Below are 576716 nucleotides of genomic sequence, written 5' to 3'. Positions count from 1 at the left end.
AACAGTTCATGGTCAGGTTTTCTAATATTACAAAGCATTGAAGAGAGTCAGGTCATGTTAAAGGGATTATATGGGACATTTGCTTTATTTTCCAAATGGTGCAAAGCACTTATTGTTAACTATTTAAGTGCTTCCATGCAACGATCTCTGCCGTCTCAGAGTTAGTCACTAACCGTTCGTGCGGGCTATTCTCCTTCTTCCTGTGAAGTCACACAGCACTTCCTTCTCGTTCACTCTGCTCTTTTCCACAGAACAGCACTGACAACATCATGTTCCTTCTTACTGTAGCTGGTTCCCCACTGCATTAGACTAAACTGGATATCAATTAACAGGACATTGGCATTGGTGCTCCGTTGACAGAGGAGAGCGCAAGAGAAGGAACTGATCTGTTGACGTGATGTCACAGGAAGCAGGAGAATCACCAGTCTGAAGGTACCTTCACATTAAGCGACGCTGCAGCGATAGCGACAACTATGCCGATCGCTGCAGCGCCGCTGTTTGATCGCTGGAGAGCTGTCACACAGACCGCTCTCCAGCGACCAACGATGCCGAGGTCCCCGGGTAACCAGGGTAAACATTGGGTTACTAAGCGCAGGGCCGCGCTTAGTAACCCGATGTTTACCCTGGTTACCAGCGTAAAATGTAAAAAAAACAAACAGTACATACTTACATTCGCATCCCCCGCCATCCGCTTCCTGCACTGACTGAGCGCCGGCCCGAACAGCAGAGCGGTGACGTCACCGCTGTGCTGTACTTTCACTTTCACTTTACGGCGCTCAGTCAGTGTGGGAAGCGGACGCCGGGGGACGCGAAGTTGAGTATGTACTGTTTGTTTTTTTTACATTTTACACTGGTAACCAGGGTAAACATCGGGTTACTAAGCGCGGCCCTGCGCTTAGTAACCCGATGTTTACCCTGGTTACCAGTGTAAAACATCGCTGGTATCGTTGCTTTTGGTGTCAAACACGACGATACACGCCGGTCTGACGACCAAATAAAGTTCTGAACTTTGTTCAACGACCAGTGATATCACAGCAGGATCCTGATCGCTGCTGCGTGTCAAACTAAACGATATCGCTAGCCAGGACGCTGCAACGTCACGGATCGCTAGCGATATCGTTTAGTGTGAAGGTACCTTGAGACCACGCTGAGCCGGGAGAGACCGTCACAGGGCTGCACATGCGGGTAGTTTTGCAATTACCTGCTGATAAGTGCTTAGTCCAACAGGAAAGAAAAAAAAAGTTTGTGATAAAGACTTTCAAACAAAAGGTCCGCTCAGAGTTAATAGATCCTGAATATCACATGTCAATAGTTGGTTATAACAATATCCTAGCCAATTTCTAAAAAAAAAAACTCAACGTTCACTGCCAGAGAACAATACAAAGGCTAGAAATGGCACCCTTTAGAACGAATGTAAGAAAGGATTGCTGGAATTTACATTAAAAGCTGTAATTTTCTCCTTTTCTGGCTCCTTGTGTGTAGGAGGAGAATCTAAACGGAGTAATATTAGAAGTTTTAATTACATTTTAGAAGGAAGAATGTTCTACACATCTTGTCAGTGATTTAATATGTTAAACTTTGAAGACTTTTGCCTCACAGAACATTTCAAAAGTTTCTTTATTTCCTTTGACAGACTCGCTGGTGACTATAATTAAGAGCTGACATGTTCCTCAAGAATTGATGGAAACAGGAGGCGTATCTAGAACACGTACTGATTTATTGAATGCAAGCAATTCTTATTGCAAACACAAAACCCAATGGTTAGTTGCTCCTCATATGAAATCAAAGGGTTGGTCAAAAAAAAACAGCAGCACAGCTTACATATTTACTGGATAGCCTCCCGCTATAGGTAGTCTACCATCGAAATCTAATATCATACCGTAAATGCATTAAAATTCAAGTTGCAATAAAGTGTTAAAAGGCTTGTTCCATCTAGTCCACTGGATACTCCATAAATGTATGATAGATGCAGGTCCCGCTGCTGGGGTTAAATGAGTCTTACTCTTTTCTGCAAACAGATCTCTTGGCATCCCTTTCCTCAACTCAACCATTCGAGAAGTCTCGAAAGGACTAATGGGCCACACTGCGGACTCATTAGACGTTCTCCGCTACTAGCAAATCTGGCAAAGTATTACATAAGCTATTTCAATACTTCGATTTGGAAGGGAAGCAGTTCAGCAAATGTAAGCAACTTTGTCCCAGAACTTTTCCATCATTTTCCTACTAGGTAGAAGGAAGATAATACAGCTTTGGTGTCAGAACTATGATTAGAAGAAAATGTTTACTGTGATAATCCTCATGATAACAAACGTCCATATTTTTATGGAAATCACTTACAGAAAACCTGTGCAGTTACCGTGGCATTGTTACTAATCAGGACAGAAGGCTTTATGTGGCCACTGGGGATTTATACTGCTTTGACTTTCAAAAAGAAAAGCTTTACTTCAAAACCACGTGCATTGTTAACATTTGGTTGGTGAAGCCTGACTGAAGCAAATGTTACACTTCAACATTTCAGATCTACGTTTTGTCATTCATTGCTTCTATACAGTGACATTATATAGTCCAGCTTGAACAGTCAATATTTGGCAAGAACGTAATTTTCTTTTGCTACCACCAGAATATTGGCAAAATCTTTAGCATTTCTAAATAGGGACTCGGATCACACAGTGCTATGTACTTAGTGGTCAGTTTACCATGATCATCTTTATTGACTACCACTTGCCCGTACCCGTACTTTCCAATGTTCACTATTGTATTATATGGAAAAGGAGCTCTTTTCTTTGGACAATGTCATTTTGTTTACCAGGGTCCCTGATGTGCTGATCACAGGTTGACGCTTCTGGGAGCCCAGCAATCAGTTGTAATCTGGGGGAACCTGGAAGCAAGAAATGAAAAGAAGCACAAATGCAGAACTATTAAGTGCCAAAAAGTCTAAAGACTTTCTAGACACATTTCCTGGCTCAAAGATAATGATTGTGTACATGGAGGCCTCTCTAGCTCAGCATTCCCTAATAATGTATTTTAAAATAGCTTTTCTAAGCAAGATAACAATCTTAAGAAAGACCCCTGTGTTGCTCAATATGTGGTGTCTATGTACTGGTGCCTCCAAAGTGAAGCTGTATGGATGCTGACAATTCTCCTCATTTATGTGGATTTGGTAAGCAAGAAAGGGGATGTGTGGTTTTAATTTACAAGTCTGCAAGGTCTACAAGGTCTCGGAAAATGCGCCATTTTTTTTTTTACAAAGTTTGGATTTATTTTTCACCACTTAAATTAAAAATAATCTATACATGTTTTGTATCTACGAACTCGTAATGACCTGGAGAATCATAAAGGCTGGTCAGTTTTAGCATTTATGGAACATAGTGAAATAAAAAAAAAAAACCAATTGTGGAATTGCACTTTTTTTTTGCAATTTCACCGCACCAATGGTGTCATTCAAAAGTACAATTTGTCCTGCAAAAATACAAGCCCTCACCTGGCCATATTGACTGAAAAATTAAAAAGTTATGGCTCTGAGAAGAAGTGGAGCAAAAAAACAAAAGCTCAAAAAATGGAAAAACCCAAGGTGGTAAAAGGGTTAAATACAAAGATTTCTGCTCCTCAATGCAATGTTTCTTGTCTATGGCCAATGTATTAACCTCCATTCTCAGACCCATGATTCTACTGCGCTTTACTATCATAGGAATTATGTTCAGTTCCTGCAGTTTATATAAAGCTTCTCTCTCTAGAACCTGCTGGCAGTAATACCTCCATGGTAACCACTATAAAACAATGTCTTCCAGTTCATAATAAACACTTCCATAAATGCAAATTCCTATAGTACAAAAACATACAAACAGATGGGAATGACTGAGTGCTGCAACATTCAGCTAAAATATGAGCTTTGGATAAGAAATGCATTATAAATACAGATTCCATCCTCTGGACGTTATGTGGAGTTAAGTATTTATTTTACCTTTAAAAAATTAAATCAAAATGTGACTGTGGGAGTAAAGTCACAAATGAAATACGGTACATTTTGTTTTTCTGCAAAATCTAATATCCAAGCATGAAAGTGATAGCTGGGTGTTTTCTATTGACTCACTGACAGATAATTTTCGATTTTCTAGCCAGTTGTTAATAGAAGGTATAACCATGTGATATTTCAGGCAGGTTTTACTCCAGTTATGGCTCTTAAACGTATGAGTTTTTGGTACATGTGCTGTCTGTTGGCCATTTTTGCGGACCAATTGTCTCCTTCAAAAATGGAGACATGTCCTACTTTGATTCATATTGCTGATGGAGCGCCCTGTCAGGGCAAGGGGTTACTCGGTATCGGGTCTTGCGGTTCACAGGGGGATGTCACGGTGGCTGACCCGGTCCGTGGCCCTGGGACGTCCGTATAAAAGGGAAAGGTCTTTAAAGGGATAAGGTTAAGTTCGTGACGCCACCTGTGGTATTCGGTCAGGGTGACCGACGCTGCTTTAAGGGGTCCGCTGGGGTGATGTTATGGCAGCTAGATGGTATACCTTCCCACAGGTGAAGTGTATCCCCAGGGCTTCCTATTGTGTAGATGGTAGAATGGTGAGAGGTGCAGTGAAGAATGAGGACACAGGATTACAGTCTCTTTACCTTGTTTACTGTTGGTTTCAGCAGCCACAGTCAAGGGCATCAGATCACAGTGCAAGTAGAGTCCGGACGGTTTGGAGGCAAGTCCAGAGTCCCCTTGTCTAGGTAGAAATCAATAGCCTTCCCTTGCGCTGTAGTGGTGTAGTCCCTTACTGCATAAGCTTCAAATAAGGTCCTCACAGATGTGATGTTTCTCTCTGTCCCCCGTAGTCGGATAGGACAAAACCCATATGGCTGGAGGCTTGAGGCGGTTTAGGGACTCTAGCATGCCCCAGCCTCTGAGGTGTGCCACCGTGCCTACTGGGTGTGGGTGTGGTCAGGTAACATGCAGTTTGCTGTCCTGCTGGTCTCTGAAGTAAGGCGTAGAGGTCCTTACTACCTCGGTGTTCTGGCTACCGGCGTTATCTGCGACTCAGAAGGAGGCAGCCTGCTCGGGGCTGGTCCCCTTCTGGTATCCTCTCCTGTGCTTTGCTTTCCTGTATGCTCACTGCAATGTATTCTGCTTTCTGAAATGTCTCCTTCCAGGAGCTGTAGCACTTCAGGCTACATGGCTCCTCTGCTTCCTTTCCCTCTGTCTCTCTGACAGGAACTGAACGCTTTCCTTCCAGATCAGGATGTTCTTATAGGGGAGTTCACCTTAAACAGGCTTAAAGCTCCCCCTTCTGGTCTGGAGTGTGAACATGTTGCATGCATTGTGTTACCTGACAAAGAGTTCTCCTTCCTTGCCTCCAAACGTAACATCACTCTGCCCGTGAGGAAAGCAACATTACTGTGACGACCAGCACCCTGGGGCGCCACACTGATCTAACTCACCAATGCAGGTCAATGCTCTGCGAAGATCAAAAAACGGATAGGACATGGATGTCATCCCTCTGCTGTTCATATTTTGCAGCTTAATAGACAGGGGAAGTTAGGAATTATGAGAAAAATAAGAAAAAACAAAGAAAACAAGGATTGTAAAAATTGACACATGGATCCAGTTCACTGAAATTGTTTTTCATGCATGAGAAAAAAACTGATGTGTGCAACTGGCCTTAGCTGCAATGTTAAGAATGTGATACATTGAATGACGGTGGTTTACATAGCTCCTGATAACTTTCTTATTTTAATAAATACTTGTATTCCCGTATAACTGTTCTTGATGTTATCGAGCAAGTACAAAAAAACAATTTGAAAATGTGCAGTAGCAGCTATCGGTGTGTATAGAGATCCGACAGCTGCTACTGTACAGGCGCTGGCGGCACCATCTTGCTGGAAAAGAATAAAAAATGTCCTCCTCCAAGATGGTGCCTTTGCAGCAGTATCAGCTGTCGGAGACCTTACTTAGATGTACTTGCTCAAAAACAGTGATTACTAGGACACTAAATATGCGATTATGCTACAGAGCAGGTGCCACAGCTGATGCCTGCAGATGAGTTTTTTTTCCAGTATGTACAGTACAGACCAAAAGTTTGGACACACCTTCTAATTTAAAGATGTTTCTGTATTTTCAGGACTATGAAAATTGTACATTCACACTGAAGGCATCAAAACTATGAATTAACACGTGGAATTATATACTTAACAAAAAAGTGTGAAACAACTGAAATTATGTCTTATATTCTAGGTTCTTCAAAGTAGCCACCTCTTGCTTTGATGACTGCTTTACACACTCTTGGCATTCTCTTGATGAGCTTCAAGAGGTAGTCACCGGGAATGGTTTTCACTTCACAGGTGTGCCCTGTCAGGTTTAATAAGTGGGATTTCTTGCCTTATAAATGGGGTTGGGACCATCAGTTGTGTTGTGCAGAAGTCTGGTGGATACACAGCTGATAGTCCTACTGAGTAGACTGTTAAAATTTGTGTAATGGCAAGAAAAAAGCAGCTAAGTAAAGAAAAATGAGTGGCCATCATTGAGCAAACTTTGAAAGTGTCCCCAAGTGCAGTGGCAAAAACCATCAAGTCCTACAAAGAAACTGGCTCACATGAGGACCACCCCTGGAAAGGAAGACCAAGAGTCACCTCTGCTTCTGAGGATAAGTTTATCTGAGTCACCAGCCTCAGAAGTCGCAGGTTAACAGCAGCTCAGATGAGACCAGGTCAATGCCACACAGAGTTCTAGCAGCAGACACATCCCTACAACAATTGTTAAGAGGAGACTTTGTGCAGCAGGCCTTTATGGTAAAATAGCTGCTAGAAAACCACTCCTAAGGACAGGCAACATGCAGAAGAGACTTGTTTGGGCTAAAGAACACAAGGAATGGACATTAGACCAGTGGAAATCTGTGCTTTGGTCTGATGAGTCCAAATTTGAGATCTTTGGTTCCAACCACCATGTTTTTGTGAGACGCAGAAAAGGTGAACGGATGGACTTTATATGCCTGGTTCCCACCATGAAGCATGGAGGAGGAGGTGTGATGGTGTGGTGGTGTGGGGGTGCTTTGCTGGTGACACTGTTGGGGATTTATTCAAAATTGAAGGCATAGTGAGCCAGCATGTCTACCAAAGCATCTTGCAGCGGCATGATATTCCATCCGGTTTGCGTTTAGTTGGACCATCATTTATTTTTCAACAGGACAATAACCCCAAACACACCTCCAGGCTGTGTAAGGGCTATTTGAAGGAGAGTGATGAGGTGCTACGCCAGATGACCTGGCCTCCACAGTCACCAGACCTGAACCCAATCGAGATGGTTTGGGGTGAGCTAGACCGCAGAGTGAAGGCAAAAGGGCCAACAAGTGCTAAGCATCTCTGGGAACTCCTTCAAGATTGTTGGAAGACCATTTCCGGTGACTACCTCTTGAAGCTCATCAACAGAATGCCAAGAGTGTGCAAAGCATCAAAGCAAAACGTGGATACTTTGAAGAACCTAGAATATAAGACGTTTTCAGTTGTTTCACACTTTTTTGTTAAGTATATAATTCCACATGTGTTAATTCATAGTTTTGATGCCTTCAGTGTGAATGTACAATTTTCATAGTCATAAAAATACAGAAAAATCTTTAAATGAGAAGGTGTGTCCACACTTTTGGTCTGTACTGTACATATATTCATTGTGTAAACCAGCGGACAAATTAGTGAGGGATCAGTGACCTATCAGCAGTCTGCATTATGAATATCTAAGCAGAGCCCCACATGAAGACCCCCACAGGTCGCCCCAGGGCACGAGCATATCATTAACACAAAACTGAAAATAAAGATTAAACAACAACCACAAGACGGATTTCATCAACCACGGTATCATTTTAATCAGAATAACGGCGCCGACCTGACAGTATCTGTCGGTTAATGTGCACAATCCTGCTGATAGGTTCCGTTTAATTGTAAAGTGCTGCTTTATATTTTTATTATTTTCATTCTGTCCACAAACCTTTCCTCCCTATCATTCTCGCACTAGCCTACTCTCATGTCTACCTTCTTCTCCAAAATGAAGTGAAATCAGTCGCCAGGGTTTTGCCACCTAACATAAGAGAAGTATGATGCACGGATTGAGACACTGATTCCAGCAATGTGTCACTTGGCTGATTAGCTTTTATAACATCACTGTTTTACCAGTAGGAAATCATCAGTAAAGGACTACTTGATGTGCTGCCATGTAAACCAATCCCACCCCACACCACCATTGATTGGCAGTTTTCTGCCTATGCACAGCGTACACAGAAAGCTGCCAATCAGTGGTGTGGGCAGAGTTATGTGAAGCTCAGCAGTTAGAGAACTGGTATCTCTGCAGCAAAGAAAACCATTTTTAACCAAAACTGCTGCAGTTATGTAAGTGATACACTGCTGGAAGCAGGGTCTCCTCCTCTACATCACTGTTGCTCTCAGATTGAGTAGCAAAACCCTAGTGACATATTTCCTTTAAACTTCTACTATGCAAAGTACCATGAAATATGACAGCAATAAATAAGAAACAAAAGAAGTCACAGTTGCAATGCAAGTTTTAAAGTGCTATAGTTATTATGACTAGTAGTGATGAGCGAGTATACTCTCATTGCTCAGGTTTTCCAGAGCACACTCGGGTGATCTCCGAGTATTTGTTAGTGTTTGGAGATTTAGGGTTTGTGCACACGTTGCATCCTGGCGTGCGGATTTTTCCCACTGATTTTGATAAATCCGCAGGGCAAAAACACTGCGTTTTTCCTGCGGATTTACCGTGGTTTTTGTGCGGATTCTGCTGCGGTTTTACACCTGCGGCTTTTTAATATGGAGCAGGTGTCAAACCGCTGCGGATTCCGCACAAAGAATTGACGTGCTGCAGAAAAAAAAACGCAGCGTTTCTGCGCGTTTTTTTCCGCAACATGTGCACAGCGGTTTTTGTTTTCCATAGGTTAACATTGTACTGTACACCGCATGGAAAACTGCTGCGGATCCGCAGCGTCAAAAACCGCAACGTGTGCACATACCCTTAGTCTTCCTTGCCACAGCTGGATGATTTGCGACTACTAGACAGCTTGATTACATGTTATCTGGCAACCATGCAACCCCCACATGTACTCAGCCTGGCTAATAGCTGTAAATCAAGCAGCTGAATCAATAAAAACGAAATCTCCGAACACTAACAAATACTCGGAGATCACCCAAGCGTGCTCTGGAAAACCTGAGCAATGAGTATATTCGCTCATCACTAGTTATGACTAATAACCCCAAGAAAAACAGTAATTTACCTTAATGCATGTTCTACATTTCAGCAGAATCATTCAGCACTCAGACATAGTGGGAGAACGAACTGTTTTATTTTGGACATACAGCATCCATTACAACATGGAGGATTACAGGAAAGACATAACACAAAGACATCACACAGTAAACTCAAACAAATAATACAGTGTCAACTGCTCAACACAGTCCCACAGCATAAGCCTGCGGCTGTGGTATAGTCAAATATTGCAGGCTCTTTAAATTTGCACCACTTTTGAATATGTTTCCTTTATAACAGGTCTCTGTTCTGATCAAACAATTATATGATATGACATACTGGATCTGGGATTGATCCACATACATGTAGCCCCTCCTCTGATAACCTGTACTTATGGATGTGTGGGTGTCTTCTGGCCTCTTGCGGCCATTTTGCATCAGCAAAAAACAGCTCAGACATTTGTTTTCTAATAGTTTAGAGTGAGACAAGTTACAATATCCTCTTAGAGGGGAGGTCCCACAAACATACATGCCTCAACATTGAAATAGTGGAGTTCTGGAAATAACAGGATCGATAGCAATGTTAAGGATATGCAAATTAAAAAATGGAAACAAAAACAAAATTTGCAAAACATCTCAATTTATTCAGTATTGAGAATGAGTGCCATGAGTCGAAATGCACACACTTATATGAGTTGGCTGCTATCAGTGAGGTTATTAATGGTTGTCTGATGAATGTTCTGCCATGCTGAATGCACCTGGGCTCATAAATCAACAGGATCTACTGCTGGCAGCTCCCTTTGCAGTTGCCGGCCAATGACATCCCAGATGTGCTCAATGGAAAACAAGCCCAGAGATGCTGCAGGCCATGGTAGCATGTTTAGGCCATTCGGGCTGCTCACAGTAGCATGGACAACATGCTGCCTGATGTTGTCATGTGGAAAAACAGTTCTTGGAAAAATTTGGAGAAATGGCCTTAGTCTGGATCCATGAGTGATTTATTCCGTTCTGCAAGTGAAATTGGACATCATATAACAAGTGTAAGACATCAAATAATCTCTACACAAACCATCAGAAGGAGTTTGCACACAATGATAGCTGTTGAGAGGTCTAGAGACCACAAGGACAATGACATGAAGAGGCCATCACACCAGTCCTAATCCCTATTGTGGTGTGGAGTGACATAATGTATGGGTGTTGGATCCATTTAGACTTCTAAAGAGGGTCGGCACATGGTATTATAGGAGGTGCTTGTAAACCATATCATAAAAAGTATTCAAAAATACAGCACTCTCGTTTGATGCTTTAGTTGAATTCAAAGAAAATATCAAGCATGAAGATAAAGTATATGAAGTTCCAAAAAAATTGTATTTTTATATATCACCATGCAGATAGTGAGTTTACAGCTATATTCCACTATGAGTTTGCAATGATTCATGTATTGTCAACCATAGATGTTGTATGTTAATCTTTTTAGATCAACTGTGACCAGCACATATAACATTTTGGCTCTTCACGAGCCTTGTTCACACATAGTTACGGTGAACCATAGGAAGATGCAATACCAAGGAATTACACCAAGACTGCAAATGAACAGAATATCAGGAAAAACCTGTTGGAAAATATGTCTGCTCAGTTTGGTATTCTGTTCTTTTGCAGTCTTTGTGGTTTTCCAGCTTCCTATGAGTCACTGTGACTATGTGAACAATTGTCATATGTGATGGTCACATATAATATTTGCTTAATATTTTCTGGAAATCTTTTGAATTCAATTAACCCCTTTACTGCAAAGCCTGTTTTAACCTTCCTGACCAGGCCAGTTTTTTCAATTCTGACCACTGTCTCTTTATGAGGTTATAACTCTGGAACGCTTCAATGGATCCCGGTGATTCTGAGATTTTGTTTTGTGACATATTGTATGTCCTGATAGTGGTAAAATTTATTTGACATAACTTACATTTATTTGTGAAATTTGAATTTTTATGCCCTTAAATCACAGAGATATGTCACACAAAATAGTTTACTTTACATCACCACAGTTTTTGAAACATATTTATTTTCTGTTTGGAAGCTATAAGTTTTAAAAGTTGACCAGCAATTTCTCATTTTTACAACAAATTTACAAAACCATTTATTTTTATTTTTTAGGGACACATTTGAAGTGGCTTTGAGTTACCTATATGACAGAATATACCTAGAAAATGACACAGTTCTATAAACTGCACTACTCAAGGTGCTCAAAACCAAAACCACATTCAAAAAGTTTATTAAACCTTCAGGTGCTTCACAGGAAGTAATGGAATGTGGAAGGAGAAAATGAACATTTAACTTTTTTTTTCACAAAAAAATTCCTTTAGACCTAATGTATTTACTTTCACAAGAATAACAGGAGAAAATGGGCTATAACACTTGTAGTATACTGCCAAGTACATTAAGACCAGCTCATGCTTCTGTAGACACACATCCATAAGTTAGGTGGGCCCTCATCTCTACAGTAATGCCATATATATGGGTGCTAAATGTACTTTATTCACACTGAGGCTCAGAAGAGAGGCAGAATTTGGATTTTGGAGCGCAGAATTTGCTGAACTTCTTTTTTTTCAGGGGGAGGGGGGCGAGGGCCATTTTGCTTTTCCAGAGCCTTTGTACTACCAGTAACATGGAAGCCCCCTATATTTCCATTGACAGATAACGGACCTGAGTGGGGACATGCTTTTTTGTGGATTGAGTTGAAGCTTTTAATGGGAACATTTTATATAACATTTAGGATCGCATTTATCTGGCTCTCTACACTGATCACTTACTTTGGTTTCCATCTAAATCTCCGAGTGACGTAACACGTGATGTAACCGACAAGGCATCCATTCACTATAATGAGGCAGCAGAGTTACTCTGGACTTCATCTGGCCTCTTGTTCAGAATAGTCCTTCTTTTCAGAAGTGCAGAAAACTGTGGTCGACTGTGCATGTCAGGATTCAAACCCAGCAGCTCCTGTGCACCAGATGGCAGCTCTTCCCTCTGATCTATTCAGCTTACTGGACAGTTCTGTTCTAACCCAAATACTTGTACCTATGTTGGTTCTGATGTCATCACCCTGTGTTTCTGACTGGCTCCATCCTGATTGAACACCCTATTTAAACATGGCACTCCCTTCCTTACAAGATTATTCTGTTATGGACTGAGCTGGTTTCGAGCAGTGGTATTGCAGCCACTAGGGGCAGCAGCAGATAGCATAGTCAGAAGTTGGTACACAGGAACAGCAATGTAGCTTGAAGGATAAGTAGGAATCATAGTCAGGGATAGCCAGAAGTCGGTACACAGGAACAGCAATGTAGTTTGAAGGATAAGCAGGTATCATAGTTATGGATAGCCAGAAGTTGGTACACAGGAACAACAATGTAGTATCTTGAGGATAAGCAGCAGGTGAAAGGCAGCTTGACTCAATAGTCTCACAAGAAAGGGAGTACTATGTCAGTTTTAAATAGGGTGTTCGATCACGATGGAGCCAATCAGAAACACAGGGTGGTGACCAACAAGAACTCAGGGTGAAGACCATCAGAAACAACATATGTACAAGTATTTGGGTTAGCACAGAGCTGTCCATCAAGCTGAATAGCTCAGAGAGAAGAGCTGCTGTCTGCTGCACAGGAACTGCTGAGTTTGAATCCTGACCGTGCATTTATGTTCGCCTCATTATAGGGAATCTTCTGCATGGGATTTCATCTGAATCACATATTTCAGAGATTTACACAGAAACCTTGGTGTAAATGCACAGAGCACAGGATAAATAAGTGTCAAGCCTTAATGAGATCTTTGGGAGGCAGAATGAACAAATCAACAGCAGATGAGAAATTGGTTTCATTTATTTTTTATGCAATTCCTCTTGTGGTATAAGTGATTAGATGACTTTATTCTTCAGGTGGGTGCGATTACAGCGATACCAGATTTATGTTGAGTTTTTATGTTTGGCTGCTGTTACACACTTAAAGATGCATTTAATTGCAAAAATATATATTTAGACAGCTTTAATTTTTCCATATTTTGGCCCACAGTGTCATTTGACAGCTTTTTTTTTGCGGGATGAGTTGACGTTTTTATTGGTACCATTTTTGGGCACATGACTTTTTTTATTGTTTCTTTGTTTTCCGATTTTTGGGAGGTAGAATAAACAAAAAACAGCAATTGAGGAATTTTTTTTCTTTATACCGTTTCATGTGTGGTAAAATTCATAAGGCAGCTTTATTCTTTGGGTCAATACTATTACAGCAATACCCCATTTATATAGATTTTTTATGTTTTGGAGCTTTTACACAATAAAAACTATTTTATAGAAAAAACAATTATTTTTGCATTGCTTTATTCTGAGAGCTATAATTTTTTTTTTTTTTAATTGTTTTTATTAAATTTTATATTATAACCGGGAAGGGTTAAATGAGGAGGGGGAGGAGGGGAAAGGGCAGGATATGATAAAAGGAAAAGCCCCCATTGGAATAGGGGAGACAAGCAATCATACATTTCTGTAGATATATATTAATAGTTAACCGCTGCTTACTTACAACACCTGAAAATCAAGAGTATTAATCATACAAACAGTTTGAGTAATATGTGGAACAAATGGGAATAAGTCTGTAAAGTGACAAAATCAAGTGTTACTTAAAGAGTACATCACCCCAAAAAAATTTGCTTAAATCAGCATCTGAGAACAAAAGGTAGTAAGAATACACCTTAGCCTAAATAATGCAAAACATATAAACTGTATGGGACACTAAAATAAATGTTGCTTGAGAATAAAAAACACTTCACTTGAGAATAAGTCAGTGAGAATAAGCGTATGAAGTATATGATGGCCTGTCGTGTCCGGATCACCTCCAGATGACCCAAAGACTTTGTTAGGAGGAAAGTTCGGTACATTCACAGGCTATAATGTGGAATATATGTAAAACAGTTTTACTGAGCATTTAAATAATAGTTTTCATTTAGGACGAAGGTTTGATTTGAGCATGGAAGTGAGTCCGGGCGAGGCTTTGGGAGATGTTATACTAGCATGTTTCAGAAAGTCTGCTGCCGCTGCTGGAGAAGAAAAAATGATCCATTTCAATGCAAAGTTCACCTGTAGATTAGAGAACTGGCTCCAATTGTAGGGTATACCGGCCTGTTGAAGCCCGCAAGTAGTATACTGAAACAGTTTCCGCTTTTGCAAGGTATCTTTACACAGATCCTTAAAAAAGGTTAAGTGGCTGTATGGAGAAGAAAGGAACCTTGGCTCTCTTGATATACCAAGCAGTGAATTTCTTACCCAGTTGCGGTAAAATGAAACAATAACATCTGAAGCTACATCAGACGGAAGAAAAGATGGCCTGCGTATCCTGAAGGCCTTTTCAACCAGATTTTTCCCCTGAACTTTAGTAAATAGTTGAGAAATCATTGAGGAGACATAATCCCTTAATTGGAAGTTCTGGATGGACTCCAGGATCCCTCTATTCTTCTTTCTTTTGAAGTCCTCAAAATTGGCTAGGCTGTTTCTGAAGGAAGTGATATCCCTTTTGATGTTTTCCAATGAATCTGAAAATGTAGAAAGGTTCTGTACTTGTTTGGGAATTGAAGTCTCATGAGTCTTGTATGAGGCGATAACTTCCCCCGGGACATCGGATGATCTGTCAGAAGCCCCATTAAAATTTGAAAGTGTGGAATCAGCTATACGCGAGAAAGTATCTTTGAAAAGCTTCTTGATAAAAGTCTCAGATGCTTTAGCTATGTTCGAATGCATAGAATCAACCAAATCTGTTTCGATTTCCAAAAATATTTTTGAGTTGTCATCGCTAATAGGGTCTTTTTTTTAGAATATCCACCGATATTAAAAGGGCCTTGCATATGTTGATCATAAATCTTTCTGATGGGTAATCATCAGTGGCTCGTATATTATTAATCAATTAATTATTAGAAGTACATTGCCCTTGCATTTTTCTTTGATCTAATTTACCAGTGTCATCTTTTGTAAAGACTTTCCTGTAGTTTCAGAATTATTATAACTGGTTGCATTTTCTGAGGAAGAATATGAGTATGAATGTATGGATGAGACATCATCAGGATCTATGTCGTCAGAAGAACAACTACCCCTATAGCCAAAAGAATCCATCTCCTCAACAATCTTCTCAGAGTGAATACTTTCCAATTGCTCCAATGTCCGATTTATACTTGTCTATAGAGATGGTATTTGTTGTTCCTTTAGGATATTTAGGAGAGCAGGAATTTATATTATGAGGTATCCCTATAATTTCCTCTAATTTGTTGTCCATGATAGTATGCAGAAAGGAGTCAAAGTCAATATTTTTTATATCCTCTCTGATCTGGTTCATTAGCTCAGTAAGGGAACTTTCTCTAGGTGGATAATCCAGTAGTGCTTCTGGTTCATTCCCATTAGATAAACATTTTGTCCCATTCATCTGCGATTTTGTCAAGTACTTCCTTCCTTTAGTGTAAGAGGTGTGGTGGCACAATTCTTTACAGAAAGAGGAGACTTATGATTTTTAGATTTAAGTATCGGTAATTTGCTCACCGCAACATATGATCTCCTATTAGTGCCGTTCCTTTGATCTCTACTCTCCCCTGTTATGACTGAAGTATGTGGGAGGGTTTTCCCCTCTGTGTCCCAGTACTCTGAGTGATTTCCGGAGGGCTCTCCATCTGACCGTCCATGATGGTGAGCTCCTGACAGGCCCCGCAGCTGCACAGCACCCCTCTCCGATCCTCCACCATATCCATCGTGCTACCTCCTTCACGTCCGTCCTTCCCCGGCACGAACACCGGCATGTCATGTCTGAGTTTACCTCCTGGGTCTCGGAGCGTCTCAGAGATCCCTCCGCATCCGTGCAGCATCGAAGCCGGTGATTTGCCTTCTGTTCTCCTTAGCAGCGTCACAGCATCGGAATTCGTTCCTTCGGATCATTACCATCTGGCTCCGAAGCCGCGGTGAGAGCGGGAATCTTTTTTTCAGATGTTGCTGAAGCCGGTGACTCATCATCTGATCCTCCCTGCTGCGTCAGAGTGCCAGAGCACACCGTGGTTCCCTGGCACTTCGTCGGATCTCGTTAGCTGACACCGGAGCTGCAGTAAGGGTGGGAATCATTAGTGCAGGTGTCCGACCTGCTAGCCGTGTTCCTAGGGACCTCGACTCCATCAGGGCTTGGCATGGATCCAGATTTACAGACGCAGGCCTGGTCTTTTCCTCTCCAGGGGGAAGCAGGCCTCCATTAGGTCTCCACCCGGAACCCTTCTGTCCTGGTAAAAGAGATTTCTTCAAAGTATCTTTTTTTTTCTTATATCCCAGTCCAGGCATGTTCCCATAGATTTTAGGGCCAGATATTGGACATTTAAGTAAGCTTAAGTAGCCTAGAATATGGAATTCTCAGGAGCTCTGCAAAAGCACATCCACTCCTGTTCCCTGCAAACCATGCCCCCAGCTATACATTTTAAATTTTTCCCCTGTTGGAGCCTTGTGACAGCTTGTTTTTGCATGACAAGATGATGATTTCAGTGGTACTATTTTTATTTACATTCATTTTTTTGTTCGCGTTTTAGTCCACTTTTTGTTCGGCGGTATGATGATGAAGCATAGTGTTTTGCCTCATTTTTAAATTTTTATTTTATGGTGTTCACTGAAGGGTAGGTAGGGTAAATGTATTTATTGACATAATATTTGTTTTTTTATTTGTTCTTTATTTGATGATTTTGATTTTTAAAATATTTTTACACTTTGTAATAACTTTTTTTTAACTTTTTTATATTGTTCCAGGATGGTGCATCACCGTATAGTGACAGATCGCTGATCTGATACTCTGCAATGCTTCTGCACTGCAGGGCATCAGATCAGCGTCTGACAGGCAGGGAAGAGGTGCTTTTAGCAGACGCTCACAGGCCACCTTCCCTGCAGGACCATGAAGGACCCCACAGCCATCTTGCGGCTAGGGTGTCACCATGGAGACCATTAGCACAATGAGATCTCATTGCGTTGTGCTGATGGGAGCAGACAGGGAGTTCAATCCCTGTTCGATGCTCCTTGATGTGGCTGTCAGTATTGACAGCGGCATCAGAGGGGTTAAAGAGGGGTTATACCTCTGTGATCGGTGCTAGCACCAATCGTGGGCATTGCTGAAGGGAGTCAACTCTCACATAGAACTGACACCCACACCTGATCACAGTGGGGCTCAGCATGAGGCTGCACAATTGTGTGTTTGGTCAGTATTTTACATCAGTATTTGCAAGTCAAAATCAAGAGTGGAACAATCAGAGGAAAAGTATCATAGAAACACATCACCACTTCTGTATTTTTTACCCACTCCAGATTTTGGCAGGTGAATACTGATGTAAAATACTAACCAAATATGGAACGTGTGAACATGGTCTAAGATCATTTCATTCATGAAAGGGTGGGGTCTTACCACAGGAGTAAAATATTATGTGGTTAGATAATTACTTTATTGAAAAACCCTTTTAATTTGAAATGCGTGCCCCAATAACTTGCTGTGCTCAAAAACGTGCAATAATTATGTTATTAAATTACTGTATGTCCTAAAATTCTCTATTAACTGTAACAGAGAAAAATAGATATAAAATGTTGAAGCAATTCCAGGCATACATGTAAGACCAATTGAATGCTTAAGGCCCCGTCACACTTAGCGACGCTGCAGCGATACAGACAACGATGCCGATCGCTGCAGCGTCGCTGTTTGGTCGCTGGAGAGCTGTCACACAGACCGCTCTCCAGCGACCAACGATGCCGAGGTCCCCGGGTAACCAGGGTAAACATCGGGTTGCTAAGCGCAGGGCCGCGCTTAGTTACCCGATGTTTACCCTGGTTACCAGCGTAAAAGTTAAAAAAACAAACAGCACATACTCACCAGCGCGTCCCCCAGCCTCTGCTTCCTGACACTGACTGAGCTCCGGCCCTAACAGCACAGCGGTGACGTCACCGCTGTGCTTTCACTTTCAGTTTAGGGCCGGCGCTCAGTCAGTGTCAGGAAGCAGAAGCTGGGGGACGCGCTGGTGAGTATGTGCTGTTTGTTTTTTTAACTTTTACGCTGGTAACCAGGGTAAACATCGGGTTACTAAGCGCGGCCCTGCGCTTAGTAACCCGATGTTTACCCTGGTTACCAGTGTAAAATATCGCTGGTATCCTTGCTTTTGCTGTCAAACACGGCGATACACGGCGACCTAGCGACCAAATAAAGTGCAGACCTTCTAGCAGCGACCAGCGATATCACAGCGGGATCCAGATCGCTGCTGCGTGTCAAATACAGCGATATCGCTATCCAGGTCGCTGCAACGTCACGGATCGCTGGCGATATTGCCTAGTGTGACGGTACCTTTAGTGTGACGGGGGCTTTAGAGAAGATCTTCCTATAGTGATTAGAGATGAAGCCATGTTGAGACGTCCTTTGATCAGTTTATGACCGCACAGCCTGTATCAGCAAAGCTTTGGCTCAGATCTCTACAGGTCCATTAAAATAAGCCTGAGGGCATTGCCACTGGCTGTAAACATCAGCTTCTGCTTTTGCTTTGCCTAAAAAGGGCTGCTGTTGCTGATAATTATTTTTTTTAATAGGAACAACAATCTGTGTCACTTCTTCACTTTCACATTTTTACTGATTGGTACAACCTGCATACATATAAATAAATCTGTTCAGTGTGGATCGAAGAAACTTCAACAGCTGTTGCCAAGGAAGCGGCACTGGGTATAAATAGCTAGGAAGCATATTATTAAAAGAAATAAAAGTCTTTGGCATGGTAAGTTCTATAAAGCTGACTATTATTTATGTATATGGTGGAAAAAATGGTGGCACTCACCGGTCCTGTAAAATCCATTGTCTTTATTCAGAATAAGGTATTTAAAACTGGCTGCAGCGAGGGAAGGAGCAGAAGACCAGTAGAAGCGCAGGAGAGCGCAAAACGATCGTCATCCCCCTCTTGCGCTCCTTCCCTCTCTGCAGACAGTTTTAAACATTTTTTTGAATAAAGACATTGGCTGTTATAGGACCGGTGACGGTGAGTGCCACTATTTCCTCTACTCATATACATGTTGGCACCTTATTATGTGAGCACCCGTTACCTGCAGGCTTGATTGCTTTGTCCAAAGTTTGGTTTAAGGAAAAGTTAAAACACACATGTTGAATGGTGCTGGCTTTCCTTTTCCTTTGTCTCTGAATATTATTTATATCAGAAATATTTATAAACTTCTGCTCTCAAGATTCCATCAAAAGAATTTCGGTACCAAGATATATTTCTTTCCTGTATCAAAAGAACTATCATTTTGCTAGATAAAGTCATGACTGCTGCCTGGCAGCATTGCAACTAAGATATCGATGATGAGAACAAAGATCATTTTATTACATCAACAAAAGTATAGCTCAATGGAGGCAATAATTTGAGCTTGTCTATATCAGAAGGCAAACTGCAAGCTCTTGGACCTTAGATCCATAGCAAAAATTTCCCAAAATCCTCCAGCTAAATAAATGATCATTGTGTCCTTCTGTGAAATTCTAATTGTTATAATTGTCTCCATTTAATACAGTAGACAAATGTTGGGCAACGATGTAGACTGGTTTGTCTGACAGGCCAATGTATAAGGTAGCCGCAGACAATAGATCATGGGAGAGTTAAGGAACTTGCATGTCCGATTTAGGACTGCTGATCTTTTCTTCTTTCGGATATAAGCTACCTCTAGAGATGTCTAGTAATGGGTCTCTCATGGAAAGCACAGGAGCACTCAGCTGATCGAGTGCATCAGTTTATGGGAGGGCCAGCTGAGCTGGCTGCTGGTCAATTGATCGGCCAAACCATCTAGTGTGTATGGTGGGCTTAAAGAGGTTTCCCCTACTCGGACAACCAAAAGGGATCATCAATCATGACTAAGAGTGGGTTGACATTCAAAACACGTTGATGTCGCATTTCAACTAGCTGTACTGTTGATTTTGTCTTCTGCCAAGCACTGTATGTGAATAAAAAACTGTTCACGATTCGTTGAACTGAATTATCTTTATCCCTTTTGATTGCCTCACGACTTGACATAGCGTTTTCCGGACTCTGAACATTACCAAGATGTCGTTACACAATCCACGTTAGAGCCAGGGACAACAACGATGGAACGAGGTGAGCACAAGTGTTATTTTACAAGGGGGAAACAAGCTACTTTTAAGTCTCCAGAATGCACATTACACAATGGCTACCTGTCAGTGCTCAGCAGTACCTGCCAAAGAGTGCCAAAATCACATGTCAAAAAAGGAGTGCATACAGTAAACCAAAAGGTTACGCTTAAACATGGATACTTGCTGGCTGAAACATTGCCTTTTACTCACTTTATGTAAGTATAAAATAACTACTTTGATAATATCCTTGTAGAATCCATGCAACTTAGTTTTTGGAGTATACAAAATACAATAGCAACAGCCGACAGCACTTTACATATCAGAATGCATGTTCAGAATCCGTAGGACCCAATAGGAAAAATGTATACTAGAAAATCAAGAAGAACAGCATCCAATCCGAGTGAAAAAACAAAACTACCTCTGTATTTTGCCATAATGCGACGCTTCGACCAATTGTAGGTCTTTTTCAAGCAAAAACATCTACAATTGGTCGAAACATCACATTATGGCAAAATACAGAGGTATTTTTGAGTGAGTGGCACTGGGATTCCCTCGCTGTGCAGGATAGATCCTGGGCATTGCCTGGTACTGTGGTCCCCCATTTGGGTCCAGCCGCTCAGATTGGGGACAGCTATGATAATGTGTGTAAACTGTAAAGCGCTGCGGAATATGTTAGCGCTATATAAAAATAAAGATTATTATTATTAAATCTGGCGTGATAGTGGTTTCTCGTGCTTTTCCCTGCAACGTTTAACAGGGTATTGCACTTTATATTTTTTTGCTCAGTACCGCTCTGCGAAGTAACGGAGCTTGGTCCTCAGGTGTCTGTTCATGCTATGTGGCGTTAAGACAGTGTGTTCAAGCAATCGCTAGCTGTTTGTTTTCGCCGTTGTTCACACTAGTAGCAGTTATACATCTCTGCACGGTTTACCCCTGGTTGCGATTGCACTTTATTATTTATTTTTATTCAGTGCAATCCGCCAACCCTAATAATGAGTCTAAGGACCATGTGTCCGACACTGTACATCTATATGTTTCTGTGTCATTGCTTTTAGAAATCTTTTCAGTCTTTCCTCATTTAAACTCTATTGTCACCTGTTAGATCCAAAGAGGCCATTATGCTAAAAGAGACTGTAAATCTCTGCAACAGCAGAATTATATTCTCTAAAGACTCAGAAAAAAATAATTGGACTTATAGCATAGGTCATCATTATTGAGTCAGTCTGAATCCTATTAATATCTATTATCTCAATATGCATGCAAGACCAATGACATAATATCAATTTATGGCATATTATTAAGTATCAAAGTATATATTTGCGCTTTTCCTATGGAATGGGATATTTAGGGCATTACCTTAGTGCTTAACATGTAGTACAAATACAGACATTAACTAAAATCTTTCTAATGTATTTAGCTTGAAAGAGAAGTGGTCCTGACCTCCAGGCATCTGTGCGATGTTTCTCAGGACATGAGTAAAAATAAGTTTTCTTGATGCTATATGTCCCTTTTTCAATGAACAATTTTATACAATATAAAACTGTCGCATTGAGAATGTTCTTCGCTGTTTTATTAGCTGTAAGGAGCAACAATTAGCTGTACCCTGTCTAGCTTGCGGTGATTTTTCATTCAATTGTGTACTCCATGTACCATTAAAATTAATGTCACATAAGATTAATTGTGGTTACAAGGATTTTGAATGAAATTTAATGTGCCTCTAGGGAAAGTGAAGACATAACAGACAGCCCATAAAGCACATAACTGTAAAAGCAAAAAACATAGCTGACAGGTACATTTAATCTGATGGTCTTTCATTAACACATACAATTATTTGAAATTTTTAATCATTTTCTTGATTAAGAGACAATTGTAAGCAGGTTTTATTAATATTTAGTACTAGCTGAAGAGCCCAGCGTTGCCTGGGCATAGTAAATATCTGTGGTTAGTTATAGCACCTCACTTCTCTTATTTTCCCATCATCCCTCTCATTTTCCCCCTCACATCTTTCATTTTCCCCCTCACATCTCTCATTTTCTTCCTCACACCTCTCATTTCCCCCCTCACTCCTCTTATTTTCCCCCTCACTCCTCTCATTCCCCCCTCACTCATCTCATTCCCCCCTAACATTTGTCATTTCGACCTCACATCTGCCATTTTCCGATCACTCAACTATTTTCCCTCACTCCTCTCATTTTGCACTCACACCTTTTCATTTTCACCTCACACCTCTCATTTTCACCTCACACCTCTCATTTTCACCTCACACCTCTCATTTTCACCTCACACCTCTCATTTTCCCCTCAGTATATATATATGTTTGTCATCTCCCTTATATATAGTATAAACCTGTATGTCATCTCCTGTATATAGTATATACTTGTATGTCATCTCCCCTGTATATAGTATATACCTGTATGTCATCTCCCCTGTAAATAGTATATACCTGCTGTATGTCATCTCCTGTATATTGTATATTGTATATACCTATGTGTCATCTCCTCCTGTATATAGTATATACCTGTATGTCATCTCTTCTGTATATAGTATATAACTGTATGTCATCTCCTCCTATATATAGTATATACCTGTATGTCATCTCCTGTATATAGTAAATACCTGTATGTCATCTCCCCTGTATATAGTATATACGTGTGTCATCTCCCCTGTATATAGTATATACCTGTGTGTCATCTGCTCCTGTATATAGTATATACCTGTGTGTCATCTGCTCCTGTATATAGTATATACCTGTGTGTCATCTCCCCTTTATATAGTATATACCTGTATGTCATCTCCTCCTATATGTAGTATATACCTGTGTCATCTCCCCTGCATATAGTATGTACCTGTATGTCATCTGCTCCTGTATATAGTATATACCTGTGTGTCATCTGCTCCTATATATAGTACATACCTGTTTCATCTCCCCTGTATACTGTATATACCTGTATGTCATCTCCTATATGTAGTATATACCTGTGTCATCTCCCCTGCATATAGTATGTACCTGTATGTCATCTGCTCCTGTATATAGTATATACCTGTGTGTCATCTGCTCCTGTATATAGTATATACCTGTGTGTCATCTGCTCCTATATATAGTATATACCTGTGTGTCATCTGCTCCTGTATATAGTACATACCTGTGTCATCTCCCCTGTATACTGTATATACCTGTATGTCATCTCCTATATGTAGTATATACCTGTGTCATCTCCCCTGTATATAGTATGTACCTATATGTCATCTGCTCCTGTATATAGTATATACCTGTGTGTCATCTGCTCCTGTATATAGTATATACCTGTATGTCATCTCCTGTATATAGTACATATGTGTGTGTCATCTCCTCCTGCATTAGACCTCGTTCACACGTTATTTGGTCAGTATTTTTACCTCAGTATTTGTAAGCTAAATTGGCAGCCTGATAAATCCCCAGCCAAGAGGAAGCCCTCCCCGCTGGCAGTATATATTAGTTCACACATACACATAATAGACAGGTCATGTGACTGACAGCTGCCGTATTTCCTATATGGTACATTTGTTGCTCTTGTAGTTTGTCTGCTTATTAATCAGATTTTTATTTTTGAAGGATAATACCAGACTTGTGTGTGTTTTAGGGCAAGTTTCATGTGTTAAGTTGTGTGTGTTGAGTTGCGTGTGGTGACATGCATGTAGCGACTTTTGTCAGATGAGTTTTGTGTGGTGACATGTGTGTAGCAACTTTTTGTGTCGAGTTGTATGTGACAGGTTACTGTAGCAAGTTGTGTGCAGCAAGTTTTGAGCATGGTGAGTTTTGCGCGTGGCAAGTTTTATGTGTGGTGCGTCTTGAGTATGTGCAAGTTTTGCGTGTGGTGAGTTTTCCATGAGGTGAGTTTTGCACGTGTGGCTAGTTTTGCGTGAGCCTAGTTTTGCATGTGGCAAGTTTTGCATGTGGCGAATTTTGTGCATGTAGAGTTTTGAGCGGTGACTTTTGTGTTTCGACTTTTATGTGGGGAGGTTGGTGTATGTGTGATGAAATGTGTGCTGAGAGTGGTATATGTGTTCAAGCACGTGGTAGTGTGTGGCGCGTTTTGTGTGTGTGTTCGTCTCCCCGTGTGTGGTGAGTATCCCATGTCGGGGCCCCACCTTAGCAACTGTACTGTATATACTCTTTGGCGCCATCGCTCTCATTCTTTAAGTCCCCCTTGTTCACATCTGGCAGCTGTCAATTTGCCTCCAACACTTTTCCTTTCACTTTATCCCCATTATGTAGATAGGGGCAAAATTGTTTGGTGAATTGGAACGTGCGGGGTTAAAATTTCGCCTCACAACATAGCCTATGACGCTCTCGGGGTCCAGACATGTGACTGTGCAAAATTTTGTGGCTGTAGCTGCGAGAGTGCAGATGCCAATCCCAGACATACACACATACATACATACACACATTCAGCTTTATATATTAGATATAGCAATCTTCGATGGATGAAATTAATGTTTTATGCTTTGAGCTTTAACTGTATAGATTCTTGGTTGTAACATCTGCTTTTAAAAAGATTTCTCATATTTTACAAATTACATTTGTAAATAAAAACAAGTAAAATTCCATAAATGTCAGTCAATCAAGAAACAGCTGACCGCACCACCTAGACGCTGAACTCATGAACCCACAGGCTGTCAGCATGAGCCGGCCACTAGATCTCGGGTGCTGGACCAAGAAAACATCAAAATGCAGCTGCGAGTAAGGAATGTGATGGCAGCACTCACCGATCTTCAGTGCAGGTAAAACTTTATTGCAGCAAAATCTTCACGGCTCGGGGGAGCATATACAGCAGAGTGTACAGGTCAAACGACAGCCGTTTCGCGCTGCTCAAGCGCTTCAACAAGTTTTTTCAACCTCTTGAAGCACTTGAGCAGCGCGAAACGGATGTCGTTTGACCTGTACACTCTGCTGTATATGCACCCCCGAGCCGTGAAGATTTTACTGCAATAAAAAAAAAGTAAAAGTAAAAAGAAAACCCACTACATACTCACATTCCGATGTCTGTCACGTCCCCCGGCGTCCACAGGGTTACGCGCTGCTGCTCAGAGCTTCCTGCACTGAATGTGTCAGCGCCGGCAGTAAAGCAGAGCACAGCGAGGAAGCTCTCGGCAGCAGCGCGTAACCCTGTAGTAACCCGATGTTTACCCTGGTTACCCGGGTGCTGCAGGGGGACTTCGGCATCGTTGAAGACAGTTTCAACGATGCCGAAGTTGTTCCCCTGATCGTTGGTCGCTGGAGAGAGCTGTCTGTGTGACAGCTCCCCAGTGACCACACAACGACTTACCAACGATCACGGCCAGGTCGTATCGCTGGTCGTGATCGTTGGTAAGTTGTTTAGTGTAATGGTACCTTTAGTGTTACCTGTCATTGGAATTCTGCCTGTGATGATATTGAGACTGCTGAAAAATCTTCTGTGAAAATGGAAAGTATGTATCTATAATACCCCCAGTGCCCACTATGAAAATTTAAAGATTTCTATTTAAAAAAAAAAAACAGATTGGGAAAAGGAAGTAAAAAACTTTTTATTTAACACAAAAACCTGATTTAATCAATAGGTTATTTCATTCCCTTTAAATATAATGTCAGGGTAATCCCATCAGCCGACGCCTGCTGCCTCTAATAACAGAGACAGTAGGAGCGGATGATGGGAGTATTAATCAGCAGGCTCCTGCGCTATAAATAAATAAATAAATGAAAAACCTGGCGTGGATTTTCTATAATCAGCAGGCAAAACTGACAGCTATCAGTTTTAGCAAGGCTAGTTATCAAGAATAGAGTGGTTCCTACGCCATATTTTTTAATTATTTAAATAATAATTTTAAAAAAATGGTGTGGGGTCCCCCCCCATTTTTGACAACCAGCCTTGCTAAAGCAGACAGATGGGGGCTGGTATTCTGCGGCTGATAAGGGACCATGGATATTGACCCCACCAGCCTAAAAATAGGAGCCCACAGCTGCCCACAAAAGGCACATCTATTAGATGCGCCAATTCTGGTGCTTTCCCCAGCTCTTCCCACTTGACCTGTAGCGGTGGCAATTGGTGTGATAGTTGGGGGGGTTGATGTTACCTTTGTATTGTCAGGTGACATCAAGCCCAGAGGTTAGTAATGTATAGGCATCAATAAGATGCCCCCATTCCTAACCCCGTTGTCATATTGTATAAAAACACAGACATCCAGAAAAAAGTCTGAATGACACAGACTCCTTTAATAAATCTTATTTAAATCATACCTATGACATCACCTATTCCACTGACGCCATTGTCTTCTGCAAAACAGTTTAAAGAACAACAATATTCCTCACCTTTCCGCAGAGAAGATGATAATCCATTTGTCCCACGACGGGACTAGCTCTGCTACATCTAGATGACAGGCTGCATGATTGCATGATGGAACCATACAACCTGTCATTCAGCAGAGACACTGAGTAGCGTCTGCTATTGCTGCCCAGTGTCTCGCTGTGAACTCATAGGACCTGTCTCATGTCACCGCGAGAGTGAGAAAGTTCTCACGCTCCCGATGCCATCAGAAAGGTCCTGGGAGTTCACAGCCAATTAACTCACTTCACCTATCTGATGTTAGTGTGAGCGGTGTTAGAAATTTTTCCACGGTGCTCACGCTAACATCAAATTAGTACTGGAGATGTCAGTATCCATGTGTGCAATACATGTGGAACACGTGTGACAATCATGTGCCGCCCTTGTGCTGCATCAGTAACACACAGCAGGCACTAGAGAAACAGCGGTACAGTAAGTGCTGTTCCCCGGCGCCTGGTGCTGAAGACGACTCTCATTATTCTCCTATGCTCTGCCGGCAATCATCACGAGCAGGGGAGAATGATGAGAGTTGCATTCAAGTGAGAACAATGACAGTAGGCGGAGGCTGATGGGACTATTAATCCCATCAGCCGATGCCTGCTGCCACTAATAACAGAGACAGTAGGAGAGGATGATGGGAGTATTAATCAGCAGGCTCCTGCGCTATAAATAAATAAATGAAAAACCTTGAGTGGATTTTCTATAATCAGCAGGTAAAACTGACAGCTATCAGTATTAGCAAGGCTGATTATCAAGAATAGAGTGGTTCCTACGCCATATTTTTTAATTATTTAAATAATAATTTTTTAAAAATGGTGTGGGGTCCCCCCATTTTTGACAACCAGCCTTGCTAAAGCAGACAGATGGGGGCTGGTATTCTGAGGCTGATAACGGGCCATGGATATTGACCCCCCCAGCCTAAAAATAGCAGCCCGAAGCTGCCCACAAAAGGCACATTTATTAGATGCGCCAATTATGGGGCTTTCCCCTGCTCTTCCCACTTGGTTCATATTTGTGTGGTTGATGTCACCTTTGTATTTAAATAATGAAAAATACGGCGTTGGGAACCCTCTATTCTTGATAACCAGCCTTGCTGAAGCTTACAGCTGAGGGTTGCAGCTCCCAGCTGTGAGTTTTGCCTTGTTGGGTATCAAAATTACAGGGGAACCCACTTCGGGTTTTCTTTATTATTTATTTACAGCGCAAGAGCCGGCTGATGAGTACTCCCATCAGCCGCTCCTGCTCTCACTGTTACTAGAGGCAGCAGGTATCGGCTGAAGGGAGCTGTAGTCCCATCAGCTGACACAAGTGATCAGAGGTGAACATTATACCTCCGAACACAGCTGTGAGCTCACGCTGTCTTTTGACAGCATGGGAACCGCAGCTCTCTGACCGGCAGTCATGAAAAAGGTGTGTTTGCCGCTCTGTCATGCACAAGACAGCGCGACAAACACCCGGTGTTCGGGCAGCCACTCACAGTAATGCCACACCAAAGATGGTGTTAGCATTACTGTGATTGGCAAGCAAATAAACATGCTGAGTGGGTCACCCGAATATAACGAGGCGATTAGCAAATTACTCGCCGATTAACGAATAGCCTTAATACAGTACTATTTGTGCGAGTAAGAAATAGTGATGATTTGAATATATTCGTTCATCACTAGACGCTAGCATTAATAATGGTGAGATCATTATTTTGTGCATGTCCATAATCAATAAGTTTACATCATCTTCAACCCACAAATCTCATATTATATAAGCTACATCTGGTTAAATACATGACAAATATTTTATTAAAATATATGGACATAGGAATTAATATCTAACATTTGCACTTATCAATAATGTTTATGTACAAGCATTAAATTTACAAAGGCAACATATTCTAGTATTACGGTACATTTGAAACGTTTTTGGCCAATGTGTATTATGCTTTCAAAATACATAAATGATTCACCACAGCAATACTATGCTTCCTCTTTTCTCTATAAATTACATTAAAAAGCAATTTTCTGATTGGTTGTCATTAAGTTATTAGATTATATATTGCTTTTTGCTGTCTGTTGCTGGGATGGGTAGTACACACACGATATTTCCTTGTACAAATGCTGCCTGTGTTTACTTACCTGCTAACTATAGCACATGAAATCTTACAGTCGGGAAGACTTCCTTCTCAGTAATTATCTTTTCTATTGCTCTCAGTCCTGGATGTTTAAGGTCAAATGAAACTCATGCATCGTGCTGCACATAGAAAACACATCATACACATTGCCTCTTCAATCTTTCATTGGCATTCTCATCTAATATGTTCATTGTAGTGATCATTGTGGAACATTGTTTCAGTAGCATTGCAGGTTTCTACCTCTGCGGCATTATGTATGGAAGTTTAAAGAGGCTGTCCACTACTCGGACAACCATTTCTCAATCCCTGTGTTTCCCCCTTGTAAAATAACAACACTTATATTCACCTCCGGCACCATCACCGTTCTAGTGGTGTCATCCTGGCTTTCTCGGTGATCGTATAACTTTATGTCACATGGTCCCTTCGACCAGTTAGCACTGACTTAATTTTCCCTGCCTTTGCACATATTACAAACCTACGTATACATACACAATGTGTCAGCACAATGCAAATAATGAATACATGAGCTTCAATACTGCAGTAAACGTTAAAAACCATAAGGTACTTAGAGTTTTTTTGGACAAACAGTGAAAAAGCCATCCAACCACGTCAATGTGACCTTTTTCCTCTAGATGGTCTGTAACCACTAAATGTTCTACCTTTCCAAGGGCCAAACCAGCCTCATGTGAATGTGGACTGAAAAGGAAATCAGGCATAGCTCGCAATTAAAACCTTGTGAGGGAAAGATGGATTGATAACAGTGCACAGCCCTAGAGGGGGCAAAACCCCACTGATATATGCTGCAAAAAGAAAAAATAGGGCCCACACACCTTTAGTATGAAATTAATGTATCAGTGCTCAAATACTCTATGTGGCTAATATACAAACAGATACATACATGATGCATCACTGCACTGCGAATAACCACTTAACGACAGCCGATACATTTTTTAATGACGCTGAGGTTTAAGAGTATAACGCCCCAAAGTCGGAATTTCTCCGGGGTCTCGGCTACTGAGGGTAGCTGACATCCCAGAGAACATGACTCGGGTCATTTTTCACTGACCCTGGTGTTCCGATCGCTGTTAAACAATGGTATAACGTCGAGCGCAAAAAAAGAAAAGTCCAATTTTCCATTTAAGAGAGAAATAGGGTCTCCCGTTCCTACCCGATACCTCAGTTGTTCCTGGATCCTTCAGCATCCCCTCATGATGTCCCCCGGGCCCCCGGCATCTTCTCCCTGGAGTAAATGGTGGATACATGCACAGTGATTGATTGACCCGTAGAAGTGCTCACATAGCACGAAATGGCCGTCGTCTTCACCTGCTCACTTCAGCTCCATTATTCACTCTCCCGGCCATGGATTTTAAATGAAGATGCAATAAAGCAAGGAATTTTTTAACAGATCGGTGAGTGCCTTCTTTTTTCTATTCATTTCAAGTGGATTATCTTGCTATTGATATTTCGAAGAGCATCCGTGATCAAAAGCACAGAATGTAACCGTATGGATAAATTACACACCTGTGAATGTACAGCTTGGCAGCTTTGCAGTGTTAGCAGTGGCGTCTTTTGTTTTCTTTTTTACATGCACAGTGCACCCACCGAGATCTGACGGCTGGCACCCGGCAACAATAGGACATTTTTCCTATTGGTTCATTTTGATCACTGTGATAGACGCTATCACAGTGATCAAAATAAAAAAATAGTTAATAAAACCCCCTTTCATCAACCCCCCAGTTAGGGAAAAGTACTAAAATAAAAAAATATATTTATTTCCATTTTTCCATTAGGGTTAGAGTTGGGCTAACGTGAGTTGGGGTAAAGTTAGGGTTAGGGTTGGGCTAAAGTGAGTTAGGCTAAAGTTAGGGTTAGGGCAAGGGTTAGGGCTAGGGTTAGGGATAGGGTTAGGGCAAGAGCTAGGGTTAGGGCTAGGGTTAGGATTAGGGCTAGGGTTAGGGCTAGGGTTGGGATTATGGATAGGGTTGGGATTAGGGTTAAGGGTGTGCTGGGGTTAGGTTTGTGGATAGGATTATGGTTAGGGTTGGGATTAGGGTAGGGGTGTGTTGGGGTTAGGGTTGGAGTTAGACTTGGAGGGTTTCCACTGTTTAGGTACATCAGGGGGTCTCCAAACGTGACATGGTGCCACCATTGATTCCAGACAATTTTGCGTTCAAAAAGTCAAATGGTGCTCCCTCCCTTTTGAGCCCTGCCATGCTCCCAACCAGTGGCTTTCCCCACATATGGGGTATCAGCGTACTCAGGAGAAATTGCACAACAAATTTTGTGGTCCATTTTCTCCTGTTATTTGTGAAAATAAAAAAAATTGGTCTAAATTAATTTTTAGTGAAAAAGTCAACTATTCATTTTTTCCTTCCACATAGCTTTAGTTCTTGTGAAGCACTTGAAGGGTTAATAAACTTCTTGAACGTGGTTTTGCGCAACTTGAGGGGTGCAGTTTTTAGAATGGTGTCACTTTTGGGTATTTTCTGTTATATTGACCCCTAAAGTCACTTCAAATTTGAGGTGGTCCCTAAAAAAATATGGTTTTGTAAATTATGTTGGAATAATTAGAAATCACTGGCCATAAAAATTCAAAGTTTGAAAATAGCAAAATTTTCAAAATTTTTGCCATATTTCCATTTTTTCATAAATAAATGCAAGTCAAATCAAAGAAATTTAACCAATAACATGAAGTACAATATGTCTCTAAAAACCAGTCTCAGAACCAGCAGGATTGAAGCGTTCCAGAGTTATAAGCACATAAAATGACAGTGGTCAGAATTGTAAAAATTGTCTTGGTCATTAAGTACAAAAATGGCTCTGTCACAAAGGGGTTAATGATTATATGAACTCCAATATTGCTGGAAACTTTAAAAATGCAAAGTGCTTTTGACGTCACGGTGACCGCAACGCGACCAATCACAGGCCGCGACGTCATCTAAGGACTTTCAAGCGCTCATTCTTATGAACGGAGGCTGGCGGTTACATCGGTAAGGTACAGGCTGCGTCGGAGAGGTGAGTATATCAATATTTTTTATTTTTATTCTTTATTTTACACATTAATATCGATCCTGATACCGATTCCCGATATCACAAAAGTATCAGATCTCGGTATCGGAATTCCGATACAGCAAATATCGGCCGATACCCGATACTTGCGGTATCGGAATGCTCAACACTACTCATAATAAAAGGTTTATACAGAATTAGAACTCAGCCACATATAAGTCCAAAACTGGATAAAACAAAAACTCCCAAACAATATATATGAAAATCCGGAAAAAGGAGTCATAGAGTTGTCTTTAGAGGTACAAAATGACATGTTTATTTAACAACCATAAGTATAAGGAATGCTAATATTAAAGTATACATACAGAATCATACAGAGTAATACTGTGAATAATGGAAACAGGTAGACAAAATCCACAGGTCGTACCTACAGTGTACGCCTAGAGAGTCTGGGTAAACACAGTGAGTAAGTGGCCATACCAACTTACTGATCCCACCCACAATATGTGTAAAATAAAGGGCTATCAGTTAATAAGAGACCGGACCTCACCCATGTTGGACGTGGTATGAGCCCCTGGGGCTGGCGGTTCCACAGGTTCATACCATGTCCAACATGGGTGAGGTCCGGTCTCTTATTAACTGATAGCCCTTTATTTTACACATATTGTGGGTGGGATCAGTAAGTTGGTATGGCCACTTACTCACTGTGTTTACCCGGACTCTCTAGGCGTACACTGTAGGTACGACCTGTGGATTTTGTCTACCTGTTTCCATTATTCACAGTATTACTCTGTATGATTCTGTATGTATACTTTAATATTAGCATTCCTTATACTTATGGTTGTTAAATAAACATGTCATTTTGTACCTCTAAAGACAACTCTATGACTCCTTTTTCCGGATTTTCACATTCATAATAAAAGGTTACAGCTTCTGCCTCCTCAATTTGTAACTTTCCAATAAGGGATTCAGATCACAATGCTGTACACCACCAAAGCAAGACCAGAAAAAATAATAAATAGAAGGTGGACAGAGGAAAAGAAAATGTTACACTTACCCTAGTTTATTTCTTTATTTTATTTGCTTATATAGCGCCATTAATTCCACAGTGCTTTGCAGACATTATAATCGCTGTCCCCATTGGGACGCATAATCTACATTCCCTCTCCGTATGTCTTTGGAATATGGGAGAAAACCAGAGAAGGAGAACATACACACTCCCTGCATATGTTGTGGTGGGATTAGTACCCAGGACCCCAGCATTGTAAAGCAACAGTACTAACCACTGAGCAACTGTGCTTGATTGTTACTGCTAAAATAAAGAATATAATGAATCCTAGTAGGAACACAAAACTAATACCATAAAGAGGTTTTCCAGTATGTCAAGAAAAGTGCAAAAGGAATAATTCTTTATTGACAATAATTACCTACAGTTAAAAACATATACAACTGTGAGACGTGATTCAAAACTGATAGAAGGGGGAACTGGCCAGAACATAATAAATACATGTACATGGAATAAAAAAAACAACCGTAGTGAAATAATGACATACACATACATGAAAATATAATCCTTCGGAAATAATAAAGTATTACACTGTGTTCCAAATTATTATGCAAATTGGATTTAAGTGTCATAAAGATTTAATTGTTTTGTTTTTCAAATAAACCCGTGGATGCTATTGTGTCTCAGGGCTCACTGAAATCAATTGTAAACACATGTGATAATTAGTTTTCCAGGTGATAAAGAAAATCTACTTAAAAGTGATGTTCCACATTATTAAGCAGGCCACAGGTTTCAAGCAATATGGGAAATTATTATTATTATTATTTATATATATAGCACCATTAATTCCATGGTGCTGTACATGAGAAGGGGTTACATCAAAATACAAATATCACTTACAGTAAACAAAACTACCAATGACAGACTGGTACAGAGGGAAGAGGAAATAAAAAGGATCCCTCTGCTGCTGAAAAGCGTTAAATAGTGCAATGCCTTGGACAAGGTATAAAAACATTAGATATTTCATGAAAACTTAAGAGTGATCATCACACTGTGAATAGATTTGTGACTGAAACAGAGCACAGACAGAGTCTATGCAGATAAAGGTATAATGAGGAAGGTTTCTGCCAGACAAATTCATTGGACTAAGAGAACAGCTGCCAAAATACCATTACAAAGCAGCAAACAGTTATTTGAAGCTGCTGGTGCCTCTGGAGTCCCTCGAACTTCAAGATTTAGGATCCTTCAAAGGCTTGCTGTGGTGCATAAACCTACTATTTGGCCACCCTTAAACAGTGTTCACAAGCAGAAACGGTTGCAGTGGGCCCAGACATACATGAAGACTAATTTTCAAACAGTCTTGTTTACTGATGAGTGTCGAGCAACCCCGGATGGTCCAGATGGATGGAGTAGTGGATGGTTGGTAGATGGCCACCATGTCCCAACAAGGCTGCGACGTCAGCAAGGAGGTGGAGGAGTCATGTTTTGGTCCGAAATCATGGGGAAACAGCTGGTAGGGCCCTTTAAGGTTCCTGATGGTCTGAAAATGACCTCTGCAAGTATATAGAGTTTCTGACTGACAACTTTCTTCCACGGTATAAAAAGCAGAAATGTGCCTTCAGGAGCAAAATCATCTTCATGCATGACAATGCAGCACCTCATGCTGCAAAGAATACCTCTGAGTCATTGGCTGCTATGGGCATAAAAGGAGATAAACTCATGGTGTGGCCACCATCTTCCCCTGACCTCAACCCTATAGAGAACCTTTGGAGTATCATCAAGCAAAAAATCTATGAGGGTGGGAGGCAGTTCACATCCAAACAGCAGCTCTGGGAGGCTATTCTGACTTCATGCAAAGAAATACAAGCAGAAACTCTCCAAAAACTCACAAGTTCAATGGATGCAGGAATTGTGAAGGTGATATCAAAGAAGGGTTCCTATGGTAACATGTAACTTGGCCTGTTAGGATGTTTTGCAGTTAAATAGCTTTTTTGTTCAGTGAATGTGACCTCCTAATGCTGCAAATTCCACAAATGAGCATTTTCAGTTCTTTAAAACATATCAAATGTTTAGAAATTCTACTGTGCCTAATAATTTGGAACAGTGCATTTTGAGATTTTTTCATTTCGGAGACTATACTGTTATCATTGGGAGGTTTCTTCAATAAAATTCGATGCATACTCTAACGGGTGATGACTTTTATTAGACTGACTGTCATTTGCACCAACCATTTAGGAAAATCCAAGAAAAACGTAATTTGCCTAATAATTTGGAACATAGTGTAGTGAGATTTCAAAAACAACAAATCAGCAGAATGAATAGTGGCCTGGTTGCGTGATAGTAGAAGCCATTTCCCCCTAACCAGACTCCAACGTATGTTTGCTGCATCAATTCCTCAGGGAGTAAGTACGTAAGTGATGCAGTGAGGACAGACTGACTTACTCAACCAGGTCTGTATGCAACTGCAACAAATCATTAAGGGATCAGAGACAGCTCTGGGTCAGCTAGAATTTGAATATAGTTTTTTTCTTTGGTCCAGCAAGAGTTAATGTCAGTCTCTTGCTGGCAGCTTCTTTTAGGCTGGTCAGCATTATGTTGGATGGTAACCACTCCCACCTCTCTTTAAATAGTTACATGACCCATTGTTGGTTATAGAGTTACTTCTATGCTGACCAGCTAGGGGTGTGGAGCACCCCGTGAGTGTGGTATTGTCGCTGTCGGTGTCCTGTAGGTAGGTGCCACTTGCTCTGCTGCTGTGGAGCATAGCAGGAGATTTTAAGCTGAGCTGTATCATGTCTCTGGTTTGTCTCTTTCCCTGTGTTATGTTACCTGCAGTTGTGAGGCTCGAATTGCTAACAGGAGTGGTCTGTTGCTGCTCTGAGCTGGGTAAAACAGGTTCATAGCCCAATAGGAAAAACAAAATAAAATAGTCCCAGAGAACTCCTTCAACCCCTTCATAACATTTGATGTAGGTTTACGTCATGGTTCGGATGGGGTTCCAGGAAAATTATGTAAATTTATGGAGCTGTGCCCTTACGATAACCGCCAGGAGCTCGGTGTAAGCTATAGCCAAGCTCTGGTTGTCATGGTCAGGAACAGTAGCCACACTCAGGCCATATAACCCTCTAAATGATGTCATCAATAGCAATAGAAGCATTTAGAGGAAACATCAAACACAATTTTAAGAGTTAAAGATCAGACTCATATGACAACAGTCTGTTTCTTGCCGTACCGAAGAAAAACACATAAATTCAATAGTCAACATTTAGACAATAGCCCATGTCTCCTGGCCTAGTGAAAATAGCCATTTGGCTTAATTAAGATTAAATGATGTGTCGTCACAGCACCCCTAGATTAAATTATTGGGGGGTGGGTTAGTTTGTAAAATAGTGTCCTTTACGCTGGATTCTGCTGTTCTGCCACCTCAGGGGCTCTGCCAATGTGACATGGCATCCTCAAACCGTTCCAGCAAAATCTGAACCCTAATATGTTGCTTCTTCCCTTCTGAGCTTTGTACCGTGCCTCAAAGATGTTTGACCACATATGGGGTATTTCAATACTTGGGGTCAAAGCATCATTTTAGTGAAAAAAATGGTAATTTTCATAATTTTCAATTTTTCAGACTAATGCTATGCAATTCGCCTGAAGGTTAAAAATGCTCACTGCAGCTCTTGGTGAATTCATCAAGAGGTGTAATTTCCAAAATGGTGTCACTTGCACAGGTCTATGCTGATTTAGCATGTCAGGGCTCTTCAAATTCAATTAGCATTCTTTCCCTTCCAAGCCCTGCCTTGTGCCCAAACAGTAGTTTTCTACCACATATGGGATATTGGTGTACACAGGAGAAATTGCACAGCAAATTTTATGGTCTCATTGTTCCTTTGACCTTGTGAGACACCTCTCCATTACTAACAACTGAGCTTGATGCCAGCTAATATTACACAGCTGACATCAACTTCAGAAAATCTTACCCCGATTGCCACTGCAGCAGTGCAATCTGTAATAGCCGGGCAAATCAATAGAATTGGAGCATCTAATGTGATGTGCTAATTCTGGGGTGGCTGCGGGGGGATGGTATTATTAGGGTGAGAAGAGAAGACTTTCCCAACCTGATAATATAAGCCCCCAGGTGTCTGCTTTACCTTGGCTGGTTATCAAAAATCGGGGGACCCACAAGTAATTTTATTTTTTATTATTTATTTATTTAGCTCCCAGCAGTGACATGGTAGTCAGAGATGCATCCAGGCGTCTTCCCCATGCTGTTCCCATTACATTTGATCACTGTTTCCTTTAATTTCAACAAGTTTGCTCCCCCGCATCAAATACGGCAAAAATGCACTTATTTTACTCAGCGTTTTTTTCTTCCAAGAGACATGTTTTTGGTGCAGTAATTACTTCAGCAAATACTTTTTTATGTACACGTGCCCTTAAGTGTTGTTGGAACATATTCCAGTTACAACATGCTCTGCATGCCGTAACTGGAATACTTTCAAATTAATGTTATTTAGTAAAATCATCTGTCTGTGGCTGCCAAATATTTTCTGAAATAGAAACGACATCCCTAGACAGGTGATGGATACTCTGTAAATTCTTTCCTAGGTAGTTTTGGACACTTTTTACTACAAAACTGAACATCTCTCCATTGTCTGAACTGTTGACATACTTAACCTATTACTGAACTTAAATCCTTGCAGCGTCCTTGCCTTTCTCTTAGAATTAAATCCCACCTTCATCATTCAATAAGGTAATATTTACCTAACCTTTTTCTCTTATTGACACCGATGAAATATATATTCATTATCTACTCATTCCTTGTCTCAGCTACTCTAACGGATTAATAATAAACCATTATGTATCTGTCCATCCTGCCTGCATCGAGATTGATCTTTCTAATTTGTATACTGCTTTCTCTTAGCTTTTACACTGTGTCATAGAGAAAAAAGTCATCTATAAATCTGTTTCTTGCACCTTCTCCCATATAGTATAACCATGCTAATAATACTCCAATGTCCTACAGTCACCTACACTTCCCCATCCCTCTGTTTCCCTCTGTAAGATGTTTCATGTGCTACATCTACACTAGAATTATATAGCTTATGGAATAAGGGAACTTAATCGTAACTTACAAGTAAATCTTGTTCTGTGTGAAACTAAGAGAACTACCGTATATACTCGAGTATAAGCCGAGATTTTCAGCCCACTTTTTTGGGCTGAAATTGCCCCTCTCGGCTTATACTCGAGTCATACCTGGGGGTCGGCAGGGGAGGGGGAGCGGGGGCTGTCTAAAAATACTCACCTAGTCCAGGCGCGGTCCCTGTCTTCCCCGGCGCCGGCAGCAGCAGCTTCAGCTTCAGCGTCTTCCTGCACTGAGCGGTCACATGGTCCCGCTCATTACAGTAAATGAATATTCGGCTCCACCTCCCATAGGGGTAGAGCCACATAGTCATTACTGTAATCAGCGGTATCATGTGACCGCTGAGTACAGGATGAAGCGCTGTGGCGTCGGGGAAGGGGGATCTACACAGCGGCAGGACCAGGTGAGTATACGGGGAGGGGAGCGCTGCGCGATAGTCACCTGCTCCTCGTTCCGGGCGGCAATCTGTCTCCAGCACTGACGCTGAGGTCAGAGGGTGCGGTGACGTGGTCAGTGCGCGCCCTCTGCTGAACGTCAGTGCTGGAAACAGATCGGCGCCCGAAACGAGGAGCAGGTGACTATTGAAAGTGCAGGGGGCCTGAGCGACGGAGAGGTGAGTATGTGATTTTTTTTTTTATCGCAGCAAATGGGGCAAGTGTCTGTATGGAGCATCTATGGGGCCATAACGTTCCTGCAGCACTATATGGGGCCATAACATTCCTGGAGCACTATATGGGGCCATAACATTCCTACAGCACTATATGGGGCCATAACATTCCTGCAGCACTATATGGGGCCATAACATTCCTGCAGCACTATATGGGGCCATAACATTCCTGCAGCACTATATGGGGCCATAACATTCCTGCAGCACTATATGGGGCCATAACATTCCTGGAGCACTATATGGGGCCATAACATTCCTGCGGCACTATATGGGGCCATAACATTCCTGCGGCACTATATGGGGCCATAACATTCCTGCGGCACTATATGGGGCCATAACATTCCTGCAGCACTATATGGGGCCATAACATTCCTGCAGCACTATATGGGGCCATAACATTCCTGCAGCACTATATGGGGCCATAACATTCCTGCGGCACTATATGGGGCCATAACATTCCTGCAGCACTATATGGGGCCATAACATTCCTGCGGCACTATATGGGGCCATAACATTCCTGGAGCACTATATGGGGCCATAACATTCCTGGAGCACTATATGGGGCCATAACATTCCTGCAGCACTATATGGGGCCATAACATTCCTGCGGCACTATATGGGGCCATAACATTCCTGCGGCACTATATGGGGCCATAACATTCCTGGAGCACTATATGGGGCCATAACATTCCTGCGGCACTATATGGGGCCATAACATTCCTGGAGCACTATATGGGGGCCATAACATTCCTGCAGCACTATATGGGGTCATAACATTCCTGGAGCACTATATGGGGCCATAACATTCCTGCAGCACTATATGGGGTCATAACATTCCTGCAGCACTATATGGGGCCATAACATTCCTGCAGCACTATATGGGGCCATAATGTTTCTGCAGCACTATATGGGGCCATAACGTTTCTGCAGCACTATATGGGGCCATAACATTCCTGCAGCACTATATGGGGCCATAACGTTCCTGCAGCACTATATGGGGCCATAACATTCCTGCGGCACTATATGGGGCCATAACATTCCTGCAGCACTATATGGGGCCATAACATTCCTGGAGCACTATATGGGGCCATAACATTCCTGGAGCACTATATGGGGCCATAACATTCCTGCAGCACTATATGGGGCCATAACATTCCTGCGGCACTATATGGGGCCATAACATTCCTGCGGCACTATATGGGGCCATAACATTCCTGGAGCACTATATGGGGCCATAACATTCCTGCGGCACTATATGGGGCCATAACGTTTCTGCAGCACTATATAGGGGCATAATGTTTGTGCAGCACTATATGGGGCAAGTGTCTGTATGGGGCCATAAATAACGTTTGTAGGGCACTACGGCATATGGGGCAAGTGTCTGTATGGAGCATCTTATAGGGCCATAACGTTTGTGCAGCACTATAAGGGGCAAATATCTTTATAGAGCATCTTATGGGGCCATAATCAGCATTTGTGCAGCATTATATTGGGCAAATGTGTCTATGGAGCATCTTATGGGGCCTTTATTAACCTTTATGCAGAATTATATGGGGCATATTTTAATATGGAACATCTTATGGGGCCATAATGAACAGTATGGAGCATTATATGGGGCTCCTGATTCAATATGGATATTCAAAGACACTTAACCTACTGATGTCTCAATTAATTTTACTTTTATTGGTATCTATTATTACTTTTGACATTTACCGGTAGCTGCTGCATTTTCCCCCCTAGGCTTATACTCGAGTCAATAAGTTTTCCCAGTTTTTTGTGGCAAAATTAGGGGGGTCGGCTTATACTCGGGTCGGCTTATACTCGAGTATATACGGTATATAAAATCACTTTTCTTGGAGTCTTTGTGGGAACCTGCAGAATAAAACCTTTTTCCTGACCATTTTCCGAGATGCCGTCTTTTCTAGAACGAGTCATTGTTGCAGATGACTATTTATATCTTGAGAAGTTCATTGTGGAGTCCTAATTTCCTTTGTATTAGGTAAATTTGCTTGAAGATCAGATTGCACGTTTGATCTGCGATATTCTTGTTTTACAAAGATCTTCCATGCATCATAGCTAAACACCTCTAATTATCTTTCCTTCGTAACAGCTTGGGGGAAGCATCCCACGTTATAGATACCACGCTCCAGACAGATGATAAAATGCTATATAATTACGCTCAGTCGAAAGAAACTTCCTATTTTACAGATCTTTGCCTGAAAACAATGCGTTTGGTACTTGGACTTTCATGAAATAATTATTTGAGGTAGAAAGAAGAAAAGCTCCTGCCTTCTGTCCTCATGGAAACCGTTTCTAGGTAAACATAATGGGTTTTGTTTAGTAGCAATTTGTTGCTAACCAGCCTTAGACATGTTGTGAAAATGACTTTGTTTTTGCTATTTTTTCATGAGATGAAAAATTTATGTCTTTTTTGGAACATCTGAAATATTAAAGGGGGTTGTCCAGCCTTGATATGACCTATCCTGAGCATATGTCATAAATTAATTAATAACTATCCTGAGCATATGTCATAAATGGTGGTCTGAAACCTGGCACCCTCACCGATCAGCTGCTTTCAACTCCTGCTCAGCTACTATCTACTTCAATAGGTGTTCTCAGCAAGTTCACAACTGTCTGTATGGAGCTGAGCTTATCTGAGTTAATAACTGGTCGGTGAGGGTGCTACACAACCCTCAGTGATCTAATATTGATAACCTATCCCTGGCAAGGTAATCAAAATCATAAGCCAGGGCAACCAATTCAATTTCTGTTCTAATAGGTGTCATGACTCATGACGGGGTGGTTCTGGCTCCGTCCTGGTCAGGTCAGGGTTAACTCTGTCTGCCTCTCTTTGGTTCTGGGGCGGCTATTTAATGCTGGTAGTTCCTGGGTCCAGTGTCGGTGATACTTCCCTCTACTCGGTTAGAGGTCGCTGACCCAGGTTACTCATCTGTAATCGATGTTCCTCTGCGTGTGTGAGCTTTGCTGTGTATAACCCAGTTTGTCCCTTGACTATTGTCTCTGTCTTTCTGCTTGGTACTGATTTATCCCTCCTTATTTACTTACCCCTTGGCTTGCCTCTGGTTACTTGTCTGTCTTGCCCCTGGTTATCTCGTTCCCGTCTGGCTTCTGACCTTTGGCTTTGCTCTCTGACTACCTTATTGGTTTTGTTCTTTGTATTCTGTGCCCTCAGTCGGCTCCTCGTCCTTGCGCATGTAGCTCCACCCCCTGTGGTCTTCTGACCAGCTAGCCCTGCCCCCTGTGGTCACATGACTGGCTAAGCTCAGGTCCTGTGCGCACTGCACTCCTCAGTCTTCGCACACCCTGTGTATTGGCATGCATCCACTATTAGCGCCCCCAGGCTTAACCCCAGTTACACTGTCCCCATGTCACTACAATAGGCATTAACAAATAGAACAAAATATTTTTATTCATATCCATTGAAAAAGGTCCATACAAGAAACCATTTGATAAACAGATCTCTGATTAAAATAAATATAATATATGTCATACTTGCAAATGTTTCCCCAGAAGAAGCCAAATTGAAAAAAGCGTTGGGGTTTGCTGTACCTCATTTCTAGGTAACACATGATACACTTTCCATTTACATGGTGATGGATCTGTTTAGTTTTTACATTACATCTGGAGTCTGATGGGTTGGTCTTGTGACTGCTACAGTGCTTGTACTCTGCTTAGGATTTTCCCTTGTGATCTTGAGCATTCTATTTGTAGCCTTTTTGGAAGGCATTACTATTTGTCTCCTAAATGTCACACTATTCCATCCCTGTACCATGCCATCTTGGTAGGAAAGTATTGTTATCTTCCACCCTGATTTGTCAGTACTATCAGTTCTTCCCATTATTTTGGTATATTTGTTGAATATTTAACCATCTATATACTGTTTGGATATCCAATGTGTTCCTGGTCATGTGACACTCCATGACTCTTAAAGTAATCAAAACCTGGCACTCAACTTATGGTGAATTTATTTCGTATTTTAATGCAGCAAAAGACAAATATAAACGTTACGGCCCGTGTTGGCCTTCTTCAGTAGCGTGCTGCCCTATGGGACAAGAAAATATGCTGGTAAATGGGAGATAGGTATTTGTCATGCCTCTTGTGTCAGAGTATATTGAGGTAGGCTCTTAGGTTTCTGGCCGTAGTGCCCAGTGTCCTGTATTAGCCCTTAACTCAAGTGTTGTCGGCATGTCCACCAGCAACATGGTATCCACTGCTAGTCACTTGACAGGGGAGCCGATGGGCATCATTAATTATGCACTTCTGTCCGGTGCGTGTTAAAGGGAATCTGTCACCTAATTATGAAGCTATATACTGCGTCCACCGCCATTAGGGGCATATCTACAGCATTCTGTAGTGCTGTAGATAAGCCCTCGATGTAACCTGAAAGATAAGAAAAACAAGTTAGATTATACTCCCCCAGGGGCGGTCCGGTGCGGTTCGGTCGCAGGTCCGGGTCCAGCTCCTCCCATCTTCATACGATGATGTCCTCTTCCTTGCTTCTGTTGTGGCTCCTGCACAGGTGTACTTTATCTGCCCTGTTGAGGGCAACGTAAAGTACTGAAGCGCGCAGGCGCCGGGTAAGGTCACAGAGGCCCGGTGCCTGCGCACTGCAGTACTTTATGCTGCCCTCAACAGGGCAAATCAGTACGCCTGCACAGGAGCCGCGACAGAAGCAAGGAAGAGGATGTCATCGCATGAAGATGGGAGGTGCTGGATCAGGACCGCGACGCCCATCGGACCAGACCACAACGGACCACCTCTGGGTGAGTATAATCTAACTTGCTTTTCTTATCTTTCAGGTTACATCAGGGGCTTATCTACAGCATTACAGAATGCTGTAGATAAGCCCCTAATGGCGGTGGACACAGTTTATAGCTTCAAAATTAGGTGACAAATTCCCTTTAACACGCACCGGACAGAAGTGCATCATTAATGATGCCCATTGGTTCTCCTGTCAAGTGATCGCTGGGCGCCGATGGGTTGAATTGACAGCCAGGGGTCTCCTGATGACCCCTGTGCCTGTCATTATGATCCTCCAGTGAATGCCGGCCCTTTCATATGAGATTGTGATATCTGGTACACATAGCAGTGTTGATGCACTGAATTGTATAGCACAAGCAATCAAACGATCGCAACTTCAAGTCTTCTAAGAGGACTATTCATTACAGTAAAAAGAGAGACAAAAAAGTTTAAACAGTGCAGAAGAGAAAAAAATCGAAAATCCACAGGTAAGTTTTTTTGTCACCGCAACATTGTAATAAAATGCAATAAGAGGTGAAAAAAACATCTTATATACCCGAAAATGGTATCAGCAAAAATGTCAGCTCAGGGCATAAAAATTAAGCCATTACCCAGCCCCATGTTCCAAAAAATGAAAATGTTACGGGTCTTGGTAATTGGCGACATAAGCAGATTTTTTTTCTTACAAATTTCAAAAATTATTTTCATCACTTAAATAAAAAAAATTATACATGTTTGGTATCTGTGTACTCATACTGGACCTGGAGAATTATTTGGTATGGTCAGTTTTACCATTTAGTGAAAATGGTAAATAAAAAATTTAAAAAATTGTGGAATTTCACTTATTTTGCTATTTCAATGCACTTGGAATTTTGTTTCCTGCTTTCCGGTACATCACACGATAAAATCAATGGTGTCGATGAAAGCTACAACTCGTCCCACAAAAAAAAAGCCCTCATATGGCTATGGGGACGGAAAAGTAAAAATGATATTGCTATTGTATAAAGGGGAGGAAAAAACTAAGGCATAAAAACGGAAAATGTTAAAGTCATGAAAGGGTTAAAGGGCATTTACTTGAGTTCTTTAGACATTTTTATTTGTTTTCCCACTGTAATCACCTAATATATAATTAATATCTAGATAGCTGAAGATTTGTAGATAACTCAAATTATTTGATGACTCAAACCTTTATAGGATAATAAAAGCAGGATAATATTACAAAATAATCTAGATAAGCTAGCCACATGGGCAAGTACATTGCAGATCATTTTAATGTTGATGAATGTAGAGTAATTCACCTAAAATTAAGTAATTGTATTGCTGCACAAATATTCCATGGAAATATACTCGGAACTACAGAACAAAAGGACTTGGGTATTCTGGTTACAAGTAAGCTGAGCAGCAGTACTCAATGTCAAGCAGCATCAAAAGCAAACAAGATTTAGGGGGCTAAAAAAGGCAAAAGCCAGTTGTTAGGGCTGGCGGAACGCACCGAGTAAATATGGAGATAATATTGGTGGGTTCACAGCCCGGGGTCCACCGTGCAGGAGTAAAACCTGCTGCTAGTAAATGGCGGCACTATTTGGCGGTATTACTCCTGAACAGACACGGGTTCCGTCACCCGGTCTGTATAGGAGCGAACTCTGTTGCTTCACAGAGTCGCCAGGAAAAAAGATAACACTGTGTCCTGTTAACCTCACAGATGGTCACAGCTCTCTAACGGAGCAGGTAGCATATAGTGGTCACACAGTCAGCAACAGCACTCAAACAACTCCTCTCCGGAGGTGCCGGAATTCTAGTGGCTATACAGCTGACCCTGAGCACATGCTGACAGCGACCACAAAAGTAGCTAAGCTCATACACACATGAACTTAAGTTGATACTAGCGCTTGGCCGTGCGGCCATGTGAACCTTTTATAGAGAAAGCTCTCCAGGACCTTCCTAGTGGTCCAATAGGAACTGCTTCAGGACCTGAGCATGTAACACCCGACCTCCAATGAGAGGTTGTCCCTTGGGCATGCCCAGTAGAGGAAAAGCAGGACTTAGCACCCAGGAGCATCTGCTCGCCGCAGAACAGTGCTGGCTACAATGGCTGAGGCTGGAAGATCAGCAGTAACCAAGCGCACAATATCTGCCTGAGCCAGATGCTGGGACCGACCTTGAATATGGGATCCACTTTTGGGCTCCACATTCTAAAAAGCATATTGGAAAAGAAAGAGTTGCTTCAAAGATAATTAAATGGATGGAAGGTTTCTCTTATAATGAGAGGATAGAAAAGTTGGAGGTTGGTCAGCTTAGAGAGACGGCTCAGAGGTGATTTCATTTATACATTTACATTTGCAATCAATACAAAGAACTGGTACATGATTTATTCATTCCAAGGATCTTACAAAGGACCAATGGACATTTAGTGTGGGGAAAAAGATGATATCCACACAAGAAAGGGTTCTTTACTGTTGGAGTAGTCAGACTGTGGAATGGCATGCCACAAGAGGTAGTAATGGCAGACACCATTTCAGCATTTAAATAAAGGCTGGAAGTTTTTCACAGAACAAATGGCATCTAGTGATAGAGAATGTATAATTGTTAGAGGAAAGGTGAAACTTGATGGACTTATGTCTTCTTTCAACCTATGTAACTATCTTATTAATAACTAATTAAAGGCAATATATAAAGTGTGCAAAGTTGATCATGGATATGTCAGTACCAGGCTGCTGCCAGTTCAATTATGTTTATTAATTTCAGTCATCCAATATCACTCACCATTCTGTTGGTTTGTATTTCCAAGTAAATAACTACATAATATGCTGTCTACCATGAACTAAACGTTGCTTTGCTAGAAGCTTACATCAAGACTGATAGACCTTGACAACCGATGTAGATAGACCTTGACAGGTTTATTTTATTGTTTTCAGGAAGAAGCATTTTGAAACCGTCTTTATAGTAACGTGTTTATAGAAATGGCCGTAGGATAAGAATAGAGAAAAATGAGAAGCAAGTAGCAGGTGGTTAAGTTAGCTCTTTCCAGAAAGGGATGTAGAAAAGAAGGTGAAACTAAGGTCTGCTGATTTGTCCAAATGGTATTCTATTATTCACAATTAGATGACCTGCACTGTTTTAGACATTCATTGTTCCTTCCATTTCCTGTAAGAACTTTTTTGTGAACATTTGTGCAAAAGAAAGAAAAATGAGCAAGCAATAGGTAGAACTGTTTGCTCCAAGCAGCTAAGGCAATAAATGATATAAAAGATACTTGTAATTTGCTATCCAAATAGTAGGTTTGATAAAAACCAGAGTAGTCCCCCGAGCAACCTGAATTTTGTTACTCTGACTCTATAATTAAACTGTAAGTGTGGGACTCCTTAGTAAGTCTATTATGAATCAACTAGATGGTGGCCCGATTCTAACGCATCGGGTATTCTAGAATATGTATGCGTAGTGTATAGCACAGCCCACGCAGTACATTGCGCAGCCCACGCAGTACATTGCGCAGCCCATGCAGTACATTGCGCAGCCCACGCAGTACATTGCGCAGCCCACGCAGTACATTGCGCAGCCCACGCAGTACATTGCGCAGCCAACGCAGTACATTGCGCAGCCAACGCAGTACATTGCGCAGCCCCCGCTGTACATTGCGCAGCCCACGCAGTGTATTGCACAGCCCACGTAGTGTATTGCGCAGCCCACGTAGTGTATTGCGCAGCCCACATTGTATATTGCGCAGCCCACGTTGTATATTGCGCAGCCCACGTTGCATATTGCGCAGCCCACGTTGCATATTGCGCAGCCCACGTTGTATATTGCGCAGCCCATGTTGCATATTGCGCAGCCCACATTGTATATTGTGCAGCCCACGTAGTATGTTGCGCAGCCCACGTTGCATAGTCATGTAGTATATTGCCCAGCCACGTAGTATATAGCACAGCCCATGTAGTATATTGCCCAGCCCACGTAGTATATAGCACAGCCCATGTAGTATATTGCACAGCCCACGTATTATATTGCCCAGCCCACGTAGTATATAGCAATGTGGGCATCATATCCCTGTTAAAAAAAAAGAAATAAAATAAAAAATAGTTATATACTCACCTTCCGGAGCCCCCAGATCCAAGCGAAGCCTTTACCGATGCTCCTCGCGCTCCGGTCCCAAGAGTGCATTGCGGTCTCACGAGATTATGACGTAGCGGTCTCGTGAGACCGCTACGTCATCATCTCGCGAGATTGCAGCATGGACCGGTTACCGGAGTGTCGCGAGCGGGAAAGGCCTGTTGTCGATCCGGGCGCCGACGGACTGTGAGTATATAACGATTTTTTATTTTTGTTATTATTTTTAACATTAGATCGTTTTACTATTCATGCTGCATAGGCAGCATGAATAGTAAAAAGTAGGTCACACAGGGTTAATAGCAGCGGTAACGGAGTGCATTACACCGCGGCATAACGTGGTTCGTTACTGCTGCCATTAACCCTGTGTGAGGGCAAACTGGAGGGGAGTACTGAGCGGGCACTGACTGCAGGGAGGAAGGAGTGGCCAATGTTTTGCCACAACCAATCAGCGACTTGGATTCCATGACAGACAGAGGCCGCGACCAATGAATATCCGTGACAGACAGAAGGACAGACAGACAGACAGAAAGACGGAAGTGACCCTTAGACTTAGACTCTTGGTCTTCTCCTGGCTTTGCTCAGTGGATGATTTCACAAACTCCCCTCTCCCGCTCTCTGACCACAACCTTCTTTCATTCTCTATCAAGAACTGCCATCCCGCTCAGGTCACCCCCACTCTCCACACTTATAGAAACATACAGGCCATTAACACACAGAAACTTATGAAGAACTTGCAGTCCTCATTGGCCCGAATCTTCTCCATCTCATGTCCTGATTCTGCTCTGAAGCATTACAGTGAAACCCTGCAAAGTGCCCTGGATGAAGCTGCACCTCCTATACATAGAACAACTCAGCACAGATGGCGACAACCGTGGCACACGCTGCAAACACGTTTCCTGCAGCAGTGCTCCAGGTGCACCGAACGTCTGTGGAGAAAATCTAATCTACCCGAAGATTTCATCCATTATAAGTTCATGCTAAAAACATACAACTCAGCCCTTTACCTCTCCAAACAAAGCTATTTCAACACCCTCATCACCTCACTGTCAAATAACCCTAAACGTCTCTTTGACACTTTCCAGTCCCTACTCAACCCAAGAGAGCAGGCCCCAACCACGGATCTCCGTGCTGATGATCTGGCCAATTACTTCAAAGAAAAAATGGACCACATTCGACAGGAAATCATCTCCCAATCTCTTCATACCATGCACTGTCCTCCCTCCCCCACTGCATCTAGTTCACTCTCTGACTTTGAACCAGTTACAGAAGAAGAAGTAAGCAGGCTCCTTGCAGCTTCTCGCCCGACCACTTGCACCAGTGACCCCATTCTGTCACATCTCCAGTCCCTTTCCCCGGCTGTCACCTCTCACCTAACAAAAATATTCAACCTTTCCCTCACTTCCGGTATTTTTCCCTCCTCATTTAAGCATGCCATCATACATCCATTACTTAAAAAACCCTCCCTCGACCAAAATTGTGCCGCTAATTATAGACCTGTCTCTAATCTTCCCTTCATCTCTAAACTCCTCGAACGCCTGGTCCACTCCTGTCTTACCCGCTATCTCTCAGATAACTCTCTTCTCGACCCTCTTCAATCTGGCTTCCACTCTTTACACTCTACTGAAACTGCCCTCACTAAAGTCTCTAATGACCTACTAACAGCTAAATCTAATGGTCACTACTCCATGCTAATTCTCTTGGATCTCTCTGCAGCATTTGATACGGTGGATCATCAGCTCCTCCTCACTATGCTCCGCTCCATCGGCCTCAAGGACACCGTTCTCTCCTGGTTCTCCTCCTATCTCTCTGACCGATCCTTCACTGTATGTTTTGCTGGTTCCTCCTCCTCTCACCTTCCCCTTACTGTTGGGGTTCCTCAAGGATCAGTCCTAGGCCCCCTCCTCTTCTCTCTGTATACTGCCCCTATTGGACAAACAATCAGTAGATTTGGTTTCCAGTACCATCTCTATGCTGACGACACCCAATTATACACCTCTTCTCTTGTTATCACGCCGACCTTTTTAGAAAACACCAGTGATTGTCTTACCGCTGTCTCTAACATCATGTCCTCCCTCTATCTGAAACTGAACCTGTCAAAAACTGAACTCCTCGTGTTCTCTCCCTCTACTAACCTACCTTTGCCTGACATTGCCATCTCAGTGTGCGGTTCCACCATTACTCCAAAGCAACATGCCCGCTGCCTTGGGGTCATCCTTGATTCTGAGCTTTCATTCACCCCCCACATCCGATCACTGGCACGCTCTTCTTATCTGCATCTCAAAAACATTTCTAGAATTTGCCCTTTTCTTACTTTCGACTCTGCAAAAACTCTTACTGTCTCACTTATTCATTCTCGTCTGGACTATTGTAACTCTCTACTAATCGGCCTCCCTCTTACCAAACTCTCCCCGCTCCAATCTGTCCTGAATGCTGCTGCCAGGATCATATTCCTCACCAACCGTTACACCGATGCCTCTACCTTGTGCCAGTCATTACACTGGCTACCCATCCACTCCAGAATCCAGTACAAAACTACTACCCTCATCCACAAAGCACTCCATGGCTCAGCACCACCCTACATCTCCTCCCTGGTCTCAGTCTACCACCCTACCCGTGCCCTTCGCTTCGCTAATGACCTCAGGTTAGTATCCTCAATAATCAGAACCTCCCACTCCCGTCTCCAAGACTTTCCACGTGCTGCGCCGATTCTTTGGAATGCACTACCTAGGTTAATACGATTAATCCCCAATCCCCACAGTTTTAAGCGTGCCCTAAAAACTAATTTGTTCAGACTGGCCTACCGCCTCCATTCATTAACCTAACTATCCCTGTGTGGCCTATAAAAAAAAAACATAATCAGGTTCCTCGCATCATGTTCTCATACACTTTATGCAGTTAATAGCACTCTGTGTCTGTACTGCTACATACTTAGGCAGTTAACTGGTTCATGCAGCTTTACATGAACACCCGAGCCTTACACTATGGCTGGTCTGAATAACTAAAGCAATTGTTACTATCCACCTCTTGTGTCTCCCCTTTTCCTCATAGTTTGTAAGCTTGCGAGCAGGGCCCTCATTCCTACTGGTATCTGTTTTGAACTGTGATTTCTGTTATGCTGTAATGTCTATTGTCTGTACAAGTCCCCTCTATAAGATGTAAAGCGCTGCGGAATATGTTGGCGCTATATAAATAAAATTATTATTATTATTATTAGACAATTATATAGTAGATAGCAAGGAGAAAAACTGGTTTAATCTCTGTGCTGCCACAAATAACAATGGACATTCCAGAAAAAGATCCAGGATCCAGGTTTATTGTCTACGCGTTTCCAAGTATACCAAACGTCTTCTTCAGGACAAACCACAAGTCAACCAAGAACTTTGCCAGACAATGTGAATTCCATTTCAGAGGCATGTATGATGATTCCAGGAACGGTTTTTCTCCAGCTGAAAGTCTTGTGGATATGGACACCAGCAACAGGTGATAAAATGATGTATAGTCAGAGTTGAATAGAGGATAACTTAAGATAATGATGACTGACACTGTAATGGATTACACATGAAGAAGGGAGGTGAGACCTACATCACAGCTAGCCTACAAGGAGACAAATACAACCACTTTATCGAGCAAACTGGTTTCATAGGACCATAACAGCAATAATACACTCTTAGTGTTGCGCGATACCGTCCGATACTTGAAAGTATCGGTATCGGAAAGTATCGGCCGATACCGGCAAAGTATCAGATCTAATCCGATACCGATACCAATACAAGTCAATGGGACTCAAGTATCGGACGGTATCCCTGATGGTTCCCAGGGTCTGAAGGAGAGGAAACTCTCCTTCAGGCCCTGGGATCCATATTAATGTGTAAAATAAAGAATTAAAATAAAAAATATTGCTATACTCACCTCTCCGACGCAGCCTGGACCTCACCGAGGGAACCGGGAGCGTTCTTTGCTTAAAATGCGCGCTTTTACTTCCTTCCGTGACGTCACGGCTTGTGATTGTTCGCGTGCCGCCCATGTGGCCGCGACGTGACCAATCACAGCAAGCCGTGACGTAATTTCAGGTCCTGATGCCTATTTCTGCAGTGACGTAATTTTAAAAATGCGCGCGTCTCCTGCCTCCCATGTGGCCGCGACGCGACCAATCACAGCAAGCCGTGACGTAATTTTCAGGTCCTCAATGCCTAATTCTAGGCATTCAGGAATTTAAAATTACGTTCCGGCTTGTGATTGGTCGCGTCGCGGTCACATGGGCGACGCGACCAATCACAAGCCGTGACGTCACGGGAGGCAGGAGACGCGCGCATTTTTAAAATTACGTCACGGCCTGTGATTGGTTGCGTGCCGCCCATGTGACCGCGACGTGACCAATCACAGCAAGCCGTGACGTAATTTCAGGTCCTGATGCCTATTTCTGCAGTGACGTAATTTTAAAAATGCGCGCGTCTCCTGCCTCCCGTGACGTCACGGCTTGTGATTGGTCGCGTCGCCCATGTGACCGCGACGCGACCAATCACAAGCCGGAACGTAATTTTAAATTCCTGAATGCCTAGAATTAGGCATTGAGGACCTGAAAATTACGTCACGGCGTGCTGTGATTGGTCGCGTCGCGGCCACATGGGCGGCACGCGACCAATCACAAGCCGTGACGTCACGGAAGGAAGTAAAAGCGTGCATTTTAAGCAAAGAACGCTCCCGGTTCCCTCGGTGAGGTCCAGGCTGCGTCGGAGAGGTGAGTATAGCAATATTTTTTATTTTAATTCTTAATTTTACACATTAATGTTGTTTCGATACCGATACCCGATACCACAAAAGTATCGGATCTCGGTATCGGAATTCCGATACCCGCAAGTATCGGCCGATACCCGATACTTGCGGTATCGGAATGCTCAACACTACTCTTAGTACAATACTTTGTAATTTCCAAGTTGTAGGACATGACACTCCCAGTCTGAAACGTTTAAATTTAAATTTTGCCATGAGACCAACATTGGAGCAATGCATTTTACTGTTGTCCACCACTGTATTTTGGAACCTGAAATACAAAAGAGAAAGATGCAAACATGAAACATTATAACTGCAAACAACTGAATAGTCCAAATTCATGGTGATCTGTAGTCCACAACAATGAGAATCACAGTCCAAATTACAATTAGAAACCCATCTATGGATTAAGGAAGCCACAACTTGCACAATATTTCCACGAATCCATGGTAAACTAAATGGTGAACTTTCCAAAGTTGAAACACAGCTGATAGTTTATAGGTATGTTCCCCGCTATGAGCTGTGTCTGTTAGTGGTGTCCTTCTTTATTTAATGCCTTCCCTTGTACAGCAGTGAGCACTGTGAATTAGACAAGCAGTAGCTCATACAATAGCTGACCAGCTTGAGAAACGCTCAACGCGATGTGACTTCAGCTTCCATTTTGGCATCACAGAAGTGTAGAGTGTAGACGTGGTTGGTCTCATTTCCCTGTCAGAATCAGACTTCACCATCTTAGAGGTATTGTTGGTACCAATTCAGCAGGGATCCTTATAAAATACAAAATTTGAAGGCGATAGATGCTGCTGTGAGTATTGTTCCTCGATCAGTGGGTTTAGGTCAGTGGAGATGTGATACCACTGCTCAGAGTAGAAAATCTTTTGCTGCGCACTGGTGTGTTGCTGAAATAAGCATAGAATTGTTCCGCCGTGGGTATGGCATTCCTTCTCTAGAATCTCTGTCTCTTCCCTTCTGCGTGCTGCTTCAGCTGCAGTGTTTTACTTCTAAGTCTGCAATCACTTTCATCTCAATTATCTTTACTTTTTGGCATGGTGCCTCAGCTGCTGCGCTCAATTCCATCTTTGTCTTATTTTGTGCAAAGACAAATCGTATCTTAATAGCCTCTGCTTCTGCATATGCCTTATACAGTCATGGCCAAAAGTATTGACACCCCTGCAATTCTGTCAGATAATACTCAGTTTCTTCCTGAAAATGATTGCAAACACAATTTCTTTGGTATTATTATCTTCATTTAATTTGTCTTAAATGAAAAAACACAAAAGAGAATGAAGCAAAAAGCAAAACATTGATCATTCCACACAACTCCAAAAATGGGCCAGACAAAAGTATTGGCACCCTCAGCCTAATACTTGGTTGCACAACCTTTAGCCAAAATAACTGAGACCAACCGCTTCCGGTAACCATCAATGAGTTTCTTACAATGCTCTGCTACAATTTTAGACCATTCTTCTTTGGCAAACTGCTCCAGGTCCCTGATATTTGAAGGGTGCCTTCTCCAAACTGCCTTTTTTAGATCTCTCCACAGGTGTTCTATGGGATTCAGGCCTGGACTCATTGCTGGCCACCTTAGAAGTCTCCAGTGCTTTCTCTCATTTCATTTCTCACATTTTCTAGTGCTTTTTGAAGTTTGCTTTGGGTCATTGTCCTGCTGGAAGACCCATTACCTCTGAAGGAGACGCAGCTTTCTCACACTGGGCCCTACATTATGCTGAAAAATTTGTTGGTAGTCTTCAGACTTCATAATGCCATGCACACGGTCAAGCAGTCCAGTGCCAGAGGTAGCAAAGCAACCCCAAAACATCAGGGAACCTCCACCATGTTTGACTGTAGGGACCGTGTTCTTTTCTTTGAATGCCTCTTTTTTTCTCCTGTAAACTCTATGTTGATGCCTTTGCCCAAAAAGCTCTACTTTTGTCTCTTCTGACCAGAAAACATTCTTCCAAAACGTTTTAGGCTTTTTCTGTTAAGTTTTGGCAAACTCCAGCCTGGCTTTTTTATGTCTCGGGGTAAGAAGTGGGGTCTTCCTGGGTCTCCTACCAAACATTCCCTTTTCATTCAGACACCGACAGATAGTACGGGTTGACACTGTTGTACCCTCGGACTGCAGGGCAGCTTGAACTTGTTTGGATGTTAGTCGAGGTTCTTTATCCAACATCCGCACAATCTTGCATTGAAATCTCTAGTCAATTTTTCTTTTCCGTCCACATCTAGGGAGGTTAGCCACAGTGCCATGGGCTTTAAACTTCTTGATGACACTGCGCACGGTAGACACAGGAACATTCAGGTCTTTGGAGATGGACTTGTAGCCTTGAGATTGCTCATGCTTCCTCACAATTTGGTTTCTCAAGTCCTCAGACAGTTCTTTGTTCTTCTTTCTTTTCTCCATGCTCAATGTGGTACACATAAGGACACAGGACAGAGGTTGAGTAAACTTTAATCCATGTCAACTGGCTGCAAGTGTGATTTAGTTATTGCCAACACCTGTTAGGTGCCACAGGTAAGTTACAGGTGCTGTTAATTACACAAATTAGAGAAGCATCACCTGATTTTTCCAACAGTGCTAATACTTTTGTCCACCCCCTTTTTTATGTTTGGTGTGGAATTATATCCAATTTGGCTTTAGGACAATTCTTTTTATGTTTTTTCATTTAAGACAAATTAAATGAAGATAATAATAACAAAGAATTTGTGTTTGCAATCATTTTCAGGAAGAAACTGAGTATTATCTGACAGAATTGCAGGGGTGTCAATACTTTTGGCCATGACTGTAAGTGTTGAATACTTAAAATCACTGACTTAGGTCATAAAAAATATTTAGAATTGAGAGTCCCCAGTGGTTGATACCTTTTAATGGCTAACTGAAAAGATGGTAACAAATTGCAAGCTTTCGAGACTGACTACTCAGGTCGCTTCATCAGGCATAGACTTAAAGAAATTCTGAAAAATCACATATTTATACACAACACAGCACAGAGCTGTCATTATGGGAGAGTGATAAGTGATAAACAGTTGTGTCCATAAATATTGGAAAGTACCGTACCAAGATATATATCTTTCCTGACTTAGGTCATGTAATTCACAACTCCAGTCCTCACAGCTCCCTAACATGTCATGTTTTCTGGATTTTCCTTTTATATTGCACAGGTTATGGAATTATTAGTAAAGCATCAGAAATTACCATGGATTCTTTCTACAGGATATACTCAAATCATGAACGGTTGGGGGTGCTTTGAGGACTGAAGTTGAAAAGCAATGACCTAAAATTATTGTTTTATCCAATTGGTGGACTGGACCCAGAAATGTAAGATGACACTTCCAATATTTGTGCTTTTTTGCCTCTGTCTTAGAGTTAATCTCATATACAAAGCTGTCTCTCTCAAAATAAAGGTGTTGAAAACTTTGTAGTTCTTCTACAGAATCCTGTGCATTGAGTTTCTTCAGACTTCTGACATATTCTAAGTTTTCCTTGTATAGCATACATATGCTGCACACAGTTGTTCTAGAGTTCCCTCTAGTGGTGACTCATCAAATGCAAGTTGACATAACAGAACAATCTTTGTCATAAGTCTGACACAAGAAAGTTCATGTATCATTTTGTCTGGGCCTTGAGCATATTACTGCTGCAGTGTTTCGGCTGCCAGCCCTGTATTTCCATCCGCCGATCCTTTCATCTTTCTGTAGAGCTTGCACACGAAGAATTAACTACTGAACACCACCAAGTAGTCAAGTAGTCCTCTCCTGCTGAAAAAACACATATTAAAATTATAGCAAGCAGCCCAGTAAATGACAAATCACTGAAATCAGGGTTTCTGTCTCTAAATTATGCTGCTCTCAGATTAGGTAACAAAAACCCGGTGACAGAGTCCCTTTAAAGGGGACATGCATGCAGGACTTTCTCTTTTTAATCCAGAAATGTATCTGACTCTTTGTAAACATTTTTAACATGCCTTTGTTTTATAAACTCACATAAGCAAATTTCCATAAATTGCTTTTAGAAGGGTAGGGCACTTTAAGCAAAGCACCAACACTAATCACCATATCACTACCGTACTCCAGAACACAAAATCTGATGTAATCATGGCTAGAGGAGCACTGGAAGGAAGAGGTTGGGCAGTTGGTGACACATTTCTCTGGCCATTATTACAGCAGATTTGTGAATTTGTTTCAATATGATTGGCTTTTCCGGTGACTAGTGTAGATTATTTGCTTAAGGTATGAACTATTAAGAGATTTTTGCTAGCGTTGACCAAAAAGATTTGTAGGACCCTGGTCTAGCAGTCATGTCATTAGTCCGTGGTGTAAAACCAGAGCCCAATGAACCTCCTTCTTTCTCAGCATCCTGGATACCACTTCTGATTAGTAGACCTGACGCGAAGTTATTATTATTATTATTATTTATTTGTATAGCTCCATTAATTACATGGTGCTGTACATGAGAAGAGGGGTTACGTACAGGGTTATAGATAACGTTTACAGTAAACAAATTTACAATGACAGACTGGTGCAGAGGGGAGAGGACCCTGTCCTTGCGGACTTACATTCTACTGGATAATGGGGAGGAGACAGAAGGTCGGGGAGTGGCAGCTCTGGTGGTGGTGACACGGCAGCTGTGGAGGTGGTGACGCGGCAGCTCTGGTGGTTGGTGACGCAGCAACTCGGGTGGTAGTGACGCGGCAACTCGGGTGGTGGTGAGGAGGCAGAATAGTTATTGCAGGCTGTAGGCTTTCCTGAAGAGATGGGTTTTCAGGTTCCGTCTGAAGGATCCCAGGGTGGTGGATAATCCGACGTGTTGAGGCATGGAGTTCCAGAGAATGGGAGATATTCAGGAGAAATCTTGTAGGCGGTTGTGTGAGGAACGAACAAGTGTGGAGGAGAGTAGGAGGTCTTGGGAGGATCGAAGATTACGTGATGGAAGATATTGGGAGATTAGTTCAGAGATATAGGGAGGGGACAGGTTGTGGATGGCTTTGTAGATCAGTGTTAGTAGTTTGGACTGGATTTGTTGGGGAATTGGGAGCCAGTGGAGGGATTTGCAGATGGGAGAAGCAGGAGAGAGGTGGATTAGCCGGGCAGCAGAGTTGAGGACAGACTGGGCATGAAGAGCAGTGAATATTCATGTCTCTGTAGCAGGGTGCACAGAAGTTATCCGCATCACGTGGCTCTACCACTGCCACTCCCCCACCTCCCCATCCACAGACGAAGCAGGTACATCCAGACTATAAGACGCATCCCCTATTGTCCTCCAATTTTTTGGAGGAAAAAAGTTTGTCTTCTAGTCCAAAAAGTGCAATAAATGTTTCAGATCATCAAACAAATGTAAATATTAGACAAAGATAACACAAGTAAATACAAAATGCAGTTTTTAAATGAAGGTCTTTATTATTAAGAGAAAAAGAAATCCAAAGGTACAGGGTCCTGTGTGAAAAAGTTATTGCCCCCTAAACCTAATAACTTGTTGGGTCACCCATAGCAGCAACAGCTGCAATGAAGCGTTTGTGATAACTGGCAATGAGTCTTTTACAATGCTCTGGAGGAATTTTAGCCCACTCAGAATTGTTGTAATTCAGCCACATTGTAGGGTTTTCATGCATCAACTGCCTTTTCAAGGTAATGCCACAGCATCACAATCAGATTATGGTCAGGACTTTCACTAGGCCGCTCAAAAGTTTTAATTTTGTTTTACTTCATGCCATTCAGAGGTGGAGTTGCTGGTGTGTTTTGGATCATTGTCCTGCTGCATAATGCAAGTGTTGCTTCAGCTTGAGGTCATGAACAGATGTCTGGACATTCTCCTTCAGGATTCAGCAGAATTCGTGGTTTCATTTACCACAGCAAGTCTTCCAGGTCATGAAGCTGCAAAACATCCTCAGACCATCACACTACCACCACCATATTTTACTGTTGGTATGATGTACCTTTTCTGAAATACTGGATTATTTCTATGCCCGATGTAATAGGACATACACCTTCCAAAACTCAACTTTTATCTTGTCAGTCCACAGATTATTCTCTCAAAAGTCTTGGGGATCATCAAGGCTGTAGGGAAAACTTAGAGGAGCTGTCACGGGATTACTGCGACAGAGAGGAGCCAGAAAACCGCAGTGTCTGAGTTCTCCTACTCCTGCGCTGAATAGAAACACTTCATCTGCTTATTACACGGTGTAAATTTCTTTGGGCAGTGCAGTGGTTAATCTTCTCTGTTGAGAGCTCCTGGAGCTAAGGCTCTCAGCTGTGCACTGTTAGCCACTCCCATCCCCTATATAATCTGGGTCCTGACTAACACACATCATTGGATTTCTTTTTCCCTTAATAATAAATACCTTCATTTAAAAACTGCATTTTGTGTTTCCTTGTGTTATCTTTGTCTAATGTTTAAATTTGTTTGGTGATCTGAAACATTTAAGTGTGACAAACATGCAAAAGAATTGGAAATCAGGAAGAGGACAAAAACTTTTTCACACAACAGTATAACAGATCAATTAATTTACAGTCTCAAAAAGTGACTATGCAGTTACCGGACTTCCCTATATCACTTGAATCTTTGGATTACTATTCAACTACTGCTACCATTTTCAATTTGTTACAGCACTGCATTACTACACCACAATCATATTATTTCTGTATCTAAGTGTAATCTGCTGTGCGCTATGACCTCCTATCTCTAAATTGAAAAATCATGAAATGGCCTCTATTTCTAGTCCATGTGATGTGATAGCTGCAGAGACGAATTTGTGGCTAGCCCTGATATCATGAGCCCACTCTCTGGCTGGTGCTATCTTCAGCAGGCTGTAAAATGATGCCAGCCTTTTTTTGCAAACCTTGCAAATCAAATAACAAATTGCTCAAATTCACAGTGACCTGGCTATTTTAAGAAATTCCACTTAAAAGTCATTTTGTAGCAGATCAATCTCCAACGCATCTCTAAAGTAGATAGATAGATAGACAAGAAACACAGGAGGAAGTTGTCATGGGGATACTGTGACAGAGAGGGTCCAGAAGATCACAGCATCTGGTCATACAAAATCCTGCACTGATTAGAATGGCTTCTCCATCCTATTAAACATTGCACGTTTTTCCCTTAGTCTGTCATGGCAAGAGTTAATCAATTCATTTTATCTCCTGCAGCACTCAATCCTAAATTGCCTCAGCTGTTCTGTGTTGGCAACTCCCCTCTTGTATATAAGCTCACCACTGGCAGTTGGGAATTTCCAATGAAAATTCTACATCCAGGTTAGGTGTCGGAAAAGAAATTCAGTGTTTGGAGTAGGCGGTTGAGAGTTCTTCAGGAGATTTCTGCTTTGAGTTGATTTGCATGCTTGTCCTCATCCTCTAATATTTGGTTTCTCCTACCTATCCGTCCCCTGTATTCCACTCTGTTGTTTTGTGAGTATATTTGTACAATTGTAGTTTTCGCAGAATCATAGAATTATAGAATGTTAGAGTTGGAAGGGACCTCCTGGTTCATCTGGTCCAACCCCATGCTCAAAGAAGGATTCACTAAATAATCCCAGACAGGTGTCTATCCAGCCTCTATTTGAAGACTTCCATTGAAGGAGAACTCACCACCTCTCGTGGCAGCCTGCTCCACTCATTGATCACCCTAACTGTCAAAACATTTTTTCTAATGTATAATCTATGTCTCCTCCTATTCAGTTTCATCCCATTGCTTGCAGTGCTTCCTTGTGCAAATGAGAAAAAAGATGATCCTTCTACATCTATGTGACAGCCCTTGAGATATTTGTAAACAGCTATTAAGTCTCCTCTCAGTCTTCTTTTTTGCAAGCTAAACATTCCTAAATCCTGTAAATGTTCCTAATAGGACATGGTTTGCAGACCGGTCACCATTCTGATCGCTCTTCTCTGAACTTGCTCCAGTTTGTTGATGTCTTTTTTAAAATGTGGTGCACAAAACTGGACACAGTATTCCAGATGAGGTCTCACCAAAGAGGAGTAGAGGGCAATAATGACTTCACGTGATCTAGACTATATGCTTCTGTTAATACATCCCAGAATTGTATTTGCCATTTTTGCTGCTGCATCACACTGTTGACTCATGCTCAGTCTGTGATCTATTAGTATACCCAAGTCTTTTTTACATGTGCTGTTGCTTAGCCCTATTCCTCCCATTCTGTATATGCTTTTTTCATTTTTATTGCCCAGATGCAGCACATTGCATTTTTCCCTGTTAAAAATCATTCTGTTAGTTGCTGCCCACTGCTCCAGTTTATTTATATCTTTTTGAATCCTCTCTCTCTCATCTCTAGTATTAGCTATCCCTCCTAGCTTTGTGTCATCAGCAAATTTAATCAGTTTACCCTCAATTCCTTCATCTAAATCAGTGATAAAGATTTTGAACAATACAGGGCCCAGTACAGAGCCCTGTGGTACCCTACTTGAGACATTCTTCCAAATGGATGTGCAGCCATACATGACCACTCTTTGGGTTAGATCACTAAGTCAGTTATGAATCCACCTAACAGTTGCCTTGTCCATTCCATACTTAGTCATTTTTTCAACAAGGATGGTGTGAGATACTTTGTAAAATGCTTTGCTGAAGTCAAGATATACTATATCTACAGCATTTCCCTGACCCACCCATTCTGTGATTCTGTCATAGAAGGAAATTAAGTTAGTCTAACATGACTTATTAGTTACCAACCCATGCTGACTCTGGTTAATCACTTCATTCTTGTCCAGGTACTTACATACATGTTGTTTAATAATTTGTTCAAAGATCTTTCCTGGTATGGAAGTCAGACTCAAAAGCCTATAGTTCCCTGGGTCCACCTTCTTCCCCTTTTTGAAGATAGGTTTTCTTTTATCCCTGTCTGTCTACATTTGTCTCTCTGTTTAGTGTAATCCTATTCACTTCAGCCTCACACCTCCCTGGATAGGGGCGGGAACAGATAAGGTTTAAGATATGAGCATAGCAAGGTACCTGACCCCAGTGTCTCCACCTGCCGGGGTAAACCGGAGGACAGGGATAGACTAGGGCACCAAATAAACCACTTTGAAATTACATAGATATAGGTAAGGCAAAATGATGGGAGGTTACTATAGGGTGCAACATCCCATGATAACCGCATATAAAGAATGAAAATGCGGTTATCATGGGATGTTGCTCACTGTATTAACCTCCCACTCACAATTTTGACCAGATCATTTTGGAGGGTTTGGGTGAAATTATGTCCAATATGCTTTTTTTCTCTTTGTTTTGTGTTGGTCCAACATAAACTTAGGAAATAAATATGTGTATAACAAAACATGTGTAATTGCAATTATTATCTGGTAGAAATACTTCATTCACTGGAACAATTTCAAGGGTGCCAACACTTTCGACCAAGACTCTACATGCTGGGAGAGGAATATCAAAATGTGCATGCTATATGATCCATGTCATAATAGGCCTCATCATTTGAATAAGCAATGTGGAAGCCATTTCTATAACACTAGGTGCTAGATTTTACCCCTGTGCAATAAGTCAGCCCGGTTATGCGATCACTGAATGACTAGAAACTGTGTCATGGCTCTCTAAATACAATATCTGACCACTTTGATAATATGTCCAAATTAACATTTTATCTTTGTAATACCTCTCTTAGACGGTCTTGAAAAATGTATTTATCTTTATTAATTACATAATTGCATAAAAACTTAATTAAGGACATTTTTTTTTTTAAAACAGAGACGTCAGATAGAAACAGCGACCACAAAAAAAAAGTTGTTTTTTAAATATATATCTCCCTCGAGTTAGTCAACTGTCATCAAATTTCATTAAATTGGCAAAGTGCTCAATTCATATACCCCACAGTCCAGACAGCATTATGGGGGTGCAAACAGATAGTAAAAAAATATGATATTAATCTATTCATATCATAATAATGAATCAGACTTTATATGACAATGACACAGTCCTCCTGCAATGCTCAATGGATCACAGTTTAAAATTGTAATCATTCAAATCACAAGACAACATGTTCATTTTAAAGCAACCACCAGTAATACATTCAATATTTAATGATCATTTCCAACATATGAAACAAAATAAAGGAGTGTCAAAACCTATGTTATCACAGATCTGTTCTTATTGAAATGTGCCAATAATTTTTTGTGTTTATTCTAATTAGCTACAAAATTTCTCTACAAAATTCTATTATATGTAGATACATTCAAATTACAGACTAATAGCTGATGTGACCCCTGCAATTCAATTATATTTTTACTGAAACAGTCTCGTTATTCATCAATGCTTTTATCGTTCCACATATAGTTACAATGTATAACACATGACTATAAAAAAAAATCAGAGGTTGAGCAGATGTATCTGCTTCTGTGGAAATAATGAAAGTTGTCAGCTCAGCATACAGAAAAATGGTTATTTCCAGCCCAATCGCCATAATCACAAGTGGTATCTATTGTTTGTCTTGTCTCTTGAAGATGTTATTTTGTATTATTATTTCATAATACTAAAGCTACTCAGATCCTAGAAATCCATTAATCTGACACAATTATTTTGATCAGGAGCATGTCTGACACATACCATGTTAATTTTTTGGGTTTCCCTATTGACTTCAATGGGAAATACAAGGAAACAAACCATGTGTAGTAAATGAGACGGCAGTATTAAATAGAAGTAATTATTAATCCATGTCACCAATCATCAAACTGTGCATAAAGATATGAATTTTTGAGATGAAGTATTTAAGCAGCATTATATGGGAGCAGACATTAATAAGCTGGGAAGGGCCATGGATGTTGGCCCCTTGCCAACCTGATAAGACGTGCCAATTCTGACGCCTAGCCTAGACTCTTCCCAATTGCAATGGTATGGTGGCAATCAGTGTAATGATTTTGGGGTTGATGTCAGCTGTGTAATGTCCGCTGAAATCAAGCCCAAGGGTTAGTAATAGAGACGTGTCTGTCAGACGCCCCCATTAAGATCTCAATACAGGTGTTGATTGCGATTTAGATCTGGGTTCATTGCTGGCCTCTGCAAAACTCTCCAGTGCTTTGTTTCCATCCATTTCTGGGTGCTTCTTGAAGTATTTTTGGGGTCATTGTCCTGCTGGAAGACCAATAACCTAGGACGCAAACTCAGCTTTCTGACACGGGGCACAATATTGCAACTCAAAATCCTTTGGTTATCTTTAAATTTCATGATGCCTTGCAAACAATGACAAACAGTCAAGCTACCCAGGTCAAGAGGCAGCAAAACAACCCCAAAACATTTTTGCATATCCACCATATTTTTCTGTAGGTATTGTGTTATTTTCTTTGTAGGCTTCATTTCATTTTTGCAAAACAGTAGAATTATGTGGTTTACCAAAAAGCTCTACCTTGGTCTGATCTGTCCACAAGATGCTTTCCCAGAAGGATTTTGACTTACTCACTGGCAGCTGTGATGCCCAAAAACCATAAGGGAGCCTTTCAAAGAGACTTTAAGATCACTAGAGTTCAAAGCTGCTGGAACACGTGGAGGCTTTGAACTCTGGTAACCTCAGTTCACAGCCTCCAGGTGTTCCAACAGCTGGGAACTCCAAAGCCTGTTGCGGCTTCACCGAAGCTTGTGACTGATATGACATGCTCACAGATGAAAATTGAGAGATGGAGGCTGAGGAGGAGGATGGGGTTGAACTATTGTAGGAGGTGGAGGAAACCCTGATGTAACTAGGGCCCGCAATCCTCAGTGATGGCAGCACGTGCGCCATCCCAGGGTCCCACTTGGTCCTGTCCTCCACAAGGGTCACCCAGTGTGCCGTCAGGGTAATGTAGCATTTCTGACAGGCACTTGTCCACATGTCAGTCATTAAGTGGACCTTCCCAGTAACTGCGATATGATGTTATGTTATGGGACATGTGATGGGTAAGGGAGGGACAGCACACCAGGAAAGATGAGCAATACAGTAGGAACGCATTTGCGTTCCATGGTCACTCTGTGGGCAGGAAATTATGTTATACGACCTCAGGTCATGTGACCATATGATCCATGCGAGCGCAATATAGATGGAGCACATTTGTTCTCCATGGACACTCTCAAGGCGTGATACATCTGGAGCGTTCCAAGAGAAACCAGAAGTTGCATTATATCCCCACAGTCTATGTATCTGGATCACAAGAGGATCCCAGATATTGAGTACTTCTTGGGCTAGGTCAAGCTAGGTCTTATCTCTAATGACTTAAGGTACCTTCACACGAAACGACTTTGTAACGATATCGCTAGCGATCCGTTGGGGCGTCCTCGCTAGCGATATCGTTTCGTTTGACACGCAGCAGCGATCAGGATCCTGCTGTGATGTCGCTGGTCGCTGAATAAAGTCCAGAACTTTATTTGGTCGTCCGATCGCCGTGTATCGTTGTGTTTGAAAGCAAAAGCAACGATACCAGCGATATTTTACACTGGTAACCAGGGTAAACATCGGGTTACCAAGCGCAGGGCCGCGCTTAGTAACCCGATGTTTACCCTGGTTACCAGCGTAAAAGTTAAAAAAAAAAACAGTACATACTCACCTGCGCGTCCCCCAGCGTCTGCTTCCTGACACTTACTGAGCGCCGGCCCTAAAGTGAAAGTGAAAGCACAGCGGTGACGTCACCGCTCTGCTGTTAGGGCCGGAGCTCAGTCAGTGTCAGGAAGCAGACGCTGGGGGACGCGCAGGTGAGCATGTACTGTTTGTTTTTTTTACTTTTACGCTGGTAACCAGGGTAAACATCGGGTTACTAAGCGCGGCCCTGCGCTTAGCAACCCGATGTTTACCCTGGTTACCCGGGGACCTCGGCATCGTTGGTCGCTGGAGAGCGGTCTGTGTGACAGCTCCCCAGCGATCAAACAGCGACGCTGCAGCGATCGGCATCGTTGTCGCTATCGCTGCAGCGTCGCTTCGTGTGAAGGTACCTTTAGGGAAGCCCTGAGTTGGAGAGATCGGCATTCCCTAAGAGCTTCAAAACGGCGTTTCTGATTATTCAGGACTCAGCCCAGCAAGGACCTTCTACTTCAGTTTCATGATGTACCAGAACCATCTTACATCTAAATATATATGAATAAATTTATAGAGGTGCAGTTAGTTAGGAGAAAATGCCTCTTCTGAAATAGACATTTTGAAAACTGCTCTGAGTAGGTGATTAATAAAGTAGTGACACAATACTGTCATTTTATTTATTTCTGCATCGAAAGGGTTAATTGTGTTGTATTTTGCTTGCATATAACTGTTCATTCTGTTTAAGTGTACCTGCGCTTACCTTTAGTCAGTGTCATTGACGTTGACTGCTGTCATTGTATTTGTTACTTATACACTGTTTACCTTTCATCCTTTCATTTGTTTTATAAACTGGTTAGTAAATATTCATGTTATATTATCTAATATTTGTGTGTTTCTGCTGATTGTTGCTGTACTCCTCATTCTGTAGCTGCCCTCATCCACGTTTCATGAGTATACCATTAAGTCCCTACTTTGATTGCACAAATACAAATTTTTAAAGATTGAATAATTGTGAGCTGATATAAATTGCCAGAGAATACATTACAATGATACCGAACCTTTTAGAGACAGTTTGTCCAAATGGCAACCCAAAACCTACTTATTTATCACAAAGTGCCAACATCATAATTTAACCTGGGGCTCAAGCAGACACGCCATAAGACTTGCAAAATACACACACACACACACACACACAGTGCCCCTCTGCAAAATAAACACACTGCCCCTCTGAAAAAAACACACTGCTCCTCTGCAAAATATATACCCCTTTGCAAAATATATACACACCCACACTGCTCCTCTGAAAAAAACACACCCACTGCCCCTCTACAAAAAAGACATACACACTGCCCCTCTGCAAAAAATATGCACAAACAGTGCCTCTCTGCAAAACACAGACACACAGACACATACAAACACATCCCCTTTGCAAAAAAGATACACAGCCCCTCTGCAAAAAACACACACTGCCCCTCTGTAAAACACACACATATACACTGCCCTTGTGCAAACCACACATACTGTACACATTGTCCCTCTGCAAACCACACATACACACTGCCCCTCTGCAAACACACATATACGCACTGTCCATCTGCAAAACACAGGCACACTGCCCCTCTGAAAATACAATCACACACACTGCCCCTCTGCAAAATACACACACACTGCCCCTCTGTAATGCACAGAGACACAGTCCCTCTGATTAAATCAGCCCCCATCCCCACACACTGCCTAAATCAAAACTATGCCACCTTTCTCAATGTTACATTACCAGTACCCACCCACACTCTCTCTGCTCCTCTGCAGCCCCAACAGCAGTGTGATGAGGTCAGTAGCGTGATGACATCATCACACTGCTGAACATCGGACCCGGGGCTGACAGGCGCTCCTCTGCCCCAGTTCTGGCGCAGCACTGTTCAAATGTATTTGCGTATTTTAGATGCGAATACATTTGAACAATGGAAGGGAGTGGCATGCATGCTGTGGCAGGCGTGGCGTGTGTGCTCCCTCTGGCACACATGCCATACGTTTGCCACCACTGCTCTAGTATAACGGAGTCATGTAGTAGAAACTGTATTCATCTGGTTTTGAGGAAATACTCTATTGCCTTCAGGTCTACATTGTGAGGGATAATGCTGTATAACATCCAACACTTCTTGAGGCAAGGACTATATTATCATCAGTTTACCCTATATTATCATCAATTTACCCTATATTATCATCAGTTTACCCTATATTATCATCAATTTACCCTATATTATCATCAATTTACCCTATATTATCATCAGTTTACACCGTGTTAGACAATGCCAGAAAAATTACTACATTGTTTAAAAAGTTAGATGTGCTCTGATTAGTGTTGAGCATTCCGATACCGCAAGTATCGGAATTCCGATACCGAGATCCGATACTTTTGTGGTATCGGGTATCGGTATCGAAACAACATTAATGTAAAAATGTGTAAAAGAGAGAATTAAAATAAAAAATATTGCTATACTCACCTCTCCGACGCAGCCTGCACCTTACCGAGGGAAGCGGCAGCGTTCTTTGTTTAAAATTCGCGCTTTTCTTTCCTTTACGTGAAGTCCCGGCTTGTGATTGGTTGCGTCGCAGTCACATGGGCGACGCAACCAATCACAGCAAGCCGTGACGTAATTTCAGGTCCTTAAGGATTTTAAAATTACGTCCCGGCTTTGTGATTGGTTGCGTCGCAGTCACATGGGCGACGCAACCAATCACAAGCCGTGACGTCACGGGAGGCTGGACACGCGCGCATTTTAAAATGCGCACGTGTCCAGCCTCCCGTGACGTCCCGGCTTGTGATTGGTTGCGTGGCGGTCAACCAATCACAAGCCGGGAGGCTGGACAAGCACGCATTTTAAAATGCGCGCGTGTCCAGCCTCCCGGCTTGTGATTGGTTGACCGCCACGCAACCAATCACAAGCCGGGACGTCACGGGAGGCTGGACAAGCGCGCATTTTAAAATGCGCGCGTGTCCAGCCTCCCGGCTTGTGATTGGTTGACCGCCACGCAACCAATCACAAGCCGGGACGTCACGGGAGGCTGGACAAGCGCGCATTTTAAAATGCGCGCGTGTCCAGCCTCCCGGCTTGTGATTGGTTGACCGCCACGCAACCAATCACAAGCCGGGACGTCACGGGAGGCTGGACAAGCGCGCATTTTAAAATGCGCGCGTGTCCAGCCTCCCGTGACGTCACGGCTTGTGATTGGTTGCGTCGCCCATGTGACTGCGACGCAACCAATCACAAAGCCGGGACGTAATTTTAAAATCCTTAAGGGCCTGAAATTACGTCACGGCTTGCTGTGATTGGTTGCGTCGCCCATGTGACTGCGACGCAACCAATCACAAAGCCGGGACGTAATTTTAAAATCCTTAAGGACCTGAAATTACGTCACGGCTTGCTGTGATTGGTTGCGTCGCCCATGTGACTGCGACGCAACCAATCACAAAGCCGGGACTTCACGTAAGGAAAGAAAAGCGCGAATTTTAAGCAAACAACGCTGCCGGTTCCCTCGGAGAGGTGAGTATAGCAATATTTTTTATTTTAATTCTTTCTTTTACACATTAATATGGTTCCCAGGGCCTGAAGGAGAGTTTCATCTCCTTCAGACCCTGGGAACCATCAGGAATACCGTCCGATACTTGAGTCCCATTGACTTGTATTGGTATCGGGTATCGGTATCGGATTGGATCCGATACTTTGCCGGTATCGGCCGATACTTTCCGATACCGATACTTTCAAGTATCGGACGGTATCGCTCAACACTAGCTCTGATACATTTGTGAGTATTGCAATAATATGTATGCTATAATTGTAAAATAGTATAATTTATCACAACTTAAAGGGAATCTGTCAGTAGGATCACCCCTCCTAAGCCGTCAATATGGACATTTAGGTAATAGGAAGCAGAATAAAATGATAACTTGATATCTGCAATCAGACATCTTATTCCTGAGAAATCAATGTTTTAATTAATATGTAAATGAGCTGTTAAGATCTATGGGTTGGACACAGATGTCCCTGAGAATCTGCCGCCTGAGATTATTTTAAATTTAAAGGGGGTGTCACCAGTGTGAGACATGTAGGTAGGGTTGAGCGACTTTGACTTTTTTAGGGTCGAGTCATGTTTCGCGAAACCCGACTTTTTGAAAAGTCGAGTCGGGCGAAATCGGCCGATTACTGCGAAAAGTCGAGGATCGGCCGGAACACGAAACCCTATGCACGTCAATGGGGATATTTTTTTTCTCTCTCTCTCTCTCTCTCTCTCTCTCTCTCTCTCTCTCTCCCCTCCGTCCCAGCACAGAAAATCTCGTGTTACACATTGCAAATCCCTACTGCGCACAAGCGATAAAATGATGATAGCCGTGCACGCCCCTAACCCCTATGTCATCACTCTGCCCACACTCCTTCATTGGCTGAAAAAATGGCGCTAAACGCGTCATACGAAACGCGACTTTGGCGCCAAGATCGCGTACCGCATGGCCGACCCCACACAGGGATCGGGTCGGGTTTCATGAGACGCCAACTTTGCCAAAAGTCGGCGACTTATGAAAATGAACGATCCGTTTCGCTCAAGCCCACATGTAGGTCAGGAGAGCAGACTATACGTGACTCAGTGGTTAGCACTGCAGTCTTGCAGCGCTGGAGTCCTGGGTTCAAATCTCACCAAGGACAACATCTGCAAGGAGTCTGTATGTTCTCCCCGTGTTTGTGTGGGTTTCCTCCGGGCACTCCGGTTTCCTCCAGGCACTTCGGTTTCCTCCAACACTACAAAGACATGCAGATAGAGAATCTAGATTGTGAGCCCCATTGGTGACAGTGATGATAATGTGTACAAACTGTAAAGTGCTGTGTAATATGTTAGCGCTATATAAAAATAAAGATTATTATTATTTATTATTACTCATTACATGTCTCACATTGGTAATTCTCCCTTTTGATAAAATTAAGTCAAGGAGGCAAATTCTCAAGGAGATCTGTGTCCGACACAATGATTTTAACTGCTCATTTACTTATTGAGAAAAATGTAGATCTCTCAGGAACCATTCATACAGATATCAAGGTATCGCAGATATCAAGGTATCATTTTATTCAACTTTCTATGAATTGCATGCCAATATAGGCAACTTTTGAGGGTTGATCCTACTGACAGATTTCTATAATATAGAATGGATTTATGTCATTTTACATCAATTAAGGAATTTGCTTCTCAGACCTTGTGGGGGCATCACAAAACAGAACCAGACCCCAATCAGAGGACAATAAAACTTTCACACTCCTTATCTATGAACTGTTCCAATATTTATGGACACAACTGTTTGTCCCTCTCCCATAATGATAGTTCTGCTTCACATCACTTGTCTGCGGGTGTCTGTGTGGGTGTCTGTCTGCAGGTGTCTATGTATGTGTCTGTCTGCGGGTGTCTTTGTGTGTGTGTCTGTGTGTGTCTGTGTTTCTGTCTGTGTGTGTATCCAGGCGCCATTTGATGGGACTACTACTCCTATCCAGGTACGTGTTTTGTCACATATAACAGTGATAGCATGAGCCGATGATGGGAGCATAGTCTCATCATCCGGCACCTGTGCTCAATTGTAAAAAAAATCAAAACATTTACATATTCACATACAAAATACATACTCACCGAAGACCTAATCCCTGATACCTCCGTCTCCTGCAAGCAAGCAAAAATAATAAAACAACATATACTCCCTGTCCGCCATAGTCCATTTAATACCGAATGTCCCACATCGATCTCACCTGCCTGCCGGCGATACACTGACAGGAGAACATCGCTCCCGCACTGTATCACTGAGACGCAGTGGGAGTTCACCAGAGTTAATCAGCTGATCAGCTCCAGTGCTCTCACTTACAGCACCACTGCGTGGGAAAGTTCTCACGCAGTGGTGCCGTAAGTGAGAGCAACGGAGCTGATGAACTCCGGTGAACTCTCACGGCGACTCAGTGATACACTGAGGGAGCGATTACCTCCTGTCAGTGTATCGCCGGGTAGAGCGGTCACATCTCCCGACATGACTGTTCTACACTTGAGATCGCCATGGGACACTCGGTATTAAATGGACTACGTCGGACAGGATAGTATTATATGTTGATTTATTATTTTATTTTTGTTGCAGGAGACGAGGGCATCGGGGATTAGGCATTCAGTAAGTATGGTATATTTAGATTCATTAAAGGAGTCTGTGTGATTATTTCAAATGAAGGATTTTATTCTTGCTGTGTCTTTATTTACCAAGTAACTATAGGATTAGTAATAGATAGGTGTCTTATAAATGCCTCTCCATTACTAAGATGTGGGCTTGATGTCACCTGACAAGACAAAGGTGACATCAACCCCACAAATATGAACCCCACTTGCCACTGCTACAGGGCAAGCGGGAAGAGTGAGGCTAAGTACCAGAATTGTTGCATCTATAAGAGAGCTGATGTTTTAGCTTGGGGGGTGCCAATGTCCATGGCCCCTTCCCAGGCTATATCAGCAGGCAGCTGTCTGCCAAGCCTTTGCTGGTTCAATTTTATAAGGGACCCCATGTCAATTTTTTTTCTGGGGTTCCCCTATAAACTAGTCAGTAAAGGCTAAGCAAACACACCGAGCTGATATTAATAGCCTGGGAATCTTTGGATATTGGCTCCTTCCTAGAATATTAACATCTGCCCTCAGCTTTCAGCTTTCCCTCTGCTGGTTATTAAAATTATGTGGGAGCCCACACAACTTTTTTTTTGTTACAGCATATGTAGGTTAATTATATTAATGCTCCTACATAGGCTGGTGTGTGGTGTGTGTTTCTTTATTTAATATTAATAAGGGTATCTGGCTGAGGTTGAACAAGGAAATTACATCACAATTCTTTTTTTTTAATAATATATCTTTATTTTGCTCTATGGATTTACAAGAATGCATGAAAATCCGCATGAAAATCCGCATAAAAATGCATAAAATATGCATAAAAAACGCGCAGAATTTCCACTGCGATTTCTGCCAAGTGTGAGACAGTGACCCCTGTTACAGCTAGGGGGCGCTGTTTGTGCTCCCCAGGTTGTGCATGCAGGCGACTGAAGTCCATAGGTGTGCATGGGAGTCACGGAGTCCCGATCCGGGTTTTCCATGTGGCTGAAGGCCACAGGTTTGTGTGTGTTAAAAGCCTTGGAGTAAGAGGTATGGGTGTGTCAGGTGTCAGGTGTGTGAGATGTAAGTCAGAGTCAGTCTGCTGTGAGCTGGTGTGCAGAGCAGAGGCCTGCAGAGTGCTGGCTGAGTGCATGGAGGCACAGGCCTAATGAGCCCGCACCCAGGGCAAATAAATAGCCTGGCACCCGCAGCATACACAGCGATGCCTGTCGTCCATGGTACTGGTCTCGTATGTGGACAGTCCTGTTCCCGGTGGTGGATGTCCTGTGCCCGAAGGAGTCAGATGTGGACAGTCCTGTTCCTGGAGGTGGATGTCCTGTGCCTGAAATAGGACTAGCATATGTAATGATTGCAAACAGGTGGATATGGTGCCCGTCTGCTAACCGGAGGATATCCTGGACTGTGTATGGCTGTGTGATTAAAGACACCCACGGGAACTAGTCAGAGGGGGCTGGCATGTGTAGTGTCTGTAACATATGGAGACTGTAATATGGCATGCGGTCGCCCAGGGAAACTGGACAATGTAAGTCTGGCCTGTTTAGGGACTGTAAATCTAAAGCCATATGATATGTATTGCTATGAACTGGTGTGTATGAACACTAATATACACTGAAGTTAATATGCATTTGTGTGAATTGGACTTTAATTTTGTGACGAAACACATTAAAAAGACTTTTGTGTTGGAACTTTGTGGGTCACTGCCTCTTCACTATGTACGATGCTACTACAATCTTACACAAGAGATGTAGAAACCGCGCAGAAATTTCCCCAAACAAATCCGCAGCGTGCGCATATAGCCTTATCTTTCCTGTGTGAATCAAATTGTTTTATTTTTGCTTGCAATAGAACAATGGTACCTATCTTTAATTCATGCTCCAAAGTATTTCCATTATATACTTTTTAATCAGTTCAAAAATGTATATTCAAAAACTGATTGAATAAGAGTAATATAGATGTTTTACCTAGAACGCAAGCCTTTATTGGCAGTGAGAAAGGCTGATCTCTGAATTACTGCACTGTACCACAAGGAACGATGCCCTGCTACATCAACAGTAATTGTGCTCCTTCATATTTAATGAGTATCTTGACATCCCTTAAAGACAGCGTCATTATTACTTGTCATGCCAATAATTGTAGGCTAAATGTGAACATTTATTGAACTGAGTACTAACCACACTCAGGATTCCCTCTTTTCATGTCCTGACATATTGCATAAATTACTGGCTTGGAGATAAAGGCACTTTTCAATTAGAACAAATTGCTTTGACCTCTGCACACCTAGGAAAAAAAGCACTGAACATTTACTGTGTGCATTGGACAAATCTATAATTCCTCCTATTCTTTTTGAAATCCCTTCAAATTTTTGCAAAGATTGAATTTAAATGTTACGTGTCCCAACTGCTTAAATTAAAAGCATGTTTTCAAGGTTGATCCTTTCTTTGTTTCTTATCGGCTGTCTACATATTGGCTACATTTTCTGCAGCATTGTATAAAGAGAGTGCTTACATTGACCCCTATTAGTGATGAGCAAGTGTACTCGTTGCCCAGGTTTTCCCGAGCAAACGTAGGTGGTCTCCGAGTACTTGTTAGTGTTCGGAGATTTAGTTTTCATCGTGACAGCTGAATGATTTACAGCTATTAGCCTGCTTGATTACATGTGGGGATTCCCTAGCAACCAGGCAACCCCCCACATGTACTTATGCTGGTAACAGATGTAAATCATTCAGCTGCCGCGATGAAAACTAAATCTCCGAGCACTAACAAATACTCGGAGACCACCTGAGCGTGCTTGGGAAAACACGAGCAACGAGTACACTCACTCATCACTAATCCCTATCCCTGATGGAGCTCACAATATAATAACACAAAACAACAAAACATTTGAAGCCAAATTACATCATTTTGTTTTGCATGTGAGAGTATGGCCATGTTCACACTTTCAGTATTTGGTCAGTATTTTACATCAGTTTTTTGTAAGCCAAAATCAGAGGTGGAACAATAGGAGGAAAAGTATTATAGAAACACGTCTCCACTTCTGTATTTGTCACACACTCCTGGTTTTGGCTTACAAATACTGATGAGAAATACTGACCACATATTGAACGTGTGTACGTGGCCTAAAGCAGAGAATTATTACGTTTATAATTTTAACCCCTTAATCCCATATGACGTACTATACCGTCGAGGTGGGGTGGGCCTTAATTCCCGGTGACGGTATAGTACGTCATACGCGATCGGCCGCGCTCACGGGGGGAGCGCGGCCGATCGCGGCCGGGTGTCGGCTGCATATCGCAGCTGACATCCGGCACTATGTGCCAGGAGCGGTCACGGACCGCCCCCGGCACATTAACCCCCGGCACACCACGATCAAACATGATCGCGGTGTACCGGCGGTACAGGGAAGCATCGCGCAGGGAGGGGGCTCCCTGCGGGCTTCCCTGAGACGATCGGTACAAGGTGATGTACTCACCTCGTACCGAACGTCTTCTCCCTGCAGGCCCCGGATCCAAAATGGCCGAGGGGCTGTATCCGGGTCCTGCAGGGAGCACTTCCGGGTCGGAGCAGGCTGCAGATGAAAGCTGCAGCCTGCTCCGATGAAAGTATGATCGCAGATCTGATAGAGTGCTGTGCACACTATCAGATCTGCGATCTGTGATGTCCCCCCCTGGGACAAAGTAAAAAAGTAAAAAAAAAAATTTCCACATGTGTAAAAAAAAAAAAAATAATAATTCCTAAATAAATAATAATAAAAAAAAAAATATTATTCCCATAAATACATTTCTTTATCTAAAAAAAACAAACAAAAACAATAAAAGTACACATATTTAGTATCGCCGCGTCCGTAACGACCCAACCTATAAAACTGGCCCACTAGTTAACCCCTTCAGTAAACACCGTAAGAAAAAAAAAAAAAACGAGGCAAAAAACAACGCTTTATTACCATACCGCCGAACAAAAAGTGGAATAACACGCGATCAAAAAGACGGATATAAATAACCATGTTACCGCTGAAAACGTCATCTTGTCCCGCAAAAAACGAGCCGCCATACAGCATCATCAGCAAAAAAATAAAAAAGTTATAGTCCTCAGAATAAAGCGATGCCAAAATAATTATTTTTTCTATAAAATAGTTTTTATCGTATAAAAGCGTCAAAACATAAAAAAATGATATAAATGAGGTATCGCTGTAATCGTACTGACCCGACGAATAAAACTGCTTTATCAATTTTACCAAACGCGGAACGGTATAAACGCCTCTCCCAAAAGAAATTCATGAATAGCTGGTTTTTGGTTATTCTGCCTCACAAAAATCGGAATAAAAAGTGATAAAAAATGGTCACGTGTCCAAAAATGTTACCAATAAAAACGTCAACTCGTCCCGCAAAAAACAAGACCTCACATGACTCTGTGGACCAAAATGTGGAAAAATTATAGGTCTCAAAATGTGGAGACACAAAAACTTTTTTGCTATAAAAAGCGTCTTTTAGTCTGGTTTCACACTTGCGTTTTTATCTGCATGCGTTTTTTAAAAAAACCGCATGTGTGAAAAAATGCATGTAAACGCGGTAAAACGCATGCGTTTTTATAGAAAAACACAAGAAAACAAGAAAAAAACAAAAAACCCTAACCCTACCCCTAACCCTACCCCTAACCTGAAATACGTGGCACTGAAATACGTGGCACTTAAATATACGTTTATATACGTATATACGTATATAAGTGCCACGATATTTCAGTGGCCACGTATATAAGTGCCACGTATTTAAGTGCCACGTATTTAAGTGCCACGTATTTAAGTGCCACGTATTTAAGTGCCACGTATTTAAGTGCCACGTATTTACGTGCCACGTATTTACGTGCCACGTATTTTTCAGTGCCTGAAATATGTGGCACTGAAATACGAGGCACTGAAATATCGTGGCACTGAAATATCGTGGCACTGAAATATTTACGTGCCACGTATTTTTCAGTGCCTGAAATACGTGGCACTGAAATACGTGGCACTGAAATACGTGGCACTGAAATATACGTTTATATACGTATATACGTATATAAGTGCCACGATATTTCAGTGGCCACGTATATAAGTGCCACGTATTTAAGTGCCACGTATTTAAGTGCCACGTATTTAAGTGCCACGTATTTACGTGCCACGTATTTACGTGCCACGTATTTTTCAGTGCCTGAAATACGTGGCACTGAAATACGTGGCACTGAAATATCGTGGCACTGAAATATTTACGTGCCACGTATTTTTCAGTGCCTGAAATACGTGGCACTGAAATACGTGGCACTGAAATACGTGGCACTGAAATATTGTGGCACTGAAATATTGTGGCACTGAAATATCGTGGCACTGAAATACGTGGCACTTAAATACGTGGCACTTAAATACGTGGCACTTAAATACGTGGCACTTATATACGTGGCACTTATATACGTGGCACTTATATACGTGGCACTTATATACGTGGCACTTATATACGTGGCACTTATATACGTGGCACTTATGACTGTCAGAAAATGTTCAGTAAACGGTTAGGGGTAGGGTTTCAGGTAGAATTGGGGAGTTTCCACTGTTCAGGCACATCAGGGGCTCTCCAAACGCGACATGGTGTCCAATCTCAATTCCAGCCAATTCTGCGTTGAAAAAGTAAAACAGTGCTCCTTCCCTTCCGAGCTCTCCCGTGCGTCCAAAAAGGGGTTTACCCCAACATATGGGGTATCAGCGTACTAGGGACAAATTGAACAACAACTTCTGGGGTCCAAGTTCTCTTGTTATCCTTGGGAAAATAAAAATTTGGGGGGCTAAAAATCATTTTTGTGGGAAAAAAAATATGTTTTATTTTCACGGCTCTGCGTTGTAAACTGTAGTGAAACACTTGGGGGTTCAAAGTTCTCACAACACATCTAGATAAGTTCCTTGGGAGGTCTAGTTTCCAATATGGGGTCACTTGTGGGGGGTTTGTACTATTTGGGTACATCAGGGGCTCTGCAAATGCAACGTGACGCCTGCAGACCAATCCATTTAAGTCTGCATTCCAAATGGCGCTCCTTCCCTTCCGAGCTCTGTCATGCGCCCAAACAGTGGTTCCCCCCCACATAGGGGGTATCAGCGTACTCAGGACAAATTGGACAACAACTTTTAGGGTCCAATTTATCCTGATACCCTTGTGAAAATACAAAACTGGGGGCTAAAAAATCATTTTTGTGAAAAAGAAAAATAATTTTTATTTTCACGGCTCTGCGTTATAAACTGTAGTGAAACACTTGGGGGTTCAAAGTTCTCACAACACATCTAGATAAGTTCCTTGGGGGGTCTAGTTTCCAATATGGGGTCACTTGTGGGGGGTTTGTACTGTTTGGGTACATCAGGGGCTCTGCAAATGCAACGTGACGCCTGCAGACCAATCCATTTAAGTCTGAATTCCAAATGGCGCTCCTTCCCTTCCGAGCTCTGTCATGCGCCCAAACAGTGGTTCCCCCCCACATAGGGGGTATCAGCGAACTCAGGACAAATTGGACAACAACTTTTAGGGTCCAATTTATCCTGATACCCTTGTGAAAATACAAAACTGGGGGCTAAATTTCATTTTTGTGAAAAAAAAAAAAATTATTTTCACGGCTCTGCGTTATAAACTGTAGTGAAACACTTCGGGGTTCAAAGTTCTCACAACACATCTAGATAAGTTCCTTGGGGGGTCTAGTTTCCAATATGGGGTCACTTGTGGGGGGTTTGTACTGTTTGGGTACATCAGGGGCTCTGCAAATGCAACGTGACGCCTGCAGACCAATCCATTTAAGTCTGCATTCCAAATGGCGCTCCTTCCCTTCCGAGCTCTGTCATGCGCCCAAACAGTGGTCCCTCCCCACAAATGGGGTATCAGCGTACTCCAGACAAATTGGACAACAACTTTTGGGGTCCAATTTATCCTGATACCCTTGTGAAAATACAAAACTGGGGGCTAAAAAATCATTTTTGTGAAAAAAAAAATAATTTTTATTTTCACGGCTCTGCGTTATAAACTGTAGTGAAACACTTGGGGGTTCAAAGCTCTCAAAACACATCTAGATAAGTTCCTTAGGGGGTCTACTTTCCAAAATGGTGTCACTTGTTGGGGGGTTTAATGTTTAGGCACATCAGGGGCTCTCCAAACGCAACATGGCATCCCATCTTAATTCCAGTCAATTTTGCATTGAAAAGTAAAATAGCCCTTCTTCCCTTCTGAGCTCTGCTATGCGCCCAAACAATGGTTTACACCCACATATGGGGTATCGTCGTACTCAGGACAAATTGCACAACAACTTTTGTGGTCTAATTTCTTCTCTTACCCTTGGGGAAATAAAAAAATGGGGGTGAAAAGATCATTTTTGTGAAAAAATATGATTTTTTATTTTTACGGCTCTGCATTATAAACTTCTGTGAAGCACTTGTTGGGTCAAAGTGCTCAACACACATCTAGATAAGTTCCTTAGGGGGTCTACTTTCCAAAATGGTGTCACTTGTTAGGGGTTTCAATGTTTAGGCACATCAAGGGCTCTCTAAATGCAACATGGCGTCCCATCTCAATTCCAGTCAATTTTGCATTGAAAAGTCAAATGGCGCTCCTTCCCTTCCGAGCTCTGCCCTGCGCCCAAACAATGGTTTACACCCACATATGGGGTATCAGCGTACTCAGGACAAATTGCACAACAATTTTTGGGGTCCAATTTCTTCTCTCACCCTTGGGAAAATAAAAAATTGGGGGTGAAAAGATAATTTTTGTGAAAAAATATGATTTTTTATTTTTACGGCTCTGCATTATAAACTTCTGTAAAGCACTTGTTGGGTCAAAGTGCTCACCACACATCTAGATAAGTTCCTTAGGGGGTCTACTTTCCAAAATGGTGTCACTTGTTAGGGGTTTCAATGTTTAGGCACATCAAGGGCTCTCTAAATGCAACATGGCGTCCCATCTCAATTCCAGTCAATTTTGCATTGAAAAGTCAAATGGCGCTCCTTTGCTTCCAAGCTCTGCCATGCGCCCAAACTGTGGTTTACCCCCACATATGGGGTATCAGCGTACTCAGGACAAATTGTGCAACAACTTTTGGGGTCTATTTTCTCCTGTTACCCTTGGTAAAATAAAACAAATTGGAGCTGAAATAAATTTTGTGTGAAAAAAAGTTAAATGTTCATTTTTATTTAAACATTCCAAAAATTCCTGTGAAACACCTGAAGGGTTAATAAACTTCTTGAAAGTGGTTTTGAGTACCTTGAGGGGTGCAGTTTTTAGAATGGTGTCACACTTGGGTATTTTCTATCATATAGACCCGTCAAAATGACTTCAAATGAGATGTGGTCCCTAAAAAAAAATGGTGTTGTAAAAATGAGAAATTGCTGGTCAACTTTTAACCCTTATAACTCCGTCACAAAAAAAATGTTGGTTCCAAAATTGTGCTGATGTAAAGTAGACATGTGGGAAATGTTATTTATTAAGTATTTTGTGTGACATATGTCTGTGATTTAAGGGCATAAAAATTCAAAGTTGGAAAATTGCGAAATTTTCAAAATTTTCGCCAAATATTCGTTTTTTTCACAAATAAACGCAAGTTATATCGAAGAAATTTTACCACTAACATGAAGTACAATATGTCACGAGAAAACAATGTCAGAATCGCCAAGATCCGTTGAAGCGTTCCAGAGTTATAACCTCATAAAGGGACAGTGGTCAGAATTGTAAAAATTGGCCCGGTCATTAACGTGCAAACCACCCTCGGGGCTTAAGGGGTTAAAGCAGATGTTGCCCTGGTTGACATTAAATCCATGTTGCCAGGTCTAGGAAGCATCACAATTGTAATCCTTCTGTCTTCTTCTAATTTAGGTCTAAGTAGTTCAATATGTTGCTATGACAATTGCTATAACTCTGGAAAGTAACTGTGTCTCTTCATTGATTATCTGAGTTGGAGTAGTAAATGGATTCATTTCTTTCTCTATTTTTATCATGTAAGATTTCAGTCAATATGTAAAATCTTTAAATGGAACTGGTCACATTGTCCATACAGTCCGGACATGGACAGTATGGTATAGAAAAGAAGAACCTGAGCAGAATGATATACAAGTTTGTTGAAAATTATTTATTGTAATTTGCATTTTATTTATTGAAATCCCTGGTGATTTTATGAATGAGTCCAGGGGGTGGTTCTACTAGTGATTGACAGCTATTTCTGCATTTATAATCATGCAGGGACCGCCCACTGGAATCAAACGAATACAAACACCAGTCATTTCAAGGAATAAAATACGAGGTTTAGGCTACTTTTACATTTGCCGTGTTTTTTGTGGCCCATTATTGCTGGCCTTTTTTGCGGGCCGTATCGCTGCAAAAAGGCGGTCTGCTGAAACAAAGGACTGCAAAAAACTTGCGGATCCCTGATTTTCAGTTTTCCAATACTATAGAAGAAGTATTGGTAAAAAAACACGGCGTTCCGCAGAACCGGAAGTGACGGTGCACCGTAAAAACAACTTTCGTTGTTTTTGAAGACCCTACTGATTTTCAATGGGGGCCGTGTCTGTACGCTGTGGAAAAAGATGGAGCAAGCTCGATCTTTTTTCACAGCCGCAAATACGGCCCTCACGGCCATACGGCGTTACGTGGAATTATTGCTGGCCGATTTTGCGGCGCTATAGAAATCTATTGGGGCCGCAAAAACAGCCAGCAAAAACACGGTATGTGCAAAAGAAGCCTTACAGAAACTGTTCCAACAAAACATATATCAATCTGATCAGCTCCTCCTGCTCTATAGCATCCTGCTTGCACATCAGATGCCATTATCAACATCACAGGTTCCCTTTAATTGCAAAAGTAAAATATAAATAGTTATAATTTGAGAAACGGTGGATAGTAAATGCTCTTGTAGCACAACACTTTACTAAGTGAAGCTATATAGATGTCAATTCATAGAGGAACTACAATTATCTCTCTCTAGAGGTGAAGGAGCCATGAGCCAAGACAAGGAACATATGATTGGAGCTCTATAAAGGTCTCACAGCGTAGAGCAGTGGCTCTCAGGATATGCTGGAAGTTGTAGTTTTGATCTGGTCTGGGGTTTCATTGTGCATCGAACACTACCAGGCAGACAGCAACAACTGACGCTTTGGACCACCATTCTTAGGAAGCTTGTTCAATCACTGTGTTAGAATGACAAAGGTCAATTCAGGATCAAGGTTAAAAAGGAACCATCTCGTTGAAAACTTCATGAAGTAAAAAAGAAAAAATATACAGTAAAGCCATTTTCAAAAATACACAGTATATGTACAAAAAGTTAAACATTTCTACTAATTTAGTAATAAAAGCTCTGTCTTTTTAAGAAAGGAAGACTGGAGTTGGATATTTGACAGGTGACTTCCTGCTACTGAGCTTGGCGAAACAATTATAATGGGGGAAATTGAATGTGCAGCATGATGAACGGGACATCTGAGTTACTCATTTTTTTATTCTGGATATAGTTATATAAGCAGTAATGTATGATGGATTCCTGTGTATTATTGAGCAGTAGGAGGGAAGGAAATCCATAAGCAGCAGCAGAGATAAACCCTGTCTCAGCCTTCTCCTCAATATGAAGAGGCTGCTACTAGGTCTGTGTCTCTGTAGTGAGAGAGTTAGATTCATTCTTTACAGTGAGCGATGTCATTATTTAGAAAAAGGAAAACAGCAAAGATGCAGAACTAAAACTTATCCTTTACTTAATATTTTAAAATAGCACACATGAAACATACAGTGAGTGACGCACAAAACATATCTAAAAGCATATACTAAAACAAAAAAAGCCCATATTCACAGTACAAGGGGCTGATGTGTCAGTCTCTCAACACTTTCGGGTATGTAAATAACATGCAATTCATACCTGACTCTCAAAGCCAGCTGTACAATATGGTGAAGAAGTGACATAATAAAGAACAAGTCTCACCAGTTTCTTGGTTGGAGTCTTCCACTCTCTCTTTTTTTCTGCCCCCTTCAGGAAAAGAAAGTCCCGTTCTTTTGTCCCTAGTTACAGTCTGACCATTATACCCCAAGACTCCTGCCCTTACAAGGGCAGCCCACAGTTAACCCTTATCATGCTAGCCAACTTGCCCTGCGTGCCTCCCAAATCGTTTCCTTAAAGTCTGATTCATCAGGGGAATGGAACATGTATTTCTTGTCAGGAACAAGGAGCATCACATCCCTTTACCTAGGGGTATAGTAGCAATGGCTCCCACCTCAGTAGGTTATTCATTTAAATAGCATGCTTCATTTAGGGATTGTGGTATTTCAGCTCACTCAGCTGTGCACTGAGGTAGACACGGATACACTGTCTCTTTAAATAGTCTGTTGGTTTATTGTATATGTAGCATAAACCAACGTCAGTCAAAAATAAAAACAGCCCTTCAGACAAAACAAGAAAGCAAAACAAAATGGTAGCTTACTCTCTCTGCAGTTGTGGGGATCTGCCCCGCTCAGGGTTATGGAAACCTCCTGCTTCAGTTTAGCTCTAGGATCAACATTTTCCTGGAGTTCCTCTCTCCTCACATGCTGAATAATGACTGCCTCTGGAGGCCAGCTATTTAAGTCCCAGACCACCACCTGGTGTGGAGATAAGGTGGACAACCTCCCACCCACTCTATATATTTCACATATGTGGCATTTCAAATATTCCAATCTAATATTTTAGCCATTAGTTGTTACAGACCAATTATATACTATCACCGCTCTCAAAATTTTTAGAAGTATGTTCCTTTATTATGCCACTTCTTCCGCCATATATGACTGACTTTTTGAGTCAAATAAGAATTGCATGGCATTTACATACCCTAAAGTGTTGAGAGATTGACACAGCAGCCCCTTGTACTGTGTGACCATTGTCGACCATTCCTCCCGTACAGGGATATGGGCTCTTTTTGTTTTGGTATATGTTTAGTTTTTAGATATGTTTTGTGCGTCATTGTATGGTTCGTGTGTGAACTACACTATTTTAAATGATTAACTAAAGGTTAAGCTTTAGTTCCGCATCTTTGCTGCTTTCCTGTTAAATCGCAGAGTTGGTGTAGTAGTGACTGCAGAATAAAGATATATCCCTGCATAGCTTTGCTATATATACGATTCTTTAGAAGACTAACCCTATAGAAGCAGCTATTTGTAGTTTAACTCTTTACAAGCAGCTGTACCCTCATCTTTTAGATGGGCTGCATTATACACAAAGATATCTAATTTCATCGATGATAATGAACAGTATTCTGCAGGAAGAAAAGCTCAGGGAGGTGAGAATATTTTGACCTAATTGATATGTTTGTAATTTTGTTGCCTCTACACATTTCTTATTTGTTTTTGGCTATTTTATGAGAGAATAAATAGGTGAGTTGATTTTCCAGTTGAATTTTTCAGACCCACTGCAGGACAGCAGCCAGGTCTGGGCAGCGCTCTATTTGTTGTATTAATAATGTACACTGCTCAAAAAAATAAAGGGAACACTAAAATCCAACATCCTAGATATCACTGAATGAAATATTCCAGTTGTAAATCTTTATTCAATACATAGTGGAATGTGTTGAGAACAATAAAACCTAAAAATTATCAACGTAAATGACAATTAACCCCTTTACCCCCAAGGGTGGTTTGCATGTTAATGACCGGGCCAATTTTTACAATTCTGACCACTGTCCCTTTATGAGGTTATAACTCTGGAACGCTTCAACTGATCTTGGCCATTCTGACACTGTTTTCTTGTGACTTATTGTACTTCATGATAGTGGTAAAATTTCTTCGATATAACTTGCGTTTATTTGTGAAAAAAATGGAAATTTGGCGAAAATTTTGAAAATTTCGCAATTTTCCAACTTTGAATTTTTATGCCCTTAAATCACAGAGATATGTCACACAAAATACTTAATAGGTAACATTTCCCATATGTCTACTTTACATCAGCACAATTTAGGAACCAAAATTTTTTTGGTTAGGGAGTTATAAGGGTTAAAAGTTGACCAGCAATTTCTCATTTTTACAACACCATTTTTTTTTTGGGACCACATCTCATTTGAAGTCATTTTGAGGGGTCTATATGATAGAAAATACCCAAGTGTGACACCATTCTAAAAACTGCACCCCTCAAGGTTCTCAAAACCACATTCAAGAAATGTATTAACCCTTCAGGTGTTTCACAGGAATTTTTGGAATGTTTAAATAAAAATTAACATTTAATTTTTTTTTACACAAAATTTATTTCAGCTCCAATTTGTTTTATTTTACCAAGGGTAACAGGAGAAAATGGACCCCAAAAGTTGTTGCACAATTTGTGCTGAGTACGCTGATACCCCATATGTGGGGGTAAAGCACTGTTTGGGAGCACCGCAGAGCTTGGAAGGGAAGGAGCGCCATTTGACTTTTCAATGCAAAATTGACTGGAATTGAGATGGAACGCCATGTTGCGTTTGGAGAGCCACTGATGTGCCTAAACATTGAAACCCCCCACAAGTGACACCATTTTGGAAAGTAGACCCCCTAAGGAACTTATCTAGATATGTAGAGAGCACTTTGACCCACCAAGTGCTTCACAGAAGTTTATAATGCAGAGCTGTAAAAATAAAAAATCATATTTTTTCACAAAAATTATCTTTTCGCCCCCAATTTTTTATTTTCCCAAGGGTAAGAGAAGAAATTGGACCGCAAAAGTTGTTGTGCAATTTGTCCTGAGTACGCCAATACCCCATATGGTGGGGTAAACCACTGTTTGGGCGCACCGCAGAGCTTGGAAGGGAAGGAGCAACATTTGACTTTTCAATGCAAAATTGACTGGAATTGAGATGGAACGCCATGTTGCGTTTGGAGAGCCCCTGATGTGCCTAAACATTGAAACCCCCCACAAGTGACACCATTTTGGAAAGTAGACCCCCTAAGGAACTTATCTAGATGTGTAGTGAGCACTTTGACCCACCAAGTGCTTCACAAAAGTTTATAATGCGGCGCTGTAAAAATAAAAAATCATATTTTTTCACAAAAATTATCTTTTCGCCCCCAATTTTTTATTTTCCCAAGGGTAAGAGAAGAAATTGGACCCCAAAAGTTGTTGTGCAATTTGTCCTGAGTACGCCAATACCCTATATGTGGGGGTAAACGACTGTTTGGGCGCATGGCAGAGCTTGGAAGGGAAGGAGCACCATTTGACTTTTCAATGCAAAATTGACTGGAATTGAGATGGAACGCCATGTCGCGTTTGGAGAGCCCCTGATGTGCCTAAACATTAAACCCCCACAAGTGACACCATTTTGGAAAGTAGACCCCCTAAGGAACTTATCTAGATGTGTTTTGAGAGCTTTGATCCCCCAAGTGTTTCACTACAGTTTATATCGCAGAGCCGTGAAAATAAAAATTCTTTTTTTTTTCACAAAAATGTTTTTTTTAGTCCCCAGTTTTGTATTTTCACAAGGGTAACAGGATAAATTGGACCCCAAAAGTTGTTGTCCAATTTGTCCTGAGTACGCTGATACCCCATATGTGGGGGGAACCACTGTTTGGGTGCATGGCAGAGCTCGGGAGGGAAGGAGCGCCATTTGGAATGCAGACTTAGATGGATTGGTTTGCAGGCGTCATGTTGCATTTGCAGAGCCCCTGATGTACCCAAACAATAGAAACCCCCCACAAGTGACCCCATATTGGAAACTAGACCTCCCAAGAAACTTATCTAGATGTGCTATGAGAAATTTGAACCCCCAAGTGTTTCACTACAGTTTACAACGCTGAGCCGTGAAAATAAAAAATCTTTTTTTTCCCACAAAAATGATTTTTAGACCCCCAAATTTATATTTTCCTAACGGTAACAAGAGAACTTGGACCCCAAAAGTTGTCCAATTTGTCCCGAGTACGCTGATGCCCCATATGTTGGGGTAAACCTCTGTTTGGTTTCACGGGAAAGCTCGGAAGGGAAGGAGCACTGTTTTACTTTTTCAATGCAGAATTGGCTGGAAATGAGATCGGACGCCATGTCGCGTTTGGAGAGCCCCTGATGTGCCTAAACAGTGGAAACTCCCCAATTCTAACTGAAACCCTAATCCAAACACACCCCTAACCCTAATCCTAACGGTAACCCTAACCACACCCCTAACATTAATCCCAACCCTAATCCCAACCATAAATGTAATCCAAACCCTAACCCTAACTTTAGCCACAACCCTAACCCTAACTTTAGCCCCAACCCTAACTCTAACTTTAGCTCCAACCCTAGCCCCAACCCTAACCCTAAGCCTAGCCATAACCCTAGCCCTAACCCTAGCCCTAACCCTAGCCCTAACCCTAACCCTAACCCTAGCCCTAACCCTAGCCCTAACCCTAACCCTAGCCCTAACCCTAATGCGAAAATGGAAATAAATACATTTTTTAAATTTTATTATTTTTCCCTAACTAAGGGGGTGATGAAGGGGGGTTTGATTTACTTTTATAGCATTTTTTATAGCGGATTTTTATGATTGGCAGCCGTCACACACTAAAAGACGCTTTTTATTGCAAAAAAGTTTTTGCGTCTCCACATTTTGAGACCTATAATTTTTCCATATTGTGGTCCACAGAGTCATGTGAGGTCTTGTTTTTTGCAGGACGAGTTGACGTTTTTATTGGTAACATATTCGGACATGTGACAGTTTTTGATCGCTTTTTATTCCGATTTTTGTGAGGCAGAATGACAAAAAACAGCTATTCATGAATTTCTTTTGTGGGAGGCGTTTATACCGTTCCACGTTTGGTAAAATTGATAAAGCAGTTTTATTCTTCGGGTGAGTATGATTACAGCGATACCTCATTTATATCATTTTTTTATGCTTTGGTGCTTTTATACGATAAAAACTATTTTATAGAATAAATAATTATTTTGGCATCGCGTTATTCTGAGGACTATAACTTTTTTATTTTTTCTTTGACGCTGTATGGGGGGCTTGTTTTTTGCGGGACAAGATGACGTTTTCAGCGGTACCATGGTTATTTATATCCGTCTTTTTGATCGCGTGTTATTCCACTTTTTGTTCGGCGGTATGATAATAAAGCGTTGTTTTTTGTCTGTTTTTTTTTTTTTTCCTACGGTGTTCACTGAAGGGGTAAACTAGTGATATAGTTTTATAGGTGGGGTCGTTACGGATGCGGCGATACTAAATATGTGTACTTTTATTGTTTTTGTTTTTTTTATTTAGATAAAGAAATGTATTTATGGGAATAATATATATTTTTTTTCTTTATTTAGGAATTTTTTTAAATTTTTTTTTACACATATGGAAATTTTTTTTTAACTTTTTTACTTTGTCCCAGGGGGGGACATCACAGATCGCTGATCTGACAGTTTGCACAGCACTCTGTCAGATCACCGATCTGACTTACAGCACTGCAGGCTTACCAAGCGCCTGCTCTGAGCAGGCACTTGGTAAGCCACCTCCCTCCCTGCAGGACCCGGATGCCATGGCCATCTTGGATCCGGGCACCTGCAGCGAGGAGGAGGTAAGAGACCCTCGCACCAACACGATCACATCGCGTTGCTCCGGGGGTCTCAGGGAAGCACGCAGGGAGCCCCCTCCCTGCGCGATGCTTCCCTGTACCGCCGGCACACCGCGATCATGTTTGATCGCGGTGTGCCGGGGGTTAATGTGCTGGGGGCGGTCCATGACTGCTCCTGGCACATAGTGCCGGATGTCAGCTGCGATATTCAGCTGACACCGGGCCGCGATCGGCCACGCTCTCCCCGTGAGCGCCGCCGATCGCGCTGGACGTACTATCCTGTCGGTGGTCATACGGGCCCACCCCACCTCGACGGGATAGTACGTCCAATGTCAGAAAGGGGATAATATCAAACGGAGGTCTGGAGTTGGAATGGTGCTCAAAATCAAAGTGGAAAATGAAGATATAGGCTGATCCAGCTTCAGTGGAAATGCCTCAAGACAAGGAAATGATGCTGAGTAGTGTGTGTGGCCTCCACGTGCCTGTATGACCTCCCTACAATGCCTGGGAATGCAATGATGAGGCGGCGGATTGTCTCCTGAGGGATCTTCTCCCAGACTTGGACTAAAGCATTCGCCAACTCCTAAACAGTCTGTGGTGCAACGTGACGTTGGTGGATGGTGCGAGACATGATGTCCCAGATGTGTTCAATCGGATTCAGGTCTGGGGAAGGGGCGGGCCAGTCCATAGCTTCAATGCCTTAATCTTGCAGGAACTGCTGACACACTCCAGCCACATGAGGTCTGGCATTGCCCTGCATTAAGAGGAACCCAGGGCCAACCGCATCAGCATATAGTCTCACAAGGGGTCTGAGGATCTCATCTCGGTACCTAATGGCAGTCAGGCTACCTCTGGCGAGCACATGGAGAGCTGTGCAGCCCTCAAAAGAAATGCCACCCCACACCATTATTGACCCACTGCCAAACCAGTCATGCTGAAGGATGTTGCAGGCAGCAGATTGCTCTCCACGGCATCTCCAGACTCTGTCACATGTGCTCATTGTGAACCTGCTTTCATCTGTGAAGAGCACATAGCGCCAGTCCCGATTTTGCCAATCCTGGTGTTCTGTGGCAAATGCCAAGCGTCCTGCACGATGTTGGGCTGTGAGCACAAGGCCCATCTGTGGACGTCGGGCACTCAGACGATCCTCATGGAGTCCGTTTCTAACTATTTGTGCAGACACATGCAGATTTGTGGCCTGCTGGAGGTCATTTTGCAGGGCTCTTGCAGTGCTCCTCCTGTTTCTCCTTGCACAAAGGCGGAGGTAGCAGTCCTGCTGCTGGGTTGTTGCCCTCCTATGGCCCCCTCCATGTCTCCTGGTGTACTGGCCTGTCTCCTGGTAGCTCCTCCACACTACCCTGACACACACAGCAGACCTTCTTGCCACAGCTCGCATTGATGTGCCATCCTGGATGAGATGCACTACCTGAGCCACTTGTGTGGGTTGTAGAGTTCGTCTCATGCTACCACGAGTGTGAAAGCACAACCAACATTCAAAAGTGACCACAACATCAGCCAGAAAGCATTGGTACTGAGATGTGGTCTGTGGTCCCCACCTGCAGAACCACTCCTTTATTGAGTGTGTCTTGATAATTGCCAATAATTTCCATGTGTTCTCTATTCCATTTTCACAACAGCATGTGAAATTGATTGTCAAACAGTGTTGCTTCCTAAGTGGACAGTTTGATTTCACAGAAGTTTGATTTACTTGGAGTTACATTCTGTTGTTTAAGTGTTCCCTTTATTTTTTTGAGCAGTGTATAATGAGTCGCCCTACCAGGGCCTGGGGTACTCGGCACCGGGACCAGTTGCAATTAAGGGGGTGGTCACGGTGGCAGCGACTCGGTCCATGCCCTAGGCACTCAATTTAAGGGGAAAGGTCTTTAACAGGTATTTTGGAATAAAGTTTATTCGTGACGCCACCTGAGGTTCTCGGTCAGAGGGACCGACGCTGCTTAAAGGGGTCCTCTGGAGTGATGTTGTTGCAGCAAAATGGTGACGCTTCCCACAGGTGTATGGCCAGGATGGTGGGTTGCCGGTAAATAACAGAGGACACAGAGTTCCAGTCTTTACCTGGTTTACTGATAGTAGCAGGCCTCAGTCCAGGGTACCGGCAACAAGGGCAGAAGGAGTCCAGGCAGCCTGAAAACAAGTAGAAATCCCCTTGGCAGGTCAGGTTGGGAGCCTTCCGCTATGCACTGGTTTTCTGGTCCCTTGCTACCTGTGGCTTGCTGGCAAGGTATCCCTTTCTCTCTCCTGTCCTGGGACAGTACCTGCATGGTAGGCAACTTGAGCTGTTCTCTTGGGGTCTCTGACACGGTGACTCCAGGCTCTAACTGCTGCTGTATCTCAGGTATGGTATGGGCAATTAACCTATAGTCCTATGCCCTCCGGTTCTACTGTGGACCTTGTAGTTATCCACAACCTCGGGCTCCCAGTGCCCGGCTTCTACGCTCTGGCTCACAGAAGGCCCAGTCGCAGACTCCTTAAGCTCCTAATCACTCCTATGAGCTCCTTTCCTGTCTTTTGCCTCACACAGACTGTCTGACTCCACCTCCAGACCAGGATGGATATTAGGGAAGTTCCCCTCAAACAGGATTTTGAGCTCCTCCTTCTGGCCTGGAGTTAGAATGTGTTGTGTGTACAGCTTACCTGCCAAAGGGATCCCTCCTGTCTCCAGGCATGGCACTACCCTCCCCGAGAGGAAGGCAGCACCACTGTGGTACCCGAACTCCTGGGGTGCCACATATAACATCAGCAGCCCTCTCCTAGTTTGCATGTCCTAGAAAAGAAAAGAATTTTACCATATTATGAGCTCACTTTGCTAAAATGAACATAAAGCTTTCATTCCTGAACTTCTGAGGGAAATCATTTGATTTGCTAATGTTATGTATTTGAAAAAATTTCTTTATCTGCGTTCACTATTTTTGTTTTTCTCATAACTGATATGTCATCTTTAACCTGCCACTCAATTCATGCTGCCCAAACCACGGGAAGCATGAATCAGAGCTTGGCTGCACTGATGCAGCCAGGTAAGTCTTTTTTCTTGAAACCCTCTGGCATTTCAGAAAAAACAAAGTTTGAAGATCTGTCGTGGTTAGTGTTGAGCATTCCGATACTGCAAGTATCGGGTATCGGCCGATATTTGCTGTATCGGAATTCCGATACCGAGTTCCGATATTTTTGTAATATCGGAAATCGGAATCGGAAGTTCCCAGTGTATGGTTCCCAGGGTCTGGAGGAGAGGAGACTCTCCTTCAGGCCCTGGGATCCATATTCATGTAAAAAATAAAGAATAAAAATAAAAAATATGGATATACTCACCCGTCCTACGGACCCTGGACCTTAGCGGTGCAACCGGCAGCCTCCGTTCCTAAGAATGCAGTGAGTGTACAGGACCTGCGATGACGTCACGGTCTTGTGATTGGTCGCGTGACCGCTCATGTGACCGCTCACGTGACTGCGACGTCATCGAAGGTCCTTCACTCACTGCATTCTTAGGAACGGAGGCTGCCGGTTGCACCGCTAAGGTCCAGGGTCCGTCGGAGGGGTGAGTATATCCATATTTTTAATTTTTATTCTTTATTTTTTACATGAATATGGATCCCAGGGCCTGAAGGAGAGTTTCCTCTCCTTCAGACCCTGGGAACCATCCAGGATACCTTCCGATATTTGTGTCCCATTGACTTGTATCGGTATCGGCGATATCCGATATTTTTTGGATATCGGCCGATCCAATCCGATACCGATACTTTCAAATATCGGAAGGTATCGCTCAACACTAGTCATGGTCCTTAAGCAGAGACTATACTTCTCCCTGCTCCACTGCAGCTGATTGACAGATCTCTCTTATTATACAAACATGGGAGAGATCTATCAACGGCCTAATGCACTGGGGGCAACAATTAAAACGTCTATTCCTATGATCCCTGGCTAGATCTTTAACCCTCTAACAAACAGAGGTATTTCTGGGTTTGCATTTTCATGTTTTGCTCCCCTTCTTCCCAGAGCCATAACTTTTTTATTTTTTGGTCAAAACGGCCATATGAGGGCATGTTTTTTGTGGAATGAGTTGTATTTTTGAATGACATTATTGGTTTTAACATACCGTGTACTGGAAAATGGAAAACAAATTCAAAGTGCAGTGAAATTGCAAAAAAAATGCAATTCCACAGTTGCTTTTCGTTTTTCTTTTTTTACCATGTTCACTAAATGCTAAAACTGACCTGCCATTATGATTCTCCAGGTCATTATGAGTTCATAGACACCAAACATGTATAGGGTCTTTTTTATTTTAGTGGTAAAATTTTTTTCAAAAGTTAGTTAAAAAAAAAAAAAATTGCACCATTTTCTGATACCCGTAGCGTCTCCATTTGTCATGATCTTGGGTGTGGTGAGGGCTTATTTTTTGCATGTTGAGCTGATGTTTTTAATGATACAATTTTGGTGCAGATACGATCTTTTGATCGCCCTTTATTGCATTTTAATGTAATGTTGCGGAGACCAAAAAAAGGTAATTCTGACATTTTTACTTTTTTTTCTCGTTACGCCGTAATAGGGATCGGGTTAATTTTTTTTTATATTGATAAATCGGGCAATTCTGAATGTGGCAATACCAAATATGTGTATATATTTTTTTATTGTTTCATTTTGAATGGGGCGAAAGGGGGGTGATTTGAACTTTTATATATTTTTTTATTTTTTTAATATTTTTGAAAACTTATTTTTTACTTTTGGCATGCTTCAATAGTCTCCATGGGAGACCAGAAGCTACCATAACCCGATTGGCTCTGCTACATACAGGCGGTGATCAGATCACCTGTATGCAGCAGAATTGCTTAATTGCAATAAGCACCGACCACCGGGCGGCGCTCATAGCAATCTGGCAGTGACTACCATAGAGGCCTGCAGGAGACCTCAGGTTGTCATGCCAACCCATCGGTGACCCACGATCACATGACGGGGTCACTGATAGGCGGGATGTCCAGCGCGCCTGCCAGAAGAGTGAGTTAAATGCTGCTGTCAGAGATTGACAGCGGCATTTAACTAGTTAACAGCAGCCGGTGGATCATGATTCCACCCGCGGCTGTTAGAGGCACATGTCAGCTGTTCAAAACAGCTGACATGTGCCGGAAAAGATGTGGGCCCAGCGAGAGAGCCTACATCAAAGGCAGGGAGTCCGACATTGGCATACTATTACACCCGATGTCGAAAGGGCTTAAACTGTTTTCTCTGAAACACAGCAGTGTTTTAGAGAAAAACATAACTGACTGCAATCGTGGATTCAACCTCTGTGTCACGCGGTGATTTGCACAGTTTGTAAGCAACGTCCTACTCACTGCGTACACCACTTTACTCCTCCCTGTGTCAGACCATCTCACTGAGCTGCCTCATTCAACACTTCCAGCATTGTTATATCCTACTTTTCCAGAAGTGTCTCCACCCAGCCATTGAGAAGTGCAGCTAGACTCTGCAGCAATTTAAAACGACAGTGTTCTGCAGGATTTTGCTTCCCTGGACTATCTCTTTCCAGCAGTGGATATACTAGACATCTTCACCATCCACACCTTGCCAGAGCTTAGGTCCTAGCTGCTAGTCTAGGTGCATTATTGTTTTGACTCTTGTGTTACCAACCCTGCTTGTTTACTCATTTTGCCTGATCTTTCCGCTTCTGACTCCTGCATTGTATTTTGAACCTGTGCTGCCCACCTTGTCCTTGGACTGTCTGACCACATCTATGTCTTCACCCTTTGTGCCTCGTATTTGTGCCTTTGACCCACGGATCAGCTGCTAGCTGCTGCAGGTCCGGGGACTGCCCTGGAATAGGACCTGGTAACTATCCTAATGGTCCAAACCTATCCTCATGATCCAGTGAATACCAGGTAGTAACTTAGTTACACCACTCCAGGGTAAGCCCGGCCTGTGGCACAGTGGGTCCCCACCGACTATTGTCACACACTGATTGATGCTGCCCGTGATTTGAATGAATCAAGAGACAGGATCTGTTTAAGATTAATTGAGTGAATAATAAGCAAACATGGGTCAGGAGCAGTATTGGAAAGTCAAAACCAGGTGGGCAATGAAATATAAGAAAGGATTCTAGAAACACAAGGGTTAAAATTAGGGGGTCAAGTCACCAATATCATCTCCAGAATGCTTGGAACTTTTCACCTCTGACAAGCTTGAACCATTAACTAGACCATAACACTATTTCCTAGATGTCATTTATAACCTTTTACAAGAACCCAGTATCTTCCCTAATAGAGTTTAATTCTGTATTAGGGATAGTCAGCCATGAAAATCAGCTCTTTCAAAACACATTATATGTATTCAATCAGTCACAATGCCATTACATGCTGCAATGCATTAAATTGTTAGTAAAACAAAATTGAAAGGTCAGTTACATCTTTTCAAGCAATAATCAAAAAATCCTAATTATATATTACTACAAAAACTGCTACAAAGTAATTTTCCAATTTAATTAGCATATGGCCTTCTAGCTTAAAATGATCAAGGCTAAGACTTCTTAATGCCAACTGTTATCCTATTTCAGTACCTTGGAGAGCCAGTGCTCTATTTACTACAGATAAGCATTAGTGGATTAACATCTTCACTGTTAGAACAAGTGCAGTTTGGCTATGATCCTGTGTCCCCTATGGCATGTAAAGATTTAAGTAGAGATCTTCAAAGACCTTGGCACACCACCAGATTCCCTCTAAGCGTGTTCCATGTTAACAATTCCTTTCTCTCATCCATTGACTAAGTGATTTGCTGGCTGCTGTGTCTCTATACTTAAAGTTGCATTTGTACATAAAGAGCAGTTTTCATTTTGTTTCATAATTTAAGATGCGCTTAGATGCATTGTAAAAATGGAACGTAAAAGCTTTTCTGCCCATGTAATACACTGAGAAGTAGTCCCCTGGGACCTCAAACGTCAGCCTGATCATTTAGTGACACTCTATATACAGTAAGGAGATGAATGTTCCTCTTTTGTTTTGGCATTGAGTTTTATATATACTATATTTCTCTTACTGTAATTCAATTTATTTTTGGATTGGTCCCAGTTTTATGTGCAATTGCTAGTGATAAGTGAGCACTAAAATGCTCGGATGCTCGAGACTCGAACCGACCAATTCCTAATGAACTCTGGGAGGCATGTAAGACTGCATTCTTTGCTATTCCTGATGACTTAATTAATAAATTGTGTAAATCATTGTTGATCCGCATGGATGCAGTCCTTCAAGCTCATGGAAGTCACACAAAATATTAAATATGACTCTAATAGCACCACAACTTTATTCACCAATGTTATGCAACATATATTTGTATTTTAAGTTAATTATTTGTTTGAATATCACATTACTTTCTGTGGGCGACAAAACTTTTGTCTTGCCAAAATCTGACTATTCTGTGTCCATTAACTGATCAATATTTCTGAATTGCCAATTCATTTTCTTCACCTAAACCACATTTTGGAGGGTTTCAGCTTTCAAAATAATAATTTATACAACCAATGGATGAATTTAACATCAGGTTATAAGCTTTTATTTACATAACATGGATAAGCGACATAACTTCTGGCAGGGAGTGTAGTGCCTCGTTCAAATATTAAGAAAGTGTAATTGTGGTACTTCTACACTCGTAAGGACTCTATACACAGTGCAAAACCATAAAAATGTATAAGAAGGGTCATCCATAGACCCTTGAAGGCACCAACTGTAGTTCCTCATTTAAGTATTAAGAAAGTGTAGTTGTGGTTCTTCTACACTCATGAAGGCTCTGCACATAAGGCAAATCCAGAACAAAATTGTAAGGAGAGTCATCCATAGTCTCTTGAAGACAACAAGTGACGGGTCTCATTAAAATATTTTGAAAGTGTAGTTGATGCACTCCTACACTCAAAAGGCTTTGCACAAAGTGCAAAGCCAGGAAAAAAATACATTATAAGTAGGGTCATTCAGTCATCCATAGACCCTTGTAGGCAACAACTGTCGGGCCTCATTCAAATATTGAAGATTAAAAACACTATATGTGCTGCTGTCATCTGGTGATGTGGAAAAGTCAGGGCTAATCCAGGCTTTCATTTCATTTTTATCAGAGTGAACCTGTCAGCATTTTCTGTTGACAGCCGAAAGCGCCTGTCTGTTATGACCCCCAGTGGCACTAAAAACCTGCTCAGACAAAGCACTAGTGGCAGGATAGCACAACATCTACAAGTCATAGAGGGACAGCACATGCCAGATATCCAGCTTTGAGATGCAGTAGTTGAAGGTAGCAGAGGAATTAGGGAGTACGCTTGTTTGGTCGGCTAGATATTGGGTTGCAAATGACCATTTTTTTTGTCTCCGAACTCTCTTTAAAAAAGTCCCAGACTGGGGAACGACTAACTCTTTGATGGAGGAATTCATGAGTGTTGATACTTTGCTGAACAGTTTCCCGCCTTCTCCCTCTAGTCATCCCACTGCCTCTTCCTGTCTGTTTTGATGCTGCTGATCCCTCCCCCTCAGGACTGCTCACCTCGCAAGCATTAAACCAGAGCATCAGGCAATGCTCGGCGAGAGCCGAGCACATGCAAACACCCAGATGCTCAAGTTATATCCAAGTATCACCAAGCACATTCGCTTATCACTAGTAATTAAGTATAACAATAAATTACAAAATTTTAGCACATGCCACAATCACAAGGGAAAATCTTTACAAAAGTAAGAAAATTATAATTTTATTTAGATCAACTTTTGTTAATGACCAAATACTTATTTTCCACCATAATTTGAAAAATAAATCTTGTCAAATCAGACAAGGTGATTTTCTGTATTTGTTTTCTCATTTTGACTCTCATAGTTGCGGTCTACCTATGATGTCAATTACAGGCATTGGGAGAACTTGCACAATTGCTGGCTGACTAAATACTTTTTTTCCCCACTGTATGTTTACTGAGTACATCTGCTTAAAATCTTAACACTCATATGTCCCCATTTTCTTAAAATTTTAGTTTCTCTAAGCCATATCTTAGTCTGGTATTTGGTTACTGTGATTGTAGATCAAAAAGGGTCCCTATACCTGAATATCTGCCCAATACCCAGCCCCCTGCTATTTTGAAAGTAACATCTAGGATGTCATGAATGGTGCCCCCATTTATTACATTTTCTATACAGGTCTTTATGTTGTACATGTAAAGTGACCGTGGGCACTAGCCATAGCTGAGCTGCTGCTCCATAACGCCCTGGCACTTTACAGGAAAATTGTGTATTAGTCCCAATATACTATCATGTGTGGGATGGATCACACTCACTTGTAGGCCACAGGCCTCGATCTTCCAGAGCCTCCGCAAATAACTTAGAGGACACAAAGTTTGTTTCAACAAACAAAAGTTTACTGGACAGTTCAAGTTCATCAGATTGTGGCATGCGGTACTGGTCACACTTTTTCCTTGTTTCCTTAGTATAGCTGTCATGTCGAACGCTATTCACACTAGGGCGTCGGACAGACAGCGATAATTCCACATTTGTCCACTGTACGCTCAGTGGCGCCGGCTAGATCTTTATCCAGGCTGCTCAGGGTTAATCTAGCTGGTACTCGGGTTGGAGGCTGGGTCACGCCCACTGCCTTTAAATAGTATTGCTGGACTTTGGGCGTCGCCGATTATAGCTTGTGCTTTGTGCCTTGTAATTCCGGTCTGGAGTGGTGGTCTTGTAATATCGTATCTGGTGGTGTATTATCCTTTGTGATATTTCTCCTTCCTATATTTGTATTTGTTTTGCCCTGGGCACATTATTGTGTTTTCCTGTGTGTCTGCGGCGTGGTGCGTTTTTTAGTTTTCCCTGTCTGTGCTTTCTGTGGGGGTTGGTGTGAGGTCTATTCACTGGGTGGCGGGTGGTGGTTTCAGAATAGGGTTGAAACAGGAGTCAGGGCCAGGCCTGGTGGCCCAGACAAGCACACCATTAGTGTAAACTCTGGGAGAGGGACAGACAGGATTCTGCCTAGTCTGAGGGATATCGCAGGGGCCCGGGTAACCAGCCTTAGCTTACCTAGTCTCTCCGTAACAATAGCCTTCAGCATCACTATCCATTCCTCCTTGACTATCCCCACGTTTGCTCTCTTCCTCAGCCCCCAGTATTTCTCATCCAGTCGTGCAGTGCACCCTGGATCCTTTACCCTCCCGCTCGTCATAGTACCTATACTGAGGCCTGAGCTCTGGACATTGCAGGAATGTCAGCACGGGATTCTAGTAAGGCCTCTCATTGCCATAAACGATAGCTGTTTGCCCACTACAACTTGAACTTGGCTGCTGTACTTCTCTCTTTGATTAACTATCAGGAAGTGCCTGCTTTTACACCAGAACTTTACCCCTCCTATTGTGGGCTAGTTACAAACATTAACTATATCTTATCCTATACCTTCCGCTATCTACAGTTTCTATCCTATAACAGTATCTATTAAGCCTATTGTCCCTATCTTATGTCCTAGATTCTAATATATACAGTAGAGACCCAAAGTTTGGACACACCTTCTCATTTAAAGATTGTTCTGTATTTTCATGACTATGAAAATTGTAAATTCACACTGAAGGCATGAAGGAATTATATACTTAACAAAAAAAGTGTGAAACAACTGAAAATATGTCTTATATTCTAGGTTCTTCAAAGTAGCCACCTTTTGCTTTGATGCTGCTTTGAACACCCTTGGCATTCTCTTGATGAGCTTCAAGAGGTAGTTACCGAAAATGGTCTTCCAACAATCTTGAAGGAGTTCCCAGAGATGCTTAGCACTTGTTGGCCCTTTTGCCTTCATTCTACAGTCCAGCTCACCCCAAACCATCTCGATTGGGTTCAGGTCTGGTGACTGTGGAGGCCAGGTCATCTGGCGTAGCACCCCATCCCTCTCCTTCTTGGTCAAATAGCCCTTACACAGCCTGGAGGTGTGTTTGGGGTCATTTTCCTGTTGTAAAATAAATGATGGTCCAAATAAACGCAACCCGGATGGAATAGCATGCCGCTGCAAGATGCTGTGGTAGCCATGCTGGTTCAGTATGCCTTCAGTTTTGAATAAATCCCCAACAGTTTAACCAGCAAAGCACCCCCACACCATCACACCTCCTCCTACATGATTCACGGTGGGAACCAGGCATGTAGAGTCCATCCGTTCACCTTTTCTGCGTCGCACAAAGACACGGTGGTTGGAACCAAAGATCTCAAATTTGGACTCATCAGACCAAAGCACAGATTTCCACTGGTCTAATGTCCATTCCTTGTGTTCTTTAGCCCAAACAAGTCTCTTCTGCTTGTTTTCTGTCCTTAGCAGTGGTTTCCTAGCAGGTATTTTACCATGAAGGCCTGCTGCGCAAAGTCTCCTCTTAACAGTTGTAGAGATGTGTCTGTTGCTAGAACTCTGTGGGCATTGACCTGGTCTCTAACCTGAGCTGCTGTTAACCTGCGATTTCTGAGGCTGGTGACTTGGATAAACTTATCCTCAGAAGCAGAGGTGACTCTAGGTCTTCCTTTCCTGGGGCGGTCCTCATGTGAGCCAGTGGGGACACTTTCAAAGTTTTCCCAATTTTTCGGACTGACTGACCTTCATTTCTTAAAGTAATGATGGCCACTTCTTTACTTAGCTGCTTTTTTCTTGCCATATTACAAATTCTAACAGTCTATTCAGTAGGACTATCAGCTGTGTATCCACCAGACTTCTGCTCAACACAACTGATGGTCCCAACCCCATTTATAAGGCAAGAAATCCCACTTATTAAACTTGGCAGTGCACACCTGTGAAGTGAAAACCATTTCCGGTGACAATCTCTTGAAGCTCATCAAGAGAATGCCAAGAGTGTGCAAAGCAGTGGCTACTTTGAAGAACCTAGAATATAAGACATATTTTCAGTTGTTTCACACTTTTTTGTTAAGTATATAATTCTACATGTGTTAATTCATAGTTTTGGTGCCTTCAGTGTGAATTTACAATTTTCATAGTCATAAAAATACAGAAAAATCTTTAAATGAGAAGGTGTGTCCAAACTTTTGGTCTGTACTGTATCTCTACCCTATGTTGAACACTATTATATCAAAGTCTATTTACTATGTACACTAAAACAGCAGTACTTAGTTCACATTTCACATAAAACAATATGTATATAACACATGACATTATCTACATTACTCGATTGGTGACTTAAGGGTGTGAGGGATTGACTCACTCAGCTGCTTTCAGAAGTAGACACAGCAGAGCTCCTTAAGTAAGTCACCTGCTGGTTTATTATGGGACAGCATAAACCAAAGCAAAATAAACATGGCCTTTCTGGTATAACTGCAAAACAACAGATAAATAACAGCAAAGTCCTGATGTCCGAAGGGTTGGCCCGCTCAGACCACCATATGTCTTCAGCTCCTTCTGGAGCCACATCTGGAGACTCTCCTCTCCAAACACAACACAGAGGAAAAAAACAGTGGCTGCACATTTAACTCCCCAGCCAGGGGCGTAACTACCATGGTCGCAGCTGTCGCCGCTGCGACCGGGCCCAGCAGGTCAGGGGCCCGGCAGGTCCGAGGCACCTGACTCCTGCTGCCGCTTCCTCATTAAACTATATCGGCATCAATGACCTACATGCCTGTCATGATCTCTGCAGGCAGAGATCATAGCAAGCCTATAGAGGGACAAGCTCTCGGAAGATGGAACTATACTGACCATGAACTAAGCCTGCCGCGCAACTAGAAATAGCCAGGTAGCATTTCCTATTTATCGCTAGATGCCCAGCTCTGGCCTAAGACCTAAATAGCTAGCAGAGGGAAATATAAGACCTGGCTCACCTCTAGAGAAATATTCCAAAGAAGACAGTAGCCCCCCACATATAATGACGGTGAGTTCAGATGAAACAACAAACGCAGCAGGAAAATAGTCTTAGCAAATTTGAGGTCCGCTTACTAGATAGCAGAAGACAGATAGTATACTTTCATGGTCAGCAGAAAAACACTAACAAAACACCATCCAGAGATTACCTTAAACTCTGGCATTAACTCATAACGCCAGAGTAGCAATCCCTGATCAACGAGAGCTTTCCAGACACAGTAACAAAACTTCAGCTGTGAACTGGAACAAATAGGCAAAACAAAACATGGACAAAAGTCCAACTTATCTAGTAGTTGTCTAGAAGCAGGAACAAGCACTGAGAGGCATCAGATAACATTGTTGACCGGCAAGAAACCACCAGAGAAATGAGCTTAAATAGCGACACCCACTACTGATGGAACCAGGTGAAACAGGAAAGAGGATGACAAGTCCAATTCCACAAGCGGCCACCGGGGGAGCCCAGAATCCAAATTCACAACAGTACCCCCCCCTCAAGGAGGGGGCACCGAACCCTCACCAGATCCACCAGGGCGACCAGGATGAGCCCTATGGAAGGCACGAACAAGATCAGAAGCATGAACATCAGATGCATTGACCCAAGAATTATCCTCCTGGCCGTAACCCTTCCAGTTGACCAGATACTGGAGTTTCCGTCTGGAAACACGAGAGTCCAAAATCTTCTCCACAACGTACTCCAACTCACCCTCAACCAACACCGGAGCAGGAGGCTCAACTGAAGGTACAACAGGTACCTCATACCTGCGCAATAACGACCGATGAAAAACGTTATGAATGGAAAAGGACGCAGGGAGGTCCAAACGGAAAGAAACAGGATTAAGAATCTCCAATATTCTATAAGGGCCGATGAACCGAGGTTTAAACTTAGGAGAAGAGACCCTCATAGGGACAAAACGAGAAGACAACCACACCAAATCTCCAACACAAAGCCGAGAACCAACACGACGATGACGGTTGGCAAAACGCTGAGTCTTCTCCTGGGACAACTTCAAATTGTCCATAACCTGCCCCCAGATGTGATGCAATCTCTCCACCACCGCATCCACTCCAGGACAATCCGAGGATTCCACCTGACCGGAGGAAAATCGAGGGTGAAACCCCGAATTACAGAAAAACGGGGACACCAAGGTGGAAGAACTGGCCCGATTATTGAGGGCGAACTCTGCCAATGGCAAAAAAGCAACCCAATCATCCTGGTCAGCAGAGACAAAACACCTCAGATATGTCTCAAGGGTCTGATTAGTCCGCTCGGTCTGGCCATTAGTCTGAGGGTGAAAAGCAGATGAAAAAGACAAATCTATGCCCATCCTAGCACAGAATGCCCGCCAAAATCTAGACACAAATTGGGTACCTCTGTCAGAAACAATATTCTCAGGAATACCGTGCAATCGGACAACATTCTGAAAAAACAGAGGAACCAACTCAGAAGAAGAAGGCAACTTGGGCAGAGGAACCAAATGGACCATTTTAGAGAAACGGTCACAGACCACCCAGATGACAGACATCTTCTGGGAAACAGGCAGATCTGAAATAAAATCCATCGAGATGTGTGTCCAAGGCCTCTTAGGAATAGGCAAGGGCAACAGCAGTCCGCTAGCCCGAGAACTACAAGACTTGGCCCGAGCACAAACGTCACATGACTGCACAAAGACTCGCACATCTCGTGACAGGGAAGGCCACCAGAAGGATCTTGCCACCAAATCCCTGGTACCAAAAATTCCGGGATGACCTGCCAATGCAGAAGAATGTACCTCAGAGATGACTCTGCTGGTCCAATCATCCGGAACAAACAGTCTATCAGGCGGACAACGATCCGGTCTATCCGCCTGAAACTCTTGCAAGGACCGCCGCAGATCAGGAGAAACGGCCGACAAAATTACTCCCTCCCTAAGGATACCTGTGGGTTCAGAATTACCAGGAGAGTCCGGGTCAAAACTCCTAGAAAGGGCATCTGCCTTAACATTCTTAGAACCCGGTAGGTATGACACCACAAAATTAAAGCGAGAAAAAAATAAAGACCAGCGCGCCTGTCTAGGATTCAGGCGTCTGGCAGTCTCAAGATAAATCAAATTTTTGTGGTCAGTCAATACCACCACCTGATGCCTAGCCCCCTCGAGCCAATGGCGCCACTCCTCAAACGCCCACTTCATGGCCAAAAGCTCCCGATTCCCAACATCATAATTCCGCTCTGCGGGCGAAAATTTGCGAGAAAAGAAGGCACAAGGCCTAATGACGGAGCAGTCGGAACCTTTCTGCGACAACACTGCCCCAGCTCCGATCTCCGAAGCGTCAACCTCAACCTGAAAAGGCAGATTCACATCAGGCTGACGCAACACAGGGGCAGAGGCAAAACGGCGCTTAAGCTCCTGAAAGGCCTCTACAGCATGAGGGGACCAATTAGCAACATCAGCGCCTTGTCTGGTCAAATCAGTCAGTGGTTTAACGACATCCGAAAAACCAGCAATAAATCGGCGGTAAAAGTTGGCAAAGCCCAAAAATCTCTGAAGACCCTTAAGAGAGGAGGGCTGAGTCCAGTCACAAATAGCTTGCACCTTGACGGGATCCATCTCAATGGAAGAGGGAGAAAAAATATACCCCAAAAAGGAAATTTTCTGGACCCCAAAAACGCACTTAGACCCCTTCACACATAAAGAATTAGACCGCAGAACCTGAAAAACTCTCCTGACCTGCTGGACATGAGAGTCCCAGTCATCAGAAAAAATCAGAATATCATCCAGATATATTATCATAAATTTATCCAGAAAATCGCGGAAAATATCATGCATAAAAGACTGGAAAACTGAAGGGGCATTAGAAAGACCAAAAGGCATGACCAAATACTCAAAGTGGCCCTCGGGCGTATTAAATGCGGTCTTCCACTCATCCCCCTGCCTGATCCGCACCAAATTATACGCCCCACGAAGATCAATTTTAGAGAACCACTTAGCACCCTCTATACGAGCAAACAAATCAGTAAGCAATGGCAATGGGTATTGATACTTAACAGTGATCTTATTCAGAAGCCGATAATCAATACATGGTCTCAAAGAGCCGTCTTTTTTTGAGACAAAGAAAAACCCAGCTCCCAAGGGAGAAGAAGATGGACGAATATGTCCCTTTTCCAAAGACTCCTTTATATATTCCCGCATAGCAGCATGTTCCGGCACAGACAAATTAAACAAACGACCCTTTGGATATTTACAACCCGGTATCAAATCTATGGCACAATCGCACTCACGGTGCGGAGGTAACGACCCAAGCTTGGGTTCGTCAAAGACGTCTTGATAATCAGAGAGGAACTCAGGGACTTCAGAGGGAATGGACGACGAAATAGAAACCAAAGGTACGTCCCCATGAATACCCTTACATCCCCAGCTCAACACAGACATTGCTCTCCAGTCCAAGACTGGGTTGTGAGACTGCAACCATGGCAATCCCAGTACCAAATCGTCATGTAAATTATACAGCACCAGGAAACGAATAATCTCCTGGTGATCCGGATTGATACGCATGGTTACTTGTGTCCAGTATTGTGGTTTATTATTAGCCAATGGGGTGGAGTCAATCCCCTTCAGAGGAATAAGAGTCTCCAAAGGCTCTAAATCAAAACCACAACGATTGGCAAAGGACCAATCCATAAGACTCAGAGCGGCGCCAGAGTCAACATAGGCGTCCGTGGCAATGGATGACAAAGAGCAAATCAGGGTTACAGACAAAATAAACTTAGACTGAATGGTGCCAATGGAAACAGACTTATCAAGCTTCTTTGTACGCCTAGAGCATGCTGATATAACATGAGTAGAATCCCCACAATAGAAACACAATCCATTCTTCCGTCTAAAATTCTGTCGCTCGCTCCTGGACAGAATTCTATCACACTGCATACTTTCTGGCGTCTTTTCCATAGACACCGCCAGATGGTGCACCGGTTTGCGCTCCCGCAGACGCCTATCAATCTGAATAGCCATTGTCATGGACTCATTCAGACCTGCAGGCAAAGGAAACCCCACCATAACATCCTTAACGGCATCAGAGAGACCTTCTCTGAAAGTTGCCGCCAAGGCGCACTCATTCCACTGAGTAAGCACAGACCATTTACGGAATTTTTGGCAGAAAACTTCAGCTTCGTCTTGCCCCTGAGATAGTGCCATCAAAGTTTTTTCTGCCTGAAGTTCCAAATGAGGTTCCTCATAAAGCAAGCCCAAGGCCAGAAAAAACGCATCCACATCGCGTAACGCAGGATCCCCTGCTGGCAATGAGAAGGCCCAATCTTGAGGGTCACCCCTGAGCAAGGAAATCACAATCCTAACCTGCTGAGCAGGGTCTCCAGCTGAACGAGACTTCAGGGACAAATAAAGCTTACAATTATTTCGGAAATTCTGGAAGCTAGCTCTATTCCCTGTGAAGAACTCCGGCAAAGGAATTCTCGGTTCAGATACCGGAGCATGTACCACAAAATCTTGTAAATTTTGTACTTTCGTGATGAGATTATTCAAACCCGCAGTTACACTCTGGAGATCCATTATTGTCAGGTGCACACAGAGCATACAGAGATTAGGAGGAGAGAGAGAAAAAAGACTGCAGCAAGGCAGACTGGAGGAAAAAAAAAAAAAAAATTCCAGCAGACTTCTTATAACTCTCCTTTCTCAACCTGGGTCTTTAACACTTTATTGGCCGGTCAAACTGTCATGATCTCTGCAGGCAGAGATCATAGCAAGCCTATAGAGGGACAAGCTCTCGGAAGATGGAACTATACTGACCATGAACTAAGCCTGCCGCGCAACTAGAAATAGCCAGGTAGCATTTCCTATTTATCGCTAGATGCCCAGCTCTGGCCTAAGACCTAAATAGCTAGCAGAGGGAAATATAAGACCTGGCTCACCTCTAGAGAAATATTCCAAAGAAGACAGTAGCCCCCCACATATAATGACGGTGAGTTCAGATGAAACAACAAACGCAGCAGGAAAATAGTCTTAGCAAATTTGAGGTCCGCTTACTAGATAGCAGAAGACAGATAGTATACTTTCATGGTCAGCAGAAAAACACTAACAAAACACCATCCAGAGATTACCTTAAACTCTGGCATTAACTCATAACGCCAGAGTAGCAATCCCTGATCAACGAGAGCTTTCCAGACACAGTAACAAAACTTCAGCTGTGAACTGGAACAAATAGGCAAAACAAAACATGGACAAAAGTCCAACTTATCTAGTAGTTGTCTAGAAGCAGGAACAAGCACTGAGAGGCATCAGATAACATTGTTGACCGGCAAGAAACCACCAGAGAAATGAGCTTAAATAGCGACACCCACTACTGATGGAACCAGGTGAAACAGGAAAGAGGATGACAAGTCCAATTCCACAAGCGGCCACCGGGGGAGCCCAGAATCCAAATTCACAACACATGCCATATACAGGCTTAGGAGGAACCATCCTCCTGTCAGGGTCCTGTGACTGCTGTAAGGCACTGCTCCTGAAAGGGTTAACCTTCCTCCCTTACAATGTGGCCGCATTACAGGCGGCAGCAGTCCTATATGCTCTCCATGCACCCCATAGCCCTCACCGCCACCGTCACCGCTGCCCTCACTGGTCTAACCTCGCACAGAACGGAGCCTGTGCCTACAGGTTACCATAGTGACGAGCGCAGCGCCGACTGGTGACAGGCATGTCAGGGAGCACATGGCCGTAGGCGGCGGGGATGTGGTCACCTGCAGCTCACTGAACATGGAGGAAACCCGAGCAGAGGAGACCAGACAAGATGAGGCCGAGGATCAGGATGGAGAGAGGACGAGAAAGGAGGAGGCTGCGGGGAAGATGAAAGTCACAGGGAGGAGCCGGGGCCAGCACCTCTCAGACCTTCCATGCTGGAAATTCAGGTGTGTGTGCTCCTGGTGGCATCCTCTCCTCCCAGGTGGGATTCTGCCAGTGCAGCCTTGTCTGGTGCTGGTGTGCGGGGAAGTTATTTTCTGTGCATGATGCATAAGGGGACATGCAACTACCGTGTACACACCCTGTAACTACCCTATACATTGCCAATAAATACCCTATACCTACCCTTTACACAGGGGCGTAGCCACGTAACTACCACAGGCCTGGCAGGTCAGAGGCACCGGACTCCCCCCTCGCCGCCGCATCAATCTATACCGGTGTCATCGCCGGTACAGTTCAAAGCAATGATGGAGGAGAGAGCGTCAGCTGACGCTCCCTCTCCCATCATTGCCCTCTGCCTCTGACACTGCGGGTACACGATGATGTCACTTCAATGCGCATCATCCGCTGTGTGCCCAGGCAGTGCAGCGTCTGCACAGGTGATGGCGGCCTCCATAATGGCGGAGCCTGTGGGAGCTGCTGTGACCTGGAACAGGTGGCTCCAGAGCTGGCGGGGGCACGTGGATCGAGCTGCCCAGGAGGGGGATGCCGTAACAGCTCAGCCATGTGGAGGATCGAAATATGGAGGTGTACGGGACCGGTAGCAGTGAGGTGTGTCTGCTGCCCATGTGTCGCCGTCCGTGGCCCCCTGTGACACCAGCTCCATTTCCTCCCTGCTCTACCATGCCCCATGTCCTCATAGGTCCCCAGGTTCAGGTCATTGTGCTCCTCCGGGTCCCCGTACGTACCTTGTCCCTCCTCCCCTGGTCCCCAATGCTCCCCATTTCCCATGCCCTGAGTCCTCCTGCACCCCCCTTGCCCACATATGACCCGTCTGCCCTGCTCTCAAGTCTCCCCTGTCCCCGTTCTCCATCTACCCTGTCCTCGTAATCCCTGTGCCCCCTTCTTCCCTGCTCCCAAGTCTCCCCCCACCCCCCATTTTCCCCGTCCCCTTGCAGCCCCATCTCCCCATGCATCGATATCTACTCTGCCCTCGGAGTCTCCTTGTGTCCTCTTGTGCCTGTCTCCCTTGTCCACTTGAGCCTAGTGCCCTTCCTCCTAGTCCCCATGAGCCCCCTTGTGCCTGTTGCCCTTGTCCCCTTGTGCTTGTGTCCCTTGTCCCCGTGTGTCCCCTTGTGTCAGTCTCCCTTGCCCACTAGTCCCCTTGTGTCAGTCTCCCTGGCCCACTAGTCCCTGTGTGTCCCCTTGTGTCAGTTTCCCTTGTCCCCTTGTGTCAGTCTCCCTTGCCCACTAGTCCCCTTGTGCCCTTCTCCCCTGCCTCCTATCCCCTGTGTGTCCCCTTGTGCGTGTCTTCCTTGCTCCCTAGCCCCCCTGTGTCACTCTTATGCCTGTCTCCCCTAGCCCCCTTGTGTCCTTCTCCCGTCCCCTAGTCACCGTTTACCCATGTCTTTCTCACTGCCCCTGTATGGAGGGGCTGCATTATATTGTATGGCGGGGCTGCATTATACTTTTATGGAGTGGGTGCATTATACTATATGTGGGCTGCATTATACTGTATCGAGGACTATGGGGAATACATTATGCTATATGAAGGACTATGGGGTGCATTATACTATGGGAAGTGAATTGTACGACATGGATGACAGTGGCTGTGCATTATACTATATGGAGCACTATGAGGCGCGTATTATACTATATGGAGGACTGAGCAGTGTATTACACTATATGGAGGACTGAGCAGTGTATTATACTAGATGGAGCACTACGAGGAGTGTATTATGCTATATGGAGCACTATGAGGAGTGTATTTTAATATATGGAGGACTATGAGGAGTGTATTATACTATATGGAGGACTGAGGAGTGTATAATACTATATGGAGGACTATGGGGAGTGTATTATACTATATGAAGGACTATGGGGAGTGTATTATACTATATGGAGAACTATTGGCAGTGTATTATACTATATGGATGACTATGAATTGTTCAGTATTAGGGTTGAGCGAAACGGGTCGGCCATTTTCAGAAGTCGCCGACTTTTGGCAAAGTCGGGTTTCATGAAACCCGACCCGACCCCTGTGTGGGGTCGGCCATGAGGTCGGCAATCTTCTGAATCTGGTATCGGAATTCCGATACCGAGTTCCGATATGTTTGCGATATCGGGAATCGGTATCGGAATCCATATTTAAGTGTAAAATAAAGAATCAAAATAAAAAATATTGATATACTCACCCTCGGACGCGCCCTGGTACTAATCGGCAGGCTTCCTTCCTAAGAATGAGCGCCTGAATGACCTGCGGTGACGTCGCGGCTTGTGATTGGTCGCGAGCGGTCACATGGACAAGCCGCGACGTCATCTAAGGTCCTTCACGCGCTCATTCTTAGGAAGGAAGGCTGCCGGAAAGAAGCAGGGCGCGTCTGAGGGTGAGTATATACCTAATAGGAATATACTCACCCTCGGACGCGCCCTGCTTCTTTCCGGCAGCCTTCCTTCCTAAGAATGAGCGCGTGAAGGACCTTAGATGACGTCGCGGCTTGTCCATGTGACCGCTCGCGACCAATCACAAGCCGCGACGTCACCGCAGGTCATTCACGCGCTCATTCTTAGGAAGGAAGCCTGCCGATTAGTACCAGGGCGCGTCCGAGGGTGAGTATATCAATATTTTTTATTTTGATTCTTTATTTTACACATTAATATGGATCCCAGGGCCTGAAGGAGAGTTTCCTCTCCTTCAGACCCTGGGAACCATAGTATCCCATTGCACTGCATTGGGTTTCGTGTTTCGGCCGACCCCGACCCCGACTTTTTTATAGGATTGGCCGATTTCACTCGACCCGACTTTTGAGAAACCCGACCCGATCCTATAAAAATAAAAGTCGCTCAACCCTATTCAGTATATTATATAGAGGACTATCGGGGTGCATTATTTTATAAGGAGGACTATGGGGGTGCATTATACTTCTTATATGGATCCCCATGACTTCTATGTAAGCCCCTGATAAGTATAATGATTTATTTTCTTGTATACATTACATAACATTTGGCAGTACGGGGGACAAATATATACCAGGATGGGGCACTGGATAGTTACGCCGCTGAGGTCACACTATACAACTTTGCAATAAAGCTATAGTGTGCAAAATGAATAGGGAAAATGTGAATTTGGGTGGAAAATATTTTGGCATGGTGGGGGGGCCCCATTTGAAAGTTCGCATCGGGGACCATAACTTTGTAGTTACGCCACTGTCCCCAGCCAAACCCTTGAGGTGGAGATATGGTGAGTAGTTGTCCCCCAATCTCTCACCTACTCACCAGAAATCCAGTCCCTTATAATGGCTGATTAACCCCTTTAGCATGCTGGAGAGAAATGTATGGGTTTCAGATCACGGAAGGAAGCATTCTTTGTGACACATATCTCCCCTCATATACAGTGCCAGTGACCCTGTCACAAAGGGTAAAAAGCATGTCCACCACTCGTACATATACAATACATGTTCTGTAAAATATGGCTAATGGTTTTTCATGATCTGTGATTTGCAGTGATTTAATTAGATTTCTCCAATACAATGCTACCATATAAGTGAATTGTGCAGTAGTTTGTGATATTGGCCCAGGATTAATCCTTTTATTTAGGATCAATTCAATGAAACCTCTGTCGCTCATACTGTATATCCCTATAGAAACTTCATGTTGATGTCTATAAATAATATTTACAACAAACACATAATATTTCATTTACCAACAGCAGTATTGCCCTGTAGCTGGATGGTCTGGTGCCCCTCTTTAGAAGCTTATAGTTGTAGTTGAGCATGTGGGGGTGGTCTGCTGCAATGCTGCATGAATGATGCTGTTCCTATGGATAACATAAGCCATCTCTCCCTTCTGGTGCAGTGTGTGAGTTTTTAGAGACACTAAGTAATTAGCTTGCTGTATAAAGCATATACATCACTACAGTTCATCAAACATTGGCACAGAGAGGTACTGGGCTGGGATGTGTGATTTGCATTCTGCAGTGTCACAATAAACCTATTTAGGGATTTATGTAGGAAAGAGCTGACACAGGTCCTGCATCACGTGAGTGTGTGACACTGGGCAGATGAGCTCTGTTCCTTCTCACCCTGTCCTTGTGAATGCTGTATATGATGGAGGCAGAGATGTGCAGACACCAAGATCAACTCCAGAAGAGCTCTTCCTATCAGCATGCCCTAATTCAGGGAAGGCTGACATGTATAGCTTACAGGAAACTTTTGGATAACTACATTAGTGTATGTTTCTGTGGACTTGAAGCCTGATCATTAACAGTGCTCTGTTATTAGTAGTGCTGCAGTTGCTTGCAACCTCCACATTTCCCTTATGATGTGCTGCTAAGAAATCCAGCATGCTCTTCAGTTCTTAAAGAGCCATTCCCACCATCTGACTCTCACTACAGAAGCTGCATGCTGGATCACAGCAAAGCCTGGGCTAGCTTCACACTCAGCAGCACACGGAGGGATGGCTCCTGCCTGACACATCATCATGCTCCTCAACTAGATGGAGATCTCCTGTCCTCAGGGAGCTTGATGTGATTAATCCTCCTTCCAGGTTTGGGATATTGTCTGTTCATCATCTGCTGCTCTGCACAGAGAAGGAGACTTCACATAGTGAGATGCACCTGCAATGATTTGTTCCTAAGACTGTACCAGGACAGAAGTGTGGACTGTGAGTGATTATGAGGGCACATGACTCTTCTGATTGAATTCACTGGTCCTGAAGGATTTGATGGAATGAAATACCTAATAATCTCACTGCCTGGTGGTTCCCTGACTTCTCAGAAGCTTAGTGGTGGCATCCCAAGGACAAAGGACTCCCTCCCCTGAACTCCAATCTTGTCACTTGCACTCATTGATCTCTGCCAGTAGAGGAGCTCCATGAACCTCTGAAGACCACACTGCTTGATCGCTAAGAGTCCGGCAGAAGCCATGCAAGTCTCCATAGCCTGCACAGAGCACAACCTCAAGGGCCGGAATGGGGACGACAGGCACAGCAAGCAGAACTCCAGTGGCCCAAATGTGGTCAATGCAGCCAGGGCAAGGTTCCGGACAGTGGCCATCATCGCCAGGAGTCTGGGAACTTTCACTCCTCAGCACCACATCTCACTGAAGGAATCCACAGCAAAGCAAACTGGCATGAAATACAGGTACAACAGAATGCTGGTCAGGCCAGACAGATGGCTATAGTGATTAGATAGATATGGGGTTAATAACTAGATAGATAGAATGATTTATAGTAATTAGTTAGGTAGATAGTTGTGGGTTAGATAGATAGATAGATAGATAGATAGATAGATAGATAGACATAATGATTTATAGTGATTAGATAGATATGGGGTTAATAATTAGATAGATAGAATGATTTATAGTAATTAGTTAGGTAGATAGTTGTGGGATAGATAGATAGATAGATAGATAGATAGATAGATAGATAGATAGATATAGACATAAGGATTTATAGTGATTAGATAGATTTGGGGTTAATAATTAGATAGATAGAATGATTTATAGTAATTATGCAGATAGTTGTGGGGTTAATAGATAGATAGATAGATAGATAGATAGATAGATAGATAGATAGATAGATAGATAGATATTGTAAGTAAAATATTAAATTGACCATAGAAATAATAAAAAAGCATTAAATAGTTGGTAAAAAAAATTTCTAAAGTTTTACAGTGCAAATATGGGCAGTGTGTAGTTGTCACTGTCAGTATACATTTATTGTGATTTATTTCCATAAGTTTTTTTTTCACTCTTTTATGTAAAGTTGATATTGTTACATTTGATACAGTACTATGGTATGTGTTGCAGCTATGTATACACAGTGCACTACTCTCAGCCCCTGCCTTAGTGTTGATAATAAATGAAGTTTAATTTCTTCTTCAGCTATCAGTATTTCTTCTCCCAAGGCTGAGTAATGTCTATTCAGATAGTATTCTCTCAAAGTGGATGGTGTCCCTTCTGGGGCTGACAAGCCTCTTTCCTTATCTCAGCAGCGCACACGTTCTTGGGGTCTTTTTCAGGGGAGGACAGTTAATCTAGTGATGTTTTTGGAGTGCAGTAGAGAAGAGGATTATTTGGATGGGGTTGACACACCAGCTGCTTACTGATGTTGCCTTGGCCAAAATCAGACCCTCTGTCCCCAGTGCTTCCAGTGTACCTCTATAGAACAAGGTTTCTACCCTAAGCATCTATGACCTTTCTTCTGACTCCTATTTATAGAGAGAAGGCAATAATGACATTCTCCATGTGCAAGGAGCAGCTCTGTTTGAGGGTTGTTCTTAGCAACAGAATAACTACAATTTCTCCATAATCGTCTGACTGTCAATGGGAAAATGGGATATAATGATGAAAAGAAATGTGAGAAGTGAGTTTTATTGCAGCATGCTGATAGCGATGGGGTAACAAATCAGCATTATACGCCTGTTGTTACACGTGCCGTTCAGGGCCTCACTAGAACTTGCTGGGATGATGATTTAGGGAATGAAATGTTTGGGGTAATGTGGAGCTGATTTGCTGTGACTGTGATTGATAATAATTGAATGAAGCTAAAGGAAGCTCTGGTGTTAGTCATAAATCAGAGCTTAGAGTTAATGATTACTGGAAGGTGAATCCCATAAATAAGCCCTGTACTTTACACGGCTACTGTACTAGACAACGGCCATGATTTATCATACACAGCTCAGCGGAGCAGAAAGCCATGCTGCAATAATGGGGGTGATCTGAACTGGGGTGTATATAGAAAGTGAATATGCTGCACTGCATCGCATTACCACGCTCGCTCACTCGCCTCCTACACATAACGTTCCACGTAATTGGTTTAACTGTTCATATGTAACATGCGTTTTTACTTGGGTTTTGGTGTCATTTTGTAAAAACACTAACTCTAGGAGTAACAAAGCAGCAAATAACACCATGACGAGAGCAAACAACATAAAAAAAAAACACTGACCCCTTAAATGTCATAAACTGAAATTCTGTGTATGTAGTGGGTTAAATATGTCACTGATGACTGTAATGGAATCTGGGACCATAAAAACGCCAATCACCGTGTGTGAATTCAGCCTAAATAAAGAATTGAAAACATTGGCCATAGACATAATAAGAGTATTACATTAACAGGCCATAAACATAACCAGGTTTATCTGAAAAACTAGTAAATGAAGCATCCGGATTAACCGGTTGATGCCCCTTAAACTGAAAGATTAATTGCAATGATAAATGTATCCGTGCCAGATCCCGCGCTAATAACTCAGGACCAGTGTGGTCAATTTGACTCTTCATAAATGATCTTTCACTGCTGATTACAAAGTATATAAAACTACATGACTAGTACAGTTTCCGACTACTGTTTCAATGGATTTCAATTGATTGTATTCAACTGTTTTGGTAAAGTTTTATGTATCTAGCAAACGTTTATAATGGTGGCAGCCATGCTTCTCACTACATGTGTTGTCTGCTTGCTGGGTGTTGCTCTGTGGAGGAGACTGCAGTGTGATTGACAGCTCTGTAGAGCGCATGATGCTTTTAATATGCAGGTCGATAATAGATAATATCCAATAAAAGAGAAATCTAAATGAAATCACAATATTTGGTGTGACCATTGACTATAAAACAGTTTCAAAGCACCAATTCGTCTAGGTACTTCCAGGATTTCCAGTTTTTCTTACTAAAGATAGTTCTTAGTGACAGTCGCTGTATATGTAGGCTCGTTGTCCTATTGCTTAATAAACTTGGAGCTGATCAGACACCATCCTGATGATATTGGCTGTTGGATAAGCATCTGCCTGTATGGGCTCATACCCATATGCGAGAAAAAAAAGTTCCATAATCGAGGCCGAAAAAACGGATGAGTGCCATGCGAGTGTCATGCGATTTTCATACCTAGCATCCGATTTACAATCCAGTGCATTGCGATTGCTATCTAATTGCAGTGCGATGTTAACATGAGCTTTTACATACAGCCGTTCTCTATGTCATTTACACATCATTTTCAAAGGAAATATTCGTCTATATTAGATATAGATAGATAGATAGATAGATAGATAGATAGATAGATAGAGAAAAAGACGGCAATTCTTGTGCTTGTACATTAAAATCACACTGACAGGTTAGCATAGAATAGATATATACACATATGATACATATATACAACCCCTGGCAAAAATTATGAAATCACCGGCTTTAGAGGATGTTCATTCAGTTGTTTAATTTTGTAGTAAAAAAGCAGATCACAGACATGGCACAAAACTAAAGTCATTTTAAATGGCAACTTTCTGGCTTTAAGAAACACTAAAAGAAATCAAGAACAAAAAATGTGGTAGTCAGTAATGGTTACTTTTTTTAACCAAGCATAGGGAAAAAATTATGGAATCACTCAATTCTGTGGAAAAAATGATGGAATCACCCTGTAAATTTTCATACCCAAAAATAACACCTGCATCAAATTAGATCTGCTCGTTAGTTTGCATCTAAAGAGGAGTGATCACACCTTGGAGAGCTGTGGACTGACATGAATCATGGCTCCAACACGTGCCATGTCTGTGATCTGCTTTTTTTCTACAAAATTAACTGAATGAACATCCTCCAAGGCCGGTGATTCCATAATTTTTGCCAGGGGTTGTATATAGAGATGTCAGTGACACACATATATATATATATATATATATATATATATATATATATATATATATATATATATACTGGTCAAAAAAATAAAGGGAACACTGTAATCCCACATCCTAGCTATCACTGAATGAAATATTTCAGTTGCAAATCTTTATTCATTACATAGTGGAATGTGTTGAGAACAATAAAACATAAAAATGATCAGTGTAAATCAAAATTAATATCCCATGGATGTCTGGATTTGGAAGGATACTCAAAATCAAAGTGGAAAATCAAATTACAGGCTGGTCCAACTTCAGTGGAAATGCCTCAAGCCAAGGAAATTATGTTCTGTTGTGTATGTGTGGCCTCCGCGTGTGTGTATGACCTCCCTACAATGCCTGGGCATGTTCCTGATGAGGCGGCGGATGGTCTCCTGAGGGATCACCTTCCAGACCTGGACTAAAGCATCCGCCATCTCCTGGACAGTCTGTGGTGCAACATGACCTTGGATGGATGGTGCGAGACATGATGTCCCAGATGTGTTTAATCGGATTCAGGTCTGGGGAACGGGCGGGCCAGTCCATAGCTTCAATGCCTTCATCTTGAAGGAACTGCTGACACACTCCAGCCACATGAGGTCTGGCATTGTCCTGCATTAGGAAGAACAGGCTGTGCGGCCCTCCAAAGAAATGCCGTGCCACACCATTACTGACCCCCTGCCAAACCGGCCATGCTGAAGGATGTTGCAGGCAGCAGATCGGTCTCCACGGAGTCCCCAGACTCTGTCACATCTGTAACATGTGCTCAGTGTGAGCCTGCTTTCATCTGTGAAGAGCACAGGGCACCAGTGGCGAATTTGCCAATCTTGGTGTTCTGTGGCAAATGCCAAGCATTAATTCAAATTCATAGTTTTGATGCCTTCAGTTTGAATTTACAATTTTCATAGTCATGAAAATACAGACAAATCTTTAAATGAGAAGGTGTTTCAAAGCTTTTGGCCTGTACTGTGTGTGTATATATATATATATATATATATATATATATATATATATATATATATATATATATATATATATATATATATATATATATATATACACACACACACACTGCTCAAAAAAATAAAGGGAACACTTAAACAACAGAATATAACTCCAAGTAAATGAAATTTCTGTGAAATCAAACTGTCCACTTAGGAAGCAACACTGTTTGACAATCAATTTCACATGCTGTTGTGCAAATGGAATAGACAACAGATGGAAATTATTGGCAATTATCAAGATACACTCAATAAAGGAGTGGTTCTGCAGATGGGGACCACAGACCACATCTCAGTACCAATGCTTTCTGGCTGATGTTTTGGTCACTTTTGAATGTTGGTTGTGCTTTCACACTCGTGGTAGCATGAGATGGACTCTACAACCCACACAAGTGGCTCAGGTAGTGCAGCTGATCCATGATGGCACATCAATGCAAGCTGTGGCAAGAAGGTTTGCTGTGTCTGTCAGCATAGTGTCCAAAGGCTGGAGGCACTACCAGGAGAGAGGCTAGTACACCAGGAGACGTGGAGGGGGCCGTAGGAGGGCAACAACCCAGCAGGACTGCTACCTCCGCCTTTGTGCAAGGAGGAACAGGAGGAGCACTGCCAGAGCCCTGTAAAATGATCTCGGGCAGGCCACAAATGTGCATGTGTCTGCACAAACGGTTAGAAACCGGCTCCATGAGGATGGTCTGAGTGCTGACGTCCACAGATGGAGGTTGTGCTCACAGCTAAAAGAGAAGGTGTGTCCAAACTTTTGGTCTGTACTGTATATAATATATATATATATATATATATATATATATATATATATATATATATATATATATATACCGGTATATATATATTTATACTGCATAGAGAGATAGGTAGAAGAAATGCCAGTAATACATCTGTCGGTTTCTGTAAATTCACTGAAAAAGCTGACGGCATAGAAGAGATGGATTACATACAGTAAATACATATAGAATAGGTAGATATATAGATGTCAGTGACAAATACAATTAGTACAGTGTGTGTGCAAATTACTGGACATGTATTAAATTAATAAAAGATCATTTTGCGGAACAAAATGGTGTGGGCTCCTAGCCAATTTTCACAACCAGCAGAGGGAAAGCCAGCAACTGGAGGCAAAGGTTTATAGCCTGGGAAGGAGGTAGTACCCATGGAGCTTCCCAGGTTATTAATATCAGCTCACAACTACAGTATATACTTAGCCTTTACTGGCTATCAAAATGATGTGGGGTCTCCACATAATTAATAACCAGCAAAGGCTATGCAGACAGCTGCGGGCTGATATTAGTAGCCTAGGAAGGGGCCATGGATATTGCCCCCCCGGCTAAAAACATCAGCACTCAGCCGCCCCAGAAAAGGTACATCTCTAAGATGCGCCAATTCCGGCACTTAACCTCGCTCTTCCCACTTGCCCTGTTGATGTGGCAAGTGGAGTAATGGTTGTGGGTTTCATGTCACCTTTGTATTGTAAGGTGACATCAAGCCAATGGCTTAGTAATGTAGAGGTGTCAATAAGACACCTCTCCATTACTAATCCTATAGTTGTTACATACATTACTAATCCTATAGTTGTTACATATTAAATAAAGACACAGACGGAATAAAGTCAGTTTTTAACCAGGACGGTGCCAAGATGCGACCGCCCCTGGCTGAAAACTGCTGGTAAATGTGGAGATGCTGCAAGCGGAGCTTCAGTGACTAGCGGTGCCAATGCACTGGCATTTTCCCACGGTCCAGAGGTTACTGCAGTTCAGGCTGTGATGGAGCGCAGATTCAGTGATGGCACCACTAGTCACTGAAGCTGCCGCTCGTAGCCATGCTGAACTGGGATGACCTCTGGAGAGTGGGAAAATGCACTGGCACTGGCAAATTTATTTTGCTGTGGGACAAAGACCCAAATCATACAAACAATGTCATTAAGAACTATCTTCATTGAAGTGATGATATGGGCACCACTGAAAGCCCTGATCTCAACCTAATCAAGTCTGTGATTACATGAAGAGGTGGAAGGATTTGCGCAAATCTATCTTCACTAGTGCTGAGCGATACGGTCCGATACTTGAAAGTATCGGTATGGGATAGTATCGGCCGATACCCGAAAAGTATCGGATATCACCGATACCGATACCCGATACCAATACAAGTCAATGGGACACCAAGTATCGGAAGGTATCCTGTATGGTTCCCAGGGTCTGAAGGAGAGGAAACTCTCCTTCAGGCCCTGGGATCCATATTAATGTGTAAAATAAAGAATAAAAATAAAAAATATTGATATACTCACCTCTCCGACGCAGCCTGGACCTTACCGATGTAACCGGCAGCTTCCGTTCCTAAGAATGAGCGCTTGAAAGACCTTAGATGACGTCGCGGCCTGTGATTGGTCGCGTGAGCGGTCACATGACCGCCTCGCGACCAATCACAGGCCGCGACGTCATCTAAGGTCTTTCAAGCGCTCATTCTTAGGAACGGAAGCTGCCGGTTACATCGGTAAGGTCCAGGCTGCGTCGGAGAGGTGAGTATATCAATATTTTTTATTTTTATTCTTTATTTTACACATTAATATCGATCCCGATACCGATTCCCGATATCACAAAAATATCGGATCTCGGTATCGGAATTCCGATACAGCAAATATCGGCCGATACCCGATATTTGCGGTATCGGAATGCTCAACACTAATCTTCACTCAAAATCTGTGGTTATTTTTCCAAGATTTTTGGAACAAATTCCTTGTTGAGTTTCTTAAAAAATTGTGTAAAAGTTCATCTAGGAGAACTGCTTTTGTTTTCAGTGTAATAGTGTGACAGTTTTCTGTCTTAAATGTTCCCATTACCTGACATGTATTCTCTTCTGTACTGTGCATAGGAAATTACCTGTAGATTATTTTATTCGCCCACCCACTGGCTTCACTTATTGATTACCTGTATTTATACATTTATTGGGGAGGAGGGGATGGCGTTTCAGCCCTCTGCAAATCACTGATATTTTAAATGTAAGAAAATGTATTGTATCGTATGTTTCATCCTTCGGGAGGCTGCAGTATCTGGTAGTCAGGGTTGACAGGGTTAACTGTAAAGCCAGTCCGTAGTTGCGGAGGATTGGGGACCTGTGGTTTAGTTCCTGTTTTGTAGTCAGTAGTTAGTAAGCGAAAGACAAGAAAAGACACACTCAGAGAAGCAGCGAATCATCATTGAGTGTGTGTGAGAAGGAACTAGTGAAAAAGGAAGTTTCTGCAATAGAGCTTGCTAACCTACAGAGGAGGTTGATGGGAATGTCTTTAAGAGACTGGTGGGAACGTCCTTAGTGCTGGTCAGACCTGGAAGCTCCGGTCAATTAAACGGTATCAGCGAGATTGGGCACATATAGGAAGGAGACAGTGAGAGTAGCTCTCTTACGTCTATTCCCAGTACTTATAGTTGGAGTGTAGTAGTCACAGCGAAACACATTGACCCAAGTGGTGCTACATCTGTATGATGAAGATCCTCAGCTTAACCTGTAAATCTACAGTAACGTTCATCACAAGTACTGTGTCACCGTCAGTAACCACCGAGAATGTGCCTCTGTATTGTGCAGAAAAGAACAGCAAGTTTATTTGCTGCTATCCCTTGTGTTCCAAAGGACTTTGTTTTTAACAACTTTTCTCATTCCCTCAATGATCCTGAACATGTCTGCAACAATAATGTCATCACATTCAGCCAGGGACCCCATTTTCCTGTAGCGTCCTGGGGTGTGGGAGACGAGTAACTTGCCCATGGCTACCGCCCCGCGCCATGTTACATATTTACATACGTAAATACATAAGCAGGAACATTTCTACGCTGCAAACATCAAGTTCATTTACAATTGCAGAGGTTCTTGCACAATTTGAATTTGATAGGAACTACAGTACAGACCAAAAGTTTGGACACACCTTCTCATTTATAGATTTTTCTGTATTTTCATGACTATGTAAATTGTACATTCACACTGAAGGCATCAAAACTATGAATTAACACATGTGGAATTATATACTTAACAAAAAACTGTGAAACAACTGAAAACCATCATTGGACCATCATTTATTTTTCAACAGGACAGTGACCCCAAACACACCTCCAGGCTGTGTAAGGGCTATTTGACCAAGAAGGAGAGTGATGGGGTGCTATGCCAGATGACCTGGCCTCCACAGTCACCAGACCTGAACCCAATCAAGATGGTTTGGGGTGAGCTGGACCGCAGAGTGAATGCAAAAGGGCCAAGAGGTGCTAAGCATCTCTGGGAACTCCTTCAAGATTGTTGGAAGACCATTTCCGGTGACTACCTCTTGAAGCTCATCAAGAGAATGCCAAGAGTGTGCAAAGCAGTCATCAAAGCAAAAGGTGGCTACTTTGAAGAACCTAGAATATAAGACATATTTTCAGTTGTTTCACACTTTTTTGTTAAGTATATAATTCCTCATGAGTTTTGATGCCTTCAGTGTGAATTTACAATTTTCATAGTCATGAAAATACAGAAAAATCTTTAAATGAGAAGGTGTGTCCAAACTTTTGGTCTGTACTGTATGCCAATTTTAATACTATGACAACTTCGAAATATAGTTATTGTAAGCCCCAGTGGTAAAAGAAACATGCCAGGTAATAAGTGTATATTGATATTGAAGGCAAATAGTGAATGTTCTCTAAAGATGAATATTTACTTGAAATATTCAGAGTATGTGATCTCTCCATTAAGATTTATAGAATTATAATACTGTTTGTTTATCTTTGTCTCCTATTTACATCATGACCCTGCTGGTTGGTCATTGTGTCTCCGGTACCATTACAATATAGTTGGTCTTGTTACACTGCTGAATTATTCAAATGAAAAACAGTTTAACAAGTGCATTGATTCTGCCCTTAAAGTGCTGTGTCAGCTATTAGCAGATAGTATATAGGAATTACAGGTGCCTGCGATGCAGAACTGTAGATGAACTTAGTGCGTGACTAGGAAGAATGCTGTATTTTTTTTGCTATGCCTGTGTCGTCGTTGCAGACAGAATATTTGATGTCTTGAAAATTACTATGCACCTAAATAATAAGAACTTGGCACTCCAAATAGTAATGCTGAAAAGTTTTAATTGTAGTTATCCAAAATAATACATATATGACGTTTTGGTCTTGCATGGCAGACCTTGATCAGACATATGGAATGAATGTGAAAAGAAATCAAGCAAAGAATACACGCTGAGGGAGAAATGACAGCAGTGTGTATAGTGTGCCATGCAATCCCACACAGACCCACTGATGTGGGGTCATATGATAACCTCCAGGACTCCTTTTACGTCTTTTGTTTAAAGATACTGTCATGACAGGGTGGTTCTGGCTCCGTCCTGGTCAGGTCAGGGTTAAGATAGTTCGCCTCTCTTTGGTTCTGGGGCGGCTATTTAATGCTTGTAGTTCCTGGGTCCAGTGTCGGTGATACTTCCGTTTACTCGGCTAGGGATTGCTGACCCAGGTGACTCGTCTGAAATTGTTGTGTCTCTGTGTGTGTAAGCTTTTCTGTTTATGACCCTGTTCGTCCCCTGACTTCTGCTTCTGTGTTCTGCTCTGTACTGCCCTGTCCTTCCTGGTTCTCTGACCTTTTGGCTCATCTCGGTTCTCTCACTGTCTCATCCGTAGGTACCTCGCTCTCGTTTAGCTTTGACCCTTGGCTCTACATTTGAGTACATTTACATTTTGTTCCTCTCTCTCTCTCTCTGCTGCTTCCCCGTCCTCACGCGCTGTAGCTCCGCCTCCCCGCGATCACGTGACTGTTAATGTCAGGTCCTGTGCACACTGCGCTTTAGCTCTCACACTCCCTGCGCTCAGTTCCGGGCTCCCTGCAGGCACCCCCTAGGCTCCTCTGGTGACACACACACCATGTGTCATTACAGATACATTGGCTGTGTATTTGGGCCAATTGTCCTGCTGCAGAATACCTTTGGAGACAATCAGATTCCCCCCTGATAGTACTGCATGATAGCTAAGTATCTGCATGTATTTCTGTTCAAATAGGACCACATCCATCCTGACCAAATTTCCAACTCCATTTGCTGAAATGCAGCACCAAACTTGTAAATAACTTCCACGATGTACCAATTTTGCCTGCAGACATTTATTACCTTCAGCCCTTAGACAAACAAACCGCCTTCTGTTCTGTTTTTTTCAATTTTGACTCCTCAGTCCAGAGCACCTGGTGACATTTTTCTGCACCTCAGCTCTTGTGGTTTTGTGCAAAGTTGAGTTGATTGGCCTTGTTTCCATGTCAAAGGTGTGACCTTTTGGCTGCAATTTTTCTATGAAAACCACTTCTGGACAGACTTTTCCAAACAGAAGATAGATGTAGCCAGGTCCCTCTACCTGCTGTCAGTTTATCCATATATCAAACTATATAACTATGAAACTAAATAACTTTCTAACTATGTAAATGTATGGTTTCTGCCCACAATTCTTCTATAAAGACAACTTCTGGTGAGACTTTTACAGACCAAAGGTGGGTGTAGCTGGGTCCAACTGCTGACCATTTTCCAATTTAGAAGGGAAGCAAGTATGATGTGATGTCATCTGGCGCTCTACATTTCTTTAGCTGACCACTGCATGACATCTACCATCTTTATCGTTTCCCATTTCTTTGTACTTCTTCAAAAAAGCTGTAACATTTTAGAGAAAACTTTAAAAATAACAAATATTTCTGCACTTGAGAGTAATATATAGCTCGGTGTAATCAGGGAACCTGCCTCTAGTCTGTTGCCGGCTGTCTGTAGTTACAGCATGCTGACAGGTTCATGTTGCTGCTGTAGATGTGACTATCTCGATGACCATAAGCTGGAAAACAATGTAATCAATTAAAGGGGTTGTCTACTACTTGGACAACTCCTTCTCATTCCTCATGTTTGGCCCAATTAAAATAAAACCACCTATACTCGCTTCCGATGCCAATTCAGCGATGTCGGCACCAGCGTTTCACGTGAGGTTGGCATGTCACATGAGCTCTGCACCCATCAGTGGCAGCTTCACTATCCCTGCCTTTGGATAAATTGAATTTCAAGAAGAAGTCAGAGGGCAGCTGCAGCCCTTACTGCTTGTTGAGGTTCAATATGTCTGAAGGCAGGAACAGTGAAGCCGGCGTTGATTTGGTGCAGGACTCATGTGATGTAACAACCTCATTTTAGCCCTGGGAACGTGAGTGCTGACATGGCTGGAACAGAGCCTCCACCAGAGGTGAGTATAGGTGGTTTTATTTTAGCGGGGACAAACATGAGAAATGAGAAGGGGTTGTCCTAGTAGTGGACAACTGCTTTAAGGACCAAACCCTTTCTTACCACAGCTCAATAGCAGTGGCATGGTCTTCCTCTACAGTTACTATTACATTTACATTTCAATAAAACTGTTTAATTAAATATTTGCAGTGCCAATCTTTTGTTTAGCTACAAAATGTCAAAGGGAACATCTAGTATTTTTCACATCTTCACAACATCAATAACAACAATCCTCACATGGTATTCATTGGATAGAGCCACAATGACACATGTACGTGTGTAATGGTAAAGCTGCATTTGATATGATTTGCAATGAATACAAGCTTGCCGTGACTCATCTGTAGCCCTAAGGCTGGTCTCTGAAGAGGCTTTACGCGGGCTGTTTAGAGTGCATGTGCTGAACATCATATGACATGTAAGGTCTGCCATATTATGTAATCATCCGTGTCTTCATAGAGGAATCTATAAAGCAAGCTGACTCTAGAATTGTAGGTGCTTTACTGAAACTAATTAAAAATGAATGTGAAATAGGGATCCATGAATAAGTGCGTTCATTGAAAACATGCCCATCTGGTGTAAGGCTCATCTGAATTGTGATGCAATCCTTTCCCGTGTAAATACAGATGGCAAATCTTTTAGCTCGACTTGATTAGAAAAAAAATGTTTCATTGTTATGAAGCAGTACCATATATATAGATATATGTGTTTCTGGAAGTTCCATGGAAAAGTCTGCAGGCATTAGCACAGCCGTCCTGTTTGTTAAGCTTCAGTAGTCTATTCAGGATATTAGAGCAGATATCATATTTTGGGATTTCTCAAGCAGTTCTACATCACATTGGATCATCTAAAAATAGGGTGCCCAACCAACCGAGTGGCATTTCATAGCACATTGCATAACATTTCATATTAGGAACTCTAATCTTTTATTTATAGGTCCCCATTTTAATTTGTTATGGAAATATTGCCGAGAGAGATATCAGTCTGTTATTATATTACATTTTGCTTGTTTTTGAAACACCTAGAGAAAAGACCACAAGGTCTTCTATAAACAGGTTGAAACCTGCGTTCATAAATTGTAGAAATAACGACTTTGTAATATATTTTCATTACCTATTTTGCCTTCTTAGACTCCTGATTCCCTCCTAAGTGTATTTGAAGCTGTTATACCAAATCTAGTGTTAACAGGTGGATTCAGTCTGAAAACAGTCTCCTGTGTAGTCGGGATCCATAGAAGCCATCCTAAAGCTATCCTGGTGTTTGTAGGTGTTACATTGATGTGGACCATTTGATCATTTTTATATACAGCATCTGCATATTACCATTTTTGACGTGTACCATGCAAATATACAGAAGGGTCTATGCATTAATTAGAAGCAGATTGATGGTTGACCAACCGTCGATTGAATGATCGTCTGATGAAAGATTGTTATCCCAAAACAGCAAACACACATTTAATCCATATTGGGGGTTCAAACTGTAGACTGCCACCAAGCGAAGGAGGAAAGACCTTTCTAAATATTTTGGGAACTTTTTTTTTTCACATAAAGATCATTAATGGATTGACGACTAGTGAATAAAAATTATAAACATGGCTGACTTCTTTCCAGATAATTACTCTCTACCATCCTTCCCCATATGTAACACAGCAGGCATCTCAGTAGATAACAGCATGATTTTCGCAACATATTGCGAAGATCACAGGTTCAAGACCCTTAAGGGGACTAAAAAAATTAAAAATGTTTAAATTCTATTACCGCCATTTTTCTGTATTAGAAATGAAGAGCTAAAAAATAAAATTAAAAAATAAACATATTTGGCATCACCACATCCAAAAAGTCCATACTATCAACATTTAAAATTACTTAACCAATACGGTAGACATGATAAATAGAAACAAATCAAAATGTAATCCCTAAAAATATGGAACTGAAAGTGAACAAAATGTCATATTCCTTAAATTGGTATCAAGAAAACCATTAGCTCATCATGCTGAAAACAAGCCCTCATTCAGCTCAATCGATGGAAAAATAAAAACGATAGGGGTCCAGGAAAGTAGCGGAACCAAACAAAATTTTATTTTACAAACTAATTAATTTTTTAAAAACTTTTAAATAAAAAAAAAATATGCAAGTTTGGAATCGCCGTAATCATACTGACATGGAGAGTCAGGTCAGATTATACTTACTATACAAAAAGCAACGTAAAAACAAAACCCCAAAATAATTTTGTACTTTCATTTTTTTTACCGATTCATCTGTTTTTCCATCCTTCCGTCCATTGTATGGTAATGTGGATGCTGTCATTCAGAACTACAACTCGTCTTGCCCAAAAATATGCCCTTATACAGCTATGTCAATACGTGAAGGGAAGGTAAAAATGCATACTTAAAAAAAAACTGGCTTCAGAGGCAAGGGGTTAAAGTGTAAAATGTAGAAAGAGGGAAGGAGGATTTGGCCTAGTCTAGGTGAGGTTGCAGTTGACCACATGTGAACATTTTTTAACTTTAGAAGAATATTGTTTGACACAGAAGGGGAGATGTAGAGTGAGTTGCATGAAACAGTTTATTATTTGGCAGATTTATTGCAGAATTTGCGATGATACTCCATTGATCTGAATGGGGCTTGTAGAAATCCAAGTGCTTTTCACCAAAACTTCCCCAATTAGATGAACAGAATTGATTTTCAGTTGCATGACTTTTGGATATGGGATGGACCCCACTCCTTCTTAAAACCACCATAACTACTGTAAACCTAGGTACTAAAATAAATACATAAAACACATTATTTTGGTTGTCAAAATGGCCACAGCTTTTATTCAAATCACAGGATTAAATAATCACAGTAGGAGTCAGGTGGAGTGCTAGTACATTGGGATTCACAAGTACTGCGATATCCCCAGCTGTCTGACATACAGCACCAGGACAGACAGCCATAAAGGGGCGGCACGCACTGGCTTGCCATTCAAGCAGAGCCAGTAAACTTTCAGGGCACCAATGACCCTATTATCCTCACTCCTGTGCTTAACCACTGTGCCCGCCCCTGATTGATGTTACCATTACAACGTCCTTGAGGCTGGCCACCAAAGCCGAGCCTGCTCACCACCATGAGGTTTTACATCCTCTATTAGTTAAAATGAGTCCACCTTAACTTGTCTGCAATTTCCACCTGACTCCTAAACCGCAAAGCCGTGACGGGTTATAAATTCCAAGTCTCATTTGACACTTTTTTTTTTTAAATAATTAAATCATTTTTGTAAACTTAAAAACTAAAAGTCCCTGCAAAAGCATTAATGGGACTAAACTTGGCAAACCCCCGACTCACAAAGAGTCATCCTACAGCACTCAGGAGAGGAAAAACCCCCTGTGGAGGAAACCTCCAGGGAACCATGGCTGAAGGATTGCCCTTCCCTTGGGCTTAGAAGGTTACCGCAAATAATAACTCCTTATAGCCAATATACAATTGAACATGGTACAAGATATACAATGACAAATTCAAAAATACAATAAAACATTTAGCATTATACAAGCAATAATTAAAAAGTTTAAGGACAAAGATTATAAACAGGGCGGGAGGGCGGGTAATGTTTCCTCCTGTCCATCCTGTGAGAGAGAGAGGGAGAGCCAGAGTTGCCTCCCCTATATAAGCCCCACCCTCCTCACAGTAATACACCAGGCACAAACATCTAAACTTCCTCTTAAAGCAACAACACTCTTGTTTAAAATCTACACCGCAATACAAACAAAAGCTGCAGGAGTTCTCGGTCCACCCATCCCCAAGTCATGTCCACCTCCGTCTAGTCTCCGGTGGTTTCTGAAACGTTTTTACTGTCAAAACCAATGTTGTTTTTCGTGATAAAGCAGCCATCATACGCAGAAGGGAGGGAATGTTTGCAGCAGTAATGGTAGTACAGAAAGGAATTCTCATTTTGCTTTTGTTTTTCTTAAGAGCCATCTTTTAACAAGAAAAATAAAACAAGAATTATAAAAAGGCAGAAGTATAACGGCACTTGTATTAACACAGAAAAGCCAGCTGCGAGTAAAAACCTAAACCCCATAAGTATACAAACTTCCGATAGATAAAATCCTATATTTTACTCGTGCTATGGTATATGTGCAAATGGTCATGCAACTGTACAGTATTAGAGGAAGGTGAATTCATCAAAAATTAGTAGAATTAGTGTTATGCAAAAAGATGCAATCCAAATCCACAGAATAAGAGTTGGATTCGTTTTTTACCTGTGATGATATGAGGATGCCCGTGCAGAAGATCTCCTTGGTGTCTCAGTCACAGTTGATTCCAGATCAGAACTTTTGTTGTATATCAAGCAGATCCTACCATATATCATTGGTTGAGACACTGCTAATTAAAATAAGTTATTTAGCATTGTTAGCAAATAAAAATATGACAATATTATCTATGGCATTTAAACATATTTGCCAAACTTTTGGTGTTTGTGACCTATGTGAAGGAGTGGAGAGCTGTTCACAGTTTGACAGCCCTTCTGAAGAGCTTTGTATTGGTGTAATGCATTGACATATTTTATATGTTGTTTTAACTATTTGGTGGTCCTCACCATGAGGAACTTTACTTTCTTATTTGTTAGAGGAGGTGTAGAGACGTTACTGAAGGAGTAGGAAGAGTGAGATTAGTCCTGAAGAATTAAAGATAGCAAGTTCAAGACCAAAGTAATCTACGAGCAACTGTTTCTCATATGGCCGCAGTGCAGAGAGTGAAAGAATACTGAGCAGGTATCTGCCAATTGCCGTGCGTATGGGTGGGATGAATTATAGCTATGGTAGGAGAGGACCCAAGGCAGCTAAGAAGGAGTGGGCTACAGAGCACTGTGTTACCCGGTCCTGAAAGATTACAGTAATCCTATTCTGACCAGGAGGTGACATGAGGGCCTGCTGCAGTGGTGGATAAAGGAAAGTAAAAACCAGATTAGGGTAGCTTGGAAAATACTCCAATAGCCAGGTAATAATCCAATACCATCGTAATGTCGTATTTTATACTCATAAGGAAAGAGATTCTGTATAATACAGCAGAGATATTGAAAAGGTGTTATGCATGCTATCAATTGTTGCTGTTCGGTTTAAAGAATTCCAGTAAAAATGTTTATTTTTTTTACATCAGACTCTGGTCTTCCTGAGTTATTGCATATTGTCAAGATCCCCTTACCATCTACCCACTTGTGGCCTGAATCGAGCTAATCTGCTAACATCTGCAACACCTGTTCACACTCGGGCCTATTTCACTACTGCTAGAGGCCATAGCATTACACCCGGACTTGTTCGACCCTTATAGCCTATACGAAAACACAGGATTTACCACCCTCTCTGGGGTAGAAGGGCGCTAGCAACCTGAAGTTTCTTTTGTACACACATAGGCTCCAATGAAGTGTCTTTTGTGCACAGTGATTAAAGGGTTATTTTCAATATTAAAAATTATCACCTATCCATACTGTGGGTAATAACGTGTGGATCACTGGGGGTTTGACCTCTATCTTTCAAGAGAACGATGCACTTGAAGGCTTAAACGGAATCGGTCAGCAGGGTTTTGCTGTGAAACCTGAAGACAGCATGCTGTAGGGTTAAAACACAGATTTTACTGATGCCTCTCTTATCTTGCTCCAAGTTTGATAACTTGCAATGATTGTTATAGCGCCATAAGTTTATCATTGCTTGGACTAGAGCAGTGCTTGCCTGGTAGTCTGACACTCCCCCTCCTTTGATGAGTCCCTCACTGTCTATAGACGTGGTGTATGGAGAGCCTGGTGTGGGCGGGGGCAGCTTTCTCAGCTCTGCTGCATTTCTAAATCTAAAAAGTTGAAATGGATTATTTATTTTACAGGATTGAAATAGGAGCACGATACCTGGCTACCACCAACAGTCCTATAGGAAATGGATTGAGTGATAACACAAGTGGTGGATAAGTGAAAACTTTAAATGTTGGGGGAAAACCCTACAATATTACAGGGCCAAATTTTGCATCGTTTTTCAGACTTCTTGTCTATGCTCATATGTGCTCAACCTTGTCATTGGACGAATCTAAATCACCTTTCCTCACAGTTTCCATATTATAATATATCATGTTTCATTAGGGAGATGGGATATCTGTTACATAATGATATCATCACTCAACATTGGGAAGAACAAAAGGAATGTAGGTTGTCTATCGAAAATATTTGTCTTTATCATGGATAGATAAAATATATTGGTCATTGGTCATCATGTTTGAAAAAAACTTCTTTATTAATTCTGTGATCTTATATAATGTCTTACCAATGCATGCTATGCATTAAAGTGGTTGCCTCATGGCGACAGAGCCAGTATATATGACCTACTATAGCATATGAACGTCATAGGGCACTTATCAAATTTTCGTAAGACACCCCTGGAAAACCCAGAGTTTTCATACATTAAATATCAATTGAATAGCCAGCATGTTACAATGCAATGATATTTGTATAATAATGATACATTCAAGAAAACAATAAGGTGAATACCTCACCAGCAAAGCTAAAGGGGCACTGAGGGTGGTATTGGCTAAACTGGATAAGGAACTGCCCGTTCTACCTAATGTGTCTTACACCGGTAAATGTAATCCTTACTTTGATCCTTACTTCAAAAGTTTATTTTTGTCAGATGTGTAGAAAACTGATGTGAAATATGATAACGTTGTTATGTGTTGCTTGACTTTTTAATATCTCATCTTAGTAACAGCAGCTGAGCCAAAAGAAAAACATCCGATTTTTCATCAATCACTTTTACATTGTAAGACAGATAAAAAAAAAACATATATTGTTTCCATCCATCTTATTGATCTAAATATGAAAAATATGGTTGGAATGCAACATGTAACATCTTCTAATCTGTTACATATAATGTCAGTCATGACAATCAATGCAGTTGGTCTCAATTTCATCTAAATAAATATCATTCAATGTGGGTTCCAAACCACAGGCCACAGAAAAAGACCATTTTTTTAAGTACATCCTAAATTAGACTTTTATCGATGTGCACAGAGGTCCTATGAGTAATACCTGCCTATAAGTTCTGTATGAATCGACACACAAAAAAAATTTCAATTAAATATGCACACATGCAAAATAGTCTGGACATCCTAAATAGCACAAAAATAATTATTTTATTAATAAAAACAATTAACATGGCTAGATTACAAACATTGAAAAATGCAAAAACCACAGTCCTAAATTCTGCTTAAATTAGGAGCCCCAGATAAATGAGTCAAATACAATGCTGCATGTTGGCAAACAATGCATCTTCATAATATAGTGATAGAGATAAAGTATCAATAATACACATGAAAGAAAAATGCCTCTACACAAAATATACAATGCTGTATCAAAGAGAAATTGCTGCATATAGTTTACCTCTTCTGCACTACCAAGTGGAAATGACACAAGACCATGACAGTGATCCACCAAGACCGGTGTGAAAATCGCCTGCTGGAGTCAGGCGCTCGTGATTTGGGCAATTCCAGCCTGATTTATATATGATGGGGAAAAGCGAATATACAGACATACTACAACCTCCATGTTTAAAAACCTGCTAACAGGTTCTCCTTAATTAATCAGAAGCATCTGATAAATGATGTGCGTCTCCCGCTCTGAGAGTAAAGGTACCTTCACACTGAACAACTTTCCAACGAGAACGACAACGATCTGTGACGTTGCAGCGTCCTGGATAGCGATATCGTTGTGTTTGACATGCAGCAGCGATCTGGATCCCGCTGTGATATCGTTGGTCGGAGCTAGAAGGCCAGCACCTTATTTCGTCGTTAGGTCGGTGTGTATCGTCATGTTTGACAGCAAAAGCAACGATGCCAGCAATGTTTTACAATGGTAACCAGGGTAAATATCGGGTTACTAAGCGCAGGGCCGTGCTTAGTAACCCGATATTTACCCTGGTTACCATTGTAAAAGTAAAAAGAAAAACAGTACATACTCACCTTCTGATGTCTGTCACGTCCCCCGGCGTCCGCGCTGCTGCTCAGAGCTTCCTGCACTGAATGTGTCAGTGCCGGCCGTAAAGCAAAGCACAGCGGTGACGTGTAGTGAAGGAAGCTCTGAGCAGCAGCGCGGACGCCGGGGCACGTGACAGACATCAGAAGGTGAGTATGTACTGTTTTTTTTTTTATTTTTACATTGGTCACCAGGGTAAATATCGGGTTACTAAGTGCGGCCCTGTACTTAGTAACCCGATGTTTACCCTGGTTACCCGGGTGCTGCAGGGGGACTTCGGCATCGTTGAAGACAGTTTCAACGATGCCGAAGTCGTTCTCCTGATCGTTGGTCGCTGGAGAGAGCTGTCTGTGTGACAGCTCCCCAGCAACCTAAACAGCGACGCTGCAGTGATCGGCTCATTGTCCATATCGCTGCAGCGTTGCTGAGTGTGACGGTACCTTAAGATTTGGGGGATAAGGTCAAGAATTTGACGATTGGGGTTGCCATGCCCCTGTCCCACCCCAGCTCTGACATACTGAGCTTAAGAACGCTATAAGTCACACAATTTTTCACATTGCACCAAAATTTACTGACTTTTCAAAACGTATAAATTGGCATGGGGAGGTAAGCATCAATTTAAGAAAAATGAATACTTGTCTCCCTGAGCGGCACCACTCCTCCATACTTGGCATGATGTTTCACACCAGTCTGCTCTGGTCAACATCTGGCACGGGCATCACATGAGCGCTGCAGCTAAGCAGTGGCCGCTAATCATCATCAGCATTCACAGCAAAGTATGTGAGCAAAGTATGAGAGATAGTGATGAGCGAATATACTCGTTACTCGAGATTTCCCAAGCCCGCTCGGGTATCCTCCGAGTATTTTTTAGTGCTCGGAGATTTAGTTTTCATCACTGCAGCTGAATGATTTACATCTGTTAGCCAGCATAAGTACATGTGGGGGTTGCCTGGTTGCTAGGGAATCCCCACATGTAATCAAGCTGGCTAATAGCTGTAAATCATTCAGCTGCGGTGAGGAAAACTAAATCTCCGAGCACTAAAAAATACTCGGAGGTCACCCGAGCGTGCTTGGGAAATCTCGAGTAACGAGTATATTCGCTCATCACTAATGATAGAGCAACAGCGGTCAGGTAGGTGAGTATCAATTAATGTCATATTTTCACCTCCCTAGGCCATTAATAAGGGCTTTTCTAGTAGTGAACAACCCCTTTAAGATGCAGTTGCTCTTTTGATTGTCTGAGCCTTACACCCAGTTGTCTGTTGTAAGAATACAGAACACATGTATAAATCCATTTCAATGCTCAGTTATCCATATTTCTTTACAATCCCCATGGAAACTACTTCCTACTTGAATTGTATAATTGTAACATTGTTTACCACTGAAGTCTAAAAGCTGCAGACAAAATACTCTTATACTGGGATGTAATTGTGAGATTCCATAATGAGACCTTGATCAGGGCTCTTCATAAGATGTGTTCGGGAGATGACCCATGGATAGCCCACGCTGAGTTCTGCTAATTCATTCTCATAAGTTGAAATAACTTACTGATTTTCTTAGTGGGGAGTTGTCAGCATCACTGTGAGCAGAGGAGTTATTTATAATACTATTATCAAGGTTATCTCAGAGCATATCTACTGGGCCTACATGTATGGTGTGTCAACTTTATCATTCCAGACAGGTAGAAAGTCGTAGATTTCTTATGGATTTGAAAATCCTTAATCCTAATGTATAGAGGGGCTGTGGGGACAACATCTTGTGGTGCTGAGGCAGCAAACCTTGCTGGGGTCACTCTGGCGTCATACTCAAAGGGAGCCATGAAAGGGGTATCATAGCAAGGTGAAATCACAAAAGGGCTTCTCTGGGCAAATGACATTGATGATCTAATGACATTGATGATCTAACCCTCAGATAGGTGATTGATTAAGGATCATTGAGGGTCTGACATCCTGCACCTCTGCCAATCAGCTGTAATAGTCTCTGGCAGTGGCCGGTTGTAAACTTTTATGGAGCTACAATGTACAGCTCTCTCCAATTATAATTATCTCTCCAGTTAGCATTAGAGAGAGACCTGTCTCTCAAGGTGTGCAGGGAGGAGAGAAGCCCCTGGGGTCCAGAGTTTTGGACTAGTCATCTGAGCAGCATGGACTCCAGCAGGCTTTTAAATATATATTCTACCCTAAAATGCAGTGTTTCGGAGTAAAATATAGTTGGCTCAAATGACCACGTGTGACTCTATAGGGGCCTCCTCTAACAGATGAAGTCAAGCTAGAGAAGGCTCTGGCCTGTTGGGTTTCCCACAGCTGATTCTTTTGTTCTTGGAGATAAGCCGCTGCCAGACTCTGTCAAAGAAAATACAAGTATGCTCAGCTGAGCCAAGCATTCCTGTATATTCGAGAGTCGGTGGAGTTAGGGGTTGACAAACTAATAGTACAGTGGTATGTAAAAGTTTTGCCACTCCTGGTCAAAATTACTGTTACTGTGAACAGTTAAGCAAGTTGAAGATAAAATGATCTATAAAAGGGATCACTTCACGGGTAGAGGGAATAATTGATTCAGAGAAATTTCAACAAGTTTTTGATGCAAACATAACTCCATCTATAAAAAAGCTGAAGTTGAAAAGAGGATGGCTTCTGCAAATGGATAATGATCCTAAACACACATCAAAATCCACACTAGACTACCTCAAAAGGTCCAAGCTGAAGGTTTTACAATGGCCCTCACAGTCCCCTGATCTGAACATCATTGAAAATCTGTGACTAGACCTCAGAATAGCAGTAGTTGCAAGGAATGTCACAGAACTGGAAGGATTTTCTGAGGAAGAATGGATAAAAGTAATTCAAACAAAAATTGAAAGACTCTTGGCTGGCTACAAAAGCGTTTACAAGCTGTGATACTTTCAATATGGGGTGCTACTAGGTATTAACCGTGAAGGGTGTCCAAACTTTTGCATGCCACTGTAGTGCTGACGAGTATATAATGTGTAATGGGGCCTTAGGACTCTGCCAGGTTTCTCAGGTGAAGGCGTATCTCCCCAAGGACAATAGAATTGGACAGTTGAAATCCAGCTACCTGATCCTCATTTCCCTCATCAGTGGAGCGTTAGGAGGTCTCAATACACATGAAGTAGTTCTTACAATCCAGTGTCATGGTTACTAGTAATTTAATGTGTATGGCCAGCTATAGAACCAGTTAGAAATACTGATGGAACCAGGCAGACCTTTGGTACAATTAGCACACATATGGGTGCAGAGGCTACATGATAAATATAATAGGATTATTGGTACATTCTACATTTTGCCAATACAGTAAAGTGTTAATCACAGCCAGGAACGATAGCTGAGAAATGCCAAGTTCTGCTTATCAGTTAACTGCCTGTCATTTTTTTGGGGAGGTTGGCAGGCAGATTGTCAAATCTCAGATTAATATGGGATTCTTGCCAACATTAATTTTGACATCGCATTGTGTTCTTGTTTCCCCTGCTCCATGCTTTCCTACTCATTTTCTCCATAAATATATTTATATTGAATCACACAGCTGGTATTCTCCTGTACCACGAATGTCCCGTAAGAAGGTGATGTCATTTTTACAAAGCATTGGTTTTTTTTTAAACCTGTTGTAAAATACGGAATTGTACAGTTCTTCATTGTTTGTATACTCGCTTTTTATCATTGTAGAAAATACGTAAAAGCTGTCACTTACATGTGATATTATCCACTAACCCTGTGTTTACACTTGGCATGTGCTGTGCTAATATGCATCTTTGCTATAATGAGCCTGTTGCTCGTGGTTTTTATCTGTCACATATTATAAAAGGAGTGACAGCGCCACTGATTACCGCTCTGTGCCCCATAATCCATATTCACATTCACTCTTTCAAGTTGAGCGTTGGTTACAGTACAGCATTGCAGGGAAGAGTTGTAAGGTAATCTGCTCTCCATAGATATTACATAAAATATGCTTATTCCTGTCACCTAGAAACAAAAATTAATTGAAATCTGTTGGCACTGAATATAAACGTCAAAAGCAAATGACCATGGTAGTGTAAAGACTATTACTGCTTTATGCCATAGGGAAAACATCTGGTGCACGAGGAGTTTCCGTGCTGTTTCCAACAGGTAGACGGGGACTATCTGTCAGTGCCAGCGTTTCAGTGTCCAGCCTTTGTAGACAAGCATCAACGTTCTGGGCAAAGCTTCTTAAATTAATTTACATATGTAGGAAATTGATACTTTCCATTTTTTTGCATTACATAGTATGATGCAGAAAACGTTAATAATGGCATGCAATCTGGGCTGTCCACTTCTGGGAACATTTTAAAAAAAAAATTAAAGAGAACTTGCCATGCACACAAATGCTATTAACCTTCAGATATGGGGTTAATCTGCAGATTAATAGCGCTCTAAAACCGTTTGAATGCCGCACTGAGAGCCCAGCTACAGGGAAGAAATTAACTATGTTCCTCCCTGCAGCCTGCAGCTTCCAGTCATAGTAATGCGGCCAGCACGGCTTCAGTCACGGCACAGTACATAGTGAGTGGTGGCTGTAACCACACACTGGCACTGACTGACAGCCGGCTCAGCAGTAATCGCTGAGTTAATACAGCCTAGCGATCATGGCAGGAGCTTGTTCAGAGACGGATGTTACAAGAGGCTATACAAGGTAAACGATGCAAACGTTTTTGCTGAAAATCGATTACAAAAATGATTTTCAGACAAAAATACATTTATTTAAAAAATAAAAATAATGTTTGCATCGTGTTATGTAAGACAACCCCTAAGGCCGGTTTCACATTTGCGGTTGTGTCCGCATAGTTTCTGACGCATACATCCGCATGCGTCTTGATTTCCTATCTTTTACATTGTGGATGCAGGTTCATGCGTTTGCATGCGTTCACCTGCGCTTCCTTACGCATGCGTTTTGTCATGGGGCGCGGCTAACGCACCATGTTGGAATTTTTGAGGCGGCAAATTTCCATCAAATATGTGCAGGCATGTGCATGCAGATGAGTGCGTTAAAAAACGCATTGCTGTCTATGGGAACGTATGAGTACGCTTGTCTTTGCGTACGCATGCGTTCGATGCGCTTGCGTACTTCAAACTGCGCATGTCCAGGAACTGATTTAGACACGCCCATTGCCCTCATGGAGATATCAAACGCATGCGCATAAAAAGAGCAAATGCGTGTAAAAACGCATGCAAATGCTGCGTTTTTTCCCGTCATGCGTAAGCTGATGCAAATAAAAATGCTGCGTTATCATGCGTTTTTGCATGCGGTTGCGGACGATATGCTGCGGACTCAAACGCAAATGTGAACCTAGCCTAAGCTGTATGTAAGACATTAAAAATGGGCAGCAAACCGTAATCAGAAGAGCGATGTCTACTGGCAAGCCCCTTCGAGGGATTTTTTTTCACGACTGGCACATCAATCAATTTTCTATCACATTATCTATCAGATGTTATAAAATTGTCTGAAAGCGCAATGATCAATTAAAAGGCAAATGTAATATGAAGATAGCCGATCCTTTCCAGGAATAAAATTTGAAATTCTACCAGACAAAACTAAGATTTTTTTTTTAATGTATGTGTGTTTCTTATAGTCAGGAGATCTATTTTCCGTAGATATAAGCGCTTTTATCTTTTTATTAGGGATGAGCTCCTGTGTTTTTCAGCTTAGCCCTCATTATGTTGTTGAGCATTGGGGTCTAGTAAAACATCTGACTCCATCATGAATCTTAATTTTACACCACAAATGAATCCCTGGGGCTTCTTACTACCTGTGACTCACAGTGAAGAGCTAAAAACTGCAGCTATGATGCTTGCAGAAGTGAGCTCATTATCAGCCTTATCCGTTAAACTGTGCCATTAATGGCTCAGAGATTAACACTGCTCCGATGTGTAAGACAATCACATGCCGCATCATCACTGCTCCACTAGTCAAATATACACTAGAGAAGTTTGCCTGGTCCCGGTCCAATGTTATCTCACATGAGGCCCCATTAGTATCTATAGCGTATTTTTAGACTCGTCATGTTAGCGGTATTCTTAGAACATCAGGGGCTTCATGCTGGTTTTGCCAGTATTACGTTAGTAAGGTGGAACATTAGAGAATAGAAATGTATGTTTCCCATTCACACCTTGTATTGACAGCATTATTTGTAATTAGAGGTGGTCGGACACCTGGATGTTCGGGTCCGGCAGGTTCGGCCGAACAGTTACAAAGTGTTTCAGTTCAGGTACCAGAACAGTACGGCGTGGGACAGAACGACTGACAGGTGATGGATATTGTTGTTTTTTATTTTTGTTTTATTACAGGAGAACGAGGGTTTCGGTGGAATAGACGTTAGGTGAGTATAACTGGGTTTGTTATTTTTAAATAAAAAAGTTAAAGTGTGTTTTATTTTATTTCTAATAAAGGACTTTATTCTTGCTGTGTGTTTATTTACCATACAAATATAGGATTAGTAATGGATAGGTGTCTTATAGACGCCTGTCCATTACTAAGCCGTGTGCTTGATGTCACCTGACAATACATAGGTGACATCAACTCCACAAATATTAACCACACTTTCCACCGCTAGAGGGCAAGTGGGAAGAGCCGGGCACAGCGCCAGAATTGGTGCATCTAATAGATGCGCCTTTTCTGGGCTGCTATTTTTAGGCTGGGGGGGCTGTCTGCTTTAGCAAGGCTAGTTGTCAAAAAATGGGGGACCCCACCCAGTTTTTTTTTTTAATTATTTATTTAAAAAAGTAAAAAACAGCATGGGGACCCCTTTATTCTTGATAACCTTGCTGAAGCTGACAGCTGAGGGTTGCAGCCCCCAGCTGTGAGTTTTGCCTGGCTGGTTATCAAAAATACAGGGAAACCCACACCGTTTTTTTCTTTTTTATTATTTATTTTCAGTGCAGGAGTCGGCTTAAAAATAATCCCATCCGCAGCTCCTGCTCTTGCTGTTATTAGTGGCAGCAGATGTCAGATAATGGGAGCTGTAGTCCCATCAGCTGACACCAGTGACCGGAGGTAAACTTTATACCTCCGATCACAGCCGATTGCTAAAGCTGTCTTTAGACAGCATGGGAACCGTGGCTCTCAGACCGGGGTGGATGATTTCATGCACATGACAGCATGACAAACACCCGGTGTTTGGGCAGCCGAACCCAAGCAGTAACACGGACTTCCTGGTAAAGTCCGTGTTCGGTGTCTGTGCCTGAACAGTAGATGTTCGGTGTGGATGCTGAACGTTACTGATCGGGTTCGCCCATCTCTATTTATAATTCAGTTTTTTATGCCTTCTGGTAATCATGGAGCGAAGTGTGTGCCTGTCCTGCCTGTTTTATTTTATAGCATTTCTATTTCTTGAATGAGATTTTTCAGGAGTGATAATGTGATGATAACATGAACAAAGGCAGAACTAGGAGTTCTGCTGGTGCATATGCCCTGGGCACATGCACAGGAATGAATACAGGGAAAGGATAGAGAATGGAGTCTTCTCCGCAGAAGAATGAAAGCATATTATGGCTCTGATTTAGATATATTCTACTGTGACCTAGAATTGTCTTACATTTTTGATATATCTTTTCTTTTAAATTCCTCCTTTTTCCAGTTGTGATTCTTTCCTTTTATCAAATACTTATTTTTTAAATTCATTATTTTCGGCGGCATTTGCATCTTGTTGCTACGATCTGGTAATTTGAGGATTTACTGCACAGCATGCTCTTGGTGACCCTTCTTTTTTTCCCAATTGATTCTATAGACATGTTACAACTTCGTGTGCTATATTTACATGGTGTACAACAAATATGGTCATTTAAAAATGTTGATGACGAAGGCATCGGAATTCACTCTGAAATCTACATAAGGGCTCTTCACAAGTCAGTGTCTCCAGTATGTGTGGTGACAGTTTTCACACATAGTGGAGACACTTAAACAGGTAGACCCATTCAAGTGAATGAGTCTGTGCACATGTCAGTGTGTTTTCACGGACCGTGTGTCCATGTGACCGACACATAGACATGTCCGTTTTTTACCGTGAGCACGGGCCGCAAATCATTCTGCACGCTTGCACACGGATGACACACTGAGATGTCATCCGGGTGACATGTCCAAGCGCCTGAGAATCAGCGGTACAGTAAGCGCTGTTCCCCGGTGCCGGGTGCTGAAGACATCTCTCATCATTCTCCCCTGCTCTGCACTCAGCATGAGCAGGGGAGAATGATGAGAATTGTATTTAAATGAGAACACTGACAGCAGGAGCGGCTGATGGGAGTATTCATCAGCCGCCTCCTGTGCTGTAAATGAATAACTTAAAAAAAATCTGTTGTGGGTTCCCCTCTATTTTCTATAACTAGCCAGGCAAAACTCGCAGCTGGGGCTGCAACCCTCAGCTGTCAACTTCAGCAAGGCTAATTATCAAGAATAGAGGGTTCCGTTGCTGCTAGACTATGCATTGCAAGGCACTGGAGATCCCCCAACTGTCCCCTCAAGATCTGAATTAATTGCAAAAATTAATCTCCACTTTAGCTATGAATCAATCACTGCTGATTGTCTCTCAAAGAAAAATAAGGTTCTTACATGGTGGGACCCCTGGATCTCTTCGCCCTTTATCTCATCTCCGGACCACCCTTCACCTCCCGTTTCTTGTTAACTGTGATGTTAATTAAGAATGTATAAGTTCTTTAATATTTTTGTTTTAAATTCTTGTATGTATGATCTCTTGCTCGGCTGTGATCTCCATGTAGCGATCTCTATTCCCCCCCCTTACCGCCCTCCCCTTTACCCTATTTTTGTATTTTGTATTTTATCTTGTCATACAATAAAAATTTGAATGGTTAAAAAAAAAATAAAAAAAAAATAGAGGGTTCCCCATGCAGTTTTTTTTTAATTAGTCAAATAAATAATTTTATAAAATGGTGTGGGGTCCCCCCAATTTTTGACAACCAGCCTTGCTAAAGCTGACAGCTGGGGGCTGGTATTCTCAGGCTGGTAAGGGGCCATTGATATAGCCCCCCAGCCTAAAAATAGCAGCCCACAGCTACCCAGAATAGATGTGCCAATTCTCGTGCTTTGCCCAGCTCTTCCCATTTGCACTGTAGGGGTGGCAAGTGGGGTTCTTAATTGTGGAGTTAATGTCACCTTTGTATTGTTAGGTGACATCAAGTCCGCAGCTTTGTAATGGAGCAGTGTCCATAAGAAACCTATCCATTACTAATCCTATAGTTATATGGTAAATAAAGACACAGCCAGAGTAAAGTTCTTTATTAGAAATAAAACTAAACACACTTTTCAATTTTTATCTAAAAATAATAAGCACAGTTATACTCACCTAATGCCTAATTCCACCAAAGCCCTTGTCTCATGTAATAAACCAAAATTAAAAAAACAACAATATCTCTCACCTGTCCATCGTTCTGTCCCACGCAGTAATCCATGCCTGGGAGATAAACAGCTTTTAACTTGGAGGGTGCCAAGATGCGACCATCCAGGCTGAGAACCACTGATGAATGAGCTGCTGCGAGCACAGCATGATTGAACAGCGGTGATATCATTGAGGTTACCGCCAGTCAGTGGGGATGCATTAACAGCAGGGCTTAACTGTGGTGACCTCCGTACCATGGAAAAAGCCGATGAGGTCACCGCAGTTCAAGCTCAGTGTCTTCACAGCAGATCACCGTGAAAAATTCTCAATATAGGGAGTGGGAGAAATTTGTAAACACAATATGAGGAGGAAGGTATGAGATGGGTGCATGTATGGGGGGAAGTGTGTGGACATAGTATGGGGGGTGATGGGATTGGTACGGACACAGTATGAGGAGTCGGAGGGATGTGTGAGGAGGCAATATGGAAAGTGAGAGGGTAAATGTATGATGAGGGAGGCAGAAACGTGCAAGGAGACAATATGGGAGAAAAAGTGTGAGAGGGCACAGAATAGAGACTGAGTAGTGTTGGGGTGTAGCATGGGGCAACAGTGTAAGGGCATAGCTAGGAGGTGACAATATACCAAGGGTGTGTGTGACGAGGGGGCACAGTTTAGAGACTGGGCCCTATAGGGGGGACTCAGTTTGAGAGAACAGTGTGAAGAGGGGTCCCAGTATGGAAAGGAGGGAGCAGTGTGGCGAGCATGTACCGTAAGAGGGACAGTGTGGGGTCATATTTTGTGCATGGAATATAGTGAGGGTCAATTATTTATTCCAGAGCTCAGTGTAGGGCAGATTTTTTTTATTTAGGAGCATTATAATGACACTGTTATCTTTAAGAGTGTTGTGTGGGGATGTGCTGCACAAGACTGGAGAAGATGGAAGTCTGCAGAGACGGCTGTGGATGAGAAAACTCATGAAGAAGAAAAGAAAGAGAACGACTCCATAGACAATAAGGTACTTGGATGTAATTTTTTTTATACCTACTAATTCTCAAATTTTTATTTATGTTAGAAATATTATAGGGATTGTCCAAGTTTGTGATGAGTCTGCAGTCATTCTATGTGACTGCAGATTTGTGAATTCTCATAGTGCACACTGCACGCTGTCAGGATTCTCTGGTACTGGTGATTTCCATAGATATTGTCATGTACTGACTAGACACGCGTGGCCTCACTCAATAAAAATGAATTGAGCGAGGCTGGACACGTCTAGTCAGAATGGAGCCAGAAGTATCCAAATTACATTCTTGTGCAAGGGAGAATCTTAGAAGTGTGCAGTGCATGTACTTTGAAAATCCAAAAGTCTGCAGCCACCTATAGTGACTGCAGATTTTCATCTCAATCCTGGACACACCCTTTAAATATAAAATAAAGCCATGCAGCCAATCCTAACAGTATGTAATATCCTCACTGTCAGGATTTAGCTCTGCTTGCTGGTTGCAGCAGTGATCACATGGCCACTTCACTCATATGCGATTTTCATACTTACACTGTTACGTGACAATGAGCTTCTCTTCTGCTTCTCTCAGTTTTTTGCTTAACATTGAATTGGGGCGAGCAGCTCATCAGCACTGACTACAGAGGAGAATCTGCCAGCCCTGGATTATCAGCTGTATTTATGAGGCTTAAAGAGTTCGTTTGGTGGCCAGTGGTGACTACAAAGAAGAGAGTGAAGAGATCTTTCCCTACTGTCAGAATAATCTCCTGCCAGACGAGCAGCACTTGGTGAAAATGAGGAACTGGGGCTACGAGTGTGGAAAATGGAGTTTGGGGGGATTGAATGTTGCTATCAAATGTAAGAAGGCAGCAATCTAGCTGCCATTCGGAGATGAGGTTAAGAGAAGGGAAAATGCAAAAAAGGGGGATAATAGTGCTGCCAGTAGGAAATGGATGGGATGGGGACACAATGCTTCACCCAGTTGGAGGCATTTTGTACTGCACTGTAGTGTTTCCTTTCAGAAGATTTGTTATTTTGCACATCCAAAAAAGTAATTTTCCTAACAATTTCATTTAAAGACTAATGTTTAGTGTTGAGCATTCCGATACCGCAAGTATCGGGTATCGGCCGATACTTGCGGTATCGGAATTCCGATACCGAGTTCCGATACTTTTGTGATATCGGGAATCGGTATCGGAACCATATTCATGTGTAAAATAAAGAATTAAAATAAAAAATATGGATATACTCACCTCTCCGGCGGCCCCTGGATCTTACCGCTGTAACCGGCAGCCTCCGTTCCTAAGAATGAGCGCGTGAAGGGCCTTCGATTACGTCGCGGCTTCTGATTGGTCGCGTGAGCGCTCATGTGACCGCTCACGCGACCAATCACAAGCCGCGACGTCATCGCAGGTCCTTCACGCGCTCATTCTTAGGAACGGAGGCTCCCGGTTACGGCGGTAAGGTCCAGGGGCCGCCGGAGAGGTGAGTATATGGATATATATATATATATATGGATATACTCACCTCTCCGGCGGCCCCTGGACCTTACCGCCGTAACCGGGAACCTCCATTCCTAAGAATGAGCGCGTGAAGGACCTGCGATGACGTCGCGACTTGTGATTGGTCGCGTGAGCGGTCACATGAGCGCTCACGCGACCAATCAGAAGCCGCGACGTCATCGAAGGCCCTTCACGCGCTCATTCTTAGGAACGGAGGCTCCCGGTTACATCGGTAAAGTCCAGGGGCCGCCGGAGAGGTGAGTATATCCATATTTTTTATTTTAATTCTTTATTTTACACATGAATATGGATCCCAGGGCCTGAAGGAGAGTTTCCTCTCCTTCAGACCCTGGGAACCATTCCGATACTTTGCGTCCCATTGAAATGCATTGGTATCGGGTATCGGTATCGGCGAGATCCGATATTTTGCCGGTATCGGCCGATACTATCCGATACCGATACCAATGCATATCGGAAGGTATCGCTCAACACTACTAATGTTGCAAAAATTGGTACACCCCAATGAAAGTCTTAGGAGCAAAGCTAAACATTAGGCTACTAGAATTGAATAACTAGTAAGTCTAATTATCCATTAATTAGGTTTCCAGCAGACAGTAGACTATATAAGGGTGTTACTTGACAAAGAAAACCCCTTCCCATTACATGAAGTCAGCAGTGGCACCACATGGAAGAGAAATGTCACCACACCTTAGAAAGGAAATAATTTCTTTAGAGAAGAAATGTGAAGGATAGAAGATGATCAGGAAAGCTTCAAGTATCAGTAAGAATACTGTAGCGGAAGTGATAACTTTTTTTAAGAAATATGGAACAGTAACCATCACACCAAGATGTCCAGGATGACCTCTGAAGTTAAGGATTGTCTTCTGATTAGAAGGGATGAAAAAAATCGACCTCCAAGTTCACTGCTGTTAGCAAAAAAAGTAGAAAGCCAAACTAGGGTGTTTATTATGACACAATATGGCATTCACTGCAGAGGAATGGCATGTATGGGTGTTGTCAACAAAGGAAGCCTCTTCTAAAGCCCACGCACAAATGATCTAATCTACAGTGATTGTGTCATAGAGAAAGATGCCATTGATGGGTTTTGGAAATCTCTACATTATGCCTGCAGGCAGTAGATCAGGATCAGAGAGACAGAGATCTTCTACCACTTCCTGTAATCTCTTGCTGGGATCTGTGGCTACTAATGATGAGCGAATATAATCGGTACTCGAGATTTCCCGAGCATGCTCGGGTGTCCTCCGAGTATTGGTAAGTGCTCGGAGATTTAGTTTTCAGCGCTGCAGCTGAATGATTTACAGCTACTAGCCAGCATAAGTACATGTGGGGATTCCCTAGCAACCAGGCAACAAAGTGGCTACAGATTACACTTGAAAGCTGGCAGTGGACATCAAGTTACACAGAAGGGAGACAGTGCCTGCACTTTGTTGTGATTTTTCAGGCATGAGGAAACATAATTTTTTAGATAAAATCAGCATTATATAAACAGCTCAATAAGTAAATGCATAAAGAATTGAAATAAACAGCAATGGTAGATTATTGCAGATCATCAAATACTTTTCTCATATGTAAAGGTACAGATCTGGTTTCTGTGTTCACAGCTGCACTGCATTCTGGATAAAGAAAATCTCCTGTGGATTTTTTTAGGCTTACACTTCAGTCTTGTACAAAGACACAGTGCCTGCAAAATAGATGGAGCTTGTTGTTTAATTCCCTTGGCTCTGCACTAAACAGCAGGGAACTAATAGCAGGGCATGTGGTTCTGTGCCAGCTCTCCCACCAGCGCCCTATTGTGAATAGATATGACAAGGGAATTAGGAAATATACTGGTTTCATTTGTACGTTACAGCATCAAAGCTTTTTCCATTTTTTTTTCACTTTCTTGATCGCATCACAATCCTTTGAGAGTTTAAGAAGCAAATATTGATGGAATTTGCTGAACTTATAATAAATGCTTGAGAAAGGCATAGCACTCACTGATAGCAATCTGTGTGATTAACTTGTAGGTGCTGCGTGTGTTAACAGCATTGGGAGGATTTGAAGGGTCATTACCAGACATCAGCTGTTTGGGAAACTTGATTCCAGCTCACCCAGTTGCTCTCTGCTCATCCACCTGGGGCTCAGACACCGGCCTCGCTCTGGCCTCACATCAAGGAAAATAAAAAAATTGGAGTCTGGCTCAACAGGACTGGATTTTCCTTTTCTTTTTCAAAAGAAATTATAGAGCATACAAAAGAAAAATGTACATGGTCAACATGACCCAGTCATCGCGTTTCGACTGCACTAGGAAAATCCAGTCCTATTGAGCCGGACTTCCAATCAGCTGTTCGGGTGTGGAATGTATTGACGACAGGATTGTCTGGAATATTGCAATCATTGGCTCAGGAATTGTACGAACACCTAACCTGAAGCTGAACACAAAATTACAATGTTAAAGACGTAAAACCTTAAAATACTAAAAATAGAAGCTTTTTTTGCAAATGTCAAAGATGTCTTTTTTTTGTTCAGATGCAACATTCATGGAAACTCTGCATGATTGCGCAGTAGGACCATGGGTTTGACTCCACCCAAGCCAACGTTCACAAGGAGAGTTCATGTTCTCCTGATCTTTGTGTGGGTTTCCTTTAGATACTTTGGTTTCCTCCCACACATAAAGAACACACTTAGGCTAATTTGCTTTGAATAAAAATGGACTTTTGAATTAGAGTGTACAGTATTTGTATGTATGTTTAATATAGGGAAATATTATTGTATTAATATGGAATACATATTATAAGGAGTAAAGACAAAAAAATACCATGGTGACCATAAAGGGAGAGCATAAATTTGGTTCAACTCACCAACCGATGTCAAAATGTACAAAGCCATGGTGTTTCCTATCTTAATGATGTGATTGCATACTAGACGATGATTTCTATTTCTTCATATAAGGTTTTTTGCTAAAGAGACCTTTACAGGGAGATTGACAGGAAATGCTACATGTGTATAGGTAGAGACCTGTTGGTCATGGAGAAGGGGTGGGAAGAAGCCATCGGGAACCTGCCTTGGATGAATTATCTTAGACGCATGCTCCAAGCAGTTTTACAAAGTATCAAGTACAAGTTTTACGCACACATGAAATGGCTGTAGGTCTTCTTGAGATACTGCTCCTCTCATACACCTGCTATTTATCAAAAGTAACAGAATTCGAATGTGCACAAGGTCTATAGTGGGTGCCGTGGATTATAATGTTCTAAATGCTGGACTGTTTTTCAAAGTACAGTGGGAAAAATAAGTATTTGATACACTGCTGATTTTGCAATTTTGCCACCTACAAAGATTGGAGAGATCTGTAATTTTATTCATAGGATCACTTCAACTGTGAGAGACAGAATCTAAAAATAAAAAACAAAAAACATATTGTATGATTTTTACATAATTAATTTGCATGTTAATGCATGAAATAAGTATTTGATACAATAGAAAAACAGAACTTAATATTTGGTACAGAAACCTTTGTTTGCAATTAAAGAGGTCAGATGTTTCCTGTAATTCATGAACATGTTTGCACACATTGCAGCAGGGATTTTCACCCACTCCTCCATACAGATCTTATCCAGATCTTTCTTGTTTCTGGGCTGTCGCTAGGCAACATTGAGTTTCATCTCCCTCCAATGATTTTCTATTGGCTTCAGGTCTGGAGACTGGCTAGGCCACTCCAGGATCATGAAATGCTTCTTACGGAGCCACTCCCTAGTTGCTCTGGCTGTGTGTTTTGGGTTATTGTCATGCTGAAAGACCCAAACATGACACATATTCAATGCTTTTACTGAGGGAAGGAGGTTGTTGGCCAAAATCTTGCAATACATGACCCATCCATCCTCCCTTCAATACATTACAGCTGTCCTGTCGACTTTTCAGAAAAGCACCCCCAAAGTATGATGTTTCCCGCACCATTCTTCATGGTTGGAACAGTGTTCTTGGGTTTGTATACTCATCCTTCTTCTTTTTCCAAACACCGCTATTGCTTGCATTCTGCAAGGTAATTACGCTTGCAAAACGCTAGTGTTCAGCGGAAACTTTTCAGAATATTTTCCCAGGCTTCAGTTCATATGAGTTCATCCAGCAGAGGGCGCATCACCGCGACTCGAGGTAACTACAGTACATTCCCCTGCATTCCATTCATTCACCAAGTTTTACAGACAGGAGCAGAGCTGCATTAGCAGAGCGCCTGGGTGTAAAATGATTTTACCCCTTCAGATGGATTTACATCGTGGGACAAGACTGAACGACGGAAGGTATGGAATATTGTTGTTTGTTTTGTTTAACTTTATTTCAGGTGACAAGGGTCTTCAGGTGGATTAAAAGTATAATAAAATATTAAAACAACATGTGTCTTTATTTAATTAAAATACTTTTTAATAATGTGTGTGTGTTTAATCAACCATTTCGTACTATTGGATTAATAATGGATAGGTGTCATAATTGACGCCTCTCCATTATTAACCTGGCTTAATGTCACCTTACAATAGCAAGGTGACATTAACCCTTCATTACCCCATATCCCACCGCTACACGGGAGTGGGAAGAGAGAGGCTAAGTGCCAGAATAGGTGCATCTTACAGATGTGCCTTTTCTGGGGTGGCTGGGGGCAGATATTTTTAGCCAGGCGGGGGCCAATAACCATGGTCCCTCTCTAGGCTATTAATATCTGCCCTCAGTCACTGGCTTTCCCACTCTGGCAGAGAAAATTGCGCGGGAGCCCACACCATTTTTTTCCACGATTTAACCCTTTAATTTAATAGCTAGAGCCCCCAAATTTAACACCTAGACACTTCTTGCATTAGTAAAGAGGAATGTGTAATGAAGGGATATGAGATGGTTTACTGTATGTAAACCATGTCTCATATCATGTCGGGTTTGTGAAGGAGATAGGAAAAGCCGGCGATTGAATTACCGGCTTTTCTGCTATCTAGCGCTGAATTAAATATAAATACAGTATATATATATATATATATATATATACATATATATATGTCTCACTGATATATATATAGACTGTTTATATGTTTTAACGAATATTTGAGCCCATGGATCCATTGTATGTCGGTTTTGCAAGCCTGCGAGAAAATATCGCAGTACGGATGCCATACGGATTACATACGGAGGATGACATGTGCAAAATACGCTGCCACACCTTGCCTACGGATGACATACGGATCACTATTTTGGGAACATTTCTGCGTATTACGGCCATAAAAAATGGACCGTATATTCATACGCCTAGTGTGACCCCGGCCTTAGTGTTGAGCCTTTGACCAATACTCCATTTTAAGGGTTCATACTCACTTGCGTGAGACTGAGATGAGTCTTGCATGGCAATACCCGGCACTGCACCTGGCCCTCAGATCGGAGCGTGCGGCCGCGTAGGAATACATGCAGCCGCACGCTCATTCAAGTCTCGCGCAAGTGAGTATGAGCCCTTAGGATAAGTTCACACTGGGCTTTTTTTCAGCTTTTTATGCATTTTCTTAATGCAAATTTTCAGCTCTGTTTTACAGCACCAGCTATGTCTGAGATTTCAGAAATTTCATGCACACGCCTTGGTTTTTGTCATCAGTATTTTGTGCTTTGCATGTTTTTTTGCACAGAGCATGTTACTTCTTTCATTTTTTTTTTCAGCGTTTTTCACCCATTGAAATGAATGGGTGGTGAAAAAACGCTGAAAATCACCACAAAAATGAAGGTATCAGGTTTTGCTGCGTTTTTTGTGCCTAAACTTGATTCTGTAGAATAGAACTTTTTTTTTTGCACTAAACTTTATCAGCATGCATAAGAGACAAATCTAGCATGCCAAAAACACAGCAAAAAACACAAGAAAAAACAAGCAAAACCTCCTTTATTTCTGCAGCTTAATTCCTATCAAGACATAAAGTTTTGCTGCAGAATAAAATGCTGAAAAAACAACTAGTGTGACCTTACCCTTAGAGAGGTATTCTGAAAATATTCAAATGGCAGGCATTGGAAAAATGTACATGTACTCATTGGCCGTAGTCTCTGGAGCTCCAGCACTGACTGCTCGGTTGCTAGAGGGAGCAGTGATGTCCAGTTCTTCAGTCACCTATCTATTGATGCCTGTGACTGACTGCAGCAATCAGGGAGTGAACGTGGTGTCATTTGAGGTACATTAGATTACAGTAAAGTCTGTAAGTGTACCTCAATTATTGTTTTACAGCAATTCCAGCCGATTGAAAATACTTTTAAAAGTCAGAGGGCACGTTCAGTGCCGCCATCAGGGCATTACTGCCCTGACTGGCATATGGGGCCCGATGACCAGAGGGGGCTCACATCAGGCCCCGTCTCTTCTGAGATGCAGGTTCAATTAAACTATTGCCATACGGGCCCGCAAGGCAATAGTTAAAAGCTGCCAGCCAATCAGAGGCTGGCAGCTGACATCAGCGCGCAGAGTGCATCTGGAATGCGTTGAGGGAGCATCACCGCAGGAGCGCGGCCAGGTAAGAAGAAAGGGTTTTTTCTTTTTATTGAAAGCAGCACGGGGCGGTATGGGAGACACGGGGGCAGAATAGGAGACACGGGGAAGGATGGGAGACACAGGGGGAACAATGGAGACAGGAGGAAGAATGGAGATACAGGGGGTAGAATGGAGACACAGGGGGAAGAATGGAGATACAGGGGGAAAAATGGAGACACAGGGGAAAGAATGGAGACACGAGGAAGAATGGAGATACAGGGGGAAAAATGGAGACACAGGGGGAAGAATGGAGATACAGGGGGAAAAATGGAGACACAGGGGAAAGAATGGAGACACGAGGAAGAATGGAGATACAGGGGGAAGTATGGAGACACGGGGCAGAATGGAGATACAGGGGGAAGAATGGAGACACGGGGAAGAATGGAGACACCGGGAAGAATTGATACACAGGAAAGAAGGGAGACATGGGGAAGAATGGAGATACAGGGGGAAGGATGGAAACACGGGCAGGATGTGAGACACGGGACAGAATGGGAGACACAGGTGGCAGGATGGAAGACACGGAGGGTGGATGGAGAAACAAGAGGCAGGATAGGAGACAAAGGGGGCAGGATAAGAGACACGGAGCAGGATGGGAGACACGGGGCAGGATGGGAGACAAGGGGGCAGGACGGGAGATACGGGGGCAGGATGGCGACACGGGGCAGGATGGAGACAGATGGTGCAGTCAGGTAAGGAGAAAGTTTTTTTTATTTTTATTGAAAGTGTCAAGCCACAATATGTATAGATGGCAGGATGGAGATGCAGGGGGTAGGATGGAGACACAGGGGACAGGATGGAGACAGATGGGGCAGGATCATGGGGCAGGATGGAGACAGATGGGGCAGGATCATGGGGCAGGATGGAATCAAATGGGGCAGGATCATGGGGCAGGATGGAATCAAATGGGGCAGGATCATGGGGCAGTATGGAGACAGATTGGGCAGGATCATGGGGTAGGATTTAGACAGATGGGGCAGGATCATGAGGCAGGATGGAGACAGATGGGGCAGGATGGAGACATATGGGGAAGGATCATGGGGCAGGATGGAGACAGTTGGGCAGGATCATGGGGCAAGATTTAGACAGATGGGACAGGATCAAGGGGCAGGATGGAGACATGGTGCAGGATCATTGGGCAGGATGGAGACAAGGGGCAGGATGGAGAAACATGGTGCAGGATCATGGGCAGGATGGATGCAATGGAGATGGATGGGGCAGGATCATGGGACAGATGTAGCAGGAACATGGGACAGCTTGGGTAGGATCAGACATCACATGGGGGCAGAATGGATACTCATGAGGACAGGATGGGAGAACATATGGCTGGAGCCAGGAATGAGACACAAGGGGCCAGAATGGGGGATATTTTTACCATAAGGGCTAATTAAGGGATATTATTACTACAGTGATGTATGTATTTTATTTTTTGAGGATACTGTTTTAAATGTGGGAGGCGGTACTTTTACTGTGCAGAGCGACACTATGTTACCTTTTTTTCTTCATCTAGTGTAGTTTAGAAGTTGGGAAGAAATGAAGTAATGTGTTCTGCAAGCGGTGCTCTAGTCAACTGTGTTATTTTCTGCAGAGACAAGCCCTGACTGGAAGTGATGATGGTCTGTGCTGGATGTGCTGGATGTGCTGGATGAAGATGAAAAGCAAAGATGAATGACTTCACCTAGAAATTTCACTGGTGAGTCAGTGTGTTACCTGTACACTGACACTATACACTGTATACTTTATACAGCGATCCTGTGTACAATGTCACCAGTGATCACTGTATTACCTTTACACTATATACAGAGCACCTGTGTATAATCACTGTATTACATCTACACAGACACTGCATACTAAGTACAGAGCTCCTCTATAAATTATTATTATTTATATAGCACCATTAATTCCATGGTGCGGTACTTGAGAAAGGGGTTACGTGCAGAGTAATAGATATCATTTACAGTAAACAAATTTAGAATGACAGACTGGTACAGAGGGGAGAGGACCCTGTCCTTGCCGACTTACATTCTATTGGATAATAGGGAAGAGACGGAAGGTTGAGGGTGCGGCAGCTCTGGTGGTGGTGAGGCGGCAGCAGCTCTGGTTGTGGTGACGCGGCAACTCTGGTGGTGGTGAGGCAGCAGATCGGGTGGTGGTGAGGCGGCAGCTCTGGTGGTGGTGAGGTGGCAGCTCGGGTGTTGGTGAGGAGGCAGCTCGGGTGGTGGTGGTGATATAATGGCACTTATGGTGATATTAGTATTGTGTTTTTTTATTTATGATCAGTATTGCAGTATTCAGTCAATATGTAGTGGTAATATGTTGTCCGGCCATGGTGTGGCGGTATTTGTTCCTTGTATGTGGTATTATTGGTCACCATGTAATAATAATAATAATAATAATAATAATCTTTATTTATATAGCGCCAACATATTCCGCAGCGCTTTACAGTTTAACAGTTTCAAACACAACAGTCATAGGTAACAACGTTAACAATACAGTAATAAAGCAAAATAAGACAAAATAAGATGATCCTGCTTGTGAGAGCTTACAATCTACAATGAGGTGGGGGAGATACAAAGTACAGGGGTGTATTTACAATGATGTATTTACAATGATGGTCTAGCCATCTTCAGGGGGTGGGGGATGGATGGAAGTACTGAATGAGCTACACACACACACACACACACACATAAAATGACTTTGATTAGTTAATGTGGTAGGCAGCTCTGAATAAATGTGTTTTGAGCGAGCGCCTAAAACTATGCAAGTTGTGGATAGTCCTAATATCTTGCGGTAGAGCATTCCAGAGGATTGGCGCAGCATGGGAGAAGTCTTGGAGTCGGGAGTGGGAGGTACGGATTAGTGCAGAGGTTAGTCGAAAGTCGTTTGCAGAGCACAGTGGTCAGCTAGGCCGATAGACAGAAATGAGGGAGGAGATGTAAGGGGGTGCCGCACTGTGGAGAGCTTTGTGGGTGAGACCATGTAGTGGTATGTGATCTGGACATGGTGCGGTGGTATTTGTCCCTTGTATGTGATATTATTTGGTCACTCTGGTGGTAATATGTGGTCTGGACATGGTGTGGCGGTATTCGTTCCTTGTATTTGGTATTATAGGTCTCTATGTGGTGGTAATATGGCGTCTGGTCATGGTGTGGTGGTATTTGTCCCTTGTATATAATATTATTGATCGTTTTAAAAATTGAAAAATAAATAAAAATATGCCTAAATTGTATTGGATATTTTAACTTTTGATTAATTGGATAGAGGAGTAGAGTAGGGCCCAGCCAAAAGAGTCTACCTTGTTGTGGTGGCGGCTTAAAAAATCTTTTGGCCAAAACAAAAGCTGCTGGCTATATGTGTAATCAGGTGATGGGAATTGTTAATGTGTGATTGGTTAGAAGTGAAGTTTTTCCAAGAGAGAGCGGTGGGGCTGTGGACATTTTGAGGGGTGGAGGTGGGGCTGGGTTGGAGCTTGGGCGGAGTCTCAGGGGGCCCAAAAAATGTTGCCAGTATGGGGCCCCGAAATTCCTAGTGGCAGCCCTGAACACGTTAAAGGGGTAATACTAAGTTTAAACGTTGTCGCCTATCCATGAAATAGGGATTAACTTCCTAATCTCTATAGGTTTGACCACTGGGACCACCAGGAATAGAACTGCCTCTGCCTGGACCAGAGGTTGAATATTGGCAACTTCACTCCTGTTTATTCTGCATAGGAATATATATATATATATATATATATATATATATATATATATATATATATATATATATATATATACAGTGGTGTTCAAAAGTCCTGCATAGGTATAGGATAAATTGATTTTTCAAGTTTTAAACGTTTTCTGTCGAATATCTTCGATGCTAATATGACATATTATATATGGTTTTGTTCAGAATACAATTTTGCATTCTCTCCCTGTAATATTTTTAGCTTTTGAAGCAGTTTTGCCTGAAATTATTGCAACAATATGGGAATTGAAAGCACAGCTAAATATTGTACAGCTTCAGATCCAAAATTAGCCAATCACAGATGAGGTTCTTGTGACCAATCATAACCTGGATATGGCAGCCAATCACATTGCATTACATTGCATCACATCTGCTGCTTTGTTTGTTTTATCTGTTGGTCTATCTAGTGAATCATACTGTAGAGTTTTATGATGGGAGCCTTCAGATTTTTGTCAGCGGAGGATCGTGTGCGAGTTGTGGTGTTACATGAAGAGGGTTATACTGGTCCCCAGATCGCAAGGAAGGTCGGCTGCAATCAGAGTACAGTCATAAGAATTTTGCAGAAACATAAGCAGCTTGGAATTACCCAGGACAGGCCCAGATCTGGTCGGCCCAGAAAGGCAACTAAAAGGGAGGATAGAGTACTGATAAGAACATCCCTTGCCAATCGAAAGCTCACCTCTCCTCAGCTTCTGCGAGAATGGCAAGAAAAGTGCAATATTGAGGTAGCAACATCGACTGTGAGGAAGAGATGTTTGGAAACAGGATTGAGAGGGTGCAAGGCCCGAAAGAAGCCATTGATGACAGCCATACAAAGACAAAGGTGAAAACTGTGGGCATTGAAATATTTAAAATGGAGGAAGGAGGAGTGGGAAAAAGTGCTAATTAGTGATGAAAGCACTTTTTGCATTTTAGGAAATGATGGCAAGTCTTATGTGAGAAGGTTCCCACATGAAGAGTACAAGCCAGAGTGTTTGAGCTTCTCTGTGAAACATCCGATGAAAGTAATGGTCTGGGGTTGTATGGCAGCCAATGGTGTTGGAAGAACAAGGTGGCTACTATTGACTGGCCAGCTCAGTCCCCGGACCTCAATTCAATTGAAAATTTGTGGCCCAAGGTATCATTAGAGATATCTAGAAAACAGCCAAGGACCAAGAGTGAGTTGATTGAGGCTCTGATACAGGCCTGGAACCACATCATCACTCGTGAACATCTGCAGAAGCTTGTTCACTCAATGCCACAGAGATGCAAGCTGGTGCTCAAGAGCAAAGGCTGGCGAATAAAGTATTAGAAGCTAAAGATGCACTCAAAAGGCCCTTTTCAGGACTCTGAATTAAATAAAAAATAATAAATCTTAAAAAGTAAAATTTAAGTCTGTGTGAACTTGCATTGGAAGTTAATGAACTTAGAAACCTGTTCACCATTCTACACACTGTACTGGTGTAGGTATGGTTATGCTGTAAAAAAAATTATCAAAAATGCCCATACCATAACAATTTATACACTTGGGACATTCAAAAATGAGTATGGCATACAATGAGAGATTACAAAAACATATATGTTCCACCAGTTTCACTGTAGAGCTGCAGAAGTATGAAACATAAAGTTTTCTTCACGCCTATGCAGGACTTTTGAACACCATTGTATATATATTTGCAGCTTCACACAATCAGGGATATTAGTCCCACAGCCCTTCTTACAATGAGCTGTAGAATAAAAATATATTTAAAAGAGGTCAAATTATTTTAATACTGTAGTAAAGAAAGGCCGGATATCGTTTTTTTTACATGGATGGGCCAATGAGCTAATTGCATTATTTCTGCAGTCATATTCATGTTTTTGTAAGAGTATGGATTACAACCACATAAAATCTAATTCGTCTGTAATATATAGACAAATAAGTACTTCAACTTATTTCAACATTACAGCACGCCATATTGAGCTGGTAAGTATCCATTAAATGTGATTGAATGGTTTGATTTAACTAGGCAGTACTTAACATAAGTCTGCCACTGATTTTATATAAAACCAGGATGGAGATGCTGTATGTCATTTGTCCGAGTAACCATGTGCTATCTGTGGGAATAGACTTCTTTTGAACAATACCATAAATGTATATAGAAGCTTTCACTAAGTAGGTAACATTGATTTTAGATGGCCATTAAGTGCTAGTTTTAGTATTTATACATTGTGATATGATGTTATAATGGTATCAAAGACCTATGTTCTACTATAGCAAAAAACTCGGCAGTCAGACTTAACTTAATCAGATAGTGTTTTAATGGTGTCCACAGTAAGTAACAGAAGAAACATTTTGGTCCTATAGCCGGACCTTCATCAGTCACAATACTTGATCGTGAACGGAAGCTAGTGGACCCGAAAGATTGTGGGTTTTCATTTAGGTCATACTGTATATATAGGTGGACACAGCCAGTGTCTCAGGGGGATGGCCAAATCCAGCGATATTGCCTTCTGTGGAATGGAGCCTGCATGTCCTGGTCAGTGGAGGACGCGGTATCCACCGCAAGTCCGTGCGACAGCAACGTTAGTGGTCTTTACTGAACACCTACTTCTCCAGGAAGTCTGTGATGCTGTTCAGCTTCGGGACTATGACCATCGGGTGTGTACAACACTGTCATCTGCATGAGAACACGAGAATCAGCGGCGGCTCTGATCAGCAGTAAGTTTGTTACCACCGGTCAGAGCACTGCGGCTCCCACGCTGACCATAAAAGTTTACCTCCGGTCACAGGCATCGGCTGATTGGAGAGTACTACTTCCATCAGCTTACACCTTATGTCACTGATAAAAGCAAGAGCAGGCGCTGGCTGATCGGAGTATTCATCAGCCAACACCTGCTGTATAAATAAATAAAATGGTGTAGGGTCTCTTCTATTTTTGATAACCAGCATGACAAAACTGACAGCTGCGGGCTGCAACCCTCACTTGTCAGCTTTATAATGACTGGTTTTCAAGAATAGAGGGGCCCCAATGCTGTATTTTTAAATAATTTTAAAAATGGTGTTCTGTCACCCTATTTTTGACACCAGCCAAGCAAAAGCAGACAGCTGGGGGCTGGTATTCCCTGGCTAGTAAAAATAGCAGCTCACATCTACCCAGAAAAGGCTCATCTATTAGATGTGCAAATTTTTGCACTTTGCCCGGCAGTTGCCCTGTGGTGGTGGCAAAATTAATATTTGTGGGGTTGATGTCAGCTGTTTTATGTACGCTGACTTCAAGTCCACAAGTTACAAGGACAACTTTTCTACCTTCCGTTGGGTGATTGGGGACTTATACACTTTTATAGCTTGTGCAATGCATTTACAACATTGCTGAACTTATGATATATAATGTACATAGATCTAGTTGTATATTGTAGAAAAAATTTCCGTGTACAGTATACTTTAACTATATTATGTCAGATTGTCTCATAATTGAAAATACAAGAGAATTAACCAAAATTAGCATTTTATTTTAACTAGATAAAATTACTAATAATATTCAGATTCAATAAAAATGATCCTGTATCATGTACTGACCATCAGGTAATCTGTGCAGGTTCTAACAAGAGATTAATAGTCATCAATTTCATCGCAGATCTGCAGTTTATCACATGATAAATCCTAGGAGATCCTAGTTAATGATAAACTTACCTGGAGCAGCCAGTGCCAGGCAGTGGTTGCCAAGGCAAACAGGATCATGGGGTGCAGTAAAAGAGGTCTGGATACACATGATGAGAGCATTATACTGCCTCTGTACAAGTCCCTGGTTAGACTGCACATGGAGTACTGTGTACAGTTTTGAGCACCAGTGCTCAGGAAGGATATAATGGAACTAGAGTAAGTACAAAGGAGAACAACAAAATGAATAAAGGGGATGGGGAAACTATAATACCCAGAGAGATTAGCAAAATTAGGATTATTTAGTCTAGAAAAAAGACGACTGAGGGGCGATCTAATAACCATTTATTAGTATATAAGGGGATAATACAAATATCTCTCCGAGGATCTGTTTATACCAAGGACGGTGACGGTCACAAGGGGGCATTCTCTGCGTCTGGAGGAGAGAAGGTTTTTCCACCAACATACAAGAGGATTCTTTCCTGTTAGGGCAGTGAGAATCTGGAATTCCTTGCCTGAGGAGGTATTAAAGGCGAACTCGGTCGAGGGGTTCAAGAAAGGCCCGGATGTTTTCCTGGAGCGTAACAATATTGTATCTTACAGTCATTAGGTTCTTTAGAAGGACGTAGATCTGGGGATTTATTCTTACGGAATATAGGCTGAACTGGATGGATAAATGTCTTTTTTCGGCCTTGCTAACTAATGCAATTTATGAGCATAAATACAGCTGTAATCTCATATTAACATTGGATACTTTTCTAATGATTAATGCAGCTAGGCTCAGTTTAATTTTGGTTACCAGCTGGTGGGAGCTAATTTTCAGTGAGCCCCTATGATCTATGATGTTCACATTTTGCAAAATATATTGGAAATATTGCTCTGACACCATCATTTTCTAAAGGGCATTGAAAAAAAGAGAAAGTAATGTGATTGGATATTTTATTACTACAGTAGAACCTCATTAGAATCACAACTAAAAAATCGTGTGAAAAAAATCTTCTACATGGTGATCCTTCTAAATAAGGGGGCTAGTATACAAAGGAATAAAGAAAACGGTCAAATTTGTGAGTTTAATCACATTGCAATCACCAGTCACATTATTTACAACTATGATGACTCCCTTGAGAAAGCACATCCGCAAAACACGCGTCGGAGTGTCTGTGGTGTCGCAGACGGGCGGCTTACAGCATTATTGGTAAGCTCTACACTTTACCTTTCTCCATGTGGTTGGGTTAAAATGTTTTGTTTGCTTTTTACTTTATGAACTTGCTTATTACTTTTTGTATTCCCAGCCATATGGATTTATACCACTACCATTGCTACCTGCAACCTGACCCTACCACACTTCACCACCTATGTCGACTTGATTACTTCCTCTAGTTTTTGATCCTTCTTACATGTATCATGTCTACCTTTGATTCATGTATTTTTTTAATGTGCATTATTTTTTGAAGACAAATTGTATTTTATCCATATCTTTATTATTTTTTCTTAATTCAGATACTTTGTTATCCTCTTTTTGGTTGTGTTACTACTGTGATGAATGAATTGATGGCTGTATCTATTCATCAGAATCCGGGGCACATTATAGATGTTAGTATTCTAAACAATCCCGCTCAAATAAGTGTCCTGCCTGTACGGAATAATATTATGTCTGTGTAATCTAAGACAGGAGGAAGAGGCTTTTTATAACCAATCTTAACTCTGGCCATTAATGAACAACCTGAATATGCTGCATGTGGCCATTTCTGTAAGCAGCAGATAGATGCAAAATCCTACTACCTAAATATTTGTGTAAGGGACAAGTACTGATTTGCATGGACTGCAGGACATTTTTTTCTATTTTACCCCTTGAAATAGTGTCAACCTCAGACCTTTACAACAGAGACACCCACTATCTAAAGACTATTGTGATAGATAGATAGATAGATAGATAGATAGATAGATAGATAGATAGAAATGATAGATTAGATTGATAGATAGAAATGATAGATTTGATAGATAGATAGATAGATAGATAGATAGATAGATAGATAGATAGATAGATAGATATGGGCCAAATAAAGTCTGCTTCACTTTTTGGTAGTTATTGGAGTGCTGCTTCCTTTTTTATTTCTATATTTTTGGCAAATAACATATTATTTACTTGGGAGGCCTGTGCAGCCACTGACAAAATGGTATGTTTTTCTATAGCTAGATAGACACCAGTACTGCCTAAATGGACACAAAGCTCCCCCAAGGAAACTGGCAAAGTTTCCTATCAAAGATGTAAAAATCCCAAAAAGGAGGCAGCACATTCAAAATTGTGATAAAGTAAGGATCCTTTATTAACCAGCTACATTTCAGCTATCTCTATGAAGTCTTTCACAAGCAGTTGAGAAAAGCTCCATACAGAGATCTGAAACTTGGCTGGTGTTGGTTAATAAAGGATCCATACTTTTTCACTATTTGAATGTGTTGACTCAAGTGTTGCAGCTCAGTCTCAAGGTGCTGGCAATCATTATTATGCTTCGCTTATATAGCGCTATCATATTCCGCAGCGCTTTACAGACAGTATCATATCATCGCTGTCCACATTGGGGCTCACAATCTAAATTTACTATTAGTATGTCTTTGGAATGTGGGAGGAAACCCATGCAAACACGGGGAGAACATGCAAACTCCTTGCAGACGTTGTCCTTGGTGGGATTAGAACCCAGGACTCCAGCGCTCCAAGGCTGCAGCGCTAACCACTGAGCCACCCACTGCCCATTCTTACACCCTCGACCATCTTTATGTAGAGCAACAATTCTTTTTTTTTCAGAACCTCATTGAGTTCTTTGCCATGAGGTGCCTTGTTGAACTTCCAGTAACCAGTATGAGAGCGTGTGAGAGTGATGACACCAAATTTAACACACCTGCTCCTCATTCACACCTGATACCTTGTAACACTGAGTCACATGACACCAGTAAGGGAAAATGACTAATTGGGCACAATTTGGCCATTTTCACTTAGGGGTGTACCCACTTTTGTTGCCAGTGGTTTAGACATTAATAGCTATGTGTTGAGTTATTTAGAGGGCACCAAATTTACACAGTTATATAAGCTGTACACTGACATTGTATCAAAGTGTCAGATCTTCAGTGTTGTACCATGAAAAGATATAATAACTGAACATCCAAGGAACATGCCCCAGTAGCATCTACGCCGCTGACCAGTATTTTGATATAAATGTTAAATTTGGCTCTATGTACCAGTATCAGTAGATTGGAAACTTAGATATTTCCTATAATATTATATGGAAGAAGCTTTATTGGGCTGAGCTGTCATACCACATAACATTACACTTTCTGGACTGTCGGTTGAGTTATTTGGTTGTTTATTCACTGTATGAGTATCTTGCCAGTCAGTAACTAGGAATAATCATGTTCAATATTTTTGTAGACATTAATTTAGCAATTTAACTGTTAGGGCACTAACCTGTGTCTTTTATACGGTAATAGAAAATTGTTAATTAGCTCCCTGTGGTCTTCTCTCTGTTTTGTTCTTCATAAATAGGCTCTGGGGAGCTCCTCTCAACGCAAGTGTCACAACATTCAGAGAGCAGAACCAAGAACCTCTATTTCATCTCTACCATAGCAATTGTTTGTAAATGGATTTTTCAATTAATTTGGCCAGTCATGGAGAGCAATAGATAAAATAATTGTTTGATTTCTTCCATTGGGCTGATTTTATCACATTCACAGCATTTACTGTAATAAAACCAGCAAATCTCATCATAGCCATAACCTACATACTAAAGTAGTATTACCTTCAAGAATTATTTGTAACTAATGTGACAAATGAATACAAATCAACAAAGCTTTCCAGTAAGTTACCGCAGTTTCTACACTTCAATATTTTGGTCAGTAATTTGTTTCAGTGTGAAGGCCAAAGGTGAGGGTTCAGACGAGTATATACAAAAAAGTCTGATTTGTGTCCTGAAAAAAGTGCCGTTTTTACATCTGTATTGTATTCCATATCTTCGTTTTTCATAACCCTATCGCATCCATACAGCTGTATTTTACTTCTGAGTGTCATCCATATGTCTGTTTTGTGCATGCCTATAGCATACAGTTTTTATATGAACTGTAATTGTAATTGTGTTATAATTGTGAAAAACAGAAGACATACAGATGGTAACCTGTATATCATCCGTTTTTTATGCATCCATTTACTTATAATATCTGAGTCTGATCCAGAATACAGATCAAAAGAGCGAATGCTGTGTTTTTTTACGTGCAGGTCATTGGCCTGTGTTGAAACATTCATGTTAACTACCACATTGACTTGCATTGGTCCACCACACAAGCATTTATTAATTTCGTCTGAAAGAGCCTAAATCTTGGATTGGATCTAAATGCAGAATAAATTCAATTCTTTGTGGAATCAAGAAAACAGATGAAAGAGTGGCACTCTTGTATTACATAAAAAGTCTTCTATATTGAAAAAAGTTAAAACATGGATGCAGGGGAGCAGGTCATCAAAAGGACGATGGCCGTTTCGTGTCCAGCCGACACTTCAACAGGTCTTTCCAAAATTCTGCCATGTGAAGTTGGCCTGGGGTGAAATTATTTGGTCTGCCTGTGTGAATTGGAATTTAAATTGTTGCTAATAAGTAAAGGTTTACCTATTGGTGGTAGTATCGTGCTACTGGTTTTTCCATGTAAGTGGACCCATAGGCTTGATGCAAAGGCGTGCTGGAATCACACCCTCCTGATTCATTAAGATTCCCATGCCTCTAAGTGAATCAGGACTATCAAACAAGTGGTGTGCACCTCCTTGTGCACCTCGCCACAAACTACTCTAGTTGGAGGCTGGAGTAAGATTTGTGGCATATGGAATGTTGCTACTCATCATGACTTTAATAAGTGAGGGTTGCCACTGCCCCGCCCAGTGCTCATTCTACTTTGTCATGGCTGGGCGGAAGTGTCCTGAGAATATCAGAAGTTGCAAAATTTTAGCGCAGCCTCACATTTTGCCAAAATTTGGTGACTTATCTAAGTTTGTTGCACCAGAATTCTTTTCTGAATTGGCCCTGAGTGTTCAGCTTTTTACAGTGCTACTGTAAGAAAGTGGACCACAGAGAAGATGAGTATAGTTGATGCCTAGCTGAGTAACTGCAAGTGAACACAGCTATCTGCTGGTCAAAGGCGAACGTGAAAGTAAAGGAAGAATTACAGTAGTAGGAACTTAAAGGGCCACTGTCACCCCCTCCAGCCGTTATAAACTAAAAGAGCCACCTTGTGCAGCAGTAATGCTGCAGTCTAACAAGGTGGCTCTTTTAGTTTTTGATACAGTTAATCCCTCAATAAAGCGTTTTAAATTTTGCCACAAAAACCTGATAATGTACCTGGAGGCGGTCCGAAGCCTCCTCTATGAATCTCCCAACTGCCGTCACTCTTCTCTTCAGGGGCGATGGTCGCCGCCCCCTGAGCGCTGTTTCTTCTTAAATCTGGCGCCTGCGCTGTGCGTGCCTGCCTGGGGCAGGCGCAGTCTTCATTGTCAAGTCACAGCTCAGATGCAGGGTGCCGGACTGCGCCTGTGCGGGCAGTGCGGCCACCCTGTTGCTGAATCCCCGCCCCGCACTGTGCATAATGAATAACACAGTGTAGTTATTTGAGAAGGCATTTGGTGGATTTATCAGAGACTGTTGCAAGGTTTTGGGTGTGTGCTAATCCCCTTCTTCTCCTACTTTGGGTTTTCCCCACTCCCCGGTGTTTATCTGTGTTGTTTGTGTGAGTATGTATGATTCATATTTTCCTTTATCCCTGTTTGTATTACCTTGTTAGTCTGGTTGGTGTATTACAGTACACCAGTACTCACCTCTTCCCTGGGTGAGAGAAGGGTACAGACTGAGGGTGGAATCATGAGCTAAGGCAAGGTACGTGGCACCGGCATCTTCACTATCAGAAGTAATCCGAGGAACAGGACAAGCTAGGGCACCTCTAGCATTAGGGAGCCCTTGGTCCTGTGTTACTGGACAACAGAATCATGACAGTATTGTAATATATACTTCTCTGGTGTACTATTTACATTCTTATACTTGGGTATTTCCCCTTTGACCTTGACCTGTTATGGAAATTTGGTTTGGATAAATCTATCCCTGTGTGTGCTGTGGCCGTTCCTAATTAGACTGAGTATTTTGAGCGCCCAAGGAATGAGACTGCACACCATTGTGACAATAACATTCCACCAATACTGATGATTTATCATACATACATGGATTTATAATTGCATATAGAAAGGAGGTGGTTAGTTAATTACCATATTGTCTAGCTCCTCTGTTATTGGTTATGTTATTGGTTATCTAAATATATATGGAATATTGTGATTAATGCACATATGAATGCTGACTAAGCAACTAAAATGTAGCTTTCACATTTATCCTGCTATTCAGCAGGATTCTTAGACATTAGGTCAAGACATCTGGCCTTTGATCTTTTGTACTGCCGGTGAACTGACGCATGCCTAGCGCATATGCCCCACTCCATACAGACTTTTTGCAAATGGGCGGTCAGGAGATCTGTCCCTAACGTGGGTTCGTTGCAATCAGTCTCTTAGTCAACAGCATGTGTAGTGAGCGGTTGGTATTCTTTATCAGGTAGGTCATCTATTCAGTCAGGCAGGGCATCCACAACATCATTCTGGCCTGGGTGTCATCCTCTGGTAGGGGAGCTTTCTTGCAATGCGATGAGTGGATCCAAGTGGGTCTTCCCTCCAGGTTCACAGAGGTTGGTGTCATCAGCAGCACTTGGACAGGACCATCAAAACTGGGATCGAGTGGTGTTCTCCTTACAAACTTTTTTCACCAACACCCAGTCTCCTGGCTTCAAGGAGTGCGTACCAGACACTGAATCTGGATCTGGCATTGAAGAAAAAACTCGAGAATGGATGTTAGCAAGTTTCTTGGTGAGTTTAATTACATAAGCAGACAAAGTATCATATTGCATAGTCAGCTGCTGAGGGAAAGGATACCCCTAACCTGGGACTAGACCCAAACAAAATCTCATGTGGTGACAGCTTTTCTGGGCCCTGGGGAGGGTGCCTTACACTAAACAGTGTGATTGGGATTGTTTCATGCCATGGTTTGAGTGTCTCTTGGGCAACTTTCAACATCCTGTTCTTAAGTGTCCCATGCAGTCTTTCTACTTTCTCGCTACTCTGGGCATTGTAAGGAGTGTGTAGGCCTATACTTCATCTGATAAGCAGCACAGTGTCCCTGGAACGTTACTCGCTTCAGACACCACTGAACTTTGTTTTTTGAGACCTTGCAGTGCTGCTCCGCCAGGTAGAGTAGGAAAGACAAGAAATGGGCTTTACACGTGTCAAAGTCAACTGCCCAAAGGAGTAGATCGTCCACGTATTGTAGCAGGGTTACTTCTGCATGTTCTGTGACCCAGTTGGTGAGGACTGTGGACATTGCTTTGGTGAACTGTGAAGGGCTGTTCTGGGCCCGCTGTGGCATCACTGTCCATGTGTGCTGTGCCCTCTGGTGCGTTAAGGCAAACAGGAACTGGTCTTCCGGGTGAAGGAGAACACTGGAGAAAGCATTAGCCAGGTCGGTCACTGTGAACACTTTTGCTGTGGAAGGCACATTTGAGAGCAGAGAGTGCGGATTTGGCACAATTGGAGTTTCAAACACCGTGACGTCATTCACAGCTCTCAGGTCATGTACCATTCTGAACATGGCTGGCTCTCCTTTTACAGTATTTTTCTTGACAGGGAAAAGTGGTGTATTGCAAGGAGACATGCAGGGGATAATGACCCCTGTTTCCAGGAACACCTTCAATTGGTCTGAGACAGCTTCACTCTGGGCTATGGACAGGGGATACTGGGCCTTACAAGGATATGAAGTGCCTGGCTTGAGTGATACCCGCACTGGGGCATCTTAAGGTTTTCCCACATCCTGGAGTCCCTGAGACCATATACTTTCTGGTACTACATCCAGTACCTCCTTGGGTAGGCCTCCGTCGGTTGTTTGAGGTTCTTGTAGGGCTGCCAGCATGATTCTTCTTAGGTCAGGGATGAAAAAAGTGTCACAGTCCCATCTTCCTGGAACACTGTGGTCGCCTTCAGCTTCTGCAGTAGGTCCGCTCCCAGCAGGTTGAGTGGCAGGTCCCTGACACCAAAAACTGGGACAGGATAGAGTGTCCTGGCAGAGTGCACACGCTCAGAAACTTTGTAAGCTGAGAATGTCTGTCTTGTCCATCAATACCCATGCGAGACACAGAGGATTCTGATAGGCAGGTGGGATCGGGGAGTTCCACAGGTCTCATCACACTTCTGGCTGCAGCGGTGTGCAGAAGAAAAGATCTGACAACGCCATCCACTTTCAGGGCAATTTGAGGTATTGGTCCTGCAGATGGGGTTTTACATGTCAGAAGTGTAGTGTCTTGCGGACCTGGCTTGCCCCTGTCCTATGGATGGGGTGCTTCACTGCTTCATTGCTTTCTGTACTTCTTCCTCGACCTGTTTCTCTGGACCAACCCTTGTGTTGCATGGGTGCTCTGCACTTGTTTCGGAAATGGCCAAACTTGCCACAGTTGTAACACTTGACACTTCTTCTGTCTTTGTAGGGTGGTTGTGCTTCCAGGTCAGTGGTCACCATGAGAGGGGCTGTCTTCTGCACCCCTGGTTGGGACTCAATCCCTTTGGCTACTGTGGACAACGGCATGATGGGCACTGTAGCGGCAGCGGGGTCTGGCCTGCTGATTGAAGCTGTGGGTCCTGCGGGGCCTGGTGGTAAGATGGGGCCTGCAGGAGCGTCCGTGGCGAGGCCCGGGGGTGTCATGAGACCGGCGGCTGCATCCAACCCAAGGTCTTCGGGCATTACAGGGGCTGCGGCTGCATCTGCCACCACTTCTTCCCCCTGGTTTGACATAGCTTCTCCGCTTTGCTAACCTTATTGAGGTCGGTGTCTCCTCTCCGGAGTCTGCAGCGGTTCTTCCGGTGTGTCGCTCGGCACTTTGCAGCGACTTCACATCCGGCTCCCCTTCCGGCGTTCTCAGCAGTGCGGCACCCGTTTCCTTCTTCACACTCTTTGTGGCGCTATGATGGCGGCAGTTTTGGCGACAATCAGCAATAAACAGTCTCCTAGGCGCACATAACCCGTTTTGCTGGGTCAGTCCACTGCTATTGACCTGTTCTCAGGCCTAGCCACTATCAGTGGTTTCCTGATTGGCTGTCTCAGTCCATGCACAAAGACCTGTGCCGACATTTGCGTGTGTATCTGGTCATGAATGGTGAAGCCCAAGTCTTGGAATACTTGCATTACTCTGCCATGAAACTTCTTTACCGACTCTGTCTTGTCTTGGCTCATGTCATGTAAGCTGAGGACTTGTCCTGCCAATCTGCCTTTGGCCCACTCTCTGAGCTGTTCAATTAGCTGGCCCTGACTCCCAAGCATGTACATCTAATTCTGCTGGAAGTTTGAATTGTTCCTTCATGATTGGCCAGAGTGCATCACCTGCTTTTATTTCCATCTATGGCCCAGAGATCATTCCAGGTGGCTGCATATGTTCTCTGGTTCTGCTACATTCTTCGATAAAATGGCATGGGATGCATCCCTGGGTCTGGAAGATTGTCACCTGACTTGTGGTGAAGTGCACATAGTGTAATGGTGGTGCCTCTATCTGCCGCTGCATTCTTGGTGCCTGTGGGTTTCTTTCCTAGTACTGGGCAGCATGTATGATGTTCCCTCTTCATCTTCATCAGAGGAATACTTGTGATAGCGTGTGCTGGGGTCATACACTGGCTGATATTTGGACTTAGAAGTTGCCTTTTTGTGTGAGGATGTCTCCCCCCTTGCTGAAGCATAGGCTTATAGTTCTATGTTGGTGTGAATGTAGGCAGCTCTGACCGGTGCCGAAGTTGTACATTATCAGCAGATGGTGATGTCAGTCCTCCCCCCTCTGCACCCAGGGCTGAGCTGTCTGCTGCCTGATGTGTCTGGGGGTTGCCTACTGCATTGTGTGTAGGAGGATTTTCACCTTCTTCCCCCCCACCAATATCACAACTGGCAATGGCTGGACTGTGCCAAGGGACATAGAAGGGGTGCCTTGTGCTGTAAGCACCACATTGTTTGAATTGGGCATTGGCCCAGCCGGCAACAAAGAAGAAGAAGAGCGTGAAACAGGAGGATATATATATATATATATATATATATATATATATATATATATATATATATATATATATATATATATATATATATATATATATATATATATATTTCCATATCACAGACCCCTGTCCTGGATTATTCTATGGACTCCTATCAGGTTGGACTACCAGACTACATTTTGCCTGTGTTTTATGTCTGATGTAATGGACTCTTACCTTGTTATCCAGCATTATGGCCCCGATTCATCATTTTCTTTGCGCCTGGAGTAAAAATGGTTCTATTTCTTTTTTTTCTATTTTAATGTACACTTTATTGATTATTTAATTTGCACCTTTTTAATTCAATTTGTTTTTTTTTGTTCAACAACATTGGCCTGGTATTCTTTATCCAGATGTTTTATCTTCATTCATCATAATATTTTCCAAATGTTATCGTAGTGGAGTATATATGCAGTTTTAGGCCGGCGTCACACTAGCGAGTTTTACGGACGTATGAGAGGTGCAGAAAATACGGATTGCATACGGTACAATGATTCTCTATGGCCCAGCTCCTATCTGCCGTATTTTACTGATCTGTATTATACGGTGTTGTACGGCCGTAGAAAAGCGCAGCATGCTGCATTTGTCACCGTATTGCGCAAAAAAAAATCGCCAATGAAAGTCTATGGGGGCGAGAAAAATACGGATTACACACGGACCATGCGTGTGACTTGCGAGAAATACGCACCGATGTTTTCTAGAAAAGCCGGCAATTCAGTGAGGTGTACAGTAAAATCACACTGACAGAATAGAATAGAATAGGTAGAATAAATGTCTACACATAGAATAGGTGTATATATATATATATATATATATATATATATATATATATATATATATATATATATATATGTCAGTGAGACACATATATATATATTTATATTTCATACGGCGCTAGATATCATAAAAGCCGGTAATTCAATTGCCGGCTTTTGCTATCTTCCCAAACCCGACATGATATGAACGCCGGAAGGTATGGGATATTGTTGATTTTTTATTTTTCCTTTTTTACAGAACGAGGGTCTTCAGCTGGATTAAGAGAATAATAAAATATTACAACACCCTGTGTCTTTATTTCATTAAACTACTTTGTAATAATGTGTGTGTGTTTTATTAACCATTTCGTACTATTGGATTAATAATGGATAGGTGTCATAATTGACGCCTCTCCATTATTAATCTGGCTTAATGTCACCTTACAATAGCAAGGTGACATTAACCCTTCATTACCCCATATTCCACCGCTACACGGGAGTGGGAAGAGAGTGGCCAAGTGCCAGAATAGGCGCATCTTCCAGATGTGCCTTTTCTGGGGTAGCTGGGGGCAGATGTTTTTAGCCATGGGGAGCCAATAACCATGGACCCTCTCTAGGCTATTAATATCTGCCCTCAGTCACTGGCTTTACCACTCTGGCGGAGAAAATTGCGCGGGAGCCCACGACAATTTTTTCCGCGATTTAACCCTTTAATTTAATAGCTAGTGCACCCAAATTTTGCACATACACACTACTAACATTAGTAGTGTGGAATATGCAAAAAAAAGGGATATGAGATGGTTTACTGTATGTAAACCATGTCTCATATCATGTCGGGTTTGGGAAGGAGAAAGCAAAAGCCGGCAATTGAATTACCGGCTTTTATGCTATCTAGCTCTGAATTAAATATAAATACAGTATATATATACATATAGATATATATATATATATATATATATGTGTGTGTCTCAATGACGTATATATATATATATATATATATATATATATATATATATATATAGTGAAAAAAAAGGGGAACAGCACAGATATACTTATCTTTGGGTGCAAGGCCCCCAGATAACCAGTCCACCGATCATCCAAGTTCAAATATAATCAAAAAAAGAGGCAGCACTCCATGTTTCAAAGTGAAAAAATGTGCAGGATTTAATCACATCTTAAGGCGACGTTTCAGCTCGCAATGAGCTTTTCTCAAGCAGTGAATATGTCCATGTGCTGGCGAATACTAAGGAGAGGGTTTTAAAATTGGACAGAAGAGAATTGATTAAAAAGAATACAAATAATAGGAGGGTAAAAAATTTGGAACGGATACCAATGGTAACAACGTATGTAGAAGAGAGTAGGGAAATTGGTAATATCATAAAAAAGCACTGGGGGATGTTAACAAAATGCCTCCCAGGCATAAAAGAATTTAAAAGACCACCTCTATTCTCATATAGGAAAAATAAAAATATTAAAGATTACCTAGTTAAATCAGACATAGGATCGTTCAAAAGAGGTACCCAAATAACCCTGACAGGCAAAAACAGAGAGGGGTGTTTTCCATGTTTGGGATGTGTTAATTGTGTGCACATGATAAAAGGGTCCACATTCCAACATCCAGAAACAAAAAAAGTGTATCAGATCAAGCAATATCTAACGTGTAATGCAGACCATGTCATTTACTTACTAATGTGCCCTTGTAATCTATGGTACATAGGAGAGACTACATGTGAGTTTAAAGTCAGGATGAATCAACATAGGTACACAATTAGAAAGAAAAGAACAGACCTCCCGGTTCCCAAACATTTTACAGAGTATAACCATTCTGAGAGGGATCTTAAATTCAAAATAATAGATGCAGTACCTATCCAAAGGAGAGGTGGCGATAGGGAGCAAATTTTAAAGAAAAAAGAACTCATGTGGATTTATGAGTTAAATACCCTTAAATCTAAGGGGTTGAATGTGGATTTTAACATAAATGCCATTTATTCAAGATAAATATGTGTTCCTTATTGATCAGTTGATGTGGAGATTCTTTGGTATTATATTAGAGATATTTCCTGTTATGGAATATTTTTAATTAGTGTACATTTTGTTCTTGTTTCTTAGATGTACCAACCTTTGAAGACGTGTACCATGTGGAGCATATCGGTGTGGGGGATGGATAAAAAATTAAATTTAAAGAAATTTTCTTATCTTTAATAAAATAATATATAGTAGAAAGAAATTTATGAGTTTGTCATTTTTTAATTATTGGTAATATACCGCATGTGAACTGATAGCGGCAAGGCCAAGTAAGATATATCGTAATTATAATAAAATATAACCAGGACTAAGGTGTTACTACCTTATGTAGTGTTGCTGCGGTATATGGACCTGAAGAGGTTAATTGCCGTAGGCAAATTACCACATGACTCCCGGAGACAGCCTGAGTAAGGTGCCGTCCGGAGTGTCAGGGTGGGAAATTACACCTAGAGGAAGTCCATAAGGCGATGATTAGATTACATACGGAAAGATAAAGTGACTAATATGGCCATTAATAAAGTAATAAGGAAATAGCCACAACAAATATGGCGTTGTAGACATGACGCGCGCATGCGCTGTCGGTGAATGACACACAATGCAGCTGATTGGCCGGCTGGTTAGTTCACAGCGGTGACGCATTGGACATGCGCAGTAGGTTTGACTAGACGCCGAACAAACAGAATGGCTTCCCCCATGCCGAACATGCGTCCACAAGGGTAAGGTAAAAATGTTATACCCGTTAAGAACTGTACAGGTTCATGAAAAGAGAAAGTAATATGTTTTTAATATGTTTTTAATTAGCACAATAGTATAACACATGCACAATGGAACTTTAATTTGTAATGAAAAGCACCTTGTAGCAATTGAGGATTGTTAAGATATGTATAAAGATGGAGCACATGGACATATTCACTGCTTGAGAAAAGCTCATTGCGAGCTGAAACGTCGCCTTAAGGGCTGTCCCACACGTCCAGATAATTCCGGTACCGGAATAAATCGGTACCGGAGTTATCCGTGTCCGTGTGCCTGGGAACTCACGGAGGCCATAGGAGCGGCACACGTGTGCCGCCCGTATGGCGAGTGGTTACCACACGGAGCGTGTGGTACCCACTCTGCATCATGCTGAAGCCGCGATTCATATGTTCCCTGCAGCAGCGTCTGCTGCAGAGAAAATATGAATAATAGTGTTTAAAATAAAGATCTATGTGTCCGCCGCCCTCCCACCCCCTGTGCGCCCCCCCGCTGGTCAGAAAATACTTACCCGGGTCCCCCGTCGGCTGTCGCTCCTTCCTGGTCTGGCCGCGGCTTCTAGTGTATGCGGTCACGTGGGCCCGATCATTTACAGTCATGAATATGTGGCTCCACCTCCCATAGGGGCGGAGCCGACTATTCATGATTGTAAATGATCGGCCCCACGTGACCGCATACAGTAGAAGCCGCGGCCAGACCAGGAAGGAGCGACAGCCGACGGGGGACCCGGGTAAGGCTACTTTCACACTAGCGTTAACTGCAATACGTCGCAAATGCGTCGTTTTGCCGAAACTACGCATCCAGCAAAAGTTCTTGCTGGATACGTTTTTTCGTCATAGACTAACATTAGCGACGCATTTGCGACGCATTGCCAAATGGTGCGTCCGTTTTGCGACGCTTTGGCGTGTGGTAGCGGACCGTCGGGAGAAAAAAACGTTACATGTAACGTTTTTTGCTCCCAACGGTCCGCTTTTTCCGACCACGCATGCGCGGCCGGAACTCCGCCCCCACCTCCCCGCACTTCCCCGCACCTCACAATGGGGCAGCGGATGCGTGGGAAAAATGCATCCGCTGCCCCCGTTGTGCGGCGGAGACCACGCTAGCGTCGGGAACGTCGGCCCGACGCACAGCGACGGGTTGTTCCCGACGCTAGTGTGAAAGTAGCCTAAGTATTTTCTGACCAGCGGGGGGGCGCACAGGGGGTGGGAGGGCGGCGGACACATAGATCTTTATTTTAAACACTATTATTCATATTTTCTCTGCAGCAAACGCTGCTGCAGGGAACATATGAATCGCGGCTTCAGCACCATGTGGGGGGGACAGCGCTTACTGTAGCGCTGTCTCCTGCACGCACACGGACCCCAGACGGAGAATGTCCGTGTGAGGTCCGTGTTTTACACGGACCCATTGACTCTATTGGGTCCGTGTAATACTTGCGCTCCCACGAACACTGACATGTCTCCGTGTTTGGCACACGGAGACACGGTCCGCAAAAAATCAATGACATCTGAACAGATGCATTGATTTCTATGGGTCTACGTGTGTCAGTGTCTCCGGTACGTGAGGAAACTGTCACCTCACGTACCGGAGCCACTGACGTGTGAAACCGGCCTAAGATGTGATTAAATCCTGCACATTTTTTCACTTTGAAACATGGAGTGCTGCCTCTTTTTTTGATTATATATATATATATATATATATATATATATATATATATATATATATATATAAAGAAAAGGAACAGCACACTTTCTACTTATCTTCGGGTGCATGGCCCCCAGGATAATAGTCCATATATCCAAGTTAGTCAATATATAGAAAAAACGAGGCAGCACTCCATCTTTGCAGTGTTAGACGTGCAGGATTTTAATCAACCCACTGGTCTGGGCGACGTTTCGGCTCAAACTGAGCCTTTCTCAAGCAATGGGTGTTACAAAAAGGTGTCAATTTATAGTACTCCCAACAATAATTACAGCCAAAGACGAACTAGATACCCTCAAGCCAAAGGGTATGTGCACACGATGCAGATTTAGTGCAGAATTGGTGCAGAACTGCAGCAGATTTTTCTGCTGCAGAAACGCTGCAGAACTGCACTGTGATTTACAGTACAATGTAAATCAATGGGAAAAAAAAAAAGCTGTGCACATGGTGCAGAAAAATCTGCACAGAAACGCTGCAGATTTCAAAGAAGTGCACGTCGCTTCTTTTGTGCAGTTCTGCAGCGTTTCTGCTGCAGATTTTTCTGCACCATGTGCACAGCTTTTTTTTTTCCCATTGATTTACATTGTACTGCACAGAAACTGCACAGAAACTGCATAGAATCTGCGCAGAAACTGCATAGAATCTGCATAGAATCTGCGCAGAAACTGCATAGAATCTGCATAGAATCTGCACAGAAACTGCACAGAAACTGCATAGAATCTGCGCAGAAACTGCATAGAAACTGCATAAAAACTGCATAGAAACTGCACAGAAACTGCATCAAATCTGCACTACGTGTGCACATAGCCTAAAATCCATACAGTTATGTAATTAAAATTCATATGTTTGTGTAAAGTATATGTTTTCTTATCCTTAAAGTATTTTTGAGGGTACATGGTTTATTTGGAAATTCATTTCCTTGATTTTAATATTTTTTATTGCTCCCTATTTTTTTAGGTTCATTTATTTTATGTGGAGGAACATGGTCGCATGAGGAGTGGACGGGATGTTTTGATATGAAATTAATCAAGAAAATATTTCACATATTTGATAAATCTATATAAAAAAAATTTTCAAAAAATATTTTGATGTGGTGGATTGCTGACACAATTGATTTACTGACTTGAAATAAAAGGTTACTCCCATAAATTTTGTCGTATGATTATACTGGGGCTTGATATACATAAGTATTTAATGGCATTAGTAGAAAGGGTTGTACTACCTTGTAGTTGTCCAGTTTGTAAGGGTTGACTTGGAGGGGTTGACTGGGGCATCTGGACGCTATGTGGCGCCCGGAGGCAGCCTGGAAAAGGTGTCGTCCGGGTGGTCAGGGTAGGTTTTAAAAAACCCACATAAAGGTTATTAAAACGAAGATATCTTTAAAATATGCCCTAGTGTCCAATTAATATACAAGTTGCACGGAATATTGTGCAGGTGACCTAGTAGATTACGGATAGGATTGATCCGCATTAGTACCAGTTAGAAGTCCTAATATAGGAATAAATAGTGTGCCACAAATAAGATGGTGTCCTTGGAGGCTTATGCGTAAGAGTAGCACTTAGATACAGTGTTACTAGGCGCTCTAGCGCAAACGCATTATAATATTTATACCTCAATTTATCGGCAATCCTCTACATTCAGTATGCGCCTTGACATGCGCAGTAACTATACCTATGACGGGCTTAGACATGCACAGTAAGTATCAGCAGACGCTGAGCACGGTGAATGGCGTCCTACATGCGGCACATGAGCTCCTCATTGTCAAAGTATGTATAAATGAGATATTATGTTACATTAGTTGGATACACCTTAAGAAGTAAACCTAATATGGGGATGGTTTTAATGTAATATTATATACGAGCACAGAGCACTTTATATATATATATGCACTTTATATCATTGGTCCATGATTATGAATGGATTTGCACATGTACTTGGATCTGTACAATATATGAAGTATTCACTGTATGATATGTATATCCTCTTTGGCTGTAATTATTGTTGGGAGTACTATAAATTGACACCTTTTTGTAACACCCATTGCTTGAGAAAGGCTCAGTTTGAGCCGAAACGTCGCCCAGACCAGTGGGTTGATTAAAATTCTGCACGTCTAACACTGCAAAGATGGAGTGCTGCCTCGTTTATATATATATCTATACTAGCTGTACTACCCGGCTTCGCCCGGGTTAATGACTGCTGTTAGCAAAATAGAATGTGTTAACAAAAATTTATTCTGCACACAAAAACCACAAAACAAATAGATAGAAAAGTAATTATTAAAAGGCAAAAACTAAGCTAATAGAAGAATTTCACAACATATATTAGCTTTGTTATACTGAGAATGTCTTTGTTGCCTATATTAACCAATCAGAGCTCAGGTTAATTAACTGTAGCAAAATAGAAGCTGAGCTGTGATTGGTTGCTATTGGCAGCCTGATAAATCCCCAGCCAACAGGAAGCCCTCCCCCTGGCAGTATATATTAGCTCACACATACACATAATAGACAGGTCATGTGACTGACAGCTGCCGTATTTCCTATATGGTACATTTGTTGTTCTTGTAGTTTGTCTGCTTATTAATCAGATTTTTATTTTTGAAGGATAATACCAGACTTGTGTGTGTTTTAGGGCGAGTTTCATGTGTCAAGTTGTGTGTGTTGAGTTGCGTGTGGCGACATGCATGTAGCGACTTTTGTGAGATGAGTTTTGTGTGGCGACATGCGTGTAGCAACATTTTGTGTGTCGAGTTGCATGTGACAGGTTAGTGTAGCAAGTTGTGTGCAGCAAGATTTGTGCATGGCGAGTTTTGCGCGTGGCGAGTTTTATGTGTGGTGCGTTTTGAGTATGTGCAAGTTTTGTGTGAGGCAACTTTTGCATGTGGTGCAACTTTTGTACATGTGGCAATTTTTCTGTGTGTGCAAGTTTTGCATGAGGTGAGTTTTGCACGTGTGGCGAGTTTTGCGTGAGCCTAGTTTTGCATATGGCGAGTTTTGCATGTAGCGAGTTTTGCGCGTTGCGAGTTTTGAGTGGTGACTTTTGTGTTTCGACTTTTATGTGGCGAGGTTGGTGTGTGTGTGGTGAAATGTGTGCTGAGGGTCGTATATGTGTTCAAGCACGTGGTAGTGTGTGGCGCATTTTGTGTTTGTGTTCATATCCCTGTGTGTGGTGAGTATCCCATGTCGGGGCCCCACCTTAGCAACTGTACGGTATATACTCTTTGTCGCCATCGCTCTCATTCTTTAAGTCCTCATTGTTCACATCTGGCAGCTGTCAATTTTCCTCCAACACTTTTCCCTTCACTTTTTCCCCATTATGTAGATAGGGGCAAAATTGTTTGGTGAATTGGAACGCGCGGGGTTAAAATTTCACCTCACAACATAGCCTATGACGCTCTCGGGGTCCAGACGTGTGACTGTGCAAAATTTTGTGGCTGTAGCTGCGACGGTGCAGATGCCAATCCCGGACATACACACATACATACATACACACATTCAGCTTTATATATTAGATATACCTGTATGTAATCTCCTGTATATAGTATATACCTGTGTGTCATCTCACCTATATATAGTATATATCTGTGTGTCATCTCCTCCTGTATATAGTATATACCTGTATGTCATCTCCTCCTATACATAGCATATACCTGTATGTCATCTCCTCCTGTATATACTATATACCTGTAGGTAATCTGCTCCTGTATATAGTATATACCTGTGTGTCATCTCCTCCTGTATATAGTATATACCTGTGTGTCATCTCTCCTGTATGTAGTATGTACCTGTATGTCATCTCCTCCTCTATATAGTATATACGTGTGTCATCTCTCCTGTATATAGTATATATCTGTGTGTCATCTCCTCCTGTATATAGTATATACCTGTGTGTCATCTCCCCTGTAAATAGTATATACCTGTGTGTCATCTCCTCCTGTATATAGTATATAGCTGTATGTCATCTCCTCCTGTATTAGCCCTCGTTCACACGTTATTTGGTCAGTATTTTTACCTCAGTATTTGTAAGCTAAAATGGCAGCCTGATAAATCCCCAGCTAACAGTAAGCCCACCCCTGGCAGTATATATTAGCTCACACATACACATAATAGACTGGTCATGTGACTGACAGCTGCCGGATTCCTATATGGTACATTTGTTGCTCTTGTAGTTTGTCTGCTTATTAATCAGATTTTTATTTTTTAAGGATAATACCAGACTTGTGTGTGTTTTAGGGTGAGTTTCGTGTGTCAAGTTGTGTGTGTTGAGTTGCGTGTGGCGACATGCATGTAGGGACTTTTGTGAGATGAGTTTTGTGTGGCGACATGCGTATAGCAACTTTTTGTGTGTCGAGTTGCATGTGACAGGTTAGTGTAGCAAGTTGTGTGCAGCAAGTTTTGCGCATGGCGAGTTTTGCGCGTGGCGAGTTTTATGTGTGGTGCCTTTTGAGTATGTGCAAGTTTTGTGTGAGGCAACTTTTGCATGTGTTGCAACTTTTGTGCATGTGGCAATTTTTCTGCGTGTGGCAATTTTTCTGCGTGTGCAAGTTTTGCGTGTGGCGAGTTTTCCATGAGGTGAGTTTTGCACGTGTGGCGAGTTTTGCATGTGGAGAGTTTTGCGCGTGGCGAGTTTTGAGCGGCGACTTTTGTGTTTCTACTTTTATGTGGCGAGGTTGGTGTATGTGTGGTGAAATGTGCGCTGAGGGTGGTATATGTGTTCGAGCACGTGGTAGTGTGTGGCGCATTTTGTGTGTGTGTTCATATCCCCGTGGTGGTGTGGTGATTATCCCATGTTGGGGCCCCACCTTAGCAACTGTACAGTATATACTCTTTGGCACCATCGCTGTCATTCTTTAAGTCCCCCTTGTTCACATCTGGCAGCTGTTAATTTGCCTCCAACACTTTTCCTTTCATTTTTTCCCCATTATGTAGATAGGGGCAAAATTGTTTGGTGAATTGGAAAGCGCGGGGTTAAAATTTCACCTCACAAAATAGCTTTGACGCTCTCAGGGTCCAGACGTGTGACTGTGCAAAATTTTGTGCCTGTAGCTGCGAGCCTGCGACGCCTCCAACACTTTTCCTTTCACTTTTTCCCCATTATGTAGATAGGGGCAAAATTGTTTGGTGAATTGGAAAGCGCGGGGTTAAAATTTCACCTCACAACATAGCCTATGACGCTCTCGGGGTCCAGACGTGTGACTGTGCAAAATTTTGTGCCTGTAGCTGCGAGCCTGCGACGCCTCCAACACTTTTCCTTTCACTTTTTCCCCATTATGTAGATAGGGGCAAAATTGTTTGGTGAATTGGAAAGCGCGGGGTTAAAATTTCACCTCACAACATAGCCTATGACGCTCTCGTGGTCCAGACGTGTGACTGTGCAAAATTTTGTGGCTGTAGCTGCGACGGTTCAGATGCCAATCCCGGACATACATACATACATACATACATACACACACACATACACACATTCAGCGTTATATATTAGATTTATCAATTACTAGCTGTACTACCCGGCTTCGCCCGGGTTAATGACTGCTGTTAGCAAAATAGAATGTGTTAACAAAAATTTATTCTGCACACAAAAACCACAAAACAAATAGATAGAAATGTAATTATTAAAAGGCAAAAACTAAGCAAATAGAAGCATTTCACAACATATATTAGCTTTGTTATACTGAGAATGTCTTTGTTGCCTATATTAACCAATCAGAGCTCAGGTTAATTAACTGTAGCAAAATAGAAGCTGAGCTGTGATTGGTTGCTATTGGCAGCCTGATAAATCCCCAGCCAACAGGAAGCCCTCCCCCCTGGCAGTATATATTAGCTCACACATACACATAATAGACAGGTCATGTGACTGACAGCTGCCGTATTTCCTATATGGTACATTTGTTGCTCTTGTAGTTTGCTTATTAATCAGATTTTTATTTTTGAAGGACAATACCAGACTTGTGTGTGTTTTAGGGCGAGTTTTATGTGTCAAGTTGTGTGTGTTGAGTTGCGTGTGGCGACATGCATGTAGCGACTTTTGTGAGATGAGTTTTGTGTGGCGACATGCGTGTAGCAACATTTTGTGTGTTGAGTTGCATGTGACAGGTTAGTGTAGCAAGTTGTGTGCAGCAAGATTTGTGCATGGCGAGTTTTGCGCGTGGCGAGTTTTATGTGTGGTGCATTTTGAGTATGTGCAAGTTTTGTGTGAGGCAACTTTTGCATGTGGTGCAACTTTTGTACATGTGGCAATTTTTCTGTGTGTGCAAGTTTTGCATGAGGTGAGTTTTCCATGAGGTGAGTTTTGCACGTGTGGCGAGTTTTGCGTGAGCCTAGTTTTGCATATGGCGAGTTTTGCATGTAGCGAGTTTTGAGTGGTGACTTTTGTGTTTCGACTTTTATGTGGCGAGGTTGGTGTGTGTGTGTGGTGAAATGTGTGCTGAGGGTGGTATATGTGTTCAAGCACGTGGTAGTGTGTGGCGCATTTTGTGTTTGTGTTCATATCCCCGTGTGTGGTGAGTATCCCATGTCGGGGCCCCACCTTAGCAACTGTACGGTATATACTCTTTGTCGCCATCGCTCTCATTCTTTAAGTCCTCATTGTTCACATCTGGCAGCTGTCAATTTTCCTCCAACACTTTTCCCTTCACTTTTTCCCCATTATGTAGATAGGAGCAAAATTGTTTGGTGAATTGGAACGCGCGGGGTTAAAATTTCACCTCACAACATAGCCTATGACGCTCTCGGGGTCCAGACGTGTGACTGTGCAAAATTTTGTGGCTGTAGCTGCGACGGTACAGATGCCAATCCCGGACATACACACATACATACATACACACATTCAGCTTTATATATTAGATATACCTGTATGTAATCTCCTGTATATAGTATATACCTGTGTGTCATCTCACCTATATATAGTATATATCTGTGTGTCATCTCCTGTATATAGTATATACCTGTATGTCATCTCCTCCTATACATAGCATATACCTGTGTCATCTCCTCCTGTATATACTATATACCTGTAGGTAATCTGCTCCTGTATATAGTATATACCTGTGTGTCATCTCCTCCTGTATATAGTATATACCTGTATGTCATCTCCTCCTGTATGTAGTATGTACCTGTATGTCATCTCCTCCTCTATATAGTATATACCTGTGTGTCATCTCTCCTGTATATAGTATATATCTGTGTGTCATCTCCTCCTGTATATAGTATATACCTGTGTGTCATCTCCCCTGTAAATAGTATATACCTGTGTGTCATCTCCTGTATATAGTATATAGCTGTATGCCATCTCCTCCTGTATTAGCCCTCGTTCACACGTTATTTGGTCAGTATTTTTACCTCAGTATTTGTAAGCTAAAATGGCAGCCTGATAAATCCCCAGCCAACAGTAAGCCCACCCCCTGGCAGTATATATTAGCTCACACATACACATAATAGACTGGTCATGTGACTGACAGCTGCCGGATTCCTATATGGTACATTTGTTGCTCTTGTAGTTTGTCTGCTTATTAATCAGATTTTTATTTTTGAAGGATACCAGACTTGTGTGTGTTTTAGGGCGAGTTTCGTGTGTCAAGTTGTGTGTGTTGAGTTGCGTGTGGCGACATGCATGTAGGGACTTTTGTGAGATGAGTTTTGTGTGGCGACATGCGTGTAGCAACTTTTTGTGTGTCGAGTTGCATGTGACAGGTTAGTGTAGCAAGTTGTGTGCAGCAAGTTTTGCGCATGGCGAGTTTTGCGCGTGGCGAGTTTTATGTGTGGTGCCTTTTGAGTATGTGCAAGTTTTGTGTGAGGCAACTTTTGCATGTGTTGCAACTTTTGTGCATGTGGCAATTTTTCTGCGTGTGGCAATTTTTCTGCGTGTGCAAGTTTTGCGTGTGGCGAGTTTTGCACGTGTGGCGAGTTTTGCATGTGGAGAGTTTTGCGCGTGGCGAGTTTTGAGCGGCGACTTTTGTGTTTCTACTTTTATGTGGCGAGGTTGGTGTATGTGTGGTGAAATGTGCACTGAGGGTGGTATATGTGTTCGAGCACGTGGTAGTGTGTGGCGCATTTTGTGTGTGTGTTCATATCCCCGTGGTGGTGTGATTATCCCATGTTGGGGCCCCACCTTAGCAACTGTACAGTATATACTCTTTGGTGCCATCGCTGTCATTCTTTAAGTCCCCCTTGTTCACATCTGGCAGCTGTTAATTTGCCTCCAACACTTTTCCTTTCATTTTTTCCCCATTATGTAGATAGGGGCAAAATTGTTTGGTGACTTGGAAAGCGCGGGGTTAAAATTTCACCTCACAATATAGCTTTGACGCTCTCAGGGTCCAGACGTGTGACTGTGCAAAATTTTGTGCCTGTAGCTGCGACGCCTCCAACACTTTTCCTTTCACTTTTTCCCCATTATGTAGATAGGGGCAAAATTGTTTGGTGAATTGGAAAGCGCGGGGTTAAAATTTCACCTCACAACATAGCCTATGACGCTCTCGGGGTCCAGACGTGTGACTGTGCAAAATTTTGTGGCTGTAGCTGCTACGGTTCAGATGCCAATCCCGGACATACATACATACATACATACATACATACATACACACACACACACATTCAGCTTTATATATTAGACTAGCTGTACTACCCGGCTTCGCCCGGGTTAATGACTGCTGTTAGCAAAATAGAATGTGTTAACAAAAATTTATTCTGCACACAAAAACCACAAAACAAATAGATAGAAATGTAATTATTAAAAGGCAAAAACTAAGCAAATAGAAGCATTTCACAACATATATTAGCTTTGTTATACTGAGAATGTCTTTGTTGCCTATATTAACCAATCAGAGCTCAGGTTAATTAACTGTAGCAAAATAGAAGCTGAGCTGTGATTGGTTGCTATTGGCAGCCTGATAAATCCCCAGCCAACAGGAAGCCCTCCCCCCTGGCAGTATATATTAGCTCACACATACACATAATAGACAGGTCATGTGACTGACAGCTGCCGTATTTCCTATATGGTACATTTGTTGCTCTTGTAGTTTGCTTATTAATCAGATTTTTATTTTTGAAGGACAATACCAGACTTGTGTGTGTTTTAGGGCGAGTTTTATGTGTCAAGTTGTGTGTGTTGAGTTGCGTGTGGCGACATGCATGTAGCGACTTTTGTGAGATGAGTTTTGTGTGGCGACATGCGTGTAGCAACATTTTGTGTGTTGAGTTGCATGTGACAGGTTAGTGTAGCAAGTTGTGTGCAGCAAGATTTGTGCATGGCGAGTTTTGCGCGTGGCGAGTTTTATGTGTGGTGCATTTTGAGTATGTGCAAGTTTTGTGTGAGGCAACTTTTGCATGTGGTGCAACTTTTGTACATGTGGCAATTTTTCTGTGTGTGCAAGTTTTGCATGAGGTGAGTTTTCCATGAGGTGAGTTTTGCACGTGTGGCGAGTTTTGCGTGAGCCTAGTTTTGCATATGGCGAGTTTTGCATGTAGCGAGTTTTGAGTGGTGACTTTTGTGTTTCGACTTTTATGTGGCGAGGTTGGTGTGTGTGTGTGGTGAAATGTGTGCTGAGGGTGGTATATGTGTTCAAGCACGTGGTAGTGTGTGGCGCATTTTGTGTTTGTGTTCATATCCCCGTGTGTGGTGAGTATCCCATGTCGGGGCCCCACCTTAGCAACTGTACGGTATATACTCTTTGTCGCCATCGCTCTCATTCTTTAAGTCCTCATTGTTCACATCTGGCAGCTGTCAATTTTCCTCCAACACTTTTCCCTTCACTTTTTCCCCATTATGTAGATAGGAGCAAAATTGTTTGGTGAATTGGAACGCGCGGGGTTAAAATTTCACCTCACAACATAGCCTATGACGCTCTCGGGGTCCAGACGTGTGACTGTGCAAAATTTTGTGGCTGTAGCTGCGACGGTACAGATGCCAATCCCGGACATACACACATACATACATACACACATTCAGCTTTATATATTAGATATACCTGTATGTAATCTCCTGTATATAGTATATACCTGTGTGTCATCTCACCTATATATAGTATATATCTGTGTGTCATCTCCTGTATATAGTATATACCTGTATGTCATCTCCTCCTATACATAGCATATACCTGTGTCATCTCCTCCTGTATATACTATATACCTGTAGGTAATCTGCTCCTGTATATAGTATATACCTGTGTGTCATCTCCTCCTGTATATAGTATATACCTGTATGTCATCTCCTCCTGTATGTAGTATGTACCTGTATGTCATCTCCTCCTCTATATAGTATATACCTGTGTGTCATCTCTCCTGTATATAGTATATATCTGTGTGTCATCTCCTCCTGTATATAGTATATACCTGTGTGTCATCTCCCCTGTAAATAGTATATACCTGTGTGTCATCTCCTGTATATAGTATATAGCTGTATGCCATCTCCTCCTGTATTAGCCCTCGTTCACACGTTATTTGGTCAGTATTTTTACCTCAGTATTTGTAAGCTAAAATGGCAGCCTGATAAATCCCCAGCCAACAGTAAGCCCACCCCCTGGCAGTATATATTAGCTCACACATACACATAATAGACTGGTCATGTGACTGACAGCTGCCGGATTCCTATATGGTACATTTGTTGCTCTTGTAGTTTGTCTGCTTATTAATCAGATTTTTATTTTTGAAGGATACCAGACTTGTGTGTGTTTTAGGGCGAGTTTCGTGTGTCAAGTTGTGTGTGTTGAGTTGCGTGTGGCGACATGCATGTAGGGACTTTTGTGAGATGAGTTTTGTGTGGCGACATGCGTGTAGCAACTTTTTGTGTGTCGAGTTGCATGTGACAGGTTAGTGTAGCAAGTTGTGTGCAGCAAGTTTTGCGCATGGCGAGTTTTGCGCGTGGCGAGTTTTATGTGTGGTGCCTTTTGAGTATGTGCAAGTTTTGTGTGAGGCAACTTTTGCATGTGTTGCAACTTTTGTGCATGTGGCAATTTTTCTGCGTGTGGCAATTTTTCTGCGTGTGCAAGTTTTGCGTGTGGCGAGTTTTGCACGTGTGGCGAGTTTTGCATGTGGAGAGTTTTGCGCGTGGCGAGTTTTGAGCGGCGACTTTTGTGTTTCTACTTTTATGTGGCGAGGTTGGTGTATGTGTGGTGAAATGTGCACTGAGGGTGGTATATGTGTTCGAGCACGTGGTAGTGTGTGGCGCATTTTGTGTGTGTGTTCATATCCCCGTGGTGGTGTGATTATCCCATGTTGGGGCCCCACCTTAGCAACTGTACAGTATATACTCTTTGGTGCCATCGCTGTCATTCTTTAAGTCCCCCTTGTTCACATCTGGCAGCTGTTAATTTGCCTCCAACACTTTTCCTTTCATTTTTTCCCCATTATGTAGATAGGGGCAAAATTGTTTGGTGACTTGGAAAGCGCGGGGTTAAAATTTCACCTCACAATATAGCTTTGACGCTCTCAGGGTCCAGACGTGTGACTGTGCAAAATTTTGTGCCTGTAGCTGCGACGCCTCCAACACTTTTCCTTTCACTTTTTCCCCATTATGTAGATAGGGGCAAAATTGTTTGGTGAATTGGAAAGCGCGGGGTTAAAATTTCACCTCACAACATAGCCTATGACGCTCTCGGGGTCCAGACGTGTGACTGTGCAAAATTTTGTGGCTGTAGCTGCTACGGTTCAGATGCCAATCCCGGACATACATACATACATACATACATACACACACACACACATTCAGCTTTATATATTAGATATATATATATATATATATATATATATATATATATATATATATATATATATATATATAGATACTGTATATATGTTTTAACGAACATTTGAGCATATAAATCCATTAGATGTCGGTTTTGCAAGCCTGCGAAAAAATATCGCAGTACAGATGCCATACGGATTACATACGGAGGATGCCATGCGCAAAATAAGCTGACACACCCTGCCTACGGATGACATACGGATCACTATTTTAGGAACATTTCTGCGTATTACGGCCGTAAAAAACGGACCGTATTTTCATACGCTGAGTGTGACGCTGGCCTTAGACTAATGTGCAACAATTTTAAGGATCATACAGCTTTATGCTCCGCAAAATTCACCAGCCCGTGTGCAATGTCTTGATGTATAAGGAGCAAGAAATAGCAAGGAAAAAGGAAAAGTCAATTTAAAAAAATGCAAGTGATGAATAGGAGCACATGTTTTTAGATCATATTCTGTCAGTTTGGCCGGGATCACACTATTGTGTAACACGGCCAAGTACTATGCAATAAAACATTGCATAGCACTAGCACCAGTGTTATTTTATGAGGCAGCTCAAATCTGTGATTTTTTTCTCATGCCGATTCGTTCAGCATGCTGTGATTGGCAGCGAGACTCCGCTCGCACCCATACAAGTCTATGGGTGTATGTGATGCATTGGACTGCACTCAGATGGCATCCCAGCACAGTCCTATATACACCGACTCGGGCAATGGAGGAGATGGAAAAATTACTTTTTTCGTCTCCCCACCACTGGGCTGCGACTGCAGGAGCCGAGGGTCATTAGCATATCGCATCGCATACTATAAACTGGTGTGATTCCAGCCTTTTTGCCCTTCTGTTTCAGACCCCGGTATGTTTCATTTTATCTCAAACTACAGGCAGCATGAAAGCCTGACTGCACAATGTGAGCCACGTATGTTTTTCATTGGAACACTCCAGTATTTCAAAGAAAACATAGGTGGAAGAGCCGGTCAGAGGCTATAGGAATAGATGCGACTAGTCATGTGTCGGCCATGACCGGCTTCTCTCTGCACCGCTTGGCAAGTCTGTCTTATATGTAAGTACATAAGAAGAGAGCTATCAATCATCTGCAGCGGTGCAAGGAGAAACTGGTCGGGGCTAGCACAGGATTGTCACATCTATTCTTATAGTCCCAGTCTGGCTCTCCAAACAATGTTTTTTCCGAAATGCTGGAGCATTTCATAAAAAAGCAAATCTGGCTGCAATTCGCGTAGCCCGGCTCTGAACTGACTGATAGGTTCCCTTTAAATAGCAAACTAAAAATCTTTCTGCAACTCTGATATCCAGTCACTCCTGTTGAAGAGCATTGAGTATGAGATTGAATAATGCCGGAAAGTACTTGATATTTTTCATTGCCATTTTTTCTAAATTAGAAAAGCGGTGGAAAACTTTCATGAATTAGACCCACTTTATGTGTAGCTTTTAATTCCTTACTACTACTTTGCCGATTAAAATTGTTGTGTTTATAATCATCAACCAAAGCTAATTTACCTCCGAACACTGAGGCATAAAAGGCTTGAAATAATAGATCTATAAAAACAGCATGTGCATTTTAAAATTCATGTATTGGAGCAGAATATGGGCACATTGTATTGTGCCCAGTTGCAAACAGACTTCAACACAGCAGCTCTCTGCCGTGTCTTTGCCAGCTTTGGTTTCTATGTGAACTGCAGGGTCCCTTGGAACTGAGCACTGTATTATTCACTAAAAGCACAATTTAAGCTTCATAATATATGCTTCCGATGCCAGCATAAGTTGTCTGAAAGATCAGTTGTAAACCGAGGGAATATTTCTTATCAGGCCATTAGGAAGAATCATCATATTGTGCCCCTTATATTCACCTTAAAGGGAATCTGCACCCCCTGAACGATTTTGAGTTATTACTATGGGCATACAGGTAGGCCTCTTTCACACCTCAGTTTTTTTAGAATCAGTGACAATCCGTCAAAGTGTTGAAAAGACTGATCCTGTGCAGATTGTAAAAAACTGATACACTGGATCCGTTTTTTTGACGGATCCGTCGAAGCAGTTGCAGCCGGAATTTAAAGGAACAGAATTCTAGAGAGCGTGAGAGAGATTTTCACTGAATGAGTTAAATTAAATGAATAGAATTTCTTCGAGGCATGCTCGGTTTCAAAAAACGGAATCCGTTGCTGGATTCCGTTTTTTGACGGACAGCGACGGATCCAGCGCCTATAGGCTTCCATTATAGCCAACGACAGACGGCGCAGGATCCGTCGCTGTCCGCCTTTTTGACGTACACAAAAAACTTTACTATGTCCGTTGTCTCTGCCCGACGGACAAAGACTTTCTGACGGAAGGCCATCAAAACGGATCCGTTTGCTGGATTGTTTTTTTTCTAAAAAAGACGGATTGTGACTGATGGCAAAAAACTGATGTGTGAAAGACGCCTAATAGAATGGTTAAACCAGTTTTACCTCTATGCCTCATGCTCATATCTGCAGTGTAAATTTTGAGAAATGCAGTTATAATGTTTTAAGTTAATGATTTCTTCCAGGCTTCGGGGTGTGCGGTGCTTGGAAGAAATCCCTGCCTCCTCTCTTCATTATAATTGCACCCTCTCCCATGCATATTACACTGATGTGATATGCAGTTGTGGCGCTGTAATCCCACGCATGCGCCATCCACCCACGCGGTTACAGTATGTGAAACTTATCCGCCCTTCTATGGGTAGAGTCTTCATCGATCTACTGCACAGGAGCCAGCGAGTGCCTGCGACTTACCAACTCCTGCGCAGAAGATCAATGAAGACTCTGCCCATAGAAGGGTGCGGGTGGATAAGTTTCACATAACCGCACAAGTGGACAGCACATGCGTGGGATTAAAGCAATTGACTGCGCATATGTGGAGGAAAACCACTCTTTGGATGTACGGAAGAGCACAGAAGGGAAGGAGTGATGTTTTGGAATGCAGACTTTGATGGAATAGTCTGCGGGCAGCATGTCACGTTTGAAGAGCCCTTTCAGCTCCTGATGTACCTAAACAGTGGCAACCCACTTACTACTGACCCTATATTGGAATTGATCAAGTGTTTTCCTGGTATGTGAATTTTGTGGTGGCATGCATAAGTATGTAATGTTCGTCAGGTTGGCATATGTGAGTAGTGTAGAGTGCATCAGTTTGGAAGATGAGTTGTGTGGTTTACATCAAGAAGTCATATGTGACTACTCTCAAAGATATGCAGCGACACACTGACAGGAGGTAATTGCTCCCACAGTGTATCACTGAGCTGCGATGAGAGAGGTCACCAGAGTTCATCAGCTGATCAGCTGCAGTGATCTCCCTTATGGCACCACTGCTGTGTGAGAAAGTTCTCACGCAGTGGTGGTGCCATAAGTGAGAGCACGGGAGCTGATCAGCTTATGAACTCCGGTGACCTCTCTCATGGCAGCTCAGTGATACACTGCGGGAGCAATTCCTCCTGTCAGTGTATCTCCCTGCGGCCGGGTAGAGCAGTCGTGACTGTGCTACACGTGAGATCAGCGTGGGACATTCGGGATTATGTGAACTACGGCGGACAGGAGAGTATATGGTGGTTTATTATTTTTTATTTTTTTCTAGGAGATGAGGGCATCGAGGATTGGGCATTAAGGTGAGTATAATATGTTTTTTATTTTTATTTGAATATGTGTGTAATTATTTTACATGTTGTGGTTTTTTTTTAGTGTGATCATATGTGCCGGCTGACGAGATACTACGTCTCCGATTAGCGGCTCCTGCCATCACTGTTCTCAGTTACAGCAGACGTAGGCTGATGGGAGGAGTAGTCTCATCATCCCACACATGCTGACCTGCGCAATGACCGACAGCCTTACTGGCGGTAGCATTTACCACTGGTCACAGTCATGGCTGCAGGGGTCACGCTGACATCTGACAGCGTGACCCCGCAGCGCTCTGCTCAGCAGTCTTACCGGCGGTATCGTTATCGCCAATAAGAACCACAGCGCTGGTGTTTCCCAAGATGTCACACAGATGACAGCGTCGGAAACACCATAGGAAGCCGGTAAAAACACAAAGAAAAACTCAGCAAATCCCCAAACATTTTTATACCAGCATTTTTGCTGCAGATTTGACTGACTCAGCACAAATAATTGACATGCTGCAGAAAAAAATGCACTGCAAATACTCTACGGAAATTTACTGATCATGAGCACAACATGAGGATTGTCATTGAATTAGCTTGCTTAAGAATTCCATAGCATTTTTGGCCTGTTTCCGCGTGGAAAAAACTCAGTGAAAACACATCAAAAACGTTCCGTGTGTACATAGCCTAAATGTAATGTTTAGTGGCCAGATGGACGAGGATATATTTTCTTACTGTAATGTGTTTGGTTTACTGCATATAAAGATATTAAAATGGTAGCAGGTCATTTTGAAACTGATCCACTTCATCAGAGTAAGTCCTTTATGAGCCACCCAGCTATCTCACAAATTACACACGCGCTGGATTTCTGCTAATATTGTAATCATAGGGCATCCACCAAAGTGCTAGCTTAATATTTGATGTACACACATGTATACAGCTAGCGAATTCTTGCCTTCCCATCTCTGCAGTGGCCAGTGCATGGCATCCTTGGCAGTCCAGCTATCCAATGTGTGGGTGATCATATTAGCACTCTAAGGCTGCCATCACACTTGGTCAGTATTTTACATCAGTATTTGTAAGCCAAGACCAGAAGTGGGTGATAAATACAGAAGTGGTGCATATGTTTCTATTAGACTTTTCCTCTATTTGTTCCACTCCTGGTTTTGCCTTATAAATACTGATGTAAAATACTGACCAAATACTGCTAGTGTGACGGCAGCCTAATGTGTGCGAAAATATCACAGCCATCGCATGTACATGTAAACTGCAGGGTGGGCATTGAAGCTCCGCCAAAGATGAAATTGTCGCACTAAAGGGGAACATAAAAATAGGACAGATTGCTGCTAATCCACTATGTGACTGGTTTTATTGCATGCCAGATAAACAGGATTTCCAAATCTACTAATATGGACTGTTGGAATTATATTTAACAATTACTTAAAGGTGTCTTAACTATTACATAGATGTATCACCTATCCACTGGGAAATTAAGTAGCCAATGGGCATCCTAATGACCCCTATGTAAATGTAGTGGTGGTGTGTATAACAGCCAGGGGAACTGCGGCTGGTCTGTACATCGAGGACCGTACTCGGACTGAATGTCGGCTGTATGTAACTAGCTGTAATGTTTGGGTGGGTATATCGCTCTGTCTCCCAAAATTTGATAGTGCTTTTATTTGAGTTTTTCTTGGCCAAAAGACCTGCATCCAGATGTCACACATGCTCTAGATATGCATTTTTGTATTTATTTCCATAGTCTTCCTAATAAAAATTGTAAAATGTTTGACATTCATGGAATTTTACAAGCATTTAAACGTAATTTAAGAAAAATTCTAAAAGTGAGTTATCTACGGCCATTCAATAACTGAGAATACCCGATAGTCCTGCACCTATTAGGTCCCTTCATGTTTCAAGAGCAATGTTACTTTGCTTTATGTTGTGCAAGTATATGTGCACTCTAGATGTGAGATAGTGAAAAACACCTGTGGTCTTTATCCCCCCATGTATATCTGACGTTTTGGCTCTTCAAACTGTGAAACTGTCATATCTTAGCTTGAAAAGATCTCACAGTTTGATAAAGGTTCTATCTAACCAAAACGTCGCCACGCCACATGGGCTAATTAAAGTCCACTTTCTTTTGCATAATTTGGAATGCGGCCTACTTTTATTTTTGCTCTATATGCTGCAACTGTATACTGTAATTGTTTGGGAGGCCTCCACCCACCACCTTTTTGGCCTTGTGCTGTTCCATTTTCTTCTCGATAGATACATAGACAGCGAATATGGCAGCACCACAGACGTGAGATAGTGAAAAAAACTGTGTTCTTTATTCTCCCATGTATGTGTGAGTTTTGCACTCTTTAAACTGTGAGCCTTTTTCAAGCTAAGATATGATCTATATCAGTTTTGTATAGTGCTGCTTTCTTTTGAGAATAGATAGATAGATAGATAGATAGATAGATAGATCGATCCTTAACGCTGTATACTATAATGACAATATATAAAATGACAAAACTAATAATATTCACACTGGAACCATGAAAAAAACTAATATATATATATATATATTGCGTAAGTGGCCAAATACATCTTGCATTTTCTGAAATTTACCACTTGGAATATAGGATGGCTGATAGAAAGCTATTACTTGGCTTTTTTTAGGTGATTTTACTTGACCTATTTTTTTCTAAAGATTCCAAAATTAAATGCTGGCCTGTAAAAAAGTAAAAATTGGATTAAAAGAATTTACTTAGTTCCGCTTGCAATGAGCGTCTTCACTGAAGGACACCCCAAGGACTAGAGATATGTCAACATTTCCATGGCAGGAGGTAATAAATAATATCTAAAGAGCCTGTAATTAGCAACTATGACCCCCTGGCTCTAGCCCAGACAGAAATTAATGTTCTTTGGTCACATGAACACTGAGTCCCGTGATTGACCATAGCGGTCAGGTTACTGGAGCAGGATATTATCTGAGGTGCCCTCCGTAACGTCCCCTTCCAGACACCTGACTACTACAGCCAATCATAGGCCTCAGAGATCAGGTGACCGAAGAATCGGGTCACCTGATGACTTTCATCATGACTTTCTGTATCAGGGAGACCGCCAGATCCTAAATATGGAATATATATATATTTAAAAAAATTGCTTCTTTTCCACTAGTGGCCTTGTTGGAATAAAAAAACTGATAAATAAAAATACTGATCCAGTAAAGTGTAGATGAGGTGTCTGTCACAGTCTTCTTTATAGGACCCCTTGGAAAATATTTCTTATATTTAAATGTTATACTCTTGGGGACGTAGCAGTATTGGATCCAATTCTTGACCCATTTTCTGTCACGTATTATGATCACATTATAACAGAATTTGTAAGCACTGACTTGAGCAACTGTCCAAAAAAATCACCCCGGGTGGAAAACGTAGGACTTTCACAGGTTCACGATGCATCTGTCATTGCTTAGAAAAGTAGGACGTCTTTTATTTACTTCTTGACATCTGAAGAGGAAAGATTGATATTAATAATGCGGCCTCCGTTCTGGAAGTTTTACTCTAATAAGCCTTAAGCATTTTGATGTTCTTTAGTTCTTTCTCAGGAAATAATGCACTTAGCTAATTTATATGCAATGTAGGAATATTAGAACTTAGCAGATAAAAGAACGAGGCACAAGGTTGAGCACATTTATGATGATCATGGAACTGTTTGGGTTTTTCTCACATTGATATATTTTCTGCATTCTTTCTTTATTCCCAAAGTCACAATGTGGTGTTATAGCAGTGTTCCCCAACTCCGGTCCTCAAGAGCCACCAACAGGTCATGTTTTGAGGATATCTTTAGTATTGCACAGGTTATTGAATGCTTGCCTGTCCATGTGATGCAATTATCACCTGTGCAATACTAAGGAAATCCTGAAAACATGACCTGTTGGTGGCTCTTGAGGACTGGAGTTGGGAACACTGTGTCATAGTTATATACATATACATTTTTTTGTTTGTGCCAGTATAACCCATTTGTAAATCTGCCTTGTTTTGCACATATCATCCCCCCTTGGATTCCCCTCTTGATTCTGTATATGCTCTAGTTGTTATTGGAACATCATCTAGTAGTTCCAGTGCTTATGGTCGACCATGGACTGTGCAGTGCCTCTCAGCTGGCTTGCTGCCAGCATAGCTGTGCTGTGTCTAGCTCAGAGCATCTACTGTCAGGGATGATGTCATGGAGAGGAGATCCTTCATCACAAGCTCATACCCAGATACAGCAGTGTGCCTGGCTACCAGATGGTAACTAAGACGAGCAATGTACTGCAAGATAGGTCTGACAGGATTTACTGCAGATAGGCTGTATACAGGGGACTAAGAGGAGAGATATACTGCAGAAGGGAGCTGTGTATAGAGGGGCTGAGGATTTACTGCATATAGGCTGTATACAGAGGACTAAGAGGAGAGATATACTGCAGAAGGGAGCTGTGTATAGAGGGGCTGAGGATTTACTGCAGATAGGCTGTATACAGGGACTAAGAGGAGAGATATACTGCAGGAGGGGCTGTGTATAGAGGGGCTGACAGAAGTGAGGTTTTGTAGGATGGGGTTCTGTATATATGCATCAATAAAGCTGCATTTCTGGTATCTCATCACTGATCTGTGAGCAGAAGGCAGCAAATATACCTCTATACTGCCATTGTGGCAACATGCAGGACGGTTGAGCTCTGCTTGAACCAGCTAATGATGTAAAACTACACTGCAGCTATATATTGATATAGATGGAAGAAGACAATATTGGTCAAAGAGAAAGTGCACAGAAACATAATTCTACACTTAGATTGTCTTAATGATAAGTCAGTGAGATAGGGCTAGTCAGGAGCCCACATGAGGAGGAAGAGGCCTGCAGCACTGAAGAGAAGCAAATGCTGCTTGGAAAAGTAGTTTTAGCAGATACGAATAAGACCACTCATTCTGCTATATGAAGTTGGATGTATAGAGGGGCAGATAGAGATCTAAAAACACAAAGGTAAAGGAAAAAACTTTCTGTAGGGCTCTAAGAAGCAATCCCATCTCTATTTTTTAATTACAGTTAGGGTAAGTTCACACAGGGCGTTTTTGCTGCGTATTTTTGATGCATTTTTTATGCTAATTTTCAGCTGCTTTTTGCAGTGCCAGTAAAGCTTATGAGATTTCAGAAATCTCATGCACACACATTGGTTTTTTGTGTGATCAGTATTTTGTGCTTTGCTGCGTTTTTTGGACATAGAGCATGTCACTTCTTTCAGCGTTTTTGCTGCATTTTTTCACCCATTGACTTGAATGGGTGTTGAAAGGCAGCAAAAATGCAGCAAAAACGCAGGTATCATTATTTGCTGCGTTTCTGCTACTGAAAATCCAAGGACATTAGCATGGACAAAGAGAAAAAAAACGCACCAAAAACGCACCTAAACCTGCGTTTTTGACACAGCTTCTTTCCAGCGAAGAAGATCAGGTTTTGCTGCAGAAAAAAAAAGCAGCAAAAATGCCCTGTGTGAACTTACACTAAATGTGTGTGTGTATATATGCATGTAATGTGGTTTGAGTAAGATAATATAATCACCGATCACCGCTTTTTTGGAGATCTACAGACTAGATTGGGGAATATTTTGCAGCATTCCAGTCTGCTGGAAAAATCTCTAATGATGGCCGTACTTTACTTGGGAAAAACCTGGTGACATGTTGCCTTTAAAGATATGGCACCCCGTGTGATGCCATCTTCATCTATTCCCACATATGTAACATTGTTATCTGTTCTGGGGTTTTATTTGTTTTCTTTTGCCACATTACTTATGAGTATACCATTCTGCTCTATGTGCCCCTTTAAAAGGACCTGTCACCAGATCATACATGGCCACTTTGAGTTTTTACTTTATTCCTGCAGCTCCCCTGAGTACTTGAGTGTTCTGCTTTGTTGTTTTGTTTTTTTCTTAAATCCACTATACATATTAATTGATAACTATCATTGATGAATTATAAATGAATTATTGTTACATGTATAATGACACTTGAGGAGATTGATGTTATTGTACTGCATATGAGTCGCCGCAAGGCAGTGGGGTACTCGGTACCGGGTCCGGTCACAAGATGTCACGGTGGCTGCGACCCGGTCCATGGCCCTGGGCCTCAACGTTAAAGGAGAAAATGTTCAAAGTTTGTCGTGACGCCACCTGTGGAGTTCGGTCAGTAGTGGGACCGATGCTGCATTAAAGGGGTCCCCTGGGGGATGTTGTGGCAGCACAGATGTTACACTTCCCACAGGTGAAGCGGGGTCCCCAGGGGTCCTATGGTGTAGGGCGTGGATGGTATGTTCCGGTGAATAAATGGAGGAGACAAGCTGTATGTCTTTACCTGGTTTACTATGGGTGACAGGCCACAGTCCAGGGCATCGGAAACAGGTGAATTAGGAGTCCAGGCAGTCCAGAAACAAGTGGAATCCCCTTGGCAGGTCAGGTAGAAGCCTTCCACTCTGCGCTTGCTGTAACTGAGGTCCTTGCTGCCACTAAGTGTTCCCAGCAAAGTCCTAATTCGTTCCCATGTCCTGGGACAGGTACCTGTATGGTAGGCAGCTTGAGCCGTGCTTACTGGGGTCTTTTCATGGAGACTCCAGGCTCCAAGGTGCTGCTGTACCACAGGTGAATATGGGCAAAGTCCATGTAATCCTCTGCCCTCCGGTTCTGCTCTGTGTCTTATAGTTCCACAAAAGTCTCAGGCGATTCTGCACACTGACTCCCTGGAGGCCTACTCGTAGCCTCCCGGAGTCCTGTATCTCCACTGTGTTCCGTCCCTATCCCTCGCTCACAGACTCTCTGTACAGACTAACCTTACTCCTCCTCCAAACCAGGATCTTTATTCAGGGAAGCTGCCCTAAAACAGGGTTTTGAGCTCCCCCTTCTGGCATGGATTTGGAAGGTGTTGTGTGTGTGATAACCTGCCAAAGGGAATCTCACATGTCTCCAGGCATAGCACTAGCCTCCCCGAGAGGAAGGCAGCACTACTGTGGTACCCGAACTCCTGGGGTGCCATATATACACATGCACTTTGATTTCCTGATGTATATTGATTAATCAGGAGTGTAATTTATACACTGTACCTTGTTCGTACAGTATGAGGGTATGTCCTGACAGTCAGTAATCGGCAGTGCTTTGGACGCAGCACATGTCCACTGCGTCCAAAGCGCTGTCGGCTATTGAACGCAGGTGATTCCGCATGTGTTAATTTAACTTTACAGAATCACCACTTCCAGTACAATGTGCTAGTGATATTTATCCTGCGAAGACTCACGTATTTGCAGGCTAAATTGACATGCTGTGGTCTGGAAAGACGCGCCGCTTGTCAGTCTCTGTGGGTAAGCCACCCCAGTGTTGCAATCGCCGTCATTCATGGAATAACAGCGACTTAAAAAAAGTTTAAAAAATTTCAGATTTCCCATTTAATTTCTCTAGCACACAAAGGAGAGAGAAATGGGTTCCCCCAAGCCTCCCCAGTACCTCCATTGTCCATGGACTCTCTTGACTTCCTTCTGTCCTGGCCATGGGCGTCTTCTTCCAGGAAGTAATTGGTGGTAGCATGCACAGTGTGCTCGCCGAGATCTGCCAGCCAGCACCTGGCAACAATAGGACATTTTTCCTATTGGTTTATTTTGATAACTGTGATAGACCCTATCATATTGATCAAAATAGAAAAATAGTAAATCATATCCCCCTTTATCACCCCCTTAGTTAGGTAAAAATAATAAAATAAAGTATTAATTTCCATTTTTCCATTAGTGTTAGGCTAGGGCTAGGGTTAGGGTTGGGGCTAGAGCTAGGTTTAGGCTTGGGCTAGGGTTGGGGTTAGGTTTGTATTGTGGTTAGGGTTGTGGTTGGGGTTGTGTTTATGGTTAGAATTATGGTTAGGGTTGAGATTAGGGTTACGGGTGTGTTAGGGTTAGGGTTGTGGTTATGGTTAGGGCTGTGTTAAGGTTAGGGATGGGGTTATGGTTAGGGTTGGGATTAGGGTTAGGGGTGGGTTGGAGTTACAGTTGGAGTCAGAATTGGGGGTTTCCACTGTCTGGGTACATCAGGGGGTATCCAAATGCGACATGGCGCCCACCATTGTTTCCAGCCAATTTTGCGTTCAAAAAGTCAAGCAGTGCTCCCTCCCTTCTGAGCTCTGCCATGCGCCCAGTGGCTTTCCCTCAAATACGGGATATCAGTGTACTCAGGAGAAATTGCACAACAAATTGTGATTCATTTTGTCCTGATACTCTAGATAAACTTAAAAAAATGGTTCCAAAGTAAATTTTTGGTGAAAAAAGTAAAATGTTAATTTTTTCCTTCCACGTTGCTTTAGTTCTCGTGAAGCACCTGAAGGGTTAATAAACTTCTTGAATGTGATTTTGTGCACCTTGAAGGGTTCAGTTTTTAGAATGGTGTCATTTTGGGGTATTTTCTGTTATATTGACCACCCAAATTTTTTTTAAATGTGAGGTGGTCCCTAAAAAATGTTTTTGTAAATTTTGTTGGAAAAATGAGAAATCGCTGGTCAAATTTTAACTCTTATAACGTCCTAATGAAAAAAAATGGTTTCTAAAATTGTGCTGATATAAAGTTGACATGTGAGAAATGTTATTTATTAATTATTTTGTGTGACACCTCTCTGACTTAAGGGCACAAAAATTAAGTTTGAAAATTGCTAAATTTTCAAAATTTTTGCCAAATTTCCGGGGTTTTTTTTATAAATAAATGCAAGTTATATCAAAGAAATTTTACCACTAACATGAAGTACAATATGTCATGAAAAAACAGTCTCAGAATCAGTGGGCTACATTGAAGCGTTCCAGAGCTGTAACTTCATAAAATGACAGTGATCAGAATTGTAAAAATTGGCTTGGTCATTAAGTACCAAATTGGCTCTGTCACTAAGGGGTTAAATAGGACCTATCTGACAAAGTGAAGTAGACCATAAGGTCCCCAGAAGCTAGACATCATGCTGCCATCCAAAGAATTTCTGGAACAAAGGAGAAACAAAGTGATTGAGCTCTATCAGTGTGAAAAAGGTTAAGAAGCCATTTCTCAAGCTTTAGGACTCCAGCAATCCACAGTGAGAGTTATTATCCACAAATGGTGAAAACATGGAACAGTGGGGCCGGCTGACCAAAATTACCTCAAGAGCACAGCGACAACTCATCCAAGAGGTCACAAAAGACCCCACAACAACATCCAAAGAACTAAGGTCAGTGTTCATGACTCCCCCATAAGAAAGAGATTGGGCAAAAATGGCCTGCATGGCAGAGTTCCAAGACAAAAACCACTGCTTAGCAATAAGAACATAAAGGCTCATCTCAGTTTTGCCAGAAAACATCTTGATGATCTCCAAGACTTTTGGGAGAATACTCTGTTGACTGACGAGACAAAAGTTGAACTTAATGGAACAAGTATGTCCCATTATATCTGCTGTAGAAGTAACACAGCATTTCTGAAAAGGAACATCATACCAACAGGAAAATGTGGTGGTAATGTGATGGTCTGGGGCTGCTTTGCTGCTTCAGTACCTGGAAGACCTGCTGTGGTAACTGGAACTATGTATTCTGCTGTCTACCAAAAAATCCTGAAAGATAATGTCCGGCCATCAATGTGACCTCAGGCTGAAGTGCACTTGGGTTATGCAGCAGTGTAATGATCCAAAACACACCAGCAAGTGCACCTCTGATTGTCTTAAGAAAAACAAAATTAAGACTTTGGAGTGGCCTTTTAAAAGTCCTGACCTTAGTCAATTTGAGATGCTGTGGCTTGCCCTTACAAAGGCGGTTGATGCTCAGAAACCCTCCAATATGGCTCAATTACAACAATTCTGCAAGAATGAGTGGGACAAAATTCCTCCAGAGCGTTGTAAAAAACTCATTGTCAGTTATGGCAAATGCTTGATTGCAGTTGTTGCTGCAAAAGGGTGGCTCAACCAGTTATTAGGTTTCGTGGGCAATCACTTTTCTCAGAGGGCCCTGTAGGTTTGGATTTCTTTTTCCCTTAATAATAAAGACCTTCATGTAAAAACTGCATTTTGTGTTTACTTGTGTTCTCTTTATCTAATATTTGAATTTGTTTGGTGATCTGAAACATTTAAGTGTGACAAACAAGCAACAGAATAGGAAATCAGGAAAGGGGCAACTGTATGCTATATGTGAATATATATATATATATATATATATATATATATATATATATATATTATACTGTATACATACAGTGGGGAAAATAAGTCTTTGATGCACTGCCAATTTTACAAGTTTTCCCACCTACAAAGAATGGAGAGGTCTGTAATTATTATCATATGTACACTTCAATTGGGAGACAGAGTCTAAAAAACATCCATAAAATCACATTGTATGATTTTTACATGATTTATTTGCATTTTATTGTATGAAATAAGTATTTGATACAATAAAAAAACCAGAGCTTAAAATTTGGTACTGAAACCTTTGTAATTACAGAGGTCACATGTTTCTTTTAGCTATTGACCAAGTTTGCACACACTGTAGCAGGGATTTTGGCCCATTGGTACTTATAGATCTTCTCCAGATCTTTCAGGTTTTGGGGCTGTTGCTGGGTAACATTGAGTTTCAGCTCCCTCCAAAGATTTTCTATTGGGTTCAGGTCTAGAGACTGGCTAGGTCACTCCAGGACCCTGAAATGCTTCTTATAGAGTTACTGCTTAGTTGGACTGGCTGTTGTCATTTTTTTTGGATCATTGTCATGCTGAAAGACCCAGCTATGACCCATGCTCTTACTGAGGGAAGGAGGTTGTTGCCCAAAATCTTGCAAATCATGACCACATCCATCCTCCTTACGATACACTGCAGTCATCTTGTCCCCTTTGCAGAAAATCACCCCCAAAGTATGATGTTTCCCCACCATGATTTATGGTTGGGATGGTGTTCTTGGGATTGTACTCATCCTTCTTCCTCCAAACACGACAAGTGCAGTTGATACCAAAAAGTTCTATTTTAGTCTTTTCTGACCACATGACAATTTCCCATGCCTCCTCTGGATTATCCAGATGGTCATTGACGAACTTCAAATGGGCCTGGACATGTACTAGCATGAATAGATGGACCTTGCGTGCCCTGCAGGATTTTAATCCATGACGGCGTAGTGTGTTACTAGTGGTAATGTTTGAGATTGTGGTCCCAGTTCTCTTCAGATCATTGACCATGTCCTCCCATGTAGTACTGGGCTTTTTTATGACCTTTGTCAGAATTATCCTTACCTTACGAGGTGAGATCTTGCATGGAGCCCCAGACCGAGGAAGATTGAAAGTCATCTTGTGCTTCTTCTATTTTCGAATAATTGTGCCAATTACTTCTCACCAAGCTGCTTGCTGATTGTCCTGTAGCCAATCCCAGCCTTGTGCAGGTCTACAATTTTGACCCTGGTGTCCTTAGACAGCTCTACGGTCTTGTCTATGGTGGTGAGGTTGGAGTGCGATTGATTGAATGTGTGGACAGGTGTTTTTTATACAGGTAACAAGTTCAAACCGGTGCAATTAATACAGGTAATGAGTGCAGAGAAGGAGGACTTCTTACAGAAAAATTAACAGGTTTGTGAGAGCCAGAATTCTTGCTTGTTTGTAGGTGATCGGATACTTATTTTATGCAGTAAAATTCAATTTAATTATTTAAAAATCATACAATGTGATTTTCTGGATTTTTTTTAAGATTCTGTCTCTCACAGTTGAAGTGTACCTACGATAAAAAATACAGACCTCTCCATTGTTTATAAGTGGGAAACTTGCAAAATCGGCAATGTATCAAATACTTAATATATATATATATATATATATATATAGAGAGAGAGAGATATGGATTTTTTAATAGCTGAACTTCTTTAAACTGTGTTCTAATATTTTTAAGGTAATCCTCTTTATATTTTGTCATAAATGTGTCTTTTAAAACAAGCCATTTACCTAGTGGCAGTGAACTGAACTTGAAAACGGCAGATGAATTTGATGCTTTCAAACAACATGCTGAACATATGTTGCTACAAGTCGGTGACCGAAAAGTTGGAAGCTAGTCACCTTGCTTTGAGCATTGTCATTTTTAAACCTGCAGCGATAAACATGACTGTCTGGCGAGACCCTCAAGGTAGTGCTTGCTAATCTAAATGCTATGTGCTGCCGCAGACTGGGATGATGGAGACTGGAGTCCTTCCCAGGAGTTTGCCTCTGGAATATTTATATGTCATTGCCCTATAATATGTCTTCTTCTATTCCGTCAGATAGGACTTGGAATAGAAATTAATTTGAAAAGAAAAAGAATGGGATTTTTCTGTAGCTCCAAGCTACATAGATTTAATATCTGTTCTCCTCTATTACTTCATTATCTCATAGGAAATCCATCAGTCAGTACCCTTGGATCTCTGACTTATCTAATATAACCTCTCTGTCAAGACCAATTATTCTGTCCTATAAAATGTAACAATTTGCAGGTCCCAATAGGGCTTCTGTGCTCTCTAGTATCTCAGCATTCTTTTCCCAAGCACAAGTCATGCTGAAGTGATATGTAAATATATTTCTATTTTATTGGGAGTGGATTATTCAGTTTTCTCTTTTTCTGGAAGTACTCTAAAGAAAACATTTTCTACCTACTTGTATTATAATTTAGTGTGCAAAAAAATACTTGCAGTTGCTGCTAGCTGTCTTATAATTCTAATAATATATATTTGCAGGTAATTTTTTTAATTATTTCTCACTTGTTTTCTAAATGCAAAATTAAGCAACTTTTTAAAATGTTCTTCAGTAAATTATTATACCATTTGGATAATATGGAGTGTCTGCAAGTCCTTTATCTGAATTTTTGCAACAATTTTTCAAATCTGATGTTGAATAGGTGATAATTTACCTTTAGTGATGAGCGAATATACTCGTTACTCAAGATTTCTCGAGCACGCTCCGGTGTCCTCCGAGTATTTTTTAGTGCTTGGAGATTTAGTTTTTATTGCCGCAGCTGAATGATTTACATCGGTTAGCCAGCATAAGTACATGTGGGGATTCCTGTTATGACCTGGTGGTTACGGAGTGGTTCTGAGATGACCTGGTGGGTAAAACCAATCATGGACAAGCTCAGAGGAGGTGCCAGCTCTACAGACAGTAATCTGTTGTGAATTGACCTTTTGGCTCCCTCTTGTGGTCACTAGTGATATTACACTTTGATATTCCTTCCCTTGCTTGGTATCCACCTGGCCTCGTTAGTCCAGGGGTGTCGCTATTTGAACTTCCTGGATTTTCAGTCTGGTGCCTGGCATCGTTGTAATCAGATCCTTCTGTTTGCTCCTATCTGCTGGTCCTGGTTCTATGCAAAATTAAGCTAAGCCCTGCTTTCTTGTTTTTGGTTATTTTCTGTGCTCTTATTTTTGTCCAGCTTGTACTAAATGTGATTCCTGATATTGCTGGAAGCTCTAGGGTGCGGATGTTCTCCCCCCGTGCCGTTAGACGGTTCGGGGGTTCTTGAATATTCCGCGTGGAGTTTTTTGTGAGGGTTTTCGCTGACCATATAAGTCATCTTCCTATATTCTGCTATTAGTTAGCGGGCCTCTCTTTGCTAAAACCTAGTTCATTTCTTGCGTTTGTCTTTTCTTCTTACCTCACCGTTATTATTTGTTGGGGGCTTGTATCCAACTTTTTGGGGTATTTCCTCTGGAGGCAAGAAAGGTATTTCTTTTCCCTGCTAGGGGTAGTTAGTTCTCCGGCTGGCGCGAGACGTCTAGAATCAACGTAGGTACGTTCCCCGGCTGCTGTTATTTGAGTGCTAGGTTCAGGTATATGGTCAGCCCAGTTACCACTGCCCTAGCTGGGTTTTATGTTTGCAGACTTCGCTATTGTCTCTGAGACCCCCTGCCATTGGGGTCATAACAGTATGCCAGGCCATAAGTGAATATTTAATACATTGCAGAAGTGGGATTATAAGAAAGGAAATTCTGAGTTTTTTTTTTTTTCCTTTCTTTCCTCCCCTTTATCTCAGAGTGGCTGGAGCCTTGCTGCAGACATGAATGTCCAGACCTTGATTACTAGTGTGGATCAGCTTGCTGCTCGTGTGCAGAGTATTCAAGATTTTGTTACTAGCAGTCCAATGTCAGAACCTAAAATACCTATTCCGGAATTGTTCTCTGGAGACCGATTTAAATTTAGAAATTTCAGGAATAATTGTAAATTGTTTCTATCTCTGAGACCTCGTTCGTCTGGAGACTGTCATGTTCTCAATGGCAAGAGAACATAGCATCAGCATATATAGGAACTAGCTCTTGGAAGATGGGAACTGAGCTGACCATGAACTAAACCTAACGCACAACTAGCAGTGGCCGGGTAGCATGCCTACGTTGATTCTAGATGCCCAGCACCAGCCGGAGGACTAAATAATGCTAGCAGAGGAAAATATTAGTCCTAGCTCACCTCTAGAGAAATACCCCGAAAGGAGACAGAGGCCCCCCACATGTATTGGCGGTGAATTAAGATGAAATAACAAACGTAGTATGAAAATAGGTTTAGCAAATTTGAGGTCCACTTACTACATAGCAGAAGACAGAAAGGACACTTTCATGGTCAGCTGAAAACCCTATCAAAACACCATCCAGAAATTACTTTAAAACTCTGGCATTAACTCATAACACCAGAGTGGCAATTCCTGTTCACAAGAGCTTTCCAGACACAGTAACGAAACTACAGCTGTGAACTGGAACAAAAATGCAAAAACAAACATGGACAAGAGTCCAACTTATCTAGTAGTTGTCTAGGAGCAGGAACAAGCACAGAGAGGCTTCTGATAACATTGATGACCGGCAAGCAACTAACAGAGCAGCAAGGTTATATAGCGACTCCCACATCTTGATGGGAACAGGTGAACAGAGAAGATGAAGACACCAGTTCAATTCCACCAGTAGCCACCGGGGGAGCCCAGAATCCAAATTCACAACAGTACCCCCCCCTCAAGGAGGGGGCACCGAACCCTCACCAGAACCACCAGGGCGATCAGGATGGGCCCTATGAAAGGCACGAACCAAATCAGAGGCATGAACATCAGATGCATTCACCCAAGAATTATCCTCCTGGCCGTATCCCTTCCACTTGACCAGATACTGGAGTCTCCGTCTGGAAACACGAGAGTCTAAGATTTTCTCCACAACGTACTCCAACTCACCCTCAACCAACACCGGAGCAGGAGGCTCAACGGAAGGCACAACCGGTACCTCATACCTGCGCAATAATGACCGATGAAAAACGTTATGAATAGAAAAGGATGCAGGGAGGTCCAAACGGAAGGAAACAGGGTTAAGAATCTCCAATATCTTATACGGGCCGATGAACCGAGGCTTAAACTTAGGAGAAGAGACCCTCATAGGGACAAAACGAGAAGACAACCACACCAAATCCCCAACACAAAGCCGAGGACCAACACGACGGTGGCGGTTGGCAAAAAGCTGAGTCTTCTCCTGGGACAACCTCAAATTGTCCACCACCTGCCCCCAGATCTGATGCAATCTCTCCACCACAGCATCCACTCCAGGACAATCCGAAGATTCCACCTGACCAGAGGAAAATCGAGGATGAAACCCCGAATTACAGAAAAACGGGGACACCAAAGTGGCAGAGCTGGCCCGATTATTGAGAGCGAACTCTGCCAATGGCAAAAAAGCAACCCAATCATCCTGGTCAGCAGACACAAAACACCTCAGATATGTCTCCAGGGTCTGATTAGTCCGCTCAGTCTGGCCATTCGTCTGAGGATGGAAAGCGGACGAAAAAGATAAATCTATGCCCATCCTAGCACAGAATGCCCGCCAAAATCTAGACACGAATTGGGTCCCTCTGTCAGAAATGATATTCTCAGGAATACCATGCAAACGAACAACATTTTGAAAAAACAGAGGAACCAACTCGGAAGAAGAAGGCAACTTGGGCAGAGGAACCAAATGGACCATCTTAGAGAAACGGTCACACACCACCCAGATGACAGACATCTTCTGAGAAACAGGCAGATCTGAAATAAAATCCATCGAGATGTGCGTCCAAGGCCTCTTAGGAATAGGCAAGGGCAACAATAACCCACTAGCCCGAGAACAACAAGGCTTGGCCCGAGCACAAACGTCACAAGACTGCACAAAGCCTCGCACATCTCGTGACAGGGAAGGCCACCAGAAGGACCTTGCCACCAAATCCCTGGTACCAAAAATGCCAGGATGACCTGCCAACGCAGAAGAATGAACCTCAGAGATGACTCTACTGGTCCAATCATCAGGAACAAACAGTTTATCAGGTGGGCAACGATCCGGTCTATCCGCCTGAAACTCCTGCAAGGCCCGCCGCAGGTCTGGAGAAACGGCTGACAATACCACTCCATCCTTAAGGATACCTGTGGGCTCAGAGTTACCAGGCGAGTCAGGCTCAAAACTCCTAGAAAGGGCATCCGCCTTAACATTCTTAGAACCCGGTAGGTATGACACCACAAAATTAAACCGAGAGAAAAATAATGACCAGCGCGCCTGTCTAGGATTCAGGCGCCTGGCGGTCTCAAGATAAATCAAATTTTTGTGGTCAGTCAATACCACCACCTGATGTCTGGCCCCCTCAAGCCAATGGCGCCACTCCTCAAAAGCCCACTTCATGGTCAAAAGCTCCCGATTCCCAACATCATAATTCCGCTCAGCGGGCGAAAATTTACGGGAAAAGAAGGCACAAGGCCTCATCACGGAGCAGTCAGAACTTTTCTGCGACAACACTGCCCCAGCTCCGATCTCAGAAGCGTCGACCTCAACCTGAAAAGGTAGAGCAACATCAGGCTGACGCAACACAGGGGCAGAGGAAAAACGGCGCTTAAGCTCCCGAAAGGCCTCCACAGCGTCAGGGGACCAATCAGCAACATCAGCACCCTTCTTAGTCAAATCGGTCAATGGCTTAGCAATATCCGAAAAACCAGCAATAAATCGACGATAAAAGTTAGCAAAGCCCAAAAATTTCTGAAGACTCTTAAGAGAAGAGGGCTGCGTCCAATCACAAATAGCTTGAACCTTGACAGGATCCATTTCAATGGAAGAGGGAGAAAAAATATATCCCAAAAAGGAAATCCTCTGTACCCCAAAAACACACTTAGAACCCTTCACACACAAAGAATTAGACCGCAAAACCTGGAAAACCCTCCTGACTTGCTGGACATGAGAGTCCCAGTCATCCGAAAAAATCAGAATATCATCCAGATACACAATCATAAATTTATCCAAATAATCGCGAAAAATATCATGCATAAAGGACTGGAAAACTGACGGAGCATTTGAAAGACCAAAAGGCATCACTAAATACTCAAAGTGGCCCTCGGGCGTATTAAATGCGGTTTTCCACTCATCCCCCTGCCTGATTCGCACCAAATTATACGCCCCACGAAGGTCAATCTTAGAGAACCACTTGGCCCCCTTTATGCGAGCAAACAAATCAGTCAGCAACGGCAATGGGTATTGATATTTAACAGTGATTTTGTTCAAAAGCCGATAATCGATACATGGTCTCAAAGAGCCGTCTTTTTTTGACACAAAGAAAAAACCGGCTCCTAAGGGAGATGACGATGGACGAATATGTCCGTTTTCCAAGGACTCCTTTATATATTCTCGCATAGCAGCATGTTCAGGCACAGACAGATTAAACAAACGACCCTTTGGGTATTTACTACCCGGGATTAAATCTATGGCACAATCGCACTCTCGGTGCGGAGGTAACGAACCAAGCTTGGATTCTTCAAAGACGTCACGATAGTCAGACAGGAACTCAGGAATTTCAGAGGGAATAGATGATGAAATGGAAACCACAGGTACATCCCCATGAGCCCCCTTACATCCCCAGCTCAACACAGACATAGCTCTCCAGTCGAGGACTGGGTTGTGAGATTGCAGCCAAGGCAATCCTAGCACCAAATCATCATGTAGATTATACAGCACCAGAAAGCGAATAATCTCCTGGTGATCCGGATTAATACGCATAGTTACTTGTGTCCAGTATTGTGGTTTATTATTAGCCAATGGGGTGGAGTCAATCCCCTTCAGAGGAATAGGAGTCTCCAAAGGCTCTAAATCATACCCACAGCGTTTGGCAAAGGACCAATCCATAAGACTCAAAGCGGCGCCAGAGTCGACATAGGCGTCCGTGGTAATAGATGACAAAGAGCAAATCAGGGTCACAGATAGAATAAACTTAGACGGTAAGGTGCAAATGGAAACAGATTTATCAAGCTTTTTAGTGCGCTTAGAGCATGCTGATATAACATGAGTAGAATCACCACAATAGAAACACAACCCATTTTTCCGTCTAAAATTCTGCCGCTCGCTTCGGGACAGAATTCTATCACACTGCATACTCTCTGGCGACTTCTCAGTGGACACCGCCAGATGGTGCACTGGTTTGCGCTCCCGCAAACGCCTATCGATCTGAATAGCCATTGTCATGGACTCATTCAGACCCGCAGGCACAGGGAACCCCACCATAACATCCTTAATGGCATCAGAGAGACCCTCTCTGAAAGTCGCCGCCAGGGCGCACTCATTCCACTGAGTAAGCACAGACCATTTACGGAATCTTTGGCAGTAAATTTCCGCTTCATCTTGCCCCTGAGATAGGGACATCAAAGTTTTTTCTGCCTGAAGCTCCAAATGAGGTTCGTCATAAAGCAACCCCAAGGCCAGAAAAAACGCATCCACATTGAGCAAAGCAGGATCCCCTGGTGTCAATGAAAAAGCCCAGTCTTGAGGGTCGCCCCGGAGCAAGGAAATCACAATCCTGACCTGCTGTGCAGGGTCTCCGGCAGAGCGAAATTTCAGGGACAAAAATAATTTGCAATTATTTCGAAAATTCTGAAACCCAGATCTATTCCCCGAGAAAAATTCCGGCAAAGGAATTCTCGGCTCAGATACAGGTGCATGACAAACAAAGTCTTGCAAATTTTGTACCTTCGTGGCGAGATTATTCAAACCTGCAGTTACACTCTGAAGATCCATTACAAACAGGTGGACACAGAGCCATTCAAAGATTAGAAGGAGAAAAAAAAAAAAAAAAAAAAAATCTCAGCAGACTTCTTATTTCTCTCCTTTCTCAGCCAAGGATTTTAACCCTTTAGTGGGCCGGTCAAACTGTCATGTTCTCAATGGCAAGAGAACATAGCATCAGCATATATAGGAACTAGCTCTTGGAAGATGGGAACTGAGCTGACCATGAACTAAACCTAACGCACAACTAGCAGTGGCCGGGTAGCATGCCTACGTTGATTCTAGATGCCCAGCACCAGCCGGAGGACTAAATAATGCTAGCAGAGGAAAATATTAGTCCTAGCTCACCTCTAGAGAAATACCCCGAAAGGAGACAGAGGCCCCCCACATGTATTGGCGGTGAATTAAGATGAAATAACAAACGTAGTATGAAAATAGGTTTAGCAAATTTGAGGTCCACTTACTACATAGCAGAAGACAGAAAGGACACTTTCATGGTCAGCTGAAAACCCTATCAAAACACCATCCAGAAATTACTTTAAAACTCTGGCATTAACTCATAACACCAGAGTGGCAATTCCTGTTCACAAGAGCTTTCCAGACACAGTAACGAAACTACAGCTGTGAACTGGAACAAAAATGCAAAAACAAACATGGACAAGAGTCCAACTTATCTAGTAGTTGTCTAGGAGCAGGAACAAGCACAGAGAGGCTTCTGATAACATTGATGACCGGCAAGCAACTAACAGAGCAGCAAGGTTATATAGCGACTCCCACATCTTGATGGGAACAGGTGAACAGAGAAGATGAAGACACCAGTTCAATTCCACCAGTAGCCACCGGGGGAGCCCAGAATCCAAATTCACAACAGGAGACTCAGCTCAGCAAGTAAAAATTGTTATCTCTTTCTTACGGGGCGACCCTCAGGATTGGGCCTTCTCATTGGCGTCAGGCGATCCGGCTTTGGCAGATGTTGATGCGTTTTTTCTGGCGCTTGGGTTGCTATACGAGGAGCCCAATCTTGAAATTCAGGCAGAAAAAGCTTTGCTGGCTATCTCTCAGGGCCAGGATGAAGCTGAAGTTTATTGCCAAAAATTTCGGAAATGGTCCGTGCTTACTCAGTGGAATGAGTGTGCTCTGGCCGCAAATTTCAGAAATGGCCTTTCTGAAGCCATTAAGAATGTGATGGTGGGTTTCTCCGTTCCTACAAGTCTGAATGACTCCATGGCGTTGGCTATTCAAATTGACCGGCGTTTACGGGAGCGCAAAGTCGCTAATTCCCTGGTGGTGTTGTCTGAACAGACACCTGAGTTATTGCAATGTGATAGAGTTCAGACTAGAATTGAACGGAAAAATTATAGACGTCAGAATGGGTTGTGTTTCTACTTTGGTGATTCTACACATGTTATATCAGCATGCTCTAAACGCTTAACAAAGGTGGTTAGTCCGGTCGCCATTGGTAATTTGCAACCTAAATTTATTTTGTCTGTGACTTTAATTTGCTCATTGTCTTCCTATCCTGTTATGGCGTTTGTGGATTCAGGTGCTGCCCTGAGTCTTATGGATCTGTCGTTTGCCAAGCGCTGTGGTTTTGTTCTGGAGCCTTTGGTTAATCCTATTCCTCTGAGAGGTATTGATGCTACGCCATTGGCGGAAAATAAGCCGCAGTTTTGGACACAGGTGACCATGTGCATGTCTCCTGAACATCGAGAGGTGATTCGTTTTCTTGTTTTGCATAAAATGCATGATTTGGTCGTTTTCGGTCTGCCATGGTTACAAACTCACAATCCAGTTTTGGATTGGAAGGCTATGTCTGTGTCAAGTTGGGGCTGTCAGGGAATTCATTGCGATTCCCCGCCGGTGTCTATTGCTTCCTCTACTCCTTCGGATGTTCCTGAGTATTTGTCTGATTATCAGGATGTATTCAGCGAGTCCAGGTCCAGTGCTCTTCCTCCTCATAGGGACTGTGACTGCGCTATAGATTTGATTCCAGGTAGTAAGTTTCCTAAGGGAAGATTATTTAATCTGTCTGTACCTGAGCATACCGCAATGCGTTCGTATATTAAGGAGTCTCTGGAGAAGGGACATATTCATCCATCCTCTTCCCCTCTTGGTGCGGGATTTTTCTTTGTGGCCAAGAAGGACGGATCTTTGAGACCTTGTATAGACTATCGACTTCTGAATAAAATCACTGTTAAATTTCAGTATCCTTTGCCTCTGTTGTCAGACTTGTTTGCCCGGATTAAGGGTGCCAAGTGGTTCACCAAGATAGACCTTCGTGGTGCGTACAACCTTGTGCGCATTAAGCAGGGAGATGAATGGAAAACTGCATTTAATACGCCCGAAGGTCATTTTGAGTACTTGGTGATGCCTTTTGGGCTCTCTAATGCTCCTTCAGTGTTTCAGTCCTTTATGCATGACATCTTCCGGAAGTATCTGGATAAATTTATGTTTGTTTATCTGGATGATATTCTGTTTTTTTCTGATGATTGGGACTCCCATGTAAGGCAGGTCAGGATGGTGTTTCAGGTTTTGCGTGAGAATGCTTTGTTTATTAAGGGCTCAAAGTGTCTCTTTGGTGTGCAGAAGGTTCCCTTTTTGGGTTTTATCTTCTCCCCTTCTGCTGTGGAGATGGACCCAGTCAAGGTCCGAGCTATTCATGATTGGACTCAGCCCACGTCGGTTAAGAGTCTTCAGAAGTTCTTGGGTTTTGCTAACTTCTACCGTCGTTTTATCGCTAATTTTTCTAGCGTTGTTAAACCTTTGACGGATATGACCAAGAAAGGTTCTGATGTTGCTAACTGGGCTCCTGCAGCCGTGGATGCTTTTCAGGAGCTGAAGTGCCGGTTTACTTCGGCGCCTGTTTTGTGTCAGCCTGATGTCTCGCTTCCCTTTCAGGTTGAAGTGGATGCTTCTGAGATCGGTGCAGGGGCCGTTTTGTCGCAGAGAAGCCCTGGTTGCTCAGTAATGAGACCATGTGCTTTTTTTTCTAGGAAATTTTCACCTGCTGAGTGGAATTATGATGTTGGCAATCGGGAGTTGTTGGCCATGAAGTGGGCATTTGAGGAGTGGCATCATTGGCTCGAGGGTGCTAAGCATCGTGTGGTGGTTTTGACTGATCACAAAAATCTGATGTATCTCGAGTCTGCTAAACGCCTGAATCCTAGACAGGCCCGGTGGTCATTATTTTTCTCCCGTTTTGACTTCGTGGTCTCGTACCTGCCTGGTTCGAAGAATGTTAAGGCTGATGCTCTTTCTAGGAGCTTTGTGCCTGACTCTCCTGGAGCCTCAGAGCCAGTTGGTATTCTTAAAGAGGGAGTAATCTTGTCGGCCATTTCTCCGGATTTGCGACGTGTGTTGCAGAGATTTCAGGCTGATAGACCTGACTCTTGTCCACCTGACAGACTGTTTGTTCCTGATAAATGGACCAGCAGAGTAATTTCCGAGGTTCACTCCTCGGTGTTGTCAGGGCATCCGGGTATTTTTGGCACCAGAGATTTGGTGGCTAGGTCCTTTTCGTGACCTTCCTTGTCACGGGATGTGCGGTCATTTGTGCAGTCCTGTGGGACTTGTGCTCGGGCTAAGCCTTGCTGTTCTCGTGCCAGCGGGTTGCTTTTGCCCTTGCCTGTCCCGAAGAGGCCTTGGACACACATTTCCATGGATTTCATTTCGGATCTTCCAGTGTCTCGGGGCATGTCTGTCATCTGGGTGGTATGTGATCGCTTTTCCAAGATGGTCCATTTGGTGCCCTTGCCTAAGCTGCCTTCCTCTTCTGATCTGGTTCCGTTATTCTTTCAGAATGTGGTTCGTTTGCACGGCATTCCTGAGAATATCGTGTCTGACAGAGGATCCCAGTTTGTTTCCAGGTTCTGGCTATCCTTTTGTGCTAGGATGGGCATTGATTTGTCGTTTTCATCTGCCTTTCATCCTCAGACTAATGGCCAAACTGAGCGAACAAATCAGACTCTAGAGGCTTATTTGAGATGTTTTGTTTCTGCAGATCAGGATGATTGGGTGACCTTCTTGCCGTTGGCTGAGTTTGCCCTTAATAATCGGGCTAGTTCCGCTACCTTGGTTTCGCCATTTTTCTGCAACTCTGGTTTCCATCCTCGTTTTTCCTCGGGACATGTGGAGCCGTCTGACTGTCCTGGGGTGGATTCTGTGGTGGATAGGTTGCAGCGGATTTGGGATCATGTGGTGGACAACTTGAAGTTGTCACAGGAGAAGGCTCAGCGTTTTGCCAACCGCCGCCGCGGTGTGGGTCCCCGACTTCGCGTTGGGGATTTGGTGTGGCTGTCTTCTTTGTTCCTATGAAGGTCTCCTCTCCTAAATTTAAGCCTCGCTTCATCGGTCCTTATAAGATTTTGGAAATTCTTAATCCAGTGTCCTTTCGCTTGGAACTTCCTGTGTCGTTTGCCATTCACAACGTGTTCCATAGGTCCTTGTTGCGGCGGTACGTTGTGCCTGTGGTTCCTTCTGTTGAGCCTCCTGCTCCGGTGTTGGTTGGGGGCGAGTTGGAGTACGTGGTGGAAAAGATCTTGGATTCTCGTCTCTCCAGGCGGAGGCTTCAGTATCTGGTCAAGTGGAAGGGCTATGGTCAGGAGGATAATTCCTGGGTGGTCGCCTCTGATGTGCATGCGGCCGATTTGGTTCGTGCCTTTCACGCTGCTCATCCTGATCGCCCTGGTGGTCCTGGTGAGGGTTCGGTGACCCCTCCTTAAGGGGGGGGTACTGTTGTGAATTGACCTTTTGGCTCCCTCTTGTGGTCACTAGTGATATTACACTTTGATATTCCTTCCCTTGCTTGGTACCCACCTGGCTTCGTTAGTCCAGGGGTGTCGCTATTTGAACTTCCTGGATTTTCAGTCTGGTGCCTGGCATCGTTGTAATCAGATCCTTCTGTTTGCTCCTATCTGCTGGTCCTGGTTCTATGCAAAATTAAGCTAAGTCCTGCTTTCTTGTTTTTGGTTATTTTCTGTGCTCTTATTTTTGTCCAGCTTGTACAAAATGTGATTCCTGGTATTGCTGGAAGCTCTAGGGTGCGGATGTTCTCCCCCCGTGCCGTTAGACGGTTCGGGGGTTCTTGAGTATTCCGCGTGGAGTTTTTTGTGAGGGTTTTCGCTGACCATATAAGTCATCTTCCTATATTCTGCTATTAGTTAGCGGGCCTCTCTTTGCTAAAACCTAGTTCATTTCTTGCGTTTGTCTTTTCTTCTTACCTCACCGTTATTATTTGTTGGGGCTTGTATCCAACTTTTTGGGGTATTTCCTCTGGAGGCAAGAAAGGTCTTTCTTTTCCCTGCTAGGGTTAGTTAGTTCTCCGGCTGGCGCGAGACGTCTAGAATCAACGTAGGTACGTTCCCCGGCTGCTGTTATTTGAGTGCTAGGTTCAGGTATATGGTCAGCCCAGTTACCACTGCCCTATGAGCTGGGTTTTATGTTTGCAGACTTCGCTATTGTCTCTGAGACCCCCTGCCATTGGGGTCATAACAGTAATCACCTATATGACCTAGGGATTACGGAGCAGCACTGAAATGACCTAGTGGGTAAAACAAATATTGTACTAGCTCTGAGGAGGTGGTAACTTTACTGATCGCAATCCCTACTCCTAACACCAACACTAGAAATAGCCGTGTAGCGTTCCTATCTCTGCCTAGACGCCTCTTCACAGCCTAAGAACTAGCTACCCCTGAAGATGGAAACGGAAAACTATCTCGCCTCAGAGAAACCCCCAAAGGAAAGATAGCCCCCCCACAAATATTGACGGTGAGTGAAGAGGGAAATGACAAACTCAGAAATGAAACTAGATTTTAGCAAAGGAGGCCACTACTATCTAAATAGACAGAGAAAGAAAAGGCTACTGTGCGGTCAGTATAAAAACTAAATGTCCACGCTGAGTTTACAAAAATAACCTCCACACCGACTCACGGTGTGGAGGGGCAAATCTGCAACCCCAGAGCTTCCAACTAGCCGGAATATTTCATGATGACAAGCTGGACAAAAGAGACATAACTTAAACTGAACAAAGGTCATAGGCAGGGAAACACCCAAAAACTAGCAGAACTTATCTTAAGCTGAAATGGACTGGCCAACAGAGAACTTCCAGGAAAGGATTGAATCCACAGGAAGGAACATTGACAGCTGGCATCCACTACAGCCCAAAGCCCAGTTAAATAACAAGGCCAGGGAACCGATTAGTGAAAGCAGCTGCTAAGTACCACTTGAAACCACCAGAGGGAGCCCAAGAACAGAACTCCCCAAAATACCATTTGCAACCACAGGATGGAGCCCAAGAACGGAACTCACAACAGTACCCCCCCCCCCTTGAGGAGGGGTCACCGAACCCTCACCAGAGCCCCCAGGCCGACCGGGACGAGCCAAATGAAAAGAACGTACCAAATCAGCAGCATGAACATCGGAGGCAAAAACCCAAGAGTTATCCTCCTGGCCATAACCCTTCCACTTGACCAGATACTGAAGTTTCCGCCTTGAAAGACGAGAATCCAAAATCTTCTCCACCACATACTCCAGCTCCCCCCCAACCAACACCGGAGCAGGAGGGTCAATGGAGGGAACCACGGGCACCACATATCTACGCAAAAAAGATCTATGGAACACATTATGAATGGAAAACGAAGCTGGAAGGGCCAAACGAAAAGACACCGGATTGATAATTTCCGAAAACCTATAAGGACCAATAAAACGAGGTTTGAACTTAGGGGAAGAGACCTTCATAGAAACATGACGAGAAGACAACCAGACCAAATCCCCAACCCGAAGCCGGGGACCAATGCACCGAACGCGGTTAGCAAAACGTTGAGCCTTTTCCTGAGACAATGTCAAATTGTCCACCACATGAGTCCAAATCCACTGCAACCTGTCCACCACAGAATCTACCCCAGGGCAGTCCGAAGACTCAACCTGCCCTGAAGAAAAGCGAGGATGAAAACCAAAATTACAAAAAAAAGGCGAAACCAAGGTAGCAGAACTAGCCCAATTATTAAGGGCAAACTCGGCCAACGGCAAGAAGGTAACCCAATCATCCTGATCAGCCGACACAAAGCATCTCAAATAGGTTTCCAAGGTCTGATTGGTTCGCTCCGTCTGTCCATTTGTCTGAGGGTGAAACGCCGAAGAAAAAGACAAATTAATGCCCATTCTACCACAAAAGGACCGCCAAAACCTAGAAACAAACTGGGTACCTCTGTCAGACACAATATTCTCCGGAATACCATGCAAACGAACCACATGCTGGAAAAACAAAGGAACCAAATCAGAGGAGGAAGGCAACTTAGGCAAAGGTACCAAATGGACCATTTTAGAAAACCGGTCACAAACCACCCAGATGACAGACATCTTCTGAGAAACAGGAAGATCAGAAATAAAATCCATGGAAATATGCGTCCTGGGCCTCTCAGGGATAGGCAAGGGAAAAAGCAACCCACTAGCACGAGAACAGCAGGGCTTAGCCCGAGCACAGATCCCACAGGACTGCACGAAGGATCGCACATCCCGTGACAAAGAAGGCCACCAAAAGGACCTGGCAACCAAATCTCTGGTACCAAAGATCCCAGGATGACCAGCCAACACTGAACAATGAATCTCAGAAATCACCTTACTAGTCCATCTATCAGGAACAAACAATTTCCCCACAGGACAGCGGTCGGGTCTATCAGCCTGAAACTCCCGAAGCACCCGCCGTAAATCAGGGGAGATAGCAGAAAGAATCACCCCCTCCTTGAGAATACCAGCCGGCTCACGGACTCCAGGAGAATCAGGCAAAAAACTCCTAGACAGGGCATCAGCCTTCACATTCTTAGATCCCGGAAGATACGAGACCACAAAATCAAAACGGGAGAAAAACAAAGACCACCGAGCCTGTCTAGGATTCAACCGCTTGGCCAATTCAAGGTAAATCAGATTCTTATGATCGGTCAAGACCACAACACGATGCTTGGCTCCCTCAAGCCAATGTCGCCACTCCTCGAATGCCCACTTCATAGCCAACAACTCCCGATTGCCGACATCATAATTACGCTCAGCAGGCGAAAACTTTCTGGAGAAGAAAGCACACGGTTTCAACACAGAGCCATCAGAACTTCTCTGAGACAGAACAGCTCCTGCCCCAATCTCAGAAGCGTCAACCTCAGCCTGAAAAGGGAGAGAGACATCTGGCTGACGCAACACAGGGGCAGAAGTAAAACAACGCTTAAGCTCCTGAAAGGCCTCCACAGCCGCAGAGGACCAATTCACCACATCTGCACCTTTCTTGGTCAAATCGGTCAGAGGTTTAACCACAGTAGAAAAATTAGCAATGAAGCGGCGATAAAAATTAGCAAAGCCCAAAAACTTCTGAAGGCTCTTCACAGATGTGGGCTGTGTCCAATCATAAATAGCCTGGACCTTAACAGGGTCCATTTCAATAGCCGAGGGAGAAAAAAATGAACCCCAGAAAAGAAACCTTCTGAACTCCAAAAAGGCTCTTAGACCCCTTCACAAACAGTGTATTAGCACAAAGAATCTGAAATACCATCCTGACCTGCTTCACATGAGACTCCCAATCATTGGAAAAAAACAAAATATCGTCCAAATATACAATCATAAATTTATCCAGATACTCCCGAAAAATATCATGCATGAAGGACTGAAACACAGATGGAGCATTAGAGAGCCCGAAAGGCATCACAAGATATTCACAATGGCCTTCGGGCGTATTAAATGCTGTTTTCCATTCATCACCCTGTTTGATGCGGACCAGATTATACGCCCCTCGAAGGTCAATCTTGGTAAACCAGCTAGCCCCTTTAATCCATGCAAACAAATCAGAGAGCAAAGGCAAAGGGTACTGGAATTTGACCGTGATCTTATTGAGAAGGCAATAATCTATACAAGGCCTCAAGGAGCCATCCTTCTTGGCAACAAAAAAGAATCCCGCTCCCAACGGTGACGAAGACGGGCGAAGATGCCCCTTCTCCAAGGACTCCTTTACCTAAGTCCGCATAGCGGCATGCTCTGGCACAGACAGATTGAAAAGTCGACCCTTAGGGAACTTACAGCCAGGAATCAAATTAATAGCGCAATCACAGTCCCTATGAGGAGGCAGAGGACTGGATTTAGGCTCCTCAAATATATCTTGGAAATCCGACAAAAACTCAGGAACTTCAGAGGAAGGGGACGAGGAAATTGACATCAGAGGAATGTCACTATGTATCCCCTGACAACCCCAACTAGTCACAGACATAGATTTCCAATCCAGTACTGGATTATGTACCTGTAACCATGGAAACCCCAGCACTACCACATCATGCAAATTATGCAACACCAAAAAATGAATATTTTCCTGATGTGCTGGAGCCATGTTCATGGCTAACTGTGTCCAGTACTGAGGTTTATTCTTGGCCAATGGCGTAGCATCAATCCCCCTCAAGGGAATAGGACTCTGCAAAGGCTCCAAGGAAAAACCACAGCGCTTGGCAAATTCTAGGTCCATTAAGTTCAGGGCAGCGCCAGAATCCACAATTGCCATTACAGAAAAGGACGACAATGAGCAAATCAGGGTAATAGACAAGAGAAATTTAGGCTGTACAGTACTGATGGTAACCGAACTAGCAGCCCTCATAGTTCGCTTCGGGCAATCAGAGATAGCATGAGTAGCGTCACCACAGTAAAAACACAGCCCATTCTGACGTCGGAACTCCTGCCGTTCTGCTCTCGTCAAAACTCTATCACATTGCATAGGCTCAGAACTCTGCCCAGAGGACACCGCCATATGGTGCACAACCTTACTTTCACGTAGGCGCCGATCAATCTGAATGGCCAGAGACATTGACTCGTTCAAACCAGCAGGCGTGGGAAACCCCACCATAACATCTTTAAGAGCTTCAGAAAGACCCTTTCTGAAAATAGCCGCCAGGACATCCTCATTCCATTTTGTAAGCACAGACCACTTTCTAAATTTCTGACAATATATCTCTGCCGCTTCCTGACCCTGACACAGAGCCAGCAGAATTTTTTCTGCCTGATCCACAGAATTGGGTTCGTCATAAAGCAATCCAAGTGCTTGAAAAAATGAATCTACATTGAGCAATACAGGATTCCCTGGCTTAAGGGAGAATGCCCAATCCTGCGGGTCACCACGCAGCAGAGAAATAACAATCTTCACTTGCTGAATGGGGTCACCAGAGGAACGGGGTCTCAGAGCAAAAAACAATCTGCAATTATTTTTAAAATTCAAAAACCTAGATCAATCCCCAGAAAACAAATCAGGGATAGGAATTCTAGGCTCAGAAACAGGAGTTTGAACAACATAGTCTTGGATACTCTGTACCCTTGCAGCGAGATGATCAACACGCGCAGACAGACCCTGAACCTCCATATCAGTACCAAGCTCCTGCACCATCCAAAAATCAAGGGGAAAAAAAAGGACGAAACAAGCAACAAGAAAAAAAAACCTATGACTCAGAACTTTCTCTTCCCTCTTTTGAGATGCATTTAACACTTTGTGGGCCAGCTGTACTGTTATGACCTGGTGGTCATGGAGTGGTATTGAGATGACCTGGTGGGTAAAACCAATCATGGACAAGCTCAGAGGAGGTGGCAGCTCTACAGACAGTAATCACCTATATGACCTAGTGATTACGGAGCAGCACTGAAATGACCTAGTGGGTAAAACAAATATTGTACTAGCTCTGAGGAGGTGGTAACTTTACTGACCGCAATCCCTACTCCTAACACCAACACTAGAAATAGCCGTGGAGCGTTCCTATCTCTGCCTAGACGCCTCTTCACAGCCTAAGAACTAGCTACCCCTGAAGATGGAAACGGAAAACTATCTCGCCTCAGAGAAACCCCCAAAGGAAAGATAGCCCCCACAAATATTGACGGTGAGTGAAGAGGGAAATGACAAACTCAGAAATGAAACTAGATTTTAGCAAAGGAGGCCACTACTATCTAAATAGACAGAGAAAGAAAAGGCTACTGTGCGGTCAGTATAAAAACTAAATGTCCACGCAGAGTTTACAAAAATAACCTCCACACCGACTCACGGTGTGGAGGGGCAAATCTGCAACCCCAGAGCTTCCAACTAGCCGGAATATTTCATGATGACAAGCTGGACAAAAGAGACATAACTTAAACTGAACAAAGGTCATAGGCAGGGAAACACCCAAAAACTAGCAGAACTTATCTTAAGCTGAAATGGACTGGCCAACAGAGAACTTCCAGGAAAGGACTGAATCCACAGGAAGGAACATTGACAGCTGGCATCCACTACAGCCCAAAGCCCAGTTAAATAACAAGGCCAGGCAACCGATTAGTGAAAGCAGCTGCTAAGTACCACTTGAAACCACCAGAGGGAGCCCAAGAACAGAACTCCCAAAAATACCATTTGCAACCACAGGATGGAGCCCAAGAACGGAACTCACAACAGATGCCCTAGCAACCAGGCAACCCCCACATGTACTTATGCTGGCTACCAGATGTAAATCATTCAGCTGCAGCAATAAAAACTAAATCTCCAAGCACTAAAAAATACTCGGAGGACCCCCGAGCGTGCTCGAGAAATGTTGAGTAACGAAGTATATTCGCTCATCACTATTTACCTTATATGTATTTTATAGCATGATAGTGTTTAGTGAGAACATATGAATGTTTCTGACAATCTTTCACAAATACTTCATCAAAGATAACTTCCCAAAACAGTGACATTGGCATTCTTGATACTGTATCCTTACTCAGCTACTTAATCTGTCTGGAAGTTACAGCTTCTGGAGCTGAATTTAAAGGGAGTCTGTTACCCCCAAAATCGTATATGAGCTGGGGCCATCGGCATCAGGGGCATATCTACACCATTCTGTAATGCTGTAGATAAGCCCCCGATGTAACCTGAAAGATGAGAAATAAAGGTTATATTATACTCACCCAGGGGCAGTCCCGCTGTGGTCTGGTCCGATGGGCGTCGCGGTCCGGCGCCTCCTATCTTCATAAGATGACGTCCTCATCTTGTCTTCCTGCCGCGGCTCCGGCGTACTTTGTCTCCCTGTTGAGGGCAGCATAAAGTACTGCAGTGCACAGGTGCTGGGCCTCTCTGACCTTCCCCGGCGCCTGCGCAGATGACAGATTCCCTTTAAAGGCATGGCACCCCGTGTGATGTCACCTTCATCTATTCCCACACAAGCAACATTTCCATCCATTCTGTGGTTGTATTTGAATAAGTTTGGTGCATTATTTCTGTGAGCATCATTGCACTACGAGTCCATTAAAAGGAACTCTCACCAAGTCAAATGTGGCCCATTTGTGTTCTTATGTTATTCCTGCTGCTCTCCAGACGATTTAGGTTTTTTAGTGTTTTTTTTTTAATCCACCATATTGCTACAGAGATGGACCTTTTTATTCAGTGTTAATTAAATAAAATAATAATAAATTAACAAAGCTTCTGTACTCCGCTTCAAGTTGTTTTACATTAGTAATAGTGCTCAGTCCATGTAAGGAAGTAGTCTTGCCAAACATAATAATACAGTTCTCCTAAGTATTTACACTGCTGTCGGTGCACTTTAATTTGTTTAATAACTGCAAACTAAATGAATGGTTTTCTATATATACTCCAAAAATGTGTATGCATCTCACAAGGGAAAGCTGGAGCAAGACAGATGTTCTGCAGATGTTTCGATGAAGCATAATAATGTAGACATTAGTTAAAATAGAAGATAAGAAGTTCTGGATTCTGCAGTTATTATTACAGCAAGAAACACAATCATCAGATCCAAATATGATTGAGATAAGCACAACACATTCGATGGAGGAGCTATGCTGGTCTATGGGACGCAAATGTTAGAGGAGGAAATATAAACATGGCTATTATTTTATTCCTGATGCAATGTGATATAGAAACTGCCAGCACATCAGTATATGTATAGTACTGAGAGTGTCGAGAAAATAAAAATGATTACCGTAGCTATCTGAAACTTGGGGGTGCGAGATCGTGGGCAGGTGTTCTCGTTCCTCTGCTCACATCTGAGTTAAAGGCTCTGTTGCAGGTTCCTTCAGGTTTACAAAGACAAAATAGTGAAGCAATATTGTGTCATATTGTATGGTAAAATGTAGAACACCATAATGGAAAATGTTGGGTACCATAATAGTCAATGGGATCTGTTGGACTTCGTTTGTGTCCGTCATACGACAGATCCATCTCTGGGATTAAATCTGTTTTTCAGTTTCTGTAAAGGAATAGTAAAATGTAATTTTTATTTCAGATGTGTACAAAACCTTAGTAAAACTTACACACCTGCCAACATTTCAGATGCATTGTGTGAAATGTAGTTAATATTATTAACAATAAAATTGTTTGAAAGATAATTTCTTATCAGAGGCAATGTTCTTTTATGTCTTCTAGAAATCTTGGGAAATCTGGGCTTCGTGTATCATGCCTTGGACTGGGTAAGTGAATTATTCCAATAGTCATATATGTTTGAGTCTTGAATACTGCAGTAACCTGCAATATTCCTACTGGTTTGGCTCGCATTGATTTAGACCACCATCTTGCTCTGTGCTTGATTCTTCTCATTCCAATTCAGATTTGGTTTCTATTGTGAGACACTACAAGTAAGTACAGAAAGCAAACAACAAAACTTATTGCAAACAGTTAGGTGATAAATTAAAAAGTAAAATTCCCTCAATCTAATGAGTATTGGTAAAAAAGGGAAATACAAATTGGCCACCAAACCCTACCTCCCACAATTGCTAGAGTTGAGCAATAAGATTTACAGTACCCTGGCCCAGCATCCATTACGATGTGGCAAACTTCCTCAGCTGAAAGTTGAATTCTGGCTTCCTGGACATCTCTGGCATTTACAAGGAATATGTAACACACATCTTGATGTTATGTAAGATCTAGTGACTAGGCCTCACCTATTTCATGACATCACAGAGGCCTTGATGCCAGAATTCGAGTGCCAGACGATGAAATTCCTGGACCTGGGAGAATAGATGTGGATTCCAGAAGAAGAATCTTGCGATTCTCTTTTGGTCATGGCTAATAATTGCCCCAATTCAGATGGTTGACAAGGCTTAGTGATTAATAACTTTGGTTCGAGTCTTTACAATTTCTTTGGTCAACAGCTCAAAAAAATGTCCACCAATGAAATTTCAGGTGTGCCAAATCAGAAGCTGTCTGTCCTTGCTCTCAGAGATGGTACCCACACCATGACATCCAATGGGTCCGACCTGGTATCTCTTTGTTAGCCTACATCAGATGGCCTCAGAAGGTGGTTTTTTTTTACAAAGCCAAAACATGTTGCTCAGATATGAGACACTGGTGCACCAAATGCAAAGTGTGCGATAATAAATCGTCCCCAGAATATCTGAACTATTCACTTTTAGATACTATTGAAATATTTATGTCAATTTAGAAGCAGAGATGCAAAACGATGCTTTTAAATTACATAATAATTCCTCCGCGATAAATAGACATGAATGCCAAGCAGGTGTTCATAAATATGGTTATATCAAAATATGATCCTTTCCATGAGTGATATAACGAGGGAAGAGAATGTTGTCATAGTAACAAATGGGCCACACTCTTAAAAGCTCTTCTACAAAATTGTCAGTTTGGTTCATAGCAACCAATCAGATGCCAGCTTTATGTGAAAATGATCAGTTACTACAGAGAGAGATCACATGTATAGAAATAGTGATCCACCAATAAGTGTGAATTGGGATGATTTCATAATGAGCCTAAACAATTGCCCATTGTCATCAATCAGCAGTTGCTTTTGCTGCTCATTCTTTAGACTCGCCAAGGTTCGTTGCTTGTTATAGTTGCTTTATTCATACATGTTTATTCAATTACCTGTTTAGGCCGTATTCACTTTTGTATTCCATGGTTTTCCAAGGGGGTTTATGCGTTTTTATGGGGATTCCACTATTTTTGGCAGCAAAGACTAAAATTAAAAAAATAATCTCCTGACATACTCCCAAGTGATACACTGGTCATGTTTATTGCAATTGTTTTATCCCTTATGAAGCCTATCAGAAATGAGTGATTCTAGAGAACATTACCTACCAACAGAGGCTGTCTGGTCATCCGTGTGTAATGCGTTTGCAATGCGATGATGTGATTTTCTCCCACCCATGTATCTGTACGACATGCGTATGGCTTTACATATCTCACTGCTTTTCCCCATTGAATTGGCTCAATGGGCTCAAATGAGGAAAATGGTTGCATATTTGTCACAAGTTAGACGAATGGTCCGTGTGGTGTCTGATTTTTTCTTGCACCCATAGACTTGCATTCGCGAGTCTTGGACGATATTTGTATACAATCGCAGCATGCTGCGGTTTTACACTCACGACGAATACGGCTGTGAATATATACGCTGATGTTAGCTGCCCCATAGATTAACATTGGTCCGAGTGCTATGCGATGTTTTCTCGCATAGCACTCGTCCATATTCTACGCTAGTGTGACCCCGGCCTTATTTGCTATGTCCAATCACTCATTTACCCATGTTACCTACATCTTAGAAACATCTCCAGAGTACGACCTTTTCTCCCCTTTGAAGCTCTTAAGGTACCTTCACACGAAGCGACGCTGCAGCGATAGCGACAACGATGTCGATCGCTGCAGCGTCGCTGTTTGGTCGCTTGAGAGCTGTCACACAGACCGCTCTCCAGCGATCAACTATGCCGAGGTCCCCTGGTAACCAGGGTAAACATCGGGTAACTAAGCGCAGGGCCGCGCTTAGTAACCCGATGTTTACCCTGGTTACCAGCGTAAAATCTAAAAAAAACAAACAGCACATACTTACATTCACGTCCCCCTGCGTCCACTTCCTGACTGACTGAGCGCCGTACAGTGAGAGCAGAGCGGTGACGTCACCGCTGTGCTGCTTTCACTTTCACTTTGCGGCGCTGAGTCAGAGGAGGAAGCAGACTGCAGGGGACGCAATGTGAGTATGTGCTGTTTGTTTTTTTTACATTTTACGCTAGTAACCAGGGTAAACATCGGGTAACTAAGCGCGGCCCTGCGCTTAGTAACCCGATGTTTACCCTGGTTACCAGTGTAAAATATCGCTGGTATCGTTGCTTTTGCTTTCAAACACAACGATACACAGCGATCGGACGACCAAATAAAGTTCTGGACTTTATTCAGCGACCAGCGACATCACAGCAGGATCCTGATCGCTGCTGCGTGTCAAACGAAACGATATCGCTAGCGAGGACGCTGCAACGTCACGGATTGCTAGCGATGTCGTTATAATGTCGTTTCGTGTGAAGGTACCTTTACTCTCCCTCTTATTCATTCTCGTCTGCATTATTGCAACTCTTCACTGATCAGTCTCCCTCTAACAAACTCTCTCTACTCCAATCTGTCCTGATTGCTGCAGTCATAGTCATATTTCTGGATGATGACGGATCATGCAGCATAATATGAAAACCCCTATTTATTATAATGATGGCTGGAGCATACATGACAAGCACGTTCTGCCTATTGTATCCCCTATATCCTTAGATTGTAAGCTTGTGAGCGGGACCCTCACTCCTCGTGTAACTTTTGAACTCTGTTTTACTTTGTGATGTCTTTATTGTCTGTAAATGTCCCCACTTAATTATTATTATTATTATTAATAAAGTATTGAAAAACAGGATTGAAGTGAATCTGATGATATGACCATTGAAATTAATGAAGCAGTGTCACTTTGTACTCTGTCTTACCTCATTTTTGGCAGTATCTATACGAAAATGTGGAAAAAGGCATAAAGTGAAAAAAATTAGGTCAGTCAACAGCACATTAAAGGGGTTTTCCCACAAACAAAAGTTCATTTTATTCACTAGATCTTGGAATAATAACAACTTCCACAAAGGTTCCTATGCTGTGCCAGGAGCTGTGGTATGATCAGACCATGTTCCTGTACGGTCAGACACAGACATTACACAGTACAGAGCAGGGACACAACAAACGTGGCTGGGAGAAGCACTAATGGAGAACCTGGCATAGTCATAGTGCCTTACATGATCATGGTTGCAAGCAAATAAATGGACAAATGCAAAGCAATTACTGAGAAAGCAATATAGTTATTTACTAAAGCATTAGTGGGGCAACTTTGCCAGAAAGATGATGAAATTATCAAGTTTTTAATTTTTTGTAGCTTTATAATAGCTTTTTAAGAGAGTCGTATATAAAATATCCAAAATACTGCAGTTATTGCCACCTTTACAAGCTCTCATATTGTCCACCCTGCTGTACTATCTGCCACAACCTCCACACTATCTGCCCTTATTAGCTATAACCATTATACTGTCCCCCATTGTTAGCTTTAACCACCATACTATACTTATGTTAAGTGTCCCTCACCATATTACCCCGTTTCCATAATTGGCCCCTTCTTCACACTGTCCCATAAACTATGTAATCCTTATACTGTCCAGTCTCTATTCTGTGACCCCTCCTTACACTTCATCTTGGCATAGTGTCCCCTCCTTACTGTGTTCTCTGTATTGTTCCCCATGATGTACCCTCATTCTGTGTACCCCTTACTTTATTGCCCAATCTGTATACTGTGTGCCCTTCTGCCACTTTCCCCATGATGCATACTGTTCTCCCTTACTAGCATCTCTCTACATTGTAACTCACACACTGCCCAGTCCCTACACAGTGCCCCATCACATTTTTAACCCCCCCCTCATAAAGTTCCCATATTTATTCTACTGCGTAAGTACGCTTATCTTTCCACAGTCTTGTCCTCTTGTGTGATGTAGGAGTGACATCACCAACGTGATTAGGTGATCTCATCACACTGCTGAACGTCGCCAAGTGAGCTTTGCTCGCTGGCACGTCCAGCTTGGAGAACAGGTAAGAGTTCATCTCCCTACATTTAATTGTACTTGCGTCTTTCAGTTACTATTGAATGCAGGGAGACAGACTTTTACCTGTACTCTGAGATGACTGTCAGCTTACCAGCTCAGAGAGTGGCCAAATCTCACTCCCTGGGGAGCAGAATGCTGGTCCCTGGGAGACACCTTGGCATGCCTCAGTTGACTGCCTGACGGTGCACCCTGTTGGCCGCACCAGGGGCACATATCCCCATTCTTAGTGTCACCTCTGCTGCAGGATAACCAAAAGAAATTTTAGTTTATTGCAACTGACCCTTTGAAAAACTGTCACACAGGAAAATGTTCATGAGGTACATGAAAAAGTACTACGCTCAGCCCCTAAAGTAATATGTTTTCATCCTTTACTACATAAATGTGGCTACCACCCCCATACCAACACCTCCATCTCTGGTGACTGGCAACACTGGCTTGTCATGAGCCAGAGCTGTTTCAGGAGAAAGCTCACTCACTGTCAAAACTTTCCAGATCAGAGCATGCCCAAGCTACACAATGTAGTTGAGAGACTTGAGCAAAGAGCACAGTGCTGTGTGCATGTCATCGCCACGTAATGTGGGCCGTTCTGAGACACTGTGCTTGTTCCAAATTAAATTGTAAAATCCAAGTACGTACAGGGGAGCGAACCATGCTGATACGCTTAGTATCAGAACAGAACTCGGTTTGTTACATCATCGGTCATTGTTTATATAGGTTTTCACTGGACATACATTGCAGATTACAGCAATATAATTGGCTCAGCTTATCTCTACAGACGTGCTGGCATTAACATACATACAGTGGGGAAAATAAGTATTTGATATACTGCCAACTTTGCAAGTTTTCCCACCTACAACCAAGGAAGAAAAAAGTGTGCTAGGAATAAAATACAACAATCTCTTGGTAAAATTTTAATTTTATTCAATAAATTAAATGAAATGTATATATGGCAGTGCATAATACAATGCAAGTAAACACCAGAAGACAGGCACAGATGGCAACAAAAATTAGTGGGTCAGCTAATTGGAAAAATATCTATCAATAATATTTATAGGTGTATAAATATATATAAAATATATCACCTGCAGAACAAAGTAGCATCATGCATCGAATGGATAAGCTATACAATATTATCTATGAACCCATTTCAGGGACCACATCAGTAATATAAGGATATAGTAATGTGTAGAAGGCTACCAATAGTGAGAACAATCAGAATACAGATGTTTAAGATAAAAAATGCATACATCAGCTCACCCACCAAGAGACCCGACACGTGTTTCACCACAGCTTCCCACCTACAAAGAGGAGAGGTCTGTAGTTTTTATCATATGTACTTCAACTATGACACACAGAATCTTTAAAAAAAAAAAACCCAGAAACTCACATAATTAATTTGCATTTTATAGCATGAAATAAGTATTTGATGCAATAGAAAAACAGGGTTTAATATTTGGTACGGAAACCTTTGTTGGCAGTTACAGAGGTCAGACGTTTCTTGTAGTTCTTGATCAAGCTTGCACATACTGCAGAAGGAATTTTGGCCCAGTCCTTCATACAGATCTTCTCCAGATCTTTCGGGACTGTCGCTGAGCAATATTGAATTTCAACTCCCTCCAAAGATTTTCTATTGAGATCTGGTCTGGAGACTGGCTAGGCCACCCCAAGACCTTGAAATACTCCAGGATATTCTTTAGCAATGAATGACCTTTTGTGGTGTACCCCCTTGTGGAGTATGTCAATGACTGCCTTCTGGACATCTGTCAAGTCAGCAGTCTTCCCCATGATTGTGGAGCCTACTGAGGCAGACTAAGGGACCTTTGTAAACACTTAGAAAGCCTTTGCAGGGTTTTTTTGTTAATTATTCTAATTTACTGAGATAATGACATTTGGGTTTTCATTGGCAGTAAGCCATAATCATCAACATTAACTATGTTTATAATTACTCTATATAATATATGTTTAACTTTTTGTATTGAAGAACTGAAATAAACTAACTTTTTGATGATAGTCTAATTTTGTGATAAGCACCTGTAAATCCTGCTCTAACAAAACACATACGCTCCAATCTGGGAACTTTGAAAGTGAGAGAGCACCGTCACTGGCTTTCTTCTGAGAGAGTGTTGGGTGTGGGAAGTGAATCTGTCAATCATCACAGAGGCAGACACAAGTTTTTTTCATGAAACAGTGTTGGCTATGAGCATGCCAGCACTGTCAATCACCAGAGAAAGAGGTAGGGGTATCCAAATTCAAGGAATGGAATTGTGCACTGAAGCTGCTTTGCTCACCAAAGTTGCCTTAGGCTACGTTCACATTTGCGTTGTGCGGCGCAGCGTCGGCGACGCAATGCACAACACATGCAAAACGCATGCACAACCCAGCGTTTTGTGACACATGCGTTCATTTTTTGCATGATTTTTGGCGCAGAAAAAACTGCATCATGCAGCGTCCTCTGCACCCTGACAGTTGCACCAAAATGACGCATGCATCACAAAACGCAAGACAACGCATGCGCCCCCCATGTTAAATATAGGGGCGTATGACGCTGCGCCGCACAACGCTAATGTGAACGTAGCCTTAAGCACCCTAATTAGCAAACTGGGAATAAAAAGCAATTTTTGCACAATGGAGGAAGAAATGTATACAGTTAAAGTATGATTTTTATAGGGGTCCCCTCTGTTTCTATGTACTCAGTTAAATTTGTATTTTGGGAATGACCATCTCCCTTTAACCAGTATTTCACTCCATGGGATCAATCCATTAAAGCTAGCATTTTGTACACTAGTGATAATGAAGAGCGCTCTGGAGTGCTCCAAATTCATTAACAAGCATGTTCTTCTCAATGAATTTGAAGCATTTTCTAACTGCTGTCTACCATTGTTACAAGCATACGCCCGCCAGAGGCTGCAATAAATGTCTGTTGTAATTTACGCTATGTTTTGTAGTATAAATGATGATACATTTTTCGGGGAACTTTTGGTCATACTTTATCTACTTTCCAAAAATCTGGTGGAGACTGCCGGGACTGGTGCAAACATGCCAAGAGATTCAATGTTTTTGTGAAACGTTGCCTGAATTGTCACAAAGTTATTGCACAACTCAGTTTTCCACTGGAATTTAATTGCTTGATGAATTAGGTTATGTGTGTTATTACTACACACAAGGGAAACAAGGCTGTATGTATGTAGGATCAGCTAAGTTCATAGAATTTTTCTCAAAACTTAATTTCTTAGCTAATTACAAGTACTCAATCCAACTGTCCCAAAAACGTGTAGCACGCTGACGTCTCCTAGGACTGTGTCTTATTCCTTTCAAGCTCTTTACCGCAGACACAACAAGTAATATCAGCGAGATCTAAGAAGTCTGGCTATGGGGATACTTGTATGCATGGTAAGCGTTCTTCACTGCCGTGCTGTCATACACTATCTGTAATGTAACATATGGGGAATACTTGCAGCTGCTATTGGATAGGGGCTCCATGACCTACCGTTCATGAATGAATGTGGACGTGTAGAGCAGAACGTGAAAGCAACCATTTTTCTATTTATGATCAGACTGTCACCCCTGTTTCGTATGTCCATGACATGATCATTGCCATGAGCCGCTATCTGAATTCTTTGATGGCAGCACAAGTCGAACAAAAGGATCTGCAGTCCAAAGTCGGACAAACCGGATCCTTGACACTTCAACAATCAGTTGTCCAGTTCCCAATACATATGAAACTGTTGTCTGAGCCCAGTGGTTATGTCTGTGTTGAACTTAGTGGATGACGCTCGATAGATCACATTCATTATTAATATAGCAATACTTGTTTTTTTATTGCCCAGTTAACAGGCATGCTTAGCTGGGATGTTCTGCCATATGTATAGCAAGATTTTAGATTAAAGAGTTCAAGCTGAATTCTAATGATACTGTAAATACATCAAAGGGAAGCCCCTAGGAAGCAGAAGAAAGAGGAAAATAAGAAAATTTCCGTGATTTTTATGGTTTGGTAACTATGGTTACAGAATCTGTGGGTGTCTCACTCTGGGATTATTAAAGCAGAAGCACTTTGAACGCATTCGCGAATGCAAAGATACAAAAAGCAATAGGAATACATTGTTAGAAATGTCTCCTTACGGGACGCTCTTACATAACTAGAACCATCCTCCTCTGCAGAGTGTTAGATCTTCACCCAACACGACTGCCGGACAAAGTCATTCTAATGGTTTTGCATTGGGACAGTGTGTATTCCCTCAGTACACATGGGTTAATAATGCAGCTCTATGCAGACTGCAAATTGACCACTTATGCATTGTGCAGAAATAGCCTAAATGACTTTTACTGTTGGAAACAACATCTGCTCTATAAAATATTCAAGCATCTGTATGTATTATGTTTTCATCAGGTTATATATCGCTTAACCCACTTAATCATCACTTAGTTTAAAGGGCACCTGTCACCCCGTTTTTTCCGTATGAGATAAAAATACTGTTAAATAGGGCCTGAGCTGTGCATTACAACAGTGTATTTTGTGGACCCCGATTCCCCACCTATGCTGCCAAAATACGTTACCAAAGTAGCCGTTTTCGCCTGTCAATCAGGCTGGTCTGGTCAAAAGGGTGTGGTGTCTTCCCCCAGATCTTGCTTAGTTTTCCGTTGGTGGCGTAGTGATTTGCGCATGCCCAAGGTCCCGAATCCACTGCACAGGGGAGTTAAAAGAGCGCGATGTGCGCTATTTCATTGGTGATCGGTGGGGGCGGCCATCTTCCTTTGGCCGCGCGTGCGCAGAAGCGGCGCTCTGCTGGCCGCGGCTTCAGGAAAATGGCCGCGGGATGGAGATCGCGGCGGCCATTTTCCTGAAGCAGAGTTCGCATCTCTGCTTTAGGAAAATGGCCGCCGCGATCTCCATCTGCGCACGCGCGGCATCCCGCGGCCATTTTCCTGAAGCCGCGGCCAGCAGAGCGCCGCTTCTGCGCACGCGCGGCCAAAGGAAGATGGCCGCCCCCACCGATCACCAATGAAATAGCGCACATCGCGCTCTTTTAACTCCCCTGTGCAGTGGATTCGCAAAATGCTAAGTTAATGAACAAAAGGGAGATTAAAATAAAACAAATTTTGATGTGACCACACTTTGCCTTCAAAAAAGCATCCTGTCTGTCATGGCAACCCATCAGCACCCCATGATCAAGTCACGGCAGAGATTGATGGGTCACCAAAGCGGACATCGGGTAGTTTTGCGCAGTTTAAATACCACTGTCATTGATTGATAGCAGCATTTAATGGGTTAAAAGCAGCGATCCGAGATCACTCAACTCGCTACTGTTAGAGGCAGATGATAGCTGGGAAACACATCTGTCTGAAATAGGTTGGACTCTGTTCCTGAGCCCTCCCCATACACCCACACCCTGTCTATGACGGATTACTCCTACATGGTTGTGAATTTACAGCATAGGACTAAGGCTTCTGTGACCTAGTAGGAGCAGGTTGTGTCTTTGACTGCCAGACACAATCCCGGACCCTGGGAAGAAGACAGAAGGGGTTTATTATGGCTCCAGTTTCTTCTTTGGAAGGGCACCCAGCAATCAGTGAGCAGTGAAGTGCCCATTCTTCTTTGGGACCTGGCCATCATAATGCTAAATGGCTGCCCAGAATGCTGAGTCCTAGTTGTTGAGTCCCAGATCGGCTCTTCAAGTGACTTTCATCACTGTAGTGATCTAGAACATCTATAGATGCTCACTTCAGGTGACAAAAAAGGAACTATAAAGCAATAAATATGTTCCCCAGAGATATTTTATCGCTTTGAGAAAAAAATATGTAAAAAATATATACATGATGTTAGGGGTCGAGTTCCCACCTCTGCACAGGGGGAGTCTTGAATTATCTCTGCTGTGGTCGCCCATTCTTCTCCAGCTACAGTGGAGCCTGCTCAGCGGAGATGTCGGTCTTAGTGTCTGGCTCAGCCTGATACTGTGCGGATGGTTACTGCTGCTTTCCCAGGCTCAGCCATTGTAGCCAGTACTGGTCAGCGGCGAGCAGACGTCTCTGTGAAGTCCTGCTTTTCCCCTTCTGAGCATGCCCAAGGTAAGACCTCTCATTGGAGGTCAGGGGTCACATGCTCAAGTACTGCAGCAGCTCCCATTGGTCCTCTAGGAAGGTCCTGAAGTTGCTGCAGCTATAAAAAGGTTTGAATGGCCGCACGGCCATGCACTAGGATCAGCTTATGTCATGAGCTTTTGCTATTCAGTGGTCTTGTCTGCATGTGGTCAGGGTCTGGCTGAAATAAGCCACTAGAATACTTGCACCTCCGGTGAGGAGTTTTGTATGCCATTAGAATTCCGGCTCCACCGGAGAGGAGGTGTTTGTGTGGTTGCTACTCCCTGACCACTGATTGCTTTTGCTCTGTTAGGCAGCTGTGTTTCCTTGTGACGCTAACAGGGCACAGCGTTTTCCCTTCTGTGCAACTCTGAGAAGTCACAGAGTTTGCTTATACCGCCATATTGTGCCACCATTTGCTAGCAGCAGGTTCGTCTCCTGCACGGTGGACCCCGGGCTGCGAACGCACCAATAATTATATCTAAATATACTCGGTGCGTTCCGCCAGCCCTAACACACGGTATGTACAAATCTCTTGGAAAGATTAAAAAAGTATTACAAAAATGATAAGTCACCACCATAAAATTCATTGTATTTCATACATATAACCGAACAACAAACCCCTTTATTTTACCTATGGTATCTAATTGACCATAATAAGCTGGAGAATTCATTCAACAGGTACCGTATATACTCGAGTATAAGCCGACCCGAGTATAAGCCGACCCCCCTAATTTTGCCACAAAAAACTGGGAAAACTTATTGACTCGAGTATAAGCCTAGGGTGGAAAATGCAGCAGGTACCGGTGAATTTCAAAATTAAAAATAGATACTCCATACCGTTCATTATGGCCCCATAGATGCTCCACATAAAGCTGTGCCACATATAATGCTCTGCACCGTTCATTATGGCCCCATAGATGCTCCACATAAAGCTGTGCCATATATGCAATGCTCTGCACCATTGCCCCATAGATACTCCACATAAAGCTGTGCCATATATACAATGCTCTGCACCGTTGCCCCATAGCTGTGTCATATATACAATGCTCTGCACCGTTGCCCCATAGCTGTGCCATATATATAATGCTCTGCACCGTTGCCCCATAGCTGTGCCATATAGTGCTCTGCACCGTTGCCCCATAGCTGTGCCATATAGTGCTCTGCACCGTTGCCCCATAGCTGTGCCATATAGTGCTCTGCACCGTTGCCCCATAGCTGTGCCATATAGTGCTCTGCACCGTTGCCCCATAGCTGTGCCATATAGTGCTCTGCACCATTGCCCCATAGCTGTGCCATATAGTGCTCTGCACCATTGCCCCATAGCTGTGCCATATAGTGCTCTGCACCGTCCATTATTGCCCCATAGCTGTGCCATATAGTGCTCTGCACCGTTCATTATTGCCCCATAGCTGCTGCTGCTGCAATAAAAAAAAAACAAAACATACTCACCTTTCTTGCTTGCAGCTCCTCGGCGCCATCTTCCCGGCGTCTCTCCGCACTGACTGATCAGGCAGAGGGCGGCGCGCACACTATATGCGTCATCGCGCCCTCTGACCTGCACAGTCAGTGAGGAGAGACGCCGGGAAGATGGCGCGACGCCCGGCGTGTGGAACGAGGACAGGTGAATATGTAATACTTACCTGCTCCCGGCGTCCCGCTCCTTCCCCCGGACAGCTGGTCTTTGGTGCCGCAGCCTCTTCCTCTGTCAGCGGTCACCGGCACCGCTGATTAGAGAAATGAATTATGCGGCTCCGCCCCTATGGGAGGTGGAGCCGCCTATTCATTTCTCTAATGAGCGGTCCCACGTGACCGCTCAGGGGAAGAGGCTGCGGCACCGAAGACAGTGTGACAGGCAGGGGGAGCGACAGGAACGCCGGGACTAGGTGAGTATATGACAGGGCTCACCCGCCGACCCCACCACCGATCATGACTCGAGTATAAGCCGAGAGGGGCACTTTCAGCCCAAAAATTTGGGCTGAAAATCTCGGCTTATACTCGAGTATATACAGTAAAATAAAGCTTCAATTAGTCACATCGGTAAAGATGCAAAACAGTTCTGGTGGCTGAAAAGCAGCAGAAAATTTTAAAAAATGGTACGCTCATTAAGGCCATTTAAGAATAAAATATCTGATAATTAGATCAAAACTAGTTTTTGAATAAATATTTGATATGTTGTGAATTTAAATTGAGATTTTCAGGAAAATGACGTTGACAGTAACATTTAAACTTTTAACTGAAGAAAAGCTGAGAAATATTCTAGACTCTGGCAATGGGTCAGTAATACATCTAGATTTCTGCATGTTTTATTCCATCAGAATCCTAGGGGAAAAATATTTGGGATTTTGAAAAGTTTATGAAAGAATGTTTTGTGTGACAAAGTTAGACACGCTACATGACATATCATGACCTACATCTTCTCTGATTATATGGAGTTAGCAGAACACACTGCATGGTGCCATTTTATAACCATAACCAATGGCAGTAACTCTTTGTAATGTTACCTACCTGATACAGATCATCAAAATTGTTTAATGATCTTTTCTATTTAGGAGAGGTGGGATGACACACATTTACACCCACTATGGAGAGGATAACCACAGATGGAACCTCACTAATGTATTCTTTGCCTGTAGGAGACAGAAAGTAGACTTACAAAGTGCAAGAATAAAGCCTTGTCATTGTGCTGTGCTGTTTTATTACACTTCATAAATCGGCAATGGCATCAGTTTGTACAACCAAAACACATTTTTAACTACCAGTAAATATTAGCACTTTAAATAGTAACTATACGTTTTTCATGAATCAACAATATAAGTGAAGATAAGAAACTTTGTAATATATCTTTATTGCAAATGCAGTGGTTATAAAAAGTTAAAATGCCATTTTTTGTCATGGTAAAAAAATCTACCTAGAAGAATCATTTCAGAATGTTTTCCACCTTTTAACACCTTAGAAGTATAGTTATGTCTAAAGTGGCCTACCCCTGTTTGCTACGGGCTCCGGCGATGAGCCCGCAACTTTTCCGGCACATGTTCCCCTAACAGACTCTGGTGGAATCGCGATCCACCCGCGGTTGTTAACATGTTAAATGAGAAATGGACAGCGGCATTTAACACCATCGCACCAGAAGAGAGTCACTAATCCTGCCCATTGGCGCTGTTGTCACATGACCGCGGGTCGCCAATGGGTGGGCATGACAAGCCGGGGTCTGCAGCTCATAGCAAGTGAACATTTCTGCTACACAGATAAGGGCCGAAGCCCTGCTCTGCTTAGCACAAATGATCGGATGATCGCAGCTTCTAGCTTCCCATGGAGACTATTGAAGCAAGTAAAAGGTAAAAAAAAATATAAAAGTTCAAACCAGCCCCCCTTTGCCCCATTCAAAATAAAATAATAAAAAAATAGTACAAATATTTGGTATCGCCGTGTTCAGAATCGCCTGATCTATATATCAATATATACAAAGAATTAATCCAATTGGTAAACAGCATAACGAGAAAAAAAATCAAAACACCAGAATTACGCTGTTTGTGGTTGCTGCAACATTGCATTAAAATGCAATAACAGGCGATCAAAGATTGTATCTACACCAAAATAGGATCAATAAAAATGTCAGCTCGGCACTCAAAAAATAAGCCCGCACCCAGCCCCAGATCATGACACTGCAGGTCTCAGATTATGGCAACTTTTCATTTTTAATAAACTTTGGATCTCTTGGGATCTTTTTTTAACCACTTAAATGAAAAAGAACCTATACATGTTTGGTATCTACGAACTCACAATTTTTTTTTAGCATTTAGTGAACATAGTAAAAAAGCAAAACAAAACAATTGTGGAATTCCACTTTTTTGCAATTTCACTGCACTGCACTTTGAATTTTTTCCCTGTGTTCCAGTGCACTATATGGCAAAACCAACTGTGTCATTCAAAAGTACAACTTGTTCCGCAAAAAACAAGCCCTCACGTGACCATATTGACGGAAAAATAAAAAAGTTATCGCTCTGGGAAGAAGCAAAAAGCAGAAACTCAAAAATGGAAAAACCCAAGGTGGTGAGGTGGTTATTGTTACCCATAATCTGTACAATTCAATTGAAAAACAAACTGAAATATTTTTGGCATGAACAAGAACAATGGAGAACTAAATAATATCTCTGAATAAATATTCACACCTTAAAATTAATACTTTGTTGAAGTACTCTGAATTTATGACAGCAAACAGTCTTTTTGGATAGAATTCAGCATGGCACATGTAGAATTGGCATTCTTTGTCCACTCTTCCTTGCAGTAGCCCCAAATCTGTCAGATTGTGAGGGCATCTCCTGTGTATAGTGCCCTTTTCAGTTCAACTTCCGATTCAAGTCTGATCTTTTCCTGGAGAAGTCATTCTATTGTTGAATTGGAGGTATGTTTAGGGTTGTTATGCTGAAAGGTCAGCCAGAGGAGCATTGTGGCTTTAATTCTCCTCTAGGGTTGAGCGACCTTAGCTTTTTTAGGATCGAGGTGGGTTTTGTGAAACCCGACCTTCTCGGATGTCGGATCGTATGGAATCGGCCGATTCTACTGTAAAGTCGGGTTCCGGACCCGGAACACGAAACCCAATGTATGTCAATGAAATTATTTTATTTTTTTTATTCTCTCTCTCTCTCTCTCTCTCTCTCTCTCTCTCTCTCTCTCTCTCTCTCTCTCTCTCTCTCTCTCTCTCTCTCTCTCTCTCTCTCTCTCTCCGTGCAAGGCATATGTTATTTTTTGACTCCGGAAATTACTACGTCCGAAAACGTAACATAGCACTATGATGCCGCAGGAGCCGGAACCTATGTCATCACGCTGCCCACAATTAATTGGCTCAAAAAAATGGCGGGGAAGGCGTCATTCGAAACGCGACTTTGGCGCCAAGTTCGCGTTCCACGTGGCCGACCCACACTGGGATCGGATCGGGTTTCATGAGACGCCGACTTTGCCAAAAGTCGGCGACTTATGAAAATGAACGACCCGTTTCGCTCAACCCTATTCTCCTCATCTCGGCATCTTTAACATGTCACTCTCTGCAAGGAGAAATTATACTTCTTGGATTCCGGTCAGACGCCTCTCACTCAGCCAAACCAGATCTCCACTTTCCACTGACAAGGGGCTGTACCCCGAAACACAGTGTCTGCAAATTGAGATTCTGGTTTGGCTTTTATCCTGAGTCATGTGACAAAGCTCGTTAAAGGGTCAACATTGACTGTAATGATTGCTACTTCCAATAGGTGGAAATACAAACCAAGATCAGACAACTGAAATATATATATGCTAAGCATGGGCTGAAAAACCCCGGAATGAACCAGAGCAATATTATCCCCTTCACCACTTATGACGTATATTTACGTGATATGTTGAGTCCCTGACTTTTTATGCAGGCTCTATCGCTGAGCCTGCATTTATTCTTCCCCGCATATGACAGCTGATTTAATCAGCTGGCATGTGCCTTTAACAGCCATGGGTGGATTGGAGCTCCACCTCTTGTTGTTAGCCAGTTAAATCCTGCTGGCTGGAAGCACATCACACATCCCCCCAACGGCAACCCTATCACATGATCGGCCAATGGGTTGTCATGACAGCGAACATCTGCAGAAGGGCATGTCATTGTGAATCTCCTGTGAACACCAACTTGTGGCCGTCGTTCATAGAAGATTGTCATTTTTTATTTTTTATGAAAAAATAAAACAAACAAGTTCAAATCACCCCCTTTTGTCTGTTCTGACAAACAGTTCTTTGATCTAGCAATGCAGTAGAGCTGAGAAAGTTGCCCTCACCCACACCATAGCTGACCGCGTCCTCATCTCAGTAAACCCCGGCCACACCAGGATCTCTATGTACATTTTCTATAGACAATAAACTGCTTACTACAGGAGGGGACGGAGTCGGGCTGGCATGCAGAAGCGGCTGTAGATTCTGTAGTCAGGCAATGATTATCGCCAGATGATTGAGCGGAGTCCCCACTCTGCACACTGCTCTACTGGTGGTAGGCTTCAAGTAAATGGTCACCAGAGGTAGCACATGTGCAGATTGAAATCTTGGCTTCTCATTGAGCTGAGATCTTAATCTGCACATACACCTCCTCTGGCGGACATTTTTCTGAAGCTTACCGCCGGGAGAACAATGTGTAGAGCTGGGTTTCCGCTCGTGCCTGGAGCTCCAACATTTTCACGAAGCCCACCACCGGGACACCCTTTCTTCCCAGCCCAGGGCCCACAACATGGCCCCACTCCTGCCACTGTTGGCTGCCTGCAGCGACAACCCCCCCTCCTGTGACTCTGCTCCACCGCTGCCTCGTCTCCCTTCGCCTGATAAGCTACATTCGGACTATAAGACACCCCCCCATTTTCCTCCCAAATTTTGGGGGAGGTAAGTGCACTTTATTGTCCGCAAAATACGGTAGTTCAGTCTTTGACTTTAAAAAAAAAATTGAATGAAAAATGACATGTGTGATTCTAGCCTTAATCTCCTGTCAATAAAACATGTAAATATTGGTTCTTGGGCTTTCAAGCATGATAAATTTGTATATTGCCTAAGAGGCAGCAGATCAGTAATGTGACGGGAGGAAGCTGGCAAACATATTTGCCAAGGATGATTTGCCCATAGCTTGTTTGTGTTAAGTTCATGAGGTGTGAATCTATAATGACTGCACGTGGCAATTGCATCTAAGTATTTTTATATACCTGTGCTGTTATATATAGACATAAGATAAGAAAAAGGAGGGGAACTGGAAGACAAATTTTGTGTAAATCAATAAACTATTTTATCTTGTTTAATTATTGATTCCTATAAAACAGCCTAATATCTAGGAGGGGCACCAATAATTTTCTTGATGTAATGAATTTTGTGAATAAAAACTCTGGAGGACTTAAGGACATTTCAGATACAAAAAAATTGAGCAGCTTTGAATCTTAAATGGAATTAGTCAGGTCATTTTTGCTACCTCATCTGTGAGCAGCATGATGTAGGCAAAGAGACCCTGAATCCAATGATGTATCACTTAGTTTACTAGGCTCAATAGTTTTGTCACAATCAGATCTGCTATATTTCTAAATCTAAAAGCGCTGAGAAAGCTTCTCCCGCCTACACCAGGCTCTGTGTATACAATTTCTTTAGGCGGTGAGCTTCTTATCACAGGGGGAGGGGGCATGGTCAGACTAGTGTAGTTCGGCAATGCTAATCACAAGGTTATAAAACCTTTGCTATAAGTAATCAACAGCTCACATGTTAATAAATAACACATCATTCAACGATGTGCCTCAACCTCCTGTTGTCTTCAGATTACAAAGCAGAAACCTGCTGACAGATTCCCTTTAACCCCTTAATGATCGCCTATACACCTTTTAACAGCGGCAGTTAAGGGGCCTTATTCCTCATTGCCACTTTTTAACGGTGCTGAGAAATAGGTGTATAGTGCCCCCCCAGTGTCAGAAAATCTTCGGGGTCTCAGCTACCGGGGTTAGCTGAGACCCTGAAGAACATGATTCGGGTCAGTTTTTACCATCCCCAGTCTTGTGATCACCGCTATTCACCGAATAATGGCGATCGCAAAAAAAGAGTCAGATTTCCCATTCACTTCTCTCTCCTCTGATATGATCTAGCATACCAGAGGAGAGAGAAATGGGGTCCCCCGAGCCACCCCCGGTACATCCGGCTCCGTCCCCTGGCCCTCCATGTCATCTTCCCGGAAGAAAATGGCGGGCGCAGGCGCAGTGCGCCCGCCGAGATCTGCCAGCCGGCATTCGGCAACAATAGGACAATTTGCCTATTGGTTCACAATGAGAAAAAGAAAAAAATGAATGGCACTAAGGTTGTGCAAATTTAAACGCCTATTGCTCGGCATGACTGGCACTTTAAGAACAGCGGTATGGAAGCTCTGGGTGATAAAAAAAAATAGTAAATAAAACCACCCTTTATCACCCCCTTAGGTAAAAATAACAAAATAAAAAAATATATTTTTTCCAATTTTACCATTAGGGTTGGGGCTGGGGTTATGGTTGGGGTTAGAGTTAGGGTTAGGGTTGGGCTAGGGTTGGGGCTAGAGTTAGGGTTAGGGTTGGGGTTAGGGTTGTGTTGGGATTAGGGTTTTGGTGTTGGGGTTAGGGTTGTGGTTAGGGTTGGGATTATAGTTGGGGTTGGAATTAGGGTTAGGAGTGTGGCTTTCCACCACATACGGGGTATTGGTGTACTAAGGAGAAATTGCACAACATATTTAGTGGTCCATTTTCTCCTGTTACCCTTGCAAAAATAAAAAAAAGTTTGGGTCTAAAGTAAATTTTTTTGTGAAAAAGTAAAATGTTAATTTTTTCCTTCCACATTGCTTTAGTTCTCATGAAGCACCTGAAGGGTTAATAAACATCTTGAGTGTGGTTTTGAACTCCTTTGGGGGGTGCAGTTTTTAGAATGGTGTCACTTTTGTGTATTTTCTGTCATATTGACCCCCCAAACTCGCTTCAAATGTGGGATGGTGCCTAAAAAAATGATTTTGTAAATTTTGCTGGAAAAATGAGAAATCGCTGGTCAACTTTTAGCCTTTATAATATTCTAACAAAAAAAAATTATGTTTCCAAAATTGTGCTGATATAAAGTTGACATGTGGGTTATTTATTAACTATTTTGTGCGATATGACTCCCTGATTTAAAAACATAAAAATTAGAAGTTTAATAATTGAAAAATTTTCAAAATTTTTGCCAGATTTCCGTTTTTTTTCATAAATAAACGCAAGTCATATCAAATAAATTTTACCACTAACATGAAGTACAATATGTCATGAGAAAAACTTCTCAGAATCAGTGGAATCCGTTGAAGCGTCGGAATTGTAAAAATTGGCTTGGTCCCTAAGAGGTTAAAGGGCCTTTGTCAGCACAGAGTAAACCAAGTAAAGGCACTCGGTGCACCATGGCGTGGCCAAACATTTATATACACCTTCCTTCCTGCTTGTTTCCAATGTATCTCCAACATCCTCTCCTCTTTTTTGGTTGACAGCTCTGGCTTTATAAAGCCGGAGAAGGGCAAAGATAGATGGAAACTATGTAGGCGGGAGAGTGTACTTAAATGTTTGGTGGCGCCATGATCCACCGGTTTCTGCACTTGGTTTCAACAGTCATTCTGTACTTATATAACCCTCAATATTCATCAGCCCAAACAAGAATATTGAACAAGATAAGAATTTATTTTTATTTTAACAAAACAATCACAATTATATCACCATAAATTTTTTTTATATATTTGAAATCTTTATTGACAATCAACAAGATAAAATATTGAAAACAATAAAAAAGATTTTTTTATTAAAAAGATTTATTTAAAAGAAAATATACCTATATAACATATAAAAATGTGTACATATACCTCCTATGAATGCAGTTTGTGGAGATTTGAATTATAACAAATATATAAAAAAAAATTTATGGTGATATAATTGTGATTGTTTTGTTAAAATAAAAATAAATTCTTATCTTGTTCAATATACTTTTTTTGGTCTGATGAATATTTTTTGAGGGTTAAATATTTTAAGTTATATTCATTGACTATATAAGGTCAATATTTCTGGTATTTCTTTTCGATATAGGATTTTGCTTTGTTTTATTCTGTACTTATAGCCCATTTAAAGGGAACCCGGAAATCAGTACTTTCATGCAGCCATAGTGTTGATCTGTAGATAAAAACCATATGCATGTGCAGCAGTCTACTTGGTAGTGATGCTGCCGGAAGAAAATTACGTTATATTCTCCCTTCAACCGCTCACTTCAAGTCACTGGGGCTGCTGTGGGGCAGTGAACAATCTGCACTCACTACACAGAGAGCGCACTGTAATCACTCCCCCTACTCATGACTGACATCCTCCATTGCACACGCGCTGCTCAGCGCACACATCTGCAGAGCTGGATGTCAATCAAGGAGCGGTGTACTTATGTTTCACCAGTTCCTGACAGGGCACATTTTGGTTTAAAGAGCTGCAAAAAAAATTCTCGCTCAGATATTCAAATTTTTTTTTTTTTTTACATGTGGGACTTAATTTTTATGATATTTTCATGCTCACTTTTTTGCCTATATTGAGCGCTATTCGTGGGAAAATAAAAGAAATACAAGTCTGTTTTTCATATTTTTAATATTACCACTAAGGACTACTAAAATATTATACTATTTTTAGACTGGACATATTTTTTTCCGGTGGTGTGGCTAGTAACAGCAATTTGGATTTGCAGCAGCTTTTTTAATTTACTGTATATACTTGATTTTTTATTTTTATTTTTTCACATATTGGGCCCCACATAAGGTGATAAAAAACCTTTAGGAATATTTCAACAGTGGCATTTTCAGTATTAGATGAGGTGTCTATGTATGAGTTCAGCAATCTTCATTGTAGTTGATGGAAGTAATGAAAAACTTGGCTGCTTCACCAACTCACATAAACTAGAGAGAAATGTATGTATTCATAGTCGCCAGCTTTCTGGCGGGGGCACAGGGGAGATGACCACCATTGTGTGGATTGGGTCGGGATCCTGGAAGTGGAGCTAACACCTATAAAACATTTATGGGATATACTTTCATTATTCTATACATGTCTCACATAGTAATACCACTTTACGTTTATTTGCTGCCCTTGGAAGAAATAGTTGTGTCAGATCAATTGATATGATGTGGGATTTACACTTCCATCAATAATTCATTGTTGTAAATTGTAATCTTCCATTAGATATTACATTTTTTTTTCCATTTAATTTATTTTAGGAACCTGGGTGACATTTGGAGGCCAGATCTCTGACGAGGTAAGATGAACCCCTAAATAAGATTTAGTTTATTTGCTTTGTTCAGTGTTTTGTTGTAATTGTTACATTTAGCATTTACAATAGATCACAAAGAGAAATGTTTTCTGACAATAAAAATGGGAAACACGGGAAGATGTGCCATCTGTCGAAGAGACGGATACGAAATGTTATGTCAGCCGTGGCTGGAAATCAATGTTGTAATGTGCAAATTCATCTGGGAAAAAAAATCAGAATTAGTTGTGAAGTATAATCACAAAAATAATCACTGTAAATCTGATACATCATTCATTCTTCATTCATTCTGCATAGATAGTTAACAATATTTTCCAGATGTTTCCAGACGAAGCCGTAAAGATTATTCATTGCATAATAGAAATTCTAGCAAAAATCTATAAAACTTCTTATCACTTTCTTCACTGCTTGCCATCGGTGAAGAGGACCCATCATTTGACAGACTAAAGCTTCCCGGCTACAGCCAGCCATCTGTTTTTCACATGACCAAGATTCCCATCCTCTGGAAGGAAACAATGACATTTTCAATTCAGTGATTACAAGTAAAAGATTTCAAAAACCATAAGAAATTATTACACAAAGTATATTAGAAAATTGCATACATAGTCATTATAAAATGAACGCGTTTTGTTTGTTAAAACTGGAAAACCCCTTTAAATCTCACAATTTCAATAGTCTCGGTATAGGATTTGCTCAGTGATTATATTAGTCTAAGCAGCTAAAGACGTTGTCTGTGATCACATTTTCACAACCTGATGCATGCCGGAGGCAAACAATCCACATGAGTCTTCCAAACAAGATTCCAGATGTTGTTTGTGTCAGTGGAATCTATGGAGGGTTGCACTATAATGGTTTGTCTTGTCTCCGATCTGTTACAAGCAAAAATATGACAAGTGCTTTACCAACCCCGGGAAGCAATCATAATTCCTTAGCATCAATCAGTCATCCGCTCACAAATGTTTATTACTAGTGTCAATCTCTGGGTCATCAGTCATTGCTCCTAAAATCCATATGCCGAATTACTGAAACACAATATATCTATATTTAGATGTATACTAACCGCATCTGTTACAGTTACTATCTTATAGCATTGAAAGCAAAGTTACAAGTTTACCAAGGACGGAGTAAAAGATGCATTATTGTCTTCTTCCTGTTTTGCTAAGTTTACTAAATTAAAGTTAAACATAATAAACCCTCAAATGGTCTGTTAACCTTTTCATGACCTGGGGATTTTAAATATAAGCAAATCTTAATTATTATTAGAATTTTATAATTTTTGCTACATCAAGTAAATGCACAATGCAAGTTGAAATGGCAATAGTCACTGGATAATCACAAATGCTTTGCCATATTCAGGGATTCTGTACAGTGTGTAGGGACTCATGCTCTCGGGTTGCCGCTTGGAACACGAAGTCACAGGGCTTCAATCTCAAAAACGGAATAATGTTTAATTCCACTAGTTGCACAGTATCGAAAACAAAACCATAAACATAAATCTGAAGCCTTGTTCCATTGTCCAGGCGTTAACTAAACAATGCAGACACTGGATACTCAGACATGGCTGAGCTAGTCTCAGCTGGGTCACACAAAACAGCTATAGACCTTAGTAACCAGTGATACTTGCAGTTTGGTGCACACGGCCTGTGCAGTTTTTTCTCTAAGAGATTCTGGATTCTTTGCCTCCTGCTCCAACACAATCCACTCTGCTCAGCTTCCCCAGCTGACTGATCAGTGAACGCTTCGCCTGGTTCTAGTCATAGCTATCCAGGTGCACCTAATCAGTACCTGAAGTGCTAGGAATATAACCAAAATCTAACTATACAAAAAGATCCTCCCAATAAAAGATAACTTTGATTTATCACAATTAAAACAAAATATCACACTAATTCCTGGAATATACAAATAATGTTGGCCTGAGTAAATTTGGTTATCCACTATTATACGAGGCAAACTACAAGAGTAGGTCAGGATACAGGGCAGTGGAGGACCTCATACTTTACCTAACAAATGCCCTACCTGATCACACAGAAGGTACCTGGTTCAGCCTGAGAAAAAAACCCTGCTAGGTCCAGCAGGCAGTAAACCCAAAAATCTTATGACCAAAAAGAAATATAAGTCACTTATGAATAAAGGACTCAATATAGCTACCAGTTCACTGCTACCTTGATGTGTTTCCTCATCCTTGATATAGATTAATCAAGAATTATTAGAGGATTGTCCAAAGCAGGTACTTGGGAGTCATAATGGCTATATAAAAGCATTGAAGTGCTAGGATTTAGCCCTAGTCTACCTGGCTTTCCTTCAAGTGGCAAAGAATTTCCTACAGTTTCATATCACAGACTTAATCTGCCATTGCATCCATATTGGTCCAACACTAGTGATGGGTGAACCATCTCAGACATAGATTACGGCGCGGGACAGAACATTGGACAGGTGAGGGATATGATTGTTTTGTTTATTTTATTTTTTTCTACAGGAGACCAGGGCTTCAAGGGAAAGGACATTAGGTGAGTGTTTTTGTTCATTATTTTCTGTTTTTTATACAGTGGACGAGGGCTTCAGTGGAATGGGCACAAGGTGAGTATAACTTTGTTTTTCATTTTTAAATAAAAAAGTAAAACAGTGTGTATTTTTATTTAAAAAAAGGACTTTTTCTGGCTGTGTGTTTACAATCTGAGTATGGGGTTAGTAATGGAGAGGTGTCTTATAGACGCCTCTACGCCTCTCCATTACAACTCCATGGGCTTGATGTCACCTGACAATACAAAGGTGACATCAACCCCACAAATATTAACCCCACTTGCCCTGTTCATTGAGGCAGGCAAAGCACCAGAATTGACACATCTAATAGATGTGCCTTTCCTGTGGCAGCAACGGTCTGCTACGGACCTAAACCAGCAGGTGACATGGCTCCTTAAGCCATTACTGATTGTGGAGACATCACACTAGACCTCAATCAGCTTGGATTGTGTGTCTCTCCACTCTTCCTCCAGACTCTGGGACCTTGATTTCCAAATGAAACGCAAAATTTACTTCCATCTGAAAACAACACCTTGGACCACTGAGCAACAGTCCAGTTATTTTTCTCCCTGGCCCAGATAAGACACTTCTGCCATTGTCTATTGGTCATGAGTGGCTTGACACAAGGAATGCAACACTTGTAGCTCATGTCCTCAATACGTCTGTGTGTGGTGGCTCGTGAAGCAATGACTCCAGCAGCAGTCCATTCCTTGTGAATCTCTCCCAAATTTTTGAATGGCCTTTTCTTAACAATCTTTTCAAGGCTGCGGTTATCTCAGTTGTTTGTGCACCTTTTTCTACCTCATTTTCTCCTTCCACTCAACTTTCCATTAATATGCTTGAATACAGCACTCTGTGAACAGCCAGCTTCTTTATCAATGACCTTTTGTGGCTTACCCTCCTTGTGGAATGTGTCAATGACTGCTTTCTGGACGACTGTCAAGTCAGCAGTCTTCCCCATGATTGTGGAACCTACTGAAACAGAATAAGGGACCTTTTTAAATGCTTAGGAAGCCTTTGCAGGTGTATTTTGCTAATTATTTCAATTTACTGAGATAATGACTTTTGGGTTTTCATTGGCTGTAAAAACACAAAAATTGAGCTTGGTTTAAGTTGGTATACATGCAGCACACAAACGCATGTTCACATTGGCCAAAAAGCATACAAAACCTACAAGAAACAAAGTGAGCAAAACCCTGCTGCAACCAAATAAGTAAAAAGCAAAAGTGCATTTTAAATAACACAGGGTACTTAGTAATACCGTTTTTGATCAAAAATAAAAAAATAAAGGCTTCCCCAGACTGACATCCATAGGTCAGGACCCGGTCTTTTTGTCTGCCCTTATTCACACGCTGAGGTCAACTCTGACACATGGTAAGGTTTTTAATATTAGACAGGGTAGGACCATCCTGATCAGGGTCACCTGTCATGATCTCCATGGCCAGAGAACTAGCATAAGCCTCAATAGGAACAAGCTCTTGGAAGATGTAACTGTACTGACCATGAACTAAACCTACCGCATCATCTAGAAGTAGCCAGGTAGCATGTCCTACTTTTTATCCCTATATGCCCAGCGCCGGCCGGAGAACTAAATAATGCTAGCAGAGGGAAATATAAGACCTGACTCACCTCTAGAGAAATGCCCAAAAGGAGACAGAAGCCCCCCACATATATTGGCGGTGATATGAGATGAAACAACAAACGCAGCAGGAAAATAGTTTTAGCAAATTTGAGGTCCGCTTTCTAGATAGCAGAAGACAGAAAGCATACTTTCATGGTCAGTAGAAAACCCTAACAAAACACATCCAGAAATTACTTTAGGACTCTGGCATTAACTCATAATACCAGAGTGGCAATTCCTGATCAACAAGAGCTTTCCAGACACAGTAACGAAACTGCAGCTGTGAACTGGAACCAAAATACAAAAACAAAACATGGACGAATGTCCAACTTATCTAGTAGATGTCTGGGAGCAGGAACAAGCACAGAGAGGCTTCTGATAACATTGTTGACCGGCAAGCATCTAACAGAGAAGCCAGGTTATATAGCGACACCCAGATCTAATCAGAACAGGTGAACAGGGAAGATGATGTCACAAGTTCAATTCCACCAGTAGCCACCGGGGGAGCCCAGAATCCAAATTCACAACAGTACCCCCCCCTCAAGGAGGGGGCACCGAACCCTCACCAGAACCACCAGGGCGATCAGGATGGGCCCTATGAAAGGCACGAACCAGATCAGAGGCATGAACATCAGATGCAGTGACCCAAGAATTATCCTCCTGGCCGTATCCCTTCCACTTGACCAGATACTGGAGTCTCCGTCTGGAAACACGGGAGTCTAGGATTTTTTCCACAACGTACTCCAACTCACCCTCAACCAACACCGGAGCAGGAGGCTCAACGGAAGGCACAACCGGTGCCTCATACCTGCGCAATAACGACCGATGAAAAACGTTATGAATAGAAAAGGATGCAGGGAGGTCCAAACGGAAGGAAACAGGGTTAAGAATCTCCAATATTTTATACGGACCGATGAACCGAGGCTTAAACTTAGGAGATGAGACCCTCATAGGGACAAAACGAGAAGACAACCACACCAAATCTCCAACACAAAGCCGAGGACCAACACGACGGTGACGGTTGGCAAAAAGCTGAGTCTTCTCCTGGGACAACTTTAAATTGTCCATCACCTGCCCCCAGATATGATGCAATCTCTCCACCACCGCATCCACTCCAGGACAATCCGAGGATTCCATCTGACCGGAGGAAAATCGAGGGTGGAACCCCGAATTACAGAAAAACGGGGACACCAAAGTGGCAGAGCTGGCCCGATTATTGAGGGCGAACTCCGCCAATGGCAAAAAAGCAACCCAATCATCCTGGTCAGCAGACACAAAACACCTCAGATATGTCTCCAGGGTCTGATTAGTCCGCTCGGTCTGGCCATTAGTCTGAGGGTGAAAAGCAGACGAAAAAGACAAATCTATGCCCATCCTAGCACAGAATGCCCGCCAAAATCTAGACACAAATTGGGTTCCTCTGTCAGAAACGATATTCTCAGGAATACCATGCAAACGAACAACATTTTGAAAAAACAGGGGCACCAACTCGGAAGAAGAAGGCAATTTGGGCAGGGGAACCAAATGGACCATCTTAGAAAAACGGTCACACACCACCCAGATGACAGACATCTTCTGAGAAACAGGCAGATCTGAAATAAAATCCATCGAGATGTGTGTCCAAGGCCTCTTAGGAATAGGCAAGGGCAACAATAATCCACTAGCCCGAGAACAACAAGGCTTGGCCCGAGCACAAACGTCACAAGACTGCACAAAGCCTCGCACATCTCGTGACAGGGAAGGCCACCAGAAGGATCTTGCCACCAAATCCCTGGTACCAAAAATTCCAGGATGACCTGCCAATGCAGAAGAATGTACCTCAGAGATGACTCTACTGGTCCAATCATCAGGAACAAACAACCTATCAGGCGGACAACGATCCGGTCTATCCGCCTGAAACTCCTGCAAGGCCCGCCGCAGGTCTGGAGAAACGGCTGACAAGATAACTCCCTCCTTAAGAATACCTGTGGGGTCAGAGTTGCCGGGTGAATCAGGCTCAAAACTCCTAGAAAGGGCATCCGCCTTAACATTCTTAGAACCCGGTAGGTACGATACCACAAAATTAAACCGAGAGAAAAATAATGACCAGCGCGCCTGTCTAGGATTCAGGCGCCTGGCGGTCTCAAGATAGATCAAATTTTTGTGGTCAGTCAATACCACCACCTGATGTCTGGCCCCCTCGAGCCAATGGCGCCACTCCTCAAACGCCCACTTCATGGCCAAAAGCTCCCGATTCCCAACATCATAATTCCGCTCAGCGGGCGAAAATTTACGGGAAAAGAAGGCACAAGGCCTCATCACGGCGCAGTCAGAACTTTTCTGCGACAAAACTGCCCCAGCCCCGATCTCAGAAGCGTCGACCTCAACCTGAAAAGGAAGAGTCACATCAGGCTGACGCAACACAGGGGCAGAAGAAAAACGGCGCTTAAGCTCCTGAAAGGCCTCCACAGCATCAGGGGACCAATTAGCAACATCAGCACCCTGTCTAGTCAAATCGGTCAATGGCTTAACGACATCCGAAAAACCAGAAATAAATCGACGATAAAAGTTGGCAAAGCCCAAAAATTTCTGAAGACTTTTAAGAGAAGAGGGCTGCGTCCAATCACAAATAGCTTGAACCTTGACAGGATCCATCTCAATGGAAGAGGGAGAAAAAATATATCCCAAAAAGGAAATTCTCTGAACCCCAAAAACGCACTTAGAACCCTTGACACACAGAGAATTAGACCGCAAAACCTGAAAAACCCTCTTAACTTGCCGGACATGAGAGTCCCAATCATCCGAAAAAATCAGAATATCATCCAGATACACTATCATAAATTTATCCAAAAAATCGCGGAAAATATCATGCATAAAGGACTGGAAGACTGAAGGGGCATTAGAAAGACCAAAAGGCATCACCAAATACTCAAAGTGGCCCTCGGGCGTATTAAATGCGGTTTTCCACTCATCCCCCTGCCTGATCCGCACCAAATTATACGCCCCACGGAGATCAATCTTAGAGAACCACTTGGCCCCCTTTATGCGAGCAAACAAATCAGTCAGCAACGGCAATGGGTATTGATATTTAACCGTGATTTTATTCAAAAGCCGATAATCAATACATGGTCTCAAAGAGCCGTCTTTTTTTGACACAAAGAAAAAACCGGCTCCTAAGGGAGATGACGATGGACGAATATGTCCCTTTTCCAAGGACTCCTTTATATATTCTCGCATAGCAGTATGTTCAGGCACAGACAGATTAAATAAACGACCCTTTGGGTATTTACTACCCGGAATTAAATCTATAGCACAATCGCACTCACGGTGCGGAGGTAGTGAACCCAGCTTGGGTTCTTCAAAGACGTCACGATAATCAGACAGGAACTCAGGGATTTCAGAGGGAATAGATGATGAAATGGACACCAAAGGTACGTCCCCATGAGTCCCCTTACATCCCCAGCTCAACACAGACATAGCTCTCCAGTCAAGGACTGGGTTGTGAGACTGCAGCCATGGCAATCCTAGCACCAAATCATAATGTAGATTATACAGCACCAGAAAACGAATAGTCTCCTGGTGATCCGGATTAATACACATAGTCACTTGTGTCCAGTATTGTGGTTTATTATTAGCCAATGGGGTGGAGTCAATCCCCTTCAGAGGAATAAGAGTCTCCAAAGGCTCTAAATCATACCCACAACGATTGGCAAAGGACCAATCCATAAGACTCAAAGCGGCGCCAGAGTCGATATAGGCGTCCGTAGTAATAGATGACAAAGAGCAAATCAGGGTCACAGACAAAATAAATTTAGACTGTAAAGTGCCAATGGGAACGGATTTATCAAGCTTTTTAGTACGCTTAGAGCATGCTGATATAACATGAGTAGAATCCCCACAATAGAAACACAACCCATTTTTCCGTCTAAAATTCTGCCGCTCGCTTCTGGACAGAATTCTATCACACTGCATGTTTTCTGGCGTCTTCTCAGTGGACACCGCCAGATGGTGCACTGGTTTGCGCTCCCGCAGACGCCTATCGATCTGAATGGCCATTGTCATGGACTCATTCAGACTTGCAGGCACAGGGAACCCCACCATAACATCCTTAATGGCATCAGAAAGACCCTCTCTGAAAGTAGCCGCCAGGGCGCACTCATTCCACTGAGTAAGCACAGACCATTTACGGAATCTTTGGCAGTAAATTTCAGCTTCATCTTGCCCCTGCGATAGGGACATCAAAGTTTTTTCTGCCTGAAGTTCCAAATGAGGTTCCTCATAAAGCAAGCCCAAGGCCAGAAAAAACGCATCCACATTGCGCAACGCAGGATCCCCTGGTGCCAATGCAAAAGCCCAATCTTGAGGGTCGCCGCGGAGCAAGGAAATCACAATCCCAACCTGCTGTGCAGGGTCTCCAGCAGAACGAGATTTCAGGGACAAAAATAACTTACAATTATTTCTAAAATTCTGAAAGCTAGATCTATTCCCTGAGAAGAATTCCGGCAAAGGAATTCTCGGCTCTGATACCGGAGCATGAACAACAAAATCTTGCAAACTTTGTACTTTCGTGGCGAGATTATTCAAACCTGCAGTTACACTCTGTAGATCCATTATAGACAGGTGAACATAGAGCCATTCAAAGATTAGAAGGAGAGAGAAAAAAAAGAAAGACTGCAGCATAGACAGACTGGCAAGTGATCCAATTAAGAGCACACTAACTACTAGAGAAAAAAAAAAAAAAAAAAAAAAATTTTCAGCAGACTTCTTATTTCTCTCCTTTCTCAGCCAAGGATTTTAACCCTTTAGTGGGCCGGTCAAACTGTCATGATCTCCATGGCCAGAGAACTAGCATAAGCCTCAATAGGAACAAGCTCTTGGAAGATGTAACTGTACTGACCATGAACTAAACCTACCGCATCATCTAGAAGTAGCCAGGTAGCATGTCCTACTTTTTATCCCTATATGCCCAGCGCCGGCCGGAGAACTAAATAATGCTAGCAGAGGGAAATATAAGACCTGACTCACCTCTAGAGAAATGCCCAAAAGGAGACAGAAGCCCCCCACATATATTGGCGGTGATATGAGATGAAACAACAAACGCAGCAGGAAAATAGTTTTAGCAAATTTGAGGTCCGCTTTCTAGATAGCAGAAGACAGAAAGCATACTTTCATGGTCAGTAGAAAACCCTAACAAAACACATCCAGAAATTACTTTAGGACTCTGGCATTAACTCATAATACCAGAGTGGCAATTCCTGATCAACAAGAGCTTTCCAGACACAGTAACGAAACTGCAGCTGTGAACTGGAACCAAAATACAAAAACAAAACATGGACGAATGTCCAACTTATCTAGTAGATGTCTGGGAGCAGGAACAAGCACAGAGAGGCTTCTGATAACATTGTTGACCGGCAAGCATCTAACAGAGAAGCCAGGTTATATAGCGACACCCAGATCTAATCAGAACAGGTGAACAGGGAAGATGATGTCACAAGTTCAATTCCACCAGTAGCCACCGGGGGAGCCCAGAATCCAAATTCACAACAGTCACCTTGTCGATGGTGGGATGGCTTTTATGTTATTTTTGTTCAAAAATAGTATTACTAAGAACCCTGTGTTATTTAAAATGCACTTTTGCTTTTTACTTATTTGGTTACAGCAGGGTTTTTGCTCATTTTGTTTCTTGTAGGTTTTGTTTCATTGGCTGTAAGCCATAATCATTAATATTAACAGAAATAAACACTTGAAATAGATCACTCTGTTTGTAATTACTGTATATGGTATATGTTTCACTTTTTGCTTTGAAGAACTGAAATAAATTAACTTTTTGATGATATTCTAAGTTTGTGAGAAGCACCTGTATTAACTATGAAAGAGCTTTTTCTGTTCTCTTCTTGGGGATCACATGACTGGGATGCCAGTGTTGAGTTATACTTACTGGACATAAAAGGGTATGACAATACCAAAGATGCTACTTCATTGACTTTTAGTCAAGCCTGATTAATTTTAACTATGATATTCCATGTGTAAAGAACATGCAGTATATTTTTTCATGCTTATTTTTTATACTTTGTTAGGTGGCTGAGCAGCTAATGACCATTGCATACGAGAATGGAGTAAACCTCTTCGACACAGCAGAGGTTTATGCAGCTGGGAAGTAAGTGTTCTTATTTGGATTCCATATATAATTTATAGGAAAACAAGATCATGATATAGGTTGTTTATTTTGAGATTTTTCTCACAGGGTTATTTCATGGCAGTGAAAGAAATGATAAACTCCTAAAAAAAATTAGACAAAAAAACAGCAGCCAATCTGATCATTGCATTCATTTTTTCCTGGCATAAGGTTATGGCCTACACCACAGGTTTTTTCTAGATTTTGAAAAATCTTACCCAGAGTGAGGACTCTGAGCCGTACGGAGTTCATATATCAAAATAGTCTAATTGGACTGCTGCTTCCATTAAAAAACAAAAAACTGTTTTGGAAAAAAAAATGGATTCTAATTGGTTAATATTAGAAATAGATGAATACATACTTGAATAGATCTGTCTTCCATTGTCAGAAATTGTATGAACTGATTATTTGCATCTAAGATTCTCTGTTTGGAATCTGAAGATACAAGTTGTATCAATAGTCAGATAATACAATATGTTAACTGCTCAAAATTTCCTTATAGAGTACAAATGAACCGATTGAAAATTATTCCCTAACCACAATGGCTGGTTTCTTTATTAGCCTGGTTGGTCCATAAAGGTAGTCCTCCAGGGAAGAAAATCTTCACATTAAAAAGTAAAATATTTCTGTAACAAATAAGATGAATTCACATTTACATTGAAGGAATATTTCATCCCTTGCTGATTTTGTAAGTTTGCCCACTGACAAAGACTATAATTTTAATGGTAGGTTAATTTTAACATTGAGAGATATAATATCAAAAATAAAATCCAGAAAGTCACATTGTATAGATTATGTAAATTTATTTCCATTGTGCAGTGAGAAATAAGTATTTGATCCCCTACCAACCATTAAGATTTCTGGCTCCTACAGACCAAATAGAAGCTCCTAATCAACTTGTTGCCTGCATTAAAGACAGTTGTCTTACATAGTCACCTTTATAAAAGACTCCTGTCCACAGACTCAATTAATCAGTCAGACTCTAACCTCTACAACATGGGCAAGACCAAAGAGCGTTATAAGGATGTCAGGGACAAGATCATAGACCTGCACAAAGCTGGAATGACCTACAAAACCATAAGTAAGATACTGGGTGAGAAGGAGACAATTGTTGGTGCAATAGTAAGAAAATGGAAGAAATACAAAATGACTGCCAATCGACATCGATCTGGGGCAGCATGCAAAATCTCACCTCGTCGGGTATCCTTGATAATTAGGAAGGTGAGAGATCAGTTTAAAACAATACAGGAGGAACTTATTAATGATCTCAAGGCAGCTGGGACCACAGTCACGAAGAAAACCATTTGTAACACATTATGCCGTAAAGGTTTGAAATCCTGCAATGCCAGCAAGGTCCGCCTTCTAAAGAAGACACATGTGCAGGCCTGCCTTAAGATTGCCAATGAACACCTGAATGATTCTGTGAGTGATTGGGAGAAGGTGCTGTGGTCAGATGAGTCAAAAATTGAGGTCTTTGGCATTAACTCAACTCGCTTGTTTGGAGGAAGAGAAATGCTGCCTATGATCCAAAGAACACATCCACACTGTCAAGCATGGAGGTGGAAACATGTTTTGGGGGTGTTTCTCTGATAAGGGCACAAGACTACATCACTGCATCAATGGGAGAATGAATGGAGCCATGTACCATAAAATCCTGAGTGACAACCTTCTTCCCTCCACCAGGACATTAAAAATGGGTCATGGCTGGGTCTCCCAGCAAGACAATGACCCAAAATATACAGCCAAGGCAACAAAGGAGTGGCTCAAAAAGAAGCACATTAAGGTCATGGAGTGGCCTAGCCAGTCTCCAGACCTTAATCCCATAGAAAACCTATGGAGGGAGTTGAAGCTCCGAGTTGCCAAGCGACAGCCTCAAAATCTTAATGATTTAGAGATGATTGGCAAAGAGGAGTGGACCAAAATTCATCCTGACATGTGCGCAAACCTCCTAATCAACTACATGAAACGTCTGACTGCTGTGCTTGCCAACAAGGGTTTTGCCACCAAGTATTAAAGGGAACCTGTCACCAGGTTTAGCCGATACGTGTTATGGCAACCCCCTTTCTGGTCTTATATGCAGCATTTTATAATGCTGTATATCTGCCCCCAACCTGACCTGTAAGAGAAGAAAAATAACTTTTTTTATACTCACCTGGGGGGCGGTCTGGTTCGATGGGTGTCGCTCTTCTTGGTCCCACGCCTTCCTTCTTCTTGCGATGCCGTCCTCCTGCTTGTCTGACAGGTCCCTGCGTCATCCACACAGGCTCCCTGGAATCGTGCTGCTGCTGCGCAGGCATACTTATCTGCCCTGTTGAGGGCAGAGCAAAGTCCTGCAGTGCACAGGCGCTGGGCCTCTCTGACCTTTCCCGGCGCCTGTGCACTGCAGTACTTTGCACTGCTCTCAACAGAGAAGATAAGTACGGCTGCACAGAAGCGCGATTCCAGGAAGCCTGTGTGGATGACGCTGGGACGCATCATCCACATGAAGCAAGCAAGAGGACGGGGATTGTAAGAAGATGGGAGGCCCATCAGACCGGACCGCCCCCCAGGTGTGTATAATAAAAGTTATTTTTCTTCTCTTACAGGTCGTATTGGGGGCTTATATACAGCATTATAGAATGCTGTATATGAGAGGGGGTGGCCGTAACTCGTATTGGCCAAACCTGGTGACAGGTTCCCTCTCAGTCGTGTTTGACAGAGGGATCAAGTACTTATTTCTCACTGCAAAATGCAAATAGATTTATATAATTTATACAATGTGATTTTCTGGATTTTATTTTTGATATTCTGTCTCTTAATGTTAAAATTAACCTACCCTTAACATTATAGACTGTTCATGTATTTGTCAGTGGGCAAACTTACAAAATCAGCTGGGATCAAATAATGATTTCCTTTACTGTATCAGCTGAAATGAGAAGTATATCAAACTAATGGTTCAACCTTTCAAGCTCCCTTGCTATGTTCAGTTTCCCTGACACAGATGCCTTCAATTATCTAATTCCAAGAGCACGCATTGGCAACAGTACATTTGTTTATTGTCATTTGTAATTTCCAAATTACAGATTAATTCAGTAATTTTATTAGAATGAAAGACAATAGTCTTATTACAAACTCTACATTTTTATCTTTTTTTTTTGCCTTGAAACAAACGATATCCCATGCTCGGAAAAAATACACATCCTATACCAGGAATTCTTGGTTTGTGATAATTACAACACTAGAGAAAAAATGGAGTAGGCCATACATTTTATTGAGACATTACATTAAAAACATACTAAATAAAGAATAAATAACAAAAATCAGAAACTGTGGAGGAGGCATGGACCGCAGGGGGGCCGTAAGGAGGGCTACAGCGGTCCAGACCTCCTATGGGTAAGCAGAGGTGATTTTATGGCAGCTCATGTGATTGGCGCTCACGGTGCACTTTATAACTAGCTGAATCTTTCACCATATTTGTGCTGCCTCTATATGTCCTGGTGACTCTCTTTGCTCTCCTTCCCCATGTCTTACTGGACCCCTATCCTTTCCTTGCCTACTTCCATGTCTCCTCCACAGCTTCTGATTTTTTGTTATTTATTCTGTATTCAGTATGTTTTAATGTTATGTTTCAATAAAATGTATCTTTCTTTATATACCATTTCCTGGTGGTTTATGGCCTACTCCATTTTTTCTTCGCTGTTGTAATGCTTTCAGGAGTACTCCACTATCTTGAACGTATCCTTTTACTTATGGGGAGAGCAGCACCTTATCATTCTCTCAGCCCTTATACATAAACTGTGCTATTTGATTATTGCTTTAGCATGTGTAGATAATTGTATGACCATTGAGCAATTTACAAGTATTTTCAATGACACGCAAGCTAAATTTTTCAAAATCTGGGACTCGTGGAAAGCATACACTCTGTCAAGCACTAGTCTATCCTTTGGCAAATTATAATTACAATATACCATTACCAGGGCCGGTTTTAGACAAGGTGGGGTCCTGGGTAAAAGTTTAATGTGGGGCCTCAAATGCTAACATATTTCCCCATCACACAGAAACCTGTGTTCCCATTGTATTTACATGCGCTGAGTTCAGACCGTTAAACAGGTGCGATCGACAATATTCAAGTCATTCGACGCTTGTTTCCTCTTTACACCGGCTGAGGAAGAATGATGGGCACAGAACAATTACTGGTAGATCAATCCGTTCCCATACAGTGTCATGTTTTTACCGGGCAATGTGCTGCTGAGAACAATCATTTTTGTTACGGCATAACCAATCCAATCACTCAATGAATAGGCAGCATATTGCTGTTAAAATGCGCCCCCATACTGCTCCACATAGTATAATACACCCCATAGTGCGCCATACAGTACAATGCACACCATCGTCATCCATATAGTACAATGCAGCCCCCACAGGTGTACAATGCATCCCCCAGAGAGTATAATAAAGCCCCTACTGGAGTATACTACAGCTCCTACAGGAGTATAATGCAGCCGCTCAGGGGTATAATGCAGCCCCACAGGTGTACAATGCAGCCCCCACATGGTATAATAAAGCCCCTACTGGAGTATACTACAGCTCCTACAGGAGTACAATGCAGCCCCCACAGGGTATAATAAAGCCCCGACTGGAGTATACTACAGCTCCTACAGGAGTACAATGCAGCCCCCACAGGGTATAATAAAGCCCCGACTGGAGTATACTACAGCATAATGCTACCGCTCAGTGTATAATGCAGCCCCACAGGAGTATAATGCAGTCTCACAGGAGTATAATGTAGCCTCTATAGTTCTCCAGTATTATGGCCACAACAGTGCGTCTCCTCACCTCAGCAGCTCCACTGCCCAGGACAGCATGGTGCGAGATTAAGTAACATGATCGCACACGCAGCTTCAGAGGCAGAGTGGGATGATGCTCTCTCCTCCATCATTACTTTCAACTGTATCGGCATCTATGATGCCGATACAGTTGAATACATGATGCGGGGGGGCGCTTGCACTGGCCCCCGACTCACAGGCTTTTAGCGGCCGCATGGTCTGCCACTATTAACAACATGCCACTGGCTGGGGCCCCCTGGAGTAGTGAGGGCCCTAGGCAGATGCCCCTAACACTGGCCCTGACCATAACGCACCATATTTGTTTCAATTCCTGCCTCCCTTTTTTCTCATCTTCCCTGCACCCTTCTCCTCTTTTGTTCCTCTCAATCCTTCCATCTAATTCTCCTCGGCTTGCTCCTTTTTTAATTTTTTGGTGTTATTTCTTTCATTTTGTGTCGTTGCGAATATTTGTTTTTTCATATAACTGTGTTGATGTTACAGAGGTTGTCCGCTACTTTTACTTTGATGGATAGGTCTTCAATGTTTGATCGGCCGGTGTCCAACATCCAGCACCCCTGCCGATTAGCTGTTATTGATGTTGGCTGCCACCTGCTGGAACTACTTACTTGCGGAGCTGGCCGTCTACTTGTAGTGGACGCCGCAGCTTACTACACCATCCACCTCCTATTGATTTGAATAGGAGGTGGATATGAAGTACCTTGTGGCAGCCACTACAATTAGATGGAGCAGCTCGGTAAGAGAGGACCTCCGGCCGCTGATAATACTGATAACAACTGATCGTCGGGGGTGTCGGGTGTAGGATCCTGGCCGATCAGACATTGATGACCTATCCTAGAGCATAGGCCATCAATATAAAAGTAGTGGACAACCTCTTTAAACACCATTGTTTTCTTTTGAGTTTGCTGTAACATACGTAGTATAAAAACTGAAGTTGTATGCTAAGTTTTAAACTTGGTTATATAAAACATAACAAAATAGTTAAAAGAGAATTACAAAACATAAAAACAATAAAAGCTAAAAATGTTTTGTAAACCTCATAGGCATCATCAGGATTACATGATTTGATTTATAGCATTTACATGCAGTTACTGTAATGAAAGCTTAGTAATAGTTTTTCTATAGTATAACCAAATACAGGACCACATGAAATTAACACCCCCCCCCCTCAATTTTGTCACAATTCAGTTGCTAACAGTAGTACATTTGATAAGTTCAAACCCAAAGTATTGAGCCAGAGCAGATGTTGGTATAAGTGCAATACATAGGTGTGCATTCACACTGTAGTCCTTTAACAAGCAGAACCTAAGATAAGATTTTTTGATAAAAAAAAGAGCTTAAAAGCCATCAGGCAATGATAAGGTGTACCCCAATTGGGATGTACATGACTCTTGTAGCTCACCTCGCTATTTGTCAGCAGACGTAAAAATTGATAGTGTAGGACCGGGGTCCTGACTGTTCAGATACCCTCCCGTGGAAAGCTATAGAAACAAAATGAACAGCCCAAAAAAGGAGAGCCACAAAGTACGAAGTACAAAAAACTTGTAGTGGTGGGCTGGCTTTTACACTTTTTATATCAAAACAATGTTACCTAAGTACCCTATGTTATTTACATGTACTATTACTATTTACTTACTGCAGGATATTTTCTCATTTTGTGTTCATCTTAGGTTCTGTTTGTTACATGGCCACAATGTACTCCTATGGATTGCACTTATACCAACATATGCTCTGGCTCGATTTTTTTGGTTTAGTTTTTGTATATTTAGAAACAGGGCGTGGCTCCCCTTTTTGGGCTGTTCATTTTGTTTATATAGCTTTCCAATGGCAGGTGTCTAAACAGTTGGGACCCAGGTCCTACTCTGCCCTTATCAATTTTTACATCTGCTGACACATAGGTGAACTATAAGGACTCATACTCACATTCGAGAAACTCTGATGAGTCTCGCACGTCAATACCCGGCACTGCACCCGGCACTCAGGAGCAAGGTGTGCAGCTGCATGTATTGCTACGCGTCCGCGTGCTCCGCTCCTGAGTGCCGAGTGCAGTGCCGCTGTGCCGGGTATTGACGTGCGAGACTCATCCGAGTTTCTCGCATGTGAGAATGAGCCCTAAGAGTTAGGTACCAACTAGTGTTGAGCATTCCGATACCGCAAGTATCGGGTATCGGCCGATACTTGCGGGTATCAGAATTCCGATACCGAGATCCGATACTTTTGTGGTATCGGGTATCGGTATCGAAACAACATTAATGTGTAAAATACAACATTAATGTGTAAAATAAAGAATTAAAATAAAAAATATTGCTATACTCACCTCTCCGACGCAGCCTGGACCTCACCGAGGGAACCGGCAGCGTTGTTTGCTTAAAATGCGCGCGTTTCCTGCTTCCCGCGACGTCACGGCTTCTGATTGGTCGCGTGCCGCCCATGTGGCCACGACGCGACCAATCACAGCAAGCCGTGACGTAATTTTAAGGTCCTGGATGCCTAATTCCCGTGACGTCGCGGGAGGAAGGAAACGCGCGCATTTTAAGCAAAGAACGCTGCCGGTTCCCTCGGTGAGGTCCAGGCTGCGTCGGAGAGGTGAGTATAGCAATATTTTTTATTTTAATTCTTTATTTTACACATTAATATGGATCCCAGGGCCTGAAGGAGAGTTTCCTCTCATTCAGACCCTGGGAACCATCAGGAATACCGTCCGATACTTGAGTCCCATTGACTTGTATTGGTATCGGGTATCGGTATCGGATTAGATCCGATACTTTGCCGGTATCGGCCAATACTTTCCGATACCGATACTTTCAAGTATCGGACGGTATCGCTCAACACTAGTACCAACCCGATTGGGATTCATCCTGTTGTGGTGGAATGGCTTTTAGGTTTTTTTTTAATATAGTAATCAAGTGCAAAGGTGATCATAGACTTTAAAGGGGTTTTCCCATCTCATATCGTGAAATCAGACCACTAAGTTATACCATTGCAAACTGATAAGTAGGCTGGGCCTGACTACGGGACCACAACCAATCCTGAGAATGAAGGGACTGTAACTCTGGTGAACAGTGCATTTCATGGCCACCCGCTGTGCGGGGACCTGCAACACTGCTCAACTGTAGTGAATGGAATACATCAATTGACGTCTCCTGCCTTTCCGGAGGCTAAGAATTGTGCTGTTCATTAAAAACCAGAAAGTAACAATGTCCGATCCTAGTGGAGCATCCCAAAAAACTACTATTAATAGGATTACAAAATCATATTTAATTTGCCTTGGACTATGTTTGTGAACATTTTTTATCAAATGTTAGTCAAATTTACCCCTAAATATATACTAATTCACCACTATGAGAAAAAAAAAATTAGAAACAGATGATTGTCAATCTGAAGGCTAATCATTCACAGTCTCCCATGACACCACTCCCCTGCTTCATCCTGTGGTCTATTTTAAGGTGGTTGCATACCATGTTTAAATTAAAAGTCAACATCTAGATGAATAAAAAGAAAGCTAGACAATACACATGACTTAATTTGGCCATAGTAAAGTTTAGTCTAAATATCCTCTTTATAAAATGGATTAATTTCTCCTCCTGTAGTATAGAAATACTGTAAAATCAGAGTAGCTTAATCTAGTGGGCCTGGTGCAGAACAGCACAGTCCTTCTCCATCTTTCATCTCAATTTCAACTTTATTGGCATCCTCTGGATACACTTGAAAGCAATGGTGGGACAGGATAATGTCTACGAACTATTCAACCTGTGCATTTGAGTCTCAATGCAGAAAGCTGATCATGCCAGTTGCTTGGAGCCGCAGTTGACAAGGTACACAGAGGAAAACAAGGCATCGTGGTAACAGGACTAAGTGAATTTTTTTTCTTTTTTTTTTCATTCAGTACTTCTAGGGCACCATAATATGCAGGCATTATACTCTGTGGTGGGGACAGTGGAGGACATCATACTGTATGGTTTCATCATACTTTATTGGAGGCTTTGAGGTCTATCATACTGTTTTATGAGTTGTGAGGTCATCATAATCTGTGGAGACTGTGGGGGCCTCATAATAAGTGTCAGCAGCTGTGGGAGACATCATACTGTGTGGGGGATCTGTGGGTCTACCATACTCTGTTGGAAGATGTGGGAACCATCACACTGTGGGGGTCAACATACTGTTTGAGGGTTTGTAGTGGCCATCTTACTGTATGGGGTTTATGCGAGGATCATATGTGAGGAATCATATTGTGTGGGGGAAAACTGTAGGGCCCATTCATACTGTGTGGATGGGTTTTGGTGGCCATTATATTGTGTGTTGGGTGTCACTATAGGTGCATCATAATGTGTGGATCTCTGAAGTGGTATCATATTGTGGGGCATTATGCTGTGTGGAGTCATTTTCGGGACTCAATGTGTGTGGGGTGGCATGATATGGAGGGGGTTAACTTTGGGGGCATCATAATGTGTGTTTAGGAACTGTGGGGACATCACACTGTTTTGGCATAATTGAAACTGCCTACTGTGTTACGAGCATAGTGGGGGCATCATATTTTTCTGGGGCACTGTAAAGTCATCACAATGTGACTGAGGGCTTATCACACTGTGTGTCTACTCTATGTGGGCCATGAAAGGAATATCAGAGTGGGTGAGAACACTTAGTCATGGAGACAAAATTATTATGTAAGTGATGCAATACATGTAGCTCTCCCTGCTTTTAAATTTTGGGCGATATGTCCTTTTGTGACTGCACCTATGCACCATGACTGTGCCTACTTTTCCAAATATTTTTTAGGGGAGTGAGTTTGGAAAATTATGACATTTTTGCTATGGGACCAATATTTTTTGTCCACCCCTGGAGAAGCAAATCTTGGGAAGATTATCACTAAGGCTCTTTTTACATTTGTGCTTAGTTTTGTTATGTCGGAGTTTTTGACAACCAGCATGCTAAAAGTCAATGCCATCCTTCAGGATTCAGTTGATCTACATAAAAACTGATCCAGCATATTGACCATTGCTTTGTTACAAATTTAAGTCATGACAATAGTGTGAATTGAGCCCAACAGTGCACTAAATAGACATACGCTATGGTTTTTCTTCTTGTTTAAGCTTTTCTATTGTATACCCAGCAATTTCTCACATGTTTAGCATCCAAGGCTAGCTTGGTGCTCTTTAAACTTTCCTCATATTTGCTGGTGAGTTCACTTCAATTAGTTCAATAGTGGGGAATAAAGTTAAAAATAAGCCTTCCTGTTTAACATGGAAAAGATTAAGTAGAGAACCGGCTCATGGGAGATTAGCTGAGAGCCAGTGACAGAAAACAGGCAATAGCTGGAGGTGAAGAGTACCAGGACCTCACTCTAATAGAAATATTGCTAACGATGAACAGCAAGTCTTTGCTTTTTTAGATTAGAAACCAAAATGTCAAGATTTCCAACAGATTTTCATTACCATAACACATTACATAACATTCATTCCGCTGTAAGATATTAAAATAAATTAGCTAAGAAAGACATGGTATTTTATTGATTGGGAAAATGTATTATTCCCACAGAATAAAGTAATTGGAGTCCATTCACTAACAACATGGATACCGGTTTACAATTAATAGTTTATGTGGTAGTGATTTTCAATAAAAAGCCAAAGCTGCAGTCACAATTCTGCTGCCCTTGGGTGCAAGATTTGCTGCACTCGAGTCTGCATTGAGCTTGTCCTGATGAGTGACATTCTTGGAAGTGTCGGCTATCCACCAGGCACTACATAATAACTTAACTATTCCTCTATATTCCCCTGGATTGCAAAAGTACAGCTAGGGCAGTCACTGGATTTGACAAGTTTGGCTAGGGTTGGATCATAAATCATCATATTGGAAAATCATGGTTAGATCTAGGTTCACACCATTGCAAGTTCCATCATATTTATTGGAAAAAACATAGCAGACTGCGCTACTTTTTCCATAAAATGAAGGCCACCCGAACAGACCCCATTATAGGTAATGGAGATTATTGCACAACATTTTTATCCGTCATGAGACTGATCGGTTTCTTGCAGTTCCGTTTTTCTGTTTCTTTAATAGAAATATAGATCTCCAATTGACAGTGTAAGCGTAACGTAGGCTGTTATATTGGGCAGCACGGTGGCTCAGTGGTTAGCACTGCTTCTTTACAGCACTGGGGTTCTTAACTAAAATCCCACCATGGAGAACATCTGTAAGGAGTTTTTATTTATTATTACCATAAATTTTGTCCGTGAAGTGAATGCAAGGCCTGCCAGTAATTTGCATGCACAACAATCTCCCTTAGAAGAAACGTGGAGGAGGGTCCCATAAAAAAGTCACATTAAAAAGGAGCACTTCACCTATACTTGGAATGCCCATACACTAAGTGTATATAATAATAATATCACCAAATAGACAAAATCAGGAAGCATATACCCATGTGTGGTTGTGAAGAGGAGCATGAGAATATACCTCTCCAAAAAAAGACACTGTATCTGAGGTTATGTTTCGCTGTTTTCATTTGGTGGTGTACAGAACTCTTGCCCAATCCAGCCCTTGTTCATTTTTAGTCAGCCTGTCAGTATTTTCAGTTGACAGGCGGATGTGCTTACCAGTTATAATTCTGCCAGCGGCACTAAAAACCCTCTCTGACAGAACGCTAGCAGCAGGGCAGGCCAGGACCTCCAAGGCGGAGAGAGACAGTTCATGCCACGTGTGCAGCTTGGATACCCAATAATTAAAAGACACAGAGGAATCACTGAGGATGTTTGTACAATCAGCAAGGTACTCCCTCAGCATCTTCCCAAACATTGCACTTCTTGTGACAGCACCCCTTGCCTCTGTGCTGGTGCGATAGGAGGGTCTGAGAAAACTGTCCCAGAACTTTGCCATTTTTTGCCTGCCTGTGCTGGATTGTACTTCTGTCTCTCTTGCCTGTACTCCTTGGTTGTACAAAAAACTCTGACGTCTGTTGCCAGTGTTCTCAGATGGGAATTTTTTTAGTAATTCCGCTACAAGGGCCCTCTGGTACTGCACCATTTTAGTACACCTGTCTGCCTCTGGAAGAAGAGATTGAAAATTCTCCTTGTAGCTGAGGTCTAGAAGTGTCACCAACCAGTAATGAGTGTCACCTAAAATTTTAATAATGCGAGGGTCCCGGGAAACGCCACGCAATATAAAGTCAGCCATGTGTGCCAGACTGCTATCAGGTAAGACTTCTGTGTCCTCACCAACAGGATGACCATGCTGTCCTCCTCCTCCCTGTCCTCAGGCCATCCATGCTGAACAGATGGTATGACAGCTGTGCTTGTAGTACCGTCTATAGCGCATGAAAGTAGCTCCTGTTCTTCCTCCTCTTCCTCATTGTCTACCAATCCACATTGAGATGACATGAGACTGGGCTGTGTGTAATCACCCTTTATGGTTCCTTGCTTCATGTCCTTCCAGCACCACAGAGTCCTGGTCGTTGCAGTACTGATGCTCCGCCGCTAAGGGGGGCTATGGTACGTCTGATGGCACTGAAGGAGTTCATCTGACCAGGTATCACAGACACCAATACACTTCACAGTCTGGCCTCCAGGGGGAGCTAAGGGTACTATTCATTAGGCCACTCCTCACAATCTGGTAAAACTGGGGGTTAGGCAGGAAGTTAGGAAGAAAGCTGACTGGGTTGGAACCAGGCAACACCTTGTGGCAGAGGGTGTTGTAGGGGAAGATTCAGAGGGGTCCCTGTCAGGGGTGGGATCCTGACAGAGGCCTAGCAACCAGAGAGAACGTTATGGGACCGCGCCTGCACGATATAGCGGCCGTACCCCAAGAAAGGATAAGAAGCGAGGTTTATTGTGCTGAGTGAGAAACGAGATCAACGCAACAAGGAGAATACCAGTAGGGGTCGTGCTATAAGACGAGGCAACATCCTATTGAGGCGCATAACCGGTGGCCGGAACGCCGAGGAAGTATAGAGCTCCAAGCCAAACTTCAAACCTACGGCAGGACAGTCAGTTAGAGGCGGGCTGTCTCACCCAATTGACCTAGGAAGACACAGGGGGGTAACAACAGGAGTGGGGCGACGCTAGAGTCCCGGAAGAGCTCCGAGCCTCCCCGTCATACGGGTGCGTCCTAACCATAAGATCTGGGGGACGTGGAAGAACATCAGAATCGAGTTGTGAGGGAACACGAGAAACAGACACAACAGTTGTGAGGACTATCCCGTGGTGCTTAGCAGGGAAGGACTACAACACACAAGCGCTAGAAGGTAGGCACAGATTTCCACCTGCAAAGGGAACTCTGGAGGTGCCATCGGATCGGTCGGACTTGCGCAGCCTGGTTAACCGTATTCTGGACTGAGGACCCTGAAGCCTTCAGTAAAGAGGTAAAGAGACTGCAACCTGGTGTCCTCGTTATTTGCTGCAACCTGCACCGCACCACCACAACATCATCACCACCTCGCACACCTTTATTGTACGCCCCTCAGCAGGGTCACGGACCGGGTCTAGCCACCGTGACAACCCCAGAACAGAGACTCAGAGGCCCGGTACCGGGTACCCCTCGGCCCTGCGGCAGTGGGGGCGCTACAACTTGGCGTCACGAACAGGATTTATTTAAGCCTGAAGAATCAGGTCATGTGTGCCTTGGAACTGTGATTTATTATACTTGGACTGTGATTTATTGCAAAGACTGTGTAGTGTCACTTGCCGCCAAAAGTTCCCGCCAAAAGCCGCCGCCATTGCAGCGCCACAGGGAGCGCAGAGGAAGAAGAAGGGCATGCCATGGGAGGAGACTACCAAAGCGGCGCCAGAAGTAGCGACCGCCCCCTCCGACTTCTGCTGCAAGATGACGACCTGCCCAGCAGCAGAGGAGAACCGCCCCCTGATTTGCAACAGCGGGAACAAGGCGAAGAAGGAGCTCGACCTCGGAGAAATGGCGGAGCCAGGTGCATGCGATGTCGCCGAATGCCAGACAGCGACGATGAGCAGCAAGTGCCCGAGCGACAGCGAAGTGAGCCCGGCTTGCCCTCACCCATCAGAGGCGGACTCGCGTCCACCGCCGGTGAAGGATCTGAACTCCCTGGAGCCGCCGACGGAGGAGCTGAGCCTACCTATCCCGACCATGGAACCATGGAGAGCGGAGCCACATCGGGAGGCCGCCGAGGAGGAGCCGCAGTCCAGGTTGCCGCCAATTCCAGTGTCCTCGTCAATGGAACAGATCGACATCGGTGGAATCACATCAGGCGCAGCTATGGACGGCGCCCTTACTCCCCCGGCCGATTCTGCTCCCCCGACCGATCCAGCTCTCCTGACCGATCCCGCTCCCGTGACTGCTCCTCACCCCAGCAATAACTGTTTCCTCTCGGTGGAGCGGGTGATCCTCACCCCCGACGCGATGGGGAAGCTGGTACCTCCACTACCGACCAAGATGGGAGAACCCATAGACGTGGGCCCAGACGGGGTGGTCCTCCGGTGGGACACCCCCTGGACCGGGCCAGATGGAGCCCAGGAGGACAGCCTCACCCTTGCTGTGCTCACTTGGGAACAGTATAAACAATGTTTAATCCTGCATTGGAGACACCGAGACGAGACGGAACAACCCGACGTGCCAAAAACGCAACGCAGAAAGTCTGCGCACGGCAGGAAAGACGTGTTAAAGCGGGGAACTGTGCTGGCCTTCCTGTCATGATTTCCCCAATGGCAGGGAAATCAAAAATAACGAACGGACTAGCTCTCGGGTGATGGGAACTAAAGTGACCGTGACCTGAACCTGACACAACACTGGAAGTAGCCGGGGAGTGTTTCCTACGATGCCCTAGACACCACGCGCCAGCCGGAGATCTAACTACCCCTATCAGAGGAATATACAGGCCTGCCTTACCTCCAGAGATGAACCCCAAAAGGAGATAGCAGCCCCCCACAAATATTGACGGTGAGTCAAGAGGAAAAGACATACGTAGGATGAACAGCAGATTTAGCACAGTGAGGTCCGCTTTCTAGATAGCAGAAGTACAGGAAAGAGTTACTTCACGGTCAACTTCAAAACACTACTCAAAAACACCATCCTGAAATTACTTTAAAACTCCAGTGACAACTCATGCCACTGGAGTGGCAATTTCAGTCCACGAGAGCTTCCAGCTACAGAGAGTCACATTGCAGATAGCTGGACAAAAATAGCATAAACAAGAAACAAAATTCAACTTAGCTGAACAGGAGCTTGAGGCAGGAGAATGCAACAGAATGCTACTGATACATTGTTGGCCGGCATAGGACCAGCAGCCAAGCAGCCTTAAATAGGAAGCTCCCCTAATGGGTGGCAACATGTGATCAAGGATAGAAGAAGGCAAATAAGTGGCACTACCATAAAACACCACCGGGGGAGCCCACAAACAGAATTCACAACAGTACCCCCCCCTTAAGGAGGGGGCACCGAACCCTCACCAGAACCACCAGGGCGATCTGGATGAGCACTATGAAATGCACGAACCAAATCAGGAGCATGAACATCAGATGCTGTCACCCAAGAATTATCCTCCTGACCATAGCCTTTCCACTTAACCAGATACTGAAGTTTCCGTCTGGAAACACGGGAGTCCAAGATCTTTTCCACCACATACTCCAATTCACCCTCAACCAGCACAGGAGCAGGAGGATCAGCAGAAGGAACAACCGGCACCTCATACCTCCGCAATAATGACCGATGAAAAACATTATGAATAGTAAAAGATGCTGGGAGGTCCAAACGAAAGGACACAGGATTGAGAACCTCCAGAATCCTATAAGGGCCGATAAACCGAGGCTTAAACTTAAGAGACGAGACCTTCATAGGAACAAATCGAGAAGACAACCAAACCAGGTCCCCAACACAAAGACGAGGACCGACACGCCGATGACGATTAGTGAACTGTTGAGTCTTCTCCTGGGACAACTTCAGATTGTCCACAACCTGTCCCCAAATCTGATGTATTCTATCAACCACAGCATCTACTCCAGGACAATCCGAAGACTCCAATTGACCGGACGAAAAGCGAGGGTGAAACCCTGAATTACAAAAAAATGGAGAAACCAAAGTGGCAGAACTAGCCCGATTGTTAAGGGCAAACTCTGCCAATGGCAAAAAATCACGCCAATCGTCCTGATCAGCGGACACAAAACACCTCAAGTAAGTCTCCAAGGTCTGATTAGTACGCTCAGTCTGGCCATTAGTCTGAGGATGGAATGCAGACGAAAAAGACAAGTCGATGCCCATCCTGGCACAGAACGCCCGCCAAAATCTAGACACAAACTGAGTACCCCTGTCAGACACTATATTCTCAGGAATACCATGCAAACGCACCACATTCTGAAAAAATAGAGGGACCAGCTCAGAGGAGGAGGGCAATTTGGGCAAAGGTACCAAGTGAACCATCTTGGAAAAACGGTCACACACCACCCAGATGATGGACATCCTACGAGAAACAGGAAGGTCAGAAATAAAGTCCATAGAGATGTGCGTCCAAGGCCTCTTAGGAATAGGCAAGGGCAACAACAACCCGCTGGCCCGGGAACAGCAGGGCTTAGCCCGAGCACAAACATCACAAGACTGCACAAAAATACGCACATCTCGAGACAAGGAAGGCCACCAGAAGGACCTAGACACCAGATCCCTGGTGCCAAAAATTCCAGGATGACCTGCCAACGCGGAAGAGTGAACCTCCGAAATAACTCTACTGGTCCAGTCATCAGGGACAAACAGTCTACCAGGCGGACAGCGATCAGGCCTATCCACCTGAAACTCCTGCAAAGAGCGCCGCAGGTCTGGGGAGACAGCTGACAATATCACCCCATCCTTCAGGATGCCAGTAGGTTCGGAATCACCAGGCGAGTCAGGCTCAAAACTCCTAGAGAGGGCATCCGCCCTCACATTCTTAGACCCAGGCAGATATGAAACCACAAAGTTAAATCGAGAGAAAAACAACGACCAGCGCGCCTGTCTAGGATTCAGACGCCTGGCTGACTCAAGATAAATTAGATTCTTGTGGTCAGTCAAGACCACCACCTGGTGTCTAGCACCCTCAAGCCAATGACGCCACTCCTCAAATGCCCACTTCATGGCCAAGAGCTCCCGATTTCCAACATCATAATTTCGCTCAGCCGGCGAAAACTTTCGAGAGAAAAACGCACATGGTCTCATCACTGAGCAGTCAGGACCTTTCTGCGACAAAACTGCACCTGCTCCGATCTCGGAAGCATCTACTTCAACCTGGAACGGGAGCGACACATCAGGCTGGCGCAACACAGGAGCAGAAGAAAAGCGGCGCTTAAGCTCCCGAAAGGCCTCCACAGCCGCAGAGGACCAATTAGCAACATCAGCACCCTTCTTGGTCAAATCAGTCAAAGGTTTAGCAATGGCAGAAAAACCCGCTATGAATCGGCGATAGAAATTAGCAAATCCCAAGAATTTCTGAAGACTTTTTAGAGAAGTAGGTTGTATCCAATCACAAATAGCCTGAACCTTAACAGGGTCCATCTCCATAGATGAAGGGGAAAAAATATATCCCAGAAAGGAAATTCTCTGAACCCCAAAAATACACTTTGAGCCCTTCACAAAAAGAGAATTAGCTCGTAAAACCTGAAAAACTCTCCTGACCTGTTGAACATGAGATTCCCAGTCCTCCGAAAAAATCAAAATATCGTCCAAATACACAATCATAAATTTATCCAGATATTCACGGAAAATATCGTGCATAAAGGACTGAAAAACGGAAGGGGCATTCGCGAGACCGAAAGGCATTACCAAATACTCAAAATGGCCTTCAGGCGTATTAAATGCGGTCTTCCACTCATCCCCCTGCTTAATCCGCACCAAATTATACGCACCACGTAGATCGATCTTAGTGAACCATTTCGCCCCCTTTATGCGAGCAAACAGATCAGTCAGTAAAGGTAACGGATACTGGTATTTAACTGTAATCTTATTCAGAAGTCGATAGTCGATACAAGGTCTCAATGAACCATCCTTTTTGCCCACAAAGAAAAACCCTGCCCCCAGTGGAGACAAAGAGGGGCGAATATGACCCTTTTCCAAAGATTCTCTGATATACTCCCGCATAGCAGTATGTTCAGGTACAGACAAATTAAACAAGCGACCCTTAGGAAATTTACTACCGGGAATCAACTCAATAGCGCAGTCACACTCTCTGTGAGGAGGGAGAGAATCAATTTTAGGCTCCTGAAAGACATCATAAAAATCTGACAGAAATGCTGGGATCTCAGAGGGAGTAGATGAAGAAATGGGAACCAAAGGTGCATCCCCATGAATCCCCCGACATCCCCAGCTCAGCACAGACATTGATCTCCAGTCCAAGACTGGATTATGAATTTGTAACCATGGTAATCCAAGTACTAACACGTCATGTAGATTATATAACACAAGGAAACGAATAATCTCCTGATGGTCTGGGGAAAGATGCATAGTCACTTGTGTCCAATATTGTGGTTTATTGCTAGCCAAAGGTGTAGAATCAATACCCTTTAAGGGAATAGAAACCTCCAGAGGCTCTAAATCAAACCCACAACGCTTGGCAAAGGACCAATCCATGAGACTCAGAGCGGCGCCAGAATCCACATAAGCATCCACAGTAACAGATGATAAAGTACAAATCAATGTCACGGACAAAAGAAATTTAGACTGCAAGGTACCCATAGAAAAAGATTTATCAACCTTTTTATCAACCTTCTTTATGCGTTTAGAGCATGCTGATATAACATGAGCTGGATCTCCACAATAGAAGCACAACCCATTTTTGCGCCTGTAATTCTGTCGTTCGCCTCTAGACAAAACACTATCGCATTGCATATGCTCTGGTGCCTTTTCAGAGGTCACCGCCAAATGGTGCACAGGTTTTTGCTCAGAAGATACCGCCATATGGTGCACAGGTTTTTGCTCAGAAGACACCGCCATATGGTGCACAGGCTTTTGCTCAGAAGATACCGCCATATGGTGCACAGATTTTTGCTCAGGAGATACCGCCATATGGTGCACAGCTTTGCGCTCCCGTAAACGCCGATCAATCTGGATAGCCAATTTCATGGCATCATTCAGACCTGTAGGCACAGGGAACCCCACCATGACATCCTTCACGGCATCAGAGAGACCTTCTCTGAAATTAGCTGCTAGTGCGCACTCATTCCATTTAGTAAGCACCGACCATTTACGAAATTTTTGGCAGTATATCTCAGCTTCATCTTGCCCTTGGGAAAGAGCTATCAAGGCTTTCTCAGCCAAAATCTCTAAATTAGGTTCTTCATAAAGCAACCCCAGAGCCAGAAAAAACGCATCTACATTTAATAACGCAGGATCCCCTGGCGACAATGCAAATGCCCAACTTTGTGGGTCACCCCGTAATAGAGAAATAACAATTTTAACCTGTTGTGCAGGATCACCAGCAGAGTGAGATCTCAGAGACAAAAACAATTTACAATTCTCTCTGAAATTCAAAAAACGGGATCTGTCTCCGGTAAAAAATTCAGGCATAGGGATCTTAGGTTCAGACATTGGAGCACGTATAACAAAATCTTGTAAGTTCTGGACCTTTGTAGCCAGGTTATTCAAACCTGCAACCAAACTCTGTGGATCCATGATTCAAACAGGTGTAACCAAAGCCATTCAGAGATTAAGAGGAGAGGAGAAAAAAAAAAAGGCTGAAGACTGCAGTTTAAGCAAGGAGTACAAATGAGCACATTCCCAACACAGAAGGAAAAAAAAACCTTTTCACATCCTTTCCTGCTTTAGTGCATAGTTTTAACACATTTGGGCCGGCCAAACTGTCATGATTTCCCCAATGGCAGGGAAATCAAAAATAACGAACGGACTAGCTCTCGGGTGATGGGAACTAAAGTGACCGTGACCTGAACCTGACACAACACTGGAAGTAGCCGGGGAGTGTTTCCTACGATGCCCTAGACACCACGCGCCAGCCGGAGATCTAACTACCCCTATCAGAGGAATATACAGGCCTGCCTTACCTCCAGAGATGAACCCCAAAAGGAGATAGCAGCCCCCCACAAATATTGACGGTGAGTCAAGAGGAAAAGACATACGTAGGATGAACAGCAGATTTAGCACAGTGAGGTCCGCTTTCTAGATAGCAGAAGTACAGGAAAGAGTTACTTCACGGTCAACTTCAAAACACTACTCAAAAACACCATCCTGAAATTACTTTAAAACTCCAGTGACAACTCATGCCACTGGAGTGGCAATTTCAGTCCACGAGAGCTTCCAGCTACAGAGAGTCACATTGCAGATAGCTGGACAAAAATAGCATAAACAAGAAACAAAATTCAACTTAGCTGAACAGGAGCTTGAGGCAGGAGAATGCAACAGAATGCTACTGATACATTGTTGGCCGGCATAGGACCAGCAGCCAAGCAGCCTTAAATAGGAAACTCCCCTAATGGGTGGCAACAGGTGATCAAGGATAGAAGAAGGCAAATAAGTGGCACTACCATAAAACACCACCGGGGGAGCCCACAAACAGAATTCACAACAGTACCCCCCCCTTAAGGAGGGGGCACCGAACCCTCACCAGAACCACCAGGGCGATCTGGATGAGCACTATGAAATGCACGAACCAAATCAGGAGCATGAACATCAGATGCTGTCACCCAAGAATTATCCTCCTGACCATAGCCTTTCCACTTAACCAGATACTGAAGTTTCCGTCTGGAAACACGGGAGTCCAAGATCTTTTCCACCACATACTCCAATTCACCCTCAACCAGCACAGGAGCAGGAGGATCAGCAGAAGGAACAACCGGCACCTCATACCTCCGCAATAATGACCGATGAAAAACATTATGAATAGTAAAAGATGCTGGGAGGTCCAAACGAAAGGACACAGGATTGAGAACCTCCAGAATCCTATAAGGGCCGATAAACCGAGGCTTAAACTTAGGAGACGAGACCTTCATAGGAACAAATCGAGAAGACAACCAAACCAGGTCCCCAACACAAAGACGAGGACCGACACGCCGATGACGATTAGTGAACTGTTGAGTCTTCTCCTGGGACAACTTCAGATTGTCCACAACCTGTCCCCAAATCTGATGTATTCTATCAACCACAGCATCTACTCCAGGACAATCCGAAGACTCCAATTGACCGGACGAAAAGCGAGGGTGAAACCCTGAATTACAAAAAAATGGAGAAACCAAAGTGGCAGAACTAGCCCGATTGTTAAGGGCAAACTCTGCCAATGGCAAAAAATCACGCCAATCGTCCTGATCAGCGGACACAAAACACCTCAAGTAAGTCTCCAAGGTCTGATTAGTACGCTCAGTCTGGCCATTAGTCTGAGGATGGAATGCAGACGAAAAAGACAAGTCGATGCCCATCCTGGCACAGAACGCCCGCCAAAATCTAGACACAAACTGAGTACCCCTGTCAGACACTATATTCTCAGGAATACCATGCAAACGCACCACATTCTGAAAAAATAGAGGGACCAGCTCAGAGGAGGAGGGCAATTTGGGCAAAGGTACCAAGTGAACCATCTTGGAAAAACGGTCACACACCACCCAGATGATGGACATCCTACGAGAAACAGGAAGGTCAGAAATAAAGTCCATAGAGATGTGCGTCCAAGGCCTCTTAGGAATAGGCAAGGGCAACAACAACCCGCTGGCCCGGGAACAGCAGGGCTTAGCCCGAGCACAAACATCACAAGACTGCACAAAAATACGCACATCTCGAGACAAGGAAGGCCACCAGAAGGACCTAGACACCAGATCCCTGGTGCCAAAAATTCCAGGATGACCTGCCAACGCGGAAGAGTGAACCTCCGAAATAACTCTACTGGTCCAGTCATCAGGGACAAACAGTCTACCAGGCGGACAGCGATCAGGCCTATCCACCTGAAACTCCTGCAAAGAGCGCCGCAGGTCTGGGGAGACAGCTGACAATATCACCCCATCCTTCAGGATGCCAGTAGGTTCGGAATCACCAGGCGAGTCAGGCTCAAAACTCCTAGAGAGGGCATCCGCCCTCACATTCTTAGACCCAGGCAGATATGAAACCACAAAGTTAAATCGAGAGAAAAACAACGACCAGCGCGCCTGTCTAGGATTCAGACGCCTGGCTGACTCAAGATAAATTAGATTCTTGTGGTCAGTCAAGACCACCACCTGGTGTCTAGCACCCTCAAGCCAATGACGCCACTCCTCAAATGCCCACTTCATGGCCAAGAGCTCCCGATTTCCAACATCATAATTTCGCTCAGCCGGCGAAAACTTTCGAGAGAAAAACGCACATGGTCTCATCACTGAGCAGTCAGGACCTTTCTGCGACAAAACTGCACCTGCTCCGATCTCGGAAGCATCTACTTCAACCTGGAACGGGAGCGACACATCAGGCTGGCGCAACACAGGAGCAGAAGAAAAGCGGCGCTTAAGCTCCCGAAAGGCCTCCACAGCCGCAGAGGACCAATTAGCAACATCAGCACCCTTCTTGGTCAAATCAGTCAAAGGTTTAGCAATGGCAGAAAAACCCGCTATGAATCGGCGATAGAAATTAGCAAATCCCAAGAATTTCTGAAGACTTTTTAGAGAAGTAGGTTGTATCCAATCACAAATAGCCTGAACCTTAACAGGGTCCATCTCCATAGATGAAGGGGAAAAAATATATCCCAGAAAGGAAATTCTCTGAACCCCAAAAATACACTTTGAGCCCTTCACAAAAAGAGAATTAGCTCGTAAAACCTGAAAAACTCTCCTGACCTGTTGAACATGAGATTCCCAGTCCTCCGAAAAAATCAAAATATCGTCCAAATACACAATCATAAATTTATCCAGATATTCACGGAAAATATCGTGCATAAAGGACTGAAAAACGGAAGGGGCATTCGCGAGACCGAAAGGCATTACCAAATACTCAAAATGGCCTTCAGGCGTATTAAATGCGGTCTTCCACTCATCCCCCTGCTTAATCCGCACCAAATTATACGCACCACGTAGATCGATCTTAGTGAACCATTTCGCCCCCTTTATGCGAGCAAACAGATCAGTCAGTAAAGGTAACGGATACTGGTATTTAACTGTAATCTTATTCAGAAGTCGATAGTCGATACAAGGTCTCAATGAACCATCCTTTTTGCCCACAAAGAAAAACCCTGCCCCCAGTGGAGACAAAGAGGGGCGAATATGACCCTTTTCCAAAGATTCTCTGATATACTCCCGCATAGCAGTATGTTCAGGTACAGACAAATTAAACAAGCGACCCTTAGGAAATTTACTACCGGGAATCAACTCAATAGCGCAGTCACACTCTCTGTGAGGAGGGAGAGAATCAATTTTAGGCTCCTGAAAGACATCATAAAAATCTGACAGAAATGCTGGGATCTCAGAGGGAGTAGATGAAGAAATGGGAACCAAAGGTGCATCCCCATGAATCCCCCGACATCCCCAGCTCAGCACAGACATTGATCTCCAGTCCAAGACTGGATTATGAATTTGTAACCATGGTAATCCAAGTACTAACACGTCATGTAGATTATATAACACAAGGAAACGAATAATCTCCTGATGGTCTGGGGAAAGATGCATAGTCACTTGTGTCCAATATTGTGGTTTATTGCTAGCCAAAGGTGTAGAATCAATACCCTTTAAGGGAATAGAAACCTCCAGAGGCTCTAAATCAAACCCACAACGCTTGGCAAAGGACCAATCCATGAGACTCAGAGCGGCGCCAGAATCCACATAAGCATCCACAGTAACAGATGATAAAGTACAAATCAATGTCACGGACAAAAGAAATTTAGACTGCAAGGTACCCATAGAAAAAGATTTATCAACCTTTTTATCAACCTTCTTTATGCGTTTAGAGCATGCTGATATAACATGAGCTGGATCTCCACAATAGAAGCACAACCCATTTTTGCGCCTGTAATTCTGTCGTTCGCCTCTAGACAAAACACTATCGCATTGCATATGCTCTGGTGCCTTTTCAGAGGTCACCGCCAAATGGTGCACAGGTTTTTGCTCAGAAGATACCGCCATATGGTGCACAGGTTTTTGCTCAGAAGACACCGCCATATGGTGCACAGGCTTTTGCTCAGAAGATACCGCCATATGGTGCACAGATTTTTGCTCAGGAGATACCGCCATATGGTGCACAGCTTTGCGCTCCCGTAAACGCCGATCAATCTGGATAGCCAATTTCATGGCATCATTCAGACCTGTAGGCACAGGGAACCCCACCATGACATCCTTCACGGCATCAGAGAGACCTTCTCTGAAATTAGCTGCTAGTGCGCACTCATTCCATTTAGTAAGCACCGACCATTTACGAAATTTTTGGCAGTATATCTCAGCTTCATCTTGCCCTTGGGAAAGAGCTATCAAGGCTTTCTCAGCCAAAATCTCTAAATTAGGTTCTTCATAAAGCAACCCCAGAGCCAGAAAAAACGCATCTACATTTAATAACGCAGGATCCCCTGGCGACAATGCAAATGCCCAACTTTGTGGGTCACCCCGTAATAGAGAAATAACAATTTTAACCTGTTGTGCAGGATCACCAGCAGAGTGAGATCTCAGAGACAAAAACAATTTACAATTCTCTCTGAAATTCAAAAAACGGGATCTGTCTCCGGTAAAAAATTCAGGCATAGGGATCTTAGGTTCAGACATTGGAGCACGTATAACAAAATCTTGTAAGTTCTGGACCTTTGTAGCCAGGTTATTCAAACCTGCAACCAAACTCTGTGGATCCATGATTCAAACAGGTGTAACCAAAGCCATTCAGAGATTAAGAGGAGAGGAGAAAAAAAAAAAGGCTGAAGACTGCAGTTTAAGCAAGGAGTACAAATGAGCACATTCCCAACACAGAAGGAAAAAAAAACCTTTTCACATCCTTTCCTGCTTTAGTGCATAGTTTTAACACATTTGGGCCGGCCAAACTGTCATGATTTCCCCAATGGCAGGGAAATCAAAAATAACGAACGGACTAGCTCTCGGGTGATGGGAACTAAAGTGACCGTGACCTGAACCTGACACAACACTGGAAGTAGCCGGGGAGTGTTTCCTACGATGCCCTAGACACCACGCGCCAGCCGGAGATCTAACTACCCCTATCAGAGGAATATACAGGCCTGCCTTACCTCCAGAGATGAACCCCAAAAGGAGATAGCAGCCCCCCACAAATATTGACGGTGAGTCAAGAGGAAAAGACATACGTAGGATGAACAGCAGATTTAGCACAGTGAGGTCCGCTTTCTAGATAGCAGAAGTACAGGAAAGAGTTACTTCACGGTCAACTTCAAAACACTACTCAAAAACACCATCCTGAAATTACTTTAAAACTCCAGTGACAACTCATGCCACTGGAGTGGCAATTTCAGTCCACGAGAGCTTCCAGCTACAGAGAGTCACATTGCAGATAGCTGGACAAAAATAGCATAAACAAGAAACAAAATTCAACTTAGCTGAACAGGAGCTTGAGGCAGGAGAATGCAACAGAATGCTACTGATACATTGTTGGCCGGCATAGGACCAGCAGCCAAGCAGCCTTAAATAGGAAACTCCCCTAATGGGTGGCAACAGGTGATCAAGGATAGAAGAAGGCAAATAAGTGGCACTACCATAAAACACCACCGGGGGAGCCCACAAACAGAATTCACAACACCTTCCACCCGAAGAGGGGTTGGGGCTCCATACAGGAACCGGGACTACCGACTGACGTCTTCGTTACTAGTTACAATGTGAAAACTCCCTGCTGTAACCAATATGGTGACCCATTGCAAAGGGGGGATCAGGTGACCTACACCCGCCACTGGAGTGCGCAAGGATGGTGCACTCGGAACGTCCAACGCTGTGAGCCTGAAGGGGCGTCACCTGTTGCCCGACCATGACTGATCCGGGCTTGACAGATCTTGTTACCCTCACCACCGTCCGCCTTGTGGCGGCTACTGAACTTGCAAACAGGGTTAGCCTTCAAATCCAGACACCGGGTGATCTGACGTCACCTGAGGGATCAACCACTGGTACTGACACCGCAGCGGCCGCGGATCAGAGACCACCCTCTGCACTGCAAGAAAACTGAGTAAGCAAAAATGCTTTATTGATTGTAAATAGTTCATTGTTTTCTGCTGTTATGCTGCTAAAACCCGTACGGGTTCACTTTCTGTCCTCATTCTTCTATCAACATTATTAAACATTTCTTACAATTAACTAGCTTTCTACATATAACTTTTACATATCAGCATTATTACTTCTTCTTTTAAAGCATCATCATTCCTTAAGTGCTATCGATGAACATCCCCTTCAAGAGGGGACCAAGTCTCTATGAGGTAGTGCAACTTCTCAAGCTGCAAGTCCGTATGCAGCAAGGACTCTGGTACTGCTTCCAGGAACAGTTTCTTCGCAAAGAGTCCTTTCTTTTATAAAACCAGTAGAGAGCACCTTTAAGAAGGTGCAAACTATTTACAACATCAGTTTTTGAATCATTCACCGTCCATGATTCGGCAGTCTCTTGATAACTGAGGCAAAAAGTAGAAAACAAACAAAAGGGCAATAGGGATCCCGGGTCAACAAAGGGATCCCTTTAAGAGTTAACCCTGGACGGGGTTAGTCAGTGAGTCCTCCTAGGAGCCATACAGAGATGGCTCAGTAATCCTGAACTGAAAGATGGATGGTATGTTCTATACTGTGTATAGTAGTAGAAAGACAGTAGGCCCGGGCGGAAAGGGGCGGTCCTGTAACAGAAAGGAGAGGCAGTAGGTCTGGAGCAGTTAGGACAGGCGGTCCTGCAGATTTGAAGAAGGAGAATGCATAAAAGTTGATTAGCCTTATAATGTGTTATAAGAAGGTCTTTAGTGGATTCAGCGAGTACGTCCTTAAAGGCAAAGTTAAATTATTGTTCAAAGAATTTGCACTTAGTAGAATACAGAATACCCGGTTGGGTAAGAAAAGTTATTTATAGTATGTTATTTAAAATATTTAACCATGTTTGTAACGTTCAAGTGTCCTCACCTCCCATAAAGGGAAGCTCTGTTAAAAAAGTTTACTTGTACTTGCATTTTCAAAATTGTATGTCTTTTTGCTGACATGTATTGTTGTTTTCTTCCCAGTCCAGGAGTACTGGATTTAACCGGGGGGGAGTGCAGCGCCCCAGAGTCCTGGTCATTGCAGTACTGATGCTCCGCCGCTAAGGGGGGCTATGGTACGTCTGATGGCACTGAAGGAGTTCATCTGACCAGGTATCACAGACACCAATACACTTCACAGTCTGGCCTCCAGGGGGAGCTAAGGGTACTATTCTTTAGGCCACTCCTCACAATCTGGTAAAACTGGGGGTTAGGCAGGAAGTTAGGAAGAAAGCTGACTGGGTTGGAACCAGGCAACACCTTGTGGCAGAGGGTGTTGTAGGGGAAGATTCAGAGGGGTCCCTGTCAGGGGTGGGATCCTGACAGAGGCCTAGCAACCAGAGAGAACGTTACGGGACCGCACCTGCACGATATAGCGGCGGTACCCCAAGAAAGGATAAGAAGCAAGGTTTATTGTGCTGAGTGAGAAACGAGATCAACGCAACAAGGAGAATACCAGTAGGGGTCGTGCTGTAAGACGAGGCAACATCCTATTGAGGCGCATAACCGGTGGCCGGAACGCCGAGGAAGTATAGAGCTCCAAGCCAAACTTCAAACCTACGGCAGGACAGTCAGTTAGAGGCGGGCTGTCTCACCCAATTGACCTAGGAAGACACAGGGGGGTAACAACAGGAGTGGGGCGACGCTAGAGTCCCGGAAGAGCTCCGAGCCTCCCCGTCATACGGGTGCGTCCTAACCATAAGATCTGGGGGACGTGGAAGAACATCAGAATCGAGTTGTGAGGGAACACGAGAAACAGACACAACAGTTGTGAGGACTATCCCGTGGTGCTTAGCAGGGAAGGACTACAATACACAAGCGCTAGAAGGTAGGCACAGATTTCCACCTGCAAAGGGAACTCTGGAGGTGCCATCGGACCGGTCGGACTTGCGCAGCCTGGTTAACCGTATTCCGGACTGAGAACCCTGAAGCCTTCAGTAAAGAGGTAAAGAGACTGCAACCTGGTGTCCTCGTTATTTGCTGCAACCTGCACCGCACCACCACAACATCATCACCACCTCGCACACCTTTATTGTACGCCCCTCAGCAGGGTCACGGACCGGGTCTAGCCACCGTGACAACCCCAGAACAGAGACTCAGAGGCCCGGTACCGGGTACCCCTCGGCCCTGCGGCAGTGGGGGCGCTACATCCTCATTCTCCGCCTGCAATGCATACTCTTTAATTGTGAGCAGAGAGGTTTTAAGAATGCAGAGAAGCGGGATGGTGACGCTAATTATGGCGTCATCGCCGCTCACCATCTTGGTGCATTCCTCAAGGTTTTTGAGGATTGGACATATGTCTGACATCCATGTCCACTCCTGAGGTCTTATGTGTGGAGTCTGAACTGAATAACGATGGCCTTGTTGATGCTGCTAGTCAACAACTTCCCTCTTCTGTTCACAAATCCTTTCCAACATATGCATTGTAGAGTTCCAATGTGTGGGGACATCACACACCAGTTGGTGAGCCGGAAGCTGCAAACGCTGCTGAAGCACGGCAAGGGCGGCTGAAGTTGTAGCTGACTTTCTAAAAAGGGCAGACAGGTGGCGTACTTTCACTAGCAGATCCGGCAGCGCTGAGTATCTTTTGAGAAAATGTTGAACAATGAGGTTAAGCACATGGGCCAGGCAAGGTACGTGTGTGAGCTCACCTTGCCTCAGAGCTGCCACCAGGTTACAGCCATTCTCACACTCGACCATGCCTGGCTGTAGGTTCAGCAGTGTCAGCCAAAAATCTGACTGCTCTTTCAGCACTGTCCACAACTCTTCAGCATTGTGCGGTTCGTCACTTAAGCAGATTAACTTCAGCAGAGCCTGTTGGCGCTTGGCTGAGGCAGTGCTGCAGTGCTTCCAGCTTCTGACTGATGTGCTCATTTCAGAGATGGAGGCTGAAGAGGAGGAGAAGGATTTGCAGAAGCTGTAGACTGTGGGGGCGACCCTGATTGATGTAGGGCCCGCAATCCTCGGCGTCGGAAGGATGAGTTCCATCCCAAGGTCCGACTGGGTCCTGGCTTCCACTATGTTAACCAAGTGTGCCATCAGTGAGATGACCGTCCCTGCCCACAAGCACTTGTCCACATGTCCATGGTTAGGTGGACTTTCCCAGTAACAGCATTGTTGAGGGCAGTGGTAATGTTGTGGGACACGTGCTGGTGTAATGCTGGTATGTCACACCAGGAGAAATAGTGGCGACTGGGGACCGAGTACCTTGGGATGGCCACTGCCATCAGGTTGCGGAAATCTTCTGTCTCATCGAGACTAAAAGGCAACATTTTGAGCGCAAGCAGATGAGAAATGTGAGAATAAAGTACTGTGGCCTGTGGGGTGTTGGCTGCGTATTTCCGCTTGCGTTCCAATGACTGGGGTATAGACAACTGATGGCTGTGCTGGGACAAGGATGTGGACTGGCTTGATGATGGTACTAGTTGACTGTGGGCAACAACAGGTGCAGAGCACGAGACATCTTCACATGCACGGTGGACTGGGAATTGGCTTGTACGCAAAACAGTGGAAGAAGGAGTGGTGTAACCTGCAAACAGTGTTCCTGGAGCCTGGGGTTCACCCCACAAAGTCAGGTACTTTGCTGCCATGTGCCTGATCATGCCGGTGGTAGTCAGGTTGGTAGTTTTGCTACCCCTGCTGATGCGGGGATGGCAGGTGCTGCAAATGGTCTGTTTGGGGTTTTCATCAGAGTAATTAAAAAATAACCAGACTCAGAAAGATCTAACAGTTGGAATGACAACTTCCATCATGTTGGTGTTACGGGGAACGGATGCACACCTTCTGTCTGTGGCCATCACACTGCTTCTTTCTGCCTATTGGGGTGATATGCCTCCTTCCCCATGTGTGCTGCTGTCCTCACTCTGCATGGCCTCCTGCCAGGTTGGGTCAGTTACTATGTCATCCACCACCTTGTCTTCCACATCCTCACCCTGCTCATCCTCCTGACTTTCTGGCAATTGTGTCTCATCATCGTACACCTCTTGCGACACTTCATCGCCTTCAGGTGACCGTGGCTGATCAAATCTTTGGGCATCACTACATGCAATCTCATCTTGCCCCACTTCAAGTTGACCGGCCGAGAGTCCAGAATCTTTAAAGGGAAAACTGAACAGCTCTTCTGAGTGTCCAAGTGTGGGATCAGTTGTCTCATGGCACTCGGCATAGTGGGAGGAAGGAGGAGCAGGGTGAGTAATATGCGGTCCCCATTCACGGCTACTCAGACATGACCATGTGGAAGACGTGGTGGTGGTGGTGGCTAAGTGACTGGAAGCATTATCCGCTATCCAACCAACAACCGTTTCACACTGCTCTGGCTTTAATAGTGGTGTACTGCGGTCCCCTAGAAACTGGGACTGGAAGGTCGAGCGAGAAGATGTGGGTCTTTGTTGTTGCCCTTTTTCAGCTTCGCCACAGCCTCGTCCTCTGCATATAAGAAGCTAAATATTTTTGGGCCAGCTAAAGATTTTTTGGTCAGCAAAATGGTGTACAAAAATGTTGTAAGACCCTGCAAAAAATACGATAGTACCAAAAAAAAGCCAAAATTTTCTGCGTACTCACATCTGATTCCCTGGACAAAATTTTTTTTTTAAATTGTTGGATTTTCATGCTCTTGTATTAACATGACCTGGCTGTAGTCTGCAGTATGACCAAGCAAATAAATGTAGAAAAAAAGGGGCTATGGATTGCTTTGTAATAAAATTAGCAGGTATAAGGTGCAAAAAAAAATCCCAGCCACGGATACCTGTAGCTAGGTATATATAAAATACGCAGCAGACAGTAATGCAGTGAGATCTATATACTCACAGTGCCTGCATGCCTTGCACTGATGTGGATATGCGCACATAGACTCCCCTGCCTACCTAGCACTGCAATCTATATACCCCCGAATTAGCCCTAAAAAGGACTGTTTGGTTTATCAGGATTTGTGGATTGAACAATAGTTGACCCACACTAACTAACAAAAGAACAAATCTGACCCTATCTCAGCAGCAGCTCTCCCTACACTAGCTGAGTCCGGAGCAGAATGCACCGAGCAGGGCGGTGTCAGGTCTCTTATAGACCCGATGCCGCTGTGCGGCCAGCCAATCACTGTAATACCACAACAAAGATGGCTGCGGCATTACAGTGAATGGCAGACAATCCCTGCAAGTTCTAAAAAGCGCCAAAATTTAAAGGCGGAGACCTGAGCTCTCGACGAATAATCCCGGAAATGCTCGGTGCTCGACGAGTACACCGAGTACCATGATACTCAGGTGAGTACCGAGTAGTGGCGAGCATGCTCGCTCATCAATAGTTATGAGGAATGAGTCTGCATTTCTGCTTCCAGGAAAGCATACTATACATGTCAGTCCATTGCCCTGTGTATATTAGTCATATGCACCAGGTCAGGTATAGATAAAACTCTATGAATAGTGCATTAAAAAAAGTTTTCTTTCCTTTGAAGCATTTCCGCTATATGCTGACATTGCAGAAACGTTATTCTTTTTATCTATCCTAGGGCAGAAGTGATCTTGGGAAATATCATCAGGAAGAAGAACTGGAGGTGAGTTTACCTTATATTCCGTCTCTCTCCCTACTGTGTAGATGATGGGCACTTTGAACACAGATACTGGAGGGTTAGCCTATAGACATTTGCGTTCCATAAAAATTTCATGGAGTTTTACAAGGTTTAAATTATTAGCTACCATATTACTTCATAAAGAACAAATGTCCAGAAATGGATGAGAGCTGCAGGTCTTGGAAAATATATTTTAAAAGAATATAGCATCATTAGATTCTGATTTAACATGGTAAACAGATGGCTTTAATATTTTAATTAATAATGTTTAATGATGTTGAGTTCTGTCTCTGGTGTAGTGATGCTCCATAAAAGAAAATTATGATGCTTTTATCTTTAAAGGAAATAAACAAAGTGTTCATCCATTAAATATTTAGTAATATAGCAACAGGAAAAAAAATACTTATCATTAGTCTGCTGACATCCACACTGCATAAGCAATAATAGCATATACAGTCTTGGCCAAAAGTTTTGAGAATGACATAAATTTTGTTTTTCACAAGTTTTCTGCTTCCGTTTTTATAGTAGCACTTGGCAATTTTTTTTGCAATTGATCTGATCACTCTTTATAACAATTTTGTGTTTTCCATGAAAACCCATTCTTTTATTAATCAGATGAGTTGCCAAATGAATTGAAAATCTAGTCCAGACATTGACAAGGTTCGAAAAAAATATTTTTATTTGAAATAATAATGTTCTACTTCAAACTTTGCTTTCGTCAAAGAATGCTCCTTTGCAGCAATTACATCATTGCAGACCTTTTGCATTCTAGCAGTTAATTTGCTGAGGTAATCTGGAGAAATTTCACCCCAAGCACCCAGAAGCCCCTCCCACAAGTTGGTTTGGCTTGATGGGCACTTTTTGCGTACCATACGGTCAAGTTGCTCCTACAATAGCTCAATGGGGTTGAGATCTGTTGACTGCTCTGGCCACTCCATTACAAAGAGAATACCAGCTGCCTGCTTCTTACCTAAATAGTTCTGGCATAATTTGGAGGTGTGCTTTGGGTCATTGTCCTGTTGTAGGATGAAATTGGCTCCAATCAAACGCTGTCCACAGGGTATGGCATGGCATTGCAAAATGGAGTGATTCAAAATCTCTTTTACCTTGTACAAATCTCCCACTTTACCAGCACGAAAGCAACCCCAGACCATCACATTACCTCCACCATGCTTGACAGATGGCTTGAGGCACTCTTCTAGCACCTTTTCAGTTGTTCTGTGTCTCCCAAATGTTCTTCTGTGTGATCCAAACACCTCAAACTTGGATTTGCTTTTTCATAAAACTTTTTTCCAATCTTCCTCTGTCCAATGTCTGTGTTCTTTTGCCCATATTAATCTTTTCCTTTTATTAGCCAGTCTCAGATATGGCTTTTTCTTTGCCACTCTGCCCTGAAGGCCAGCATCCCGGAGTCGCCTCTTCACTGTAGACTTTGATACTGGCGTTTTGAGTGTACTATTTAATGAAGCTGCCAGTTGACCTGTGAGGAGTCGATTTCTCAAACTACAAACTCTAATGTACTTGTCTTGTTGCTCAGCTGTGCAGCGGGTCCTCCCACTTCTCTTTCTACTCTGGTTACAGCCTGTTTGTGCTCTCCTCTGAAGGGAGTAGTACACACCGTTGTAGGAAATCTTCAGTTTCTTGGCAATTTCTCGCATGGAATGGTCTTCATTTCGAAGAACAAGAATAGACTGTTGAGTTTCACATTTTGAGAGTTTAATGGAACCAACAAATGTAATGCTCCAGATTGTCAACTAGCTCAAAGGAAGGTCAGGTTTATAGGTTCTCAAATCAGCCAAACTGTTTTCAGCTGTGCTCACATACTTGCACAAGGGTTTTCAACGGTATTCTAACCATCTATTAACCTTCTTACACAGTTAGCAAGCACAAAAGTACCATAAGAACACTGGAGTGATGGTTGTTGGAAATGGGCCGCTATACACCTATGAAGATATTGCATTACAAACCAGACGTTTGCAGCTAGAATAGTCATTTACCACATTAAAAATGTATAGAGTGATTGCAAAGTATTATCAAGCAGCACATGTTTCAAGGACGATCCACTGGATCAGAAACTCAGAGGACAAACAATGGCTAATGATAGAAGAAGCAATGTCCCCTCTCCCTCTGCATTCCATCTTGTTGGGACAAAACAATGATACGTCCCTAAGCAAATTAACAAATATTCACACCTTAGCCACAACTAAAATATGGAAAAAACTACAGCACAATCTAACTCCCCCTCTATCCCCATTAACTAAAGTCACAGACCTCCTAGATTCCCTTCCTATCCGAGCTGCTCATATCCCATTAGAGCAGTTATTTGAAGACGGAGCACTCTTATCTTTGCAAGAACTACGCAAAATACCCGTTTTTTTAGGACTAACATTTTTACAGCATGGTAAACTCACTCATCTATTCGGCCAGAGATATCGTTCGATTGATTTCAATAGACCTCTGACCCCCTATGAAACACTTTGCGCCAGAACGCAACCTCCTACCCGAATTCTCTCAATAATATACAAATCTCTACTTAAAATAGACGTACCGCTGAAACGGTCCCTCTAACTGCTTACGTGTGCAAGAAAATTCATTTAAAATTATTACCAGATGGTACATAATGCCTAAACGTATTCAGAGATGGAACCATACCTCAACCACAAATTGTTGGAGATGTGAGGCAGATGAGGGTAGTTATGATCATATATGGTGGTCCTGTCCGTTGCTCTCACCACTTTGGAATGAGTTAACTTCTATTATACGCAAAGTATTAGGGAAAGGGATTGTCTTGAAACCAGAAAATATTTTTTCTTAATCTTCCAATCTGGCCAAATGATAGGAAGGCCTCTAAATTGGCCCAATTCATTTTGGCGGCGGGAAAATCCTTAATTCCAGCATTTTGGAACTCTAAATCAATACCCACTGCCCATCAGATATATTCCAAAATTGAACAACTATACCACATTGAGGAATTGGCTGCGAGAATTAATCATACCTCGGCTATCTTTCATAACAATTGGAAGTCTTGGACACAATTCAGGACACAGTCCACATTCTACGCTACATTATCGCTATAAATAATGATATGTCCCAAGGTGCCACCGAACCTGTATCTCCCCTCTCCATCCCTCCCCCTTCTTCTTCTCATTAACCCCTTCTCTATACTTTTCTTTTTATATGTTAAAATTAGTCTGTTGAACCAATTAAGAGAGCCAAACACAAGTAATAACAATAATATTAAGTTAGCTCTTTATTGGTAGTTATTTGGAGCTTACTAAGCTAAAGTGACATTTGAATATATGCATTTGTTATATTCATATTCTTCTAAAGCTGTTTATTATTCTTAAAAATTTCAATAAAAAGAAAACTGAAAGAAAGAAAAATGTATAGAGTGTATTTCTGAATCATTTAATGTTAGCTTCATGGGAAAAAAAACTGTGCTTTTCTTTCAAAAATAAGGAAATTTCTAAGTGACCCTAAACTTTTGAACAGTAGTGTATATACATGTCAGTAACACACACATATATACACTCACCGGCCACTTTATTAGGTACACCATGCTAGTAACGGGTTGGACCCCTTTTGCCTTCAGAACTGCCTCAATTCTTCGTGGCATAGATTCAACAAGGTGCTGGAAGCATTCCTCAGAGATTTTGGTCCATATTGACATGATGGCATCACACAGTTGCCGCAGATTTGTCGGCTGCACATCCCAAAGATGCTCCATACAAGGCAGGATGGATCCATGCTTTCATGTTGTTTACGCCAAATTCTGACCCTACCATCCGAATGTCGCAGCAGAAATCGAGACTCATCAGACCAAGCAACGTTTTTCCAATCTTCTACTGTCCAATTTCGATGAGCTTGTACAAATTGTAGCCTCAGTTTCCTGTTCTTAGCTGAAAGGAGTGGTACCCGGTGTGGTCTTCTGCTGCTGTAGCCCATCTGCCTCAAAGTTCGACGCACTGTGCGTTCAGAGATGCTCTTAGGCCTACCTTGGTTGTAACGGGTGGCGATTTGAGTCACTGTTGCCTTTCTATCAGCTCGAACCAGTCTGCCCATTCTCCTCTGACCTCTGGCATCAACAAGGCATTTCCGCCCACAGAACTGCCGCTCACTGGATTTTTTTTCTTTTTCGGACCATTCTCTGTAAACCCTAGAGATGGTTGTGCGTGAAAATCCCAGTAGATCAGCAGTTTCTGAAATACTCAGACCAGCCCTTCTTGGCACGAACAACCATGCCACGTTCAAAGGCACTCAAATCACCTTTCTTCCCCATACTGATGCTCGGTTTGAACTGCAGGAGATTGTCTTGACCATGTCTACATGCCTAAATGCACTGAGTTGCCGCCATGTGATTGGCTGATTAGAAATTAAGTGTTAACAAGAAGTTGGACAGGTGTACCTAATAAAGTGGCCAGTGAGTGTATGTATTGATATTGCACAGAAAGATAGAAGAAAAGCCAGTAATTCATCTGCTTTTGTAAAATCACTGCAGGAGCCAACAGGATAGAAGAGATGGATTACATACAGTAAATACGTATAGAATAGGTAGTGTAGGGATTGGCTCAGGTGAGCAGTGGTAGGGCCGCAGTAATGAGGCAACACACAGGCTTCCAGTCCAAACTTCAGTGGTTTATTGTCACTGTAAACAGTCCATGACAGAAAGTAAGAGAAAAAAAACAAACATACTCCAGCTTGGAGAACCACTGGTCTCAGACTCACCCTAAAGGTACCTTCACACGAAGCGACGCTGCAGCGATAGCGACAACGATGCCGATCGCTGCAGCGTCGCTGTTTGATCGCTGGAGAGCTGTCACACAGACCGCTCTCCAGCGACCAACGATGCCGAGGTCCCCGGGTAACCAGGGTAAACATCGGGTTGCTAAGCGCAGGGCCGCGCTTAGTAACCCGATGTTTACCCTGGTTACCAGCGTAAAAGTAAAAAAAACAAACAGTACATACTCACCTGCGCGTCCCCCAGCGTCTGCATCCTGACACTGACTGAGCTCCGGCCCTAACAGCACAGCGGTGACGTCACCGCTGTGCTTTCACTTTCACTTTAGGGCCGGAGCTCAGTCAGTGTCAGGAAGCAGACGCTGGGGGACCCACAGGTGAGCATGTACTGTTTGTTTTTTTTACTTTTACGCTGGTAACCAGGGTAAACATCGGGTTACTAAGCGCGGCCCTGCGCTTGGTAACCCGATGTTTACCCTGGTTACCAGTGTAAAACATCGCTGGTATCGTTGCTTTTGCTTTCAAACACAACGATACACAGCGATCGGACGACCAAATAAAGTTCTGGACTTTATTCAGCGACCAGCGACATCACAGCAGGATCCTGATCGCTGCTGCGTGTCAAACGAAACGATATCGCTAGCGAGGACGCTGCAACGTCACGGATCGCTAGCGATGTCGTTTCGTGTGAAGGTACCTTTACACGGGACGGGCTTAACTAAGCGGCTGCCAAGTCAGCGGCTTCCGCCAGGTGCCATTCCCAGGGTCGCTAACAGTCATATCACGAACCTTTGTGACATGTGTGGGAGAGAAAAACAGTTCAGGCTCCTTCCAGCCTAATTCCATCCCCAAAATAACATGTGCCAAACAAAAGAAACTCCATTACATAGTCTATAGCCACACCCACAGGTGAGGTACCCATCACATGGGCTGATCACATGATCGTGACATCACTGCAGGTCCTCAACCTTAGGAAAATAACAGGCCAAAACTTATCCTGCTGGGAGAAATATATCTTCCGTCCAGCACTACACCTTTTACTGCACCACAGTAGATATATAGATGTCAGTGACAAATACAATTAGTACAGTGTGTGTGCAAATTACTGGACATGTATTTAATTAATAAAAGATTATTTTACGGAAAAAAATGGCGTGGGCTCCCGCCCAATTTTCAAAACCAGCAAAGGGAAAGCCGATGACTAGGGGAAGATGTTTATATCCTGGAAAGGGGGTAATACCTATGAAGCTTCCCAGGCTATTAATATCAGCTCACAGCTGTATACTTAGCCTTTACTGGCTATTAAAATGGGGGACCCCCCAAAAAATAATGTGACATGGGGTCCCCCCATAATTAATAACCAGCAAAGGCTATGCAGACAGCTGTGGGCTGATATGAATAGCCTAGGAAGGGACCATGGACATTGCCCCCCCTGACTAAAAACATCCGCACTCAGCCACCCCAGGAAAAGGCACATCTGTAAGATGCGCCAATTCTGGCACTTAACCTCGCTCTTCCCACTTGCCCTGTAGTGGTGGCAAGTGAGGTAATAGTTTGGGGGTTAATGTCACCTTTGTATTATAAGGTGACATCAAGCCCGGCTTAGTAATGGGGAGATGTCAATAAGACACCTATCCATTACTAATCCTATAGTTGTTACAGGTTAAATAAAGACACAGCCAGAATAAAGTATTTTAATGAAATAAAACACTACACAGTTTCCCAGTTTATTTAAATAAAAATAAGGTGTGGGGATCCCTCTATTCTTAATAACCAGACTTGCTGAAGCTGACAGCTGAGGGCGGCAGCCCCAAGATGAGAGTTTTGCATGGCTGGTTATCAAAAATACAGGGGAACCCACGCAGAATTTTTTTTTAAATTATTTATTTACAGCGCAGGAGCGGCTGATGAATACTCCCATCCACCGCTCCTACTCTCACTGTTATTAGCAGCAGCAGGTGTCAGCTGATGGGAATCACCGGCTTTTGTGCTGTGTATGTTCAGCTATATTTGGCGATTAAATTGGTTAATATTGCAAATTCGGCGATTGTCGGCCAAACCGAATATTTAAATATTCGCTCATCTCTACTTGGGACATCTAAAAGAATGATTGTCCGAAGAAGAAAATGTATCATGAGAACAGTAAATTCTCATAGGACCATTCATGTGTGGGGGTTGATTTCCAGAAAGTGGTCTCAATCACAATTTTGCTTAAGAACACTGCCATAAATAAAGAATGAGATCTAAACATCCTCCAAGAGCAACTTCTCTCAATGATTCAGGAGCAATTCAGTGATGAACAATGCTTTCTCCAGCATAATGGAGACCTTGTCACAAAGTGAAAGTGATAACTAAGTGGCTTGTTGTGATCAATCCTAAAAAGTGAGTGGATAAACAAAAACATAAACATTGTGATAAACTTCAAGTATTGACTAGGCAAAAATCTGTTGGCATAAGTCAGGATTTGGTCAAGAATCTGATATCCGGCATGCCGGGGCAAATTTCAGAAATCTTGAAAGATAAGCGACAAGACTGTAAATTTTGAGTCTTTGTACAAACTTTGTGTTTCTCAATAAGAGTTTAAAAACTTTTATAATCATACCTTAGTAATCACAGAAACCTCTCACTAAAAGATCTAAAAGCACTGAAGCAGCACATTTAATGAAAACCCAAATTTGTGTTGCAAAACTTTTGGCCATGACTGTTTGCAAAGTTTGCCAGAAATATTATTTCTTTCTGACATTACAATAATTAATAACTAATAATCTGTGTGGGGTAGATCCCTATATGTTTCTTAGGTTAATACATACAAGAACTGATTCACAGACCCTGTATGGTGGCACACAGAGTCCTGCACCATGGTGTTATATATGGAGTCTCTAGATCAGGGGTCCTTATGTGGCTTGCCCATGATGCATGGCCTGTAGCTGTCTACCAGCTTGACGTATTAGCAATAGGTCCAGCAAATGGTTATGGAGATTTCTGTGAATAGTCCTTCACAGAACAGCAGATCTGTATGAGCATATAATGCTGGGTGGGTGTATGAGCGAGCAGGAGAATATAAATCTGGTACGCTGGATGCATTAGTGTGGTGAGTGTGCTTAGTGCGAGAATACTGAATGGGGTAAAGTGGGAACCCCTGAATGTAAGTATCCTGGTATTCTTGTTATTAGGGAAGTGGGCTTTTAGGGGACACTTTATTTCCTTCAACCTTCATGATATTACTACCGGGGATCCCTTGTTTGTGCTGCAGCTTTGCTACTAATGGTGTCACAAAGAGACTTCTCTTAGAGTTCACATGTGCAATTATCTAATGGAACTAATGTTTAATAATTTCCAGGAAAATATTGTAAATAATTAATGGAAACAATTTTCACCACTTAATTTTTCTTTCATAACCGTAATAAAATGTTGTTTTTGTTTGTTTTTATCTATAGGAGATCAAGTCTGGTCATTACAACTAAATTATATTGGGGAGGAAAGTAAGTTCAATCTAATTCCTTATGGTAACATAATAATGATAGAAGTGCATAATATTACAGGTTGTGTGTCGCATAGTGTTGTAAATTCAAGATTTCAATTCCCTGTTTTCCCTTCCTGTGTGTTTTCTAGTCTACAAACAAGGTATATAATTTAGAAAATGGCTCTCCTCCAGAAAGAAGAATACTGTGTTACCAATTCCACATACAGCTGGGCACCCTGTGAAGACGCCTTACGAGCTGCATCTCTGCCATTTAACTCTGTTTGCCAGGAGGCAGTAATATATTCCACATAACTAATACAAAAGCTTCTCATTACTGTGAAACAGCGTGGTCTATATGTAAAGGAGTGGAAGAGCTGTTGGCTCCCCTCCTGAAGATATTATAGCAATATAATGCATTCTCCTGCTTTATATGTTGTCTTACCTATTTTGGTGGCCTGCAACAGTTAGTTATGGTGCAGACAGGGTTAACCATTGGGGCAGCCCATGGTGGGAGATATTACGTGGATATAGAAACCAAGTTCTTGTTTGTCAGGCAGTTGTTGGAAAGTACTGAAAAAAGAAGGAACTATTATTGGCAGACTACCATTGGTTAAGGGTGTTGTGTGTGAAGAAAAGAGAAGATTATACTCAGGTAGCAAGTTCTGAAGATACCCAGTACCATGCTGTATGTGTCCCCCATCCCGATATATATGATCCCCATCCTGGTATATGTTCCCCATTCTGGTATATTTCACTCATACTGGTATATGTTTCCCTATCCTGGTATATGTATCCCCATGCTGATATATGTTCCCCCATATTGGAATATGTTCCCCCATCCTGGTATATGGCTCCTTTTCTGCCAGCGCAGCTGTTGTTCAATGCATAGAAAAAACGAAACCATTATACTCATCTTCCCTCATCTCCCCCAACTTCTGTCCTGAAACCGGCAGCTGACTTCAGCATCCAAGCAATGGAAGCGCATGAAGTCACTGCCATGTGCCCTCAGTCAGATACACGCTGCTGTCAACTACCGGCCTCTTATTTGTCAGCTTGTATTGCCGGCAATGGACACGGCAAATTTGTGCGCTGCAATACACTTTGGCTGGCTATGCGTCTGAGGATGCACATTTAGCTGAAGTGGGGGCTGGTGTCGGTGGCCCCCTCAAGGGCCTGATGGAAGTGGCGACTACTGCGATCACGGTTGTTTTGCCTTTGGTTATCTATATCTAGGTCCGGTGTAGCCATGCCTAGAAGCTGGAGTTAAAGTAGATTGAGTTGGTTAGGCTGGGACATGTTTTCTACTGAGGAGATGCAGCGGCACACCTGAGTGCATGTGGCCTATGTGACTCGAAAGTCAGCAACACACCTTGAGATGTATGGCACAGCTTGTCACTGATCCCTTTGTATAATGTTAGTTCACCGTGCTCTGTGCTAAACAGCACTGACAAGATCAAACTCTTTAGGGTGTGAGTTTAGGGAATGAATGATAATGTTTGCCCTACTGTGCGGGCCATAGATCCACTTTATTAGGACAGATGACAATGCTGCTCTGCTGTACTTCACACTGCTCTCTGCTGGTGCTGATCTCCAACCCATATTCCATAGAGATCACAAATTGAAAGACATATTCCCAAAACTACCACTTCTCTCCTATAAACAGCCCCCTAACTTAAGGAATCTCCTTGTCAGAAGTGTCCTCTCATCACCATCAGTGACTGGCACATTCCCCTGTAACAATAAAAAATGCAAAACGTGTACCCACATATTAACAACAGACATAGTCCGTGTACCAAACACAAATCAGGACTATAAGGTTATGGATTCCTTTTCTTGTACATCCTCTAACGTGGTGTGCATGATACAATGTATGAGGTGCCCTGGAAGTATCTATATTGGGGAAACCATGCAAAAATTACAAACTAGGATGAATCTACACAGACACACAATCAGGAATGAAATGGACACACCGGTGGGAAAACATTTCTCTGGACCTGGACACAGTATGACAGATTTAAAGGTCTTAATACTAAAAGGTAATTTTAAAGATGACAGAGAAAGAAAAATTTGGGAATACAAACTAATGAATATGTTTAATTCGTTGACACTAGGACTCAATTTAACACCTGGATTTATGAGTCACTACATGGATACAATGCACACCTCCACCAGATGGACTCAGGATAACTAAGAACATTATTCCCACCTCCTCTCCATTTGTAAGAAAATGCCTAATTTGATTACCTTGGCTGATCTATGGACTCATCAAACTTCCCACCCCCTAACAAATGTCCTCCTGTAACATTCTTTAAATGTTGTGCCTTTTTCTTATTAATCTATTTGTAATCTTGCCTGAAGAAGGAGCCACTGTGCTCTGAAAGCTTGCAAACATATTATTTTCTGGTTAGCCAATAAAGGTATCACTCCAAGAATACTTCTGTCATCATTGGGCAGAAAAATATTCACATGGATTTTTCTGGCTAACACGGTACCACAGTACAATTTGTTATTGTACATCTACTCTAAACAGTGTGATTTCACAATGATTAGCGCAGAGAGCAGCATTTATAAAATTGACAACTACACAGAGTGAAGCGGAGCGGAAGTGACACCTGTCCTAACAAAGTGCAACTACGGCACCCATAGAAGCACAACAAGTCACCCTTATTCCACAGTGTTCAACATGATCCCCTCTCTGCTCTAAGCAGCAACATCTCGTGAAAATGTACGCGCAAATTGCTTGATATGGAAATTACTTTCCCTAATTTTTTTATTTTATTTTTATAAAGTTTAATATTTTTTCATCACTGGTACAATGAAATAAAAAGCAGGGGTGAATATTCATGATTATTATTCTTTAACTTAAAGAATACAATTTTTCTTTTACTTCATATTAATCTTTGTATTTTTTCTAGAGCGGAAACAGAGAGAGGCTTGTCAAGAAAACACATTATTGAAGGTATCTGTATCAATTTTTTTTTTTTTTAGTTTTCTAACTTAACCTGTTCTAAAGTAGTTCGTTGAAAATATTATTTGACTTTTAAAAGGTATGTGTATTGCTTTTTTTTCTTTTTTGGAAAGTTTTCTAACATAGTGTATTATACATTAATTCATCTATATATATGAGGCATCGTGACTACTCGCTAATCCCGCCCCCTGCACAGTAGCTCCGCCCCCACCACATCACCACACATAATCCCGCCCCCACCACATTACCACACATAATCCCGCCCCCCACCACATTACCACACATAATCCCGCCCCCCACCACATTACTACAGATAATCCCGCCCCACCACCACATTACCACACATAATCCCGCCCCCACCACATTACCACACATAATCTCGCCCCCCACCACATTACCACACATAATCTTGCCCCCACCACATTACCACACATAATCCAGCCCCCCCACCACATTACCACACATAATCCCGCCCCACCACATTACCACACATAATCCCGCCCCCACCACATTACCACACATAATCTCGCCCCCCACCACATTACCACACATAATCTCGCCCCCACCACATTACCACACATAATCCAGCCCCCCCACCACATTACCACACATAATCCCGCCCCACCACATTACCACACATAATCCCGCCCCCCACCACATTACCACACATAATCCCGCCCCCCACCACATTACCACACATAATCCCGCCCCCACCACATTACCACACATAATCTCGCCCCCCACCACATTACCACACATAATCTCGCCCCCACCACATTACCACACATAATCCAGCCCCCCCACCCCATCACCACACATAATCCCATCCCCAACACATTACCACACATAATCTTGCCCCCACCCCATTACCACACATAATCCCGCCCCCCACCACATTACCACACATAATCCCGCCCCCACCACATTACCACACATAATCCCGCCCCCAACACATCACCACACTACTGTTATTAACTTCATTTTAAGTTACTTTACCACCTGCGTAAGCGCTATTGAATGTTGTAATTATTTACTTTAGTTTAATCACCAGCAGCGTTAATTAGATAGCAATGAGCGTGCCGAGCGTTAGCTGGCTGGAAACATCTAGTTGACTATAATATTTGAGTAATAAAAGGTATCTGAATTGCTTTTTTATTATGTTGTTTTTGTTAGTTTTCTTATATAGTATGCTTCACAATAATGAGCCAGAACACATGTTCATATAAGTGCAGTGTGTAGGTGCACGGGTGCTCATTTTGTTTTTATACTAGGTTTTTCCTGGCCATGCCAACTTCTGGATGGCTCACACTACAATTTCCAGCATGGCTAGTGTATGCACAAGACATCTTCACAAACGTGCACAGGAATCCATCCTGACTCTTCCTCTGCCTCATGCACCAAGACTCCCCTGTAGTGCTTCAGTGTCTCACAGTATATAATATTACAAATGATTTCCCAAAGATAGACACCACTGTAAGGCTACTTTCACATTAGCGTCGTGTGACGCACGTCACAATGCGTCGTTTTGGAGAAAAAACGCATCCTGCAAAGTTGCCCGCAGGATGCATTTTTTTCTCCATACACTTGCATTAGCGACGCATTGTGACGGATTGCCACACGTCGCATCCGTCGTGCGACGGATGCATCGTGTTTTGGCGGACCGTCGGCACAAAAAAGTTCCATGTAACTTTTTTTGTGCGTCGTGTCCCCTCCTCCCCGGAACTCACAATGGGGCAGCGGATGCGTTGTAAAACTGCATCCGCTGCCCCCGTTGTGCTACATTAACACACTCTCCATCAGTACGTTGGGCCAACGGTTTGCGACGGCCCATACTGACGGACTAGTGTGAAAGTAGCCTAAGAAGGGGCCTTGAAGAATGTATAGATTGCCTTAGGAGGTCTTAAAACATTTGAGTTAAAAAGGTTTTTCCTTGAACAAAAGTTCATTTTAATTAATAGATCTTGGAATAATAATAATTTTCACAAATGGATGTGTTTAAATAAAATGTCCCTGTGCTGAGATAATCTTATAAATGTGCACCTGCTGCGTACTGTGTAATGTCTGTGTCTGACCATACAGGAACATGGTCTGATCATACCACAGCTTCTGGGCAGGGGGGGGGACTATACACTGCATGCAGAATTATTATGCAAGTTGGTTTTTGGAACACATGATGCTTTTTATTCATGTTGTCATACTCCAAGCTGTTCAGGCTTGACAGCCAACTACCAATTAAGTAAATCAGGTGATGTGCATCTCTGTAATGAGGAGGGGTGTTGTCTAATGACATCAAAACCCTATATAAGGTGTGCTTAATTATTAGGCAACTTCCTTTGGCAAAATGGGTCAGAAGAGAGATTTGACGGGCTCTGAAAAGTCCAAAATTGTGAGATGTCTTGCAGAGGGATGCAGCAGTCTTGAAATTGCCAAACTTTTGAAGCGTGATCACCGAACAATCAAGTGATTCATGGCAAATAGCCAATAGGGTAGCAAGAAGCGTGTTGGGCAAAAAAGACGCAAAATAACTGCCCATGAATTGAGGAAAATCGAGCGTGAAGCTGCCAAGATGCCATTTGCCACCAGTTTTGCCATATTTCAGAGCTGCAACGTTACTGGAGTAACAAAAAGCACAAGGTGTGTGATACTCAGGGACATGGCCAAGGTATGGAAGGCTGAAAAATGACCACCTTTGAACAAGAAACATAAGATAAAATGTCAAGACTGGGCCAAGAAATATCTTAAGACTGACTTTTCAAAGGTTTTATGGACTGATGAAATGAGAGTGACGATGGATGGGCCAGATGGATGGGCCAGAGGCTGGATCAGTAAAGGGCAGAGAGCTCCACTCTGACTCAGACGCCAGCAAGGTGGAGGTGGGGTACTGGTATGGGCTGGTATCATCAAAGATGACTTGTGGGACCTTTTCGGGTTGAGGATGGAGTGAAGCTCAACTCCCAGACCTACTGCCAGTTTCTGGAAGACAACTTCTTCAAGCAGTGGTACAGGAGGAAGTCGGTATTGTTCAAGAAAAACATGATTTTCATGCAGGACAATGCTCCATCACATGCCTCCAACTACTCCACAGCGTGGCTGGCCAGTAAAGGTCTCAAAGAAGAAAAAATAATGATATGGCCCCCTTGTTCACCTGATCTGAACCCCATAGAGAACCTGTGGTCCCTCATAAAATGTGAGATCTACTGGGAGGGAAAACAGTACACCTCCCGGAACAGTGTCTGGGAGGCTGTGGTGGCTGCTGCACGCAATGTTGATCATAAACAGATCAAGCAACTGACAGAATCTATGGATGGAAGGCTGCTGAGTGTCATCATAAAGAAAGGTGGCTATATTGGTCACTAATTTTTTTGGGTTTTGTTTTTGCATTTCAGAAATGTTTATTTCTAAATTTTGTGCAGTTATATTGGTTTACCTGGTGAAAATAAACAAGTGAGATGGGAATATATTTGTTTTTTATTAAGTTACCTAATAATTCTGCACAGTAATAGTTACCTGCACAAACAGATATCCTCCTAAGATAGCCAAATAAAAAGAAAACCCACTCCAACTTCCAAAAATATTAAGCTTTGATATTTATTAGTCTTTTGGGTTGATTGAGAACATAGTTGTTGATCAATAATAAAAATAATCCTCTAAAATACAACTTGCCTAATAATTCTGCACGCAGTGTACATATATTACATCATGGGATTACAAATGATTCTTTCTGCGAGGTTAGACAGTGTTTAAACACAGGCAGAGAAATGTTTTACCTCACAAAAAGAATCATTTGTGATCCCATGCTGTAATGTCTGTATACTCTTTTGCTTCCCCCCTTGGCCAGGAGCAGTGGTATGATCAGACCATGTTCCTGTACAGTCAGACACAGCCATTACACAGCACACAGCAGGGGCACGTTTATAAGATTATCTCAGCACAGGAACATTTTATATAAACACATCCAATTGTAGGATTATTATTATTCCAAGATCTATTGATTAAAATGTACTTTTGTATGTGGGAAAACCCCCTTTAGGTCTTCACATTATGGGTGTAAATATGATGGCAGTGGTTTATATTCACTTTTTGTTTTAGGGAATTGACCATGCTATTATTTATTTTTCTTTATTTTTTAGTTAAGTAATGATGTCCTCATGTGATTGAAAAACAAAGAAAAAAAGTTATGTGTCTAAAATAATTAAAAGGGTAGGTGAAAAGAAGAAATGTTATTTTCTTTAGCTGATGGGTAGATAAAACATTTTTGATAGATCCACTTTGAGCATTATTGTGCCATATGTTAAATATGCCTCAGAGAGAGCTTTTCAGGACAGATGAACTGATTTTCTAAAAGGTCAGGTGAGTACCTCAGTTACGCCTCTCTCTTACCGTATGTTTTCATCTTTGTTCTGCTTGTAGGATTAAAGGGCTCTCTCCAGAGGATGCAGTTGGAATATGTGGATGTGGTGTTTGCAAACCGGCCAGATAATAATACCCCCATGGAAGGTTTGTGCTGGATGATTGATTCTGATTTATAGACTCCCATCACCTGTTGCTGGCAAATAGAACTCTGTATAAAGGGTAGGAGCTGGGCAGCTTGCCATCCCACACAGCATGGGCACATTATCTCAGATCCTGTCTTATTTTAAAAAATGAAACCTAATAACGGCAGAGTGGAAAGGCGGAATGGTGTCAGGAGATCGCCATCTCTTTGTATATTCTTCATAAGAGGTTTAATGTGACGAAATATTATATTGTCCATGCTTTTGTAAGGCGCACAATATTAAAATCTAAGGTTCTCTGCTGGAGTCACCCACTCAGCCATGCTTTATAAAGCGGCATGGATACTAATCAGAAAGAGCTGGATATTAGTCACACAAATGACTGTTTATTTACTCGTATTCTGTTATATAACACTGGTATGCTGAAGAAAAGAGTGATTAAGTTGTGTTAATTATATTTTAGAATTATAATTTATAAAGCCCACGTTTGGATAAAAATGGCCTCAATTACAGCCCGCCTGCCACAAAGCAGCATGACATCCAATGGAGGCTTCACTTGGCATATATATAAAAGAATATGAACAGAACTGCTTTGACTTTTATATTTTGACATGAATTATGTACAAAGACAACCACTTATTACAGTGGTTGCCATAGATCCACCTTCTTGTTTCCGCCAGACCCATATACGTAGAATAGAGTTGCACCAATGTTCCATCTATTCTCTTTTTCACTGCAGTCATGAAGTGAAAGGGAACAGTGTTTGGGACCCCCATGTAAGCCCCCATCATAAGACATTTATAATCTATCCTTACAGATGACAGATTTTACTTTCATAAGCATTCAGTCCCGATTAAACCACAATTTTGAAAGTCAACATTTTTTTTTGCGTGACACAGAGTTGTACTAATTTTGGAACTTTTGGCATCACATCAGTTGTAGCCAGCTCTGCTGAAATTGGTAGAGATGGGGTGGGTCAGGGTGTGACAACACAGCTTGTCTAATTCATGATGAGCTGTGGAGCTCCTTACACCAAATACTGTACCTTACTCCAGGCCCTGAGTGAAGTAAAATTAGTGGTGAGGCGCACGTCACATATCTGATGCTCCTTATTCATTAAGAGGGGTGCACCTCTAAATAAATAAGCTGCCTCTGACTCGAAAACGCCCCCTCATCAAAACCAGAGTGATCATTGCCGGTCTTGATCAAACAGGTCTACAGTTTATTATGACTTTTTAGCCTTTTACATTATAAGAAATGGTTCATATATCACTTCAGTTTAGGGCAGATAAAGAGGTTGTCCACTACTTTTACATTGATGGCCAATCCTTAGGATAGGTTATCAATGTCTGATCGTTCGGGGTCCGATACCCGGCATCTCCACCAATCAGCTGTGTAGACAGACAGCTCGGTAAGTGAGTTCTTACGGCCCCCGACACTGGAAGCAGCTGATCGGCTGGTGTGTCGGGAGTTGGACCCCAGCCTAAGGATAGGTCATCAATGTAAAAGTGGTGGACAATCTCTTTAATCAATTACCCCATTATCATATTCCCACTGTGTTTCTTTTTACTTGGGATCAGAATCTGGGCATTAGAAAAGTTTGTCCAGGGGTAAAGATGGTAACATAAGTTTTGATGGGCAGGAGTGTTAGATCCTGAAAATAAGCAGTTTTTAAAGACTAAGCACTAAGCCAGAGATTATTTTAACATTTATGACTATACTATTCTAGATTCCATTCAGCCAGTATATGTCATAGTAACGCTTCACTTACTGACATCGCAATTCTATTATTACTTATAACATTTGTGGTATATGGACAGCATCTGTAGCTTAGAGAAGGAAATTTGCAGGTCTCTGAATGACATTTTCAAGATACAGTAAAGCCATTCTGGTTTGGTATGAATTGTTTTTTATATTGCTGATTTGCTGCCTTGCGAGTAAAACGGTTAATACGATTAATCCCCAATCCCCACAGTTTTAAGCGTGCCCTAAAAACTCATTTGTTCAGATTGGCCTACCGCCTCAACGCATTAACCTAACTATCCCTGTGTGGCCTATTAAAAAAAAATAATAATAATAATAATAAACAACATAAATAAAAGTAAACCATAATCAGGTTCCTCGCATCATGTTCTCATACACTTTATGCAGTTAATAGCCCTCTGTGTCTGTACTGTTTCATACTTAGGCAGTTAACTGGTTCATGCAGCTTTACATGAACACCCGAGCCTTACACTATGGCTGGTCCCAATAACTAAAGCAATTGTTACCATCCACCTCTCGTGTCTCCCCTCTTCCTCATAGTTTGTTAGCTTGCGAGCAGCAGGGCCCTCATTCCTCCTGGTATCTGTTTTGAACTGTGATTTCTGTTATGCTGTAATGTCTATTGTCTGTACAAGTCCCCTCTATAAGTTGTAAAGCGCTGCGGAATATGTTGGCGCTATATAAATAAAAATTATTATTATTATAGTTTGTATGAACCTCCTATAAGATTTAGGAAAAAGCACTGACTTGTCAGCTTGACCGCCTCCATCTGGCACCTATTCCCTGGTCTTTCATGCAGTAGTGGAGCGACTGGTCTTACAGAGTATTTTCTTATACTGGTTTATATATTTCAAGGGGTTGTCCAGGACTGTAGAAAAAAGCATCTGACCCATTAACTTACTGTATCAGACAGAGTTTATGCTGTTTATGGAAAAATCCTTTTCACTTATCTTGTAAATGTTCTCCTTAAAGAGAATAACAAACTATGCAGTTTTAAGGCCCCCATAGACATTAGACTAATGTTGGTCAATATCAGCGAACTTTGCAGACATGGCCCATAGCTCCACTATACCGAGTATGATGGCTCCATATCTCCCCATCAGGGCCGGCTCGAACGTATAGGCGAACTAGGCGGCTGCCTAGGGCGCCGACCCTAAGGGGGCGCCAGAGAAAAAATAGAAAAAAATTATAAAAAATCTTTTCAAAAGGCAAAAGGTGTATGGAGCGGAGCTGAATGTGTATGAGGTGTATGGAGCGGAGCCGTGTGTGTATGAGGTGTACGTAGTGGAGCCGTGTGTATGAGGTGTACGGAGCGGAGTCATGTGTGTATGAGGTGTATGGAGCAGAGCTAAATGTGTACGAGGTGTACGGAGCGGAGCCGCGTGTGTACGAGGTGTATGGAGCAGAGCGCGTGTGTACGGAGCACAGCCGCATGTGTAGGAGTAGCTATGTGTGGCCATTATACGGTACGAAGTATCATATGCGGCCAATATACAGTATGGAGCATCATGTGTGGCCATTATACAGTATGGAGCATCATGTGTGGCCATTATACAGTATGGAGCATCATGTGTGGCCATTATACAGTATGGAGCATCATGTGTGGCCATTATACAGTATGGAGCATCATGTGTGGCCATTATACAGTATGGAGCACTGTGTGGCCATATTTTTTTGTTTATAATTATTCTTTATGAAACAGTGTGATCAGCAGTGCTAAATGGGTGTGGTTGGGACGTGGGTATGGGTGTGGCTAGTTATGAATGGGTGTGGTCAGAGGCGTGGCCTAAAATTTGCCGCGGTGCGCTTTGCGCGCCGCAAACTTTGCCCCTCTTTCCCATCTTCAAAAGTTGGGAGGTATGTTAAAAGTAGTAGGGGCGCAACAAAATAGTTTCGCCTAGGGCGTCGTAATCTCTTGGGCCGGCCCTGCTCCCCATACACAGTATGATGTCCCCACAGCCCCTATATACAGTATAATGGCCCCTACAGCTTCTTACATACAAAATGATGAACCCCACTGAAGCCAATATATATCACCCAAATACAGTATCATGGCGCCCACACAGCTCTCCTATATAGCATAGTCAGTTAGCACTTATCTCTGCCAGTGTGAGACATGTTTTGTCTTGTTTCATGATCTACATATCTCACACTAGTAACTCCCCTTTTCATTTACAATAATCTCTGAAATCAGATTCTCATGTAGATCAGTGTCCCGACCCATAGATCTCAACAGCTTTTACATGCAGTGCCTTGCGAAAGTATTCTGCCCCCTGGAACTTTTCAACCTTTTCCCACATATTTTGCTTCAAACATAAAGATACCAAATGTAAATTTTTGGTGAAGAATCAACAACAAGTGGAACACAATTGTGAAGTTGAAAAAAATGTATTGGTTATTTAAAATTTTTGTGGAAATTCCAAAACTGAAAAGTGGGCGTGCAATATTATTCAGCCCCTTTAACTTAATACTGTGTTGCGCCATGTTTTGCTGCGATTACAGCTGGAAGTCGCTTGGGGTATGTCTCTATCAGTTTTGTACTTCGAGAGACTGAAATTCTTGCCCATTCTTCCTTGGCAAACAACTCGAGCTCAGTGAGGTTTGATGGAGATCGTTTGTGAACAGCAGTTTTCAGCTCTTTCCACAGATTCTCGATTGGATTGAGGTCTGGACTTTGACTTGGCCATTCTAACACCTGGATACGATTATTTGTCAACCATTCCATTGTAGATTTTGCTTTATGTTTGGGATCATTGTCTTGTTGGAAGACAAATCTTCCTCCCAGTCTCAGGTCTTTTGCAGACTCCAACAGGTTTTCTTCAAGAATGGTCTTGTATTTGGCTCCATCCATCTTCCCATCAATGTTAACCCTGTCTCTGCTGAAGAAAAGCAGGCCCAAACCATGATGCTGCCACCACCATGTTTGACAGTGGGGATGGTGTACTCGGGGTGATGAGCTGTTTTGCTTTTACGCCAAACGTATCGTTTGGCATTGTTGCCAAAAAGTTCAATTTTGGTTTCATCTGACCAGAGCACCGTCTTCCACATGTTTGGTGTGTCTCCTAGGTGGCTTGTTGCAAACTTTAAACAACACGTTTTATGGATATCTTTGAGAAATGACTTTCTTCTTGCCACTCTTACATAAAGGCCAGATTTGTGCAGTGTACGACTGATTGTAGTCCTATGGACAGACTGTCCCTCCTCAGGTGTAGATCTCTGCAGTTCATCCAGAGTGATCATGGGCCTCTTGGTTGCATCTCTGATCAGTCTTCTCCTTGTTTGAGATGAAAGTTTAGAGGGACGTCCGGGTCTTGGTAGATTTGCAGTGTATGATACTCCTTCCGTTTCAATATGATCGCTTGCACAGTGCTCCTTGGGATGTTTAAAGATTTGGAAATCATTTTGTATCCAAATTCAGCTTTAAACTTCTCCACAACAGTATCACAGACCTGCCTGTTGTGTTCCTTGGTCTTCATGATGCTTTCTGCGTCAAACAGAACCCTGAGACTATCACAGAGCAGATGCATTTATACAGAGACTTGATTACACATAGATGGATTATATGTATCATCATTAGGCATTTAGGACAACATTGGATCATTCAGAGATCCACAATGAACTTCTGGAGTGAGTTTGCTGCACTGAAAGTAAAGGGGCCGAATAATATTGCACGCCCCACTTTTCAGTTTTTGAATTTCCACAAAAATTTAAAATAACCAATAAATTTCGTTCAACTTCACAATTGTGTTCCACTTGTTGATTCTTCACCAAAAATTTACATTTGGTATCTTTGTTTGAAGCATGATACATGGGAAAAGGTTGAAAAGCTCCAGGGGGCTGAATACTTTTGCAAGGCACTGTATAAGAAAAATGTGGATTTCTCTGGAATCAGACATCAGATTGCAGATATCAAGGTATCACGTTATTCAGCTTCCTATGATCTACATGCCCATGTAGACGGCTTAGGAGGGATGATCCCACTGAGAGATTCCCTTTAAAGTACCGTATATATATTCATTGGGTCTCTTTTAAAAAGCTGTCGGACAGAAAAACTGGCATTTTTCAACTCAGCAAACAATTAGAGCTCAGCTTTCAATTCTAAACCTGCTTGATTTCTACTAGTGGCAAGGTTAGTTTCTCTGTTTGACATTTGTGATAAATGAGACCTATTATTTTTATTAAATCCATAAACAAGCACTATATAGTATCTAATGGTACTACAATTTTATAAATAAATATAGAATATAACTATAATTTAAGGGGTTTTCCAGGCTTCTGACTTTGATGACCTATCAGCTGGTTGCAGCTATGATTATGGTCAGGTGAAAAGAGTGAATGGAGCCAAAGCAGCACCACTCCATTGTATTGTGTCCATTCCCTGGTCCTAGCTGCATAACCACATATTAGGAGTGAGCAGACCAAGAAAGGAGGGATCATAGCTCAACTTATGAGTAGTGTTGAGCATTCCGATACTGCAAATATCGGGTATTGGCCGATATTCGCTGCATCGGAATTCCGATACCGAGTTCCGATATTTTTGTGATATCGGAAATCGGAATCGGAAGTTCCCAGTGTGTGGTTCCCAGTGTCTGGAGGAGAGGAGACTCTCCTTCAGGCCCTGGGATCCATATTCATGTAAAAAATAAAGAATAAAAATAAAAAATATGGATATACTCACCCCTCCGGCGGACCCTGGACCTTAGCGGTGTAACCGGCAGCCTCCGTTCCTAAGAATGCAGTGAGTGTAGGACCTGCGATGACGTCGCGGCTTGTGATTGGTCACATGAGCGGTCACGCGACCAATCACAAGCCGCAACGTCATCGAAGGTCCTTCACTCTGCATTCTTAGGAACGGAGGCAGACGCTTGCAGCGGTGACAGCCAGGGGCCGTCCGAGGGTGAGTATATCCATATTTTTTTTTTTTTATTCTTTATTTTTTACATGAATATGGATCCCAGGGCCTGAAGGAGAGTTTCCTCTCCTTCAGACCCTGGGAACCATCCAGGATACCTTCCGATATTTGTGTCCCATTGACTTGTATTGGTATCGGGTATCGGTATCGGCGATATCCGATATTTTTTGGATATCGGCCAATCCAATCCGATACCGATACTTTTGAATATCGGAAGGTATCGCTCAACACTACTTATGAGATTTACAATTCACAGAACCATGTGATGGTTCGACCCTGTCGTATTATCCAAGCATTGGCAACTTGGTGGTATGTAATAATGCAGGCTATAATTTTTTATTACACTGATACATATTCAGTGTGTATAACATTCATGTAAATTGCAGCATTCATATTAATTTAATTGCAAAAGCATTTATTTGCTACTATGATATTGATGAAGTATAATTTTGATCAGACACTGAAATTGCTCAAGTGCTCAGTACTTGAATCTAGCAGGTCAGACTCTCGGACTTGCTCGACTCGAGTAAAAAGTATAATGGAAGTCAATGGGAAACTCTAGCATCTTTTCTGGAAGATGGGGTCTCTCATCCCTGAGCTCCCATTAGGGGAATATCCCTTCTTCACTGCAGCGCGCGGCTCAGATAATTCAAATGAGCTTCTTATGGGAACCCAATCACTCGAGCACCACGCGATATTCCACATTACTCGATACTCGATCGAGCACCCTGATGCTCTCTACCCCCAACATTCAGCTATTCTCAAAAATTGCTGACTGATAAAAGTTGATCTGCAGAACCCAGCAGTGGCCATAAAATAATTGACGGAGCTGTGCTGTTCAGCTCTGCAACTGTTGACATCTTGCTGCCATTGGTAGACGATCATTGGGGGTATCAGATGATCAATATCATACTAATAAAAGGTCATCAACATCATACTAGTGAAACAGCATGTAAAGCTGGTACTGCATAGACATAGTGGACTTGTTCTTGCTGCCGCTAACAAGGGTTGCCTGTAAGTGACAAAGCTGTTTTAAGAAATGTATTTTGAATCTTTTTTTAACCCCTTAACCCCCTGAGCTTTTTTCGTTTTTGCGTTTTTGTTTTTCACTCCCTTCCTTCCCAGAGCCAAAACTTTTTATTTTTCTGTCAATATGGCCATGTGAGGGCTTATTTTTTGTGAGACGAGTTGTACTTTTGAATGTCGCCATTGGTTTTACCATGTTGTATACTAGAAACGGAAAAATTCCAAGTGCGTTGAAATTGCAGAAAAAGTGTAATTCCACAATGTTTTTTTGTTTGGCTTTTTTGCTAGGTTCACTAAATGCTAAAACTGACCTGCCATTATGATTCTCCAGGTCATTATGAGTTCATAGACATCAAACATGTCTAGGTTCTTTTTTATCTAAAGGGTGAAAAAAATTCAAAACTTTGCTAAAAAATAAATAACAAATTGTGCAATTTTCTGATACCAGTAGCATCTCCATTTTTCGTGATCTGGGGTTGGGTGAGGGCTTTTTTTTTTCGTGCTGAACTGACGTTTTTAATGATACTACTTTGGTGCAGATACGTTCTTTTAATCGCCCCCGTTATTGCATTTTAATGCAATGTCGCGGCGACTCAAAAAACTTAATTTTGGCGTTTTGACATTTTTCATCGCTACGCCATTTAGCGATCAGGTTAAATCTTTTTTTTAATTGATAGATCGGGCGATTCTGAGCACGGCGATACCAAGCTGCCACAACTTGATCGGCTCTTCTCAGATCGCCTCTATGTAGCAGAATTACTGCATTGCTATGACAGAGTTGTCATGCCGATGCACCGATGACCCCCGATCATGTGACGGGGTCACCGGTGCACGAATTTCTGGCCGGATGACCAGAAGCGCTTGTATAATGCCGCTGTCAGAGTTTGCCAGCGGCATTTAACTAAGGCGCGGGCAGATCACGATTCGCCACCGGAGCCCACATTAAAGCTAAGGTGCTGCCATCGGACGTACTATTCCATCCGATGGCTGAAAGGGGTTAAGTAGAACCTGTCATGTCCCCAAACACTATTAACCTGCAGATATGAGTTTAATATGCAGGCTGATAGCCTTCTAAAGCTACTTGGCTGACACACAGAAAAGGTGGCTACTAGGAGGAAACAAACTTTTTTCCTCCCAGGTAGCCTCTGGCTTTCGCCAGAACTGTAGAAAATGACATAAACCGCACATGCCAATATTCATACTTTGATCTAATGCCGCTAAGCAAAAATGTACAAAATGAACATGAAGTTCTTAGTTTAACATTCTGATCAGACTGTATGAAGCCTACTGCCACTTCACAGTGAACCTCTTAGTGGGTCCCTAGCCTGAATGGTGCGCTGGCGTGCATAAACCACCATCACAGCGACACTGCACCAGAAGGGCAGGCAACCCAGTGCCTCACAGCACCCATGCTGCCAAACAGTCCCTACGACTCCAGGCTGCACTGCCCCACTGACACAATACCGTAGTAACAATGGCTGCCACACAGCACCAAACACATCTTTCAGTCATAGAGGCACAGCCAGTGCAGCTTCAGTCACCATTCAGTACTTAGTGGTGACGGCTGTAAGCACATTGACTGATAGCCGTCTCTGCGGCATATCCGTGCAGTGCCGTTGCATAGATATTAGATTGTAAAAATTAGGTTATAATTTCTGTATTAGTTCATATGGGCATTACCAGAGATTTGTCTCTGGGGGCGTGTACTTCTTCCCCTGCATGAGGTTGACCAAACATAAGCAGGCAGCTTCATGCAGTGGAGAAAATCACACACTCTCCTCTCCTCACTGCTGTCTGCAGCTACTGTGTAGAGATATAGCAGAGCTGAGTTGTGTATCAAGACAAAGACTCACAAATCTTATTTCACAGTGCTTTCAGCTCTTACTCTCACCCCCAAATGTTTTGCCATTTGATGAGATCTGGAAGTGTTTTTAATTACTCATTCTCAATTCTCTTGTATCTCTACACATTAGCAGCAGAGATCAATGAGAGGAGGAGGGCGTGTTCTTTTCTCCCCTGCATGACTCTACCTGATTATGATTGGTCCACTTTATATAGGGCAAGAAGTACACCCCCAAAGAGACGAATCTATGGTAATGTCCAGTTGAACTATGACATAAATTATAACTAAACTTTACAATCTAATATCTCTGCAAAGGAGAAGAGAAATAAAAAATAAAAATTCTGTTTTAGTTAGCTGTGCGGTCACTATTTCATGATGTGACCAGTTTAACCTGCTCAAACTGGTGAAATGTCCTCTTTAAATTTAACACTTCCACGGGCAAACGTGACCTATAACCTCCTTCAAAACACTCCTGGGAAAAAAAATCTGTTGTTTTTTCCATTTGTACTGTACATTAGATAGTAGTGCTGTTTTCTTACAAAGCCCTGTACATGTGATTTATCAGATTCTGTCTGTTCCTTTAGTTGTATTACATGGCTCTGGATATTCTCCATTATATAGGCTCATATTTGGAATAGGAGTCAGCCTTTTTATGCATTCCTCCTACAAGAGATGTGAATCTCAGGATCGCTGCACATAGAAAAACTGACTTTGGATCCACTTGGACTTGGAATCACATGGTGCAATTGGAGAATTGGAACAGCGTTAATAAATCACTAATAAAGCACTTGGGAAGATAATTAACAACACTACTATTTGTCTTCTGTACATATAAAATGGGGAAAACCATACATTTATTTCCCAGAGTGCTTCTTCTACCATACCCTTGTACATCCCATAAAATAAAATCTAAGATTTTTCTTCACCAGATCAGTTGTAGATTGTATGAAATGTCTTACTATATTTGCTATTCATCCATGCTGTGTACAAATATGGTCCAGCAATGTTTGACCTTTGGGAGACCTTGAACTAGAGCCAATGCAAAATAATGTCCAGTACTCTACATGACTTCTGCATGAAGGAAGATTTCCTTGTCCTTTCTACATGAGCTTTGGGTGTACAGCACCTGTTGCACGATCTGCTCTTTTTTGGTAGTTGGAACATTTCCAATCTTTTTTTAAGAAGCCCCCTGTGATTCTCGTATGTTTTGTGTAGTTGTGTGTGTTCAGATTGAGAAAATAGGCAAGGAAAAAATCTTCATATATATTGGAATGCAAAAGAGAGAGCTTTTTTTTCAACTGCTCAGTCTAGAGTATATTATATATCTATGAATATCATCTACATTAATCATTATTCAACTTGCCATTATCTTTTTGAAACCCCGAGTGGAGAATATGATCAGTCTCAGAAATTACAATGCTTGAATAAATTAGTATCAGGTCTATTTTTCTGTTCTGCATTTATTTGTTGATATATGTATCTTATTATCTAGCTGCTCTTTCACATGAATATCTGTAGGTTCATCTTTGCTTGTTGACTCACTGTACCACAACAAAAAAGTTATTTTATATGTATAAGATACATAAAAAAACAGTGGTTGCCGCAGGCCATGGATATCGACACAGTCCCTGAAGCTCTACTACTACAAGAGTTATTTCCCAAAGGAGCAATGATCTGTGATATTAGGAATGTCTCCATATGAAATCATAGGCGTGCGGAAGTACAGTAGAGTAGTGTTTCTGAGCACCATTTTTACCCAAGCCATGCTTTCTCTATTAGATAGAGTTAAAAAAGACTGTAGTAGGGTCCCAAGAGAGGCTGGCGTCCATCAGCGAGAAAGCTTATTTCATTAGGTCCTTATTTCAGTAAACGCCTAGGTTCACTTTGCACAAAAGCTAGTCAAGGCCCCTGAAATCAATGGGAATTCATGTAGCCCATGTCTTCAAATATCATTTTATTCTTCCTAATTCTTATCCTGATAGTTAGCAATTTTCAAAACAATTAGTTTAAAAAAGAACTTTAAAAAAAGTACATGGATTCAAGATGCAAAATATACCATGAGGATTTGAAACAAAAAGGAAATATAGAACGCCCAAATTCAAAAAATATAATGCAAATTATATTAATTATATCAAGACAATTAGAATAAAACCACACAAAATGGAGGTAGTAGATGAATGAAGTGATATTATATCCTTTTCTCTATCTGTGTGAGCCTAAATATAATGGTGCACAATCATTCTGTACACCGCAAGGCAGACACAGATAGTCGAAATGCATAAATAAGGTGCTTGTGCAAGGAAAGTAGAGAATTATAAACATATTTCACCAAAATGGTAATGAGATCAGAAAAGAGCAATAGCATAAACACAAATGGGTTAAAATTAAACAAAAACATAATAAGCAATAGTAAACGACCTGTGGGGTATAGCGAGACAGGGGAGTAAGACCCGAATGCGCATTTCGTGTAAACTTCTTCCAAGTTATGTCAAGACCCCAATTTTGTTGTTTTCACCTAAATATTAGTTAGAATTAGTTAAAAGGTACTGGGTTATGTTTTGGTGCTTGTCAGGATTGCCCCCTCTCTCCAGTAATTTTTATCATCACACTGGAACTGTTCCTCAGGAAGGTTCACTCATCTCCTGACATAATGGGCTTTTGCATTTACAGCGCCTCTTACAAGGTTGCTACTTATGTCAACGTCCTTCTTTTCTTTAACTTTAACACCACACTCTACCTCCCTAACATAATGTCTGAATTCACTTCATATACTAGACAATTTCATAGCAAAATCAATTTCATCAAGTCAGGCGCCATAAAAATCAATATTCCAGACATTATAGTGGACCCCTTGAAATCTGCATTTAGTTTACAGTGTGCAAAGATGGAACTTAAGCATTAAGGTAGTCTACTACATGGCCACATACTGTAGGTTCAACATATTAAACAGTTTCCCTAAACTTTGTTAAACAAAAATCCACAAAAACTCTTTAAAAGTACTGAAAAATAGAGGTGAGTGAATCAATTTGATGCAATTCAAATTTGTGCTAAATTTTAGGAAATTCCCAGGTCAAGGCGAAATCAAATAATTTGCCATTCAGTTTGCGTTAAAATTATCTCCACCATTTTACACATTTCACATGGTTGCATCAGCCATATAAGGCTGACATGACCTCATTCACCATAATGTTTTCCAGTTCTCATGTCACATCCCAAAGCACAGCCAATCAGGAAGGGCTATCATAGTCCATATAAAAGCTGTGGCAGGGAATTAAACAGCCATTGTAGGATACTTTAAGATTGTAGCGCCCACTAGGGCCGTGGGGCACTCGGTACCGGCTCCAACACAGTTCTTAAAGGGGAAGGTCACGGCAGCAGTGACCCGGTCCGTGGCCCTGGGTGTACGATAAAAAAGTCCGTGAATAAAAAGGGGAAAATAAAGTTTATTGGGGAAAAGGGGAAATGTTCGTGACTCCACCCATGGTATTCAGCAAAGAGATGATGGCTGATGCTGCAATTCAGATCCTCTGGGGCAGATGGTGATGCAGCAGAGTTGGTGCAGCTCCCCATGGGTAGAGCTAACCCCAGGGCAGATATAGTGTTAAATGATAAGATGGTGGTTGTGGTTATGCCGGGCAGGTGACGCAGCAATGACTCAAAGGACACAGCAAGGTGCAGTTTCCACTTTTACTTACAGTTTCCAGTCCACAAACACCAGCCGGATGCTGTGTTCTTCGGATGAGTAGTCCAGCAAACTCCCAGGTAGATTGGGAAGCACCTTTCCAGGAGTCCTTTCGCATGCCATTCTCTGGCCGTCTCACTACGCCTGCTTACACTTCTCCTGCCCAGCGCCTTACCCACAGTGTCCCAAGCCAGCAGCCCCAAACCTGGTCGGGCGACGTCTGTCTAGTCCTCTTCGTCCTTTGTGGCTGTCTTTTTGGTGAAGTGTGGGTGGATGTGGCTGTGACTCTTGCAAAAGCTACAGCCTCCGGTTTCTTAGCTGAACTTAAAGTTCTCCACTAAGTTCGGGCCAGTCCCCTGACTGCGACCTGGTCCCTCCACATCTGGATGCGGGCCCCACGGGTGGCTTCTGCATTTCCCGTACCCCTAGGACCTCTTCTGTCTTCCCAAGAGCTTCCTTCTATCTCTCCCTCTTTAGCTCTGTTCCTTCACTCTTTCTCCTTTGGTCTCCCAGGACCAACTGCTCTAGCACACAGTCTTTGCAATCTCTCGCTAGCTCCCTCTGACTGGGAGCTCCTCCTAGTATGTCTGCTCCCCTCAGCTTCTCTCTCCAACCCCTCTGACTTCTGCTTTCTAAGCTCGTCCCTCCTTTTCCTACCTACCCCACCCACTCCCACCACCCATTCTTATCCAGCCTGGGATGAGGCCTTCTTCCCTAAGGGTACGCCCAGGTGCCCTGATTGAACTGATGTGTGTTGGATGTGAGTGTTAGAGTCCTGGGTAGTACTCCCTCCTTACCTGAGAGTGAGATACCACACCTCTATATGAGGTGCAGTACCTCTGTGGCGACTGGACCCCTGGGGCACCACAAGTACATCTGAGCACACAGTTCAACAATTGAGATAGGAAGAGAAAAAGTCTTAAAACATTGGACATGCACTCCAGACTGTAATGTGTTGTAAAACTTCAGCCTTGAAGATGAGAGTACTAGTCTGTGATTTAAACAGAGATTCAACTGATTGGGGGAGAAATTACATAGCTGCCAGCAGCAGTGCCAGATTTGTGTAATTGATCAATGATATGGTGTAGCTGGCATCTGTCATGCTGCATTTGAACTACAATTACATATTTTTATTAATTTTATTTCCTTTTTTGCAGAAAAAAAACATTGAAATCAGTGTAAGACAGTGATGGTGTGCTTGCTTCTCACAAGATGTACTGAGTTTTTGCTTTTCTTATGCAATCCTATTTATGAAGGGGGAAATAACTGTTTTTAATCATACAAAATAACATTTCCCAAAATCCATACATTTGTGTGACTGTCTGTACTCCACAAAGTTCATGTGTTGCAAAATTATTATTTTTTTTTTTGCACATTTGTTTTACTTATCAAATCTTACATGTATACAATCCACACCAATATAGCATCAAGTTGCAGGTTGCATTTTTTATTATGTAATTTTTGGAAACATGATCAAATTTTGTAAAAACAAATACACAAAAAATGTATTTACATTTAGCTGTCTACTTTTGCACCTTTAAAGGGAACCTGTCACCTCGTTTTTTCGGTATGAGATAAAAATACTGTTAAATAGGGCCTGAGCTGTGCATTACAATAGTGTAGTTTGTGGACCCCGATTCCCCCCCTATGCTGCCGAAATACGTTACCAAAGTAGTCATTTTCGCCTGTCAATCAGGCTGGTCAGGTCGCATGGGCGTGGTGTCTTCCCCCAGATCTTGCGTAGTTTTCCGTTGGTGGCGTAGTGGTGTGCGCATGTCCAAGGTCCCGAATCCTGCACAGGGGAGGGAAAAGAGCAGCGATGTCCGTTATTCCATTGGTGGTCGGTGGGCGCGGCCATCTTGCTTTGGCCGCGCGTGCGCAGAAGCGGCGCTCTGCTGGCCGCGGCTTCAGGAAAATGGCCGCGGGCATCCGCGCGTGCGCAGATGGCTATCGCGGCGGCCATTTTCGTGAAGCCGGTGCGAACTTCCAAATGGGGCCCCCCCCGCAGCCCTGCCATACAACTCAAGGTAACTCCCATAGAATACAACGCAGCCCCCCTCATAGTGCTCCATACCGTTGATTATTGCCCCATAGATGCTCCATATAAAGCTGCCCCATATATAATGCTCTGCACCGTTCATTATGGCCCCATAGATACTCCATAGAAAGCTGTGCCATATATAATGCTCTGCACCGTTCATTATGGCCCCATAGATGCTCCATAGAAAGCTGTGCCATATATAATGCTCTGCACCGTTCATTATTGCCCCATAGATGCTCCATAAAAAGCTGTGCCATGTATTATGCTCTGCACCGTTCATTATGGCCCCATAGATACTCCATATAAAGCTGTGCCATATATAATGCTCTGCACCGTTCATTATGGCCCCATAAGATGCTCCGTACAGTCACTTGCCCTTATAGTGCTGCACAATTGTTATGGCCCCATAAGATGCTCCGTACAGTCACTTGCCCCTTATAGTGCTGCACAATTGTTATGGCCCCATAAGATGCTCCGTACAGTCACTGCCCCTTATAGTGCTGCACAAGTGTTATGGCCCCATAAGATGCTCCGTACAGTCACTTGCCCCTTATAGTGCTGCCCAATTGTTATGGCCCCATAAGATGCTCCGCACAGTCACTGCCCCTTATAGTGCTGCACAATTGTTATGGCCCCATAAGATGCTCCGCACAGTCACTGCCCCTTATGCTTTTGCTGCCATAAAAAAAATAAATCACATACTCACCTCACCTCTCTCTCTTCGCTCAGGACCCCCGGCACTTTCAATATTTACCTGGCTGCTCCTCATGCGGCTCCGTCTTCGGCACTGACGTTCAGCAGAGGGCGCGCACTGACTACGTCACCGCGCCCTCTGACCTGAGCGTGACTGCCAGAGGACGCTGATGACAGAGCCGCACCGGAACGAGGAGCGGTAAATATCGCGCAGCGCTGCGCAGCGCTGTATACTCACCTACTCCCGGCACGGTCCCTGGACGTCCCTGCTTCTTCCAGCGCTGCAGATTCTTCCTGTATTGAGCGGTCACAGTTACCGTTCAATACAGAAATGAATATGCGGCTCCACCCTTATGGGAGGTGGAGCCGCATATTCATTTCTGTAATGAGCGGGACCATGTGACCGCTCAGTGCAGGAAGAATCTGCAGCGCTGGAAGAAACAGGGACGTCCAGGGACCGTGCCGGGAGTAAGTATAATTAGAGAGCGGTGACGGCTCCCTGCTGCGGGTCACTCACAAATGGTGGATCATCATCAATCATGGGTCATTTCATTCTCCTTCACTCCTGTCCATGGGGCCCCTAAGTAGTCTGGGCCCCGTCACAGCTGCGACCGCTGCGACCGCGGTAGTTACGCCCCTGCCCTGGACCAAGAAAGCAGATGAAGCGTTTCGTCACCCTTAACATTTAAGATATCAATCAGGTGATCTAAAATCTCTTCTCACGATGGTACTTGGCCATATACAGGACAGACCAAAAGTTTGGACACACCTCATTTAAGAGGAGACTTTGTGCAGCAGGCCTTCATGGTAAAATAGCTGCTTGGAAACCACTGCTAAAAACAGGCAACAAGCAGAAGAGACTTGTTTGGGCTAAAGAACACAAGGAATGGACATTAGATCAGTGGAAATCTGTGCTTTGGTCTGATGAGTCCAAATTTGAGATCTTTGGTTCCAACCACCGTGTCTTTGTGCGATGCAGAAAAGGTGAACGGATGGACTCTACATGCCTGGTTCCCACCGTGAAGCATGGAGGAGGAGGTGTGATGGTGTGGGGGTGCTTTGCTGGTGACGCTGTTAGGGATTTATTCAAAATTGAAGGCACACTAAACCAGCATAGCTACCACAGCATCCTGCAACGGCATGCTATTCGATCCGGTTTGCGGTTAGTTCGACCATCATTAATTTTTCAACGGGACAATGACCCCAAACACACCTCCAGGCTGTGTAAGGGCTATTTGACCAAGAAGGAGAGTAATGGGGTGCTACACCAGATGACCTGGCCTCCACAGTCACCAGACCTGAACCCAATAGAGATGGATTGAGGTGAGCTGGACCGCAGAGTGAAGGCAAAAGGGCCAACAAGTGCTAAGCATGTCTGGGAAGTCCTTCAAGATTGTTGGAAGACCATTCCTGGGAAGCTCATCAAGAGAATGCCAAGAGTGTGGAAAGCAGTCATCAAAGCAAAAGGTGGCTACTTTGAAGAACCTAGAATATAAGACATAATTTCAGTTGTTTCATACTTTTTTGTTAAATATATAATTCCACATGTGTTAATTCATAGTTTTGATGCCTTCAGTGTGAATGTACAATTTTCATAGTCATGAAAATACTGAAAAATCTTTAAATGAGAAGGTGTGTCCAAATTTTTGGTCAGTACTGTATAATCTTTTTCTGATGTCAACTCCCTGTGTTAGTGGTGTAGAACGGAGATGGTGTCTTCTTTCACAATTTTTGGACACACAAGATTTTAACCCAATATTAGGAGAACAAATGATCCAAAACATTGCTGACCTAATGATAGACTTGAGGCCAGCATTATTACTCCTCCATCATTGTGAGATATCCACCTGGTCTATAAGTGTTCTATTTTCAGGCATCTAGTTTCTACAGCAAGAGCGTGCATATCACGTCTCTGGAAAAATTAAACTTCTCTTAAAATAGTTTTGCTATATATTGCTGGTGGAACAAGAGGTATCTTACAATTTCACCCCCTCCTGCACTCTCTCTTTCCTTCTCATCTCCCCCAGTGTTCACTTCATCTTGTCTCTTTTCTTTATTGAATCGAAAACCTACTTAGGTACCCTGTCATGAGCCTCCTCTTTTGCCTTACAGAAATGTAAAATTCAAAACCTGGGGTAATACTAGAATGGAGTATTCACACTGGCACCAACTTGTTTACTACAATCTAATATGTGTCATACTATATCTCTTTGGACCCATTGATTGTTTATAAGTTTGTATTCCTGTATTATTGTGGCGAATCGGGTGAGGTTTACGCTGTGCTGTGATTTCCACATAGTTATGTCTAAATAAAAAATTAATAGAGTAAAATTTGACAACACCTAGAAACATAACATTCAATTTTTTTGGTGCTTTTAAAACCTTTTTTGGGATCAGTATAATTTTTAGCCCAGTGTTCAATATTCTACATATGACATTTTTCTGTACAAATATATTATCCAATCCAATGATAGAAAGTAAGCTATACATATTGGAGAATGCCCAAAATACAATGAAACAAAGTTTAGTACAGATCAAAACAGTAGCAAACTAAACGCCATAAAAGTATTTTTTAATTTATAGACCTAATACCGTTAGGCATGCTTGCATGTTTTTGGAGCGCTCCTCACCCAATTTGGCTCATTGTATGAGTAGCAAATCCAAGTTCTTGTGGTTAAATGGTTGCCCACTCTTAATTCATATAACCCTTGCTGATTGTGAAAATACAGAATGGCTTTTTATTATTTAATATATAATAATAATTATTTAAAATATAATTGGAATTACCAGCCAGTGTATTGAACATATATCTAGCAAAAGAAAATACAAATAAAAATGAGGAATGCTGTATATACAAAAAGCTTTCAGAAATACCCCCTAGTGTGATTCAAACCCATTTCTGGAAGAAAAAATTGTTGCCTAGTCCAAAGCGAGGATGTCATTTAGGTATGTAGACACCATTCTCAGTGTTACATATTATTAGCCACTAGGGTTGAGCGAAACAGATCGGCACTTTTCAAAAGTCGCCGACTTTTAGCAAAGTCGGGTTTCGTGAAACCCGACCTGATCCCACTCTGGGATCGGGTCGGCGGTACACGATCTGTAATCCAAAGTCGGGTTTCGTTTTTTATATATATATTTATATATATATATATATATATATATATATATATATATATATATATATATATATGTCATAGAGAGACACATATATATATATATATATATTTATATTTACTTCAGCGCGATAATGTTGAAAAGCCGGTAATTCAATTGCCGGCTTTTCATTTCTCCTGCCTAAACCCGACATGATATGAGACATGGTTTACATACAGTAAACCATCTCATATCCCCCTTTTTTTTTGCATATTCCACACTACTAATGTTAGTAGTGTGTATGTGCAAAATTTCGGCGCTGTAGCTATTAAATTTAAGGGTTAAATCGCGGAAAAAATTGGCGTGGGCTCCCGCGCAATTTTCTCCGCCAGAGTGGTAAAGCCAGTGACTGAGGGCAGATATTAATAGCCAGGAGAGGGTCCATGGTTATTGGCCCCCCCGTGGCTAAAAACATCTGCCCCCAGCCACCCCAGAAAAGGCACATCTGGAAGATGCGCCTATTCTGGCACTTGGCCACTCTCTTCCCACTCCCGTGTAGTGGTGGGATATGGGGTAATGAAGGGTTAATGCCACCTTGCTATTGTAAGGTGACATTAAGCCAGATTAATAATGGAGAGGCGTCAATTATAACACCTATCCATTATTAATCCAGTTGTATGAAAGGGTTAAAAAAACACACACACATTATTAAAAAGTATTTTAATGAAATAAACACACAGGTTGTTTTAATATTTTATTGCTCTCTCAATCCACCTGAAGACCCTCGCTTGGAAAAATAATAAACCAACAATATACATACCCTCTGATGAACTGTCACGTCCCACGAGGTAAATCCGTCTGAAGGGGTTAAAATATTTTACAGGCAGGAGCTCTGCTATAATGCAGCTGTGCTCGTGCCTGTAAACCCCAGGGAATGAAGGAAATGTAGGTCAATGACCTATAGTTACCTTCAGTCGCGGTGATGCGCCCCCTGGTGGATGTCCTCATATGACCTGGAGCGTGGGAAAATGTTCCCAGGCTGCAGTTCATGAGGACATCCAGCAGGGGGTGCATCACCGCGAATGAAGGTAACTATAGGTCATTGACCTACATTTCCTTCATTCCCCGGGGTTTACAGGCACGAGCACAGCTGCATTATAGCAGAGCTCCTGCCTGTAAAATATTTTAACCCCTTCAGATGGATTTACCTCGGGGGACGTGACAGTTCATCAGAGGGTATGTATATTGTTGGTTTATTATTTTTCCAAGCGAGGGTCTTCAGGTGGATTGAGAGAGCAATAAAATATTAAAACAACCTGTGTGTTTATTTCATTAAAATACTTTTTAATCATGTGTGTGTGTTTTTTTTAACCCTTTCATACAACTGGATTAATAATGGATAGGTGTCATAATTGACACCTCTCCATTATTAATCTGGCTTAATGTCACCTTACAATAGCAAGGTGGCATTAACCCTTCATTACCCCATATCCCACCGCTACAGGGAGTGGGAAGAGAGTGGCCAAGTGCCAGAATAGGCGCATCTTCCAGATGTGCCTTTTCTGGGGTGGCTGGGGGCAGATGTTTTTAGCCACGGGGGGGCAATAACCATGGACCCTCTCCTGGCTATTAATATCTGCTCTCAGTCACTGGCTTTACCACTCTGGCGGAGAAAATTGCGCGGGAGCCCACGCCAATTTTTTCCGCGATTTAACCCTTAAATTTAATAGCTACAGCGCCGAAATTTTGCACATACACACTACTAACATTAGTAGTGTGGAATATGCAAAAAAAAGGGGGATATGACATGGTTTACTGTATGTAAACCATGTCTCATATCATGTCGGGTTTAGGCAGGAGAAATGAAAAGCCGGCAATTGAATTACCGGCTTTTCAACATTATCGCGCTGAAGCAAATATTAAAAATTATGCTTCCCCATTGAATTGCATTGGGTTTCGTGTTTTGGCCGATCCCCGACCCCGACTTTTCAATAAGATTGGCCGATTTCACTCGACCCAACTTTTGAGAAAGTCGGGTTTCGTGAAACCCGACTCAATCTCAAAAAATGAAAAGTTGCTCAACCCTATTAGCCACACTTTACTAAAAATGTAGCAGAGAATTTTTTTGTGCTTTATATACAAATTACTAACATCAAGTAATACACTTCAGTATACAAATAAGATAGCACCGCAATATCTTTGGGCACCACCCACCCTAATAACCACAATAAAAGCCTTTTCATATTCTACTAAAGCACAGTATCATGCCAATTGGTATCATGCACTGAAAATGACTCTGGGGGACTTGTATCCTTTTTAAAAGTATACTTGGTCTAATACTGGCCTAGAAATGTTAATCTTTACAAATTTGGTAGATGCTAATGTAGCTACAGCAATCAGACCTTAGCCCCTTAACGACCAGAGGGTTTTGCCACCAAGTATTTAGTCTTGTTTGACAGAGGGATAAAATACTTATTTCTCACTGCAAAATGCAAATAAATTTATATAGTTTATACAATGTAATTCTCTTAAAACATTTTTTTACATTCTATCTCTCAATGTTAAAATTAATCTACCTTTAAAATTATAGACTGTTCATGTCGTTGTCAGTGGGCAAACTTACAAATCAGCAAGGGATCAAATACTTATTTCCCCCACTGTAACTATTGTGGTCAATGTACGTGTGTTCTTTTCAGAAACAATAGGAAATATATCTAAAAAACAATTGCCAGTGTGAAAATTTCAAAATTTCTATTTTTTAATTTTTAATATAGTTTGTTATTTGTAAAAGATAAAATAAAATAAAAATACTGCCCTAAATTTTATTTAACACAAAAAAACAGATTTAAAATAGTTCATTTTGTGATGAAACCTTCCCCTCAAAGACTTTTTATTGATGTCCACAGAATCGGTGGGGCACAGTGGTGCGTGATACTCCTTTTTTTCACTACTTCAGTTATGCACATCACATTGTAGTTATGATACTTACTGTGTGCTATTGTGTTTGGCCAGCTTGGGCAGAAGGTAGGAAACGTGGCCCCTTCCTCCCAGTACCCATTCATTGTTGTGTCACCACTATTTATCTATTTTTCAATAAAGTATCCATCTTTTTGATATGTCAGCAGACTTCTTAACTTCTTCTTCTTAATTCTCAACCCAAATCTCTTTTTATAAACTTAGTCTTACTTTTTGCCATTTTGTACTGACCCTTTGTTATCTTGATAAGTCAATGCATTCTGTTTTCACTGACATGTAGAAAAGTGTTTGGATGAATGACGACAAGCCATCAGTTCTGATTAGTAATGGCAATGAGGTGCCCACAAAGCAGGTAAGTAAAGGTAAAGAAGGGGAAACATGACTCCTTAAACAGAGATACATACAGCTGTGGCAAAAATTAAGAGACCACTGCAAAATTTTGTTTGACTGATTTTTCTCTTTATAGGTATATTTTTGAGTAAAATGTAAATTGTTCTTTTAGTCTATAAACTTCTGACAACGTGTCCGAATTACCAAGCAATAAAGTTTGTATTTTTTTTCTGACAAAGAAAAATGGTCAAAATTAAAAAAAAAACAAAAAACAGGGCTTTCAGACCTCTAATAATGCAAAGAAAACAAGTTCATAATCATTTAGAAACAACAATACTAATGTTTTAACTCAAGAAGAGTTCAGAAATCAACATTTAGTGGAACAACCAAGATTTTTAATGACATCTTTCATGCGTCTTGGCATGCTTTCTACCAGTCTTTCACACTGCTTCTGGCACAAAAATGTATGCAGTTCTTTGTTTGATGGCTTGTGACTATCCATCATCCTCTTGATTACATTCCAGAGGTTTTCAATGGGGTTCAGGTCTGGAGATTGGGCTGCGTATGACAGGGTTTTGATGTGGTGGTCTCTTAATTTTTGCCAGAGCTGTATGTGCAGATAATTTTCAGCTCTACATATTTAATTACAATATACAATTTATATACACTGTTCTTAAAGAAGCACTCCCATCAAAGTTTTTATCCTCTTAATATATTGCAATCATTATATTACTGTACATAGCCCTGTGTAGTTACAATTGCTATTTTTTCCCTTCTACCCAACAAATTCTTCTGTTTTCCGTTAGGTCTATGAATGACATTACGTGATCAGCTGAATCCTTCTAAGCTCTATGTAGAAACAGGAGGTCAATTCTCCCAGTATGAGTCATCAGTCACTGCAAAAGTCAATGGCTGGGGGATGATTAGAAAAACTGAGTCAGGAGTTGAAGAGGGGAATGATTTATTCAGGGAGATGAAACTTCTTATTTCTACATAGAGCAGAGAAAAGAGAAGAATTAGCTGGGTAGAAAGTAAAAATGAGCAATTGTAAGTACACAGGGCTGTATAATATGATGATTGCAATATATTAAGAGGATAACAATTTTGATGGGAGGTGTGCTTCTCTAATATGCTCTATACAGAGAATGCACTCATACTGGTCTCTGGTGAGACTTATTAATTATTATAGTTTATGAGACGCATCAGAAACTTATTAACATAAATGAACAGAAAATTAAAATATACACATGATAAATAATAATTTAAGTCATAACAATTGTAGTGGAAGAAAAACAGAAATCTGTTGCCTAGGGGCTTGCAGCTTACTTCTTGCCTCTGTTACTTTTCAATGTGCAGAGCTTTCGCAGTGTTATGGGAAACTCAAGAGTCCCCACAGCCAAGAAATGGATAAGAATATGCAGTTCAAAGAGTTTTGCGAATGGTTTTGCTATATTTTCAGGCACCTTAATTATTATGTAGAGCAAAGTGTCCCTTTAAGGGATTATGCAGCACAAAAACATTTTTACAGCTTAATTGACCTTGAGACAGAAATAAGGTTTGTCTCATGTTTTTTCTTCTCACGTAATAAGATTTCTGTCCCCCAGTGACATCCGGAGCAGACTGCGACACATTGAGATGACTTCATGGTTGCAAGGTGGAAGGGCACTTCTGCTTAATTGACAGTTCAAACCAGCAGCACATTTTCCCCTGACCATGTGGCCTGAACTGTGCACTCCCAATACTGTTATATGAGGCAGCTTTACCTCTATAGTTACAGGAGCATGGAGGCAATGATTAGGATAGGGTGCTTAAAGTGTGCTCCAGAGCTCCCTGCTGGCTTTAGTGCAGTACTAGAAACTTAAAGAGAACCTGTCAGCATGACTTTGTAATTTAAAGTAAATACATTGGTAAATTCATGGCTGTAATGGCGCTGTAACACTGATCACATTGACACCTTTGATGAGGAAATCCGCTTTGTGGTTTTTCTTTAATCACAATTTGAAGTTTTCTGCTATTTAGATTTTGGTGCACAAGGGTTGCACTGTGCACTGGGTCTTCTCCTTCCTGTCTGTGATTCCCCGTCCCTCTGCCTGCCCCCGCTCTGTGAATATACAAAAAATCGTCCTGCACTCTGTAATAATGCGGGGTGCTGGTGTAACGGATCAACGGTCCAATATCCGTAGACTAAGATTCACCGCACACCCTTAGTGGAATATCTTTCAGAAATTAACAATTTATTCAATATGCACAAAATCAATCAGATAGCATATGTACACTGGCAAAATGATATGCAACACAGATTACTGATGTTTCGACCCCTCCCGGGTCTTACTCATAGTTCAATGAATCCAGGTGTAGTATGAGAGCAGAACTCAAGAAAAGGAAAGAGATGTCCCTGTAGTATCCAGGGGCTAATAATCCCAGAAAATCAGTTGTGGTATAGGGTGCCTATTGTGGCTGTGGACCTTGTTTGCAGTGTGAATCAGCAGCGTCCTGCACCTTGCTGTGAAGGTGCCCCTTCACTCCGCAGCCAATATCCATTTTTCCATTTCCGTTTTTTCCTCCTCTTCTTCCCAGAACCATAACTTTTATTTTTCCTCCACATAAACATAGGAGGGCTTGTTTTTTGAGGGGCGAGTTGTACTTTTGAATGGCACCATTCATTTTACCACATAGTGTATGAAATTGTGAATAAAACACAATTCTGAATTTTTTCGGGGGGGAATTGCTTTTATGGTGTACATTTTGTGATAAAAATGTCAATGCAATATCCTCCACTCCACCCCCAATTGTTTGCTGCAGGTCCGGGCTGTAATACTCCAGGAATGGCGAGGGCTCACTACCTGAGCCTGCTCCCTAAACATACTTCCTACATACGCTGTATATATGCGGCAGATGCTGTGAAGAGGTTAATAACCAGTGAAGGCTACACAGACAGCTCACAGTTGTCTGCTTTACCTTAGCTGGTAATTTAAAACAGGAAGGATCCCACACACACCAGTTTTTTAATCAATTATTTATTTAATAGACTGAATAAGGCTAAACACATAAAATCCACTAATGTTTGCTAGTTTATTGAATGTAAGGGGCTTGTGGCATTAAATATCTAAAGAACATCTATCCTATTTATTTTATCTATCTATTTATCTATCTGTATATAAGATTGCTTTATAAGTTTGTAAACTAGCTTTAAATGACAGAATTACAATATGTAAAAGCTGATGTTAAAAACGAATTGCATACGCATGTAATACAGATGTAATACAGATGATATGTACAAAAATCGCATTGTACTTGCATGACACTCGTGCTAGTGTGACTGCAGCCTTACGCTGGTAACTATTACAAATCACACTGGTAACACTGGTAACCATTACGTATCACACTGGTAACCCATTACATATCACACTGGTAACACTGGTAACCATTACACATCACACTGGTCACACTCGTAACATTGGTAACCATTACATATCATACTGGTAACCATTACACATCACACTGGTAACAGTGGTAACCATTACCCATCAATCACAATGATAACACTGGTAACAATGATAACCATTACACATCACACAGGTAACACTGGTAACATTGGTAACCATTACATATCACACTGGTAACACTGGTAACCATTATTACACATCACACAGGTAACACTGGTAACATTGGTAACCATTACATATCACACTGGTAACACTGGTAACCATTATTACACATCACACTGGTAACATTGGTAACCATTACATATCATACTGGTAACCATTACACATCACACTGGTAACAGTGGTAACCATTACCCATCAATCACACTGATAACACTGGTAACAATGACCATTACACATCACACAGGTAACTCCTCCTTCATGTAAAATAGTCTCTAGAGGCAGAGTTATCTTCCAGGCAGCGTCCTCCCTGGAGCCTGGACGAGGTCATTTACATGAAGTGATAAAAAATTATTTCTCACTGCAACAACACATCTGATAAGAGACATACATGGAGAACTTTTTCAGCAGTCTATAGCCTGTATGCCCATATTAATGGTCAAATGTGGTGACAGATTCTCTTTAATAGAAAAGAGCTTGTAAGGGCTTGTAAGGTCTATGCTTTTTCTCCTACCAGTATCAGTAAATTGGAAAGTGGCTTGTTGCAAGGTCCTTCCAATTATAGCAATTTTTACAAATAAGAAGCCCTTTAACCCCTTCCTGACGTCGGATGGGATAGTACGTCCGAGGTCAGCTCCCCTGCTTTGATGCAGGGCTCCGCGGTGAGCCCGCATCAAAGCCGGGACATGTCAGCTGTTTTGAACAGCTGACATGTGCCCGCAATAGCGGCGGGTGAAATCCCACCCACCGCTATTAACTAGTTAAATGCCGCTGTCAAACGCAGACAGCGGCATTTAACTACCGCATCCGGCCAGGCGGCCGGAAATGACGTCATCGCCGACCCCCGTCACATGATCGGGGGTCAGCGATGCTTCAGTATTGTAACCATAGAGGTCCTTGAGACCTCTATGGTTACTGATCACCGGTAGCTGTGAGCGCCACCCTGTGGTCGGCGCTCACAGCACACCTGATTTTCTGCTGCATAGCAGCGATCTGATGATCGCTGTTATGTAGCAGAGGCGATCGAGTTGTGCCTGCTTCTAGCCTCCCATGGAGGCTATAGAAGCATGGCAAAAGTAAAAAAAAAAAGTTAAACAAAATGTGAAAAAAATAAAAAAAACATAAAAGTTTAAATCACCCCCCTTTCGCCCCAATCAAAATAAATCAATAAAAAAAAATCAAACCTACACATATTTGGTATCGCCGCGTTCATAATCACCCGATCTATCAATAAAAAAAAGCATTAACCTGATCGCTAAACGGCGTAATGAGAAAAAAATCCGAAACGCCAGAATTATGTTTTTTTGGTCGCCGTGACATTGCATTAAAATGCAATAACGGGCGATCAAAAGAACGTATCTGCACCAAAATAGTATCATTAAAAACACCAGCTCAGCACGCAAAAAATAAGCCCTCAACCGACCCCAGATCATGAAAAATGGAGACGCTACGAGTATCGGAAAATGGCGCAATTTTTTTTTTTTTTTTAGCAAAGTTTGGAATTTTTTTTCACCACTTAGGTAAAAAATAACCTAGTCATGTTAGGTGTCTATGAACTCATAATGACCTGGAGAATCATAATGGCAGGTCAGTTTTAGCATTTAGTGAACCTAGCAAAAAAGCCAAGCAAAAAACAAGTGTGGGATTGCACTTTTTTTGCAATTTCACCGCACTTGGAATTTTTTTCCCGTTTTCTAGTACACGACATGGTAAAACCAATGATTTCTTTCAAAAGTACAACTCGTCCCGCAAAAAATAAGCCCTCACATGGCCAAATTGACGGAAAAATAAAAAAGTTATGGCTCTGGGAAGGAGGGGAGTGAAAAACGAATACGGAAAAACGGAAAATCCCACGGTCATGAAGGGGTTAATATAAATCCTTTAATGGGAACCTTTTAATTACTTATTTATTAGCACATATTGTTTCACAGTCCAAGTATGGACCACGATGCAGCGACCAGCCATAAGTCTTCTGACCTGAAATAATAAATAGCCTCACGGGCATATACAGCATAAAGTTGTTGAGTTTGGGCCAGAAGATCCGCTGTGGGTCAGTACTCAGACCTTGAAACATGGATGTGTGAATTCAGCCTAAGTGTAGACTAATGAGCTCTGCACCTGTATGAACATTACATGTCCAGAATAATTATATCTCCTGAATGGAGCTTTGTATTACACGACTGTGAGCACAAGTTTAGAAATCTTGAAGAATTGCTACAGAAAGAATGTTGAATAATTCTATAACTTTTTATAACACAAAGTGTAACATTCGTAGCTGAAACCATAATACCCCTTTAAGTCTCCACCTTTACATTAAAAAGCATAGTGTAGTTATGCGGCTCTTGTGGCTTGTGGGCTAACAAGACAAAATGCTTCAATCTATTTTCTCATTTCATTGAGGAATTCTTTACTGCAATGCAGCATTAGCGAAACCGGGACCTGCAATGTATATTGTGTTGTAAGCGCAGAGCATTACATCTATAGCCTGCCCAAATTCCAGGAACCAGGCACCCAGGGCACTCTAAAGGGAGTCTGCCAGCCCAAACGGACAGTATAAGCTAAGTACGTAGCCTTAGGCTGCCGTCACACTAACGAGTTTTACGGACGTAAGAGCGCATAAAATACGTCCGTAAAACACGCCTAACAAACGGCCCAATTATTCCCAATGGGTCAGGTCCTATCAGCCGTATATAACGCATCCGTAATATACGCCTTTCTATTGCCGTACAAAATCGCAGCATGCTGCGTTTGTCAGCGTATTGCGCAAAAAATACGCCAATGAAAGTCTATGGGGGCGAGAAAAATACGGATTCCACACGGACCAGCAGTGTGACTTGTGAGAAATACGCAGCGGTGTTAGTGAGAAGCCGGTAATTCAATTACCGGCTTTTCATTTCTCCTTCCCCAACCCGACAGGATATGAGACATGGTTTACATACAGTAAACCATCTCATATCCCCTTTTTTTTGCATATTCCACACTACTAATGTTAGTAGTGTGTATGTGCAAAATTTGGGCGCTGTAGCTTGTAAAATAAAGGGTTAAATCGCAGAAAAAATTGGCGTGGGCTCCCGCGCAATTTTCTCCGCCAGAGTGGTAAAGCCAGTGACTGAGGGCAGATATTACTAGCCAGGAGAGGGTCCATGGTTATTGGCCCCCCCGGCTACAAACATCTGCCCCCAGCCACCCCAGAAAAGGCACATCTGGAAGATGCGTCTATTCTGGCACTTGGCCACTCTCTTCCCACTCCCGTGTAGCAGTGGGATATGGTGTAATGAAGGGTTAATGTCACCTTGCTATTGTAAGGTGACATTAAGCCAGATTAATAATGGAGAGGCGTCAATTATGTCACCTATCCATTATTAATCCAATTGTATGAAAGGGTTAAAAAACACACACGTTATTAAAAAGTATTTTAATGAAATAAACAAACAGGTTGTTTTAGTATTTTATTGCTCTCTCAATCCATTTGGAAGGCCCTCGCTTGGCAAAATAATAAACCAACAATATACATACCTTCTGATGAACTGTCAGGTCCCACGAATAAATCCATCTGAAGGGGTTAAATCATTTTACAGCCAGGAGCTACGCTAAAGCACTGCTCGTGGCTGTAAAAAACCCGGGTGCTGAAGGGAAAGCTGGGTGATCTGTACTTACATTGAGTTGCGGTGAGGCGCCCTCTGGTGGATGTTCTCATGAACTGCAGCCTTGGAAAAGTTCCCACGCTCGAGTTCATATGAGTTCATCCAGCAGAGGGTGCCTCACCGCGACTCAATGTAAGTACAGATCACCCAGCTTTCCTTTCAGCACCCGGGGTTTTTACAGCCACGAGCAGTGCTTTAGCGCAGCTCCTGGCTGTAAAATGATTTAACCCCTTCAGATGGATTTACTTTGTGGGACCTGACAGTTCATCCGAAGGTATGTATATTGTTGGTTTATTATTTTGCCAAGCGAGGGTCTTCCGGATGGATTGAGAGAGCAATAAAATACTAAAACAACCTGTTTGTTTATTTCATTAAAATACTTTTTAATAATGTGTGTATGTGTGTGTGTGTTTTTGAACCCTTTCATACAATTGGATTAATAATGGATAGGTGACATAATTGACGCCTCTCCATTATTAATCTGGCTTAATGTCACCTTACAATAGCAAGGTGACATTAACCCTTCATTACCCCATATCCCACCGCTACACGGAAGTGGGAAGAGAGTGGCCAAGTGCCAGAATAGGCCTATCTTCCAGATGTGCCTTTTCTGGGGTGGCTGGGGGCAGATGTTTGTAGCCAGGGGGGGCCAATAACCATGGACCCTCTCTAGGCTATTAATATCTGCCCTCAGTCACTGGCTTTACCACTCTGGCGGAGAAAATTGCGCGGGAGCCCACGCCAATTGTTTCCGCCATTTAACCCTTTATTTTAGCAGCTACAGCACCCAAATTTTGCACATACACACTACTAACATTAGTAGTGTGGAATATGCAAAAAAAAAGGGGATATGAGATGGTTTACTGTACGTAAACAATGTCTCATATCATGTCGGGTTTGTGAAGGAGAAATGAGAAGCCGGCAATTGATTTACCGGCTTTTCACATATATCGCACTGAATTAAATATAAATACAGAATATATATATATGTGTCTCAATGACATATATATATATACACTCACCGGCCACTTTATTAGGTACACCATGCTAGTAACGGGTTGGACCCCCTTTTGCCTTCAGAACTGCCTCAATTCTTCGTGGCATAGATTCAACAAGGTGCTGGAAGCATTCCTCAGAGATTTTGGTCCATATTGACATGATGGCATCACACAGTTGCCGCAGATTTGTCGGCTGCACATCCCAAAGATGCTCCATACAAGGCAGGATGGATCCATGCTTTCATGTTGTTTACGCCAAATTCTGACCCTACCATCCGAATGTCGCAGCAGAAATCGAGACTCATCAGACCAAGCAACGTTTTTCCAATCTTCTACTGTCCAATTTCGATGAGCTTGTACAAATTGTAGCCTCAGTTTCCTGTTCTTAGCTGAAAGGAGTGGTACCCGGTGTGGTCTTCTGCTGCTGTAGCCCATCTGCCTCAAAGTTCGACGCACTGTGCGTTCAGAGATGCTCTTAGGCCTACCTTGGTTGTAACGGGTGGCGATTTGAGTCACTGTTGCCTTTCTATCAGCTCGAACCAGTCTGCCCATTCTCCTCTGACCTCTGGCATCAACAAGGCATTTCCGCCCACAGAACTGCCGCTCACTGGATTTTTTTTCTTTTTCGGACCATTCTCTGTAAACCCTAGAGATGGTTGTGCGTGAAAATCCCAGTAGATCAGCAGTTTCTGAAATACTCAGACCAGCCCTTCTGGCACCAACAACCATGCCACGTTCAAAGGCACTCAAATCACCTTTCTTCCCCATACTGATGCTCGGTTTGAACTGCAGGAGATTGTCTTGACCATGTCTACATGCCTAAATGCACTGAGTTGCCGCCATGTGATTGGCTGATTAGAAATTAAGTGTTAACAAGAAGTTGGACAGGTGTACCTAATAAAGTGGCCAGTGAGTGTATATATATATATATATATATATATATATACTGTATATATGTTTTACCGAACATTTGAGCACATAAATCCATTAGATGTCGGTTTTGCAAACCTGCGAGAAAATATCGCAGTACGGATGCCATACGGATTACATACGGAGGATGCCATGCGCAAAATACGCTGACACACCCTGCCTACGGATGACATACGGACCACTATTTTGGGAACATTTCTCCGTATTACGGCCGTATTACGGCCGTAAAAAACGGACCATATTGTCTTACGCTGAGTGTGACGCCGGCCTTATAGGGGATATAGCTCCAATAAAAATTACATTTTTACTGTTGTGCTCAAATATGCTAATTAGTGTACCTGGTGCACCCTTGGTTTGGCCAAGAGGTTCTGCGCACAATTCGGCAGACTGATTTTGCATGTCCCCACCTCCCAAACTGTTGATTGACACAGCTGAACTTTCTCTTCAGACAGTGCTTACTCCAAGAAAGCCAGTGCTGTCAATCACTAGTGAGGAAGGCGAGGCATGCCAAATCAGTTGACGGAATCACACTGCGCCTCTTGGCCACATCCAGGGCGCACTGACATTCTTAAAGAGAACCTGTCTTCACAATTTAGCATGTTAAAGTAAAGACATGGCCATAATGGCTCTATTGTACAGAGTCAATAGTTAGCTTTAGTGAAGAAATCCACTTTGTGGTTGCTCTTTCATCTGCATTTGAAGTTTGGGTGTATTAAGCTTTCGGTGCACAGTGGCGGGACTGCGGGTAGAGTTTTCAGCTCTGCCCTGGCCCCACCTCCTGCCTCTGGTGTCTGTATCTGTCTAATTATTTAAAGTTGCGTCAGCGTCATCCTTGTCGTGGCACATGTGCAGATTCATCTTCCAGTGGTCGATTGTGATGCATGCTCAAATTGAGATCTTGGCTCATCATTCAGAATCGCCCGATCTATCATTAAACAAAGGATTAACCTGATCGTTAAATGGCGTAGCGAAAAAAAAAAAAAAAATGCCAGAATTACTTTTTTTTGGTCGCCGCGACATTACATTAAAATACAATAACGGGCGACCAAAAGAACGTATCTGCATCAAAATAGTATCATTAAAAATGTCAGCTCGGCACGCGAAAAATAAGCCCTTACCCAACCTGAGATCACAAAAAACGCTAATGGTCCCGGAAAATGGAGCAATTTTTTTTTTTTTTAACAAAGTTTGGAATTTGTTTTCACCACTTAGATAAAAAACAACCTAGACATGTTTGGTGTCTACAAACTCGTAATGACCTGGAAAATCATAATGGCAGGTCATTTTTAGCATTTAGTGAACCTAGCAAAAAAAAACAAAAAAAAAACAAGTGTGGGATTGCACTTTTTTTGCAATTTAACCGCACTTGGAATTTTTTTCCCATTTTCTAGTACACGACATGGTAAAACCAATGGTATCGTCCAAAGGTACAACTCGTCCCGCAAAAAAACAATCCCTCACATGGCCATATTGATGGAAAACTAAAAAAGTTATGGCTCTGGGAACAAGGGGAGAGAAAAACGAAAATGCAAAAAGGAAAAAGGTCAGGGTCTCTAAGGGGTTGTTAATTAGCATGTTTGATAAATCTTCAGTTTCTGTAGAAAGAAATAGCCGAAGCAGAGCCGCCCCTCCCCCACGGCATAGACAGAGGACAGCATGACAATGGGATAGAGGATGGGGTGAGGGTAATGAAGGGGGTGGCCTGGAAGGGATGGTACTTAGGGCAGAGTTGGGGGTGGGGTCTCTTCAGTTCCCGCTCTCTGGGTGAGGGACTGTTCAACTTACCATGTCTGCTGTTGACAGGATCCTGGAGAGCTTGAGGGCCGTGGGGGCATCGCACCCTCAAGGCTAGCTGGAGGAGCAGGTGGCGGGCATCATCAGTGGGAGTGCGGGGTCAGCGGCTCCATCTTCATCTCTGGTATTCGACGGACTAGGCCCCCGAGCATTTGTCCCCGGATTCGGCTCCCCGGGCCCCCCGCAGGTGCAGGAGCCCCTCCAGGGACCCTCCAGGTCGGGCGCCAGTACGTTATGTGGCCTAATGTGTCGGGAGGCCACGGCGGTGATGTTTCTGCCACGCGGCCTGCTTCAGCGCCGTCAACCACCAGGCGAGGATGTGCTGCTGATACAGGGGCTGGTGGCCCTGGGCTTCGGGTAGCTGGGCAGGCTCCTTCTGTGGCAGGGTGTTCTCCTGCTCCAAGGGATCTGGACAGAGTGGCTGATTCTTCCCTGGGGTGTGCTGATGATGGTGGCCCGTGCGCTGCAGGGGCATCTTCACAGGCATGGCAGAATATGGGCATTCAGCATCCTGCCCCCATTTTCCCTACGATTGAGGTATTCCAAGGGGTGCAGTCTTCGGCTTCTCAAGGATCACGCCAGCAGTCGCCTATGGATGTGTCGGGGCACGATCTCCCTGTTCAGAGGCATCGTGATCCCGGTATTCCGGCTGGAGGGATCACAGCTCCCTCGCAGCCTGGTGAGTATACTTCCTTGGCTTCTTTGTCTCCACAAATTTTCTCTTCATCTGCGGTTAGTGGTAATCGGGGGGAGTTAAGTGGTGGAAATTTGACTGGTGTCGCTGGTGATGTTGAAGGGGTAGGGGTTCGTGAGGTGTTAGCTAATGTACGGGATTTGCTGGCGAGGTTGGATTGTGGTATAAATGAGCAGAGTCATTTGGCGGCGTGGGTCCATGAGGGGGGCCTGTTGGTTTGGGGGAGGTGACAGTGTTGTCGGCAGAACCCATCTCTATTTCGGTGCAGACTGATAAAGAAAAGGAATGCAGGATCCATTTAGATGATAGGGCTCATGGTGAGGTCTACGTGTGTTTTGAAGGCCCTTTGAGAGCGCATCTTAAAAAGGAGGTAAGGGAGAAGATTTTAAAAGATGAGTACGTAGAAATTTTTTCTTTGCTCCCTTTGGAGAAATTTAATTTGGACAAAAAGAAAAAAGAGGATAGTAAAAAAGAGGAGGAAGAAAAGCGTAGGTGTTATTGGGGAAAAAGCGCCGGAAAATTGTTCTGGGCTTTTTTGTTATATGGATGCTATTGGAGAGGCTCACAGGGTATACGGAGGACAAGCGTGGCTTAGGTACGATGAGCAATTTAGACAGAGGAAAGCCATTCGCCCGGCCCTGAGATGGGATCAAAAGGACATCGGGCTATGGTTACAGGATATGGCGCAGTATAAGTTCGTCCATTCCTTTCAAGGGGGGCCGGAGGTTCCGGCCAAGCTAACCAGTCCAGTTTGGCGGGGTCATCAGGGCAATCAGGTCAGACAGGAGGGCACAAATTGGGGTTATGTTGGCAGTTCAATGACAGTCAGTGCAAGTTCGGGGCCAACTGCAAATTTAAACATCTTTGCTCCCATTGCAGTGCCTCCTCTCATGGGGCCTCAAAATTCTTAAAAAAAGCCAAGTCCAAATCGGTGGCTGGTAATACCCATGGGGGTGACTCCGGTGAAGCTGGAAAAGATGGCCCCTTATCTAAGTAGATATCTTCTTAAAGAATAGGCTGAGTTGTTGTTGGAAGGTTTTAATGAAGGTTTTGTTATTCCGGCCCCTGTTGTGAATTCTGCTTTTGGGCTCCCTCCGGTGGTTGTAGGTGGTAATGCAGTTGCCCTTGAGTTGCAGTCCTGGTCAGGTGTATCTGCTGATTTCAGTTCTGACTGGGGTATTTAGGCGTGCAGGATTCATTAGTCCTTGCCAGTTGTCAATTGTTGTTGGGAGGTGTAGGACCTCTGCCTGGTTCCTCCTGCCTTTCTGCCAAATCTGCAAAGATAAGTGTCTGTTTTTTTTTCCCTGTGGCACACATGTTGTGTGCTTCACAATTCAGTGCTATTCTTTCTGTTTTCTTGTCCAGCTTAGATTGTGTCAGTATTTTCTCAGTCTTGTTGGATTCTCTGGAGTGGCAGATATACATTCCATGTCTTTAGTTAGATTGTGGAACTTTTTGTATTATCTGCTGTGGATATTTTTGGAAGGGTTTTAATACTGACCGCCTAGTAATCTGTCCTATCCTTTCCTATTTAGCTAGAGTGGCCTCTTTTGCTAAATCCTGTTTTCTACCTGCGTGTGTCTATTCTTCTCCTACTCACAGTCATTATTCGTGGGGGGCTGCCTATCCTTTGGGGGTCTGCTCTGAGGCAAGGTAGCATTCCTATTTCCATCTATAGGGGTATTTAGTCCTCCGGCTGTGTCGAGGTGTCTAGGGTATGTTAGGCACACCCCACGGCTACTTCTAGTTGCGGTGTTAGTTCAGGATTTGCGGTCAGTACAGGTTCCACCAACTCCAGAGAAAGTTTCATGCGGCTCCAAGGTCACCAGATCATAACAGTACAACTGGCCCATAATGAGTTAAATGCATCTCAGAAGAAGGGAAGAAAGGTGTTGAGCCATTTTTTTTTCTGCAGTCTGTTTTGTCTTTTTTTCCCTCTTTATTTATGGGTGGCTGAGGAGTCTTGTGCCAGCATGGATGTTCAGGAATTAGCTTCTCGTGTAGACCAGCTTGCTGCTAGGGTACAGGATATTTCTGATTATATTGTTCAGACTCCTGCTTTAGAGCCGAAGATTCCTACTCCTGATTTGTTTTTTGGTGATAGGTCCAAATTTTGGGGTTTTAAAAACAATTGTAAACTGTTTTTTGCTCTGAGACCGCGATCCTCCGGTGATTCCATTCAGCAGGTTAAAATTGTCATCTCCCTGCTGCGTGGCGATCCACAGGATTGGGCATTTTCCCTGGAATCTGGGAATCCAGCCTTGCTTAATGTAGATTCCTTTTTTCAGGATTTATGATTATTATATGATGAACCGAATTCTGTGGATCAAGCAGAGAAAACCTTGTTGGCCCTGTCTCAGGGTCAAGAGGTGGCAGAATTGTTTTGTCAGAAATTTAGAAAATGGTCTGTGTTGACTAAATGGAATGATGATGCTTTGGCGGCAATTTTCAGAAAGGATCTTTCTGAATCCGTTAAAGATGTTATGGTGGGGTTTCCCACGCCTTCCGGTCTGAGTGATTCTATGTCTCTGGCCATTCAGATTGATCGGCGCTTGCGGGAGCGTCAAACTGTGCGCGCTGTGGCGTCGTCCTTAGAGCAAAGTCATTGTGGCGACGCTTCTCATGTCATTTCAGTCTGCCCTAAGCGGACAAAAAGGATCGCTAGTTCATTTACTATCAGTACTGTACAACCTAAATTTCTGTTATCGGTGTCCTTGATCTGCTCATTGTCATCATTTTCTGTCATGGCGTTTGTGGATTCAGGCGCCGCCTTGAACTTAATGGATTTTGAGTTTGCCAGGCGTTGTGGTTTTCCCTTGCAGCCTTTGCAGAACCCTATTCCTTTAAGGGGGATTGATGCTACACCTTTGGCTAAAAATAAGCCCCAGTTTTGGACACAGGTGACCATGCACATGGCGCCAGCCCATCAGGAATATTGTCGATTTCTGGTGTTGCATAATTTGCATGATGTTATCGTGCTGGGTTTCCCGTGGTTGCAGGTACATAATCCTGTGTTGGATTGGAAATCTATGTCTGTGACTAGTTGGGGTTGTCAGGGGGTTCATAATGATGATGTTCCTTTGATGTCAATCTCCTCTTCTTCCTCTTCTGAAATTCCAGAGTTTTTGTCTGATTTTCAGGATGTATTCGATGAGCCCAAGTCCAGTTCCCTTCCACCGCATAGGGACTGTGATTGTGCTATTGACTTGATTCCAGGCAGTAAGTTTCCTAAGGGCCGACTTTTTAACCTGTCTGTGCCTGAACATACCGCCATGCGGAGTTATGTTAAGGAGTCTTTGGAGAAAGGGCATATTCGGTCATCTTCTTCACCGTTGGGAGCAGGTTTTTTTTTTGTTGCTAAGAAGGATGGCTCCTTGAGACCTTGTATTGATTATCGCCTCTTGAATAAGATCACGGTCAAGTTTCAATACCCTTTACCTTTGCTTTCCGATTTGTTTGCTAGGATTAAGGGGGCTAGTTGGTTTACGAAGATTGACCTTCGGGGGGCATGTAATCTTGTTCGTATTAAACAGGGTGATGAATGGAAAACTGCGTTTAATACGCCCGAAGGCCATTTTGAATACCTTGTGATGCCATTCGGGCTCACTAACGCTCCATCTGTTTTTCAATCCTTCATGCATGATATCTTCCGGACTTATATTGATAAATTCTTGATTGTATATTTGGACGATATTTAGATTTTTTCCGATGATTGGAAGTCTCATGTGGAACAGGTCAGGATGGTATTTCAGATCCTTTGTGACAATGCTTTGTTTGTGAAGGGGTCTAAGTGTCTCTTTGGGGTGCAGAAGGTTTCTTTTTTGGGCTTTATTTTTTCTCCCTCATCTATGGAGATGGATCCGGTTAAGGTTCAGGCCATTCGTGATTGGATTCAACCCACATCCGTGAAGAGCCTTCAGAAATTTTTGGGCTTTGCTAATTTTTATCGCCGTTTCATTGCTATGCTAACTTCTCCAGCGTGGTTAAACCCTTGACTGATTTGATGAAAAAAGGCGCTGATGTGGCGAATTGGTCCTCTGCGGCTGTCTCTGCCTTTCAGGAGCTTAAACGCTGATTTACTTCTGCTCCGGTGTTGCGCCAACCAGATGTTTCTCTTCCGTTTCAGGTTGAGATTGATGCTTCTGAGATTGGGGCAGGGGCTGTTTTGTCTCAGAGGGATTCTGTTGGTTCTTTGATGAAACCGTGTGCCTTCTTATCCCGCAAGTTTTCGCCTGCTGAACGCAATTATGATGTCGGCAATCGGGAGTTTTTGGCTATGAAGTGGGCGTTTAAGGAGTGGCGACATTGGCTTGAGGGAGCTAAGCACCGTATTGTGGTCCTGACCGATCATAAGAATTTGATTTACCTCGAGTCTGCCAAACGGCTGAGTCCTAGACAGGCTCGATGGTCCTTGTTTTTTTCCCGTTTTGATTTCGTGGTTTCGTATCTTCCGGGTTCTAAGAATATTAAGGCTGATGCTCTTTCTAGGAGTTTTTTGCCTGATTCTCCTGAGGTCCTTGAACCGGTCGGCATTCTGAAAGAAGGGGTGGTCCTTTCTGCTATTTCCCCTGATTTACGGCGGGTTCTTCAAGAATTTCAGGCTGATAGACCTGACCGCTGTCCTGTGGGGAAATTGTTTGTTCCTGACAGATGGACTAGTAGAGTGATTTCTGAGGTTCACTGTTCTGTCTTGGCTGGTCATCCTGGTATTTTTGGTACCACAGATTTGGTTGGTAGGTCCTTTTGGTGGCCTTCACTGTCACGTGATGTGCGTTCTTTTGTGCAGTCCTGTGGGACTTGTGCGCGGGCCAAGCCTTGTTGTTCCCGTGCTAGTGGGTTACTTTTGCCATTGCCGGTCCCTGAGAGGCCCTGGACGCATATTTCTATGGATTTTATTTCTGATCTTCCGGTTTCCCAGAGGATGTCGGTTATCTGGGTTGTTTGTGACCGGTTTTCTAAGATGGTTCATTTGGTGCCTTTGCCTAAATTGCCTTCCTCTTCAGAGTTGGTTCCGTTGTTTTTTCAGCATGTGGTTCGTTTGCATGGTATTCCGGAGAATATTGTGTCCGACAGAGGTTCCCAGTTTGTTTCTAGGTTTTGGCGGGCCTTTTATGCTAGGCTGGGCATTGATTTGTCTTTTTCTTCTGCATTTCATCCTCAGACAAATGGCCAGACCGAGCGAACTAATCAGACTTTGGAGACTTATTTGAGATGCTTTGTGTCTGCCGATCAGGATGATTGGGTGGCCTTTTTGCCATTGGCCGAGTTTGCCCTTAATAATCGGGCTAGTTCGGCTACTTTGGTTTCGCCTTTTTTTTTGTAATTTTGGTTTTCATCCTCGTTTTTCTTCTGGGCAGGTTGAGCCTTCTGACTATCCTGGTGTGGATTCTGTGGTTGACAGGTTGCAGCAGATTTGGGCTCATGTGGTGGACAATTAGGTGTTGTCTCAGGAGGAGGCTCAACGTTTTGCTAACCGTCGTCGGTGTGTTGGTTCCCGGCTTCGGGTTGGGGATTTGGTTTGGTTGTCTTCCCGTCATGTTCCTATGAAGGTCTCTTCCCCTAAGTTTAAGCCTCGGTTTATTGGTCCTTATAGGATTTCTGAGATTATTAATCCGGTGTCTTTTCGATTGGCGCTTCCGGCCTCTTTTGCTATCCATAATGTCTTCCATAGATCTTTATTGCGGAAATATGTGGTGCCTGTTGTTCCCTCTGTTGATCCTCCGGCCCCTGTTTTGGTTGATGGGGAGTTGGAGTATGTGGTTGAGAAGATTTTGGATTCTCGTTTTTCGAGGCGGAGGCTTCAGTACCTTGTCAAATGGAAGGGTTATGGCCAGGAGGATAATTCTTGGGTTTTTGCTTCTGATGTCCATGCTGCTGATTTGGTTCATGCTTTTCATTTGGCTCGTCCTGATCGGCCTGGGGGCTCTGGTGAGGGTTCGGTGACCCCTCCTCAAGGGGGGGTACTGTTGTGAATTCTGCTTTTGGGCTCCCTCCGGTGGTTGTAGGTGGTAATGCAGTTGCCCCTGAGTTGCAGTCCTGGTCAGGTGTATCTGCTGATTGCAGTTCTGACTGGGGTATTTAGGCGTGCAGGATTCATTAGTCCTTGCCAGTTGTCAATTGTTGGGAGGTGTAGGACCTCTGCCTGGTTCCTCATGCCTTTCTGCCAAATCTGCAAAGATAAGTGTCTGGTTTTTTTTTTCCCTGTGGCACACATGTTGTGTGCTTCACAATTCAGTGCTATTCTTTGTGTTTTCTTGTCCAGCTTAGATTGTGTCAGTATTTTCTCAGTCTTGTTGGATTCTCTGGAGTGGCAGATATACATTCCATGTCTTTAGTTAGATTGTGGAACTTTTTGTATTATCTGCTGTGGATATTTTTGGAAGGGTTTTAATATTGACCGCCTAGTAATCTGTCCTATCCTTTCCTATTTCGCTAGAGTGGCCTCTTTTGCTAAATCCTGTTTTCTACCTGCGTGTGTCTATTCTTCTCCTACTCACAGTCATTATTCGTGGGGGGCTGCCTATCCTTTGGGGGTCTGCTCTGAGGCAAGGTAGCATTCCTATTTCCATCTATAGGGGTATTTAGTCCTCCGGCTGTGTCGAGGTGTCTAGGGTATGTTAGGCACACCCCACGGCTACTTCTAGTTGCGGTGTTAGTTCAGGATTTGCGGTCAGTACAGGTTCCACCGACTCCAGAGAAAGTTTCATGCGGCTCCAAGGTCACCAGATCATAACAGGCCCCTCCTTTTGTTGTACCCCATGTTTTTAAAAATTTGCGGTCAGCTCTGTTGTACGGGGAGGTGGTGTCTGAGAAGCTGAGGAAGGAGGTGGCATTGGGTTGCATGGCTAGCCCATTTGCTTCACCGCTGTTTGAAGATTTAGTTATGTCTCCGCTTGGTGTAGTTCCTAAGAAGGAAGCCAGGAAATTTCGTTTGATTCACCATCTGTCTTATCCTTGGGAGTTGTCCGTCAATGACGGTATTGCCCCTGAGCTTTGCTCGGTGGTTTATGCGTCTCTTGATGAAGCCGTTTTCTGGGTTCGTAAGTTTGGCAAAGGGGCACTCTTGGCTAAGACGGATATTGTGGCGGTGTTTCGGTTGTTGCCTGTTCATCCGAATAATGTTAAACTTTTGGGTTGTTTTTGGAATGGGGTTTTTTTTGTGGATAGATGTTTGCCGATGGGGTGTTCTCTATCGTGCGCCTTGTTTGAGACCTTTAGTGCCTTGTTGGAATGGGTGGTTAGGGAGGTTTCGGGTTGCGACTCCGTGATTCACTATTTGGATGACTTTTTGTGCATTGGCCCAGCTGGGTGTCATCGTTGTCATAGGATTTTGAGAGCTGTTGAGTGGGTGTCGGATCGTGTTGGTGTTCCTTTGGCTCCCGGGAAAACCGAGGGCCTGACCATGTGTTTAAGTTTCTTGGGCATTGTCATCGACACGGTTCAGTGGGAGTTCAGATTGCCGGAGGAGAAGGTAGTCGGGTTACGTGAAGAGGTGGCCCGGGCTCATCGCTTGAAGAAATTGACTTTGCGTGATCTTCAGTCTTTGCTGGGAAAACTTAATTTTGCTTGTCCGGTCATGCCTATGGGTACAGTTTTTTCAAGAAAGTTGGCTGGTGCCATGGCTGGAGTTCACGCTCCTCATCATTTTATCCGGTTGTCGGCAGAATTGAGGGAGGATTTGGCTGTTTGGAGTACCTTTTTGGAGACCTTTAACGGCCTTTCTTTGCTTATGGAGGATGTTGTTGACACTGATTCGTTGGAGTTGTTTACAGACGCAGCAGGAGGGAGCGGCTTTGGAGCGTATTTTAGAGGGCAGTGGTGTGCAGCAAGATGGGCGGTAGATTGATTTTCATCAGGATTGGTTTGCAATATTGCGCTATTGGAGATTTTTCCTATTTTAGTGGCAGTTCATTTGTGGAAACAGGAATTTCGTGACAGGCATGTTCGTTTTAATTGTGACAATATGGGGGTGGCTTGTGCAGTGAATGGGCTTACCGCTTCGTCACCGCCTGTAGTGCATGTGCTGAGACAGTTGGTTTTGTCATGTTTGGCTCTAAACTCTCATGTGACGGCGTCTCATGTACCGGGTGTACGTAATTCCATTGCTGACTCTCTTTCTCGCTTTCAGATCGAGCGTTTTCGGTCATTGGCTCCGGAAGCCGAGGTCATCGGCTTGGAATGCCCTGCAGAACTTTGGCTTGTGGCATCCGGGATGCTGAAGAACTGATAAAGTCATTGTTGGCTCCAAAAACTTGGGAGGCTTATCCGTCAATTTGGTTGTCTTGGGAGGGTGTGTTGGCAGCGGGCTCTGGTGAGTCTGGTGCGGATGAGCAAGTGGGTGCATTATTGTCTTGGTTGAGTCGGGGGGCTGCTGAAGGTTGGTCTTGGGCGAAGGTGTCACGTATTTTGGCCGCTCTGTCTTTTGGTTTCAAGTTAAGGGGGCAGCAGGATTTGTCCAAGGTCTTTTTGGTGAGACAAGCGGTAAAAGGTTTCCGTAGGAGGAATTGTCAAGTAGATTCAAGGCGGCCTGTGTCATTTACTTTGTTGGAGAGGTTGGGAGAGGCACTAGGTTCTTTTTGTGCGTCGAACTTTGAATGTTGCTTGTTCAGGTTGGCTTATTCTTTTGCTTTTTTCGGGGCACTGAGAATTGGGGAACTCATGTCGCCTAGTAAAAAAGTGATGGGGGCATCTTAGCCCGGGATGTACTGTTGTCTGCAGGGTGGGTTGAGTTTTGGTTGCGTCGGTCAAAGACTGACCAGGAAGGGAGAGGAAGAAGCGTTGCGTTAGGCTCTGTGTCTGGTTTGACGATGTGTCCGGTCAATTGTTTGGCGAGTTTTTGGGATCTTAGGCCTAATCGGGAAGGATCCTTACGTTGATGGTTCATTCTTATCTACGTATCAGTTTACCGTGGTTTTTAAAAGTGCTCTTAATTTTTTGGGAATGGATGAATCTCGTTTTGCTCCTCACTCTATCCGGATTAGGGCGGCAACTGATGCGGCTGTGGGAGGATTGGGGCCTGATGTTACTAGGCGTATTGGAAGATGGCAGTTTAAATCGGTATCGCAGTTACTTTAGGCCATAAGGAGTTGTCGCCGAGTTTTACTTTTGTTGTATCAATCGTTTTGTGGCATTATCTAGCCTTGTTAGCCTGTTTTTGAGTGCTTTGTGTTTGTATTTTTCAGGTCCCTTGCCCCTTGGTGTGGATTTTCGGCCATTCATATGCCCATTAGGGAGCCCTGCGTGCGGACGTGCAGAAGGAGGGTAGACAGCTTGGCTTTGATCGAAAGATGGCGGTGGTCAGGTGGATAGGTTTTAGGAGGATGGCTTGGAATAGGGTGTTACGGGAAATTCATAACGTGGTTATTTTGGATAAGGCCCCGGATATATTAGTGCTGCACGTGGGTGGTAATGATTTGGGTGTGCAGCCTTTTAGAGAATTGATTAGGGACGTTAAACAGGATTTGTTACGTTTGTGGCTTTTGTATCCCTGATTGTCCATTGTCTGGTTGGAAATTGTACCTCGAAAACGGTGGAGAAATAGGCGGTCTTTGGAAAAAATTAACAAGGCTAGGATAAAAGTTAATAGGGCTGTGTCGGCTTTTGTGGCCAGAAATGGGGGAGTTGCTGTGAGGCATTTTGAGTTGGAAAAAGGGGACGGTTCTTTCTGGTTGGCTGACGGGGTGCATTTAATTGCGGTGGGTAGTGATTTTTGGGCACTTGGTTTGCAAGAAGGTGTGGAGAAGGCCATAGCTTTTCATTTTGGTGGGGTCTCAGGCCTTTGAGGTGTTCAAAGTCCTTCGTTGTGGTGGCTGGGTGGAGTCCTTGGAGTTGGTGGAAATTGGGCTGGGGGATCCATTGGCATATGGCTCCTCTGTCTTTGGAGTTCAACAAGTTTTGGATCTGGTGAATTGTGGAGGGGAGTTCCAGCAGGGGTGGTCGGTTCCCCTAGAATTTTTAGCGTGAACAGTAAACCCGCTGGGTTTTGGTGCTCCCGAGCCAGTGTGGTAACAGTTGGGAGTAATTTGGTTTGATGTTATGATCACGGTGTGCTGTGTTAATCACCAGATTCCTGGGAGCTTCAAGGACTCCTCCTAGTTTAACCCCTTACTGACATCGGACGGGATAGTACGTCCGATGTCAGCTCCCCTGCTTTGATGCAGGGCTCCGCGGTGAGCCCGCATCAAAGCCGGGACATGTCAGCTGTTTTGAACAGCTGACATGTGCCCGCAATAGGGGCGGGTGAAATTGCGATTCACCCGCCGCTATTAACTAGTTAAATGCCGCTGTCAAACGCAGACAGCGGCATTTAACTACCGCATCCGGCCTCTATGTAGCAGAGGTGATCGTGCTGTGCCTGCTTCTAGCCTCCCATGGAGGCTATTGAAGCATGGCAAAAGTTTAAAAAAAAAGTTAAAAAAAATGTGAAAAAAATAAAAAAAATATAAAAGTTTAAATCACCACCCTTTCGCCCCAATCAAAATAAATCAATAAAAAAAAAATCTAATCTACACATATTTGGTATCGCCACGTTCAGAATCGCCCGATCTATCAATAAAAAAAGCATTAACCTGATCGCTAAACGGCGTAACGAGAAAAAAAATCGAAACGCCAGAATTACGTTTTTTTGGTCGCCACAACATTGCATTAAAATGCAATAACGGGCGATCAAAAGAACGTATCTGCACCAAAATGCTATCATTAAAAACGCCAGCTTGGCATACAAAAAATAAGCCCTCAACCGACCCCAGATCATGAAAAATGGAGACGCTATGAGTATCAGAAAATGGCGCAATTTTTTTTTTTTTTTTTTTTTTTTTTTTATAGCAAAGTTTGGAATTTTTTTTCACCACTTAGGTAAAAAATAACCTAGTTATGTTAGGTGTCTATGAACTCGTAATGACCTGGAGAATCATAATGGCAGGTCAGTTTTAGCATTTAATGAACCTAGCAAAAAAGCCAAGCAAAAAACAAGTGTGGGATTGCACTTTTTTTGCAATTTCACCGCACTTGGAATTTTTTTCCCGTTTTCTAGTACACGACATGGTAAAAGCAATGATGTCGTTCAAAAGTACATCTCGTCCCGCAAAAAATAAGCCCTCACATGGCCAAATTGACGGAAAAATAAAAAAGTTATGGCTCTGGGAAGGAGGGGAGTGAAAAACGAACACGGAAAAACGAAAAATCCCACGGTCATGAAGGGGTTAAGAAAGTTAATGTAGTGTATTTCAATGTATTATTTTATGTTAAATAAAGACTGCTGTGGCCTATAATAATCCAAATAAATTGTTGTCCATGTTTTATTTGTGATTAGTTGTAAGTATCATGGGGTTTTAGGGGGTTGTGATGATTATCCTTCCTTACCCCATTTCCTCGACAATACCAGGGTCAAGGATTCCACGATTAGAGCACTAAAGGTGACATTTTTATAGGGGCTATATCTCCTACACTTTTTATATACTGTCCTTTTGGGCTGACAGCTTCCCTTTCAAATACTAGAATTGACTTACTAGAAGCCACATCTCCTGGTTCGTGCACTATGTGGGTTGGTGTTGGGCTGCTGGAGATGCTTTAGATCACATAATCCATAACAAGCCGAGCTCGCTGCTGTCAGGCAGAACTCGCGAGTGAGAAAACACCAAGAGATGGGCAGCTTTCCAAGCCTTTTTGTGCATGTGTGCTGAAGGGGACAAATTGAAACTGATAACTTGTGTCATCCCCCCAAATGCTTACACATTCATCTTATGGCTGAGAGGAAGACAAATGATTGCATTAGTATTTCTAAATGCCGGAGGACCACTGCGTCAGGGGCTGCTCAATGACGACGTCTTCTTTATCTCTTCAGGAACAAATACAATTATCCTGACAAGTATTTTTTAGATTTATCGGTTCACTCGAATACTAAACATACAAAGGAGTGAAGAGCTGGAAATGCTCACTATTGGAACATCTCCGAATATGCTGGCAGTAGCGACATCGATAGGAACAGTGTAGGATGCACAGAGACCTCTGTTTTTTATGAACACCTCTCCCCTTCCAACTTATTAATAAAACCTAATACTAGCGCGCTCATCTAATCTGTTTATAGTTTGTTGGTATTTTTGCAAATCTAAAAACAAGCAATTATGTATTATACACAGGCACAATCTGACTAGTATCACCCTAATCAGCAACTGGGAGCACTGGGAATATGGAGAAGCTGCACGTCAGCATTATCATGCCCAGCGATGGTGCTGAGTCTGACTTTTCTGCTGCTCCCTTCTCCTGGGAGAACCCATCAGTATCTTATCTATACTGTATGGAGACGATGGTGCTGATAATATCAGATAATGGCCCTGGGGAGTACGAAGAAGACAACGCAATGGGAACATCACTCTGCACAATATAATCCAATCAGCATGGCAGGATACTCTGACATTTACACTAATTGGCTGTTATACTGTGCCCCCCATGTGTTATGTGCTGACATGTCAGGGCGATGGAGCGAGTGCCTGGATCTGATAATTATCCTATTGGGAAAAGGAGAAACCTGAACTTTAGCACTTTGGGGCATTGATGAGGGAACATCAGGATGAACATCAGGACAAGTTATGTACGAACGTTGCACAGTGATCCCTCGATCACTTGTCATACAAATAGGGACATTTGGCCTATGACTAAGGGCTTTTAGATGTAAAGATTAGTGATACAGAACAGATATTGAGTTGGGAGCTTTGGTGGAGATATTGTATGCTGAATTATTTTTTTTATGCCATTGTGGAGATATTTTGTGCTGCTTGTATTACTGGCTTGATGCTTCTTTTGCACTACTTTATGGTACAGTATGTTGTGCTACACTGAGATGTTTGGCGCTTTTAGGAAGATATTTTGTGTGGGATTATGTTTCTATATGCTATTTTGGAGATATTTTGTGCTGTTTTCAATTGTTTTTTATTTAGTGCTACATTATGGTATGTTGTGCTGCATTGGTGTTTTTAGCACTTTTAGGAAGTTATTTTTGCTACATTGTGGTATGTTATTCTGCATTGCAGAATTTTTTACAAGAGCATCTCAGCTATTCCGACCACAAGGCTGTACTGATGACAGGTCCTTTGTTAAAAATCATGAGAGCAGGATTTTCGATTAGGAAACCAGGAGCAGTGGGGAATAACACCCTGTGTACAGTACTTTGCTTTACATAAGGCATGCTTGAGAGCAAATAAACGGCAGGTGATCTAAACCAAGTGTGCACACCACATATGCTGCAATTAAAACTGTTGCTGGTTGCTAATATCAGCGTTCGACTAGTCCACCAGTTTTAGACAAAGTGGGGCCCTGGGCAAAAGTTTAAAGTGGGGCACCAAATGCTAAGATATTGCCCCATCACCCACAAACATTAAGGGTATGTTTCCATGGGGCGTATTGGCAGCTGATACCCCACTCCGCCCAAAGCGCCGCCCCCTGTTGTACGCGCTATGATTCCAGATGATTTCATTGAACATATGCGGAATCACCGCATTGTATTCATAGACCGGGTTATTTATCTCGCAGAGACGGAGAGTATCCGCAAGATAAATAAACATGTTGCGGTCAGTAAAGATATGCCGCATGTCCGGATACACAGGGCTGCTGTATGCTGCCCTGCACGCATAGTGGAGATGGGATTTCATAAGATCCCATCCACTATGCTGTAACATCTGGACACTGCAGATTGGACGCTGCGGCTGTACGCAGCGTTCAATCCGCAGCAAAAACTCAAGCAATACGCCCCATTGGAAACATACCCTTAGGTTGTATTTACATGTGCTGAGTTCAAGCCGCTAAATGAGCGCGATTAACAATAATGAAGTCGTTCGGCGCTTGTCTCCTGGCTTCTTACACAGGTTAAAAAAAATAAATAATGGACACAGAAAGATCATTAATAGATCAATCAGTCCCCATACAGTATCCTTTTAATAGGCAGCACTTCTGCAGTTTACACCAGGCGATGTGCTGCTGAGAACACTGATTTTTGTTCCACCATAAACAGTCCAATCACCAATGAGTAGTGAGTCACCCGCCAGGGCCGTGGGGTACTTGGTACCGGTCTGGTACTTAAAGGGAATGTCACGGTGGCTGCGACCTGGCCCGTGGTCCTGGGCACCCAATTAAAGGGGAAGGTCTTTTAAGGGTTTGGTGAATAAAGTTTGTGTTCGTGACATCACCTGTGATGTTTGTTCAGTGGTGACCGACGCTGCTTAAAGGGGTCCTTTGGGGTGATGTTATGGCAGCTATATGGTATAACTTCCCACAGGTGAAGTAGGTCCCCTGGGCTCCCGGTGTATAGCTGGAGATGGTGAGTGGTGCAGTAAGAATGGAGGACACAGGTTTGCAGTCTCTTTACCTAGATTACTGTAGGTTTCAGGCAACCGCACCCTTTACAAGGTGGAGTTAGAAGCCTTCCTATTAGCGAGGTGATGTTGTAGTCCCTTACTGCCTATGGCTTCTGGCAAGGTCCTCACAGTTCTCTCTGTCCTCCATAAAGGTGGGACACAAACCCGTATGACAGGTGGCTCGAGCCTTTTTACTCTCTATCATGACCCAGGCTCTATGTGCCACTGTACCTCCTTGGTATTAGGGCAGACAGGTGATATGTAATCCAGCTGTCCTGTCGGTTTCTGCTGTGCCACCTAGAATCTGACACAACCTCGGTCTTCCGGCTACCGGAGTCTGCGCTCTGCCAGGGAGGTAGCCCAAATGCTGCTGTGCTCCCCTGGTGTCTCTCTCCTGTGCTTCCTTCTCCTGCACGCTCATTAAACAATATTCTTCCTTTTGTATTCTCTCTTTCTCCAGAAGCTGCAGCAACTCTGGCTGCATGGCCCCTTCAGTACTACTGACACTCAAGGTCTGACTGCTCTATTCTCTGTCCTCTGACAGACTGACTGACATCCTTTCCCTCCAGACCAGAATATAGGGAAGTTCCCCTTAACCTGGGTTCAGAGCTCTCTCTTCTTGCCTGGAGTGTGAACATGTTGTGTATATGGTGATTACCTGGTGAAAGAGATCTTCCTTCGCTTCCAAGCTTGACATCACTCTCCCCGTGAGGGAAGCAATGCCACTGTGACGACCAGGACCCTGGGGCTTCACAGTTGCATTTTGCTCTTTCTTTGGGTGATTACCAACATGTTTACACCTATGAACTCTCGTATGTGCAGCCAGGATTTATAATTTGATGCTACGTATACACTTGTGACACACACTGTATGTTTCACACATAGCTCACACAATACACTGAGCACATATACACATGTATATACAGAGCACATACATGTATACAGAGCTCATACATAGATGTATATGTATATGCAGAACACATACACACGTGTATACACAGAGCTCATACATACATATAGCCAAATGTGTATAAACAGACCACCTTTATACAGACACATGGATGACAGTCAACATTCATATGTATAGACATATGTCTACACATAGCAAAGAGCACCTTCATACAGACACATACATACAAATAACATATACAGACACCTGCACTACTCAAAATAAGTTAGGGATATTTGGCTTTCAGGTGAAATTTCTAGATGAAGCTGAACACTATGTATTCTAAATAATAGGACTTTTTGATATACATATGAAAGTAAAAAAAACACCTTTTTTTAAGTCCTTGTTCTCAAGCACCAGAAGTCCATACATTCTAGGATCAACCACACACAGAAACATACACACACACACAAAGACGGACAGAGACACAGAGAATATATGACTTACCACCAGTCCATCTCCTCATCAGTTCTTCTGACTCCCACAGAGAATAGGACTTGACCGGTCACATGATCGTGATGTCACCAAAGGCCCTGAAGTAGTCTCCATATCGGAAGCTAAATTAAATGCTTTTATCAGTGTAGCTCGGTGGAATCCAACCATTAGAAACAGCAGCGATCGGAACAATGGAGAACTTTTATCCCTGACAGGGCACTTTTATCCCCATTTTATCCCTATTTTAAAATGGTGTGGCAGGTGGGTTGTCTGACCGCAGCTACATTCAACCATTTTGGGGGCTTCCGAAAAAAGCTAAGTGCAGCCACTTAGGGAATGAATTAATCAGGGGTTAAACATCCAATTATATAATATCTGTTGGAAATCAAGAATCTTTCCCATTTTGATATCAGAGAGAACAAGTGACCCAAGTGACCCATATCCAACACAATCCCCTTTTCCAAGAACAATACTATCACATTCTGGAGATAAATACTGTCACACTGTGACCAGACCATATACTACCACCACATAGTGACCGAATAATACCAAATACAGGGGATAAATACCACCACACCATGACCAGACCACATATTACCCGGACATAGTGACCAAATTATTCCACATACAAGAAACAAATACCACCACACCTTAACCAGACCACATATTATCACCAAATAGTGACCGAATTACACCACCACTGAATGGCCAGACCACATATTTCCACCACATAGTTACTGAATAATACCACATACAGGGCATAAATACAGTCACACCATGACTACCTCACATATTACCACCTCATAGTGACCGAATAATAACACATTGAAGAGAGAAATACCACCATACCATGACCAGATCACATATTAACGCCACATAGTTACTGAATACTACAATACTGATCATTAATAAAAGAATTTAATACTAATAACACTAATATTACCACTGGTGACATTATACACAAAAGCGCTGTTTATAATTTCAGTGTACAGGTGATCACCAGTGATATTATACACAAGACCTCTGTATATAGTGTACAGGTAATACAGTATTCATCAGTAACATTATACACAGGAGCTCTGTTTATAGTGTACAGGTAATACAGTGACAACCGGTGACACTATACAACCTCACCAGTGGCGTCTAGTTGAAGTAATTCATCTTCACTTTTCTTCTTCATTCAGTGCAGACCGCCATCACCCCTTCCAACCAGGACTCATCTCTGCAGAAAATAAGACACAGATATCTATAGCTGATCGCTTCAAGAGCACTTTCCTCACTTTTTACCCAACTTCTACACTATGTCAGATAAAGAAAAAAGTGACATAGTGCCGCCTTGCACAATAACAGGATTCCCCTTTTGTTACCCCCACATGGAAGACAGTATCTTCAGAAGTAAGCAAATTACAGCAGTAATAGTGTCCCCTGATTGGCCCCTACAGTAATTATGTTCCCACTTGCCACCATAAACCAATAATCTATGTTCATCAACCTGACCCCATGCAGTAATTATGTCACCCCTTTATTTAAAAGGTCCCAGATCCTGGGCCCCTTTATTTAATGTCTCCATCATGGGCCCCTTTATGTTGCCCCCATCCTGGACCCCCTATGTCCACTTTAATAAGGTCCCCATCCTGGGCCCCTATATTTAATATTGTCCCCATCCTGGGCCCTTTCAAGTAATAATGACCCCATCCTGGGCTCCTTCCAGTAATAATAATGTCCCCATCCTGGGCTCCTTCCAGTAATAATATCCCCATCCTGGGCTCCTTTAATAATGCTGCCCCATGCTCTGCCCCATGTCTATTTTAATAGTGACCCATATGTCTGCCCCTGTTTCCACTACCCTGCCTAATCACGAGGGGGGGAAGATTCTTCTCACCTTCCTGCGCTCCCCGGCATCCTCTTGCGGCTTCATATTCGGCATGGTCGTTAAAATGGCCGCCGACTGCAGCATCCTGGGCCCCTTCCAGCAATAATATCCCCATCCTGGGCTCCTTTAATAATGCTGCCCCATGCTCTGCCCCTATGTCCATTTTAATAATGGCCCTTATGTCTGCCCCTGTTTCCACTACCCGTTGAAATGGCCGCCGACTGCAGCTGTGACAGGGCGCTCTGCTCTGTTACAGGCCACACCCTGACGTCACATAGCAGTAACATTGAAAGACAACTAGCCTATCAAAGGCCACAGGGGTCAGCGTGCAGCCTCTGATAGACCAGCGGCCATTTAAAGTCACTGCTATGTAATGTCAGTGGCCTGTCACAGAACAGAGCACCCTGTCGCAGCTGCAGATGTTGTTCATCTTGCTGTGTGTCACTGCCAGGGCCTGCTCCAGATTTTGGTGGGCCAGGGAGACTCAGGGAGTCTCTTTAACACATACCATGATTCATGATGCACAGATAAGAAATATAGGTATAGTACAATGCCAAATATTTCACTTCTTACATTACATGAGTGATATATATTGTAAATTTTACAATAGTTCAAAAATCTGCGAATACAGCATTACATAGTCTTCCATACAGAACTTTGGGCACCACAAAGTCTTCCATACAGTATTATGGGCACCACATAGTCTTCCATACAGTATTATGACCACCACATAGCTCTTTATACAGAAATAATGGGCACCACATAGTCCTCCAAACAGAAGTATGGGCACCACATAGTCCTCCATACAGTATAACGGACTCCATATATTGCTCCGTACAGTATAATGGGCACCACATAGTCCTCCATACAGTATAATGGGCCCCCATATATTGCTCCATACAGTATAATGGCCCTCATATATTGCTCCATACAGTATAATGGGCCCCATATAATGCTCCATATAGTATAATGGTCCCACACAGTGCTCCATACAGTAGTGGCCCCTGTTGTGAACTCCGTTTTCAGGCTCCCTCTTGTGGTCACAGATGGTATTGTGTGACTTTGGTTTTTTGGCTCCCCCTGGTGGTTTGGTTTATTATCCTGCGGGTCTGGCTGGATCAGCTGCCTCGTTATTCACCAGGGAGGTTCCTATTTAGCTCTGTTTCACTTCCACTTGTTGCCGGCTGTCAATGTATTCAGTGCTATTCTGATTACTCCTGATTATCTCGTTTTCTGCCTCTTCAGGATAAGCTAAGTTCTGTTTGAATATTTTTTGCTCATCTGCCTGCAATATGATTTCTGTGTATGATGAGTCTAGTCCAGCTTGCTAATATGTGATTTCTTGTTGCTGGTAAGCTCTGGGGTACGGAGTTGCTTCCCCCGCACCGTTAGTTGGTGCGGGGGCTCGAGCAATCTCTGCGTGGATATTTTGAATAGGGTTTTTTTTTATTGACCGCACAGTTCCCTTCCTATTTTCTGCTATCTAGTATTAGCGGGCCTCATTTGCTAAATCTAATTTCATCTCTGCGTTTGTGCTTTCCCCTTAACTCACCGTTAATATTTGTGGGGGGCTATTCTATATCTTTGGGGTCATTCCACTGAGGCAAGAGAGGACTTTCTTTCCCTCCAGGAATAGTCAGTTTCTCAGGCCGTGAAGAGACGTCTAGGATTTTCAGGTAACGTTCCACGGCTACCTATAGTTGTTTGCGGATAGGATCAGGTTGCGGTCAATCTAGTTACCACTTCCCCAGAGCTAGTCGTCTGTTCAGTTACTTAGCTAGTCCGACCTGCGATCCTTGCCACTAGGATCATAACAGTACAGCCGGACAGTAAAGTGTTAATTGCATGGCAGAAGCAGGAGAAAAGAAGCTTGGAGAAATTTTTTTTTTTTTTTTTGCTGCCGTGTGTCTAGCTGCTGTGTGTCTGGCTTCTCTCCTCCTCTTAATCTTGGTGTGGCTCTGAGTTCAGCTGCTGATATGGATATCCAGAGTTTAGCCTCCAGTGAAGATCATCTTGCTGCAAGGGTACAAAGTATTCAGGATTTTGTTGTGCACAGTCCTATGTCAGAGCCTAGAATACCTATTCCGGAGTTGTTTTCTGGAGATAGATCTAGGTTCCTGAATTTTAAGAACAATTGCAAATTGTTTCTTTCTTTGAAACCTCGTTCCTCTGGGGATTCTGTTCAGCAAGTTAAGATTATTATTTCTTTCTTGCGTGGCGATCCTCAAGATTGGGCTTTCGCATTGGCTCCAGGGGATCCTGCATTGCTCAGTGTGGATGCGTTTTTTCTGGCCCTTGGAACCTAATCTTGAGAACCAGGCTGAAAAAGCATTGTTGGCCCTCTCTCAGGGGCAAGATGATGCAGAGGTGTACTGCCAGAAATTTCGGAAATGGTCGGTGCTTACTCAATGGAATGAGTGTGCCCTGGCTGCAAATTTCAGAAAGGGTCTTTCTGAAGCCATTAAGAATGTCATGGTGGGGTTCCCTACGCCTGCAGGTCTGAATGAGTCAATGACTCTGGCCATTCAGATTGATCGGCGTTTGCGGGAGCGCAAACCTGCGCACCATTTGGCGGTGTCTTCTGAACAGACACCTGAGTCTATGCAATGTGATAGAATTCTGACCAGATGTGAACGGCAAAATTATAGACGGCAAAATGGGTTGTGCTTTTACTGTGGTGACTCAGCTCATGTTATCTCAGCATGCTCTAAGCGCACAAAAAAGATTGATAAATCTGTCACCATCGGTACTTTACAGCCTAAGTTTATTTTGTCTGTTACCCTGATTTGTTCCCTGTCATCTTACCCGGTTATGGCTTTTGTGGATTCAGGTGTTGCCCTGAGTCTGATGGATTTGTCATTTGCCAGGCGCTGTGGTTTTGTTTTGGAGCCTTTAAAATTCCCTATTCCACTAAGGGGAATTGATGCTACACCATTGGCTACGAATAAACCTCAGTACTGGACACAAGTGACCATGTGCATGACTCCTGTTCATCAGGAGGTGATTCGCTTTCTTGTATTGCATAATTTGCATGATGTTGTTGTGTTGGGCCTGCCATGGTTGCAGACTCATAATCCAGTCCTGGATTGGAAAGCAATGTCTGTGTCAAGTTGGGGTTGTCAGGGAATTCATGGCGACGCTCCTGTGGTGTCAATTGCTTCATCCACTCCTTCTGAGGTCCCTGCGTTTTTGTCGGATTACCAGGATGTATTTGATGAGCCCAAACTCAGTTCTCTACCTCCTCATAGGGATTGTGATTGTGCTATAAATTTGATTCCTGGTAGTAAGTTTCCTAAGGGACGACTTTTCAATTTGTCAGTGCCGGAGCATGCTGCTATGCGGAGTTATATAAAGGAGTCTTTGGAGAAAGGACTTATTCGCCCCTCCTCCTCCCCTCTTGGTGCGGGGTTCTTTTTTGTGGCTAAGAAGGATGGTTCCCTGAGACCTTGTATTGATTATCACCTTCTAAACAAAATCACTGTCAAATTTCAGTATCCTTTGCCATTGTTATCTGATCTGTTTGCTCGCATTAGGGGGTCTAGTTGGTTCACCAAGATAGATCTTCGTGGTGCGTATAACCTTGTGCGTATTAAGCAGGGTGATGAATGGAAAACTGCATTTAATACGCCCGAAGGCCATTTTGAGTACTTGGTGATGCCTTTTGGACTTTCTAACGCTCCTTCTGTCTTTCAGTCCTTTATGCACGACATCTTCCGCGAATATCTGGATAAATTTATGATTGTGTATCTGGATGATATTCTGTTTTTTTCGGATGATTGGGAGTCCCATGTTAAGCAGGTCAGGATGGTGTTTCAGGTCCTGCGTGCCAATGCTTTATTTGTGAAGGGCTCAAAATGTCTTTTTGGAGTCCAGAAGGTTTCTTTTTTGGGTTTCATTTTTTCTCCTTCTGCTATTGAGATGGACCCAGTCAAGGTTCAGGCTATTCATGACTGGACTCAGCCTACATCTGTTAAGAGTCTTCAGAAGTTCTTGGGTTTTGCTAATTTTTACCATCACTTCATCGCTAATTTTTCTGGTGTTGTTAAGCCATTGACGGATTTGACCAAGAAGGGTTCTGATGTTACTAATTGGTCTCCTGCGGCTGTGGAGGCCTTTCGGGAGCTGAAGCGCCGGTTTTCCTTGGCTCCAGTCTTGTGTCAGCCGGATGTCTCTCTTCCTTTCCAGGTCAAGGTTGATGCTTCTGAGATTGGAGCGGGGGCTGTTTTGTCGCAGAGAAGCTCTGATGGCTCTGTGATGAAGCCATGTGCTTTTTTTTCAAGAAAGTTTTCGCCTGCCGAGCGGAATTATGATGTTGGTATTCGGGAGTTGTTGGCTATGAAGTGGGCATTTGAGGAGTGGCGACATTGGCTCGAGGGAGCTAAGCATCGTGTTGTGGTCTTGACTGATCACAAGAATTTGATTTATCTCGAGTCGGCCAAGCGGCTGAATCCTAGACAGGCTCGTTGGTCGTTGTTTTTCTCTCGTTTTGATTTCGTGGTCTCATACCTGCCTGGTTCGAAGAATGTGAAGGCTGATGCTCTTTCTAGGAGTTTTGTGCCTGACTCTCCTGGTGATTCTGAGCCAGCTGGTATCCTCAGAGAAGGGGTGATTTTGTCTGCCATCTCCCCAGATTTGCGACGAGTGCTGCAGGAGTTTCAGGCGGATAGACCTGACCGTTGTCCACCGGAGAGACTGTTTGTCCCGGATAGATGGACCAGCAGAGTTATTTCCGAGGTTCATTCTTCAGTGTTGGCAGGCCATCCTGGGATTTTTGGTACCAGAGATTTGGTGGCTAGGTCCTTCTGGTGGCCTTCCTTGTCGCGGGATGTGCGTTCCTTTGTGCAGTCTTGTGGAATTTGTGCTCGGGCTAAGCCTTGCTGTTCTCGTGCCAGTGGCTTGTTGTTACCTTTGCCTGTCCCGAAGAGGCCTTGGACGCACATTTCCATGGATTTTATTTCAGATCTCCCTGTCTCTCAGAGAATGTCTGTCATTTGGGTGGTGTGTGATCGTTTTTCTAAGATGGTCCATTTGGTGCCCTTGCCTAAGTTGCCTTCCTCCTCCGAGTTGGTTCCTCTGTTTTTTCAAAATGTGGTTCGTTTGCACGGGATCCCTGAAAATATTGTTTCCAACAGAGGATCCCAGTTTGTGTCTAGATTTTGGCAGACCTTTTGTGCTAAGATGGGCATTAATTTGTCTTTTTCGTCGGCCTTCCATCCTCAGACGAATGGCCAAACCGAGCGCACTAATCAGACTTTGGAAACCTATTTAAGATGTTTTGTTTCTGCTGATCAGGACGACTGGGTGACTTTTTTGCCATTGGCCGAGTTTGCCCTTAATAATCGGGCTAGTTCTGCTACTTTGGTTTCGCCTTTTTTTTGTAATTCAGGGTTTCATCCTCGTTTTTCCTCGGGTCAGGTGGAGCCTTCTGACTGTCCTGGAGTGGATGTTGTGGTGGATAGGTTGCATCAGATTTGGAATCATGTGGTGGACAATTTGAAGCTGTCACAAGAGAAGGCTCAGCGCTTTGCCAACCGCCGTCGCTGTGTGGGTCCACGACTTCGCGTTGGGGACTTGGTGTGGTTGTCTTCTCGCTTTGTTCCTATGAAGGTCTCCTCTCCTAAGTTTAAGCCTCGGTTTATCGGTCCTTATAAGATTTTGGAAGTCCTTAACCCTGTGTCTTTTCGTTTGGACCTCCCGACATCGTTTGCTATTCATAATGTGTTCCATCGGTCGTTGTTGCGGAGGTATGTGGTGCCTGTGGTTCCTTCGGTTGAGCCTCCTGCCCCTGTGCTGGTTGAGGGAGAATTGGAATACGTGGTGGAGAAGATCTTGGATTCTCGTATTTCTAGACGGAGGCTTCAGTATTTGGTTAAGTGGAAGGGCTATGGTCAGGAGGATAATTCCTGGGTTGTCGCCTCTGATGTTCATGCGGCCGATTTGGTTCGTGCCTTCCATGTGGCTCACCCTGATCGCCCTGGGGGTTTTGATGAGGGTTCGGTGACCCCTCCTCAAGGGGGGGGTACTGTTGTGAACTCCGTTTTCAGGCTCCCTCTTGTGGTCACAGATGGTATTGTGTGACTTTGGTTTTTTGGCTCCCCCTGGTGGTTTGGTTTATTATCCTGCGGGTCTGGCTGGATCAGCTGCCTCGTTATTCACCAGGGAGGTTCCTATTTAGCTCTGTTTCACTTCCACTTGTTGCCGGCTGTCAATGTATTCAGTGCTATTCTGATTACTCCTGATTATCTCGTTTTCTGGCTCTTCAGGATAAGCTAAGTTCTGTTTGAATATTTTTTGCTCATCTGCCTGCAATATGATTTCTGTGTATGATGAGTCTAGTCCAGCTTGCTAATATGTGATTTCTTGTTGCTGGTAAGCTCTGGGGTACGGAGTTGCTTCCCCCGCACCGTTAGTTGGTGCGGGGGCTCGAGCAATCTCTGCGTGGATATTTTGAATAGGGTTTTTTTTTATTGACCGCACAGTTCCCTTCCTATTTTCTGCTATCTAGTATTAGCGGGCCTCATTTGCTAAATCTAATTTCATCTCTGCATTTGTGCTTTCCCCTTAACTCACTGTTAATATTTGTGGGGGGCTATTCTATATCTTTGGGGTCATTCCACTGAGGCAAGAGAGGACTTTCTTTCCCTCCAGGAATAGTCAGTTTCTCAGGCCGTGAAGAGACAACTAGGATTTTCAGGTAACGTTCCACGGCTACCTATAGTTGTTTGCGGATAGGATCAGGTTGCGGTCAATCTAGTTACCACTTCCCCAGAGCTAGTCGTCTGTTCAGTTACTTAGCTAGTCCGACCTGCGATCCTTGCCACTAGGATCATAACAGGCCCCATATAATGCTACATACAGTATAATGGGCCCCATATATTGCTTCATACAGTATAATGGCCCCAAACAGTGCTCCATACATTATAGTGGTCCCATATATTGCTCCATAAAGAATAATGGCACCCATATATTGCTCCATACAGTATAATGGGCACCACATAGTCCTCCATACAGTATAATAGGTCCCATATATTGCTCCATACAGTATAATGTGCCTCATATATTGCTCCATACAGTACAATGGAGCCAATATAATGCTTCATACAGTATAATGGGCCCCATATAATGCTACATATAGTATAATGGCCCCATATATTGCTCAATACAGTATAATAGGCCCATAAAATGCTTCATACAATATAATGGCCCCATATAATGCTCCATACATAAAAAAAATAATCAAATTTTCATCTCTTCCTTGCCAGTCCGGTCTCCTCAGCGTCTTCTGACACTCTGTTGTCCTCAGCAAAGAGGGCGCATTGTAGATACATCATTGGGCCCTCTGCTCTGAGATATTACAGAGTCAGAAGATGCTGAGACACTGGAGCTGCTGTTAAAGAGCAGAGGGGCGGCACTTACCCCGCTGTGACGTGTGGTGACACCGTCCCTGGTTGTTGTGGCTGGCCAGGTCTGTGTGCATGCGCGCAACCCTGCCTGAGCGTTTAAAAGGCCTGTGCCCCTAAAAACTTTTTTTTTGTTTTTCTTCTTTTTTTGCTGTCTCAGGCCACCAAGCATTTCACTGGTAACCTATTAAGGTCACTCTAAAGGCCCCGTCTCACACAGCGACGCTGCAGAGATACAGACAACGATGCTGATCGCTGCAGCGTCGCTGTGTGGTCGCTGGGGAGCTGTCACACAGACAGCTCTCTCCAGCGACCAATGATCAGGGGAACGACTTCGGCATCGTTGAAACTGTCTTCAACGATGCCGAAGTCCCCCTGCAGCACCCGGGTAACCAGGGTAAATATCGGGTTACTAAGCGCAGGGCCGCGCTTAGTAACCCGATGTTTACCCTGGTTACCAAAAAAAAACAAACAGTACATACTCACCATCTGTTGCCCGTCAGGTCCCTTGGCGTCTGCTTCCTGCTCTGACTGAGCCGCCGTACAGTGAGAGCAGAGCGCAGCGGTGACGTCACTGCTGTGCTCTCACTTTACGGCGGCTCAGTCAGAGCAGGAAGCAGACGCCAAGGGACCTGACGGGCAACAGATGGTGAGTATGTACTGTTTGTTTTTTTTTACATTTACGCTGGTAACCAGGGTAAACATCGGGTTACTAAGCGCGGCCCTGCGCTTAGTAACCCGATGTTTAACCTGGTTACCAGTGAAGACATCGCTGGATCGGTGTCACACACACCGATTCAGCGATGTCAGCGGGACCTCAACGACCAAAAAAAGGTCCAGGCCATTCCGACACGACCAGCGATCTCACAGCAGGGGCCTGATCGCTGGTACGTGTCACACATAGCGAGATCGCTACTGAGGTCGCTGTTGCGTCACAAAACTTGTGACTCAGCAGCGATCTCGCTAGCGATCTCGCTATGTGAGACGGGGCCTTAAATGAGTGGTCATCTTAATTGTCTGTTGTCACATTGTATCTCCGGCAGAGATTAACGTGTACACAGAGACAAACCAATTGTGGTTGAAGACACTCAGTCAGTAGTAGCAAGATTTGTTTTATTGATCAGAAGGCACATCCTTTATAGTTTGTCTCTTATCAATGTAAATTTGTGGTTAACCCCCCTAAGTCCTCCTCCCTCAGGAGAACTGTGTTTGACACGCAGCAGCGATCTGGATCCCGCTGTGCCATCGCTGGTCGGAGCTAGAAGTCCAGAACTTTATTTCGTCGCCAGGTCGGTGTGTATCGTCATGTTTGACATCAAAAGCAACGACGCTAACAATGGATGTAATGGAGCTAACAACCAGCGAGAACAGGAAGTGAGTCGCCGTTACGTCACTGGATCGCTCCTGCATCGTTCTGGAGTTGCTGTGTTTGACGTCTCTACAGCGACCTAAACAGCGACGCTCCAGTGATCTAGTTTAGGTCGGCTCGTTGTCTATATCGCCGCAGCGTCGCTGAGTGTGACGGTACCTTTAGGCATTACTTCATTCTTAATTAGCTCAGTGGACATGTTGTCATACCAAACTCCACCTGAGTGTTCTAGTACCTACTGAGAGCACGTACACACAATAATCAGTATCTGTTATTCTTATATATATATTCAGCTTAGCATCCATTTTGTCTGCAAGCGTCCATTTTGGCTATCTTTAAATCAAATACATATCCTTAACACAAGTAACAACCTAAATGGCCACACTTCTTGTTATCACTTGTCTCTGTACTCACTATCACTCCCTGTGACAACTGTGTATGTGTGAACAGAAGTTGAAGCATTAGACAAAGTTTGAAAATTCTGTGTATTTTACATAGGGATCATTCAGATGTCAGTATTTTCCAGATAACAGAAAAATGGACCGATTTTTTTTTATCAGACTTTGAGTTTGATCAGAGTTTAGTCCAAGTGTCAACAGTTTTTCTCCTATGTGGAAAGAAAAAAGTTTCTCCACCTTCTCCTTTTTGACAGTCCATGAAAATCAGACTGAACTCAGCTGTCATCTGAATGCTGTCCAATTTATTTCACGGACCCATAGACTTGCATTGATAGTTTTGATCCAACACTTGGTTCACTAATAAAATTTACTTTTGAATGACCCCATAGACTATCATAGTTATAAGTGGCTCATTCACACATCCGTGGGCTCATCTCTTTTTGAGGCTTTCATGGCCATTCACATATCTGTGTTTTTTCGCATACTGAGTGACATATCGAAATCAGTAATGCTAGTCTATGGGTCCGTGAAAAAATCACACTCGGAATTAAATATGAGTGCAGTCCAATTTTCATGGAACGTCAAGAAAGGAAATGAGAAGGTGGAAAAACACTTTTTTTTGGTTCCACATACGAGAAAAACTGATGACACTCGGACAAAACTCTGATCAAAGTCTGATGAAACAAATTGGTCCGTTTTTCTCGTACATGGAAAATACTAATGTCTGAAAGAACCCTGTGTAAAATACACAGAACTTTCAAACTTTGGCCAATGCTCCAACTTGTGGTTCACACATACATGGACATTTTTATTTGGAAATCCTGTTTAAAAATGAAAGCACATTTAATTTGCTGTAAGTTCTTAAATTGGCTAAGCAAATTTATCGTTGTCTATTCCAAGTGCAACTCTACTTCTGACAAAGCAGGAAAGTCTATGTGAGCAGCTACCAGTCCCGACCACCAGTCTCCTGATCTGGCAGTCAATCAGGAAACTGGTGGTGGAGACATCATCACTAGTGGTCCTACAAGGTCCATCATAACAGAAGCTCTGGAGAGGGGAGCATGTTCCTGGTCTGTGTGTACCTTCCTTTCTTCTTTTTTCATCATGTCTTTCCCCTGTCAGTTTTTAATAGACCAAAAAAAAAGAAAATACTTTCACAGATTAAAAAATAGAAAAAACTTTAAGATGAACTTTGACTAGCACTGGTTTGAGGAGGACTTGTGCAAAATACTTTTATCACTTATGCCATTTCCTAAAAGTAAGGATCAAAAATAATGTAGTTCTCAGACTTCAAAAACGGAAGAAAGAAAGCCCAGTATTCACAAGTGTATGGAAAATGAATTAGGTTTTCTGCTAAGAACCAAACAAATCGTGTGGGTAACTCCCAGAGTCCGCCTGATGAAAGCCTGGACTCACGCCATAAGTTAAAGCGCTGCATGCAGGAATTTAGTCCCTCTTCTTAATCTTCTTTGCCACTTGTGCTTACATTTGCTTATTTCATGTTTCCAATTATAAATTCATAAGAATGAGGCTGCCAATCTGACAGTTTAAACAGAAGTAGCCGGACTTGTGCCTATGACAGCAGGAGGGGCAAGAACGACACCATGCCCGCTGCAGTCACCACACATCATATACAGCTAATGTATTTAGTAATGTATGTAACCCCATATTGTCATGTGAAATCCTGAACAACTGATGAATTAAAAGAAGGAAAATTGTAAATGCAGTTTGCCAACTTGCTCACCACCATTGAGTGAAAATGGCTGTAAAATTTGCAAAATCTAGGATGTCTGAAATGTATCGTCACCAACATACGTAACACCCCCTCTCCTCCCTCTCCCCTCTATTAAAGAATTGGTCCTCATTCAGACGTCTGGGGTTTTTTTCACGTGCATGTTCTATTTGTGTTTTTCATGTCTTTTCTTTTTTGCGGATAGATTATCCACAAATAAAAGAGCCATTTCTGTCTTCGATCAAATTTGCAGTTCAAACTGTTCAATTGAATGGGACCATGTAAAATATGTTCAACAATGTAAAGGCAGCCATGTGACCTTTGAGTGCTATCCATTTCTCACGTATAAAAGTTAGGAAATGTTTAGGTGGAGGATAGGCTCTGTATTTGTTTGCATGTGGTTATCCTCCATAGGCCGGCCTCACACTCAGCGTATGTAAATACGGTCCGTTTTTTACGGCCGTAATACGCAGAAAAGTCCCCAAAATAGTGATCCGTATGTCATCCGTAGGCAGGGTGTGTCAGCGTATTTTGCGCATGGCATTCTCCGTATGTAATCTGTATGGCATCCGTACTGTGATATTTTCTGGCAGGCTTGCAAAACCGACATCTAATGGATTTATGTGCTCAAATGTTCGTTAAAACATATATACAGTATATATATATATATATATATATATATATATATATATATATATATATATGTCATTGAGACACATATATATATATATTCTGTATTTATATTTAATTCAGTGCGATATATGTGAAAAGCCGGTAATTCAATTACCGGCTTTTCATTTCTCCTTCCCAAACCCGACAGGATATGAGACATGGTTTACATACAGTAAACCATCTCATATCCCCTTTTTTTTGCATATTCCACACTACTAATGTTAGTAGTGTGTATGTGCAAAATTTGGGCGCTGTAGCTGCTAAAATAAAGGGTTAAATGGCGGAAAAAATTGGCGTGGGCTCCCGCGCAATTTTCTCCGCCAGAGTGGTAAAGCCAGTGACTGAGGGCAGATATTAATAGCCTAGAGAGGGACCATGGTTATTGGCCCCCCCTGGCTACAAACATCTGCCCCCAGCCACCCCAGAAAAGGCACATCTGGACGATGCGCCTATTCTGGCACTTGGCCACTCTCTTCCCACTCCCGTGTAGCTGTGGGATATGGGGTAATGAAGGGTTAATGTCACCTTGCTATTGTAAGGTGACATTAAGCCAGATTAATAATGGAGAGGCGTCAATTATGACACCTATCCATTATTAATCCAATTGTATGAAAGGGTTAAAAAAACACACACATTATTAAAAAGTATTTTAATGAAATAAACACACAGGTTGTTTTAATATTTTATTGCTCTTTCAATCCACCTGAAGACCCTCGCTCTGAAAAATAATAAACCAACAATATACATACCTTCAGATGATCTGTCACGTCCCACGAAGTAAATCCATCTGAAGGGGTTAAATCATTTTACAGGCACGAGCGAGTGCTTTAGCACAGCTCCTGGCTGTAAAATGATTTAACCCCTTCAGATGGATTTACTTCGTGGGACGTGACAGATCATCTGAAGGTATGTATATTGTTGGTTTATTATTTTTCTGAGCGAGGGTCTTCAGGTAGATTGAGAGAGCAATAAAATATTAAAACAACCTGTGTGTTTATTTCATTAAAATACTTTTTAATAATGTGTGTGTGTTATTTTAACCCTTTCATACAATTGGATTAATAATGGATAGGTGTCATAATTGACGCCTCTCCATTATTAATCTGGCTTAATGTCACCTTGCAATAGCAAGGTGACATTAACCCTTCATTACCCCATATCCCACCGCTACACGGGAGTGGGAAGAGAGTGGCCAAGTGCCAGAATAGGCGCATCTTCCAGATGTGCCTTTTCTGGGGTGGCTGGGGGCAGATGTTTTTAGCCGGGGGGGGGGGGGGCAATAACCATGGACCCTCTCTAGGCTATTAATATCTGCCCTCAGTGACTGGCTTTACCACTCTGGCGGAGAAAATTGCGCGGGAGCCCACGCCAATTTTTTCCGCCATTTAACCCTTTATTTTAGCAGCTACAGCGCCCAAATTTTGCACATACACACTACTAACATTAGTAGTGTGGAATATGCAAAAAAAAAAAGGGATATGAGATGGTTTACTGTATGTAAATCATGTCTCATATCATGTCGGGTTTGGGAAGGAGAAATGAAAAGCCAGCAATTGAATTACCGGCTTTTCACTAACACCGCTGCGTATTTCTCGCAAGTCACACTGCTGGTCCGTGTGGAATCCATATTTTTCTCGCCCCCATAGACTTTCATTGGCGATTTTTTTTGCGCAATACGGTGACAAATGCAGCATGCTGCGATTTTCCACGGCCGTACAAGACCGTATATTACGGATGCGTAATATACAGCAGATAGGAGCTGGGACATAGAGATTCATTGGGCCGTGTGTAATGCGAATTTTACGGACGTAGTTTATGCGCTCATACGTCCGTAAAACTCGCTAGTGTGAGGCCGGCCATACACTGAGTATTTTTGGCTGCAGCGGGACTTGCTAGCAGCTGATTACTTAGGGTGGTGATGGAGTTGGACCCTCACCTATCTGATATTGATGACCTATCCTGAGGATAGCCAAACAAATAAATTGTAAGTATTATCCGTAAGCAATGCTGGACATAGATCGTATTATCCCCCAGCTCAGTGACAAGTGCTGAATCTAAGCAGTAAATAGATCAGAATTGTTGAGTTAGAAAATGCCATCAACCTTATTTTTCTAAAATTGAAAAAAGGAGAAGCTTTTTAATAATAAACAATTATTAATTTATATATTTATCTAAATTATTATGTATACAAAATTTTTGGCATCACATTTGACCGCACAGAAGTGATTTATATCAAATCAAAATAAATGAGTAAAATAAACATATATTACACTAAGCTCAGCTGCATATTGCAAGTTCCCTTTATAACAACACTGCCCTCTGGTGTTCAAATGAGCAATAATGGTTTGATTTTTTTGCTTTTTTATTTATTATGCTATGGTTATATAGTGCCATTATACAGTATACCGCAACACGTTACAGACAAACATCACTGTCCCATTGTGGCTCACAATATAAATTCCCTATCCGAGAGAACATACAAACTGCTTGTATATGTTGTTCTTGGTGGGATTTGAACACAGGACCTGATTGCTGCAAACCAACAGTGCTAACCACTAAGCCAGCAGCTTCAGAGTAGCCAAAACAATTAATAAATCGATAGATTAATTAAAGGCAAATGCAAACTGGTTGTAGAATTCAGTATGTTTCAATGCAGGTCTCATAGCTTTAGTATGTTACACACAGAAACGTATCCGGCGGAGGCAGGCGGGACATATGCCAGGGGGCACTATTGGGACGATGTGTGTGTTTTGCCACCCCTTGGACTGGGAGTCAGCCATTTTTTGACCCAGCTGTTTTACTGACAGCCGGCTCCCAGAAGGTGCAGCGCGCTGGCTCCCAGTGATCAATTGTACTCTCATCTTTCAGACGTATGCAGACACAGTATGTTTTGACAACCTATTGGCACTGTACAATCACATGACATGGGCGCCGATGGGCATATCTTATGACACGCTTCTGGCTTGTGTGAGTTAATAGCCACTGTCAGAAACAACTTGTTAACAGCTGTGGGTGGATCACGGATCCACCCGTGGCTGTCAGAGCCACTTGATGGCTGATCAGATCAGCTGTCATGTGCAGGTAAACATGCGGGCTCAGCGCCGGAGCCCGCATCAAATGCACCTATACATCCAACCATTTCATGAAGGGGGTAAACAGTATACATGGCAAGGTGTTGGGTAACAAAATTATATTATCTTCTTCTTGAGTCTAGCCAAGGTTATAATGGTGTTCTCTACTCATAGAGTGATATATTGTTTGTCAAGAGGTACAATATCGAAATCAACCATAATGCAGATATTACATTTATATGGAACTGTTTTTTGTCTTTGTTACTTAGAAATTGTCCGAGCAATGTCCCACGTAATTAACCAAGGGATGGCCATGTACTGGGGGACGTCACGCTGGAGTGCCATGGAGATTATGGTACAGTATACACATACCATTACTGTAAAACAATTACCAGTTCAGATGGTCACTAGAAATGGAATATAAACTGGAGTTAATATTACTAGCAATGTATGATAAAATGTTGGGGTTAATTCAAGGGACAGAAGTTTACAATTTGGTGATCTTGCCAGTTAACATTACACGGTAGAGGATAGGTCTGTAGGTGTAAAGGTCGTAGTCTTGTTTGTTGTTATTATGGCCACACAGGAGTTGTAGGAAACTTAGTGTTAATTTAGTTCCTAAAAACCCAGAGTCTTGGTGCATTACTAAAAAAAGGCTTGAAAGCTGAAGTAGGGGGAGGATTAACTTCAAATAACAAAAAAAAAAAGTCATGCTCACCTTACTGATCTCCAATCACTCCGGTGCTGATGCTTTCCGGTTCATGCCGGTATCTACTTCCTATTTTAACAAGGTAGAGACCTATGGAAGATCCAGGAAGAGTTGGAACTAGAGTGATAGGGAATTGGTAAAATATGTTTGACTTCTTTTGTTTTTTCCTAACCTTCTTAAGCATTCTCAAAAAAACAACTTACACAGATGATCCCATTGGATGCTAAGTACATTTCCAAGCCTAGATATTTAAATTGCAGTTCTTAAAGAGAATCTGTCAGCGTTTTTTTGCTATGTAATGTGAGGGCAGCATTAAGTATGGTCTGATACACCGATTTTAGGGATATGTCACCTATTAGGCTTTGTTGTGTTGTTTACACACAATGAATGTTTTATCACCAGGACATTATCACTGCCCAGACTAGCTCCCTTCTACTAAGTGGTCCAACCACACCCCCTCCTGTGATAAGCAGCTCACTGTCATTAGACAATTTAAAAACACAAAGCTGTGGTGTCGGTGGCGTTAGATTTCTGAGCTCTGCTGCATGCTACGTTTAAAAACTCTGATTGTGTCACAACTGCGGCACCCAATAAAGTAAGTGACACATCACTGGAATCAGGGTCTCTTCTCCTACATTATGTGCTTTCAGATGAGGTAGCAAACACCTGGTAACTTATTCCCTTTAAATGGGTATTCCTATAATTGAAAGTTATCCTGTTTTCTTTGGATGGGATACTTACTGATCTCTGGGGATTCTATAGCTGGTGCCCTCAGTGATTTTTAAGAATGAGGCTCCATGGGAAATAGCTGTGCACTATACTCGTCTTTCATTGGCAGTCCCGTAGACAATATAGCAGACGTCCAGTCTCCACCTTTACATTCTTTTTGAGACCGGCTGTTCTAGGGATTGAAAGTCTCAATGTCCCAATTGCAGTGGGTCCAAGAGGTCAGACTCCCAGCGATCAGTAAGTTATCCCTCATCCCATGGGGATCGTGGAATATCCTTTAAAGGAACTCTGAATTTTACAAGATGCAACAATTTTTTTTACCTAAAGCAAGATAACTATTGTAGACATTTAACTGTAACTTTTATATATAAAGGGGATGATGCAGCCAGGTGTTAGGTATTGGGTGGAGCTCCCCTGTCACTTGAGTTATTTAGGTGTGTTGTAACTGTATATTTACATGCTGTAATCATTTGGAAAAGTTGTGCTGTATTTTACAGGCAAAATATGAAAAATATAGGTCATCTGGAAAAGGGAAGACTTCTGTGTCATAATATTTATCATGATAACAAACTTGGTCTTCCTCTTGAGTCTGCAGGACATGGCATCTGTGGTTTCACATTTTGCTTCCTGTGACCTATAAGTTTTCTGTTTTGCCTCAGTCCATTTTAAAAGAGCTTTGGCCCAAAGAAGACTGCAGCATTTCTGGACTGTGCTGATATAGGGCTTCTTCTTTGCATGATAGAGCTTTCCCTTTCATTTGTGGATTGCACAGCAGAACATGTTCACAATGATTTCTGGATGTATTCCTGAGCCCATTCAGCAATTTGCACAACCAAATGATGCCTGTTTTTAAAATAGTGCCACCTGAATGCCCCTAAATCATGACCACAAAATATTGACTGTCTGTCTTGTCCCTTGTGCGCATGGATTTCTCCAGAATCTTTGAATCTTTTGATGATACTATGTTCAGTTGGTGGTGGAATATTCTAAGCTTTGCAACTTAATGTTGAGAAATATTTTTCTGAAATTGTTCCATAATTTTCAGTTGCAGCTGTTCACAGATTGGTAAACCTCTGACTGTATTTGCTTATGAGAGACTCTACCTCTCTAACATGCTCTTTTTTTATACAATCATATGATTGAAATGAAAATTGACTCTCCAGCTGTTTTCATTAATACCAGTTACTTTTCAAGTTTTTGTTTTATATATATATATATATATATATACTGTATATGTGTTACTGGCATACATTTTAAAATGAGTTAATCTATTGAAATGAAATGTGAAAAATGTCTAATATCCAACTCCTGATCTGTTTTGTATGCTCTGCTGTGAAAACAATATATGGATATATGGTTAAGATATTTCCAAATCTTTGCATATTTGTTTTTACATTTTGCATAGCATCTCAACTTTTTTTAATTGACTTGCAGCATGTTTATGGATATATTGCAATATGATGAATACTCTATGCACTGTATGTTTGCAGGAAGCTTACTCTGTAGCACGACAATTCAATATGATCCCTCCAGTTTGTGAACAAGCAGAATATCATCTTTTCCAAAGAGAGAAAGTAGAAGTCCAATTGCCTGAGCTGTACCACAAAATAGGTAAATCACTCTAAATCTTAGATCCACATGAAGACTCTGGATAGGTGCAGCTTTTCTACATGTAACACCTTCACATCAAATGTACACAGTTTATAATATGTAATGATCATGTTGAGGCGCCATCTGCTACTACAGCAGGCTTTCAATCATTGAGTTATTTTTCTTCTCAATGTGCGAGAACTGCAGGTGCTAATCCACTTGAGACGTGTAGTGGATTATGTAAGGCTGACCTATGAGAACATGTTATGTAATATCACACTATAGTCAGATGTAACAGAAAAGTAAGAACTTCATTCCAAATAGTGCAGTAAATGAACAATAAAGTGTAAAAACTAAAACACTGTGAACATGATTTCTGCATTCACCAAAGAATACAATGGATCCTATATATTTAAAGGGGTAAACTGAAAACCTTCTTGTGGATCCCCTTCTTATTCGTGCTCAGTTACCTCAGTACATGTGTGGCTGTCCCTCATGGGCAGTTCAGTGATTCTTGCTATTGTTTACACAACACAAAAAGAAAAAATAGGGACCACACAGTTTTAGTATTAAATTAATGTACAGCTGCACAAATACACTATGTGGCCAATATTCAAACATACAGTTATATGAAAAAGTTTGGGCACCCCTATTAATCTTAAGCTTAATGTTTTATAAAAATTGGGTTTTTTGCAACAGCTATTTCAGTTTCATATATCTAATAACTGTTGGACACAGTAATGTTTCTGCCTTGAAATGAGGTTTATTGTACTAACAGAAAATGTGCAATCTGCATTCAAACAAAATTTGACAGGTGCATAAGTATGGGCACCCTTATCATTTTCTTGTTTTAAATACTCCTACCTACTTTTTACTGACTTACTAAAGCACTTTTTTTGGTTTTGTAACCTCATTGAGCTTTGAACTTCATAGCCAGCTGTATGCAATCATGAGAAAAGCTACTTAAAGTGGCCACTTGCAAGTTGTTCTCCTGTTTGAATCTCCTCTGAAGAGTGGCATCATGGGCTCCTCAAAACAACTGTCAAATGGTCTCAAAATAAAGATTATTCAACATAGTTGTTCAGGGGAAGGATACAAAAAGCTGTATAAGAGATTTAACCTGTCAGTTTCCACTGTGAGGAACATAGTAAGGAAATGGAAGAACACAGGTACAGTTCTTGTTAAGGCCAGAAGTGGCAGGCCAAGAAAAACATCAGAAAGGCAGAGAAGAAGAATGGTGAGATCAGTCAAGGACAATCCTCAGACCACCTCCAGAGATCTGCAGCAGCAACTTGCTGCAGATGGTGTCAGTGTGCATCGGTCAACTATACAACGCACTTTGCACAAGGAGAAGCTGTATGGGAGAGTGATGCGAAAGAAGCCGTTTCTGCAAGCACGCCACAAACAGAGTCGGCTGAGGTATGCAAAAGCACATTTGGAGAAGCCAATTTCTTTTTGGAAGAAGGTCCTGTGGACTGATGAAACCAAGATTGAGTTGTTTGGTCATACAAAAAGGCATTATGCATGGCGACAAAAAAACACAGCATTCCAAGAAAAACACTTGCTCCCCACAGTAAAATTTGGTGGAGGTTCCATCATGCTTTGGGGCTGTGTGGCCAATGCCGGCACCGGGAATCTTGTTAAAGTTGAGGGATGCATGGATTCCTCTCAGTATCAGCAGATTCTTGACAATAATGTTCATGAATCAGTGACAAAGTTGAAGTTACGCAGGGGATGGATCTTTCAGCAAGACAATGATCCAAAATACCGCTCCAAATCTACTCAGGCATTCATGCAGAGGAACAATTACACTGTTCTGGAATGGCCATCCCAGTCCCCAGACCTGAATATCATTGAATATCTGTGGGATCATTTGAAGAGGGCTATCCATGCTCGGCAACCATCAAACTTAACTGAACTGGAATTGTTTTGTAAAGAGGAATGGTCAAAAATACCTTCATCCAGGATCCAGGAACTCATTAAAAGCTAAAGGAAGCGACTAGAGGCTGATATTTTTGCAAAAAGAGGATCTACTAAATATTAATGTCACTTTTCTGGTGAGGTGCCCATACTTATGCACCTGTCAAATTTTGTTTGAATGCAGATTGCACATTTTCTGTTAGTACAATAAACCTCATTTCAAGGCAGAAACATTACTGTGTCCAACAGTTATTAGATATATGAAACTGAAATAGCTGTTGCAAAAAAAACTATTTTTATAAAACATTAAGCTTATGATTAATAGGGGTGCCCAAACTTTTTCATATAACTGTATGCATACACGATGTGGCAGTGGACTGCGATTAATTATTATATGAACTCCCAATATTGCTGTAAACGTTAAAAATGACAGATACTTAGTTAGCGTTTTGTTTTTTTATAAAAAAATGCAAAAGCCATCCTGTCACGTCAAGGTGACCTTTTAATATAGCTGGTCCCTAACAACTAAATGACACATAGAGAGGAAGGAAATGTAGTTTTTAATGTTTTCAGCAATAGTTTAGTTCATATAATCATTAATCACAGTGTGCTGACGCATTGTGTGTATATATGTTTGTATATTGGCCACATAGAGTATTTGTGCACCTGTACATTAATTTAATACTAAAAGTGTGCAGGCCCTATTTTTCTCTAATATAGTACATATCGGGGGTTTTGCCTTCTCCAGGGCTCGGCACCCATCTTTCGCACACAAGGTTTTAATTCACTAACCATTCACATGAGACTGGTTTGGCACATGAAGAGGTAGGACATATAGTGGATAGGGACCATCTATTTTGAAAAGTATTTTGAAGAGAGTTTGCCAGCTGATCAGCTCCGGTGATCTCCCTTACGGCACCACTGCTGCATAGGAAAGTTCTCACGCAGCAGTGCCATAAATGAGAGCACCGGAGCTGATGAACTCCAGTGAACTCTCACGGCTACTCAGTGATACCCTGCAGCAGCGATTACCTCCTGTCAATGTTTCACCTGTGGCCGGGTAGAGTGGTCACATCTCCCGATGTGATTGTTCTACAGGTGAGATCGCCATGAGACACTCAGATTACCTGTACTACGGCGGACAGGTGAGTATATGCTGGTTTATTATTTTACATTATTTCTAGGAGAAAAGAGCATCAAAGATTGGGTGTTTAGGTTAGTATAAGGTATCAGCCACTGAGGACTCTCAATTCTAAACATTTTCCTAGGTTAGATAACAATTTTTTGTTTTTAGTTGAATATGTATTATTATTATTTATTATTATAGTATGTATGTAATTTTACTTTTTTTTTTTAACTGTGACCACAGACTACGTCTCCCATCAGTGGCACCTACTGTCACTGTTATCAGTGACAGCAGACGTAGCCCGATGGGAGCAGTAGTCTCATCGGCCCATGCCTGCAGGTCACAGTCACCGCTGCGGGGTCACGCTGACATCTGCCAGCATGACCCCGCAGTGCTCTGTTTGATGGTGTGCGGTAGTGTTACCACAGGCCACAATCACAGCTGCCATATCACGCTGACATCTGCCAATATGATGCCGCAGCGCTGTGACCAACAGTACCTGCGGTAGCGTTACCACGGGTGACACACATTTGCAGGTTTACGCTGACATCTGCCAGCATGATCCCGCAGCATTCTGACCGATGGTCTTAGCAGCGGTTGCATTATTGCCGATAAGAACCCCCGGCGCCGGTGTTTCCCATGCTGTCACACAGATGACAATGTGGGAAACACTATAGGAAGCCTGTAAAACGCAAAACAAATCCGCAGCAAATCCACAAACATTTTTATACCTGCGTTTTTGCTACGGATTTGACTGACTCAATTGAAGTCAATGGGTGCAGAAAATCTACAGAAACGCACAAAGAATTGACATGCTGCAGAAAAAAACGCACTGCAAATACGACGGAAATATACCGATCATGTGCACAACACTTCGGGACTGTCATTGAATTACCTTGCATAAGGGTTCCATTGCATTTTTGGCCCATTTTAGAGCAGAAAAACGCAGCGAAAATGCATCAAAAATGCACTGTGTGCACATAGTCTTAACAGCCAGCAAATACGAATGGCAGCCCCTAGTCACTGAAGAAAAAGTTAATGTATAAATAAAAACAGTTAAATTAGTGCATTTAATTTTTTATAAAAAAAATAATTGATTATATAATCAATAATTATAAATGCAAAAATAACAATTGCGGCACCTTTTCATTAAAGGGAACCTGTCACCACGTTTTTGGAAGATGGGATAAAAATAGCGTTAAATAGGGGCAGAGGTGGGCGTTACATTAGTGTGTGTGTTATGCGTTTATTACCCACCTAAGTTGCCGAAATAACTTTGCAAAGTCTCCGTTTTCGCCTGTCAATCAGGCTGGTCAGGTCGCATGGGCGTTGTCTTCCCCCAGATTTGGCGTAGTTTTCCGTTGGTGGCGTAGTGGTGTGCGCATGCCCAAAGTCCGGAATCCTCTTCCAGGGGATTTAAAATAGCGCGGTGTTCGTTATTGCATTGGTGATCGGTGGGCGCGGCCATCTTCCTTTGGCCGCGCGTGCGCAGAAGCGGCGCTCTGCTGACCGCGGCTTCAGGAAAATGGCCGCCGCGATATCCATCTGCGCACGCGCGGCATCCCGCGGCCATTTTCCTGAAGCCGCGGCCAGCAGAGCGCCGCTTCTGCGCACGCGCGGCCAAAGGAAGATGGCCGCGCCCACCGATCACCAATGCAATAACGAACACCGCGCTATTTTAAATCCCCTGGAAGAGGATTCCGGACTTTGGGCATGCGCACACCACTACGCCACCAACGGAAAACTACGCCAAATCTGGGTGAAGACACCACGCCCATGTGACCTGACCAGCCTGATTGACAGGCGAAAACGGAGACTTTGCAAAGTTATTTCGGCAACTTAGGTGGGTAATAAACGCATAACACACACACTAATGTAACGCCCACCTCTGCCCCTATTTAACGCTATTTTTATCCCATCTTCCAAAAACGTGGTGACAGGTTCCCTTTAAGTACAAAAAGAATATAAACATTTTGTCATACAAAATACGAGACTCTCCGAGTATCTCTCCTTAACTTTTGAATGTTTTGTTCCTCAGGTGTTGGTGCAATGACGTGGTCTCCTCTAGCTTGTGGTGTCATCTCTGGAAAATATGAAAATGGAGTCCCAGAAAGTGCGAGAGCATCACTAAAGGTAAGTATAAAAAGGTACTGTTGTTGATGAAGGGAACTAGTGTGATTTCCGTTTGTACAGTTGTGAAGTAATTTTCCCCCCAATATGGGGCATTTATCATCTGCTCCATGGGGTTTTTGCCTTCCTCTAGATTACTACAAGCGCTTCTCACTAAATCAGAATATAATCAAAAAGTTACGGTAATTTATTTCAGTTCTTCGATACAAAAAAGTGATCTCATATAGTACATAGACTCATTACAAACAAAGTGATCTATTTCAAGTGTTTGTTTCTGTTAATGTTGATGATTATTACCGTATTTTCCGGCGTATAAGACGACTTTTTAACCCCTGAAAATCTTCTTAAAAGTCAGGGTGTCGTCTTGTACGCCGGGTGCGGACCAATGTGTATATGGTGGGTGGGGGGGGGGGGAGTGGTCCCGATGACGAAGAGAAGGGGCGTCTCACAGGAAAGTGTGAGTGGAGTATCCCCCTATTGCCTCATTGTGGCAGCGTGGGGTCTCTGTGCTGGGGAGCGGCGGCGGCTGCTCCTCTTTGTGCCGCGTGGGTGCTGTGCTGTGGGGCAGCGGCTCCTCTTCGTGCAGCGTCGGGGCTCTGTGCTGTGGGGCGGCATATCTTGGTGCAGAGTCAGTCGGGGCTCCTCCAGCATTTCCTCAAAGCCCCGACAGATCCATTGCTGCGATGCGGTGGCCTCCGGGAAAATGGCCGCTGGGGGCGGCGCATGCTCAGATTCAGATCTCACCTTTTTTTAGGGCTGCGGTTATTCCGGTTGCTTGTGCACCTTTTTCTACCACAGTTTTTCCTTCCACTCAACCTTCCATTAATATGCTTGGATACAGCACTCTGTGAACAGTCAGCTTCATTAGCAATGACCTTTTGTGGCTTACCCTCCTTGTGGAGTGCATCAATGACTGCCTCCTGGACATCTGTCAAGTCAGCAGTCTTCCCCATGATAGTGGAGCCTACTGAAACAGACTAAGTGTTAGGGGTCAAGTTCCCTCCTCTGCACAGGGGGAATCTCGGTCCATCTCCGCTGCGGTCTCCCATTCTTCTCCTGCCGCAGTGGAGCCTGCTCAGCGGAGACGTCGGTCCCAGCGTCTCGCTCAGTCTGACTCTGTGCTAAGAGTTACTGCTGCCTTTCCTGCTTCTGCCATTGAAGTCGGTGCTGGGCAGCGGCGAGCAGACACTTCTGGGTCTAAGTCCTGCTTTGCTCATTCTGAGCATGCCCAGAGTAAGATCTCTCAGTTGAGATCGAGGGTCACATGATCTGATACTGCAGCTAAGGTCATTGGCTCCTTCAGGAAGGTCTTGAAGGTGCTCATGCTCTGGTGTAGCTTCTCATTGGTCCTTCTAGGAAGGTCCTGTACGTGCTGCAGCTATTTAAGGTTCGCATGACCGCACGGCCATGCGCTAGTATTGTTCTTTGTTAAGTGCTTTGCGCCAGTGTGGTCACGAGAGTATGTGTTCAGGGACCCGGCTGAAATAAGCCCCTAGAATGCTGGCACCTCCGGTGAAGAGTTTGTGTTTGAATGTGTTCAGGGACCCGGCTGAAATAAGCCCCTAGAATGCTGGCACCTCCTGCAAGGAGTTTTGTGTGCATGCGTGACCACTGACTGCTCTCTGTGTGGGTAGTTAGCCTGTGCCTCTGTGAAGCCTAACAGGGCACAGTGCTATTCTTTCACGACTACTCGGTGAAGTAACTGAGTTAGTCCATACCGCCATATCGTGCCGCCATTGCTAGCAGCAGGTACTCCTGCACGGTGGACCCCGGGCTGCGAACGCACCAATATCAATAAAAACATCTCTATTTATTCAGTGCGTTCCGCTAGCCGTAACACTAAGGGACCTTTTTACACGCTTAGGAAGCTTTGCAGGTGTTTTTTGTTAATTATTCTAATTGACTGAGATAATGAGTTTTGGGTTTTCATTGGCTGTAAGCCATAATAATCAACAGTAACAGAAATAAACACTGGAAATAGATCACTCTGTTTGTAATGACTATCTAATATATGAGTTTCACTTTTTGTATTGAAGAACTGAAATAAGTTAACTTTTTGATGATATTCTAATTTAGTGAGAAGCACTTGTTTGTTATAGGCTGAACTCAATGGTTTTCTGTTTCTTTCAACCTTAAAAATTATTATCAAAATATACAATAGATGCAAACAGTTCAGTACAACACACCTTGTGTGACTTTTCACTGCAAATATATTTTTTATTTTACATATTATTATTGTAGATTTTATTGTTTGCATTACTGAGTTTTCCTTCATTATTAGTTACATATGCTAAGAGGGAATGAGGATGATCACCACCTTCATGTAAAACTTAGGAGATGTGTGCAGACAGCCTGTAGAGTGCCACAGCGACTTGATTTTCCCATATAATGGTGCCCTAGGCACATCATGTATTGTCATATAGATTTTCCACATGACTACGTATTCTTTTCTAAAAGCAATATACTAGGCAGAATACGACTATAGTACATCACGCCATAGAACATGCCATCATTCTTTTCTTGAAGATTTATGTGGATGGAATCAGAGAAACACAGAGGTTTAATATAGGTCCATAAATGGGAGTGTTACATTAGAGATCAGTGTCAAGTGTTTGGGGCTTAAAGAGAGCCGGTCTGCACAAAATCACTGTTAAAACCAAACACAGCACCTTGCAGAAGACATAGCCCTTATGAAAATCGTACCAGTAGTGTTCAATTCAGCTGCTGGGTTTGCCAGTAATATCCAATTCTTCAAATATGCTAATGAGGTGCAACCTGGTGTGGCCGAGCAATTCAGTGCATTTGCTTATCTATTTGCTTTCTATCTCCTCCCCACTTCCATGATTGACAGGTCTGGCTTTATAGGAGCCAGAAGAGGGTGAAGATAGATGGAAAACAAGTAGGTGGAAAGGAGATCTGAACTGCATGGCCATGCAAAGGGTGCACGGAGCGTGTCCAAATAAACAATTATTTCTAGCAAACGAAACAAATTTGGAAATTGAAGGAACAATTTTAATTTCATGGGGCTGTGCTTAGTTCAAACAGTCATGTTTTGCTGATATACTCCCTTTAACAGCGATACATCTGTATTTCTGACCCCCTGCCTAAATCTGCATTGTGTACCCAGCATGTAAACAGGTTACTTTATATCCGTAACATTTCAAAACTACCCTATATTCTTCAAAAACTAAGATAAAGGCGAGTGAACTTATAACTACTATAGCAAAATCATTTCATTTATCAATCCTTAAAATGAATATACTATATTGTATTTTGTAAATGCAGAAACCTCAGTGACATATTATATGTCATAAGGTAAGGCTAGACATTGCCTATCCACAAGCAGCAAAAACAAATACCCACTCCAGGAATAATAAATGAAGGAGAAAAGAGGGCATTCAGGTATATATAGTAAAAAAGAAATTTATTAGTAATATAACAAAACACTTGTGTGAACAATTATCATCAAAAGTTACACATAGTAGAGCGATAGCAGGATAGAAACAGAGGAACCAGGGAATCTGTATTTGCAACTGCCCATGTAAACATTAAAGAGTTTAAGTAAAGTGCCAGTGCCAGTGTACTCATTGAAATGGTAAGGTCGCCACTCCAACCAAATATATAATGCGATTGGTAGACACTTACCAGTGGCAGAGCAAAGAGGGACCCTGGGCCACGTGTAGAGATACCTCGACGCGCGTTTCGCGTGTCAAATGCACCGCTTTATCAAGGGGTATTTGTATTTTGTACTCAGTGTGTGGCTTTTGTCACACCTAATATGTGGGAAAAAACTATTCTATCCCAACTATATTCAATTATTTATAGTTAGTAACATATTCAGGATTACATTTCTTTTTTTCCTCTTCCTCTGATTCTTTGATGTCATGATCTATCAGTGTTACCAGTGGTTGAAGGACAAAATACTGAGTGAAGAAGGACGTAAACAGCAATCTAAGCTGAAAGATTTATTACCGATTGCAGAACGACTTGGATGTACTCTGCCCCAGCTCGCCGTTGGTAAGAAAATATATGTTCACACCTAGTAATCAATATAGGCTCTGACTTTTGTGATTTTAATTAACTTTAGGTCTACTGTTATATTTTAACACACAGTGTATGTAGAACCGTAGAGTTTTCACAAAGTGCCTATGTCTAGAGAGTGACCTACAATGCGTAGAGTGGCCAAAAAGGAATATTTTCAGCATTTTTATCAACAATTCATAGATTCTAAATAATACTGTCATTATGCCACTACATATACTTTCTTTTATATGACTGTTCCATGTGCTGACAACAATCAAAGTACTATCTGCTGTAAACTGACAGGATCAACAATATATGTGACCATAAGGAAGTTAATAGTTACTTGTAGTGTTCACCTAAAGACAATAATAGTTAAGTTTGGGCTCCTGCACTATTTTACATTGAGTTTTGTAATATTTTTTTCTTTTAGCTTGGTGTCTGCGGAATGAGGGAGTGAGTTCGGTTCTTTTAGGATCATCTAATCCAGAACAACTAATAGAAAACCTTGGAGCTATACAGGTATTGTGCATATTATTGATAGCATGTGCTATATAGAAATGTATAAGGAAAAGTATATATAAATGAATTTAATACACCTGCAACATATACAGTATACACATGTAAAACATTGATAAAGAAAATAATCAGCACAGCTGTTGTAATCTACAATTTGTTGATATCTTATATTACTTGTAATATGCCCGCATTCTCCACCACTTGAAGGGAAATCTGCACTAGCAAAGATTCTTGTCTTCACAGATGATTTGAACTAAAAAAATGAAATAAAATTAGAGTAAGCATTACAATTAAAAAATATATTTATTATTCACATATTTACTAAGGTCTCGCTATAACATTTTTATCTCTTCTTTTTAGTTGTGACGCCGAGTCAAGCATCTGCACAGTGATCTTAGGCTTGTGTGCAGATGCTCGACTCAGTGGCTCTTCAGTGTGAGTGTACGGCTTCACAATAACATCATGGTTAATTTGGATGGATTACGCAAATCGGAAGTGTCACAAACTGGCTTGTATCAAAGGTGGCATTCTTTGACAGTGCCATGGTTAGAGGCAGTGCGAACCTCAGTATTAGTCATGCAATTATCAATGTGTGCCTTTGCAGATTGCATAGCTATACGCAGGATTTTATGCACATATTAAACGATTGTGGCAGAACCATGTGAATAATTTTCACCAGTAATTTCATTATGAGATTAACCTTTAACCTTTACTTCTAACACATAGTATATTTTTCATAGCACAGGACGCACTTGATGCCTTATGTAATAATAAGGGCATAGCTTAGAAAACAAAACATCAAAAACAGCATTTATTGAGAATTGTGATACCTAATAAAAACGGGCTTCAGGCAAACATAAATTTGACATTTACCTGCCATTTGGACATAAGACACTGTTAGATGATATCTGCACAGAGTGCATATAGAGCAACTGTAAAGGGCCACAAGGGAATAATAACATTAGATGAGATCTTATAAAATGTTTCTGATCTTCACCGTTCTGTAATATTATTTGGATGATCCATATAAGAGAAGTTAAGCTTTTTCCTAAAGGAGCAGTAAGCAGTTAGAAGAGCCAGTGATAAATCAGCATAAATGAGTACAAATTCTGTGAAAATTAAGATTTTAATCAATATCTCACTGAAGATAAGAATAATTTCCAACATTTTGACAAGACTGAGTTTCATAGAAGAATTTTTAATCCATAATATGAAAGTAAGGTTAATAATATAACTTCCATTACAAAATCTTCAGTATAACTTAAATTAGTTGATGCAAACATTCTCCATCAGCTCTATAGGAAAAAATCTGTCAAGTGCACGCAGATGAGGAGAGGGAGCAATCAAGTAATCAATGCATATTGTGAATACATGGACCACTACCCACGATCTTATAATTTGGCGATGCAGAATAATAAAACCTGCATCCTGAGACAACCTACTGTAAATATCAGATGAAGCATTGTATAGCGTAAAACGGCCGTCACGGTCTCATCTGTAACTTCTGTTCAGCTTGTTTGCAATGCTGGACATTTAAAGAATAATGCATTAGAATATAGTTGAAACATATTTTTAATGAAGCACCACTCCCAACTATTTTTTTATTGTAGCACTGGAGTGGTGCTTTTAATCCAAAGTCCTATACTTACCCACTGTTGTCTTCATCCATCGCCAGCACAACCATCTCCAGCAGTTTGTGACCTGCCTGATCACTCCAGTATTTGCTAAAACAAGCTGGAGGTCACTTTTCAATGCAAACCAATTAGATCCTCGTTCTGGTTGTCATAGACTTACATTGAGAACTTGTGACCGTTATCTCCGACTTCCGGCCAGTCAAAAGTTGTAGTCACAATATAGCGCTGCGGGTCCTGAGCTGTGCCGATTAAAGGTGGAGACAGCGGCGGGTAGGTATAAGACTACAATCGGGGACCTCAGATTAGAAGCACCACTTCAGCACTTTAAAAAGAGGCATTTTCAACATGTCTTTGGAGTTTCAACATCTAAAACAGCTAAACAACAGCTAAAAAGACAATAAAGGTAGTTCCACAATAGATTTGTCTTCAACAGTAAGAATACCGCAGGTATTGTAAGACTAAAATCATTAACATCGTTCCACTCAGCTTGTCCAGAGTCATTATTTGGTGTCCTCACATCGAGCACCAAAACTCCAGCTGACAGGTTCCCATTAACAGAAACTGACTGTGACTAATGCATCTCCCATCATTGACATTGGTAGCAGTAGACCAATAACCCCGATTACGTTTGTTTCTGCACAGGTCCTTCCAAAGATGACGTCACATATCGTGAATGAGGTTGACAACATTTTGGGAAACAAGCCATTCAGCAAAAAGGATTACAGATCGTAACCTACCGCATGAAGCGCAGTCTGCATGGTGTTACTAGTGCTCTCTATATAGTACTGGATAACATCTCTAATGGATTCCCCGGATTCCTGCTCCAGTACTTGCTACTACTATACCTAAAAGCACATATGAAAAACTGTATATTCTCTTTGTATCCATTTCTTACCATTTGATTTCATGCCTACTGCTTATGCTAAGATAACAATGAACGCCATTTTTAAGAATACAAGAACTTTCAAATGAAGAAAGAATTTCTAGGACAGACATGTGATATGCAATATGTTTTATTGCAGCTTTGTTGTTCTTTGGGCTCAAAGGGGAGCTCTATTCTGTAGTATACTGGGTAATAGAGTCCGGAAACTATGCATCAGCCTCACATATTACTGCAGCTCTCTATAGAAGATTTCTATCTGCGTGGAAGGTAAGAGTTGCAGAATGGCTCCATGGAAATATCAGTTCACTTTTATCTACATTCATAATTTTTGGGAATATGATGGCTGTATTATAAAGAGGGTCAGTAATGCCCAACAATTTATTACTAGCGATGAGCGAGCGTGCGCGGATAGGGTGTTATCTCAGCACCACTGTTCGACAGCCGCAAGACATGCAGGGATTGATTATCTGTTAGGCAATCCCTGCATGTGTTGCTGCTGTTGAACAGCCACGAGACCTGCAGGCGCGAGGACTCACACATATTTTTCGAGCATGTCAAAGTCACTTGGTTAGTATCCGAGCACGCTCCGATAACACCTTATTCCAGCACGTTCACTCATCACTATTTATTACCCATCCATGGGGCTATTTTGGGGATTGGGGCACAATGAGTGAAAAGTTTACTTTAAAACAGTCAGACTTCTTTCTTTTTTATAGAAATGAAGGCACTTTAACCATTAAACACTGCACTGTTTTCATGGACAAATTTTAAAATATATATATTTTTTTTATTTTACTCACTTATAGTGCCATTAGTTTCACAGCGCTTTACAGACCTTTTCATAGTATGTGATACCCAGTTTTACTTGCACTGTCAGGGTATTTAGAGGAGATTTTGTCACTCAGGACCCTTATACATGGGCCGCAGAAGAAAGTTATTCGACAAGGTGTCTTTTTCTGAAGGGCCTATTTATTGGAGTAGGCACTATTTAATGCTGCAATCCTCCCTGTGATGACACCACAGCGGAACTGAACATTTGCTGCCAGGTTCTCTCATGGATCACAGGTGATTCTGGGAGTCCGGAATTCAAGCAGTGAAATACTCCATGTTCATGTCATCTATGGGGGAAATCAAACAAAGAAAAAAGTGGACAACCCCAGAAATTTAGGAATCTTCTAGGTATAGGTGTTTATTTGTTCTAGAAACTAGGGCTATGAAATGCATGCATTGCACATCTAAGCCTTGGCTTGACATTTGGTTTGCCATGCTTTTTAAGAACTCTAAATTAAAAAAAAAATCGGAAAAAAGATTTCTAGGGATCACTGGGATCATTTATTGAAAAATGTTACGTATGTTGGAGCTTTTGATTTGAAACCTTTTGCATGTACAGCTTCTGTCCTTTATTATATATCTTCATTTGTAGCCACCATGCTTTTACATAAGCAGAATATTATTGTACATTTTATAGGCAACCAAAGTGAGACAGAGCTGAAATTATTTATCTTATATTTATACCTGCCCACTGATAATTTGCATGATAATTCTAGTGCTGTCAGGCATAAATAGCCTATATATGCCCTTCTTGCTCCACACATGCTTTTGTATGTAATTATCTCGCGTCAACCTCAGATCTCTTCCACTGAATGAACATTATTTCAGCCGCCTCTTCCAGTCCAGTGTTGGGCAATCAATTACGTTGCCGCATTTTACAGTTTATATGAAAAATTAATCTACATAAAAGTTCAGTAACTCTACTAATATTCTGCTCTACACATGCCCATTTTATAGTTCAGAGCTGCGATTACAATACTTCAGAGCTGAAATCCTCTTTCATACCGAGCCAACTCAATTTGTACAAGACCTGTTGTGCTGATTTGCATTTTGGAAACTGGACCCTGTATTGTAATCTCACATTGTAATATCTTATTATAAAATCTTCTTCACTCTTAGGGATGTGTCTTCTTACATATTTTGACTGTTTCCAATAGCATCCATCAAAACTGTGACTGTAGTTCTGGACTACAAAACAAGTATCGCAGAGTTCATTAACTTTTTACATAGACTCTTATTACCGGTATATAAAAATTGATCTGAAAGGTGCATAAACCCTTTGGATACAATTTTTAGACTCCATAAGAGTCATTGAGAAGGAAATAAGGATAAAGGGCAATAGAAATAAATTCCAGCGCTGGCACCATGACCTAGACATTGATGGGCACCATGCAGTACTGGGCTGCTAGTAAGACATAACGGCTCCTGGCATCTTTTTCATTTACTTATTCTTGTGTTGCTCTGTAATTCAGGAAAATGTCAGGCACACTAGAATGTGATGCGTACTTGCCGAAATAGACAAATAAATCAATAAGGAATAAAAGAAGTTGTCCACTACATGGACAACATCTTCTCGTACCCCTCGCTTGACCAACATAAAATAATAAAGCCTATACTCCCCTCCCATGTCGGTGTCATTCCCGCGATGGTGGCACTCTGTCTCCCGGGGCTCCTGTGCTGGTGTAGTGACATGTTAAGCCGATTCCCAATCAGCCCTGGCGTCACTGTCCCCGTCCTGTTGATTAGAGCATGAAGAGATCAGCTGCAGCCTGGACATCTTCTTCATGTTCGATTTGTCTGTAGGTGGAGACAGTGATGCCGGCACTGATTGAGTGCCAGCGTCACGTGTCACAACAACCCTTCAGGAGCCACGGGAGAGTGAGTGCTGGCATTGTCAGAACAGCGCTGGCATGGAAGGTGAGTATAGGCTTTATTATTTTATGGGGGAAAAACATTTTGATCAAGACGGGATTTTCCTAGTAGTGGACAAGCCCTTTAAGATAATGTCTGATATCCAGACTAAAGGGCGCTTGAGGAGAGTTTATCAGTTATTATTCTCCTAAATGTCTATGTAGGCCAAGAAAATATGCAGATAACAAGTCATCATTTGGGACTAGTAACCGGTCTATGGCCTTTAAGGGGAATCTGTCACCAGGTTTTTCCTACCTCATCTGAGAGCAGTATAATGTTGGGGCAGAGACTCTGATTTGAAGGGATGTGTCACTTAGTTTACTGGGCGCAGCAGTTGTGATATGATCACTGTTTTCTCTTCTGCAGATCTAGCAGTGCTCTGAATACTGAGCCCTGTATAATCCTGCCCACACCACTGATTGACACCTTTCTGTGTACACTGTACATTGACAGAAAGCTGCCAAGCAATGGTGGGGGTGAGCTTACACAGAGCAGTTGATTAGGAAGCATGAAAAACCTAGTCCTGTAATGATAATCTGATAATCTCCTGCTGTTAATACACTGATTTTATTGAAACAGCAACACCCTTCACTGGATACAGATTCTCAGCTCCTACATCATACTGCTATAGGATTACATAGCAGATTCTCTTTAATGCCCAGGAACTCAGATCATTTGCGTCCTGGCTTATACCTATCATGATAACCTCAACTTGGTCTTGATCTACCCATCACAATGTCAACGTCTTCCTATAAGTCTGTGACAATAGATGGGCATGAACTATAATATGTTGCACTCTTCTTAAGGAAATGCTTTATCCTTATTCCATGCACCAAATTAAATCGGACAGTGCTCTTGATAGGTTTCATATAAAAACTACGGTAATTAACTATTAGCAGGTTCCTGAACATTTGGAGCATATCTATCCAAGGTGGTAGTACCGAGGGACAAATGTGGGTAGGATCGATGACACAATACACATTTATGGATACCTTGTATTTATATAAAAAGTTTACCTTACCAAACCTTTATTCTTACTAGGTGATACAACTATTGTACATCATCATCATGATTGCTGCTTGTATGTGTGATGAAAACACTAAAGGATCTTGTTTTTTATATATTTTTCCTAAATGTACCCAATCTGTAAAAAATTGAGAGACTTTGGTTGTACTGAATAATGTAAAAATAACAGTATGGTATTTTTGAACTTGCATATTTTATAAAAGAAGGTTATTGGTGTAATTTCTAAGTAAAGTGTAATACTCACTGAGACTGCAGGTAGCTCTTTTGTATTATGAATTCCAGTTGTGTAATATGCTTTGTAACAATTTATATGTGTTTTAAGATGAAGATTCAATTAATAATTACAAATTTAATTTAAAGGAGTTCTAAGAAAAATATAAATTAGCTTAAGGGGTAATTAAGACACACTATTTTTCTAAAATGCGACTGCAACTTAGATTCATATTTATTTAGCCAAAGCCATGAATGGAATCAAAAGAAATTGAAAATATAAAGGAAGGACTGATACTTCTCCTTCCTGCTGGTTCACTTCTGGCTTTGGCTCAAAAAAACTTGTTTAAGATTTTTTCCTAAAAAAACATTGTGTGAATCCATCCTCATAATGCATCATTCACACATCTGTGTGTTCTGTGTGTCATGGTCAGAGTATGGACTGTGATGCATGGCCTGGACGCGGATCTCTTGACCCAAACTTGATAGCTACATAGGTGTATATGAGGCTGTCAAGTTTAGATCATGAGATCCACGGACAGACCATACATGATGGCACATAATCTGATCGTGATGCATGGAGGTGTGAATGTGGCATGAAGGTCAGGAACTAATAGTTAGCACTTACGACCGGTGCAGACGAGTATATTTTTAGTCTGAGTGCGATTCAACAAAACTTCAGATCGCACTCACACTAATGTTATTCTTTGAGGCCATGCACATGTCTGATATTTTCCTTGGACAGAGTCTGTCCAAAGAAAACAAAATCTCTGCCTTCCTGAGTTTGATCCAATATTAGGAAAGCATTCAGCCACTCAATTCAATGAGTCTGTGGAAAACATGACATCTGAGTGCAACCCGATTTCCGTGCATTGACACAATGGTAGACATTTTGATGTCCATCTTTTCCTCATCGGACAGACTTCGAACACACTATGATCACGTTCTTTCAAACTATGGTCAAAGAGTAATTTTCATAATCAACCCGATTCTCTCGGATGAGAGAATCTACTGTTGTCTGCACCTGCCCTAATGGTGATGTAATTTAAAAGGAACACTACATGCTTAATACAGAGCCTGAAGGAAGTCTACATGGGGAACCCAAGAACACCAAAAAGAAAATTCCTTTATAATGCATCACCCTCTGAAATGTTGAGACCAAAAATGGTACAAACTTTTTTTATATGTAAAGTCAAACGACTTACTGTCCCGCTCACTTTCTGTTGAGCTTGGCACACTGATTCTTTATTTCTGGCACAATAAGGTTAAAGAATATAGTTAATAAATTGATCTAAAACAATTTCTGGCAAAACTGTGGTAGAAAAAACAAGACTACTTAGGTGCAATGCAAAACACACATCAGCCCCAGTATATGTGTTTTGCTTAATTTTTTCATTAAAGCAGTTGCACGATATCCAACTTATGCAAAATAATTTTTAAACAGCCGGAGAAGAAATTAAAAAAGCAGTACTCGCCCATTTCCCCTGATGATCCACTGCTGACTCTACAGAAGTGCTACTGGTCACTGGATCACGGCAGGGGGTCATGGCTCCCACTACTGAGCATTGATGCCAGTAGGATGGCATGTGTCCTCTTTGCCCACTGATTGGCAGTCATGTGCTGGCTGCATATAAACAAAGACTAGGAGAACCACTTGAAGGACAGTGCCGGATTGTTAAGATGGATGAACTGTGTTTCATTATTTGTTGCTTTTTTGTTCTCGGACTGGTTTCCCAAGGGCATTGACTCGCCCCAGTGCATTTCCAGTCTGATTTGTATATGGCTTCTACTCTATTTCTCATGCCTGCAAAATCAGATCTCTACCAAAAAAGTATAATTTTGACCCTCTAATTAGTTTTGATATTTTGGTGAAAAAGCAAGAGGAATGTAGGCATGGACAGATCTCTCATTGACTGCGAGTATCCCAAGTTAAATGCTTTCAGAAGCTGGATGGTACTGAACACATTCGATTTACATTACTGCTTTATGAATCAGACAACTAGCACTACACTTCCTTCATCACTACTTTCCAAAAAAAGTAAAATCACTTTTTTTTTTTAATATGTGCATATACATAGACAACAGTAAAATCTTTTTGTTTCCATACACAGCAGTATTGGTCCAGTTGTAGATTTTTCAGTATAGCTCTACTTAGACATTTTTAGCTTAAAATTTTGCTAAGAAAATATATTGGTAGTGAGGAAAATTAGCCTTAGTATAAATTAACATCTGGTATTGTAAACCATGTTTCTGAAGGATCTCTTCTATATATTCCTGCATGAATTCATTCATTTAATTGCTGCATGTAGACTTCAATAAACAACCCACCTGAGTGGAATATTTATACAGTAGTTATCTGCACTAATCCTGACTCTTCTAGCCATGCCGTAGCTTTCACTATCTATCCAATAAGCAGGTATCCACCTCATCCCATCGGTTTACCCAAAAACAATATGTAATGGGCAATACTAGAGAGATTCAATCAAGATTATGGTTTAATATAAAGATTCATTCTTGCCTGCAATATCAATGCTGTTTTCTATTATTGTCTTCCAGTCTAAACCAGAATTAGAGCCTTTCTTGATACTTTTCCTTTCTTTAGTATCCACTCCTGGTTTTTACTGGAAAAATATGCATAGAAAACTGCTACAAAATAGCATTGTGCAAGGCTAAGCTCTAGAAAGATCAATTTTATGATCATCTGGTAACTTCCAAAAAAGTGTTTTATAATATACTCCCCTACAAATAAGACCATGTGCAAAAAGTGGTAATTGCGATCTATATACAGTACAGACCAAAAGTTTGGACACACCTTCTCATTTAAAGATTTTTCTGTATTTTCATGACTATAAAAATTGTACATTGACACTGAAGACATCAAAACTATGAATTAACACATGTGAAATTATATACTTAACACAAAAGTGTGAAACAACTGAAATTTTGTCTTATATTCTAGGTCTTCAAAGTAGCCACCTTTTGCTTTGATGACGGCTTTGCAAATTCTTGGCATTCTCTTGATGAGCTTCAAGAGGTAGTCACTGGGAATGATTTTCACTTCACAGGTGCGCCCTGTCAGGTTTAATAAGTGGGATTTCTTGCCTTATAAATGGGGTTGGGACCACCAGTTGTGTTGTGCAGAAGTCTGGTGGATACACAGCTGATAGTCCTACTGAATAGACTGTTAGAATTTGTATTATGGCAAGAAAAAAGCAGCTAAGTAAAGAAAAACTAGTGGCCTTCATTACTTTAAGAAATGAAGGTCAGTCAGTCCGAAAAAATGGGAAAACTTTGAAAGTGTCCCCAAATGCAGTGGCAAAAACCATCAAGCGCTACAAAGAAACTGGCTCACATGAGGACCGCCCCAAGAAAGGAAGACCCAGAGTCACCTCTGCTTCTGAGGATAAGTTTATCCAAGTCACCAGCCTCAGAAATCGCAGCTTAACAGCAGCTCAGATTAGAGACCAGGTCAATGCCACACAAAGTTCTAGCAGCAGACACATCTCTACAACAACTGTTAAGAGGAGACTTTGTGCAGCAGGCCTTCATGGTAAAATAGCTGCTAGGAAACTACTGCTAAGGACAGGCAACAAGCAGAAGAGACTTTTTTGGGCTAAAGAACACAAAGAATGGACATTAGACCAGTGGAAATCTGTGCTTTAGTCTGATGAGTCCAAATTTGAGATCTTTGGTTCCAACCACCATGTCTTTGTGCGACGCAGAAAAGGTGAACGGATGGACTCTACATGCCTGGTTCCCACTGTGAAGCATGGAGGAGGAGGTGTGGGGGTGCTTTGCTGGTGACACTGTTGGGCATTTATTCAAAATTGAAGGCATACTGAGCTAGCATGGCTACCACAGCATCTTGCAGTGGCATGCTATTCAATCCGGTTTGCGTTTAGTTGGACCATCATTTATTTTTCAACAGGACAATGACCCCAAACACACCTCCAGGCTCTGTAAGGGCTATTTGACCAAGACAGAGAGTGATGGGGTGCTACGCCAGATGACCTGGCCTCCACAGTCACCAGATCTGAACCCAATCGAGATGATTTGGGGTGAGCTGGACCGCAGAGTGAAGGCAAAAGGGCCAACAAGTGCTAAGCATCTCTGGGAACTCCTTCAAGATTGTTGGAAGACAATTCCCGGTGACTACCTCCTGAAGCTCATCAAGAGAATGCCAAGAGTGTGCAAAGCAGTCATCAAAGCAAAAGGTGGCTACTTTGAAGAACCTAGAATATAAGACATAATTTCAGTTTTTTTCACACTTTTTTGTTAAGTATATAATTCCACATGTGTTAATTCATAGTTTTGATGCCTTCAGTGTGAATGTACAATTTTCATAGTCATGAAAATACAGAAAAATCTTTAAATGAGAAGGTGTGTCAAACTTTTGGTCTGTACTGTATATACATAAGTATATAGTAAATCAATATACAGTCCCACAAATAAGTCCACAAAAGAAGTAGTCTTTTGGGGACTTAAATGTTCAAAATTTGGTGTTCCAATTGGCAAGTATCTAATAAGCTCCATGGCTCCTTTCACTCGTTCAGTATTCTTGAATGTGTTCTACACATTTATTTTACTAATAGAAAACTTACACATTATAGTCTATGGGGCTTTACATTTCCTTTTCTTTTTAGACTAAATGTCCGTCAATACATAGCTGATACATGTCCATTTTTAATTCTTGCCATGGACCAAACTCAGCCATGGAAATCTATGGGTTGATCATTGAATAAGGGGCCTCTCACACTGCCTTCTTTGTCAAGTTTGTTGGTCCCGTCCGGGCTTACATCCTAACCTCCAGCAAAATAGAATTTAGGAGTATGTGCTGGCAGAGTCAACGTATGTTCTGTCGTGCATCATTTTCAAGGTATATGTCTACTGGAGGTGGACACACAAAAGTAGTAGATTGCGTCTGGGTGTCCGCCTCCAGTAGGCGGTTACACCCAAAAATGATGCATGACAGAGCACACGTTAACGCTGTTGGCACTGGGCACTATTATAGTCAATGATTCAGTCAGCACATACGCCCGAATCCTGTTTTGTGATGGGTTCAGGTGTAATTCTCGATGGTGCCAATGAAATTAGGATATAGTGCCATGTGAAAGCACCCTAACTCGGATAGCATGTTGCCGACACCTTAGTTACATCCCAATACTGTCCGTTTTTCACTGACTGACAATAGAACGTGTGATAACCGTTTAAGACTTTGAGTCCATTTAAATGGACCAATCAGCAGCATGATATGACCATCAATCGATAAACTTTTACCTATCATTGTCATTTAAATGACTGGTTACGCAGGCAGACCAAAGTAAACAATATGCACTGAGCGCTCAGTGTACACAGGCTCCCATAGTTCTAGGCAATGTGAGTCCTGTTCACACTGGACGATGCACTGCTGAGAACGATGATCCTTTACACAGTTCAACAGATCGATTCACCCAATGAACGACCGTTCTGCTTGTTCAGCGGGTGTTTACATGGCAATAAAATTGTGAAACGAGTGTTTCTAACCGCTTGCTGATAATTATATCGCAGTGTAAATGCCCTTTTAGATTTAGAGAGGAACTTACCTCTAAGTTCTCCTGACTTGATTATTTAGGTAAATATTGTATTCACCCTCACCCAACTAAAGACTGAAATATCTCAATAAAATTCTAAGTTGTACCTGTAGTATAGGTTTTGGCAGTTTAGATAGTCAGAAAATAACACAACAATTTATTTTGATTGTAAATGAGGAGGCTTTGGTGCAGCTTTTGGATTGGCCAAGGACTCCGTTATCCCCTGAATTTGCATACTTAGCCCTTTGCTATATTTGGGTTGATAGCGCTCAAGCGAGCAATGCCTGACTTCAATCAGTGGCTCTGCACCTCAGCACTGACACTGCAGGAGCCCACGGACACTCACATAGTATCATTGTGAGCTCTCATCATTGGCTCCTGTCTGCGGCCGCTGATCAGTACGGCATACATAATAAACAGATCATTTTTCAACTACACCACTAAAATCTATTCTAGAAGTATGATTTTTATCGGGTCTATGTCCACTACTTACCTCTGTAGATGGGTTAAGCAATGTTTTGGGGGTGTCAGATAATTTTAACTGCACTTAAAAGATGTCTAATTCTGTATATAATTAAGAACAATCAAAATAATTATATTTTAACCTTACAAGTCAATAAAACTATTATATCATACTGCCACGGGACCTTCCCTTTAGCTATATTTACAGTATATTTTTGTGACAATTGTTTGTTTTACTCTTACAGATGAAAATTTACTATCCTTATGAAGTCATTTTACCTATAATAAAAAAGTATCTATATATTTAATTGCTTGACAGCAGATTAATATTATTGCTTTAATCTTGCCGAGTGTATATAAATGGAGATGCTTATTAAAGAGAATATGTCAACTTTGAGCTAATATCTTTATTATATCTTGTCCTGTGCTCACTGGGTACAAGAAATCAATGTATATTACTGTTAAATTCATCTCATTACTGTGCCAATACTCAGCAAAATATTATTGCTTAATCAAAACTTTTACTTTAAAACCAATACGATTTCTACATATATAACCTATACTGTATGTCACGCTGTGATGGTTTTTGGGAGGGGGGGGAGAGGGGACTCAAACCGTCCCTGGAACTGAGACCCTAACTATCCCTGTCCCGAGGGTATTCTTGAAGGTAGAGAGGACCAAGTCTCTGACCTTACTATGCTCCTGTTAAAACTCTGATATGTCCCCTCCCCCATCCCATGAGGCATGGAACAGAAATATTATGCAAAAATGGCACAAAAGGGAGGAGGAAAGGGACAGGGAGGAATAAACTAAATGGGAACAGGAGCTACTACAGCAAATCACAGATCACTACTACAACAACTCTACTCCAATCACTTCACTTTAGCACACAGCACAGGAAGTCAAATCTTCCACCAACAGGGACAAGAAGGTCTGACCAGATTATATGGAAGAGGTAATGACCAGATCAGAAGCAGCTGAAATGGAGCTGTATGTTTCTGACTAGTATAGAAAGGGTTGTTAACCTCTTTAGCACCAGAAGAAACTAAATCCATTTAATATGGGACACAAATCACCCCACCTCTAAAGAAGGCCTTTGATTCATTACCCGACATGATCGTTTAACTCCAGGTCTTCCAGGTGGACATGACACCCTTGTGACACTATATTATGATCAGTATTGGTCATTGACTTCTCTCAAACACAATACTGCAGCGCTGTTTTAACTGCTTAGTATCAGCTCCCTAAGAATCTGCGGCTCAGTGAGATCTGCACACTATTTACAAGGAATCTGTGTATGGGAGCGCAGAGGCTCAGACAGGGAAAGTTCCTGCACACTAATTGGAAATAGAGAACAGATTGTTTCTGAGCAGCAGTTGAAAGCAGATTCTTAGGGAGCAACACTGCGATATTGGTGTTTGGGAGAAAGAGGCAAAATAAGGCAATGAAATATGTTACAAAAATTCATAACTTTGCAAAGGCTGATCAATAATTGAATAAACAAAAAAGTTTAAAAATAGACAACCACCATTGGTCAATAACTATATGCCTTTTTTGGATTATCACCATATTGAGCACACACATTCAAATAAATGCCATGATCCAAGATTTCCGAGCGTGTCATTCTCCGGAGTGTCACACTGCCTCCATTTGCTTGCCTTATAGCCATAAGCCATCATGGTGCCATGTCCTCCCCAGGTAAGTAACACTTATGCACTTGGCAGTCACATGATGAAAATGTGATCCATTAGAACAGACCTTCTATGATTGCTCAGTGGTCCAGTTCTGATGCTCATCCGTGTTCTAATACTTTTCTGTTATAGCAAACGTTATGTTTTTTAGCAGTTTGTGGTACTGTTGCTCTTCTTTGGGATCAAACCATTGCAAATGTCTCTCTCTACTCACTTGATGTAAGCCATCTAATGGCTCATACATAGGGGATGAGTGGACCCATGTGGATTTTGTAGCAGAACTGAATCAAAACCCTCTTAAAACACTGTGTGAAGATACCCCAATGTTTCTATTAACAGACCACAGTATTTTTTTTTCTCATTGTAAGGTTATAAGTGACCGACAATGGACATTTTGTGATGGCTAGGTGACTTGGGCAAAACATTTCCGAAGCAGCAGGTTGTGTGAGTCTCTTAGTATCCTGTGGATAGTACCTAAGATAAGGCCCCAAAAAGGACAACCAAGGAATCTGCAACAGAGTTACGGACACCCAGGACTCATTGATGCACGCGGTGGGGCACGACAGTAAGCCCGCCTGGTTTTTCTTCCATTTAATCAAATCACCGCTTTTTTAACCCATTTAAAATAAATTTTAAAAAATAAACGTATATTTGGATTTTCCTGTCCAAAAATGTCTAATCTATCAAAATCTAAAATTATCAGTTAAATGCTGAAAAGAAAAAAAAATCAAGATGCCAGACATCCTCCCAAAATACAGTAAAAAGACATCAAAACATCATATGCATATGAAAATTACATTGAAAAAAAACATAAGCAAAAGACTCTCCCTACTCAATGAGCAAAAAAAAAAAAAAATTAAAGTTAGAGGTCTCATAAAATTGCAACACTAAAATAACAAAAAATGGCTAATTTTATGTCGCTTTAATCGTAATTACCTGAGGAATAATAGTGCCAGGTAATTTTTACTGTAAAATTACTGATGAAAAAATAAATAAAAAGCAAATAATGTAAATCAAAACTACAATATGTCCCACAAAACTAAATGAAAGTAAGAAAATTCCCTGATTGTTAAGGGGTTAAACAGTAGATGATTTTCTGATGACACATTCTTTTCATATGTTTGCAGATTAGATGGCTTTTTTGGAGGTGATAGTTTCTTTTTAAAGGTATAATCAAGTACAACAGTCAACAGCCTGTACTCCTTGAGCTGCTGGAGCCATTCCAGCGATGTCAGTGATGGGTCCCAGGGCTTGCGTCACGTTATGTCATGTGAGCCTGGCAGCCAATCGGTGGCAAATAATGGTCCACTTCACTCTTACTTCCTTCAGACATAATTAACTTATGATTTAGGTAAGAGAGAAACAACAGATCTAAGTTTTATCTGAAGGAGAGTGAAGCGGCCTATTAGCGGCTGCAGATTGGCTGCAGGGCTCACGTGACATAACAACATCCTGCAAGACCTGCAAGATCAGTCACCAACAACCCTGGAGCGACGCCAGTAGTGGACAACTCTTTTAAGCTTTTACATAAAACTTTAAAACAAGATAAAAGCAGTAAATCACTCAGCCTGGTTCCATCTTGCAGCAGTATATTTCTGTTTACTAAGATTTCCTTCAGTCTTCTGCGAATTAAACTGAAAGTCAATTTCGATATTGCTCTGATAAGTAGAAAACAGATTGTAATCTTAACACCATCCATTCCATCACTTCTATTCCGCTGAGAACAATCCTAAAAATGCCAATAAATGCTGGAGGGAAAGAAATTACTGAACTGTTCTTCTACTAAATCGCTAGAAGTGGAGGAAGAAATACGCAGAAAATAAAGTTATTATCCCCTAGACACATTTAGATGTACACCGTGTACCAAAATCATAAAAATCATAAACTATTCCCAGTATAAACATCAACCAAACAAAAGTGAAGCTAACAGTACACTTCCATTAATGGTGGTGTCTGTGCATAAAAAATAGCTGGGCGAATGTGCAAAAACAAAGAAAAATAAACTTAACTCAAAGGGAACTTGAGAGCTTATACATGGTGCCGTGGAGCAGACAGTGAAATCATACAGTCAGTGTCTGATACATCCTCCCTGATCCACTGCAGCATGTATCAGCTGGCAGGTTCCCTTTAACACTTGCACATTCCAGTATAAGAGTATGTGCACACAGAGGGACGGATTCATCAAGACCGGCGTTGTTCACACTGGTCTTGATCAGCAGACGTGCTGGAACCTGAAGCTTCTGATTCGTGAAGAGGTACATGCCTCGTCATCAATCTAGAGCATCTTTAAAGTGGCGCGCACCTCCGTGCGTTGCGCCAGCAACCTCACTCTCATCAGGTACTGGAGTGAGACTTTTGGCATAAGGGAATGCCACAACTCATCATGAATCAGACAAGCTGTGGCGTGCCACCTCAACTCCACCCTTTTCAAAGGAGCTGTGATAAACTGTTGTGAAAATATAAAAAGTCACACAATTAAGGCCCAACTTCGTGCTGCAGCTACATCTTGTGAATTTCAAAGCATTTACACCAGAATTCTGGAGTGAAAGCATGGATAAATCAGGTTCAGTGTCTTTTTAGCAGTTTTCTGGGAAACCAATAATACTCCTCAAAAACCTCTGTGTGCACGTGTAACACAGGTAATTAGATGCAGTGACACAGAGGAACAGTGCAAAGGTTAACAGGGTAAACAATTACTGGTTTCATTATTGCAGGGATAGACCTCCTCGCAGGGAGTAGCAGGGAATAATTCAGGTGAATGACGGGGGATACAAAGGGAAAAGGATAACTCAAAGTGGCAGTTTATATATATATCTCTATTTCACTTAGTGTGACTTGGGTGTCTGTATCTTCTCCTGGTTTGGGTGGCTGCCGGCTGATGCTGAGTTCTTCTGCACCTAACAAGTTGATCTCCTTCTGGCGGCAGCGGGCGGTCACCGGTCTGACCCACTGAGCCCCTGGTCCATAGTGCTGCTGCACAGCCAAGAGTCATCCACGGCAATTCTCCCGGTTTGCACTTCTCCGCACACCAGACGGGGTCTGAGAGTCCTCGCTGCACCCAACCTTTATTGCTGCCGTGCGGCCTGTCACTACCCGCAGCTCAGTGCCGATCCTCACTAACTCCTCTCTCTGGCGAAAACCCCCTTATACTTCTCTGGCTCCCCACGACCCCTCTACACAGGTCAAGGGTCTGCTCCGTCCTCAATCTCCTTCTCCCCCTGCAACAGTAGACTCAGCCTCAGCAGTTCCGGACTCGGTGTCCTGTCAGCACCCACAGCCCGGTCTTCTCCCCTACACATATTCCCTATCTCCCAGTCAGTTAAACTTTGAGGATATCAATCTCTCCAGGTTGGAAGCGATTGTGAATCAATGTCACCTGCTTTGGCGCAAATGAAAGTGGTGACATGTGCACTGAGTAGATAACAGTAAGACACCCAAAAAGGAAAGTTTTTATAGGTGAAGCATACATACAATCATTTACTTCTATTTCCTATTCTTCTCTAGTTTTTTTTTTTTTGCAAGTGTTATGGTCACTACTGGTATCAGGTTGCACAAGTCGTCCAGCACCTCCAGGATTTCACTTAGCGGCAGATTCATCATTGTATTTTCCCCTTTTTTTTGTTTAGGTTTTGGCGTTTGTTGCCTGTTTTTTCATTTGTATCTTATTCTTTGTGTGGTTAAAGTCTATTCTAAACGTGTTCACCTGGTTTTTATTTTCTTTGCCACCAATCGCAGAGTTTAATGTTCTCAGGTCCGATTCCTCTGTGACTTTTTGAAAGTCGCAAAATTGTCAAAATGGACTAAAATCCCCCCATGTGATTTTATGTAAATCAACTAATTTTTATGACATTTTTTTCAACTATTTTGCAAAACGTAAGTGGAAAAAAAAAAGAAAAAAAGAATGTGACAGAAATAGACTATTTTTGACTTTGCGCAAAATGTATAAAACCGCATAAGTCATTCTGAAGAATTTGGTACAAAAAAAAAAAAGTGACTGAATAAAACTATGATGAATTGGGGCTCTGACGTGTAGCCACAAGATTTGCAGTGTCTCAAAACAACATGGTGCAAATACCAGGAACCAGGCCAGTACAAGGAGAGCAAGCCCGAGTTGTGGAAATACATAAACACAGCATTAGGATCAGTATCTGCTTATTTGGGCAAGGGAGAACACTGTCAGACCCTTACAAAATGACCTATAAAACTAGAAAATAACGTAAATGATAGTCAGCCTGGTTTAACACTATAACACACTCCAGTCTATACTCCTTTAGGAACCCCTTAAATACTTTATATGAATGAGTGCTGTGGCCTTTTCACTGTGCTGAGAAACTGAAGCCTATCTTCTTTAAAATGACTATCCCATGACTTTGTGATATTAGAATATTCTTTTTACAGCATTAGCTCCTCCTACAACCTCTACGCTTACTTTTTTTGTACATATAGCATTAAAATACCAACTCCCCATTATTGTGCAACATGGGTTTTGTATGGTTAAGGAGAATTTGTTTTATTTTTTAAGTACATAAACCAGAAGATCAGACAATTTTAGATGATTTTGCAATCTGATATTACCCGGTTCTGCCACTTGCATGATGTATTCTCCTCAATGGCTGCCTCTATTACTTTCCTCCACTCCAGCACATTTGCTGTTACATCAATATTCCATTCAATTTAGGCTGAGTATGAACAAATACATGGTCAGGGAATGTCCTCTGCAGTGTGCACGCTAGCGACAGCCAACACAGTAGTGTCTCAGAGCATTGGTGACCATCAAAGCAGTTTCCTTTATAAATCGGATGCCATGCTGCTTTTAAGAAAGACAGGGAAACCATAGTGGGACAGAGTGGTGGACAACCTCAGAGGAAAAGGGGTCCTGTGCCACCATCTTCATTGAGCAGCTGTACATTGCCAATGAGCAGACCAGGTTCAGCTAACATTAAGACAGAGAAAACAGGAATCTGATTGCACTCCAGAAAGAATGAGGACTCACGTGAGGTACACAATGCTTAATTAGTGAAACAAGAACACAGAATGTCATAGTTGGTATTAAATCATGGATAACCAGGAAACCAGTCCCAGAACAATAATTGTGTGTATTTTAAGTAATAAGGAGACCAATAACTAGGTGAAAAACCAACTTGATTAAAAGTGGAGGACAAGATAAGTAACAAAAAGAGAAAGTTAGAAGAAAAGAAAAAGAAGAAAGGAGAGTAGAAGGGGGATAGGAACAAGCTAGGGGCTAGGGGGCATGATCACTTATGGATTGAATTCTGTAGAGTCCAGGAAAATAATCCAAGGGTTCCAAATTTGCAGACATTTTTTGTTAGAGTTACTCATCTCAGCCATCAGGTCTTCCATGTTATGAAGACAGGTCATCTCTTTAAACCACTCATCCACATATGGAGGTTGAGTCCATTTCCAGTGTCTCGGAATAACGGAACGTGCTGCCGATTATCAAAATCTCAATAGACCTTTTTCTGAGATTTAATAGAACCTAGAAGGATAGATAATAGGAACATTTGGGGGGATTTGTTTATTCTATTTTTATTGATAGCTTGATAAACGGAGAAGATAGGGTTCTAAAATGGCTGTATAACACTACAACACCAGATATGTAGAATGGTGCCCCTATCTTTATTACAATGCCAATGTGTCAGACACCGAGGGGAAAACATGTAAGTTAGCTGGGCACCGGTACCAGTGTGTCAGGATTTTGTAGTTTTTTTTTTCCTTGAGCTGAGCAGGCCATAGAGAATTTATGTGAGAATAGAAAGGCCCCTCTCCACTCAGCCCCCAATATTTCAATCCTCAGTCCATCTCTCCACATATTTTGGTTTGTGAGATTCCTCATTTAGGAAAGTATATATAAGAGATACAACATGGGCACGCGGCTTGGGGTAGACATAAGCAACAATTCTATACCAGAGCAAAGGATGAAATATTTCAACTTACAGTATTCCAGCCACGAGGTTTTGTCTTCAAATGATGGGATGGATGAGAAAGTGGGCAGTGCAGCTCCTTTAAGAAACTGATTAAAGCAGGGGGTCTTCTGATGCTTTCCAGCACATAAAATGTTTAGTATTCAAAAGTGGAGGAAATTCCAGATTAGAAAAAAGGGGTGTAAGTGGTCCTCTGCCGAAAGAGAGAGATACCTTTTTAGTTGTTAGGACCTAAAGTCTTAAAGCTATTTTCAAAAACTCAGCTTCTTGTTCAATTTGACCTCTATTTTTGGGCTAGTCCAATGGAGGTTCCATAAAGGTAGATTTGAGCTATCCTGCTCGATATTCACCCACTGTTTATGTGTACTGTGAAACTGCCAGTCCCGTTAAAAGGGCTGCTCTGTGGTATAATTTGAAATTAGGAAGACCTGCTCCTCCTGCATTTTTATGTCTAGACTAGATGGTGGCCCGATTCTAATGCATCGGGTATTCTAGAATATGTATGTATATAGCAGCCACATAGTATATAGCACAGGCCACGTAGTATATAGGAGTACTACGTGGCCTGTGGTATATACCATGTGGCTGCTATATACATACATATTGTAGAATACCCGATGCGTTAATATAGGCCACGCAGTAAATAACACAGCCCACGTAGTATATATCACATCCCACACAGTATATAGCAGCCATGCAGTATATAACACAGCCCACGTAGTATGCAACACAGCCCACGTAATATATAGTACAGCCCACATAGTATCTAACAGTGACCAAACACAGCCCACGTAATATATAGCACAGCCCACATAGTATCTAACAGTGGCCACGTAGTATATAACACTGCCCATGTAGTATATAGCAGCCATGTAGTATATAACGCAGCCCACACAGTATAGAACACAGCGCACATAGTATGTAACACTGGCCAGGTAGTATATAGCAGCCACGCGGTATCTAACACAGGCACATATCCCTGTTAAAAAAATAAAATAATAAAATAGTTATATACTCACCCGCCGGGATCCAGCGTAGACCGAGCGAACCTCTGGCGATGCGCGCGCGGCTGCCGCCATCTTTCGTTCCCAGGATGCATTGCGAAATTACCCAGATCACTTAGCGGTCTCGCGAGACCGCTAAGTCTTCTGGGTAATTTCGCAATGCATCTCTGGGAACGGAAGCTGGCGGCAGGCGCATCGTCGGACTGCAGAAGGTGAGAATAGCAGGTTTTTTGTTTTTTTATTATTTTTAACATTAGATATTTTTACTATTGATGCTGCATAGGCAGCATCAATAGTAAAAACTTCGTCACACAGGGTTAATAGCGGCGGTAATGGAGTGAGTTACCAGCGGCATAACGCGGTCCGTCACCGCTGGCATTAACCCTGTGTGAGCGGTGACTGGAGGAGAGTATGGAGGAGGCGCCGGGCACTGACTGCAGGGTAGTAGGGAGGGACTAATCGGACTGTGGCCGTCCCTGATTGGTCGCGGCAGCCATGACAGGCAGCTGGCGAGACCAATCAGCGACTGGGATTTCCATGACAGGCAGAGGCCGCGACCAATGAATATCCATGACAGACAGACAGAAGGACAGACAGACGGAAGTGACCCTTAGACAATTATATAGTAGATAGGGCAGTGATGCCTATCCTTGGTATATGACCTCCCCAAACAAATTTCATAATGACCGATTTGAGTCTAGAGAAGAAAACAGGAGGCAGACCTATGGGAACCGTCTAAAATATATACAGAAATTGGGGTAAGACATCCATTTTAAAGGGAACCTGTCAGCAGGGTTATGCATAGTAACCTACACACAGTGTCCGGTCGGCACCGTTATACTGAATAAAATGATACCTTGGTTGTGAAATCGGTCTTGTGGTTGTTGTTTAATCTTTATTCTCAGTTTTGTGTTAATGAGATTCTCATGCCCTAAGGTGGAGCTGGGGTATGTGGTGCTCTGATTAGATATTCATAATGCAGACTGCTGACAGGTCACTGATCCCTCAGTCAAATAAATAAGGCAGCACTCTGTAGCGCTATAGCTTGCAAACATGAAATATGAAAAATGAATTGTATTACTGCACTAGAAATATGAAAAATTGAGAAAGCTTAGCGCATAAATTGGCCAATTAATGTGTACCTGGTAGCCACGGTAAGGAGTTTCTCGTTACCAGGACCTAACAATGCCAATCCTCTCTTAGAATAAAGTCTTCATTTGTATGGGAATCTGAGTCCTCTCTTAGACTGAAATCTATATCTCTGTGAAGGGGTAGAGTCCTGCTTTGATTTGATCGTTCTGCTTTGATTTGATCGTTCAGTGAACTGCCCCCTAATTTGCATACTGAATACCATCACATACTGAATAAAAACAGAAATGCTTCTGCAGGCAGGTACCTGCCCTGGCACCTGTGCTGCAGCATAATCACATGGTTAATGTGCACATTTATCTATTTTTGATGGAAGAATATCTAGAATGGCAACGGCTCAGCCAATGATCCAGGATGATCAGACAGTCTCAAGTTACCTATGAGGACTGTGACAGTTAGAAGATGCCTGTGTGAAGCTAGTCTCTTAGCAAGAATTCCCCGCAAAGTCCCACTGTTAATAAAAAGACGTACTGAAGCGGATATAACTTGCTTAAACTGGCCTATAGAGAAATGGAGTAGCATTTTGGGGACTGATGAAAGTAAAATTGTTCTTTTTGGGTCCAAGGGCCACATACAGTTCATCAGATGATCCGCAAACTCAGCCACCATAGTACAGGCTGAAGACCATGAAGCATTGTGGTGCAAGCATCATGATATGGGCATGTTTCTCTTACTATGATGCTGGACCTATTTACCACATACAAGAGATTATGGACCAGTTTGTGTATATTAAAATACTTGAAGAGGTCATGTTGCCTTACACTGAACAGGATATGCCCTGGAAATGGGTGTTTCAACAAGACAAAAACCCTAAACATATCTGTAAACGAGCAAAATCTTGGTTCCAGTCCAACAAAATTGAGGTTATGGAGTGGCCAACCCAATTCCCGGACCTAATACTCATAGAACACTTGTGGGGCGACATAAAAAAAATGCAGTTTCTGAGGCAAAGCCAACAAATGTCAAGAAATTGTGGTATGTAGTCCAAGCATCCTTGGCTGGATTAACAGTTGACAGGTTCCAGAAGTTGGATGACTCTATATAAAAGATGAAAACAGTTCAAGTAATTTTTTTGTCATTTTGCTATTAGAGCCTATAATGGATATTGTGCTTATAGAAAAATTTCTTAAATTATACAATATTTTCCAAACAGGATCTTTCCAAAAAATCACCTCACTAATCATGAAAAATGTTTTTAACAGATATAATGCTTATTTGAGTAATTACATATGTGTATTAGTAGTTAATAATAATTGAAGGTGTAGCACAAACCTAGTCATTCTATCTTCATTCAACCAGGATGGTCCCGAAGATGCCATAAGAGCTCAGAAAAAAAGAAAAACTATTAGATCCCCTAGACTAGGGGAAGGTGGAATCCCTCCGTACCTCGTTCGCCGTGGCCTTATGTATTCTTTGGAATTCTCGGAGCAGGTTCCTCCCATATCTCAGTGGGGAAGACTGGTCAATCTCTATTTCAATTGGGGGAGATTCAAGGCAGAGGTGAAGGTGGTGTCATCTGGTGATCGAAGGGTGTGCATCTTGCCCCCATGGCGCACTTGAAGACAAAAGGGAACCCCCAGCTGTACAAGTCATATGACCTAAGCATGTCCAGAAGAGGTCTGAGGGCCTTTCTTTTCTGAAGGGTAAGGCAAGATAAGTCAGGTAAGATTTGGGCCTTTCTTTTCTGGAGGGTAAGGCAAGATAAGTCAGGTAAGATTTGTATCTTTGACTTGTGAAAGAGAGCCACAGATCCATTACGGAGTTTTTGCACAATTGCCTCCTTTATGACATAGCGATGTACTTGACAGATCACATCACGTGAGCGATCAGTATCTTTTGGTTTAGGGTCGAGATCTCTATGGGCCCTATCCAGTTCTCGCTCTGTATCAGGGGGATCTCCCAAGACCTTATTAAGGATATCTTTCGGGGGGAGAGCTTTGGATTCAACATTTTCTGGTAGACCTTGAACTCTAAGGTTATTGCCCCTTCCTTTATTTCCTCCATAGCATCGATTAAAGAGCATTTGGTAGGAATATTGTTTTAATATAGCTGGTTCCGAGCACACCTCATCTTTAAGGAATTTGATTTTATTTGCATTGTCTTGCACCTGCTTTTCCACCTGCTGAACATCCATACGCAGGGCAGATAGTTCGGTGCGGTATGCATTTTCCAGCCTAGGGATGTCGGCCTCCATATCCTCCCTAAAAGATATGGCAGTAATACACGAGCGTAGATCCCAGAGTTCAGCCAGCACTCCCATCCCCTGTGCAATTGGTCATGAAGTACCATCATCCAGTGTGAGAAGAGTCCCCAAGGTGGGAGATTCCTTGTTAGGTACACAAGCACTTACCCCAACATAGGCTCTACATTCCCCTTCTTTTTTTAATGTCTGAGGAGGGTCGACAGGTAGAGGCAAGCTGCCTATGTGATGCCTTCATAGAGCGTTCCAGCTCTATGTCCGTAGGCTGGCTCTTATTGTTATACGATAAGGCCTCTTGTGACATACCTGGAGAGCCTGGGTCTGTACAATAGGAGTTGGTCAAGCGTGCCGCTTCAGGAGAGGGATCCTCCTCCCCTCTCACGCCAAGATCTTCCGCCATGTCCATAACCACTATCAGTCGGCTTGACTCCCCCCCCCCCCCCCAATAGTGATTCTTCAGTTCCTGAAGATGAGTCTTGACAGCCCGAGGTCTGTTGAGAGTTTATTAAAGTTGAGCATGTTTTTAAAAAAATTCAGTTCCGATTATGATCGGCGGCGAATACGATTTTTGCAATATTTGAACGTCATTGGAGTCAATTTGAGTAGAAATTAACAAATATGTTCAGAACCAATCAAACAAACTCGGCACGAATAGGGTACCAATATGGCACAAATATGGCAAATTCAGATTTGGCAACCAATTCTGAACATATTTGCTCAACTCTAGAGTTTAACTCCTTTCTGTATGCAGGCTGTTGCGGGAGGAAGCAGCTTCTGCACAGCTCATGGTGTCAGCGGCAATGTTTTCTTCTCTCTGCAGGACAGAGCCTGCAATCTGCCCAGAAAAAAAAAAAAGCTGGATTCAGGTGGGAAGTCTGTTGTGCTGCATCAGATGATTTCCCACTTCTCCTGCTACTCATATTCTTCTTTGAAGAGGTTATCTGATTGTTGGTCTGCTGATTCTCAGTGCCGCACATGGAGCAGAGACAAAAGCGTGTCTTCATTCCTCCATAGCCAGATCACACCCCCTCAAATATTGTTTATTTTTAAGCCTATGCAAATATACATACAATTGTGTGAAAAAGTCTTTGCCCCCTTCCCGATTTCCTATTCTTTTGCATGTTTGTCACACTTAAATTTTTCAGATCACCAAACAAAATTTAAATATATTAGACAAAGAACACAAGTAAATACAAAATGCAGTTTTTAAATGAAGGTCTTTATTATTAAGGGAAAAGGAAATCCAAAACTACAGGACACTGTGTGAAAAAGTTATTGCCCCCTAAACCTAATAACTGGCTGGGCCACCCTTAGCAGCAACAACTGCAATCAAGATAACTGGCAATGAGTCTTTTACAATGCTCTAGGGAAATTTTGGCCCAGTCATCTTTAGTAAATTGTTGTAATTCAGCCACATAGGAGGGTTTCTTAGCATAAACTGCCCATTGAAACAGTGTACAAAAATATCAAAAAGGTAGGGTGCACCACTAGGTACAGATGTACTGTAGATACACAAGCTATGAGGGTGCTACAAAATGCATGAAAGAACAATGAATCATGAGAAAAAGAAAAGGATCAATACATATGGAATGCGCACACCCAAGTCAAAAGGTATAGAAAGCACAAAAACATGATACCACAAGGCACTGTAAGAAATGCAGCAAACAGGAGAAAAAAGGGTTATAAAACAACATGAGTAATTGTCATAGGCAAACAGGATAACCATCAGAATAATTATATACAACTAGATGGTAGCCCGATTCTAACGCATCGGGTATTCTAGAATATGTATGTAGTTTATTTATGAAGATTTTAGAATAATACATTGAATACACAGGATTCGGCCGGCCGCGACCAATTAGCGAAGGGTGGTTCAAATCCCGTGCCAGCCGCGGCCGGCCGTGTAGTATATAACAGCCAACATAGTAAATAGCACAGCCCACGGAATGTATAACAGCCCAGGCACGCGGTGTATAACACAGCCCACGCGGTGTATAACACAGCCCACGCGGTGTATAACACAGCCCACGCAGTGTATAACACAGCCCACGTGGTGTATAACAGGCCATGTAGTGTATTGCACAGGCCACGTACTGTATTGCACAGGCCACGCAGTATATTGCACAGCCCACGCAGTATATTGCACAGCCCACGCAGTATATTGCACAGCCCACGCAGTACATTGCACAGCCCACGCAGTACATTGCACAGCCCACGCAGTATATTGCACAGCCCACGCAGTACATTGCACAGCCCACGCAGTACATAGCAATGTGGGCATCATATCCCTGTTAAAAAAAAGAATTAAAATAAAAAAATAGTTATATACTCACCTTCCGTTGGCCCCGGATCCAGGCGAAGCGGTTACCGACGCTCCTCGCACGCTCTGGTCCCAAGAGTGCATTGCTGTCTCGCGAGCTACGTCATCATCTCGTGAGACCGCAATGCATGGAGCGGTCACCGGAGCGTCGCGAAGAGCGGGAAAGGCCGGTTCTGGATCCGAGGGGCTGACGGACGGTGAGTATATAAAGATTTTTTTTTTTTTTTTTTAATTATTTTTAACATTAGAGCTTTTAACTATTGATGCCGCATAGGCAGCATCAATAGTAAAAAGTTGGTCACACAGGGTTAATAGGAGCGGTAACGGAGTGCGTTACCCACGGCATAACGAGGTCCGTTTCCGCTGCCATTAACCCTGTGTGAGCGCTGAGTGGAGGGGAGCATGGAGCGGGCACTGACTGCGGGGAGGAAGGAGCGGCCATTTTGCCGCCGGACTGTGCCCGTCGCTGATTGGTCGTGGCCGTTTTGCCGCGACCAATCAGCGACTTGGATTTCCATGACAGAGGCCGCGACCAATGAATATCCGTGACAGACAGACAGACAGGACAGAAAGACGGAAGTAACCCTCAGACAATTATATAGTAGATATGTAAAACAAAAAGTGGAGGACCTGCACTACCAAGAGACCAAATGTGGGTGCCCCCACAGGACCTTCTCCTGAGGAAGCTGTGCCTGCAGAGATACGCATTGGACCACCCCACACCCGATACCACTTGCATCTGCAATCCTTCCTTGGATCCATACAGGTCCTTCCCATTTCAAGGATACTTATGTTAGGTGTCTGAACACCCCTTCTTGCTGCCACCTATGGGTGTTATATTGCATGTAGTCCTGGGGTCCACATACTCCTTCTCCTTTGAGCTGACTGACAACCAGGGACCTTATTTTCTGCCCATTTCCAGCTCTGGATTGCTTTGTGCTATATGGGCTTTACCTGTCTTGGGTTCTCTTATCTGTTGGAATGGCCACATTTGATCTCTTGGTAGTGCATGTTCTCCACTTTTTGGCTATGTGCACACGTTGCGGATTCGCAGCAGTTTTCCCTGAGTTTACAGTACCATGTAAACCTATGGAAAACAAAATCCGCAGTGCCCAGGATGCGGAAAATACCGCACGGAAATGCTGCGTTGTTTATTCCACAACATGTCAATTCTTTGTGCGGATTCTGCAGCGGTTTACACCTGCTCCATAATAGGAATCCACAGGTGTAAAACCACAGGTGAAATCCGCACAAAAAACGCAAAAAAAACCAAAACGCGGTAAATCCGCAATGCGGTTTACCTGCGGAATTACTAAAATCAGTAATGTATAATTATCCTGATGGTTATCATACATACCTATGACGATTACTAATGTTGTTTTATAACCCTTTTTCTCCTGTTTGCTGGACCTTTGACAGGGCCCTGTGGGATCATGTGTGATGGTCATTACTGTCTATATTGGTACCTTATGCATATTGTTTGCTCCATAGCTTCCATTCATACAGGGGTGTTGCTATTTCATTTTTTGTGCTTTGGTGTTAATAAAATTGCTTTCTATACCTTTTGACTTAGGTGTGCCCGTTCCATATGTATTGATCTTTTTCTTATGTCAAACAGTGTACAAACCCTTTTTCACACAATTGTAGTTATGGTATATAGGTTGAAAAAAAAAATAAATAAATAAATAAATACACTGGTCCCATTAAGTTCAGCCTTTAATCCACCAGTTACACATTCAAACCGCTAGATGTTTTATAACCCACAATGCCATTTGTTAAGAAATCATCCAGCTCTTCTTTAAATGTTATAGTGTCTGCCCTTACTACCTCTTGTGGTCGGCATTTCACAGTCTGACTGCTCTAACTGTACAGAAACTTACCATTTAGCTGATGGAATAGACTTTCCTGCACACGTAATGAATGCTCCCTGGTGTTTTGTAAGGTGTTTGAAAGGAAGAAGCCATGTGTGGCGTCATAACCCAAGTGCAGTGCGATTCCAGCCAACACTGCAACAGTGGAGATGGAGAAATTAGTTTCTCCGTCTCCTCTGCAGTTGTGCTCCAATTCTCTGATGTGAGAGGATCGGATCACGGTGCACTGACACTCTTAGGCTTGGTTCACATTGCGTTAAGTGCAGTCCGTTCAACGCATGCGTTGAACGGACTGCGCAACGCAAGTGCCTTTTAAAGATCGCGTTATGCGATCGCGCTAGCGCAGATGCTCCATCTGTGCTAGCGGTGACGGACCCGAAAACGCTGCAGACCGCGTCCAAGGGTCCGTCACAGAATGACGGCACATCGCTAACGCATGCCGATTATGACATGCTCTACATAATGGCAGTTAATGGGTGCGCTAACGCATCCGTTACATAGCGTTAGTGCCGCTATGTAACGGATGCCGTCAGCGCATTGCCATTAACGCAATGTGAACCTAGCCTTAACGCTCCCAGCAGAGGGTCATTAGTATATCACATCAGATGTGATACGCTAATGTGACTCTGGCCTTAAACGGCTGTCCAAGCCCTGCATACATCCCACAACATACCTGGTAGTACTGTCCATGGTGCACTTAATAAATTGGGATAAACCGTACAATTAATAGCAAAAGAAACAAACTTACATCCCAGCCACAAGCCTATAAAGCAGTGCTGAAGTATCTGCTGAAAGTGAAGATATGGCAAACGGAAGAAAATGCGAGTAACAGAAGAGAAATCCAACCCAATCTTTATTGGACATGTTGTCTATTACAAAAGAAAAATACATATAACACTTTGCTCCAAACTGTTTGTCCCTTTTTAGAGCATTTACTTTGATCCAGTAGACAGCAGGGCAATAAGGCCGGAAGAAGCACTTATGGACAGGATGTAGTTTCTAGAATAGAGAATTAAGGAATACTAAAGGTGATCAAAAACAGATAATGGAAGACCAAACACAAAAATGAAATAACAAAACTGTTAATACAACACAAGTATATAGTAACTTGGCCACTTTAAACCGTTAAAGCAATATCACATATATGGAAAAAGGGCTCAGATACACGTGGCAGATACCAGCTGTATTAAATAGCCGGCATCTGTCTCTATTAGACGCAGCCAGAGATGAGCTCTGGCTGCTGCTCTTAACCATTTAAACATTGCTGCCTGCGCTTACAGTCTCTCATAGGCCCATGTGACATGACTGCGGGGGCACCAATGAATTACTATGGTAGCTGGGGGCCTGATGAAGGCCATCGCCGCCATATTGTGCTCTTCTGAAGCTCAGCTGTATGTGAGGCCGAGATTTATACTATATGGTGCCTTACTGCAGTATATAGTGTAAGCAATCAGATAAGGGGACTAAACAATAAAATAATATATACAGTACAGACCAAAAGTTTGGACACACCTTCTCTTTCAAAGATTTTTCTGTATTTTCATGACTGTGAAAATCGTACATTCACACTGAAGGCATCAAAACTATGAATTAACACATGTGGAATTATATACTTAACAAAAAAGTGGGAAACAACTGAAATTATGTCTTATATTCTAGGTTCTTCAAAGTAGCCACCTTTTGCTTTGATGACTGCTTTGCACACTCTTGGCATTCTCAAATAGCCCTTACACAGCCTGGAGGTGTGTCTGGGGTCATTGTCCTGTTGAAAAATAAATGATGGTCCAACTAAACGCAAACCGGATGGAATAGCATGCCGCTGCAAGATGCTGTGGTAGCCATGCTGGTTCAGTATGCCTTCAATTTTGAATAAATCCCCAACAGTGTCACCAGCAAAGCACCCCCACACCATCACACCTCCTCCTCCATGCTTCACGGTGGGAACCAGGCATGTAGAGTCCATCCGTTCACCTTATCTGCCTCGCACAAAGACACGGTGGTTGGAATCAAAGATCTCAAATTTGAACTCATCAGACCAAAGCACAGATTACCACTGGTTTAATGTCCATTCCTTGTGTTCTTTAGCCCAAACAAGTCTCTTCTTCTTGTTGCCTGTCCTTAGCAGTGGTTTCCTAGCAGCTATTTTACTATGAAGGCCTGCTGCACAAAGTCTCCAATTAACAGTTGTTGTAGAGATGTGTCTGCTGCTAGAACTCTGTGTCACATTGATCTGGTCTCTAATCTGAGCTGCTGTTAACCTGCGATTTCTGAGGTTGGTGACTCGGATAAACTTATCCTCAGAAGCAGAGGTGACTCTTGGTCTTCCTTTCCTGGGGCGGTCCTCATGTGAGCCAGTTTCTTTGTAGCGCTTGATGGTTTTTGCAACTGCACCTTCATTTCTTAAAATAATGATGGCCACTCGTTTTTCTTTACTTAGCTGGTCTGTAGTGTGTGTGTGTGTGTGTATGTCTAAGGGGTACTTCCCTCTGTCTGTCACGGAAATCCCGCGTCGCTGATTGGCGGCCGCGACCAATCAGCGACAGGCACAGTCCGGCTGAGAATTAGTCCCTCCCTACTTCCGTCCAGTCAGTGCCCGGCGCCCACTCCATACTCCCCTCCAGTCAGCGCTGACACAGGGTTAATGGTAGCTTTAACGGACCGCGTTATGCCGCGGGTAACGCACTCAGTTAATGCTATTAACTTTGTGTGACCAACTTTTTACTATGCAGCATCAATAGTAAAAAGATCTAATGTTAAAAATAATAAAAAAAACAAACAAAAAAACCCTGCTATTCTCACCTTCCGTCGTCCGCCGATGCGCGTGCGGCTGCCGCCAGCTTCCGTTCCCAGAGATGCATTGCGAGACCGCCAAGTCATCTGGGTAATTTCGCAATGAATCGCTGGGAACGGAAGCTGGCGGCAGCAGCGCGCACATTGGGACAGCTTCGCTGGATGCCGGCAGTTGAGTATATAACAATTTTTTTTTTATTTTTTTTTTAAAGGGATATGGTGCCCACAGTGCTACACACTGCGTGGGCAGTGCTACACACTGCGTGGGCAGTGCTACACACTGCGTGGGCAGTGCTACACACTGCGTGGGCAGTGCTACACACTGCGTGGGCAGTGCTACACACTGCGTGGGCAGTGCTACACACTGCGTGGGCAGTGCTACACACTGCGTGGGCAGTGCTACACACTGCGTGGGCAGTGCTACACACTGCGTGGGCAGTGCTACACACTGCGTGGGCAGTGCTACACACTGCGTGGGCAGTGCTACACACTGCGTGGGCAGTGCTACACACTGCGTGGGCAGTGCTACACACTGCGTGGGCAGTGCTACACACTGCGTGGGCAGTGCTACACACTGCGTGGGCAGTGCTACACACTGCGTGGGCAGTGCTACACACTGCGTGGGCAGTGCTACACACTGCGTGGGCAGTGCTACACACTGCGTGGGCAGTGCTACACACTGCGTGGGCAGTGCTACACACTGCGTGGGCAGTGCTACACACTGCGTGGGCAGTGCTACACACTGCGTGGGCAGTGCTACACACTGCGTGGGCAGTGCTACACACTGCGTGGGCAGTGCTACACACTGCGTGGGCAGTGCTACACACTGCGTGGGCAGTGCTACACACTGCGTGGGCAGTGCTACACACTGCGTGGGCAGTGCTACACACTGCGTGGGCAGTGCTACACACTGCGTGGGCAGTGCTACACACTGCGTGGGCACTGTTATATACTGCGTGGCCACTGTTATATACTGCGTGGGCAAATTTGAGATATTTGGTTCCAACCACCGTGTCTTTGTGCGACGCAGAAAAGGTAAACGAATGGACTCTACATGCCTGGTTCCCACCATGAAGCATGGAGGAGGAGGTGTGATGGTGTGGGGGTGCTTTGCTGGTGACACTATTGGGGATTTATTCAAAATTGAAGGCATACTGAACGAGCATGGCTACCACAGCATCTTGCAGCGGCATGCTATTCCATCCGGTTTGTGTTTAGTTGGACCATCATTTATTTTTCAATAGGACAATGACCCCAAACACACCTCCAGACTGTGTAAGGGCTATTTGACCAAGGAGAGTGATGGGGTGCTACGCCAGATGACCTGGCCTCCACAGTCACCAGACCTGAACCCAATCGAGATGGTTTGGGGTGAGCTGGACCGCAGAGTGAAGGCAAAAGGGCCAACAAGTGCTAAGCATCTCTGGGAACTCCTTCAAGACTGTTGGGAGACTATTCCCGGTGACTACCTCTTGAAGCTCATCAAGAGAATGCCAAGAGTGCGCAAAGCAGTCATCAAAGCAAAAGGTGGCTACTTTGAACAACCTAGAATATAAGACATAATTTCAGTTGTTTCACACTTTTTTGTTAAATATATAGTTCCACATGTGTTAATTCATAGTTTTGATGCCTTCAGTCAGAATGTACAATCTTCATAGTCATGAAAATACAGAAAAGTCTTTGAATGAGAAGGTGTCTCCAAACTTTTGGTCTGTACTGATATATATATATATACACACACACACACACACACACACACACACACACACACACCAGTGATATTGGCTAGACCTTGTCATCATTGGAGGGGAGCACAAGTCTGAATATGAGGACCGTGCCAGAGAACAGTCACTAGTGCGATCCTATTCATGGAGGAACATCAGGACTGACTGACTATATAGCTAAAGCAGACATTACGAATCTACAGTGACTCTCACCAAACAAGAGTCATCTCTAGAGACACTCTCTCCTAAATTCACTTATATAGATTTTTAATGTAGTGATCATTTCACAGTGAAAACGGCTGATGTATTCATTAGAATTATGGGCTGTAGACATAGATGACTTATAATCTGAATGATTTATAATGGTTTGACAAAGTCTCCATAAAAATATTTTCTGTCTGATTTTTTGGGTAAGCTGTTCAGAGAAAATATATTTTAAAAAATCATGTTGGCAACCCTGCAGCTACATGTCTCAGATATCGCAAGATTAATCATACGGTAATGTCAGAATGGAAGGATACACTGTAGGGTTGAAGTTCTTCAGCAGAAAGAATGAGGCGACAATGACCAGGACCAAGAACAATGTGTTGTTGTAGAAAATGGAGAAGGTGGTGGCCTCATAATCTGCAACCTCGTTCTTCTTCCAAAGAATCCTTTAAATCAAAGAATAAAAAATAAATAAAAGAAGCCAACGTCTGACAGAATATGACACTTATATTCATTACTTTTTCATCACAGACATAATTTGCATAATCTAGAGTTTAGAGACTACATAAAAGGTAGAGACTGCACACCTTCTTATACTAATAGCACAGGCAGATCTGATTTATATGGGCATTCAGGAATTACTGTCACTTTTTTACTTTTAATTAAATAAGAAACTTTCAAATTTGCTTTACTTGGAAATTAGATTGTAGTTGTCGCCACCACTTGTAACCCGCCACGTATGCTGACGAGTCATTCAATGCATTGTCTAGCACTAACACTGATGGCCTATCCTCATAGGATAGGTCATGACTGTCTGATCGGTGGAGGTATGACACCCAGCACCCCCGCAAATCAGCTGTTCCAAGTACCAGCCAGAAATGCTTAGCTACGGAGCTACACAGCTCTGTTGATGGAATAGTGGCTGTGGCCGATGCTGCACATCCGCCCCATAGTGATCTGAAAAGAGGAAAAATATGCAATATCCAACCGCAGCCACTACACAGTTGATGGAGCTGTGCTACCTTTCTTTGAACTGGAGATTACATTTATATAGCTTCCGAATTCCTAGATATCCATTCAGGACCTAGTCCTACTCTGCCCATATTCACATTGACGTCACTTTGGCACATGGTAAAGTGTTCATACTAGAGGTTAGGACCATCCAGATTTGGATACACCTTGACGCTGGTGGGATGGCTTATTAGCTATTTGTGATCAAGTACCCTATATTATTTATATGCAATAAATTGCTTTCATTTATTTACTTTTAGCAGGGTATGTGTTCATTTTGTTTCTGTCCTGGGTTTTGTCTGTTTAATAACCAGTATGAACACATTCCTATTTTGCATACATACCAACCTATACTCCAGTTCATTTTTTTGTCAAGTTCTATAACTGAGCAGTTCTGGCAACCGCCGACTCTGGGAACAGCTAAATGGCAGAGGTGCCAGGTGTTACATCCCACCGATCACACATTGATGACTTATCCTAAAAATAGGCCATCAATGTTAACATCCCGAATAACCTAGTTAATAATGACAGTATGTCAGCCAACCTGTGCAATCACACCAGTGTATGTGAGCGTAATGGGGTGAGAGGAAAAAGAGCAGCCAGTGACCCCCAAGGTGCTGGTGAGGAATCGATTAGGAAAATATGCTGAAAAGGTAATTCATGAGAAAAACCTTAAAGGGAACCTGTCACCCCGTTTTTTCCGTATGAGATAAAAATACTGTTAAATAGGGCCTGAGCTGTGCATTACAATAGTGTATTTTGTGGACCCGGATTCCCCACCTATGCTGCCGAAATACGTTACCAAAGTAGTCGTTTTCGCCTGTCAATCAGGCTGGTCTGGTCAAAAGGGCGTGGTGTCTTCCCCCAGATCTTGCTTAGTTTTCCGTTGGTGGCGTAGTGGTGTGCGCATGCCCAAGGTCCCAAATCCACGTCACAGGGGAGTGAAAAGAGCGAGATGTGCTGTATTTCATTGGTGATCGGTGGGCGCGGCCATCTTCCTTTGGCCGCGCGTGCGCAGAAGCGGCGCTCTGCTGGCCGCGGCTTCAGGAAAATGGCCGCGGGATGCCGCGCGTGCGCAGATGGAGATCGCGGCGGCCATTTTCCTGAAGCCGAGATGCGAACTCTGCTTCAGGAAAATGGCCGCCGCGATCTCCATCTGCGCACGCGCGGCATCCCGCGGCCATTTTCCTGAAGCCGCGGCCAGCAGAGCGCCGCTTCTGCGCACGCGCGGCCAAAGGAAGATGGCCGCGCCCACCGATCACCAATGAAATACAGCACATCGCAATCTTTTCACTCCCCTGTGACGTGGATTTGGGACCTTGGGCATGCGCACACCACTACGCCACCAACGGAAAACTAAGCAAGATCTGGGGGAAGACACCACGCCCTTTTGACCAGACCAGCCTGATTGACAGGCGAAAACGACTACTTTGGTAACGTATTTCGGCAGCATAGGTGGGGAATCGGGGTCCACAAAATACACTGTTGTAATGCACAGCTCAGGCCCTATTTAACAGTATTTTTATCTCATACGGAAAAAACGGGGTGACAGGTTCCCTTTAAAGCCTCATTTACACAACTGTGAAACTTGGCCGTAGTACAGACTGTAGCGATTCTCCTGGTCCAAACTTGACAGTCTCATAGACATACGAGTCTGCTGAATTAAGGTCTGGAGGCCACGACCAGTCCATACATCAAGGTCTGGAGGCCACGACCAGTCCATACATCAAGGTCTGGAGGCCACGACCAGTCCATACATCAAGGTCTGGAGGCCACGACCAGTCCATACATCAAGGTCTGGAGGCCACGACCAGTCCATACATCAAGGTCTGGAGGCCACGACCAGTCCATACATCAAGGTCTGGAGGCCACGACCAGTCCATACATCAAGGTCTGGAGGCCACGACCAGTCCATACATCAAGGTCTGGAGGCCACGACCAGTCCATACATCAAGGTCTGGAGGCCACGACCAGTCCATACATCAAGGTCTGGAGGCCACGACCAGTCCATACATCAAGGTCTGGAGGCCACGACCAGTCCATACATCAGGGTCTGGAGGCCACGACCAGTCCATACATCAGGGTCTGGAGGCCACGACCAGTCCATACATCAAGGTCTGGAGGCCACGACCAGTCCATACATCAAGGTCTGGAGGCCACGACCAGTCTGCTGAATTAAGTTCTGGAGGCTATGACTAGTCCATACATCAAGGTCTGTACACTATATTTTACGGATGTCTGAATGAGGGTTTAATGTAACGTAAGCCAAATCACAAAGCCCTATCTAAGCAAAGCACGAAGAAATGGCAGCGCTGCTCCCGTATGTCAAACTGCTGCTTGCACAGCCATGGGTATATACTGTCCAGGTCTCATACCTTTCATCCTTTTCTTTACGAGACATCTTCCGGTTGTCAGCTTCGGACAGTTTGCGTGTTACTTCCCTGGAGACGGCATCTTCACGCTTCTGTGCAACTCTGCAAAAGAAAGCAAATAATTATAACTAAGGAAAACAACAGCTTAAGCAATTTATAAAAACTGGGTATAGGTTACTTTTTGACATTTCAAGTCTATGGGGGAGCAAAAAAAAAAAAAATCTGATCTGATCTCACACGGATCAACCACATAACATCAGATTTTTACATATGCATTGCAATTCTTTAACATAGGAAACTTTTTTATTTTGATAAATTTTATTCACTGCTGATTTATAAAAACAGACGATAAAGGCTGGTTTCACATTTGCGTCTCTGTGTGCACCGTATCATCTGCACAGATCCGCATGTCTACCTATCTTTAACATGGAGTATGCAGGGACATGCGTTTGCATCAGTTCGCATGCGTCGTTTCTCGGTGTGCGGCGGGGTCTGGGGAACACAACATGTTGCATTTTTGGAAGCGTCAAATATGCGCAGGCATGCGCATGAGTGCGTTAAAAAAACGCATTACTGTCTATGGGAACGCATGTTCTTGCATACTCATGGTTTCGATGCACTTGAGTATTTTAGACTGTGCATGTCCAGGAACCGATTGAGACACGCCCATTGAGACAGGCCCTCTTGGAAATATCGAATGCATGCGCATAAATAAGGCAAATGCAGGCAAAAATGCATAAAACCGCATGCATGCACAAGCAGCGGGTTTTTTTTTGCCGTAATGTGTAAGCTGATGCGGATAAAAACGCGGCGTAAACATGTGTTTGCACATGCAGATGATACGATGTGCACATATACGCAAATGTGAACTTACCCATAGAAATAGCATACGGACCCCCATATGGATGAAAATCAGACTATTTTTTTATTTTTATATGCTCGTGTGACCTTAGCCTTACATACCATATTTTTGAGACACGTCAGGAGCTTGTATCAGTACAAGTCCAAGAGCTGGAAGCACAGAAATGATGGAGCAGCTCAATACACTTGTGACGTTACTAAAGGGGCTTTGCAGGACTTAACTCAGTGCTCAAGAGTGAAGTGCTTGGGTCATGATTTCAGGATTCAGATATTGGAATTATCACCTGGGCAATACTAAAGAGATCCTGAAGACATGATCTGTTGGTGGCTCTTGAGGACTGGAGTTGGGGAACACAGGCTTAGCCTATGCTTTAATGGCCGATCAGTAGATTTAAGGGGCGATGGTGTGTTCACTTTGTTGGTTACCGGGCACAACGCCATACAGTTTGTAGTGCCAGCGCCTGGTACTTTTCTACAGGCACAAGAATAGAAGACATTATTGGGAAAACAAAAAAGACCCCACACTATTGGGATCCATTTGAACCAAGTGTCACTGTAGTCTATGGCTTCATTTGAATCATTTTTTGGGGGGAAAAGACAGAGGCCCAAATTTACAGCCTTAACTTAAAGGGGTATTCCCATCTCCAAGAATCTATCCCAATATAGAGTAAGTGTAATAATACTATCAGCAAATACCTCCGATTAAAAATATAGTATAGTTTTTCTGATTCGCTATGTCCCTTTCTTCACGTGTAGGCATTCTAGTACCTCAGGTATCCATGGTTACGACCACTGAGTGACAGTTAGTTCGTTGCTAGTGGTCGTAACCATGGATACCTAAGGTCCTGCAATGCCTGCACATGAGGAAAGAGACATAGCGAATCGGAAAAACTATGCTACATTTCTAATTGGAGGTATTTGCTAATATTATTACACCTACTACATAATGGGGTAGGATCTTGGAGACCACTTTAAGTGCAGGACAATTTTAATTTTTTTACTCCAATTTTTCAAGAAACAAAACTTTTTTTTTATTTTCTGTCGACATAGCCATATGAGGTCTTGTTCTTTGCTGGCGTGGTTTCAAATGACACTCATGTTTTCACATACTGAACTGAAAAGAGAAAAACATTCCAAATGGAATGAGATTGTGGAAAAACATTTTTATTAGTCTTAAACCAGCAATGTTGGTGGTTCACTTTTTATCTCTTTATTCAGTTTATGTTATGGATTAATAAATTGTATATTTTGATAGAACAGATTTTTACAGACGTGGTGATATTTTTTTTTCTTTGAGTTTAATCTCTATTTTTAAATTGAGAGAAGGAGGCGCGGTTCAAATTATTTTCTTTAACCTTTGGCTGCCAGGAAAATGTTCACACGTTTGAACTTGACAAATAAAATTACAAAATAAATGTGGCCAATCATTCTCCTCCCCGCCTCTTCTCTCCTGACGCGGCCAGCTGCTCTTCCGGGCGTAATATTGTAGCAAACAGCGTTATAAGAAAGGAGAAGGCGCGAGGTCGCACACATGCCGGCAGCATTCACACGGTGCTCACTCTGGGAAGCACTGCCAGTCCGAAGCGGAGAAAGGCCCCTGGATGCAAATCAGGAGGCGTAACGGTGCAACAAACCCTTTAAAAAGTGCAGAGTCCATACTTACGACAACTAGGCTTATGTCTGTTTTAATAACTTTAAATACCTATATAAGGCTAAACTTAAGGAGAAATTTCAAGAGACAAAATACCCAAGAAAAATGGAATTAAAAAATGCCCAAGTATCAAAAAAAGTATCAAGTTTTATTAGTTTAATGAGAACAATCGACATTAAAAATACGGAAGAGACTGAGACCCAAAAAATACTGCCCCTCCTCCATCCAAAATCAGGCGATCAAGGAACGTTCAGAACTCATATGCAGTGAACATAATATAAGAAGTCTGTGTCTACTAAGAATGCAGAAGGTACAAATCCGAATACCTCAAACCAGACACAAGTGAGGAGCTAAACATAGGCAAAATGTCTCTGCGTCACTGTGCAGTGAAGAAGAACCATGCGAGGTATGGAGGCCACAACAAACCAGGAAGATGCCACAATGCCGCATAAATAAAAACAACCTGATGGGTAAGGAGGGCAGGGGCAGGTACCAATAACACTTGGCACGTTTTTTGGTACATAGGCGTTTTCTTCTGCCTTTTCTCGTGGGTGTTTTAATAACATTATCAAATTGTCAGAACTGGAGACACCATAAATCTGGATTTACACTGAAGTTCAAATCTGGCTTGTGTCACCTTACAGAGTAGTAACTCGGCGCGCCTTTACATATTCTCCCGAGATTTTACTTTAAGTTCAAAACATATTCTAAATTTACTGTTAAACCAAAATACATATATTTTTTTTTTATTAAATACACTTTCACTTGATAATGTGTCTGCCCCTAAAACAGATCATCATGCCACACAAACAGTTAAAGAAGTTCTCCACTACTTTTCCATTGTTGCCCTACTCTTAGGATAGGGTATCAATGTCTGATGTGCTGGGGTCCTTCACCCGCACCCCCACCGATCAGCTGTTATCGGTGCCGCCGGCCTGAAGTACGCACTTGCAGAGCTGGCTGTCTACTTGTAGTGCCAATAACAGCTAATTGGCGGGGGTGCCGGACACTGGCAGGTCAGACATTGATGTCCTATCCTGAGGATAGGGCATCAATGTAAAAGTAGTGGACAGCCTCTTTAAATTGACATTTCCAATAAGTCTACTTTACTTCATGTTGGCATCAATTTTTATATGTCATTTTTTCTCTTTTGGAACCTTAACATTTCTTATAACATTTTCAAGGAACTATCAAAAAACTATTTTTTACGGGCCGATTAATATCTTAAAGGGGTGGTCCTTACAGTCCAAGCACTTTTGTCATTTCCTTTATTACACGATTCCCTACATATTTGCCTATCCTGCAATTTCCTAAATATGTTTTTATTTTACTGTACTGCCTGCGATGTTTCATTTGAGAGGAGTCTCAAACATGATGTCAATGGAGTCTGGGGCTGCACTCACTTCCCGCAGTGTCCTTCACCCCTCCTTGTACAGGATGTCACAGGGAGCAGCGCTGCAGTTACCCACTAGCTTCTTGCATTGCTGTCCCCTCTAAAGATGTCCTGGATCCTGGGTGGCAGACGCTGTGGGAGATGCGAGTGCAGCGCCTGCACTCTGATTCTGTCTCCAATGATGTCAGGGATTTATCGTCACCCCTTGATGCCAATTTGAGGGTGGTCCTAGAAGCTGTGTCACTCACTGCTGTGTGAATTCGGCCTACTCCATGCATACATATCCTCAGGGCCCACATGTCACTGTATACATGTGGATGCAGAGCAGAACTTCACCATCTGTAGCCGTACTGGAAGTAAATGTAGCATTACTTACTTGTGCTTAAGAACAAATTTTACATTCTTGTAAGCGAAGGCCACGAGGTATGTGCTGACCAGCGTCATGACCGCGTAGAGGACAGCAGACTGGACCAGATCCATGTGCCATATTCTCCAGTACAGCCCTGAAAATGAACACGACTCGGTGAGACCTACCAGACACTGGATCATTGCTGCGATAGCGGGATATGGCGCCGTTGTCACCGGCCGCAGACATATCCTGCATGATAAGTCACTTACCTGAGGGGTTTAATCTACTGGTGCCTTAATACAGCTGATGCCATGTAATAACTTGCATTAATACATCAGTGGTGATGTAATGATTTGGTCCCTTTTGAGGATCTCTCAAGACAACTGATGCACAGACTTTGCGGATTATAGAACACCAACAATTTTGGGGAGGAAAACAGGAAACATTTATTTTTTTTATACAGTGGTGGTGCTTTATTTAATTTGCTTTTACGGTAAGGGGGTGGCGTCGATGGAGCAGGGTTCCAGGTGGAAGGGTCACTGTTGGAGGCTGACGGTGGCAGGAGATGCTGCAGGCTCCAAACTAGTAGGAGGGGGTGTTTAGCGAAGGTAGGAGTGGGGTGATGCTGCGGGCTATAGGCTGGTAGCTAGTGGTGGGGCTCCACTGACATTTTGTTGGAGCTCCTGCACTTTCCATGCTTTTTAATGTGATGGACTCCAGTAAAATGGCCACTGGAGGTGGTGCATGTGTGAGTGAGATCTTGGGAGACGAGATCTCAACCTGCGCACGCACCTCCTCCGGCGGCCATTTTCCTAGAGCCCACAGCATTGAAAAGAAAGAGGCCCCACCATTTTCCTCCTCAAATTTAGGGAGAGGGAAAGTGTGTTGTATGATCTGGAAAATATGGTACATATCTAAAAAACATAATTGAGCCGAGATCTCAATCGAAGTATGCGGCGCCCCCGAGTACCATTTTATTAAAGACCAGACAAAAAAAAATATCAAGCTGCGCTCATGGCAATGACATCACCGATGCAAAATTTCAACTAGGAGGCAGATCATACCAAAAAGCAGTGACCTGTCAATCAAAGACCGGAGGAAGCAGAGAAATTGGGAAATCACAGCGGGGAGGAGAAGACCCCGCGTACAGTGAGTTCTCTGTGCACCGAAATCTAATTAGCAGAATACTTCAAATAGTGATTACAGAAGAACCACAGCGCTCAGTAACCCACAGACACTGTCAGGTCGGCGCTGTTATACTGATTACAATGACACCTGGTGATGAAATCCGTCTTGTGGTTGTTGTGTAATCTTTATTTTCAGTTTTGAGTAGATGATATGCTTGTGCCCCGGTGCGGCCTGTGGGGGTCTTCATGTGGTGTTCTGATTAGGTATTCACACTGCAGCCTGCTGACAAGTCACTGATCCCTCACTAACCTGCCCCCTTATCTTACATACTGCACAGAATATTGTGGGGTTAGAAAAAAAAAAAAAAAAACTTCAGCAAAATGGCGCCGCCGATCGATACAACTGTGCAAGCGCAACCACCATTTTGCAGCAAATTTTCTCCTCCAGTAGAATTGCGCCACCGCGCAGTAACATCCATCGGCAAGTCATAGATGCCACTATGCCGCTGCCATTTTGTGGGAGGAAGAAAAATAGGCTGAAGTAAAACAGCACCAGCGCTTAACACAGTAGCATCTATCGGCAGCAAGCGACAGATTCTACTGCGCATGAGCCGCCATTTTGCTAAAGTTACATTTTTTTTCTAATTATATCCTATGCAGTATGTAAACTAGGGGGTAAGTCAGTGAGGGATCAGTGACCTGTCACAAGACCATACACATGAATACCTAATCAGAGCCCCACATGGAGACCCCCACAGGCCGCATCATCAGGTATCATTGTAATCAGTAACGGTGCGGACTTGACCCTGTCTGTAGGTTACTGAGCACAATCCTGCTGACAGGTTCCCTTTAAAGCCTAGTCTTTACTATACATTACAAAATCGCGCAGACATGTTCTCTTTAAAGGTACCTTCACACTGAGCGACTTTACAACGAGAACGACAGCGATCCGTGACGTTGCAGCGTCCTGGTTAGTGATCTCGTTGTGTTTGACACGCAGCAGCGATCTGGATCCCGCTGTGATATCGCTGGTCGGAGCTAGAAGTCCAGAACTTTATTTGGTCGTCAGGTCGGTGTGTATCGTCGTGTTTGACAGCAAAAGCAACGATGTCAGCAATGTTTTACAATGGTAACCAGGGTAAATATCGGGTTACTAAGTGCGGCCCTGCGCTTAGTAACCCGATGTTTACCCTGGTTACCCGGGTGCTGCAGGGGGACTTCGGCATCGTTGAAGACAGTTTCAACGATGCCGAAGTCGTTCCCCTGATCGTTGGTCGCTGGAGAGAGCTGTCTGTGTGACAGCTCCCCAGCGACCTAAACAGCGACACTGCAGTGATCGGCGCGTTGTCTATATCGCTGCAACGTCGCTGAGTGTGACGGTACCTTAAATTGTGATGGAAGGATCAGTTATAAATAATCTTCCAAGGACATCTCCAGTCAGTCACGGTCATCTCTGCCTCCTCGATAAGCACCGGACATTGTAAAGTGACAGTAGCGAGATCAGTGCGGGCGTTATATACACTAAATAGCAAAACAAAGAAAAAGAAGAATGCAAACGCTAGGGGATCACAAGAGAAGATTGTATTTTTATTAGTATAAGTAAGTAAGAAAAAGTTGGAATACATACACCAATTAAAAGGCCTATGGCCCAAACTATTGTGTTGTTCCATCTTTTTGCCACTCATTTATACTAATAGAGGTACCATACATATATTTTTAGATGATCCCTTAGCATTTGCACACTTCTTTTTCTTTGATTGTTGTTACTTTTACAAGTATGCACTAGGTTGATCCCTAGTTATTGAGTTGTGCCCTCATATCCTTCTCATGTATACCAAATAGTGCACGCACTATATACCCCTGTACACTATATGCAGTCAGTGCACGCACTATATACCCCTGTACACTATATGCAGTCAGTGCACGCACTATATACCCCTGTACACTATATGCAGTCAGTGCACGCACTATATACCCCTGTACACTATATGCAGTCAGTGCACGCACTATATACCCCTGTACACTATATGCAGTCAGTGCACTCGCTATATACCCCTGTACACTATATGCAGTCAGTGCACGCACTATATACCCCTGTACACTATATGCAGTCAGTGCACGCACTATATACCCCTGTACACTATATGCAGTCAGTGCACTCGCTATATACCCCTGTACACTATATGCAGTCAGTGCACGCACTATATACCCCTGTACACTATATGCAGTCAGTGCACGCACTATATACCCCTGTACACTATATGCAGTCAGTGCACTCGCTATATACCCCTGTACACTATATGCAGTCAGTGCACGCACTATATACCCCTGTACACTATATGCAGTCAGTGCACTCGCTATATACCTCTATACACTATATGCTGTCAGTATATACACTCCTATGCTATATCCACTATATTATTATTATACATTTGCAGTCGGTGTAATATATATACACATATATATATATATATATATATATATATATATATATATATATATATATATATATATACACACACACACACACACACACACACACACACACACACACACATACATATACACACACACACACACACACATACACCAGTGCACCCACTAAATCGGAATGGCGCCCTCCTCAGCCCCGATCACTGCCTGGATGCCACGTCTATGGGATGAATGAGCGGAGCCCCCGGCAGGACGCCAGCGCCTCTCACTTACAGATCGGGATAGCGGACACGATGAACGCGTTGCCGAAGAACAGAGCGGAGGACTTGGCGGACAGGTTCCGGCTGAAGTCTTGGAGCAGCAGGTCTTCCTCGGACTGCTGCTTGCTGCTGCCTTTAGGAGCCATGATCACAGAGGAAAGAGAGCTGGCGACACGTCACACTGCGACTGACCCAGCCCGGCCGCCGTCAGAGCGCCACTACTGATTCGTCAGCATTAGGGACAGGAAGCGGAAGTATTCCTGGTGGGCGGGGCCAGGCACAGGCGACGTATTTGCTGCCAACCACGCTGAGTCTGCGCTGTGTTCTCCGCGTCCTCGGTAGTAATCATGTAGCGCGGAGTGCACCGTCTTTTGCCTGCTCAAAGCCCACGTAGTATATTGCACAGCCCACATAGTATATTGCCCAGCCATGTAGTATATTGCACAGCCACGTAGTATATTGCCCAGCTACGTAGTATATTGCCCAGTGACGTAGTATATTGCCCAGCTACGTAGTATATTGCCCAGTTACATAGTATATTGCCCAGTGACGTAGTATATTGCCCAGTGACGTAGTATATTGCCCAGTCACGTAGTATATTGCCCAGCGACGGAGTATACAGCACAGAGCCACGTAGTATACAGAGTTAAAATAAAAAATAAACATATACTCACCCTCCGAAGGCCCGTTGAAGTCCTGGCCTTGTGCGCGGTGCAGGCGTCAGATTCCAGTCCCAGGGTGTGATGACGTCGCGGTCACATGACCGTGACGCCATGGCAGGTCCTTCTCGCGCAGGACCTGTGATGACGTCGCGGTCACATGTCCGTGACGACCGCAGGCTGCAGCTTCCAGTCCCAGGATGGTATGCCAGAAGGACCTTCCATGACGTCACGGTCATGTGACAGCGACGTCATGGAAGGTCCTTTTGGCATACCATCCTTGGGACCGGAACGTGGCGCTTGCATGGACCGGCCAGAGCATCGCGAGGAGGGGGAAAGGCAGCGGAAGGTGAGTATATAATGATTTTTTATTTTTTTTATTATTTTTAACAGATGTTTTTACTATTGACGCTGTGGTCACACAGGGTTAATAGCGGCGGTAACGGAGTGAGTTACCCACGGCATAACGCGGTCCGTTACCGCCAGCATTAACCCTGTGTGAGCGGTGACCGGAGGAGTGTACGGGCGCCGGGCACTGAGTGCGGGAGTAAGGAGCGGCCATTTTCTGCGCGTCGCTGATTGGTCGTGGGCGTTTTGCCACGACCAATCAGCGACTTGGATTCCATGACAGACAGAGGCCGCGACCAATGAATATCCGTGACAGACAGAAAGACAGACAGACAGACAGACGAAAGTGATACTTAGACAATTATATAGTAGATGTGTACACGTTACTGGGATGATCACACTCAGGACTTGTTTTCTTCCTATTTTTGCGCTTTTGCTTCATCCTCCCCTTAGTCCGGAAACCTTTCATTTTTATTTTTCCGTGGATAACAAATACTGAAATCTGCGACCACCCAGAACACACTGTACTAGCCGACCGTTTGTGGGTGATTCACCGTGATGGCCATTATATCCTCCAGGGTCCGGTGTAGTAAGATGCGGCTCTTACAGCCGCCCGTGCACCAGCATCATAGAGAAGAGCGAAACTATGGCTGTTCAACAACAATAATAATCTTTATATAGCGCCAACATATTCCACAGCGCTTTACAGTTTAACAGTTTCAAACACAACAGTCATAAGTAACAACGTTAACAATACAATAATTAAAGTGAAATAATACCACCCTGCTCGTGAGAGCTTACACTCTACAGTGAGGTGTGGTAGATACAAAGTACAGGTGTGTATTTACAATGATGTATTTACAATGATGGTCCAGCCATCTTCAGGAGGTGGGGGATAGATGGAGATAGTGAATGGGCCACACACAAACATAAAATGAGTTTGATTAGTGAACGTGATAGGCCGCTCTGAACAAATGTGTTTTGAGCGAGCGCCTAAAACTATGCAAATTGTGGATGGTCCTAATATCTTGGGGTAGAGCATTGCAGAGGATTGGTGCAGCACGGGAGAAGTCTTGGAGTCGGGAGTGGGAGGTACGGATTAGTGCAGAGGTTAGTCGAAAGTCGTTTGCAGAGTGCTGAGGTCGGCTAGGCCGATAGACTGAAATTAGGGAGGAGATGTAATGGGGTGCCACACTGTGGAGACCTTTGTGGGTGAGAACAAGTACTTTGAATTGGATCCTGTAACAACTGGCGAAGAGCGGACACGTCCGAGTAATGATTAGCCAGGTGGATGACCCTGGCTGCTGCATTAAGGATGGACTGGAGGGGGGAAAGGCATCAAATATACAGTAAAAGGTTTGGGTCCAAACTTGACCCCGAACCCAATAGAAGTCAAAGGGGACCCAAACTTTGGTGCTTTAAAATGTTCATATTAAGGGCTAGTGGGCTGCAAAAATAGGGGTAAGAGCAGGACTACTGCTCTGCAAAAAATGTCTAGAGAAATTACTCCCACATATATGGGTTCAGGGATACACACAGCGGCTTTTGGCACAGTACTGTCACATAGTTGCTTAAGAGTAGAAACATTTTTTGAAACACACATCACTCCCACTGACTCAGTTGAAGATTCTAAAAAGTTTTGGGTACGCACGGTACTATCACAGACACGGGTGCAGAGTACACATAGAGAGTGTTTTTGTAAAACTACTCACACACAAACCTAATACTGTTCCTACAGCTGTGGCTGGTCCCTACTATAAGCAGAGCAGAAATAAAACAATAATCTTGAACCAGGAGGAACAGGTCCAAGTTGAGGAGGAGGTGAATGTGACGGTATAGGTGGAAGAGGAGGAGGTATCCAACACAGTTTTTCATGTTTTTTTTGTGTGGAGGATGCCCCCAAATGAAACAAATGGCAAATAGAGTTGAAGACTGTCTGGGTGCGGCTGTTATAGTTGTCTAGCGATCCAAAGGTATGGACAAGTTTTGTGGGATCCACGCATGGTTTATTTTAAGGAATGTTAAGTTACACACAGATATGGACAGACAAATGCACCTGTCTGATGACACACCCTGCCGTGCTAAACACATGTTCCGACAGTACACTTGCTGTAGGGCAGGCCTAGCAACTCTGAAGCGTAAAGGGCGAGCTCAGGTCATGTGTTCAATTTCGAAACGCAGAAAAATAGGTCTGACCCATCTGTTAGTACTTGGAGACGTGTGGACAGGTAGTCTTCTACACTCCCTGACAGAAGTTATGTCGCTTATCCATGTTATGTAAATAAAAGCTTATAACCTGACGTTAAATTCATCCATTGGTTGTATACATTATTCTTTTGAAAGCTGAAACCCTCCGAAATGTGGTTTAGGTTAAGAAAATAAATTGGCATCAATGCAGAGATATTGATCAGTTAATGGACACAGAATGGTCAGATTTTGGCAAGACAAAAGTTTTGTCACCTGGTCATATAATGCACCCTATCCTAGTTTACATCCTCACCTGTGCTCAGTAAATGATCGGTTAATTAGTGTGTGTGTATAAAAAGAAACCCAGCACCCCAGACCTTCACTTGAACTGCAACTTGAGCTCTGACAACATGCCAAAAATCCACCCTACAACCAATGCCTGGATTATCAAGAGGCTGAAGACCAGATCCACTGCAGAGGTGGCTGGCACTTTTAATGTGTCTCAGCGTCAAGTACAAAGAATTAAAAAAAGATTTGAAGAGACTGGAGATGTGTTTGACAAGCCCAGGTCCGGCAGACCCCACAAGACAACTGCTCAGGAGGAACGTTTGTTGGTTAGAAAATCCAAAGCAAGCCCCTCTTCCACTGCAGCAGAGCTCCAACAGGCCTGGTCACCTCAAGTCCCTGTGTCAACTAGAACAGTGTGTAGGATTCTGTCTTAAAATGGCCTCCATGGTCGAATCAGTGCCCAGAAGCCAGCACTAAACAAAAGGCAAATTATAAACCATGTGGCATTTGCAAAGTCCCACAGCCTGCTAAACAGATGGACGCTGGAAAAGTGGCAGAAGGTGGATTTCTCTGATGAATCTTCAGTAGATTTACACAGCCGCCGCAAATACTGCAGGAGACCTACTGGAGCCCATATGGATCCAAAATACACCCAGAAAACAGATAAATTTGGTGGTGGAAAGATCATGGTCTGGGGTTACATTCAGTATGGGGGTGCGCGAAAAATTTGCAAGGTGGAAGGCAATATCAATAGCCTAAAATATCAAGAAGTATTAGCTACCTCTTATATTCCAAATCATAAAAGGGGTCAAATTCTGCATCAGGATGGTGCTCCATCTCATACATCCATCACTACAACAAAGTTCCTCCAGGCAAAAAAGATCAAGGTGCTCAAGGACTTGCCAGCCCAGTCACCAGACATGAACATCAATGAGCATGTTAGGGGTAGGATGAAAGAGGAAGCTTGGAAGACAAAACCAAAGAATCTAGATGAACTCTGGGAGGCATGTAAGACTGCATTCTTTGCTATTCCTGATGACTTAATTAATAAATTGTATGAATCATTGTTGAACCGCATGGATGCAGTCCTTCAAGGTCATGGAAGTTACACAAAATATTTAATATGACTCTAATAGCACCACAACTTCATTCACCAATGTTATGCAACATATATTTGTATTTTAAGTTAATTATTTGTTTGAATATCACATTACTTTCTGTGGGTGACAAAACTTTTGTCTTGCCAAAATCTGACCATTCTGTGTCCATTAACTGATCAATATTTCTGCATTGATGCCAATTTATTTTCTTAACCTAAACCACATTTCGGAGGGTTTCAGCTTTCAAAAGAATAATTTATATAACCAAAGGATGAATTTAAGGTCAGGTTATAAGCTTTTATTTACATAACATGGATAAGCGACATAATTTCTGTCAGAGAGTGTACTATGTTGTTGTCACGCTGCCTCCTGCTAATATGGACTGTATCAGATGGTGGTGCCGGATGTTGTAGTGTGCTCATAAAAGGTTTCCACATTTCGGCCATGCTAACCATGCCTTCGGAGGTGCTGACAGTGCCCCAGCTGCATTGGCGACTTCCTCCGCCTTGCTCCACTGTGCCCCCGCTGTCACGTGGGAAAGCCATTAGTAGTGCCACTCTGCTGTGAAAACGGTGTTCCTCCTCCACCTCATCATCATTCTCCCAAACTGTCCCCTGCCTACTTAGTTGGGTACCCGGCCGTTGTTGGGACAGTAACCCACCTTCCGATCCATGTGTGGATGACAGGTCTGATAGTGGTGTGAATTGGCTCTGCTCCTCTTCGTCCTTTTCCATCACTTCATTAGTTAAGGCCTGAATTGTTTTTTCCAGCACGCATATAAGTGGTATAATAACGCTGATGATGGCGTCATCAGCGCTGGCCATATTGTTGGAATATGCAAAACAGTGCCACATGGCACATCATGCATGGAGATCCACTCATTTATGATGAAGTGGTGTTCTGCATTGTGACTCATCCGTGCATGCTGCAGCTGAAACTCCACTATTGCTTGCTGCTGCTCGCAAAGCCTAGTATATGCAAGATGGCGCTCCACCTTGTTGGTACGTCGCATATCAGCCGATGAGCAGGAAGTCAGAAGTGATGCTGCAGCACAGACAGGCAAGCAGCAGAAGGGTGAGAACACCGAAAGTGCGCAGACACTGCGTGTGGGTAGGTTTTCAGGATGCTCTGCACCAAGTTCAGCACATGTACCAGGCAAGGGATGTGTGTCAAGCCAGCTAGGCCCAGAGCTGCTATGAGATTTCGCCCATTATAGCACATCACCAGGCCGAGCTTGAGGTTCAACGGCACCAACCATTCAACTGCTGTTTGAACCCAGTCTACAACGCCTGCGTGTTGTGGAATTTGTCCCACAAACGAAGGAGTTTAAGAACAGCCTGCTATTTTCCCCCTTGCTGTGCTCAAGTTGGGGTAGCTTACTGTGTCCGAATGAGAAGGCAGTGGAGGAAGGAGAGTAGGATAAGGGAACCTGGACAGATAAACGTCCAGAAATAGTAGGTGGTGGTAGGACATAAGGTAGAACATTTTCCACCTCTGTCCCTGCCGCCACTACATTTACCCAGTGGGCAGTAAGAGAGATGTAACGTCCGTGCTTACTGGTCCATGTATCGGTGGTTTTCTGGACCTTACCACTGATGGCATTGCGCAGTGCCCACTTGATTTGATCCACAATATGTTTGTGCAGGGCAGGGATGGCCCGCCTGGAAAAGTGGTGGCTGGGAACAACATGCTGTGGGACAGCCACCGACATCATTTTTTTTAAAACTGTACAACTCCGGTAGGACAGCACAACTTTCAGTAATTTTGAAATGCTGTGATTCAGGACCATGGCTCATGGGTGGCTTGGTTGGTATCTCTTTTAATTTTTTTGTGGATGGAAAGCTCAACAGGTCCATGGGGCGGTGTGGAGATGCTCGGTGATACTGGTCGTGGTGATGCTCTCACATCCTCTAAATGTGGGGGGGGGGCATGTGGCCCCGTTGATCGTGAGCGGGAGGAAGAGGCTGAGACCACTGCAGAAGAAGAGGGAACAGGAGGATAATAAATAATAAATCTTTATTTGTATAGCGCCAACACATTCCGCAGCGCTTTACAATTCAACAGTTCATATATAATGCAAGTAATAAAGTTAAAGATAATATAATAATTAAAGCAAAGATAATGATGACCCTACTCATAAGAGCTTGCAATCTACAATGAGGTGGGGGGAAGACACAAAGTACAGGTGCTTATTTACAATGATGGTCCAACCATCTTGAGGGAATGGAGATAGATAAAGGCTGCGTGAGGTTGTCACCAGCCAGTGTATGTGGTGCTTTTGAGTGCAGTGGAGTTTGATGGAACATGATATGCCGCTCTAAACAGATGTGTTTTTAGGGAGCGCCTAAAACTGTATATATATATATATATATATATATATATATATATATACACTCACCGGCCACTTTATTAGGTACACCATGCTAGTAACAGGTTGGACCCCCTTTTGCCTTCAGAACTGCCTCAATTCTTCGTGGCATACATTCAACAAAGTGCTGGAAGCATTCCTCAGAGATTTTGGTCCATATTGACATGATGGCATCACACAGTTGCCGCAGATTTGTCGGCTGCACATCAAAAGATGCTCCATACAAGGCAGGATGGATCCATGCTTTCATGTTGTTTACGCCAAATTCTGACCCTACCATCCGAATGTCGCAGCAGAAATCGAGACTCATCAGACCAAGCAACGTTTTTCCAATCTTCTACTGTCCAATTTCGATGAGCTTGTACAAATTGTAGCCTCAGTTTCCTGTTCTTAGCTGAAAGGAGTGGTACCCGCTGTGGTCTTCTGCTGCTGTAGCCCATCTGCCTCAAAGTTCGACGCACTGTGCGTTCAGAGATGCTCTTAGGCCTACCTTGGTTGTAACGGGTGGCGATTTGAGTCACTGTTGCCTTTCTATCAGCTCGAACCAGTCTGCCCATTCTCCTCTGACCTCTGGCATCAACAAGGCATTTCCGCCCACAGAACTGCCGCTCACTGGATTTTTTTTCTTTTTCGGACCATTCTCTGTAAACCCTAGAGATGGTTGTGCGTGAAAATCCCAGTAGATCAGCAGTTTCTGAAATACTCAGACCAGCCCTTCTGGCACCAACAACCATGCCACGTTCAAAGGCACTCAAATCACCTTTCTTCCCCATACTGATGCTCGGTTTGAACTGCAGGAGATTGTCTTGACCATGTCTACATGCCTAAATGCACTGAGTTGCCGCCATGTGATTGGCTGATTAGAAATTAAGTGTTAACAAGAAGTTGGACAGGTGTACCTAATAAAGTGGCCAGTGAGTGTATATAGAGAAGGCTCAGATATGTCATGGTTTACAAAGTGTGTACTCCACTGCACCTCGTGCTTGGGATTCAGATGCCTCATCATACAGGTGGTGCTGAGGTTCAGAACATTTACGCCTCGCTTCAGGGTCTGACGGTACATAATGCAAACCACTTGTCGGCAGCACATTCCCTGAAGAAATGCCATGCTATGGAGGTCTTTTGAGTTGTCTTTAGTGTGCTTATAGCAGCGGGGGGACAGTAGCAGCCGATATACTGGCTAGGGGCTGTCCGCTGGGCCTTTGCACCCTGCTCCTTCTTTTGCTGTGCTATTGTGGCAGCGTGGCCACTTCGTCTTCCTCCGAACTGCGCATGTAATTAGGATGGCCTCCCCTCCATGTGGGGTGTGGGACCTCATCATCCCCCTCATAATCTTCCACGAACTCCTCAAACCTGTCCTCTTTGCCAGTCTGCACACTGCATAAAGACGCTGCAGTTGGCAACTGAGTTTCATCAGTATCTGACATGTGCTGTGGTGGTCCACTGACCATGTGCACTAGCCTTACTACATATACTCATCCAGCCTAAAAAGTGGTTGGGCATCAGTGCACTCATTTTCTTCCACTTCTGGAGCAGGGGCAAGTGGATGGGCCATGGAACCCCTTGCCGAGTCATCAAAAAGCAGAAGAGACTGCTGCATGACTTGGTGCTCAGACTGCTCGGCTGATTTGCAAGGGGGTGAGATGGAAGCCGGATGACCATGGTCCTCTGGTGCCAACTAGGCACTTTCTGTATTTGACTGGGTGGAAGATAAAGCGAAGGAGCTGGAGCCACTCTAAGCCATCCAATCTACCACCTTTTCAACATATTGTGGCCTCACCATTCGTGCAGCGGTATTTGGGCCTACGAAAAGATGCATAACATCCTGTCGCCTGAATGCACTAGAGGAAGATGTTGAAATTGTGCACCTAGCAGGTACAGAAAGACCACGTCCTCTCCCTGCATCAGCTATACCACCACAACCATCAGCCACACCACCACGGCCACGTAGACCTCCCTTATTTGATGCTCTCCTAATTTTTGGAAGTTGATTTTGTAAACACCACTCGAAAAGAGATGGCGGAAGAGTAGATTTATTTATTTGCAAAAGTACTAGAAAAAACACAGTGGTCCTGAAAACGTACAGTACAGACTAAACGTTTGGAGACACCTCATTTAAAGATTTTTCTGTGAAAAATTGTACATTCACACTGAAGGCATCAGAACTATGAATTAATACATGTGGAATTATATACTTAACAAAAAAGTGTGAAACAACTGAAAATATGTCTTATATTCTAGGTTCTTCAAAGTAGCCACCTTTTGCTTTGATGACTGCTTTGCACACTCTTGGCATCCTCTTGATGAGCTTCAAGAGGTAGTCACTGGGAATGGTCTTCCAACAATCTTGAAAGAGTTCCCAGAGATGCTTAGCACTTGTTGGCCCTTTTGCCTTCACTCTGCGGTCCAGCTCACCCCAAACCATCTCGATTGGGTTCAGGTCTGGTGACTGTGGAGGCCAGGTCATCTGGCGTAGCACCCCATCACTCTCCTTCTTGGTCAAATAGCCCTTACACAGCCTGGAGATGTGTTTGGGGTCATTGTCCTGTTGAAAAATGAATGATGGTCCAACTAAACGCAATTCGGATGGAATAGCATGCCGCTGCAAGATGCTGTGGTAGCCATGCTGGTTCGATATGCCTTCAATTTTGAATAAATCCCCAACAGTGTCACCAGCAAAGCACCCCCACATCATCACACCTCCTCCTCCATGCTTCACGGTGGGAACCAGGCATATAAAGTTCATCCGTTCACCCTTTCTTCATCGCACAAAGACACGGTGGTTGGAACCAAAGATCTCAAATTTGGACTCATCAGACCAAAGCACAGATTTCCACTGGTCTAATGTCCATTCCTTGTGTTCTTTAGCCCAAACAAGTCTCTTCTGCTTGTTGCCTGTCCTTAGCAGTGGTTTCCTAGCAGCTATTTTACCATGAAGACCTGCTGCACAAAGTCTCCTCTTAACAGTTGTTGTAGAGATGTGTCTGCTGCTAGAACTCTGTGTGTCATTGACCTGGTCTCTAATCTGAGCTGCTGTTAACCTGTGATTTCTGAGGCTGGTGACTCGGATAAACTTATCCTCAGAAGCAGAGGTGACTCTTGGCCTTTCTTTCCTGGGGCGGCCCTCATGTGAGCTAGTTTCTTTGTAGCGCTTGATGGTTTTTGCCACTGCACTTGGGGACACTTTCAAAGTTTTCCCAATGTTTTGAACTGGCTGACCTTCATTTCTTAAAGTAATGATGGCCACTCGTTTTTTTTTACTTAGCTGCTTTTTTCTTGCCATAATACAAATTCTAACAGTCTATTCAGTAGGACTATCAGCTGTGTATCCACCAGACTTCTGCACAACACAACTGATGGTCCCAACCCCATTTATAAGGCAAGAAATCCCACTTATTAAACCTGACAGGGCACACCTGTGAAGTGAAAGCCATTCCCGGTGACTACCTCTTGAAGCTCATCAAGAGAATGCCAAGAGTGTGCAAAGCAGTCATCAAAGCAAAAGGTGGCTACTTTGAAAAACCTAGAATATAAGACATAATTTCAGTTGTTTCACACTTTTTTGTTAAGTATATAATTCCACATGTGTTAATTCATAGTTTTGATGCCTTCAGTGTGAATGTACAATTTTCATAGCCATGAAAATACAAAAAGCTTTAAATGAGAAGGTATGTCCAAACGTTTGGTCTGCACTGTATGTACTTGGCCTAAAAATGGCAGGTAGACAGCTGATGCCAATTATTTATTTCCCAGACTAATAAAACCCCACACCAGCCCTGAAAAACTAGTTTTGGGGCATAGAAATGGCAACTAGACGGCTGATACGATATATTGACTTACAAAAGTACTAGAAAACACACCAGGGTTGAAAAATTATTTTATGGCCTAGAAACGGCAATTAGAAGGCTGATGCGATATATTGATTTGCAAAAGTAATAGAGAACACAAACCTGGCCTGAAAAAGTGTTTTTGGGGCCTACGAAGGCCAATGAGATGGCTGATGTGATATATTGATTTGCAAAACTACTACAATATACACACCAGGCCTGAAAAAATATTTTTGCGGCCTACTAATAGCAATGAGATGACTGATGCCAATTATTTATTTCTCACACTAACAGAAAACACACAGTGGCTTCAAGGACAATATTCCCACAGGTGGGGACTACAGAGTATGCACAGCGGCTTAAAGAACAGTACTTCCACAGGCAGGGGGTGCAGAGTACACACAGTGGTTGAAAGGACAGTACTACCACATTCGGAATGGTGCAGATTACACACAGCAGCTTCAAGGACAGTACTCCCACAGGTGGGGGAGGTGTAGAGTACACACAGCTGCTTCAAGGACAGTACCCCCACAGGCGTGGGGTGCCGAGTACACACAGATGTTTAAAGAAGAGTACTCCCACAGGTGGAGGGTGCAGAGTACACACTGCAGCTTAACGGACAGTACTCCCACAGGCTGGGCGGTGGAAAGTACACACAGCAGCTTTTAGCACAGTAGTCTAAAAGACAGGTTTGCAGGGTACACACCAGAAATAGCACATATAGGGGTTGCAGAGTACACACAGCATTGTCTTTGCACAGTGTGCAGTCAGAAATCTATCCCTCACTCCAGGTGCATCCTATCACTACACTAGCAAGAGTATAATGGCAGCTGCACTAGTGATCTGGAGTTTATACGGGCCGGGTTACATGCTGCGCTGGCCAATCACAGCCATGCCAATACTTGTCTCCAACCTGCACCCATATGATCTCATCCTGTTTCTTGTGTCTCAATCCTGCCCAATGTGTCTCAATCCTGCCCCATTTGATGTCTCGTCTTGCCCCATGTGTCTCCATCTTGTTACCATGTGTCTCCAACCTGCCCCATATGATCTTCCATCCTACCTCATGTGTCTCCATCCTGCCCCATGTGTCTCCATTTGTCCCCATGTGCCCCCAACCTGCCCTGTGCATGATGAAATAAGTAAAAGCTCTCTGTAAGCTAAATGTTATGTGCGACAGAGAAGGATTTATTCAGGTTGCACCAGGGATCAGTGGGTTTTCTATCTCATAGCCCAAAAAAATCTATCCTTTTCTGCATCTGAAAGAAATTAGTAACTTTCGTTTGGCAAAAGCTCAGTTCTTTATTAAGCAAAAAATATTAACTAAAGAGAGACGTAATTATTAGAAGTCTGTAGTAAATAAGGTTTTCAAGGGTCTGAGATCTAGCTCCCAGAATTTAGGTAACTGCTAGCCAATTTTTCTTTCCCATTCTAGTGGACAGTGGTGCGATAGCCCGATGAGTAGACTACCTGGGATGAGTTGTTGCTTGATCAGTAATTGTTTTTGTCATCATGAGCGATGAGCATCACAATTGAATTGTGCGCACTTTCATTATTGCAGATTACTCCTGACTACAGTAAATTTATGTATTGAATTCCTTCTGGTCTTCGAGGAGGATGGACTTGAGATCTGTCTCTGTGATTTGAAGCATTGGCAAGATGACTAAAAAATTTTGAAGAATACATTAATTTGCCTGAACTTGGAGTCCACATATGCGTTTCAAATGCTAAAACACTCCTAAGGCATCCACTTATACTGATATTAGGGCAGGCAAGCATTTTCTAGTGCACTTTTTGAACCATATGCTTTTGTGAATACAGAAGATTAATGTGTGTCACAGATGATTGATTAATCCTTCTGTATGTTTTGAGGTGTGAGAAAAAGAGCTAGATTAGAACCCAAAACATTTTGTTATGTGAATTGCTTTATATATAGGACTTGAGTAAGTCAAATGTTTTAAACTGAGCAATACTGTCTTCTATTTTGATTTACAGTGGTATGTAAAAGTATGGACACCCCAGTTAAGCAAGTTGAAGATAAAATGATGTCTAAAAGGCCTTAAGTTAAAGATGAAACATTTATTTTGTATTTTAGGCAAAAATAATCCATATTTTTTCATCATTTATATTTTAAACAGTACAAAAAGAAAAATGGGCCTCCTCTTCCTGAAAAAAAAATGGCAGACGCATGCACAGTGCGCTGTTGTGAATTCTGTTTGTGGGCTCCCTCTGGTGGCTACTGGTGGTACTGGCTGACTTCTGTTCCTTATTTCCAGTTCACCTGTTCCCATCAGGAGATGGGAGTTTCCTATATAGTCTGGCTTCTCAGTCATTCTAGTGCCGGCTATCAATGTTACCAGAGCTCCTCTGTTGCTTGCTACCTGCTCCTAAATCTGCTGATTCAGCTAAGTTGGATCTTTTGTATTTTTTTGTATGTTTTGTCCAGCGTGCATTTATCTGAATCTTGCTGCTGGAAGCTCTAGAGAACTGAAATGACCACTCCGGTGTCATGAGTTGATATCGGAGTTAAGGTAATTTCAGGATGGTATTTTGTAGGGTTTTGAGTTGACCGCGAAGTCCTCTTTTGTATTTTCTGCTATCTAGTTAGTGGGCCTCTCTTTGCTAAACCTGTATTCATACTACGTACGTGTTTTCCTCTCAACTAACCGTCATTATATGTTGGGGGCTGCTATCACTTTTGGGGCTTCCCTGGAGGCAAGCCAGGTCTGTGTTTTCCTCTATTAGGGGTAGCTAGATCTTCGGCTGGTGCGAGACATCTAGGGATAAAACGTAGGTATGTTCCCCGGCTATTGTTAGTTGTGCGTTAGGTTCAGCATCGCGGTCAGCTTAGATTCCATCTTCCTAGAGCTAGTCCTGTTATTTACCACTTCCCTGCCATTGGGAATCATGACAGTGTAGCCGGCCACAGTATTGGCTGAAGAAGGAGAGAAAAGAAGTTTCCTGACACTTTTTTTTTTTTTTTTTTTTTTGTTTGTTCTGAAGTTCTGTCTAGCCATAATTGCAGCCTGCTGCTTTTTTCTCCTCTTAATCCCTGAATGGCTCAGGTCTCAGCTGTTGAAAAATGGATATCCAGAGTTTAGCTTCAAATCTGGATAATCTTGCTTCTAAGGTGCAAAATATACAAGACTTTGTCATACATGCTTCTATGCCTGAACCTAAAATTCCTATGCCAGAGTTTTTTTCTGGAGATAGATCTCGTTTTTTGAATTTCAAGTACAATTGTAAATTGTATTTGTCTCTAAGACCTCACTCCGCTGGAGATCCTGCTCAGCAGGTTAAGATTGTTATTTCCTTGTTGCGGGGTGACCCCCAGAATTGGGCATTTGCATTGGCGCCAGGGGATCCTGCGCTGCTCAGTGTTGATGCATTTTTTCTGGCGCTGGGGTTGCTCTATGAGGAACCTAATTTGGAGATTCAGGCAGAAAAAGCCTTGATTGCCCTCTCTCAAGGGCATGATGAAACTGAGATATATTGTCAAAAATTTCGAAAATGGTCTGTGCTTACTCAGTGGAATGAGTGCGCCCTGGCGGCGAATTTCAGAGAGGGTCTCTCGGACGCCGTTAAGGATGTCATGGTGGGGTTTCCTACGCCCACAGGTCTGAATGAGTCCATGACAATGGCTATTCAGATTGACCGGCGTTTGCGGGAGCGCAAACCTGTGCACCATTTGGCGGTGTCCTCTGAGCGGGCTCCGGAGAATATGCAATGTGATAGAATTCTGTCCAGAAGCGAACAACAGAATTACAGGCGTAAAAATGGGTTGTGCTTCTATTGTGGTGATTCTGCTCATGTTATATCAGCATGCTCTAAACGCACAAAAAAGGTTGATAAATCTTTTGCAATTGGTACTTTGCAGTCTAAGTTTATTTTGTCTGTGACCTTGATTTGTTCGTTATCTTCTATTACCGTGGATGCCTATGTGGATTCTGGCGCCTCCCTGAGTCTTATGGATTGGTCCTTTGCCAGACGCTGTGGGTTTAGTCTAGAGCCTTTGGAAGTTCCTATTCCTTTAAAGGGTATCGACTCTACACCACTGGCTAGGAATAAACCACAATACTGGACACAAGTGACTATGTGTATGACTCCTGACCATCGGGAGGTAATTCGCTTTCTTGTATTGTATAACTTGCATGATGTCTTAGTGCTTGGATTGCCATGGTTACAAACTCATAACCCAGTCCTTGACTGGAAAACTATGTCTGTGGTAAGCTGGGGATGTCAGGGGGCTCATGGGGAGGTACCTTTGGTTTCCATTGCTTCATCTACTCCCTCTGAGGTTCCGGCATTTTTGTCTGACTACTGTGATGTTTTTGAGGAGCCTAAAATTAGTTCTCTCCCTCCTCACAGGGATTGCGATTGTGCTATAGATTTGATTCCTGGCAGCAAATTTCCTAAAGGTCGCTTGTTCAATCTGTCAGTGCCGGAACATGCTGCTATGCGAGAGTATATTAAAGAGTCCTTGGAAAAGGGACATATTCGTCCTTCCTCATCCCCTTTAGGAGCAGGTTTTTTTTTCGTGGGTAAAAAGGATGGCTCCCTGAGGCCTTGTATTGATTATCGGCTGTTGAATAAGATCACAGTTAAATACCAGTATCCTTTGCCACTATTGACTGATTTGTTTGCCCGTATTAAGGGAGCAAGGTGGTTCTCTAAGATTGATCTTCGGGGTGCGTATAATTTGGTGCGGATTAAACAGGGAGATGAGTGGAAAACTGCATTTAATACGCCCGAGGGCCATTTTGAGTATTTGGTAATGCCTTTTGGTCTTTCTAATGCCCCTTCAGTCTTTCAGTCCTTTATGCACAATATTTTCCGTGAATATCTGGATAAATTTATGATTGTGTATTTGGATGATATTTTGATTTTTTCGGATGACTGGGAGTCGCATGTTCAACAGGTTAGGAAGGTTTTTCAGGTTTTACGGGCCAATGCTTTGTTTGTAAAGGGTTCAAAGTGTATTTTTGGGGTTCAGAAGATCTCTTTTTTGGGGTATATTTTTTCCCCTTCTTCTATTGAGATGGATCCTGTCAAGGTTCGGGCTATTTGTGATTGGATGCAGCCTACTTCTCTGAAGAGTCTTCAGAAATTCTTGGGCTTTGCTAATTTCTATCGTCGATTCATAACTGGTTTTTCAAGTGTTGTTAAGCCTCTGACTGATTTGACTAAGAAGGGTGCTGATGTTGCCAATTGGTCCTCTGCGGCTGTGGAGGCCTTTCAGGAGCTTAAGCGCCGCTTTTCTTCTGCCCCTGTGTTGCGCCAGCCTGATGTTTCACTCCCTTTTCAGGTCGAGGTTGATGCTTCCGAGATTGGAGCTGGGGCGGTTTTGTCGCAGAGAAGTTCCGATTGCTCAGTGATGAGACCATGTGCGTTCTTCTCTTGAAAATTTTCGCCCGCCGAGCGAAATTAGGATGTTGGTAATCAGGAGCTCTTGGCTATGAAGTGGGCATTTGAGGAGTGACGTCATTGGCTTGAGGGTGCCAGACATCAGGTGGTGGTCTTGACTGATCACAAGAATCTGATTTACCTTGAGTCTGCCAGGCGTCTGAATCCTAGACAAGCGCGCTGGTCGTTGTTTTTCTCTCGGTTTAATTTTGTGGTCTCATATCTGCCAGGTTCAAAAAATGTGAAGGCAGATGCCCTTTCTAGGAGTTTTGAGCCTGACTCTCCTGGTGATTCTGAGCCTACGGGTATCCTTAAGGATGGAGTGATATTGTCTGCTGTCTCCCCAGACTTGCGACGTGCTTTGCAGGAGTTTCAGGTGGATAGGCCTGACCGTTGTCCGCCTGGGAGACTGTTTGTTCCAGATGAGTGGACCAGTAGAGTCATTTCGGAGGTGCATTCTTCTGCATTGGCAGGTCACCCTGGAATCTTTGGTACCAGGGATTTGGTGGCCAGGTCCTTCTGGTGGCCTTCCCTGTCCCGGGATGTGCATACTTTTGTGCAGTCTTGTGATGTTTGTGCTCGGGCCAAGCCTTGCTGTTCTCGGGCCAATGGATTGTTGTTGTCTTTGCCTATTCCGAAGAGGCCTTGGACGCACATCTCTATGGATTTTATTTCGGATCTCCCGGTTTCTCAGAAAATGTCCGTCATTTGGGTGGTGTGTGACCGTTTTTCTAAGATGGTTCATTTGGTACCCTTGCCCAAATTGCCATCTTCATTGGAGTTGGTTCCTTTATTTTTTCAGAATGTGGTCCGTCTACATGGTATCCCGGAAAACATCGTTTCTGATAGGGGATCCCAATTTGTGTCTAGATTCTGGCGGGCGTTCTGTACCAGGATGGGCATTGATTTGTCTTTTTCATCTGCATTCCATCCTCAGACGAATGGCCAGACGGAGCGAACTAATCAGACCTTGGAGACTTATTTGAGGTGTTTTGTGTCTGCTGATCAGGATGATTGGGTCGCCTTTTTGCCATTGGCGGAATTTGCCCTCAATAATCGGGCCAGTTCTGCCACTCTGGTTTCTCCGTTCTTTTGCAATTCAGGGTTTCACCCTCGTTTTTCATCTGGCCAGGTGGAATCTTCGGATTGTCCTGGAGTGGACACTATGGTGGATAGATTGCATCGGATTTGGAGTCATGTGGTGGACAATTTGAAGTTGTCTCAGGAGAAGACTCAGCAGTTTGCTAATCGTCGTCGTCGTTTGGGTCATCGTCTTCGTGTTGGGGACTTGGTGTGGTTATCTTCTCGCTTCGTCCCTAAGAAGGTTTCTTCTCCTAAGTTTAAACCTCGGTTTATAGGTCCTTATAGGATTTTGGAGATTCTTAATCCTGTATCTTTTCGTTTGGACCTACCAGCTGCTTTCACTATTCATAATGTCTTCCATCGGTCGTTGTTGCGGAGGTATGAAGTACCGGTTGTTCCTTCTGTTGAGCCTCCTGCTCCTGTGCTCGTGGAGGGGGAATTGGAGTATGTTGTGGAGAAGATTTTGGACTCTCGCGTTTCCAGACGGCGACTTCAATATTTGGTTAAATGGAAGGGATACGGTCAGTGTCACGATATGGTATGAAATATCATAAGTTTAGTGCTCTTGTCAGCCCAGGATGTGGGCTAGGAGGCCCCCCTTGTCTTTTGCTTCAGAGTTGAGCTTGCTTGCCAATGTAGATGGGGGAAGTGAGTTTTATTGACGAAAGGCATTTACGACCCCCAGTTCCTGTAGTAGTAAGTGCTCAGCTTTAACAGTTAGAGAAACTTCTAGAACCATGCGGTCCTTTGTTCGGTTATTGTGAGATATTAGACAAACTATTTAGGATAGTGGAATGATAAATACATATTCTTTATCTCCGTCGAAGCATCTACCCATCACTCTAAACACAGTCGCCTAACTCCATCGGGGGAAGAAGTAGGGATTGCTCTGTAAATAATAGGACATATTTGGTCTCCTTAGAAAGCTCATGTTAATACAAGCTCTATGCTGGGTGTGATATGACTCTGATATGTACTGGGACGGAGTTATAAGCATTAGACCAATTTGTATCCAAGTTACTCAGACTGAAAGGTAGGAGGATCTGGAAAAGCCAGCCCTTTCTGTGAGGTCACAGACTGTAGATTATAAAGTTGTGGCCAGATCTCCCGGCTCAGGCTTCTTCTTCTCTTTTCCTGTGAGCCCTGAGCAGCACATCCAATGAGCTGGGATGTCTGGCTGACTGCCATGCAATGATCTGAGAAATGTGAGTGTTATCGTTTCTTCCTTTAATCCTTTTATTTTCATAATTACCTTGTACATATTTGCAATTGTCTCATTTGTAACATCTTTGTAAAATATTTTATAAACACTGCCTAAAAATCATTTATGGGGTATCATATTTAATACTAGTTCGTCCTTCCTGCTCTAAATACGTACCCTGTCTCTGAAGGGAATTACGCTACTATTTTGGGGGTTGGCTCCAGACCCGTTCAATTGGAGCTGGTGGCAGCGACCGTGTGCCGGCTTTTGGGGGTCCCTGTAGCGACTGCGGCTTGATAATTATTGTTCCTGCCTGAGTGGGAGTAGTTATCGCATCGCTGCAGTGTTCCCAATAGCCAGTACATAGCAGGCAGCGTTTCTGGCGACTAATTGCCCCAGGTGCAGTACCTAATCTGACCTGAGAGTAAGGGGGGCGCCAGAGAGCTGCAAGTGTTAAGTGGAACTGTAAGCGGGATAGACACAAATCCCTGCAGTTCATGGTATATTGAAGAGCAGTGGGATACCTAGAATAAGCCCCTGCTGTAAACTAAGAGGTCAATAGCCTCGTGTGTGTTTTTTCATCACATTGTGGCAGTGGAGGGATACCTGGGATAAGCCCCCTGCACATGTGATAGCCGTCTGTTGGTTTAAAGTCACCCCAATCCGTGACATATTGTGGGCAGTGGCTGAGGGATCTTGACAGTCACGGTGTGAATCGTGACATATTGGTGGCAAGGCGGTGGGATATTAGAGCATTAGTGATTTGGTTTGAGCAATCATTCCTTTCACTAAAAACTTGCAGAAAGTTCTTGCGAGAACTCTGCGCAAATAAGTTTGGAGAACGAACTCAGTGTTTATTAGTTGTGAGACAATTGTGTACTGGTAATTATCCCTTCCCTTTCTCTTCGTTTTTCTATTCTATCTTTTATTTGGCAACCATGGCTGCGAAAGGAGAAGCCTGGTACACCCAGCAGAAGAAAGACACTCTTGCTGGGATATGCATGTACCATGGCCTGAACCCCCAGAACAAGACCAAGACTCAAATGGTCGCTGAACTGGTGCAATGGGAAGCCGCTCTAGACCACTCGCAGAGCCCAGAGGCCGCAGATGCCAGCACCAGCGAACGTGGTGCTGCAGCAGAGGTTCAACCACTGAATACGGGCCCTACTGGCAACCAGGGGGGTGCAGACCACCTCCTGCAACTGGCTCTGCAACAATGCTCCGCAGATGACCTGGACCGACGTCTGCAGCTGATCCAGCAATACCAAGAGAGAGCCGAGCGAGAGGCCCAGGCCCAGCGAGCCGAGCGAGAGGCCCAAGCGCAGCGGGAGTACCAGCTGCAGATGGCCCAACTGCAAATGCAGGGGTCGTCCCAGAGCCGTGAGCCCAGCAGCGCTCAGACACCAAAGCCCCGGCCCGACCACTTTCCGGTTATGGAAAAGGATGGGGACTTGGACACTTTTCTGCGGGCCTTTGAGAAAGCCTGCAGACAGTACCAGCTGCCTACACAAGAATGGGCACGGTACCTGACACCAGGGCTGAGAGGAAAAGCTCTGGAGGCGTTTGCTGCCCTCCCTCAAGAACAAGATGGTGACTATGAGGCCATCAAGCAGGCTCTGATAGCCAAGTACCAGCTTACACCCGAGGTGTACCGTAAAAAGTTTCGGACCCTCCAACGTGGCCCACACGACAGTTACAGTGATGTGGTGCATGGACTGGGGACCCACTTTGACCAGTGGACCCAAGGACTGTCAGTGACCACCTTTGTACAGCTGCGAGACCTGATGATCAAAGACCAGTTCTTCCGTCTTTGCCCAACTGAAGTGCGACAGTTCGTGATGGACAGAGAACCCAACGATGTGACGAAAGCAGCGCAGATTGCCGATGCCTATGAGGCCAACCGTAGATCGGAAGTGCGGAAGCCAGTCACCACCAGCTGGAGAGGGGGTAAGCCTGCAGCCAACGCCGGTACCCCTGCCAGCCAACACACCAGAGGTCCTGTCCCCGTGGCCAACAGCACCAGGCCTACCACCGAACTTCGCCAGTGTTACCACTGCAGGCAGACTGGACACCTCAGTCACCAATGTCAAGCCAAGCAGAAGAACCCCTCATCCCAGGCCCCAGGGCCTAATGCAGCTGTTCTTTTGGTGGGTGGTGTGGTTGGGAGGGTGTGTGACAACGTACAGCCCGTCACTGTGGGAGGTCGTGTTGCTACCGGCCTCAAGGACACCGGGGCTGAACGAACCCTCATCCGACCCGAACTGGCGGCCCCTGAAGAAATCATTCCGGGGAAAACCCTAACTGTCACTGGGATTGGGGGCATCAGCTGTCCCTTACCGATGGCCCGGGTTTTTATTGATTGGGGTGCCGGGAGCGGGGTGAAAGAAGTGGGGCTGTCTGATAATTTGCCCACTGATGTTTTGTTGGGGACTGATTTGGGGAGGTTGTTTGCATACTACGTCCCTGACACCCCTCCCCAATCTGCTAATAAGGGTAACGTTAACCCTGATGATGATGATGATGATGATGATGATGGGAAATCGCATGTGTTACCTGACCATGCTTTATCTTGTAGTGATGCATCTGCTAACCAATTTTTCCCTAGGATTGATGGTGAAAATGTTGTACCTGTGCCAACTGTATCTGATAATGATGTTTCTGTAAAAGTTGATGTGTCCATAGGTACAGGAGTGCTCAGCCACGTTGCTCTGCGGAGTGAGACGGCTGAGGAACCCCTAGCAGGGGCAAGTGTCGGTGCTACAAGAAATGGGGAGATACATGGGAACTGTGAGACAGGTGACGCCATGAAATTGACCAGTGCCACCGAGGAAGGTAACTGGCCCCTAAGTAGCAATGCTCCTGAGGTAATGGGGGAGGATGGGGAGGTAGAGCCCATAGCAGCGTCAGCTGATGGGTCTGTAGAAACCCCCGGGGAGACAGCCTACGTAGCTGCTGTCACCCGCAGTCAGAGTGCCCGGAACGCAGATACCTGTCTGCCTTCCGGACCCTCCTCAGTCATCAGTGTGACTGAACCAGAGGTGGACCCAGAGCAGGTCCCAGAGGGCTCCCGTGGGGAAGGGACCCTGACGTCGCTTCTGGCTTCCCCTAGCCAGGAGTTTCAGGCCGCTCTGCACACAGATGCGAGCCTAGAGAGTTTGAGACAACTCGCCGGGACGTCATTCTCCGAGACTGATAAGGAGAAGGTGTTCTGGGAAGGAGGAAGGTTGTACCGGGAGACAGTACCCGGAGAATCACAAAAGGAGTGGTTGAGGGAAAGACAGCTGGTCGTCCCGCAGCAATTCCGGGGTGAGTTGTTGCGGATTGCCCATGAGATCCCACTAGCTGGACACTTGGGGATCAGCAAAACTAAGGCCCGGCTGTCTCAACACTTTTATTGGCCTAAGATGGGGACAGATGTGTCAAACTACTGCCGCTCCTGTGTCACCTGTCAAAGAGTGGGGAAGGCGGGGCCTGCTCTTAAGGCTCCCCTGATCCCTTTGCCAGTGATAGAGGAGCCTTTCCAGAGGATTGCGGTGGACATTGTGGGCCCGCTGGCCGTCTCCAGCAGCTCTGGAAAGCGATTTATTCTTACTGTGGTAGACTACGCTACCCGGTACCCAGAGGCAGTAGCTCTGTCGTCAATTAGGGCAGATAAGGTGGCGGATGCCCTGTTGGCCATCTTTTCACGTGTAGGATTTCCCAGGGAAATGCTTACTGATCGAGGGACCCAATTTATGTCTCACCTAATGGAGGCTCTCTGTAAGAAAATGCAGGTGAAGCACCTGGTATCGAGTGCATATCACCCACAGACCAATGGCTTGTGTGAACACTTCAATGGTACCCTCAAACAGATGCTACGCATGCTGGTTGAGACACAAGGGCGCGACTGGGAGCGGTACCTCCCACACCTGCTATTTGCTTACCGAGAGGTTCCGCAGGCCTCGACGGGGTTCTCCCCCTTCGAGCTCCTGTACGGCAGGCGAGTCCGGGGACCCCTTGGGTTGGTAAGAGAATCCTGGGAAGAGGAGCCGAACCCTTCGGAAGTGTCCATAGTGGAGTATGTCATGCGCTTCCGTGACAAGATGCAGACCTTGACGCAGTTGGTGCATGACAACATGACGCAGGCTCAGGCTGAACAGAAGCACTGGTACGACCAGAACGCCCGGGAGCGGACCTACCACGTGGGTCAAAAGGTGTGGGTGCTGGTTCCTGTACCAACGGATAAGTTTCAGGCAGCCTGGGAGGGCCCGTACGTCGTCCACCAACAGCTCAACCCGGTCACCTGTGTGGTCACGCTTGACCACACTCGGGGTAGGCGAAAGGCCTTTCACGTCAACATGATGAAGGCTCATCACGAACGTGAACCTTTCGTCCTACCGGTCTGCAGCTTACCCGAAGACGGGGAGGAAGACACCCTCCTGGACATGCTGGCCCAAGCCAAGGCCCGTGGGTCCATTGAGGACGTGGAGGTAAGCGCCTCGCTAGATGAACCACAGCGGTTGCAGTTGCAAACCATGCTGGAACCCTTCCGGGTCGTGTTCTCCAACCGGCCTGGACGGACTGAGTTAGCCGTCCACGAGGTGGACACCGGGAATCACGCCCCACTACGGCGAACACCCTATCGAATCTCTGACCAGGTGCAGCAGATTATGCGCCAGGAGATCGATGAGATGTTACAGCTGGGGGTGATTCGACGGTCAAAGAGCGCGTGGGCCTCACCTGTAGTTCTCGTGCCAAAGAAGGACCGGACCACCCGGTTCTGCGTGGACTACAGGGGGCTCAACGCCATTACAGCCTCTGACGCGCACCCAATGCCGCGCATCGAGGAGCTGCTTGAGAAGTTAGCTGGCGCAGAATACCTGACAATAATGGATCTGAGTCGCGGATACTGGCAGATTCCCCTGAGCCCCGAGGCGCAGGAGAAGTCCGCCTTTATCACACCCTTTGGACTGTACGAGTCCACGGTCATGCCCTTCGGCATGAAGAATGCCCCTGCCACTTTCCAGCGGATGGTCAATCTCCTGCTTCAGGGACTGGAGAAGTACGCTGTGGCGTACTTAGATGACATTGCCATCTTCAGTCCCTCCTGGGATGAACACCTGCAGCATCTCGAGGAGGTGCTCAGGCGAATTCACCGAGCAGGACTGACCATCAAGCCGGGAAAGTGCCAGATGGGCATGAGGGAGGTTCACTACCTGGGGCACCGGGTAGGTGGAAACACCCTAAAGCCAGAGCCTGACAAAGTGGGCGTGATCGTGAACTGGCCCACTCCCAGGAACAAGAAACAGGTGATGTCCTTCCTGGGCACTGCAGGGTACTATAGGCGCTTCGTGCAGCACTATAGTAGCCTGGCAAAACCTTTGACGGACCTCACCAGGAAGAAGCTACCCCACATCGTCAACTGGACAGATGGCTGTGAGGGGGCCTTCCAGGCGTTGAAAACAGCACTGTGCAACGCCCCTGTGTTGAAAGCCGTCGACAGCAGTCGACCGTTCTTGGTACAGACTGACGCCAGTGAGTTTGGCCTTGGTGCTGTGCTCAGCCAGGTTGACTCGGAGGACCAAGAGCACCCCGTGTTGTACCTGAGCCGGAAACTTTTGCTGAGGGAAGTGGCCTACTCCACCATTGAGAAGGAGTGCCTGGCCATAGTCTGGGCCCTGCAGCGCTTGCAGCCCTACTTGTACGGTCGCACCTTCACTGTGGTGACCGACCACAACCCTCTGCGCTGGCTAAGCACCATGTGTGGAACCAATGGCAGGTTGCTACGCTGGAGCCTTGCCCTTCAGCAATTTGACTTCACCATTGAACACAAAGCGGGCAGGGAGCATGGGAATGCAGATGGACTGTCCCGCCAGGGTGAACCCACGGAGGTGCGCATGGAGGCATACCGAGAGGTCCTGCCGCCGTAGCGCACGCCAAAAGGGGGAGGTGTCACGATATGGTATGAAATATCATAAGTTTAGTGCTCTTGTCAGCCCAGGATGTGGGCTAGGAGGCCCCCCTTGTCTTTTGCTTCAGAGTTGAGCTTGCTTGCCAATGTAGATGGGGGAAGTGAGTTTTATTGACGAAAGGCATTTACGACCCCCAGTTCCTGTAGTAGTAAGTGCTCAGCTTTAACAGTTAGAGAAACTTCTAGAACCATGCGGTCCTTTGTTCGGTTATTGTGAGATATTAGACAAACTATTTAGGATAGTGGAATGATAAATACATATTCTTTATCTCCGTCGAAGCATCTACCCATCACTCTAAACACAGTCGCCTAACTCCATCGGGGGAAGAAGTAGGGATTGCTCTGTAAATAATAGGACATATTTGGTCTCCTTAGAAAGCTCATGTTAATACAAGCTCTATGCTGGGTGTGATATGACTCTGATATGTACTGGGACGGAGTTATAAGCATTAGACCAATTTGTATCCAAGTTACTCAGACTGAAAGGTAGGAGGATCTGGAAAAGCCAGCCCTTTCTGTGAGGTCACAGACTGTAGATTATAAAGTTGTGGCCAGATCTCCCGGCTCAGGCTTCTTCTTCTCTTTTCCTGTGAGCCCTGAGCAGCACATCCAATGAGCTGGGATGTCTGGCTGACTGCCATGCAATGATCTGAGAAATGTGAGTGTTATCGTTTCTTCCTTTAATCCTTTTATTTTCATAATTACCTTGTACATATTTGCAATTGTCTCATTTGTAACATCTTTGTAAAATATTTTATAAACACTGCCTAAAAATCATTTATGGGGTATCATATTTAATACTAGTTCGTCCTTCCTGCTCTAAATACGTACCCTGTCTCTGAAGGGAATTACGCTACTATTTTGGGGGTTGGCTCCAGACCCGTTCAATTGGAGCTGGTGGCAGCGACCGTGTGCCGGCTTTTGGGGGTCCCTGTAGCGACTGCGGCTTGATAATTATTGTTCCTGCCTGAGTGGGAGTAGTTATCGCATCGCTGCAGTGTTCCCAATAGCCAGTACATAGCAGGCAGCGTTTCTGGCGACTAATTGCCCCAGGTGCAGTACCTAATCTGACCTGAGAGTAAGGGGGGCGCCAGAGAGCTGCAAGTGTTAAGTGGAACTGTAAGCGGGATAGACACAAATCCCTGCAGTTCATGGTATATTGAAGAGCAGTGGGATACCTAGAATAAGCCCCTGCTGTAAACTAAGAGGTCAATAGCCTCGTGTGTGTTTTTTCATCACATTGTGGCAGTGGAGGGATACCTGGGATAAGCCCCCTGCACATGTGATAGCCGTCTGTTGGTTTAAAGTCACCCCAATCCGTGACATATTGTGGGCAGCGGCTGAGGGATCTTGACAGTCACGGTGTGAATCGTGACAGTCAGGAAGATAATTCTTGGGTGACTGCCTTTGATGTTCATGCCTCTGATTTGGTTCGCGCCTTTCATAGGGCTCATCCAGATCGCCCTGGTGGTTCTCATGAGGGTTCGGTGCCCCCTCCTCAAGGGGGGGGTACTGTTGTGAATTCTGTTTGTGGGCTCCCTCTGGTGGCTACTGGTGGTACTGGCTGACTTCTGTTCCTTATTTCCAGTTCACCTGTTCCCATCAGGAGATGGGAGTTTCCTATATAGTCTGGCTTCTCAGTCATTCTAGTGCCGGCTATCAATGTTACCAGAGCTCCTCTGTTGCTTGCTACCTGCTCCTAAATCTGCTGATTCAGCTAAGTTGGATCTTTTGTATTTTTTTGTATGTTTTGTCCAGTGTGCATTTATCTGAATCTTGCTGCTGAAAGCTCTAGAGAACTGAAATGACCACTCCGGTGTCATGAGTTGATATCGGAGTTAAGGTAATTTCAGGATGGTATTTTGTAGGGTTTTAAGTTGACCGCGAAGTCCTCTTTTGTATTTTCTGCTATCTAGTTAGTGGGCCTCTCTTTGCTAAACCTGTATTCATACTACGTACGTGTTTTCCTCTCAACTAACCGTCATTATATGTTGGGGGCTGCTATCACTTTTGGGGCTTCCCTGGAGGCAAGCCAGGTCTGTGTTTTCCTCTATTAGGGGTAGCTAGATCTTCGGCTGGTGCGAGACATCTAGGGATAAAACGTAGGTATGTTCCCCGGCTATTGTTAGTTGTGCGTTAGGTTCAGCATCGCGGTCAGCTTAGATTCCATCTTCCTAGAGCTAGTCCTGTTATTTACCACTTCTCTGCCATTGGGAATCATGACAGTGCGCCAGCCAAGATCTGCCGGCCGGCACCTGGCAACACCAGAGATTTTTTCTGTTACCGTATATACTCGGGTATAAGCCGAGATTTTCAGCCCATTGTTTTAGACTGAAAGAGCCCCTCTCGGCTTATACTCGAGTCATTGTCCCAGGAGGTCAGCGGGGGAGGGGGAGCTGTCACATACCCACCTGCTCCTGGCGCGGTCCCTGCATCTCCGATGGTCTATGGGCGCCAGCTGCTCTTCCTGTGTTGAGCGGTCACATGGTACCGCTCATTAAAGTAATGCATATGAATGCGACTCCACTCCCATAGGGGTGGAGCCGCATATTCATTACGTTAATGAGCAGTACAAGTGACCGCTCAACATTGAAAGAAGCTGTTAGCGCCCAGAGACCATCTGTCAGTGAGAAGCAGGGACCGCGCCGGGAGCAGGTGAGTATAATGGCGAGGGTGAGCATTGCGTGATATTCACCTGTCCCCGTTCCACTGCCGGGCACCGCTCCGTCTTCCGCGTCCTCTGGCTGTGACGTTCAGGTCAGAGGGTGCGATGATGTGCTAAGTGCGCGCCCTCTGCCTGAACAGTCACTGCAGAGGACGCGGAAGATGGAGCGGCGCCCAGTGGTGGAACGGGGACAGGTGAATATTGCAAGTGCCGAGGGCCTGAGCGACGAGAGGTGAGTATGTAATTTTTTTTTTAATCGCAGCAACAGCAATTGGGTCAAATGTTTCTATGGAGCATCTTATGGGGCCATAATAAACCTTTATGCCTCATTGTATGGGGCAAATGTCTCTACGGAGTATCTTATGGGGCCCTTATTAACCTTTATGCAGCATTATATGGGTGAAATGTTTCTATGGAGCGTCTTATGGGGCCCTTATTAACCTTTATGCAGCATTATATGGGGCAAATGTCTCTAAGGAGCATCTTATGGGGCCCTTATTAACCTTTATGCAGCACTGTACGGGGCAATTGTCTATGGAGCATCTTATGGGGCCATAATCAACCTTTATGCAGCATTATGTGGGGCACATTTTCTATGGAGCATCTTATGGTGCCCATCATAAACTTTATGGAGCATTATATGGGGCGTATTTTGTATGGAGTATCTTATGGGGCCCATCATGAACTGTATGGAGCATTATATGGGGCTCCTGATTCAATATGGATATTCAAAAACACTTAACCTACTGATGTCTCAATTAATTTTACTTTTATTGGTATCTATTATTATTTTTGAAATTTACCGGTAACTGCTGCATTTTCCACCCTAGGCTTGTACTCGAGTCATTAGGTTTTCCCAGTTTTTTGTGGCAAAATTAGGGGTCTCGGCTTATACTCGGGTCAGCTTATACTCGAGTATATACGGTAATTCATTTTGATCACTGTTATAGACCCTATGACAGTGATCAAAAGCCAATAACTACTATGTCATCCCCCCTGTCATCCCTTTAGTCACATTATTTATTTTTTATTTTAGAATTTTTATTTCTTTCATTCTTTGCCATTAGGGTTGGAGTTAGGGATGAGGTTAGGGTTGGGCTCATGTTAAGGTTTTTTCAAAAAGTTTTTAAAAAAAATGACGATATGACTAGTGTTGAGGGCAAGTGATTGCTACTTGAGTTTGCGTCGAGGTCGCTTGAGAACCCACGATTCTTGGTGCATACCGAAGAACCCCGATGCAAACTTAAGTAGGGAACTCTTGCACTCAACACTAATGACGACATATTCAATATGACCTAATGTTAGGGCTGGCGGAACGCACCAAATAATATTAAAGAGGATATAAGGTGTGATCGCAGCCCGGAGTCCACCATGCAGAGATGACACCTGCGGCTTAGTAATGATGGACAGTGTATGGCGGTATAACATAAAAACACGCTGGTTAACTTCACCCGGTATGTAGGAGGCGAACCCTGTTGCATCACAGGGCCGCAGTACCGCAGAATGAACGCTAGTGTCACAGGACCCTGCCCCAAGGAAACAGCGTTAGATTCCCTCTAGACCCACTAGCGTTCGGCGCCACAACTGCAGTACCAGGGAAAAACTAAATACAGATTTACCGCACTATGTGCATACAGCGCCGCTCTGGCGGACGCCACTAACCACCCTACGCTTGAGCCAGGAAAGCGCACTATTTGCACACGGCGCCACTCTGATGGACGCTGCGGTAGACACACTACTGTCATGCCTTGTGCTGGATGGCACAATCTGGCGCTAGTTAGCTTCAATTACCCACACTCTAGGGAAGGGGATCAATTAGGAGCTTTCATCAGATTGCAAACACATCCACACATACACGATTTTGGATTTATACTAGCGCATGGCCTTTTATAGCTGCTTCCTTCCGGGACCCTCCCCATGGTCCAATCAGGACCGCTTCAGAATCTGAGCATGTGACCCCCGACCTACAATGAGAAGTTAACCCACGGGCATGCTCAGTTGACAAAAAGCATGACTTTGTCCCTGGAGCGTCTGCTCACCACTGATTAATGCTGGTTATAATAGCTGAACCTGGGATAGCAGCAGTAACCAGATGCTCAGAATTAGCTTGAGCAAGATGCTGGGACCGATGTCTGAGCAGGCTCCTCTGCGAAGAATGGGAGACCGCAGAGGACATGGTTTGTGATTCTCTCTGTGCAGCAATGGGAACTTGACCCATAACATTGCCCCCCCCTCCTTGGGCCTTGCTACGTTCAAAAGCTGCGATGAGCTGAGGAACCCGAATGTGCTCAACAGGTTCCCAGGTCCTGTCCTCTGGGCCATGACCCTTCCAGTTCACCAGATAGAATTTTTTACCATGTACCACCTTGCGCCCAACACCTCATAATCGTCCGAAGACGAGCCCGATGTCCCGGCAGATGACTCATAAAACCGGGACATGTGAACGGGTTTTAGGAGGGACACATGAAAGGTGTCGATGATACCTAGGCATGGAGGAAGGCCCAGACTATAGACCACAGAGTTAACTTGTTCCAGGACCTTGAAGGGACCTATGTAGCAAGGCGCAAACTTGGTGGACCCAACTCGCAGCCTGATATTACAGGCAGAGAGCTACACTAAGTCCCCTGGAGCAAAGGTCGGAGCGGGGCACCAGTGTGCATCGGCAGAAACCCTCCTTCTCTCCTTGGAGGCCCGGATGGCATCTTGTGTGCGGTACCAAATGTCACGTGCCTCCACCACCCAGTCTGCCACCCTAGAGTCAGTGGAAGACACGAGCATGGGCACAGGAACCCGCGGATGCTGGCCGTAATTAAGGAGGAATGGGGTTTGTCCAGTGGAATCGGCTACGGTGTTGTTCAGCGCAAACTTCACCCACGGATGCTCAGTCATCCTGCCTGGCTGAAAGAAAATGTTGCAGATACGTGACCAGAGTCTGGTTGGCCCTCTCTACCAACCCATTTGTCTGGGGATGGTAAGCTGAAGAGAGATTCAACTCAATGCTGAGTAGGCAACAAAGCTCTTTCCAGAACCGAGACGCAAACTGGGGACCCTGGTCACTGACAATTTTGTCAGGCATACCGTGTAGGCAAAAAGCATACTTAATGAACAACGCCACCAAGATCCGTGCAGAAGGTATCCCTGGAAGGGGCACCAGGTGCACCATTTTGGAAAACTGGTCGGTGACTACCCAGATGACTGTGCAGCTACGGGACTTAGGTAAGCCCACCACAAAGTCCATCCCAACCATTTTCCTGGGCCTGTCCTCCATGGGCAGGGGGTAAAGTAGCCCATCAGGCTGTTGTCGAGAAGACCTATTCTTGGCGCAGGAGACACAAGCCCAAATATAGTCTCCGACATCACGGGCCATATGCGGCCACCAGTACGTCCTTGCCAGGAGCTCAGATGTCCTCTTGGTCCCAAAATGTTCACCCACCCTGGATGGGTGAGCCCAAGACAGAACTTCCATAGGTGGCACAAAAGTCTTGCCCGGGGGCACAGACGTTAGCGAAATCGGGGCCATGGTCCTCAGGCTCTCAGAAGGGACAATTAACCGAGGCTCCTCTGATGATGACACTATGGAGAGGAAGAGAGCGTCGGCACAGATGTTCTCCTCGGAGAGAAAATCGAGGGTGAAATTGAACCAGGAGAAGAGCAGGGAGCATCTAGCCTGACGAGAATTTAGCCGTTGAGCAGTTTGTAGGTACACCAAATTCTTGTGGTCGGTGTAGACATGGAAAAGAAAATGAACCCCCTCCAGAAGGTGTCTCCACTCCGAGAAGGCCAACTTCATAGCTAGCAACTCCCTGTCCCCAATGGAATAATTTCTCTCCAATGGTGTGAAGGTCTTGGAGAAAAAGAAGCAAGGATGCTTCCGACCTTGAGCATCCTTTTGGAAAAGGACTGGTCCAGCACCGACAGATGAGGCATCCACCTCAATTCTAAATGGTTTCTCTACATCGGGGCGATGTAAATTGGGAGCGCTAGCGAAGTGGGACTTGATAGAGAGGAAGGCCTTGAAGATCTCCTACGACCAGAATTTGGGATTTGCTCCCTTCTTGGTGAGGGCTACCAAGGGACCTACCAAAGTTGAGAAGTGGGGAATGAACTGGCGATAATAGTTAAATGAACCCCATAAAGCACTGCACCGGTTTGAGAGAATGGGGTTCCTGCCAGTCCATCACAGACTGTAGCTTGGCAGGATCCATAGCCAATCCCTGGGTGGAGATATAGCCCAGGAAAGGCAAAGACTCCTGCTCAAACACACACTTCTCCAACTTGGCATAGAGGGAGTGTGCCCGTAGGAGGTCGATGACTTTGCAAGCATCTCTCCGGTGGGAGTCTATATCTGGAGAGTAGATGAGAATATCATCCAGATAGACTACGACCGAGGTGGTGAGCATGTCCCGGAAGACATCGTTTACAAAGTCCTGGAAAACGGCAGGGGCATTACAGAGCCTGAAGGGCATCACCAGATACTCGTAGTGGCTCTCCCTGGTGTTAAATGCCATCTTCCATTCATCCCCCTCACGGATGCAAATCAGGTTGTAAGCACCCCGCAGATCAAGTTTAGTAAAAACCCTCGCTCCCCGCAACCTATCAAATAGCTCAGATATCAGGGGCAGAGGGTACTTGTTCTTAACGGTTATGGCGTTAGGACCCCTGTATAATCTATGCATGGAGTCTGCACGAAGAAGAACCACACCCCGCAGCTGACACTATCTTCCTAATGAATCCTTTTGCCAGATTCTCCTGGATGTACTGAGTCATTGCCTCCATCTCCAGGAGAGATAGTGGATAGACTCGACCCCGGGGAGGTTCAGCACCAGGCAAGAGGTCAATAGGGCAGTCATAGGGGCGGTGAGGCAGAAGGGTCTCCGCAGCCTTCTTGGAGAACACGTCCGCATTCGGCCAATAGTGTTTGGGGAGAGAGGAAAGATCTGCGGGTACCTCTGTACTAGCAACCTGAATGCACTCCCACTGACATCTACCCTCACAGGATTCACTCCATCCCAGAATTCTCCCTGAGGACCACTCTACAGTGCCTTGTGAAAGTATTCGGCTCCCTGTAACTAGTGTTGAGCATTCCGATACCGCAAGTATCGGGTATCGGCTGATACTTGCGGTATCGGAATCCCGATACCGAGATCCGATAGTTTTGTAGTATCAGGAATCGGAATCGGAAGTTCCCAGTGTATGGTTCCTAGGGTCTGAAGGAGAGGAAACTCTCCTTCAGGCCCTGGGATCCATATCCATGTAAAAAATAAAGAATTAAAATAAAAAATATTGATATACTCACCTCTCCGGAGGCCCCTGGACATCACCGCTGGTAACCGTCAGCCTGCTTTGCTTAAAATGAGCGCGTTCAGCACCTTCCATGACGTCACGGCTTCTGATTGGTCGCGTGCCGCTCATGTGACCACCATGCGACCAATCACAAGTCGTGACGTAATTCTCAGGTCCTAAATTCCTAGAATTTGGAATTTAGGACCTGAGAATGACGTCACGGCTTATGATTGGTCACGTGGCGGTCACATGGGCGGCACGCAACCAATCAGAAGCCGTGACGTCATGGAAGGCGCTAAACGCGCTCATTTTAAGCAAAGAAGGCTGCCGGTTACCAGCGGTGATGTCCAGGGGCCTCCGGAGAGGTGAGTATATCAATATTTTTTATTTTAATTGTTTATTTTACACAGTAATATGGATCCCAGGGCCTGAAGGAGAGTTTCCTCTCCTTCAGACCCTGGGAACCATCAGGATACCTTCCGATACTTGGTGTCCCATTGATTTGTATTGGTATCGGGTATCGGTATCGGCGATATCCGATACTTTTCGGGTATCGGCCGATACTATCCGATACCGATACTTTCAAGTATCGGACGGTATTGCTCAACACTACCTGTAACATATCATGCTTCAAACATAAAGATACCAAATGTAAATTTGTGGTGAAGAATCAACTAGTGGAACACAATTGTGAAGTTGAACGAAATTTATTGGTTATTTAAAATTTTTGAGGAAATTCTAAAACTGAAAAGTGGGGCGTGCAATATTATTCTGCCCTTTTAACTTAATGCTTTGTTGCACCACCTTTTGCTGCATTACAGCTGCAAGTCGCTTGGGGTATGTATCAGTTTTGTACACCGAGAGACTGAAATTCTTGCCCATTCTTCCTTGGCAAACAACTCGAGCTCAGTGAGGTTTGATGGAGATCATTTGTGAACAGCAGTTTTAAGGTCTTTCCACAGATTCTCGATTGGATTGAGGTCTGGACTTTGACTTGACCATTCTAACACCTGGATATGTTTATTTGTGAACCATTCTATTGTAGATTTAGCTTTAGGTTTGGGATTATTGTCTTGTTGGAAGTCAAATCTCCGTCCCAGTCTCAGGTCTTTTGCAGACTCCAACAGGTTTTCTTCAAAAATGGTCTTGTATTTGGCTCCATCCATCTTCCCATCAATTTCAACCATCTACCCTGTCCCTGCTGAAGAAAGGCAGGCCCAAACCATGATGCTGCTACCACCATGTTTGACAGTGGGGATGGTGTGTTCAGGGTGATGAGCTGTGTTGCCTTTATGCCAAACATATCGTTTGGCATTGTTGCCAAAAAGTTTGATTTTGGTTTCATTTGACCAGAGCACCTTCTTCCACATGTTTGGCGTGTCACCCAGGTGGCTTGTTGCAAACTTTAAACAACACTTTTTATGGATATCTTTGAAAAATAGCTTTCTTGCCACTCTTCCATAAAGGCCAGATTTGTGCAGTGTACGACTGATTTTTGTCCTATGGACAGACTGTCCCACCTCAGCTGTAGATCTCTGCAGTTCATCCAGAGTGATCATGGGCCTCTTGGCTGCATCTCTGATCAGTCTTCTCCTTGTTTGAGATGAAAGTTTAGAGGGACGGCTGGGTCTTGGTAGATTTTCAGTGGTATGATACTCCTTCCATTTCAATATGATCGCTTGCACAGTGCAACTTTGGATGTTTAAAGTTTTGAAAATCATTTTGTATCCAAATCCGGCTTTAAACTTCTCCACAACAGTACCACGGACCTGCCTGTTGTGTTCCTTGGTCTTCATGATGCTCTCTGTGCTTCAAACAGAACCCTGAGACTATGACAGAGCAGGTGCATTTATACGGAGACTTGATTACACACAGGTGGATTATATTTATCATTATTAGGCATTTAGGACAACATTGGATCATTCAGAGATCCACAATGAACTTCTGGAGTGAGTTTGCTACACTGAAAGTAAAGGGGCCGAATAATACGCCCCACTTTTCCATTTTTGAATTTCCACAAAAATTTTAAATAATCAATAAATTTCGTTCAACTTCACAATTGTGTTTCATTTGTTGTTGATTCTTCACCAAAAATTTACATTTGGTATCTTTATGTTTGAAGCATGATATGTGGGAAAAGGTTGAAAAGTTACAGGGAGCCGAATACTTTCGCAAGGCACTGTATATGTGGGGAGTGGTAGCGTAGCCATGGTATCCCTAAGAGGACCTCATCAATTCCCTCGGAAATGACTAGCAGGGAGATGATCTCCTGATGGGATGGAGACATGGATAGAGTAAATGGGATGGTCTTATGAGTTATCTGTGAGGGCAGTGTTGACCCATTTACCACTCGTATGGTCACTGGTTTGGCGAGCATCACCAAAGGAATTGCATGCCGTTGGGCGATTGCAGAAGATATAAAGTTTCCCTCCGCCCTGGAATCCACACAAAGCTCTACCGTTTTGGTTGGATGGGCCAATAATAATTGTCCCCTTGAAGGACAGTTTGGAGAAAAACGCTGATGTATCTAGTGATCCACCTCCTACGGTCACTAAACGGTGACGTTTTCCCGACCGCTGACTGCCGGCAGACATGACAAACCTTGAGCACATGAGCGGTCCATGACTTAGATCCCGCTCGTTACACCTCCATGGCCTCATGTGGCTCATATGCCTGGACTGGAGATTCCAGAGGTTTGGCGAAGGTGGGAGCCAGCAGGAACCTCTGCCTACACTGGGCTCGCTCCAACCTTTGCTCAATAAAACGAAGGTCGATGCGAGTTGACACCGCTATTAGCTCCTCCAGTGTGGCAGTAATGTCCCTAGTGGCCAAAGCGTCCTTCACATGGTCAGCCAGTCCCCTCCAAAATACAGGGATAAGGACTTTGTCTGGCCACTCCAGCTCAGATACTAATGTGTGGAAGTGGATGTCAAAATGGCTGACCATGGACAAGCCCTGTGTCAGTACCAGAAGTTGGAGCGCCATATCATGGGTGACTCGAGGTCCCAAAAAGACCTGTTTCAGAGTGCTCAGGAACCACGGAGCACTCTGCACCACATGATCATCGCGTGGCCCACTCCAACGCCCTGTCCGACAGGAGGGATATTATGAATCCCACCTTGGCCCGCTCTGAGGGGAAACGTGCAGCCATGAGCTCAAGGTATATAGCACACTGGCTCACAAATCCCCTGCATGACTTGCTATCGCCAGAAAACTTATCTGGCAGCGGGAGGTGGAATAATGTCGGAACAGGGGTGGCAGTGGACAAACTAGCTGCAGCCACGCTAGCAGCCTGAACAGCTACTGCTGTAACATCCACAGCCGATGTTATGCGCTCAAGAGCCACCAACCTGCCCTCCAGCTGCTGGATGTACTGCTGCAATCGCTGTTCGTCCGCCATTACTAGCCAGACCCTGGCGCTAATGTTAGGGCTGGCAGAACACACCAAATAATATTGAAGAGGATATAAGGTGCGTTCGCAGCCCGGGGTCGACCGTGCAGAGATGGCACCTGCTGCTTAGTAATGACGAACAGTATATGGTGGTATAACATAAACACACTCAGGTTAGCTTCACCTGGTATGTAGGAGGCGAACCCTGTTGCATCACAGGGCCGCAATACCGCAGAGTGAACGCTAGTGTTTTGGTCACAGGACCTTGCCCCAAGGACACGGGGTTATAGTCCCTCTAGACCCACTAGCGTTTGGCGCTGCAACTGCGGTGCCAGGAAAAAACTAAAAAAAGATTTACTGCACTATGTGCGTTCAGCGCCTCTCTGGCGGATGCCACTAACCAGACAAAGCTTGGGCCAAGAAAGCGCACGATTTGTGCACGGCGCTGCTCTGATGGACCCTGCTGTAGATGCAGTACTGTGGTGCCTTGTGCTGGATGGCACAATCTGGAGCTAGTTAGCGCCAATCACACACACTCAGTCAGCAACACTAGAGAAGGGGATCAATTAGGAGCTTTCGTCATTTTGCAAACACACATCCACACATACACAATTTTGGGTTTATACTAGCGCAAGGCCGGACCTTTTATAGCTGCGTCCTTCCGGGACCCTCCCCGTGGTCCAATCAGGACCACTTCAGGACATGAGCATGTGACCCCTACCTCCAATGAGAGGTTGTCCCATGGGCACGCTCAGTGGACAAAAAGCAGGACTTAGTCCATGAAGCATCTGCTCGCTGCTGATTAATGCTGGTTATAATAGCTGAACCTGGGACAGCAGCAATAACCAGATGCTCAGCATTGGCTTGAACAAGATGCTGGGACCAATGTTTCTGCTAAGCAAGCTCCTCTGTGGCTGGGGAAGAATGGAAGTCCGCAGAGGACATGGTTCAAGATTCCCCCTGTGCAACGGTGGAAACTTGACACCTAATATTATCACATTCTGTGTAGTATGTTTTGATTAAAAATCCTCACTATACCCCTAGATAAAATCCTTGAGGTGTGCAGTTTCCAAAATGGGGTCACTTGCTGAAGGTTTCCACTGTTTAGACACATTAGAGATTCTTCAAATCGACATGGTGCCTGCTATCAATTCTAGTTATTTTTGCTGCTTCCCTTCCAAGCCATGCCGTATGCCTAAACAGTAATTTTCCCTCACATATGGAGTATCTGCGTACTCAGGTGAAATTGACAACATATTTTGGGGTTCAATTTTTCCTGGCATCCTTGTGAAAGTAAAAAAATTGGGCTACAGGCAGCAACATTTTTGTGAAAAACAGTTACATTTTCATTTTTTCCTTCCACATTGCTTAGTTCCTGTGAAGAACCTGAAGGGTTAATAGACTTCTTGAATGTGGTTTTGAGGACTTTGTGGCGTACAGTTTTTAAAACTATGTCACTTTGGGGTATTTTCTGTCATATAGGCCCCTGGAAGTCACTTAAAATGTGATGTGGTCCCTAAAAAAAATGGCTTTGTAAATTTTGTTGGAAAATTGAGAAATCGCTGGTCAACTTTTAATCCTTCTAACAAAAAAAATAATGTTTAAAAAATTGTTCTGATGTAAAGTAGATATGTAGGAAATATCAGATTTATGGGCATATAAATTTAAAGTTTCAAAATTGCAACTAATCAAATTTTTTATCAAATCTTTTATACAGTATTTTCATAAATATACACATTTCATATTAACCAAAATTTACCGTTAACATTAAGTACAAACTGTCACGAAAAAAACATTCCATGGTCTCAGCCGGCTTACTTATCACTAGTGGTCTCTATCTTACATTGAAAACCCCTCCTGCTCACTCTACTAAAATCATCCCATACACTATAGATACTTGCCGACAGGCAGTTACATATATCGCTTGACTACTAGTCATTCCTGTGCTTTTTATAAGAGAGCCATTGCCAGATATCTCTGACGGTTTATCTCTTCGAGAACAGAATGATTGTCAGTCCAAAATTGGACATATTTGATCCTTATCTCCCCCAACATCCTGTCTGGTGTCCCCATGCACATTAGACTGTTGTCCGAACCTGTTGATATCGGGGTTTTGGCCGACAGTCTAATGTTTATGAGGGTCTTAAAAATTAGCTTTCACTGCGTTTTGGTGTTTCACTAATTCTGGAATATATTTTTGTTTTCTTCTGTGACCGTCCTGTCACAATTCCTCCCCCAAAGTGTGTCATGGGTGCAGTGAGTGACAGCTCTGTCATCCAATTGAGTGCAGGAGTGTGCTGATCTGTGAGTGTGAGAGCTCAGTCATCCAATCCAGTGCATGAGGGTGCTGAGCTGTCGGTACCTTGATTGACAGGTCAGCTGTCCAATCCAACACTGGGAGGTGCTGAGCTTTTTGCAGGTGCTCCCTATTTTTAATAATTACCTTGGTACTTAGCTGAGCTCTCAACTCCAGATCTCTGCCAATCGTAGCATTCGCTCTGTAGTGCTGTTTGCCAGGTAATTCTGTGCTCTTTTCTATGATCTATTGCTGCCTGACTTTGGACCTCATTCTGACCATCTGTTTTCTCAACCTCTTTGATCTGATCCGCTATTCTAGTATTCAGACCGTGACCTCACTTTGCCTGTCTTTTTTCTTTTGTTTACTATATGCTTTCTAGTGTTACACTTAGCATTACACATCCATTCTAAAGTTTTGTTGTTCAGAAATATAGACGCCATTGTTCCCTTCAGCCAACTTGGCATATACTACAGAACTCCACTGTGAGCGTGAATCCGTTTTGATAGGCCAGGCATTAGAGGTCAAAAAGCAAAGATCCACAGAGAAGTTTTGTGGAATAAGCCCACTTCTTGAAGGGAAAATTAGCATTAATTAATTTATTTCCAGGGCAACTTTGGAATGAAGGGGCACACAATAAAAAGAAATACTGTTCCAGAATCACTGGGGCAACACTAAACCGATTGAGTAAGGGTACCGTTACACAAAACGATTTACCAACGATCACGACCAGCGATACGACCTGGCCGTGATCGTTGGTAAGTCGTTGTGTGGTCGCTGGGGAGCTGTCACACAGACAGCTCTCCAGCGACCAACGATGCCGAAGTCCCCGGGTAACCAGGGTAAACATCGGGTTACTAAGCGCAGGGCCGCGCTTAGTAACCCGATGTTTACCCTGGTTACCATCGTAAATGTAAAAAAACCAAAAATGTACATACTCACATTCCAGTGTCCGTCAGGTCCCTCGCCGTCTGCTTCCCGCACTGACTGAGTGCCGGCCGTAAAGTGAAAGCAGAGCACAGCAGTGACGTCACCGCTGTGCTCTGCTTTTACTTTCCGGCCGGCAGTCAGTCAGTGCGGGAAGCAGACGGCTAGGGACCTGACGGACACCGGAATGGGAGTATGTACGTTTTTTTTTTTTTTACATTTACGATGGTAACCAGGGTAAACATTGGGTTACTAAGCTCGGCCCTGCGCTTAGTAACCCAATGTTTACCCTGGTTACAAGCGAACGCATCGCTGGATCGGTGTCACACACACCGATCCAGCGATGACAGCGGGAGATCCAGCGACGAAATAAAGTTCCAAACGATCTGCTACGACGTACGATTCTCAGCAGGGTCCCTGATCGCTGCTGCGTGTCAGACACAGCGATATCATATGGATATCGCTGGAACATCACGGATCGTATCGTCGTAGCGACAAAAGTGCCACTGTGAGACGGTACCCTAAGATTGCCTTGCGCAGGTGTGTACTACAGAGGACACAGCATGAACTGCAATCCAATATTGCGGCCAGCATGCAGCCAGCGGGTAAGGAAAGGATGAATCAAACACCCAAAAACCCCGCCCATATGACCGCAAACCTGTCCCACCAAATTCAGGTGACAGGTTCCCTTTAAATTAAAAACAGTGTAAAACAGCAAGACCACAACACTTCTAATGTTTTCCCCTTTACCTCACAAAGTATGATATCCTAAACACTCCTAGTAGTCATAGTAAGGCTTCCACAACTCTCTCGCAATGTCCCATCTGCTAGCCGGAAACTGCATGTACCGAGTATAGTTTTGTCATAATTTATGCTGCTTTTTATGAAAAAAATTTTGCCTGTGCCCCACCTACGTCAAAAAGTTGCTCAGAACTGATTGAGGCTGATGTAAAAATGGCAAAATTAGCTACGTGTTTAAGTTACAGTATATACTCGAGTATAAACCGAGGCACCTAATTTTGCCTTGGAAAACTGGGTAAGCTTATTGATTCGAGTATAAGCCGGGTATGCATTTTCCCTTCAATCTTATTCCAGTATGCGTGGTTCCCCTGTCCTGTCCTGCCCTGTGTGGCTCCCCTTGTTGTATGCATAGCTCCCCTCGTCCCCTCGTATGCATGGCTCCCCCCCATCCCATCTTGTATGCATGGCTTGGCTCCCCCTGTCCCATCCTTGTATGCATGGCTCCCTCATCCCATCTTGTATGCATGGCTAGGCTCCCCCCATCCTCCATCTTGTATGCATGGCTCGGCATCCTCCCCCGTCATACTCACCCTCCTCGCGTCATCGCTGAAAGTCCCTGCATCTCCATTGTCCTGGAGCGGCAGCTTCTTCCTTTGCTGAGCGGTCACGTGGAACTGCTCATTAAGGTCATGAATATGCGCTCCACGCCTATGGGAGTGGAGTCGCGTGCATATTCATTACCTTAATGAGCGGTACCACCTGACCGCTGAGCACAGGATCAGGAAAGAGCTGCCGGCGCCGGGACAGAGATGCAGGGACAGAGATGCAGCGAGGGAGGGTGAGTATTGATGTCTTCTAGAAGCCGGCGGCTGCAGCTGTCACTGTACTACAGCCGCCACATCCCGCCCCCTCCCCCGCCTTACATCACCAAGCATAACACCAAGCAGGGCTGGCTCCAGGCTTTTGAGGGCCCCGGGCGAAAGAGTCTCAGTGGGCCCCCCCCTTTAACACATACCATGATTCATGATCGCATATAACACAGCCATGTAGTATATAGCACAGCCACGTAGCATATACCACAGCCATGTTGTATATAACAGCCCACGTAGCATATAACACAGCCACGTAGTATATAGCACAGCCCGCGTAGCATATAACAGCCCATATAGTATATAGCACAGCCACATATTATATAACACAGCCCACGTAGTATATAGAACAGCCATGTAGTATAGAGCACAGCCCACGTAGCATATAACAGCCCATAAAGTATATAGCACAGCCACATATTATAACACAGCCCACATAGTATATAGAACAGCCATATAGTATATAGCACAGCCCACATAGCTTATAACAGCCCACGTAGTATATAACACGGCCCACGTAGTATATAGAACAGCGATGTAGTATATAGCACAGACATGTAGTATACAGCACAGCCCCCCTCCCCCAAAAAATGGCCCCATAGTCCAGTACTCACTGTTATAGTTACAAAAAAAACCAAAACACTCCTCACCTCTCAATGTTCCCACGCCGCGCTGCTCCCTCCCTTCTCCGGTCTCGGTGGCTGTCGCTGCACTGCCTGACACACAGCAAGTGCGGGATGACATCATCGCGCACCCACAGCGGCAATGTCAGAGGCAGAGTGGGGAATGATGGGAGAGGGCGCGTCAGGTGATGCTCTCTCCTCCATCATTTGCTTTGAACTTTACCGGCATACGCTGGTAAAGTTCAAAGCGGCAGCGGGGGAGTTGGCTTGCGACAGGCGGGCCCCCCTGCCTCACAGGGTCCCCATAGCAGCTGCGTGATGTGCCGCTAGCTGAGGGCCCCTGGGGGAGTGGGGGCCCTGGGCACTGGAAGCTGCCTGCCCCTAACGCCGGCCCTGAATGGGCCCCCCTGTCTCGCCAGGGCCCTGGCACTTGCCCGGGCACGCCGGGTGCTGACGCCGGCCCTGACACCAAGCAATGGATACAGTTGTGTAAAGCACACGGCCTTTGGACTTTTGAGTAGAGGAAACATGTTCTGTCAGTTGACGAATCGCACTTCTCTGGCAGACTGGTGGATATTAGCGAACTTTACCTGTCTCACTGCATTGTGCTAACTGTAAAGTTGGTGGAGGATGGACAATTCTATGGGGTTGTTTTTCAGGAGTTCCTTAGTTCCAGTGAAGGGAAATACCAATAGTTCTGCCTACCAACATATTTTGCACTATTGTATGCTTACAATTTTTGAGAACAGACCTTTTTATTCCACCATGACTGTGCCCCAGGGCACAAAGCAAAGTCCATAAGGGTATGGTTGGTGGAGTTTCATGTGGAAGAACTTCACCAGCACACACAGAGCCCTGACCGCAATCTCATCGAACACTTTTAGGGTGAACTAGAATAAACTTTGCCAGCCAGGCCCTCTCTTTAAATGTTACTGACTTCACAGATGTTAATTTCAATAATTGGTCAATAATTTTCAAAGACACTCCAAAATCTTTCCAGAAAGGATGGAATTTGTTATATATGCAAAGGAGGGACCAACTACATATTAATGACTATGAGATTACATAGGGATGTCATCAAAGCTCCTGTAGGTGTAACAACAAGAAAAATGTTGTCGCTATAGTGTATTTCTGCAACCCTGTTATAGATCACTAGGTGGCACATGAGACTGTTCTTTTGATATAACTTCCTCAAATGTTGCGTATACAAATTTACAGTTTTCTCAATTTGCTTTAAGGAAAATGTCATTATTTTGCACTATTGTGTTAATATTTTTTTTCTTAAATTGCTTTAATTTCAGTTGACATACTGGCATGCTATTGGGGGAAATTGAGGACATAGCCATACACAGGTGATGGTCAGCCAGCTTCACTGAAATTAGCAGGTTTCTCCAAAATGAATGCAGTGTAGATGGCAATATTTAGCATATTCCTGGTGTCCCTCATAGTAGAGTGTCCATTTACCCTTAGGGTATGTTCACATGGTAAGTAAATGCTGCGGGTTGGATGCTGCGTACCTCCGCAGCATCCAAACCGCAGCATCAATATGTTACAGCATAGTGTATGGGATTTCAAGAATCCCATGCCAACTATGCGTTCAGAGATGCCCGCAACTTCCCTGCAGAGACGGACATGGGGCGCGTCTTTCCAGACAGCAGCATGTCTATTTATTTTGTGGAGACGCGAGTCTCTACAAAATAAACTTCACCCATAAAATGTATTGGGCGCAGTGATTCCACACGGTTCAATGAACACATGCGGAATCATTTGCATTCAATAGCCTGCAGTGCTTTGGAAGCAGCGGACATGTGCTGCGTCCAAAGCGCTGCCGATTACTGACTGTGCGCACCTACCCTAATACAGAAAGCCTCTATGGGCTGTCCTGATGAAACTCACCAATTCTGTAGAGTCAGAAATGTGCAGGCCAGTAAGCTAATTATGCAACCTACAATAGCCCAATAAGGACCAAATGATACACCAGAAGTAAAATAAATACTTTATTTGGAGAAATTTGTGACCAATCACAAAAAAATTACTTAAAAGACATGTAATCGACATTGAAAACACGAAGATGGAAGTACACAGCCTATGCATAGCGTAATTGTTTTGCGTCAAAATGCACGTATTATCAATTGAGTGGAAATCTTTTTTAAAGGGGTGTTATGGTGCCACATGCCTCCAGGTAGGTATTTTAATGTGATGTCCTCTGAACTCCCGATGCATATGTGAGTGGTAGTAGAAAATATCTTTAAAGGGTTATTCTTCAAGATAGCAAAAGGAAATATAACTTGCCCTCTATCCTTAGAAAATGGAATAATATGTTGACCGCTGGGGTCCAACCAATGTGACACCTCCAAATATTCTCAAGAATGGGGTCTATCTTAAATTAAGTGGAGGTGTGCATGCTTTATTTACGCTCCATTCATTATCTATGAGACTGGAGCAGAGGTCGAGCGTGCACAACTCCACTCTATTCAAGTGGGTCCCATTCTCGGGATGTAAAATGGGTGAAGATCTACTGTTTCACTTAAAATCTGCTATATTGCAGACATCTTGGGGGGGGGGGGGGGTTACCAGCCCCCTTGAATTCGCCACTATTTTTGGCACATACAAGCTTATATTTCACATTACTGTATGATCCCTTACGGCTTGAGTTATATTTACTTCTCAAATAATCTGCTCCTCTCTGCAATGGTTACCCTTCCTTGACACCATGGCTGTATGTCAGATGACAGTGCTTATCCCCATAAATATAAAGTTCAGTGTAATTGTTATTTCAGCTGTGGCATTAACAAGATAGTATGAGTGACAGCGATACTATGAGCATACTTTCCAGCCCTGCGCAGCAATGTTGTGTCATGTGTAACCTGACCTAACTTCATGGTGATAATCTAAATTCTTACATGTCCAATTGGATGAGCTGGGAAGACTATGAGGTAAGTGACATAGCATGATCTGTTAGCAACAGAAAGCCGCCCAGCCACATAAACATTTTCTCCGCCATTTGTTTAGTGTTTTCCCGCTATGGTATCAAATATAAATCTCATGGTGTGGTCACCATAATAAGCATAAACACTCCTCACATAGCAGGGCTGCTCCTGAACACATATGGTGGAGGGCTCTGTACCGTGCTGGCATTACCTTATTAGGGGAGGTATAGATATGTGCGATTACCCACATAGTCATGGGCCATATGTACAGATGTCAGACCAACAGGCATGTAAAAGACAGACATTGCTGTCTGCAACACCCCTCTATATAAAAATAGGTTTAGGGCCCGATTTATCATTTGCATTTTTTACCAAGTCTCCTTTCTTTTTAGATTATTTTGTTGTATTCGCTGATGTTTTCGGCACCAAATTGATCAAAATGGCACACATGGCTCAAAGTCAAAAACGTAATTTTTTTCTGTCTTCAACCATTTTTGCAATTTTTTTAGAGCAAAAAGTTGCTAAAGTTGCTCAAAAAAGTTTCTGGTGTACATAAAATCACTCTAGGGGTGGATTAACACTGGAATACTGTATATGTGAAACAAATGTTATGACTTTCTCAAAAGCTGCAAATGATCAATCATGTGAAGACATCTGGAAACTCACAGTGGTGAATTATACATATATATATATATATATATATATATATATATATATATATATATATATATATATACATTATACACTGCTCAAAAAAAATAAAGGGAACACTAAAATCCCACATCCTAGATATCACTGAATGAAATATTCCAGTTGTAAATCTTTATTCATTACATAGTGGAATGTGTTGAGAACAATATAACCTAAAAATGATCAACGTAAATCACAACTAATATCCCACGTAGGTCTGGAGTTGGAATGATGCTCAAAATCAAAGTGGAAAACGAAGATACAGGCTGATCCAACTTCAGTGGAAATGCCTCAAGACAAGAAAATGATGCTCAGTAGTCTGTGTGGCCTAAACGTGCCTGTATGACCTCCCTACAATGCCTGGGCATGCTCTTGATGAGGTGGAGGATGGTCTCCTGAGGGATCTCCTCCCAGACCTGGACTAAGGCATTCGCCAACTCCTGGACAGTCTGTGGTGCAACGTGACATTGGTGGATGGTGCGAGACATGATGTCCCAGATGTGTTCAATTGGTTTCAGGTCTGGGGAATGGGCGGGCCAGTCCATAGCTTCAATACCTTCACCTTGCAGAAACTGCTGACACTCCAGCCACATGAGGTCTGGCATTGTCCTGCATTAGGAGGAACCCAGGGCCAATCACACCAGCATATGGTCTCACAAGGGGTCTGAGGATGTCATCTCGGTACCTAATGGCTACCTCTGGTGGGCACATGGAGGGCTGTGCGGCCCTCCAAAGAAATGCCACCCCACACCATTACTGACCCACTGCCAAAGCGGTCAGTCATGCTGAAGGATGTTGCAGGCAGCAGATCGCTCTCCACGGCATCTCCAGACTCTGTCACATCTGTCACATGTGCTCAGTCTGAACCTGCTTTCATCTGTGAAGAGCACAGGGCTCCAGTGGCGAACTTGCCAATCCTGGTGTTCTGTGGCAAATGCCAAGCGTCCTGCACCGTGTTGGGCTGTGAGCACAACCCTCATCTGTGAATGTCGGGCACTCAGACCATCCTCATGGAGTCGGTTTCTAACCGTTTGTGCAGACACATGCACATTTGTGGCCTGCTGGAGGTCATTTTGCAGGGCTCTGGCAGTACTCCTCCTGTTCCTTCTTGCACAAAAGGCTGAGGTAGCGGTCCTGCTGCTGGGTTGTTGCCCTCCTACGGCCCCCTCCACATCTCCTGGTGTACTGACCTGTCTCGTGGTAGCGCCTCCAGCCTCAGGACACTACGCTGACAGACACAGCAAACCTTCTTGCCACAGCTCACATTGATGTGCTATCTTGGATGAGCTGTACTACCTGAGCCACTTGTGTAGGTTGTAGAGTCCGTCTCATGCTACCATGAGTGTGAAAGTACAACCAACATTCAAAAGTGACCAAAACATCAGCCAGAAGGCATTGGTACAGAGATGTGGTCCCCACCTGCAGAACCACTCCTTTATTGAGTGTGTCTTGATAATAAATAAATTTCCATCTGCTGTCTATTCCATTTGCACACCAGCATGTGAAATTGGTTGTCAAACAGTGTTGCTTCCTAAGTGGACAGTTTCATTTCACAGGAGTTTGATTTACTTGGAGTTATATTCTGTTGTTTAAGTGTTCCCTTTATTTTTTTGAGTAGTGTATATATATCTATTTATATAATTGCCTTGTAATGTTTTAATTTCCTGTTCTGTCCAGATGTCACCATATCCCAGAATTCCAAGCAGAGGAAGTTCACCGACAGCCATATTGGGACACCCAAGTGATGGATATCCCAATATGGAAACTGCTGCTGGTACCAACCTATAGCGCGGTACCACCAGCAGAACACCGTCACACCACACACACACACACTCTATTCGCCGTACGAACCACACTCACACACTCAAACTCACACACACTCACACTCACTGCCTCTTGTGCGGTACCACCAGCGGAATACCGTCGCGAGCACGCCGCTGTCGGGATCAGCCGAATGATTCACTGACTGCCGCCATCTTTGTACAGGAGGAGCGCATGTGCAGTTTTAATGTGACCACTGCTATCTGAACAAAGATGGTGGTGGTCTGATTTACTGTGCCTGCGCGAGTTACGCGCAGGTGCAGTGAATCATTCGGCTGATCCCGGCGGCAGATGCGCGACGTGTCTACAGGCAGAGGAAGCCGGTCACATTAAAGGGGTTTTCCCACAAACTAAAGTTTATTTTAAAAATTGATTGTGTCTGACCTTGTACGGAGCATGCCACATCTCCTGGGCAGGGGAGGAAGCAAAAGACAATATTGACATTACAGCAGGGGATCACAGTGGATTCCTTTGTGTGAGATAAAATATTTCACTGACTGTTTTTAAAAAATATTTTACCTCACTAAATGTATCCTCTGCGATCTCCTGCTGTAATGTCAGTATTGTATTTTGCTTCCTCCCCTGCCCAGGAGCTGTGGTATGTTCTGTACACAGTCAGACACAGGGGTGAGTGTGTCTGACCGTGTACAGAGCATACCACATCTCCTGAGCAGGGGAGGAAGCAAAAGACAATACTGACATTACAGCAGGGGATCACAGTGGATTCATTTTGTGAGGTAAAATATTTCACTGACTGTTTTTAAATAATATTTTACCTCACAAAATGGATCCTCTGCGATATCCTGCTGTAATGTCAGTATTGTCTTTGAGGGGAGAACACAGCACAGGAAGGAGAGAGATGGGGGATAGCATATGGGGTAGACAGGTCAAAGAAGAGAGCACAGACGGGAGAAGTCAGCACATGGGGAAAGAGAGAGTGGATAGGTGGGTGAGCCCATGGGGAGAAATTCTCAACACTGCAAAGCCTGCCCCCATCGTGACATTACCGCCCTCCCAATGCGATAGCATCGGGCCTCCATCTAGTATATATAATAGACTTAAAAAGTGGCACAAATGGAAAGATGAATTTTGGTGCAAAAAAAAAGAAAAGGTGCAAAACACCAAACACTCAACAAAAAACAGGCGCAGATGCAATAATAAATTGGCTGATTCTACGATTCCTGGTTGATTCTTTTAAAGCTGAATTTGTTCCATCTTAATTCATCATATGTACAGTCTATTTCTGCAAGAAAGTGCACTTTCTACCGCTACTTAATCTCAGCTCATCCACAGAATCAGATGCTAATCAGATACAATACTACGTTCATGGCAATATGGAAGGGAATTATATATGGCTTAAGATCTTTCACACCCCACAAAGAAGTTGATTTGACCGTTCTTTCAATCTCACTTCCATCTTTACTGATTAAGGGATATAATTTGTGCGCTCCACTGGTCTAAGGCGCGATATCGTCAAACATACTACAGTATATTCACTGTACCAGAATATTTTTTTTGACGGATTATTTGATACTGCGGGATTAGGAAAAGCCACTTGGTGTCACTATAAAACTACTATGTCTTCTGCTTCGTAAGTCTTTCTGGTCTGAAGCAACATGCGATTTATGAGTGATAGGCAACAATTTTACTTTACTTGACAGAAAAAAAAATGTTTTTGCTGATATAACATCAGCTTTTTTGTTCTTCTTTTCCTCTTGTTATTGGTGCAATTATATTTTTATAAAACAAAAAGTCAGTATAGATGACAGGATGACAGTAGAGAAAGGAAACCATTATGTGATATATCTAAAAGTCCCCACTTCTGCTGAGCTATCAAACTTGTGTGCTTTAAATGCTCACCCCAATTTTTTTGTGTGCTTTAAGTTACTTTAAAGTGGTTTGCCAATATTTTTATATTGATGACCTATCAGTGATATATTGATGATGATGACCTAAGATCGTCGGGGGTCTAACACATGTACCCCTGTAAAACAGCTTTTATTAGATCCTGCGGCGGCTGGATGTAAAAGGTCTATGTAGTGGAGCAGCACGGTTCTGTTTTTAGTGGCCGCACCAGAGCTTTGTGTCTAGTGACCCAAACTAACAACATAATGTATTCCTATGATGTTGTTGGTGAAGTTTATTACACACTGTCTGGCTTGGACTTGCTATCATGAAACACACTCACCCTTATGTGGAAATGACCTTGAGTTGCAGCTCAAGAGCCATTTGTTGTGACATCTCCAGTTTTAACAGTCTACAAATGCAGTCCAGAATAGAGTTGAGTGAACCTTTCAAGGTTCGGTTCAGATTGGCGACCGTCTCTATGTTCACCAAATGGTTCATCGAACATATCCAAACCCCACCGAATTCAATGGGACTTAAAACCAAACGCATAGACAACACCTTCAGAGGGGCCAAAAAGCTGTGAAAATAGCTCAAATTAGGGGCACACACCAAGTAAAGTGGCATCAATTGACCCAGAGTGCAAATAGTATAATTGCGCAGCATGGATTAATGAGACAGGGCTTGGACCAGCATTTCCTAGCTTAAACATTGATTAGGAACAGGTGAATGAGTGACAGGTGTAGGCCTGGTGGTCTGAGAGCCCTGACAAATTCAGGCAACACACATGAAGGAGACCAATTTGGAGTCCAAATATTTCCAAAAATTATGGGCTGACACCGGGAAAAGTGTTATCAATTTCCCCAGAGTCTAAATATTATAATGGGGCTCTGACACCCCTTCCACTAGAGGCAACCCACCAGATAAGGACCCAACTTGGAGTCTCCACATTTCAAAAAATTGTAACAGCAGCAGTAGCAACATTAGGCACAGAAGCCATGACAGAGGTGTCACAGACTGCAATAACGCAAGATCAATCCAGCACACTAAAAACTACACCATCGCCTAGTCTGCCCAGTCTATGACTGGGGTGCAAAAGTCATTGAAGATCCATGGCTTGTTCATCTTGATGAAAGTTAGGCAGTCTACACTTTCTGGGGACAGCCAGATGCACTTATCAATCAGGATACCACCAGCAGAGCTGAAGACATGTTCTGAGAGAGCTCTGGCTGCCGGGCATGACAAAACCTCCAAGGCATGACAGTTGAGCTTAGGCCACTCTTCCATTTTTGAAAGCCAAAATGCAAAAGGGTCCAAACGCCCCCTGATGGCATTGATAATAAGCTCAAGATACTCCTGCACAGTCCTCTCCAGTCATTCACACTGTGTCAGACTTGTACTCTGTTAATCTGGTGCATGCACTGGTCTAAAAAATGTGTGAAATGGCTTCTGCCACTTACACTTCTGCGGCTAATGTTTTTGCGTTGACGACTTGACATTCCCGGGGTTGAAAATCTGTAACTGCATATTGTGTGCCTCACTGCTGTCTTGGGGAATACTACTCTCAAGATTGTCTACAAGCGTGTTTTGTTTTTGCGGCATGCTCGCATCCCTTTCCAGGGGGGGTGCGTCTGGCAAAATTTACTCTTGCACCGTGGATCTAGCAGAGTGGCAACCCAGTAGTAAGCACTATTTCTAACCCTAAGAATACAGGCACCATGTTAAAGATTGTGCAGCAAGAAGGATCTCGTGTCGGGCGTTTTGATGAGGTCCGAGTAGATGGTGTGTTGGTGGCGAGGTAACACTCAAACTTTCTTCCTCTGTCCCCTCCCGCCAACCACGGACAACAGAGAGGGGATCATTATCCTCTTCATCTCCTGACTGTTACGCTCCCATCACCTCTTCATCCTAGTTCTCCATTTGTTCTTTGGCTCCTGCACCTTCACTAACAGTTTGGTACCATAAGCCCCCTCGATCGCTATAATCCACCCTCCCATGGCACACGCCTCTGTGACAACAGTCCAGAACTTAGAGATCTTGTTATCCCTTTCACATCCTCCTCTGCTTCCACCTCTTCCTCTGGAACCACCATATCCTCCCACAGACTATTTAAAGTGTGCTCCAGCATGTAGATGACCGGAATAATGATGATGATCGTTAGCACTAACCATCTTAGCAGCCATTTTGAAACTGCAGACGGGTGCAGAGGTCCTTCATCTATGCTCACTCCACAGGCATGATTTGTACTACGTGCGTTGGCCCAGGGTATGCAAAAGGACATACTGCACCAGGACTATTTGCTGCTGCTACAGTCACTGCAACATGTGCAGAGTGGAATTCCACAGTGTCGGCACATCGCATATCAAACAGTTAACCGGTAGGTCGAAAGACCTCTGTAGCGATGCAAGTTGTTGACCTGCGGGGTGCAAACAGCGGAAGTGAACACACAGTGAGTGTGCTATCTGCAGTAGTGCATCCAGGCCAGGATAGTGGTGGAAAAATTGCTGTACCATCAGGTTGAGGACATTAGCAATGCAAGGCACGTATGTGAGGTTGCCCTGGCGTAGGGCCACCACTAGCTTTGTACCGTTATTGCACACAGCCTTCTCTGGCTCCATATTCAGTGGAGAGAGCCATTGCTCAAATTTGGACTGGATGACTGTCCACCACTCTTGAGTTGTTTTACTGCGATCTCCAATGCATATTAATTTAAACACTGCCTGATTGCGATGAGCTGAGCCCTGGCTGCTCAGTACGGTGGTGGGGAGATTCTCTCTGCACTGTTGGAACACATGTCTCATTAAGGGAGAGATTGAGGGTGCAGGTGGAAGCCCTAGAGGAGGTGGAGGAGGCAGAAGCAGTGGAGGAAGTGTTAGATACAGAGATTTGTCTTGCAAGCCTTGGATATTCCAAGACTTGTGGAGCAGCCCCTTTAACACCTGCCCCTACAGCCACCAGAGTCACCCAGTGCCCTGTCAGTGAGATGTAATGCCCCTGGCCATGTTTGCTCGCCCAGGTGTCAGTGATGAAATGCACCCTGGCAGACATAGATTTTTTCAAGGAACGGATGATGTTGTCTGTGGCATGCTGGTGTAGCACAGGCACAGATTTCTTTGAGAAGTAATGGCAGCAAATGCACCATGGCAGACATAGATTTTTTCAAGGAACGGGTGATGTTGGTTGTGGCATGCTGGTGTAGCACATGCACAGCTTTCTTTGAGAAGTAATGGCAGCTGGGCAACTGGTACTGGGGGACTGCGACAGCCATCAGTTTTTAGAAACTATCTGTATCCACCTGGGGGAAAGGCTGCATTTTTGTAGCCAACAGATTGGAGATGGTGGAATTCAAGCTCTTAGCTTTAGCATGTGTAGGAAAAAACATTATTTTACGTGACCACAACTGCGGGACCAAGTACTGGCTGCTGTACTGAGAGAAGGTGGAGTAAGGTGAACACAACAAACTGGACTGTGAGTGAGGTGCAGGCAGAGATATTATGGTAGATTGAGGAAGATGTGTGCTCGGTGAAACAAAAATAGCAGACATCTCCACTTCCATAACAGCTGATGTGCTCTTACTCTCCCTGTCTGTAGGGAGTAAAAAAGTGGACGTTCTGCGGCCAGAGACCTGTGTAGGAACACTTGCCATGGTGATGGAGGAGGAAAAAGCAGCAGATGCAGTTGATGGGACAGATGGTGGTTGATGATGCCCCCTAGTCCGCATTTTAGCCCCCTGAGATTTCCAGACTATTGCATGTTGATCATGCATGTGCTGGTTCATGCATGTAGTAGTCAAATTATTGCAATTTTTGCCTCTGCTGAGTCGTTTTTTGCAAAGTTGGCAAACTAAGGTGGGTCATCCTTTGCTACTTGACAACCCTTGCCGCCCCTGCGAACTGCAGACCCGCAACTGCTGCTGGCCCAGTCACAGTTGTGGCTGAGGATGCAGTGCTTGTCAAGGTGACATCACTCCGTGTCTGTGCTGCAAGCAGCAGCGTAACTTCCTCATCTGCCTCCTCTGCTGAGCTACTCAGCAGTGTACCTCTGGGTTCACATCAAGTGGGATCTACAACCTCATTGTCACCCTCTCGGTTCTGCCACTCCTCACCCTGAGAGTCACCCTCCTCCTCTTCCTGCTCAGACAGCACAGTACAGTTCACTTGCACCGCAGATATCAGTCTCATCAGGATCATCTCCACCCCTGGGAGTTGACATCTAGTGATGAGAGTCTGGATTCTGCTCGAACCCTACTTTGTCCAGCCCCGGATCCAACTGAAAAAAATGTTGACCATCGGGGCAGATGCTTTCCTCCTCTTGATTCTGTGTATCTTCAGACCAGGCCTCTAATGCCCATGGAATATAATGTGTGAACAGCTCTGCAGACTCGCACATTTGTGGTTTCCCACAGTTAGTTGGGTGGTTGGAGAGTTGTGACACAGTGGAAAACAAGGGCATTTGGGGTGCCACCTCTGAGGATTGTACTGTGTGTGATGTTAAGGTAAAGTAAGAGGAGAGGCCGCTTGATGCAGCGCTGGCCATCCACTGGTGCGGCTGCCAAAGTAAGGGAGTCGAGTAGCCCATCCAGTAACAGAAGTTGTCAGTTGTCTTTGGATAGGATAAGATGATATTTGTTCAGTAGCATTACCACCTAATCAATGTACAGCTTGAACACCAAGCCTATTCCCCCTTCCACCACGACCTCGCTTTTTCCAACTGTTTTTGGATGTGCCCTTTCCCTCTTTTAACCATCTGTTTCACAATGCTAGGCCCAGACCTATCAATCACCTGTCACTAAATTTACAATGAGTATTTATTTGCTGAGATAGTGTGTCTGGGCCATACAATTAGCAGAAATGATTCAGATTCAGAAATGTGGCTTGGTATCTGGACCACACTATTACCAGAAAGAATTTAGATTCTGAAATGTGGCCTGGTGTCTGGCCCAACACTATTAGCACAAACGATTTAGATTCTGAAATGTGGCCTGGTGTATGGCCCACACTATTAGCAGAAAGGATTTAGATTCTGAAATATGGACTGGTGTCTGACCCACACTATTAGCACAATCTATTTATATTCTGAAATGTTCCCTGATATCTGAACCACACTCTTAAATGTGGCCTGGTGTCTGGACCACACTGTTAGCGGAAAGTATTTGGATTCTGACATGTGCCTGGTATTTGGACTACACTGTTACCAGAAAGGATTTAGATTCTGAAATGTGGCCCGGTGTCTGGACCACACTATTAGCAGAAAGGATTTAGGTTCTGAAATGTGGACTCTTGCCTGCGCTAAAGTATTTGCACAAAATTTAGATTCTGAAATGTGGACTCCTGCCTGAACCACACTATTAGCACAAACATGAATGGGAGGCCTGAATATCCAGTGTTTGCTATGCTGTCATGTGCAAGACAGCATGGCAAACGCTGATTCTGATCAACTGAAAAATCATTTACGCTGGTCAGACAGCCGTGGTGCCCACTCTATGAAATGACAGTGTGAGCCTGTAGCTGTGATCGGAAAGTTTACATCTGGTCACTGGCGTTGGCTGATGGGACTGCTACTCCCATCAGTCGACACCTGCGACCGCTAATAACAGCAAGAGCAGACATCGGCTGATAGGAGTATTCATCAGCTGGCGCCTGCACTAAATAATAATAAATTAAAAAAAAAACGGTGTGGGTTCCCCTGTATTTTTGATAACCAGCCAGGCAAAACTCACAAATGGGGGCTGCAACCCCCAGCTGTCAGTGTTAGCAAAGCTGGTTATCAAGAATAGAGGGGTCCCCACTCTGATTTTTTTGTATTATTTAAATAAATCATTTAAAAAAACGAAGTGGGATTCCCTCCATTTTTGGTATCCAACCAAGCTAAAGCAGACAGCTGGGGCTAGTATTCTCAGGATGAAAAGGGGATATGGATATTGACCTCCCCAGCCAAACATAGCAGCCCACAGACGCCCAGAAAAGGCGCAATTATTAGATGCACCAATTCTTGTACTTTGCCCGACTCTTTCCACTTTCCCTGTAGTGGTGGCAAATGGGGTTCATATTTGTGGGGTTGGTTTCAACTTTGTATTGTCCAGTAACATCAAGCTCACAGCGGAGTAAAGAAGAGACATCTATGGTTAACAAACACATAAAGAATAAAGTCTTTGCTACTGAGAGACTCTATCTTAACAAGCTCTTTTTATCCAGTCATGTGACTTTGTTGAAAATTGATTCTCCAGCTGCTTTTTCTTAGAACCACTTCCATCATTTTGTTAACCCCGTCCCAACTGTTTTGAGTTGTGTTGCTGCCATCAATTTCTAAATTAGTTTTTTTTTTAATTAAATGGAAAAATGTGTAACATTGCAATTCGGATTTGTGTTCTATATTCTGTTGTGTATAAAATATGGCTATGAGCCATTTCCAAATCAGTGCATTCTTGTTTTCTTTACATTTCGGCTATGTGCACACAATGCAGATTTGTTGCGTTTCTGCAGTGTTTTTTCCACTTGGAAATGCTCCAAAAATGCAATGGATTGCTTAAGCAATGTGAATCAATGATATTCCTGAAGTTCTATGCACATGATCCGGAAATTTCCATCCTTATTTGCAGCGTTTTATTTTCAGCAGCATGTCAATTCCTTTTGTGGATCTGCAGCGTTTCTGCACCCATTGACTTCCATTAACCCCTTTCTGACATTAGACGTACTATCCCGTCGAGGTGGGGTGGGCCCGTATGACCACCGACGGGATAGTACGTCATATGCGATCGGCCGCGCTCACGGGGGGAGCGCGGCCAATCGCGGCCGGGTGTCAGCTGACTATCGCAGCTGACATCCGGCACTATGTGCCAGGAGCGGTCACGGACCGCCCCCGGCACATTAACCCCCGGCACACTGCGATCAAACATGATCACAGTGTCCCGGCGGTATAGGGAAGCATCACGCAGGGAGGGGGCTCCCTGCGTGCTTCGCCGAGACCCCCGAAGCAACGCGATGTGATCGCGTTGCTCCGAGGGTCTCTTACCTCCTCCTCCCTGCAGCAGGCCCGGATCCAAAATGGCCACGGCATCCGGGTCCTGCAGGGAGGTGGCTTCACAGCGCCTGCTCAGAGCAGGCGCCGGGAAGCCTCCAGGAGCTGTGCACGTCAGATCGCCGATCTGACACAGGGCACAGCAAAGTGTCAGATCAGCGATCTTACACTATAACATGATGCTCCGCCCCGGGGGCAATGTTATAGTGTAAAAAAAAAAATATTCACATGTGTAAAAAAAATTTAAAAAAATCCCCCCAAAAATAATAATAATTAAAAAAAAATTGTTCCTATAAATACATTTCTTTATCTAAATAATAAAAAAACAATAAAAGTACACATATTTAGTATCGCCGCATCCGTAACGGCCCGACCTATAAAACTGTTCCACTAGTTAACCCCTTCAGTGAACACCGTAAAAAAAAAACGAGGCAAAAAACAACGCTTTATTATCATACCGCCAAACAAAAAGTGGAATAACACGCGATCAAAAAGACGGATATAAATAACCATGGTACCGCTGAAAACGTCATCTTGTCCCGCAAAAAACGAGCTGCGATACAGCATCATCAAAGAAAAAAGAAAAAAGTTATAGTCCTCAGAATAAAGCGATGCAAAAACAATTATTTTTTCTATAAAATAGTTTTTATCGTACAAAAGCGCCAAAACATAAAAAAAGATATAAATGAGGTATCGCTGTAATCGTACTGACCTGAAGAATAAAACTGCTTTATCCATTTTACCAAACGCGGAACGGTATAAACGCCTCCCCCAAAAGAAATTCATGAATAGCTGGTTTTTGGTCATTCTGTCTCACATAAATCAGAATAAAAAGCGATCAAAAAATGTCACGTGCCCGAAAATGTTACCAATAAAAACGTCAACTCGTCCTGCAAAAAACAAGATCTCACATGCCTCTGTGGACCAAAATATGGAAAAATTATAGCACTCAAAATGTGGTAACGCAAAAAATATTTTTTGCAATAAAAAGCGTCTTTCAGTGTGTGACGGCTGCCAATCATAAAAATCTGCTAAAAAACCCGCTATAAAAGTAAATCAAACCCCCCTTCATCACCCCCTTAGTTAGCAAGAAATTAAAAAAATGTATTTATTTCCATTTTCCCATTAGGGTTAGGGCTAGGGTTAGGGCTAGGGTTAGGGCTAGGGTTAGGGCAAGGGTTATGGCTAGGGTTAGGGCTAGGGTTAAGGCTACAATTAGGGTTGGGGCAAAAGTTAGGGTTAGGGTTGGGGCTAAAGTTAGGGTTGGGAATAGGGTTGGGATTAGGGTTAGGGGAGTGTCAGGGTTAGGGGTGTGGTTAGGGTAAGCATTGGGATTAGGGTTAGGGATGTGTTTGGATTAGGGTTTCAGTTATAATTGGGGGTTTTCCACTGTTTAGGCACATCAGGGCCTCTCCAAACGCGATATGGCGTCCGATCTCAATTCCAGCCAATTCTGCGTTGAAAATGTAAAACAGTGCTCCTTCCCTTCCGCTCTCCCGTGCGCCCAAACAGGGGTTTACAGCAACATATGGGGTATCAGCGTACTCAGGACACATTGGACAACAACTTTTGAGGTCGAATTTCTCCTGTTACCCATAGGAAAATACAAAACTGGGGGCTAAAAAATAATTTTTGTGGAAAAAAAAAAGATTTTTATTTTCACGGCCCTGCGTTATAAACTGTAGTTAAACACTTGGGGGTTGAAAGTTCTCACAACACATCTAGATAAGTTCCTTGGGGGGTCTAGTTTCCAATATGGGGTCACTTGTGGGGGGTTTCTACTGTTTAGGTACATTAGGGGCTCTGCAAACGCAATGTGACGCCTGCAGACCAATCCATCTAAGTCTGCATTCCAAATGACGCTCCTTCCCTTCCGAGCTCTGCCATGCACTCAAACGGTGGTTACCCCCACATATGGGGTATCAGCGTACTCAGGACAAATTGGACAACAACTTTTGGGGTCCAATTTCAACTGTTACCCTTGGAAAAATACAATACTGGGGGCTAAAAAATAATTTTTGTGGAAAAAAAAAGTTTTTTTATTTTCACGGCTCTGCGTTATAAACTGTAGTGAAACACTTGGGGGTTCAAAGTTCTCGCAACACATCTAGATACGTTCCTTGGGGGGTCTAGTTTCCAATATGGGGTCACTTGTGTATTTTTTTTACTGTTTAGGTACATTAGGGGTTCTGCAAATGCAATGTGACGCCTGCAGACCAATCCATCTAAGTCTGCATTCCAAATGATGCTCCTTCCCTTCTGAGCTCTGCCATGCGCTCAACCGGTGGTTCCCCCCCACATATGGGGTATCAGCGTACTCAGGACAAATTGGATAACAACTTTTGGGGTCCAATTTCAACTGTTACCCTTGGAAAAATACAATACTGGGGGCTAAAAAATAATTTTTGTGGAAAAAAAAGATTTTTTATTTTCACGGCTCTGCGTTATGAACTGTAGTGAAACACTTGGGGGTTCAAAGCTCTCACAACACATCTAGATGAGTTCCTTAGGGGGTCTACTTTCCAAAATGGTGTCACTTGTGGGGGGTTTCAATGTTTACGCACATCAGTGGCTTTCGAAACGCAACATGGCGTCCCATCTCAATTCCTGTCAATTTTGCATTGAAAAGTCAAACGGCGCTCTTTCCCTTCCGAGCTCTCCCATGCGCCCAAACAGTGGTTTACCCCCACATATGGGGTATCAGCGTACTCAGGACAAATTGTACAACAACTTTTGTTGTCCAATTTCTTCTCTTACTCTTGGGAAAAAAAAAATTGGGGGCAAAAAGATCATTTTTGTGAAAAAATATGATTTTTTATTTTTACGGCTCTGCATTATAAACTTCTGTGAATCACTTAATGGGTCAAAGTGCTCACCACACATCTAGATAAGTTCCAAAGGGGGTCTACTTTCCAAAATGGTGTCACTTGTGGGGAATTTCAATGTTTAGGCACATCAGTGGCTCTCCAAACACAACATGGCATCCCATCTCAATTCCTGTCAATTTTGCATTGAAAAGTCAAACGGCGCTCCTTCCCTTCCGACTCTGCCATGCACCCAAACAGTGGTTTACCCACACATATGGGGTATCGGCGTACTCAGAACAAATGGTACAACAGCTTTTGGGGTCTATTTTCTCCTCTTACCCTTGGTAAAATAAAACAAATTGGAGCTGAAGTAAATTTTTTGTGAAAAAAAGTTAAATGTTCATTTTTATTTAAACATTCCAAAAATTCCTGTGAAACACCTGAAGGGTTAATAAACTTCTTGAATGTGGTTTTGAGCACCCCGAGGGGTGCAGTTTTTAGAATGGTGTCACATTTGGTTATTTTCTATCATATCTATCAAAATTGCTTCAAATGAGATGTGGTCCCTAAAAAAAATGGTGTTGTAAAAATGAGAAATTGCTGGTCAACTTTTAACCCTTATAACTCCCTAACAAAAAAAAATGTTGGTTCCAAAATTGTGCTGATGTAAAGTAGACATGTGGGAAATGTTACTTATTAAGTATTTTGTGTGACATATCTCTGTGATTTAATTGCATAAAAATTCAAAGTTGGAAAATTGCTTATTTTCTAAATTTTCGCCAAATTTTACCACTATCATGAAGTACAATATGTCACGAGAAAACAGTGTCAGAATCACCGGGATCCGTTGAAGCGTTGCAGAGTTATAACCTCATAAAGGACAGTGGTCAGAGTTGTAAAAATTGGCCTGGTCATTAATGTGCAAACCACCCTTGGGGGTAAAGGGGTTAAGTCAGTCAAATCCACAGCAAAAACGCAGGTGTAAAAAGGTTTGCGGATTTGCTGCCAAAAACGCTGCGATTTGTCAATGGGAAATTATGTCAGAAGGAGGAAGAGTGTGTGGGCGGAGAACATGTGTGTGTCTGTGTGTGTGGGCGGAGAATATGTGTGAGCAGAGAATATGTGTGAGCGGAGAATATGTGTGAGCAGAGAATATATGTGAGCAGAGAATATATGTGAGCAGAGAATATGTGCTTGTGTCTCTGTGTGTGGGTGGAGAATATGTCCGTGTGTGTGTGTGTGTGTGTGTACCCAGGCGTCGTCTAATGGGACTACTACTTCCATCCGGCTACATCTTTTGTCTCATATAACAGAGACAGCATGAGCCGATGATGGGAGTATAGTCTCATCAGCCTGTGTTCATTTCTAAATCAAAGCATTTACATATTCACATACACAATACATACTCACCGAACCCCTAATCCCCGACGCCCGCGTCGCCTGCAAACAATCAAAAATAATAAACCAACATATACTCCCTGGCTGCTGTCGTCCATTTAATACCGAGTGTCACATGTCGATCTCAGCCGGCCGCCGGCGATACACTTACAGGAGGTGCTTGCTCCCGCAGTGTATCACTGAGCCACCATGAGAGTTCACCAGAGTTCATCAGATGATCAGCTCTGGTGCTCTCACTTTCGGCACCGCTGCATGGGAAATTTCTCATGCATTGGTGCCACAAGTGAAAGCACCAGAGCTGATGAACTCCGGTGAACTGTCATGGCAGGTTAGTGATACACTGCGGGAGTGATTACCTCCTGTCAGTGTATCGCCGTAGGCAGGGTAGAGCGGTCACATCCCTGTTGTGAATTCTGCTCTTGGGCTCCCTCCGGTGGTTGTTAGTGGTAGTGCTGTGGTCTCTGGATTATAGGCCGGGCAGGTGTTTCTGCTTATTGCACCTCTATTGGGTATTTAGGTTTCTGGGATCCATCAGTCCCTGCCAGTTATCCATTGTATCTTGGAGGGATTGCATCTCTGTCTGGCTCCACTGCCCTTCTGTCATTTCAGCTCAGATAAGTGCCTTGTTTTTGGTTCTCTGTAGCACGCATGCTGTGTGCTTTTATGTGCAGTGCAATTTATTGCGTTTTTGTCCAGCTTGACTTGTTTGGATTTTTCTGTCATGCTGGTTTCTCTGGAGATGCAGATATACATCCTATGTCTTTAGTTAGATGTAGTATATAGTATTTTCTGCTGTGGAATTTTTTAGTGTTTTAATACTGACCGCTTAGAACTCTGTCCTATCCTTTCTATCTAGCTAGAAGGGCCTCTTTTGCTGAACTCTGTTTTTTCTGCCTGTGCACGTATTTCCTCTTAAACGCACAGTCAATATTTGTGGGGGGCTGCCTATCCTTTGGGGGCTCTGCTCTGAGGCAAGATAGGATTTCCCATTTCCATCTTTAGGGGTATTTAGTTTTCCGGCTGTGTCGAGGTGTCTAGGCCTGGATAGGTACATCCCACGGCTACTTCTAGTTGCGGTGTCAGTATTAGGATTGCGGTCAGTACAGGTACCACCTACTCCAGAGATAGTCTCATGCGGCTCCAGGGTCACCGGATCATAACACATCCCCCAATGTGACTTCTACACATGAGTTCCCCATGGGACACTCGGTATTAAATGGACTATGTCAGACAAGATAGTATTATATGTTGGTTTATTATTGTATTTTTGTTGCAGGAGACGAGGGCGTCAGGGACTAGGCGTTCAGCAAGTATGGTCAATTTAGATTCAATAAAGGAGTCTGTGTCATTATTTTAAATAAGGGACTTTATTCTGGCTGTGTCTTTATCATGTAACTATAGGATTAGTAATGGATAGGTTTTTTATAGATGCCTCTCCATTACTAACCTGCAGGCTTGATGTCACCTGACAATACAAAAGTGACATCAACCCCACAAATATGAACCCCACTTGCCACCGCTACAGGGCAAGTGGGAAGAGCGAGCCTAAGTGCCAGAATTGGTGCATCTATAAGATATGCCATTTCTGGGGCTGCTGAGAGCTGATGTTTTTTGTCTGGGGGTGCCAATATCCATGGTCCCTTCCCAGGCTGCTAATATCAGCCTGCGGCTGTCTGCCTAGCCTTTGCTGGTTTAATTTTATAGGGGGACCCCATGTCAATTTTTTTCTCGGGTTCCCCTGTAAACTAGAGAGTAAAGGCTAAACAAACAGCTGTGAGCTGATATTAATAGTCTGGGAACCTTTATGACTATTGGCTCCTTCCCAGAATATTAACATCAGCCCTCGGCTTTCCCTCTGCTGGTTATTAAAATTACAACGGAGCCCACGCATTTTTTTTTATTTTTTTTTTAAATAAATATTGCATTTCGGTCAGATTTCTGACAGTTGCTTTTTTGTTACAGCATATGTAGGTTAATTATGTTAATGCTCCTACATAGGCTTGTGTGTGTATTTATTTGATATTAATGAGGGTATGTAGCTGAAAAGGTTGAACAGGGAAATGATATCACAATTCTTTTTTTTCTTCGTAATATATCTTTATTTAGCTCTATGGATTTACAAAAATGCATGAAAATCTGCATGAAAAACCACATCAAAACCACAGAAAAAACACATAAAAACCACGTGGAATTTCCACTGCATTTTCTGCCAAGAGATGCAGAAACCTCTCAGAAATATCAACAAGCAAATCCGCAACGTGCACACATAGCCGTAATGTAGCTTCCCAACTTTTGGAAATTGGGGTTGCACATACAATGTGCATCAGCTGATAAATGTTTGTATGTTGGTGTGTTTGTGCATCTGCACATTAATTTAACACTAAAGATGTACAGACCCTTTTTTTGTAAAAAAAAAAAATACCATAGGTTTCTCTGATCTAGCATAAATGCTAAGTGCTGAACTTTATAGAACAGTCACATCTGCAAATTGTGTTAAAATTGGGCATGTGCACCATCATATAATCTATAATTGGTCCAACACACTAAAAATGTGCTTTTGGTGGTGTACTCATCATTTGACAATTATGCTACAAAAATGTAGCCTCAGAATTAGAAATATGGGGGCTTGAAAATAGTTGAGATATGAAGTTAAGTTGTTTTAGCCCCCAATTTGTCATTGGGCACAATTGTAACTAACAGTTCCTTTTTAGTAAGGAGATGTACATATGTCGTCATCTTTAACCAATTTTTACAATTCTGACCAATGTCCCTTTATGATGTTATAGCTCTGGAACGCATCAACGTATCCCACTGATTCTCAGAGTGTTATTTCATGACATATTGTACTTCATGTCAGTGGTAACATTTCTTCGATATAACTTGCGTTTATTTATGAAAAAAATGGAAATTTGGCAAAAATTTAGAACATTTTCAAACATTTAATTTTTGTACCCTTTAATCGGAGAGTGGTCTCACACAAAATAGTTAAAAAATAACATTTCCCACATGTCAACTTTACATCAGCACAATTTTGGAAACATAATTTTTTTTTGTTAGGATGTTATAAGGGTTAAAAGTTGACCAGTGATACCTCATTTTTCCAACAAAATTTACAAAACCATTCTTTTAGGGACCACCTCACATTTGAAGTGAGTTTGGGTGGTACATAGAACAGAAAATACCCAAAAGTGACACCATTCTAAAACTGCACCCCTCAAGGTGCGCAAAACCACATTCAAGAAGTTTATTAACCCTTCAGATGCTTCACGAGAACTAAAGCAATGTGGAACAAAAAAATTACTTTGGAACCAAATTTTTTTTATTTTCGAAAGGATATCAGGAGAAAATGAACCACAAAATTTGTTGTGCAATTTCTCCTGAGTATGCTGATACCCCATATGTGGGGAAAGCCACTGTTTGGACGCATGGCAGAGCTCTGAAGGGAGGGAGCACTGTTTGACTTTTTGAATGCAAAATTGGCTGGAATCAATGGTGGGTGCCATGTCGCGTTTGGAGACCCTTTGATGTACCTAAACAGTGGAACCTCCCCAATTCTAACTCCAACGCTAACCCCAACACACCCCTAACCCTAATCCTAACCCAAACAATAACCCTAACCACAACCCTAACCCCAACACAACTCTAACCCCAACCCTAACCTAACGCCAAACCTAACCATAGCCACAACCCTAACCCTAGTCCCACCCTAACCCTAGCCCCAACCCTAACCGTAGCCAAACCCTAACCTTAGGTCTAGCCCCAACACTAACCTTAGCCCCAGCCCTAACCCTAGACCAACCCTAATGGAAAAATGGAAATAAATACTTTTTTTATTTTATTATTTTTACCTAACTAAGGCCGGTTTCACACTTGCGTATGGAGCAGCTGCGTACGGCTGCGGACTTCCTCCGTGAAGCCCCGCCCTCCGCCGCTAGCTCCGCCTACTTCTGCATGCGGCCGGCATGCGGCCTGTGTACCTATATTTAACATTAGGTACGCAGGTCGTGCGGCTGTATGCGGAGGCTGCCGCATGCAGCGTTTTGACGCTGCAGCTACCAGCGTAGGACGCAGCCTGTAGCATTTTTTTTTTATCTGCAGCGTCAAAACGCCGCATGCGGCACCATCCGCATACTGCGGCAGGACCTGCGTACCTGATGTTAAATATAGGTACACAGGCCGCACGCAGAAGTAGGCGGAGCTAGCGGCGGAAGTGCGGCGGGGGGCGGGGCTTCACGGAGGAAGTCCGCAGCCCGCCGCAGATCAGGTAAACGCTAGTGTGAAACTAGCCTAAGGGGGTGATAAAAAGGGGAGTTTGTATTATTTTTTTATATTTTGATCACTGTGATAGACCCTATCACAGTGATCAAAATGAACAGACCTTGGTATACAGCCCCCAGGGTAGAAGAAACAAGATAAACAGGAACAGACATTGGTTTACAGCCCCCTGGGTGGCAGAAAGCAAGGCAGTAACAGGACAGGATCTGGCAACTCAGTAGCAGAACACAGACTGAGAGAGAATGTTGCTCAGGCATCTTCCTATTGGTGAAGATGCCTTAAGTACCTGGTATCTTTTGGAAATATGCTGGTGACACATTAGGAATGTGCACACAATTTCTTTAAGTTTCAGGAAGTGCCGGCAGTGCCACCCTAAGCACACAGCCAGGAAGTATGCACACAGCAAGCAGAGGACATGAGATTTACAGCATGGAGCAGGCAGAGGGCAGAACTCATAACATGGCCCAGAGTGGTGAGTAAATCGGTGTATCAGCCTGATGGGAGATTGGAAGCCATGCAGTGATGCCTGCAGGGATGTTACAATTTCTAAGCGCTGTTAAAAAGTGGCGCAGAGGAATAAGTATACTTAACTGCCACCGTTAAAAGGTGTATCGGCAGTCTTCAAGGGGTTAAACAATTACTGGATAAGTTCATAATTTACAGTTCACTACAATATGTAATAACATAAGAGATAAATGATAATAGCATTCACATCCATTCCACATCCGATCATTTTCATAAGTGTTCATTCATCATCCCACATGCTTTTATAATCCATTTTCATCCATTGTTTTTCCTTTACCTGCAATTCCATTTTATGTTGTTTCCTAACATTAATCATTAATCCATTTATGTATATACAATACAGGAAAGATATATATCTTGGTACTATGTTAGCCAGTGGATAGAAAAATATTTAGAACTGAGTCCTCAGTGGTTGATACCTTTTATTGGCTAACTGAAAAAATGGTACCATCTTTTCAGTTAGCGATTAATACCTTTCTGCCAGCTGACTGAATAGTACGTCATCTGGCAGTATCCCCCGCTTTGAGGTGGGCTCCAGCGGTGAGCCCACCTCAAAAGTCACGACAGGTCAGCTGTTTTCAACAGCTGACATGTACCCGCAATGGGCGCGAGCGGAATCGCGATCTGCCCACCCATTAACTAGTTAAATGCCGCTGTCAAACTCTGACAGCGGCATTTAACAAGCGCTGCCGGCCGCACGAGCAGAAGTAGTCGCATCGCTGACCCCATCACGTGATCGGGGTTCATCAGTGCATTGCCATCACAACCAGAGGTCTTTTATATTTAAAAATATAAAAAAATATAAAAGTTCAAATCACCCCCCCGTTCGCCCCAATCAAAATAAAACAATAAAAAAAAACTACACATATTTGGTATTGCTGCATTCAGAATCGCCCGATCTATCAATGAAAAAAAGGATTAACCTGATCGCTAAACGGCGTAGCGAGAAAAAAAAATCAAAACGCCAAAATTACGTTTTTTGGTCACCGCGACATTGCAATAAAATGCAATAACGGGTGATCGAAAGAATGTATCTGCATAAATGTGGTATAATTAAAAATGTCAACTCGGCACACCAAAAATATGACCTCACCTGACCCCAGATCGCTAAAAATAGAGACGCTACCGGTATCGGAAAATTGCGCTTTTGTTTTTTAGCAAACTTTGGAATTTTTTTTACCACTTAGATAAAAGAGAACCTAGACATGTTTTGTGTCTATGAACTCATAATTACCTGGAGAATCATAAGGGCAGGTCAGCTTTAGCATTTATTGAACCTAGCAAAAAAGCCAACCAAAAAATAAGTGTGGGATTGCACTTTTCTTGCAATTTCATCGCACTTGGATTTTTTTTCCCGTTTTCTGTTGCATGACAAGGTAAAACCAATGGTATCGTTCAAAAGTACAACTCGTCCCGCAAAAAATAAGCCCTCACATGGCCACATTGACGGAAAAATCCCAATCATGCTTTGGGGTTGTGTTGCAGCCAATGGCACAGGAAACATTTCACGGGTAGAGGGAAGAATGGATTCAATGAAATTTCAATAAATTCTTGATGCAAACTTAACACGATCTGTAAAAAAGCTGAAGTTGAAAAGAGGATGGCTTCTACAAATGGATAATGGTCCTAAATACACGTCAAAATCCACGATCGACTACCTCAAATGGTGCAAGTTGAAGGTCTTACAATGGCCCTCACAATTCCCTGATCTGAACATCATTAAAAATCGGTGGCTAGACTTCAAAATAGCAGTTCATGCAAGAAGACCCAGGAATCTCACAGAACTGTAAGAATTTTCCAAGGAAGAACGGATGAAAATGCCTGAACCAAGAATTGAAAGACTCTTGGCTGGCTACAAAAACCATTTATAACCTGTGATACTTGCAAAAGGGGGTGCTACTAGGTGCTAACCATTTTAACTTTTGCATTGGCCCATTTTCCTGTTTGTAATATTTAAAATGTTAACAAATGACAATGTATTTTTTTGCATAAAATACAAAGGAAATGTGTCATCTTTAACTTTAGCCCTTTTACAGATCATTTCATCTTCAACTTGCTTAACTGTTCACAATAATAGTACTTTTGGCCAGGGGTGCACAAACTTTTACATGACACTGTATATATGCCCATACTGTATTTTACTCACAGACCAAGCTTTTTTATAAGATTTTCCCTGATTTACTTTTAATATACTTTAGAATTAATAAGGATGTGCTACTGATACATGCATGAGTAGTAATTACAGTGGGGGAAATAAGAATTTGATACACTGCCGATTTTTCACATTTTCCCACTTTACAAAAAATGGAGAGGTGTGTAATTTTTATCGAAGGTACACTTCAACTGTGAGAGACAGAATCTAAAAATAAAAACACACTGATTGATTTTTAAATAATTACATTGCATTTTATTTCATTAAATAAGTATTTGATTACGTACTAACAAGCAAAAATTCTGACCCTCAAAGATCTGTTAGTTTTTCTTTTAGAATCCCTCCTGCTCTGCACTCATTACCTGTATTAATTGCACCTGTTTCAACTTGTTACCTGTATAAAAGACACTTGTCCACATACTAAAGCAAACACACTTCAACCTCTCCACCCTGGCCAAGACCAAAGAGCTGTCTAAGAACACTAGGGACAAAATTGTGGACATGCACAAGGCTGGGATGCACTACAAGACAATAGGCAAGCAGCTTGGTGAGAAGGAAACAACTGGTGGCACAATTATTAGAAAACAGAAGAAACACAAGATGACCAATCTTCCTCGGTCTGGGGCTCCATGCAAGATCTCGCCTTGTGAGGTAAGGATGATTCTGACAAATGTCAGGAATCAGCCCAGAACTACACGGGAGGACCTGGTCAATGACCTGAAGAGAGATTGAACCACAATCTAAACATTACCGTTAGTAACATACTACTCTGTCATGGATTAAAATTGTGCAAGTCACACAAGGTCAAGCTGCTCATACTAGCACATGTCCAGGCCCATTTGAAGTTCGTCAATGACCATCTGGATTATCCAGAGGAGGCATGAGAGAAGGTCATGTGGTCAAATGAGACCAAAATAGACCTGTGTATACAACTGCACTGCGACATACACTACAACTACACTCACTGTGTTTGGAGGGAGAAGAATGAATACAACAGCAAGAACACTGTCCCAACCGTGAAGCATGGTAGGGTGCTTTTCTGCAAAGGAGACAGGACGACTGCACTGTATTGAAGGAAGGATGGATGGGTCATGAATCGCAAGATTTTGGCCAACAACCTCCTTCCCTCAGTAAGAGCATTGAAGATGGGTTGTGGCTGGGTCTTCCAGCATCACAATGACCCAAAACACACAGCCAGGGTAACTAAGGAGTGGCTCCATAAGAAGCATTTCAAGGTCCTGGAGTGGCCTAGCCAGTCTCCAGACCTGATCCCAATAGAAAACCTTTGGAGGGAGTTGAAACTGAATGTTGCCCAGCGAGAACCCCAAATCCTGAGAGATTTGTATGAAGGAGTGGGTAAAAATCCCTGCAGCAGTGTGTGCAAACTTGTACACGAACTACAGCAAATGTTTGACCTTTGTAATTGCAAACAAAGGTTTCTGTATCAAATATTAAGTTCTGTTTTTCCATTGTATCAAATACTTATTTCATGCAATAAAATGAAAGTTAATTATGTAAAAATCATACAATGTGATTTTCTGGATTTTTTAAGATTCTGTCTCTCACAGCTGAAGTGTATCTACGATAAAAATGATAAACTTCTCCATTGTTTGTAGATGGGAAAACTTGCAAAATCGGCAGTGTATCAAATATTTATTTTCTCCACTGTAGATGTGGAAGTGTCTTTTATTAACAGCAGTGGAAACAAAATAACTACTAACAATGGGTCCAATGAAGAAGTTTTATTTTCCTTGAAAATAATTAAGTTTATTCATTCTGGTTCATGAACAGTTCTCCAGTCAGTAAGTGTGGAGGCTGCTGTACGCATCGTATAAATCCAGCTCTCCATGTAGAGACTTCATTCCTACTTCACGATCTGAGCCGTAAGCAAAGCACTGAGGTATGGGTTTGTGGCTTGCATTTTTTTTTTATTCTGATCTTATTTGTCTCTTATGACAACATAGAAACTGAGCAGTTTCTTCTTCAGCTTGTCTTAAGGACGTATTTATTGCCCAAGACGTCCATGGATGTGTACAGTATTACTCATGATCACAATGCCTGTGTTGAAACCTATGGCATCTCGCTATGACACCTCGATTTGTGCCGACATTATTGTGGTGATTTGTACACAAATTTGCAGAGGGAACAATAGAAGAGCGACAGGGATTCTGACTATACTAATTCACTTTATCTTGAAAATGTAAATGTTGCTGCACCGTAAGATGGTGACCACCTACATGAATGGTCAAAGAAACATACTATTCAAAAGGTAGTCCAGCTCTGATTACAAAAGAAACAAACTCATAGATGTTGTAATATAAGGAAATAATGCATTACCAGAGCTGGTGTAATGTTGTCTGTCACTTCATCATTCTCTTTCCTTCCTGTTCTGTTCAGATGGACATGTGACCACTGCAGCCAATCACTGGCTGCAGCAGTGGAGCGTTGGTCAGTACTGCTGCAATCACATGTCTGCCTGAACTAAGAAAGAAGTATAGAGACCTACTGTGTACAAAACGTTCACCGTAAGGACCCATTCACATGGCCGTGATTATATGTGTAAAAATGGTACCGGTGTCATCAGTATTTTGGATCAGGGTGTCATCCATGCGTCTGTTTTTACTATCTGTGTGTCATCAGAGTTTTTAATGGATGGATAAATGAATTACTAAGCTTCTATTCTTTACAATTTGAAATACGGATGTGCCATCCGTGTGCTGTATGTGTTTTTCATGTACCCATAAACTTGTATTATCCCTTTTCATCCGTGATACCAGGAAAAAATGGACGTCTCCATAAATATTGCATGGACACACTGTCCGTGAAAAAACACTGACATGCGAATAGAACCATAGATTATAATGGGTACATGTTGTGTCAGGAAAAAAACAGATACTACATGTAAGTGCAAAACAGACGTATGAATGAAATCTGACATGTAAGAGCTTCTGTATCCATTATTTTCTATTCCATTGTGGAATTAGACATGCACAGTAATTTTGTCATGCCCCTTTTAGTAAGCTCCACTCACTTTTTAAAAATATGGTAGACAAGGGCAAACACTCGCTAAAATACACACAAATACCCTTATACTAGAAATAAATTCCTTTATACCAAGGAAGGTGACGGTCACAAGGGGGTATTCTCTGCGTCTAGAGGAGAGAAGGTTTTTCCACCAACATAGAAGAGGGTTCTTTACTGTTAGGGCAGTGAGAATCTGGAATTCCTTGCCTGAGGAGGTGGTGATGGCGAACTCAGTTGAGGGGTTCAAGAGAGGCCTGGATGTCTTCCTGGAGCAGAACAATATTGTATCTTATAGTTATTAGGTTCTTCAGAAGGACGTAGATCTGGAGATTTATTCTGATGGAACATAGGCTGAACTGGATGGACAAATGTCTTTTTTCGCCCGTGATAACTATGTTACTATGTTACCCCTTATCTCAAATTTAATAATTTAATAATCACCTCATCTCCAGTAATATTTTTGAGAGCAGTGAGTTACTGAAGTGCATTGCGCATACCTCTCAGTAGTTACCATTTAATGACTTGTTACTTGTTGTCCATGATTGACAGGGCTTTGTTATATAATTTGTAGATACTTTTTAACTATTTCTTACCTGTCATTTATGATTGATAGGGAAGCAGTGCATAATTAATGTAACAGGTCAGCTGGGATCAATTACGGAGAATTTATAAAGATGTTTTCTTTCCTTTTTTTTCCTTAATAATATACCTAATACTATATACACCTTACCAATCCCCCTACGTCTTTTGTTCTGTGTGATCCAGATCCTCCACCGGCCTTGGCATACCGTCTTCCCAGCCAGTCACTGATCAGCTGCTGAGAAGTCATTAGACTTCACCGTATGGCACATGATTTTGGCACGTCTTTACTATTTACTTACAGTAATCGTGGTGTAGATACAAATATGCTTTTCTTCTAACGAATAACTGTCAGGTTCGAAATGTGTCTCTAGCTTTCTATAGTGAAAACTTCAGATGGGCAAGAAAAACAAGTGGTTTTGCATAGATAACAGGAAGTATGAGTGTAGTAGTGCACTCCCCATTAAATACACATCTCCTTCAGTGTTATTTAAGCGTTCTTACTCAACAAAAAAGATTATTAAATGTATGCGTTAATTTGTGCCCATCTCATGCCAGGTCAGACCATACAGTGTGCAGTGGTATACTTGAATTATAGCGGTATTATTATTCCTGCAAATAAAATGTATTTCTTTTATGATGAAAAATACTATTTTCATAAACTGTCTATAAATTAGTCACTATTTTCTAAACCTCTGCTTACAGTCATTCAGTAGTAATCTTTATTGTTTATTTTGAGCTATGATAAGCCTCAATACACATTGGCATCTGTCAACTGAACGATCTTTGCGCTGTCCGCTATCGTTCCCGACTCCCCCATACACAGGAACGCAGGGCTTGGCCGATAGCTCCTGTGTTATTTATGAGAGAGCTATTTGCAGTCATTTTCTTGAAGCTTTTTCATGCCGTGAAGTCCTTCCCATTATGTGTACTCTGCTTATTTTGTGATATTCATGAACTGCCCAACAGCTGCTGATTGACAGCATCTTCCAATGCACAGTATAGCATGTGATAGATCAGCCCACTTGACTGCACATAGAAGTAGACACAAGAACGCTGTTTCTTTAAATCTTCCACTGGTTTATTAAAAGGTAGGGCATAAACGAGTGCAATATTAGCAAAACAAACAAAGCCTTTCTGGCCTAATGGGAAAACAAAAACATAATGTATGGCACAGTCAGTGTTGCTGTCGCTTTCTGCTCGCTCAGGAACAAACAACAAAAAAAGTTAATCTTATCATGAAAACACAACTCTGGAGCTTGCACCTCCAGACACACCCAACTCTGAATTAGCCAGAAGGCTGTGTATTTATCCTTTGGCCTCTACCCACTCTACAGATGTTCACTCAACCTAGCCCTAAACAAGGCCAATTAAGCCCTCTAAGCACTTAAGTGTGCTAAAGCATTTTGCTAGGCTCAAAGCACTGAAGCAGCTAACCACTGTGATACATATCTCCCTCCAGTACTTTGACAGTGACTTTGTCACATATTCCTCCTTCTGCCCAAAGCCAGGGATATTGGCACCGTCATTCACCAAACAGGGAAGTCTAGACAGGGCATATGCATTACCGTGCAGCTTCCCAGGCCTGTGCTCCACATGAAAGTTGAAGTCCTGTAGCCCTAGATACCATACCTTCTTTTTTTTCATCCAGGTCTGGGGTGCATGATCTGACACTAGCCTGAACTTCTAGACTAACAGGTAGTACCTCAGGGTGTTAATTGCCCATTTGATGGCCAAGCATTTTTTTTCTGTAATGGTATAGTTTTTCTCACAGAAGAAGGGTTTCCTATTTAAATATAGGACTGGATGTTCCTCCCCGTTTACTTCCAGGAACAGAGCTCCCAACCCGACCTCGGAGGCGTCTGTCGGGACTACAAATTTTCTTATTGAAGTCAGGTGCGATCAAGACCAGCTGCTCACATAGGGTGAGCTTCAACACATTCAGGACAGCCTGGAGCTTCTGCTGACGACTTTACTAATCTGTATAAATATAGATAAGCGGTGCACTCCTGCGCAGATCATGAAAAATGGGGTGCAAAACCTGGCCAGTAAAGTAGAATGCATAAACAAGGAAGAAAAAGACTAGACCAATAACGGTATGCACACCCATAGAATATACAAAATATCAAAAACTTTTATTACACCTCAAAAGGACAAGTACACAGTAAAACCATTTAAAAAGGCCTGGATACAGAACCATAGGCCGCCACCCCTGAATTCATGTTACAAAAAAATGATAATAACACACATAGATAAAGTGCTTAATATTAAATATATACAATGTCTCTTGTTTATGCAGATAGTATTTCAAATCACAAAATAATACATGCCACAACCAATGAACATACACTGACCAGTAATCAATTTGCTGAGATTCTATAGACAGAACATATCAGTATAGAGTTTTAAATGAGCATGCTCACTGTCCTGTTCAATGTGAAGAATATAAAGGCATAAAGTGTTAAATGGGCATGCTCTTTGCCCAAAATAGTGATCACAGAATAATAATACATGCCACAGCTAATGGTGATACACTAACCAGTCATCGATTTACTGAGACTCTATAGACGGAACATGAAAGTATAAAGCTTTGAATGAGCGTGCTCACTCTCCTGTTCAATATAGATAGAATAAAGGCATGAAGTGTTAAATGAGCATGCTCTTTACCCAGTGTATTGATAGCATGAATAAGACTATCTGAGCATGGGCATAGATCATACGCCCAAGACCTTACTCAGGCACATACCAATCACCCCCTATTAATTGAAACACGCAGAGAGAGATCTATCACAAGTCTGGCACAATAGCCTGCATGGAATTGAATGAAAAAAATGAGAAAAGGGAGAAAGGAATGTGCCAAAAGATACAGCACCAATGCTAAGTAATGGTATACCATGAAGCAGGATGCCTGGAAAAAGCAGGAGACAAGCTCAGGGGTGAGGCGAGAGCCCCACGCGTATCGCTGCAAGCGCAGCTTCGTCAGGGGAAGTGTTCCCCTGACGAAGCTGCGCTTGCAGCGATACGCGTGGGGCTCTCGCCTCACCCCTGAGCTTGTCTCCTGCTTATTCATGCTATCAATACACTGGGTAAAGAGCATGCTCATTTAACACTTCATGCCTTTATTCTATCTATATTGAACAGGACAGTGAGCACGCTCATTCAAAGCTTTATACTTTCATGTTCCGTCTATAGAGTCTCAGTAAATCGATGACTGGTTAGTGTATCACCATTAGCTGTGGCATGTATTATTATTCTGTGATCACTATTTTGGGCAAAGAGCATGCCCATTTAACACTTTATGCCTTTATATTCTTCACATTGAACAGGACAGTGAGCATGCTCATTTAAAACTCTATACTGATATGTTCTGTCTATAGAATCTCAGCAAATTGATTACTGGTCAGTGTATGCTCATTGGTTGTGGCATGTATTATTTTGTGATTTGAAATACTATCTGCATAAACAAGAGACATTGTATATATTTAATATTAAGCACTTTATCTATGTGTGTTATTATCATTTTTTTGTAACATGTATTCAGGGGTGGCGGCCTATGGTTCTGTATCCAGGCCTTTTTAAATGGTTTTACTGTGTACTTGTCCTTTTGAGGTGTAATAAAAGTTTTTGATATTTTGTATATTCTATGGGTGTGCATACCGTTATTGGTCTAGTCTTTTTCTTCCTTGTTTATGGACTTTACTAATCTGGGCTGAATATCACAATATCTTTGAGGTAAGCTGCAGCTTATTTTTGTGAGGGGCTAAGATCCGGTCCATGGTCTTCTGGCAGGTAGCTGGGGCTCCTTTCAGCCCGAACGGCATTCTGGTATACTGTAAGCAACCATCAGATGTAGAAAAGAGCATCTTCTCCTTGGCATTTTGAGAGAGGAGGATTTGCCAGCATCCCTTCTTGAGGTCCAGGGTGGTGATGTACTTGGCTGACCCTAGCCTCTCTATGAATTCATCGATGCCAGGCATCAGATACAAGTCAAATTTAGACACCTCGTTTAGTTTCCTGTAGTCGTTGCAGAAATGCAACTGGCTTTGGAACCACGACAATGGGGCTGGACCAGCCACTCTTTGACTGTTTGATGACACCCAGGCTCAACATTCTCCTCACCTCCTTTGAAATCACCTCGCGGTGGGCTTCGGGGATTCTATACGGCTTTTGGTTCACATGTACATGTGGTTCTATCAGGATTTCATGTTCAACAATCTGTGAATGTACTGGCAATTCCAAAAACAGGTCACACTTCCGCTGAAGCAATTCTTGTCACTGTTGTTTCTAGGCCAGTGACACTGTCTTTGCCACTGTGACATCCTCAACTTTGGCCTCAGGATTCGTCCTCAGGCATGTAGCATCCACCAGTTCCCTTTCTCACCATGGTTTAAGCAGGTTGATGTGGTACACTTGGTACGGCTTTCTTCTCCCTGGCTGGTGGACCTTGTAGTTGACATCACTCAACTTTTCAACCACCTCGTATGATCCCTTCCACTTGGCCAGAAATGTACTTTCAACCGTGATAATCAACACTCGGTCTCCAACAAGGTCCATGGCAATCCGGTCAAATTAAACCTCTATAATGGGTAACGGCACTAGGGGACTGCGGAAGTGGGAGACTAGAGCAGATACCTGACAGGTAGGACAAGAATGGTAATAATTAACAATCTCAGTGACACCTGGCCAGTAGAGCCTTTGAAGTACACTCTTTTTTTTTTTCTACACCCAAATGCTCACCCAAGAATGAGAATGGGCCAGGTCTAGTACCCTACACCTATAGAGTCCCGGTACTAACAACTGCTTTTATCTTAATTATCCAGACATCTATTTTCAGTATGCCAGGAGTCATAGAATTTTATCTATATGTTGACTTTTGAATTTATGTGTTGCTGCTGGAGCTGCTGCTGGCTTTGGACTAGGTGCTTGATCAGCTCCTCCAGTTTATCTGACCACTGTTCCTTCCTTATCGCCTCCTTCAACCAGGATGTGCAGTTTGTCCACAGCTGTCACACTTGCTTTCTGGGGATCTTGACCGCACTTCTAACATCAACTGTGGTAGATTACCTCTATGTGCAAGCCAGTGAGCCAGACACAGGAACGCTGTCTCTTTAAATTTTCCACTGGTTTATTAAAGGTACTGCATAAACCAGTGCAGTGTTAGCAAAATAAACACAACCTTTCTAGCCTAGCGGAAAAACAAAAACACAGTCCATGTTACTGCGGGGATCCGCCACTAAGGAACAAATACCAAAAAAGTTCAGCTTTCCTTATTAGTGATGAGCGAACGTGCTCGCCACTACTCGTTACACGCCCAAGTATCGCTATGCTTGGTGTACTCAACGAGCAGCGAGTATTTCCAGGATTATTCGACGGTAACTGAAGTCTCCACCCAGCAGTTTTGGTGGACTTTAGAGACCCAATCACGGTGCAGGGATTGTCTGCCAGGCCATTAAACGCCGCAGCCATCTTTGTTGTGGTCGTGCAGTGATTGGCTGGGCCATACAGCATCGTCCCGAATATAAGAGACCAGGCGCCACCCTGCTCACCGCATTCTGTTCCTGTTTCAGTGAGAGTAGAGAGAGCTGCTGCCAAGACAGGGTCAGAATCGTGGTTTTAGAGTTAGTGTAGGTCTCCCAACTCTTACATCCACAACTCCTGAGAAACCAACAGTCCTTTTTAGGGCTAATTCGTGGGTCCCAATATTGCAGCGCTAGGCAGGCAGGGCACAGCATATCCACATCAGTGCAAGGCCTTCAGGCACTGTATGTGCGTCCATTGCTCCCACTGCATCCTTCCCAAAGCTCAATAACTGCCTCCTGCTGCTGCAGCTTATTTACTATCTATATACCCATTTTTTTTTCCAAAAAATTCCCCCCCCCAAAAAAAAAATATATACAGTATATACGGTCTGATCTGTCAGACTGAGGCTTGTTGAAAAGTAATAGTTTGTCAGGCATACGTAGCATAGTTGTGTGTGCTACCCTTGTGCCCCTTTTTTTTTTGTGTTTTAAATTCACCGAAAAAGGTCTCATATATCTCTGTGCTCCAAGTTTGGTCATTGAAGGCCGGTGTACTAATGTTGTGGCTGTGTGATACTCAAATTCTATACAGCGATATTTAGCATCCAAAAAATTGAAATGCCACAGATTTGCCAGTGTGGTATTTCCGTTACAGCTGTCATATATCTCTGTGCTCTAAGTTTGGGCATTGGAGGCCGGTGTACTTAGTTTGTGGCTGTGTGATGCTCAAATTCTATACAGCGCTATTTGGCATCCCAAAAAATTGAAAGGCCACAGATTTGACAGTATGGTATTTCTGTTACAGCCGTTATATATCTCTGTGCTCTAAGTTTGGGCATTGGAGGCCGGTGTACTTACTTTGTGGTTGTGTGATACTCAAATTCTATACAGCGCTATTTAGCCTAAAAAAAATTGAAAGGCCACAGATTTGCCAGTGTGGTATTTCCGTTACAGCCGTCATATATTTCTGTGCTCTAAGTTTGGGCATTGGAGGCCGGTGTACTTACTGTACTTTGTGGCTGTGTGATACTCAAATTCTATACAGCGCTATTTAGCATCCCAAAAAATTTTAAGGCCACAGATTTGCCAGTGTGGTATTTCCGTTACAGCCGTCATATATCTCTGTCCTCTAAGTTTGGGCATTGGAGCCCGGTGTACTTATTTTTTGGCTGTGTGATACTCTATACAGCCCTATTTAGCATAAATTAACTTAAAAAAAAAATTGAATACAGTCTGTTAGGTCAGGCTGAGGCCTGCCTGGTGTTTGGGTTTGAAAAATCGTAGATTTGCAGGCATACTGATCACATATTTTTTCGCTAGTAATAAAGACATTTGTGTTGAGCATTTGAAATAGTGTAGAAGTCCATTTAAAATGGTTAAGGCAAGGGGCAAGGGACGGGGAAGTGGACGTGATGCTGATGGTGCATCCAGAGGACGAGGCCGTGGGCAAGGTGAAAGTGGGCAACAATAAAGACCCACATCTCTTCTTACTCGACCTTCCTGTCCCAGTTTCTAGGGGACCGCAGCACACCACTATTGAAGCCAGAGCAGTGTGAAATGGTTGTTGGTTGGACAGCGGATAATGCTTCCAGTCACTTAGCCACCACCACCACCTTGTGTTCCACATGGCCAAGTCTGAGTAGCTGTCAGTGTGGCCAGGATATTCCTCACCCTGATCCTCCTTCCTCCCACCATGCCGAGTGCCCTGAGACAACTGATCCCACATTTGGACACTCTGAATAGTTGTTCAGTTTTCCATTTCAAGATTCAGAATTCTCTGCCGGTCAACTTGAAGTGGTGAAAGATGAGATCGCATGTAGAGCTGCCCAAAGCTTTGACCAGCCCCGGTCACATGAAGGCGCTGGTGGGAAAGTGTCACAAGAAGTGGTAGATGATGAGACACAATTGCCAGAAAGTCAGGAGGAGCAGTGTGTGGATGTGGAAGACGAGGTGGTGGATGACATGGTGACTGACCCAACCTGGCAGGAGGACATGCATAGGGAGGACAGCTGCACAAATGGGGAAGGAGGCATATCCCCCAAATAGGCAGGAAGAAGCAGTGTGGTGGCCACAGACAGAAGGCGTGCATCCATTCCCCGTAACACCAGCATGAGTGAAGTTGCCATTCCACCTGTGAGATCTTCCCGAGTCTGTCTATCTTTTAAAGAATTTGCCGATAACCCCAAACAGGCCATTTGCAGAACCTGTCATGCCCGCATCAGCAGGGGTAGCAAAACAACCAGCATGACCACCACCAGCATGATCAGGCACATGCAAGCTAAGCACCCGACTTTGTGGGCCGAACCCCAGGCTCCAGGACCAATGCCTGCTGGTCACACCACTGCTTCTTCCACTGTTTTGCATAGAAGCCAATCCCCAGTACACCGTGCATGTGAAGATGCCTCTAGCTCTGCACCTGTTGTGGCCCACAGTCAAGCAGCACCATTAGCAAGCGCATCCATGTCCTTGTCCCAGCACAGCGTTCAGTTGTCTATGATCCAGTCTTTGGAACGCAAGCGGAAATACCCCCACAGGCCACATAATGCCCCACAGGCCACAGTCCTCAATTCTAATATTTCTCTTCTGCTTGCGCTAGAAATGCTGCCTTTTAGGCTTCTTGAGATGGAAGCTTTCCACAACCTGATTTCGGCGGCCGTCCCAAGGTACTTGGTCCCCAGTCGCCACTATTTCTCCCGGTGTGCCGTACCAGCATTACACCAGCATGTGTCCCACAACATTACCCGTGCCCTCAACAATGCTGTTACCGGCAAAGTCCACCTAACCACGGACACGTGGACAAATGCTTGTGGGCAGGGACGGTACATCTCATTGACGGCACACTGGGTTAACATAGTGGAAGCCGGGACCCAGTCGGACCTTGGGATGGAACACATCCTCCCCATGCCGAGGATTGCTGGCCCTACATCAATCAGGGTTGCCCCCACAGTCTACAGCTCCTGCACCTCCTCCTCTTCATCCTCCATGTCTGAAATCAACACATCAGTCAGAAGCTGGAAGCACTGCAGCACTGCCTCAGCCAAGCGCCAACAGGCTGTGCTGAAGCTAATCTGCATAGGTGACAAACCGCACAATGCAGAAGAGTTGTGGACAGTGCGGAAAGAGCAGCCAGATGTTTGGATGACAGAGCAGAACCTACAGCCAGGCATGGTCGTGTGTGACAATGGCCATAACCTGGTGGCAGCTCTGAGGCAAGGTGAGCTCACACATGTACCTTGCTTGGCCCATGTGCTTAACCTCGTGGTTCAATGTTTTCTGAAAAGCTACCCAGAGCTGCCGGATCTGCTAGTGAAAGTACGCCGTCTGTCTGCCTATTTCAGAAAGTCAGCTACAGCTTCAGCTGCCCTTGCCTTGCTTCAGCAGCGGTTTCAGCTTCCAGCTCACCGACTGTTGTGTGATGTCCCCATGTGCTGGAACTCTACGCTGCATATGTTGGAAAGGATTTGTAAGCAGAAGAGGGCCGTTGTTGACTACCAACATTAACAAGGCCATCAAATTTCAGGTCAGACTCCACACATAAGACCTCAGGAGTGGACATGGATGTCAGACATATGTAACATCCTCCAAAACTTTGAGGACTGCACCAAGATGGTGAGCGGCGATGATGCCATAATTAGCATTACCATCCCACTTCTCAGCATTCTGAAAAACTCTCTGCTCACAATCAAAGAGGATGCATTGCAGGCGGAGCACGAGGACATGGAGCAAGGAAACATACAGGGGGATTACACTCAGCCCAGCCTCATGTCTTCTCAACGTGGATTGGTAGGCAATGAGGAGGAGGAGGAGAAAGAATAGGAGCTACTTTCATGCGCTATAGACGGTACTACAAACACATCTCTATTACCTTCTGTTCAGCGGGGATGGCCTGAGGACAGGGAGGAGGAGGACAGCATGGTCAGTCGTCCTGTTGGTGAGGACACGGAAGTCTTGCCTGTTAGCAGTCTGGTACACATGGCTGACTTTATGTTTCACTGTATTTCACGTGACCCTCGGATTATCACAATTTTGGGTGACACTCATTACTGGTTGGTGACCAGAGAGGTGTACTAAAATGTTGCAGTACCACAGGCCCCTTGTAGCGGAATTAGTTAGAAAATTCCCCTTGAGAACGCTGGCAGCAAATGTCTGAGTTTGTTGTACAACCAAGGACTCAAAGCGAGACAGACAGAAGTACAATCCAGCTCAGGTAGGGGAACAATGGCCAAGTTCTGGGACAGTTTTCTCAGACCCTCCCATCGTGGCGACACAGAGGCAAGGGGTGCTGTCGCAAGAAGTACAATGTTTGGAAAGATGGTGAGGGGCTACCTTGCAGATCGTACAAACGTCCTCCGTGATTCCTCTGTGCCTTTTAATTATTGGGTATCCAAGCTGGACACGTGGCATGAACTGGCTCTCTATGCCTTGGAGGTCCTGGCCTGCCCTGCTGCTAGCCTTCTGTCAGAGAGGGTTTTTAGTGCCGCTGGTGGAATTATAACAGATAAGCGCATCCGCCTGTCATCTGAAAATGCTGACAGGCTGACTCTTATAAAAATGAACAAGGCCTGGATTGGGAAAGACTTCTGTACACCACCAAGTGAAAACAGCGAAACATAATCTCAAATACATTCTCTCTTTTGGGGAGGTGTATTCTCATGCACCTCTTCACAGCCACAAATGGGTATACTCTTCCAGATTTGGTCGGTTTGTTTTATCCTCCTCCTTATCCTCATCCTCCTCATCCAGAACCAGTATATCACCAGGGTGTACGTGCTCTGTATGGTGCATTTTGGCCAAGGGGGATGTGATGGCACTCTTTTATTTTTTTAAAAAAGGACAACACATTGGGGAATTGGGCATGGCATTACATTGGGCCGACTTCTTAACGCGGTCACCTGCAATCTGTCTTGTACCTGCCAGTAGATCACCAGGGTGAACGTGCTCTGTACGGTGCATGTTGGCCAAGGGGCTTGTGATGGCACTCTTTTATTTTTTTAAAAATGGACCACACATTGGGGAATTGGGCATGACATTCCATTGGGCCAACTTCTTAACTCGGTCTCTTGCAATCTAAAATGTACCTGCCACTAGATCACCAGGGTGAACGTGCTCAGTACTGTTATAGGCCGTTGAAGTTTGGGCTAGGGGCATGCGATGGCACTAGTGTATTTTTAAAAAAGGTACCCCATTGGGGAATTGTTTGGCAGATCATGCACTGCATTAAAAGTCTCAGAGACCCACACCACTACATTGGCCCTAATTCTTAACTCTGTCTCCTGCAATGTCTCTTCCTTATCTCCGACGACATGACCAGGGTGCACGTGCTCAGTACTGTTATAGGCCGGTGATTTTTAGGCTCGGGGGCTGTGAAGGCACTATTTCATTTTGTAAAAACAGGACCCCACATTGGGGAATTGGGCATCACATTACATTGGGCCTACTTCTTAAGTCTCTCTCCTGCAATGTGTCCTTTAACTGCCACTAGATAACCAGGGTGCACGTGCTCAGTACTGTCATAGGCCTGTGATTTTTGGGCACGGGGGCTGTGAAGGCACTATTTCAATTTGTAAAAACAGGACCCCACATTGGGGAATTGGGCATTACATTACATTGGGACTACTTCTTAACTCGGTCTCCTGCAATGTGTCCTGTACCTGACACTAGATCACCAGGGTGAACGTGCCCTGTACGGTGCATTTTGGGCTAGAGGGCTTTGATGGCACTATTTTAATCAGTCCAAAAAGGACCCCACATTGGGGAATTGGGCATGGCATTGCATCGGGCCTACTTCTTAACTCTGTCTCCTGCAATGTCTCTTGTTTAACTGCCACTAGATCACCAGGGTGAGCGTGCTTTGAGCTGTTATAGGCCGGTGAAGTTTGGTCAAGGGGGGCTGTGATGGCACTAGTCTATTTTTACAAAAAGGTACCCCACATTGGTGAAACCACATCCTTGTTGGTAAACACTTCATAACATTTGTGTACCTTAAAGAGCTCACTTGAAAAGCTCCTTTTTGTGTTGCCTGGTTGCTAACATTTGACAAAATACACTTCATATAAATTTGATAAAGTAATGCTGTTACTTTGCCTAAGTAGTTCATTAAAAATATAGCTTTTTCCACTATATTAGTTTCTCTCCTTGTGAGCCTTAACTTTGTCTGCCTCAAATGTACAAATGGAGAATATACAAATGGCGATTTGTAAACAAGATTGAAATACTGTATACCAAATGCATTCAGACAGTCACATAGCTGCATTTCTTGTAAAACATTTAGAGATGTGACAGACAATTCTCATAGTGACACAATCTTGATAAATGTTTGTTTATTCACTTCACAAACAGTTCTAAGCCTCTATATGTTTGCTGTTTGTCATTGTAAAACATTAAGGTTTACTGAAACTATGCCGGTGGTGGTTTGATCTAAATTCTTGTGGCTTTTATTTTCTAGGGGTTTATGGCCCCTCATCTGATGACTCCATGATATCTCAGTTTCATCCAACCTTGAAAAGTGGCCACTTGAAGGTGTGGGTGAAACTAGAGTTACTACATAGTGTTATTCCCTATATAAGACCAGAGAAACATGACTATGACAGATGCCAAAACTGGGGTACCTGTACATGTACAGTGTGCTGATACCTGCATAATTGGGGACGCCCATGCAGTGTAGGTAATCTCCTAGGGGTTCTCTGTCTTGGTGTTGCTTCTCTGATATTCCAGACGGATGATGCTTAAAAGCCTCTTGGTGATGATCTATCTATACTGTATGTAGTTAATCTTCATTTATGCGTAATCACTATATTTATTTAATCCTTATATGTACTTATTAACCTGTGTATGTTAACACATACAAAAGTGTACGCACTCACACTATTCAATCATACTATTCCTAGAATTTTGCAGTTTGCAATAAAATAGCCTTGTATTGCAAGTATTTGCATTTTTTAAAGCCGTATCTGAACCTTAGTGTTAAAAACATGTCAAATAAAATTGCAAAATTCTCCTGTTAATAATTGTGCAAAGAGGGAACCATCATACCATTAAAAAATACGAATGAATTTTCCTGGGCCCATCCAGTATGTGGGTTCCAAGACCTAATGGGGTGCATATGACTATGCAGCAGGGCTTTCCTTCCTGCCAATGTATAAAACAAAGGAGTATGGAGCACAAAATGCATATTGTGAAGTGGATTTTCCTGGGCCCATCCAGTATGTGGGTTCCAAGGCCTAATGGGGTGCATATGACTGTGCAGCAGGGCTCGCCTTCCTGCCAATGTATAAAACAAAGAAGTATGGAGCACAAAATGCATATTGTGAAGTGGATTTTCATGGGCCCATGCAGTATGTGGGTTCCATGGCCTAATGGGGTGCATATGACTGACTATGCAGCAGGGCTGGCCTTCCTGCCAATGTATAAAACAAAGGAGTATGGAGCACAAAATGCATATTGTGAAGTGGATTTTGCTGGACCCATCCACTATGTGGGTTCCAAGGCCTAATGGGGTGCATATGACTGACTATGCAGCAGGGCTGGCCTTCCTGCCAATGTATAAAACAAAGGAGTATGGAGCACAAAATGCATATTGTGAAGTGGATTTTCCTGGGCCTATCCACTATATGGGTTCCAAGGCCTAATGGGGTGCATATGACTATGCAGCAGGGCTCGCCTTCCTGCCAATGTATAAAACAAAGGAGTATGGCGCACAAAATGCATATTGTGAAGTGGATTTTCCTGAGCCCATCCACTATGTGGGTTCCAAGGCCTAATGGGGTGCATATGACTGACTATGTAGCAAGGCTGGCCTTGCCGCCAATGTGTAAAATAAAGGAGTACGAAGTACAAAATGCATATTGTGAAGTGGATTTTCAGGGGCCCATCCACTATGTAGGTTCAAAGGCTTATTGGGGTGCATATGAATTGGTAGCAGGGCAGGCCTTGAATTCAATGCAACACTTTTTCAGGAGTCCCCCTGGACATCTTATGACAGGGGCATTGTGGTGCGTCTTAATTCTTGGCAGCCAATCCACTCACAGCATAGGGTACATCAGCTTATGAGACCCACTGTTTCATAATGGCCCTGTAAGAAGATTAATGCTGCCTGACGCACCAGTAAAAATAGGCTCTGTGACTTTAAGAGTCCCTCCTTCGTAAATGTAACAAGATGGGTCTGCTTATGTGTCACACACCACATGGCCAGCTAGGGGTGTTAAATGTCACAATGACATTTCCCAGTGAATGCATTTGTAGTGGTTGAAAGCAATGTTAAAGTTGAAAAACGCTTCAAAAATGCTGCGTCTGAACTAAGCCTAAGTGGGAGAGGAAATTTTCGGTCTGGGGTTAAATATTTGGCCTTACAGGCATCATTTTCAGACGTTGTTAGACCGTAAAAGGACCCCGGGGGGGATCGCGGTAAAAATACTCGGGTCTCCCATAGACTTACATTGGGCTCGTTGTTCTGGCCGAGTACCCGAGTATTCCAATTTGCTTGACCCGAGCAACGAGCACCCGAGCATTTTAGTGCTCGCCCATCACTATTCCTTATCATGAAAACACAGCTCTGGAGCTTGCTCCTCCAGGCACACTGGATTCCACCCACCCTACAGATGTTCACATAACCTAGCCCTAAACATGGCTGATTATCCTCTCTCAGCACTTAGTGTGTTGGAGTGTTTTCCTAGGTTCATATAATTAAAGCTAACAACCGCAGTGATACATATCTCCCTCCAGTATTTTGCCAGAGACTTTTTCACAAGGTAGAAAGCCGTCAGTCATCAGTGGGGAAGTAGCAGATGATGAATATCCGGGATTCCAGTGATGCAGCAGATAACCTGTCTAATATGAAAGCAGTAATGCAGTGCTAGGATCGGGGTCTCAGATAGAGTGCCATAAACTTGGCGACTGATTCTATTTCAGAAAATAATAAAGAGACAAATGTAATTCCCAAAGCAACTTCATGGCCTGTTTGCATTGTAATGCTAGGTAAAAGTGAGACACTGATTTTTTTTTTCATGTTCCAAAAATAACAGACTGATGTATAAAAAAAACATGTACATAATGAACGGACCTTGAGTAAACTCTACAAGTTCTGATAAAAATAGCACAGAGGACAGACAGACCCCATGTCAAGGCTGTTCCCATTGTACAGCTGGTTTTCTGTTCTGCATCTCAAAAACAAATCTTTCAACAACATTGTAACAAGCCGCGGTTTACTCTACAGGAATCCTTGACTCAAGTCAACAATTATTTCCGTATAGAGATTCTCCACCTGAACCATTGTTCTTAAAATTAAACATTATATTGCATACAGTGGGCAATGGGGTAGGTAATGTAAGAATAGGAAGGAAATCTCATGGAAATTGGTGATGAATGTGTAAGGTGAATATATTGCACATTTTCTCAGTATTTTCCTTTGCTTACAGTTGAGTGTTAGGTCTTATTCAGACATCTGTTGCTTTCTCATACATAAAAAACTGATCTCTTTCCAGCAGTGCGCTAGATCAGGTTTTCCTCACTGTTTGGTCCTTGTGTTGGTTTTTGCCATCAGTGTTTCATCAAGTTTTCTCATATGCAAAAGTAAAAACTGCTGGAGGTTTCTCAAGCCATTGGTCGGTGAGAAATAGTCAGTACTAGGATGCAACTAGGATGCCATTTATGTGCTGGCCATCATTGTGCTTTGTCCTGATGAAGAGGTATGATTACCTCAAAATATATTGACAATTAAAATCGCAACCATACCACATCTGGTCTCCTATCGTACTTTGGATCTTCAGCATCTCCAAGTTTGTATACAGGCCAAGTTTTTCACAGAACCATAGAATTACATGGGTGAGTTTGACCATGACCAGGCTCAAAGACAAAAGATGTGTAATTGTCAGCAATACTGGTGTAGAAAGTCCGTGCTTTTTAGGAAAGGACAATAGTCCTATCATGCTGTAGAAAATAACTTGAGAACTGAAGAGAATGGAGACTTGTGTTGCCCAGATGCGGCACATAGTGTCTCAATACTTGGCCCTTCCACAAACATATCCTTGAAAAAAACTGCTATTCAGGTCGAAATGTTGGATAAAGTTTGTTCCTGCGTCAGATCCCCAAAATGTATTCACTTTTGAGCAAGAATTACAGTCTCTGTTCTCTGAATTCTCAGTTTGATAAATGTTATCTATACAACATAAAAAGTGGACAGTATAAGAAATGAAACTAGTTAGCCATCACAGAAATGCTGCTACACCATAACGCTGTCCATTGTGGAGCCTTTTCAAATGGAAGAAAAACAGATGACTACGGTATTTAATGGATCCATTTTCCATATCTACAATGTTAAAAAAACAGATCCAGTTGAAATCATTTTTTTTTGTACTTGCACAAAAGAGTTGTGTCTACACAACTTTTTTGTCAATGGATTTCTTAGGCCTCCTGTTGTGAATTCCGCTCTTGGGCTCCCTGCGGAGGTTGTAAGTAGCACTTTTGTGAATTCTGCTCTTGGGCTCCCTCCTGTGGTTTTGAGTGGTATAGCTGCTTCTTGGATTTAGCATCAGCAGCTGCTTCCACTGATCGTCTTTCTGCTCGGCTATTTTAGTCTGGCTTTATCCCTCAATCAATTCCAGTTGTCAATTGTTCCTGCTTGGAGGCACGGCTCTTGGATTTCCCTGACACTCTGACCCGTTCAGCAAAGATAAGTCCTTGCTTGTCCTTTTGCAGTCCACTTGTTGTGGACTTATTGTTCAGCACATTTTATGTTTTGTTCATTATCAGCTTATCAGTATGGATCTATTCAGCTAAGCTGGAAGCTCTGGGCTGCAGATTTTGCCCTCCACACCTTTAGTCAGGTGTGGAGATTTTTGCATATCTCTGCGGTGGACTTTTTCTAGTTTTTATTACTGACCGCACAGTGTTTCTTTCCTTACTGTCTATCTAGCTAGAATTGGCCTCCTTTGCTAAATCTTGTTTCATACTACGTATGTCATTTCCTTCTCCTCTCACAGCCAATATTAGTGGGGGGCTGTCCTATCCTGTTTCTACCTTTAGGGGTAGCTAGTTCTCCGGCTGTGACGAGATGTCCAGGGAGTGACAGGAACATTCCACGGCTACTGCTAGTGTTGTGTTAAGATCAGGAACTGCGGTCTGTATAGTTACCACCTGCCCAGAGCTAGTCGCATGTCGCTCCTAAATTACCAGTCCATAACAGTACAACTGGCCACAAATGAGTTGAATGCATCTCAAAAGAAGGAAAAGAAAAAGAGTTCTGAGCCATTTTTTTTTCTTTAGTCTGTTTTGTCTTTTTCCTTCCTCTTAATCTCTGGGTGGATTTGGGCGCGGACATGGATGTTCAGCGTTTGTTTTCTCGTGTGGATCAGCTTGCTGCAAGAGTTCAGAGTATCCAAGATTATGTTGTTCAGACTCCAGCCTTAGAGCCTAGAATTCCTACTCCAGATTTGTTTTACGGGGATAGATCTAAGTTTTTGAACTTTAAAAATAACTGCAAATTGTTTTTTGCTCTGAAACCCCGTTCCTCTGGTGACCCCACTCAGCAAGTTAAAATAGTTATTTCTCTGCTGCGTGGTGACCCTCAGGACTGGGCATTCTCCCTTGAGTCAGGGGATCCGGCATTGCTTAATGTAGATGCATTTTTTCAATCGCTCGGATTATTGTATGACGAACCTAACTCTGTGGATCATGCGGAAAAAACCTTGTTGGCCCGGTGTCAGGGTCAGGAAGCGGCAGAATTGTACTGCCAGAAATTTAGAAAATGGTCTGTGCTCACTAAATGGAATGAGGATGCTCTGGCAGCAATTTTCAGAAAGGGTCTTTCAGAAGCCCTTAAAGATGTTATGGTGGGGTTCCCCATGCCTGTTGGTTTGAGCGAATCTATGTCCCTAGCCATTCAGATTGATCGGCGCCTGCGCGAGCGCAAAGTGGTGCACCATATGGCAGCGTCCTCTGAACAGAGTCCTGAGCCTATGCAATGTGACAGGATTCTGACTAGAGCGGAACAGAGGGGATACAGACGTCAGAATGGGCTGTGTTTTTACTGTGGTGATTCTGCTCATACTATTTCTGATTGCCCTAAGCGTATTAAGAGGGTCGCTAGATCTGTTACCATTAGTACTGTACAGCCTAAGTTTCTCCTGTCTGTGACCCTGATTTGCTCATTGTCATCTTTCTCTGTCATGGCATTTGTGGATTCAGGCGCTGCCCTGAACTTAATGGACTTAGACTTCGCCAGGCGCTGTGGTTTTTCTTTGCAGCCTTTGCAGAGCCCTATTCCTTTGAGGAGTATTGATGCTACACCGTTGGCCAAGAATAAACCTCAGTATTGGACTCAGCTGACTATGTGCATGGCTCCAGCACATCAGGAAGATTGTCGTTTTCTGGTGTTGCATAATTTACATGATGTTGTTGTACTGGGTTTTCCATGGTTACAAGTACCCAATCCAGTGTTGGATTGGAAATCGATGTCTGTGACTAGTTGGGGTTGTCAAGGGGTACATAGTGACGTTCCTTTAATGTCAATTTCCTCTTCCCCCTCTTCTGATGTTCCTGAATTTTTGTCAGATTTCCAGGATGTATTCGATGAGCCCAAGTCCAGTTCCCTTCCTCCTCATAGGGACTGTGATTGTGCTATCGACTTAGTTCCTGGCTGTAAGTTCCCTAAGGGCTGACTCTTCAATCTGTCTGTGCCAGAGCATGCCGCTATGCGGAGCTATGTTATGGAGTCTTTAGAGAAGGGGCATATTCGTCCGTCTTCGTCACCATTGGGAGCAGGATTCTTTTTTGTTGCCAAGAAGGATGGCTCCTTCAGACCCTGTATTGATTATCGCCTTCTTAATAAGATCACGGTCAAATTCCAATACCCTTTACCTTTGCTCTCTGATTTGTTTGCTCGGATTAAGGGGGCTATTTGGTTTACCAAGATTGACCTTCGAGGGGCGTATAATCTTGTTTGTATTAAACAGGGTGACGAATGGAAAACTGCATTTAACCCCTTTCTGACATTAGACGTACTATCCCGTCGAGGTGGGGTGGGCCCGTATGACCACCGACGGGATAGTACGTCATACGCAATCGGCCGCGCTCACGGGGGGAGCGCGGCCTATCGCGGCCGGGTGTCAGCTGCATATTGCAGCTGACATCCGGCACTATGTGCCAGGAGCGGTCACGGACCGCCCCCGGCACATTAACCCCCGGCACACCACGATCAAACATTATCGCGGTGTACCGGCGGTATAGGGAAGCATCGCGCAGGGAGGGGGCTCCCTGCGGGCTTCCCTGAGACCCCCGGAGCAACGCGATGTGATCGCATTGCTCCGAGGGTCTCCTACCTCCCTCCTCACCGCAGGTCCCGCATCCAAGATGGCCGTGGCATCCGGGCCCTGCAGGGAGGGAGGTGGCTTACCAAGTGCCTGCTCAGAGCAGGCGCTGGTAAGCCTGCAGCCCTGCACAGCAGATCGTCGATCTGACAGAGTGCTGTGCACACTGTCAGATCAATGATCTGTAATGTCCCCCCCTGGGACAAAGTAAAAAAGTAAAAAAAAAATTCCCCACATGTGTGTAAAAAAAAAATTAAAAAAATATCCTAAATAAAGAAAAAAATATATATATTATTCCCATAAATACATTTCTTTAGCTAAATAAAATTAAAAAAACAATAAAAGTACACATATTTAGTATCGCCGCGTCCGTAACGACCCAACCTATAAAACTGCCCACTAGTTAACCCCTTCAGTAAACACCGTAAGAAAAAAAAAAAACGAGGCAAAAAACAACGCTTTATTATCATACCGCCGAACAAAAAGTGGAATAACACGCGATCAAAAAGACGGATATAAATAACCATGGTACCACTGAAAACGTCATCTTGTCCCGCAAAAAACGAGCCGCCATACAGCATCATCAGCAAAAAAATAAAAAAGTTATAGTCCTGAGAATAAAGCGATACCAAAATAATTATTTTTTCTATAAAATAGTTTTTATCGTATAAAAGCGCCAAAACATAAAAAAATGATATAAATGAGATATCGCTGTAATCGTACTGACCCGACGAATAAAACTGCTTTATCAATTTTACCAAACGCGGAACGGTATAAACGCCTCCCCCAAAAGAAATTCATGAATAGCTGGTTTTTGATCACTCTGCCTCACAAAAATCGGAATAAAAAGCGATCAAAAATGTCACGTGTCCGAAAATGTTACCAATAAAAACGTCAACTCGTCCCGCAAAAAACAAGATCTCACATGACTCTGTGGACTCAAATATGGAAAAATTACAGCTCTCAAAATGTGGTAACGCAAAAAATATTTTTTGCAATGAAAAGCGTCTTTCAGAGTGTGACGGCTGCCAATCATAAAAATCCGCTAAAAAACACGCTATAAAAGTAAATCAAACCCTCCTTCATCACCCCCTTAGTTAGGGAAAAATAAAAAAATAAAAAAATGTATTTATTTCCATTTTCCCATTAGGGTTAGGGTTAGGGTTAGGGCTAGAGTTAGGACTAGAGTTAGGGCTAGGGTTAGGGTTAGGGCAAGGGTTAGGGTTAGGGTTAGGGCTAGGGTTGGGGCTAGGGTTAGGGCTAGGGTTAGGGCTAGGGTTGGGGCTAGGGTTAGGGTTAGGGCTAGGGTTAGGGCTAGGGTTGGGGCTAGGGTTAGGGCTAGGGTTAGGGCTAGGGTTAGGGCTAGTGTTACGGCTAGTGTTAGGGCTAGTGATAGGGCTAGGGTTATTGCTAGGGTTAGGGCTAGGGTTAGGGCTAGGGTTGGGGCTACAGTTAGGGTTGGGGCTAAAGATAGGGTTAGGGTTTGGATTACATTTACGGTTGGGAATAGGGTTGGGTGTGTCTGGGTTAGAGGAGTGGTTATGGTTACTGTTGGGATTAGGGTAAGGGGTGTGTTTGGATTAGGGTTTCAGTTATAATTGGGGGATTTCCACTGTTTAGGCACATCAGGGGCTCTCCAAACAGGACATGGCATCCGATCTGAATTCCAGCCAATTCTGCGTTGAAAAAGGAAAACAGTGCTCCTTCCCTTCAGAGCTCTCCCGTGTGCCCAAACAGGGGTTTACCCCAACATATGGGGTATCAGCGTACTCAGGACAAATTGGACATCATCTTTTGGGGTCCAATTTCTCCTGCTACCCTTGGGAAAATACAAAACTGGGGGCCAAAAAATAAGTTTTGTGGGAAAAAAAAGATTTTTTATTTTCACGGCTCTGCGTTGTAAACTGTAGTGAAACACTTGGGGGTTCAAAGTTCTCACAACACATCTAGATAAGTTCCTTGGGGGGTCTAGTTTCCGATATGGGGTCACTTGTGGGGGGTTTGTACTGTTTGGGTACATCAGGGGCTCTGCAAATGCAACGTGACGCCTGCAGACCAGTCCATTTAAGTCTGCATTCCAAATGGCGCTCCTTCCCTTCCGAGCTCTGTCATGCGCCCAAACAGTGGTTCCCCCCCACATATGGGGTATCAGCGTACTCAGGACAAATTGGACAACAACTTTTGGGGTCCAATTTATCCTGATACCCTTGTGAAAATACAAAACTGGGGGCTAAAAAATAATTTTTGTGAAAAAAAAAAAAGAATTTTTATTTTCACGGCTCTGCGTTATAAACTGTAGTGAAACACTTGGGGGTTCAAAGTTCTCACAACACATCTAGATAAGTTCCTTGGGGGGTCTAGTTTCCAATATGGGGTCACTTGTGGGGGGTGTGTACTGTTTGGGTACATCAGGGGCTCTGCAAATGCAACGTGACGCCTGCAGACCAATCCATTTAAGTCTGCATTCCAAATGGCGCTCCTTCCCTTCCGAGCTCTGTCATGCGCCCAAACAGTGGTTCCCCCCCACATATGGGGTATCAGCGTACTCAGGACAAATTGGACAACAACTATTGGGGTCCAATTTATCCTGATACCCTTGTGAAAATACAAAACTGGGGGCTAAAAAATCATTTTTGTGAAAAAAAAAATAATTTTTATTTTCACGGCTCTGCGTTATAAACTGTAGTGAAACACTTGGGGGTTCAAAGCTCTCAAAACACATCTAGATAAGTTCCTTAGGGGGTCTACTTTCCAAAATGGTGTCACTTGTGGGGGTTTTTAATGTTTAGGCACATCAGGGGCTCTCCAAACGCAACATGGCATCCCATCTTAATTCCAGTCAATTTTGCATTGAAAAGTAAAATAGCGCTCCTTCCCTTCCGAGCTCTGCTATGCGCCCAAACAGTGGTTTACCCCCACATATGGGGTATCGTCGTACTCAGGACAAATTGCACAACAACGTTTGTGGTCTAATTTCTTCTCTTACCCTTGGGGAAATAAAAAAATGGGGGCGAAAAGATCATTTTTGTGAAAAAATATGATGTTTTATTTTTACGGCTCTGCATTATAAACTTCTGTGAAGCACTTGTTGGGTCAAAGTGCTCACCACACATCTAGATAAGTTCCTTAAGGGGTCTACTTTCCAAAATGGTGTCATTTGTGGGGGGTTTCAATGTTTAGGCACATCAGGGGCTCTCCAAACGCAACATGGCGTCCCATGTCAATTCCAGTCAATTTTGCATTGAAAAGTCAAATGGCGCTCCTTCCCTTCCGAGCTCTGCCCTGCGCCCAAACAATGGTTTACACCCACATATGGGGTATCAGCGTACTCAGGACAAATTGCACAACAATTTTTGTGGTCCAATTTCTTCTCTTACCCTTGGGAAAATAAAAATTTGGGGGCGAAAAGATCATTTTTGTGAATAATATGATTTTTTATTTTTACGGCTCTGCATTATAAACTTCGGTGAAGCACTTGTTGGGTCAAAGTGCTCACCACACATCTAGATAAGATCCTTAGGGGGTCTACTTTCCAAAATGGTGTCACTTGTGGGGGGTTTCAATGTTTAGGCACATCAGGGGCTCTCCAAATGCAACATGGCGTCCCATCTCAATTCCAGTCAATTTTGCATTGAAAAGTCAAATGGCGCTCCTTTCCTTCCAAGCTCTGCCATGCGCCCAAACAGTGGTTTACCCCCACATATGGGGTATCAGCGTACTCAGGACAAATTGTACAACAAATTTTGGGGTCTATTTTCTCCTGATACCCTTGGTAAAATAAAACAAATTGGAGCTGAAATAAATTTTTTGTGAAAAAAAGTTAAATGTTCATTTTTATTTAAACATTCCAAAAATTCCTGTGAAACACCTGAAGGGTTAATAAACTTCATGAAAGTGGTTTTGAGTACCTTGAGGGGTGCAGTTTTTAGAATGGTGTCACACTTGGGTATTTTCTATCATATAGACCCCTCAAAATGACTTCAAATGAGATGTGGTCCCTAAAAAAAAATGGTGTTGTAAAAATGAGAAATTGCTGGTCAACTTTTAACCCTTATAACTCCGTCACAAAAAAAAATTTTGGTTCCAAAATTGTGCTGATGTAAAGTAGACATGTGGGAAATGTTACTTATTAAGTATTTTGCCTGACATATGTCTGTGATTTAAGGGCATAAAATTCAAAGTTGGAAAATTGCGAAATTTTCAAAATTTTTGCCAAATATTTGTTTTTTTTCACAAATAAACGCAAATTATATCGAAGAAATTTTACCACTATCATGAAGTACAATATGTCACGAGAAAACAATGTCAGAATCGCCAAGATCCGTTGAAGCGTTCCAGAGTTATAACCTCATAAAGGGACAGTGGTCAGAATTGTAAAAATTGGCCCGGTCATTAACGTGCAAACCACCCTTGGGGGTGAAGGGGTTAATACGCCCGAAGGCCACTTTGAATACCTGGTGATGCCTTTCAGGCTTTCTAATGCTCCTTCTGTATTTCAGTCCTTCATGCATGATATTTTCCGCAATTATCTTGATAAATTCTTGATTGTGTATTTGGATGATGTTTTGATTTTTTCCAATGATTGGGAGTCTCATGTGAAGCAGGTCAGGATGGTATCCAGATCCTTCGTGATAATGCTCTATTTGTGAAGGGGTCTAAGTGCCTATTTGGGGTCCAGAAGGTCTCTTTTTGGGGGTTTATTTTTTCTCCTTCGTCTATAGAAATGGATCCTGTTAAGGTCCAAGCCATTCATGACTGGGTTCAACCCACATCGGTGAAGAGCCTTCAGAAATTTTTGGGCTTTGCTAATTTTTATTGCCGTTTCATTGCCAACTTCTCTAGTGTGGTTAAACCCCTGACCGATTTGACGAAGAATGGCGCTGATGTGGCAAATTGGTCCTCTGAGGCTGTGGAGGCCTTTCAGGAGCTTAAGCGCCGATTTACTTCTGCCCCGGTCTTGCGTCAGCCTGATGTGTCGCTTCCTTTTCAGTTTGAGGTTCACGCTTCTGAGATTGGGGCAGGGGCCGTTTTGTCACAGAGGAACTCTGATGGTTCCTTGATGAAACCATGTGCCTTCTTTTCCCGAAAGTTTTCGCCTGCGGAACGCAATTATGATGTCGGCAATCGGGAGTTGTTGGCTATGAAGTGGGCATTTGAGGAGTGGCGACATTGGCTTGAGGGAGCCAAGCACCGCATTGTGGTCTTGACCGATCATAAGAATCTTATTTACCTCGAGTCGGCCAAGCGGCTGAACCCTAGACAGGCTCGATGGTCCCTGTTTTTCTCCCGTTTCGATTTTTGATTATCTTCCGGGATCTAAGAATGTTAAGGCGGATGCCCTCTCTAGGAGTTTTTTTGCCTGATTCTCCTGGAGTTCTTGAGCCGGTTGGCATTCTTAGGGAAGGGGTGATTCTTTCTGCTATCTCCCCTGATTTACGGCGGGTGCTTCAGGAATTTCAGGCTGATAAACCAGACCGCTGTCCTGTGGGGAAGCTGTTTGTTCCTGATAGATGGACAAGTAAGGTAATTTCTGAGGTCCATTGTTCTGTGTTGGCCGGTCATCCTGGGATTTTTGGTACCAGAGATTTGGTTGCTAGGTCCTTTTGGTGGCCTTCCTTGTCGCGGGATGTGCGTTCTTTTGTGCAGTCCTGTGGGACCTGTGCCCGGGCTAAGCCTTGCTGTTCCCGCGCTAGTGGGTTGCTTTTGCTTTTGCCTGTCCCTGAGAGGCCCTGGACACATATTTCCATGGATTTTATTTCGGATCTTCCTGTGTCTCAGAGGATGTCTGTTATCTGGGTGGTTTGTGACCGGTTCTCTGATATGGTCCATTTGGTACCTTTGCCTAAATTGCCTTCCTCCTCTGATTTGGTTCCATTGTTTTATCAGCATGTGGTTCGTTTGCATGGCATTCCGGAGAATATTGTGTCTGACAGAGGTTCCCAGTTTGTTTCCAGGTTTTGGCGGTCCTTTTGTGCTAGGATGGGCATTAATTTGTCTTTTTCTTCGGCATTCCATCCTCAGACAAATGGCCAAACTGAGCGAACTAATCAAACCTTGGAAACCTATTTGAGATGCTTTGTGTCTGCTGATCAGGATGATTGGGTGGCTTTCTTGCCGTTGGCCGAGTTTGCCTTTAATAATTGGGCCAGTTGGGCTACTTTGGTTTCGCCTTTTTTTTGTAATTTTGGTTTCCATCCTCATTTTTCTTCAGGGCAGGTTGAGCCTTCTGATTGTCCTGGTGTTGATTCCGTGATGGACAGGTTACAGCAGATTTGGACTCATGTGGTAGACAATTTGACGTTGTCTCAGGAAAAGGCTCAGCGTTTTGCTAACCGCCGTCGGTGTGTTGGTCCTCGGCTTCGTGTGGGGGATTTAGTCTGGTTATCTTCTCGTCATGTTCCTATGAAGGTTTCTTCCCCTAAGTCCAAGCCTCGGTTTATTGGTCCTTATAAGATTTCTGAGATTATCAATCCAGTGTCTTTTCGTTTGGCCCTTCCAGCCTCTTTTGCCATCCACAATGTTTTCCATAGATCGTTGTTGCGGAGATATGTGGTACCTGTGGTTCCCTCTGTTGATCCTCCTGCCCCGGTGTTGGTTGAGGGGGAGTTGGAATATGTGGTTGAAAAAATTTTGGATTCTCGTTTTTCGAGGTGGAGGCTTCAGTATCTTGTCAAGTGGAAGGGTTATGGCCAGGAGAATAATTCTTGGGTGGTTGCCTCCGATGTCCATGCCGCCGATTTGGTTCGTGCTTTTCACTTGGCTCGTCCTGATCGGCCTGGGGGCTCTGGTGAGGGTTCGGTGACCCCTCCTCAAGGGGGGAATACTGTTGTGAATTCCGCTCTTGGGCTCCCTCCGGTGGTTGTAAGTAGCACTTTTGTGAATTCTGCTCTTGGGCTCCCTCCTGTGGTTTTGAGTCGTATAGCTGCTTCTTGGATTTAGCATCAGCAGCTGCTTCCACTGATCGTCTTTCTGCTCGGCTATTTTAGTCTGGCTTTATCCCTCAATCAATGCCAGTTGTCAATTGTTCCTGCTTGGAGGCACGGCTCTTGGATTTCCCTGACACTCTGACCCGTTCAGCAAAGATAAGTCCTTGCTTGTCCTTTTGCAGTCCACTTGTTGTGGACTTATTGTTCAGCACATTTTATGTTTTGTTCATTTGTCCAGCTTATCAGTATGGATCTATTCAGCTAAGCTGGAAGCTCTGGGCTGCAGATTTTGCCCTCCACACCTTTAGTCAGGTGTGGAGATTTTTGCATATCTCTGCGGTGGACTTTTTCTAGTTTTTATTACTGACCGCACAGTGTTTCTTTCCTTACTGTCTATCTAGCTAGAATTGGCCTCCTTTGTTAAATCTTGTTTCATACTACGTATGTCATTTCCTTCTCCTCTCACAGCCAATATTTGTGGGGGGCTGTCCTATCCTTTGGGGATTTTCTCTGAGGCAAGATAGCTTTCCTGTTTCTACCTTTAGGGGTAGCTAGTTCTCCGGCTGTGACGAGATGTCCAGGGAGTGACAGGAACATTCCACGGCTACTGCTAGTGTTGTGTTAAGATCAGGAACTGCGGTCTGTATAGTTACCACCTGCCCAGAGCTAGTCGCATGTCGCTCCTAAATTACCAGTCCATAACAGCCTCCTTCACACTTCCGTCTGGTGGCGGGTATCCTAATGCGTTGTTGTGATGTCTCGACGGATGTTTAAAATTAGTGAAAAAAGTGTGTAATGCATCCAGTGTTTTGACGGATGTGTTGCATGTGTTGTTGGCTGAATTTTAATGGAGAAATTTCGAGAGAGAGATCGCCGGATTCCTGTGTGGATCCTTTATAGCCGACGACGGACAGCGCAGAACCCGTCGCTGAGCGATTTTCCGACGTGCAGAAAAAACGTTCTCCTGAACGTTTTCTCTGCCCGACGGACCGCTATTTTCCGACGGATCCAGTGCACGACGGATGAAACGGATGGCCATCCGTCACAATCCGTCGCTAATGCAAGTCTATGCAACGGATTTTGACGGGAGAGAAAAGATGGAAGTGTGAAAGAGGCCTAAGTAACAATGTAAGAAACTCTACTTGTTTTTTTATAATCAATATTCAGATTTTCAGTCTTAGGGCTCATTCTCACATGTGAGAAACTCGGATGAGTCTCACACGTCAATACCCGGCACTGCACCCGGCACTCAGGAGTGGAGGGTGCAGCTGCATGTATTGCTACATGGCCGCATGCTCCGCTCCTGAGTGCCGGGAGCAGTGTCGGGTATTGATGTGCGAGACTCATCCGAGTTTCTCGCATGTGAGAATGAGCCCTTAGTTATATTTTATATTTTCCATGCCAAATGTTATGCAATGATGAATATTTTATAACTAGATTGTGGCCCGATTCGAACACATTGGGTATTCTAGAATATGTATGTAGTTTATTTATGAAGATTTAAGAATAATGCAATGAATACACAGGATTTTCTGGGTAAAATATATACATTAAATTTTATTGCTCATAGAACTTAATACAACTGAACGAAATTATTAAACAGATCATCAAAATATATAAACCATTACATGAATATCTAACTGTATTTAAATAAATCATCGGACAAAAGAAGTACATCGACACTATAATATATTTGTTAACAATATCAACCCAAAACATTTTTGGACTCCACACTGACTGACTGAACGTGTTCAGTAAACGTGAGTGAACTATGTCGCACTGTGACTGACAGAACGTGTTCAGTAAACCTGAGTGAACTACGTCACAATGTGACTGACAAATGTAATAATTATAGGGGATAACTCAGGAGACTCTTTGCTTGGAACAAGACAACTACAGGACACAGTTTTATAAGTGGTAAAGTCTATATTATCACACGGTGATTCAAACAGGTGCAGAGAGAAACTCAAGTCCACAACACTTGGTGCAAATATCAAATGCAGCTCAGCAGTCTATAGGAAACTTCAGAGGAAAATGCAATCATGCAGAAAGTCTATGAAGCACAATTATTCTTGAGCATACTTGACACGAATAAGTCCTTGCTTAGTCTAAAACACAGATATGCTTATAAGGCAGTTCAAATAATATCTTAGCTCAACCAGGGAGGTCTAGGTAATAGTCTCAGGTTCTTGCAGAGCAGAAACAGCTTACATGTCCAGCAAATGCAGATGGAAGTAAACACGAGCAGCAGATGAAGGAGAATTACTGGAACTGGTGTATGCAGCAGGAACTCAGAGCAGAGTAGCAGGATCACCACACAGGTTCACAGGAGCAGGTATATAGCCACGGAGTCACCAGAGGTCAGGAGCTGGATGCAAGGCAGAATACTCTAGCACAGACTGAAGGCTGGGGTGGAGTTTTATAGCAGGAAGACACAGTGCACATGAGACCAAAGACGCATCTTGGAAAAGGGCAGTAATGCACAAAAAGGTAATAAAAATGTTCAGAGTCCTGACATTACTCCCTCCTTAGAAGCGGCCTCAGGACGATCCTGGACCTGGTTTCTCAGGGAATCTCTGATGAAAACGAGAAATCTTTGGGCATTGATGTTTTTCACAGGTTCCCAAGAGTCTTCCTCAGGGGGATATCCCTGCCATCTTATCAGATATTGGAGCCGATTCCTGCAAATCCTGGAATCAACAATTTCCTCCACCACGAATTGTTCTTGCCCATCAATCACCACAGGCTGCGGAGGTGCCACAACACGTCCCTGGAAGGTATTAGGAGATATAGGCTTTAGTAAAGATACATGAAAAACTGGGTGTACCTTCATTGTCCTAGGCAGCTTCAGCCGGCAGGCCACAGAGCTCACAATACCGTTGATCTTGAAAGGGCCAATGAATTTCTGTCCAAGTTTTTGTGAAGGAACGTATAACTTCAGATTCTTAGTTGCTAACCACACGGAATCTCCTACCTTGAACATGGGTGCAGGTTTATGGAAACTATCAGCCGATTTCTTATAATGTTCTTGAGCTGTGGTCAGGGATTCCTTCAGAACCTCCAGATTTTGCCTCATTGCAGTCAGCCTTTCCTCCACTGCCGGAACCGGAGAATTAATTGGAGACCTAGGTAAGATACACGGATGATAACCCAGATTGGCAAAGAAAGGTGTAAATTTAGTGGAGGCGCTCTGAGAATTGTTATATGAAAATTCGGCTAACGGCAGCAACTCCAACCAATCATCCTGGAGATGGCTGACATAGCATCTTAGATATTGTTCCAGCGTCTGGTTGGTACGCTCAGTCTGACCATTTGTCTGGGGATGGTAAGCGGAAGAGAGACAGACATTAATATTGAGTGCAGAGCAAAACCCCTTCCAGAATCTTGAAGTGAACTGCTCTCCATGGTCAGAGATGATCTCATCCGGAACCCCATACAACCGAAAGACATTCTGTATAACCAAGTTCACAGTATCTTTAGCTGAGGAGAGGCCGGTGCACGGAACAAAATGAGCAGCTTTAGTCAGGTGATCAACTACCACCATGATTGTATTCATGCCCCCCAATGTAGGCAGCTCCACAATAAAGTCCATTGATATAGACTCCCAAGGGCGGGACGGAACAGGTAATGGTTGTAGAAGACCTGTAGGTGCCACATGAGGAGTCTTGTAGCGAGCACATACCTCGCAAGAGAGAACATAGTCCTTGGTATCCTTCAGGCAAGTTGGCCACCAGAAGAATCGGCTCAGGAACTCTTGTGTCTTCTGTACCCCCCTGTGACCAGCCAACTTAGCGTCATGTACCAACTTGAGGATCTGCAGATGGACGACCTCAGGGACGTAGATACGTCGATCTCTGAACCACATGCCACCCTTAAAGACAAGATTAATATCCACAGGTGGGTTGGCCAGAAATACATCACCGTCATAGGCCTCCCTGCACTCCTTCCACAAGTCCTGATCGTGGATAAGTCCGATGAAATTGGCATCAGATAGAATGGTCTTGGACGGGGCCCCAGGTACGGAATCCGCAGCATGGATTCGGGATAAAGCATCAGCTTTCCCATTACGAGAACCTGGACAGTACAAGATAACAAAGTTAAATAATAAGTTCCAGCGAGCCTGACGAGGAGAGACATCTAGTGGATCTAAGGATCTCTAAATTGCGATGGTCAGTTAGCACTATGATCTGTTGTGCAGCTCCTTGCAGATGATGCCTCCATTCTTTGAAAGCCGCAATAATAGCCAGCAATTCCTTGTCTCCCACATAGTAATTCTTCTCTGCTGAGGTTAGTCTATGGGAAAAGAAAGCACAAGGATGTAGCAGACCCTTCTCTCCAGTTCTTTGGGAGAGAATAGCCCCCAAAGCATTATCAGAAGCGTCCACCTCCACAATGAAAGAAAGTGTTGGATCTGGGTGTATCAACAGCAGTGCTGATGTGAAACAGATCTTAAGCTGATCAAAAGCTTCTTGAGCCTGTGATAACCACTTAAAGGGCTTTTCCTTCTTTGTCAAGGAAGTAATGGGACGGACAATATCAGAAAAATTTCGAATGAACAGTCTGTAGAAATTTGCAAAACCAATAAAACGTTGGACCTCCTTAACGTTCTTGGCTACCGGCCAGTCAAGGATAGCCTGAATCTTACCAGATTCCATATTCAGCCCCTGGGGAGAGATGATATAACCTAAGAACTGTATCTCAGAACGATGGAACTCGCATTTCTCTGGTTTAATATACAGATGGTTCTCTTTCAGACGTCTTAAAACAGTTTAGACATGCTCTTCATGTTCCTGTAGAGAGTCAGAAAAGATTAGTATATCGTCCAAATAGATCACTACAAACTGGTCCAACAAATCTCTGAAAATGTCATTAGCAAGGTGTTGAAACGTTGCAGGGGCGTTACAAAGCCCGAAGGGCATCACAAGAGATTCAAAGTGTCCATACCGGCATCTGAATGCTGTCTTCCACTCATTCCCTGGACGAATATGCACCAAATTATAAGTCCCATGAAGATCCAGTTTAGAGAACACCTTAGCATGGCGGACTCTTTCCAGTAATTCGGGAATCAGAGGCAAAGGGTAACGGTTTCGTACGGTTACCTTATTGAGTTCCCGATAGTCAACACAGGGTCTCAGGGTCCCATCCTTCTTTACATAAAAGATAGGTGCCCCTGCTGGTAAGGGAGAAGGACAAATGAAGCCTTTGGCCAGATTTTCATCAATATATTCCTTTAAGGCTTGAAGCTCAGGTGCCGCCAAAGGGTATATGTTACCAAAAGGAATAGCTGACCCAGGAAGCAACTCAATGGGACAGTTATAATGCCTGTATGGAGGAAGCTGATCTGCATTCTTCTTGTCACAGATGTCAGAGAACTCTTTATATGCTGGAGGTAAAGAAAATACCTGTACATGTGGTTCCGTAGCCGTGGACTCAGGGACAGCTTCTGTTAACGCTGAGTTGCTCCTTGTTGGAAAGATAATCTCCTTGGCCTCCCAGTTGATAATTGGGTTCTGAAAACGCAACCAAGGAATGTCTAAAATCACAGGAAAATGAGGAGAAGAAATTAGCAAGAAAGAAAGTTGCTCCTGATGATTAGGCTCCAACAAAATTTCGAGGGGTACGGTCTCCTGATCCACAGGCCCAGAGATTAAAGGTGACCCATCCACTGTTTCCATGGTAATTGGAGAGGCTCTTTGCTGAATTTCAATACCATGTTCCTTGGCAAATGCGATATCCATGAAATTGCCACCTGCACCAGAGTCAATCATAGCTGCACTGGAAATCCACTGTCCTGAACACAGGATCTTAATAGGGAGAGAACAGTGAGAGTTCTTTTCCTTAAGCTTCTTGGGGGTTGAAGTCATAGAAAGTGAATGTAATACAGCGTTTAAAGGCAGGCTACATTCAGAGATGTCAGATTCATCATCACAGTTGTCATACTCCCCTACTGCTGCTAGCACCTTGTTAGGCCATCTAGGACACTTAGGACAATTGATCAAGAAGTGGTCAGACTGGTCGCAGTAGAAACATAGACTTTCACGAAGGCGATGCTCCCGGCGCTCATTGATCTCGCGCCTCTGAACGGAATCAATTTGCATGGGCACCTCCTCCACCTCCCGAGATGTTTTACCTGCAGGCTCTTTGGAAGGAAGGGAAAAGTTAGAAATACGGTTATATGCAGCAAACTTCTCCTGCCTACGCTCAGTAAGGCGAATGTCAATGCACACACAATGCTGTATAAATGTATCTAGCTCTTGTGGTGACTCAGAGTGAGCTAGTTCATCTTTTACAATACTAGACAGACCCCTTTTAAAAATAGACAATTGTGCATAACAGTCCCAATTGGTATCTACCGCTAATCTCCTGAATTCGGTAGCATACTCAATAACAGAACGTTTTGCCTGGCGTAAAGACAATAAAGCAGATTCAGCGGTTGCACGGCGATTAGGATCATCAAACATTAATGCCATAGCGGCCAAGAAATCATCCAAGTTATTTAACCGTGGGTCACGACACTCAATCATCAGATTCGCCCAGGCGAGCGCTCGTGCGGTCAGCAGTATTATTACACACAATACTTTGGATCTGTCATTAGGAAAACGGTCAGCATGCACATCAAAATATAGCATACATTGATTCACAAAGCCACGAAATTTGTCGCGATCACCATTAAATCTGAATGGGGCAACTTAGGTGGGCTAGCTGGTGCCAGTTGCCCAGAGGGAAAAGTCGCTTGTGCAGCTATTTGTGTGCTTATGTCCTGAAAAGCCCGTCCATACTGGGACTCTATGCCAGCAAGTTTGTTTTCCTGGGCTGCCATGCGGGTGCTTAAGTCCTGCAAAGTCTGTCCAAACACTTGCTGATTGTGTTCAAAGCTTCCAAACTTCTTTTGCAGCCCTTCCACAACTTTCTGCAGTGATCTAATTATGGAAAACACCTGCTCTAGTCTGCTTTATGCAGTCATTATTCCAGCAGTCTTTTTTTTTTTTTTAGGCTAGAGTATCCTGTAATAATTATAGGGGATAACTCAGGAGACTCTTTGCGTGGAACAAGACAACTACAGGACACAGTTTTATAAGTGGTAAAGTCTATATTATCACACAGTGATTCAAAAAGGTGCAGAGAGAAACTCAAGTCCACAACACTTGGTGCAAATATCAAATTCAGCTCAGCAGTCTATAGGAAACTTCAGAGGAAAATGCAATCATGCAGAAAGTCTATGAAGCACAATTATTCTTGAGGATACTTGACACAAATAAGTCCTTGCTTAGTCCAAAACACAGATAGATATGCTTATAAGGCAGTTCAAATAATATCTTAACTCAACCAGGGAGGTCTGAGTAATAGTCTCAGGTTCTTGCAGAGCAGAAACAGCTTACATGTCCAGCAAATGCAGATGGAAGTAAACACGAGCAGCAGATGAAGGAGGATTACTGGAACTGGTGTATGCAGCAGGAACTCAGAGCAGAGTAGCAGGATCACCACACAGGTTCACAGGAGCAGGTATATAGCCAGGGAGTCAGAGGTCAGGAGCTGGATGCAAGGCAGAATACTCTAGCACAGACTGAAGGCTGGGGTGGAGTTTTATAGCAGGAAGACACAGTGCACATGAGACCAAAGACGCCATCTTGGAAAAGGGCAGTAATGCACAAAAAGGTAATAAAAAATGTTCAGAGTCCTGACACAGAACTTGTTCAGTAAGCGTGACTGAACTACGTGGCACTTTGACTGACAGAACTTGTTCAGTAAATGAACTATGTGGCACTGTGACTGACAGAACTTGTTCAGTAAATAATAATAATCTTTATTTTTATATAGCGCTAACATTTTCCGCAGCGCTTTACAGTTTGCACACATTCTCATCACTGTCCCCGATGTGGCTCACAATCTAGATTCCCTATCAGTATGTCTTTTGGAATGTGTGAGGAAACCGGAGAACCCGGAGGAAACCCACGCAAACACGGGGAGAACATACAAACTCTTTGCAGATGTTGTCCTTGGTGGGATTTGAACCCCGGACACCAGCGCTGCAAGGCTGCTGTGCTAACCACTGAGCCAACGTGCTGCCCACCGTAAACGTGAGTGAACTACGTGGCACTGTGACTGACAGAACTTGTTCAGTAAACGTGACTGAACTACTTGGCACTGTGACTGACAGAACTTGTTCAGTAAACATGACTGAACTACTTGGCACTGTGACTGACAGAACTTGTTCAGTAAATGTGACTGAGCTTTGTGGCACTGTGACTGACAGAACTTGTCCAGTAAACATGACTGAACTACATCACACTGTGACTGACAGAACTTGCTCACTAAACGTGACTGAACTACGTGGCACTGTGACTGACAGAACTTGTTAAGTAAACGTGAGTGAACTATGTGGCGACCAATCAGCGACGCGTGATTTCCGTTACAGACAAACAGACAGAATTAGATGATTATATAGTAGATGGATTTGAAGATGCAGGAATAAATGCATTCACGCACAATGGCTGCATGATATAGTACACTTTACTGAAATGAATAAAAAATATATGGCAGAGAATCTATAAAACATACAAAAAAAATGTACAATATATCAAATATATTACCAGCACCAAGCCAGACGAGATATTAAAAGATATACAATAGCAATAAAAAAATATAATTCACAACCTCCTTATTTGAGGAAGCTCCTTACCGCTGGTGGCCCAGAAGAAAATAATGAATGCAATGAAATACAGTAACAATATGTACATTTCTATGTTGCATATTATAATATGTATTTGACCTATTTTTTGTGATTCTTGATGCTGCGTGATTTCATTGGAATAGAAGATCCTTCAGGTATTTCAGTTTTGAGTTGTCATAAAGGTTACAGCTGCACCTTTTGCCTCTGGCTGTTTGCAGACTAAAGCGAGCACATCCATTCACATTAGTTGTCTTGTGTTTCGTGTTACTATGAACACCTTCATGTGCTGTATGAGTCCTCTTACTGCATTTTCATAAGGAAAGTAAAGACTATGGTGTCTGAAGCATGATTTCATGCTTAATGACTTGCCACGTAGGGAACTGCATTTATAATTGTGTAAATATGAGTTAACAGTATCAACTAGTTACATACAAAAATTGAGCCAAGGCTGCTTATGCTTTAAAAAATAAAACAAAAACCAGCATAAAAAAATAAAATAAAAATCAGTATTTACCTACTGGACCCTTTGCTGATTCATTACCACCAATTCACTTCTATTCAGCATTTTGTTGGCAGAGTTACAGCTGTGTTGTCACATTAACAACATTTGACATCTACAGCCAACTTCTGAGCTCAGCATTACTGTCCAGGTAAATTGGACCACTGAGGCCAGTGATTGGCTGCAGCAGTCACATGTTTTAGGTGTGACTTCACCCCTGCAAAGACCTGTGGGGGGCAGTGGAGAGATTGCAGTCAAACTGCAAAGGCTTTAGTAGGTAAGTAGAGAAGTGCCAATACATTTGCAAGACACTGGTCCAGTAGTTTGTGGCTATGTAAAGTGACCACGCGCTGTAGCCATGGCTGAGCTGCTGCTGCATAACACCCCGGCACTTTACAGGAAACGATAGGTCCTGGCGGGGTTGTGATAAAATGAGGGCCTTGTGCCCCTTGCAGGCCGCCTTTAGCTGATGGTACTGGCTGGCCAGGACCATGAACTGTATAAGGGTTATGCACAAGGGTTAGTGTCACAGTTCCACCCCTCAGGGTGTCAGGGATGCAGTTACTGACGGCTTGGCCGTCCAATCTGGTACAGGGGCGTGCTGAAGCTGGCAGTACTTTGATGGACAGCATGGCCATCCAATCTGGTACAGAGGTGAGCTGAGCTGTCAGTGTGTTGATTGAGAGCTTGACTATCCAGTCTGTGACTGGGAGGCGCTGGCTGTCTCCAAGTGTTCAATATCCCAGGTGATTGCCATGTCTACTGAGCAGCTTCTCCCAGGCCACTGCCAGACGTACATTCAGCTTGTGAGGTTTGTTCTTTCCTGTGCCTTGAGTTCTGTATGCTTAATCAGTTGCCTGACCTTGGACTTCGATCTGACCATCCGCTTGTTTAACCCCTTTAGCTCTAATCCGTTATCCTGACCTCGGAGCGTTACCTGACTATGCTTTTGACTCATTCTTCTGTTAATGATGTAACTCCTGGCTTCTGACCTTGGACTCCTTGACCATTCTGACTCACGGCTTAGCACGTTTCTTTCACAATGAAGAGCTTTTTCACACACATAGTCTCCTTCCACTGTAGTCTACTCCAGGGCAGGTGAAGCACGCTGTTTCACCTTACTTCACCACAACCCAGCTTTTAGGTCACAGTTCTGATTAGAGAGTTTATCTGTACTCGGTCAGTGGTTCCACGTCCTACTAATATAGACACCCTGGATCTCCACTAGTCCCATGCTGTTAGTCCTCTTAGGTTCGTTACTATCGAAAGTGTGTCAAGTCCTCCTGGGAGGCCTGGGGTTAGGTGATCATTACGTATTGGGAATCACAGGTCTTCCATTTAGCCCTTGTGTTTTGTTCCTCATGTTAAATGGACTTCCATTTCCTTTGACGCTGAATAGGTTAACAACTCTTTGTATGCTGGTTGGAGTCATGCAGCTCCATCTCACAGCTGCTCTTCACCTGCTCATTTTCTCCCTCTATAAAACCCGGCCAGATTTTTTCATCCCTGCCTGTGAAAGTTTACTTCCTGGCTTGCTGAAACTGGTGTGCTGATGTTGGAGTTCTTAGTTACTGCTGGAGATTGTTGCGTGCTGTTTTTGAGTGTATGGTTTCTTTATTATCCTATTCCAATTTGGTTAGTACATGCCTAGCCTTCCCCATATTCCTCCATACCTTGGGTGAATGTTTTTGTATGTAAGTTGCTGTTTATTATCCCTATTTGCCTTACGTGTTTATACACTAACATAAATGTTCCATGTCTCAAGGGGGAGGGGACAGCTTAGGGCATATCAGGAGCAAAGTAAGGTCGGAGACTCACCCCTCTCTACCATCGAGGGTACCCCCCAAGACAGGGCTAGATAGGGTCTTAGCCCCAGGGACAGTTTGAGGCCTCACTTCCTTACCAAAGACCGTCACAACTTGACAGTTACCTTCAGCCCTATCAAGCTCTTGGGTTCCTAGTGGCATGTCATCTTATTCAAGGATCCCTTTAAGGTGCAAGGCCACTCTGTCTGGTCATCAATTCTCTTCAGGATCTCACTATCCCTGTCTGTATATCTCTTTATGCTGTGTATCACCCATTGGAAGCACTGCACACTTTTTACTTCTTCAGACTCTAAACTCCTATCTGACTCTAACCAGGAAATACAATCCTTTCATTATCACCAAGCTCTCACCCTGTGGGCTAGTCCCAACATTAACGCTCTCTCTCTGACTCTACAGTCTGTTGCTGGGCAGATGTAACCTTTCACCTACATTCTATGTAAACACTTCAGCACCTATATCTATCATTCATTGTGTATCACTATACATAATCCTTTACATTATCACATCCTACATTACACGTTACCAAAATGACATATAACATTGCTATACACTATGGATTGCATTATACTAATCAATACTTATCAAACTCTCTATATACTGTATATATCGCAATATATGCAAGAGATGCATAACTCTTAGGAACAACACTTAGGGATAGGAATGCAAAAGTGATTGTTCACACCTCTTAAAGCCGTTGGATGGGAACCCTGCAAACTACCTCCTACCAGCTTTCACCACCTTAATGATGTCACGCTAGGCCTGCTAATTCAAAGAGGAGCTACAGATCATGGCAGGTAGGAGGCAGTTCACAGCGACCGTGGAGTCTTGACCTTGCCATTACACCCAAGAAACTGCAGATCCATCTCTATAGGTAATGTAAGACTACTCTTACTGAGTGTATTGGGGGACACTCGCTTGGCCGCGATATTCAACACACGGGCACGGGTTTTTAAAACAAAACAGTCCATACGGTTTATTATGCCTCATAAACCATACCATGAGCAGTCCATTTACATACTGAACCAGGATATCACTTCAAGTTTCAGACCCTTATTCTGTGGCAACTAAACACGCTGGTCCCCACTGACCAGTTGCCGTGGGTTACCACCCAGTTCATGATACAAGCACCAACAGTTTATGGAGGTACCTTAGGGAGCTCCTGCTCCATCTGCTGACTCCTTGTCAGTCCTCTCTCCTGGGGAAACTGCCTTACGGGGTTCACCAACTTGCCTGACCGGCACACATCAGTCAGTCCAGAGCCACCGAAGGCCGGTAGCTTCCCCAACACCGATCGTCCAGGTCCACAGTCTCTCAGGTGCTCCAAGAAGACTCCACTCACAGGAGCTTCTAACACAGACTGTCCAGGACCATGATCACACTGTGGTCTTCAGAACGTCCATCCCACCTGGGACCGTCCACCACAGAGGCATGTGGCCTGTCTGGGTGCTATTCAGGACTTAGTCCAACACCCAGGCCACCAGGTCCAAACCATGTGCTTTCCAGGAAGCCTCCTCCCAGGGCTTCCAACACAGGAGCATACACAGCCCATGCACAGGCCCTCAGGAACCCCTCTGTGACCCACACCCTGGTCACGTTATGTACCTGTAACCACACCCACAGTAATGGATCACATGGGCTGGTCACGTGATCCTGACATCACTGCAGGTCGATCCTCACGGCCTCAATACGACTCCGTGCACATACCGGGGAGACCATGCAGCGCCCCCTACCTGTTACAGGGGTCACTGCATCACAGTAAGTAATGCATATTTTTTTATTAAAATTCATGGTTTATGGTTTAGAATACTGCTTGAGCCCAATCTTTTAATAGTAATACTGGATAACCCCTTTAAAGAGAACCTGTCAGCAGGATTATCAATATTAACCCCTTCACCCCGGAGCTTTTTTCGGTTTTGCGTTTTCGTTTTTCACTTCCCTCCTTCCCAGAGCTATAACTTTTTTATTTTTCCGTCAATATGGCCATGTGAGGGCTTATTTTTTGCAGGATGAGTTGTACTTTTGAACGAAATCATTGGTTTTATCATGTCATGTACTAGAACACAGGAAACAAATTCCAAGTGTGGTGAAATTGCAAAAAAAGTGCAGTTTGACTTTTTTGCTAGGTTCGCTAAATGCTAAAAGTGACCTGCCATTATGATTCTTCAGGTAATTACGAGTTCATAGACGCCAAACATGTCTAGGTTCTTTGTTATCTATGTGGTGAAAAAAAATTCCAAACTTTGCTAAAAAAAAAATAAATTGTGCAACTTTTCGATACCCGTAGCGTCTCCATTTTTTGTGATCTCGGGTTTAGTCAGGGCTTATTTTTTTATACCATTATCTGAATGGTATAAAACCATTTTGGTTCAGATACAATCTTTTTATCGCCCGTTTTGCAATGTCGCAGCGATCAAAAAACGTAATTCTGGCGTCTTCATTTTTTTCCAACTACGTCGTTTAGCGATCAGGTTAATCCTTTTTTATTGATATATCAGGTGATTCTGAACGTGGCGATACCAAATATGTGTATGTTTGATTTTATTTGTATTGCTTTATTTTGAATGGGGCGAAAGGGGGGTGATTTGAACTTTTATATCTTTTTATTTTTTTAATATTTTTAATACATTTTTTTTTACTTTTGACATAGGAGACTAGAAGCTGGCACAACTCAATCGGCTCTGCTACATAGAGGCGATTGTCAGATCGCCTCTATGTAGTAGAATTGCTGAGTTGTTATGAGCTCCGACCACTGGGTGACACTCATAGCAATCCGGCACTAACAACCATAGAGGTCTCAAGGAGACCTCTGGTTGTCATGCTGACGAAATGATGACCCCCGATCACGTGATGGGGGTCACTGGTGCGCGTATTTCCGGCCCGATGGTCGGAAGCGCGATTTAAATGCTGCTGTCAGAGTCTGACAGCGACATTTAACTAGTTTAACTAGTTAATAGCTGCAGGTGGATCGTGATTCCACCTGCGGCTATTGCGGGCACATGTCAGCTGTTCAAAACAGCTGACATGTCCCGGAAAAGATGTGGCCTCACCGCCGGAGCCCACATCAAATCTGGGGATAGTGACATCGGCGTACTATTACGCCCGATGTTGGTAAGGGGTTAAACTAATGGTATGGCCATAATAGTGCTGTCATACTGATTTTATAGATACCTTTAGTGTAGAAATCTGCAGGGTCTTTTTTGTTAAATCATCACAAAAAGTTTCAGCTTCCTAAGCACTTCGTATCTCAGGGCGGGACTGTGGGTAGAGTCTTTGGCTATGCCACGCCCCCTCCATTGCCTCTGGTGTCTTCTGCCTGATTTAAATTTCGCACTTGCGCTGTTTTAGCAGAAGGCGGCACTTGCACAGATTGTTCTCTCTGCTTCATGAAACTGGCTGCGCATCTGAAGAATCCGTGCACACTAGGCACGCTGCTGGAACACAGTGTAGCATGCACAGGGAAGGAGGAGGGAGCTCGCGAGGAAGCTGCTGCGGCTGGGGTGGTGAGTAGGCCGATGTTCCTGCATAGACGGAGAAGGGAACACCATGCAGGGGCGCCGGCAATATTGCGTTACACCAGCATTCAAAGGATTCTAAGGAGACTATTGAAGTCAGTAGAAAGTGAAAAAGAAAGTTTTTAAAAATAAATAAAAAGACCACAGAAGTTCAAATCACACCAATTTTGACCCCTTGAAAATATAAAAAATAAAGATATTTGGTATTGCTGCATTCAAAAAAGTCAGATCTATCAAAATATAAAATAATCACATCAGTAAACGACATAATGAGAAAAAAAAATCAAAATGCCAGAATTACACTATTTTGGCTAGCGCAAATTGCAATAAAATACAATAAGAGGCGGTCAAAACATCGTATCTACCCCAAAATGGTATCAATAAATACATCAGCTCAGGGTTAATCCCCAGATTCCAAAAAATGGAAACACTACAGGCCTCAGAAAATGATGACAAATGCAAAAACTTTTTTTCATACAAATTTTGGAATTTTTTTTTCACCACTTAAATGAAAAGAACCTAGACATGTTTGGTATCTGCAAACTCGTTCTGACCCGGAGAATCGTTTTACCAGGTCAGTTTTACCATATAGTGAACATGGTAAATAAAAAAAACTATTGTGGAATTGCATTTTTTTCAATTTTACAGCACTGGTGTCATTCAAAAGTACAACTCGTCCTGTAAATAAAAGCCCCAAGACTTCTATATTGACAAAAATATAAAAAAGTTATGGCTCTCGGAAGAGGTGGTGGAAAAAGCAAAAAAAAAATGGAAAATGGCCATGGTGTGAAGGATTTAAGGATCAAAACTCATGCTGGTCATGTATTAAAGGGCTGTCTATTCATGTAATATCCAGGAATCATGCTGATAGTGATCAGTTGACCCAAAGGCAGCTTCATTTAAGCAGAGGCTGTCATTTTTCCACTAGATCCTTTATTTTGATGGAGATAAAATAACTTTGGGCAAAGATAAAGATATGTGAGGAAGTGGCATGTGAAGTTTTGAATTGAAAGACAAATTGTTAAGAACTAGGCTGAGTCATATTAAAACTATATTTTCTACAGTCATCATATACACGTACAGTATATGAAAACAGGAAAGAGAGAAAAGGAGGATCCTACAAAAATATTCCAAGGTTTGTATTATTGCACAATAACACATGCTACACATAGTTTTAGCCTGGAGGGTATAAAATGAATGACAACCCATATTAAAGGTCTCACCTGTCAGTGTAAGAAGAACAGAATTTAGCGAATTACGCAGTTCCTTTTTATACCATTGAGTTCTCATTTTGAAGGTTTTCAAGAGAATCAAGCAATTCTTGCTCAGAGTTGAAAAAACTCCAGGTCCCAAGTTCTTGTGACTAAGAATCAGTCTGAAAGGCATCTGAAGTTTAAATCTTTTAATTCTGTACATGGCGATAATGAAGAAGAGTAGGTCTCACACAACATCAGATAATCTCTTACATTTGAAAGCAATAAGATTTGTTTGCATGAAATGATCTTATCAAATGAAGAAGAAAAATAACATTTAAAAGTGACTTACAAAGTGTCAAGGGTGACACAACGAGTTAAGCAAATAGATTTGCAGGACACATAACTTGTGCGTCGCACCTCAACAAAATGCTGTTGCAGCGGCCTATTGATCAGAAAAGGCACTAGAGATGTCGCTAGTAGTAATAATAATAATAATCTTTATTTTTATATAGCGCTAACATATTCCGCAGCGCTTTACAGTTTTGCACACATTATCATCGTAGGACGTTCACAGTGGTTTGGTAACCAACAAATAAAGTTGCAGTCTGTAGCTCTATAGCATGAAAACATGAAATACATGAAATATGAATTGCATTACGGCTCTAGAAAATGTGTACCCAGCAGCCGTGATAAGGCAATTATTGATGCTGGGAACCAATCTAATGTGAATTCTCTCCTAGGCTGAAGCCTGGATTTATGTGAGTAATAATGATGATAATAATCTTTATTTATATAGCGCCAACATATTCCGCAGCGCTTTACAGTTTAAGAGCTTCAAACACAACAGTCATAAGTAACAATGTTAACAATACAATAATTAAGGCAACACAAGACGACCCTGCTCGTGAGAGCTTACAATCTACAATGAGGTGGGGGAGATACAAAGTACAGGTGTGTATTTACAATGATGTATTTACAATGATGGTCCAGCCATCTTCAGGGAGTGGGGGATAGATGGAAATAGCGAATGGGCTACACACAAACAAAATAACTGATTAGGGAATGGGATAGGCCGCTCTGAACAAGTGTGTTTTGCGGGAGCGCCTAAAACTATGCAAATTGTGGATGGTCTCTAATTTCTTGGGGTAGAGCATTCCTGAGGATTGGCGCAGCACGGGAGAAGTCTTGGAGTCAGGAGTGGGAGGTACGGATTAGTGCAGAGGTTAGTCGAAAGTCATTTGCAGAGCGCAGAGGTCGGTTAGGCCGATAGATAGAAATGAGGGAGGAGATGTAAGGGGGTGTCGCACTGTGAAGAGCTTTGTGAGTGAGAAAAAGTACTTTGAATTGTATCCTGTAATGAATTGGCAGCCAGTGTAATGACTGGCAAAGAGCAGACGCGTTTGAGTAACGATTAGCTAGATAGACAACCCTGGCTGCTGCATTAAGGATAGACTGGAGAGGGGAAAGTCGAGTGAGGGGGAGACCAATTAATAGAGCGTTGCAGTAGTCCAGGAGTGGAGTGGATCAGGCCGAGTGAGGGTTTTTGTTGTTTCTATGTTGAGAAAAGAGCGGATTCTAGAGATGTTCTTTAGGTGTTAGCGGCATGAGCGGGCAAGAGATTGTATATGGGATGTGAAGGAGAGATCGGAGTCAAACATAACACCCAGACAGCACGCCTGCTGCCGGGGTGTTATTTGTCATGAATCCCAATGGCTAGGGATAGCACAGGACAAGCAAAGTACAAATATATTACGGACGAGCTCTAGGGTGATGGAACCTGGGCTGACCGCTGCCCTACGCCTGACAAACGCAACTAGAGATAGCCAGGGAGCGTGCCTACGTTGGTTCTAGACGCCACGCACCAGCCTAAGAGCTAACTAGCACTGCAGAGAAAATAAAGACCTCACTTGCCTCCAGCGGAATGAACCCCAAAAGATATAGTTGCCCCCCACATGTATTGACGGTGAAATGAGAGGAAGGCACACACATAGAGATGATATATATAGTTTTAGCAAATTGAGGCCCGCTGTAAACTAGAAAGCAGAACGATACAAAAGGGGACTGAGCGGTCAGCAAAAAACCCTAATCAAAAAAACCATCCTGAGATTACAAGAACCCATGTGCCAACTCATGGCACATGGGGAGAACCTCAGTCCACTAGAGCTACCAGCTAGCATAGAGACATAATAAGCAAGCTGGACAAAAAAACCAAACAACTGAAAATCAGCACTTAGCTTATCCTGAAAGATCTGGGAGCAGGTAGGCAGGAACCAAACAGAGCACATCTGAATACATTGATAGCCGGCAAGGGAAATGACAGAAAGGCCAGGTAAAATAGGAAACACCCAGCCACTGATGGACAGGTGGAAACCAAAGGCCGCAACCCACCAAAGTCACCCAGTACCAGCAGTAACCACCAGAGGGAGCCCACAAACAGAATCCACAACAGTACCCCCCCCTTGAGGAGGGGTCACCGAACCCTCACGAGAACCCCCAGGGCGATCAGGGTGAGCTCTATGGAAGGCGCGGACCAAATCAGTCGCATGAACATCGGAGGCGACCACCCAGGAATTATCCTCCTGACCATAACCCTTCCACTTAACCAAATACTGGAGTTTGCGTCTGGAAACACGAGAATCCAAGATCTTCTCAACAACATACTCCAATTCTCCCTCCACCAGCACCGGAGCAGGAGGCTCAACCGAAGGAACAACGGGCACCTCATACCTCCGCAACAACGACCGATGGAACACATTATGAATAGCAAACGATGCTGGGAGATCCAAACGAAAAGATACAGGGTTAAGAATCTCCAAGATCCTATAAGGACCGATGAACCGAGGCTTGAACTTAGGAGAAGAGACCTTCATAGGGACAAAACGAGAAGACAACCACACCAAATCCCCAACAAGAAGTCGGGGACCCACGCGGCGACGGCGATTAGCAAACTGCTGAGTCTTCTCCTGAGATAACTTCAAATTGTCCACCACCTGATTCCAAATCTGATGTAGCCTGTCCACCACCACGTCCACTCCAGGACAATCCGAAGGCTCCACCTGACCAGAGGAAAAACGAGGATGAAACCCCGAATTACAAAAAAAAGGAGAGACCAACGTGGCCGAACTAGCCCGATTATTAAGAGCAAATTCGGCCAGTGGCAAAAAAGCAACCCAGTCATCTTGATCAGCAGAAACAAAACACCTCAAATAAGTTTCCAAGGTCTGATTAGTTCGCTCCGTCTGGCCATTCGTCTGAGGATGGAATGCAGACGAGAAAGACAAATCAATGCCCATCTTGGCACAAAACGTCCGCCAAAATCTAGACACAAACTGGGATCCCCTGTCAGAAACGATATTCTCCGGAATCCCATGCAAACGAACCACGTTCTGAAAAAATAAAGGGACCAACTCAGAGGAGGAAGGCAACTTAGGCAAGGGCACCAAATGAACCATCTTAGAAAAGCGGTCACACACAACCCAGATAACGGACATTTTCTGTGAAACCGGGAGATCAGAAATAAAATCCATGGAAATGTGCGTCCAAGGCCTCTTCGGGATGGGCAAGGATAACAACAACCCACTGGCCCGAGAACAGCAAGGCTTAGCTCGAGCACACACTTCACAAGACTGCACAAAGGTACGCACATCCCTAGACAAGGAAGGCCACCAAAAAGACCTGGCCACCAAGTCTCTAGTACCAAATATTCCAGGATGACCAGCCAACACAGAAGAATGGACCTCGGAGATGACTCTACTGGTCCAATCATCCGGAACAAACAGTCTTTCTGGTGGACAACGATCCGGTTTATCCACCTGAAACTCCTGCAATGCACGTTGCAAGTCTGGGGATACGGCGGACAATATTACCCCATCCCTAAGGATACCAGTAGGCCCAGAGTCTCCAGGAGAGTCAGGCACAAAACTCCTGGAAAGAGCATCTGCCTTCACATTCTTTGAACCTGGCAGGTATGAAACCACGAAATTGAAACGAGAAAAAAACAACGACCAACGAGCCTGTCTAGGATTCAAACGCCTGGCAGACTCAAGGTAAATGAGATTCTTGTGATCAGTCAAGACCACCACACGATGTTTAGCACCCTCAAGCCAATGACGCCACTCCTCAAATGCCCACTTCATGGCCAAAAGCTCCCGATTACCCACATCATAATTGCGCTCGGCGGGCGAGAATTTTCTAGAGAAGAATGCACATGGCTTCATCACCGAGCCTGTCATGATTCTCAATGGCGAGAGAACATAGCCCAGCATATATGAGAACTAGCTCTTGGAAGATGGAAACTATACTGACCATGAACTAAACCTGCCGCACAACTAGAAGTGGCCGGGTAGCATGCCTACGTTTTTTAACCCTAGATGCCCAGCGCCAGCCGGAGAACTACCTAATCCTAGCAGAGGAAAAGACAGTCCTGGCTCACCTCTCTCTAGAGAAATTTTCCCAAAAGGCAGACAGAGGCCCCCACATATATTGGCGGTGATTTTAGATGAAATGACAAACGTAGTATGAAAATAGGTTTAGCAAAATCGAGGTCCGCTTTCTAGATAGCAGGAAGACAGAAAGGACACTTTCATGGTCAGCAGAAAACCCTATCAAAACACCATCCAGAAATTCCTTTAAGACTCTAGCATTAACTCATAACACCAGAGTGGCAATTTCCGATCACAAGAGCTTTCCAGACACAGTAACGAAACAGCAGCTGTGAACAGGAACAAAATGCAAAAACACACAAGGACAAAAGTCCAACTTAGCTGGGAGTTGTCTAGTAGCAGGAACAAGCACAGAAGGCTTCTGATTACATTGTTGACCGGCAAGAAACTGACAGAGGAGCAAGGTTATATAGCGACTCCCACATCCTGATAGGAGCAGGTGAACAGAGGGGATGATGCACACAAGTTCAATTCCACAAGTGGCCACCGGGGGAGCCCAGAATCCAATTTCACAACAGTACCCCCCCCTCAAGGAGGGGGCACCGAACCCTCACCAGAACCACCAGGGCGATCAGGATGAGCCCTATGAAAGGCACGGACAAGATCGGAGGCATGAACATCAGAGGCAGTGACCCAAGAATTATCCTCCTGACCGTATCCCTTCCATTTGACCAGATACTGGAGTCTCCGTCTGGAAACACGAGAGTCTAAGATCTTTTCCACAACGTACTCCAACTCACCCTCAACCAACACCGGAGCAGGAGGCTCAACGGAAGGCACAACCGGTACCTCATACCTGCGCAACAATGACCGATGAAAAACATTATGAATCGAAAAGGATGCAGGGAGGTCCAAACGGAAGGACACAGGGTTAAGAATCTCCAATATCTTGTACGGGCCGATGAACCGAGGCTTAAACTTAGGAGAAGAAACCCTCATAGGGACAAAACGAGAAGACAACCACACCAAGTCCCCAACACAAAGCCGAGGACCAACACGACGACGGCGGTTGGCAAAAAGCTGAGTCTTCTCCTGGGACAACTTCAAATTGTCCACCACCTGCCCCCAAATCTGATGCAACCTCTCCACCACAGCATCCACTCCAGGACAATCCGAAGATTCCACTTGACCGGAGGAAAATCGAGGATGAAACCCCAAATTACAGAAAAACGGGGACACCAAGGTGGCAGAGCTGGCCCGATTATTGAGGGCGAACTCCGCCAAAGGCAAAAAAGCAACCCAATCATCCTGATCCGCAGACACAAAACACCTCAAATATGTCTCCAAGGTCTGATTAGTCCGCTCGGTCTGGCCATTAGTCTGAGGATGGAAAGCAGACGAAAAAGACAAATCTATGCCCATCCTAGCACAGAATGCCCGCCAAAATGTAGACACGAATTGGGTCCCTCTGTCAGAAACGATATTCTCAGGAATACCATGCAAACGAACAACATTTTGAAAAAACAGAGGAACCAACTCGGAAGAAGAAGGCAACTTAGGCAAGGGAACCAGATGGACCATCTTAGAGAAACGGTCACACACCACCCAGATGACAGACATCTTCTGAGAAACAGGCAGATCCGAAATAAAATCCATCGAGATGTGCGTCCAAGGCCTCTTCGGGATAGGCAAGGGCAACAACAATCCACTAGCCCGAGAACAACAAGGCTTGGCCCGAGCACAAACGTCACAAGACTGCACAAAGCCTCGCACATCTCGTGACAGGGAAGGCCACCAGAAGGACCTTGCCACCAAATCCCTGGTACCAAAGATTCCAGGATGACCTGCCAACGCAGAAGAATGAACCTCAGAGATGACTCTACTGGTCCAATCATCAGGAACAAACAGTCTACCAGGTGGGCAACGATCAGGTCTATCCGCCTGAAACTCCTGCAAGGCCCGCCGCAGGTCTGGAGAAACGGCAGACAATATCACTCCATCTTTAAGGATACCTGTGGGCTCAGAATTACCAGGGGAGTCAGGCTCAAAACTCCTAGAAAGGGCATCCGCCTTAACATTCTTAGAACCCGGTAGGTACGACACCACAAAATTAAACCGAGAGAAAAACAACGACCAGCGCGCCTGTCTAGGATTCAGGCGCCTGGCAGACTCAAGGTAAATTAAATTTTTGTGGTCAGTCAATACCACCACCTGATGTCTGGCCCCCTCAAGCCAGTGACGCCACTCCTCAAAAGCCCACTTCATGGCCAAAAGCTCCCGATTCCCAATATCATAATTCCGCTCGGCGGGCGAAAATTTACGGGAAAAAAAAGCACAAGGTCTCATCACGGAGCAGTCGGAACTTCTCTGCGACAACACCGCCCCAGCTCCGATTTCAGAAGCGTCGACCTCAACCTGAAAAGGAAGAGCAACATCAGGCTGACGCAACACTGGGGCGGAAGAAAAGCGGCGCTTGAGCTCCCGAAAGGCCTCCACAGCATCAGGGGACCAATCAGCAACATCAGCACCCTTCTTAGTCAAATCAGTCAATGGTTTTACAACATCAGAAAAACCAGCAATAAATCGACGATAAAAGTTAGCAAAGCCCAAAAATTTCTGAAGACTCTTAAGAGAAGAGGGTTGCGTCCAATCACAAATAGCCTGAACCTTGACAGGATCCATCTCGATGGAAGAGGGGGAAAAAATGTATCCCAAGAAAGAAATCTTTTGAACCCCAAAAACACACTTAGAACCCTTCACACACAAGGAATTAGACCGCAAAACCTGAAAAACCCTCCTGACCTGCTGGACATGAGAGTCCCAGTCATCCGAAAAAATCAGAATATCATCCAGATACACAATCATAAATTTATCCAAATAATCGCGGAAAATGTCATGCATAAAGGACTGGAAGACTGAAGGGGCATTTGAAAGACCAAAAGGCATCACCAAATACTCAAAATGGCCCTCGGGCGTATTAAATGCGGTTTTCCACTCATCCCCCTGCTTGATTCGCACCAAATTATACGCCCCACGGAGATCAATCTTAGAGAACCACTTGGCCCCCTTTATACGAGCAAACAAATCAGTAAGCAGTGGTAACGGATATTGATATTTAACCGTGATTTTATTCAAAAGTCGATAATCAATACACGGCCTCAAAGAGCCGTCTTTCTTAGACACAAAGAAAAAACCGGCTCCTAAGGGAGATGACGAAGGACGAATATGTCCCTTTTCCAAGGACTCCTTTATATATTCTCGCATAGCAGCGTGTTCAGGCACAGACAGATTAAATAAACGACCCTTAGGGTATTTACTACCCGGAATCAAGTTTATGGCACAATCGCACTCCCGGTGCGGAGGTAGTGAACCAACCTTGGGTTCTTCAAAAACGTCACGAAAGTCAGACAAGAATTCAGGAATCTCAGAGGGAATAGATGATGAAATGGAAACCAAAGGTACGTCCCCATGAGTTCCTTTACATCCCCAGCTTAACACAGACATAGCTCTCCAGTCGAGGACTGGGTTATGAGATTGCAGCCATGGCAATCCCAGCACCAAAACATCATGTAGATTATACAGCACCAGAAAGCGAATAACCTCCTGGTGATCCGGATTAACACGCATAGTCACTTGTGTCCAGTATTGTGGTTTATTACTAGCCAATGGGGTGGAGTCAATCCCTTTCAGAGGTATCGGAGCCTCCAGTGGCTCCAAATCATACCCACAGCGTTTGGCAAAGGACCAATCCATAAGACTCAAAGCAGCGCCAGAGTCGACATAGGCGTCCGCGGTAATAGATGACAAAGAACAAATCAGGGTCACAGATAGAATAAACTTAGACTGTAAAGTGCTAATTGAAACAGACTTGTCAGGCTTCTTAGTACGCTTAAAGCATGCTGATATAACATGAGTTGAATCACCACAATAGAAGCACAACCCATTTTTTCGTCTAAAATTCTGCCGCTCGCTTCTGGACAGAATTCTATCACATTGCATATTTTCTGGCGTTTTCTCAGTAGACACCGCCAAATGGTGCACAGGTTTGCGCTCCCGCAGACGCCTATCGATCTGAATAGCCATCGTCATGGACTCATTCAGACTCGCAGGCACAGGGAACCCCACCATAACATCCTTAATGGCATCAGAGAGACCTTCTCTGAAAATCGCCGCCAGGGCGCACTCATTCCACTGAGTAAGCACAGACCATTTGCGGAATTTTTGGCAGTATATTTCAGCTTCATCTTGCCCCTGAGACAAGGACATCAAGGCCTTTTCCGCCTGAAGCTCTAAATGAGGTTCCTCATAAAGCAACCCCAAGGCCAGAAAAAACGCATCCACATTGAGCAACGCAGGATCCCCTGGTGCCAATGCAAAAGCCCAGTCTTGAGGGTCGCCCCGGAGCAAGGAAATTACAATCCTGACCTGCTGTGCAGGGTCTCCGGCAGAGCGAGACTTCAGGGACAAAAACAATTTGCAATTATTTTTAAAATTTTGAAAGTGAGATCTATTCCCCGAGAAGAATTCAGGCAAAGGAATTCTAGGCTCAGACATAGGTGCATGAACAACAAAATCTTGCAAATTTTGTACCTTTGTGGCGAGATTATTCAAACCTGTAGCTACACTCTGAAGATCCATTTGAAACAGGTGAACACAGAGCCATTCAAGGATTAGAAGGAGAGAAAGAGAGGAAGGCTGCAGTATAGGCAGACTAGCAAGTGATTCAATTAAGAGCACACTCAGAACTAGAGGGAAAAAAAAAAAAAAAAAATTGTAGCAGACTTCTTTTTTCTCTCCTTTCTCAGCCAGTAATTTAACCCTTTTTTGGGCCGGTCAAACTGTCATGATTCTCAATGGCGAGAGAACATAGCCCAGCATATATGAGAACTAGCTCTTGGAAGATGGAAACTATACTGACCATGAACTAAACCTGCCGCACAACTAGAAGTGGCCGGGTAGCATGCCTACGTTTTTTAACCCTAGATGCCCAGCGCCAGCCGGAGAACTACCTAATCCTAGCAGAGGAAAAGACAGTCCTGGCTCACCTCTAGAGAAATTTTCCCAAAAGGCAGACAGAGGCCCCCACATATATTGGCGGTGATTTTAGATGAAATGACAAACGTAGTATGAAAATAGGTTTAGCAAAATCGAGGTCCGCTTTCTAGATAGCAGGAAGACAGAAAGGACACTTTCATGGTCAGCAGAAAACCCTATCAAAACACCATCCAGAAATTCCTTTAAGACTCTAGCATTAACTCATAACACCAGAGTGGCAATTTCCGATCACAAGAGCTTTCCAGACACAGTAACGAAACAGCAGCTGTGAACAGGAACAAAATGCAAAAACACACAAGGACAAAAGTCCAACTTAGCTGGGAGTTGTCTAGTAGCAGGAACAAGCACAGAAGGCTTCTGATTACATTGTTGACCGGCAAGAAACTGATAGAGGAGCAAGGTTATATAGCGACTCCCACATCCTGATAGGAGCAGGTGAACAGAGGGGATGATGCACACAAGTTCAATTCCACAAGTGGCCACCGGGGGAGCCCAGAATCCAATTTCACAACACGAGCCATTAGAACTTCTCTGTGACAAAACCGCCCCCGCTCCAATCTCGGAAGCATCAACCTCAACCTGAAAAGGAAGTGAAACATCTGGTTGACACAACACAGGAGCAGAAGAAAACCGGCGCTTAAGTTCCTGAAAGGCCTCCACGGCCGCAGGAGACCCATCAGCAACATCAGCACCCTTTTTAGTCAAATCAGTCAAAGGTTTAACAATACTGGAAAAATTAGCAATGAACCGACGATAAAAATTAGCAAACCCCAAGAACTTCTGAAGGCTCTTAACAGATGTAGGTTGTGTCCAGTCACAAATCGCCTGAACCTTGACGGGATCCATCTCAATAGTAGAAGGAGAAAAAATGTACCCCAAAAAAGAAATCTTCTGGACTCCGAAGAGACACTTTGAGCTCTTCACAAACAGAGAATTGGCCCGCAGAACCTGAAACACCTTCCTGACCTGTAGAACATGAGACTCCCAGTCATCAGAAAACACCAAAATATCATCCAAATACACAATCATAAACTTATCCAGATATTCACGGAAAATATTGTGCATAAAGGACTGAAAGACTGACGGAGCATTGGAGAGTCCAAAAGGCATTACCAAATACTCAAAATGGCCATCAGGCGTATTAAATGCGGTTTTCCACTCATCACCCTGTTTTATCCGCACCAGATTATATGCACCGCGAAGATCTATCTTAGTGAACCACCTAGCCCCCTTAATGCGAGCAAACAAATCAGTCAATAATGGCAATGGATACTGATACTTGACTGTAATCTTATTCAGAAGGCGATAATCTATACAAGGCCTCAGGGAACCATCTTTTTTTGCCACAAAAAAAAAACCTGCTCCCAGAGGGGACGAAGATGGACGAATATGTCCCTTTTCCAAGGACTCCTTAATATAATTCCGCATAGCAGTATGCTCTGGCAGTGACAGATTAAATAAACGACCCTTAGGGAACTTACTGCCAGGAATCAATTCTATAGCACAGTCACAATCTCTATGCGGAGGGAGCGAATTGAGCTTAGGCTCCTCAAAAACATCCCTATAGTCAGACAAAAACGCAGGGATCTCAGAAGGAGTAGATGAAGCGATTGAAATCGGAGGTGCATCATCATGAACCCCCTGACATCCCCAGCTTAACACAGACATTGTTTTCCAATCCAGGACAGGATTATGAGTTTGTAACCATGGCAGACCAAGCACTAGTACATCATGTAAATTATAAAGTACAAGGAAGCGAATCACCTCCTGATGAACGGGAGTCATGCGCATGGTCACTTGTGTCCAATACTGTGGTTTATTCATAGCCAATGGTGTAGAGTCAATTCCCTTCAGAGGAATAGGAACTTCCAGAGGTTCCAGACTAAAACCGCAGCGTTTAGCAAATGACCAATCCATAAGACTCAGGGCAGCGCCCGAATCCACATAGGCATCGACGGAAATGGAAGACAGTGAAAAAATCAGAGTCACAGACAAAATGAACTTAGGCTGCAGAGTACCAATGGCAAAAGATTTATCAACCCTTTTTGTGCGTTTAGAGCATGCTGATATAACATGAGCTGAATCACCACAATAGAAACACAATCCATTTTTCCGCCTATAATTTTGCCGTTCACTTCTGGACTGAATTCTATCACATTGCATAGTCTCAGGTGCCTGTTCAGAAGACACCGCCAACTGGTGCACGGGTTTGCTCTCCCGTAAACGCCGATCAATCTGAATGGCCATAGCCATAGACTCATTCAGACCTGTAGGCGTAGGGAACCCCACCATAATATCCTTAATGGCCTCAGAAAGACCATTTCTGAAGTTTGCAGCCAGGGCGCACTCATTCCACTGAGTAAGCACCGACCATTTCCGAAACTTCTGACAATATATCTCCGCTTCATCATGCCCCTGAGAGAGGGCTAATAAAGCCTTTTCAGCCTGAATCTCCAGGTTAGGTTCCTCATAGAGCAATCCCAATGCCAGAAAAAACGCATCCACACTGAGCAATGCAGGATCCCCTGGTGCCAATGCAAATGCCCAATTCTGAGGGTCGCCCCGCAGGAAAGATATTACAATCTTGACCTGTTGAGCAGGGTCTCCAGAGGAGCGAGATTTTAAAGAAAGAAACAATTTACAATTGTTCCTGAAATTCAGGAAGGTAGATCTATCTCCAGAAAAGAACTCTGGAATAGGAATTCTAGGTTCAGACATGGGAGTGTGAACAACAAAATCCTGTATGTTTTGAACTTTTGCCGCGAGATTACTCAGGCTGGAAGCCAAACTCTGGACATCCATGTTAAACAGCTAAGATCAGAGCCATTCAAGGGTTAAGAGGAGGTAAGAAGCAGCTAGACAGCAATTAAGGGCTAGGCAGCAAAACTCTGAAGGGAGAGAAAAAAAAAAAAAAAAAATTTCCCTTAAACACTTCTCTTTCTCCTGCTTCAGCCCAAACAATTAACACTTTGTGGGCCGGCTATACTGTCATGAATCCCAATGGCTAGGGATAGCACAGGACAAGCAAAGTACAAATATATTACGGACGAGCTCTAGGGTGATGGAACCTGGGCTGACCGCTGCCCTACGCCTGACAAACGCAACTAGAGATAGCCAGGGAGCGTGCCTACGTTGGTTCTAGACGCCACGCACCAGCCTAAGAGCTAACTAGCACTGCAGAGAAAATAAAGACCTCACTTGCCTCCAGCGGAATGAACCCCAAAAGATATAGTTGCCCCCCACATGTATTGACGGTGAAATGAGAGGAAGGCACACACATAGAGATGATATATATAGTTTTAGCAAATTGAGGCCCGCTGTAAACTAGAAAGCAGAACGATACAAAAGGGGACTGAGCGGTCAGCAAAAAACCCTAATCAAAAAAACCATCCTGAGATTACAAGAACCCATGTGCCAACTCATGGCACATGGGGAGAACCTCAGTCCACTAGAGCTACCAGCTAGCATAGAGACATAATAAGCAAGCTGGACAAAAAACCAAACAACTGAAAATCAGCACTTAGCTTATCCTGAAAGATCTGGGAGCAGGTAGGCAGGAACCAAACAGAACACATCTGAATACGTAGCCGGCAAGGGAAATGACAGAAAGGCCAGGTAAAATAGGAAACACCCAGCCACTGATGGACAGGTGGAAACCAAAGGCCGCAACCCACCAAAGTCACCCAGTACCAGCAGTAACCACCAGAGGGAGCCCACAAACAGAATCCACAACAGTTATTATGGTGCCACCCACGGAGAGGGAAATGTCAGGTTTAGGGAGGTTAGTAGATGGTGGGAGTAGAAGAAATTCAGTTTTGGAGAGGTTGAGTTTCAGATAGAGAGCGGACATGATGTCGGAGACTGCGGACAGACAGTCAGTGGTGTTCTGTAGTACAGCAGGAGTAAGGCCAGGGGATGACATGTATAGTTGTGTGTCGTTGGCATAAAGATGGTACTGAAAGCCAAATCTGCTGATGGTCTGTCCAATTGGGGCAGTGTAGAGGGAGAAGAGAAGGGGGCCACGGACTGAGCCCTGGGGTACCCCGACAGTGAGAGGAAGAGGAGATGAAGTGGAGCCAGAGAACAGAACACTGAAGGAGCGGTCAGAAAGATAGGAGGAGAACCAGGAGAGAGCAGTGTCCTTAATGCCAAGTGACTGGAGCCTAGAGAGTAAGAGAGGGTGGTCAACAGTGTCGAAAGCTGCAGAAAGATCGAGAAGATTGAGCAGAGAGTGGTCACCGTTACATTTTGCTGTCAGAAGGTTGTTGGTCACCTTGATGAGTGAAGTTTCTGTTGAGTGTAGGGGTGGAAGCCGGACAGTGAAGGGTCTAGGAGGGAGTGAGTGGAGAGGAAACGGGTAAGGCGGGAGTAGACTAGGCGCTCCAAGAGTTTAGAGATGAAGGGGAAGTTGGAGACTGGTCTGTAGTTATTTGTGCAGGATGGGTCGAGGGCGGGTTTCTTTAGTAACGGAGTAATGATAGAGTGTTTGAAGGAGGACAGGAAAATGCCTGAGGAGAGTGAGAGATTAAAGATTGTAGTTAGGTGAGTAGTGACGACTGGGGAGAGAGACTGGAGGAGATGAGAGGGAATGGGGTCGGTAGTGCATGTAGTTGGACGAGAAGAAGAGAGGAGCCTGGAGACTTATTCGTCTGTGATGGGATTAAATGCGGAGAGTGAGCCAGGGGAGATGCAGGGAGGGATGGGAGTCACTGAACTTGGTGATTGAGAGCAGATTTCCTGACGGATATTGTCTATTTTCTCTATAAAGTGGGAGGCCAGGTCATCAGCACAAATGTCTGTGATAGGGGCTTGAGCTTTTGGCCTGAGGAGGGAGTGAAAGGCGTCAAAAAGTTTCTTGGGGTTGTTGGATAGTGAGGAGATCAGAGTGGTGAAGTAGGTCTGTTTGGCGATGTGAAGGGCAGAGTTATAGGTTTTTAACATAAATTTGAAGTGTATGAAGTCTTCTGGTGTGCGAGTTTTCCTCCATAAGCGTTCAGCACTCCTAGAGCATCGCTGGAGAAATCGGGTTTGCGATGTGAGCCAAGGCTGTTTTACTTTGTGTTTGGAGGTTCTGAGGGTGAGGGGAGCTACTTGGTCTAGGGTGCTTCTAAGAGTGTCACTGTAGTGATGTACAGTACATGTGAGTACATAGCATCCTGCTATGATTAAAACCGCCATAGGCTGATGGGTGAAGTGCTCAGTGTGATAGAATGGTCAGCCGTAATATTCTGAACAGCCATGTTGGCTCTAGCAGCCATCTTGTGCAAAGTTAGAAACCAACTGACTTTGCTTCTAAAAAGCTAATAAGATGCACTTCTGAAAGTCCTAGACAGATTGGAGACACAAGATGAGATCATGGCCATTGGCAAGTATAGTGGACATACACACAGGTTAATTGGATCAGCTGCAGGGCAATGAGATAAGAAAAGGGTAACATATGGTAATAAATATGTATATTAGATAAACAAATCACAATGGCGCTATTCACACTGTGCCTGAAGCCACAGCAGCAGGCAATCTGGCAGATGTGGTGTGTAAAACTGCCTTGAAAACAATAAATGAATGAACGGTGAAAGAAAGATTGCCGCACTAAGAGGCACTTACAGGTACATGTGTGATCCTGTGGGGGATGGTCAGGCTTGCGTAGTGGTTTGCTGCACAATGTCCGAATGTGTCAGATGAGGCAGCGTCCTCCCAGAGCTGCAGCACCCCGTGGGGTCGCTGATGGTCACAGCGGTTGGCCTCAGCTGATGTGTGTGGGGGCCATTTCCAACGCGTTTCGAGGGAACCGTCCCTCTTTCTCAAGGTATGGCTCCTACAATGCTGTTGTTCATTTATGTGTGCACGCCTCTCCTGCCACTTAATCCAACTACAACTGACACATTGTGCTGGACAGCTCTGAGCAAGCTTGATGTGATTTTGCCACTCCTGCATTACTATAATGTTCCATAGAAATGATGGAACTTAAAGATCTTATATGGACAAGCTTTTTTATTATTAAATTATGTAAATGTGTACCTATATGAATTTATGTATCATTATTGCTTCTCAATGTGCCTATCCCATGTTAAATAAACCTAATGTAACTGCCAACTTAAAAAATCTAATCTATCCCCATAAAACCTACTTATGGAATTATAAAAGTTTTAAAAATACAAAAATTACTTTATGTAAAATATATCTGATAAAAACAAACTGCATTTCTAGTTTCCATAATTGGACTGCATTAGTAAAAATCTAATAAATATCAAATTTAAAAAAATAAAATAAGTCTATGCTACAAAGGTGGGAGAAAGGTTATCGGATACAGATTGGGAAAACCCATTTGATACCATGTTACGAAATAGGTCTTCACTATTCCACTCTACTTCCAGATTCTATCTCTTTTTGAGAAGGGAGATGGACTACACTAAACGAAAAGCAGGCCTTCCAAGATGGCTCTCTCGTTTCCCAGCCTTAACCCCAGAACATATCCTTAAGGCAATGTTTTATGCTTGGAAGGCTTTACCGGCCTCTTCTTATAGGGAAATGTTGCTTAGATTGTACCATGGCACATATATATCCCCACATCGTTCGTTTCTTATGGGCCTATCTCAATCGGCTAATTGTTTGAAGTGTGCAGCTCCTGAGGCAGACCTTTATCATCAATTTTGGGATTGCCCGGTTATTATGAGGTTTTGGGGGGAGGTAAAAAGCTTTTGTTTAGACCACCTCTTGAATTATATACCCTCCACGGCAGAGTGGGCGATTTTGGGAATATGGCCTAGGGAGGTATTGAGAATTACAAGAGGGGCCAAACGTCTGGCATCTATAGTGTCCATGGTAGGGAAAAAATGTATATTACAACAATGGATAACAGCGGAACCTCCAACACTGATAATGTTTTTAAATAAACTAAAACATGTGTTCCGTATGGAATGGATAGAGACACAGTTGGGGGAAGATCGCATGGTACCCCGCTTTTTTGATACTTGGGAGAGTTTCATTGATATGTTCTCCGAAGAGATGAGAACTCATCTTATAGCTTGTTTTGAACAGTCCCCATGGTATATTACTAGGATGGTGGCAGGAGATCCCCCGATCCGATCTAATGGACAGGATAGGGTATGACGGGAGTGACAATGCATCAAATAATTGTTGCTAATGGGGTGGGATAGTTTTAACAATGCAAAGATATTGTTGGTTTGATTAATGGGTATGATAGGATGTGACGGAAGTGACAATGCACTAAATAAGTGTTATTTGTAGGTTGTGATAGTTTCAATAATGAAAAGTTATTGTTTGTTTTATAATCTTTATTTGCTGTTTAAAAATGAAACAAAAAATAAGTTAAAATGAAGGTCATATTTCTTTTGAATATGTGATACTGTTGAGCTTACTAATCTCATGGACCCTGATTGTAATCACACATGTTTCAATTATATGATGCCTATGAGATGCTGAATTGTATACTAATACATGGATCACTGTATTGCATAATTTTGTGAACATGAATATTGTATCCTTCAATAAAAAACTTCTTAAACAAAAAAAATAAAATAAAATAAAAAAATAAAAAAATATTTTTTTCCCCAATTACCCATCTGTTGCAAACTCATAAGACCCTATAGGGCATACAGTTCTATTTCTTGATTTAACCCCTTAGGAGGTAAACTATCCAATATAAAAATCCATTTAGATTCAGTGCGTGACATGCTCTTAATATAGTCACCCCCTTTCGGGTTTTTTAGGACAATTTGGATTCCGCAAAATGAAATTCCTACAATTGACCACCCATGTTTGTTAGCAAAGTGTCACGAAAGGGGATGTCCTGCGAATCCTTTCGAAATGTTGTCCAGATGTTCTTTAATTCTGTCTCTGAGTCATCTTTTTGTACGGCCCACATACAGTTTATCACATGGATATTAAGTGATCAATGACTGTAAATAAGAGGAACATGTAGATTTATGAATTCTAATGGAGTTTGGTGTAAAAAGCCTTGATGTAATTACATTTAATCATTTTATGCTTCGTTCTTGAATATGTTTTTCTCTGCAGTATGAAGTTATCATGTATACGCCTTTTTTGCTGCAATGTGCTTTCTTTGTATCATGTATACAAAGCCCCTGTTACTGTTGTTTGGGGCCATAACATTGCCATTCTGCAGCCAGGCCACACCATGGCTGAACCATTGCCAGATGTCCCAGCGTCACTTTGTCTGTCTGGACTCCTGTTCATGCCTGTATGCTTTGTCTCACTGACTTTCCATGAAACTGTTCTGCTGCGAATCTCTGGATAAACTTCAGCCTCAGATTGATAAGAGAATTGTCTACATATTCTTCCCGGCTCTTCCAGCTCTCAGTAAGGACTTTCTTACAAGTGGCAAAGCCACTTCCAGAAGAACCATTGGAAGGATTTGTGGATGAGGGCTTGAGGCTGGAAGGATGAAAAAATTTAAAAAATTTTTAAAAAACTGCACGTGGCCATGCGTTATGTCGCTCAAAGTAAGCCAGCCTGAAGGAGATCCTCTCGTGAAGCGCTCCAAGTCTGCCTGATTTTGATAAGAAAACCACAAAAAAAGGACAATAAAAATATATGTGCAACCAAGAAGAAACCTTTACGTTAGTTATCTACAAGGACGTGACAAGTTTTGTGAGGAGTTTTGTGCCAGGTAGCAAGAGGCTTTAAAAGGCGGGGAGAGGCATCTGGCAAGCATAGGGAGAGTGGCTGGAAACACAGCCACACCTCTTTCAGAGGACTCAAGTCTGCAGCAGGTCTTCCAGAGAGGTGTGAGTATCTAATTTCTGCTTGAATTGCACTAGAGATGAGCCACCTCCCTAGTGTTCAGGTTCGGTTCGTCGAACAGGGACGTGTTCGACGAACTGTTCGTCGAACGTTCGATGAACACCGTCGAACCCCATTGAAACCAATGGCAGGCAAACAAACACATACAAACACATGGAAAACACATAGAAAACAACTTAAAAGGTGTCCAAAAGCTGACAAAGTGCTCAGAAGACACAATAAACACATGGAAAAGTCACAACTACATATATACATATAGTCATGCGAAAAGAAAAGAGGTGGAGGAGTAAAAGGAGGAGGAGACACAGATATAGGCATGTCATGCCCTTCTAAAATCAAGAAAGGCTGGAGTAAAAATCTAAACTCACTCTACCAACACCTAGATGTCTTGACAAAAAAAATAAAAAAAGAAACATCTTTAGGTAGAATGGCGGCGGGTCCATTCAGAACACTTTCCTTAGAAGAAGTAGTGGTACCCCCATTGGGAGTTGTGCCAAAAAATGAACCCAATACATTCAGACTATTCCACCATTTGTCATATCCAAGGGGCAGGTCAGTAAACGACAACATCGACGAGGAACCAAGTACAGTACTATGCACTGTGCCTCCTTTGACGAGGCAATCAGGCGGGTCAAGAAGTTGGTAAGGGGCACCCTAATGGCCAAAACAGACATTGAGGGGGCGTACCGGTTACTACCTGTGCCTCTGAATAGTGTCCTCCCATTGGGCTGCTTCTGTGAAGGAACATACTACATAGATCGCTGTTTGCCCATGGGGTGCTCCATATCCTGCTCACTATTTGAGGCGTTTAGTTGCTTCCTCGAATGTGTCGTCATGGACGTTTGTAAGGCAGCACATATTATCCATTACCTCGACGACTTATGCCTGGGCCCAAAAGATTCGCCACAGTGTGAAAACACGTGGTAGTCCACCTGTGAGAAGGAGAGAGCTGGAGGGAGAGTGGACACCCCAGAGCCGAGGGGTTAGATTGAGAAAGAAAGAAGGCGGTGTAGCTTGCTTCATGGGTCGGGTACTCTACTGAGTAGCAGAAATTGCTACTAGGCCCAAAAGGATTTCCTGGGCCAGATGCCGTTACAAAATAGTAGTTAGGTAAACAGGCGGTGTAGCTTGCTTCATGGGTGGGGTTCGCTGCTGAGTAGCACCAAATTCTACTAGGCCCAAAAGGATTTCCTGGGCCAAATGCCATTAAAAATAGTACTTAGGTAAACAGGCGGTGTAGCTTGCTTCATGGGTGGGGTACGCTGCTGAGTAGTACTAAATTCTACTAGGCCCAAAAGGATTTCCCGGGCTAGATGCCGTTACAAAATAGTAGTTAGGTAAACAGGCGGTGTAGCTTGCTTCATGGGTGGGGTACGCTGCTGAGTAGCACTAAATTCTACTAGGCCCAAAAGGATTTCCCGGACTAGATGCTGTTACAAAATAGTAGTTAGGTAAACAGGCGGTGTAGCTTGCTTCATGGGCAGGGTACGCTGCTGAGTAGCACCAAATTCTACTAGGCCCAAAAGGATTTCCTGGGCCAGATGTCGTTAAAAATAGTACTTGGGTAAACAGGCGGTGTAGCTTGCTTCATGGGTGGGGTATGCTGCTGAGTAGCACTAAAGTCTACTAGGTTCAAAAGGATTTCCAGGGCTAGATGCCGTTACAAAATAGTAGTTAGGTAAACAGGCAGTGTAGCTTGCTTCATGGGTGGGGTACACTGCTGAGTAGCACCAAATTCTACTAGGCACAAAGGGATTTCCTGGGCCAGATGCCATTAAAAATAGTAGTTAGGTAAACAGGCGGTGTAGCTTGCTTCATGGGTGGGGTACGCTGCTGAGTAGCACCAAATTCTACTAGGCCCAAAAGGATTACCTGGGCCAGATGCCGTTAAAAATAGTACTAAGGTAAACAGGCGGTGTAGCTTGCTTCATGGGTGGGGTACGCTGCTGAGTAGCACTAAATTCTACTAGGCCCAAAAGGATTTCCCGGGCTAGATGCCATTACAAAATAGTAGTTAGGTAAACAGACAGTGTAGCTTGCTTCATGGGTGAAGTACGCTGCTGAGTAGCACCAAATTCTACTAGGCCCAAAAGGATTTCCTGGGCTAGATGCCGTTACAAAATAGTACTTAGTTAAACAGGCGGTGTAGCTTGCTTCATGGGTGGGGTACGCTGCTGAGTAGCACCAAATTCTACTAGGCCCAAGAGGATTTCCTGGGCTAGATGCCGTTAAAAAATAGTACTTAGGTAAACAGGCGGTGTAGCTTGCTTCATGGGTGGGGTACGCTGCTGAGTAGCACTAAATTCTACTAGGCCCAAAAGGATTTCCTAGGCCAGATGCAGTTAATAATAGTACTTAGTTAAACAGGCGGTGGGTGGCTCACAACAGACATTGAGGGGGCGTTCCGGTTACTACCTGTGCCTCCGAATAGTGTCCTCCCATTGGGCTGCTTCTGTGAAGGAGCATACTACATAGATCGCTGTTTGCCCATGGGGTGCTCCATATCCTGCTCACTATTTGAGGCGTTTAGTTGCTTCCTCGAATGTGTCGTCATGGACGTTTGTAAGGCGGCACATATTATCCATTACCTCGACTGTTATGATCCGGTGGTAGGATCTCAAAACTGACCTGACACATGTGACCAGAATATAGGACCAGTTCTGGGGAGGTGGAAGCTATACTGATCGCAAACCTGATCCTATCCACAAACACTAAAGGCAGCCGTGGAGCGTTCCTAAAATCCTAGACGCCACGTTCACAGCCTGAGAAACTGACTACCCCTAGAGAGAAAGCAAAGACCTCACTTGCCTCAGAGAAATAACCCCAAAGTTTTAGTCAGCCCCCCACAAATAATAACGGTGAGTTAAGGGGAAAAGACAAACGTAGAAATGAAACTGGTTTAGCAAATGAGGCCCGCTAACACTAGATAGACTGAAAATAGGTAGGAGTCTGTGCGGTCAGTACAAAAACTATCAAAACTAAACCACGCAGAGAATACAAGAACCCCCACACCGACTCACGATGTGAGGGGCGCACTCTGCACCCCAGAACTAACCAGCAAGCGAAAAATCACATATAAGCAAGCTGGACTGAACTCATCATATACAGAGAAACGTTTTCAAGGAAATAATGAGCAAAATGAACAAACAAACTTAACTTCTCCAGCAGGAGACTGGTCACAAGGAATATTCAGGAGCTCTCAGAAACAGGACTGAATACACCGACAGCAGGCAACAAATGAAAGGCCAGGTGAATTAAATAGGCCTCAGCATAGCAGGAAATGAAGAAGCTGAGCCCAGCCAAGACCAGCCATATCGCTAAAGGCCACCAGAGGGAGCCCCAGAACAAACTCACACAATACCGCTCATGACCACAGGAGGGAGCCCGAGAACGGAATTCACAACAGTACCCCCCCCTTGAGAAGGGGTCACCGAACCCTCATCAGAGCTCCCAGGCCGATCAGGACGAGCCGAATGAAAGGCACGAACCAAATCGGCCGCATGGACATCGGAGGCGACAACCCAGGAATTATCCTCCTGACCATAGCCCTTCCATTTAACCAAGTACTGAAGCTTCCATCTCGAAATACGAGAATCCAAGATCTTCTCCACCACATACTCCAACTCCCCCTCGACCAAGACTGGAGCAGGAGGATCAACAGAAGGGACCACAGGCACCACGTATCTCCGCAACAATGACCTATGGAACACATTATGAATGGCAAACGATGTTGGGAGGTCCAAACGAAATGACACAGGGTTGAGGATTTCCAAAATCTTATAAGGACCGATGAAACGAGGCTTGAATTTAGGAGAGGAAACCTTCATCGGGACATAACGAGAAGACAACCATACCAAATCCCCCACACGAAGTCGGGGACCCACACAGCGACGGCAGTTAGCAAAGCGCTGAGCCTTCTCCTGGGACAACGTCAAATTGTCCACCACATGGTTCCAAATCTGCTGCAACCTATCCACCACAGAATCCACCCCAGGACAGTCAGAGGACTCAACCTGACCCGAGGAAAACCGAGGATGAAAACCAGAATTGCAAAAGAACGGTGAAACCAAAGTAGCAGAACTAGCCCGATTATTAAGGGCGAACTCAGCCAATGGCAGAAAAGTCACCCAATCATCCTGATCAGCAGAAACAAAACATCTCAAATAAGTTTCCAAGGTCTGATTAGTTCGTTCGGTTTGGCCATTCGTCTGAGGGTGGAAGGCCGACGAAAAAGACAATTCAATGCCCATCTTAGCACAAAAGGACCGCCAAAATCTGGACACAAACTGGGATCCTCTGTCAGACACAATGTTCTCCGGAATACCATGTAAACGAACCACATTCTGAAAAAACAGTGGCACCAAATCGGAGGAGGAAGGCAGCTTAGGCAAGGGTACCAAATGGACCATTTTAGAAAAACGATCACAAACCACCCATATGAAAGACATCCTCTGAGAGACAGGAAGATCCGAAATAAAATCCATGGAAATATGCGTCCAAGGCCTCTTCGGGACAGGCAAAGGCAAAAGCAATCCACTGGCACGAGAACAGCAAGGCTTGGCCCGAGCACAAATCCCACAGGACTGCACAAAGGAACGCACATCCCGCGACAAGGAAGGCCACCAAAAGGACCTCGCCACCAAATCCCTGTTACCAAAAATCCCAGGATGACCTGCCAAAACTGAAGAATGAACTTCGGGAATAACTCTACTGGTCCATCTGTCCGGGACAAACAGTCTCTCCGGTGGACAACGGTCAGGTCTATTGGCCTGAAACTCCTGCAACACCCGTCGCAGATCAGGGGAGATAGCAGACAAAATCACCCCCTCTTTGAGGACACCAGTAGGTTCAGAAACTTCTGGGCAGTCAGGTACAAAACTCCTAGAAAGGGCATCAGCCTTCACATTTTTCGAACCCGGAAGATATGAAACCACGAAATTGAAACGAGAGAAAAACAGCGACCACCGAGCCTGTCTCGGATTCAACCGTTTGGCAGACTCGAGATAAGTCAAATTCTTGTGATCAGTCAAGACCACCACACGATGCTTGGCTCCCTCAAGCCAATGTCGCCACTCCTCAAATGCCCACTTCATTGCCAACAACTCACGATTACCAACATCATAATTCCGCTCGGCAGGCGAAAACTTTCTCGAAAAGAAAGCACATGGTCTCATCACAGAGCCATCAGAGCTTCTCTGCGACAAGACATCCCCTGCTCCAATCTCAGAAGCATCAACCTCGACCTGAAAGGGAAGAGAGACATCGGGCTGGCGCAAGACAGGAGCCGAAGAAAACCGACGTTTCAGCTCCTGAAAGGCCTCCACGGCCGCAGGAGACCAATTCGTCACATCAGAACCCTTCTTGGTCAAATCCGTCAAAGGCTTAACCACGCCAGAAAAATTAGCGATGAAGCGACGGTAAAAATTAGCAAAACCCAAGAACTTCTGAAGACTCTTCACAGATGTAGGTTGAGTCCAGTCATGAATAGCCTGGACCTTGACTGGATCCATCTCAATAGTAGAAGGAGAAAAAATAAAGCCCAAAAAGGAAATTTTCTGGACTCCGAAGAGACATTTAGAGCCCTTCACAAACAAGGCATTGGCACGCAGGACCTGAAATACCATCCTGACCTGCTTCACATGAGACTCCCAATCATCAGAAAAGACCAAAATATCATCCAGGTACACAATCATAAATCTATCCAGATACTCTCGGAACATGTCGTGCATGAAGGACTGAAACACAGAGGGGCCCAAAAGAAAGCCCAAAAGGCATCACCAAGTACTCAAAATGGCCTTCGGGCGTATTAAATGCTGTTTTCCATTCATCGCCCTGCTTTATGCGCACAAGATTATACGCTCCTCGAAGATCTAGCTTGGTGAACCAACTGGCCCCCCTAATCCGGGCAAACAGATCGGACAACAGTGGCATGGGGTACTGAAATTTGACCGTGATGTTATTCAGAAGGCGATAATCTATACAGGGTCTCAGAGAACCATCCTTCTTGGCCACAAAAAAGAACCCCGCACCCAAAGGGGACGAGGACGGGCGAATATGCCCCTTCTCCAAGGACTCCTTTATATAACTCCGCATAGCGGCATGTTCTGGTACAGATAAATTAAAAAGTCGTCCCTTAGGGAACTTACTACCAGGAATCAGATTTATAGCACAATCACAATCCCTATGAGGAGGTAGGGCACTGGATTTGGGCTCATCAAATACATCCTGGTAGTCCGACAAAAATTCAGGGACTTCAGAAGGAGTAGAAGAAGCAATTGACACCAAAGGGGCATCTCCATGAATTCCCTGGCAACCCCAACTTGACACAGACATTTCTTTCCAATCCAGGACTGGATTATGAGCCTGCAGCCATGGCAGACCCAACACGACAACATCATGCAAATTATGTAGCACAAGAAAGCGAATCACCTCCTGATGTGCAGGAGCCATGCACATGGTCACTTGAGTCCAATACTGAGGTTTATTCTTGGCCAATGGCGTAGCATCAATTCCCCTTAATGAAATAGGGAATTGTAAAGGCTCCAAGATAAAACCACAGAGCCTGGCAAATGACAAATCCATCAAATTCAGGGCGGCACCTGAATCCACAAAAGCCATAACTGAGTAGGATGACAGAGAGCAAATCAAAGTAACAGACAAAATGAACTTAGGTTGTACAGTACCAATGGTGACAGACTTGGCGAACCTTTTTGTGCGTTTAGAGCATGCTGAGATAACATGAGTAGAATCACCACAGTAAAAGCACAACCCATTCTGACGTCTGTGGTTTTGCCGTTCAACTCTGGTCAGAGTCCTGTCGCATTGCATAGGCTCAGGTTTCTGCTCAGAAAATACCGCCAGATGGTGCACAGGTTTGCGTTCACGCAAACGCCGATCAATCTGAATGGCCAAAGACATTGACTCATTCAGACCCGCAGGCGTGGGGAACCCCACCATAACATCTTTAAGGGCTTCAGAAAGACCCTTTCTGAAAATCGCCGCCAGGGCGCACTCATTCCATTGAGTGAGCACAGACCACTTCCTAAACTTCTGACAGTAAACCTCTGCTTCATCTTGACCCTGAGAGAGAGCCAGCAAAACCTTCTCTGCTTGGTCTACCAGATTTGGTTCCTCATAAAGCACTCCTAGCGCCAGAAAAAACGCATCCACATTTAGCAATGCAGGATCTCCTGGCGCCAGAGAGAATGCCCAATCTTGAGGGTCACCACGTAACAAAGAAATAATAATTTTAACTTGCTGAACAGAGTCACCTGAGGAGCGAGGTCTCAGAGAAATGAATAACTTACAATTATTCTTAAAGTTCAAAAACCTAGATCTATCTCCGGGGAACAGTTCAGGAATTGGTATTTTAGGCTGTGACATAGGACTGCGGACTACATAATCCTGAATGCCCTGCACCCTTGCAGTGAGATGATCCACACTAGAAGACAGACTCTGAATGTCCATATCTGCAACTGAATTCAGAACCACCCAAAGATTAAGGGGAGGGGAGAGGCTAAACACAGTGCAGAGAAAAAAAAAATAAATGACTTCAGGATTTCTCTTCTCCCTCTTCTGCTGCATTAACACTTTTGGGCCTGCTGTACTGTTATGATCCGGTGGTAGGATCTCAAAACTGACCTGACACATGTGACCAGAATATAGGACCAGTTCTGGGGAGGTGGAAGCTATACTGACCGCAAACCTGATCCTATCCACAAACACTAAAGGCAGCCGTGGAGCGTTCCTAAAATCCTAGACGCCACGTTCACAGCCTGAGAAACTGACTACCCCTAGAGAGAAAGCAAAGACCTCACTTACCTCAGAGAAATAACCCCAAAGTTTTAGTCAGCCCCCCACAAATAATAATGGTGAGTTAAGGGGAAAAGACAAACGTAGAAATGAAACTGGTTTAGCAAATGAGGCCCGCTAACACTAGATAGACTGAAAATAGGTAGGAGTCTGTGCGGTCAGTACAAAAACTATCAAAACTAAACCACGCAGAGAATACAAGAACCCCCACACCGACTCACGATGTGAGGGGCGCACTCTGCACCCCAGAACTAACCAGCAAGCGAAAAATCACATATAAGCAAGCTGGACTGAACTCATCATATACAGAGAAACGTTTTCAAGGAAATAATGAGCAAAATGAACAAACAAACTTAACTTCTCCAGCAGGAGAATGGTCACAAGGAATATTCAGGAGCTCTCAGAAACAGGACTGAATACACCGACAGCAGGCAACAAATGAAAGGCCAGGTGAATTAAATAGGCCTCAGCATAGCAGGAAATGAAGAAGCTGAGCCCAGCCAAGACCAGCCATATCGCTAAAGGCCACCAGAGGGAGCCCCAGAACAAACTCACACAATACCGCTCATGACCACAGGAGGGAGCCCGAGAACGGAATTCACAACACTCGACGACTTCTTATGCCTGGGCCCAAAAGATTCGCCACAGTGTGAAAACACGCGGCAGTCCACCTGTGAGAAGGAGAGAGCTGGAGGGAGAGTGGACACCCCAGAGCCGAGGGGTTAGATTGAGAAAGAAAGAAGGCGGTGTAGCTTGCTTCATGGGTCGGGTACTCTGCTGAGTAGCAGAAATTGCTACTAGGCCCAAAAGGATTTCCTGGGCCAGATGCCATTACAAAATAGTCGTTAGGTAAACAGGCAGTGAAGCTTGCTTCATGGGTGGGGTACGCTGCTGAGTAGCACTAAATTCTACTAGGCCCTAAAGGATTTCCCGGGCTAGATGCCGTTACACAATAGTAGTTACATAAACAGGCGGTGTAGCTTGCTTCATGGGTGAAGTACGTTGCTGAGTAGCACCAAATTCTAATAGGCCCAAAAGGATTTCCTGTGTTAAATGCCGTTGCAAAATAGTACTTAGTTAAACAGGCGGTGTAGCCTGCTTCATGGGTGGGGTGCGCTACTGAATATCACCAAATTCTACTAGGTCCAAAAGGATTTCCTGGGCTAGATGCTGCTAAAAATAGTACTTAGGTAAACAGGCGGTGGGTGGCTGGGCTACTCTGCTGACTAGCAGACACTGAAGCTTTGGAGCAGACCTCTGAATCCCAGGCCATAGTATGAGTAAACAACTCTGCAGACGACCCCACCCACCTGGAATTGACGATGGCAACGTCATGTAAAACTCAGCAAGGGGACTAAATAAAAGAGTCTCCATTTTTTCAAAAAATTCGGCCACAGACACCACTTAAGTGGCATCAATTTTGCCAGAGTTTTTTAACCCCTTAATGACAGCCAATACGTCTTTTAGCTGACCTGAGGTATAAGAGAATAGCATCCCCATACAGGTGACAATCCAGCAGCTGTCGGTTGTGCACTATAGCTGACAACTTGCTGAATCAGCCACGATCAGTATTTGCACCTTCCAAATCTGTTTAACCCCTTAGATGCTGCTGTCAATAGTGACTACATCATTGTAAATGGTTAACAGAGTGTGGGGGCTTCCTCTTTATCCAAACTGGTGCCCTCAGATCATGATTTTGTGCACCTGATGTCTGCCATGCAATTCATGACCAAATAGCGGCCTTACAGTCTGACAGCTCTAGTAATCTGTTCAGAAGTTAGCGGCATTTAGGTGGTAAAAATACACATTTTCATTTCTGTCATACCACTTTGCATTAATTCCTGTAAAGCACCTGAAGGGTTAATAATCTACCTGACAGCAGTTTTCAATATATCTAGAGGTGCTGTTTGTAAAATGGTATACGTTTGGGGGTTTCCCAATATATGGGACCCCTAAAGTCACTTCAAACATGGATAAGTCCCTAAAAAAATAAATGTTGTAAATTTCCTTGAAAAAATGAAAAATTGCTGCTACATTTTTAAACCTCCTAAAATGCTAACAAAATAACATTTTATAAATGGTGCTGATGTAAAGCAGACATGTGGGAAATGTTATTTATTAATGGTTTGCTGTGGTATGACCATCTGGATTAAAGGGATAATCATTCAAATTTAGAAAATTTCTAATTTTTTTACATTTTTCTCAAATTTTTTATATTTTTTATAAATAAACATAAAACATATTGACCTAAATTTACCATTATCATAAAGTATAATGTGTCACGAAAAAACAGTCTCAAAATCACTGGGATTTGTTGAAGCATTGCAGAGTTATTACCACATAAAGTGACACTGGTCAGATTTCAAAAATTTAGCTCTGTCACTAAGGGGTTAAAACGGTTGGTGAGGTGATTTTCAAAAATCATCAAGCTTTTAGTCTCCCCAAGATGACACAGGGGTAGAAAAGTCCTTGCGGATCCAGGATTTGTTCATCTTGATGAACGTTAGTCTGTCTACATTGTCACTGGACAGCCGCCTGCGCTTATCTGTCAGCACACCACCAGCAGCGCTGAACACACGTTCAGAGAGAACGCTGGCTGTGGGGCACGACAAGATCTCCAAGGCGTGAGTGGCGAGCTCAGGCCATTTTTCAACATTGGAAGCCCAAAATGAGCAAGGGTCCAGTTCCACAGTCATGGCATCGATGTTAACTTGGAGATACTCTTGTACCATCCTCTTTAGGCTTTGGCTGTGCGTCAGACTTCTTTCTCCTGTGGCCTTGCAAAGGATGGTCTAAAAAAAATCTTGAAACGATTGGAAAAAATTGCTGTTACCACCAGATACGATGTTACTGTTACGGTTAGAGTGATGACTCGAGTCCCACGGTTGACAAGTTAGAACTCAGAGATTGACTACGGGCACCACTGGTGTTTTGTGGAAAAGCAGATGTTAGATTCTGTAACAGTCTTTGCTGATACTCCTGCATGCGTGAATCCCTTTCTATGGCAGGAATTATTTCACCAAATTTGCTTTTGTACCGGGGATCTAAGAGTGTGGCAACCCAGTAGTGGGCATAACTTTGGATTCTGACAATCCGAGGGTCATGTTGCAGGTAGTGCAGCAAGAAGGCACTCATGTGTCTTGCGCATCCAGGAGGACCAGGTCCTTGTTGTCTTGGTGGTGGCGAGGTGAGAATCATGCTTCCTTCATCTGCCCTCTCCCCCAACCTCGCACAACAGAAATTTGATCAAGGTCTCCCTCATCTGATGAGTCTTCCATGCCCAGCGCCAGTTCGTCCTCCACTTCTTCCTCGCCTCCTGCACCTTCCTCAACAGTTTGGCTGCTACCATGCGCCCTCGGTAATCCCTCTCCCCCAGCCTCCAATGCCAGCCGCCTTGGTGCTGCCAACCTTCTTGACCTTGGAGATATGATCCCTTCCGCATACGACTCCTCCTGTTCCTCGTCCTCCTCTTGTTCCACCACCTGACTCCGAACACTGTGTAAGGTGTGCTCCAGCATGTAAATCACCGGAATGGTCATGCTGATAATGGCATCGTCAGCACTAAACATCTTTGTTGCTATTTCAAAACTGTGCAGAAGGGTGCATAGGTCCCTGATCTGAGATCACTCCTGCAGTGTGATTTACCCTACCTCTTGAGCTCGTTGGCCCAGGCTATACGTCATAATGTATTGCACCAGGGCTCGTCAGACAGTGCAGACACTGCTCCTAGGCCCCAAACTATTAACTGGATTAGATGCAGTAAAAATAGAGATACACAGGCGGTATAGTTAGTTTCACAGGCGGGCTACTCTGCTGACGTGCAGACACTGCTCCTACGCCCAAAACTATTAACTGGATTAGATGCAGTAAAAATTGAGATACACAGGCGGTATAGTTTGTTTCACAGGCGGGCTACTCTGCTGACGTGCAGACACTGCTCCTAGGCCCAAAACTATTAACTGGATTAGATGCAGTAAAAATTGAGATACACAGGCGGTACAGTTAGTTTCACAGGCAGGCTACTCTGCTGACGTGCAGACACTGCTCCTAGGCCCAAAACTATTAACTGGATTAGATGCAGTAAAAATAGAGATTCACAGGCGGTATAGTTAGTTTCACAGGTGGGCTACTCTGCTGACGTGCAGACACTGCTCCTAGGCCCAAAACTATTAACTGGATTAGATGCAGTAAAAATAGAGATACACAGGCGGTATAGTTAGTTTCACAGGCGGGCTACTCTGCTGACGTGCAGACACTGCTCCTACGCCCAAAACTATTAACTGGATTAGATGCAGTAAAAATTGAGATACACAGGCGGTATAGTTTGTTTCACAGGCGGGCTACTCTGCTGACGTGCAGACACTGCTCCTAGGCCCTAAATTATTAACTGGATTAGATGCAGTGAAAATAGAGATACACAGGCGGTGTAGTTAGTTTCACATGCGGGCTACTCTACTGACGTGGAGACACTGCTACTAAGCCCAAAACCCCAAAACGATTTACTGGGTTAGATGCGGTAAAAATTGAGATACACAGGCGGTGTAGCTAGCTTCACAGGCGGGCTACTCAGATGACTATCAGACAATGCTACTAGCCCAAAAGGATTGGCTGAGCTAGATTACACGAAATGCTGTGACAAACACTTGCACAGCACTGGCTCAGACCTGCCTGGCAAACAGTGCTATGAACTGCTGTAACCTACCCTGAAAAGGGCTGATATGACAACTAGTCCCGACTCCTCCCGACTCCCTAAACCTATCTCTCTGACAATTCGCTCCAAAAAAACACTCTTAGTCTGTATAGCGCCCACAGAAGCAGCGGTGCCATCTAACACTAAGCTGCAGCAGTGAGGAAATGGTGGCGACGGGGCAAATGGCTGGTTCTTATAGGGCAAGGACATGTGACATACACAGCCAATGACACATGCCCTTGCTTGTGTGCATCACATGCACATTGCTGTGTGTGTGTGCACTGCTGATAGGCTGAGAGACTGCACCGCCCCTCCGTAAATGCGGGAAAGAAAAAAAAATGGAGATCGGCGTTATATCAGCACAGATCTATTCCCCGCCCACTATTCACTGAAACAGTCCATTAACAATGATAAGCAGTTTTAATGTGCAAATCAAGCTAGGCTTTTGGTGAACGAACAGTTATCGAACAGAAACTCGAACAGCCGAATTTTAAGCAAATTGTTTGGGTTCGTCGAACGACTCGAACACCGCCCAAAACAGCTCGAATTTGAAATTAGCAAACAGTTTGACTCAAACACCCCTCATCTCTAAATTGCACTAGTTGATACCTGGACAAAGAAAATTCATCCCTGTAGGTCACTAAAGTATTTAGGGGATACGGAAGCAGGCAAAGAAGCATGCTAGCACACCCTAGCTGGAGGGGGTTAATGTTGAAACCACATGGTTAAATTGGATGCATTGGTTCACAGAAGAAAACGGAACAAGATTAGAAAAAGTCACTAGGGAAAGCTAGTAGCTGGATAGCGGCTTTGTGTAAGACAGTCAGAGCTTTTGATCAGGCTATTGATAGGGGCAGGGTATGGGGAGAGATTAGAAAAGCTGAATAAGACACTGAATTTTTTTTCGTCTGCCCTCTCCCCCCAAACTCGCACAACAGAAATTTGATCAAGGTCTCCCTCATCTGATGAGTCTTCCATGCCCAGAGCCACTTCGTCCTCCACTTCTTCCTCGCCTCCTGCACCTTCCTCAACAGTTTGGCTGCTACCATGCGCCCTCGGTAATCCCTCTCCCCCAGCCTCCAATGCCAGCCGCCTTGGTGCTGCCAACCTTCTTGACCTTGGAGATATGATCCCTTCCGCATACGACTCCTCCTGTTCCTCGTCCTCCTCTTGTTCCACCACCTGACTCCGAACACTGTGTAAGGTGTGCTCCAGCATGTAAATCACCGGAATGGTCATGCTGATAATGGCATCGTCAGCACTAAACATCTTTGTTGCTATTTCAAAACTGTGCAGAAGGGTGCATAGGTCCCTGATCTGAGATCACTCCTGCAGTGTGATTTACCCTACCTCTTGAGCTCGTTGGCCCAGGCTATACGTCATAACGTATTGCACCAGGGCTCGTCAGACAGTGCAGACACTGCTCCTAGGCCCAAAACTATTAACTGGATTAGATGCAGTAAAAATAGAGATACACAGGCGGTATAGTTAGTTTCACAGGCGGGCTACTCTGCTGACGTGCAGACACTGCTCCTACGCCCAAAACTATTAACTGGATTAGATGCAGTAAAAATTGAGATACACAGGCGGTACAGTTAGTTTCACAGGCAGGCTACTCTGCTGACGTGCAGACACTGCTCCTAGGCCCAAAACTATTAACTGGATTAGATGCAGTAAAAATAGAGATTCACAGGCGGTATAGTTAGTTTCACAGGCGGGCTACTCTGCTGACGTGCAGACACTGCTCCTAGGCCGAAAACCATTAACTGGATTAGATGCAGTAAAAATAGAGATACACAGGCGGTATAGTTAGTTTCACAGGCGGGCTACTCTGCTGACGTGCAGACACTGCTCCTAGGCCCAAAACTATTAACTGGATTAGATGCAGTAAAAATAGAGATACACAGGCGGTATAGTTAGTTTCACAGGCGGGCTACTCTGCTGACGTGCAGACACTGCTCCTAGGCCCAAAACTATTAACTGGATTAGATGCAGTAAAAATAGAGATACACAGGCGGTATAGTTTGTTTCACAGGCGGGCTACTCTGCTGACGTGCAGACACTGCTCCTAGGCCCTAAATTATTAACTGGATTAGATGCAGTGAAAATAGAGATACACAGGCGGTGTAGTTAGTTTCACATGCGGGCTACTCTGCTGACGTGCAGACACTGCTCCTAGGCCCTAAACTATTAACTGGATTAGATGCAGTGAAAATAGAGATACACAGGCGGTGTAGCTAGCTTCACAGGTGGGCTACTCTACTGACGTGGAGACACTGCTACTAAGACCAAAACCCCAAAACGATTTACTGGGCTAGATGCGGTAAAAATTGAGATACACAGGCGGTGTAGCTAGCTTCACAGGCGGGCTACTCAGATGACTATCAGACAATGCTACTAGCCCAAAAGGATTGGCTGAGCTAGATTACACCAAATGCTGTGACTAACACTTGCACAGCACTGGCTCAGACCTGCCTGGCAAACAGTGCTATGAACTGCTGTAACCTACCCTGAAAAGGGCTGATATTACAACTAGTCCCGACTCCTCCCGACTCCCTAAACCTATCTCTCTGACAATTCGCTCCAAAAAAACACTCTTAGTCTGTATAGCGCCCACAGAAGCAGCGGTGCCATCTAACACTAAGCTGCAGCAGTGAGGAAATGGTGGCGACGGGGCAAATGGCTGGTTCTTATAGGGCAAGGACATGTGACATACACAGCCAATGACACATGCCCTTGCTTGTGTGCATCACATGCACATTGCTGTGTGTGTGTGCACTGCTGATAGGCTGAGAGACTGCACCGCCCCTCCGTAAATGCGGGAAAGAAAAAAAAATGGAGATCGGCGTTATATCAGCACAGATCTATTCCCCGCCCACTATTCACTGAAACAGTCCATTAACGATGATAAGCAGTTTTAATGTGCAAATCAAGCTAGGCTTTTGGTGAACGAACAGTTATCGAACAGAAACTCGAACAGCCAAATTTTAAGCAAATTGTTTGGGTTCGTCGAACGACTCGAACACCGCCCAAAACAGCTCGAATTTGAAATTAGCAAACAGTTCGACTCAAACACCCCTCATCTCTAAATTGCACTAGTTGACACCTGGACAAAGAAAATTCATCCTTGTAGGTCACTAAAGTATGGAGGGGATACGGAAGCAGGCAAAGAAGCATGCTAGCACACCCTAGCTGGAGGGGGTTAATGTTGAAACCACGTGGTTAAATTGTATGCATTGGTTCACAGAAGAAAACGGAACAAGATTAGAAAAAGTCACTAGGGAAAGCTAGTAGCTGGATAGCGGCTTTGTGTAAGACAGTCATAGCTTTTGATCAGGCTATTGATAGGGGCAGGGTATGGGGAGAGATTAGAAAAGCTGAATAAGACACTGAAGCTAGCAGAAGAAGTACAAAGTCAAAGTGAGGGGTGTGAGCTGCAGCAGCTGAGAGCAGTTATGTCACAGATGGACACTGCAGCTTCGAAAAGCAGGGCTGATGTAGATACAGTTATACCCTAGAGAAGAGAGTTAGGAGAATGGGTGAAGGAGTATATAATAAAACAAGATATAGTGTCCCAACAGTTCCAGCTTATGCAGACACAGTTGAGGAAAGATTTTGCAGATGTTGAGTAAAGAGATGATTCATCCCAGATGGAGTTTAAGTTTGATGCCGCTTCTACTCCTAGAACAGCCCCCGGCCAAATGTCCCTGGTACATCTTAAATTTGTAAAAAATATTGGGTTTGATAAGACCTTAGATACTATGGACCAAAGTGATAAATTTGCTATTATGGAACAATTTGTGAAAAAGGTGCCCTTGGAGGGGGTTTTTAAATCAGGAGTTTTGCAGAATGCCGAATCTGTTGAAGATGTTGTGGAGGCTATGTTGACCAATGTTAGGACAATGCAGTCTAAGGTGAAGGGTGATGAGTCCAATGTTTTTGCGTACCATTCACCTTGGGGTGCATCTGCTGATTCTAGGAGACCAGGACTTCCTGGGGGGTACGGCCAGCTGCTGAGAATTGGCCGGTCCCATTCGGCAGATACCACCCTGGAATCCCACAAGGGGTCCTCCTATGTATTACTTTTGTGGGTGGCTTGGGCACATTAGACATTTTTGTCCCAATTTTGTGTTTGGGACCGAACCCCGATAACCCCGGGTGCCATTTAACCCCTAGCAGCCCCTTGAGTTCTCCAAACCAGTTTCCGGAGTTTGACCTCCATATCCAGTGGTGAATGACCCAGGGAGTATCAGCAGTATAATGGTCTTCAAATGGTTAAGCCAATCTCTCAGGAACCTTCTGCTCCTGCTTCCTCCCCAGTAGCTCCCAATCATTCTTGCCCGGTTATCCATGCTATTCATGAGGGGTCACTCCTCTTCACTACGCTCCTCTGATAAGGGAGTTGTGGGAACATGAGGACCGGACTCTTACTGAGGATCTCTTTGGGGCAGAGGTGGGAGCTGTGGGACGAAAGCCATGTCTAGATGAGGATGATGGATTTTTTGGGCTTCCCAGCACAAGGAACTGCTTCCCAGCACACCGACTGATGGGGTGCTCCCCCTCTTCTCCTTGCTCTCCTTACCCCCCTTTCCATGGGCAAGGACGGACAGCCTCATGTCAAAGGGAGAATAGAGGGTCTGCCGTGGGAAGACATCTTCATCGATTCAGGAGCTTCAGTTTCAGTAACAGGACACAAATTGCAGTCACCCCTTGGACTGCCTGAGACAACCACTTTGGTAGGATTTGAGGGATCCTGTATTCAAGCAGAAAAAAAATCATCCAGTGGACCTGAGATTTCAGGGCACATCGAAGAAAAGGGGTCTTTGATGTGCTTTTTGGGTAAATCCACAGTTGCGGTCCACTATTTTGGGTACTGATGTTTTGGGAGCAATGTGAATTGGTGTTGATTTGTGTAACAAAGTCTTGTGGCGGAACAAAGAAGCGACTATTTGCTCTGTAATTGTACCTTTGGAGGAGGAGGAGAAGAGTCACAGTGTCACATTTTAACCTTGTATTTAATAATGTCCTATGGTGTCACATTGTGACCGGAAACCTACCGTGACGTCGACACAGTTGCAATTTTTCCAAATATGTTGGATTTTCAGTTGCATTTGACTAACTTGCCACCAACTTCAATGAAGCCGCATGCGATTTGGTTGTATCCTCCTTACAGCAGACTCACAGCGCTTAAATGTAACAGCAAGTTGCAGATAAGCTGTACAAATATTTTTAGTTGCACAACAAATGTCACCATATAGCCCTAGCCTTAAAGGGGCTGTCCGATCTTAAGCTACAAGTCTGCAGTCACAGTCCTCACATTGCTTGCACTGTGAGCTGTAAGGTTTCTCTGGTGCCAGGATGGCGGTCATGTAACCGCAAGTATGTGATTTGCACTGTATCCGGCCTCGCTCAATAGACTTGCATTGAGCGACTCTGCGCCCACCTAATCGGCAAGTGACCGCAAAATCACATACTTATAGTCACGCTTACATCACACTCTAGCACTGGAGAATCCTCACAGCGAGCACAATGCAATGTGGGCATTCACAGAGTGACTGCAGACTTGTAGCTTAAGACCAAACAACCCTTGAAAATACAGTGGAATGAAAAAGTGTTTACCCCCTTCCTGATTTCCTATTCTTTTGCATGTTTGTCACACTTAAAGGTATGTGCACATGTTGCGGATTTGCTCTTGTAAAAATTTGATGCAGATTTTCATGCGGATTTCTATGCAGATTTGTCTGCGTTTTTGTAAGCTAAATAAAGATATATTATTAGACAAAAAAAAAGAATTCTGATGTCATTTCGTAGTCCAACCTCTTCTTTTACATTCTCCATTAAAGACCATAATATCATTACATACCGTGTTCAAATATAATGTTACACACACAAAACAAATATAAGTGAATATAATCTATATATATGAGGCATCGTGATTACTCACTAATCCCGCCCCCTGCACAGTAGCTCCGCCCCCACCACCACACATAATCCCGCCCCAACACATCACCACACAATCCCGTGCCCCCAACATATCACCACACATAATCCCGTGCCCCCAACACATCACCACACATAATCCCGTGCCCCCAACACACATAATCCCACCCCCATCACACATAATCCCGCCCCCCACCACACATAATCCCGCCCCCGCCACACAATCCCGCCCCCTACCACACATAATCCCGCCCCCAACCACATTACAACACATAATCCCCCCCACCGCCCCATTACCACACATAATCCCGCCCCCCCACCACCCCATTACCACACATAATCCCGCCCCCCCACCACCCCATTACCACACATAATCCTGCCCTCCCACCACACAATCCCGCCCCCCACCTCATCACCACACATAATCCCACCCCATTACCACACATAATCCCGCCCCCCACCCCATTACCACACATAATCCCGCCCCCACCACATCACCACACATAATCCCGCCCCCAATACATCATTTTAAGTTAATTTACCACCTGCGTAAGTGCTATTGAATGTTGTCATTATTTACTTTAGTTTAATCACCAGCAGCGTTAATTAGATAGCAATGAGCGTGCCGAGCGTTAGCTGGCTTGAAACATCTAGTACATATATATATATATATATATATATATATGTGTGTGTGTATTTCTAAGCCCGAGGTTTAGTAATGACCGGGTGTCAGCCAGATACCATCATTAATAAAATGGTAAATAAAAAGAGTTAAATAAAAGACACACACACACACGAAATCTGTGTGAAACGCAATATCTGTTTAATTTTCAAAAACTTTATAAGGGTATGTTCCCACAGTCAGTAAACACTGCGAGTTGGATGCTGCGTACATCCACAGTGTCCTACCCACAGCGGCCAGATGTTACAGCATAGTGGATGGAATTTGAAGAAATCCCATCTCCACTATGCATGCACCGGCACCCGCGGTTTCCCTGTGGAGATGGACATGCGGTGCGTCTTTCCAGACTGCAGCATGTCTATTTATCTTGCGGAGATGTGACTGTTCTAACCATGAGATCACCGTGGGACACTCGATATTAAATGGACTATGGCAGAATGGTAAATATATGGTGGTTTATTATTTTATTTTTACTGCAGGAGATCAAGGGCGTTGGGGAATTAGGTGTTTGTGAGTATGAATATTGTATGTGATTATGTAAATGTGTTTTTGTTTGTTTTTTTAACACTTGAACACAGTCGCCGGATGATGGGACTACTGCAGCCGACTGCTGTGACAGCAGACATAGCCGGATGGGAGCAGTAGTCCCATCAGACGATGCCTGGCTACACACCCACACCCAGACACCTGCATGCAGCTGCGCAGACACCCGCACACACATAGAGACACACAGACACCCACACAGACCCGCACACAGCTGCTCACACACCCACAGACACCCGCACACACACAGATGCACACAGACACCCGCAGACAGACCTGCACATATTCTCAGCTCACACATAGTCTCCGCCCACACACACATTCTCTGCCTACACACTCTTCCTCCTTCCTTTCTGCAGCGTTTTTGGCATGCAAATCCGCAGCTAATCCGCAGACCTTTTTACACCTGCGGTTTAGCTGCTGATTTGACTGACTCAATGTAAGTCAATGAGTGCAGAAATGCTGGAGATCCGCAAAAAGAATTGACATGCTGCGGAAAATAAAACACTGAGAATCAGTGCAGAATTTTTCGCAGCGTGTGCACACAAATTTTGGATTCCCATTCATTAACATTGCCTGAGCACTCTTTGCAGATCTGGTGCAAATCCGCATGGAAAAAAGGCTGCGGATCCACAACAAAATCCGCAAAGTGTGCATATAGCCTAAATGTTTCAAATCACCAAACAAATTTAAATATTAGACAAAGATGGCACAAGAAAACACAAAATGCAACTTTTAAATGAAGGTCTTTATTATTAGGAAAAAGAAAGCCAAACCTACAGGGCCTTGTGTGAAAAAGTGATTGCCCCCTCCCCCCGCTCTTAAAACATAAATTAACTGTGGTTTACCACATGTTTGGGAAGCTGAGTTCAAATTCCTTAGCTACACCGAGGCCTGATTACTGCCACACCTGTTCTCAATCAAGAAATCACTTAAATAGGACTTGTGTGATAAAGTGAAGTAGACCAAAAGGTCCTCAAAGGCTAGACATTATGTTGCGATCCAAATAACTTTTGGAACAATTGAGAAACAAAGTAATTGAGATCTATCAGTCTGGAGAAGGTTATAAAGCCATTTCTAAAGCATTGGGACTCCAGCGAAGACAGTGAGAGCCATTATGCACAAATGGCAAAAACATGGAACAGTTGTGATCCTTTTTCACACCATTGTATCTTATAGTGCAGTCAATAAATAGCCTTATTTTCATTATATTAGAAATTTCAATAATACATTAATATATTTGTTTCCTGAAAAGAACAGCCACAGCCTCTGTGTATGAACTTGCCCAATTAGATTTTTTTGTTCATTTCACAAACCTGAACCAATCCAACCAAAACAAATTCTTGTTCCCTGGCTTTCTTTCCATACAACTACATATATCCCTTCCTGATAATCCCATTCATTGTAAGCAATGAGCTGAAACGAATGTTGCAAAATGTATTCTGGATACTTGATATGAAGATGATACATTGAACTTGAGTATACCTCATAATGTGTTCATTCAAGGAAATGAACAAATTTGATAGGATTAGAGCTGACTACAGTCCAGCTGATAAATATAAGTTCTAATGGCTTTTCACACACGGCGCTCTCATTCTTTGATCCCCTTAGGCTTAACATCATTAATTTATTTTGAAGATACTGTCAGATCACTTTTTTTTTCTTTTAGAGAAATTGCTCATTATCAGTACAAGAGAATTTCAGTATTCGCACGAAATAGCTAGCCAGGACCAAAGTACTAATGACAAGAGCTTGAACTGTTTCTTTAAGGGCCTCTGTCAGTAGTATCAATAGTCCTGAGCTGTCTCTATGGAAATATACATTGGTGTGAGAAAGTATTTGCCCCCTTCCTGAATTCTTATTATTTTGCATACTTGTCACACTTAAATGTTTCAGATGACCAAACAAATTTAAATATTAGACAAAGATAACACAAGTAAACACAAAATGCAAATTTTAAATGATTGTCTTTATTATTAACCCCTTCATGAGAGAGCCCTTTTTCGTTTTTGCGGTTCTGTTTTTCGCTCCCCTTCTTCCCAGAGCCATAACTTTTTTATTTTTCTGTCAATATGGCCATGTGAGGGCTTGTTTTTTGTGGGACAAGTTGTACTTTGAACGACACCACTGATTTTACCATATTGTGTACTCATAAACAGGAAAAAAATTCCAAGTGCGGTGAAATTGCAAAAAAGTGCAATTCCACAACTGTTTTTTGGATTTGTTTTTACCATGTTCACCAAATGCTAAAACTGACCTGCCATTATGATTCTCCAGGTCATTACGAGTTCATAGACATCAAACATGTCTAGGTTCTTTTTTATTTAAGTGAGGAAACAAAAATCCAACATTTGTTAAAAAAAAAAAAATTGCATCATTTTCCGTGACCCGTAACGTCTCTATTTTTCGCGATCTCGGGTTTGGTTGAGGACTTACTTTTTGAGAGCCAAGCTGATGTTTTTATTGGTACCATTTTGGTGCAGATACGATCTTTTGATTGCCCATTATTTGCATTTTGCAATGTTGCGGTGACCAAAAAAAACATAATTCTCCTGTTTTTACTTTTTTTCTCCTTACACTGTTTAGCGATCAGGGGAATTCATTTTTTATACTGATAGATCGGGCGATTCTGAACGCAGCGATACCAAATATGTGTATGCTTGATTTTTTTATTGTTTTATTTTAAGTGGGGCGAAAGGGGGCTGATTTGAACTTTTATATATTTTTTATTTTTTTTATATTTTTAAAAACATTTTTTTTTTTACTTTTGGCATGCTTCAATAGTCTCCATGGGAGACTAGAAGCTGCCATAACCGATCGGCTCTGCTACATACAGACAATGTTCAGATCGCCTGTATGTAGCAGAATTGCTGACTTTCTATGAGAGCCAACTACCGGGTGGCACTCATAGCAATCCGGCAGTGACAACCATAGAGGTCTGCTGGAGACCTCTGATTGTCATGCCAACCCATTGGTGACCCGCGATTACATGACGGGGTTACCAATGGGTGGGATTTCCAGCACGCTAGCTGGAAGCGCACATTAAATGCCGCTGTCAGAGTTTGACAGCGGCATTTAACGGATTTCACCCGTGGCTGTTGCGGGCACATGCCAGCTGTTCAAAACAGCTGACATGTACGGAAAAGATGTGGGCTTAGTGCCAGAGCCCATTTCAAAGGAGGAGACATGACATGCGCAGTACTAGTACAGCGCATGTCGTGAAGGGGATAAATAAAAAAGAAACTCAAACCTACAGGGCCCTGTGTGAAAAAGAAAAGTGATTGTCCCCCCTTAAAACATAAATTAACCATGGTTTATTACATATTTGGGAAGCTGAGTTCAATTTCGCTACATACAGAGGTGGGCCTCACTATTGTCAGAAGGCCATCAGGCGGACCTCACTTTAATTTTAGAGAGCCAACAGAAGGCTATGCTCTGCATAGCCGTATATTGCTACTGCAATATAATTTATCTATCTGAGGTGGACAAATTTTCTTTTCCTTATTAATACTGTAAAGTTTGAAACTTGGGGCAAAAGCAGGCGGTCTTCTCATTTTATAGAGGGACAGCAGGCGGCCCCAACTATTTTTAGAGAGCCAGCAGGCGTCTTGTGGACAAATGAGACCAAGATAGAGTTTTTTTAGTAAAACACATCATTTTACTGTTTACTGTAAATGGAATGAGGCCTAAAAATAAAAGAACACAGCAGTTACAGTCAAATATGATGGACGTTAAAAGAAATGTAGGTGTTGTTTTGCTGCCACTGGCCCTGGATGCCTTGACTGTGTACAATGTATCATTAAATGTGGAGATTCCCAAAGGATTTTGGATTGCAATGTATTGCCAGGGGTCTGAAAGCTAGGTTTGCATCGTAGGTCATGGGTCTTCCAGAAGGACAATCACCCCAAACTTACTTAAAGAAGCACCTAGAAATAGATGGAAACAAAGCACTCAAGAGCTCAAAAGTGGTAAGCAGCAGCAAAGATTAGAATTTAAAAGGCAATGATCACTGACTAGGTGCCTGTCATGCTCTATCCCTACTGCAACACCTCACCCTAGACAAATTGCAGATAAGAACGGTATTATTGTAAAATATAAAAGAGATTTGAACTAGCCCTGAAAAGATTTTTTTCTTGTACGTAGCAGCAACAAAGTCTGGAGGAATGCAAGTAGAACTGGCAGCTTTGATGAATTTCTGAGTACAGATTACAGTAAAAAACATGAAACGGTCAATGAGTCCATGGTGGAATGAAACAGCAAGGCTTAGAATGTATACGGCAATAAACCCTGACTAGATGCCTGTTATACGATACGCTATACCTACTGCAACACCTCACCATAGACGAATTGCAGATAAAAGTGGTATTATTATAACATAATAGAATCTGTTTCAATTAGCCCCGAAAAAAGCGATTAGTTTAAAGTAGCAGCATCAAGGACTGTTATTTCATCAACCCTGCTGGGGAATAG

The 576716-nt window shown here is 43.3% G+C and overlaps 2 protein-coding genes across 2 annotated transcripts; one reads left to right on the top strand and one right to left on the bottom strand.

Annotated features, from left to right (window-relative positions):
* Nucleotides 1-110543: 110543 nt before the first annotated feature.
* Nucleotides 110544-381646, top strand: KCNAB1 (potassium voltage-gated channel subfamily A regulatory beta subunit 1). The gene is made up of 14 exons (XM_077290697.1): nucleotides 110544-111297; nucleotides 219966-220009; nucleotides 241266-241303; nucleotides 251513-251592; nucleotides 283016-283060; nucleotides 291250-291294; nucleotides 294191-294234; nucleotides 298654-298740; nucleotides 365281-365366; nucleotides 367940-368060; nucleotides 373124-373218; nucleotides 377112-377232; nucleotides 377669-377757; nucleotides 380031-381646. The coding sequence occupies exons 1-14, from the start codon at nucleotides 111080-111082 to the stop codon at nucleotides 380118-380120; spliced, it is 1203 nt and encodes a 400-aa protein (XP_077146812.1). The 5' UTR covers nucleotides 110544-111079; the 3' UTR covers nucleotides 380121-381646.
* A 25647-nt stretch (nucleotides 381647-407293) lies between these two features.
* SSR3 (signal sequence receptor subunit 3) lies at nucleotides 407294-422936 on the bottom strand. The gene is made up of 5 exons (XM_077290696.1): nucleotides 422650-422936; nucleotides 418844-418970; nucleotides 414566-414664; nucleotides 411494-411625; nucleotides 407294-407457 (listed from the first exon to the last, which is right to left on the bottom strand). The coding sequence occupies exons 1-5, from the start codon at nucleotides 422780-422782 to the stop codon at nucleotides 407391-407393; spliced, it is 558 nt and encodes a 185-aa protein (XP_077146811.1). The 5' UTR covers nucleotides 422783-422936; the 3' UTR covers nucleotides 407294-407390.
* Nucleotides 422937-576716: the final 153780 nt, after the last annotated feature.

This window comes from Ranitomeya variabilis, chromosome 2, assembly GCF_051348905.1.
Source record: "Ranitomeya variabilis isolate aRanVar5 chromosome 2, aRanVar5.hap1, whole genome shotgun sequence".
In the NCBI taxonomy this organism is placed as follows: Eukaryota; Metazoa; Chordata; class Amphibia; order Anura; family Dendrobatidae; genus Ranitomeya; species Ranitomeya variabilis.
Note: the sequence above shows the minus strand (reverse complement) of the source record. Positions and strands in the feature narration are given on the sequence as shown.

Bases quoted from the DNA above. Each gene is read 5' to 3' on its own strand.
- SSR3 (XM_077290696.1), bottom strand. From the start codon at position 422,782: ATGGCTCCTAAAGGCAGCAGCAAGCAGCAGTCCGAGGAAGACCTGCTG. The intron at 414,665-418,843 runs GTAAGTAATGCT...TTTCTTTTGCAG, and splicing joins AAATTTGTTCTTAAGCACAA to AGTTGCACAGAAGCGTGAAG. The intron at 411,626-414,565 runs GTATGAGACCTG...TTTGATTTAAAG, and splicing joins CGTAAAGAAAAGGATGAAAG to GATTCTTTGGAAGAAGAACG.
- KCNAB1 (XM_077290697.1), top strand. From the start codon at position 111,080: ATGCAAGTCTCCATAGCCTGCACAGAGCACAACCTCAAGGGCCGGAAT. The intron at 111,298-219,965 runs GTACAACAGAAT...TATGTCTTCTAG, and splicing joins CAAACTGGCATGAAATACAG to AAATCTTGGGAAATCTGGGC. The intron at 368,061-373,123 runs GTAAATCACTCT...TTTGTTCCTCAG, and splicing joins TGAGCTGTACCACAAAATAG to GTGTTGGTGCAATGACGTGG.